Raw genomic sequence first — 485,812 nt, 5'->3', positions numbered from 1 at the left:
CCCTTTACAGAAACCATGTTGACTTTTGCCCAACAATTTATGTTCTTCTGTGTGACAATAATCGTTTCAACTAATTTGCCTGGTACCAACGTTAGACTTTCCAGTCTGTAATTGCCGGGATCGCCTCTAGAGCCCTTTTTAAATATTGGCATTACATTAGCTATCTTCCAGTCATTGGGAACAGAAGCCAATTTAAAGGACAGGTTGCTAAACCATATTTGGTAGTTCCACAATTTCACATTTGAATTCTTTCAGAACTCTTGGGTGAATGCCATCTGGTCCTGGTGACTTGTTACTGTTAAGTTTATCAATTAATTCCAAAACGTCCTCTAGTGACACCTCAATCTGTGACAATCCTCAGATTTGTCACCTACAAAAGCCAGCTCAGGTTTGGGAATCTCCCTAACATCCTCAGCTATGAAGACTGAAGCAAAGAATTCATTTAGTTTCTCCACAATGACTTTATCATCTTTTAAGTGCTCCTTTTGTATCTCGATCATTCGGGGCCCCACTGGTTGTTTAGTGGGCTTCCTGCTTCTGATGTACTTAAAAAACATTTTGTTTTTACCTTTTGAGTTTTTGGCAAGCTGTTCTTCAAACTCCTTTTTGGCTTTTCTTATTATATTTTTACACTTAATTTGGCCGTGATTATGGTCCTTTCTATTTACCTTACTATTTTAAACAGTAAGTTACAGAAAACAGTAATATTGGCTTTTGAATATCATTTCTGATTAAGATAATGCCTACTATGTTTTGGTGGGTTTTTTTAAGAAGGGGCTGGTGAGAGAAGACAGGAAAATAGATTTCTAACATATAACCAACATTTCTGTCATAGCAGCTAATGACCATCTATAAGCTCTTCTTTGACTGACTGCACATGTCCATTCCACTGTAGGGTTTGTGTGCTTCAGTGCACAGCTGTCCGAGCAGTACTCGTCGTGGGCCTGAGCACCCTTTCATGTCTCACACGTGTCACACAAGCATAAAGGGCTGAACCTCCCTAGGGCCCCCCGTCAGTTCCTTCCTACGGCCAGTGACAGTTGTTGGTGTTCTCTGTCCTTTCTTCTGCAAGTCTTTCTTGATATATGGAACCCAGGTATAGTTAATAGTTTATTTGTTAGTAATATCTATCCATCTATAGGTAGAGAGGTAGGTGGTTTTTTATGTTTATGTGGGTTCCCAGCACTCAGTTTGGGGTACTGGCCCCGGTACTGGAGGTATGCCATGTTCTCTGGGCTTCAAGCCCTGCCACTCTTGCACCAAGGCTAGGGGCCCTCACCCCAGCTGCCTGAAGTGGTTGAGGGAGGCTCATGTGAGCAACAAGTGCAGCATTTATAAGGGCTTTAAACCCTGTATGAAAAAAGACAGGGCAGACAGATTAAAATATCTGATTGTGGAACTGGCACTACAGCCACCGTCTGAGCCCTCTATATTGATCTGAGCACTGAGCACTTCAGTGTCAGTCAGTAGCGCACCTCTGGTGCTACAGATGCCAAGCAGCAGATCAGGTCCCCAGTACCAAAAAGGCAGCCTCGGAAATCAGGTTGTCAATGGAATTAAAGAGGATGAGCTCTGATAAAGATGTTCAAAGAGGAAGCACTCCCCAGAACATACTTCTAAACAGAGTTTGCAGTCTCAAGAGCCCAATGCGAGCCTGTTGAGACCAGCTTCCAAAGCACCTTCCCTGGCATCTCTTCGTGCCATGGTACCCCAGAGTATCTGCCTGGTGCTGTCTACTTCTGACACATCTGAGGCTGCAAGAAAGTTGTTGAGCCTCTTGGTGCTGCCATCACCACCAGTTCAAAAGTCCTACCTGGCACTGGTGCCCACAGTACCGCCTCTAATGCCATCACCTCCACACCAAGCAGCTCCACTGGAAGCACTTTCCAGGGTACCAGCAAGGCCAGAACCATGTAGGGAAAAGCCACACATGATCTCTCTGGCTCCCTTTCTTCAGAGTCTGAGCTTTCTTCTTTGGTACCAGCAGGTACATGTTGCCGTGGTCTCAAGAAGAAGCATCATCCTCATGAGACTCTGAAGTGTGTTCCTATGTATCACTGCCTAGCTGGTCCCATCAGGAAGTCATGTGACTGGTTTCCACCCCAGTACCAGCAGGGAGTTTACAGGAAGGATTCTTGGGCTATGCATTGTGGGAGTCTGGGAATGTACTAGTGGCCATTGTGGGACCTGTGTGGTTTCTCCTCAGACAGGAACATACCCACAGCCATCTCAGCTGGCTCCATCTTCTGGACATCATGAATATCATTGCCACAAGCATTGTTGCATCGGTACTGAGTCTGGAACTGAGCAAACCTGGGATACCTCACACGAGCAGCTGCAAGAAGGCCAGAAACTGGACCCACCCCCAGTACCATCAGCATCCTCTTTTTCATATTCCGACAAGGCAGTTGTGGTGAAGCCTATTTCTCCACCTCCAGATAATTTTAAGACTCATCAGGAGTTGTTGAGGTGGATGGCTGTGGCTCTTGATATCCACCTGGAGAAGGACTGGAAAAATCTTGGAAGCCAGTGGGCATGCTAACATCTGGAGCCCAACTAGAACATTTCTGCCAATAAATGAAACTATATTACAGCCTTCCAAGATCCTTTGGCAGACCGCAGCTTTCCTGTCTCTGGCTGGGAAAAGGGTAGAGAGAAGGTACTATGTCACCTCCCAGGGGTTCAAGCACCTGCATAACAATCCTCCTCTAGGTTCCCTTGTAGTTGCCGCGGCCAATGAAAGGGGAAAATGGGACACCAGGCCTCAACTCCAAAGAATAAAGAGGACAAGAAGTTGGACTTATTGGGGAGGAAGCTTTATTCCACAGATGAATAACGGCTTCACACTGTGGATCAGCAAGCTTTTCTGGGACGTTATCTTTTCACTCTGTGGGATATGATTTGATATTTAAAGACAAACTCCTAGATGAGGTGTGTGACAGAGTGCTGGAGGCTAACAAGTGAGCCAGCCCTCTGATCTCTTAGGCACCAGTTAGTTCTCCTGGAGAAGGCTGACTGGGGAATATGATCTCAAAAGAGGGAGATCTCTGTTCCTTTCTGCCCCTCTGGGAAAGGGCAAGAAACCACTGAAAATACTTGGCTGCATAAGACTGTATTAGTGGGAATATAAATAGATAATACGGAAGTGCTGCTCACTGGACAGTCTGAGATGGTTTGGGGCATCAGGGGGTATGGATGGAGCCAGTGCATCCTGTTACAAGGTGAGATGAAAATTCCTCATTTCTGCATCTGCATCTGCTGGTTCATCACGGCAGGTGGCATCTTCCAGAGATAATTTTGATGGCAGATCGAGAACAGTCTACCAGTTCCGAGTGCACCATGCTCTTTTGTTCCAATTTCTGCAAACTGCTTGTCCCATTTCAGCCATGCTTGGACCCACATCGCAACAGATTGGTGGGTTCTAAGCATGGTGGAAGTGGGATATTTGCTCCATTTTAATCCTGACCCACCTTCCCATACCCCTTCAGGGACCCCTCTCACAGGAAAGCACTTTTGCATAAGACCCAATAGCTTCTCCATGTAGAAGCTGTAGAGGATCTCTCCATTATTCAGGGGAAAGGGGTTTTACTCCCTATTGTTATGGTATCTTTCCCCAATTTGAACCTTAGAGTCCAAAAGTTGGGGTACCAGCATGAATTCCCCTAAGCTTAATTACCAGCTTAGATCTGATAGTTGCCACCAATCAGGATTTGGAATGCCTAATACACTCTGGTCCCCCCAAAACCTTGCTCGGGGGACCCCCCAAGACCCAGACCCCCTGGATCTTAACACAAGGAAAGAAAACTCTTTCCCTCACCAGTGCCTCTCATAGACTTTCCCTCCCGGGGTTACCCTGGAAGATCACTGTGATTCAAACTCCTTGAATCACAACACAGAGAAATCAAGTTTGTTTTCCCCCCACCTTCCCCTCCAGGTGTTCCCTCCCTGGGCTCCTGGAGAGATAGACAGATTCAAGCTCCGTGAATCTAAAACACAGAGGAAATTCACCTTTCTTCCCCCACTCCTCCTTCTCCCTACCAGTTCCCTGGTGAGTACAGACTCAGTTCCTTTGAGCCTCAACAAGGGAAAAAATCAGACAGGTCTTAAAAGCAAAACTTTTAATAAAAAAGAGAGAAAAAAATAAAAGTTGTCTCTGTAATTTAGATGGTAAAAGTTACAGGGTCTTTCAGCTTATAGACACTAGAAAGAAAAACCTCCTCCAGCAGAAATACAATTGAACATACTTCCAGCAAACGACATGTTTGCAAATACAGAAAACAATCAAAAGACTATAACCGCTTGTTTTACTTAATACTCACTATTCTGAATATATAAGAGACTGTAGCAGGGAGATTGGCAAGAAACCTGGTTGCACGTCTAGTCCCTTTCAGGACCCAGAGAGAACAAAGCAAAACCCAAAAAACACAAACAAAGGCTTCCCTCCACCGAGATTTGAAAGTATCTTGTTTCCTGATTGATCCTCTGGTCAGGTGTCCGGTTCACTGTTTGCTAACCCTTTACAGGTAAAAGAGACATTAACCCTTAACTATCTGTTTATGACACCTATACTTCCTGATCCTGAAGGAAAAGGAAGATCTCAGGTCTATTTTTGATTTTAACATAGTTAAACAGGTTCTTAAAAAATATTAATAATAATAATAATTCTGGGTGGTCACTTTAGCTTCCATTATTCGTTCCCTGGAGCTGGGGAACTGGTATGCTGCTCTCTACTTAAAGAACACCTAATTCAGCGGTGCCACAGAAAATATCTAAGGTACACCATTGGCACCCACCATTATCAATTCATAGTCCTCCCTTTTGGTCTCCTGGCTGCCCCTTGTGTCTTTACAAAGTATATGGCAGTGGAAGCAGCTTCCCTTTGAAGACTAGGAATTCATGTATTCCCTTGCCAGGATGACTGGCTGATAGGAGGTCAATCCAGGTCACTAGTCATGTCCAGTATCTACATAATCTGGTCCACCTTTGAAGTGCTTGGCCTGCTAATCAACACAGACAAGTGAGTCCTGTCCTCAGTTCAGAAAATAGAATATGTAGGAGCTGTCCTGGATTCAACAGCAGCCAGGGCCTTGCTACCACAGATGAGATTTCTTGCAATGGAAAGCCTCATTCTAGACCTGAAGACTGATCCTCTCACCACAGTGAGGAACTGTTTAAGGCTTCTCGGGCATATGGCAGTGTGCACTTGTGGTCCATTACACCAGACTGTGCCTCAGACTCCTTCTGGGCTGGATGACAGAGGTTTATTTTCCAAGAAGGCACCACAGACATTTTAGTGCACGTACTAAGTCACATCTCCTCTCTAGATTGGTGGTTGGACCCAACCAATGTATGTAGGGGAGTTCCTTTCGCCCCATCTCAGTGCTTGCTTACCTTGGTTTCAGATGCCTCAGAGCTGGAGAAGGAGGCACCTGAAAACACAAAGTCTCTGGTCTCCCCTTGATCTTAGTTTGCACATAAATATCAGGGAGCTGCAGGCTAGCCATTTAGCTTGCATGGCATTCCTTCCTCACGTCAAGGGAAGGGGTGTAGTGGCGCTGACTAACAATACAACTGCCATGTTTTACATAAACAAGCAAGGAGGAGCCCAGTCCTCACTACTCTGTTGGGAAGCAATCCTGATCTGAGACTTCTGCATCAGCAACTCTATTGGTCTGAAGGTAGCCAACCTCCCAGGGGCTCAGAACACACTGGCAGACCATTTAAACAGGCTGTATATCAATCAGCATGAATGATCCCTTTGCCCAGACATAACAAGGTCCATTCTTCAGTTCTGAGGAACTCCCTAAGTGGATCTGTTTTCAACAAAGGACAACAAGCAGGTCACAGCCCAGGTTCACTAATGAACACTTTTCTACTGGTCAAAGGGTCTGCTGTATGCTTCCCCACCCCTCAGGGCCAGCGCTTCCATTTAGGAGACCTAGGCGGTCACCTAAGGCGCTAGGATTTGGGGGGGGTGGCATTTTGCCACCCTCGGCGGCAATTCGGAGGAGGGGGGTCCTTCCGCACTCCGGGTCTTCGGCAGCAATTCTGCGGCGGGTCCTTCACTCACTCCGGGACCCGCCGCCAAAGTGCCCCGAAGACCGGGAGCCGCAGAAGGACCCCCCCCCGCCGCAGAATTGCCGCCAACGACAGGGAGCGCTGAAGGACCCTCGCCTAGGGAGCCAAAAACCCTGGCGCCGCTCCTGCCACCCCTCCCTCATCCCTCTTCTGCCCAGAGTTGTGTGGAAGGTCAATCAGGATGTGGTGAAGCAGTGAAATTTCCTGCCAGCACAGAAGGGGTTGATAAGAGCTTTTGGGCCCAGCTAACCCCTCCCTGTTATATCTGTTGCCATGCCAGGCCTGGAAGGGAGAGAAAAGGAGGGAGCCTGGCTCAGTTTGGAGATGACTTGAGAAGAGGCAGGAGCTAGTTGCCTTCCCACCTGAGGGGAAGGTTGTCTGCCAGCTTAGGTAGCCACTAGGAACCAACTGTCCAAAGGAGATGGAGAAAGAGGCCTGAGAGCATCTGGCCTGAGAGAAACTCAGATGAGCAAAGCTCAGAGACCTTGTGGGGTTGCTTCCCTGCCAAGAGGAACCTGGTACCACAACAGGATAACACCCAGGGTCCACCAGGGGGCACTACTAGCAACAAGCCACCCCAGGAACTTGGACTGTAGGGGTCACACCCCAAACTGAAGAGACAGCAGTAGAAAGTAGCCCAGAGCAGTGGATATAGACTCATTGCTGGGAGGTCCCCTACTCTGGGATTGACATACACAAGGCTGTGGAGTGGGATGGTCAACGTCCCCCTGCCTTTAAGACTGAGGCGCCTCAACCATAGAAACAGAGGGCTGGAAGTCAAGTTCTCCAAGCCCCTGTTACACAGGATAAGGTCCACCTTATACTAATTGCCACAGCCTACCCCATTCAATACTCTTTTTCACAGCTCTTGGACCTCTCAATCAGTTCCCCTGTTACTCCGACTTCACACACACCTAGTTTCACAGAATAGCAGCTGCCTTCTCCACCCCAACCTCCAGGCTCTTCACCTGATGGCCTATGACTGAGCTAACAACAATGGAGGAGTCCTGCTCCAGAGATGTGCAAAAGGTACTGCTGAATAATAGAAAATCATCAAGGACAACTTAGTTGTCTCCGTAGAGGAGGTTTTCTGTTTGGTTGAGACTTAAAGGGGTCTCGCCCGTTCTTGCTTCTACGCAGCATGTGCTAGACTATCGTTTGTGTCTGAAACATCAAGAATTAGCAACTAGCTCAATTAGGGCACACCTGGAAGCTAAATCAGCCTTTCACCTTCCTGTGGATAACCATTCCCTTTTTTCCAGTGGTTGTAAGAATTTTTTTAAGTGTTTGGACAGCATGTTTCTAATTTTCTGTTTCTAAGTGTAAGGACAAAGAGATCAGATAGTAAGTTCTATGGTTTCTTTTCTTTGGTATTTGCATGAATATAAGTGCTGGAGTGCTTTGATTTGTCTTCTTTTTGAATAAGGCTGTTTATTCAATATTCTTTTAAGCAATTGACCCTGTGTTGTATCATCTTAATACAGAGAGCACATTTGTATGTATTTTTCTTTCTTTTTATATAAAGCTTTCTTTTAAGACCTGTTGAAGTTTTTCTTTACTTCAGGGAAATTGAGTCTGTACTCACCAGGGAATTGGTGGGAGGAAGAAATCGGGAAGATCTGTATGTTGGATTGCTAGCCTGATTTTGCATTCCCTCTGGGGGAATAGGAAAGTACTTTTTGTTTCCGGGATTGGGAACAGAGAGGGGGAGTCTCTCTGTGTAGTTTCACAGAGCTTGTGTCTGTGTATCTCTTCAGGAGCACCTGGAGGGGGGAAGGGAAAAAGGATTATTTCCCTTTGTTGTGAGACTCAAGGGATTTGGGTCTTGGGGTCCCCAGGGAAGGTTTTTCAGAGGGACCAGAGTGCCCCAAAACACTCTAATTTTTTGGGTGGTGGCAGCAAGTACCAGGTCCAAGATGGTAACTAAGCTTGGAGGTTTTCATACTAACCCCCATATTTTGGACGCTAAGGTCCAAATCTGGGACTAAGGTTATGATACCTCCTGCTTGTTCATTGCTGTTCCTTCAACACCTCTTCCCTTCTGCCCTGATTTACACCATGTGTCACTCCATTGAAGTAGCTGCACAGAGTGTAAATCAGAGTCGACGATCTTGTGCCTTGACCCAGCAACACATTATAAGCACATACTTAACTTTAAACATGGGAGCATCCTAAGCATCTAATTAATTTTGCTGGATCAGGGCCTTGGTGTAGACGTTTGCACTCATTATGCACACCAGCTGAATGCCAGATTCGTGCAAGTTACACTACTGTATTCTTCACACGTTTTCTAATTGAGAAGTGCCTCACAAAATCACTGATGCCTCTGCTGCCATTGGCTTTTAGCCAGCTCACTACACACACTTGCTCAGCAGCAGCACAACACTCAGCCAGCAGGGGACCTCGGGGAAGAGAGCGTGCCTCATGCTCCTCTACAGTGACCATGTCATCCAATTCAGGAACAGCAGTTTTTGATCCTGGCACATGTAATGGCATATGTGGCTTGGGATATTAACATTCATGAAGGCATGGTAGGGCAAGGCAACCAATGTTAAAGTCTCAAAGCTATGTGCCAAGGTAAGTAACAGATTCTATCCTAATGCAATTAAGGAATGATAATCAAACTATAGGAAAATAGGGAGCTGAGAGGGAAATGCAGCCCCATGCTGGCAAGTTAATGAATATTTAGAGTCAGAGAACAGATAGTTTGGAGGGGGATGAGAAAGCAAGTTGTGTGAATTAGGACTCTTGTTGTTGCTATTAATGATCTAAGAGATAATTATGGGTATTATGCAGGTAGACTGGCAATGGATTGGCCTAAATCTGTGCCACTTTCAAATTGCCATCTTCATCTTGGCAAGAATTAATTTTAACAACAACAAAACCGCCAGATGATTTCTTCACTGTCAGATATTTTTCATCTTCTACAGGGTTGTGGAAGATTCTTATTAAGAAGGGGAATTTGGGATTTTTGCCTTCTTTTTAAATTTGGATAAAATCTCTGAGAATTTTTGCTCTTTGGTTAAACTCCTAATTTGTGGGTTGTCTAACTGCAAGGAAATATAAGGAAAACCAATATGAAGATTTTAAATATCCACTTGACACACACACACATCCCAAAATCCTCCATTCCTGGAGTCCCAGTCTGTCTTTCTTATAATAATTTATTGCATGATCATAAGTGTATTTTAAATAGTTATAGTAAAAATAACTTATACAGTGCTAATGTACTAGGTTGTTTACAAGTAAAGAGTAAATTAGGTTCCCTGCCCCTTAATCAATGCTTTAAAAATTAATGCAACATGGAGGAAGTCTCCTTCCCAACTAGTGAGTCTCAGATGTAGGTCTGCATATTTTTATCGAGAGGTCATAGTGACAGTAAAATCTTGATTGCTACTCTTGCTCTGGAGTTATGGACTACAGCTCCCAGCATGCCACACTACCTGACAGATTGTCTGTGATTGGCCAGAGCATCTTCTATTTGGAGCTCTGCATGTGGGTGCAGCTGTGTTGGAGGAAGGCAGCCTTTTGCTGGCTATGAAGAAAGGTAAGTGAGGTCTGCTGTGCACTTCAGAGGGAATGGGATTTTTTTAATATTCAGTTTCCTTCTTCTGACTCAGTTACTGCTGTATTCCTCTCCTAAGCAGCTTCCTTAAAAATGCATGCTTTGCCCTGAAGTATATTTAGAGCAACTTACAACAGTCCTGTGTGGAGAGCCAGGACTTGCTGCTGGATTGAAGATGGACTCAAAAAGGATCATGCATTTTTTTTAAAAAGAAGAATAAAAGAGGGGATTGTCACAGTCTTAAGAGCTTACATTCCACATAGCTTAACACTAACTGTTTCATTCTTTCAAGAGAAGTTTGCCTAGCTAGTCCAGCAGAAAACTGGAGTTCCAAAGTGAAAGTGATTTGATTTTTTGTTTCACTTGATTTTCTCTTTGAACAAATTTGCTGACATTTTCTCCCCCATGTCATTGCAAAAGAAAAGACATAGGCTCTGTCTTGCTCTCCCAGATCTAAATTCCAACATCTCTCTCTTCCACTGAAAGATTGCTGGACTTTGCAGCCAAGCATGTGTGAGGTATTTGGTTTTCTTGTATTGCAGACTCTTCCAGGAACATGGAAAGCTTCTCAGTAGAAAGCTGACGTTTGGATATTAATAAATGTACAATGTCTGCACTGATTTCTGAATGTTTGATCTTGTGCAGATAAAATAAACTTAGGGGGACCCAGGGCTGACCCCATAACATGGAACTGAGAACTACCTAGTTCACTTCATTCCCAGTGTGGCCTGGAAAATACCTTTCACCAGTAACAGAAACCAAGCAGACCGACAAGTCTCCATGTCCATCCCCTGCCTGCCCCCACCCTCTCCACGAATATTTCTCCAAACAGTATCTCCTTGTTAATTGAATTAAGTTACCTCATAACGGATTAAAAACAACAGAACCTGGGGATTAGGGCTCAGCATCGAACTCTTCCATAGGCCATTAATGTATTAGATTCATATCTCTTCTTCTAAAGGACTTTTAGGCAGAACACATGTGCAATGTGAACTCTATTTTAAATACTCTAAGGATTAATTGAACAGCATAATGGAAGGAATGAGAGGGTGTGAGGGAATAGCTGCCTGATGTTTGGATCCTCAAATGTCAGTTCATTACCACAGTTAGAAACGAACTGATGCAGCAAATTCAAGATGTCCTCATTTAGAACTTGCTCACTTCTTGAAACAAAGAGAATTGCTTTGTGCAGCGAAGCTGTCTAACAAACACGTATTTATGCCATGTTTTCCAGTACATTAAGTGAGATGTGAAATGGCGATGGGGTCCTTTGCTGTGTAACACTGCCCAGTAAGTGTCGTCTACTACATTTGATTTATCTGTGTGTATTTATTTATTCTAAATAAATTCTAAAAAACCAAAAAAGCATGTACCACCACCACTTGCAATGTCTTAACACAAAATTGTACTGTTTGAATGGTTTATGTGTACTTTTTTTATTTGCCTGTCATTGCATAATGCAGGCAAAGTGAAATTGCCAGGGAAATGGACTTTAACTCTTGCATACAATACTTTGGCCAAAACCACTAATACCACGTTTTCAGTGACTGGAGTGTTCATGCAGATGTCAGATTAATAGCCTGGAGACCAAAGTGTGCCATTCACACAGTATTTATGACACAGATAACAGTAGTGCAAAATTTGCCCCTTACCATCTAGCCAGGGGGCATCAGGACTGCTCTGGAGAGACCATCTTTGGAGTGGGAATTGAGCAGAGGTTCTTGATAGTTAGTCTTGACCTCTTTTTTGGATCAGCTACTTTACAGTTTGAGCAGAGTTGCTCCTAACAGAATTTACTGTTACTAAATACATTGCATTTGGTTGTAGGGGTGAGTGGGAAAGGTTTACAGTGTTGAGGTCGCAAGAAGCAAATCACGAAACTTACACTGAATATTAAGTGTGTTACTCCCCTGTATAATGATTTGGGAGGATTTTCTACTCTCCTTGCAGGAACTCTTTCCTAAAAAAGAAATGGCTAAAACTGGACTCTCTGAGATTCTTTCCAAGGGCAAGTGTTGTTAGAGCCTCAGCAGTACATTTGTTCCTGCAATATCTGAAATGTGCTTTCTCCTTATTTTCACTCAGGTTAAACTAGTTGGAAACTGCTCCTGAATATTTAACAGTGTAAGCAGTTGTGAGGAAGCAATTGTTTGATAAAAGAGGGTAGGGGAAAAGATTAATTAATTTCAAAAGAGTTGTGGCTTTTTTACAAGGCAGTTGTTAAGTGGATTCTGCAGCAGGAGATGTGTGATTTATAGCATTAAATAATTATGCTGAAGGTATTTAGCTAAAATGAGCAGGCAAAAGAACACTGTGTCTTTAAAAAGTCAGCCATGAAACAGAAGGCAGTTGGTGCAGCTTGTATGTAGTTCCTAACGTCATGCTGGCACTGAGCCAGCCTGATCTTATTTCACTGTGTCAAATTGTACCTCCTTATTGAATTCCTTTGCCAGCCTACTTTGTGAAAGAAATCCTTGGGGGTTCTTTTGCTGTTCTTGATAAGCTTGTAAAAATGATTTGTTTTAGTTGCTTGTAGGTAGGTTTTTCTTTTTTACTTTTTTTCCTAGAAAAATGACAATGTGGTGTAATGTTGCCTAGTGAATGATTTCTGAGATGCTTATAAAATGGTGAATGTGTGTAACTCAGTTTCCAAAATCTTTCCTTTTATATTGCAATAAAAGAAAGCAACTCTCAACAGATCATCTCAGTAATTAAGAACTGCAAGTTTTTGTCTGTCTGTGTGTGCTGTAAATGAAAATACTACACACCTGCAGCTTTATTTCTTCTTTTCATCTTGGTTCACTGTATCAGGGGAGAATATTTTGCTAATAATATAATTGTTACACTTGTCATTTTGCAATAATCTCCTTAGATGGAGTGAGACGTGATTGGGGGGAATTGTGTTAAATGATCTGATCTACAGTACACAAAGGAACACCTTTTTGATTAGTTTGCAATAGTTGTATTTGGTGTTCTGCATCCTGTTAATTATATATTAAATATAGTAATGGTTTTTCAAACGGTGTTTTTAAATGTTAATTTATATCCTAGATTTTTGTAAACTTTACATAGATGTAATGGTTTCCCGTTCTTTTCCCCTTCAAAGGGCTCTGTGACATGTCATAGGCATCCATTAATGCCACAGCAAGAACATCTTGAATATTTAGGTAGTTACCCAGTGCTCTGTGAAACAGGAGTGAACTCCTCGGGGGGGAGGGAAGTCTTGGGTCACCTCTGCACTTCTCCCATGAAGATAATAGTGGTGCAAAAATATGTACTGCAAAAATATCCCTGCATACTGCGGGGGGGGGGGGGGGGGGAGAGGAGGGAAGGGAGAATAAATCGGATTTTCTTCAATTTCACTCTAACTATGAGTCCCTGCTTCTCTCCTCTGCACTCACTACAGCTACTGAAGACACTTCACTAGCTCTGGAAGGATAGCTGTGTGGGAAAAGCACAGAAGTAGGCCTCAGTAGACATGGATTTAATTCCTGTTTCTGCCACAAACCTCTTGGGTAACCTCGGGTAAATCACCCAGCTCATCTGTGCCGAAGTTTCCCCACCTGTAAAGTGAGGCACCGATACTTCCTTCCTCACAGGGATGTTGTGAGAATAAATTCTAGATGCTAGAGTAATGGGAAGGGGGCATAGAAAACCCTATAAATAAGTATTAGAAAGCACTTATTTTGGAAATGGGTCAAACTGAATGTTCAGTCCCTGTCTGTAGAGCAGAGAGAACCTCTGGAGTTTGCTCATCAGCTTTTCCTAGTTTATAAGATGTTATCAGCTTCTGAGGAAAGCAGGGTCCTAACTACACTTTTTCTCTCCAAAGGGAAGGTGGTTTTGTGCAGGAGAACACTCATTTCTGTTACATTATATTTCTCTTTTGTATTTACTGATTATTAAACACAGCTTTTTTCCCCCTCCTTGTTGATTAGTTGCTGAACTTAAAGAAACCTCTACCCTCTCCATGCTGTCTGTTGACATGGAAAACAAGGAGAGTGGCTCTCTGGATGTCAAAAAGTAAGTGAATTCCTGGAGTATGTTATATGTAGACAAAAAACTAAAACCAAAATTACTTTAAATTCCTCCATTAGTTTTAATGGTTGAGGGTGGAGGGAACTGGTGTATTTATTGGTTTGCAAGCCTTCCCCATTTGCAGTTGTCTTTACTGCATTCCAGCTGGGAAACAGCGGTCTCAGACATTACATTGGTTAAAGGGGGCATCCTGCTGTGTTTTTTTCAACCAAGACCATTATGGAATTCCTTTCTGCACTCTGCATGTGGAAAACAAACATAGAGCAAATACGCACTGTGTACCTGATTATGTTAAGTTCATAATGGTCTGTGGGGGAAAATGCTTTGTTCTTCTTTGAGTAACTGCCCCTGTGAGTTCTCCATGCCAGGAGCATGTGTGCCCATGCACTTTCGATTGGAAATTTTTCATCAGCAGTGCCCATGGATCTGCACCTGTGCCCTACCCATCCCGATGCTCTGGTCCAGAGGTATATAGGGAGGGTCTGACCTGTCACTGCTCCAGTTCTTTCTCAGCCCATTGCGGCTTCAGTCAGAATATTACAGTGTTTGCTTTCTAGCCTTAATCCTGCCTGCTTGTTTTCTTCTTTTATATTTTAGTATTTTCTTTATTTACTTTGCTGTTTTCTTATTTTAATTTCTAGCACAGAATTGTGCTTTCTGGGGCAGGGGATCATCCCACACTTTTGTTTGTGGTCAGGACCACCATCACCCTTGGCCTCTGCTGGTTTGTGGCCCTTATTCCTATGTAGGTAATACCCAAAACCTCAGTCTACAAACCCTGCCAGACCTTCCACAGGTCTTTTCCCCTCAGCGATGGGCATTCCAGCTGCCTTGGCACATCTTACATCACATCAAAGGGTAAGGTCTTCTTCAGCTTTAAGAGCAGATCCAAGAAGCTAAGGGAGGACAGATTGAAACTACTTCTTAAGGTGGGCTCCTTAACTTTGAGCTTTGTAACCCCTCCTCTCCCTCCAGTACATCAGCATCAGCCTCTCAGGGTGCTCTAGCTTCTTTGGTTCTGGCTCTGATAAACACAGAGGGTCAAGGGGCAGCTTCAGAGGCTTCAAAGCCTTCTAAAAATGAAAGCTACCATTCTTCTGACAGGGAATCTGAAAGAAAGGCAAAGTCACCCCAAAGTCCAGAGAGCAAGGAAACTCCTCATCCCAGTATGGGTACTGCCAAGCCTTCTACCTCTTCCAGTATCAACATGCCAGTACCACCGAAAAGACTTCCAGCAGACTTACTGAGGAGTCTATCGGCAAGCATCCTAGTGCAGCATTGTCATGGGTACCTGGATGGGAGCCCTCCAAACACAGATTCCTCTTGGTCCCTGCTCTGATACTGTCTGTCTTAGGTTCTAAAGACTGCCCGTCCAAGACTCCATCATCTTCCCATTCCAGCTTCCTGCTCCCCTAGGTATATCCCAAGGATGAGACCCCAGGAACCAGTTGCTAGTTGTCCCAGCAACCTTGGCAGGACCTCACCATAATGAGCTCATGAACCCTGGGGCCCTGTGATGGAGCATGTTTCCCATACTCATCCTGAAGGGGTTAATGTAGTCCTATTAGGCTGCAAGCTGGGGGGATAGTTGGACTGAAAGGAAAGCCTTAATTACAGTAAGATCACCTATGCAGGAACAGGTGGGGCTTCTATGAAGCCAGGGAGCTGATAACAGAAAGGGGCTGCAAGAAGTAGTCTGCAGTCACTGCCGTTGGGAAAGGAGGCATGTTTGGAGCTATAGAATTTAGTTAGCAGTTACTCCGGGCTGGTCCACACTACGGGGTTGAAATCGATCTTAGATATGCAACTTCAGCTACGTGAATAACGTAGCTGAAGTCGAATATCTAAGATCAGATTACTCACCCGTCCTCACCGCGCGGGATCGATGTTCGCGGCTCTCCCTGTCGATTCCGCAACTCCGTTGGGGTTGATGGAGTTCCGGAATCGATATAAGCGCGCTCGGGGATCGATATATCGCGTCTAGATGAGACGCGATATATCGATCCCCGAGCAATCGATTTTAACCCGCCGATACGGACGTCTGGACGTAGCCTCCCGAGGAGGAAGGAATTTGGGTGGCAAACCCAGAACTGGGGAGCCAGAAGGAGTAAGAAAGGCACAGGGAAAAGACAGCAAGATTCAGGATGGTGCAGACCTTGGCTGCTGATTAGCGGGTCCCTGAGCTGGAACCTGGAATAGAGGGCAGGCCTGGGTTCCCCTACCAGCCACTAGGGGAGTGACACCATTGGGGCAGTGAATGAGAAGAGTTCCTGAGACTGTAAGAAAAAACGTTGATACCCTGGAACGGGAGGACTATAGTGACCAGGCTGGTGGGCCAAGCCATGAAGACAGAGCACCCTGAGTAGCACCTAGGAGAGACAGTGGCAGCAAGGTGTTGAGCGAGCAGCAGAAGGGAGCTTTGGACCTGAAAAGAGCTAATCCCCAGGAGGAGGCACCTCAAGCAGTGAGCAGAGCACGCTGTGGCAGACCCCTTTATAGTGATCAGCTGTACAGACTGCTGTCACGCGGTGGGACTCACCAGAACAGCCGCCACTGGTACCTAGGGACCCTCTTCAGCCAGACCCTCTTGGGGCACAAGAGTTAAGGTCAGAGGAGGAGGTATCTCCTCAGTGAAGTCCTCCTCCTCAACAAATAGGGCTCTTATGCCCCCTCCATCATCTCATGTAGATGACTTTAAGATCTTCCAAGAGCTAATGAAGAGAATATCAGAGTCCCTGCAGATCCCCTTGGAGAAGAAATAGGAACCTCAGCACCCCCTGGTTTGCAAACCCTCCCTCAAAGAAAGATTGCCTTGCCTAGCAGTGATGCTCTACTGTTACCAGCCTGTACAATATGACAGACTCTAGTGATCAACCTGCCTACCTGCAAGAGGGCTAACAAAAACTACTAAATACCAGCCAAGCGTTCAGAGTATCTCATTCTTCCATCCCATCTCAAACTCTCTAGTGGTCAACATTGTTAACAAAAAAAAAAAAAGTACTGGTCCAGATGGATCCTTCACGATAAAGAGCTCAAACCCCTCACCTTCTCAGCCGCAAGAGCTATTCCTCAGCTAGCAGCAACTTCATTGGATCCAGAGGAATTGTTTGTTGTCCTCAACTTCCAAGATGAGTATTTCCATATGGCTTGTAATCCAGCTCACTGATGAGTCTTGTGGTTTGTTGTGGGCAACAACCATTGCCAGCACTGGGTTCTTCCCTTTGGCCTTTCAGCCAGCAAGAGAGTCTTCACAAAAGTCCTCTTGGTCATCACAATCCATCTTCGACAAGTGAGAATCATCATCCTCCCCTATCTGGATGACTCGCTCTTCAAGGGTTGCTCCTTCCTCTAGGTACAGTCAGTAACCAACAAGGGCCTACCCTTCTTCCACTCTTTGGGACTTCATCTCAATTCCAGAAAGTCTGTCTTGATACTTGTCCACACATAGACTGCATTGGAGCCACTCTAGACTGCAGCTGCCAGAGCATACCTTCTCCCTAGACAGGTTCCCCACAAAGTCACTCTCATTGCTACACTACATCAGAGCTCCCAAACCACAGCAAGCCCTTCAACTTTTGGGACCGAGGGCAGCTTGTGACACTCCATGCAAGACTGGACTTTTGGTGTCTTCAAACCTGGCTCAAATCTGTCTATACTCCCAATAAGCACAAGCTGTTTGTTCCTCATAGAGTCCTCAACTCTCTCAACTGATTGAGGGACCCCCCCCACAAGCTCTGTGTGGGAGTTCCATTCTTGCTCTGACCTCCCACAAAGATCATCACTATTTGCCTCCATGTTAAGTTAGGGTACCCACTTTCAGAACTGCACAGCTCAAGGCAAATGGACTCTTGTTCCAATCAGCATCCTCGAACTCAGAGCAGTTAGATTTGCTTGCTAGCACTGCCTACCCAAGACCAAAGATTCTCTGAGTCAAACTAATGACAGTCTACAGAGCGGCCAATTTACCATGTAAATTGCCAAGGAGGAGCAAGATCCAGAGCCTAGTGCATCGCCCACCACATAGACATCGGAGCCATTTATCTGACAGGCCAGAGTTCAGTCCTGAATTTTCACTCAAAATGTGTGTTCTGCACTATCCAGCCCTCTCCTGGACAGTTTAGATATCTTAGGTCTATTGCCTCTGTAAGGGAATCAATATCCAACAGTTTGTTACTTCAAATGGAGAGTTACCCACACAATTCAGTTTAAACACAACACTGGATTGGTTTTGATTAAAGAATAAAAAAAGTTTATTTAACTAGAAAGGAATTTTAAGTGACTACAAGTTCCAGGCATTAAAGTCAGAAATGGTTACAACAGAAATAAAGATAAAGCACTTTCTTGTGCTAAAACTTAATAAACCAGACTTGGTCAAGGTGAAATCTGTACCACATGTTCCCAGGAACATTGCTGACCAAATTCTCAGGCCAGGATCTGCTCCCAAAGGTTGTTCCTTTGTTGTCTTAGGTGAAAGAGAGAAAGTCGAATAGGAGGAGATACTTTGGGGTGTTTTTGCCCCTCACTTTACTGTTCAGTCCCCTTTTGAAATGGATTTTCCTGAGAGTTACCGCTAGATAAAGTTCACTCCCACTGTGAGGCTGGAGTCATGGAGTGTTGAGGTGAAAGAGGTTTCATACTGTTGTTTGCTGTTCATGCTGTTGTTTGCTTATTCTTTTTGTTCCTGCCCTCTTCCTTGCCAATAAATGGCCACTTGAGAGGTTTTTGCCCACCAGCTTTGATGACATTTGGCTGGAGGTGTCATTTTGTCCTTTGTCTTTGAGAAACTAGTTTACCCAGACTTATCTGCTAAACATGCTTCAGACCTCATTTCAGGTTGTGTTTATGACTTTACATAGAATGTTACTACAAACATTTTACCATGGTATTATTGACCAGTGAGTTCTTAGTTTTCAGATGGCACAAGGCATACTATGTACACAGATTATTACAGTACTGTGTAGGTGTGACTACAGTGGTGCCTTCAGTCACCCCCACAATATTTGGGTAATTGGGAGTATGTTCTAGTCAGAAAACTACCACTGAAACCTTACCGGCAAAAGTGGAAGCGTTTGCAATCCTGGTGCGCAGAGCAGCCACTCTGCCCTTCTGAGTCTCTCCACACGTACATACTTAATCACTGACTAAATTTAAAAACTATGGTCCTGTCTCTGAGCTCCAGTAAGGTCCACCTAGCTGCCATTACAAATTTCTGCCCACCGGTCCAGAGATGTCTAGTATTCACACGTCTTCCTGCTGCCAAGTTTATTAAGGGCTTCTCTAACCATTTTTATATCATACAAAAACAAACTACACCTTGGAACCTTAATCTCCTTCTCACTGCCTTGAGAAAACCCCCATTTAAATCCATGTGGAGCTGTTCCCTCCTTGTTCAGTTACCTCATTCCTCATAGTCATTGTGATGTTCCCCTAGTGTTATCTGGACCGGTGATCTGCTAGGTCACTGCAGTCCTTGACTCTGGGAGCCAGCCTTACCCTGCTCTGCTGTGAGAACCCCCACTCCTGGGCTGTTCATGCACAGCCTCTGGCATGTAAGCTGCTTGGATTGTGCAACCAAATGACACTAGCCAATATCTTCAGTCCCAGACACAACCCTAGGAACCTCTGTCTTGCAATGTCCAGTTACGCCTGCTGGATGCTGCAAGCTTATATGAGTTTGTCAATTTAACAAAGAAGTTAATATGTACCAGGCTTGTTATCCCAAGTAGAGTCTCTGACACACTTCAAACGAAACACACTGCTTCAGGTAGAATAAACAAACAGATTTATTAACTACAAAGATGGATTTTAAGTGATTATAAGTCAATGCACAAAAGTCAGATTTGTCATTTGGTCAAATGAAATAAAAGCAAAATGCATTCTAAGCTGATCTTAACACTTTCAGTGCCCTTGTAAACTTAGATGCTGACTGGTTGCCCTGCAGCCAGGCTCTCCCCTTTGATCCGCGTTTCAGTCGCTTGGTGGTGACGTCTGTAGATGGAGATGGAAGAGAGAGAAAGAGCATGGCAAACGTCTCTTCCTTTTATCATGTTCTTTCTTCCCTCTTGGCTTTGCCCCCCCCCTTCAGGGTCAGGTGAGCATTACCTCATCGTAGTCCCTGACTGACCAAGGGAAGGGGGATGATTCACTCAAGAGTCCACCAGATCCTTTGTTGCTGCCTAGGCCAGTGTCCCTTGTTTCTATGAGATTTGGCTGGGTTTGTCCCATGCATGCCCCTCTGTTCCTGGATAGTTTTGCCTAGGCTTGTTTTAAGACATGAGGCCATATTTTTAGCCTCATAACTATATACATGAAATTACAACCTATAACATTTCTATAACAACAAAGCCCAGTGCATCATGAGCCTTCCAAAGACAGCTGACCTGACAAATTTTTCATTGGATACCACACAGTCCTATTATAAGAATGAACATGGGGATGCAGGGTGTTCCCCCGAGATACAGAGTGTCACAGTCATCACCTTGGCCAGAAGGACAGGGGAACTGGAAGTACTTATGGGGAATATCCACTCTACATGGTATTCTACCAGGACAAGGTAACCTTATATCCCCATTCTTGTTTCTTACCTAAGCTTTCATTAGACTTCCATATAAACAAAGACATTCAGTTACCACCTTTCTACCCAAAACTTCATGCCTCATGGGAGGAAACCAGTCTTCACATTTTAGACATGAGAGGCGCTCTTGCCTTTTATCCCGATAGGAGTAACCTCTTCAGAGCTTCTCCCAGACTTTGTCGCCTTCTCAGAGAGAGTGATGGGATGTTCGATCTCCACCCGAACACTATATAAATGGGTTTCAGGATGCATTTTAGCATGTTACAAAGCTTTGGAAATGCATCCACACCTAGGGTCACTACCTATTCCACTAGGGCACAATCCACTTCTGTAGCCCTACTTAAGAATTTACCCGTCACAGACATTTGCAAGGGCACCACCTGGTCACCTGTGTGCACCTTTTCCCAGCACTGTGCTATTGTGTATGCTCCTAGGGTAGATGCAGCCACTGGTCATGCTGTTCTCCAATCTGTAGTGAATCCGCCGCCTCAGAAGCATAAATCCTATTGACAGTAGATGTTCCTAAATCCCTTTTGAAAATGAAATTCAGGCTCCTAAATCATTTTGGTGTTGCACTGCTGAGCACAGCAACGCCTACCTACCTTTAAAATTCTGGGCCTGAATCTTTGCAGTTCATTGCACTTTTCTTTTCTTATTTATGTTTGCTGTTTGCATGATCAGTCGTATAGAGCTTTCATGAATTTGTTTGTACAAATGCTGAGAGTAAGCATCTAAAGTTGCAGTTACACAGCACCTTCCATCCTTACAACCAGGGATTGAAGAAAAAGATAGCATGAGGGGAGCTCCTCCTCTGTTGAGGGGGTGAGAACTGCTCAGGCAGGGACTCAGAAGAGGGGTAGTTGGCAGGCCAGGTACCTGCCTGAGGCTTCCAGGCTTCCTGCCAGTGGGTGGCACAGCAGCCTGATGGGAGAAGTGTCCCAGCTGGGAGGCACCTATCCACCTGTTCCAAAGAGAGTTCTGTTCCCTTGCTGGCTTCTCTGCCCATCTAGAGATGATAATAGGTGGAGATGATATATACATTTGGTGCAATGTCTTGTCTGAAATAACATAGTTCCAACTTTCTTGTCTAAAAACCTCTAGGACCTGCTATTTTTATTCGTTTTGACATCAGTGCAGGTTCTTCACCCTGGTCAAATCTAAATAGTGGCACTGGGTGGGACAATAAGCTGCGTACATGCGTGTACACACGCAGACACATACTGTGGCTCGGTTGGCTGCAGGCCTGTTGCTTGGGGACATAAACTACTTTCAGACACATTCCTTCTCATTTCCCCCAAAGGAAATAGACTGCACGGTGATGGGCACGATATAAAACCAGGTAGATAGATAAATGGTTCCTAATCTCTCCCCACATGCTCCATCTCATTGCTACAAGATGATGATGCAACACCTTATTACCACGTAACATCAAGACCTTTGATGACAACTATCAAAACTGGTGAGCTTCCCCTCCTATTTAGATCTACTTTAAGCACTGGTTACAGCACAGCAATATGCAATTATGCAGTAACTATACATCGATCATATCATGTATGTCCATTCGGAAACCACCCTTAATTAGAAGCCTCACCTTTGCCATAGGTGTTGCAGGGGGAAAGTAATCAAAACAAGGACAGCTTATATTTAATTATTTTCCCTTTTGGCTCAAATGGTAGAGACTCAGCTACTAATTGAAGGTGGCTATTTAAAGCTGGTAGGTAATGTAATTAAATTGAACAGAAGCTGTGATTTCCAAGTGAATGTATACAGCATGTGTGTGCTTATGTACAAAATAAGCATTTGGCACTATGTTAAAGAGGTTATAAGTAGTTTTAGTAAAAGCTGTTTTTTCAAGATGCTGCTGTATCTTTCCAGACCTTTCTGCTTCTACCACATGATGGCAATAAAGGCACAATACACAGACCATGGTGAAAAGCAAACAGGCCACAACTTTATTCGTAATCAGTGCATCTGGTACTGGGCAATTCAGCCTGTCAGGTCATAAAACGCCAACCTCTTTAAGGTTTTAAGACACCCTGTGTGCCGGACATAAACCCGTATTTATGGCTTAAGCTATGATTCTCGCACCTTCCCTTTCCTTGTCTAAAGAATTGAGCTTTGCGCAATTGTAAGGCAATGAGGAAACTGTTCAATCCACAATCTGGGAGCCAAGAAAGGTTACAAATGCAGCCAGTCTCAACTGGATTCTGCCACACTCCTTCCAAGCTTTCAGTTCTGTAGTTTTTTAAACCACCTCTCACTTGAGGTCCAGCAAGATGCTGCCACTTGTAAGGCAGGAGCCGCATTTACTGGGACCAGTTAATCACCAGTGTAGCTCCACTGAAGTTAGTGTATTTATACCTGGCGTGAGTCTGGACTGTTGTGCATAAATATTTAAGAGAAATAGCATGGAGAACTAAAACCTAAAAATAAAATGTTTTAAAACACGCCTTGAAGCACAATAAGCTTGATATTAAAATGTATTTGTTAGTAAACAAAATGTTAATAGGCATTTTTGCACATTAAATCTTTTGTTTACTGTATAGAAAGAATATGGAAAATTAAGCACTTCTAAAATTCACCATACTTTTTTAATGCTCAATTTTTATTTTAAGTGGCACGATGATGCAGATTGTAAATGTGATGTGAGAGGCATATTCTGTACCTTGGGGAAAATGCAGAGATTTATGTAAAAATCTTAAACTAAAATGAATTCTGTATTTAAGAGAAATACTACAAGTATTCTGCAGTACTCATCTCAGTTAGCAAATCCTTTGTTTGCAGTGAATAGTATCTTACTCCACAAGTGGCCCCACTGAAATCAGTGGATCTGTTTGTGAAGGGCTCTCAGCCTGGCCCTTAACTTACTGTGGTTTTTGGGCTATTGCTGTGGAATGCTTTTGTATTATATTTAATGAGTGACAAAACATTTTAAAGGAGGTAAAATCCTAATGTGCAAGCAATGTTACCATGCAACTCCAAAGATCCAGAATTCTGTTGTCATATACAAATATAGGCTCCAGGAGTCAGAGGAGAAGCAACAGGCAGTCACACCGCTGGGAGACCCCCGAAGCACTCAGTGAAGTTTCAGCCACCATCTGCAATTCTGCCCCTGTTCTTTGTGGCTGGTCAAAAGCAGTTAGGAGACCGTGGACCCTGTGCTGACAGAGATGATTACCGCCTCTTTCTGTGAAATCAATCTTCCTGCCACTCTGAAATGCACAGTGGTCTAGCATTGCTCCCTGACTAAGCCTGCGCAAGATGGAAGCAGTGATAGTGGGAAGAGGAACCTTTGGAAGAATAGGCCAAAATCAATCTCCTGAGCACATCACCTGGTGCTCAGCATGCTGTTTTGACTGAGTCCAATACTGGCCACAATCTACAACTTGAATCCCGACTGTCAAGGCCCGAAATGGACTTGGCCTTTGCTCTTTTCGGGATCATATAGCTCCCTAAGACCACAAGCAATCACTATAGTCATCAGAAATGGTGGAGCCCTTCTGCTGCTATGGTGATGGGGGCCGTATAGATATCTAGACAGATACTTTTGCTGTGGTAAGCTAACGCTCTTCGGGGCAGGGACTAGACCTTCTCAGCAGCAGAAACTCCCTTCCATCACAGTGATCCTGAACCTCACGAGTTTTGAGGTCAGATGCAAGATTCACCACTTGGGCATTGCTCTCCCTATTAGCAATCCAAACATAGTTCGGTATAGACAGATGCAGGAAGAGGTGAGAGAAGGAAAAGTGAAGTAAGAGAATTAATTTTTTAAATTTCTAAATCCACTCCAATAGCTAGTACAGTCTTCTTGAGTACTTTTATGCCCACATAAGCTTTGATAGCCTTTGCATTCCATAGTGACTAGTGAATTATAAATACATAGATATGCATATATGTTCTGTGCACCTGGGATTAGACTCCAGGGCTAAACACTGCCCAAAGATGAAAGATATTGTAAATGTCCTTGTCTTTCATGTTCAAACTAAAGGAAGCTGGGCCAGATTTCTGACCTGGGACACATGCATGCAAATCCCAGTGGTTACAATGAGATCTTGGGCAGCGTATCTAAAGGCTGAATTTTAGCTTCTAATTATTTATATTCATATTCAAAATATGTATTATAAAGACCTTTGGCTGTGGCTCTGTTTCTCTCTTGGGAACCCCTTTAATCATTTGAGACCATGCAAGCGTTTTGCCTGATTTCAGAAATATATATATATAATATATAAAAATTAGTTCTTGTTATTTCCTCATTGATGCTACAACTGAGCCATTGACAGGGATGGCACAGTTAAAATGGAAAATATCTGTGGCTGAACTTCTTTTGTACATTGAAAGCTGTAACTGTAGAAGCATTTTATAAAAGCAGGTGTTTCCTGTGAGTGACTACTTGCTGTTCATCTCCTTAAATTACTGGATGAAAGCCAGAGTCAAGCTAGTTATGTGCAAGTTTTAATAACAACTTGCAGAGCCAAAAAGGTTATCTGAGATAAGAAGGTAGGTTAGGGATAAGCAATGCTGTCTGGAATCACTCTGAATTAATAACTAATGGGTAACATTCTGAATGATTTGTTGTTTCTGATGCTGCTGAAAGCAATTGGCTGAGGTCAGCCACAGAAAGGAATCAATTCTGACTGTGTTTAACAGATGTTTTCAAAGATTCTTAGCTGATTAGAAAATCCATAGATTTGTTAAATCTTAAAGGCAATGTTGAAAGACGTGGATAATGGGAGCACATAGAGTGCTTAACGGTGCAGATGCATCCCTGATTCATAAGAGAGTTTATGTATATAGTCCATTGGGGATATGCACATTGGAAAATACTGAAATCATCTGAACAGAGTCTGGTAGGAGAAAACAAATAGCAGACCAAGTCTTGGGAGACTGATATTCAATCCCAAACTTGGTACGTCTTGTGCTCCAAGGCCAGTAGGGGGCTGGGGAGAGCTGTGAAGGCAGCATGTTCAGCCCCTGCATGAGGAGGAGTCTCTATTGAACCCCTCTGGCCAATTTGAGGACTAGTGTTCTCAAGGGAGAGGAATCCCGCCTTTCTCTGGTGTCCTTGACACTGGGTCTTTGAAGTGGGGAAGAATGTGAGTGACTGTCATTTACTTAAGAGTGTTCTGGAGGATGCCTTCCTCTGGGGGAAAGAGTACATGGGTTGCACACACAGAAGCAGCATACAATATGCACACATATAGTGATTACCTGTCTAAATTTGCATTTTGTAGTTCAGTAGAGAATGGGAGACCTCCTGACCCTGCTGACTGGGCTGTCACTGATGTCGTAAATTACTTCAGAACAGCAGGATTTGAAGAACAAGCCAATGCTTTTCAAGAACAGGTAAATGGGATTGGATTGAGTGTCACTGCCCTTTGACTCCTCACATTTTCATTATACGGACTGGTTGTACAAAGGTTAGTGCATGGTAAGTCTCCTAGAAAGGGAACATTCTGGGTGGCAACCACTGGGATTATCATCTTTAAACAATATCCTCATTTTACAGGACATGCACTGTAGCTGGAGGAAGGCTGCTCTTGTGATCTAAGCATTAGACTGGGAGCTGAAGAATCTGAGCTCTATTCCTGTCTTGGCCACAGCCCTTTCTGTGTGATCTCAGGAAAGTCACTTAAACGCTCTGTGCCTAAGCTTCACCATATGTAAAATGGGAATAGTACTTCCGTACTTCCTAAGGGTGTGGGGAGGATAAGTTTGTTAATGTTTATACAATGCTGAATTCCTCAGAAGGAAGGTGCTATCAAAGAATTATGTCCACAAGTTCAGTTGCGTGCTGCTTTGTTGCCTGGGAGTCTTGCTCTCTTGGTTTGAGGAAAAGCTCTTTGATTAAAGTCATTACAAGTAATCAGGAAACAGAGAAATTGAATGTAGGGGGGAAAGCAGTGGCCTTCTTGCACAGCAACAGCACATTGCTCTGCTACATGAACATAAGAATGGCCATAATGGGTCAGACCAAAGGTCCATCTAACCTAGTATTCTGTCTTCCACAGTGGCCAATGTCAGGTGCCCCAGAGGGAACAGAACAGGAAATCCAGTGATCCATCCCCTGTCGCCCGTTCCTGGCAAACAGAGGCTAGGGACAACCATCCCTACCCATCCTGGTTAATAGCCAGTGATGGACCTATCCTCCATGAATTTATCTAGTTCTTTTTCTAACCCTGGTATAGTCTTGGCCTTCACAGCGTCCTCTGGCAAAGAGTTCAGCAGGTGGACTGTGCATTGTGTGAAGAAATACTTCCTTTTGTTTGTTTTAAACCTGCTGCCTATTAATTTAATTTGGTGACCTGTAGTTCTTATGTTATCAGAAGAAATAAATAATACTTCCATATTTACTTTCTCCACATCAGTCATGATTTTATAGACCTCTTTCATATCACCCATTCGTTATCTCTTTTCTAAGCTGAAAAGTCCCAATCTTTTTAATCTCTCCTCATAATAATAATAATAATAATTAATAATTTTCTTTGCCCTTTTCTGAATCTTTTCCAAGTCCTATATATCTTTTTTGAGGCAGGGTGACCATATCTGCACACAGTATTCAAGATGTGGGTGTACCATGGATTTATATAGAGGCAGTATGGTATTTTCTGTCTTATTATTTATCTCTTTCTTAAAATTTCCCAGCATTCTGTTTGCTTTTTTATCTGCCGCTGCACATTGAGTGGATGTTTTCAGAAAGCTATTCACAATGACTCCAAGATCTCTTTCTTGAGTGGTAACAGCTAATTTACACCCCATCGTTTTATATGTATAGTTGGGATTATGCTTTCCAATGTGCATTACTTTGCATTTATCAACACTGAATTTCATCTGCCATTTGGTTAACCAATCATCCAGTTTTGTGAGATCTTTTTGTAGCTCTTTGCAGTCTGCTTTGGACTGAACTATCTTGAGTAGTTTTGTATCTTCTACAAATTTTTCCACCTCACTCTTTATCCTTTTGTCTGGATCATTTATGAATATGTTGAGTAGTACTGGACTCAGTGCCAGCCCATGGAGGACACTACTATTTACCTCTCTCCATTCTGAAAACTGATCATTTATTCCTATCCTTTGTTTCCTACCTTTTAACCAGTTACTGATCCATGAGAGGATCTTCCCTCTTATCCCATGGTAGCTTACTTTGCTTTAGAGCCTTTGGTGAGGGACCTTGTCAAAGGATTTCTTGAAAATTTAAGAGTCCTGTGGCACCTTATAGACTAACAGACGTTCTGGAGCATGAGCTTTCGTGGGTGAATACCCACTTCGTCGGATGCCCACTTCATATTCAGGCACGAAAGCTCATGCTCCAAAATGTCTTGTTAGTCTGTAAGGTGCCACAGGACTCTTTGCTGCTTTTACAGATCCAGACTAACACGGCTACCCCTCTAATACTTGAAAATCTAAGTACACTATATCCACTGGATTCCCCCTTGTTCACGTGTTTGTTGACACCCTCAAAGAATTCTAGTAGATTGGTGCGGCATGATTTCTCTTTACAAAAACCATGTTGACTCTTCCCCAACAAATTATGTTCATCTGTGAGTCTGACAATTCTATTCTTTACTGTAGTTTCAACCAGTTTACCTGGTACTGAAGTCAGGCTTACCGGCCTATAACTGCCTTGAGAAAGATGTTGGAGCTTCATTTGTTGGGCTGCTGGAGAGGAGGCACAAGACACTTGTATGCTTTTTATCTCAGGGGAAACAAGGTGATGGCTGGAGCAGCCTACTCTTACAGCATTTCTGCCATCTGAATAGAAGCAGTGAAGCCAAGGTGATACTTCCCCCTTGGATGAAAGGTTCCACAGTAGCTGTCTTGATCTGACAGGGAAGGATCAGTGAAGAAGAATCAATTAAAAAGGTAGCCAGGGACTGATCACTCCGTAAGCTGTTAATGCAATATGGATCCTTTCTCTTACAGGTCACTGTTTCATGGTTCAGTGCCGACAAAAGTCACAACAATGACCTAAAGTCAAACAAATAACAATGTTGTCTTCTGTGAAAATCTTCTCTCCATAATGAAGATATGGGAACGTACCTTCTTGGAAACAGTTCATTTTTATTCTCTGCATCCTTCAAGAGATGTTTTTCTTAAAAGCTGCTTATTTCATTTTGTTGAGGATCTGATAAATTACAAAACATTGGCCAGATAGAAATTACAGCTATGAAAACTGCATAGTAATAATCTCTTCCTGACATTCTATTTCTGCCTATTTTCTTTGCTTGATTTTGCAAAAATTGTAAAAAATCAATGTTTTTTGCAGCTGATAAGAACAGTTTTGAAGGGAAGGATAGAAATCTGGAATCTTTTTTATATATGTAACATATATATATATATTGTGACAGACCCAGGCCAGTGGGGTGCAGGAGTCTGGTAGAGGGCAAATATACTGGTCACTGGGTGAGTAGTTTTCTGTTCCCTGAGTGACCAGAGCAGGGTCTGCACGAGAGTAGTCAGAAACTTGATAGAACCAATTAAGGCAGACAGGCTGATTAGAACACCTGCAGCCAATCAAGGCAGGCTAATCAGGGCACCTGGGTTTAAAAAGGAGCTCTCTCCAGTCAGATGGGGAGGAGCCAGAGGAGAGGAAGTACGTGTGAGGACCTGGGAGCAAGAGGCACAAGGAGCTGACACTGAGAGGGTGTGCTGCTGGAGGACTAAGGAGTACAAGCGTTATCAGACACCAGGAGGAAGGTCCTGTGGTGAGGATAAAGAAGATGTTTGGAGGAGGCCTTGGGGAAGTAGCCCAGGGAGGTGTAGCTGTCACACAGCTGTTACAAGAGGCACTATAGACAGCTGCAAATCCATAGGGCCCTGGGCTGGAACCCGGAGTAGAGGGCGGGCCCGGGTTCCCCTCAAACCTCCCAACTCCTGATCAGACACAGGAGGAGTTGATCCAGACTGTGGGGGAGATCACTGAGGTGAGCAAATCTGCCAATAAGCGCAGGACCCACCAAGGTAGAGGAGGAACTTTGTCACTATATATATATATATATGTATAATATATAAAACCATATTTTAAAAAAATCATACAATTCAGCAACCTCCTTTTTAATTTGGCTTAAAAGATATATTTATAGCATGCATGTTTTAGCAAAGATTTAACAGATTTCAGGACCTGTAGGCTGCCTCTTTGCCTGTTCATTCTGATGTACCTGAAATCTTTGCACTAAAAGACTTTGGTCATTTAATGGCAATGGTTCTTAATTTTGATACAAAACTCCTGTCTCTCACCTCATCCATCCGTCCTTTCAGGACCTCCATAAGACGGTTCAAACATTGCAGCTCTAAACTTTTCCTCTCACAGACAAGAAGCCTATCAAAATTCCGTTCTAGCCTTCTTTGTTTGGCATAGCACCGTCCAGTGCTACAATGAAATGCAGGCTTTCCACACAAAAAAAAGTGGCATTCAAAAAGGAATAAAATTAGCTTCTTGCTACTGAATTAATCTAACTGACCTTAAAGCCTGAGAAATGAAGTCCCAGCTGATGATGATTTATGAGTGCAGCCTGGTGGCTAAATTTAGTCTCATTCTTGTGGGAAAAAGTCTTATTTGGGGTAATTCTCTGGAAGGGCTCGAGGAGCCTCTTTCTACAGCTGCTGCTAACTGTTCAGCATATTTTACATTTAAAGATGAGGAATTGGACAGACAAGAGATTTGACTGAGTCTGTTACTTCTCTAACACCATCAAGAACATCACCTGTGACTCCTTTCCACCACCCCACGAAGGGTGGTTTTATGATTAAGAAAGAGACAGTCTAAGGAGTCAGGGGCTCTGGCTTTTCGTCCTCTGACAGACGTGCCTAGGTGAGTTCCGTCAAGAATCTTACCCTCTCTGTGCCTCCGTTGCCTTGTCAGTAATGCAGCAGGAATAATTGCCAACTTTACTGCACTCTTGTGAGGCTGACTCTCAAGAATATCTGCAGAGCTTCTGAGATCACCTGATGGAAGGCAGTATAGAAGTGCTAAGTGCTGTTTTTATTATGAGTAAGGTAGGACAGCTGTTGTGGTTTTCGGAGGAAAGTTGCTAGTTCAGGTTCCATTTATCTGTGTGTGTTTCTGTTAATTGTTGGATCTCTGCAGGTCCTCAGATCTTTATCATCAGGAACCCAGCTATGGCAACACAGAGGGATCCCTAGCTGTGCTGACATTGGTTGCTGCCACCGGCTATCCTCTGTGAAATTGCACCAGGAGTTAATGCTATCTCAGGACTTTCCACCCTACTTATGTACTCACCTGAGGGCAGGACTGGGCAGGCACGCATATAATGTGGCTCTCTTCCCCACATCCCTAGCCATGCACACTTGTAAGGGGAAAGTAACTGTGTGTTTGTAGTGGAAAGCATCCCACATAACCCCTTGCCTTACCTTTGCCATGGAAAATTGGTCTCCACTATACTGCTTCCATTAAGTAGAGGGAACACGTGGGCCATTCTTTTGTATTTTGGTTGGCTACAACATATGTATTAGGGAATTGTTGGAAAATGTGATTGCTTGCTTTGTTCTCGAATCCCACCTTTTGCATAATAGTAACTGAGTCCACGCTTTTTTGTAATGAGATGTATAATACATTTCTTGATACGCATCCATAAAATACACTGATAACTGGCTCCAAGCTGCTCTAAAACCTGAACATGTCTTACAGATGAGGAAAAAGATCTGAGGAAGAGCTCTGTGAAGCTCAAAAGCCTGTCTGTTCTACCAAGAGAAGTTGGTCCAATAAAAGATATTACCTCACCCCACTTGTCTCTCTCAGATGAATAAAAGACATTTTTTAAAAAACTGTATTGTGACTACTAGTGTAAGTGGTTAATTATAAGGTGATTATACTTCTGCTGGTATTATTAAATCTTAATATCTCTCTGATTTCAGTGGATGTAAGTCGATTTCAGTGGAAGAAATTACTACAAAAAAGTGAAAATAGCAAATTAGCAGGGAACAGGGTTGCTGTAACTGTGAGGGAGTTGAGGATAGAGGGGAATTAGAGAAGCAGGAAGATCCAAAATATGGAAACAGAAAATCTGAGTCATAAACATTCTGAACAATTGGCTCAAAGAGCAAGACACTAAAATAGACTGCAACACATTGCAAGGCTGAATTAGAAGAGCTTTGCTAGTATGCCTGCATTGCTTCAGCAGATGAAAACACAAGTCCTGACAATGCAGCTGGTGTGTGTGGGTGACTTGATGCATGTAGCCCTTTGCCACATGTTACGATTTTGTATATTTAACAGAGAAAGCAAAGCTTTCAGTGCCAGCTACCAGAAACAATAATAATATTCATGGCTGTCATGTAGCCAGAGGGTTATGTTTCAATAATGCTAAATTTGACTTTTCATAACCAATGTCACAACACCTTAAGCAATGAGCTTGCAGTATGCAAATGAACTGAAGTCCTCAGCATGGTTATTAGCTGACTTATCTCTGATGTCACAATCCCCACTCCAACAAAGGCCTCTTCATAGCTATCCTGAAAGCTGACTGTTGGTTGAAAAATAGCTAGTTTTCCATGTCTCTCTCTAATGAAGATACCTTAACAAAAACATGGAGGAGCACAGAGAGATATTTTGTAAATCACTTTAATATAAACATGTTTTCCTTTTAAAAAAATTGTGATATTACTCAACAATATTAAACTTGAGGGACAGCGAGAGTGCCGAGAGGAATCAGAGTTTCACTGGATTTCCAATGGTTGCTGAGGACAGAACTCAATTTTGCTGCTGAGGACGTCTTGACAAGATGGTGAATTATTATGACATTCTAGGAGTGCAAAGAAATGCCTCTGCAGATGACATTAAAAAGGCATACCGAAAACTGGCATTGAAGATGCACCCTGATAAAAACCCAGAGAACAGAGAGGCAGCAGAGAGGAAATTCATACAAGTCTCTAAGGCATATGAGATTTTATCTGATGCCAGAAAACGGGATGTCTATGACATGTCTAGTGAAGGAGGTATAAGTGAAAAAGACAGAAGAGGTAGAGGTAGAGGTAGAGAGAAAGGCAGGGGTGGGAGTCACTTTGATTCTGAATTCCCATTCAGTAACCCCCACACAGATGTGTTGAGAGGAATGGACTCCTTTACAGTGAAACTCTGGGATGATCTACTTGATGGAATTTCTGGCATTCGGCGACGACTCCATGGAAGAAGAAGCAGAAGTGGTGAAGGATATTCTGTCTCTATTGCTGGAGTGTCTCCTATTTCAGGGACTGGATTTACTTCATTTGGTTCCCAGCGAGTTGGAGGCTGCTCTTCAACCTCCATCATGTCACTGAACAACAGTGGGAAAGGCAACTTCAAATCAGTCATAACGACCAGCAAAATAGTTAATGGCATCAAAATCACTACAAAGAGAATTGTGATGAATGGAGAAGAAAGAGTAGACACCATTATTGACCATTAAAATTCTCAACAATTGGTAAGAGGCAGCTACTGTACTTGGATAATGAGATATTGAAAACACACATTTATCAGAAATATTAAATGATGACAAGCTTCATTTGAGGGATTAACCAGAGTAATGAGGCTGTGGGGAAAGTTTCAACCAAAATCTGCTTTTGATTTGCTGCAGCCTAATTGAAAATATTTATAAACAGTTCTTCCAAAGTTATTGTGTGTGGGTGCCATAGACTGGTCAGTTAATTCTTGGGCTATCATTAATGCATATATTTTGTCTATAAAATTGTTGTGAATTCTCTGTGAACTTTGCATTTATTAATAGTTATCCAAAGTGAAGAATGATCAGAGTTCAAGCCAATCAGTACTTACACTAGCATGAATCTTATGTTTTTCCTTTTGTTTGAAGTGTGAACCCAATGGCTAATGTGCTCTGAAGTTGACATTCTCAGGACAAACTTTGTTCACTTCAATTAGTAAGGAAAAATGTGTAGTACTGGAAGATGTAAATACAAAATAACATTGCATTTCTGGTGGGTCGTTTTCTTGCTTCACCTAAATGCTGGCAGCTTAGTACATTTTGATAACTAGCTATGTATATTTATATTACTGTATAGGCAAATAGCAATGAGTATAGGGTGTGAACTGGGTCTAAGTTATTTGCTAACAAATTCTGAATCAGTAAATGCTGTTTTTTTGTGGAAAAAATAACATAAAACAGTGTAGGCAAACTGTGTAAAGCTATAAACTTCTCTGGGACTTGCTGATGTCAGAAAGCACTCCAGCTACACCATGTGATGCCAGAAAGGTATTGCTCTTTACACTTCTTTGATGCATGTATAGAGCCTTGTAGGTGCAGCTTGCGTTCAGTGGATTGTGCCACACAGTACCATTGCAGTCAGTGCTTAATTTGTAATGAAAGAGGTGCCAGGGCTCAAGCAACTTATTTACATTCATAACTGATGCAGCAAGCCCAAAGGTGCTGGGGCTATGAATTGCCAAGCCCAAAGGTGCTGGGGCTATGAATTTCCAAGCCGAAAGGTGCTGGGGCTCAGCCCTGGCAAGCCTTGGCACAAATTAAGTACTTCCTACAGTATTGTGAGGGGAAGGATGGTCTTGTGATGAAAGCACAGGACTGGGACACAAGGGATGTGGATTCTGTTCCTGGCTCTGTGACCTTAGAGAAGTCACTTAGAGGCAAATTTTTAAAAGTGGCCTCAGATTTTGGGGTGGGATTTTCAAAAACACCACAGTGACATACACTCTAAATAGACAGGGCAGACAAAGCAAGGGGGAAAGGAAATATTATTATCTTCTTTTAAAAAGCAGGGAACTGCGGCACAGAGAGATCAAGTGACTTGCCAGAGATCATACAAAACAATCTATGGTGGAACTGAGACTTGAACTCAGATCTTCTGCACCACAGGTCACTGCATTAGCCACAAGACCACCCTTCCTGCTGTACCTAATAATTAAAAAAATTACCAGCTGTGAATTTGAAACAAATAACTTGGAAAAATTTCAAATGCGGATGCTTCTAGTTAGACACCTGAATAAATAGCATGATTTCTAGAGGTCCTGAAGTCAATAGATGCTGCAGGGGGTGAGCACTTTTGAAAATCAGCCCATCAGCAGATGTCATCATTTGTTTACAGATGTTTACAGTTTATGAAAAAACAGAGCATAGTATTTCTGTTTTTCATGAATGATCCTCTTTAGTGAGCTCTTGTCTATTGAGAATAGTTTTGTAATCTTTTAGATGTGTATGTTACCCTTAATTACTCGTTAATTCTTTTTCTAGGAAATTGACGGCAAATCATTGCTACTGATGACAAGAAATGATGTATTGACTGGACTTGCGTTAAAACTGGGGCCAGCTCTGAAAATCTATGAATATCATGTAAAACCTCTACAGACACAACATCTAAAGAACAATTCTTTATAGCGAATGGTCTAGTTGGGGTCCTGTTGTGCCTCCAATAACAATAAATAAGCAATTTGGTTTCACGTGATGGAACTTTGTCAAGAGAGAATATATGTCTTAAGAATTTAAACCAAATGGAAATGATATATATCCTATTGGATAGATTTGGCAATATACTGTACTGTGACTGAACTGAGAGGGATAGTGTGGATTTTCACATTGTACATAATGACTTTCTCTTCCAGCTCCCTAAACAGAATACACTGAGATGATAAAGTCAGATTCTGAACAAAAAGTGAAGAAAGGGAGTTCTTCATTTCTAAGCCAAACAAGAGGTTAATTTTCAAGAATTACTTAAAGTACTCTTAAAAGTTTACATATATTTGGGGAGAGGAACCAAAAGTAGATTCTGATTTATGTCAAATATGTACTGAAGTTACTGCTCCTTGTAACTTGTGCGACTGGATTGGGATTTGCCAACTCATCCCTTTTTGCAAAGGGTCCTATTTTTGACCTTATTAAGGTTTATTTGTGGTATATTGCAATGTTTAAAGCTGTATGTACAATTAACATAGCACCTTCTATAGCAGAAGGCCTTCCTAAGAGGTGAAGGTTGGACGTGTATTTTTGGTGGTCATATTTTCAGCTTGTTTTCACCCAGTTTTATTCGCAGTTAAGTAAGGTGTACTTGTTTTTAAACAGCGTGTGTTGCTTTATAAAACAAAAATAAAGTTCATTTTATTATTTTAATTTATAAACATTTCTTACAGATTTTGCAGAACATTGTATAAAGAGTAGAATTCTGCAGTTTTTAAAAAAAATATTGTATTTCATGGTGTTGCAATGAATAATGTTGATGATTTATTTGATTTATGGTTTAAATATTTGTTTCCAAAAATGTGAAAGAAGTTGTCTTGTTACCATAGATCTCTGTTAAAAGAGAGTCTCATTCAATCTGTTTGTACTAGTTCCCAGTTTATTTGGCTACTGTCTACCGCAATAAAGCATTGCTTATGTTTTGATTCCGTTTTCTTCAAAGCTATCTGTTCTCTCTATATTTTGTTCGTTGTGGTATAGGAGGGATCACATTTCTTTTTCTCCATCCAGCCAATAGTAGGGGTCAGGAGACTTCTTACTGTTCAGTGATGTAGAATTTATTTAATGTTTGTGCTTTCTTATCTGTCCATCCATACTTTTGGATCAGATGTGCAGCTGGCATAACTCCATTGACATCTAAGTAATCAGACACAGAGATATTCTTTCTTACCCTCTAAGGATAAAATACTTACATAGGTAACTTTTTCCTTCTGTTTTGATGTTCCCAGTGAGGATTTATGAAAAGTGGAGCTCAATACACAAGGGATGCTTAGGACCTTTTCTTTCCTAACTGGGATCGACTTTAAGAGGAAGGGAAAACTGTAGAAGTAGTGAACTGAGATTAAGGGGGGAAGATGACGCATATGTATCACAGTTTTTTAAAATCACTTGTCTATGTATTAATGGATTTGATTCTCTTTCCTCTCACTGACATGATTATTTATTGATTAACAGTGTAGAGAGGTCAATTTTAAAGTTCCCACAAAGGTCCTTTGTTCCACTTTACTTCTCTTAAACTCCATTTATGCAGTGCAGATACTTCATGCTGGCCCTCCGCAGAAGGTGAATTTCACCCTGAGCCCCTATGACCATTCTAGACACCTTCCAAAAGTATAAGACAGCTACCATCTCTGCTACAAAGAGTTCTCTGAGCATTTCATAAAGTCTAGGACACTCTCTGAACACACAATGTGAGATACAGCACAGACGAGGTGAAGTAGAGGAGGTAGAGCAAGAAGACACTAAAGGCAGTGTGGTGGGAAACTAGGAGGAGAGTGATGTAGTGGGAGGAGATTGTGAGTAAGACGTTGCATGGCTGGGAAGCAGGTGAGGAGGAGTGGAGGAGGAAGAAGGTACCTGTCAGCCAAGTTGGAGGAAGGCTGGGGCACAGGAGAGAAGGGATGGAATTCTGTAGAAGACCGCAGGAAGCAGATGTTCATAATCCAGCAACGATGGTGCCCCAGACCTAGACCACAGTAAGGCTGGGAAGGGGTGTGGAATGGTCACCGCTTTGACTCCAGGAGAGTTACTCCTCATTTACGCCAATAAAAATGAAAGGAGAATCAGGCCCTGCATATTTAGTTATATCTGGGCTGTTGGCTAAACTCATACGATGATATGCATAACTGCATGGCTTGCAACCTGACTGTATTACATTTATATTTGGATCTTGAGACTCTGAGAATGTGCTGTATGAATCAAGCTTTTAAACTAATAGATCACTTTCTATCCCTCATCCTTTATTCACTGCAGAGATTGGGCTATGGGAGCAGGGAAGTACTTACTCTCTCTGCAGCTAACATCACCAGTGTTGAGGCAAAGATGATGAAATATCAACTTTGCTGGGCAGGCCATTGTGTACAGATGGCTGATATTCGTCTTTCGAAGCAAGTCTTCTTTTCTCAACTTAGTCATGGTAAGAGGACCTGCAGGGGACAGAGGAGACGCTACAAGGACACCCTGAAAGTATATCTTAAGAAGGGAAGCATTGACCCCACAAATTGGGAAAAGCTGGCTGACCATAAACTAGAGTGGCATTGCATCATACATCAAGCCTCAGCCCGTTTTGAAGAGAATCACCTTTCTCAAAAGGCTGAGAAATGGCAGAGGAGGAAGGAAAGTGTACAGCATTCCAGGCAGAAGTTATGCTCTCTCCAAGCAACCTTCTTTCACATATGTGGAATAACTTGTAGAGCACAGATTGGACTTCTCAGCCATCTTAAGTCTCATCAGTGACATTTTCCCCTCAGCAGACATGATCCTTGTGTCAAGGGATAGCCAGCGATGATGATATAATTACATTAATCATTTTATATCTGTATAAATCCGTGATTAATGTAATTCTGTTCTACACATATAAAAAGAATCATGTAGGTTTGTTAATAAAATTAAGCACTCACTCCAAAGTGAGAAGTGAAAATGTCCACAGTGCAATGATGTTAGCCTGTCCATAATTGCTTTGCAGTTGTCCTTGCCATGTTTTAGTGAGACAATAACCCTTTGTCTTTATCAGGCCTTTATAATAAGGCATGCAAGATTTTCAAGGGCCAGCTGAAATGACTTGGATTCAAAACCGGATGCATTTAATTTCTGTTCCTCTTTTAATAAGTGCTGCTAACTGTTTCATACAAGCCGGGACCTAATGGAAAGCATGAAAGAAGATTTGGCGGGAGAATGTACAGTATAGAAGCAAGTTTGCTACTGTCCATGGTTTTTGCTGTGTTTGTCTCTTCCTGTTAGCATTGGGGTTTTTTGTGATATCACAGTTTTTACATAACAGTTCATTCTGTGTTTGTTTTGCTAAATTCTTATTGGTGCCTCTGAAAAAACCTATTTAACAACAGATTGGGAGTGTTTTGAAAGAGGAAGCCAAGGCCAGATGTTTTTCAGCTAACCACCCCTCCTTTTCCCCTCACTAAAAATATAACTGAGGTAATGTAGAGAAGATTCTGTCAAATGGACTATTCACCTCTATGTAGTTACAGACACATATAGACTGGCATAGACCATTTAATCTTGGGGGGAGGGGTGCATATACAGTACATATTCTGTGTGTATATGTAGATAAATACTATATACCACATAAATATTGGCTGAAATTTAGATTCACAGTAGAAAACTATTGCCCCACAATTTAAAAAGGCAACCAGCAGTGAGGTATTATGTGAAAAGCTGCCAGCTAATAACCCATTTGGGGTCACTCTATCTACCCATAGGACAAGGTGTTTTCTCTGTACATTACATATATTTTTATTCCCTTTTTAAAAGGCTCATTGTCCTAATGTGCTGCAGTTTGACCTACCATCTTGAAGAAGGTTCTCTCCTTTTACTCACAGGGTGACATTCAGAGGTGATGTGGAAGGGAATGTAAGTTACACGTCACATAGGGATTTCAAGGCTCAGGTCAAAATGTAAAACTGGGGCCTCGCAATGAATCATCAGTTTTAAATGAACAACTTCTCACATTCCATTGCATCCTCGACTATTTTCATTTCCCCACTCAGTCCCATCCCCTTTCTTTTTCTTTTTTGTTGTTGTTTTGTTATCAGCTTCTTTAACTTGGTCTTTTTCCCCCCTCTCCCTTCACATTCCACACCAACATCTCCCGCTTTCACTCTCAGTCCCTCCCCCTTGGCCCTGGCACTCTTGGGTGTTATGTAAAATATCAGTTATTGTATTAGTTGCAAACCATGATTCAGACCCGTTTCTCATTTTTAGGGAAATGTCATTTAAAATGGCTCAAAATAATTGTTGACATGTGCATATTCCTTATATTTATGTGTGTCAACCAGCTTTTACCTTTGGTTTCAAATCTAAATTGAAATGTTGAAGTATGAGGCTGAGCTGAGGCAGAGAAACTTTGTTCTAGTCAGTATTCCAGTCTGCGCATTGGTGTGCAGAAGAGCAGCTCTGGCTCCCATGGACTGATTTTAATTCAAAAGCACCATGTGAGTAGGGAGGAGACTCTGAGCCTGATGTATGCAACAGCATTGGTGGGGTTGTACGTTGCTGCCTCGGCAGAGACACAAGGACTGACCGGGCATAGAGAGTGAGCTACTGTGCCCTCTCGCTGTCCAGTGCCCAGCTCCGTGGATGACTCGAAATGTTCAGGTGCCAAGGTTCAGTCCAGCACCTTTCACCAACAATCTAGTCTAATGAAAGGCTGGTAAATTAAAAAAGTTTGCTAGCAAGTTGTTCTGATGAAACAATAGCTTCACCTTGGGGTCATTCAGTGTAGTTGTGAGAGCCCTCGGGCAGTGCGCAAGTTGAGTCATCCATCTGAATAATGGGGACAGATTGATTTGGTAAGTTGCTTTTCTTTCCTGTTGGCAATGGCTGCATTTTGTTGAGCATGCTAATTGAAAATGTCATTTTAAAATGTTTTGCTTAAACCCTTATAATTAGGAACATTGTGTGAGGGAAACCTTGTGCTATTCTTTAGGCTCCCAGCTGCATGTTCACACTTACCCCCAAATAATGCTACCTCCTAGAAAGAGTAAATCTTGTGGACATGGACATGACTGTAAACTCCAAGCACCTGGAAAACCCAAGGGTAACATCACTAAGGCCTTAAGCAGCTCGTGATCTCTGTGTGTGAGACTTTCATTGCTACTGGAGAATGGGGCTATGGCCTCTAGTGAGTTTGCCTGTGAGCACCAGTAGGAATGCTTAGTGGAATTGTAGCGCTGATATGCATAGTTATTGTATGAACAGACCATCTGTTAGATCATAGAATCATAGGGTTAAAGGGACTGCAAAGGTCATCTAAGCTCCAGCCAAGATGCAGGATTTGTTGTGTCTAAACAGTGCAAGACAGATGGCTATGTGCCCTCCTTTAAAAAAGCTCCAGTGAAGGAGCTTCCACACCGTCCCGAGGCATCTGTTCCATTGTCCTACTGTTCTTACAGTTAGGAAGTTTTTCCTGAGATTTAATCTAAATCTGCTATGCTATTGTTTGAAGCCATTGCCTCTTGTCCTGCCCACTGTGGCAAGAGAGAACAACTTTTCTCCATCTTTTTCATGGCAGCCTTTAAAGTATTTGAAAACCACTATTATATCCTGCCTTAATCTCCTCTTTTCCAAACTAAACACCCAGTTCCTTCAGTCTGTGCTCAGATGGCCTGCATTCCACCCTTTTGATCATCTTTGTCCCTCACCTTTGGATCCTTTCCAGTTTTTCTATATCCTTTCTATACATTTGTGGCCAAAATTGGACACAGTACTCCAGCTGAGGCCTAACCAGCGCAGAGTAGAGTGGTACTATCACTGCCCGTGATTTGCATACTATGCCTCTGTTAATGCAACCTAGAATTGCATTTGCTTTTTCTTTTTCCCCCCAACAGCATTGCATTGCTGACTCATGTTGAGGCTGTGATCCACCACAACTCCCAGATCCTTCTCAGCAGTGCTGCTGCCAAGCCAGTTATCCCCCATTCTGTGTTTGTGCATTTGGTTTTTCTTCCCTAAGTCTCGCACCTTACATTTGTTTTTATTGAATTTATTTTCTTGTCTACAGCCCAGGACTCAAGGTCCCTCTGAATTTTAGCTCTATTCTCCAAAGTGTTGGCACCCCCCCCCAGCTATGTGTCATCTGCAGATTTGATCGGTATGCTCTCTATTCCTCCCTCAAGGTCATTAATAACAATGTTAAACAACACCAGACCCAGAACAGATCCCCAGGTAACCCCACTTGAGACCTCCTTTCAATCTGACGTCTTTCCATTAATAGTTACTCTTTGTTTGGGGTTGTTTAACCAATTATATATCCACTTAATGGTAGTTCTGTTGAGCCCGCATTTCTCCAGCTTATTTATCAAAATGTCATGTAGGGACTGTATCAAAAGCCTTGCTGAAGTCCAGGTATATTATAAAATTTTACCTGCTAGTAAGGCAACAGCAAACGTGCTGACATGGGCATTCCTATATTAATCTCATTGCATCCCTCATTTTGAATGGCTTGCATCTAGTATTTGCATGTGGTTTTCTTCTATATTAACCCAATGTGCTATTCCGTAAGCTGAAGATGCCCAAATCTGTGCAATGGTTAAAGTGGATCAGAGTAGAAGGGAGAGCTGACCAATTTGGTGACTGTCATGATAGTCTCAGAATTGTCATCTGATGCAGGGTTGTGTCCTCTCATGGTGATGGATTTGCCACAGGAAGAAGAGAATGGAGATGAGAGAAATGTATCTGAATTAATATCTCCAAGCAGAGCCGTAGTCAGCAAAAACAAAGGGTGCAGAGGGGTATGTGCTCATAGTGCCTGAGCTGCTCAGGGACACATCCCTGCTATTTCTGGTCCCCATTTCCATAAATATGCTACCATTTAAACATGACCAAGGTTGAAAGTTGCTACTGATGTACAATCAATAGAAATCGGGCTCTGGGATTCCCTCACCTAGACATTCTGGAAATATCTGAAACAATTTCCTATAGTTTAGAAAAGTTAAAGACATTGCAGAAGCACCAAAGCAATTAAGGCCCAAACTCTCTAACATTTCCCATCAGACATGCACATTAAAACACAGAAAACCACACTAAGTGCCAGCATTTTGATGTGAAAAACTCCTCCCCCATAGGTAAGAATATTGGGCTCATCTGTTCCCACGCTCAGCTTTCTCAAGCCCTTTTTGAGTCCCTGAAATATAAATCAAATGCCAGTATTTACTTTGGTAACAGATCTTCTACATACCAAAAACTTTTCTCCCCTCACTGTGTCTCTTGGATTCTCTGTCGTCCTCTTTCTTTTCCTAATTCTCTTCCCTTTTTACCTTCCCCTGTTCTGCCTCTTTCTTCCATAGTCTTTCACTTTTCCCTCTGGACTGAGGGAACTAACTAGAAGAGTTGGCCGAACTTGTATCAGTGCCCATATTGGAGGGTGTTGAACGGCCAGATGTGACAAAGGTGCTTGCTGCTAAGCTGTTTTATTAGCTCGGGGGCTGGTCATCCAAGTAGAAGAGGAAGCCAAGAGCACTTTTTGCCATCTGTGCTTGGTGGGGCAAATGTGCAGTGGCGGCTCCAGGCACTAGCACTCCAAGTGCGTGCCTGGGGCGGCAAGCCGCGGGGTGCACCCTGCTGGTCCCTGCAAGGGCAACAGTCAGGCAGCCTTCGGCGGTGTGCCTCCGGGAGGTCCACCGGTCCTGCGGATTCAGCAGCAATTTGGCGGCAGGTACACCGAAGCCGTGGGACCGGCGGACCTCCCTGCAGGCAAGCCGCCAAATCCGCGGGACTGGGGACCTCCTGCAGGCAAGCTGCCGAAAGCTGCCTGACTGCCGTGCTTGGGGCAGCAAAAAAGCTAGAGCCGCCCCTGCAAATGTGAACTTCTCTCACTGACCTTGCCATCGTTTCCCATGCTTTTCTCACGTGATTATGTTGCTGCAGTGCTCGCCACAAGGGACGGCATGGTGAGTGACTCAGAAACAGAAGCAAGAGCAGCTGAATGCTTATAGTGCTGCCAGCTCTCATGATTTTTCACCTGTGACATAATTTTGGCTGGGGATGGGAACCATCTGGTGATGACAGATGCTCCAGAGGGCCAGAGGGGGTGAAGAGCCCCTGGGGCGGACACCCCCAACCCCCAGCTGGGAAAAGGGAGAGGGAACCCCACTCATCTCCTCCCATCCTGGGAAAGAGAAGGGAAGAACCCCCAGAGGGAAGAGAAGGGAGCTGAATTTGACGGTGGGGGTAGGAGATGAGGAGATGTGGCAGTGAGAGCTCCTGAAGCAGGGAGCATCGTATCCAATAAATTGGGGACAATGGGCAACAGTAATTGTCACACACACACTGGGGATGGACACGGATTTCAAAAATCAAAGGACAGACCAAAAAACCACAGAATATCTTCTTCTTTTTTAAATATCTGGTTATTTTGGGAGTCCAGCTCATGATTTTTGATCTCTGGAAGTTATGAATGATGATCTTAGTAAGTAATGTTTTACATTAAGAACATAGAGTGGTGCAGCAGAGGGAAGTTGGAAACCTTTCCCTCATTCTTTTTGTCTCTTAAAAATGTAAGATGGATTGCTGTGGATGAGAGTAAATGGGTTGCAAAAGGAGCTTGTACATTTCAGCAACTGTGGGCTTGGCAGAGTAAAGGTATGTGTGTGAATAGGGTGTACTCAGGCATTGCTGACATAAGGCAGAGTTAAGGATGCATGAACAACCTGAACTATACATTTCCTGGTTTTCAGACATTTGAGTTTTGCTCAATTTATGGGATGACATAACACTAAACAACCTTAACTCTGTTAACCTATTTTTTGCCGTTGAATTATACCAGTGCTCTGGCTGCCAATCAGCTTCCATGTGGAATCCTTGTTGACTTTGGGCTTGGCTACACTCAAAACTCCAAAGCGCTGGGATCCGAGCTCCCAGTGCTGAGGCACTGGCACTTTACAGCACTGTAACTTGCTGCGCTCAGGGGTGTGTTTTTTCACACCCCTGAGTGAGAAAGTTGCAGCGCAGTGAAGCACCAGTGTAGCCACGGCCATAAACTTATAAGGCCCTAAATGTTTTGGGAGCTGGTTACCTGGTGAGAGATCATCTCCCTCCCTGTGCTATCCTTCTGCATTTGAGATCAACAGAGGCACTTGAGTTGGAGCACTCTCAATATTAAAGAATGGAAGCTGCTGACAGCGTGTTCTTCATGAGAGGTCCTTGACTTAGGAACTTGTCCATGGTCCACCACAGCCTGGATTAGTTAACCTCCAGGCCAGCTGCAGGCTCATCTTTGCTTGCAATGTACTTGCACTGCCTCTGGTCTGGAGTTGATGGGGTTTGTGACCTCACAGTTCCTTCCCTGGCTTTTCCTCTAGACTAATACCAGATTATGATCTCCTCCATTCCAGCCTATGCTTTGGGAGTGGTTGGAGTTAACATGTCACCCCTTGCCCACCCCCTCCTGCCCACTCACCACCTGCCTACAGGGGAGAGGAAGAAGTGGCCTCATGGAGTCTACTCCCTTTTCTGTGCTGTGACCCATGATGGAGGCAGCCTGTAAAGGGGAGTAAAAGGGCCTTTCTTCTCCTCCCTTACACAGGTGCATAAGGCAAACCACAGTCTTGTCCAATATAAACTCAGCCTCCCAAAATTGTCTTAAAAATTTATCAGCCCTGTCTCAGAATCTACTTACTCACCCTTTATGATGATGATTGATAATAAAGGTAATAATAATGAGAATTTACTCACCTGTCCAAACAAACAAAAACACACAACAGCAAACCTCACCCCATGTGAGCAGGCAAGGAGAATTTTGCAAAGCTGTGGGAACCCTACACATAAAAGTCCTTCCTAACACCACTGCAATTTGTACCTTGCCTGTTTCGCATAAGTCAGTGCCCAGCTGAGGGAGAGAATGAATTTCCTTCCTTTCCAGGCGTGTTTTGATCTGCAAGGTATTCATTATGAGATGCACAGATACAGTTCACATTCTAATTATTACTGAGTTCTGTGTAATATTTGTACTCCTGTAGCTAGATACAACTAACAGTTTTTCCTCTTGTATACAGCTATTTCCTTCCATGAGAGAGCTGACTGGTTATTTGATGTGCCCCAAACAGCAGGTAGTTTTATCTTAACAAAGTTTTCCTATTGATATTTGAAGTCAACAGTTTTATTGGTTATTAGAAATCTCAGAGCAGTTTGCTTCATTTTAGTATTATGCTTCTAGCATTTAGAAAAAAATATGAGGGCACGAAATTGCTTTGATTTTACTTTTTTTTGGCTTCATGTGGAAGTGATATTCTTATGTCCAAAAATAAAAAGGAGGATGGAAGAGACTTGGGTTTTTTCTTTAAAGGTTGAAGCAGCTGCAATAGACTTGCCCGATTATATTAAAAAGGTAAGAAATTATATTTTATTTTAGAAAGGGGAAATTTTCTTTGTATCACACTTAGCTATGCACAAGAATTCCGCTATAGAATTCCGCACTGTGATATGATCAATTTATAGAGAGTAATTGTACTGGTTTTGAAAATGGAATTTCAGCTCTATGTTCTTAGCCCATTTAACAAAAGATGTCTGTGCACACACATCTTATATAAAATTGTAGTGAAACCTTCCTGGCCAGCTACCAGGATTGACCACATGTTGGATGGTATAGGAATGGAAATCAAAATGATAGGAACTTATGTGCATATCTGAGACTACCAGTTAAGTTTTAATTGTAGGTTATGCAGTCTAGTCTGCAAGCCTCCATAGGTAGGTCCCTACCAAATTCACAGCTGTGAAAAATACATCACAGACTGTTTGAAATCTGGTCTTTTGTGTGCTTTTATCCTATACTATATAGATTTCACGGGGGAGACCAACATTTCTCAAATTGGGTTCCTGACCAAAAAGGGAGCTGCGGGGGGGGGGGGGGAGCTTACAGTATTGCCACTCTTACTTCTGCACTGCCTTCAGAGCTGGGTGGCCAGAAAGCGATGGCTGTTAGCTGGGTGCCCAGCTCTGAAGGCTGCGCCCTGCCAGCAGCAGCACAGAATTAAGGGTGAGAATACCATACCATGCCATCCTTACTTCTGCATTGCTGCTTTCAGAGCTGGACGGCCAGAGAGTGGCAGTTGTTGACCGAGGGCCCAGCTCAGCAGGCCGCAGTGCAGAAGTCAGGGTGGCAATGCCATACCATGCCATCCTTACTTCTGCGCTGCTGCTGCCGGCAGCAGATCTGCCTTCAGAGCTAGGCTCCTGGCCAGCAGCTGCCTCTCTCCAGCTGCACAGCTCTGAAGGCAGCACTGCTGCCAACAGCGGCGCAGAAGTAAGGGGAGCAGTACTGCAACCCCCACTATAATAACCTTATGACTCCTCCATAACTTTTTTAAAATAACAGCACCATAAAATTTCAGATTTACATAGCTGAAATCATGAAATTTACATTTTTTTAAATCTATGACTATGAAATTGACCAAAATGGACTGTTAATTTGGTAGGGCCCTATCCATAGGCCACTAGTGAACTATGTGGGAGGATGAACCACAGATGCAAGGTCCAACCCCCAGCCAACTTGCAGGGGCGCTGGAACAATTGTACGATGGGGGTACTGACAGCCATTGAACCAAACTCTAACCACTGTATATGATGGAAACCACTTCAAGCCAGGGTTGGCATCAGGCCACATACTTATCCAAGAATCCTTTGGCACCTTATAGACTAACAGACGTTTTGGAGCATGAGCTTTCATGGGTGAATACCCACTTCCTCAGATGCATGTAATGGAAATATCCAGGGGCAGGTATACATATGCTAGCAAGCAAGCTAGAGATAACGACGTCAGTTCAATCAGGGAGGATGAGGCCCTGTTCTAGCAATTGAGGTGTGAAAACCAAGAGAGGAGAAACTGGTTCTGTAATTGGCAAGCCATTCACAGTCTTTGTTCAATCCTGAGCTGATGGTGTCAAATTTGCAGATGAACTGAAGCTCAGCAGTTTCTCTTTGAAGTCTGGTCCTGAAGTTTTTTTGCTGCAGGATGGCCACCTTAAGGTCTGCTATAGTGTGGCCAGGGAGGTTGAAGTGCTCTACTACAGGTTTTTGTATATTGCCATTCCTAATGTCTGATTTGTGTCCATTTATCCTTTTCCGTAGAGACTGTCCAGTTTGGCCGATGTACATAGCAGAGGGGCATTGCTGGCATATGATGGCGTATATTACATTGGTGGATGTGCAGGTGAATGAACCAGTGATGGTGTGGCTGATCTGGTTAGGTCCTGTGATGGTGTTGCTAGTGTAGATATGTGGGCAGAGTTGGCATCGAGGTTTGTTGCATGGATTGGTTCCTGAGCTAGAGTTATTATGGTGCGGTGTGAAGTTACTGGTGAGGATATGTTTCAGGTTGGCAGATTGTCTGTGGGCAAGGACTGGCCTGCCACCCAAGGCCTGTGAAAGTGTGGGATCATTGTAATATATAATGTATATATGTAATATATCAATGTAATATACGCCATCATATGCCAGCAATGCCCCTCTGCTATGTACATCGGCCAAACTGGACAGTCTCTACGGAAAAGGATAAATGGACACAAATCAGACATTAGGAATGGCAATATACAAAAACCTGTAGGAGAGCATTTCAACCTCCCTGGCCACACTATAGCAGACCTTAAGGTGGCCATCCTGCAGCAAAAAAACTTCAGGACCAGACTTCAAAGAGAAACTGCTGAGCTTCAGTTCATCTGCAAATTTGACACCATCAGCTCAGGATTGAACAAAGACTGTGAATGGCTTGCCAATTACAGAACCAGTTTCTCCTCTCTTGGTTTTCACACCTCAACTGCTAGAACAGGGCCTCATCCTCCCTGACTGAACTGACGTCGTTATCTCTAGCTTGCTTGCTAGCATATATATACCTGCCCCTGGATATTTCCATTACATGCATCTGATGAAGTGGGTATTCACCCACGAAAACTCATGCTCCAAAACATCTGTTAGTCTATAAGGTACCAAAGGATTCTTTGCTGCTTTTACAGATCCAGACTAACACGGCTACCCCTCTGATACTTGATACTTATCCAAGTCATTCACCCGCCACAGAAATACAGCTAACAGTCAACTCTGAGTGAAACCTGTGCAGTCAACCTCCGCAACCCTTTAGGACCAGGGAGGAAGAATTATTCTGCAAGAAAAAACTTAATGGGAGTCTATGTAGATAGAAAGTAATGATCCAGTTTGGAGTTTGGTCAGGACCTCAGATATAACACCTCTTCTCGCATGAGTTCTTGCTGGATGTTTGGCACTTTTCTACTCATCAGTCTATTGCCTGCCTAAGAGTCACACACAAAGGCCAGATTTGTAACAGTTTTCAGATGTTGCTCGGCTCAACGTTGCAAAGTCTAAGTGATTTAGACGGCTAAATCCCAGTTTGACTTTTAATGAAACTTATGCTCCCAAGTCACTTTTGAAAATGGGACTTAGCCATCTAAGTCACCTAGGAACAGATTTTTAAAGATATTTAGGGGCCTAACTTTGATTGAAATCCATGAAAGTTAGACATCTAAATGCCTTTAAAAATCCAGCTTTTCTTAGGCATTGCAGTTGCAAGCAGAGCACTGTTTAAATACCTTTTCAAAGCTGGGCTGAAATGCCTGCATGACTACAGAGCTCTAGAGAGACTGCATGGCGTGAGCAATGATGTGTGTTCCGAACCAATGGGAGGTCTGAATAGGGATTTTGTTGTCTTCTTTATGTCTTATGGCTTCTGTTAAGTTTGTCAAACCACAATGAGCAGGCTGTCCACACACAATGAACTACCTGCTTAACCTAGGAAGAGGTAGATAATGTAATGGTCAGGGGAATCCTTTTTTTAGCTTAAATGGAAGGGGTGGATCATTTTGGGGGGACTGATCTGAATTTAATATTAGTAATGTTATCTGGTATGTATTCATTTTAATGAAATCCATATGAGCTCTCCCCTAATTCAATATAATAGTCAAAATGCAGTTTTCTTTTAAACTTTGCTTTTTATTTTTCCATTCAAAGATACATAGATAATCTCCAAGACCATGCAGTCATTAAATAATAAGGTAGCAGAAATAGAAAAGAGATGAGACCCTCAAATGTAATGCAATAAACTTCACACAAGGAAGGAAGTAATGTCCAACACAGAACTACAGACCAATTACTTGGGTCAACTAGTTACCAGTTCAGGCAAATAAAAGCACACCTGGAACAAATCCATCCCATGATATAAATTGTCGTATTGTCTTTAAGATGTCACATTTTGATGAGCAATAGCTGCCTTCCAATTTTATGTGGTGTTTAAGATAAGTGGATGAATCCTTTTGTGGAAGAGAGAGGGACAGATGCTTCTATGTTGCAAGCAACCTCAGTTTCCTAAATGCCCATTCAGGTTGTGTTCCCTAATTTTAGTGTTACCCAAAGCATGTGATCAGATCCAGCAGGGCAAAATAAGTCTAAATGTATTGAGTGAGGAGTTTAATGCCCAAAGACTTTTGGGGTGAGGTTTTTAAAAGTGCCTAAGTGATTTGGGCACAAGTCACATTGGATTTAAGGTCCTATGTCATTTAGTAGTTTTTAAAATCCTGCCCTTGGAAGCTAAAGGCAGTAGTTTCAAGCTAATGGAATTTGAGCAGGTTTTATATTGTGGCTGTGTTAGCGACAGGTTGGGAACACATAGGTCTAAGATGTGCTGATTTTGCTATTTAATATCTGTGCTCAAAGGTATGCCCTGGAGTTGTAAATAAAGTGGAATTTGCCTACCCATTTTTCTCCCCAAAAAGCTATAGCTTACTTTTTGGGTTGACCTCTGCCTGTTCAAAAGTCATGATAGTATTGTTAAATTAAAGAATAAGACCTAAATAACCCCACAGAGCATTAACCCCTTAAGCATTTCAATGATTAACACAGAAGCAATTATATAGCTGTATAATCCCCATATCTGGTTGTTTGATGAGCATTAATGCAGCAGCCATCTAACTAGAACCCTTAAATAGAAATTAATCAACATCTGTACTATTAATATTGTAAGGAAGATATAATATATAAGTAGGTAGAATGTGGTTTTATTTCTTCATTGCTTCATGAAGAAATCAGGATCTAATTGAATTTACATTGTCAATATGTAAATTAGAGAATTATTACTTATGTATTGGGACAGATTCTCAGCTGTGTAAATCACTGTAGTCCATTGAAGTCATACCAGTTTACACCACCTAAAAATTTGGTCTCATGCCAGTAAATTAATTTTAGTGTTAATAGGAAGAATGAATTAATGCATGCACATTAATAAATAATGCATAAAACCTATTTAGGATTATAAATGTGCAAAACACATTACAGACATTAACTAATTAACTGGAACTTTCATAATAAGCCTAAAAATAATTGTCTTCTAATGAACTGATTTTAATGTTTCTGGCTGGGATTTCCAAAGGAACCGAAGGGAATTAGGTGCGCAAATCCTATTGAGACTCAGTGGGATTTGGATAGCTGAATTCCTTAGGCTCTTTTCAAAATCCCAATCTCTGTAATTTGTAGAGGGAAAAGTCAGGTCAATGAATGGAATGGATACATTCTGAAAAGAAAGCCACATGGTAAATGTGTCCTATATGGAGCCCATATGTTCAGTTGCTCCCTTGTCAAAACATCCAGCCAGTTGACTTGCTGCTCATCTTTTGCATCTTAGGCTTGCTCTCTTAAGCACTTCTTCCTTCCGAGGGTGCATGTATAAGAAGCGTAGGGAATGTCCACTGGGACCAGAACCTGAACATAAATGACATATACATCAGTAGCTGTCCTCCAACTGGAGTACCCATCAACCTCAGCGGCATCATTGAACTAAAATCAATATTCAGTAGAGCCTGAGGGCACTTAACATGTCAAAAGATCAAGCCACCAGGTACCATTCCTGCCCTTATTGAAGTCAATGGGATTTTTGATATGAAGTTAAATGGGAGCAGGAGCAGACCTATACTGGCTATTTAAAGATGGGGGCAGGATAAGAGTAGTGAGGGCAGGGGACCCAGATCCAGGGGAAGGAGAACAGAGCATAAGGGAAGACTAATTCATCTGTCTAAAGTGGCAATCGTAAAATCAAATACTCTCATTTTCCTCTCATTTATACCAGGTTTATACTAGTGTAAGTTCATCAGGCCAGCTCCTCAGACACACCTGGGCACCTCTCTTAGCAGCTGAGGGGGAGGAAGACAAATGCTGTACAGCTTCCACCCTTGTCCCCCTCCCATCCCAGAGTTGTGCCCAGGTCTAAATTATACCCAGCTGCAACAAAACAGCAAGAGGCTGTTCTAGCAGCTGGGGATTTCTGGAGCATAGCCGGGCTCTGACCACATCCCCTTTCCTTCACCACACCCTCAACACACTGGCCCTACATCACAAGAGGGAATCCATAGGAACCCGGTTAACTAGCTTTTGTAGCCAATTTGCACCACCAGAGCAGTGCAAAGGAAACACATCTCTAGTGGGCTGGGTTTTTCTAAATGACCCCATGCATTTAATATTTTAAAAGTTCCCTCACCTCCTTGTCATTGGTCAATCCCAATTTCTTCAGGTCTATGACATCATAATAAATGTTGTTCAAGGTGACTTCAATCTCCTGTATCTGAAATGATAAAAATCTGAAACTGTCAGTTTGTCACCATACTTTCCTGCATGACAGTCTGATAAAGTATTTAAACAAAGTTTACAAAAGGAAGTAGAGCAAAGAGGATAAAATGGGCCCATTTTAGAAACACTTGAACACTATTCTGTAGCATTCTTCCCTTTCGTTTCTGAGTCTGCTCCTGTGAAGTGCTGAATGCCCGTCATGTCCATTATCCTCATAGGAAGTGCTCTGCATTTTCTCTGCATTCTGATTTTTCCAAAACAGCTAGCTGCCTCTTCAAGCAGTTTCATGTTTTACTTAGGTTATCTAGACAAATAGGCTCAGCCTGAACATCTCAGTGGGTCCTATGACTGTATTTATGACCTAAATATTAAATGATGAAAAAGATACCTGTGGAACTCTCGCCAGGATGAGCATCTGAATATTGTTGACAGTCTTCTGGTGAGAGGGTGAGTATTCCCCGCAGTCAGGTGGCCCAGAAAATGCCTCAAGGACACACTCATGAACAGTGTCCCTTAAAAATATTGTTTGAAAGTAAAGCTCTAAAATTACTGGTGAAACATGTTATTAATTGCCGTTATGCTTGTTTTTTATCTGTAATATTTTATTTTCATTTCCTCTGTCTCTTTCTAACAACAATATAACACAGAGTTTGTACTAAGCCCTTCCCTTACTAATTTCCCCTCCCACTCCAATCCCCCAACCCTGTAATATTGCAAATCAGCATTTTATTTAAGCTATTAGCTTATTATGCTGAGGGCAGCTGTGTTCAAATATGAACTACTCAGTCCAGAACATCAGCTGGTGTAAATCAACAGAGCTCTGAATTGGAACTACACCAGTTTACACCAGCTGACAATCGACCACTCAGAGCCTTATCTTCAGAAGTACTGAACACTCATAACTTCAGCTGAAGTCAGTGGGAGCTGTGGGTGCTCAGCAACTGAAAATCAGGCCTAGAGAATTTAAATAAGATGGTTTTAATGGTAACAAAAAGCAAACTGCGGTTGCTTTTAGAGCACAGTCTGTGCAGTGCCTACTGCATGTGGAGGGTGGGTTTGTTTGTGTTTGAGGGAGTCTAGGATAATACATTTGCCAGCAGACATAATTCAATTCAGTACGTACCATACACAGTCAAAGTCGATATCTTGACACTCGCCATAGGACCACTTGCAGAATAGTTCTGCACTAAAAACCCTGTCGGTCCGTTCAGGAATTGTGGTGTATTTGTCCCTGTGGAAGCCTTGAAATCCAGACTGTGTTGTTTTCTTAAGTTTCAGCTCTTTAATTCCAGAGATAACAAGTGGACAACCTGTGACCCAAAAACATTAGAGGGGAAAGATCAGCTCCTATTCATGCAGGGAGATGGGAACTCTGTGCTGGGGTGACGTACTGCCATACAGCATTCACCCAGAGGTGTAATTTTTTGCATTTGTGTGATACTTAGGTATTCAACGTTATTGTCTGCACACAGACATACAGAGCTGAGAGCCAACTTCTATAAAGTTAGAGTTTGATCTTGAAAGGTGTTGTAGGTCCTTTCCCTAAGGAGTGGCACACTCCCAATCCAATGCCTATTAAAATCAATGGGAGTTAAAGGCATTCCACATCTCACCTTTTTGATCAGCCCCTTAGCCATGTCTGTGCCACAGACTTTATTTCACACAATGTACATCAGTATACAGACTTCAAACTTAGTATATCACTCATGTGCATGCATACTTGGCTGCTTGCACCAGCACTGCACATACTCACCAGGACTGCTTGTGTCAATGCAAAGTGCAGTGTGCCATGCGCCATTGTCTGGCGCAATGCCTACTGAGAAATTTTTGTCCGTGGATCACTGAGAACTAAGGGACAAGTTCCCAGCATGCAAGTGTCTTCACCCCATAATGCCAGCCATACCCCATAATTTTTGCTCCTTATTTTTAAAACCTCACAATCCCACATGTCACTTTTTGGTTTCCACCATCTCTGACAGAAGCATGGAGCGTACAGAGCTCTGCACTATTCTTATAAACATCACAAATACAGAACACATGATTCTCCTGTATTTGCAGAGGCACAGAAGTACCACACTTTAGCAGTCAGCCATACATGTGATCTGTGCTGAACTGTTCTCTGTGCTTTGAGCTGTAGTTGCTGTTAGAACGTGTTTGGTGTTTGCTGTCTAGTTACAGCTATGACCGTTTTCCTCAGCCTCTGAGTTATGTGGCTTTGAGTACTGTAATGCATTCTGCAATGTTTGTTGTGTACTATTAATGATAATTGTATTCTCCAAAAATAGAAAATTGAGTGGCAAAAACAGCATAGAAAAACCATGAGCAAAAAACTGCAGGCTCTGCAATAGAAACTTTAAACATATATTAACAGAATGGGACTTTGAAATTGGAAAGGCGGCTAACATTTCTGTCCATTTCAGTGTACAAATATAATCCTTTGTGCCTACAGATATGCCGCCTGTGGCTCTCAGAGGTCAGTGTACATGAAGCTGTGGTTTTCCTTGCTGGCACCCTGTGCGGAGTGGTAGGAATACAGATGTGGCTGTTATGCCACATGGAAAGTAGGATTGTGCATGGAGCTGCTAGAATGGAGTTCTCTCAGGACTGCAAGGGGTGCGGAGTCCAGGATTTTTGGATCTGTACATCAACAGGTCTGCAAAAGCATTTGTATTTGCTGCCTGAGAAGACCCCTTATATCCTGGTGCATCTCCTTCTCCTTTTCCTGGGCCTATCTCCTGTCCACTCTCTCTTGCTTCATGCCATCTGCCATGGTAGCCCTCTAGACCCTTTGTTCAGGGTCTGATGCAGCACTGGCTTGCAGGAACTTGCTGAACATATCCTTCCTAGTCCTCTTCTTTCTCCTCCTCCTCAGGATCTGGCATTCTGTGAGTAAGGAAGGCATAGCAAAGTAGCAACAGCAGCAACTGCTGATAAAAACAGACAAACCTACCATGGATTTACAGTCACAATGGAAAGGGAAAGATAAGTTTCAAAACTTCCTCCCTTATTCCAATAAAAATTTTTAATAAGACATTCTTACTGGCCCTTTGGCTTCGGAGCGCCTCTGCACAGCACCATTCTCCAGCCCCAGTGGTGGTGAATATGGCCTGCCAGAGGCAAGGAGGGGTGGGTGGAAAGGTATTTTGGTTTCATGAAACAACAGACTTTCTGTCCCTATTCCATGGGTCTGTGCATAGGGCAACGGCACTGATTATTGGCACTATTTTTCTCAAGTGGTCATGATTTTAGCTGATATCTCACTCCTGGGGGTAACAAAGGCACAGAGAGCACAGCTGCTACTGGTGTCCCAAAGCCACCCGAGCCCATATGCTGCTAGTCTATATACTGCAATGGTGCCAGCCAAACTCGTCATGGAGTGGTGTGGGAAAGGAGGGAAAAACAAGGCAGCCATCCCTAGAAGCTTAGGGGAGAAGTGTAGAGCACCTCCATGAAAGTTTCATAGAGCTCTCTCAGGAGGTACATAAAAAAATACCGCTTTGCCTGCCCCTCTGCCAATGAAAGCATATACAACTCTCACTTTTGTTTGTTCTGCCTTTTGCCTCTTCTACAAGTTAACCAATGAAAAGATGATACTTGTGTCTTATTAGCTTGGGGATGGGCTGGGTACCATCTTTAAACTTAAACATTGTAAAAAAAATGCATAAACATACTTACCCAAGATCCCTTCCCCTTCTTGATTCATCCGTGCTTAGCTGATGGGACTGACTAGAGTGCGGCAGAATCTCAAACAGGTCCTGGCTTGGGGCATGGCTGGAGCCCCCCTGCTGCATCTCCTCACTTCTTCTCCAGCTGCTCACTGTTCATGGCTGGGGTCTCTGTCTCAGGCTCCTCCAAGGTATCCATGGTGGTCTGCAGCGTGCAGGTAGGGTCTTGGCCAAGTATGACATACATCTCATTGTAAAAGTAGCAGCTCAGCACCAGATCAATTGTTGCGCTCCCTGTCCTTGTGGTATGCCAGGTGCTGTTACTTTGCTTTCATGCAGCACTGCTTCTCATCCCTGTCATACCTCCTAGCCTGCGCCCCTGCACAATCTGCTGGTAGAGGTCCATGTTTCTCTGGCTGGTCTGTAGCTGTGCTTGCACAACCTCTTCTCTCCACACCCAGGAGATCCAGATCTCCTGTCTACTCCAGGCAGGAGCATGTCTAATGTCTAGACCCAACATGGTTATCTGGGCAAGAAGGAAAAGGCATTTCAAAAATACGTGACGTGGGGGCAGCTTCCAGTCTTTGTGATTCACAGGCAGCAGAGTTCACAATTGTGGCCAAAGTGGTCTGTGTCGCAGGGAATAAGGCGTTGTGGGACAGCTGCTGGAGAATTGTTAGGGTCGAGCCAGGTCACATAGTGTCTACACTCCCACTGCATGACCATGGTTCATGCTGCTCAGGGAGATGGTTTTACTGCGTCGCTGTAATGGAGTGCTTATGTCAATGGGAGACACATTTTAGTACAGACACATGCACAAATAGGTTGATGCAAGGGGCCTTATGTTGACCTAATTTTGTAGTGTAAACAAAGCCTTAGACAGAGCTAGGACTTGTTTCAGCTATCATTGAAGAGAATGGAAGGACTCCTATTGATTTCAGTGGGAAGTGAATTGAGCCATAAGTGATGTGGCCTAAGAGAATGATGAAGTCAGTTTTTTCCTAAGTAATAGCAGGGAGTATTGTAGGAAATCTGCTATATATAGACTGGAACCCTTCTGAAAGTCCCTCTTTCACATCTGTCTCAGTGTGAGTTCTGCATGTGTTACATCTGGAGGCAAGCAGCCAATGTGAACACTTGCAATTTGGATAACTTACAGACATTGGTTTTTGTACCCGCAGCTTCAAGTTGACAGTAGGTACTTTCAGATTTGACTGCTACATCTAAAACTTATTACTGCAGATGTGAGGATCACAACTTTCATCTGAATACCAGCCAGAAGATTTCTTGACTTTATATTTGAGAAGCTCTTTTGGATGATCCCACTGGGAAATTTCATGTGTCTAATCCTTTGGATTACACTGACAACTGAACATTTAACTTTTGTTTCCCTATGCAATAGAAAAAATTTTCTGAGCTAGAGTTTTTTTTGTTTGGTCCCAGGTAACAACCAAATCTGTTCCCTGTGTGAGTAGTTACTGTATCACAAATCTTTCTATTAAGATACTTGAGAGTTATCACTAGTGACAGTTGAGAGGTATTTCATTTTTTTAAGCATTGGAAAAGCACATACCCCACATACATAGCAATATCATGTCTGTATGGCATGTGAAACCAGCCTTGTGACTACACCCAGATGTCCCCAAAACTGAGACTCTACAGGTCCAAAAGAGAGTCTACTCTTCTAGACCAGATAAGGATAAATTTCCTTCTGCTGACTCAGGAGATTGGCCAGGAGACATAGTCTATCAAGGTGCTTATGCTCTGAAAAGTGATTGTATAAAAATAGCATCATGAATAGGGATGGCTGAAACTTTTCCATCAAACTGGTTTTTTGACAGAAAATTTAGGTTTTGTCAAAACAAAATTTTTCATGAAAAGTATCTGCTTTCCACCCAAAATGTTGCTTTTGTTGAAAACATTTTGCTGAAAACAAAAATATTTTTTTTATTAGCATTTAACATTTTTATTGGGGAAAAAAATCTTCTGACCAGTTCTGATAATGAAATTTTATACTTATTCTGTGTCAGTGATTTTCACACTATCTTTAGTCAGTTGAAAAAGATAGCATTTTCTAGCTGCCAGCTTTGTGTAGAATCTGAAAGGCAAGGTGGGTTGTTTCTGACTGTGAGTTCTTTAATAACATGGATTCTGCAGCTGGGTCTTAGTCAGTAATTCTGCTGATAATGTGCAAGCCAGAATAGGCTCCGATTTACTCTCCCTTACTTGTGTTAGCTCTTGCCTTTATAAGACAATATTTAAAGAACAGCCTGTAATAGAATTTCTTAATTTTTAAAAAATGGCCACTTGATACAGGGGATATTTAAAATGGATTCCCTCATCTGAAATAATAATCATATTTTATTTTGCAGATACAGATCTCTCATTTTTATTCTTTGCATTCTTTTTGTTGTTGTCTTAAACTTGTCTAAGGAGTTGTGTCTCTCATTTCCAGGGATTCCCCTCTTTTTCATACCAGGACACTGGAGCAATTAAAGAAAAGACTGCCCTCAGTAATACTTCCCAGGTTTCATACAGAGCCTTGTGTGCTGGGACAGGACTTGAGGAGTTTAGTCAGTGCTGTGTAAGTAGTCATGCACTGGAGGCGCATTAGCAACGAAACTCCTAATTTATATATTTTACTGTCAAGTATCACTGCCTCAGTTTAAGGAACTCCCCTATAACCTGGGATATAGATATTTGATATATCTTTTGTTTTAAGCCAGAGGTCCCAAAACTGTGGGGCATGCCCCGTAGGGGGCACGGAGGAACACGGGGGGGACCTTGCGGGGCCCAAACCAGCTCCCACAAGGAGCGGGAAGGGAGCACCACCCAGTCCCTCCCCACCTCCACCTCTGCTCTGGTCCTGCCTCAACTGCATCCCTGGCTCCTGGCCCTGTCCCCAGCCTCAGTTCAGTTCCGCTCCCAGCCCTGTGCCAGCCCCCAGCCTCGGCCGCTGGGCGCAGCTCTGTTCCAGGCCAGGACTGAGCCAAGACCACGAGTGGAGCTGCACCTAGCTACGGGCCCAGATGCTGGATCCCACCACAGCCCAGCTGTGGCTCCGCTCCTGCCCTCGCCCCAGTCTCGGACCCCATATCCCTGTCCATGATCCTGCCCCCCGGCCCTGGCTCCAGAGGGTTCGGGGTAGTGGGCACTAATGAGGTAAGCAGGGTGGAACCCTCAAAAGTTTGGGGACCACTGTCTTAAGCTCATTACAGTGGGTGACTGAGCATCTATGCAATGTTTATTGAAAGCATAAAATAAGGTATTTTATCTATCAATCTGTTTATATAGGTTTTATGTTTTCTTTTCAGTTGCCAGATATTGAATCAATTAAATCAACCAAGACCTTTATTGACTCACAATAGCTCTATGCTTGTTAACATTCGATATGTTGATAATGAAATATGCTTACGATTATATTAATTCTCACAGAGCTCTTTTTACTAGCAGAGTGAAAGGGTGAAATGCAAGGGTTTCCAGAGGTAAATTTCGAAGTCTAGTTAATAGGTGTGTAGGAGGAACATTAAAGATAGCGACAATTATCATGCCAGAAATTAAAAAGGAAATAGTTGAAAACCATCTCTGGTGTTACTCCTCACCTATGCAGGAAATCCAGAGAAAACTATTAAAGGGTTGCATGAAAGCAAGACTGAAAATTGAAGGTAAGTCATTTTGGTGAGTTCTGGTACATGCTTTTTGTCTGCAATATCTCATAGGGTGCTTCCTCCAGCATGACCTTTTGTGGGCCCTGCAAATGCAGTGCACTCAGCACCCCCTCAGGTTCTCTCAGTCAATTATCCAGACTTGAGTTGGTTCAAAACATGTACCCTCTTCATGGGATCTAATTTATAAAGTCTTTCTATGGACGGGAACTTACTTCACTAGTGACCCTAAGTCACCCCGCTCTGGGTTCATATAAGAGTCCTGGTCAGCTCTTGTTCTTGTTCAAGAGTTCCTACCCAACCTCCACCCCTACCCCCCTTTGAGAACCTGGGGTTGTGCTTCAGATGGTGACTTTCTCAAAACAGGAATCCTCAGCTCTCCTCCTTGGAGCTGGGTTGTAAATGTAACCCTTCTGCCCGGCAACAGCAACGAGGGCCAGGTTCAATATCTGTTAACATTACAAAACACAACTGTCTCGAGCGCTCACCCAGAAATCTGGGAAAGCTAAACGCCATACCTGGGTTCTGCTAAGAGATAATACTTCCGCACTCGCAAGCACTAAGTCTGTCTATAGCAAAAGGAAACTTTTATTAAAAGGAACAGGGAACTTAGTTAACTTTAACACACTACTCCCCTTTCCCTATGCTGCACCCTGCTCATGGCTGGTTGTCCAAAATCAGTGACATCCCCAAATTCAGGGGTGCATTCAAAAGGATTCACCTCCCACTCCAGAAAGGGTGTGGGTGTCAAGCAACACCTCTGCTGCAGCCACTGCTCCCCAGTGCTGCTGCTGATGGCCACCACCGCAGTCCCTGCTTCTGCTTGCTGCTCACTGTCACCTCTTCCTCTAGCTGGGATGTAGTGTTCTGAGGTTACACTGCTAAGAGGTATCAGTGGGTAGTGGGGAACCTCACTTCTGCTGTGTCCTCTGTGTTATCTTTCATCACAACACCATACCCACACCAGGTCTAAGGCTCAGCCCCCAAAACTGCTCATCAGTGATTTCAACTTTAGTGATCACTGAACAGAAACGCAGTCTCTAATTTGAGTCTGATCAGCTCTGTCTTTAAACACCAGAGGGAAAGGATCAAATGGTATCTAGGACTCTTTAAACAAAGTCTGCACCACCACTGGTTATCCCATCACCCGCTCACGTTCACATGGATTTGGCATCACTACCTCCTGCTTGTGCATGAAGTGCAAGTAAGGGTGGCCCTCTCAGCTGAGGCATGTTGGGTTCAGTTCTGCTGCCCTTTAGTCGTACAACAAGGAAAAAATTTAATTATCCCCTCACTCAAGACGACAGTGCATTTTAACCCAGAACAGCTGGAATTGATCACTTTGGCAAAGCCAGTATGTCTGCTGATCACCTAGACCCAATAGGTGTGTCTATGCAAATACCATCTGCTTCTGAAGTACTTTCCCCCAGCTCATCAGTAGATGACAAGGGAGAGAGCTCAGTCAGGCCCTGGCTCACATTAGGTAGCCAGTCCCTCCGTCTCTCCTTAAACAGGAGTTCCCACTCTCATCCTTGGAGTTGGGTTGTACTTTAGCCAGGTTCTCCATCAGCTGGCCTCTTTTTCCCCAGTTAGTCCTCAGGCTCAGTCTGTTAAGCAGGTCAGCCTTCTCCATCTGCTATCAGCCCTACTGTGAGGGAGGAGGCAGAATTTATGCTGGTCCTCTTCTCTCAGTTCATCCCCAATTGGTTGTGCGAAATGATAACTTTGCCCCACCCACTCTGCAAGGCTCCTGTGCCCTTAAAAACAGTGTAATGGCATTTCTTCCCAAGCACCATTTATTCCTGGCACTGCTTCTGCTCTATCATTGTCTCCTAGGTCCTTGTATATATATTGGACCATTCAAAATCTTAAAAGGCAATGCCACGTAACAGGGATGGACTGACCCTGTAGGCGCCACGATACTTAAGGGACAGACTGCTCCCTCACACAAACATTTACAGTTTTTATGCATGTGGTGTACAAGGTCTGATGATGAGTCTTTAGGCATAGAAAAATATGCAATACTATCAGTGTATTTAAAAGCAGGAACTTTTTCCAGAAAATGATATAAACTCTTTAATTTCATTTTAGGTTTCTTTTTTCATTTCCTTGTAGAAGTTAAGAAAGGATGTGGAAACCCAAGTCAGAATTGCTCATGCTGCCAAAAATGTGGCATTGGTTAAATGTCCTCAGGATCATAAAACATGTCTTCTTATAGACAACTGAGGCCAAAATTCACTGGAAATTTGTGTCTGATGCTGCCCGTTCTGTTGGTTGAAATACTAGAAAAAACACTCAGAATGAGCCTTTCAGAGCTCTTTGCTGTTCACAAAGGAAATGAGTTGTGCCAAGATACAAGGAGACATGCTAGCTAACCCATAGAGGTGCCTTCCAATTCTAACAACCCTGTGAACCAGGAAGGGGACTTGATGGGTCTTAAGACTGATAATGAGCTACAGAGCCTTTCATCTCTAGATTATGAATTTGAATACAGCCTCAGTCAGTAGCAATTAAAAGTTGTTACTATCTGATGATTGTTCAGTACTAAGGATCCTGTTGTTACTATTTCTATCTCAGCAGTGCCTAGAAACTATCGTCCCATTGTGCTTGACACTGTAGTGATCTCAGTCTAGTTCCTGGCATTACATCCTCATGTTACATAAAACAAAATTTGGATCTAAGTGGCATTCTTGTTGGCAATCACAGCAATGAGGTGGAATTTGTAGATTCAAATTGGTAGCTAGATATCTAACATGCTAGTTTACATATGTAGGTGCAGCTTTAAATCCTACATTACTTGAGCACTCCAAAATTTGGTGATGCAAGGAATTCAGAATTTGTGCACACACATTTTAGTGTTTACACATGAAAAATTGCTTGCACAGAGATATGGGTGCAATTTTAGAGGTTAGGCTGAGGTCCTCTAACAGCCTGACCTAATTTGTAATGCAGAAACTGAATCTTTTTAGAAGCAAAGCCAAGCCATATTCGTGGGGTTTTGCAGTGTTACTGTAAATTAGTCAGTTGGACTAAAATACTATGTCTTTGGGAGTGACTATTAGAGTAACACTAATATTCAGAATATAGGCTGTACTATGATGTATTAGTTGAAGCAGATCATTTTCACAAGCCAGTTCAGTCCTGTGAGTTTATGTAATAGTAATGCTTTGTGAACAATTGTAATTATTATGTGTTTAGGAGAACTCTATAAATATAAGGCTGGATTCTGCTCACCCATGATTCAGTGAGCAAGGACAAAGGATCAAACCTATCTTAAAAACTTTCAGGGTGCCCCTTTCTTTGTTTTAGCACTGTGGATAATCTTTGATGTTCTAAGCCTTTAACTCCTGCAACTATCTCTAAACCTGTGTTTGTCTTTAATCAATAGAGACATTAAGGAAGGAGTAATGATGCTGAAGGAAAATTAGCAATTATTTTCTCACCATTCTGACACTGTTCGGCTTCACAAAAGCGAATTCCTTCAGGAACACAGATAAAGGAGTGGACATGGGGAATTCCATTCTACAGATTTAAAACACACTTGTAAGTAAAATTGTAATGCGTTGTAATATAACTTTTAAAAAATGAACTGAGAGAGAAACATCCAGAAAAATACATTAGTATTTTTTTAGGGCTGTCAAGTAATTGCAGTTAAATCACGTGATCAACTCAAAAAAAGAATCATGATTAAAAAAAATAATAGCAATTAATAGCACTTTTAAACAATAGAATACCAATTGAAATTTATTAAATATTTGGATGTTTTTCTACATTTTTATATATATAGTATTCTGTGTTGCAATTGAAATCAAAGTGTACATTATTTTTTATTACAAATATTTGCACTGTAAAAATGATAAACAAAAGAAATAGTATTTTTCAATTCACCTCATACAAGTATGGTAGTGCAATCTCTTTGTCATGAAAGTGCAACTTATGAAGTAGATTTTTTTTTGTTACATAACTGCACTCATATACAAAACAATGTAAAACTTCAGAGCCTGCAAGTCCACTCAGTCCTTCTACTTGTTCAGCCGCTTAGACAAACATGTTTGTTTACATTTGCAGGACATAATGCTGCCCACTTCTTGTTTACAATGTCACCTGAAAGTGAGAACAGGCATTTGCGTGGCACTTTTGTAGCTGGCATTCCAAGGTATTTACTTGTCAGATATGCTAAACATTCGTTTGCCCCTTCATGCTTTGGCCACCATTCCAGAGGACATGCTTCTATGCTAATGACGCTCATTTAAAAAAAATGCATTAATTAAATTTGTGACTGAACTCCTTGAGGGAGAATTGCATGTCCCCAGTCCTGTTTTTCCCCATTCTGCCATATATTTCATGTTATAGCAGTCTTGAATGATGACCCAGCACATGTTGTTCATTTTAAGAACACTTTCACTGCAGATCTGATGAAAACGCAAAGAAGGTACTAATGTGAGATTTTAAAGATAGCTACAGCAATTGACCCAAGGTTTAAGAATCTGAAGTGCCTTCCAAAATCTGAATGGGATGAGGTGTGGAGCATGGTTTCAGAAGTCTTAAAAGAGCAACACTCTGATGCAGAAACTACAGAACCCGAACCACCAAAAAAGAAAATCAACCTTCTGCTGGTGGCATCTGACTCAGATGATGATAATGAACATGTGTCAGTCCGCACTGCTTTGGATTGTTATCGAACAGAACCCATCATCAGCATGGACGCATGTCTCCAGGAATGGTGGTTGAAGCATGAAGAGACATATGAATCTTTAGTGCATCTGACACACAAATATCTTGTGACGCTAAGAACAACAGTGCCATGAGAACTCCTGTTCTCACTTTCAAGTGACACTGTAAACAAGAAGCGGGCAGCATTATCTCCTCCAAATGTAAACAAACATGTTTGTCTAAGCGGCTGAACAAGAAGTAGACTGAGTGGACTAGCAGGCTCTAAAATTTTACTTTGTTTTATTTTTAATGCTGTTTTTTGTACATAATTCTATGTTTGTAAGTTCAACTTTCATTATAAAGAGATTGCACTTCAGTACTTGTATTAGGTGAATTGAAAAATACTATTTTGGTTTTTTTCAGTGCAAATGCTTGTAATCAAAATAAATATAAAGTGAGCACTGTACGATCTGTATTCTATGTTGTAATTGAAGTTAATATATTTGAAAATGTAGAAAACATTCAAAAATATTTAAATAATGGTATTCTATTATTGTTTAACAGTGCAATTAATCATGATTAATTTTTTTAATCACTCCATTAATTGTGAATAATTTTTTTAATCACTTGACAGCCCTAGTACTTTTAAATACCTTTTCTAGACGCCGCCATGGTACCTCTTGAACATAGGCCTTGACATACACCACATGACAATATGATGAAATTAAGTGATTGCAGATATCCAGGGCAAATTGTTCTATAGTTTGGATCTAAGAAAACAAATAACACATTAGAGAGCACCAATTATCAGAACACAAGATGCACAGTTTGTCTGGATCACTGTAAATATTTTGAGTGAAAATGGATTTTGTGGATGATATGGATGCCATTCAGTTCTGGGTTTATAAAGACTGTCTTTCTACCCACCTAGTCAGCATGCACTGTAAACTACAATAGGAGCTAAAGATTTACATTCATCAGCGATCCCTTTTTCCTTAGATATAGTATCATCCACACAAAGGAAAGGAGAGGGCAGGTAGAATAACTGGATTGAGAGAAACCACCACTGGTACCTGATCCTTAGAAAATGTAATATCAGAACATTCCTGGTAGATGGTCTCATTGAACAATAAAAACTGCAGAACGCTAAAGGGTAAACATGAGATTTCATAATGAGACTGAGAATTTGGTCCATAGTGTGGTATAATTAGGCTATATGGAATAAGCAGATTAAAAGAACAGCTGAAGCCACTGAACTGGGGGTAATGATACTTATTTTCTTTGAAAAGCTTTTTGAGATCTGCTGATGGAAAGCACTATATAAGAGCTAGGTATTCTTATTCTTATTCTTATCATTTATTATGAAAGAGTGCACAGATGTCCTACTACAAAAGGTACCTGAAGACAGGTGTGAGAACAGTCCTGCCTTTGTCAGATAAAAGACTACACCAGAAAACTGAAGGGAGGCCCAAATTCCAAGTTTAAGATTCAGAATTGGATTCATACTTTTTCAAAGTTCGGAGGTATCAGATCCAAGAGGTCCAAATGGAAAAAAAAGATTCCATTGTTGTCAACCAAACCTAAAAATGTCTTCCACATATAAAATAAAGATTATCCACACTTGTGCACCAAATAGCAGCTGAGAAAGTCAATGTTGTGTATGAAGAATTAGTACTGGAAAAAGGAAATATCCAGTTCAAAACCTTGAAGGGAGCTTCAGTGCCAAACTGGAAAGCAGGAAGCAAGAAAAACATATGAAAGAGAGTAGGAATTTTACATTAGGCAAAAGTTGAAGAGGGTTTGGCTAGAGACGAGCTTCTTGACCTGGATGAGCTTTGGAAGCAGATAGGACAGAGCAATGCAAGAGGAGAGAGGATCTTTTGAAATAGGTTGACAATAGAAAAGGAAGAAAAATGATCACTTCCAAACAAATCTGGGGCAGCATCATAAATACCAGTCAGTAAAATATTAAATAGAATTGTTTAAAAATACCCCTTTGCATTTTGCCAAAGCTAAGACAATGTTCTTCATGGTGTCAGTAGGGATAACAGCAGAATTGTCTCCATGCAAGTACTCATTGACAGAATCCAGTCTAATATGTACACAAGCTTCCACTTCTTTAATGCAGTGTTTCTTGTCATCTCTTCTAATGCGAAGGAGTTTGATCACATTCTTTCCATACTCGGAATTCAGGACTTCCACATCTTCATTCTGCAGTGAAAACACAGGCATTTCTTACTCAGTGGAGATCACAATTATAAAGGAAGCCAGAGCCAGGCTCAGCTGGATTAAATACCTGTTCCTTTATCAATGGCGATCATTTTATTTTTGTGTTTACCCTGGAATACTACAATCTATAAGGTCACACCCAGAAGAAGGTGTGAGGTTCTGGCAAGAAGAAAGAAACCATTTTAAGGAGATACTATTATTAATAGTAGTAGTGGTATTTAATGTGTTTATTGTAAAAGCCTCAACTGTTATGGACTCTGTTGCGCTGGGCATTGTACAAATACCCCATGTAATCTGTCTGTTGTCTGAACAAGGAGAGAGATAATATGCCATTATGGCTATTAGACTTGATTCACCACTGTGTTACTTTTGGTTTATATGGAGTGTCACATGTTAGGCTGAAATCAATGGAGTTACACCAGCTTAAAACAGAAATTATACACTGCTGAATGAGGCCCATTATTATTATTGTTTGTTATTTGTATTGTGGTAGTACCAAGGAACCCTAATCATGAAACAGGACCCCACTGTGCTACACACTATGCAAACACATAAAAACAGACAGTCCCTGCCTCAAGGAGTGTACAATCTAAGTATAAGACAAGAGACAATAAATGGATACAACAAATAGGAGAGGAAAAGGAAATAATGAGACCAGATATTATGTCTCTCTCCACACATTGCTCAGATGTTTGAGTAACACCCCAGGCTGTAAATCTAAGTGACTACAAAGTATTTGATGAAGTGACTCTGGATTTATCTTCCTTTAGCTGAGATCATCCCTCACTCTGGAGCCTCAAGCCATGCCATTGGCTCAGATCTACACACTCATTTTCTGGCTTTCTCCTGGAAAAAATGAATGCAACCAGCCAAAAGGTGTCAAACTCCTTTTAAACCTCTCCCCAGAACCAGTAGGGTCTTGCATTATTTCAAAGCTACTAACTCCCTGGAACACACTTATTTCTCAGACTAAGGTTTTCTTTCTACATATTAACTTGGTTTATTTTTCTGGTTGGCATATTTTCCCTATTACCTTTAAAAATATATTTATGGTTTTCAGTTACTGCTGAGGTTTCTAGTAACAATCCAACTAATTATTTAAAATAACATATTATAATTATTATTAGTTATTATTTCAAAGCATCCACAGCCTACTGAGTACTTCACAGAAAAGGTGTAAATGACAAGTCTTTACTCCAAAGTCCTTGCTGTGTAAGTGGTAGATCTGTTACACAAATGAGACTATAACATACACCAGGAAAAGAGGTGGTCAGAAAAGACTCATGTTACCAATGTGTGAGGATATTGTTGCTCCAGTTAGGCACACAAATATGTACTGATCCAAAAACAGTGGAGTGGGTGGGTGGGATTTTGGGAGATCATAGGGTCCTAAGTAATGATTTGAATGGATCAAGGATGGAGGTTTGACAAATGGATTTCAAAAAGGTATGCCAAGCTATGGGGCAGGATGGAGGAAAGGGTGGAAGCACTTGTGAAAAAAAGAGGCAAAAGGGGTATCAGATTGGCAGAACAGAGGGTATGGCAAGAATGCAGAGGAAGATCAGGTGAGATATTTAGGCAGATTTGTGCCACACTGTGCCCCATGTGACACTCTGTGCTCCATATTCACCACTTTTATATGATTTTGATATATCCTGTACAAAGTATGCCTTGTGTGGTATCATGTGAAAACTCATAATCTGCTGGCCATTATTATCTTGGTAAAATGTGTGTGGCAACTTTTCATGTAAAGTTATGAAACTACTGTATAGCAATGATTTTATAGTAACATATTACAAAGTTAGAAAAGAAGGCTCAAACAAGTTTTTCAGAGACAAAGACACACTTGCAAGTCTGCAGAATGCTAAAGAGTCATTACTAAGGTCTTCTTGAATCATGGGATGATTGTCAAATAATTGCAGCTGAGTTGCGGACAAGATATGGAAAACTGCAGAAAAGTAATAAAGGACCTTTATTAATTGCGGTAATTTGGAAAAGCCAGAGAAGACTTACTTGTTTAAGAAAAGTTTTCTGGAACGATATAAACTCTCAAGAATTATGTTATGCCTGATAATTTTTTTGATAACCAGACATTTTGCTGCAACCATAATGTAGTCATTAATGTGCAGGGCTGATAGCCCGAGCACAGCATGCACAGGGCTGGCAGCCTGAGCCCCAGCTGCTGGCAGCTCTGATAAATTAGGTTCTACTGCACTAGTGGGGGAAAAAGTGTGTGTTGCAAATGCCAAAATGTACGCAAAATTGTGGACTGTGAAAAGTAAGCTAATTAAAATCAAAATTGTGGTGGAAGCCTAATATTGCAGGATCTGCAATTTCCACAATACTGGAAATTAAGTAGGGCCTTAGTCACTACCTGTTTAATTGGAGATTCCCCAGCAGTATTTACAATTCATCTGAAGGACAGCTGGCAGATCACATATGCAATGGAACTACTGACCCCATGAACCAGCAAAGACTTTTCCAGTACAAAGGGTAAGAGTATAAAAAAGAGAGACATTGACCACCTCATTACCTCTCCTCCCCCATCTCTACTCACGGCAGCGAGATCACTTGAAAGACGATATCAGCATCATTGGACTAGAGGGAGTGGTCCTAATTGGTAATCTTTCCAGTTAGTATGGACTGCTGAAAGTTTTTTGGGGGAGAGAAACCTTTTTGATTTCAAATCTTATTTAGCTTGGTAAAGTTTAGGAATTAGTTTGCAGTTTTATCCCTTATGTAACCACTTCTGACTTTTATGTCTTTATCACTTATAATCATTTCAAAAACATTTTTCTCTAGTTCATAAACATTTTATTCTTTTACCTAATCCAGTGTATATTTGGATTGAAGTGCTTTGGGACTCCACTTCAGCCAATAAGACTTGAGCATATAAACATTGCCCTTTGTTGGAATGTCGGACCAATATGAGTTCATGCTCAGGGGTCTACTGAGCAGTATAAGATGCACATTCCTGGAATGCAAAGCTGGGGTTGGGGAATTTGCAGGTGTTGCCCTGTATGTAGTTCATGAATGGCTGGGAGAGCATTCATGTAACTTTGCTAGGAATGACTTTAAATGCTAATGGCTGTGCGTGAGCAGAGCTTGGAGAGGCCACTTGTCCTTAGCAAGGCAGAGTAAAAGGCACCCTGGGCTGGAGGGTTAAAGGGACAAATAATACTCTGTATTACATTGCTTTCTTTGTACTATAGCATAAGATGTAAGTGCTATATTGTAGTGTATTCAGTAAGAAGTAGAAGATGAAGAAATGCTAAAGATACATATTCAGTGTCCTTGAGGTAGCATTGTATAGGACAATGATACCACTACAACAGACTACCTCAAACACGCAACTTCCTGGCTCAGTAAATTATCCTAAATTACTGCCAACTGTTTGCAGTACAATTCTGCCCCACCTTTAACAAAAGGGAAAACCTCTAATAATGAGCCAATTTTTGTTGGTTGCTTTAAAACCGTTTTGACTGTAAATGCTTTATCTGTACAACAACATGGACAAAAAAGGTTGCAAGCTCTAATATAAGGTTGCAATTTTTTCTGTACTACTGATTATGCTGGTCATACGATATACTTTCATGGTATATTCATCCTATTCCTTCAATATAGAATACAATATAATAATGAGAAAATGGGCTATTTCCATAGATTTTGCAACAGATGCATTACATTAAGTGTAATGCTGAGCACAGCAGGTACTAATTTTATATTTTATAATTATAATTTTATATTTCTATTTTAAAACTATCAAATTGTTTTATTATTGAGATTAATTACTAAGATTAATGTGAACTTGAAGATGAAGTTCAAACTTCCAGTTGTCATAGTACCATTTGCTTTCCTACATATTCTTTGTATGGTGAGTTATTGCAGAGGGAGTGGAGGGACATGGTGCGAACAGCGGCCAGAAGCAGCATCTGACTTTAATGGAGCTAATCCCTGTCCGTTACAGCTATCCCCCTATTCAATTTTGTTTCTTACAGCTGTCCCCATACTCCATTTTGTTTTTGTTCTCCTCCTGTGGCTGCCCTTCTCTGGCTGTTAAGTTGTTTACCAGGGCCACTGCCCTTCTCAAAGGGAGGGCCCCTTAAGTTGTTTACCAAGAGCCATTGCCCTTCTCAAAGGGATGGCCACTTGTGCTGCGTGCTAAATGGGACCACTGCTCTGTTCAAAGGGTTAGTCCTGTTATTACCTTGTTGAACCTGGGCTTGGTGTAGGGCAGGCAATGTCCAGAGCTGCAAGACCTATTGTGTTTTTAAGATCCTGGGCATGAGTCATAAGCCTCATGTGCTTTTGAGTCACCTGTTGCACAGGACTCTGCCCAGGCATGTCTCTGAGCTCACCTGCAGTTTTTCCCTGTGCCTCCTCCCCGTGACAAACGGAGCCTATCAGGATCACCGGCGGGAAACTGCCTAAGTTTGCCTTTAAAAACAGACATTTTTGAAACAAACATCAGAAAGGTTCCTGCATTGCTGCCTGGTCTGATCAGCCAGGGGTTTTGGGGGGGTCCTTTCTCCGCTCTCATTTTATTTTTGAGCGTACCCCTGGTTTTTAAACCCCCCCCACAAAGAACGAATTGCTACCTGAGAGTCTCCTCATTATCAAGACCCTACCGAGCCCTCCTTGCTTCTTCTGATGTTACTGCTGCTTCTGCCTTTGCTGCTGCCTTGGGGACTGGTAAGAATCCCTCGGTAAAACTTTCCATACTTTTATTTTATTACTTTAGCTGCTGGCTCTGTTTCCCTAGCACACAGACTCAAGCTAAACCTTGGTCTGTGTCTTAAAACCTCCCTTAAACTCCGCGGCGCTTTGCTGCTAAAAATAAGCTTGTGCCGCTGCTAAGCTCTGCTCCCTGCTTTCAGCTGTATCCACTGCTGCAGCCACCATCCCTTGGCTTCCTTGGGGGCTGCCTTGGGAGCTGTAACCTGGGCACATACCACTCTGCCCTCTGTGACTTCCCCATAGCATAAGGTGCACCGTAGGTTTTGCTTTTTAGTTTAATAAGTCATAGTTTGCTAAGATTGTAGAGCTGGTAAGTTTCACCTGCCTTGTTATAGTTTGCTGCTTTGTTGCTCTGTATAGTTGCTTGTTATAGTTTGCTTAGAATTGTGATATTTGTTGTTTTGCCTAGTCGTTGATTAACATAGATTTTAAAAAGCCATTGCCTAGTTGTATTCTGTACCTGTTTTATTACTTTGTATAAGCTGCTTGTAATTTATATAAGTTTAATTAAGTTAGAGGATAGATAAGGTTTTTACTGGTTGAATTCGTCTTCCCGCTTTCCCAATCTCTCCCTGAACTTTCCCTTGTCTGTTTTTCCCCCGCTGCAATCTCCCCCTCTGTGTACTTCTCCGTGTCTCCCTGTTGTAACCCCTTGCTGCTCCCCCCCCCCCCGTGTAACTTCCCAAACCCTTTGCTGCTTCTTTCCCTTTTTTTGGGGGGGGTGTCCCTCTAGCCCTTCTTTACACCTCTCTGCTGCCTCTCCCTGTATCCCCTGTGTTTGTGCCTCCGGTGCCCCTCCCCTACCGAAGATCACCATCACACTGCTGCGTTTGTCTTCACCCCGCTGCTGCAACCTGCTTCTTCCCTCAGCCGTCTCCCCCATTCTCCACGTGCCTTCCCATCGCTTACACGTTCAGCGCCCTCCCCTCTTGCTGCTCCCAGACTCCCCTTAAGTGCGCTCCAGCTGCTCTTGTCTCCCGTACCTCCAGCCCGCAGGCTCCTGAAGACTGCTGCTCTGGGCTTCACCCCACAGGGCTTCAGAGTCTCTCGCTGCTTGCAGCTGCACTCTCCTCTCGTTAGTTACCACTAATCACTCACTCCCCTCCCCCCTCCCGCTTCTTGACCCAGCTTTTAGGTACACTCTTGCTATCACAGCCTCACAAATTAAGTCAGTAATTTTCTACATTGCATAATTTTACTTATCACCCATATTGTATTATTGCACTGTGACTCACATTTTACTTGTGGTTATAACACCCCATTAGTTGCCTCCATTTTTCTAATATACTTTGTATACCATTTTTATATAGAATCTACCATTTTATTTTGCATTCCACACTGTATCTAGAGTTGTTCCTATATAAAGTTGAGTTGCTTATTGACTGTACTGTATCCCATTGTGCTGAACCCCACTTACTGTACCCCACTGTTAAAACTCCCTACACTGTTCAATAAGAACCCCCCCCTTATCATTGCCTATTGTAAACACCTTATACACCCCATCCCATCGCATTTCATTGTTAAATTCCCACCACTTCCTTTTTCCTTTAATAAAGAAATTAATTGGCACCCCACCTGTGTGGTAATTGCTCCCCAAGTTCCCATATACTTGCAGGCAGGGACAATCCCCAGATGTAGCTACCACGAGGTGCCCAAACTGTAAGTGAACCCTGTTACAGGAGGCTGAGGGTGTTTAACACCTCATGAGGGACATTCATCAGTTTGCTGGATTAGACCCAAAGGTAGTTGAAGCTGCTTAGCACTAGAGCTGCTCAGGCAATGTGTTTTTATTTCTGCAAGTAAATTCAACAAAAATGAAAACATTTTGGCTGTGTCAGCACTTTTCATGAAGTCTTTCAGGTTTCTGTCAGAAAACTGAAGTTCCCAGTGGTCAAAAACAAAGAGAAACAATCAGAATGTATATATAAATAAAAATCCAGCCTTCGGGGTTGGTTGTTTTTGTTCATTAACGGAAACCAGAAAAAATTGATGAAAACTGAAATTTTCCCACAAAAATTTCCATTTTGTCAAAAGTAAAATTTTTGTTGCAAAAAAAAATTAATTAAAAAAATTCAAGCAACTCTTTTCAGCACATTGAGCTCTCAGGGAAGCAACTGGCAATCGCTTTGAGTGTGTATGAAACATTCCTCATTCCATCAACATCTGTTGAACAATTTCAATTTCATCTGTTCAAATTGAGCAGCTCTGTCATGATTACTTTGACTTGCTCTCTGGTATCACAGACAGTTATAGCGACTCACTGCATTGTGGTGATAGCTGACAGGGGATGAAACTGAATCAAATAATAGAAATGCAGTTCAGAAAACAACTCCTTTAAAATCTGGTATTTGCTCATTCTGTGCAGCTGACAGAGAGACTCTTTAGAGAGTTGCTTTTCTTTGCTGTTACTTAGTTCCTCCATTATCCCTGTGGGCCGCTGAAATTTCCTGCAGAAGTGAAGATGGCAACCAGGATGATGGTAAGTAAAGAACATATGCAGAGATGTTTGGGAATGTGAAATTATTAAATAGCTGGATTACAGAACTGTACTGCACATCAATCAGTGTTTTCATCTTTTCTACTTTGTAGGTAACCTTCGAGCTGTATGTCAGAGTCAAATGTAGATTACTGAAACCTGATTGAATTTCTTTGTAAACAACCCATCACTGCATTATGACTAACTGCAAAATTGTCATTGGTTTACAAAGTATTAATTTCTTATGTCCACAGAGCTTATAGGATCTGAAAAGTTCCTTTGAAGGCAAACTCAGTTTTATAAAGTATCCTTTTTTTTTTTGTCCTTGTGATTCAGCAAAGATTTTTTTTTTTTATTTTACTCATGCACTGAACCATTTGTGAATCACTCAGACCATGCTTAGTTCTGCTTCATGTTTGCTTGCAGGCACTCCTACCCCTACCTCGTCTGGCCATTGTACCTCAGCAGTTCACATGCTCTCCAGCAGAAACCTGGGTCTCTGTACTGTCATGGACTGATACAGGAAGAATCATTTCTGTGAAGAACTTACAGTTGACATTCTGGACAGGGCCAACAAGCAGGTGCAATACCACAAAGAGAGGATTCAGAGCAAGTGGAAAGGCACAGGCAGGCTGCGGAGTGCAGACTCCTGCTGTGCCTTCATCAGAGCCTAAGTCTCCTCCATGTTACCATGCGCTGCATGCCAGTAACACTATGGACAATTTGGTGGTTGGATGGCTCATGCAACTAGTACTTAGCAGAAGCTGGACAGGACAAATCTATGCCCAGCATACCTCCAACCTCATGCTGGTTCCCTCGTCACTGCATGCCTCCCCCTCTACACACACACTCCTGCTGGTCTCCACAGCTGTGCAGTTGTGGCAAGCGCATGCTAAACACACAAGAAAGGGAAAGGAGAACGTGCTAGAGGACACACAGAATTAGGGGATTTTTTTTTTTTGATGGCACTGTTTGCACTGTTCAATGTTTGGTTTATACAGTTTACTTTGTCACTGGTTGTGGTCATAGCTTATTATTATTGTTTTGGTGCTCTAGGGAAGCTGGTTTGCCTGGCAATGCTGTGAGAATGTATTTGTAATACAAGTAAAGGCTTTTATTTTATTAAGAAATGTTATTACTGTCACAGTATCATCTTCTAGTGTGCGTTTTGAATAATACACATAAACACAGGATACAGCACTAGTGGCAAGCTGTATCCAAACACAAATTCTCATTATAGCTACATAGAGTACAGCACAGTCCCTCTCATTACACCCAACCTGAGCATGGGTGGCACAATTGAGTCTTATGTGTACAGCTGTTTTTTGCCATCCATATATTTGCTTATGTAAGGTTTCCTCCTTATTCTTCTGAGCATAATTGTTCTTAGCCCCTACATTTCTAAGCAACTTCAACTGTCCATAATCTACAGACTGTATTGTCACTTCCTTCCCTTCCCACATCTCTGACCATAAAGAAATGAGTTAGAGACTGTTAATTTATGCTGTGTCTTGGCATTTTTCCTGTGGGTTCAGGTTAGAACTGTAACTTTTTTCATATGTGTTTACTGTATTTGAACATCTGTGTGGGAGAGATTTCAAGAAACCAATCAAGTACTGGCAATCTGTCCATCTCTTCTATTTGCATTATCCTTGTGTTCTATAATGAGAAGATGCTGTTTACAGTCTCACACTGTAGCCAAGCAGCAAGCAGAAATGTTCCGTATATGCTAGAGAAAAAATATGGGGAATGCAAAAATAGGTGTCTATTTAAAGGCAAGTGTCAGTTCATTTGCAATTTCAGTAGAGATTGTCCTAACCCACACAGTTTGGATCTGGGTTTTCAGTACCTCAAATTTAGGGGTTATTTGAATCTGAAGTTTTGGGATCATTTGCAAAATTTGGATACAGATTTGGATTCCGATTTCAGAAATCCAGCAGTCTTTAGACCTTAGGTTTAGGTGCAGGCTGATATCTCAGTTGCAGGGTTATACACTATTTCAGTTGACACTATTAGTTACTGGCATAGGGGCTGTCACCACTACTAATGTTACTATGCCTTCGTATGGGTCCACTCAGTCTGAACCACAGATTCCCCCACGAGAATGTCTGCAAAGGAAGCTGATATTGCAAAAACCAATGTCCACCATCTCTAACTAGGTATAGATTTCCTTCCCTTTTCCTCCTCAGATATAAGAACCAAACTATTAGACAGCACTCAAAAGTGTACAAAGTGCTTCACTGAAGAAGTGGATGCTTGGTTTATGAATCACACATTTGGGGGGTGTAGAAACAGGTGTAGCTGCAATGCTGGTTCTTTTTTATTTTAAACAGCTTTGACTATTTTTGCTTTCATTGTGTATATTTGCCTGATAAATGGAAGGTATCTAGTGTAAACATAGACAAATATTAAGAAAGAATAGAACTCTGTGAAGAATTCTAGGATCAATGAGATAAACTGTATAGATCTTTTAAAGGGATAGGACCTCAGGCAACCAGAGTGAAGCTCAGATTGTACTTTGTTGATTCAGAAAGCCAGTACATGTTATATTCAGTCATCTAGACTTGAAATATCTACATTATTAAAAATACATATGTGTACATTTTTCTTTTTAAATCTGCCACTCTGTTGTCAAGCAGTTAAACACTGAACACAACACTATCTTCTGTTCTGGTGATTTTACAAAATATCCCAACTTTTGTTCTCCCTCTGCTGCCCACCTCATCCTCTGCCATGGAGTGAAGATTCTGCTGCTGGAGGAGAAACCCAGTAGCATCCTCTTTCAGCTGCCTCTGAGAGGAGCCTGTTGAGATGAGGCTGCTGCTTCAAGAAGGCTGATGCCTCAGACCCGTGGCCTGGAGATGGGGGAGAGCTGATTGCTTGGCCCCTTTTCTAGGAACCCCGGAGTCTACTTCTCCTCAGAGCCCAGGTGAACGTGGCTGTTCTGGCAGGGAGGCACTGTACCCCTCAGACAAAATGAGAACATGAAAACAAAGTAAAACTGGCAGTGTCAAAATCAGACACAAGAGGGCAGATCCTTTAGTTGGAATAAACTGTGCTATGGCAATTTACACTGGTTGAGGATCTGTCCCAACATGTCTGACACAAACTCACAAAAAGCAAGGAAATGTAAAGTTAAGCCACCTCACGGTACATACTTTCTTCTTGTCTTCTCATAAGCACACACCTTACTGTGACCACAACTACTGCACACCACTGATTACACACCACAACTTGAGCACTGCCCCCCCTATACCCTTTCTGCACACATGCCTTTACCAGATTATTTTCCCCTGCACTGGTGGTTGTGGATGTTTGGTGTAGTAGTTAATTGTGTTGGGAGAGGGAAGTTTGGCAAATGGGCAGTTAAATGGGAGTGACGGATGGTTGCCATCCTTTGCTGGGGAAGGGAGAGTTAAGCAAATTCAAAGCACAGAAAAACTAAAAGTGCATGAAATTTTACACCCATTGGTCACCTACTTTTAAAGAGAAGCAAGAATTTATTTCCCCTTTTAAGCCCATTTTAAAATGTAATCCTAACTCCTGATTTGCTATGAGGTGCCTCCAGAATAACAGAAACTATACTGCAGATTTAACAATGGAAGCATTCAGCGATGAGCTGGAGGGCTCACAGGGGCTCCTTGCTAAAATTCTGTCACCAAATGGAAGGGAGTTATGAGGAAATTTCCCCTGCTTTAGATGGGGTCAACCCTTCTCCACTGATGATTGTGCCAACTTTCAGGCATTTAAAAAAGCAAAAAATCCAGGGAAAGACAGTGTGGACCCCCCTTACAGGCTCCCTCCCCCATTTCAAACTATAGGAACTGAACACGCCACTTCACTATCAGTTCACTTAGTGCAATTCTCAGGACCAAAGCAGAAACATTTTCAGTGAACCGCATGTCACGTAAGCTGCTTTGCTAAGCAGTGATTCTGCTCTGGCTGTGGTTACGACAGAGGGTTATTCCTGAAGTGAGCAATGAATGGATTCTTGGCCCATGTATCCTCTCCAAGAATACACACCCGTGGCTTCCATTTAGCCAGGGAGAAGGAAGAACAACTTAGTAGGAGCCCTTTGTTTGAATATTAGCAGCACATGCCCGGAGACATCACCACGTTCCATAATTATCCCCAGAAACCACTCCACCCGCATATTAATTTCCATTAACTGTTGTGTGGCTCTGATTATACCTTTCCTCTTTAGGTTCTGAGAAAAATACTTCACTGGATTACTCAGCCCCTAATTTTATTAAAAGTCATGAAGCTATCAGTGCCCAGGAGCTGGTGGTACAGCATTGTCAGCAGTTTACCTAGTCTGTGTGCCAGGGAGAAAGAAGAACAACTTAGTGGGAGCCCCTTGTTTGAATATTAGCAACACATTCCTGGAGACATCACCACGCTCCATAATTATCCCCAGAAACAACTCCACCCACATATTAATTTCTATTAACTGTTGTGTGGCTCTGATTATACCTTTCCTTTTTAGGTTCTGAGAAAAATACTTCACTGGATTATTCAGCCCCTAATTTTATTAAAAGGCATGAAGCTATCAGTGTCCAGGAGCTGCTGGTACAGCATTGTCAGCAGTCTGCCTACTCTGTGTGATTTCTCACCGCAGGAGATCAAGAACAGCCCAAGCCTAACTGTGTACAGCACATGATGCAAGACTTGCTTTTTCACAACATCCTTCCTACAATGACAAGGCTACAGAAAGTCCAGATTCCATAGATACAGATAGAAAATGACAGAGAGCAGGGAAAACGAAATTAAAAACACAAGGAAAAGTGTGGGGAAAAATCTAGCAGTAGAGAGTAGAGACCATTCAATATACTATGATCCCAAACTGGATCTTCATACCTTGATTAGGTACTTTATAAATATCAGTTTAGATTAGATAGTTTTATACTGAGTTATTGGACAAAGACACCTGTACCTTCATGGTCAGAATGGATTAAAAGACCAGTTCTTCCAGGCTGTGAGCAAAAAGTCCTCAAAACCTTTCTGGCATTTGCTTGAGGGCATGTATACTTGTACCCTATAGAACATACTACTTATCAGCTCAGGGATCCACCAAAGACATTTAAGACTTGGGATCTATATATGAGCTAAATTTGATCATTTCTATTTTAAGTAGGTTGAATTGTTGAGTATATATTTTTCCATAGGGTTTTTAATTCATTTACCTAAGTGTAAAGCATCTTCTATATTTATATTAGATATATGAGGTATGTTTTATAAGGTATATTTGATGTGTTAAATGTATTTAATGAAATTGTAAAATAATAAAAATGAGCATAAGGAAAAAAATTATCCAACTTGTTGTTGACAAAAGGTTAATGTACAGTGTAAGTGATGTCAATGATGCCTGTTGATTTTAGTCTTTCTTCATTGTTTTTACAATTCTGCTGATCTTAGATTTGCCCATGAGATATTTGGGGACAATGATGAGTTTCTTGAAAGATAAGTAAAAGTAAGGAATGTGCTCCCATCCAACTGACCAGTTTGCAGTGCTGGGACAAAGTTAAAATAGTGCAGGCTTCTAAGAGCAGAATATTGTCCTCACTGCTACCCAGGACCATCCAAAGCTGGGTGTGAAAGGAGGCAACTGTAATTCAGATTCCTACCCGCTGTTCATTGCAGAAGTGAACAGAGATGTGAGGGGGATGGTGGTGGTGTGTGTGTTTTAAGTCACGTAGGAGGCATTTTACAGTATTGAAACTTCACTGGAGTGTGATGCAACTCATTAGAAGGGACACCCCTCTCTTAAAACCCAGATTGGCCTCCATCCCAGGCTGAGACTGGGAAAACTTGCTTTCTGTAATTTGATGGCATCAGAAAAGTTGACTCATGACAGTGGAGTGATAGACAATGTTATTTATATATATTTTTAAAGTCCTTCAATGTTTAAAGATTCTTGTGTTCTTTTGAGTCTCGCATCTCTTGTTTTGGGTCATTGTCCTGCAATTGTGTCCCAGATTTGGGCTTTGGCGACTGAGAGGTGTGAATACTTTCTGAACTGCCTGTGATATACTCTAAAACTCAGAGGGCAGCAGCTTAAGAACATCCCCATTATAGAACAGTCCTATAGAATATAATAGAGATGAAACCAGCATGGTTCTATAGAGATGTAATAGGGTTCTGTACAACATATAGACTTAATGAATGATCTCCCTTCCATTGGTGCTGCAATATTATCTGTTCCCCAATCTCTGAAGGAGGCAGGTCATTCTCGATACTGACTTAGCAGCCCTGAATCTGGAAGGATTTTCTTCTCCCTGCTTTCCTCTCTGGCTTTTAAGGGTAGCACGGCAGAATCAGGATCAGGAAACCACTAACTTCTACTGTGATCACCGTGTGCGCAGGAGAGAGCAGTTACTACAATTGTTCCCTGCTGCCCAAGAGCCCTGCCTCCCTTTCTGCTCTGCAGTCATCTCTGCAAGTGTAACACTGACAGACCTCGGTTGACAGCAGGCAGGATTGAACTGGGGACCTCTGGAGCTTAGTGCATGAGCCTCTACCGCATGTGCTAAAAGTCAACTCTAGAGCAGACTCATTTATTTCTCTCTTTAAGTAGTCTTGGTGCCACTAGATGGGACAGAACACCACACCTAGGAGGTGTGTGGGTTACACAAGAAGACAAGGGATTGGGGAAATGAGAGTGAAGAGGAGAGTGGAATGAAGAGGAGAACTCAGGAGATGAGAACTGGAGGAGGAGAGAGCAAGTCAGGGAAACAAAAACAAGAGGAGAAGACAACTGATGGAGAGAGAGAAACAAGAGGATGGGAGTGAGGTTGCAGGAGGCAGGAGAGGTGAAGGGCCAATAGCAGTGGAGGTGGGGAATGAGAGTGAGAGAGCTACAGAGGGTAGATGGACAATGTGGGAAATAGAAAATCAAAGAGTGGGGAAGAGAACAAGATGGAAAGGGGAGGCCTCCCTGAAGAGGGGAAAATGTAACAGAGAATCCAAGGAAGGAGTGAAAGGAACTGAACCTGGGAAGAGAAAGTGCTCTTGGGGCTGGAGAGAGCAGACTCAGAAGGGGAGCAGAAGACCCAAAGAAAAGAAAAATGAAGGCGATGTACAGGGTGGTGGGGAATGGCAGAGGTTAGAGGTCATGGGGCAGGATAGCAAAGAACCAGAAGAAGTAGAAACAATTAGCACTAGCTGTTTATTGCACTTTCCTTCCCTATAACTCACTGCACTTAACAAAAATGGTTAAGAATCATTCACCCTATTTTAATGATGGAGAAGCTTAGGCAGAGAGGAGATTACAATGAAAGACATAAACTTAAAGTAACTTGTGCTGCTAAGTGGCAGATTCAGAGGTAGAACCCAGACCTCTCCAAATAAACTTCTTGGAGAAAGAGAGAAAAGGTTTCACATGGAGAAATAAATACAGAAATAAATACCTGAAAAGAATGTAAGATCAGAAAAAGCTAAATGGGGGGGGATGACATCAAGAAACAGGAACCAAATCAACTGAGGTATAGATAAAATTGTCTAGAACCCCAAATCCTCCTTTTTATATTTGCAAGCACCAGTGATAATTGAATTTGCTAAAAATAAGAGGGAAAAGTCCATGACTTAAATAGTGACGCAAACCAATTCATTAGCATGAACTTAGATTGACCCAAAAGTAAAATCTTGTAATAATAAGCTTAAACCCGACAGATAGGTTTTATAAACATTCCAGTGACAGCCGTTGGTTTTAAAGAAATAAAGCACTCCCCTGCAGTGTTTTGCAACTCAAATGTTACTTTCATTTTCAGATTCTCTGCTGTAACTTCATTTATTTTCACTGCCCCAGCTGAGAGAAATGCACAAATTAAATAAAGAGCACAAATAATGATAAGCAAGCTGGGTTCTTTACATTCTTTCATTTGGGCATTGTTAGTAAATGCCTTTGTTTACAACGGGTAGCTTTTTAGGTTACAGATAAAAATGAAAGTCAGGTTATAAACACTGCTGTTTAGAAGTTTTATCTTATTTCATCTTATCCTCCTAACACATTCTTTTCCACTCAATTTTAGATGCTAAATAGGTCAAGTTTAATTGCCAATGAACTATGTTGCTAAACTGATTTGATCGCTTTAGAGTAAATAGGTGAACACAAAAATATACCTTAACATTTAACATCACTGCTTCTCACTGCATTGAGAGAACATTTGTAAAACTTCTACAAACTTACTGGCAGGTGACAGACTGTAGGCTGCTGCATTGTTAGCTCTTGGATGGCTGAGAAGAGTAAAGCCACTACAGCAGCTGCTGCACTATAAGTGTCATCTTTATGTCAGAGGAGGAGCAATGATGGAGGAGTTGGCTTCACAAATGCAAATATTTCACAATCTATTCAGCCACACAACATTTTTTTCTGCCCTGGGCAGAAACTTTAATGAAAGAAAATATCTATGACAAAAAAGAAAGCTAAAGCCAAATATAGAGACAAGGGGGCTGATCTAATCTAATTAAAATAAATGAGAATTTACCCTCCATTTAAATGGGAGCAGCACTTCAAAGACAATGCAAACACTATTAAAAATTCCAAGAGTGAAATCCTCACTCTGTTGCGATCTGTGACACAAGCTAAGGTCTTGTCTACATTGGCAAGTTTTGTTGCCAAAAACTGCCTTTTGGTGACAAACCAATGATAGTGTACACACTGCAAGGTCCCTTTTTCCGAAAAAAAAAAAGAGGCCTAGATTTGGTGACAAAAAACTTTCATCCCTGTGAGAGACTTTTGTCTTTCCCCCTCCCTTTATGTCAACAACAGCCAGTGTAGACACCACAGGGTTTTTTTTCGATTTTATTGGCCTCCAGAAAGTATCCCACAATTCCCATGCTGCCGCTCTGGTCAGTGGTTTGAACTGCGCTGCCCTGCAGCCAACCTGCCCCTCCCCCTTGCAAGCCCGTGGAATTTTAAACCTCATTTCCTGTTTGCTGGCTTCCCAGAGGAGTTTCCCAGGTGAGCATGCCTGGCTATCGCCCCAAACGCACTCCTGCTTGGACCACCTCTGAGTTGTTGAATTTGATCAGTATATTTGATCAGTTTCCAAGACGTACTTGTTAATCCTCTGCCGCAGATTCCAAGGGATTGCAGACTTGTTAGTTCCCCCATTGTAGGAAACTGCACCATGCCATTTAACAATCACTGGAGCTGTGACCAAAGTGGCACATAGCTGAGCTGCATATGGACCAGGGTGAAAGCCGCAAGCATTCAGCAGCTGAACCCTGGTTTCCCTGGTCACCCTCAGCAGTGAGATGTCAGCCAGCAGGTTAGCCGCCTGTGAAAAAGTGTGAGATAATTTTAGGATGAGTCCCCTGCAAGCTGTGACCTTTTTGTCCGTATGTACAACTGTCTTCCCCGCATTCCCAAAACTCATCATGATTGGGGTGCTTGCAGAGCTGTGTGCCTGCCTAGAATCTCACCAGAGAGAATGTGATTTCTACTAGGAAAATACCCTTTTTATTAAAATATTTCAGTCATTTGCTGGAATGTAAGAATCCTTCTTCCGTTCAGCACAGACCTGGAAGAACACACCACACACACACACCCCGGACCGGTGCGGCAGATAAGAAAAAACCCTTGGCGCAGTGAAGACTTGTTCCCCGAGGTTATATAGCAGGATGAGAGACAGACCAGGGAATGGAAAGAGTGCTGGGAAGCCTAAAGGCAGGACAGAAAAAAGAATGCTGCTTTTGGTAGGCAAGCGACAGAGCGTATGATAAAAGTTATGGAGAATTAAACAGAGATGCTCAAGTCTCTGATACAGCTGTAAGACTGAGCAGATTCGAGTTTGAATGGCACTGCAGCAGATGCACAATTCTTTGCAAACCCCACCCCCCCCTTTGCCCACACATTCCTTTTCACTTCACAGCACTCCTGAGTTTCCCCATCACTCCACCCCCTCTCACAGCTTGCACGATGATAGCTGGAGCTACACACAGTTGTGAGGTTTTACCCTTTTTAACAATAAATAAATGCTAAGTTATTTAATAGTACAGCATTTTTATTCTGTGTTCTACAAAAGCATAGAGCAATCAGCTCACTCTCAGGAACAGGTTCCTAAAGCATTGTGTTGCACGCATCTTGGGCCCCAAAATTGTACATGAATGCAACAGGGAAGTAACTCCAAAGCAGGCACGTGTTACTGCCCCTCATTGTCAAAGTGGTTCCTCAAAGCCTCTCTGATGTTAATAACAGCCCTCTGGGCTCCTCTGACAGCCCTAGCATCCGGCTGTTCAAACTGCCTCAGTGCTCCACACCTGAGCAAACATTTCACTCTTAGATTCACACAGATTATGCAAAGTGCAGCACATGGTTTTGCCCATGGGAATATTATCCTTGGTAAGGTCTAGCCTGCATTTAAACACCTCCAGCAGGCTTTCAAATGGCCAAAGGCACACTCGACTGACATGCAGCACTACTCAGCCTGTTGTTAAAATGCTCCTTGCTGCTGTGCAGTTGTCCTGTGTAAGGTTTCATGAGCCAGGGCTGTAAAGGGTAAGCAGGGTCTCCCAGGATTACTATGGGCTCTGGTGAATCACAGGTGGTGTTTCACTGACATCAACGTGGGATGGTCAGGAAAGGTGCATGATGTGCACATCTTTAGTAAAACAGATTTGTTCAGAAAGCTGCAATCAGGGACTTTCTTTCCAGACTGCAAAATAATCACTGATAATGTTGAAATGCCAATAGTGATCCTGGGAGACCCAGTCTACCCCTTGCTCCCATGGCTCACGAAGCCATATGCTGCCCATCTGGTCAGCAGTAAGGAGCAGTTCAACAATAGGCTGAGCAGGTAAGAATGGTGGTGGAATGTGCCTTTGGGCATTTAAAGGGTTGCTGGCGCAGTTTGCTCACTAGGTTAGGCCTCAGTGAAAGCGTAGTTAAGGAACCCAGAAGTCACCGTGAGTAGTGGATCACATGCTGTATTGTTTGTGGTCCAAGCACTCGTAATGAAAACTTCCCCCATTTCCACTAGGTGATCCTATGTGATCTGAGTCTCCTGAGGATGAAAGAGCAGATGCTGTGAGCATTTGGGAGCAGACCTGGTCCTTATGCTGCTATGCTGTGTACTGCAATGATGCCAGCAGAGCTAATACTGGAGTGGTGTGGGAAAGTGTCCTACCATGGTGGAAGAAGACAAGACAGCCCTCCCCAGAAACCTTCTGCAAAGGATTGTAGAGTGCCTCCGTTAAAGTTTCCTAGAAATCTCCATGGAGAATTCCCAGGCCATCCCCATGCACATAAACAGTCTTTTCCGAGGGCACCCTCTGCGTAGCTGGAATGGCCACTGTGAAGCAGATACCCATTGCACTTCAATTTTTCTTCAGATTATAAATATACTATAAGAGCATGGAACCCCTACAGTCTGACTGGAATTGCATACTCACCAGAGGTGTCTTCCCTAGCATCACGCTCAGCCACCATGCTGTCCTGTGACCGGCTGGGCTCTGGGGTTAAAAACAGCTCCTGGCTCTCGGGGAGAATGGATCCACCACTCGCCTGTCTCTCATTCTCCTCTTCCTCATCCATAATGTCTTCCTTGTTGTTGCCTCAGGTGACTTGGGACTCAGACTCCTGGGAGATGTACATGCTGCCTTTGGGTGTAGTGGCGGGGTTGCTGCCAAGAGTCAAATGCAGCTCATTGTAGAAGCAGCATGTCTGTGATGCAGAACCAGAATGATTGTTCGCCTCCCTTGTCATCGGGTGCACCTGCCAAAGTACTTTGATTTTCACACAGCCCTGCTGGATGTCTCTGCTGTATCTCTTCTTCTCCACGCCCCATGTGATCTTTTCATAGATGTCTACATTTCGTTTGCTGGATTGGAGCTGTGCCTACACAGACTTTTCTCCCCACAGACCAGTAAAGTCCGCCTCCAGATTGGTGCATTTTTGGGGTGTTGTCACCATGATCAGCTGAGCTCGCAAGCTCTCCACACTGCTCAAACAGAAAATGGAAATTCAAAAGTTCCCAGGGCTTTAATAAGGGATGAACTGTCCTGTGTACCTGGCTGCTAAGCAGCAGAGTTGAAAACTATCTCCAGAGCTGTCACAGCAGAGCACTGAGAGACACCGCTTGGAGGTCAATTCAGTTGATTTACGCAAGGCTGCATCTACACCACCTCTCTGTCAGCTCATCAACATCAAATTAAGTGTTCTGTCTCTCACAGAGGTGGAGTAATTAAGTTAACATTAGAGGTGAGTTAAGTTGGTGGAAGGTACCTGACTCAGCCATGCTGGCTGCTAGGAATGACATCAGAGAGGCCCTATGCACGTGGGGTTTCCTTGGTTCTGGAGAGAGGCAGGTTACTCTGATGCTGAGCCATGTTGAAGTTCAGAGGGGTGCATGTCCTTTATCTGCCCCCATTACCATAGTATCTGAGCATTCCACAAACATTAATTGTATTTACCCTCACAACACCACAGGGAGGGAGGAAGGAATTATGAACCCTATTTTGCAGATGGGGAACGGAGGCACAGAGCAGCTAAATGACTTGCCAAGGACACACACACTAACATCTCCATCCAATGCTTCCCACTGGCACTTCCCTCCTTTTCGGGAACCATCCTCATCCACTTTTCTTCTTGCCCAGTTCTTCTGCAGGCCTTGTTCCCAGGAGCTGTGCAAGGATAAATTGGAATGAAGATCTGTGGAGGAGTCCTTGGGAAAAATTCAAGGGCAGAATTTTCTGCTCATTTGAAAGATCTCTCCACCTTCCTGAGCATCTCTGTGGGTCCCATCATGCAGCAGGCATGGACAGCAAGGAGAAATGTGGAGGAGCCCAGCTCCCCCTCCTCTGCTAAAAGCACAGTTAAAGTCCCCCATCCTGTGCTCCCCCTTGTCCCATTCTCTTCCCTATGTCATGCAAGATGATACAATGTCAAGGACACACACACTAACATCTCCATCCAATGCTTCCCACTGGCACTTCCCTCCTTTTCGGGAACCATCCTCATCCACTTTTCTTCTTGCCCAGTTCTTCTGCAGGCCTTGTTCCCAGGAGCTGTGCAAGGATAAATTGGAATGAAGATCTGTGGAGGAGTCCTTGGGAAAAATTCAAGGGCAGAATTTTCTGCTCATTTGAAAGATCTCTCCACCTTCCTGAGCATCTCTGTGGGTCCCATCATGCAGCAGGCATGGACAGCAAGGAGAAATGTGGAGGAGCCCAGCTCCCCCTCCTCTGCTAAAAGCACAGTTAAAGTCCCCCATCCTGTGCTCCCCCTTGTCCCATTCTCTTCCCTATGTCATGCAAGATGATACAATGTCATCACCGCATGATGGCAACACCCACAACTACTTACAGCCAATAGAACTGTTGAGCTCCCCCTTCTATTGGACTTTACTTTAACCACTCGCTACAGAGTCTCTGTGTGACCTCTTCTGTCAGTGCAGTACAGGAGGGGACTCTTTGGGGCACCCAGAAGGCCCTTGTTAAAATTCTGCCACCAAATTGTGTGAGGACTGGGACGATTTCCAGGCCCCTTAAGGAGTTCTCTCTTCCCTGGATACTATTAAAGCTTTTCCAGAGAGATTTGTGTCTCTTGCTCATAAAATACTTCTGAAGAGCTAGTACTATTTCCTTAGAATGAGCTTGACTCCGCTCTGGCGGTATTTATTAAAAAATGCTTAGGGCAGAGTACACCTCATCTGTCTCCCCTATACTCCTTTCAAATGAGACGTGTTTCATATGGTGCTGCACTATCAGTCCACTTAGTGGAGTTTTCAGGGGGAAAGTACAAACATCTCCAGAACGAGTTTGCCAAGTGCTGCTGCTTGCTAATTCAAAGCCCCCATGTGCTCCATAGCAAGCTTGACCTAAATTATCTGGTAAGGCCTCCAAGTTTCCCTGGGGGCTCCTGCAGATTCAGTGGCATCTTTAGATACATTAAAATGGAGGCTATTAATGAAATAAATAAGGGAATGAATACTAATATCAGTGCCTCATCCCTTTGGTTATTTAATTTGATATTAGATTTCATTTGTTTAGTGGACTTTAAATGTTTAAGTTTCAGTGTGCTGCAGGGGTGGGGGGCAGAGAAGGGACAGGGGTGAAGTAAATATCAATTTTTGGAAACGGTTACAAATAAACTGACAATAAAAAGGCAAAGGTTAATAAAAACAAATGAACAAACTAGGCAGGGGAAAACAGTTTTAAAAACAAAACAAAATTGGGGTGAAAACTCTAAATGTATAACCCATTAGTGAATATGCATAATTGTATGCTGAGAATTGAGGAGAGGAAGAGCTGGATATTTCTGGTGCATTGAAAGGTGTGTGAAGCAGTTTGGGTTTTCATGGTCAGCTAAATGTTTTGCCTAAAATAAATTATTAGTGAAATAGATAACAATATTAAAGCAATAAAGGTGTGAGATATACAAGTGTTGCTAAGAAACTCATTTATTTCATGGCCTCAGTCTCAAAATGATTCTTGGTTACATAAGGTTGATACCACTATCACATAGCAGGGGTCGCCATTCACTCCCTCCTTTGGTTCCTCTTACATTTGCCCTATTTTTGAAAACCAAATCCAAATAAAACATATCTACTAAAAATAACAGCCACAAACTAATATGGATACTTCATAAACTTCATAAATACAGATGTCTAGACTGGCGGTTTGGGCATTGGACATCTGTCAATAACTACCATCTGATTGTCTGTGGCTTTTTGCTCATGTGGCAACTTCTTGTTCTCCTAACAGGTCCTGGATTTCCTGAAGGGCAAGTGTGGCTTTATATGTGGGAGGCAAATGCCAGTAACTTTCTGTTAGTGGTAATTAGGTAAAGCTTGAGCTTTATTAATAATTACATGTGCATTACATGTGCACATTAGGAGCTTTACATGTTTCCATAAATGTTTTACACTGTTTACTACCTTTCGTTATTTCAGTATTAGTATTAATGTCAAAAAGTGTACCTGGGACTTTACAGACACATAAGAAAGGTCCTGCCACACTGAGTTTACATTTTAAATAGACAACACACAAACTACACAGAGAAGAGCAATGGGTTATACATTTAGAGTTTTCACCCCAATTTTGTTTTGTTTTTAAAACTGTTTTCCCCTGCCTAGTTTGTTCATTTGTTTTTATTAACCTTTGCCTTTTTATTGTCAGTTTATTTGTAACCGTTTCCAAAAATTGATATTTACTTCACCCCTGTCCCTTCTCTGCCCCCCACCCCTTGACCGTCATAATTAGCCTGATGCAAACACCCAACAGGGAAAATTTCAGTGTAAACAGTTACAATTTGAGAAAGTTATGAGCCACTGAAAATGAGATCTTATGGGAAATGTAGACAACCTTAACTCTAGGAGGTACTGTCATCTTCACCTATAATTCCCCCACAGAAAACTTTAACATAGTTAAAGAAACTCTGTTAAGTTGAAGATGCTATAGAAGCAATTAAGTCTGGGAGACTCCATAAGACACCAGGAACCAGTTAAGAATGGATTAGAGGGAATCAAAGGAAACAGGCTAATCAGATCACCTGAAGCCCATTTAGAACTGGCTGGGACTAGTTTAAAAGGAAGCTCCTTCAGAGAGGCTAGCTGGTGGGAGCAAGAAGGTGTGTTGTGGAAAGACTGGAAGAAAGAAGGTGTGCAATGAAAGAGCTGGGAAGACAAGGGCCTCTGTTTGGGGAAGTAGCCTAGGGAAGGTCAATAGCTCCGATAGTATAGGAAAACTACTTGTTGTCGGTGCCATTAGGGTTCCTGGGCTGGAACCTGGAGAAGAGGGCAGGCCTGGGTTCCCCCAGCCTTCCCCAAACCTCTGCAAAAATGCTCGCTGAGTAGGAAGACAGGGACTAAAGAGGGGTCTTACACCAAACCCATTGACTGGCTGATGATGATGGATCAGTAAGCTGTAAACCTTGCCTCTAGGAGGGGAAGAGCAGCTACACTGAGGGTCCCAGAAAACCTCCGAGGCAAGCCCAAGCCACCTAGAAGCATAGAACCTCCTGAGGAAAAGCTGGAGCTCCGCTATAGTGGGCAGAAGGTCCCTCTCAGTGGAGCCACCCCATACTGCTGTATCAAGCATGGCTGGGAGGAGAGGCAATGGCTGCTGAGTTTCCACTCAGAGCCAGCTGCGGTGAGGGGCTGGTCTCCTTGGTCTCCCCCCACTCTCCCCTTCACTGCAGTGCATCTCTGTCAGAAGTACCAGAATGTTGTTCCAGCTCTGGAAAAAAGTGCTAAACGCCATTGTGTTCTGGCACCACCTGAGTACTGCTGCAGAGGCAGGCTTGGAAACTATGATCAAGGAAGTATTTGCTGTTGTTTGTTTCTACTGTGTTCAGTGAAACAGGACTTGGTGAACCATCTTTGTAAATAAGTAGGATTGCACCAAAGAAATAATTGGCTTCTACAGCAATTTCTCCTCCTCACCAGAATAACCTAACAAGGCTCCAAATATTGGCTAACCATTTCACCCAAAGAGGCAACAATACAGTTACTTTAGAACCTTGTAAAATGTATGAGTTTTTTTTCTCAAGTGTGCACTACTTTGCATGAATTGACCCAGGGCACCATTTGCCATCGTGTTATCCATTTGCCTAGTGTGCTTAGATCTCCCTGAAGTTCCTCATAATCCTCACTTGTCCTGGCTAACCTAAATAAGTTTGTGTCACTTGAGAATTTTGCAAGTTCACTATTCATTTCCCTTTACAAATCATTACTAAATATATTAAACAGCACAGGAACTAATAAGGAAATTTGAGGCATCCCTCTATATTGTTTTTATGATGAAAATTGACCTATTAATCCCACTTTTTCTTTCTCCTAGCTATTTTTTTTATCCATGACAATATTTAACTTCTCACCCAATCTCTACTTGACTTTTTTTGCAGCCATATGTTTTGTTGTTTTATTTGTAGTAATCATCTGTACTACAACCAACCACCAAATACCCATGGAGTGCAGTTTGGGAACTGTTATTCTAGAAAAATAGCCGAAAGCCAACACCACCAACAAAAAGGTAAATACAAAGCTAATCGGTTTTTTAAATGTTTATTAACGTATAGACATTTTTGTCTTAATTGTTCATTTGAGGATAAGGATCAATGTTCTATGTGAATGATCAAGTCCTCGGCTCAGAATTCTCTCCTTATCTTCCTCTTGAAATTGGTATTTTGGACTGTTGAAGATCCAGGGCACTTTGCATTTATATTTCATTCCTAACCTATCTATTTCAAAGTAATTAAATAAAAAAGAATAAACAAAAAATATCAAATTCTTGGTTCATTGCTCTAATCCTTGTTAAAGCTGTACAGTAGAACCTCTGAGTTAAGGACACCCCTGGAATGTGGGTGTCTGTAACTCAGAAATGTTCATAACTCTGAACAAAACACAGCTATGGCTCCAGCAGTTAACACACTGGGCCTAGTTTCAGAGACAGCTAGGCAGGTTACTTGCAGACAGCTTCTTTCCGGGGCAAGCTTGTTCCCATCCAACTGGGGTGAGGGGGATGGCGGTGAAAATAGTGTGTCCCCATCCATGTGTGTGTGAAAACAGCACATTCTCCTGGTCTGGGGAGCGATAACCGCACTCACAGTTTACAGAAAAGCAGAGGAAACCCCAGTGCTGCTTCTGTTCCAGCTGGCAGTGGGGGCTCACAGCTTTGTCTGTGAATCTCAGTGTCTTCAACTCCTTCTAGCTATAAGTGGGTGCCTCGTACGTGGTGGTGGTGGGGGTAGCGGTAGGGACAGGCAGCCCAGATGTGCCTACCTTTAACATGCAATACAGGCACAGTACAGTATTTGCTTTTTTGTCTCCTTTGCTGCCTGATTGGTTACTTCTGGTAACCCATTCTTTTTCAGCCTGACTGTAACTCACTTCCAAGTACTTTAATCTGAATTGTGGTAAAAACACCAGAAGCCATCAGAACCTTATCTATGCTACAGCGCCAATTTATGTCACCACTGATGCAGCTTAACCACAGGTAGCATTTATGGGTTTTCCCCAAAATATTATTATGTGTAGACACTGTCTAAAGGTCAGTTTATTCCATAAATGATGCAGAACTGGACCAGTCGCTTATCAGTTAACCCAAAATGAAAGTCCCAATGTCTATCCTTATTACATGACCAGAAGCAGCTTCTCCCATAGCATCAGCTAAATCTGACAGTTACAACTCTGGGATAAGTGGTATTTAGCATTTGTGCTAATCCTAGTTACAAGACCACAGGACCCAACAAGCTTATTGGAGACATTGGCTGGTCTATACTAGCGGTAGGTCGATGCAAGGCAGTTTATGTCAACCTATGTAAGTGTTTACACTACAATTTTGCTCCTGCTGACGTAACTGCCCCATTATGCTGACTTCATAACTTTACCTCTACAAGAGGCATAGAATCAGTGTCGATATGATTAGGTTGATGCAATGTCAGTGTAGACACTGTATTGCTTACATCCATTGTTACCAGCTCTCAAAAGTCATACTACAAAGCCCTGCACTAACAGTAAAATAGATACAAGCACTCCTGGTGAGGATGCACACCACCAACACAAGGAGTAAAGTGTAGACATGGACAAGAGATGTAATTACTGAGGCAGCTGTATGCTGATGTACATTACATCGACTTAGTTTTATAGTGTAGACATGCTCACAATGTCTCTATTACGAAATGTTTGTTTAGCAGTAGTTTGTTTTAATTCATTAGTTAGGGTATTTACTAAAGTATTGTGCCCTTGTTAGTGAGCTGATCATATTCTTACCAGGTTCACAGTGTCATTTTCTTGTTTTTGTAATTATTTTAATGGCCTCCTCTCTGCTCCAGAAAGTTTTAGCATTTATATACATCGTTGTTGCTTGGTGTAATTTTTGGAAGAAAAGCCAGGGGACATTAGTAGCCCACCCTTCTGTTTTGCTGAGCAGGGTACGGATGTCTTTTCACAAGCATGCAATGAGCTTCTTACCTGTCATCTCGCAGTGTGTAATCAGAGCTCCTGATCCAACAAGAAAGGCATCACAAGTCAAGTAAATCTGTGCATTTTTGGCCTAACACCTTTACTGATGGCAATTCTTATTAAGCCATATGAAATGATTTCTGGATTCCTAGAAACACTCTCAATTCTTTTCCTTTTTGTAATTCTATATCAGATGATTTATCAGTGTAAATAAACACAATTGTTTCTTTCAGGATTTCCTTTTAAGATTATCATTTTGTTCATCCTTATAGCTTTGTATAATACGACAATGAAGAAAACAACTTTTCCTGTATTGATAAGTTTAAAGTATTATTGGAAACCATAGTTTGTGTAAACATGATTTATTTTTCTACGTATCATTGTGTGAAGGCTTTAGTTAGCCATTCCCCTTGCCACTTCTGGTTGTGAAGCCTGTAAAGATTTTCATGGGGCTCAACAGTTGTGGAATCTGTGTCAGGACCAAAATTAGCTGGCATTGCACCAGAATCTGCTTTTTAAAAAAAAGCAACCTCTGTTTAATTTTTCTCTCATTTACAGCTGCAGTAATTAGGAGTAACTCCACTGAAATCTTATGAGTTACACCACTGTAAAAACAGGTCATGACAGGAAAAACAGACCTGAGAATTCTGGCCTGCACCCTTTTTCCACTAGCCCCATATAGGGTTGCCATATTTCTAATTTCTGGTAACTGGACCCCCAAGGTCCTGCCCCTGCTCCCCCTATTCCCCTAACCAGGGCCGGTGCTTCCATTAAGGCAAACTAGGCAGTTGCCAAGGGCGTTAAGATTTGAGGGCACCAAAAAGTGATGCCCCCAATTTTTTTTTACAGTGGTTCCTCCCTGAGCGCACGGTTGCTGCTCCACTTCTCCTGCCTCCCTGGCTTGCAGCACCAATCAGCTGTTTGGCGCTGCAAGCCTGGGAGGATAATTAGAGCAGGGCTGTGTGCGAGGGAGGACGCGGAGCAGAGGTGAGCTGGGGTGGGGAGGTGCTGCATGGCTCCCGGGGTGGGGGAGCCTCAGGGCAGGGAGGGAGCTGCCCTGGGGGTGGGGGCACCTCAGGGTGAGGGGGGTAGGGAGCTGCCACATGGCTGGGGGAGGGCACAAGGTGGAAGTTTCGTAGAGGGCGTGAAACTTCCTTGCACCGGCCCTGCCCCTAATGCCCCACCCCCATCACTGACTGAATCATCTCAAGAAGCCTGCCTGCAGGTAGGAGGCAGTCCTGCCTGAGCAGCAATTCTTGAGCGGCCTGAGAGAGCAATTATATGGTCCCACCCTGTCTCAGAATTTGTTCTCAACTTATTCTGGAGTTTGAGATTAAAGAAGAGAACTTTCAGGGTGAAATTCTCTCCAGCAGGATGAAGCTTAAAAGTTCAGATACTATACAGATAGAATGTGGAAAGGTAAAATTCACCTTCTCCAAACCAGCACCAGGGACACTGAGATTGCTGCTGTGCAGTGACTTCCAAAGCTTCTTTGGACAGGAAAAGCAGTTGCAGCATCTGTATACTAGCTGCCTAGGGCATTAGATCTGCACAAACACAGATCTGCAGCCACCTCAGTTCTATTCTGGCCTCAGATTGGTTAGTATGGAGACTAGTTCCATGACATGTAGAGGGTGTGCAGACACCCCTGCCTGGCTGCTCAGCCAACCAGTGCCCAGCACAACTGCTATGAGGGATGTAAGTAGTATGAAGGACCAGCCCAAGACCCTCAAAACTAATAGTTAATTGCATCTATGTGCAAATATGATGAGACCTGCATGTGTAAGCCCTAAGATTTACCAGCCCAAATAAATCTAAGTAAAAAGATTTGTGGTCATCACAGCAGCCATGGTACAGTTGTAATGGTGAAATAGACTTCATCTGTAACCTTTAACATTTTCAAAAAGGCTTGCTGAACAAACACTCCAAGATGACATGCAAGTATATTTGTTTTCCTTTCGAACATCAAACCACCCATGATTTTAATAAAGCTGTGAAATATCTCTAGTTCTGGGAGCTCTCTTGTTTCATCGTCATAGTAATTAAGCATCTTGGCACAATTTTGTTCCTCGCAGATAAAAATAATGATTTAAAATATATGGTAATTCATCTAGAACAGTGGTTTTCAACCTGTGGTCCATGGACCCCTGGGGGGCTGTAGACTATATCTAAGATGTCCAAAGGGGTCTGTACCTCCATTTGAAATTTTGAGGGGTCCACCAATAAAAAAGAGTTGAAAACCACTGATCTATAATATGGATTTTTATAGATTGACACAAATAAATATCACTTAAGTAATTTGAGAATATGGGGGGGTCTCAGTATTGCAAAAAAGACTATGTCCACAGTGTTCTACAGTTCATTAAAAAAACCCAAACACTACATGGTGAGTTGTGCTGTAAGAAAATAACATGAAACAGTGAGCACATTCTAGAAAATATTGGAAGGAGAAGGGAAGCACATGCCTCTGGCTTCCATTTGAGGAACATGTCACAGCTGGGTAAACATAAACAAAATAAAAAGCTTTGAAAATCATAAGATAGTGTGGACTAGACCTGTGATTATGATGGAGGCATTGTCAAAAATGACATATTTTGCGTTTAGGAACTGCCTTTTATCTGATGATCACAATGTTCTTGGCAAGAAGAATAACTATTAATATCCCTACTTTATAGATGGGTACAGTGAAACATACAGAGATTAAGTAAATTGCCTACAGTCAAGCACAAAGAGAATCAAGTCTCACTGCTAGTTAGAAGACTCAAGAGTCTCAACTCCTAGTCTCCAACATTTACTAAAAGACAAGATTCTTTTAATAATAAACCTCCTTTCACAGCTATTACAATATTTGGCACATAGACCGAGTTCTCTGGCACAAATGCTATACTTTGTGTACAGACAGCTGTAGGTGTCCACATTCACTCACCTGGCTTCACAAGTATTAACAGGGTTATTAATTCAAAACCAAACAATTTATTAACAAGATGACAACTTTAATATAGCCACATTTTCAGTGCATTGAACCATTTATTTTCATTCATATTTATTTCTATGTGGTCTATTTTATATTAGTGTTTTAGAGTCTTTGACATGTAAAGATACAATGTTCCCACGCTGATTGGTTTACAATCTAGTATTTTTCCAATAAATACTTAGCTTATATGTAATGAGTTTAAACTTCAAGATGCTTTATAAAAGGTAAATAATTAATCCTAACCCCCTGCGGGGAGGTGAATAAGTAAGTAAAAATCATTTTATGATGTGGAAACTCAGGCAATGCAAAGTTATGCAACAAGCCAAGATCCCCATAGCAAGGAAGATAACTAATTTTTCTGGCTCTACAGCCTGTGCTCAGACGCTCTGATTACATCAGCCTCTCAAACCACTTAAAAAGGACAATTTACATATAGTAGCTATGTTAAACAGGAATAATTGAAGCATTTTAAATCATTATTATTATTATTATTAAACAAGTTTCAATAAGACAGGCAGTTCTAACTCATTTGAAGCAACAAAGGCAGTAAAGTAAATACAGCAGCTGTACATGGTTCCTTTGTTGTCTTCTGTAAATAGCTGTTTAAAAAAAAAAAAAAAAGACTTTTCCAGCCAGCACAGTACATTATATATAAGCTATCTAGGCCTTTCTCTGCTCCCCTCACACCCAGATTCATTCCTTCCCTACTTGAGTGGGCCTTTTAGACAGACAAAATTTCCCCTCTCTTAAACATATATACACACTACTTCTTTGCTCCCTATATTTGTAAACAGACTTTCCCTTCTAGGGATCCTGATTTCTACCCCAGCCCCACTTTATTTTAACCCGTTAGTTTTTCCCAACCACTGCAGCCTGCCACTGGATTTTAACACAATTCCACTGAGAGCCCACTCTCACACCCAATTCTGCAGGAGTCCCCATCGGTGTGAGGCCATTGAGGAACAAAGAACACAGGCCAGAACCCAACAGGTCCTCCCACAGGGACCTGTCAGTGCGCATGACTCTCTCCCCACCATGTGTGCCCCTCTGTCAAATATACCTTTACAAAAACATGGAGAAGCACAGAGGGACACGGTGTAGATAACTTTAACACAAACCTGTTTTCTTTTTTAAAAACTTGTGATATTTCTCAGCCATATACAACTTGAGAATAGAGAGTGCTGAGAGAAATAGGAGTTTCACTGGGTCGCCTATGCTCTCTGAGGACAGAGACTGGATATTGCTGCTGAGACCTCTGACAAGATGGTAAATTATTATGACATTCTAGGAGTGCAAAGAAATGCCTCTGCAGATGACATAAAAAAGGCATACTGAAAACTGGTATTGAAGGTGCACACAGATAAAACCCCAGAGAACAGAGGCATCAGAGAGGAAATTCATACAAGTCTCTAAGTCATATGAATCATAGAATATTAGGGTTGGAGGAGACCTCAGGAGGTCATCTAGTCCAACCACTGCTCAAAGCAGGACCAACACCAACTAAATCATCCCAGCCAGGGCTTTGTCAAGCCTGACCTTAAAAGCCTCTAAGGAAGGAGATTCCACCACCTCCCTAGGTAACCCATTCCAGTGCATCACCTCCCCCCTTGTAAAAAAGTGTTTCCTAATATGCAGCTTGAGACTATTGCTTCTTGTTCTTTCATCTGCCATCATGGAGAACAGCCTAGCTCCATCCTGTTTGGAACCCCCCTTCAGGTGGTTGAAGGCTGCTGTCAAATCCCCTTTCGCTCCTCTCTTCTGCAGACTAAATAACCTCAGTTCCCTCAGCCTAGCCTCATAAGTCATGTGCCCCAGACCCCTAATCATTTTTGTTGCCCTCTGCTGGACTCTCTCCAGTTTGTCCACATCCCTTCTGTAGTGTGGGGACCAAAACTGGACATAATACTTCAGTTGTGACCTCACCAGCGCCAAATAGAAAGGAATAATCACTTCCCTCAATCTGCTGGCAATGCTCATACTAATACAGCCCAATATGCCATTGGCCTTCTTAGCAATAAGGGCGCACTGCTGACTCATATCCAACTTCTCCTCCACTGTAATCCCCAGGTGCTTTTCTGCAGAACTGCTGCTTAGCCAGTCGGTCTCCAGCCTCTAGCAGTGCATGGGATTCTTTCTTCCTAAGTGCAGGACTCTGAACTTGTCCTTGTTGAACCTCATCAGATTTCTTTTGGCCCAATCCTCCAATTTGTCTAGCTCACTCTGGACATTATCACTATCCTCCACTGTATCAACCCCTCCTCCCAGCATAGTGTCTTCTGTGAACTTCCTGAGGGTGCAATTCATCCCATCATCCAGATCATTAATAAAGATGTTGAACAAAACCGGCCCCAGGACCGACCCCTGGGGCACTCCGCTTGATACTGGCTGCCAATTAGACATTGAACCGATGATCACTACCCGTTGAGCCCGACAATCTAGCCAGCTTTCTATCCACCTTATAGTCCATTCATCCACTCCATAATTCTTGAACTTGCTGGCTGTGGGAGACTGTATCAAAAGCTTTGATAAAGTCAAGATATATCACATCCACTGCTTTCCCCATATCCACAGAGTCAATTATGTCATCATAGAAGGGAATCAGGTTGGTCAGTCATGATTTGCCCTTGATGAATACATGTTGACTGTTCCTGATCACCTTCCTCTCCTCCAAGTGTTTCAAAATGGATTTGTTGAAGATCTGTTCCGTGATTTTGCTGGGGACTGCAGTGAAGCTAACCAGTCTGTAGTTTCTCAGGTTCTCTTTCTTCCCTATGGGCACTAAATATGGGCACTATATGTTTTCCAAACATCCAGACCTCCCCCAATCATCATGAATTTTCAAAGATAATGGCCAGTGGCTCGGCAATCACATCTGCCAACTCCCTCAGCACCTTTGGATGCATTACATCTGGACTCATGGACTTGTGCATGTCCAGCTTTTTTAAACATTCCTTAACTTGTTCTTTCACCACTGAGGGCTGCTCACCCCCTCCCCATACTGTGCTGCCCAGTGACCTAGTCTGTGAAGATCGATGCAAAAAAAGCATTGAGTACTTCAGCTTTTTCCACATCATTTGTCACTATATTGCCTCCCCCATTCAGTAAGGGTCCCACACTTTCCCTGACCACCTTCTTGTTGCTAACATACCTGTATAAACCCTTCTTGTTACCCTTCACAACTCTTGCTAGCTGCAGCTCCAATTGTGCCTTGGCCTTCTTGATTACACTCCTGGATGCTCTAGCACTATTTTTATACTCCTCCTAGCCATCTGTCCAAGTTTCCACTTCTTGTAAGCTTCCTTTTTGAGTTTAAGATCACTGAAGATTTCACTGTTAAGCCAAGCTGGTCACCTGCTATATTTGCTATTCTTTCTGCACATTGGGATGGTTTGCTCCTGCGCCCTCCATAAGGCTTATTTAAAATACAGCCAGCTCTCCTGGACTAGGTTTTATCTGATGCCCAAAAAAGCAATCTCTAGGACATGTTTAGAAAGGAAGGTAAATAGAAAAGAAGAGGTAGAGGGAAAGGTAAAGGCAGGGATGGGAGTCACCTTGATTCTGAATTCCCATTCAGTAGCCCCAACACAGATGTGTTGAGAGGAATGGACTCTTTTTCAGGGAAACTCTGGGATGATCTACTTGGTAGCATTTCTGGCATTTAAAGAGGACCCTATAGAAGAAGATGCAAAGGTTGTAAAGGATGCTTTTTGTATTTTTGAGACTTGTTAGGTATTGGATTTACTTCATTTGGTTCCTAGTGAGCTAGGGGCCACTCTTCATCCTCCATCACCTCATTGAACAACAGTGGGAAGGCAACTTCAGATCAGTCATAATGACCAACAAAATAGATAATGGCATCAAAATCACTACAACAAGAATTGTGATGAATGGAGAAGAGAGAGTAGAAGCCATTATTGACCACTAAAATTCTCAGCAACAATTGGTAAGAAGCAGCTGTTATACTTGGATAACACATGTTTACCAGAAATGTTAAGCTATGATGAGCTCCATTTGAAGGACTAACAGGAATATTGGGGCTGTGGGGGAGATTTCAATCAAAATCTGCTTTCGACTTACTGTGGCCTAATTGAAAGTATTTATAAATAAATAGTTCTTCCAAAGTCAATACATATGGGTGCCACTGACTTTTCGGTTAATTCTTGGACTATTATTAATGCTTATATTTTATCTTTAAAATTGTTGTGAATTCTTTGTGCACTTTGCATTTATTAAGATTAAGATCAGAGTTCAGGCTAATCAATACGTAAGCTAGCATGAATCTTATGCTTTCCTTTATGTTTGAATTGTGAAATGGCTAATGTGCTGCGAAGTTAACATTCCCAGGACAATTTGTAAAGAAAAATGTAGCATTAGGTGATGTAAATAAAAAACAAGAATGCATTTCTGGTGGGATGATTTTTTTGTTTCAAATAAATGCTGGCAGCTTAGTCCACTATAATCATGGACAAATAGCAATGAGTAAAGGCAATGGACTGAGTCTTAGTTTGCTAGCCAACTCTAAATCAGTAAATGCTGTTATTTTGTGGGAAAAGTACATAAAACTCCAAAATGGGAAGTGAAAATGTTCACAATGCAATCAAATTGGTTTGCTCATAACTTGTTTTGCAGTAGCCCTTGCCATGTTTTCATGAGCAAATAAATCCCTGTCTTTGTATGGCCTTTATAATAAGGCATGTAGACTTTCCAAAGGCCACCGGAAATGAATTGGATTCAGAAGAACCCAGCTTCATTTAATTTCTGTTTCTCTTTTGATCAGTACTGCTAATTAACTCATACAAGCAGAAACATAATGGAAAGCACACTAGCAGCATGGAAGAAAATTCAGAGGGAGAATGTACAATATAGAACCAAGTTTGCTACTGTCAATTATTTTTTTTGTGTATCTTTCTTCCTGTTTAGCAATAGTGTTTCTTGTGCAGTCACAGATTCTTCAATTTGTTAAACACTTGTTGGTGCCTTTGAAAAAATCTACCGAGCTACAGATTGGGAGTGTTTTGAAAGAGGAAGCCAAAGCCAGATGTTTTTCAGCTAACTGCCCCTCATAGTCCCCTCACCAAAAATGTAATTGATGTAATGCTGAGGAAGATACTGTACAAATAAATTCTATGTATCTCTCTCTAGTTACAAACACGCATTCATACAGACTGGCATAGACCATTTAATCTTCTGTGCATGTCTGTGCTCTTGAACACCCTACATATTCTCTATATGTATATGTAGATAGATGCTGTGTAGTGTACTCACAAATATTGGCTAGAATTTAGGTTCACAGTAGAAAACTATTGCCCCATGATTTAAAAAGGCAACCAGCAGTAGGATATAATGTCAAAAGCTGCCGGCTATGACCATAATTACTCACTGGGGGTCACTCTATCAATCTACAGGACAAGGTGTTTTCTATATACACTACATTCCCCAGCCATATATTATATTATTCACTTTAAAAATGGTTCACTGCCCTAATTGATGCATTTCTCTCCTTTCACTCATAGAGTGCCATTCAGAGGTGATGTGGAAGGGAATGTAATTTATGTGTCACACAAAGATTACAAGGTTTAGATCAAAATATAAAACTGAGGCCTCACTGTGAATCATCACAATTTTAATTGAACAATTCCTCACATTCCATTGCATCTTTGACCATTTTCATTTCCCCATTCAGTCCCATCGCCCTCATCCCTCTCCTCTCTCTCTGCGGTATCAGCTTGTTTAACTTGGTCTTTTTTTACTCTACTTTCACATTCCACCCCACCATCTTTTCACTCCCTTGGCCTTGTCACTCTCAGGTGTTATTTAAAGTATCAGTTATTGTATTAGTTGAAAACCACAGTACAGACCAAGTATCAGAGGGTAGCCGTGTTAGTCTGGATCTGTAAAAGCAGCAAAGAATCCTGTGGCACCTTATAGACTAACAGATGTTTTGGAGCATGAGCTTTCGTGGGTGAATACCCACTTCCTCAGATGCATGTAATGGAAATATCCAGGGGCAGGTACATATATGTGTGCTAGCAAGCAAGCTAGAGATAACGAGGTCAGTTCAATCAGGGAGGATGAGGCCCTGTTCTAGCAGTTGAGGTGTGAAAACCAAGAGAGGAGAAACTGGTTCTGTAATTGGCAAGCCATTCACAGTCTTTGTTCAATCCTGAGCTGATGGTGTCAAATTTGCAGATGAACTGAAGCTCAGCAGTTTCTCTTTGAAGTCTGGTCCTGAAGTTTTTTTGCTGCAGGATGGCCACCTTAAGGTCTGCTATAGTGTGGCCAGGGAGGTTGAAGTGCTCTCCTACAGGTTTTTGTATATTGCCATTCCTAATGTCTGATTTGTGTCCATTTATCCTTTTCCTTAGAGACTGTCCAGTTTGGCCGATGTACATAGCAGAGGGGCATTGCTGGCATATGATGGCATATATTACATTGGTGGATGTGCAGGTGAATGAACCAGTGATGGTGTGGCTGATCTGGTTAGGTCCTGTGATGGTGTCGCTGGTGTAGATATGTGGGCAGAGTTGGCATCGAGGTTTGTTGCATGGATTGGTTCCTGAGCTAGAGTTATTATGGTGTGGTGTGCAGTTACTGGTGAGAATATGTTTCAGGTTGGCAGGTTGTCTGTGGGCAAGGATTGGCCTGCCACCCAAGGCCTGTGAAAGTGTGGGATCATTGTCCAGGATGGGTTGTAGATCCTTGATGATGCGTTGGAGGGGTTTTAGCTGGGGGCTGTTGTGATGGCCAGTGGAGTCCTGTTGGTTTCTCTCTTGGGTTTGTCTTGCAGTAGGAGGCTTCTGGGTACACGTCTGGCTCTGTTGATCTGTTTCCTTATTTCCTCGTGCGGGTATTGTAGTTTTGAGAATGCTTGGTGGAGATTTTGTAGGTGTTGGTCTCTGTCTGAGGGGTTAGAGCAGATGCGGTTGTACCTCAGTGCTTGGCTGTAGACAATGGATCGTGTGATGTGCCCGGGATGGAAGCTGGAAGCATGAAGGTAGGCATAGCGGTCGGTGGGTTTTCGATATAGGGTGGTGTTAATGTGACCATCACTTATTTGCACCGTGGTGTCAAGAAAGTGGACCTCCCATGTAGATTGGTCCAGGCTGAGGTTGATGGTGGGGTGGAAGCTGTTGAAATCATGGTGGAATTTTTCCAGAGACTCCTTCCCATGGGTCCAGATGATGAAGATGTCATCAATGTAGCGTAGATAGAGAAGGGGTGTGAGTGGACGAGAACTGAGGAAGCGTTGTTCCAGGTCGGCCATGAAGATATTGGCATATTGTGGGGCCATGCAGGTGCCCATAGCAGTGCCACTGATCTGGAGATATATATTGTCATCAAATTTGAAATAGTTGTGTGTAAGTATAAAGGCACAGAGCTCAGCAGCCAGTTGTGCTGTGGCATCATCAGGGATAGTGTTCCTGACAGCTTGTATTCCATCTGTGTGTGGGATGTTTGTGTAGAGAGCCTCTCCATCCGTGGTGGCTAGGATGGTGTTTTCTGGGAGGTCACCAATGCATTGTAGTTTCCTCAGGAAATCAGTGGTGTCACGGAGATAGCTGGGAGTGCTATAGCACTATAGCAGACCTTAAGGTGGCCATCCTGCAGCAAAAAAACTTCAGGACCAGACTTCAAAGAGAAACTGCTGAGCTTCAGTTCATCTGCAAATTTGACACCATCAGCTCAGGATTGAACAAAGACTATGAATGGCTTGCCAATTACAGAACCAGTTTCTCCTCTCTTGGTTTTCACACCTCAACTGCTAGAACAGGGCCTCATCCTCCCTGATTGAACTGACCTCGTTATCTATAGCTTGCTTGCTAGCACACATATATATACCTGCCCCTGGATATTTCCATTACATGCATCTGAGGAAGTGGGTATTCACCCACGAAAGCTCATGCTCCAAAACGTCTGTTAGTCTATAAGGTGCCACAGGATTCTTTGCTGCTTTTACAGTACAGACCAGTTTCTCATTTTTAGGGACATATAGAAAATAGCCCAAAATAATTGTTGACAAGTGCATATTAGTATCAATTTATTAGTAGTATAGATTTATATATTAATATATATTTTAGTATCTCAACCAGTGACAAATTAATGCACAGGTCCCTGGCCAATTTGGGGGACCCTATAAAAAATCTCATGATGCTAGGGTAGGATGGTTTAGCTGCTGCACCCTCTGCTTTGCTGGCCCTGTTTGGGGCAAGGCTTCTTGGATGAGCCAGTAGGGGGATCAGTTGGTGAGTGTGGCTGGAGGGAGCAGCAGCTGCCTCTTCCTCTCCTACTTGTTGTTTTCTTCACTACTGCCCATGGCTTCTTGCCGCCGCTGGGGATGGGCTCTCCCTGCATCCTCCCAAGCGCCGGTAACTGGAGCTAAGTGGTGAAGGAAGATGGCGAACACTTCCTGCTGTGTCTCCTCCAGCCCCAAGCTGTGCAAGAATGCCCACTGTCAGCTGGAGTCCTACCACCTTGATCCCGAGCTGAGCTGCAAGGACACAGGCTACAACCAGGGATGCCATGTGGGAGGGCAGAGGCGGCTTCTGCCCCCCTCTAAATTTCGTACAGGAGGTGTGCTCCCAGGTAGAGCTCTTGACTGCACAACAATAATGTGGAATGTGATTTCTGCAAAGGAGACCTGCTGCACCAGTTTGTGCCCCTGGGGCAGGGAGTCAGTATTTTATTTACAAAGAGGTGCAGGGTGATTAAGATAGGAAAGGGCTAATAATTAAGTTAAGGATCTGGAAGTCCTTAGATAAGCCTGTAAAACAGGAATCCCTCTGCAGGGATGGAAGTGTTGACTCGAAACTCCAAAGCGCTGCCGCGGGAGGGCTCCCACGGCAGCTCTTTGAAGTGCGAGTATGGTCGAGGCACCAGAGCTGGGAGAGAGCTCTCCCAGCGCTGCACGTACTCCACCTCCCCAAGGGGATTAGCTTACAGCGCTGGGAGCCGCTGTCCCAGCGCTGGGGCACTGTTTACACTGGCGCTTTACAGCATTGTAACTTGCTGCACTCAGGAGGGTGTTTTTTCACACCCCTGAGTGAGAAAGTTGCAGCGCTGTAAAGCGCCAGTGTAGCCAAGGCGGAAGAAATACAGCCAAGCCCTATGAGCCAAGTTTATATTCTGAAAAGAGGGAGGGATGTTGTTTAAATGAAAAGAAGGGGCCAAAACCCAGGGAAGGGCTAGCACTGGTATAAAGACGTTCCCACTCTACCTGTGGTACTTATTTGGCCCCATCACCACAGTATCTGAGTGCCTCACAATGTCTTACCTATTTCTCCTCACAGCCGCTCTGTGAGGTAGAGCAGTGCTGGTATCTCCATTGTACAGATGGGGCACTGAGGCACACACAGAATAAAGACCAGATTTCCAAAGGTATCTAGGCACCTAGATTTTCAGAAGTGCCTAGAAGCTTAGGTGCTTTGTAAACCCCACTAGATCCCTAGCTGCATCTCTGGATGCCTTAAAACCTCTGAAACTCTGTCCCTAAGGCACTGTCACTGGCCTGAGATCATACAGGAAGTCCATGGGGAAAGTAGAACCCAGGTTTCTCAGGGTTAGCTCCCTAGCCACTGGACCAACCTGCTGCAAAAAAAAGAGAACACTGACAGATGAGAGCAAAGCCAAGAAGGCCAGTTCTCTGAGACTCTAGCAATCTGTTCCAGGCGAGTAGGAAGGATGCCATGTTTGACAGCATGTAAAGCAGCACAGAGCTCAGGATGGATGAAGAAAGAGTGAATGAGAGTCAAATGAGAGGAGATCATTTAACTCACAAGGGGTTGCAGGTTCTGCCCCAGGCTGTGTTGTAGAGCAATCTCTGCTGTGCAGTTTTAGATTTTAACTGAAAACCATTTTGTTTTGTCATTTTTTGTTCCAAGTTTGAGAAAAGGAAGGAATGAGAAAGTGTCATATGAGTATCAGATGTGATTACACATCAAATTCTAAGGGTTTCAGCTGTATCCAGGCCAATTCCAGAGCAAAGAACAGAAATTTCATCCATAAAGTCAATGATTATTGTCATGAGTTGTATTATTCACTGGGCACCATCTGTGTGCTCAGCACTGTTCAAAATGTGCCAGAAAATGTAGTTCCTGAGCCAATGTGTATAAGATGTGTAGCCCTGGATAAGTTGGCTCAGATATTTAAGTATGAAGCGTATAATTATTGAGCACACATGTTCACTGTGATGTTAATATCTATTAGTGGAGGTGTTGATGGCAACAGAAGTTTTACTTGATTAAGGATCAGAAGATTTGACTCTCCGCCTGTCTTTCAAGAGGAAGAGCTACCCAGAGCTCCTGTGCCTGTTCATTTTCCTTTCCTGCCTGAAGTGGCCCTGATATATCTCACTGGCAGCAGTCTCAATTTTTTTCTCAACTTTAAAAAGGGTAATTTTCTTGGGTTTTGGTTTTAAATATTCTCCTGTGAGAACTGTAACTCAATCACTGTAGTGTTGTTTTTAAGGGCCTTCTGGAAAGTAACCAGCCTTAAACAGAAGTGAAAGCAGTGATTCCAACTCTCATGATTTTATCATGTGTCTCATGATAATTATTGTTTTCATTAAAGCCCAGCTCCTGGAGTTAAGTGGATATGTGAAGATTTCAGCCTTCATTCTTAAAGGAAGATGAAATTTTGAGCCTTCATGCCTGTGGAGAAAGCTTCAAAATGTCATCCCAGTGCACCCTCAGGGCTCAAAAAGCAGAAGGCAAATAAAAAGAACACCAAATCTATTATTTTTACATAAACTCATGATTTTAAAATCCAATCACTGATTTTTGGTGAGCCTGATTCATGATTTTTGAACATTTGGGGTTGGCAATACTGTGACTTCAAAGTGTCAGTTTCACTCCTGTTTCAAGTCAGTTTCTAGTCTATTATTTGCAGTGGGGTTACGCCACTAGACCCCAAGGAAGTGCAGTATTAAATGCATGGGGCCTTGCCGTAGTAGATTCTTTCCAAAAGTTCAATGATCTATTCCAAGCTTGGTTAACTGCAAAAAAGTGATAGAAAGTTCTTTAGATCTTTCTGCAGTTGTTTTAATTGTTGTATTCAAGTTAGTAACAAAATAAGAATATATATTAAAATTTTAAATTTTAAACCTAACCAGTGTCCTTTAAGTAACTTGACACAAGATGTCAGAACATGTTAGTACTAGAGTTGAGTGGGTTTAATATTATTTAATTTTCTTTCTTTTTATAGGAATTAGATACAGTGCTCCTGTCAGCAAATGCAACTCCCATAAGGACACAGAATGTCATGGGTGGGGGGAACTCTGTGCTGTCTGCTGTCCTGCTCAAGAGGAGAAACATGGAAACCCCCAATGCCCCCACCCTGACACACATACCATCAGAGCCCCCTTTGCCTCTTCCTTGCCTCTCAATGTTCAATCATTTCTCTCTCCCTGGAATGAGCTATTCTCACTTCCCCATCTCCACCATGGAGAGAAAAGGGAACCAGTGTGGGAGACCAGTATTTTTCCTGTGGAGAAGAAGAGATGGATAGGGAACCTGGCTGGGTCACCTTTCATCAGCTACTACTGCTCCATCTACTGGCAGAACGGTTGGGAGCACCACAAAATCCAGAGCAGGCACCCTCACTTTCTGCTGCTTCTGCTTTAAATCTCCCTGCCCACAGAGTCCTCATTTCATCAGCTCCCCCTCTACTGCTAGCAGACAAAGGGGATGCCTGGTCTCACCCTTATAGTTTAATCCCTAGCTGTACGTCTTCATCAGGTCTGATTTGGCTGATGTAGTGGAATTATTGTGCCAGTGCCTGGATGAGGTTGGAGATTGGATGAAGCCTACCTGGCTGCAACTCAGTTCAGACAAGACAGAGATGTTAGTGAACTGGGGGAACTAATCAGAAGAGTTGGCTGAACTTGTATCAATGTCCATTTTGGAGGGTGTGGAACTGCCAGATGTGACAAAGGTGCTTGCTGCTAAGGTGTTTTATTAGCTCTGGAGCTGGGTATCCAAGTAGAAGAGGAAACCAAGAGCACTTTTTTCCATTTGTGCTTGGTGGGGCAAACATGAACTTCTCTCACTGACTTTGCCATCGTTTCCCATGTTTTTCTCACGTGATTATGTTGCTGCAGTGCGCGCTACAAGGGGCTGCATGGTGAGTGACTCGGAAACAGAAGCAAGAGCAGCTGAATGCTTATAGTGCTGCCAGCTCTCATGATTTTTCACCTGTGACATGATTTTGGCTGAGGCTGGAGCCAGTCCGGTGACGACAGATGCTCCAGCCCTCTTGTAAATTTGAGCCCTCTGAGTGCCTGCCTGCCTGCCCACTTGCTGCCTCCTAGTGCTGAGCAACCAAACAGAGCAGCAACAGGAAGAGCTCTTTCTGCCCCAGGATCCTCACAGGAAGGGAGAAGGGAACTAAAGAGCCAGTAGCTCAGCATGGCTTCACTCCATCCACCCCCTCTCCTCCTGTGAGCAATGGTAGTGGGATGAGGCCTCTACTCTTTCTCCCTCCTTTCTCCCTTCCTGCAGCACCCAGCCTGGGAAGGGACAGAGGGGGGCGAAGTGGGGTTACTACCTGGCCGATATTTGACAGGCTTCGCCATTTTTTTATGGATTTGCCTGTTGCCAGAAAAATAATTTAATCTCTCTAAAGATTTGCATTATCATCACAATACACTGGGATTTTAATTTTCTAATGTTAAAAGTTGTGTCCACCTAAAGATGCTGCAGTGTTCCCACTTGCAGAGTTTAAGCAATAACAGATCAAAACTGTTGAAAATATAGCAGCTGTAGTGCCCAGCAACACGCAAGCACATCACGTGTGTGTGAGAGAGGGTTTGATATCACAGTGTGAGGAGACACGAGGAATATTAAATAATGGAAGATCATGGCGATGGTGCAAGTGATTCTACTACACTCCCGGGAGGAGGGGGAGCTCACATCAGAAACTGCACCTTCAGTGACAACTGGCTAAACAAAACCATCTACAAAAACTGTCTGGCAAAATGTACTGATCAGACAAACGCCTGTTTGTTATCAAGGGTGTTATCAAGCTTGTCTATATATGTTACCTCTCTAGATACTATAAGTGGCTGTTGAAAGGAGTCATTGAAGAGTTGCCTTGAGTGTTAGGGTTGCAGTGGGCTTGTCATTTGTGTGTGGGGGTGCCAGTTTGTTTGCATTTCAAAGGTGAAATGCCTATGGAGCTGCTTCTCTCAGCCTGGGAAAAGGGAGAGGGAATCTCACTGTAGCCCCTCCAAGTCTGGGAGGGGAGTGAAGGATGCCCAGGGGAACAGAGTGGGGGAGCTGAATTTATGAAATTGGGGTTGATATTAATTGCTGAGCTGGGGATGAGAAGATGTGGTGTTGAGAACTCCTGCAACAGAGGGCACTGTCACCTTAATATATTTGGTAGAGTGGGCATCAGTAATTGGCACAGCCACACTGGGAATGGGCAGGGTGAATTAAAAAATCAAGACACACCAAAAACACACAATTTAATCTTTCTTAAAAATTTCTGGACTTCCTGAATTTTTTTTTTCAAATACTACAACATATACCAAAATACCAGTTATTCATCGTACACAAAGTAAATGACGAGAATTAGGATAAAGGAAGGGAAGGGGAAGCAACATACCTATCTTCAGGGTTCATATTAAACACAGACCTCTAAAATGTCAGCCCAAATTCCTTTGAATTTTTTAGGCATTCCCTTTCTGAGGAATGCCAGTTGAGCATTAGGTGTGTGGTCAGCTATATCACTGGGTCAGGCATCAATATTTGATGGTGATTGACTTCTCCATTTTTGCAGAATCAGTGTTTTAGCAACCAAAGCTGCACATTAAAATTATGTGCCTTGTTGCCAGAAAATCTTCAGGTATCAGGAATGAAATTTAAGGGGAAGGATTCCATAATTCATTATTTTTGATCTCTTAAGGGGTCCGACTTCTAAGTTTTGATCTCTTAGGTTGTGAATACTGTGCTTATTAAGTGGAGTTTTACATCAAGAGCAAATATTACACCATTGCTGTGGCTTCCATTAAGCTTTCAAATGGAATCCAGGTTGTTGACTTTAACCTCTAAGGTCTGAAATAGTTTGGGACTTGCCTACCTTGTAAGATATCACCAACTCCCCATGCCATCCTACTGCATTTGAGATCAATGGAGATCATCTGACACACCCTCAAGCTGATGACAGTGGATGTGTTCTTCATGAGATATCTTTGCTTTATGAACTTCCTTCCCTCAGTCACAGCAGTCTGGATTAGTTAACCTTCAGGGCCCTGTAGGCCCATCTTTGCATGTAGCATAATTGTGTTGCCCATGCAACAGACCTGGAAGGGGTGTGTAACATCAAAGCAACCTCAGTTTCCCAAGCATCCATTTAGGATGTGTTCCCCAATTTTCAGTGCCACCTATAGCATCCTACACAGTAGAGAAAACAAGTCTAAATGTATTGTGTGAGGAATTTAATGTGTAAAGGCTTTGAGGTTGAGATTTTCAAAAGCACTTTTAAGTGACTTACGCAGAAGTCCCATTGGATTTAAGCACCTGTGTCACTGAGGTGTTCTTGAAAATCCTGCCTGTAGTGAGCCGGTGTGGCTCCCCTCCTCAATGGAGAGGGTCAAGCCCAGCCGGAAGCCAGAGTGGATGGAGCTACGGAGCTCTGAGCCAGCCCCTCAAAGGGTCAGGCGGCAACCCAGAACTATAAAAGCCGGCCCTCAGAGCTCAGTCAGGCCCCAACAGCCGGAGAGAGCAGGTGTACCTCAGGGAGCTCGAGACTGAGAGACTCGAGCGACCCAGGGGAGCCACCCAGACTGGCTCCCCCACGCTCGTTACTGGGAGGAGCTGCCGGAGCTTCCCCGCCCCTGCTACCCGGAGGAGCTGCCGGTGCTACCCCGCCCCTACTACCCGGAGCAGCCGCCGGCGCTAACCTGCCCCTGCTACCCGGAGGAGCCGACGGGGCTTCCTCATGCCTGCTGCTACCCGGAGGAACCTGCTGCCGCTATCCTGGCCTTACTATCCCAAGGAATTCCCGGGCCTACCACCCAGCCCCGGTCGCAATGAGCCTATGCTCGTGGACCCTTCAGAGGCCGACGTTAGGACCCAGGTAGGTCCCGAGGGGGAGTATGGAAGCAGCCCGGGGGCAGCTGACCCCAGTCAGGCTGCAGAGTTGCCGGAGCCTATGTCAGAGTGTTGCGGCCAGGAACCCCACTGACCGACCAGCAGAATGAGAGCCGCTGTTAGGGCCCCGGGCTGGGATGCAGTGCAGTGGGAGGGCCTGCATCCCCCCTTCCACCTCACTCCTGGGTGTCAGACTCCCCCCTCTCCCTGGCCGGAAGAGGCGAAAGGTCTGAGCTTACTGACTCAGCGTTTTCTGCCCCACCCTGACCAAGGGCTGGGCCTTTAAAACTGTTGCTATTGCTCAGCCCTGACCCGGGGCCTAAGCCTACTGACTCAGCGTTCGCTGCCCCGCCCTGACCAAGGGCTGGGCCTTTAAAACTGTTGCTATTGCTCAGCCCTGACCATGCAGCAATTACAAGCTGATGGGAGTTGAGCACAGTTTAGCTTGTGGATGTGTCAGCCGCATGTTGTGAGCAAGTAGGTGTAAAAGGATTATCTTCCTATTTAATATCTCTGCACAAAGGTATGTGCTGGTGTAACTAAACATTTTAACTGAGTAGTAAATAAGACTGTCTATCTATTCCCACCCCCCACCCACCAAAAAAGCACTAGCTCGCTTCTTCGGTTGACTCCTGCCTGCTCAAAAATATGGCAATATTATGAAATTAAAGAAGATCTGAAGAACCCTACAAAGATAGCCCAATACCTTTTAAACATTTCAGTGATTAACACAGAAACAATTGTATAGCTGCATAATCCCTATAATTGGTGGTTTGATTAGCAATAATGCAACTGCTGTGTAATCAGAACACTTACTTGGAAATTCATCACAGTTTGTACTATTAATATTGTAAAGAAGATATAATATATAGGTAGATAAAATTTTGGTTTTATTTAATCATTTGCTTCATGAAGAAATCAGTGTCCAGTTGAATTTACATTGGAAATGCAAGTAATAATTTACATTGTGTCACATCCTCAACTATGTAAATCAGTGTAGTCCATTGAAGTTATGCCAGTTTACACCACCTAAGGATTTGATTTCATGCTTATGAATTAATGTTAATGTTTACAGGAAGAAAACATTCATGTATGAACATTAATTAACAATAATTATAATGTGTAGGACCTATTTAGGATTTGTTATGAGCAAAGCACCTTTCAGGTCAACATCCTCATTAACAATCAAATTCAAAAGAGAGAAGAGTAATTTAATTCTATTTCAGTAATGCTTCCTTAATGGCAATTAGAAAAATGTGCTTTGATCTACAGTGGATTCCATTCTACAATAATCTATATGAGCCCTTATTAAGAGCACCTTGAAGACGATGAGCGTGATCCTGCCCTCTGTATGTAGGCAAAACTCCCTTACATGCAAGATTGAACCTTATGGGACAGAGACTCCATTTTCCCCACCTTTCCCCTCATAATGTGAGTATTAATCCTTTATGTCTATGCTATTTAAATTACCTGGTTACAGTTCCTTTTCTAGTGGGTCGTGTTTTGTAGATGGACCCATGCATTTAATATTTTAAACATTCCCTCACCATCTTGTTGTTAGTCCCTGTTTCTTCAGGTCTATAATGTCATAATAAAAGTTGTTCAAGATGACTTCAGTCTCCTGTATTTGAAACCACAAAATAGGTGTGCCACTACTTTCCAGCATGACAGTCTGATAAAGTTTCCATCAGTTGTAAAGAAAAACAATGGAAAGGTCACAAAAGGATAGGGAATGCAGCAGAGGATAAAATAGACCCGATTTAGAAACACTTGAACATTATTATGTAGCATTCTTCCCTTTCGTTTCTGAGTCTACTCCTGTGGAGTGCTGAATGCCCTTCACTCCCATTATCTTTGTAGGAAGTGCTCTGCATTTTTCTCTGCATTCTGATTTTTCCAAAAGAGCTAGCTGCCTCTTCAAGCAGTTTCATATTTTACTTAGGTTATCTAGACAAATAGGCTCAGCCTGAACTTCTCAATGGATCCCACGACTGTATTTGCTTCATGAGCTAAATATTAAATGGTGAAAAAGATACCTGTGGAATTCTCGCCAGAGTGAGCATCTGACATTGACAGTCTTCTGGTGAGAGAGTGAGTATTCCCCAGTCTGGTGGCCCAGAAAATGCCTCAAGGACACTCTCGTGAACAGTGTCCCTTAAAAATATTGTTTGAAACTAAAGATCTAAAACTACCGACGAAACATTTTATTGTACACAGAGTTGGTACTAAGTCCTTTCCCCTGCCTTCCTGCCCAGACAACCTCCCAACCCTATAATATTGCAAATAAGCATTTTATTTAAGGTATTTAACAATTCTGATGCAACTTCATATTTTGCAGAGGTGCTCTGTATTCAAATACAAACTGCTCAGTCCAGATCGTCAGCTCGTGTAAATTGGCACAACTCCATTGGAACTATGCCTGTTTACACCAACTGACAATCTACCACTCAGAGCCTTATTTTCAGAAACACTTGAACACTCACAACTTCAGCTGAAGTCGATGGGAGCTGTGGCTGCTCAGTAGCTGTGAAAATTAGGCCCAGAGAATTTATATAAGGCAGCTTTAATCATCATAAAAAGCAAGCTGATGTCAATTGCCCAGCCGTAGAGCATTCACTGCAAGGTGCAGTTTTATGCATTTGTGTGATATTTAGGTATTTTTAAAAATTAAGCACACAGACATATGTGACTGAGAACCAAATTCTATATATTAGAAGTTAGAGTTTAACCCTGAAAAGGTGCTGAGCCCTCCTTTAAGGAGTGGCAAACTCCTAATCCAGCTCCCATTAAAGTCAATGGAAGTTGAGAGAACTTCACACCTTACCTTTTTAGATCAGCCTGTTAGAAAGAGCTAGGATTTGTACAAGCTCTCACTGAAATCGGTGGAAGGACTCCCATGGACTTCAATGAGAGTTGAATTGGCCATTAGCAATGTGGCATAAGAGGGTGATTAGGAGGGCTTTTTCTACCTATGAGTGGAAAGTAGTATTGTAGGAAATACACTATACATAGACTAGAACCCTGTCAAAAGTCCGTCTTTCACATCTATTCCAGTATGAGTTCTCGTGTTAGATTTGGATGGCAAGTAGCCAACGTGGACACTTGCAATTTGGATTACTTGCAGATATTGTTTTTTGTACCCACAGCTTCAAGTTGACAGTAGGTAGTTTCAATCTTTGACCTAGTGCTACAGCTAAAACTTACTACTGAAGATGCCTGTAGCGTTGTGAGGATCATAGTATTCTGAGGGGAGGGATAGCTCAGTGGTTTGTGCATTGGCCTGTTAAACCTAGAGTTGTAAATTCAATCCTTGAGGGGGCAATTTAGACAACTGGGGTAAAAATCTGTGTGGGGATTGGTCCTGCTTTGAGCAGGGGGTTGGACTAGATGATCTCCTGAGGTCCCTTCCAAGCCTGATATTCTATGAATACCAACCAGGAGATTTCTGGACTCTTTATTTGAGAAGCTCTCTTAGATGATCACACTGGGAAGTTTCATATGTCTAATCTTTTTGATTACAGTGATAACTGAAAATTAACTTTTGTTTCATTATGGAAATAAAATTATTCTCTGAGCAAGAGAAGCTAGTTTTTCGTTTGGTCCCAGGTAACAGCAACTTTCAGGTGCATGGATGGTTGATGTGTCACAAATCTTTCTATTAAGATACTTAAGAGTTATCACTAGTGACAACTGAGAAGTATTTCATTTTCTAAGCACTGGAGAAACACATACCCCTCATACATATCCATACGATGTATGTACAGCATGTGGAATCAGCCATGTAACTACACTCAGATGTCTCAAAAACTGAGATGCTACAGGTCCAAAAAGGAGTTTACTCTTCTAAATCAGACACGGATAAATTTCTTTCTGCTGGGAGGGATGGCTCAAGGGACTGGTAATAAGAATATAATCTTTCCAGGGTGCTTACATTCTGAAAAAGGATTGTGTAAAAATGGCATGAATAGGGATGGTTTAAGGTTTTTCATCAAAACTGTTTTTTGATAGAAAATTGGATTTTTGACAAAACAAAATTTTTCATGAAAAAAGTCTGCTTTCCACATAAAATATTGCTTTCGTTGAAATTTTTTTGCAGAAAACCAAACACTTTTTTTAGAAAATTTTGACCTTTTTTTTAGAAGAGAACCAATTTCCTGACTAGCTCTAATCATGAGGTTTCATATTTATTCTGTCAGTGATTTTCAAAGCTGTGTTTGAACAGTCCTAACTCCAGCTCTTTATAGACTCTGAAAGTCAACTTCTGTGCAAATCACTATCGCTTAGCTATTGTAGCTCTTGCCTTGTAAGACTAAATTTTTTTTTAAAAGACTATACTGGATTTTTTTATTTTTGAAATATTGGCCACTTTGTGTATATTAAAACAGATTGTTATCTCATCTGAAATAATCATATTTTTGTGACTGTTTTAGACTTGTCTATGGAGTTGTAACTGTAATTTCCTATAATTTACTCCATTTCTTACCAGGACTTCAAAGCAACTAAAGAAAAGACTGCCTTCAGATAATATTTCCAAGGAGAGCCTTGTGCATGCATGGGCAGGACTGAAGGAGTTTAGTCAGTGCTATGTAAATAGTCATGCATTGCAGGTATGAGCAATGAAACTCCTAGTTTCATACTCCTAGCATACAAAATGATGGGGTCTAAACTGGCTTTTGCAACTCAAGAAAGAGATCTTGGAGTCATTGTGGATACTTCACTGAAAACATTCACTCAGTGTGCAGTGGCAGTCAAAAAAGCAAAAAATGTTGGGAATCATTAAGAAAGAGATAAATAATAAGACAGAAAATATCATATTGTCTCTATATAAATCCATGGTATGCCCACATCTTGACTACTGTGTACAGATGTGGTCCCCCTATCTCAAAAAAGATATAATGGAATTGGAAAAGGTTCAGAAAAGGGCAACAAAAAATGATTAGGGGTATTGTCATAAACAGATAGCTAAGGGTTAACGTCTCTTTCACCTGGAAAGAAGTAATCTGAACCACCTGACCAGAGGTCCAATCAGGAAGCAGGATTTTTTCAACTCTGGGTGGAGGGTTTGTTGTATGGGTGTCCTTTGTTCTTGGGTCTTCTGCCTGTCTGACTCTTTCTCAGCTAGTCAGAGGAAGATCTGTGTGTGTTAGATGTACTAGCCTGACTTTGCTTTCCCTCTGGGTGAAGAGGGAAGTAATTCTGTTTTCCAGGACTGGGAACGGGAAGGGTGGAGTCCCTCTGCTTAGATTCACGGAGGTTGCTTCTGTGTAGCTCTCCAGGAGCACCTGGAGGGGGGAAGGGAAAAAGAATTATTTCCCTTTGTTGTGAGACTCAAGGGATTTGGGTCTTGAGGTCCCCAGGAAAGGTTTTTGGGGGGACCAGAGTGCCCAAAACACTCTAATTTTTTGGGTGGTGGCAGCAGTACCAGGTCCAAGCTGGTAACTAAGCTTGGAGGTTTTCATGCTAACCCCCATATTTTGGACGCTAAGGTCCAAATCTGGGACTAGGTTATGACAGGTATGGAAGGACTTCCGTATGAGGAGAGATTAATAAAACTTGGACTTTTCAGCTTGGAAAAGGGATGACTTAAGCGGGATCTGATAGACGTCTATAAAATCATGACTCATGTGGAGAAAGTAAATAAGGATGTGTTGTTTACTCCTTCTCATACCACAAGAACTAGGGATCACCAAATGAAATTAATTATCAGCAGGTTTAAAACAAACAAAAGGAAGTATTTCTTCACACAACCCACAGTCAACCTGTGGAACTTCTTGCCAGAGGATGTGGTGAAGGCAAAGACTAAAACAGGGTTCAAAAAAGAACGAGATGAAATTCATGGAGGATAGGTCCATCAATGGATATTAGCCAGAATAGACAAGGATGGTGTCCTTAGCCTCTGTTTTCCAGAAACTGGGAATGGGCGACAGGGGATGGATCACTTGATGATTACCTGTTCTGTTAATTCCCTCTGGGGCACCTGGCATTGGCCACTGCTGGAAGACAGGATACTAGGCTAGATTGGCCTCTGGTTTGACGCAGTATGGCCATTCTTTTAGTTTATGTTCCTGACTGTCAAGTATCACTGCCTCAATTTAAGCAGCTCCTTTGCTACCCAGGGCATTTCTTTATTTTATCTTATTTTATCTTTTATCTTATCTTATCGTATCATCTTATCTATTGTCTTAAACTTACTACAATACTGTCAGAGCAGCTATGAAATCTTTATTAAAAGATTAAATCCCCTATTTTATGCCATCAGTTGTTAAATGTTGAATCAATTAACTTAATCATGACTTTCCTTTGGCTCATGAAAGCTTTGTAAGTTTTAACATTTGATGTGTTGGCAATGAAATAAACTTCTGATTATATTAATTTTCACAGAGCTTTTTTTGACTAGCAGAATGAAAAGGTAAAATGTAGCATTGACTGAGAGGTAAATTTCAAAGCTGTGTAGGAGGAACATTTTGTTAGAATTATCTTGCAAGAAAAAAAGGAAGTGGTAGCTTTTGCTAGGAAGTTCAAAAAGGAATTTTCCCAGAAGGATGAGGAACCCAAAGTCAGTGCTGTTCATGCCGCCAAAAAATAGAATCAAAATAGTAGTGTTAGAAAGGACATCAATACGTCATCTAGTCCACATCTCTGTACCACATATATCTGGACCATCCATGACAGGTGTTTTTTGACCTATTCTTAAACACCTCCAATGACAGGTATTCCCTTCCATCTCCCTTGGAAGCCTATTCCAGTGCCTAACTATCCCTACAGTTACAATTTTTTTCCCTAATATCTAACCTACATCTACCTTATTGCAGATTAAGACCCTTACTACTTGTCCCACTTTCAGTGGACATTGGGAACAATAGATCACTGTCCTCTTTATATAGGTCAGGTTTTCTAAACCTTTCATCATTTTTGTTGCTCTTCTGTGAACTGTCTTCAATTTCTCCACAATTTTCTTAAAGTACAGTGCTCAGAATTGAACACAGTACTCCAGGTGAGGTCTCACCAGTGCCAAGTAGACTGGGACAATTACCTCCTGTGTCTTACATACAAAATGATATCTCCCCATGTGACATTAGCCTTTTCCACAATTGCATCATATTTTTTACTCATATTCAATTTGTGATCTGTTATAGCCCTCTTTTGCAGTATTGCTGCTTAGCAAGTTATTCCCCAGTTTCTAGTTGTGCATTTGACTTTTCCTTCTTGAGTGGTAGTACTTTGCACTAGTCTTTAATGAATTTCAAGTTATTGATTTCAGACCAATTTTCCAATTTGTCAAGGTCATTTTGAACCCTAATCCTGTCCTCCAAAGTTCCAGATATCCCTCCCAGCTTTGTGTCATCCACAAATTTTATAAATATACTTTCCTCTACATTATCTGAGTCATTAATGAAAATATTGAATAGTATTGGTCCCAAGACAGACTCAACTAGCTATCTCCTCCCAGTTTGACAGTGAACCATTGATAACTACTCTTTGAGTATGGTCTTTCAATCAGTTTTGCATCCTCCTTATAATCATTTCATCTAGACCACATTTCCCTAGTTTGTTTATGACAATGTCCCATGGAACTGTGCCAAAAGCCTTACTAAAATCAAGATATATCATATCTACAACTTCCCTTCTATCCACTAGGCCAGTAACCCTGTCAAAAATGGAAATTAGGTTGGTTTGGCATTATTCATCTTGACAATGCAATGTTGGCTATTACTTGTAACTCTATCTTCTAGATGCTTACAAATCAATTGTTAAGTAATTTGTTCCAGTATCTTTCCAGGCATTGCAGTTAGGCTGACTTGTCTGTAGTTCCCTAAGGTTCTCTTTATTCCCCTTATTAAAGACTATGTTTGCCCTTCTCCAGTCCACTGGGGCTTCATCTGTCCTCCATGAGTTCTCAACAGTAATTGCTAACAGTTTCAAGTGTGCTTCGATTAGTTTCTTAAGTACCCTATGATGAATATCATCAGGGCCTAAAGATTATAATATATCTAATTTCTAAACAGTCTTTAACCTCTTTTTTCCCCTATTTTGACTTGTATGCCTTCCTTCTTGTTGTTAATATTAATTGTGTTAAGTATATTGTTATAATTTACTTTTTTATTGGCGACTGGAACAAAAGAGTGAAGACTCAAGCCTCCTTGATGTTATCCATTATTAGTTCTTCTGTCCCTGTTAAGTAGAGGACTTACATTTTCCTTCTTCTTTCTCTTGCTCATAAGTTATTTATAGAACCTCTTTTTATTGCCCTTTTTATTTCTTGCTATGAGTAACTCACTTTGTGCCTGTTGTGCAAAATCGACCACACGGTTGATTTTAGATCAGACATCCTGAGGCACCTTTATTTCATACAAGCATATATGCAGAGAGAGACAGCATAGACCCCATGCAAGAGGCTGGCTGCTCTACATATTACAAATTTTACCAAGCTTATAAAGATTAAAACCGCAAAACGTCACACAGCGATACATCCTTATTTGGTAAATACATTGCTAACACTGCAAACATAATTGATAATTCTTCTTATATGGCATACATATTGCAACTTCAGCAGCATTCTGTCACAATCATCCTGTTATTATACTGACTGTTCTGTTTTTCCTACTTGCGGTTACTTTAGGCAAGCAACTTATTGCTATACTAAAACCACACGAAGCTGCAATGGCACCCAGGGCCCCCCCGTCCCAAGACCAGTTCCCTATTTCAGACAGTAAGTCTTCGTAAACAAGTTTTAGGGAAGTTAAAGTAGTTCAGCTAAGGGCTTGGGCCTGCAAAACCCTGATGACAGAAGCGCCCCAATATATGGAGGGGATTTTATTTTCCCAAACATGCCCTAGCCTTTCTGCTTTCCTTGCTATTCAATTCTTTTGTATTCATCCTTAGCAATTTGTCCATCTTTCCATTTTTTGTAGGATTCCTCTGTGGCAATAGTTAAATATCTTTGTGAATTTTAAACAACTCTTTCTATAGAAAATAAGGCCAAAATTCTCTAGAAATTTGTATCTGATTCTGCCTTTTCTACTGGTAGAAATACGAGAAACGTAATCCGAATGAGCCTTTTAGAGCTGTCCACAAATGAAACTGATCCTGTCAAGATACAAGGGGACATGCTAGATAACTCAAAGAGGTCCCTTCCTGTTCTAACAAGACTGCAAACTAGGCCATAGACTGGATGGGTCATAGGATTAGTAATGCACTATAAAGTCTTTAATCCTTAGATTATGAGTTTGAACCTGGAGTCAATCAGTAGCAATTAAAAGTTGTTACTATCTGTTGGCTGTTCAGTAGCTGAGGTGGTGGTTGTTGTTGTTTGCATTGCAGCATTGCCTAGAACTTCTAGTCCCATTGTGCTTAACACTGTAGTGATCTCAGTCCAATTCCCAATAGTTACATACCCCTGTCACATAAAGCACCAACACATTTGGATCTAACGGGCACTCTTGTTGGCAGTCACAGCAATGAATTGGAATTAGGGCTGTCGATTAATCACAGTTAACTCGCGTGATTAACTCAAAAAAATTAATTATGATTAAAAAAATTAATCGTGATCCCACTGTTAAAAAATAGAATACCAATTGAAATGTATTAAACATTTTGGATGTTTTTCTGCATTTTCAAATACATTGATTTCTATTACAGTAACTCCTCACTTAACACTGTAGTTATGTTCCTGAAAAATGCGACTTTAAGTGAAACGATGTTAAGCGAATCCAATTTTCCCATAAGAATTAATGTAAATGGAGGGGTTAGGTTCCAGGTTCCAAACTTTTTTCACCAGACAAAAGACTAGTGTGTGTGTGTGTGTGTGTGTGTGTGTGTGTGTGTGTGTGTGTGTGTCTGTGTGTGTGTGTGTGTGTGTGTGTCTGTGTGTACACACACAGTATAAGTATTAAACAAACAATTTAATATTTACACAGTGATAATGATTTTGAAGCTTGGTTGAGGTGGAGGAGTCAGAGGGTGGGATATTTCCCTTACTGCTAAATGATTAACTAGAGTTGTCTGAGCCCTCAAGGGTTAACTTTCTCACTCTACAAGGCAGCAGGAATGGAGGGAGATATGCGCATTTCCCATTTAAGTACACTGCCTTGTTAATTAGATCATCTTTCTGAGACCTCAGCTGCTGCAAGCTCCCTCCCTTCTGAGCCTGGTGTGTCCCCCTTGCTCTATGGAAGATGGGGTATGGTAAGTGGGGTCCAGGATCAGGGGGAAGGGGACACCCTGTCATTAGTCCCCCTCTTCCTTCCCCCCCTGCTCCCGCACAGCAAGCAGGAGTCTTGGGGAGCAGCTCCAAGGCAGAGGGCAGGAGCAGCACATGGCAGTAGTGGGAGGGACAGCTGCTGCACAGGGAACTTAGAGGAGCAGGGAGCTGATAGGGAGGCTGCTGGTCCACCCTGGTTCCAAGCATCCACCAGCTAGCTGCAACAGGCTGCTCCTCCTACAAACAGTAGACAAAGCAGGCAGCTGTCAAATGACATTAGAAGGGAGCATTACACAACTTTAAATGAGTATGTTCTGTAATTGATCAGCCATGTAACAATGAAACAACATTAACCGGTACGACTTTAAGTGAGGAGTTACTGTACAACACAGAATACAAAGTGTACAGTGCTCACTTTATATTACTATTTTTGTTACAAATACTTGAACTGTAAAAAATGAAAAAATAAATAGTATTTTTCAGTTCACCTCATACAAGTATTGTAGTACAATCTCATTATTGTGAAAGTGTAACTTACAAATGTAGATTTTTTTTGCTACATAGCTGCACTCAAATACAAAACAATGTAAAACTGTAGACTACAAGGTCACTTGGTCCTACTTCTTGTTCAGCCAATTGCTAAGACAGAAAAGTCTGTTTACATTTACAGGAGATACTGCTGCCTGATTCTTATTTATAATGTGAGACAGTGAGAACAGACGTTCACATGGCACTTCTGTAGCCGGAGTTGCAAGGTATTTATGTACCAGATATGCTAAACATTCGTAAACCCTTTCATGCTTCGGCCACCATTCCAGAGGACATTCTTCCATGAATATGATGCTCATTAAAAAGATAATGAATTAATTAAATTTGTGACTGAACTCCTTAGGGGAGAATTGTATATGCCCTGCTCTGTTTTACCCGCATTCTGCCATATGTTTCATGTGTTAGCAGGCTCGAATGATAATCCAGCACATGTTCATTTTAAGAACACTTTCACTGCAGATTTGACAAAATGGAAAAAAGGTACCTATGTGAGAGTTCTAAAAATAGCTACTGCATTCAAATCAAGGTTCAAGAATCTGAAGTGGCGTCCAAAATCTGAGAGGGACGAGGTGTGGAACATGCTTTCAGAAATCTTAAAAGAGCAACACTTCAATGTGGAAACTACAGAACCTAAACCACCAAAAAAGAAAATCAACCTTCTGCTGGTGGCATCTGACTCAGATGATGAAAATGAACATGCGTCAGTCTGCACTGCTTTGGATCATTATCAAGCAAAGTCCATCAGCAGCATGGACGCATGTCCTCTGGAATGGTGAGTGAAGTGTAAAGGGACATAATAATATAAAGTGAGCACTGTGCACTTTGTATTCTGTGTTGTAATTGAAATCAATATATTTTAAAGCGTAGAAAACATCCACAAATATTTAAATAAATAGTATTCTATTATTGTTTAAAAGCACAATTAATCACGATTAATTTTTTTAATCGCTTGACAGCCCTAATTGGAATATGTATTTTTAAATTGGTAGCTAGAGAATTAACACCCTAATTTACATATGTAAATGTAGCCTGAAATTCTGCATTTCTTGAGCACCCCAAAACTCTCATTGAAGTCAATGTGAGTTTTGATTATGCAAGGAATGCAGAATTTGCACACACACATTTGAGTGTTTACACATAAATTGTTTGCATGAAGATATGGGTGAAATTTTAGAGGTTAGGATGAGGTCCTTCTGGCCTGATATGTAATTTTGAAATTGCATCTTGTTAGAAATAAAGCCCAGGCATGCCCATGGGTTTTGCAGTATTGGTGTAAACTGGACAGTTGGACTTAAATGTCTTTGGAAGTGTAATTACTGTTACAGTAATACTAATAGTCATAGGCTATACTACACTGTATTAATCTGAGCAGATCATTTTCAGAAGACAGTTAAATTTTGTGTATCTATAGTAGTAGTGCTTTGTGTACAATTGTAATTGTTTTGTGTTTCGGAAAACTATACAAATATAAAAGCTGGATCCCACATTACTTGTTCACTCATAATCTAGTAGACAAGAATGCAGAATCAGACTTGTATGAAAAACGTTGAGTGCCCCTACTTTGTTTTAGAGCTCTGGTGAACCTGAGATTGTATTCTAAATGCTTTAACTCCTGTAACCATTCTAAACCTGTCTTTGTCTTTAATCAATAGAGACATTAAGGAAGTAGTAATGATGCTGCTGGAAAATGATTTATAATTTGCTCACCGTACTGACTCTGTTTGACTTCACAAAAGTGAATACTTTCAGAACAAAGATAAATTAATGGAGATGGGGAACTGCATTCTATAAATTAAAAGCACATTTGTAAATAAACTGCAGTGCATTGTAGTGTGACTTTTAAAAAATGAACGGAGAAAGAAACAAATTTATCCAGAATAAATATGCTGCATTATACTGGTCTTTTTATATACCTTTTCCAGATGCTGCCACAATACTTCTTGACATTTACCAAATGACAAAATGGTGATATGTTTTTGCAGATACCCAGGATACATTGTTCTCTAGTTTTGATCTAAGAAGATAAATAACATGATAATGTACACTGGCATACAGAATACAATATGCACAGTTTGTCCTGATTACTGTAAATGTTTTGGATGAAAATGGGTTTTGTGGATCATGAGGATGTCACTGAATTCTGGCTTTGTCATTCTATACACCTAATCAGCATGCACAGTAGGTGACAATAACTAAAGAGTCGCATTTATCAGGGACTCTTATCCTTGAGGTTGATCTATATGTAAAAGTTAGGTTGACAATACCACACCCTTCACCACTGTAGGCACAACTAACCCCCATTAGCAGCTTTGTCTAAAGAAAAGTGCTTCTATTGATTTAGACTTTGTTCTGAGAGTAGTGTTCCTACAGGGATGGAAGAAAACCCTTCCATTGGTCTAGATTGCATCTACACTATGGGTTTATGCCAGCATAGCAATGATGGTGTAGTTGCTATGTTGTAGTATAGTAGCACTCACACCAAGAAAAGGGCAGGGCAAGCAAGAATCAATTGACTGAAAAAATCCACTACTAGAACTTGACCGTTAGAAGATATAATGTCAAAACGCTCCTGGTGGCTGGTCTGATTGAAGAAGGCTAAAGATGAGGTTTCATTAATGAGACTGAGAATTTGGTCCACAGTGTGGCATAATTAGGCTATATGAAATTGGTAGAGCAAAAGGATAGCTGATGAAAGTAAAAAGGCTGTAACAATATTTCTTTATAAAGCTCTTTGAGATCTACTGATTAAAAGAACTATATAAGAGCTAAGTATTATTATTATTATTTATTATTTACTATATTCTGAAAGAGTGCACAGCTGTCCTACCACAAAGGTACTTTCAGACAGGTATGAGAAGAGTGTTAGCTTTGTCATACAAAAGACTCCACCAGAAAATTTAAGAAGGGCCCAAGTTCTAAAGTTCAGATCCAGAACTGAATTCATACTTTTACCAAAGTTCAGGGCTACAAAATCCAAGGGGTCCAGTCCAATCAAATGCAAAAAAGATTCACAATAGGAAAGGTCAGCCAAACCTAACAATTTCTTCAAATTATAAAATAGATTATCCACATTTGTGTACCAGATGAAAGAGCCAATGTTCTGTATGAAGAAACAGTACTTGAAAAGAGAATGACCCAGTAGCTTAGCATCTCACAAGAACACTCCGTGCTTTGCAGCACTGCAGCTGGTCGGGAAATGTGTTTTTATGGCTGTGAAACATTGTGTTGAGAGCTGACGGGGTGGAAACTAAATCAGACAAGAGAAATGCACTTCACAAAACAACTTCTCCTTTTAAAATCTGATGTTTGCTCATTCTGTAGAGCTGAGACCAGAAATGACTGCAGGATCTTTATGGAGTTGTGGTTTTTTGCTGTTATTTAGTTCCATCAGGTCCCTGTGGGCAGCTGAAATTTCCTGCAAAAGTGAAGATGGTGACCCAGTTGATTGGTAGGTACAGAACATGTATGGAGAAGTTTTGGAACGTAAAATCATTAAGTAGATGGATCAGAGAACTGTAATGCATATGAATTTGTGTCTCAGTCTCTTCTACTTTGGAGGTAGTCGTTGAACCATGGCTGGTGAGTGAAATGTAGGTTACTGAAATCTAATTGAATTTCATTGTAACCAACCTATCATTGCATTATGACTAACTGCAAAATGATCGTTGGTTGACAAAAAAAAACCCCTCATTTCCTGTGATCAAAGTGAGCATGCAAGCTGTGTCCTTATGGCAAACCTCCAGGAGGTAGGTGCATTTAAAGCAGCATTGGTAGCATCCAGGTTGAGTTGTTGCAAAAGTGACTTTTCGCTGCTAGGAACAGGGCCAGCTCCAGGCACCAGGGCAGCAAGGGAGTGGCTCATCCGGGTCTTCGGTGGTAATTTGGCAGCAGGTCCCTCAGACCCTCTTGGAGGGAAGGACTGGCAGCTGAATTGCCTCCGAAGAATGAAGCGGCATAGTACAGCTGCCGCCGAAGTGTCACCGATTGCGACCTTTTTGTTTGTTTGTTTGTTTCTCTTCACCGCTTGGGGCAGCAAAAAAGCTGGAGCTGGCTCCAGCTAGGAAACATGGTTGAACATAGGAAAGTTGGGAGTCTTTGTTATTATCTCAGTCTTAGGCCAGTCCTCATAAGGTGTCTGTATCATAACAAAACATTGGCGTGAATTGACCCTCTTCCTTGAATTGTGTGAAAAATAAAACTGAACCCCCTCGAGATGGACCCAGACTGAGCATATTGGCAAGCAGAGTGTGGAAAAGTGCTGTTCTGTGATTAAAGAGAGGATATCATCTTCTGGGACTGTAGGTCATGTGAGGCTGTCAGTCTCCAGAAATGCCTGCACTAGAACTGGCGGCAGTAACTGGCAGCAGTGTGCTTACAATATTAAATCACTAAACTGATTGATTAGATAATGCACCTTGACCATTAAAAGTGTTAACTATTATTATTATTCGTAAATCTAATCACAGATTTTAGCAATGGAACAGGTACTGTTAGAAACACTGATCACCAAAGATAAACATCAACCAACTTTAAAAAGAAAAGTCATTTCTTACAGATTATCCCAATGATCAACCTGGATACAAGTTACATACTTGGAAAATTGGGTCCTGATCCTGCTAACACTTGTTGAGCACATGCTTTACTTTAGTCACATGACTAGTGCCACTGAAGTCAATACTCCATAGTTCATAAGACTGTCTTTGTTCTGTGTCTGCACACTGCTTAGCACAATAGGATCTTGTCCTAGGTGCTACAATAATAAAAGTAATAATGAATGTTTGCTGGGTCAGATCCTTAGCACAGCCTGTCGACGGGGTAAAGACAACATCACTTTTCAATCCCTTCAGCATAGAATTTGTACATGTCTTAGGGCTAAAAGAAGAACATATTTCATCATAATATAATGGCAAAACACATGAACTTACTGATCACAAATGCTCAGGGAAATTCCTCTACTCTGCTTGTTATGAAAGATTTATGAGATATCATATCCCTTAGGCCTGTACATTTTTGCAATTCAGTTACATTGTTTATATTATACAATCATGGGCGCTGGCAATGCAATGAGTCTATGACTATTTAAGACATTTTAAATGTTCAGAGACAGGTAGCTAAGGCCCCAACCCTGCAAAATGATCTGTGCAGGTGGACTCCCGCATCGATGTGAACCATGTAGATCAGTTTATAAGATTGGTTCCCAAGATACATAGAATCAAGTTTTTAAGGGGTAAAAAGTGGGAAATTTCTTTCAAAGTATGCCTACTTGATCAAGAAGGCCACATGCTTCACTTTTTTGGTAATTCAGGCCTGTTGCTAAGAAAATATTCAAAGGTTACTTGATTCCGATTTTCTGTGGTCTGAAGTAGCAATGAGGAGCAGAAGTGAAACTGTTGCATAAAACTTCCTATTGCACAAAAGACAATTGCATGTTTTAAACCAGATTGCACTGAATTCTAATTACAGCATTCAGTTAGCAGCAGGCTGAACTGAGTACTTAATATTCTTTGGTTTCATTCTACAATATTCCATAGTTGCTTATTATTGGCATTCTTGCACCTTCCTCAGTAGCATTTCATACTAAACTAGATGGATCACTTGTCTGATTTACTATGGCAACTATTCTGTTCCCAAGACTCATCTGGAATAAACTCTGTATCAAGGGAATAAGTTGTCAAATGTCTCCAGGTATTTACATTACATTTAGGAGCTCATCTTGTAATCTTTACTCATGTAAAACTTGCCCTGTACTCAGTAAGAGTTTAATCTGTGCAAAGGATTGTAGAATCAGTAATCTGTTATGAGGGCAGAATGTGCCTCTTCTTCATGCATTTGAATGAACTCAGAAGTTTTACCACAAAAAAGAAGCCACCTCCACAAGAGGTGTATAGCCCTTACTGGTGATGCTTTTGTGGTGGTGTGCAAGTGAAGACACGTTCATCCTGTTTACACAGCTTTTAGCCTCCAGATGATATCCCACAGTGCCTAGGTGATCACTCTGGCCAGCTGCTCTGATGCCAGGTAAACAGATGTCCACTCCTCCCCCTGTAAAGCCCCGGGAACTTTGAAACTCCTGTTCCTGTTTTCTTGGCAAATGCTCACTTATCTGACCAGGTGACAATGACTGCTCCAGGGACCAAACGATCCTCTGCTCGGCGCAATGCTGAGCTACTGGAGCTGATAAGTGTTTGGGGAGAGGAGGCTGTGCAGGGACCCAGGATGCCCTGCGATCACACACATTCCCTTCCCACTAAACTGGAGAGAGCTGCACTGTGGAATAGCTGCCCTACAGCGCTGCTCTCATCAGCAATGGAAGTGCTGCTAATGTAAACACTCTCTAACGCCTGAGGAATTAAGTGAGTACACAAACCAGCCCTTTACTTTCACTGGGTCCCTATCACTGGTGAAATTTACAGTGCAAAAACTCTGCAAGTATAGACATAGCCCTAGACTCCTAGCAACATCTGTGAAACCTCTATTGCCTTCTGCACGTTTTCAGAGGTGTAACTGATTGAAACTTACTGAAGGATTCTGTTGCTGAACCACAAGGAGGAATAGAATCTAGCTCAATCTGTTTAGCTGTGTTAGGGCTCTGAAGGGCTAACAGATGCAAAAAGCAATAAAAAAGATTTTCTGTCAGCAGCTATGACACAGACAGCAGAACTGTTGAATAAGACAGTGTCATTTTTCAGTGTAGAATTGCACTGCAAAGTATTCTACATAGCAATGGACGTGCTTCAGGGTGTCTAGAATACTAAGGGCCAAAGTCAGGCCCACCACTGTAAGTGGATTTAACACCCTTAACTTCAATGGAATTATACCCACTTACTTTGGCGCTGAGTGTTGCCTAAGACTTTTGTTTCCTCTGAAACAAAGCTGCGTAGGGCTGCCATCCACAATGACAATTCCAGAACACTGACTCACGCTGCGGATATGTTTCTATTTTATATATATTTATATTTTTGGAACATACTTTTAAAATGTTTTCAGTTGAAATTTATTTTCATGGATACAGTTCTCTCTGCAGGAGGCCCTGTTGACTCAAAGCTCTCATGTGGCACAAAGGAGAAGGGGCTATGGCTTATCTATCTCAATAGAATGATTTATAATTACTAATAATCCTTCATTGTTTCAGGTTTCTTCTTTACAAGTTACCAAAGTATATAAGAAAAGAGAGTCCCGGGACTGGGCTGGAGTACATGTACATGGATTCTTTGATGCAAGCTTGGCAATTGAGTAAATTCCTGATCAATATGACACAAAGTGCCTTAGGGCAAACATTAAACCAACTTTATGAAGCTTATAAATCCAAGGCAAGGCATATTTCATATTTTTAATACATTTTCTTTATATTATAGTTTTAAAAATACTTCTAAAATGTAAATTAAATGAAACCAGTGAGTGAGCCAAAATAAGTGTTTATAACTATTATGTGACCTGACTGAAGAGGTTCAACTAAAACATCTTATTTTAATAAAAAGAGGAATACACTGACTGATCTGCACCAACACAGGTCTGCAAACGTTCATGGAGAAGAGCTGATTGTTTGCAGGTTTACTGGAAGGCCCTATGTATTTGAGTGAGTTCTCAGTTGTAAAACCTTTCACACAATTTAAAAATTGCTAAGGATTCCTTAGATTGTAAGCTTTTGGGGGCAGTGTGATGATGTTTAATTAAAATATAATCATGCACATCATTATTGCTACCCCTGTTATATAATTGCAACAAATCTTATACAAAGATGGCCAGAAAGGGTTATACAGCTTGCAGGCTGAATGACTCAAAACCAGCCTTTAAAGTCATGTTAGAAAGTATGCAAACGGCAATGAGGGCCATTCAATGTTAGATTGGCTAGAACTTTGAAATGCAAACGTATATTATTAGAAGTTAGACATGATACTAATTGTCTATGTGTATTCATAAACATTAGCCATGTAAACAGACAGTTCCTGTCTGTCACTATAATTCTTAATTCAGAGATTAAAAGGGAATATTAACATTTAGATGAATCTTGGGTGAAATAATATCATTGTCTATATGTGTCTTTGAAGTCTGATAGACTGACTAATGGATAAATTGCCCTATATTAATTTGTGTAACTAATTACTGGTGGTACTTAGGAAACAGAAGTTTACATCAAAAGCCTATTGTTTACCCAGGACTGTATGGTGAAGTGACTGCTAGAAAACTGTATAAAAGGTCCCAGTCCTTTTTATTTCAGATCTGGTTAAGCTTCATCAGGGGAAGCTTGAGTCACAAGATTGAGATCTCGGGTAAGCTGGTACACCCTGAATATGATATTGGACATTGGACAATAACCTATGGATTAAATTCTAAAAGAACTCTTTGCAGCTACAAAGCTCACCATCTTTGCTATAAATCTGAACCTCAAGAATTGAACTCATGTCTGTATGTATATTGATCTTTTAACTGTACTCTCTCTCTTTTCTTTTTTAATAAATTTTAGTTTCATTAATAAGAATTGACTGTAAAATGTATATTTGGGTAATATCTGGAATATTCATTAACCTGGGAGGTAATGTGTCTGATCCTTTGGGATTGGTAGAACCTTTCCTTCTATATGATTAAATAAGATTTTTATTAATCCTCATTATATCTGACTTGGGTAACTAGGTGGAGGCCTGAGGCTGGGTTACTTTAAGGGAACTGTTTTATGGATTTCTGAGTAACCAGTGAGGTATAGCAGAAGCTAATTTGGGCTGTCTTGGTAAATCTAGACAAATTAGAGGATTGAGCCAAAAGAAACCTGATGAGGTTCAACAAGGACAAGTGCAGAGTCCTGCACTTAGGACGGAAGAATCCCATGCACTGCTACAGACTAGGGATCGAATGGCTAGGCAGTAGTTCTGCAGAAAAGGACCTAGGGGTTAGAGTGGACGAGAAGCTGAATATGAGTCAACAGTGTGCCCTTATTGCCAAGAAGGCTAATGGCATTTTGGGCTGTATAAGTAGGGGCATTACCAGCAGATCAAGGGACGTGATCATTCCCCTCTATTCGACATTGGTGAGGCCTCATCTGGAGTACTGTGTCCAGTTTTGGACCCCACACTACAAGTATGTGGAAAAATTGAAGAGAGTCCAGCGGAGGGTAAAAAAATGATTAGGGGACTGGAGTACATGACTAATGAGGAGAGGCTGAGGGAACTGGAATTGTTTAGGCTGCAGAAGAGAAGAATGAGGGGGGATTTGATAGCTGCTTTCAACTACCTGGAAGGGGGTTCCAAAGAGAATGGATCTAGACTGTTCTCAGTGGTAACAGATGACAGATCAGGAGTAAAGGTCTCAAGTTGCAGTGGGGAGAGGTTTAGGTGGGATATTAGGAAAAACTTTTTCACTAGGCAGGTAGTGAAACACTGGAATGGGTTACCTAGGGAGGTGGTGGAATCTCCTTCCTTAGAGGTTTTTTAGGTCAGGCTTGAGAAAGCCCTAGCTGGGATGATTTAGTTGGAAATTGGTCCAGCTTTGAGCAGGGGGTTGGACTAGGTGACCTCCTGAGGTCCCTTCCAACCCTGATATTCTGTGAACTAAGTATTGGAATATCCACCAGCTTTGAGGATTGTTTGCCCCATTCTTTGCAGTTTACCCTAATTGAGTGACCTCAGCTGGCTCCCCTGGGGCCTCAGTCCCAGGCAGGAAAAGTCTTTTTGACATGTATTTGTACAGCATCTAGTGCAACGGGTTCCTTGTCCATGGTGGGCTCCTAGGTGCTACCGCAATACAAATAATGAAGTATTATGATAAATAATATATCGCCAATAGAAAAGATATTCAAAATTCAGATTTTTACGTTGTCTCTATGGGCCCTGTCTTGTCATCCTTACTCATGCTGAGCACTATTTGAATCTTCATGTACTTCCACTGAAATCAATATGACTACTCACAATGCAACATACTGTTTGTTGGGCCTGGTATTCCACTGCTCCGCACCTTGCATAGTCATTTAGACTTGTGCAAAGTGGTTGAAAATGGTATTAGAGCCAAACGTTTTACACCCACTATACACAGATATAAATGACTGTACAAGGAAGTGGAGAATCAAGCTCAGCCTGAATATAGTTGGCAGAATTGAGCTTTATATGTGTAACTATTCTTTGCTGTCCATACAATCTAGTATGTAAATTTTCCTCCTTATTGTTCTGAGCACAGTGGTTCTTAGCTCTACAGTTCTGAGTAACTTCACAACTGTCCATAATCTAGAGAATGTACCCCATCACTTCCCCCCATCTCTGGTCACAAAGAGGTGAAGTAGACGTTGAGTGTTAATCTTGACTATGTCTTTTCATTTTCCTTGTGGATTCAGGTTAGAACCGTAACATTATTTTAACATATTTAGTTTATTTGAATTTGTGTATGGGAGAGATTTAAAGAAGTTAATCAAATATTTGCATTATTCTTGTGCTCGGTAAGTGGAAGATGTTGTTTACAATTCCACACTGTAGCCAATAGCAGCTAATCTTTCATTTGTGCCAAGACTTGGGGAGAACTCTAAACTCTACTGAAAATGATTAGGCCAGTGGTTCTCAATCTATTTACCATTGTGGCCTGCATATGGAACTCTCTATGTGTAATATGGGCCACATCCGCATAGTATATGCTACCTGTATGGCCCTGAGGATGTCACATGGGCCGGAGCTATGTGCCGATTGTGCCGCAAGCGGACTGTGGGCCGTCATTTGAGAACCACTGGATTAGGCAAAGAGAGCTTTTAGGAAGGACAGGCTGGAATATGCATGCGACTAATATAATATAGTATTAGGAACTGGTCCTCCTAAAGAAGAACAGTTGACACATCTGCATTTCCTAAACAAGCATTTGAAAAACACTTTTTCAACATGTGGTTGTAAATCAACAACAGACTGCAAAAGAAAAAGCTGCACTGCAGGTTGTTGCCCAATAAAACCCTTACAAATCATGTTATTGCACATATCTCACCTAGCCATCTCTCTGGGAAGGCCTCTTCTACTGTTCAGGAGAACATGCATTTTTGGTTGCACTTCATATTACGTGAAAGAATCAAAATCTCAAAGCTGTATTCTGTTCTAATTTACTCCAGTGCTAACCCCTTTCAAATCAATGCAGTTGCAGCCATGTGAGAGGAGAATTTGTCCCAAAGTTTTCCATCTCTGAAGTTCTTTATTCTGTTACAAATAAAAGTAATTTCCTTTCTTTGAACTTAATGTTTCACTAATTGGATATTTCTCTGCAGAATGACAGCACTGCCTATGTGATATACAATGATGATGATCCTCACTCAAAGCATTACAGCTGGAAACAAGGACACACTAAAGGTACAGGGATAGTCCAATAGCACTGTTCTTTGCTTTTTTTTCTTTATGGATGAGAACTTCTGTCTTTATCTACCTCTGTATATTGAAAATGAAACCCCTGTTTGAGCCAAAGCAAAAGAGCAGTTTGTGTGGAAAGGTTTGTCGTGTAGGTAATATTAACACATGCCAATGCTGTATCTACATTTTTTGGATTTCCCTTCATGGCATCTGTGCTATAGAGCAGCTCCACATCTTCAGTGCCCTTACACCCTTCTCACTGGCACTGAAATTAACATTCCTCACTTTTTTGCAAGTAGAAAGTCATACTCTGCCCTGTGCCCAGTTGCAGCCAGTGTTGCCAGAAACACTGGCTGGGACAGCAACAGCTTTTCAACTATCCTATGTGACAGAATGAGAAATACAAGCCCCCAAATTCTGCTCTACAGATAGAAAATTACATAGCGGATAAGGAACTGAGCCTACGATGCAGGAAATGACTTAAGCATGTGCTTAAGTCCCAGTGACTTCAGTGGGACTTAAGCACATGCTTTAAGTTAAACAAATGCTTATGTGGTTTCTGAATTGGGGATTCAGTGAATTTCTAATTGTTCCAAGGGGGTGGGGGCCAGATTTGGCCAGAGTCCCTGTAGAATGAGCAGAGTCTTTGACCCTCTAAATCTTCGGATGGCAGATGTGATGAGGTCCCTGGAAACCTTGTCTCTTCTCTACCTCCATGGCAGTATGCCTGCTGTGAGAGCCGTTTCCCCCCACCTGCTAAGCCACGCTTGGGGTGGGGGGATTTGCTCAGTGGTGGTGGACACCATATTGAAAGGGTGAGTTTTCTCTTACGTGATGAATCCCTATCAGGGTGGCTGAGGATCAGGTGCTATGGTGTGGAGACAGAGTCAAAGCCATTATTCTTATGCTGTTAGATTTTTAAATATAATTTAAATGGGAAGTAAAAAGGAGGTGTTGGCCTTTGCGCTCATTAAAGATCTCATGGTACTTTTCCCAAAGTAGGGGGTCAGCTCCAGTCAGGTTCCACTGGAGAGTTTATTAATCACTTTCTTTCCTAGCAGGTCATGTAGCATTGTCATGAATCAGTGATTCTGTTCCATAGAGATGGCTGCACTTTGGTGGTAGACAAACTGATTCCTGTATTTATAGTTTGTAAAATGCTTTGGGATCCTTTGAAAAAAATATGCTGTAGAAAGACAATACAAAGGAAACTAAGATAGCTGGGTTGTATTTCTAGCTCTGCCATAAACTTTCTGGGACACCATGGTCAAGTCATTTACCCTCTCTATGCCTCAGAGTCACATTTATAAAATGAGTCTAACACTTACATCAAAAAGAGGTATGAGGATGAATGCATTAATATTTGTGAAAAATTTACAGATCTTTGAATGGGAGGCACCATAGGTGTGAAAAGTATCGTTGTTGTTGATTTATTATCTTTTAAGGTAATGTATAATATTAGCATAAAGAAAGTTAAAATAGGACAGTACCATCCAGTTTGAATTGTATTGCCCTCTGGTATTAGAATAGTTCAATGTTCTTATGTATTTCCTAGATGGGTTTCTTAATGTATCTGCAATAACTGTACTTTGACAGGATTTCTGTTCTTGGACAAATCACAAGGTTTCTGGGGGATTCACAGCATCCCTCTGTTCCCTCCATTTCCTGAGGAGGGTTATGGATATCCACCAACCGGAAAGCAAAATGCACAGATGGCCATCTGTATAACATTCAGATATAACCAGTTTGCAGAAATAGGTATGGCAAGCTCTTCCTTAATCAGTTTGTGTGTAAAGGACTTTGAAAATGTAAAGCTTTGTAAAAGTGCACAATTGTCATTATTAATAATAATTTAAACTTTTTTCATGATTTAAAATACTCTGATCACATCAAATGGGCATTGCTGGAGTTGGAGTAATAGCACTGACACATCAGAAGTATGTTTGCAATGTTGTTGTAGTCATGTTGGTTGCAAGGTATTAGAGAAATAAGGTGGGTGAGGTAATTTCTTTTATTGGACCAATTTCTGTTGATGAAAGAGACAAGCTTTTGACCTACATTGAACTCTTCTTCAGGTAAAATATGGCATGTAGTAATAGCAGGGGTGGGAAGACAGAAATTTATACAAGTATCTTTTGTCACATAAAATATCAATACTAAAAACAAATGGAAATAAATTTCTTGAACACCTGATTCAGAAATACTGGCATGTACCTCAGAATATAATTCTGCTCTGAAAAGTGACTGTAAAAAGCATTGTGGGATGCAATGTTCATTGTCCCTCAATGCTTTTCATATCATGTGTGCTCAGTTTATGAGTCAAGAGATGTCTCACTGAATTACTAGCCCTGCAAACTCAACCTGGATTCTGAAAGTCAAGTTCTGTTCTTTCCTGCTCTCACATCTTCAGTGATAAAGATTCTGCATGGCACTTTACATTCCTGGATCACAGTATAAGTTCCAATCAGTTACACTTGTGAAACCCTTTCCCCAGCAATAGGACTGCAGAAGGGTCCACAAAGGTGGTCAGAAACTCAGTGTCCCAATGCCCTGAATTTTAGGTGCCCTGCCAGTTATTGGAATCCACGGTCCTGAGTTAGGTGCCCCTATACAATGCCTGGGAGAGAGAGGCACCTAAGAATGGGATTCACATCTAAATTAGCAAATAGGAAACGCTGAGGATATGGGTGGGGCTTATGCCCTGTTCCTCAAAGAGAGCTAGGCAGCTAACAGGAGGCGTATCCTGCTACATAGGATTCATTCTCCTAGAGTTAGGTGCCTAAACCAGGTTAGTCCTTTCTTGCAAAAAACACTGGTGGTGCCCTTAAGCCCAGTGTCACTGAAGCAGGGACTGGAACCTCAGTCTCCCAAGTGAGTGCCCTAACCACTGAGCCATAAAGTCATTCTCACTTTTTCTCTGTCTCAATGTATATGTAAGTATTTTGTACAAACTTCAACAGGACGGTCTAAGAAACATCTAGCCCAGATACCCATAGCAATGGTGGGCAACCTGCAACTGCGGGCTGCACATGGCCTGTCAGGGTAATCCACTGTCAGGCCACTGACCATCCACAGGCATGGCCACCTGCGGCTCCTAGTGGCCACGGTTCGCCGTTCCTGGCCAATGGGAGCTGTGGGAAGCAGCGACCAGCATGATAGACACCTACATCTTTTTGTGGATCTACCCTCAGTGACCCTTCTGCAGCCCTATTACTGGGAAAGGGGTTTCACAGGTGTAACTGACTGGAACTTAGACCCTAATCCTGCAGACATGCCTGTGCTTACACATGTGACTTGCTTTCAATGGGACTGTGTGTGTGTGAAGTGTCTGCAGGACTGAGGCCTTCATTCACCTTTCTGTCAGTGATGCAGAAGAGGAAATAGAACCCAGCTTACACTATCAGCTGTGTTGAATTGGCAGGGCTCATAGGAATAAAAAGCAGTAGAAATAGTTTTTCTCTAAAGTCAGTAAATCTGACCTTGAATATATTGAAGAGAGAAGATGTGAGGAGTGAAACGGTACCACATTTATATAGTTACTTGTCAGATTAGAACCGTACCTTAGGAACTTAATTGCTTATTAAGTCCTAATCTTGTACTTGTTAATGTCTTTGGTTTTGTTCAGACAAACAGTTGTTATGCTACAATCCAAACATCTACAGCTGTTCCATCCCTGACATCTTTCACCCTGACCTCCCAAATGTGCAAAAGCTTTGTGTAGGTTCTGCATTGCCTCTAATCCCTTGGCGCCACCTCTCCAAACTCCAGTCAGCCCAAGGAGAAAACTTCCTCCACTTTGCTAAATCACGCTTTTTTGTTGATGGTAAGAAAAACTGTCCTTATCAAATACACGCTTTTGGGAAATGAACAAAGCATTTTCTTGAAGGGAAACAAAGAAGTACAACCTCAGACAGGAACATAACAGACGGTAGGGAACATTGTTGCATCATAATACTGACACTTTTGGAAACCACTAACAAATACACAAAATAGGAGATATACTAGCAACAAGATATTCAGAGCAAAGATAAAAGCTGCATGGCACTTTGTATTGTAAGATGTTCAGTATAGGGATCTTCTAAAAATGACTCTACTTTTACTACTCAAAGGAAAAAGTGGGCTTGTGTATTTCCTTTTTGCTGCTTCAGCATGTAAAAAGAAGGTATGAAAGATTTCTTTTTCAGTGTTTGGTTGGTTGCTTGCTTTTTCCTGCTTATTCCTTGCATTAGAGATTCAGGTTGTGTCTTCTCTGGAAGACTGTAAAGTGGCTGGAGGACTAATGACATCACAAAAACTAAGATTGAGAGCTGAGCAAATGAGAGGGAAGGAAATATTAGTCAGACTGTTTCAAACTGTACTTTTGTTCGGTTTTCTTAATGCCTATTTAGCTCTTATAACTAATTTAATGTCTTGGAGAAAGAAGATCTTTGTTAAAGATTATTTTCCCACATCTTCTAAAATTACACAGATATCTACGTAGCCTGGATGGCTCAACAGTTGCAGACAGATTTGTTAGCAGAATCCTGGCAGCATGATGGACAGGAGCTTCCGTCAAACTGCTCTCTCCAACACCATGTCTACAACATAAACCTCATTAAGACACCATGGAATTCCACTTTCAGTTCCTATTATGATCACTCTAAATGGTGTGTTTCCTGGAGATATGAAGATCAGTGGACGTGCATTGGAGACTTAAACCGTGCTCCTCAACAGGCTTGGAGAAGCGGTGGATTCATTTGTACCCAGAATCCGTACATTTACAAAGCTTTGAGACACATGATCTTCCATTACCATAACTGTAATAACTCCCGAAGATGGATATGAATGAACCACAGTTCTCAAACACTGTATGCACCTATTACATAGAGTATGGAGATTCCCCTCCAATTCTGCTCTGAAAAATGGCATTGTAAGGTTCTGTGTTTTTTGCCTCTTGAATCATTTCTACAATAAAAGTGCTCAGCTTTTTACAAGTAAAAAATTTGGATTTTTTTCTAGCTTCTAGCCCAGTAAGCGCAATCAGGACTCTGAGAGTCAAGTTTTAGTGTTTCCTTCTTTGACGTTTTCAACAATAGGTTCTGCTTGTCACACGTACACAACCCCATTGCCTTTGGTGTGTGCATGGATGTAACTGATTGGTGCTTAGTAAGCAATGCCACTGATGAGGCATCAAAAGGAACAGAATCCAGCTCACTCTTCATAAGCTATTATGGTTGTGCAGGATTAAAGGGTGTAATAAACACTGCTGTATATATTTGTCACCTGTGGCCTGCTCAGGTGAAGTTAATGAGAAGTCACTGAAGTCAATGAGAGTCTTTTCATTGACTTCAGTGGGACCTGGATCATGTCCTAGACTTAACAAACATGACTGAATGCAGACGAGGAGGCAAGCAGACCTGTGGAGTAAAAGGTGCTAGTTTTACACTTACTTTTTAGAGAAGAAAGACACTTTAAACCATAATTGCTCAATTTTTCAGAGGTGATTTTAGTGCATGAAGAAGTTACTCACTTTGTGCAGTAATGATGGTTCTTTGAGCTGTGTCCCCCTATGGGTGCTCTACTCCAGGTGTGTTTGTGTCCCTGCGCTGCTGATTGGAGAACTTTGGTAGCAGTATCCATTGTGCCCACACGTGCGCTGTCTCTCCTTGTGCTGTGCCACTAGGCTAGTCAGCTCATCCAGGCTAACCGTCCTCAATTCCTTCTCTACCACCGAGTCATAAATGAGAACTCCAAAGTAGAAGGGAGGAGAGTAGATTGTGGAGCTCTCACAGGGGGACACATCTTGAACAACCATTGTTACTGCACAAGGTGAGTAACCTCTTATTCAAGTAGTGTCCCTATGAGCATTCCATGATAGGTGACTACTAAGCAGTACCCCTCCTGGAGGGCTAGGCTTTGGAGTTAAGTCTGTTACAGAGGACAATACTGTGGAACTGAAAATGGCATCAGAAGCAGAGTCCCCAGTGATCACATAATATTCTGCGAAGGTGCAGACATGCCCATGTCGCCACCCTGCAGATCTCTGAGATAGGGACATCCTTTTAAGGAAGGCAACAGATGAGGAGATCGATCTTGTGGAATGTGTACTGATCAAGGCAGGAGGAGTCATGTTATGAATTTGGTAGCACTGTCTGATGCATTTCAAGATCCATTTAGAGAGTCTTTGGGCTGATATTGCTGAGCCCTTGGATATTTCAGCCATAGAAAGGAAAAGTCTAAGGGACTTCCTAAAGGCTTTTATCCTATTGAGGTAGAATGCCAGGGCTCCCCTAACACCTAAGGTGTGCAGTATAGCGTCCCTATTGTCTTGGAGAGGCTTGGGGTAGAACATAGGAAGGTAGATTGACTGACTCATGTGAAAAGGGGAGGTTACCTTAGGGAGGAACCATGGATGCAGCCTGAGTGTAACCTTGTCTGGAAAGAATGCTGTATAGGGGGATGCACCATCAAAGCTACCAGTGGCACTGACTTTCTAATCTGCCTGGGAGCACTCAACCCTCCAGCTCTGCCCTTGCCCCCACTCCACCCTTTTCTCTGAAGCCTCCACCTCTTCCTGCCCACACCCCAACACTGCTCCACCCTGCCTCTTCCTGCCCTGCTCCTCCCCCATTTCTTCCTGCCCTCGCTCCTCCCTCTACCCCATCTCCCCCTCTGCACACCACATAACAGCTGATTTACACGAGCTGGAGGCACTGAGAGGGAGGTGGAGGTGCTTATTGGAAGGGCCACAGCCAGGAAGGAGACACTGGGGGGGAAGGCGGGGAGCTGGCCATCGGTGAGTGCTCAGAACCCACCATTTGTTCTCTGCGGGAGCTCCAGCTCTGGAAGAAAAGAGAGGCAGTGCCTGTGAAAGCTGCTATCTCCCCTATTCTTCTAGCCAAAGTAATTGCTATCAGAAAGGCTGTTTACATTGATAGATACATTAGTGAACAGGTGGCCATGGGATCAAAGAGGGGTCTAATCAGCCCATTCAGTACCAGGGTTTAGGTCCCATGAGGGGGTAGAGGGTTGAGGTTGAGGGAAGAGGTTTATTATACCCTTAAGGAAGCTTGTAGTGGTTGGGTGCAATAGTATCGAGTATTCCTCTACGGCTGGTGAAAAGCTGTAATCCGTGCTAGGTGGACCCTAAGAGAACTCAGGGATAACCCCAATTTTTAAAGGGTCAGAGCATATTCCAGAATATGGGAAAGAGTTGCTGACACTGGAGAGATTGTTGGGACATGCACCCAAATCTGAAACGTGGACCATTTCTGCAGGTAAGTCAGTCATGTGGAGGACTTTCTATTGTGTAGTAGAACCTATTTCACTTCCTTTGTGCATGAGCTTTCTAGGTGGTGGAACCACTCAGGAGCCATGCTTTGAAGCAGGAATCCCAAGTTGGGATGTAGGGTATGTGCTTTTTCCTGCAAGAGGAGGTGCAGAATGGTCGGAAAGGAGATCAATGGGCACCCCGCAAGCTGTGTCAGGTAAGGGTACCAGGTCTGTCTCACCCAAATAGGAGCAATCAGGATTCCGTGAGCTCCGTCCCTTTTTATTTTTAGCAGGACCTTCAGCAGTAGAGGAAGTGGGGAAAAAAGACTTAAAGAAGGTCTTCGTCCCAGGGGAGAAGCAGATCATCACCCAGAGACCACTGTCCCATTCCTGCCCTGGAGCAGTGGCGGGGACACTTCTTGTTCTGGTAAGTGGCAAAAAGATCTGTGGATAGTGTTCCCCATCAGATGAACAAGTCACGGAGTACAGACGTGTACATATCCCATTCATGATCGTGCCAGAATTTATGGCTGAGTTTGTTCACTATCGAGTTCTGGTGGCCGGGAGGCAAGCTGCAGACAAGGTGACGTTGTGAGAGATGCACCAGTTCCATAGCTTCATTGGAGCTCAGGCATTCCTGATCGCTTGCAGTTCGAAGAGATTGATGTGAAGAAATATATCCACAGGTTACCATTTGCCTTGTGTTGTTAGGCCATTTAAATGTGTGACCCATCCTATGAGCAATGCATCATTGGAAAGGAGGATGATAGACATCTGCAAGAAGGGGATCCCTTCACATACATTGGCTGGATTCTTCCACTGTCCAAGGAGTTTTTGATCCTGCTGGATAGTGACAGGGATTTGTCCAGAGTCCAGTAGTTCTCAATCTGCAGCCCATGATCTGCTTGTGGCCCAATCAGCACACAGCTGTGGCCCATGTGACTTCCTCAGGACCATACAGGTAGTATTGGATGCAGGCCACAGTGGTAAATAGATTGAGAACCACTGGTCCAGACTGTCCCTGTTCCACCTGTAAACCAAGATAAACCATAGTTGGAGGGCTTGCATGTGGAGGCATCATAGCCGTGCTCACTGCCATATGCCCCAGCAGTTGGAGTCAGAGTCTGACTGGTACTTGAGGACTTCATTGAGCCATGTCTGAGCAAGATAAGAGATAGGAACCTGTGTTGAGGTAGGAAGGCTTTGGCCTGTAGAGCATCCAGGGGGGCCTCTATGAACTCCAGGCATTGCACTGGCATGAGTGTCGACTTCTGGATGTTGATCTGCAAGTCTAGTTCTGTAAACAAGTGTATCATGGTGTTGGTGGCTTGACAAGCCTCCTGGAGTGACCAGGCTCTGAGGAGACAATCATCCAGATAAAGGTAGATCATTATCCCTTGAGAGTGTAGATGAGTGGCTACCACTGAGAGAACTCAGGAAAATATACTTGGGGCTGACGAGAGTCCAAAGGGAAGGACTCTGTATTAATATCGGTCATGTCCCAGAATGAATCTGAGGAAACGCCTATGAGCCAGAAGTATTGAAATATGACAATATGCGTCCTGTAGGTCGAGGGCCGAAAACCAGTCTCCCTGTTCCAGTTATGGAATGATCGTCGATAAGATGACCATCCTGAATTTCTGAGCCTTGACAAACTTGTTGAGAGTTTTGAGGTCCAGAATGGGTCTCCAACCTCCCTTCCTTTTGGGTATTAGGAAGTAAGGATGGTAGAATCCCTTGCCTTGAGGTACTGTTCTATTGCTCCTAATTGCAGGAGTTGATCTATCTTCTGTCATAGTAGACTCTTGTGAGAAGGGTCCCTGAAAAGAGACATGGAAGGGTGTTGTGGAGGGAGGTGAAGTGCATGAAGTATCCAGATTAGACAATCTCTAGGACCCATCTGTCTGATGTTGTGTTCCCAGGCACTACAGAACACTGCCAAACAGTGATCAAATGGGTGCATGGTCATGGACGGTGGTGGGGAGTAGTCTTGTGATGCTTCAACCTGCCTGTCAAAAGTGATGCTTATAGACAGGGGGCTGGGTCAAAGATTGTGGACTGGACAGCTTATGTTTCATGAATCTTCCCTTTTTCCTTTGGGGATCATAATGGCACTGTGATTTTAATTGAGAAGAGTAAGGCCTGTGCTGGGATTGCAGTCTAAAATGTCTCTTTTTGCCTCAGTGTGTAGATATCCAGCGACCTGATGATGGCCCTCGAATCCTTGAAGGTGGGGAGATAGGCAAAGAGCTTCACACCTTCACAGGACAGGTCCTCCACTGAGGTCTGCACCTTCTTCAGGAATCCCAACAGGTGGACCCATGATGCCCATCTCCTTATCACAGCGGTGGAGATGGATCTAGCTGCTGTGTCAGTGGCATTAAGGACCAATTGCAGCAATCTTTTTACCACCTCAGTTGTCCCTCCTGAACAATGGCCTTGAAGGATTCTTGATGGCAGCTTATCAATAAAGTCACGCAATCTGTTGTAATTCATGTGGTCATATTTCACTGCAAGCACCTGGTAATTGGCAATACGAAACTGTAAGGTGGCCAAGGAATACGCCTTCCTGCCAAAGAGACTGAGGCACTTCCAGTCCCTGTCATAGGGCATTGCCCTAGAATGATTATGTCAACCACAAGAGTTTACAGCATCCACTGTGATGGAATTGGGTGGCTGATGGGAGAAAAAGAACTCAGATTCCTTTGTGGGGACATAATAATTCTTGTCCACATGCTTACAGGTCAGGGTACTGATGCCAGAGTTTGCTACACTGTTTTAGCGGGATCTAAGATGACTTCATTGATTGGGAGATCAATTTTCAAGGAGGACAAAGAGTGGAGGATGTCGATGAGCTGGTGGTGAGTATCTCTGACCTCCTCCCATAGTATGTGGAGGGTATCCACTATTCTTTTTGCCAGCTCCTGGAACAGATGGAAGATGTCTGCCATGGACAATGGTGAAGGAATGACCGTTTCATCTGGGGAAGAGAAGGATATAGCTTTAGGCGTTATCTCCTCCTTTGTGTGGTACTAGATACTGATGGTCACTGTGAAGTATGGGTGCCAGATTGAAATCTCAGTGCCGGTGGTGCTGAGGATAATGAGTGAGAAAACTATTGCATTTGGCTATCCCTGGGCTCACTGAGGGGACTTCCCACTCTCTTTTTCTACTAGAGAGGAGTCCCCATTCCATTTCTTTAACCCTATATCCTTTGAAGTCAAAGGTTGAGGGGAAGACTCATGCCTGCCAGAAGATTGGGTTTGGAGAGCTGCCTCCAAAAAGATGATTTTTAGCCAAAGCTGTCTGTCCTTGCAGGATCTCGGCCAAAGCTGCTGGCAGAGGGGAACAGTTCTGTTGGATTGGGCCCTTGCTAAGGCAGCAGATGCACTGGGAATACTTGTCCACAACCATGATCGCCTCATTGCAAGTGTGGCACTTTTTGAAACCCAAAGAGCCAGGCATACCCTTGTCCAGCCTCTCCCTGCCTCCCATGAGGATTGACAAATGAGCAAACACCTTTCTTATTTTTTTGTTAAGGCAACAGCCAAATAGTAGAATGATAAAAGAAACAAAAGAGGCTTCAAAGGAAACTAAAAGTTAGCAAATGTAAGAGAGTTAATGATCTGCAAACAGACAGCTAAAGCTCTGTCTCTAGCCAATGGTGGTTGAGAAGGAACTGAGGGTGGTTAGCCCGCGTGAGCTGACTAGCCACGTGGCACAGTACAAGGAGAGACCGCACCTGCGCGGGCCATGCAAACACTACTGCTGAAGTTCTCCAGTCAGCAATGCAGGGATGCAGACACACCTACAGTGGAGCACTCACAGAGACACTACTCAAAGAAGAAACTACTCCTCTGCAACAAATAAGTAAATGAATAAAATGTGTTTCAAAATGGGCAAATTAAACTGCATTGGGGAAAATGTTCTGTTTTCAGGTCTTCCTCTTCCACCAATATATATCTGCAGCAAGTAAAGAAAAGAAATTGGGAAATACAAACATTACATTTTACGATCTATCAGTAGCTTCCTGGAAGCCTGCTGAATTCAAACACAAGTGGTATCAAAAGGCAAGAGGGCAGCATGTATAATGCTAATTTCTGAGGCATCTGGGCCCACAAGAGAATCACATCATGAAGCACTGGCAGCAAAGCTTCGACACCCCCCCCCATGTCAATGGAGAACAGAGAGTTTATCCCACTGGTGTAGACCAACTTGAGCCCCACTGCCTAGACATCCTTTAGAGGCTTTTCTCTCCTTTCCATGGAGGATCTTGCTTCCCCATCCAAAGCTGGATTATACAGCACCATAAAGGGAGAATATTACATCAAGAATCTGAGACATCTGAGACACAGGTAAACCTGGAGGTAATAATTTAGTGCAAAATAATTTATTCAATTTGGGACATTTTCAATCAGATTGTTCATATACATATTTTCACTCTTTTGACCAGTTCTATAGCTGAATGATATTTAGCAAATAATGTATTTGACAATTATTTTTCTTCGACACTTGTCAACTAAATTATTTCACTAGTACTTTTTTTCATACTCAGCCAGCTGTACTTCAGAAGCGACATCTATTTGTCATAATGAAAACTGGGACATAGGAATTAATACTGGGAGGATATGGCATGACATACTCAAATAAACTGCGTTACATCTTATTAATTTATTTTGTCTACCTTGATGTTGGCTGGCTACTCCAAGCTATCTAGGCATTCATATAATGGGGCAAATGCATAACTTGTGTGCCCCCAGGAATGCGGTCAAATTCATCCCTAGAGGTCACCCCATTGAATTTACTGGTGTTACATCAAGGATAAATTTTGCTCATAGTTGTCTAAGGCAACTGACTTGTCGGCACAACATGTACGTTCTATGTCAGATGCTGTTTCATGGCATTTGACAGCAAGGAGTATCCCAGGACCCAAGCTACCACTTTAGTTGTTGTCTGACAATCCTGGTCGCTGGGCTAAAAGTCTTTGCAACCAGATATTCAAAGGGTAAAGTTTCTTATTCTTAATTAGCTAATTATTATGCATCACTCAAAAGTGTAAGGGTTGCTTCACAGAAGACAAATAAGACCTGGTCTTTATCCCCAGGAAGTTTATAGTCTGCATTTTAGATGCTACATGATGAGTAGTGGTGACAAACAATAGGGAAGAGGCAGGGTGAGGAAAGGTGAGGGATACAGCAATATGAAGACATTGCTGCCTGGTTTCTGTATCACATATCTTGAATGTATAGAAACAGGTGCAGTTGCAATGCTGATTCTCTCTGATTTTAAAAAGCTTTGTTTATTTTTTGCTTTCATTGTGTATATTTGCACAATAAATGAAAGGTATCTATTATCATCATACTATATATGAGCATGAAGAAAGAATAGATACCCCAGTCACTTCATTTCACTAAAGAGTTCTATGGTCAATAAGATAACCTGTATGGATTTTCTAAAAGGATGGGATCTTGGGCAACCTGAGTGAAGCTCAAACTGTACTTCATTGATTTTTAAAACTAATATATATAATAACCAGCCATCTAGATTTGAAATATCTACACTTTTAAAAATATGTATGTGCACATTTTTATTTTTAAATCTACCACTCCACTGTCAAGAAGTTAAACACTGAACACAACAATATCTGCTGCTCTGGTAATTAAAAAAAAATCTAATTTTGTTCTCCCTCTGCTGCCCACCTCACCCTCTTCCCTTGAGTCAAGGTTCTGCTGCTAGAAGAGAAACCCAGTAGGATCTTTTCTGTGCTGCTCCAAAAGAGCTGATGCCTCAAACCCATCACCAAGAGATGGGGGAGAACTGGTTGCCTAATCTTGTTTCTGGGAACACTGGAGCCCACTTCTCCTGTGGGCCCAGGTGTGTCTGCAGGAGCCATCCCCATGGCTGTTCTGGCACTATGACACCGTCCCACTCACATAAATTGGCAACATTAAAACAAACTAAGATATTGAGAGAGAACAGGAGAAGAGCCTTAACAATTCAACAGGGAGACAGTAATTTACTGACTAATTTATTCTAAGCAAAATAATTAGACTAGGATTTGTTTTTTTATGAGTAATTGGATACAGGCTGCAGAATTCCTTTGGTGGGACTTCCAGCAACATCCTCATATCATCTTTAACATCTGTTGCTCAGCTTCAGATCAATAACATCAGCCCTGCAGGTTGTGTAATAAAATAATGATGCACCCTGGAAGACAGTAAGCACAGGCGCTGGTGGGAAGGTGGAGGAATGCATGCCAATCCCCATCACCTATGCACAGGTAAGAAATAATTAGGAGTAGGCGGGTACAGGCCAGCACGGCAGTCCCTCCGTGTCTAGGGGGACCACACCTCCATGAAGTTTGGGTCTGCTAGAGCCTTCTCTGAAGAAGGAGAAAAGGGGGGAATTAGGGGTGCTCAAGGGGCCTGTTCTTCAAGCCGTAAATAATCTGGGCTCTAGCCTGTAACCAGTAGAGCCGTAATAGTCTCCTCTCCCAGCCATTAAACAGGGGATATGGGCCCGCCCAACTCTACTGTGTCCCAGCCCAGGGCCCTAACAGTGGCGGAGTGGTCTGCCACTGGGTTAGCAGGGATCCACCCGCAACACACTGACCTTGTTTTAGGCTCACTGTTCACCAGACTGTTGCCTGATTTCCCTGGGCTGCTTCCTACTGTCCCCCTTGGGTTTACCTGTGTCATGGGGTCATCCTCAGGATACACAGTCAAGGGTAGCAGTAGCAGCTTCCTCTGTGTGGGGGTTTTCAGGGCTCTCTGGAAGCTCAAGCTGGTCCCTGGGACAGCAGCAGTTCTCAGGGGCAGTCCGCTCCAGCAGCTGAGAAGAAGCATCTGTCTCCTTCAGCAGCTCCCTCCCAGCTGAGCTGCTGGGCCAGCCTTTTATACATCCTCTTCCTGTTCTGCCCCTCTGCTTCCGGCATTCAGGGCATGGTCCTCCTGGCTCTGCTCACCAGGTGGTTTGCAGGGTTCGCTCCGTATCCGCCTCTGAGGGAGGCCACACCTTCGTGCTACAGTGAGGTTAGAAGTCAAGTAAGGCTCATTAAAAATTGTTGAACAATTAAGAGGGCTAACTAAAGTAAACTTCTATAAACTATTAAATGCCCATTTTTGTTTGAGGGTCAGTTGCAGAGATTGTGTCCAGGTGCATTCTCTCATTGTGGATGTGGTCCTGGTTGCAGACTGAATATGCTCACTTCTTCCTGAACATCTGGGTTAAGTTCAGGTTCCTCTCTCAGCTCTTGAAATAGTCCACACACAGTCCTAGCAAACAAAAAATAACCCCAACATCCAATTTTCCTAACCTGGCCAGGGAAAAAAAATCTAATCAGATTGGAAATATGGACACGGCAAAGTGGTGCTTAGCTAATTCCTCCTTATCCGCAGGGTACAGTGATCTCTTACTGAAAGGATGTTCCTGAGTCTTTTCCCTACCCCTTATCATGGAAGAAAGGCGAGTCAGTCTTCTGGGATGCACTTTGTGAGTGGCAGGGTGAGCACAAAATGTGCTGCACCACTGGAGCATAGATTAGGAGTATGTCTACACTACCCACCGGATTGGAAGCAGCAATCGATCCAGCAGGGGTCGATTTATTGCGTCCAGTCTAAATCAACCCCCCAGCGTTTTCTCATCAACTCCTGTACTCCACCGCCGCGAGAGGCACAGGTGGAGTCGACAGGGTGCAGCAGCAGTCGACTCACCCCAGTGAAGACACTGCGTGAGTAGGTCTAAGTACATCAACTTCAGCGACATTATTCACATCGCTGAAGTTGCGTAACTTAGATCAATCCGGCCCCACTAGTGTAGACCAGGCCTAGATCTAGAGATCAACAGCTGCTCTAGGAAACTTAGCCCAAGTCCCAGCTTCATGGTAAGTTGGCCTTGCTTGATTCAGGTGGAGGAGGTAAATCAGGCTAGGCTGGACCAGAGAAGCTCTTTCTGTAAATCACTATAAAACAAGGTGAAATCTAGGCACGGGCTAACAGACCATAATTTAGGGAACTATCTGGGTTTTCCAGAGGGCAAGTTTGGTTTACATATGTGGGAAATAAATGCCAGTGTCTTTTTGTTGCCATCTAAATGTTTTCCAGTATTTACTACCATCTGCTATTTCCATATTATTATTATTATTTATATAGTGCCCAAAAGCGTGCCTTGCATTTTACAGACACATGAGAAGAAAGGTTCCTGTCACAATGAGTTTACAATCTAAATAGGCAACACACAGACCATACAGAGAAGAACAATGAGATACACACCTAGAATTTTTACCCGTCTTTTCCCTTTTTTAAATCTGTTTTTCCCTGGCCTAGTTTATCCATTTGTTTTTATTAGTCTTTGCCTTTTTGTTGTTTGACACATGCCCATTAGCCTTCACCTTCTCCGTTTATTTGTAGTCATTTCCGAAAATTGATACATACTTAAAAAAGGAAGGTCAGCCTGACACAAATACCCAGCAGGGAAATTTCAGCCTGAACTGTTTAAATTTGGCAAAGTTATAAGCAACTGAAAACAAGATCTTATAGTCAGCAATTGGGATGTGGGCAGTCTTACTTACTGGTTAGAGCTGGAGTCTGGGCTAGTGGTCAGAGCCAGGACCAGGAGTTGGATCCAAGGGTCACAGCTAGAGTCAGAAGTCATTAATCAGAGACAAAGTTTGGAGCTGAGCCAGGAATCAGAAATTGGGGCAAAGGGTCAGAGACAGAATGAGAAGCCAGAGAGCGGATCCAAGGCTCAGAGCCAGACTAGTCTGGGAACAAGGCAGACACAGGAAAAATCACAGCTGCGGGTGTAAGCACTGAGCAGCCAGCAACATGCTGATGCTGCTGGGTTTCAGAGCTTATCTGTTGGTTCCCTTCAGCCATCTGTGTTCATTAGTCTGCCTGCAGACTGAGCTAGTTAGTCCCAGGCTCAGCTGCAGGCCTTCATTTCTGACACTGTTTATGGGAACCTCAACTGTAGGAGGAGCTGCCATCTCTGCCTAAAATCCCCCTTCTCCCCCCAAAAAAAGTAATATAAAGTAACTCTGTTAACTAATTTGTTTTAAATTGCTGGAAATTCATTTTTAAAAATTACAACTTCTGATAAATCCCCCTTTAAATATGTCAGATTTATTTTAAAATTCCTTTAAAATATTTTATAGGGGATTTTCTGCTCTTCTGTTGATGTTTCATAGAATTATAGAATTTAAGAACAGAAGAGACCATTATGAGTATTTAATCTGACCTGCTACACAACACAAACTTTTCAGAATGAGCAGCAGAGAGTCCTCTGGCACCTTATAGACTAACAGATGTATTGGAGCATGAGCTTTCGTGGGTGAATACCCACTTCGTCGGATGCACCCACGAAAGCTCATGCTCCAATATGTCTGTCAGTCTATAAGGAGCCACAGGACTCTTTGCTGCTTTTACAGATCCAGACTAACACAGCTACCTCTCTGATACCTGTTCAGAATGAAGCTACAATCAAACAGTTATTTGTAGAAATTACTTGGTGGATAATTTGGGACAAAGAGGGAATTTCCAGTTGTTTGTGAGCCATTCACAAACAGATAAAGAGGCAAAATGTAATTTAAAATTATTTGCTATGAATTCTACGCCCAGTCCTAGTTATTACCCAGAAGCCACTCCAATACTACACATAAATTATTTAATAAGATTTAACAGAAAACAAAGAAACTTCATGAAAAGACAAAAGTTAATAAAATATTAAGAATATTTGGCTAGAAATTAATCATACTCTCAGTATCAGACAAATTCTTTTTCTACAGTACAAGCAGGTATGTTTTATTAATGTAGTACAAGCCATGCCTAATTACCACTAACAAAAAGGCACTAGCGTCTGCCTCCCACACAGCACAGCACAGTTGCTCTCCAAGCAATGCAGGTATTTCTGCAAGAAATTAATATGTGTTAGCCCTTGCCTAGATCTGCTGTTTACCAGCGCATGATTGTAAAGACAGGCTTTGGCCCAACAGGTAAAGAAACCCCAAGGATTTAGAGTGGTCTGGCTCCTCTCTTCTATGAGGATCTGCTCTGCTTCACACTGCTTTGTCTCCCCTTTTCTGATTTAGCCCAGCTGCTATCTTTAGGTGTGGTCCAGTCTAGGTTAACTCATATCCTACAGGTCTGGTGTGATCCAGTTTCTCTCCTCAGGAGCAGGTCTGGTTTGTTAGATGTCCCATGGTAAGACTGGGACTTTGTGGTTTTATTGGAAATTGGAAATCATAGAGCAGCTCAGTTCATCTTAGGATCATATTGATGGCATTTAGGCAAAAATATGAGCAGGATATTACTTTGATTTTACTTTTATTTTGCTTCATATGGAAAATGACTCTGTACTCAGATCCTTGGATACAGTGATATTGAAATGTTTAAAGATAAAAAGGAGTTTGGAAGTTAACAGGTTTTTTCCTTAAAAGATCTAACAAGCTGCAATAAACTTGCACAATGATATTAAAAAGGTAAAATATTATTTTATTTTAGAAAGGAAAAAATATTTCCTGCCCTCATACTTAGCTATGTAGAGTATAGAATTCTGCATCGTGATATGGCCAATTTACAGAAGCAAATGTACTTGCTTGAAAATGTATTTCATCTCTTTCATCTTTGTTAGCCCAGTTAACAAAATCTGTCTGTACACACACTCCTTTATATAAAGTTGGTTGTACTTGGAGTTTGAACAGTGGTTGATGGGGTTTGTAGTGAGACCTTCCTGGCCAGCTACTAGGACTGGCCAGATGCTGGGGGCTACGGAATGGAAACCAAAATGGTAGGAATCATTGTGTGCATGTGTGAGACCCCCAGTTAGGTTTTAATTATAGGTTCTGGGCTCCAGTCAGCAAGACTGCCCACATATCTACACCAGCGACACCATCACAGCACCTAACCAGATCAACCACACCATCACCGGTTCATTCACCTGCACATCCACCAATGTAATATATGCCATCATATGCCAGCAATGCCCCTCTGCTATGTACATCGGACAAACTGGACAGTCGCTACGGAAAAGGATAAACGGACATAAATCAGATATTAGGAATGGTAATATACAAAAACCTGTAGGAGAACACTTCAACCTCCCTGGCCACACTATAGCAGACCTTAAGGTGGCCATCCTGCAGCAAAAAAACTTCAGGACCAGACTTCAAAGAGAAACTGCTGAGCTTCAGTTCATCTGCAAATTTGACACCATCAGCTCAGGATTAAACAAAGACTGTGAATGACTTGCCAATTACAAAACCAGTTTCTCCTCCCTTGGTTTTCACACCTCAGCTGCTAGAACAGGGCCTCATCCTCCCTGATTGAACTACCTCATTATCTCTAGCTTGCCTGCATATATATACCTGCCCCTGGAAATTTCCACTACATGCATCTGACGAAGTGGGTATTCACCCACGAAAACTCATGCTCCAAAACGTCTGTTAGTCTATAAGGTGCCACAGGACTCTTTGCTGCTTTTACAGATCCAGACTAACACGGCTACCCCTCTGATACTTGACACCATGCCAGGCACTGCATTTAGCCGTATGGAGTGGAAATCCATCAACCTCATTAAGAAACTTGCACAAATACAGACAGATATCATCTTACTTTCCAAATGCAAATGGATGGGCATCATACCAAATGGACTAAAGGTAAAAAATCCACTGCTATCTACATACTACACAGACCACAGTGAGAGATTATGCCATACTCTATCAAAGAAACTGAGGAACCAGCTGATCAGCATCCTATACAGCAAACAGGAAAACATCAAAAAAGAGCTCTCCAACCTGGAGACTCTCATTAATAACCATACTTCCATACAAATGGACTTCACTAAAATAAGACAGGAGATCTACATTACTCACTTCACTTGTCTACAAAGGAAAAAGGACTATAAGCTGTCTAAACTCCTACCTGCCTCATGGGGCCACAGCCGTGGTACCCCCAACCCACCCAGCAATACCGTCAATCTATCCAACTACACACTCAGCCCAGAAGAAAAGTCTGTCCTATCTCGGGGACTCTCTTTCTGCCCTGTCACTCCCACCAACATGATACAGTTCTGCAGCGATCTGGAAGCCTACTTCCGCCATCTCCGACTCAAAGAATACTTTCAGGACAACACTGAACGGCGCTCTGATACACAGATACCCTCCCACTAACAGCACAAGAGGAAGAACTCCACATGGACTCCTCCTGAGAGTCGAAATGACAGTCTGGACCTCTACATTGAATGCTTCCACCGACGTGCACAGGCAGAAATTGTGGAAAAACAACATTGCTTGCCTCATAACCTAAGTCGTGCAGAACGCAATGCCATCCACAGCCTCAGAAACCACCCACACATTATCATCAAAGAGGCTGAAAAAGGAGGTGCTGTTGTCATCATGAACAGGTCTGACTACCAAAAGGAGGCTGCCAGACAACTCTCCAACACCAAATTCTACAGACCACTTCCCTCAGATCCCACTGAGGAATACACTAAGAAACTGCAACATCTACTCAGGACACTCCCTACACTAACACTGGAACAAATCAACATACCCTTAGAGCCCAGACCAGGGTTATTCTATCTACTATCCAAGATCCACAAACCCAGAAATCCTGGACGCCTCATCATCTCGGGCATTGGCACTCTCACTGAAGGACTGTCTGGATATGTGGACTCTCTACTCAGACCCTATGCCACCAGCACTCCCAGCTATCTCCGTGACACCACTGATTTCCTGAGGAAACTACAATGCGTTGGTGACCTTCCAGAAAACACCATCCTAGCCACCATGGATGGTAGAGGCTCTCTACACGAACATCCCACACACAGATGCAATACAAGCTGTCAGGAACAGTATCCCTGATGATGCTACAGCACAACTGGCTGCTGAGCTCTGTGCCTTTATCCTCACACACAACTATTTCAGATTTGATTACAATATATATCTCCAGATCAGTGGCACAGCTATGGGCACCCGCATGGCCCCACAAGATGCCAATATTTTTATGGCCGACCTGGAACAACGCTTCCTCAGCTCTCGTCCACTCAAGCCCCTTCTTTACCTACGCTACATTGATGACATCTTCATCATCTGGACCCATGGGAAGGAGTCTCTGGAAAAATTCCACCACGATTTCAACAGCTTCCACCCCACCATCAACCTCAGCCTGGACCAATCTACACGGGAGGTCCACTTCCTAGACACCACGGTGCAAATAAGTGATGGTCATATTACCACCACCCTATACCGCAAACCTACCGACCGCTATGCCTACCTTCATGCCTCCAGCTTCCATCCCGGGCACATCACACGATCCATTGTCTACAGCCAAGCACTGAGGTACAACCGCATCTGCTCTAACCCCTCAGACAGAGACCAACACCTACAAAATCTCCACCAAACATTCTCAAAACTACTATACCTGCATGAGGAAATAAGGAAACAGATCAACAGAGCCAGACGTGTACCCAGAAGCCTCCTACTGCAAGACAAACCCAAGAAAGAAACCAACAGGACTCCACTGGCCATCACATACAGTCCCCAGCTAAAACCTCTCCAACACATCATAGGGACCTACAACCCATCCTGGACAATGATCCCACACTTTCACAGGCCTTGGGTGGCAGGCCAGTCCTCGCCCACAGGCAACCTGCCAACCTGAAACATATTCTCACCAGTAACTGCACACCGCACCATAGTAACTCTAGCTCAGGAACCAATCCATGCAACAAACCTCGATGCCAACTCTGCCCACATATCTACACCAGCGACACCATCACAGGACCTAACCTGATCAGCCACACCATCACCGGTTCATTCACCTGCACATCTACTAATGTAATATATGCCATCATATGCCAGCAATGCCCCTCTGCTATGTACATCGGACAAACTGGACAGTCGCTACGGAAAAGGATAAACGGACACAAATCAGATATTAGGAATGGCAATATACAAAAACCTGTAGGAGAACACTTCACCTCCCTGGCCACACTATAGCAGACCTTAAGGTGGCCATCCTGCAGCAAAAAAAACTTCAGGACCAGACTTCAAAGAGAAACTGCTGAGCTTCAGTTCATCTGCAAATTTGACACCATCAGCTCAGGATTGAACAAAGACTGTGAATGGCTTGCCAACTACAGAACCAGTTTCTCCTCTCTTGGTTTTCACACCTCAACTGCTAGAACAGGGCCTCATCCTCCCTGATTGAACTACCTCATTATCTCTAGCTTGCCTGCATATATGTACCTGCCTCTGGAAATTTCCACTACATGCATCTGATGAAGTGGGTATTCACCCACGAAAGCTCATGCTCCAAAACGTCTGTTAGTCTATAAGGTGCCACAGGACTGTTTGCTGCTTTTAAAGACTCCATAGGTCACTAGTGAACTACATTGGTGGATAGCCCAAAGATGCAAGGTCCAAACCCCAGCCAAGGAAATTATTTTGGAGGGAATTTTGGTGGAAGACTTCACATTCCACACATTTTTGTAATTGGCAGAGAGGAGCACTGATAGGCAACCTATTTTTAATGGTAATGATTTACATTTATCTTACATTTCAGCTTTCATCTAAAAGATTCTGAAAGAGCTTTATAAAAGATGGGCCTGCTCCTATGCACTTTCCCAGTTAAAACTGTGTAGGAATTTATGTAGGTAGAATATAATGATTCATATTGGAATTTGGTCAGGAGATCAGGCATAACACCTCTTCTCACATGAGTTTTTGTTAGATGTTTGGCACTTTTCTACTCATCAGGGTGTTGCCTGCCTAACACAAAGGTCCAGATTTGTAAAAGTAGTTGGGTTTTATTCTGCTCAGTGTCACAAAGCCTAAGTGATTTAGACAGCTAAATCCCAGTTTGCTTTTCAGTAAGACTTGGGATTCCATGTGCCTCAGTCACTTTTAAAAATGGAACTTAGTCTTCTAAGTCACTGAGGCCCAGATTTTTCTCTGCTCCTCATGACAAGGCCTAAGAATGGATTTTTAAAGGTATTTAGTACAGCTGTCAAGCAATTTAAAAAATTATCATGATTAAATGCATTGTTAATAATAGAATACCATGTATTTAAATATTTTTGGATGTTTTCTACACTTTCAAATATATTGATTTCAATTACAACACAGAATACAAAGTGTACAGTGCTCACTTTATTTTATTTTTTTTAAATATTTGCACTGTGAAAAACAAAAACAAAAACAAAAAATAGTGTTTCTTCAATTCACCTAAGACAAGTACTGTAGTGTAATCCTTTTATCATGAAAGCTGAACTTACAAATGTAGAATTATGTACAAAAAACCCCTCCATTCAAAAATAAAACAATGTAAAACTTTAGAGCCTACAAGTTCAATCAGTCCTACTTCTTGTTCAGCCAGTTGCTCAGACAGACAAGTTTGTTTACATTCGCAGAAGATCATGCTGCCTGCTTCTTGTTTACAATGTCATCTGAAAGTGAGAACAGGCATTCTCATGGCACTGTTGTAGCCGGCATCAAAAGATATTTACATGCCAGATGCACTAAAGATTCATATAACCCCTCATGCTTCAACCACCATTCCAGAGGATGTGTCCATGCTGATGACGGGTTCTGCTAGATAACAATCCAAAGCAGTGTGGACCGATGCATGTTCATTTTCATCATCTGAGTCAGATACCACCAGCAGAAGGTTGATTTTCTCTTTTGATAGTTTGGGTTCCTTAGTTTCCACATCAGAGTGTTGCTCTTTTAAGACTTCTGAAAGAATGTGCCACATCTCATCCCTCTCAGATTTTGAAAGGCACTTCAGACTCTTAAATCTTGGATTGAGTGCTGTAGCTATCTTTAGAAATTTCACATTGGTATCTTCTTTGCATTTTGTCAAATTTGCAGTGAAAGTGTTCTTAAAATGAACAATATGTGCTGGGTCATCATCTGAGACTGCTATGACATGAAATATATGGCAGAATGCTGGTCAAAACACAGCAGGAAACATACAATTCTCCCCCAAGGACTTCAGTCACAAATTTAATTAACACATTTTTTAACAAGCATTATCAGCATGGAAGCATGTCCTCTGGAATGATGGACAAAGCACGAAGAGGCATATGAATCTTTAGTGCATCTGACACTTAAATATCTTGCAATACCATCTACAACAGTGCCATGCAATCACTTTCAAGTGACATTGTAATTAAGAAGTGGGCAGCATTATCTCCTATAGATGTAAACAAACTTGTTTTTCTTAGCGATTGGCTGAACAAGAGGTAGGACTGAGTGGACTTGTAGGCTCTAAAGTTTTACATTGTTTTGTTTTTGAGTGCAGTTATGTAACCAAAAAAACCTACATTTGTATGTTGCACTTTCATGATAGAGATTGCACTACAGTACTTGTATGAGGTAAACTGAAAAATAGTATTTCTTTTGTTTGTCATTTTTACATGCACATATTTGTAATAAAAAATAATATAAAGTGAGCACTGTACACTTTGTATTCTGCATTGTAATTGAAATCAATATATTTGAAAATGTATAAAAACATCCAAAAATATTTAATAAATTTCAATTTATTTCAAATTTAATAAATATATATTATTTAACAGTGAAATTAATCATGATTAATTTTTTTAATCGCAATTTTTTTAAGTTAATCACGTGAGTTAACTGCAATTAATCAACAGCCCTAGTATGTAGATGCTTAACTGCCATTCAAATCAGTGAGAGTTAGGCACCCAAATACCTTTAAAAATCTGGCTCTTAGGCCTTGCAGTTATGAGCAGAGCACTGCTTAAATACCTTTACAAATCTGAGCTAATCTGCACAGCTACAGAGTTCTAAGGACACTGCATGGCATGAGTAATGATGTGTGTTCAGAATCAAGCCTGAATAGGGATTTTGTTGTTTTTCTTCCTGCGTTATTTCTTCCATCAAGTTAGTGTAACAGCAATGAGCAGGCTGTCCACAGAAAATAAATTACCCTGTTTAACCTTGGAAGAGGTGGTAATGAAATGTTCAGGAGGATCCCTCAGCTTTCTTTCTCAAATAGGAGAGGTGGATCATCTTTTCTGAGAATGGTCTAAAATTAATGTTAGTAATATTATCTAGTATGTATTCATTTGAATGAGATCCATATGGCCTCATCTCTCATTGAATAAATGGTCAATAATCATCTTTTTTTTAACTTTGCATTTTATTTTCCCATTAAAAGTTACATAGATACACTAAAAGCCCATGCAGTCATTAAATTATGATGCAGAAGAATAGTAAAGATCTGAAACTCTCAAGTGTAATACAATAAACTTCACAGAAAGGAGAAAGGAATGTCCCAACACAGAGTTAAAAGTACTACCAACCAAACCAGTCAGGTCAACTAGTGAGCAGTTCAGGCAAATAACAGCACATCTGGAACAAATTCATCCCTTGATGTAATTAGTCCTATTGTCTTTAAGGAGGTGACATATGGTGATGAGCAATGACTGTCCTCCAATTTCATGTGGCATTTAAGGCACGCAGGTGAATTCTTTTGTGCAAGAGAGAGAGATGCTCCTATGCTGCAAGCAACCTCAGTTTCCCAAGCACCCAATTCAGGATGTGTTCCCCAATTTTTAATGCTACCCAAAGCACATGATCAGATCCAGTAGGGAAAAACAAGTCTAAATGTATTGAGTGAGAAGTGTAATGCACAACATCTTTTGGGGTGAGATTTTTCAAGCATGCCTAAGAGATTTAGGCAGAAGTCCCACAGAATTTAAGCTCCTGTCATTAAGTTGCTTCTAAGGCCTGGTCTACACTACGCGTTTATACCGAATTTAGAAGCATTAAACCGATTTTACGCTGCACCTGTCCACACAACAAAGCCCTTTATATCGCTATAAAGAGCTCTTAAAATCGATTTCTGTACTCCTCCTGAACGAGCACTGAAATCGGTATTGCCAGGTCGGATCAGGGTTAGTGTGGCCGCAATTCGAGGGTATTGGCCTCCGGGAGCTATCCCACAGTGCATCATTGTGACCGCTCTGGAAAGCCATCTGAACTCAGATGCACTGGCCAGGTAGACAGGAAAAGCCACACAAACTTTTAAATTTCATTTCCTGTTTGGCCAGCATGGAGAGCTCACCAGCACAGGTGACCACGCAGAGTTCATCAGCACAGGTAACAATGCAGTCTCCTGAGAATCGAAAAAGAGCTCCAGCATGGACTGCGCGGTAGGTACTGGATCTGATCGCTGTATGGAGAGAGGATTCCATGCTAACAGAACTCCATTCCAAAAGACAAAATGAAAAAACATTTGAAAAAATTTTCAAGGCCAGGATGCAGAGAGGCCACACCAGGGACTCAGTACAGTGCCGTGTGAAAGTTAAGGAGCTCAGACAAGCCTACCAGAAAACCAAAGAAGCAAATGGAAAGTACAAGGCAGGGCCAAAAACAAGGCACTTGTATGTTGAGCTGCATGCAATATGGGGGGGGGGGTCCTCCACCACTATGCCACCACTGTCCGTGGATTCCAAGGTGGGGGTGGTAATCGCAGCCATGGCTGAGGATTCTGCGGATGGGGAAGATGAGGAGGAAGAGGAGGACAAACTTGTAGAGAGTACACAGCACTCAGTTTTCCCCAACAGCCAGGAGCTTTTTCTCACCCTGATGGAATTACCCTCCCAGCCCTCCCCAGCAACTATCTCAGACAATGAAGCCATGGAAGGGACCTTTGGTGAGTGTACCTTGTAAATATAAGACGTGGTTTAAAAGCAAGCGTGTTTTAATGATTAATTTGCCCTGAGGACTTGGGATGCATTCATGGCCAGTACAGTTACTGTAAAAGTCTGTTAACATGTCTGGGGATGGAGCGAAAATTCTCCAGGGATATCTCCATGAAGCTCTCCTGGAGGTACTCCAAAAGCCTTTGCAGAAGGTTTCTGGGGAGCGCTGCTTTATTCTGTTCTCCATGGCAGGACACTTGATCACGCCATGCATGTAGCAAGTAATCTGGTATCATTGCATGACAAACCCTAGCTGCGTATGGTCCCAGTGATTGCTGGCATTCAAGCAACATCCATTCTTTATCTTGCTGTGTTTTCCTCAGAAGAGTGATATTGTTCATGATAACCTGGTTGAAATTCAGGAATTTAAGTAAGGGGACAGAGATGGCCATTCCTACTGGGCTGTTTGCCTGTGGCTTAAAAGAAATCCTTCCCTGCAGGTAGCCAAGCAGGGGGAAGGGGAGGGCACGATTTGGCACTGAGCTTTTCCGAGTTTGGCTAGCAGGGATCTTTCCTGCTACCAGCCACGTGGTTGGAGGGGGGAAAGGAGAGTGTTTAGCAGTGATCTTCCATGATACTAGCCACGGGGTGGTTTCTGCTGCTGCACGTTAACAGGAAAGAAGCAGCACTCAATAGGCTTTGCTTGCTATTTGGGAAAGGAGGGTGCTGGAAAGATGAAGGTTGCAGATGACAAAAGACAATGGCTTACCATGGCCGCATGCAAAACGAATTCTGCTGCCCGGACCTGTGTCTGTGATCTGTAACACCAAAGCCGCAGGCACTCAATATTAAGATGTAAAATGCGACCTTGTAGTGAAAACACATGTGCTATGTAAGGTGAATAGTGTTGTTCACCGTGAAAGAGTATGACCATTGTTCTCTAAAATGTATCTTTTTAAATACTTCTCTCCCTTTGTTCCCTCCCTCATGCAGCTGAAAATTTTTCAAGCCTCCCTACTGCATCCCAAAGGCTATCTCAGATAAGGCGGAGGAAAAAGAAGACGTGAGACGAAATGTTCTCGGAAATCATGGAAGTGACTCGCATTGAAAGAGCTCATCTGAATGAGTGGAAGGACGTGGTAGCAAAGTACAGGAAAGATGCCAGTGACCGTGAGGACAGGAGGGACCAACGTGAGGACAGGAGGGACCAACGTGAAGATAGGAGAGATGCTCAAGATGAGAGGTGGCAGCAGGAAGATCAGCGGTGGCGGGATGCAACTCTGGGGCTGCTGCGTGATCAAAATGACATGCTCTGGCATATGGTGGAGCTTCAGGAACGGCAGCAGGATCACAGAGTGCCGCTGCAGCACCTGTGTAACCACCCTCCCCCCTCACCATGTTCCTTAGCCTCCTCACCCGCCAGATGAGTAAGAACTCGTGGGGGTAGGCTCCGTGCACCTGCCCACTCCACCCCAGTGGACAGCCCAACCAAAAGGCTCTCATTATTATGAAATTTTTTAGTGGCCTTTTCCTTCCCTACTAGCCTCCTCCCAAACCCCACCTGGGCTACCTTGTCAGTTTTCTCCCTCTTTTTATAATTAAGTAATAAATAATACATGATTTTTAAACTAGAGTGACTTTATTTCCTTAGAAAGCAAGCTGTGATCAAACAGGGGGCGTGGCTTACAGGGAAAGATTCAATCAAGGGAGGAGGGTTCATCAAGGAGAAACAAACACAACAGTCACACCGTGCCCTGGCCAGTGATGAAACTGATTTTCAAAGCTTCTCTAATGCGCACCACTTCCTGGTGTGCTCTTCTAATCACCCTGGTGTCTGGCTGTGCGTAATCAGCGGCCAGGTGATTTGCCTCAGCCTCCCATCCCCACATAAAGGTCTCCCCCTTACTCTCACAGAGATTGTGGAGCACACAGCAAGCAGCAATAACAATGGGGACATTGGTTTGGCTAAGGTCTGAGCGAGTCAGTAATGTGCACCGGCGCGCCTTTAAAAGGCCAAATGCACATTCTACCACCATTCTGCACTTGCTCAGCCTGTAGTTGAACAGCTCCTGACTACTGTCCAGGCTGCCTGTGTATGGCTTCATGAGCCATGGCATCAAGGGGTAGGCTGGGTCCCCCAGGATAACTACAGGCATTTCAACATCCCCAACTGTTATTTTCTGGTCTGGGAAGTAATTCCCTTGCTGCAGCCGTTTAAACAGAGTAGTGTTCCTGAAGACGCAAGCGTCATGAACCCTTCCCGGCCATCCCACGTGGATGTTGGTGAAATGTCCCTTGTGATCCACCACTACTTGCAGCACCATGGAAAAGTACCTCTTGCGGTTTATGTACGGGGTGCTCTGGTGCTCCGGTGCCAAGATAGGAATATGGGTTCCATCTATCGCCCCACCACAATTAGGGAATCCCATTGCAGCAAAGACATCCACTATGACGTGCACATTTCCCAGAGTCACAACCTTTCATAGCAGCAGCTTAGTGATTGATTTGGCTACTTGCATCCCAGCAGCCCCCACAGTAGATTTGCCCACTCCAAATTGATTCCTGACTGACCGCTAGCTGTCTGGCGTTGCAAGTTTCCAGAGGGCTATTGCCACTTGCTTCTCAACTGTGAGGGCTGCTCTCATCTTTGTATTCTGGCGCTTCAGGGCAGGGGAAAGTAAGTCACAAAGTTCCATGAAAGTGCCCTTACACATGCGAAAGTTTCGCAGCCACTGGGAATCGTCCCACATCTGCAACACTATGCTGTCCCACCAGTCTATGCTTGTTTCCCAGGCCCAAAATCAGCGTTCAATGGCTAGAACCTGCCCCATTACCAGCAGGATCTCCAAAGTGCAGGGGCCCATAATTTGACAGAATTCTGTGTCCATGTACTCATCACTCTCGTTGCAGCTTTGCCATAGCTGCCACCTCCTCACCTGGCTTTGCAGGTCCCGGTTCAGCATTGACTGCACGAGAATGCGCGAGGTGTTTAAAACGTCCGTGATTGCTGTCTTGAGCTCAGCAGGGTCCGTGCTTGCCGTGGAATGGCATCTGCACAGTTCACTCAGGAAAAAGAGGCGCGAAACAGTTGGCTGCTGCTGCTTTCATGGAGGGAGGGGTGAGGCTGTACCCAGAAGCACCAGCAACAATGTTTTTTGCCCCATCAGGCACTGGGATCTCAACCCAGCATTCCAATGGTTGGGGGAGACTGCGGGAACTATGGGATAACTATGAGATAGCTACCCACAGTGCAACGCTCAGGAAATCGACACTAGCCTCGGTACCTGGACGCACACCGCCGAATTAATGTGCTTAGTGTGGCTGCATGCACTTGACTTTATACAATCTGTTTTAAAAAACCGGTTTCTGTAAAATCGGAATAATCCCGTAGTGTAGATATACCTTAAAATCCTGTCCTTGGAAACTAAAAGTAGCACTTACAAGATGACTGGGATTGAGCAAGATTTATGTTGTGCATGTGTTAGTTGCAGGTTGTGAACATGTAGGAATAAGTTTAGCTGATTTTACTATTTAAGATCTTTGCTCAAAACTATGTCCTGGAGTAACTAAACATTTTAAACAATATGCCTGTTTTTTCCACAAAAAAGCAATAGCTCATGTCTTGGGTTGACTCCTGATCCTGCCTGCTCAAAAGTAACAACAAATGAAATTAAAGAAGATTTCAAGAACCCCACAGAGATAGCCCAATACCTTTAAACATTTCAATGATTAACACAAAAGTAATTATACAGCTGCATAATCACCACAGCTATTTATTTTAGCAATAATGTGGCAGCTGTGTAATCGGAATACTTACATAGAAATTAGTCCACATCTGTACTATTAATATTGTAAAGAAGATATAATATATAGGTAGGTAGAATTTTGTTTTATTTCCTCATTTGCTTCTTGAAGAAAGCTGGGTCCTTTTTAATTTACATTGGAAATACAAGTAATAATTCTGCCTTATTAAATTTACAATATTGAACCAGACCCTCAGCTGTATAAATTAGTGTAATCCACTGAAGTCATATCAGTTTACACCACCTAAAGATTTGCTCTCATGATTATAAATTAATTTTGTTATTACAATGCATTAATGCACAAATATTAATAAATAATAATAATTTATAGAACCTATTTAGGATTTTAAATGAGCAGAGCACATTAGAGACATTAGCTGCTTAACTGAAACTTTCATCATATGCCTGAAAATAGTTCTTTTCTAATTAACTGATCTTAATATTTCTTGCTGGATTTTCAAAGGAGTCCAAGAGAATTATGTACACAAATCCTATGGAGATTCAATGGGATTTGGAAATCTGAATTCCTTAGGCTCCTATCAAAATCCCAATCTCTGTAATTTGTGGAGGCCAAAATCAGGCAATATACAAAAAGATCAATGAATGGAATGGATACATTCTGAAAAGAAAGTCACATGATAAATGCATCTTATATGTGTGAATGGAGACCAAATGTTTAGTTTGTCCCCTGTTGAAACATCCATCCAATTCACTGACATTGCTTCTCATCTCTTGTATTTTAGGCTTGCTCTTCTAAGCACTTCTTCCTACGGAGTACGCATGTACAAGATCCATACGGAGTCTCCACCGGGATCAGAACCTGAACATAAATGACATATACATAAATAACTCTTCTCCAGCTGGAGTATCCATTAGCTGCAGAGATATCATAGAACTGAAATCAATATTCATTAGAATCTGAGGGCACTCAACCCCATCATAAGATCAAGCCCACAGGGACTATTCCTGATGTTATTGAAGTCAATGGGAGATTTGCTATGGACTTAAATGGGAGCAGGAAAAGACCTATACTGGCTATTTAAAGGATGCCAGGATAAGAGTAGTGAGGGAAGGGGACTCAGACCTGAAGAAAACAGAGAACAAGGGAAGACTAGTCCATTCCTCTATCAAAAGTGGCAATCATAAAATCAAATTATCTTCTCACTTATACTCGGTTTGTCTCAGTGTAATTTCATCAGGTCAGCTCCTCAGCTGGACCTAGGCAGCACAAGAGCCACTGAGGGAAAGGTGTATACATGTCTTACACCACCTTCCATCCTTGCCCCCCACAAAATTCTTGAGTTGTGCCCAGTTCTAACTTGTTCCCAGCTGCAACAAAATATCATAGGGGTGTTCTGGCAGCTGGGGAGTTCTGGAAAAAATTCATAGATACCAAGACAAGAAGGGACCATTGTGATAATCTAGTCTGACCTCCTGCACAACACAGACCGTAGCACTTCTCCAAAATAATTCCTAGAGTAGATCTTTTCAAAAACATCCACTCTTGATTCAACAATTGTCAGCAATGGAGAATCCACCATGACCCTTGGTAAATTGTTCCTATGGTTAATTACCCTCACTGTTATAAATGTACACCTTATTTCCACTCTGAATTTGTCTAGTTCAACTTCTAGCCACTGGGTTGTGTTATACCTTTCTCTGCTAAACTGAAGAGCCCGCTATTAAATATTTGTTTGCTATGTAAATACTTGTAGACTGTAATCAAGTCACCACTTAACTTTGTCTTTGTTAAGCTAAATAGATTGAGCCCTTTGAGCTCATGGGTATATCTACACTACAGCTTATGTCGGCATAATTTATGTCGCTCGGGGGTGTGAATAAACCATGCCGACATAAGCACTTATCCCCCTGACATCGTTTCTGATGTTCATGGAGGTTTTATTATGCTGATGGGAGAGCTCTCTCCCTTTGACATAGAGCATCTTCACCAGACATGCTGCAGCGACACAGTTGCACTGCTGCAATGCTGTATGTGTAGACATGGCCTGTTTCTTTAAGGCATGTTTTCTAATTCTTTAATAATTCTCCTGGCTCTTTTAGGAACCCTCCCCAATTTATCATCATCTTTCTTTAATTGTGGGCGCTGGAACTGGACACAGCATTCCAGCAGTGGTCACACCACTGCCAAACACAGAGGTAATGTAAGAACATAAGAATGGCCATACTGGCTCAGACCAAAGGTCCATCTAGCCCATTATCCTGTCTTCCAATGATGGCCAATGCCAGGTGCTTCAGAGGGAATGAACAGAACAGGTAATCATCAGTGATCCATCCCCTGTTGCCCATTCCCAGCTTCTGGCAAACAGAGGTTAGGGACCACCACCTCTGCCCATCCTGGCTAATAGACATTGATTGACCTATCCTCCATGAATTTAGTTAATTCTTTTTTGAACCCTGTGTTAGTCTTGGCCTTCACAATATCCTCTGGCAAAGAGTTCCACAGGTTGACTATGCATTGTGAAGAAATGCTTCCTTTTGTTTGTTTTAAATCTGCTGCCTATTAAATATAACCTTTCTACTACTCAAGATTCCCCTGTTTAGGCATCTCAGGATTGCATTAGCTCTTTTGGCCACAGTGTCACAGTGAGAGCTCATGTTCAGCTGATTATCCACCACAACTGCCAAATCTTTTTCAGAGACATTGTTTCCCAGGAATCCCCCATCCTGTAAATATGTCCTACATTATTTGTTCCTAGATGTACACATTTATATTTAGTCATATTAAAATGCATATTGTTTGCTTGTGCCCAGTTTACCAAGCAATCCAGATTGTTCTGAATTAGTGTTCTGTCCTCTTCATTATTTCCAATTCCCCCAATTTTTGAATCATCTGGAAACTATCAGTGGTGATTTTATGTTTTCTTCCAAATCATTGATAAAAATGTTAAATAGTGTAAGGCCAAGAACTGATCCCTGTGGGACTCCACCAGAAACAGAGCTACTCAGTCAAGATTCCTTATTTATAACTGCATTTTGAGACCTATCAGTTAGTACTGCAGTGCTCTGGCCACACCCCCCTTTCCTTCACTAGTCAATACACTGGCCCTACAGAGGGAATGCGTAGGAAGCCAGTTAAACAAGTTTTTATGGCCCCTTTGCAAGACCAGAGCAGTACAAATGAGCCACACTGGGGTCAGGAATTGGCTTGCTGACCTCAATGGCTTTATTTTCAATTTACAGCAGTATAAGTGAGAAGAGATTGAACTTTATGGGACAGGGACAGAGAGATTTCCCTTTCCCTACCCATAGCCTCATATTGTGATGATTGATCCCTTAATTCTATTGTACAGATGTTATCTGGGTACTGTGCCTGTTGCAGTGGATTCAGTTTTTTAGATGATTCTGTACTTTTAATATTTTAAACATCTCCTCACCTCCTTTTCATTGGCCAATCCCAGTTTCTTCAAGTCTGTGACAAAATAGTGAATGTTGTTCAAGATGACTTCAGTCTCCTCTATCTGAAACCATAAAAATGGTGTCCACAACTTGTCACACTACTTTCAAACATGACAATCTAACAAATTTTTCATTTGTTGTAAAGAAAAACAATTGACCGATCACAAAAGGAAGGGGAGCGCAGAGGATAAAATAGTCCCATTTTAGAAACACTTGAACATTATTCTGTAGCATTTTTTCCTTTTCTTTCTGAGCCTACTCCTGTTAAGTGCTGAGGGCCCTTCACTCCCATTATCTTAACAAGAAGTGCTCTGCACCTCAGCAAGTTGGTATTTTGTGTGCATTCTCGGTTCTCAAAAATGGCTAGCTGTATTTTCACGCAGTTTCATGTTTTACTTAGTTTCTCTTGACCAATTAATATATAACTCACAAGGGTTCAGCCTGAGCTGCTCAGTGGACCACACTACTGTATTTATTTTATGAGCTAAATATTAAATGGTGAAAAAGATACCTGAGGAACTCTTGCCAGGATGAGCATCTGAATATCATTGACAGTCTTCTGGTAAGAGGGTGAGTATTCCCCACAGTCAGGTGGCCCAGAAAATGCCTCAAGGACACTCTCGTGAACAATATCCCTTAAAAATATTGTATAAAAGTAAAGATCTAAAATTACCGATGAAGCATTTTATTAATTGCTGTTATGCTTGTCTTTTTTTCTCTCTAATATTTTGTTTGGTTATTATTGTAGTTTTCTGCATCTTCCTAATACCAGATATAACACAAGGTTTATACTAAACCCACTCCCCTGCCACTTCCCCCAATTTCCCCCCAGTCTCCCTACCCCCAATCTTACAATTCTGCAAATAAGCATTTTATTTAAGGTATTTAACACATTTGATGCAACTTCATATTTTGCGGATGTGTTCTGTATTCAAATACAAACTACCCAGATCATCAGCTGGTGTAAATTGACACAACTCCACATTGGAACTATGCCAGTTTATGCCAGCTGACAATCTACCACTCAGAGCCTTATTTTTAGAAACACTTGAACACTCACAACTTCAGCTGAAATCAATGGGAGCTGTGAAAATCAGGCCCAGAGAATTTAAATGAGGCAGTTATAATTGTAACAAAAAGCAAACTGCGGTTGCTTTCTGGGCACGGTCTGTGTAGTGCCTACTGCATGTGGAAGGTTTTTGGTTTGTTTCTTTAGAGGGAGTCTAGGATAATACATTTGCCAGCAGACATAATTCAGTTCAGTACGTACCATACACAGTCAAAGTCAATATCTTGGCACTTGCCATAGTACCACTTGCAGAATAGTTCTGCACTTAAAATCCTATCGGTCGTCTCAGGCAGTGTGGTGTATTTGTCCCTGTGGAAGCCTTCAAAGCCAGACTGTGTTGTTTTCTTAAGTTTCAGATCTTTAATTCCAGAAGAAATAAGTGGACAACCTGTGATCCAAAAATATCAGAAAGAAAAGGTGAACTCCTGTTCATTCAGGAAGATGGGAAATCTTTGGCAGGGGAGAGGTCAGTTCCATAGCCATACAGCATTCACCCCAACCTGAAATTGTATGTATTTGTGTGATACTTAGGTATTGTTAAAAATTATTTTCTACACACACTTAGGTAGCTGAGATCCAACTTTTAAACATTAGAAGTTAGCATTTGATCCGAAAAGGTGCTAAGCCCTAACTCTAAGGAGAGGTACTCTCCTGATCCAAGCCCCATTAAAGTCAATAAGAAGATCATATCTATCTCAAAACCACCCAGATTTCTTGACTTTTTAATTTGAGAAGATTTTTTGAATGAGAGGAAACTTAAGGAGTTTGGTTTGTTTAGCCTAACAAAACAAAGGATGAAGGGAGATATGATTGCTCTTTATAAATACATCAGAGGGATAAACACCAAGGAGGGAGATGAGTTACTTAAGTTAAGGACCAATGTTGGTGCAATGGATATAAATTGGACAAGAACAAGTTTAGATTTGAAATTTGATCAAAGTTTCTAACCTTCAGTGCTTTCCAAGTGGTGTAGGGAAGGCAAAAAACCTAACTTATTTTAAGACTGCACTACACAAGTATAGGGAGTGGCAGGTATGATAGCATTGCTTGCAAGGGCATATGGCCCATCTGCAACTGCTATTAGCAAATATCTCCAATGACCAGATATGGGACACTAGAGGGGAGGGCTCTGAGTTACTACAGAGAATTCTTTCCCAGGCCTCCACATGTTCAGGATCTAACTGATGATTTCAGGACCTCAGGATTTCTCAGAGTTTATGGGCCTGTTACAGGAGTGGGTGGGTGAGGTTCTACGGGCCTGCAATCTGCAGGAGGTCAGATTAGATTATCATGATCATCCCTTCTGGCCTTAAAGTCTATGAGCCTGTGACCACCCTGGGATGTTTCAGATGTCTAATCCTTTTTATTATGTTTTGTTTCACTATAGGACTAAGATTTTTCTGCGCAAGGGAAGCTAGTTCTGTCATAAACAGATAGTTAAGGGTTAATGCCTCTTTTACCTGTAAAGGGTTAAGAAGCTCACCTAGCCTAGCTGACACCTGACCAGAGGGACCAATGGGGGAACAAGATGTTTCAAAAGGAAGGAGGGAAGTTTTCCTTTGTTTAGAGTTTCAGTTTCAGCTGGAGTGAAAAAGATCAAGGAACCCGCCTCTTATCAGAGTAGTAAGTTTTAGAAAGAGATAAATAGGTTTATGTTTATTTTCTTTGTAACTTGTCTTGGTACCATTAAGGGAATTATCAAAATTGGATATTTGGATATTTTTTATGTAACTAAATTTACGCTCAGGGGAACCTCCTCTGTTGTCTGTGAGAGTAGCTGGTACGCTAATCTCTCCCAGAGGGTTTTCTTTTACCTTTCTTTTCTTTAATTAAAAGCCTTTTTCTTAATACCTAATTGATTTTTCCTTGTTTTTAGATCCAAGGGGATTGGATCTGGACTCACCAGGAATTGGTGGGGGAAAGGATGGGGGATGGTTAAATTCTCCTTGTGTTAAGATCCAAGGGGTTGGATCGGTGTTCACCAGGAACTTGGTGAAAAAGTCTCTCAAGGCTACCCTGGGAGGGGAAGGTTTTGGAAGGAAAGGGGGTGGTCTAGCCGGAGGATCTGGATGGTGGCAGTGATACCAGATCTAAGCCAGTAATTAAGCTTAGAAGTGTCCATGTAGGTCCCCATATCTGTACCCTAAAGTTCAGAGTGAGGAAGGAACCTTGACAAGTTCTTTGTTTGATCTCAAGTAACAATTAAACCTCTTTCAGGTTTGAATGGTTGATCTGTCATAAGGCTTTCTGTTTAGCCCTGGTCTACACTGGGGGGTGGAGTCAATTTAAGTTACATAACATCAGCTACATAATGTAGCTGAAGTCAACGTACTTAGATTGACTTACCGTGGTGTCTTCACCGTGGTGTGTCAACTGCTGCCACTCCCACATCGACTCTGCCTGCACCTCTCGTGGTGCTGGAGTACAGATGCTCCCTAACTTATGCAAGCATTCCGTTCTGGAAAGTCTTGTGTAAATTGAATTTTGTGTAAGTCGAGGATGTGTACTCAACATTTACATGCAGAAAAAAAAAGCTTAGGGAACTTACGAAACTTTTTCTGTAAGTGTGGATTTGCGTAAGTTGGGTTTAGGTAACCAAGGGAGTATCTGTACAGGAGTCAACAGGAGCGTGTTCGGGGGTTGATTTATTGCGTCTAGACTAGATACGATAAATCAATTCCCGCTAGATCGATTGCTGCCCGCCAATCCGGAGGGTAGTGTAGACATACCCTATGACATTTAAGAATTATCACTAGTGACAGTTGAGAGGTATTTCATTTTTTTTAAGTCCTGGAGAAGCACATGCCCCACATACATAGCAATATGACATATGTAAAGCATGCTACACCAACCTTGAGACTACACCAAGATGTCTCCAAAACTGAGACGCTACAGGTCCAAAAGGGAGTCTGTTCTTCTACACCAGATAAGGATAAATTTCTTTCTGCTGGTAGGGACTGGATGGCTCAGGGCAATGGCAATGGGGTATAGTCTTTGAAGGGTGCTTACACTCTGAAAAATGATTGTGTAAAAATGGCATTGTGAATAGGGGATGGTTGGAAGTTTTCCATCAAAACTGTTTTTGACAGATAATTGAGTTTTCAACCAAACAAAATTTTTCATGAAAACTGTTTGGACTCCACATAAAATACTGAGATTTTGTTGCACCATTTTTTCAGAAAAACAAAAATATGTTTTTGTATCAGGGAGTTTTGAGGGGGTTGTTATTATTTGGGGGTGCTGTTTGTTTTCTAAAATTTGACATTTTTGTATAAAAATATTATCTCATCTATTCTAATCATGCAGTCTATTTTTATTCTATCTCAGTGATTTTCACATTATCTATCATCTTAAACTCATTACAATAATGTCTGAGTTCCTGTGCGATGTTTATCAATACTCTATTTTATGCTATTACTATTACTCTCTCCAGTGGGCTTGGTGCCAACTAGATGGGACAGAACACCACGCTCAAGAGGGTTACATACTTCCCCTAGCTGAGGAAGTGTGTCCCGAGCTTCGGAGACTTCCCAGTTGAAATCTTGAACGAGCCCCCACTTCTAATACCAACAGACCCTGGTTGTCAGCAGGTGGGATCAAACCTGGGGCCTCTGGAGCTTAGTGCATGAGCCTCTGCTGCATGAGCTAAAAGCCAACTGCTTGTTAGCTAAGGCTATAGAGCAAACCCATTAATCTCTCTCACTTGCTCTCTTTCTATCAGTAGTTTAGGTGCCACTATATTGGACAGAACACCACACCCAGGAGATGTGTGGGTTACACAATCACTGCCCAGGTGGCTGTGGCCACAAGAAAAGCCTGTGGTAGCTGCACGGCCAATTTCTTTCCAGGTCTAACAAAACTGTGAAACAGGAAGGAGATTGGATGTTCCATAGGATTGGTAATGGGCTACAGAGCCTTTTATCTCTTGGTTACAAGTTTGAATCCTGCTTCAGCCATCAGCAATTAAAGGTTGCTACTATTTGGTGGTGGTTGTTCTGTAGTTAATGAGCCTGTTGTTAGTATTTGTATCAGAGTAGTGCCTAGAAACTGTAGTCCCATTGTGCTTTACACTACAGTGATCTCAGTCCAATTCCCAGCATTACATCCCCATGTTACCTAAAATACCAACACATCAGGCTCTAACTGGCACTCTTATTGGCAGTCACAGCAATAAACTGGAATTTATACATTCAGATTAGTAGTCAGACACATAATATCCTAATTGACATATGCAAATACAGCCTTAAATCATGCATTTCTTGAGCATTCCAAAACTCTGACTGAAGTCAATGGACGTTTTGGTTATGCAAGAAATGGAGCATTTGTATGCACACATTTGAATGTTTACACATGAAAAATTGCTTGCACAGAGGTATGGTTGCAATTTTAGAGGTTAGGCTGAGTTCCTTCAGACAGTTGGGCCTGATTTGTAATGCTGAAATTGCATCTTCTTAAAAATAAAGCCAGGGCCTATCCATGGGACTTTGCAGTGTTAATGCAAACTAGGCAGTTGGACTTAAATTTTCTGTCTTTGGATTAATATTGACTGTTAGAGTAATACTAATAGTCAAATTGTAGGTATTAGTAGTGTATTAGTTAAAGCAGCTTTTTTTCAGAAGACAATTAAGTCTTGTCAGTTTATGAAGTGTTAGTGCTTTGTGAACAATTGTAATTATTACGTGTTTAGGAGAACTCTATAAATAGAAGTCTGGATCCCACATTACTTGCTCACCCATGATTCTGTGAACAAAGACACAGAATCAGATCCATAGTAAAAACTTTTTATATGACGCTTTCAATGTTTTAGCGCTACAAGGAACCTTTGACTGTGTCCTAAACCCTTTAACTCCTGCTACTATCCCTAAACCTGTCTGTTTTGAATCAATAGAGACATTAAGGAAGAAGTAATAATGCTGCTGGAAAATCATAAATTATTTACTTACCATCCTGACACCGTTCAACTTCACAAAAGCGAATTCCTTCAGGAACAAAGATAAAGGAATGGACATGGGGAACTCCATTCTACAGATTAAAAACACAGATGTAAGTAAAACTGCACTGCACTGTAGTATAACTTTTAAAAAAATGAACTGAGAGAAACAATTATCCAGAACATATGTGCTGCATTATACTAGCATTTTTATATACCTGTTCTAGACGCCGCCATGGTGCCTCTTGAATATAGGCCTTGACGTACATCACATGGCAATATGATGAAATGAAGTAATTGCAGATATCCAGGGCAAATTGTTCTATAGTTTCAATCTAAGAAAACAAATAACATCTTAGAGGGCACCAATTACATAATGTATATTGACATACAGGTCCAGATCACTGTAAATGTTGTGGATAAAAATGGATTTTGTGGCCGATATGGATGCCATTCAATTCTGGGTATATAAAGACCTGAGCACAATGCAATAGGAGCTAAAAAGTCATATTTTGTCAGAGATTCCTTATGCCTTACATAAAGTAGGACTCATACCAAGGAAAGGACAGAGCAAGCTAGAATCACTGAATTGAAAAAAGTCACTACTAGAACCTGACCCTTAAAAGATATAATGTCAAAACACTGTGGGTGGGTACTCTGATTCAGTAATAAGAACTGAACAAGGATAAAAGCTAAAGATGGGATTTCATTAATTAGACTGAGAACTTGGTACATAATGTGACATAATTAGGCTATATAGAATCAGGACATTAAAAGACTAGCTGATGAAACTAAACTGAGGGTAGTGATACTTACCTTCTTTGTAAAGCTCTTTGTGATCTACTATCTACTATCACTATATAAGAGCTAGGTATTTTTATTATTATTATTATTATTATTATTATTATTATTATTATTATTATTATTATTTATTATTTTATTAAAGAGTGCACCAGCAGTCCTATTACAAAGGTACTCGAAGACAGGTGTGAAAACAGTGCTGGCTTTATCAGACAAAAGTCTGTCTGAAAACTAATGAGGGGTCCAAATTTCAATATTCATATCCAGAATTGGATTCATACGTTTCCAAATTTCAGGGGTATCAGACACTGGGGATCTGGCTTGATCAAATGCAAAAAACATTCATGATAAGAGAGGTCAGCCAAGCCTAAAAATGTCTTCAATATATAAAATATAGATTATTCACATTTGTGCACCAAATACCAGATGAGAAAGTCTATGTTCTGTATAAAAAATTAGTACTGGAAAAAGAAAAAACCCAGTTCAAAACCTTGACAGGAACCTCAGTGCCAAACTGAAAAGCAGACAGAGGAAGAAAAACAGATGAAAGAGTAGGCATTTTCATCTCACCCAAACTCTCTTCACCTTTTGCCTAGAGAAGAGCTTATGGAACTGGATAAGCTTTGGAAGGGGACAGGACAGGACAATGAAAGAAAAGGGAGGATGGTTTGATGTATGATGACAACAGAAAAGTAAGTACAATGACTACTTCCAAATAAATTCCAGGACAACATCACAAACACCAATCTATACAATACTAAATAGAAGAGTTTAAAAGAATACCCCGTTGCATTTTGCCAAAGCAATGACGGCATTCTTCATGGTGTCAGTAGGGATAACAGCAGAATTGTCTCCCTGCGAGTACTCATTGACAGAATCCAGTCTAAGATGTACACAAGCCTCCACTTCTTTAATGCAGTGTTTCTTGCCATCTCTTCTAATGCGAAGAAGCTTAATCATGTTCTTTCCATATTCAACATTTAAGATTTCCAGATCTTCATTCTGCAATAAGAACACATACATTTTCTACTCAGTGGAGATCCCAGTTACAATGGAAGCCAGAGTCTGGCTTAGCTGGATCAAACACTTGTTTCTTTATCAATAAATGGTGATATTTTTATTTTTGTGGTTACTGATGATCATTAAAATAAGTAATGATGAAGGTGTAAAATCTTGGCAGGAAGAAAGGAAACATTTTAAGAAGATACTATTATTAGTGTGTTTAACATTTATATTGCAGTAGTGCCTAAAGATCTCAGCTATTGTGGGCTCTGTTGCGTTGGGGCATTGTACAAACACCCCAGGTAATCTATCTGTAGTATGGAACAAATGTTCTATTTGACAAGAGGAGATATAACATACCACTACAGATATTAGGCCTGATGTACCACTGTGTTACTCCTCATATATATATTGGCTGTGACTTCTCTGAAATCAGTGATAGGCTGAAATCAATGGAATTACACCACTATAAAAGAGGAATTACAACATTGCTGAATGAGGCCCGTTATTAATTATTTATTTTATTTTGTTTTATCACTACTACTACTACTGTGGTAGGGCCCAGGGACCCCAGTCATAGAACAGGACCCCAGTGTTCAGGACAATGTGCAAATACATTAGAAAAAAGACGGCCCCTGCCTCAAAGAGCTTACAATCTAAGCATAAGAGAAGAGAATTAATTAATTCAACAAATGGGGGAGAACAAGGAAACAATCAGACTGTCATGGAGTGTACGAACCCCACCCTGGCCTGGAAGGGGTTAAAGGACAGTGCTGGGCCCAGGTAGCCCTGCCCCTCTAGCCCTGCATGCTCCAACTGGAGGCAGGGTTGAAAAGGGAGCAACCCAGCTCAGAAGGGGGAGGCTGTCGAGGAAGACAGACCTACCTGGAAGGCTCCTAACAAATATGCCAGAGAAGTCCCCTTGAGGGAACAGGGCTATATTTCAGCCCAGTTGGGCCTGACAGTTTGGTTTCTTTTTCTTTTTACCTTATCTGGGGCCAGAAGCCTAGAGAGGAAAGCAGTGGTAAGAAGTGACCCAACTGAAGTGCTGTGCTGTAACTGCTTTGTGTAGATCCTGCTAGAACGAACTAAAAGGCATCTATTTCACATTAATATATTTCTGTTGGACACATGACTACACAGAATTTGCTGAATGGCTCTGGATTTGTTTACCTGTAGATGAAATCACAGTCTTTCCCTGACCCTGGAGAGCCAAGCCACATCACTGGCCCAGATCTGCACTAACATTTTCTGGCTTGCCCCTGAAAATTCATGAATTCAACCAGCCAAAAGGTGTCAAAATCCTTTTAAACCTCTCCCCATATTTGTAAAACAACAAAATATAAGCAGAAGCAGTAGCATTCTTGCATTATTCCAAAGCTACTAACTCCCTGGAACCCACTTATTTCTTTTGCATGGATTTCCTTCCTTTCAGTTATATATTTGGAGAGTGAAATGTAATTACTGAAATCTGATTGCATTTCATTGTAACTAACCTTATCATTGTGTTGTGACTAACTGCAAAATGATCTTTAGTTTACAAAACACTAATTTCCTATGATCAGAGTGAGCATGCTAGCTGTGTTCTTATGGCAAGCCTCCAGGAGTCAAGTGCCTTTATAGCAATACTGACAGCACCCAGGTTACAGTGAGTTGTTGTGAAAGTAATGGACACTGAAGCGAACCCTCTCCGGATGTATCCAAGGTGAGGCGTATTCACAGGCAATATGGAGAGTTTCAGAGTGTGGGAAAGTGCTGTGATTTTGTTTTGTGATTTAAGAGAGGATGTCATCTTCTGGGACTCTTATCACTTGCAGCTGTCAGTCCAGAACTGGCAGCAATAACACTGGCAACAAGTGATTTCAGTATTAAATGACTAAAATGATGAATTAGATAATGCACTTTGACCCTGAAAAGTGCTAAGTATTATTATTATTCATATATCTAAACACAGACTTTAGCAATGGAACAAGCACCTTTAAAACTACTGATTGCCAAAGATAAACAACCAATTTTAAAAAGAAGAGAAAAGAGTAATTTGTTATAGATTATTCCAGTGCTCTGTTTGTACAGACATTATATACTCAGACAAACTGGGCCCTGATCCTGCTAACACTTAAGTACATGTTTAACTTCAGGCACATGGTTAGTGCTATTGAAGTCAATATAAATATCAAGTTAAATATTACAATATTATTCTTAGTTTTCCCAATCCTTCCACCATTTTTCCCCTCTAAAGCCCTCAAGCCACAAAATATACTGAAATTAAGGGGGGAAATTCCTCCTCCCTTTACAGTGTAGAGATTCACAAAAGTCCCAGATGAATCCAGCTACTCCTCCAGTCTAGTGAACTCCCTGTGTGAGGAATTTGACACCCACTCCATGTGAAACCAGGGCAGTGTTATTTTTTTTAGAAGGACTAGTATGTGGGGAGCAGTTGCACTAAACCATATTTCAGCCTGCCTCTCACCCCTGCTCATTTGCATCCTATTTTAGCCTGCAGTTACACCCCTTCCCTCCCCCCAAATTATACAGACTGCACATATTTGTAGTTCTTATTTCCATTACCCATTATAGTCTGATATTTAAATAGTACCCTCACTGAGTGGTACAGAGTACTTCATAAGCAGAGAGGAGACTGCTTTTGTTTCTACTTTTTTTATTACTTGGCTTCCTCTTCATTAAATTTCTCTTTGATGTCCATCTTCTTATAAAAAAATTTCTTGGCATTATTGTTCCTATTTTTTTGTGACCACTTTCTCATAGATTTACCTAGAATTGCCAGGTTTATTTTGGCTTGCGATTTAATGCCCATGTCCTTGTGGGAGTGTGAATTGCTGTCTACTAGGTGTAGTCTTTTGAGAGTCCTAACTAATCCCCCCTCTTTTTTCTCTTATATGTCTGTTACTTGTAGGTGAAGAGAAGCTTTGAGGGGAAACCCCATACGTATCTTATATGAGCTTTCCTTAACACTGCTGTCATTTTAGCCAGCTCCCTTCTTATTTTTTATTTAGAGTGGTGGTCCTGGAAGATCAGTACTTTATGACCTAATAGCATCACTACAGGGAGTCCTTTGGCTCATCTTAAAGTTTACTCTTTGTGCACAAAACAGTGAAGTAAAAAATTCATGTCTTTTTTGTCAGTTTAAGCATGCAGAGTTCTGCAAACTCTATCTCAATCTCTGTCTTCTTGAAATAAGAAAATACATAGAACCTGCTTTAGAAATTGCACTGGATCCTCCTTCTCCACTCCTTCAGGGAGACCCTTGTTCCTTAAGTTATTTCTCCATGTCTTTGACCTTCTCCACTAGGTCTTGCTCTCTTTTTTTTTCTAGCGTTAAATTCTATTCTACAGCAAAGCCTCTGCTTTCACTCTCGCTCCCATGCCTGTTTTCAGACCAGTCACTGTTTTTCCCATTTCACTGAGATCAGCCTTCATTTCATCCAGTTTGGCATCTAGGGAGTATTTTATGGATATAAACTTGGAAATTAGCTCATCAAAATCTTCTTTAGTGACAGGGATTCCTCCCTTCTGCTCCCTTCTTCCCCAAAGGGGCCTGAATCCAGCAAGCCACCAACCTGGATTTCTCCAGCTCAGTTTTGCTGCCTTGTGAGTTCCTCTACTGCAAATGCATCTTCAGATTGGTCTCTTTATGTGAAGTACCCATCTAAGAGTTGAGAGAGGTTTTGAGGGGATTTATGGGGGGCTTGGAAGTGGTGATATCTGCTGATTGTGCCAGCTTCAACACAGAGCTAAAGACTAAATGCGACAGTTTGCTAAAGTATAAATCTGTTCTGAAAAGTAACACTGTAATAATGGCAACCTTGGATTCCATTTTTATTATCTCTTAATGATTTCATTATCAAATATGCTCAATTTGTTGGTAAAAACATGTATCTCTTGGTGATTACACTTGGAAATTCAATCTGGGATCTAAGTCTCAAGCTGGGACTTTTTCATGCATCTCCAGGCATAACAAAGGCTCTTCTGAATACTAAGGGCCAAAGTCAGACCTAATGTAAGTGGATTTAATTTTGTTAATGTCAATAGAGTTACAAGCACTTATACTAGGGCTGAGTGTTGCCTAAGATTTATGTTTCCTCTATAACAAATTTGCGTAGGGCTGCCATCCACAATGGAAATAACAGAACACTAACTCACGCTGTGGATATGTTTCTGTTTTATATATTTTTATTTCTTTTAGTACATACTTTAAAATATTTTCAGTTGAAGTTTATTTTCATGGATACAGTTCTCTCTGCGGGAGACCCTGCTGACTCAGAGCTCTCATGTGGCACATAGCAGAAGCGGATGTTGGCTTATACATCCCAATAGGGTGATTTATAATTTCTAGTAATCCTTCATTGTTGTAGGTTTATTCTTTACAAGTTACCAAAGTATATAAGAAAAGAGAGTCCTGGGACTGGGCTGGAGTACGTGTACATGGATTCTTTGACGCAAGCTTGGCAATTGAGTAAATTCCAGATCAATATAACACAAAGTGCCCTGGGGCAAACATTAAACCAATTTTATGAAGCTTATAAATCCAAGGCAAGGGCATATTTCATGATAATTCGTTAACACATTTACTTAAACTTTCTAAAATATAAATGAAATGAAACCAGTCCCAGAGCCCAAATACATTTTTATAAGCATAGTATGACTTAATTGAGATTTTTTTTAATAAAAGGAGGAACGCATGGATTGATTTGCACCAACACAGGTCTACAGAAGTTTATGGAGCAGAGCAGATTATCTGCAGGCTTGGCTAGAACAAGAAGCCTCCATGAAGCCAAACCTTTCACACAGTTAAAATATTGCTAAGAATTAGATTGTAAGCTCTTTGGGGCAAGGACTGTCTTTTTCTGTGTTTGTACAGCACCTAGAACAGTGAGGTCCTTGCCCAGGAGTGGGGCTGTTAGGCACTACAATAATACAAATAATATAGTACCAATAGAAAAGATATTTAAAATTATTATACTATCTCTAGGGGTCCTATTCTGTCATCCTAACTCATGCTGAGCAGTATTTAATCTGTGAGTACTCTCATTGGAATCTCGGTGACTACTTCTACAATAACATACTACTTGATGGCCTGATATTACATTGCCTCACATCTGGCATAAACATTTACACTTGCACAAAGTGGTTGTAAAATCATATCAGATCAAAGTGGTTGCAATTTATACACATTTTACACCCTTATAAAAGACTATACAAGAAGAAAGGAAGTGAATAATCAAGTCCAACCTAAGTATGGGTGTCAAAATTAAGTCATGTGTATAATTAGTATTTCTACTTATATAATCTAGTACATAAAGTTTCCTCCTTATTGTTCTGAGCACAACTGTTCTTTGCCCTTCAGTTCTAAGCAACTTCACAACGGTCCATAATCTACAGCAGTGGTTCTCAAACTTTTGTATTGGTGACCCCTTTCACACAGCAAGCCTCTTAGTGCAATCCCCCTAATAAATTAAAAATACTTTTTAATATATTTGACACCATTATAAATGCTGGAGGCAAAGCGGAGTTTGGGATGGAGGCTGACAGCTCACGACCCCCCATGTAATAACCTTGCGACCCCCTGAGGGGTCCCAACCCCCAGTTTGAGAAACCCTAATCTACAGAAATAGGGACTGGGAATGGCTGAGCCATTACAAACATAGAATCCGTCTCCCTTTGCAAGTATTCTCACACTTCTTATCAAACTGTCTGTACTGGGCTATCTTGATTATCACTTCAAAAGTTTTCTTTTTCTCCTTTCTTAATTGGCTTCTTAGAGTTGGTAGGGCAACTCCCACCTTTTCATGCTCTCTGTATGTGTATGTATAGATCTCCTCAATATATGTTCTATTTCATGCATCTGAAGAAGTGGGCTGTAGCCCACGAAATCTATGCTCAAATAAATTTGTTAGTATCTAAGGTGCCACAAGTACTCCTGTTCTTTTTGCGGATACAAACTAACACGGCTGCTACTCTGAAACCTTGCGAACAGGGACTGCTAACAGGGAGTTTTGCAAGGGAGTTCTCCAGGTGAAGGAGGAGCAAATACAGCAACTGTGGGGTAAGTGACTGTCTGTAGTGTGTGTGTGTTTGTGTCTGGGGGTTACTTGCTGTGTGCTGAGCTTGTGTTTGTCAGTCTGTTTGTTTGTTTGTTTGGTTGTTTGAAGGACCATGTGCTGTGGCTGGCAGTTGGAGGCCGTGAGCTTCAAAGGAAGGTTTGAAAGCTCGAAGCCTCTGGTAATTGGCTGAGCCTTAATCAGTGGGCAGGGCATTAACTCAGGCCAGGGCTTTATATAGCTGGACACAAGCGACCAGGGAGCTTGTGACCAGGGGCTGCTAACAGGGAGTTTTGCAAGAGAGTTTGGCAGGGGATTGGGAAGGGAGGGGGGGTCCCTTGTTGGTCCTACCTGTTCCCCTGTAGTCCCCTTAAAACCTGTAATCCAAACCATATTCCAAAACCCCTTTCTTTAAACCACCCTTTCATTAACTAGGAGACAATGCAGGCAGAAGCCCAGCAGCATAGTGGGGGCTATCCAGTTTATTGCACTGAGTGTGGCATGTATGATTACCTGTCTTGTGGGTGGGTGGCTTATGTGTGCAGTCGATGCAAGGAGTTCCTGGCCCTCAGAGACCACGTACGGACTTTGGAGGCCAGGGTGGCGGAACTGTAGGAGCTAAGAGATGCAGAGAGGTATGTTGATGAGGCTTTCCGGGACACTGTAGATTGTCCCACCTCCACTCAGACAGCCTCTGTGCTGTTGAGGAGGAAGAAAGGCCCAGGGAAGCAGAGCAGTCAATGGGAGCAGAGGGAAACCTTCCCATAGTTGAGACCCTCCTTCCAGATGGAGCTGGGGTTGCCTCTCACACTGAGGTTACCTCTCCGGGGGAGGGAACTCCAGTTGCTAGGAAAAGGCAGGTGTTAGTAATGGGAGATTCGATCATTAGAAACATAGATAGCTGGGTTTGTGATGACCAGGAGAATCGTATGGTGACTTGCCTGCCTGGTACGAAGGTTGCGGATCTCTCGAGGCATCTAGACAGACTTATGTGTAGTGCTGGGGAGGAGCCGGTGGTCATGGTACATGTAGGTACCAATGACATAGGGAAGGGTAGGAGAGATGTCCTGGAAGCCAAATTTAGGCTGCTAGGGAAGAGAATGAAATCCAGGACCTCTGTAGTGGCGTTCTCAGAAATGCTCCCAGTTCCACGCGCAGGGCCAGGTAGGCAGGCAGAGCTTCAGAGTCTCAATGCGTGGATGAGACGATGGTGTAGAGAGGAGGGTTTTACATTCATTAGGAACTGAGGAAACTTTTGGGATTGGGGAGCCTCTGCAGGAGAGATGGGCTCCACCTAAACCGAAGTGGAACCAAACTGCTGGCACTAAACATTAAGAAGAAAACCTGCTAAACAACCAGTGGGGCCCCTTGACGATCGAAATACAAAAGGAGCGCTTAAAGACGATAAAGTCATTGCAGAGAAACTAAATGGATTCTTTGCCTCAGTCTTCACGGGTGAAGATGTTAGGGAGATTCCCAAACCTGTGCCGGCTTTTGTAGGTGACAAAACTGTAGAGCAGTTTTTAAACTAGGTGATGGGGGAAAGCCAACTGCTGCAAAGGAGCATGTGGATCGGACACAGACTTCTCTTAGGGGAGAATCTCATGATAGGGAATCTCCAGGTTATAGTCAGGAACAGAGGACAGAAGAGGATAATGTAAGGGTCGGATCAGATGATAAACAGGCACATAAAAAAGAATCTGGCACATCAGAAAAGGGCAGACAAATAAACAGGGACAAGTTTTTAAAGTGCTTGTACACAAATGCTAGAAGTCTAAATAATAAGATGGGTGAACTAGAGTACCTTGTGATAAAGGAGGATATTGACATAATAGGCATCACAGAAACCTGGTGGACTGAGAGCAATCAATGGGACACAATCATTCCGGGGTACAAAATATATCGGAAGGACAGAACAGGTCGTGCAGGGGGAGGAGTGGCACTATATGTGAAAGAAAATGTAGATTCAAATGAAGTAAAAATCTTAAGCGAATCCACATGCTCCATAGAATCGCTATGGATAGAAATTTCATGCTCTAATAAAAATATAACATTAGGGATCTATTATCGACCACCTGACCAGGACAGTAATAGTGATGATGAAATGCTAAGGGAAGTTAGAGATGCTATCAAAATTAAGAACCCAATAATAGTGGGGGATTTCAATTATCCCCATATTGACTGGGAACATTTCACTTCAGGACTGCAGATATAAAACTTCTCAATACTTTAAATGACTGCTTCATGGAGCAGCTGGTATGGGAACCCACAAGGGGAGAGGCAACTCTAGATTTAATCCTGAGTGGAGCGCAGGAGCTGGTCCAAGAGGTAACTATAGCAGGACCACTTGGAAATAGTGACCATAATACAACAGCATTCAACATCCTTGTGGGGGGAAGAACACCTCAACAGCCCAACACTATGGCATTTAATTTCAAAAGAGGGAACTATACAAAAATGAGGGGGTTAGTTAAACAAAAGTTAAAAGGTACAGTGACTAAAGTGAAATCCCTGCAAGTTGCATGGGCCCTTTTTAAAGACACCATAATAGAGGCCCAACTTCAATATATACCTCAAATTAAGAAACACAGTAAAAGAACTAAAAAAGAGCCACTGTGGCTTAATAACCATGTAAAAGAAGCAGTGAAAGATAAAAAGACTTCCTTTAAAAAGTGGAAGTCAAAATCCTAGTGAGGCAAATAGAAAGGAGCACAAACACTGCCAGCTTAAGTGCAAGAGTGTAACAAGAAAAGCCAAAGAGGAGTTTGAAGAACAGCTAGCCAAAAACTCCAAAGGTAATAACAAAATGTTTTTAAGTACATCAGAAGCAGGAAACCTACTAAACAACCAGTGGGGCCCCTTGACGATCGAAACACAAAAGGAGCGCTTAAAGATGATAAAGTCATTGCAGAGAAACTAAATGGATTCTTTGCCTCAATCTTCACGGCTGAAGATGTTAGGGAGATTCCCAAACCTGAGCCGGCTTTTGTAGGTGACAAATCTGAGGAATTGTCACAGATTGAAGTGTCACTAGAGGAGGTTTTGGAATTAATTGATAAACTTAACAGTAACAAGTTACCTGGACCAGATGGCATTCACCCAAGAGTTCTGAAAAAACTCAAATGCGAAGTTGCAGAACTATTAACTAAGGTTTGTAACCTATCCTTTAAATTGGCTTTGGTACCCAATGACTGGAAGTTAGCTAATGTAATGCCAATATTTAAAAAGGGCTTTAGAGGTGATCCCAGCAATTACAGACCAGTAAGTCTAACGTCGGTACAGGGCAAATTAGTCGAAACAATAGTTAAGAATAAAATTGTCAGACACATAGAAAAACATAAACTGTTGAGCAATAGTCAACATGGTTTCTGTAAAGGGAAATCGTGTCTTACTAATCTATTAGAGTTCTTTGAAGGGGTCAAAAAACATGTGGACAAGGGAGATTCAGTGGACATAGTGTACTTAGATTTCCAGAAAGCCTTTGACAAAGTCCCTCACCAAAGGCTCTTACATAAATTAAGCTGTCATGGGATAAAAGGGAAGGTCCTTTCATGGATTGAGAACTGGTTAAAAGACAGGGAACAAAGCGTAGGAATTAATGGTAAATTCTCAGACTGAAGAGGGGTAACTAGTGGTGTTCCCCAAGGGTCAGTCCTAGGACCAATCTTATTCAATGTATTCATAAATGATCTGGAGAAAGGGGTAAACAGTGAGGTGGCAAAGTTTGCAGATGATACTAAACTACTCAAGATAGTTAAGACCAAAGAAGATTGTGAAGAACTTCAAAAAGATCTCACAAAACTAAGTGATTGGGCAACAAAATGGCAAATGAAATTTAATGTGGATAAATGTAAAGTAATGCACATTGGAAAAAATAACCCCAAGTATACATACAATATGATGGGGGCTAATTTAGCTACAACGAGTCAGGAAAAAGATCTTGGCATCATCGTGGATAGTTCTCTGAAGATGTCCATGCAGTGCGCAGAGGCAGTCAAAAAAGCAAACAGGATGTTAGGAATCATTAAAAAGGGGATAGAGAATAAGACTGAGAATATATTATTGCCATTATATAAATCCATGGTATGCCCACATCTCAAATACTGTGTACAGATGTGGTCTCCTCACCTCAAAAAAGATATACTGGCACTAGAAAAGGTTCAGAAAAGGGCAACTAAAATGATTAGGGGTTTGGAGAGGGTCCCATATGAGGAAAGATTAAAGAGGCTAGGCCTCTTCAGCTTGGAAAAGAGGAGACTAAGGGGGGATATGATAGAGGTATATAAAATCATGAGTGATGTGGAGAAAGTGGATAAGGAAAAGTTATTTACTTATTCCCATAATACAAGAACTAGGGGTCACCAAATGAAATTAATAGGTAGCAGGTTTAAAATGACTAAAAGGAAGTTCTTCTTCACACAGCGCACAGTCAACTTGGAGATTGTGAAGGCTGGAGCTATAACAATGTTTAAAAGGGAACTGGATACATTCATGGCGGCTAAGTCCATAAATGGCTATTAGCCAGGAAGGGTAAAGAATGGTGTCCCTAGCCTCTGTTCATCAGAGGATGGAGATGGATGGCAGGAGAGAGATCACTTGATCATTGCCTGTTAGCTTCACTCCCTCTGGGGCAACTGGCATTGGCCACTGTCGGTAGATAGATACTGGGCTAGATGGACCTTTGGTCTGACCTGGTATGGCTGTTCTTATGTTCTTAACCTGATCTACACAGTGTAAAGTCACTATCCCCCCCATCCGATCACAAATAAGTGAGTTAGAGACTGAATGTTAATCTTGGCTATATTTTTAATCTTTCCCTATGTTCAGGTTAGAGGAGGTGGATAAGGCATTTTTGTGAACAAACAGAAATATTCAAAATATAAAAAGGGGGGAGGGGTTCATTACTCAGACATCTGTTGAAAAAGTAATATGGCAAAACACATCATTTCCAATAAATTCTTGGAATATATTGAGGACAACTTTTTGTTGCAGAAAATGGAGGAAGTAACCAGGGAGATAGCCATTTTAGACTTGATTCTGATCAATATGGAGGATTGGTTACGAATCTGAACAATTTGGGTGAAAGGCCATTTGGGTTAAAGTGATCATGGAGCGAGAAACTGAAAGAGGGCACCTCAGACTGGTCATGAGCTAATCCCCAGGTGGGCCACAGTGTGTTGCCACAATAGTGAATGCATCCCTTGATAGGCCTGCTCAAGTGAAGTTAATGAGAAGTCACTGAAGTCAATGGGAGTCTTTCCATTGACTTTAGTGGGCACTGGATTAGATCCTAGAGCTTAAAAATGTGACTGAACACAGATTGGGAGGCAAGCAGATCTTTGAAGAAAGGAGGTGCCTTTTTTACACAATTATACTTTTTAGAGATAATCCTACTTTAAACCTTAATTGCTCTGAAGTGATTCTAGTGCATTTTACTCTTCTGCGACAAATAAGTTAATTAATAAAATACATTTCCAAAACACAAATGAGCAAATGAAATGTTCTGTTTATGGTCTTTCTCTTTCATCAATATGTATCTGCAGCAAACAGAAATATTCTATATATGCTAGAGGAAAAAACGGGGAAATGCTAATATATATATACATACAATATAGATACAAGTGTCATTTCATTTGAATTTCAGTAGAAATGGGCCCAGTCCATTTACTTTGGATCTGGATTTTCAACACTCCAGATCTAGGTGTGTTTGGTTTAGAAGTTTGGGTTTGGCTTACTATAAAGACAAGGGCCATTTGCAAAATTTTAGCCTAGATTTGTATTCATATTTCAGAAGTACAGCTGTTTTTAGATCTTGAGTTTTGGTGCAAGACTATATCCCTGTTGCAGGATTACACATTTTTTCTGAGTTGTCATTATCAATTACTGGCATATGGTCAGTCACCACTGCTAATATTTCTGTGCCTTGCTATATGTGCACTCAGTCTATATGACTGATTCTCTCTCCCATCCACTCCCACCCCCCAAAAAATAATGTCTGCAGAGGAGGCTGATATTGCAAAGCAAATGCCCTCCCATCACAAGCAGTAGGCAAAGATTTCCTTCCCCTTTCCTCCTCAAAGCCAGAATTGGACTGCAAAGTATACAGAATGCCAAGAGAGGCAACTCAGAGCATTTGGGGGGGTTTCTTGAAGAACTGATTTCTTGGGCCTGTCTAATGAGGAAAGATGGATGAATGAATTGACCTGTGGTTCACTAAACTTTCATATGAATCTGGAGATCTTAACAGAAGCACAATGGTGCAAGGGGGAGTCACTGCTGGATAAGTGAGGGGCCAGTAATAAGTGGGAGCAGTGGAAGATCCCACCTGCCCTCTATCTGTTGTTTCCACTTAGTGTGTTTATCATGATATGTGTAGAGACATGATCTAAAACACCCCATAATGCATAGCATGGTAGCTTGCTGAATTTGAGCCATAAAAGGCAGCAAATGGCAAGAAGGCAGCACATGTAAAACTGAGGTATCTGGCCCCAGCAGACAATCACAACATGAAGTGCTGACTGCAATGCTCCCAACCCCCTGGATGGCGAAGGATGTTCACAAGAAATTCAAGACATGTGCTTAGTGGGTTCAAAGGAAAACTATCCATTAGAGCTGTGTATCTGGAGAATATTACCCGTAGCAAACCAGCTGGTATGCATTGACTTTGTGTCTTTAGAAGTGGACAGAGAGAATATTGGGAATATTTTTATGTGATATGTGCAGGCATATCCAACATGTGACCAGAAGCCACTACTGTTGCTTGAGTGTTGTGGGAGAAATATTTTTCAGTGTATGAACTTCCGGCTTGGATTCATTCCAACCTAGGATGGGATTTTGAGTTACCTTCTAAAGGTGGTGCTCAGGATGGCAGGAATTAAAAAGTCCAGGACAACCCCTAATCGCCACAAGGTGACCCTCAGCCAGAGCAGTTTAATCAAACTCTGTTAAATATGCTGGGACTTTACGTCCAGAGCAGAAAATAACTTTGAGCCAGCATGTTGTAGTTTTGGAGCATGCCTACACTCAGGGCCGGTGTAACTCATTAGGCAATCTAGGTGGTTGCCTAGGGCGCTAGCATTTGGGGGGCAGCATTTCGGGTCCTTCGGCGGTGACCGTGGCAGCCGGATCTTTGGCCACCCCGGTCTTCGTCAGCATTTAGGAGGAGGGGGCAGGGATAGGGGGCACGGGAAGGTCTGCCTGCAGCAAGTAAGGGGGTGCTTGGCACTCAGGGGAATCGCTCCCCATCCCAGCTCACCTCTGCTTCACCTCCTCCCCTGAGCACACCACCTGGCTCCTCTTCTCTCCCTCCTAGGCTTGCGGCGCCAAATAGCTGATTGGTGTCACAAGCCTGGGGAGTAGGAGAAGTGGAGCAGGGACGGCGTGCTCCAGGAGGAGGTGGAGCAGAGGTGAGCTGAGGCAGGGAGCTGCTGCACAGCGCCCTGGGCTGGGGTGACATGCTGCGGGGGGGAGGCGCGGTGGGGGGGCAGAGAGCTGCCTCAGGGCGGAGGAGGGGCAGAGAGCTGCCTCAGGGCTCTGGGGGTGGCGCAATGTGGAAGTTTCACCTAGGGTGTGAAACATCCTTGCACCCGCCCTGCCCACACTGCCACAAAGAATACTGATATGGGAGTTACATCATATTTCCTGATGTTTGGGCAAGAACAAGATTACCCATGGACCTGTGCTTTGGCATATCAGAGGATAGAGAGAGCTCTGAGACGCACCAGCAGTATGTCTCCCAATTAAGAGACGTTATGGGATGCTTATCACTCAGCTATGGCTGCAGCCTGCAAGAACGCAGGCAGTAAGAAGCACCACTATGATGTTGGGGGGTTGCAGGAGCTCCAGCCAGAAGTTCTATTGCAAAATTTGGGAGTTGCTGGCAAACACAAATTACTTGACAAATGGAAGGCACTACTTTACCTGGGTGTGAAAAAACTGGGAGATCTTCCAGTCTACAAAATCAAACCTGAGCTGGGGCCAATACAAATAAATACAGTACATGGAACCTCTTACTACCAGTGGAAGAGTTAGTAGGCACTCCTCTACAAAATGGGCCATGGCACAGGACAGGGGTAGACAACCTATGGCATGTTTGCCAAAGGCAGCACGTGAGCTGATTTTCAGTGGCACCCTCACTGCCCAGGTCCTGGCCACTGGTCTGGGGGTTCTGCATTTATTTTAATTTTAAATGAAGCTTCTTAAACATTTTTAAAACCTTATTTACTTTACATACAACAATAGTTTAGTTCTATATTATAGACTTCTAGAAAGAGACCTTCTAAAAACATTAAAATGTATTACTGACACATGAAACCTTAAATTAGAGTGAATAAATCAAGACTCGGCACACCACTTCTGAAAGGTTGCCGACCCCTGGCATAGGACCTGGGTGGGTAAAAAGGTGCTGGACCAAAACCATCTTCCAGCACAGGTAGTGGGCCACCTGGGGCTAATCCACCACTACCCAAAGCATCTGAGAGTGAGTCTGAGGAGGAGAACACTGCCATGGTATATCCTAGAGTGGAGACCAGATTCTGGCCTCAGTTTGCTGAACTCAGTGAGAGCTCTACTTCTTCACTCCTAAACTGCATGGCAGAAACTTTAGACCTGTTGCTGGCAAATCTGTGCCACCAATGAGACCAACCTGGAGTAAGAAGTCTGCCCAATCAATGCTTCCAGACCTCCTTGAAGAAAGGCAGGAATCAGATAACCCAGCTAGTTGTTGGACAATGGGGACAAACAGGTGAAAGGTGCCCCTGCTGCTCTGGAGCCTCCAGTACTAGAATAGGAGATGCATGGGCCTATGCCTAAGAATAAGTCCCCCCTGCCCCAGCAATGCCCATTCTTAATAGGCATGACAGGGTTATCAGGCCAGTAAACAGGCTAACTTATGATGCTCCTGGGGTGGCTAGTGAAGAACAGATACACTTGGCTCACAGGCTTAACCATAGTAGACATCCTAAGACCCTACGGGGAGAACTAGTGGATCCGGTCTAATATGGAGTGCAGTTGGCCAGGACAGAGGTGTAGCGAGCGCCCTCCATACCCTCCAACAGGGGGCCCCGCAAGGAAGGGGGCCCCTAAAAGAGGCAAAAAAATGTAAGCTATAACTAAGTAAGTGACATTTATTGACGCTATTGCACAATCCATGTCGGTTTTACTGATAAAACCGTGAAGTCATTATGATACATCATAATGCTATTGGCTACATCAGTTGTCTGTCGGTCAGTTTCGAATTTTAGTTGGACCCATTCAAAGAATGTGTATTTGCGTTCATCATGGCAGTCGGCGGATAAACGTTATTAATTTAGTTGTTTAGTTTTTTATTGTTTCCAATGCAGAAGTGTGCTTTGTGATGTCTAAGAGAATGTATAAGAGCGGAGCTAGTAAATGAAAGGCAGCAAAAGATGCCAAGAAGGAACTTGAGAAAATTCCAAAGTTGTCAATGTATTTTGCGCTGCAATCCAATGTACAGGTACAGGCACATGAAACGGACAGCGCTAGCAGCGATGAATCGTATCCAGAAGTATCCAGAAGTGCTTCAAGTGAGGTCGAAGGTGAAGCCACTTGTTCTACCAAACAAACTGTGACAGATATTCCAGCTGCTGCCGGGAAAGAAGTATCTGAATCTGAACCACTGACTGATGATCCAGGAGATTGGCCGTCTATAATATCGGACAGGCAAGTGTGTGACATTGTTGCACGTGGCCCACCACAGCAGAATGAAAGTTACGAATTTCCATTTAACAAGGAAAGACGGAGGTTCACAAGTACTCATTTCTATCGAACAATGGCAAATGGCGAGAAAATAAGATGTTCATGGTTAATGTACTCAGTTCAGAAAGATGCCATTTTTTGTTTTTGTTGTAAATTATTTGGCACTGGCGACATACCGCTATGTCGTGGAACATCTGCTTGGAAAGCACTGTCAAAAAGACTTCAGCAGCATGAAACAGGCAAAGCTCATCAAGACTGTATGGTGAAATGGTTTGACCTTCGGTCAGGCATAGTAAACCATACATCTATTGACCAACTCGAATTGCAGGCTTTTCTGAAAGAAAGAGATTTCTGGAGAAATGTTGTCAAACGCATGATTGATGTTGTTATTTTCTTGTCCGAAAGAAACTTGGCATTTCAAGGAAGTAATGAAAAGCTCGGCGATCCTTCGAATGGCAACTTTTTGGGACTGTCTGAATTGCTTGCAAAGTATGATACTGTCCTCAGCGAACTTTTACAGAGGATTAAGAAGGCAGAGATACATGTTCAGTACCTCAGTCCACAGATCCAAAACGAGCTGATTCAACTTGTTGCCAGTAACATTCAAGATGCCAACATAGCGCAGCTTAAAAAAGCAAAATATTATTCAGTTATTTTGGACTGTACTCAGACATGTCACATGAAGAACAGATGTCTGTGGTGTTACGCTTTGTTGAATGCAACGGTGAAGATGGTGTCAATATTCGTGAAGCGTTGGTTTTCTTAATGTTCATGATACAACTGGCGAGGGCTTATTGGAAGCGTTTCTTGAAAAGGCAAACAACTTAGGAATAGACATTGCTGACATGAGAGGCCAAGCTTATGATAACGGCGCAAATATGAAAGGAAAGAATAAAGGAGTTCAAGCCCGCATGCTAGAAATAAATGACCGTGCCTTGTATGTACCATGTGGAGCTCACACTTGGAATCTTGTGATCTCAGACGTGGCAAAGTCATCGAAATATGCCGTTGACTTTTTCGGTCTGATTAACAGAATATACGTTATCTTTTCTTCTTCACCTTCACATTGGGATATAGTTCAAGAACATGTGCCAATATCTGTTAAAGGGTTATCGGACACTCGTTGGGAGTCGAGAATTGATGCTGTGAAGCCATTGCGTTATCACCTTGAAGAATTGTGCAATGCTTTGTCATCTTTGCGAGAATATGCGCTCGAAAAGAAAGATGGCAATACAGCAACAGAAGCTGGTGCGCTTTTAGACCATGTTACTATGTGGTCTTTTGTTCTGACTGTGTACACATGGTACGATATACTATTTCACGTCAATAAAACCAGCAAATTAATTCAGTCACCAGATGTGTCAATTGACGTACTGCAGGCAGAAGTCGGTGCTATAATGAAGTTTTTGGAAGACTATCAAAATACAGGATATAACTCTGTGGTCACAAATGCATGTGAAATAGCAGAGAATATGGGTATTGAACAGGTATTTCCAGAAACCAGGATGCGACGTAAGAAGAGAATGTTTGATTACGAATGTGCTGATGATTAGAGTCGTCTTTCTGCTGAAGAAAATTTCAAATCGCAGTTCTTTCTTGTTCTCACTGATCAGGCCATATCTTCTGTTTCATCACAATTTGACCAACTCGTGGAGTGGTATAAGTTGTTTGGATTTCTGTACAACGCTAACAGCCTGAAGCAGTGTCACAGAGAAAATGAACTGGAGAATCATAGCAAAAATTTTGAAAGAAAAATGGGAGACATTGATGCCAATGAACTCATAATGGAACTGAATCATTTTATTTATGTCATCGAGAAAGAGAGAGGACTTGTCACGGCAAACAATTTTTTAACATACATATACAAGAACAGCCTTCAGGAGATATATCCGAATCTTTGCATTTGCATCAGAATTCTTCTGACCTCACCAGTTACTGTCGCTGGTAATGAAAGGAGCTTCAGCAGAATGAAACTGATCAAGAATATCCTGCGCTCAACCATGACAGATGACAGGCTTTCTGCGCTTGCAGTTATCTCAGTCGAAAACAAGATTGCCAGATCTCTGGACTATTATGCATTGATTAACCAATTTGTGGAGAACAAGGCTCAAAAGAAGCGCTTTGTGTAAATACGGAATACATGTACACTGTAGGCCTATGTATACATAATATGAACCCTGTATATTGTATAAAATAAATATCGCATTCCAGTTTCTGCATTGTAAGGGGCTCCGGACATATGTTCAGAGGGGGCCATGTTCTTTGTTGCTACGGCCCTGGGCCAGGATGACAAATTCTCAGCTGTAAGGAGAATGTAAGCAAGGTCCGAATGCGATCTTCCCTGACATCTAGTGACAACCTGGGGGAAAACAACTTCAGGAGTGGACCATATTTGCCTAGGTGTTCGCAGATGGAGCTGCTTTACCAAACTGATCACTTTGGTTCACAGCTTGTACCTCCTGTGTCAGATGCTGTGTCATGGTGTTCAATAGTCATGAGTATCCCAGGACTCGAACTACCACTTTAACTGTTGTCTAATAATCTTGGTCTCCAGGTCAAAAGTTAGTCTGTGCAACCAGACATTCAAAGGGTACATTTTAATTCTTTTTCTTAATTTTCTTATTATACAACACTCAAAAGTGCAAGAGATGTTTCACAGAAGACAAATAAGACACAGCCTCTACCCCAGGGAGCTTAGACTCTACATTTTAGATGTGACACAATGAGTAACGGTGATAAACAGTAGGGAGGCAACCGGGTGAGGAAGGATAAGTGTTACAGCAATATGATCATATACATGCCTGGTTTATATATCACACATTTTGGGGGTATAGAAACAGGTGCAACTGCAATTCTGATTCTCTTTGATTTGAAGCAGCTTTTATTACTTTTTGCTTTCATTGTATTTTCATGACAAATGAAAGGTATCTACTGTCAACATACTATGGCAAGCATAAAGAAAGAATAGATATTCCAGTCTCTTCATTTCCCTAATGAGTACTATGATCAATAAGAAACTCTATGGATCTTTTAAAAGGATGGGCGCTCAGGCAACCTGAGTGAAATCTATATTGTACTTCATTGATTCAGAAAGCTAGTGCATGTTATAGTCCATTATCTAGATTTGAAATATCTACACTTTAAAATATATGTGTACATTTTTCTTTTTAAATCTGCCACTCTGTTGTAAAGAAGTTAAACACCCAATGCAACTATATCTGCTGTTCTGGTGATTAAAAAGAATATTCCAGTTTTGTTCTCCCTCTGCTGCCCACCTCATCCTCTCCCCTGGAGTGAAGGTTCTGCAGCTGGAGAAGAAATCCTGTAGGATCTTTTGTGTGATGCCCCTGAGGGGATCCAGTTGAAATGAGGCTGCTGCTCTAAGAAGGCTGATGCCTCAGACCCATGGCCCGGTGAGAGGGGTTGCCTAATTCTTTTTCTGGTGTGTCTGCAGGAGACATCCCCATGGTTGTTCTGGCAGGGGGGGCACTGTCCCACTAAGACAAAATGGGAACATTAAAACAAACTAAAGCTGCTTGCTAAGGGAGCAGAAGATGTAAAAATCAGACCCAAGAAGGCAGATGCTTAGTTGGGGTAAACTGTGCTATGACAATTTACACCTGCTGAGGATCAGCCCCAATATGCCTGACACAAACTCACAACAACAAGGAAATGTAAAGTCAACTTATAGTACATACCTTCTTCTCATCCTACTCTACTGCTAACTAGTGATTCCTTTCAGCTTGGCTGCGGTTACAGGAAGAGAGGGTTATTTTTGAAAAAACAAATGAATAAATTCTTTGGCCCTTCTATTCTCTTCATGCATACACACCTCTAGCTCCCAAAGTTCAGCCAAGGAGAGGAAGAACAACTTTGTGGGAGCCCCTTCTTTAAAAATTGGCAACACATCACTACGTTCAATAATTATCTCTAGAAACACCTACACCCATATATTAATTTTTATAAACTACTATGTGGACATGATTATACCTTTATTTTCAAGTATTCAGAAAAATGCTTTCCTGGGTTACTCAGCCCCCTAATTGCATTAAAAGGCATGAAGTCATCTGTGCCCATGGTGAAATATGCAGGGGCTGGAGGTACATCATTGTCAGGTGTCTGCCACAGTCTGTGAGATGCCCCAGCACTAGAAATCAATATGAGCCCAAGGCTAACTGCGTTCACAGCATGATGCAAGACCTGCTTTTTCACAACATCCTTCCTACAACAACAGGGCTAAAGAAAGACCAGACTCCATCGCTACAGACAGAAAATGACAATGAGAGAAGGGGGAAAAAAATTAAAAACACAAGGAAAAGCATGGCAAAATCTGACTGGTCTCTGCTCTCTACTCCAAAGTACTGTGATCCTAGACTGGAACATCATGCCTTGGATACCACAGTGATTAGGTACTTTAAAAATACCCGGATTATACATTAGATTCACTAGGTTTTATACTGAGATATTGAACAAAGAAATCTGTATCTTCAAGGTCAGAATGGATTAAGAGACCAGTCCTTCCGGATTCTCAGCAACTGGTCCTCAGAACTTCTTAGAACATACTACTAGTCAGCTCAGGGATCAACCAAAGATGTTTTAAAAGTGGTATCTACTGATGAGCTAAATTTTATATCCTTTCTATTTTAAATAGGTTACATTGTTCAGAATATATTTTTCCATAGGCTTTTTAATCCATTTACTTAAGAGTAAAGATCCTTCCATACTTAGATTTAAACACATGAGGTATATTGTATAAGGTATATTTGATGTGTTAATTATTTTAAAAAAGTGAAATAGTAAAAAATATCCAGCTTATTGACAAAAGTAATGTACATTGTAAGTGATGTCAGTGACTCCTGTTGATTTTAATATTATTTCATTGTTTTTTTATAATTTTGCTGATCTGAGATTTGCACATGAGATGTTTGGGGATAATTATGAGACTCTTGAAAGATGAGGAGAAGCAAGGAATGTGCTCCAATCCAACTGATCATTTTGCATTGCTGGAACAATGTTCAAACAGTGTAGCTTTATAAGAGCAGAATATTGTCTTCACTGCAATCCACTGCAAAATTTGTGTGTGATAGGTCCAACAATAATTCATATTCCTACCTGCTGTGAATTGGAGAAGTGAACAGAGAGGTGACAGAGGAGGGTATGTTGTATTTAGTTGTGCAGGAGAACTTCTACGGTACTGAAATTTCACTACAACTTGGTGTAAGTCATTAGAAGGGACATCCCTCTCTTAAAACCCAGATTGGCCTCCATCCCAAACTGATCCTGTGATAACTTGCTCTCTGTAATTTGATGACATCAGAAGAGTTGACTCGTGACACTGGGATGATAAACAACATTATTTATGTTTTTTAAAAGTCCTTTAATATTTAGAGATTCTTGTGTTCCTTTTATTTTTTCACATCTCTCACTTCGGGTCATTGTCCTACAATGTGTCCCAGAGATTTGGACTTTGGAGACTGAGAGGTGTTGAATACTCTGTGAACTGCCTATGATGTGCTCTAAAACTCAGAGGGCAGCAGCTTAAGAACATCCCCCTTATAGAACAATCCTATAGAATATAATAGAGATGAAGCCAGCATGATTCTATAGAAATGTAATAGGGTTCTATAAAACCACACCAAATTTAATGGAGAATGTAATCTTTTCCATTGGTGCTGCAATATTATCTGCTCCCCAACCTCTGAAAGTCTGGCTAGGCAGGTCATTCACATCCTTGATTCTGACTTAGCTGCTGTGAATCAGGAAGGATTTTCTTCTCACTGCTTTCCTCTCCGGCTTTTAAAGATAGCAGCTGGAGGAGGAGAGAGCAAGTCAGGGAAACAAAGAACCCAAGGCAGGAGAGGAGAAGACAACTGATGGAGAGAGAGAAACAAGAGAAAGGGAGTGAGGTTGCAGGAGGCATAAGAGGTGAAGAGCTAATAGCAGTGGAGGTGGGGAATGATGGTTAGAGAGAGATGGAGGATAGAAGGACAATGTGGGAATAGAAAACCCAAGACGTGGGGAAAGAGAACAAGATAGGAAGGGGAGGCCTCCCTTAAGGGTGGGGGAAAAGGAACAGAGAATCCAAGGAAGGAGTGAGGGGAACTGGACCCAGGGAGAGAAAGTATTCTAGGGGCTGGGGAGAGCAGACTCAGAGAGGTGGAACAGAGGACCTGGGGAAAAGGAAAATGGAGGCAATGTGCAGACAAACCCTGAGGTGGAGAGGAATGGAGAGTTTAGAGGCCATGGGGCAGGATAGCAAAGAACCAAGAGAAAGAGAAATAATTAGTGCTTCCTGTTTATCGCACTTTCTTTCCCTATAACTCACTGCACTTTACAAAGGTGGTTAAGCATCATTCACCCCATTTTAATGATGGGAAAACTCAGGCAGAGAGAGACTACAATGAAAGACATAAACTGAAGTGACTTGTCCTGGCTAGTAGCAGATTCAGGGACAGAAATCAGACATGTCCGCTTGAATGTCTTGGGGAAAGAGAGAGAGATTTCACACAAAGAAATATATACTGAATTAACACCTGAAAAGAATGTAAGATCGGAGAAAACTAATCTGAGGGGGGAGGAAACTATACTTAAGAAGTGAAGAAAAAGTGAAGTGAGGTAAAGACAAAACTGTCTAGCCTCCAAACCCTTTCTATATCTACAAGCACCAGTGAAAAGTAAAATTAAAAGATTATTGAATATACTAAAAATAAGAAGGAAATGTCCATGACTTAAACAGTGACACAAACCAAATCATTAGAGTGAACTTAGATTTGACCCAAAGTTAAATCTTGTAAAAAGAAGTTTTAAACCAACAGATCAGTTTTAAAAAAAAAATGTCAAAGACAACAGTTGGTTTTAAACTAATAAAATTTCCCCTGCAACATGTGCAACCCAAACATTAGAGCAGAGAATCTGAAAAATAAAGTAATTCATTCATTTTCGCTGCCCAGGCTGTGAGAAATGCACAAATTAAATAAAGAGCATAAATAACAAACAAGTTGGGTTCTTCACATTCTTTCATTTGGGTGTTGTTAGTAAATGCCTTTGTTTACACTCTTTTTAGTTTACAGTTAAAAATCAAAATTAGGTTACAAACACCTCTGTTTAGAAGTTTTACCATATTTCATTTTATCTCCCACTTGACACATTCTTTTCTACTCAGTTTTGGATGCTAAACAGGTCATGTTTAGTTGCCAGTGAACTCTGCTAAACTGATTTGACCGCTTCAAAATAAATAAGTGAACACAAAAATATACCTTAACATTTAACATCACTGCTTCTCACTGCATTGAGAGAAAATTGTTAAAACTTACTGGCAGGTGGCACACTGCTGGCTGCTGCATTGTTACCTCCGAGTCCTGGATCACTGAGATAAGTAATTTCTGCTGCTGCTGCTGCTCTATAAAAGATGTCATCTTAATGTCAGAGGAGGAGCAGTGATTGAGGGGTTGGTCTCACAAATGCAAATATTTCACAATTTATTCTGCAGCACGGCATTTTTTTTTCTGCCCTGGGCAGAAACTTTAATGAAGGAAAATATCTATGGCAAGAAAGAAAGCTACAGCGAATACAGAGACAAGGGGACTGATCCTAATCTTGATCCCACTGAAGTCAATGGGAATTCCATTTAAGTGGAAGCAGCACTTCAAAGACAAAACAATCATTAAAAACATTCCAAGGGTGAAATCATAACTCTGTCGTGGTCTATGGCACAAGCTAAGACATGAAAGATATTTGGCCCCAGTAAAAGCTAGTGTAATCCTGCAGTGGGGGACAGCTACTCAGAATCAACCCTGGGGTGTCTACGGATACGTCTAAATTGCAGTAACAGGGTCTCTACGTCAGTGGGAGTAGACGTACCCAAGCTAGTTTAAATCTAATCTAGCTAGCTCAGGTCCCAGAGTAGTGAAGCTGCAGCAACATGGGCTACTCCAGCATTTACCCAGCGTTTCACCTAGGTTTTGCAGCCCACACTAAAATGGCTTCACTGCTCCAGGACTCAAGCTCTCTCTACACAAGCTGCAATCACACCCTGTGATTGCAGTCCAGACATACCTTGTGTGGCTGACAGACCTCAACCCCTGGGAGAAATCTATAACTCAGCCATGCTGGCTGCTAGGAATGACATTAGAGAGGCCCTATGCATGTGCAGTTTCCTAGGCTCTGGAGAGGGGCAGGTTACTCTGATGCTTAGCCATGATGAAGTTCAGAGGCGTGCATGTCCCAGAGATCAGTACTGGATGAATATCTATCTTAGGTTCTTATCTGCCCCCATTACCATAGTACTTGAGCATCCCACAAACATTAATTGTATTTACCCTCACAACACCCCAGGGAGGAAAGAAGAAAGGAATTATGAATCCTATTTTGCAGATGGGGAATGGAGCCACAGAGCAGCTAAATGACTTGCCCATGTCACACAGGAAATCTGTGGCGGAGCAAGGACTTGACCCCTTGTTTCCCAAGTCCTAGGCTAGTACCCTCAGCACTAAATCATCCTCCTTCTCTCACTGTTTAGAACAGCTGGGAGAAAAGCAGCATGGATTGAGGCATAGTGTCTCCTGTTCCTCCCCAGTGCCTGGGGATGAGGACACAGTCCCCCAACACTTCCATCCAATGCTCCCCACTGGCACTTCCCCCCTTTTTGGGAACCATCCTCATCGACTTTTCTTCTTGCCCAGTTCTTCTGCAGGCCTTGTTCCCAGGAGCTGTGTAAGGATAAATGGGAATGAAGATCTGTAGAGGGCTCCTTGGGAAAAATTCAACAGCAAGGAGATCATCTGAAAGATCTCCCCACCTTCCTGAGCATCTCTGTGGGTCCCATCATGCAGCAGGCATGGACAGCAAGTAGAAATGTGGAGGAGCCCGGCTCCCCCTCCTCTGCTAAAAGCAAATTAAGAGTCCCCCATCCACCCCATCCTGGGCTCCCTCTTGTTCCATTCTCTTCCCTATGTCATGCAAGATGATATAACATCATCACCGCATGATGGCAACATCCACAACTACTTACAGTCAGTAGAACTGTTGAGCTCCCCCGTCTATTGGACTTTACTTTAACCACTCGCTACAGAGTCCCTGCTTGACCTCTTCTGTCAGTGCAGTACAGGAGGGGACTTTTGGGGGGCACCCAGAAGGCTCTTGTTAAAATTCTGCCACCAAACTGAGTTAAGATTGGGATGATTTCCAGGCCCTTTAAGGAGTTCTCTCTTCCCTGGATACTACTAAAGCTTTTCCAGAGAGATTTGTGTCTCTTGCTCATAAAATACTTCTGAAGAGCTAGTTCTATTTCCTTAGAATGAGCTTGACTCCACTCAATGGCTGGTATTTTTTTAAAATGTCCTGCCAAATAATACACCTCATTTGCCCCCCTTCCAATGGTACATGTATCGTATGGTGCTGTACTATCAATCCACTCCATGGAGTTTTCAGGATCAAAGTACAGAAAAAGTACTTAACTGAGACAAGATAGCCAGCAACAACACTTGGCAATGTTCAAGGTAACATTTGTATGGAGTATGCATAACTTCAAACTTAGGGTGACCAGACAGCAAGTGTGAAAAATCAGGACAGGGGAGTAATAGGTGCCTATATAAGAAAAAGACCCAAAAATCCGGACTCTCCCTATAAAATCGAGACATCTGGTCACCCTATTCATACGAGGAGCTGAAGAGAAGAAGCTGGAAATGTGGGCTGCTGGATAGGGAACAGCTGAGGATTTCGAAAACTGTGTGAAGCAATTTGGGTTTGAATGATTAGCTGGATATTTTGCCAAAAATGATTGTCAGTGAAATAAATTACAATGTTAATGCAATAAAGGTGTGACATGCAGGAATGCTGGTAAGGGACTGTTCTTTATTTCTTGGACACAGTCTCAAAATGGGTCATAATTACATAAGGTTGGTACCACTGTCGCATGGAAGGGTTCAGTATTCACTTCCTCCAGTGGTTCCTGTTATATATGCTCTGTTTTTGAAATAACAAATGCAAAAAATATTATAGTGTCTACTAAAAATAACAGCCACAAACTAATATAGATAATTCATAAAATACAAACAGGTAGAGATTTAGAGAACCTCCATCTGAGCATTGGACATGGGTCAGTAACTACCATCGTTGAACCTCAGTGGGTTTTTAATCACAAAGCCATTTCTTGTTCTCCAAACAGTTCCTTCTGCAATGGCCTCATCAGTTGCTTAGACAGATTCACCACCTGGAGTCTGTGTTTGATATACTTGATGGGACTCGTTCTCAGTGAACGTGGACAGGTGTTTCTGAGCACTGCCGATAGCATCCTAGATGCCCTCAAGAAACAGAAAGCCAGTGTTCTCCTTCGTTTTGTCTCAGGTGTCTTCTGTTCCTACTGTAGGATTGACCCCGTGGGTGGTTATGAGGCCTAACCTTGGTGTGGGTGGTTAGCAGTTACCTTAGCAAGCTCCCAGTCACTTCTTTTTGAAATCTGACATTCCGTCTGACTTGGAATGGAGGTAACTATGTACTTCTGTTCTAGTTCATTGGCATGCAGTTCTTTTACAAGTACTTCAGAGGCTACATCTACACTGCAGCCGGGATCGATGCTTTGAGATCGATCCCTCGGCTATCAACTTACTAGGTCTAGTGAAGACCCACCAAATCAACAGCAGATCGCTCTCCAGTCAACCCCTGTACTCTACCCCCTACGAGAAGAGTAAGGTAAGTCAACAGGAAAGTTTCTCCCATTGACCCCCCCCATGGTAACTCGACTTAAGGTACATCGACTCCAGCTACATTATTCACATAGCTGGAGTTGCATAGCATAGGTTGATTTACCACAGTAGTGTAGACATAGCCAGAATGAATTGTCTTTGGCTCAAATGCTGGTTAGATGCTGGCACTGAGGTTTTTGTCCTGAACATCAGTCTTTGAACTGGTGATTCCAGTTAAGCACTGTGAGTTGTCTTGAGTGAAGAATATGGCTGGATCCCTGGAAATCAGTGTTCCTGCTCCTGCTTTTCTTTCTTTCTTTTAAATAATCAAGCTCTTTTCTGCGTGTACTGAATTTTCTGCTGATTAATTTTAGTGTGCATAGCATGGATATGACATGGTGTGCTTAAACTGATCTGTGAAAGAGAACTGCCCAAATGATCCACTTCTAAATTGTGGGCCATTGTCTGTTGTTAACTTTTCTTGAATCCCATGGTGAGGAAACTGTAATTTATGTTTATTGGCATTGTGACATAATGCATTGTGCAATCATTCAATTTCAAAAAATCTGCATAGTAATTCACTAGTAAAAGGCCATCTCTTAAATTTAAATAGATGTGTGCCAAACTGAAACAAGAGGAATCAAGAATTCCATGTCATTTTAGTGGTTCTTTTGTATTTTGTTTCCTTCATCTATTTCAGATTTCACACCTGGATACCTCCCCTTCAGTGGCAGCATTCACATCTGGCCACAACAGGACATTTTGGGCTTTTGTCTTATATTTTTCAGTGTCCAGATAGGCACTGTGAATCATGCTTAGCATTTTTGACCTTGTGTTTTTGGATATCATTACCCAATGTCCTTTGTACAGAATCCCAAAATGTGCAGCAATTTCTGCTCTGTGGTTTAAATAAGGTTTTATGCTTGGAGCTGGATGGGCTTTTATGATTGACTATCCATCAAGGATTATTATTTTCTCAAGTTGCCTGTAAAGTTGGGTCATTTGGGGTTTCCCCTTTGTGTGTGACAATTTCTGTTTTTGGAAATATCCATTTTATCCCAGCAATGCATTTTAAAATGTGCATGTTGAACATTGTGCTAAGCTACCAATATACTTTGTATGTTTTTGGCATAAATGTCTAACTATTTCCAACAACATTGGATTTAATTTAAGTTTATTTGCCCTGGTTTTGCCCCCATTCTTGTTCATGTTTATGGCAGAATGTGTTTTATGTAAGACGGAAAGCAAATTAGTATATTCAACAGTCCTTCACCCCTTCTCTGCAAGCACATGGAGCCTTGGGTATGAGGCTTTTTATAGAAAATTGAGGGGAACATTTGTGGAAGACTCTTTGTAAAATATCAGGATCACATAACTGATCTTTTGCACTATTCTCATGATCACTAGCTGCTCCAGTGGAACTGCCCACATGCTTGAAATTAAACACCTGCTTAAATGTTTTCCTGGATCACAATCAGACTGCTCAACACTTTGCAGAAACAAACGACATTCTCAGACACCATGGTATTGGGCACATTATTTACACTACATTAGTCAAACCAGTGTGGAGTTCCCATGTAGCAAGGGCCTAGGATTTGGCACTAAAAAAAGAAATGTAAAGAGGTTTGGTTCTAACAGCATCTGAAGTAAATCCAGCGCAGAGTATGTATAATGAAACTAATTTAAAGATGCCACCATGTTAAATGCAAGAAAGATTCACATTTAGGTAAAAGTTGTGGACTAGGCTAAGCTCTTCAAAAAAAACCATACAAAATGTGTTGCATAAACTACTATGTATTTGGCTATATGGTCATGAGAAGAAAAACATTACTTGTAAGAGGAAGTAGGTGTGGCTAGAAACATCTGCTGAAAAGATTTTTAAAAAATGAAACCTGCTGATGCTGTTCTGTTCTTGTGTTTGAAGTAATAATTAGGCATCTGGCATCCAATTAGGATAATGACTGCTGCTTTGTGAACACAGATTTTCTAAGCTTGAAAGACCAGTTTTCACAGAACTCTTTAGCAAGGCTTTTATGTGACAAGTATTACATCATCAGAACAAACTGTTAATGGCAAATCAGAGATCCTGAGGGCAAACCTTGGCTTCCTCATACCTTCTCAGGATTGAGTTTTCCAAATTAAGCCCAAGTTTTTCAAAAGCGGTCTGTGAATTTGTGTGCCTACCTCATGTGCTCACAATGCCAGTCGAAATCAATGTGAGCTGCATGTGCTCAACACCTCTGAAAATCAAGTGCCAAGATGTCTTAAACTGGGCTTGAAAACTGAGACAGCCAAAATTAGAAGTTCCCTTTTTAAAAAATAAAATGAAATTAGGCCTACGCTTCACATGTGTCACATACAGACACTTCCTCTCCATACTCATAAATACTAATTTCACTACCCGAAGAAAAACAGTAAAATGAACAAAAAAAAAATCATATACTATTTTTTTCTTCTACAAATTTAGCCTAGCTGGAGGTTTCTTAGTATGATGAGGTCAGATTGACACATATGGATTAGTCTCTAGTATGATCAGTCTGCTGATTAGTAAAAGGTCAATAGAGGACTGTGTGATGGATGCGCTGAGAGTAAATCAGCTGCTGCTATGCTTGCTCTTAGCTGCAGAGTGATAGGTCATAAGGAAAGAAAAGATTCTGTAGCAGTTGGTGAAGAATAGGGTCACAGAGGCCGGGTGTCTGGCAGGGGCATTATTTGCTATAGAGTATGAGGGGCAGTTGTGTCCCTCCCCCAGACTTTTCATAGGTCTATGTGCTCCATTATGTCTTCTGCTTTCTTCCTCCCCCAGATGTTACAGGATATAATATAATGTTCTGTATACTGACACAACTTTGTTCCCTTCTCCTCCTGAATGTTTTTTGAAATGATGCCCCTAGAGTCTAGAGCATGGTGTTGTAAGCAATCGGTGAAGTGCATATTGGGACCCACCAGCTGTTAAGGCCCACAGAGCTTTGGCAGCTGAAACATCTACAGCACTTGCCTAGGAATACCACACCTGGAGCACTACCAGGAAATGGTGTAGCATAGCACACCAGAGACCCCACAAGGAGTCAATGATTACACTAGTGTAACTCTATGGACAGAAGAGTGGTGTTCCATCAGAGAAGAATATGTCCATTAAGCAGGTTCTGATCTCCTGCAATCTCATGGCTTTGTTCAGCAACGAAACTTAACATTTGAATTACTTGTTTCATTACTGGTAAAGTTTTGAGCTTTCCAAGTGCATAGTATCACTTCACATAATGCAGATCCCCAAGAGTCTATCAAACTAATAACTAGTACCTGAACCACACGAGTCCTTTACACAGCTCCCATCTATTTCCACTACATTTGTTACTTGACCAAGATTACTCTATCTTACCTGGACCAAGTTTCTCTATTTCTTCCTCTATAACAATTAACTCTTGTACTGGAAAGTATACGTGCTTATATTAGATTATGCTCAAAGTACTTGGATTTCTTTCAGCAAGAGAGAACTCCTTCATTACCATGTTCCAAGGTGGCTTGGCAGGGTGATCAGACAGCAATTGTGAAAAATCAGGATGGGGGTGGGGGGTAATAGGACCCTATATAAGAAAAAGACCCAAAAATCAGGACTGCCCCTATAAAATCGGGATATCTGGTCATCCTACTTGATATTGAATAGCATACTAATATGCCTACAGTATATAGAAACATATTACACACAAAAAATTACATCCAAAGATATTAAAGTTGCAAAGTTAAGAACTCAAAAGTTAGGAAATGCCAAAAATGAAGGGCTCATGCCACCTTAATCTGGCCCCTTTTGGTGTATGCATTATGAAACAATCTTTCATTCCATAATTACCTACAATTTTTTCCACAGAGCCCCTGTCATTCAATGTACAGGATGGACAGTGAACACTGAATGGGTAGCTTGTTTCTTTTTGTCTTCATCATTCAGAGTGCGGCCCTGTGCATTATTTACTGCACATCATCCAAACCCTACACTCACTAGGGAACTTAATTTCTTAATTGGCTTTTCGATGGTGCTCTCATTGTTGCATCTTAGTCCCTTACTAACATTAATGAATTTATCTTCACAACACTCTGTGACGTGAGATGGCATTATCCTCATTTGAAACCACAGAGACTGATATCAAAGGTCAACTAATTCTGGGTGCCAATTTGAGAAACCTGGGTCCTGATTTTTCAGAGTATTTAGTATTATCTAGTACTTTGTAGGTTCCGAGAAGAGCTCCCACTGACCTCAATTGCAGTTACAAGCGTACTCAGAATTTCTGTTAATCAAATCCCTGGTGTCTCAAGTTGGGCACCCAGAAATGGGGAGCACACTGTGGCCAACTGTGAGAATGCTGGTATATGAGTCTTGTCTAGCATCACATAGGAACCATTTTGCAGAAAAAGGGCTAGAATTCAGCTCTCCAGGTTGGCATTCAACAGTCTAAACCCTGAGAATATTCTTTTGCTTTCTCATTCATTGCATACCTTCCAACTACTGCAACAAAACAAGGCAGGGGTCCTACAGACAACAGCCTCCCTCACTACCCTACCCTAAACTTCCCCTGAGAGCATCTCCATCCTGGGCACTGAAAGAGGCAGAGTTCTACTGGAAAAAACAGTATGTTATCATGTAATTGAAGACTGTGTCATAAAACATACGCACAATGGGGCTGGATTACACAGACAACCTTAATTCTGGCATTTCCTAACTTCTGAGTGCTTGACTTTGAAATCTTAACCTTCCTTCAATGTATTTTTTGTATGTAATTTCCTATGGTTATAAACAGTTTAAAATATTGAAAAAAACCCACAAATGTCATCACTTTATTCTCCCTTCCTTGCTGCTGCCACAGTTCAGAAGTAGGGTAGGAATCTTTAGATCCACAGCACAGCCCTCCTACTAGTAGCGGAGAAGGCTGTTATCTTCTGTGCAGACCTGCCACTAAAGGGATGGAGACACAGACATGGTGAGTTTGTTTCACACCTATTTGCTAGACAGCAAAAGGATGTTGAAACTGTGGGATAATGGGTTCTGGAGGGGAGTGTGCTCTAGTAGTTACAGATCCTTCTCTACTTGTTGCTCTAGTTTCTCTCTATCCCTTTGTACTCCTACTCCCCCATCTCTACAGCTACTGCCCCATCCCCTTCCCTAGTTCCTACCTAGTACCCACTGTTCCTATCCTTCTCTGACTCCTGCCTCTCTTTCCCTCCTTGTTCCATGCCCCTGGTCTTTGGCCCCCATCTGTTCCTGCCCCCTGCTCCTAACCCCCTCTCAGGCTCCAATCCCACTCCCCCCTCCTCCAGTTGCTCCCCCTTCTGCACTTTAGTCAGGTTGCCAGGCTCCTTTTCTATGATGGCTGGGCACCACTAGCAGGAGTATTGAGAGCACAGGAGAGATAATTTCCCTGCTCTTGGTTCCTATGTCTGGTGCCACAGCAACTTCTGGTATCTCTGAGGAGCACTTTAAAAAGTAGAAGTTAAATCCTAGTGAGGAAAATAGAAAGAAGCATAAACTCTGGCAAATGAAGTGGTGTAAAAATAAAATTTGAAGAACAGCTAGTCAAAGTCTCAAAAAGTAATACAAAAAAATTTTTAAGTACATCAGAAGCAGAAAGCCTGCTAAACAACCAGTGAGGCCACTGGACGATCGAGATACTAAAGGAGCACTCAAGGACGATAAGGCCATTATGGAGAAACTAAATGAATTCTTTGCATTGGCCTTCATGGCTGAGAATGTAAGGGAGATTTCCAAACCCAAGACATTCTTTTTAGAATGAGGTGTCTCAGATTGAGGTGTCATTAGAGGAGGTTTTGGAACAAATTGATAAATTAAACAGTAATAAGTCATCAGGACCAGATGGTATTCACCCAAGAGTTCTGAAGGAACTCAAATATGAAATTCCAGAACTACTAACTGTGGTATGTAACCTATCATTTAAATCAGCTTCTGTACCAGATGACTAGAGGATAGCTAATGTGACACCAATTTTTAAAAAGGGCTCCAGAGGTGATCCTGGCAATTACAGGGACTGTAATCAGTACTGGGCAAACTGGTTAAAACTATTGTCAAGAACAATATTGTCAGACACTTAGATGAACATAATTTGTTAGGGAAGAGTCAACATGGTTTTTGTAAAGGGAAATCATGCCTCACCAATCTGCTAGAATTCTTTCACTGGTTCAAGAAGCATGTGGACTAAGAGGATCCAGTGGATATAGTGTACTTAGATTTTGAGAAAGCCTTTGACAAGATCCCCCACCAAAGGCTCTTAAGCAAAGTAAGCTATCATGGGATAAGAGAGTAGGTCCCCTCATGGACTGGTAACTGTTTGAAAAATAGGAAACAAAGGGTAAGAATAAATTATCAGTTTTCAGAATGGAGAGAGGTAAATAGTGGTCTCCCCCAGGGGTCTGTAGTGGGACCAGTCCTACTCAACTTATTTATAAATGATCCGGAAAAAGGGGTAAACAGTGAGGTGGCAACATTTGCAGATGATACAAAACTACTCAAGATAGTTAAGTCCCAGGCAAACTGTGAAGAGTTTCAAAAGGATCCTCAAAACTGGGTGACTGGGCAACAAAATGGCAGATGAAATTCAGTGTTGATAAATGCAAAGTAATGCACATTGGAAAACAAAATCTTAACTATACATATAAAATGATGGGGTCTAAATTAGCTGTTACCACTCAAGAAAGTGATCTTGGAGTCATTGTGGATACTTCTCTGAAAACATCCATTCAATGTGCAGCAGCAGTCAAAAAAGTGACCAGAATGTTGGGAATTATTAAGAAAGGGATAGATAATAAGGCAGAAAATATCATATTGCCTCTATATAAATCCATGGTATGCCCATATCTTGAATACTGCATGCAGATGTGGTCGCCACATCTCAAAAAAGATATACTTGAATTCGAAAAGGTTCAGGAAAGGGCAACAAAAATTATTAGGGGCATGGAAGGACTTCCGTATGAGGAAAGATTAATAAAATAAGGATTTTTCAGCTTGGAAAACAACTAAGGGGGGATGTGATTGAGGCCTATAAAATCATGACAGGTGTGGAGAAAGTAAATAAGGAAGTGTTATTTATTCCTTCTCATAACACAAAAACTAGGGGTCACCAAATTAAATTAGTAGGTAGCTGGTTTAAAACAAACAAAAGGAAATATTTCTTCACACAATGCACAGTCAACCTATGGAAGTCTTTTCCAGAGGATGTAGTGAAGGGCAAGACTATAATAGGGTTCAAAAAAGAACTAGATAAATTCACGGAGGATAGGTCCATCAATAGCTATGAGCTAGGGTGGGCAGGAATGATGTCCCTAGCCTCTGTTTACCAGAAGCTGTGAATGAGCGACAGGGAACGGATCACTTGATGATTACCTGTTCATTCCCTCTCGGGCACCTAGCAGTGGCCACTGGATTAAGACAGGATATTGAGTTAGATGAACCTTTGGTCTGACCCAGTATGGCCGTTCTTATGTAATTGCAGGGAAAGCCCTGCTCAGGCCCTGTTGCCCCAGAAGTGAGCATGCTTGGTTGTTCTATAGGGATGGTGTATGCACCATCTGGTTAACACACAAGAATTGTGAGGGGATGAAGCATGCTCGGTACAGATGGAATCTTTGTAAATTTTAGTTACCAAACTTTAACTCAGCACATGTGAACTGCGATTTTTTTTAATCCTATAACTAGCCCAAATTTTCACAGAAATAGCAAAAATTATATTCCTAATATCAGGTCAACATCCTCCTCTCCACCTCCCAGGCCAAATTTCTAGCCCCTGTTCCAAAGCCAGTTTGCAATACACATTTTTTTCCCATTATGAAAACTATGCTTTTCTTTCAAATTTTATTTTACAATGGAAAAGGTATATAAGTGCAGCTGCTGACATATGTGCAGCTGCTGACACATAAGTATGCATGTACAGTTACTTTAAAATCTTCCCCATCAACTACTTCACTTCCAGCCTCCGCACAGGTCTGCCCGTCCCAGCTGTCTCTTGGCCAAGCACCCACTCCTACTCTTAAGCATTAAAAAACCTCCTCAAATTAATACACAAAAACTTGGCTGTAAGCTTGTTAAAGTTGCTACACACGTAACATTACAGCTGTGCACAGAAAGGTAATTCTGCTTTGCAGAGGATTACTATATTTTGAAATGTAATTTCTATCCAATTCAGAATGAAAACCAAATCTTTCAAAATTCTCCATGATGGGGAATAGAGCTCCAATTCCAAGATATTTTCTCTGTGGATTGCCCCAGCGCCACAGACCCTGGAAGGCCAGGGATTCCCAACTTCAAGACAGTCTCCTTGCCAGCCAGCCCACCCACCCGTCCTGGAGCTTTAGACTCTGGAAGCCCTGGTAGCTCTGACTCCAAGGCAGTCCTGCAAGTGGGCTGCCCCAAAAACAGACCAGAACCCTGCCAGGATTCCACTCAAATATCGCTGAAATCAAACCATCTCCATGAAACATTTTGTCTTCAACAAATTGGCAAATCTGACAAAAAAAATGTTTTGTTGGGATTTTTCCAAACAGCTCTGTATGATGTACTTAGCATAAATCCACAAATGGAAAGTAAAGCCAGTTCATAGTATGTAGTTCTTCCTCTCGCAGGCACACATTTTACCATTGCAACAACTACTATACACCATGGACCATGCAACGTAACCTTAACTCTGACCCCACTCAGGTTGTCAGCCTACCATCACCCCCTTCAATTGCCCTTCTGTCACACCCCTTTGCCAAACTACCCTCTCCTAACACAACCAACTATGACAACAAATGTCCACAGCCACCACTGTCAGGAAAAAACAGTCTGGAAAGAAGGATGCGTACAGATTTGAGGTTGCAGTGTGTGGTCTATGGAATACAGTAGTTGTAGTGATGATAAAGTGTGTGCCTATGAATGGAGGAGTAGGGGGTATGTGAAATTAAAAGATAACTTTTCATTTCTATGCTTTTCTATGTTTGTATCGGGTGTACTATAGCAACTCTAACTGCTGCTAAACACAGTTTTTTGTATATCAACTCATTATTAATTCCCAGGATTAGTCAAAGCCTAGTTCTTAATCTGGGTGAAATTCACAGAGCCCATACCAGACCCTTATGTACCATTTAAGCCCCACTTAGGCCACTCTGGCTTGATTTTCACCCTCAGGACGTAACTCCTTCCAGTTTCTGCCAGAGTGTGTCATGTATGTAAATGTTGGAACACTGGTTTGAGAATGTTCTGGAAAGTTCATGGCTGTTGGCTTCCACCCAGCTGTTCTTAGAATGTTAGGAAACTGAGCCCAAAGCTCCTGGAACAAGAGGAGACCAACTGGCCGGGAGGGTGACAGGAGCCCCCTATGCCACATAAGGGCATCGAGGAAGGAAACATCCTGAGCCAAATACACTGTTTTTGTCTCATGAGAAGACCAGACTGGCTGCTCCCTGGAGGGATGGGAGAATGACAGGCAGTTCTCCGGTGGGACAGGAGGACGGACGGGCAGGGAGACAGGGGAGCGGACAGGATCATCCTCTGTGGTATGGGAGAAGAAAGCCTGCTCCATGACGGCATGGAGGAGTGTTAGTACTGCCCATTTTCTGGATGGCAGAGCGAAGTGGCTGATCCCATGCACACAACAGACAGGTGAATGGATGGTCTGCTCCAAGCAGAACAGCAGAGTGAAAGTGCTGCTCCTGGCAGGATGAGAAGGAGAAGGAAAGAAAAGGAAAAAAATGGGTAAAATAAAATAAAATTGCAAATATCAGGTCTCAGAGCAGGAGAATGAAAAGGCAGGATGGAGAATTGTGAATTTATTTGTAACAAAATATAGGGAGAAATTGAGAAGAATATTGAGAGAGAACAGGAAAAAATCCTTAACAGAAATCAACAAGGAAACAATAATTTACTGAGTAATTTATTCTAAGAAAAAGAAAAAGAATCAGATTAGGATTTGTTTCTTATGAGTAATTGGATACAGGCTGCAGAATTGCTTTGGCAGGACCTCCTGCAATTCATTTTTCAACAGCTCTGTTGCTCAGCTTCAGATCAATAACATCAGCCCTGCAGGTTGTATAATAAAATAATGATGCATCCTGGAAGACTGTAGGCAGGACCGGCTCCAGGCCCCAGCGCGCCAAGCGCATGCTTGGGGCGGCATGCCGCGAGAGGCGCTCTGCCGGTTGCAGGGAGGGCGTCAGGCAGCTCTGGTGGACCTCCTGCAGGCGTGCCTGTGGAGGGTCCGGTGGTCCCACAGCTCCGGTGGAGCATCCGCAGGCATGCCTGCGGGAGGTCCACTGGAGCCGCGGGACCGGCGAGTGGCAGGGCGCACCCCGTGGCGTGCCACTGTGCTTGGGGTGGCAAAATGGCTAGAGCAGAGGAGCTGGTGGGAAGGTGGAGGAGTGCACGTCAGTCCCATCACCTACACACTGGGAAGAAATAATTAGGATTAGGTGAAGTTACATATCAAGTGAGGCAACTTGTTTAACAATCGACAGGACTAACTGAATTAAATGTCTATAAACTACTAAATGTCCATTTTGTTTGAAGTTCAGTTGCAGAGATTGTGTCCAGGTGCATTCTCCCATGGTGGATGTGATCCTGCTTGCAGACTGAATATGCTCACTTCTTCCTGAACATCTGTGTTAAGTTCAGGTTCCTTTCTCAGCTTTTGAAAGCGTCCATACACAGTTCTAGCAAACAAAAAATAACCCCAACATCCAATTTTCCTAACCTGGCCAGGGAAAAAAATCTAATTAGATTGGAAATACGGACACAGCAAAGTGGTGCTTAGCTAATTCTTCCTTATCCACAGCGTACAGTGATCTCTTACTGAAAGGGTGTTCCTGAGTCTTTTCCCTACCCCTTATCATGGAAGAAAGGAGGGTCAGTCTTCTGGGATGCACTTTGTGAGTGGCAGGGTGAGCACAAAATGTGCTGAACCACTGGAGCACAACCTAGAGTTAGGGATCAACAGCCCTTCTACGAAACATAGCCCAAGTCCCAGTTTCATGGTAAATTGGATCCTACTTGATTCATGTGGAGGAAGTGACTCAGACTAGGCTGAACCAGACAAGCTTCTTCTGTAAATGACTATAAAACAAGGTGAAATCTAGGCCAGGGCTAACAGAGCATAACTTGGGGAACTATCTGGGTTTTCTGGAGGGCAGGGGTGGCTTTATGTGAGGGACGTAAATGCCAGTGACTTTCTCTTAATAGTAATTAAGCATAGCTTGAGCTTTATTAATAAAAGATACATGTGCATACTGAAGAAGAGCTTCCTCCACACTTGGAGCATTACATTTTGCCAGCTAAATGTTTTACAATATTTACTGTCTTCTGTTATTTCAATATTAGTATTATTTATATATTGCCCAAAAAAATGTCTGGCACTTTACAGACACAAGAGAAGAAAGGTTCCTGCCCCAATGAGTTTACAATATAAATAAACACACAGACCACAAAGAGGGGGGCAATGGGATACATACCTGAAGTTTTACCCCCGTTTTCCCTTTTTAAAATTTTTTTCTTTGTATAGTTTGTCCATTTGTTTTTATAAGCTTTTGCTTTTTGTTGTTTGACACATGCCCATTTGCCTTTTGCTTCTCAGGTTTTTTTGTAACCATTTCCAAAAATGGATATATACTTTCCGAACAAAAAAAAAAGCCTGATACAAACACGCAGTAGAGTTTTATAAGGGTTTTTCTGCTTCCTGGTTGATGTTTCACAGTCATAGAATTTGAGACCAGAAGAGATCGTTGTGATTATTTAGTCTGACCTGCACATGCCACGGAATTTCACCAAGTGATTTCTGCATCCAGTCCATAACTTCCTGTTGAACTAGGGAATATCTTTGAGAAAGACACCCATTCTTTATTTAAAGACTTTAAATGATGGAGAATCCACCACATCACTAGGTAAGTTATTCCAATAGTTAATTATCCGCATTATAAAGTTTGCACTTACATCTAGTCTTAATTTGTCAATCTTCAGTTTCCAGCAATGGGATCTTGTTCTGCTTTTGCCAAAGTAAAGAGACTTCTACTGTCATAAACATTCTCTTCATTTAGGTACTTCTAGGACATGATCAAGTAGCCTTTAACCTTATCTTTAATAAGCTAAATAGACTTGAGTTTCTTCAATTTCTCACTGTAAGGAATGTTTTCCATATCTCAGATTATTCTTGTAGCTCTTTTCTGAACCATTTCTATTTTTTCAATATCCTCTTCCAAGTATGGACACCTGAACCAACACAGCATTCCAGTAATGGTGTGTACACTGGTAATAAAACTTCCCTACTTCGACTCAGTGTTCCCCTGCTTATCCATCCAAGGATTTCATTTGATCTTTTAGCCACCACATTGCACTGGGAATTTATGTTCAGTTGGTTATCAACCATGACTCCTACATCCTTTTCTAAGTCATAGATTCATATATTCCAAGTCAGAAGGGACCATTGTGATCATCTAATTTGACCCCTATGTATAATACAGGCCAAAGAACTTCCCCAAAATACAGCCCCCACCCCATCTTATAAGGGTGACCTATAATCTTTGTTTCTAGATGTATGGCCTGGGATTTAACTGTACGGAAATCACGTTGTTAAAGTCAGCTCAGCGTATTATTCAATTCAGATCACTCTGAAGAACTGTCCTTATCATTATTTACCACTCCACCAATTTTCCTGTCATCTGCAAACATTACCAGCAATAATTTGGTAAGTGTCTCTTCAGCAAGGGAGTAACTGATGGTCTATAAAGGGTAATAGTAAAACTGACTATAAAGTGTCATTGGCACTCTATAAATACCTGTGATAGATATTGGTTATGCTAGGTAGATAAGGGTACTGATTCTACTGTCCAGCCAATGTAAAGCCACTACTTCTGAGAGGAGAATCAGGCCCACTGTTTAACTATCCACCACAAGTATTTGCAGAGTACTACTGAGCATGAGATCGAAGCATTGAAATACAATAACATAAAATGTAGAGGGACTTAATATTTAAATAATATGATTTCTGCTCTTATCCCACAGAGGTTCAGTCACTTTTAATTTTTTTTTCTTATTTAAATATAGGTAAGCACATACATATTACGGAAGCACGTGTTGTGATTCCACTCCACCTGCAGGTAAAGATGACCTGCAAAGGAGGGAAAAGACATCCTTAATATTACACGTGTAACAAACTGTTCACAAACAATCTACAGTCAAATAATTATTTGTAGGAATTTGTTGGTGAATAATTTTGGACAGCGGGGAAATTGTCCATTGTTTGTGTATGATTTGCAAGCAGAAAGAAACAAAATATAATTAATAAATGATTTGCTATGAATTCTACACCTACCACTATTTAGTACCTAGAAGCTAGCCCAACAATACACAAAAATACTTTAATGGCAATTAACTGAAAACAAAGAAACATAATGAAAAGACAGAAGGCAATAAATTATGTAAACCATTTGAATAGAAATGAATCATACGTCCGGTGTCGGATAAAATCTTTTTTCTTCAGTACGTGCAGGTATGTCTTATTAATATAATACAAGCCATGCCTAATTACCACTAACAGAAAGGCCTTGGTGTTCACCTTCCACACAGAGAAGCACACCTGCCCTCCAGAAAATGCAGGTATTTCCTCAAGAAGTTAAGGTGTGTCTGCACGTGCTTAGATCTGCTCTAAACCGCTCAAGTCACAGAAAGATTGGCTTTGGACCAACTGGTCTGGCTCCTCCCCTTTGAAAATCTGATCTGCTTCGTCTCCCCTCCTCTGAGTTAGTCCAGCTGCTATCCTTTAGGTGCGGTCCAGTCTGAATTGGCTCATATACTTCAAGTGTCATGTGGTCCAGTTTCTCAGGATCATGTCTGGCATATTAGGTGCCCCACGGTGAGATTGATTCTGGCCCCTGGCTCTGGTCCAACCTCCCCCTCATGCACAGGGCGACTCTAGGTTTTTTGCCACTCCAAGCAAACAAAATTTTGGCAGCCCTCCAACCCAGTCCTGGGCTCTAACCCCCCACCACTACCAGGGCCCTCCCCCACTTGCACCCTCTGCCGCCCCAGCACTGGGCTCTCCCACCCACCCTACCTGCACCCCCTGCCACCCCAGCCCTGGGCTCCCCACCCCAGTGCTGACTCCGTCCGTTCCCCCCTTGCCTCCAGCTGGTCCAGTGCTGGCAGGGTCAGGGTAAGCAGCAGGGCTCCCGGGCCACACCTCAGCCCAGGGTCCCTCCAGCCAGGGCTCCCGCCACCAGGACCCGGGAGAGCAGAGCTCGGGGACCACCCCGGCAGGGGGCTGAGGAGCCAGGGCAGGGTAGCCCCAGAGGGAGCAGAGCCCCAGAGAGCGGGATCTGGGCACCACACGGCAGCGCCCCACCCTCTGTGGCCCCGCTGCTGCTTCTGACCGCCCTGCCACAGTCCCTGGATGGCTCAAGCCACTTCACTAAGCCCCAGTTGCTGCGCTGGGGGGCGGTCGCCCTGCGGCACCTGCAGGCAGCTCAGTGAATCCCACAGGGTGGCTCCCAGCCCAAGTGTCTCCCGTTCGGAGCCTGCCTGGCCCAGCCACAAGGCGTGGGCACTGCTCCACCGCAGTGCGAACCACAGCGGCCCCAGGGCGCCCCCCATGTGCTGCTGCTGCTGCTAGGGCCAGCTCTAGGCTTTTGCCATCCAAAGCAACAACAACGACAAAAAACAGATGGCTGGAATGCTGCCCCTGAAAATGTGATGCCCCAAGCACATCCTTGGTTTGCTGGGGCCTAGAGCTGGCCCTGCTCATGAAGCAAGGTCTGTACTTCTTCTTGGACATCAAGTTATATATGTTCTGTTCCACTCACTGAGAGGTTCACAGATAGGCACTCAGCAGATAGGTCCCTCGCACCCCGGGAGACAGAGGAAAGAGGAGAAAGAAGCAAGAACACCATTTTTATTTATTTTTTGTGGTATCCAAGACAAAGAAAAAGAGGAACAGTTGTATGGGAACTGAAGAGTACTACATGTTTCATCAAAGAGCAGAAGTCAGAGAAAACTGCCAGTCTAGAAGATATGAACCAGTGGATTGATCCAAAAAAATAAAAATATTATAAAATACTGAGTATATGTGAAAGCTGAGTTTTATTTTTAGTCTTGCAAATTAATAATATTTTACATAGTAATTCATGTTTTTAAATTATAAGCCATTCTTCAAATCTATTCAATTTTCATACAAACTCTGAATACCAAATACTAATAATATCTCAAGCAATAGAGGGATTGATCTGAACATAACTCATAGCTCCATTGACTTCAGTTCAGTTTAGAAATAAATTTAGGGTATGTTTACACTGTACCGTTAACCTACCTTTTAGACCAACCCTTCCACCTCCTACCTGTCCATGCAGGTTTGGAGGTGCTTTAAGTCTAGGTTAGTTTACCAGCATAGAGATGTGAATTAGAACCTCAGCTCCAGTTTAACTCAGGCTGGAGTTGGCCCATTTTGCAGTGCAGATGCAGGCAAAATCATCTGAGTGCTGATAGTCCTCCAATCCCCTTCCCACAATTCCTCCCCACCAAGGACAAACAAGTTTCTCACAGTTTACAGGAAAAGAATCTTAGGTGTCTAGCACAAAGAACCATGAGATGTGCCCACAGACACACACACGCCAGTGCAGAACCAGTGGGTATGTTTACACTGCAATGTAAGGCCAGGGCTAGTGGAACTCAAGTGAGCTGACTTTAGGTAAGAGAACCCAAGGCTTGAGCATCTACACTGATTGTTAACCCTAGATTAAGAATTTTTTAAGCCTGAAAATTCAAACCTGGGGCTCTGGCATCGAGACTGCAGCACGCAGACCTGAGTCAAATCAACTATATCGCAGACTCCCTAGCGCCCACTTGAAATGTGGCCACTCTAGCCCTTTGACCATGGTGCAGTGGGGGAAAACTTGACTGTGCACCCTGCACATTACAGGAAGTTTGAACAGCCCCAATGCATCCTGCTGAGCAGTCATTTTGGTCTGTATGATCCCAGCTCCTGGAGCCAGCAACAAGGAAGAGGCACTTATTGCAGAACTTCTCTTGCTTATGCTTTCACTCCTGTGTCAGGAAATGGTCAGAGCTGCCATGAGATGCTGATGGAGATTTCAGCACCATTTTCTAACTCACCAAAGGCATCTGACATAGATTATGATAGAACAGGAAGAGGAGGAAGCAGAAGAGGAGGAGTACACAGGCATGGCAGACTTAAACTAGCAGACGCTTCTCAATACACTTGGGCCTTTGATGTAAATCGGTGTTTCTGGAGAAGGGCCACAAGCACAGACTGCGGGGATCACACTGTCATGAAGACCTGGGATGACCAGCAGTGAGTCCAGAACTTTTACATGAAGAAAGCTACGTTTCTGGATCTTTGAAAGCAGCTTGTCCTGACCCTCCAGCATAAAGATAAATGCATGAGATCAACCCTGCAAATACAGAAGTGGATTGCAGTAGCCATCTAGAAGCTGGCTATGCCAAACTGTTACAGGTCCGTTGCAAACCATTTTGGTGCTGGAAAGTCAACTATGGGTAAAGTGATTGCAGAAGTTTCTGAGGCAATCAGGCATGTGATTTACCCCCAGGTGGCAGGCATAAAAGATATTTCTGAAGTAATTGCTGGCTTTGAGTGAATGAGATTTCTAGACTGTGCTGTGGCCATTGATGGGATTCATGTGCCCATAGTCTGCCCTTCTCAAGGAGCACATAAACCACAAAGGGTACTATTCCATTGTTATGCAGGCCCTCATGGACCACAAAGGGTGATTTGTGAATGTCAGCATGGGTTGCACTGGAAAGGTTTGTGATGCCAGGGTTTTCCACCAATCAGGAGTCTACATTCATGGACAGGCTGGGACACTATGGCACCAAATGACACTGTCATAAATAGAGTTACTGTCCTCACCATTATTCTGGGGGGACCTTGAAAACCTCCTTTTGCCTTGAGTTATTAAACTGTACCCTGATTTCAGAGGCCCTGGCAAAACATGGTTTAATTACACGTTTCGCAGGCGCAGAATGGTTGTTGAGGGGAGGGCAGTTCTTCACATATGAATTGATGGAAGGAAATGATTGAACTATGAATTGCTATAGATAACTATATTGAGGGAAAGTCTTTGCATACTAATTCCCAATTGTCCCTGATGATGTGCTTACCTTTATTATGTTGAATACGCATCATATGATGTGAAGCAGTGATAGAAATAAACTTTCCTGATGAAATAATTTTTTTTATTTATAAACAGGTATTAGAAAAGTACACTGACCCTTAGACAGGCAGGTCAGCTGCCATTACCACACCAAAACACCAGTAATAACGGAACCTTACAGGGGAAAAAAAATCAAAACAAAGTGAATGAAAGTGCAGACAGTGAATTCATGTACAAGACAGAAACACTTTACTCCTGGCATCCTGTTCTCCTTTCCTGTGCTAGTGGTGCTGTGGGAGGGAGATGCAGGCATCCACAGGGGAGGAGGTCAATATGGAAGGATGTATGGGGCAGAGTTGCCCTGCCCAGTCACTCATGGGGCCTGATTGCATGTGCCAGCCAGCCATGGAGTCTTCCAAGCTGCTTTTGGACTGCAGCACAGGGTAGCGTGCAGGGGACTCAGGCCATGGTGTGGGTGATACAGCAGGAGCCACTACTCTTGTCATTAGTGGGATGAGCCACTCAAGCAGCTCTTTCTGATGAGCTCTGTCCTCCTTACTTAGTCACCGTTCCTGTTCCAGGAACTGAGAAGAAAGTGCCTACTTGCACACTGAAACCCAGTCCTCAAGCTGTGCAGCCAGCCCAAGCATGTCCTGTTGCCTTGCAGCATGGCCACAAGTCCCTCTATCTTTGGTAGTGGGCCCACTGGTTAGCCTCGTCCAGAACTTCAACCATAAGTTCATCATGGAAACACTTCCTCTTGGAATGGTCCATGAAACTACATTGGCCCAGGCGTCTGCTGCAGATTGGGAAAGCTGTGGAGATGGCATGAACATAGAAAAAATCCTTGTGAAATTTCAAGGGCATAAAATGATACTTTTACAAACTGAACTTCAGTATATTGTGAGAAGGCTGCTTTATATGACAGAAGCTCTCTGGACACAGCTACATTAACCACAGCAAAAGAATTGCAGGCACAATGGTAAGTTAAAAATGCAAAGCTGCTTCTCTGATTTCAGAAAATTGCAAAACTACTTGCACTGGGAGACAGGGGAGGGAAGCTGCCATCAGTGCCTGTGCTACAAAAGCTTTTTCTATGATTTCAGGCTTTCCACATTTTGGAGGGCATAACAGTTCTTGTGGTGTTTGACGGGGAAAGGGAGATGTTATTCCAAGCTGTTGGGAAACCTGCAGTTTATGCAACAGAACTATTCAAACATATAGTGACTGAACAGCACATCTATGAGTGGTGTGGGCTGGTCATCTACTAAGATGGCCCTGGAAAATAAGCTCTTCCTTAAAATACATGTCTGGAACTTCAGGAAAAGTTTGCAGCTATAAGCACAGAGGATTGGCACAATTCATGAGGGAATCAACAGGCTGCTGTGTTAGCTTCCACATGGCTTAGCCTGTTAAGACTGTATGCAAACATGCAGAAATCCATGGCCTTCCTACCCCTGGCTCAATTCTGAACAAAATTTCAAAACTGCAGTCATATTTAGGTGTGACAGACCCAAACCAGTGGGGTACAAGAGTCTGGTCCTATTGGTATCCAGCGGGTATCCTCTTGGTATCCATTTCTAGAAGGACCTCCCCCCAGCCTAAGGGGAGGACCCACAGGTCTGGGACACCGAGTAATTATGTGGGACAACTAATGAAAAAACAGGATCGGGAGTGAGGTCATAGGGCTAAACAAAGGGAACCTGATGGGGACACCGAGCAGAGAACCCCAGACAACACCCACTGCTCCTCGAAAGCATCAAGGGAGCCAGTGAACGCCGCCCAGAGGAACTCTGCCAGGATGCATGAACAGACGGAGGAACGGAAATAGGCCCTACAGTCGCAGGAAATCCCGTCGGCCAACCTCCTCTCCCTGGTGTTGTAGATGGTCAGTTTGGCCAGGGCCAAGAGGAGGTTGATAAGGAGATCCCGCAACTTCGTGGGGCCACGGATGGGGAGCATGTAGAGAAAAAGGTGAGGGGAAAAGTGCAACCAAAAACGCAATAAGATATTCAAGAGGAGCCGGAACAGGGGCTGCAACCTGGTGCACGCCAAATAAATGTGCGCCAAGGTCTCCTTCTTGCCACAGAAAGGGCAGCTGTTAGGGACAGGGGTGAACCGCGCCAAGTACACGCCCGTGCTCACGGCCCCGTGAAGGAGCCGCCAACTGACATCCCCGGTGGGCCACAGGACCAGGGCAGAGTACAAGCTGGCCCACCGGGGCTTCTCACCCTCGAGAGGTGGCAGGAGGTCCCGCCATTTGGAATCAGGGTGGGACACGAGGGTGAGTTAGTGAAGGGTGTGGAGCACGAGCATGTACAGATGTTTCCGTGGCGGGGCCTGGAACAGAACCGGCTGCAGATCGTGCAGCCGGCCGGCAGTGAAAGGGTGAGGGGGCCGATTGGGTCCACGGGGCAGGGGCCCGATAAAAATGTCCACGGGGCCTGGGGTGGAGGGTGGGCGGGGCGTGCCATCTCACAGGACCCAGTCGAGGTAAGCCCGAGCAGCAGGCAGTAAAGCGGCCTTCACCTCCTGAAGTACGCGCTGGGGAGTACGAGGTCTGGAGAGCCCCATGCGCTGAGTGAGCGTCAGGGGATCCAGCCACTCTCCCCAGTCATAGTCCAGGAGGTCTCTGACCCTGGTGACTCCCGCCAAGAACAGCCTCTGGCGCACTGTGGGGGACTCCGCCACCTGCACACGAAGCTGGGGATTGTGTAGCAGCGGCTCCGCGAGGAGGTCAGCCCCCACGGTGGCCGCCACAGACCTGGTCGTTGAAAAGAGCTTCCAGGTCCAGAGGAGGTCTTGGTAGAAGACCGGCAGCCCGGAGAGGTCTCGCGGAAGACCTCTCGAATGGAGGTAAAAGAGCTGCTGGTCATATCGGAGCCCTCGGAAGCGGCGGAGGAAGGCGTGCGCCAATACGCTCCACGCCGGACTACCTGCACCAAACAGGAGCCTCTGCAGGGCCTTAGAGGCGGAAAACATGGATCTGACTGCGTAAGCACTTCAGGCCCTGCCCCCCCTCCTCCAGGGAAAGGTGGAGGATCCCTGCAGAGACCCAGTGCATTCCTGGCCAAAAGAACTCCAGAATCGCCGTCCAGAGGTTGGCCAGGAAATCTGGGGCCGGGACCAAGGTGTTGAGCCGGTACCAGAGCATGGACAGGACCAGTTGATTAAGCACCAGTGCCCTCCCCCGAAGGAAGAGGCACCAGAGTAGTCCTCTCCATTTCCGGAGCCGCTCCGTCACCCTGCCCTGCAAACCTTGCCAGTTCTCCGGCAGAGACAGATGCGTGGCAGAAAGGTAAACGCCAAGATAGAGCAGCGGACCCGCGCTCCACCGGATGGCCTGAAGCATGAGTGGGAGGGAGCTCGCCTGCCACACGTCCCCGACCACCAGGCCAGAGCTCTTGACCCAGTTGACCCGGGCGGAGGAGGCCGCCGAGTACACAGCCTGGCAAGCCTCCACCCGCGCCAAGTCGCCTGGGTCCTGGACCACGAGGAGCACATCGTCAGCGTATGCTGACAGGACAAGCCGCAGCTCCAGCTCCCAAAGCACCAACCCCGTCAACCTCTTGCAGAGGAGACAGAGGAAGAGCTCGATCACCAGAGCGTACAGCTGGCCTGAGAGGGGACACCCCTTCCGCACCCCCCATCCAAAGCTGACCGGCTCGGTCAGGGTCCAGTTGAGCCTGACCAGACACTCCGCAGAAGCGTACAGCACCTGGAGAAAACCCACAAACAGAGGTCCGAAGCCGAACGCTCGCAGAGTGCCCAGGAGATACCCATGATCCACCCTGTCGAACGCCTTCTCCTGATCCAGGGACAAGAGGGCGAACGACAGACCATCCCTACACCCCAATTCCAGAAGCTCCCAGACCAGATACAAGTTATCAAAGATGGTGCGGCCCGGGACGGTGTAGGTCTGGTCTGGATGGACCATGTCCACCAGCACGGACCCTAGCCACATCGAGATGGCCTTCGCAACAATTTTGTAGTCTGTGCTGAGGAGCGAGACGGGACGCCAATTCCGTAAGTTGTGGAGGTCCCCCCTCTTCGGCAATAAGGCGAGCACAGCTCGCCTGCACGAGAGAGGGAGGACCCCACTCTGCAAAGACTCGGCCCAGACGGTGACCAGGTCTGGGCCGAGGACGTCCCAGAACACGCGGTAGAACTCCACGGTCAGCCCGTCCAAGCCCGGAGATTTATTGGTGGGCATGCGATGGAGGGCTCCCAAGAACTCGTCCAGAGTGAGAGGCAGCTCTAGCCAGTCCCGGTCGTCCATGCTGACAGTCGGGAGTCCATCCCAGAGCACTCTACTAGCGTTACGATCGGTCGGAAAAGGCTCTCCTCTGCCCTCGCCAAGCCAGCCAGAACTCCCGGAAGGACGCCACAAAGCCCGCATCCACCAGCAAGCTATTATTAAAGTGCCAATAGGCCGGCCCCGGCCTCTCCGCGCAGAGAGAGGCCGTCACAGTGGAAAGGTGGTGATCCGAAAAGGGGGCCGGCCGAACGCTGGAGGAGTGGGCCTGTGAAAGGTAAATACGGTCCAGCTGGGAGTGGCGCGACCGATGGGCCTCCACCCGGACGAAGGTGAACGTCAAGACATCGTCCGGGTGGTGGTCGCGCCAGACGTCCACCAGGGAGTGGCATTCGAAGATCTCCCGGAGGACGTCCGCGGTGGCCGGGCACTGCTCGGTCCTGAGCGGTCCCATTCCTCGAGGGTGGTGTCAAAGTCCCCTCTCAGGACCAGGCACTCACGAGGATCCAGGGAGCCGAGGAAGGCGGACGCCTGCTGATAAAAACGCAACCTCTCCAGGCCCAGTGTCGGGGCATAAATGTTGACGAGATTAACCACAAGCCCCTCCATGCGGACTCGGAGGTGCAGCAGGAGACCCGGCACAGCCTTGGTGACCCCCAGCACCTCGGGCCATAGGTCGGGGGAGAACAGGGTCGCCACTCCAGACGCGCAGACCGAGAAGTGGCTAAAGTAGGCCCCGACTCCAGCCGCCAGCTAGCTTCAGCGGCCGGATCCATATGGGTCTCCTGCAGGAATACCACAGGGTATCCCCCCTCCCAGAGGAAGGAGAGCACCTGGCTCCTGCAGAGACCCATCCTACAGCCCCGGGTGTTTAAAGTGGCAAAGATGATCGGCGCCATGAGGAGGGCTGAGTGGGATCCTTGCCGGCAGACATGCCCACGGCCTCCGGCAGGCCACGCAGCAATCCGTGACCTACCCTGTAGGTGAGTAAAGAGTCACGGAAGATGTGGACCCGCCGGTAGGCCGTGGCGGCCTGCTTCCTGGTCCTCTCACCCTCCCCCATGAGGGCCCTCGCGGCCCGGAGGACCTGATGGAAATCCCCCCACCGCCGGAGCGCAAGCTGGACTTTGTTACGGGAGCCACGGACGTCCTCAAGGAACTCCCGCAGCTCCTCCATCAGCGCATTGGGGGGTGGAGTCACTGATCGATGACTGTCCCCCAGTGGGGCCCCTATCACAGCCCCATGACCCACTGAGGCGGGCAGGCAGGGGACAGAACCCCGACGTGGCGTCCGATGGGCCGACGCCATGCAACCCGCCCCGCTCCCCGATGCAACAAGGGGCGGCAGAAGGAGAACAGCAGCCCCTGGTGGGTCGGGACAAGGAAAAACCGCCAAAGCCACTCCCTGGAGGGTATTCCCAGGGGCGGCACTGGCATCACAGGAGGTGGGGGGGACAAGGACAGGGCTAACAGGAGTCGGGCGGGGATCAGGGAGAGAATCTGGGAAGGGGGTAGAGGCAGGATCCTGAGCCTCTATAGTTGAGCCGCTGGACAGTGGCTCCTCCTGGCCAGGCTCAGGGATCTGGGAAGTAGGAAGAGGATCCCTAAAGATGCCGGGCTCAGCCACTGTGGCATGTGCGGCAGCCTCGGCATCCAGAGACAGATGTTCGTCAATGGGGTCCCTGCCTAGGAAGGAGGGCGGGTCCTCCACACCCAAGAGGGACACCCCCTGGGACCTGGGTCTCGGCAGCGGGGCACTGGCCGTCGCCCCAATGGGCTCGGTGACCATCAACAGGGTGCCATCCGCAGCCGGGTTGATGGAAGAATCCAGGGGACCGTCCGGGGTGGGAGCAGAAGCAGCGGTTAGGGGAAGGGAACTCAGGGACAGGGGGACCGGGGTGAGGTCGCCCAGATCGAGGCCCGCTAGCAGAGGGTCGTCCTCCCCCTGCGTGACTGGGGTCAGACCTAGGGCCTCGATCTCCTCATAGATGGAAGGGAGATCACCATCCACCACCCTCCAGAGGTGTCGAGTGGGAAGGGGGCGAGAGAGGCTCCCTCGGGGGCGTCCACGGGAAGGGACCCCGGAGGAGGGGTGGTGTTACCTTCCGGTGCTGCCACGGCGTCCCCAGCTGGCACCACAAAACGGGAGTCATCGGGGGCAAGGCAGAAGGCTCGTCATTGGTGTCCCCCTTCCTGCTCTTCTGGGGGGCCTCCGAATCCGAATGATGTAATGAGGCTCGAGCCTTCCACTTGCCCCGCTTCTCCTGCACTAAAGACCAGCCCTCCATGGCATCATCCGGGGGCTGGCTAACAGGGGTCGGCTCGGGGAGCAAGGGCAATGGCTCAGGGACTTGGGGAGGCAGTGGTGGGACAGCAGAAATGGGGGCGGATTCCCTCTGGGACGAGCCTTCTCCCACGTCCAGCGGTATCTCCGCCACACCCTCCTCCACAGTGGTGGACCAAGAAGGAGGAGGAGGGGCAACTTCAGGTGCCAGGCAGCCAGGGGTACCGGTGATGACAGGGCCGGCGCCTTGCCGGGGCTCGGGGGTCCCGGACGCTCCTCCGTGCTGGGCCAAGGGGCAGTCCCTCCGGACGTGCTCCATCACCCGGCAGAGGTAGCACCGGGCCTCCCCCGTTGAATAATGCACCCGGTAGTGGGCTCCCTGATAGGGGACCAGAAAGGACCCCTCGAGCACCTCTCCGCCACGCGCCGCCGGCAGCAGTTGAAGCTGCACTTGCCGGCGGAACAAGAGAACATGACGGAGGGCGGGGTCCTTGCAGCCCAAGGGGAGAGGGCTGATGACGGATATGGGGCGTCCCAGGGCAGAAAGGGAGGGACAGAGGTCAGGATTAAGCGGACCCCCAGGTCTTCCAACAGCTCCAGGGGGATGAACACGCCCCCCACAGCCAGGCCTGTCTCTATCACCTCCTGGGCGGCGGCCTCTGATGCCAGGAAGAAGACCACCTTCCCGTACATTTTGGAGGCCGCCACGATGGCCATGGGCCCCACCACCCTCGCCAACGCCCGCAAGTAGGTCTCCACGTGGGGCGAGGCGGGCACCAGGAGGCAACGGATGCCGTGCTTCCTGGTCAAAGTGGGAAAGGGGCCCCGGCCGCTGTAGATGGTAGCGGAAGCGGTGGTCGGAGGAGCGGCGGCAGGCGGAGGGGCTACCGCCACCTAGGTGTATGCCCTGGGGGCCGGGGGAGGGACATCTGCAGAGCTGGTGAAGGGAATAGCAGGGAGGGATGCCGCAGCCGGTAGTGGTGCCGCGGCAGCGGGGGCAGTCTCCACCATGGAGGGCCTGGCCTTTCTAGCCTTATCCTTCTTCCCACCCCGACCCTTCCCACCGGCTGGGGGGGCTCCTCCTGTATCGGAAGGGGCGAGGGACATGGCAGCAGCGGAGGTCTCCCCAGTACTCGCCACCGCCAGTGACCCAGCAGGGGCAGTGGTAGGTGGATCGGCAACGGCGGTCGAGGTAGAGGCTTGGGCAGTGGACACGGGGGCAGGTGGAGGAGGGGCAGTGGGAGCATCGCAAGGGGTCTCCCCCACCACGTCCCCCGCCATAACGAGAGCGGGAAGGGGGACAAACAGCGAGGGGAGGGGAAGTCGAGGAGGCAACCACCCCTCCCCGCTAGGCTGCAGGCAGGGGAGGAGGGCGCCAGAAAGGGAAGGCTAAAGGGGTGTGGGGAGCAACCAAGGACCTAGGAGTGGGGGGGGGGTTTCAGGGCACCGACGCAGAGGGGGTTCCGGCTCCTCTAGTTGCACTGGGGGATCAGATGGGGACAACGGCAGAGGGGGGGTGCAGTGAACAAGCGGAAACCAAATGGGGAAGGGCACAAGCGCATGGGAGGGGGCGTGGGCGCATGAGGGGAGGAACCAATCAGGGCTGGGGGAGCACAGGGTGGAGGGGGAAAGGGCGAGCTGGAAATGTGGTAGAGGGACCACGGGGACAGCTGCAGGGCTGGGGCAGGACTATCAGGGCTGCAGAGAGAAATGAGTGGGGCAAATGTGGCAAAGGGGAGGGGGTCAGCCCAGGGGGCGGGGTGTGTGTGCGCTCACAGGCACGTGTGCCAAAAAGTCAATGCTAGGCTGCTGCTGCTGCTGCAGGCCCAAATGATGGAAATGGGCATGGTGAGCCAGGCGAGCAGCCCAGTCCCAGAGGCAGGTGTCCGAAGCAGAAGGAAAACAGCCAGTGGAGGTGGTGGAGGGGGCAACAATGGTGGTGGGGGTGAAAGGGGACACGGATGGACCGGGGGCAGGCTCCACGCCACACCCCCGGCGCCCCAGCAAACTCAGTCCAAACCCCCACCACAAGAGCACAGTTCAAAAAAGGACTCAGTCCAGGAATGCCCCCTCCACAGTGGTCTTCATGCAGTCTCCATCAGCGGGCGGTCCTCTTCTCCTTTTTCTCCTCCTCTGGGCACCAACAGCTCCCCAGCAACAGCCACAGTTGCCCCAGCAGCTCCAGGTGGTGGTGGTCTGGTGTCCAGGCAGGAGGGACCCCGCTCAGATGGTGGTGTCCCCAGCAACAAGAGCTGGGGTCCCTCACTCCTCTCCTCTCTGGGAAGCAGGCCAGCAGCCCCCCCCCCAAGGGGCTGTAGGTGGAGTAACAGCAGCAACCAAGGGGGGAGGGGAATCCACTAGCCAGCCAGCAAACAGACAGCAGAGAAAGGGGTGCGTGGTGGTGTCTAGCCCAGCTAAGGGAGCAACAGGAGCAGGAACAGCAGCAGCAGCGAGGGCCCAGAGCCCAGCAGGAGCAGCAGCAGCAGCAGCCCTCTCCCTCCTTCCTCTACAGCAGAGTGGGCGAAGGGAGAGCCACTACTGGCCCCAGGAGAAGCAGGCTTCTGCTCCCTGAGTGACCAGAGCAGGGGCTGCACTAGAGTAATCAAGAACTTGCTAGAACCAATTAAGGCAGACAGGCTGATTAGATCACCTGCAGCCAATCAAGGCAGGCTAATCAGGACACCTGGGTTTAAAAAGGAGCTCACTCCAGTCAGGCGAGGAGGAGCTAGAGGAGAGGAAGCATGTGTGAGGAGCTGGGAGCAAGAGACGCAAGGAGCTCAGAGTGAGAAGGTGTGCTGTTGAAGGACTAAGGAGTACAAGCGTTATCAGACACCAGGAGAAAGGTCCTGTGGTGAGGATAAAGAAGGTGTTTGGAGGAGGCCATGGGGAAGTAGCCCAGGGAGTTGTAGCTGTCATGCAGCTGTTACAAGAGGCACTATAGACAGCTGCAATCCACAGGGCCCTGGGCTGGAACCCGGAGTAGAGGGTGGGCCTGGGTTCCCCTCAAACCTCCCAGCTCCTGATCAGACACAGGAGGAGTTGATCCAGACTCAGGAGCGGCGCCAGGGTTTCTGACGCCCTAGGTGGACGGCCATTTTGCCGCCCCCCGCGGGTCCGGTTTACCTACCACAGTCAAGCCGGCGGACGGTCCGCTGCTGGAAAGGCTCCGGTGGAGCTGCCGCAGTGATGCCGGCGGGCGGTCTGCTGGTCTAAAGGCTCCAGTGGACCTGCCGCAGGCATGACTGCGATTGGTCCGTCGGAGCCTTTAGACCAGCGCACCGTCCGCCGAAATGACTGTGGCAGCTCTACCGGAGCCTTTCCAGCAGCGGACCGTCCACCGGCATGACTGCGGTAGGTCCACCGGACCCACGTGCCGCCCCCTCCCCCGGCAAAATAGCGCCCCCAAAAAATTCTGGCGCCCTAGGCCATTGCCTAGGTTGCCTAAATGGTAGCGCCGGCCCTGTCCAGACTGTGGGGAAGATCAGTGAGGTGAGCAAATCTGCCAATAAGCGCAGGACCCACCAAGGTAGAGGAGGAACTTTGTCACATAGGATAAAAGATTTTGTCATCTATGGACTGCATGGACTACATCTAACTGAAATGGACTAAGTTTATGAATGAAACACATTTCCCCAAACACACACAGAGTTCACTGTTTCTAGGTGGCTCAACAGAATGGCTACGGAGTGGCATACTTACAGGTATAACAATGTAAAGTTATCATTTTTCATGAACAGGAATGGCCCTAGCAAAAATCTGTGCCTTTCCAGTAAAAATACACTTTAAAGGTGCTCCTTACTGTTTGCCATTTTGAACTCCATTTGGTGATGAGGGAGCCACACTGCTGGCACACAATCTGCCATTAGTTTTGCATTGGTTCAGAGAGCAGAAATCCCTCCCATTACTGTATTAATGAACATTAAAATGGAGCCAGAAACTTACCGGCTCAAGAGGAGACTTCTGTCTGTCTGCTGCAAGCTCCACAGCGGGCTGTTTCTCAGGGAGTGCATCAGCTCCTCTGAGTGCTGACCCAGAAGATGCTGATGTTGCTCCAAAGCCTGCTCTGGAACTGGTTTCAGCAACAGAGTGACTTCACTGTCCCCACTCAGTGCCTGTTGCTGGCTCCCATCAGTCCCCATGCTGGATTCTGGGACGAGCAGGGCACCATCCCAGCTGACCAGGTCATCATTCACTGTGATTGGCTCCATGCTGGATGCAAGACCCAGTGCCCAGTCAAACTCCTCATAAAACAGGCATGATTTTGGGAAGTTGCCCAGATGCGGTTCTGCTTACTGGCTTTCCAGTACTCTCTCTTGAACCACTTAATCCACTCCCTGCACTGGTCACTGGGCTGGTAAATTGCAAAACTGTCAGTTTCTTCACTATTTGCTAGCACAAATTCCTAGTACTCTTACTAAAGTCCACAGTTTTGCTGGCCTTGCCCCAGAAATTTACCAAATACCAGAGGTTTGCCACTTTCTAATTGCTGGTAACTTGCCCCTTGAGGCCCCACACCCTTCCCTGCCTCTTTCCCACAGGCCTCACCCCCTGTTCTGCCTCTTTCCTCAAGGCCCCATCCTGCTACACTTCTTCCCCCCAAGGTCCAGAATCCATCACTCACTCCTCTCTCTCCCCCACCCCCGCATCACTTACTGGATAGTCTCCAGAGCAGGTTTTTCAGCAGCAGCAGCAGCAGCAGCACCTTCTGGGTCAGCACTCAGAGAAGGCAGCCCTGGCTGAGCAGGGGCTGGCACAGGTTAATGATCTGGCATTTTCTCCTGCCCCATGGTAACCGGACTTTTGGTTCCCAGCTGGGCGAGGAACCAGGATCCTGGGGCACAGCAACGTTCCTAGTGGGGAGCCTGGGCAGCAGCTCAAGCCAGGAGTCTGGGTGGCAGCCCAGTTTGGAGTAGAGACCGAGCAGCTGTCCGACTGGGAGCCTGGAGTTGGCTTTCTTGTAAATTTTAAGCCTCCAGTGGAGCCGTAAAATTGACAAGAATGATAGCCAACAGCCGATGTAAGGAATGCAGTGTCTACACACTAGTAAAGTCTGTGTCCCATTCCCTTCTAATGACTGGTCCACAGAAAGGAGAACAGCTTAGTATTGCTACCAGTTACTCGGCTAGCACAAATGGCAGAGGTCTGTTCTGTGGATCTAAGGATTCCAACCCTGCCGATCATCCATGTGGAGGTCAACATGCTTCCAACATGAGGCTTTTTCCCTCAGTTTGCTTTATTCAAAACTTTAGGAAATGCCACACTTAAGGTTGTCTGTGCAACTTTCATTCAACCCCATTGCACACGTACATTATGATACAGTCTTTAATAAAGTGTTCCCATGTACTTAAGTGTATTGATGTATTCTACATACTTGTATTTAAGTGCTTTAAATAATCTGTACTTACTACTTGTATTTAAGTATATTTAAAGATATTTAAAGTATAAGTAACTTTTTTTTATCTATAAGTACTTTTCAAAATAGCTTTTTGAAACAATCACATCCCTCCCAACTGTCTGGGATTCTGGTTGGCCCCCAGAACCCAGTGTCCCAGTTTTGGAGATTCAGGCATTGAGTTCCAGCTGCCAGCGCCTTTTCTGTTAGCTCTGCTGTTCCACCAGCAGGGAGGTAGCAGCCCTGTTCCCATCACTTCTGATTGATCATACAACCAGCAGCAGGGAGCCTTTCTCACTAGCCCAGCAGCAGTGGGAAGACTCATCGCCTAGCCTGGTCAAGCCCAGCAGAAGGGTGAATCAGTGTAGTAGGGGTGAGACCTCTTGGTAGGACCTAACCACATCAGCCACACCATCTAGGGCTCATTCACCTCCACATCTACCAATGTGATATATACCATCATGGGATAGTTCAGTGGTTTGAGCATTAGCCTGCTAAACCCAGGGTTGTGAGCTCAATTCTTGAGGGAGCCATTTAGCGAACTGAGGTAAAAATCTGTCTGGGGATTGGTCCTGCTTTGAGCAGGGGGTTGGACTAGATGACCTCCTGAGGTCCCTTCCAATCCTGATATTCTATGTGCCAGCAATGCCCCTCTGCCATGTACATTGGCCAAACCAGACAGTCTCTATGCAAAAGAATAAATGGACACAAATCTGACATCAGGAATCATAACTTCCAAAACCAGTGGGAGAACACTTCAGCCTTGCTGGTCACTGAATAACAGACCTCAAAGTCGCAATTCTTCAACAAAAAAACTTCAAAAACAGACTCCAACGTGAAGCTGCAGAACTGGAATTAATTTGCAAACTGGATACCATCAGATTAGGTCTGAATAAAGACTGGGAGTGGTTGGGTCGTTACAAAACCTAAACTTAATTTCCGCAATACTAATTTCTCCCTACTATTACTCACACCTTCTTGTCAACTTTCTGTAATGGGCCACTCTCTTACCACTTCAAAAGTTATTTTTCCTCCCTTGGTATCCTGCTGTTAATTGATTTATCTTGTTAGACCGACCTAACACTTGGTAAAGCAACCCTCATCCTTTCATGTATTTATACCTGCTCCTGTATTTTTTACTTCATACATCTGATGAAGTGGGTTCTAGCCCATGAAAGCTTATGCCCAAATAAATTTGTTAGTCTCTAAAGTGCCACAAGGACTCCTCATTTTTTTTTAATTTGTCTCCGTTTAACTTCATAGCCCAAATGAATGGCTACAGAGATAATCAGAGAGGGGAGTTTCTAGCAGAGAGCCTGAGGGGCCCAACTCCAATGGTGCTGCAGTACATACCTCCAGAAAAGAGACGGAGTTAAACACATCCAGTACACGCTCTTGATATGCAGTTCAGCACCAACCACCCATCTGAGCTGGCGAGGGCACAGCTAAGAGCTAGAATGAGATGGATAAAAGAGACCCCACCTGAACTGGCAGAGGACCAGAGGAGACTCGTGTTCCTGGCAGAGCCATATACTAACAAGTCCTTCCAGGATAAATTAGCAATTGACCAATTCATAGATGCTCATCTGGATTTGGCTTTCAGGTCAGTGAAAGGAGGCCAAGGACACTTCAAGAAGCTGTGGAATTTGCCACTGAAGTTGATTCTTTCCTTGCAGCAGCCCATCAGAAAAGGAAGCAGCTCCTAGGAAGATGGAAGCTGTCAGTACAGATGTGTCTAATATGCATGATGGAAAAGAGGATTCTAATTTGGTTTGTGACATTTTTAAACAACCGGAAAAAATGTTAAACTTGGTTTGTAGAACAGGGAAAATCAGCAATATTGCAAATATTAAGAGAAGCAGTTCAGTAAATGATGGTACTATGGAAAATTGTCCACAAAAATGATTGTTATAAATTTAAGGTTGGCCAGGACACAGCATCACAGGTGTTTAGTGAAAGTCCTTCACCCAGTATAGAAAATGGGGGACATCAAGCTGAAGGGGTAAAATTTGGAGGTATCTCTGTGCTTCTGGTGATATACTACAATACAGCCACAGAAAGGTATGTGAGCTCTTTCTGGAATGGTGCATTTGTGGGATTCCTGTTCCTGAGGGGCCACCCATGGAAGGGGATGTGGGGAAAGAGGTAGCAGCAGAGGAGGAAAAAGAGGAACAGTAGAAGGAGGTTGTGGCTCTCAAGGAGGGGTGCCATCGGTGTCCATGACAGGCCCAGAGGCAACAGTCCCTTGTTGACAGAGGAAGGAGGATATGGAAGCAGCTCCTCTGAGAGGTATTCTAGACCATCAGCAGGTACCTGTTAACAAAGTGTGTGCCAAAATGTACTTCTACTTAGTGCTACACAAATGCGAGGGGAGGGAGGAGTGGTACCTAACTAAAGAAGTTGCATAAAATTCCACAACTAAGGGTCTAAATAAAAGACAGAAACAACATAAATCTGAATTAAAACAATACAAGGTACATGTCACCTCAGAACGGGATGCAGAGATAAAGTTTCTTGACACCTTAAATGACTGCTTCTTGGAGCAGCTAGTCTCTGGAACCCGCAAGAGGAGAGGTAATTCTAGATTTAGTCCTAAGTGGAGCAGAGGATCTGATTCTAGAGGTGATATAGCTGGACCACTTGCTAATAGTGACCATAATATAATTAAATTTAACATCCCTGTGGTGGGGAAAATGCCACAGCAGCCCAATATGGTAGCATTTAATTTCAGAAAGGAGAACTATACAAAAATGAGGAAGTTAGTTAAACAGAAATTAAAAGGTAGGGCGCCAAAAGTGAAATCCCTGCAAGCCACATGGAAACTTTTTAAAGACACCATAATAGAGGCTCAACTTAAATATATACCCCAAATTGAAAAACATAGTAAGAGAACCAAAAAAGTGGCACTGTGGCTAAACAACGAAGTAAAAAGAAGCAGTAAGAGGCAAAAAGGCACTCTTTAAAAATGGAAGTTAAATCCCAGTGAGGAATTTGAGGAACAATTTTTTTAAGTACATCAGAAGCAGGAAGCCTGCTAAACAACCAGTGGGGCCACTGGACAATCATGATGCTAAAGGAGCACTCAAGGATGATAAGGCCGCTGTGGAGAAACTAAATGAATTATTTGCATCAGTCTTCACAGCTGGGGATGTGAGGGAGATTACCAAACCTGAGCCATTCTTTTTAGGTGACAAATCTGAGGAATTGTCCCAGATTGAGGTGTCATTAGAGGAGGTTTTGGAACAAATGGATAAACTAAACATTAATAAGTTACTTGGACCCAATGGTATTCACACAAGGGCTCTGAAGGAACTCAGATGTGAAATTCCAGAACTACTAACTGTGGTATGTAACCTATCATTTAAATCAACTTCTGTACCAGATGACTGGAGGATAGCTAATGTGATGCCAATTTTTCAAAAAGGCTCCAGAGATGATCCCGGCAATTACTGGCCAGTAAGTCTAACTTCAGTACTGAGCAAACTGGTTGAAATGATAGTAAAGAACAGAATTGTCAGATGCATAGATTAACATGATTTGTTGGGGAAGAGTGAACATGGTTTTTGGGGAAATCGTGGCTCACCAATCTACTAGAATTCTTTGAGGTGTTCAGCAAGCATGTGGACAAAGGGGATCCATTGGATATAGTGTACTTAGATTTTCAGAAAGCCTTTGACAAGGTTCCTCACCAAAGGCTCTTAAGTAAAGTAAGCTGTTATGGATTGGTAACTGGTTAAAAGATAGGAAACAAAGGGTAGGAGTAAATGGTCAGTTTTCAGAATGTAGAGAGGTAAATAGCAGGGTCCCTCTGGGGTCTGTAATGGGACCAGTACTATTCAACATATTCATGAATGATCTGGAAAAGGGGTAAACAGTGAGGTGGCAACATTTGTAGATAATACAAAACTACTCAAGATAGTTAAGCTCAAAGCAGACCACGAAGAGTTACAAAGGGATCTCACAAAATGGGTGACTGGGCAACAAAATGGCAGATGAAATTCAGTGTTGATAAATGCAAAGTAACGCACACCAGAAAACAGAATCCCAACTATACATATAAAATGATGAGGTCTAAATTAACTGTTACCACTCAAGAAAGAGTCATTGTTGATACTTCTCTGAAACCATCCACTCAATGTGCAGCAGCAGTCAACAAAGCTAACCATGTTTGGAATCATTAAAAAAGGCATAGATAATAAGACAGAAAATATCATATTGCCTCTATATAAATCCATGGTATGCCCACATCTTGAATACTGCGTGCAGATGTGATCGCCCCATCTCAAAAAAATATATATTGGAATTGGAAAAGGTTCAGAAAAGAGCAACAAAAATTATTAGGAGTATGCAGCAGCTTCCATATGAGGAGAAATTAATAAGATTGGGACTTTTCAGCTTGGAAAAGAGATGAGTAAGTGGGGATGTGATAGTCTATAAAATCATGACTGGTGCAGAGAAAATAAATAAGGGTTTAAAACAAACAAAAGGAAGTATTTCTTCACGCAATGCACAGTCAACCTGTGGAATTCCTTGCCAGAGGATGTAGTGAAGGCCAAGACAAAAACAGGGTTCAAAAAAGAACTAGATAGATTCATGGAGGATAGGTCCATCTATGCCTATTAGCCAGGATGCACACGGATGGTGTCCCTAGCCTCTGTTTGCCAGAAGCTGGGAATGGGTGACAGGGGATGGATCACTTGATGATTACCTGTTCTGTTCATTCCCTCTGGGGCACCTGGTATTGGCCACTGTCGGAAGACAGGATACTGGACTAGATGGACTGACCACATTCTTATGTTCTTATGTAATGCTAAAATAAGGCTAAGCATAATGGTAAAATAATGACAATAAGGGTAAAAACAGAACAGTATTGAAATGGTATCCAGTTAAAAAACTGCTTTACAGACATGTACAGTGGGGTGGGCTATCAAGGTGTAGTGCTGTAGGAAGTGGGGCTATCAGTGAAGGAGGCGTTAAAAGCAGAAACCCACCACCACTCAACACCTCCTACTTCCACATTTTCCCTGTGGAGTGGCTACAAAGCCCAAGCCTGGCAGGGACTATCTCAGCACATTCTTGGCCAGCTTGAAGAGACATACAGAGACTAGGGTATCCATATTTATCAGGATTATGCACTCATATGTCAGGATAATAGGGAAGCCTTAGCAGTGAGAGGGGCCTGATGATGGGGAATCTCTGTTTCGGTCTCTGTGGAGATGTGCTGGGGGAGGTGGGCATCTAATGGTCTAAGTTGCTGGTGTGGGAAGAGGCAATAGGAAAACATATGTTAGGTGGAATGTCTTCTTCAGCGGGAGGGGGAAGGAGAGAGAGGACCCCAGACAGGGAAGGGTGTAGGTCAGGAAATGGGTTTGGAGATGGGGAAGGTAAAGGGATGGAAGAGGACAGGAGGGTGAGAACGGAGGAGAGCGAGGGGAAGGGCTAAAAATACATGGGGTGAGTAAGATTGCACAACACGGAACGAGACATTCAGTGGGGGCTGAAAGGAAAGAGATGGGGTTTTGAATAAACAGCACTGAGAGACAAGGCAGAGACAGACGAGGGGGCATGATGGAGGGACACCTGGGCTCAGCGTGGAAAACAGTGGGGGAAAGGGAGGAGGGGAGTGTGATGAAATAGGAAGCAGAGAGGTGACAGAAGAGAGCAGAGAGAAAGTCAGAGAAAGAGCAGGAGCAGAAGAGCAAGAGGGAGTAGGAAAGAGAGAGAGAGTTGGGGGGAGAGAGAGAACAGGAGAGGAGGAGATAGGAGAGGTAGGAGGGGGGACCAAAATCGGTGTACCCAGGCTCCAGGTGATGACAGTAACAGTCTGGGTGGGGATTGGTCTCTGACACATTCAGGAGGTGAGTGCTGAGGCTCCACTGGCATGTATTGCCTCCAAGAGAGAACAGATGCATCCTCGTTCTGGGTGGCATTAGCTATACATCAGCTATTCAATTCACTGGCAGAACTAGTCTGTCTAGCGTCTCATTCTGAGCTAAAATGACCTTGTAACACCATTGTGGATGACATTGCTCATGTGTGCCTCTTTGATCTGTAAATCCCTGTGCCATAGCACCCGTTTGAGACCTTTTGGATGCCCCTTTCTGAGTCCTGTTATTTTTCGCACCAGAGCCTTAATCTGGATGATAAGGAAACAGAAACAGTCTTGCATTACCAGAACTGGGAACATTTGGTGGCTCCCTGGGCTCATCTGGAGATTGGGATGAGATAGGCCTAGATTTTGATGTTGTGTTGCTTGAGGCAGCTATATCCAGGGCACCCTGCCTGTGATGTTTCACTTACTGGATCACTGGGGGATTGCAGACAATGAGGGAGCTAGTCGAGGACAGGATCACAGGGGAAATAGCAGGGGAACAGGATGTTGCAAGGGGCATACCAGAAAGTGATGGTGTTCCAGTGGATGCATGCAATGTAATGTCGGGTCTTGCATTTGGGGTCTGTGGTGATGTCGCAGATGTGCCAGGTCAGGCTGGGAGATGAAGGTGAGGTAGTGGAGGTTTCAGATAAGGCGGTGAGGCAATGTGCAAGATGTTGTTGGTGAGGTGCTCCAATTCAGTGCTGATAGAGGGGCTTGTTCTTTAGGGACTGGGGTGCATCACCTGATGATGTGCTACATGGGAAACAGAAACCTGCAGACTGTGAAAAGCTTTCTTTAAGTGGTGTGGACCACTACTGGACACCCTGCAATGCACTACCTGAAGACCCACACTGGAGTGACAAGTGGCAATATGTAAGAGTGATGCTTTTCTTGACCTGCTTTCCTGGGACAAGGAGAGACAAGTGGGATAGGGTATGGGAGAGAGGTGAAGGGGATTAATGGGAAATGGAATTATGGTGCTTCTTTGTTGCTGTGGTCCCTCTCTGGACAGCAGGACAGGTGACAGTGGAGTCTGTGACTATAAAATGGCTACTACAATAAATGATCTATAAAGTGCGTGTGTCCAGTCCATGCGTTGCAGTGTCCTCATCTGTTCTATTACTCACACTGACAACATTGCTGGTGAAGCACCCCTGTCGCATCAAGCTCCTCATACCCATCATGGTCAGGGCAGTGACGGTAGCCCCTGCAAACCTGTTTTCCTGGTAACTGGGCCATTTGTTTCCTCCCCTTTTGGCCCCACTTTCCTCATGCAACAGCCTGCATGCCTACTTTTGCCTGCTGCTTCTTCTTAATGTCTTTAGTTCCTCGCCCATGGTTTGGTTCCCATGACATCCCAGGGCATGGACTTGAGTGCTAAGCTTCCCCCAAAACCTGTCCCTAGCAGCTGAGACTGTGTACATTGACTGTGGTAGTCATAAATGCATTTATGGCCTCACAGTGTTGGTTGTTTGCTCAATCTTTTTTGAAAGTTGTAATTCTCTTTTACCTATAGTTCTCCACGCTTATTGTTCAATACATTCTGTTTGCTATTTCAAAACCTTATCTTCTCCCTTAACCTTCATATTTTTTCATTTATTTTCCTTTACTCCCTCTGTAAATACTTCATAATGGGATATTTTATCCCCTGCTGTACACACCCTCTTTTCAACCTGACCCTAACTCACTCCCAGTTACTTTAACTGACATGGAGGAAAAAAACCAGCAGAAGCCACCAGACTTCTGTGTATGCTACAGCTCCAATTGGTCCTACCACCAGTGAAGCTCAATCACTGGTTGCACAAATGTGATTTTTTTCCAGAACAATTCCCTACCATACACACAATCAGAATGTTGTTTTTTTCCATTACTGACCCCCAACTGGACCAGCCATTTGTCAGTTAACCCAAAATCAAACTCCCCATGTCAGTTCTTATTAAAGTATGGAAGCAGCTTGTCCCAGAGCATCAGCTGAGCCTGCTAGTACTGAGACATAACAGTTGTAAACAACTCTGGGATAAGTATTTAGAAACTGTAGCTAGAAATAGCACAATACTGCGGGGCCCATCAAGCCAATGAGAGACATTATATCTTTTATAAATACAGATGACATGTAAGTATATTTGTTTTCCTTTTGATATACAGTAGAATACCAAGCTACCCGTGATTTTAATAAAGCTGTGAAATATCTCCAGGTCTGGGAGTGCTCGTTTCACCATCACAATAATTAAGAATCTTGGCACAATGTAGTTCCTTTCAGATAAAAATAATTATTTAAAATATGTGCTGATTCTCACATATTAGCAAAAATAAACAGTATTTTAAATAACTGAGAATATGGGGGACAGGTCAATCATGCAAAAAAGGTTGTTGTGCTCACAATGTCCTACAAGTAATTTTAAAAAAAATCATGTTGAGCAAATAGCTAAATGCAAAACAATGAGTATATACTAGAAAATACAGAATAGGGAGCATGCTCATACCACTGACTTCCATTTTAGAACATATGACAGCTGTGTGAATGTTGTCAAAACAGAAGCTTTGAAAAATCAAGACAATGTGGAATATACGTGCGACTGTGAGGGTTGGCGTGACTGTCTGATTATAAATTACATATTACTTTACATTCAGGAACTGCCTTTCATCTGATGATCTCAATGTTCTTTGCAAGATGAGTAGTTACTAATACCCCTATTTACACATGAGTATAGTGAAGCACGCAAAGGTTAAGTGAACAGCCTACAGTCACGCACAAAGTTAAGCATCACTGTAACTGGGGAACTCAAGAGTTCTGACTCCCAGTCTCCAAAACGTACCCCTGGCCAATACTGTTTTAATAATAACTCTCACCTCACAGCCATTACTATATTTGGCACTTGGGCAGAATTCTCAGGCATACTGCTGTCCACACTCACTCACCTGAATCTACAGGCTCCACAACTACTGTCACAAGTATCATCAGAATTATTAATTCAAAACCAAACCGTGTATTGACAAGATGGCAATGTTGAAAGTTAGTGCATGGAAGCATATATTTTTATTCATATTTATTTCTGTCTTTTTTATATTGGTGTTTTAGATACTTTGACATGTAAAGCAACAAGGCCTTCGCCCTAAAGAGCTTACAATGTGCTATTTTCCCATTAAATACTTAGCTTATAGTTAGGAGTTTTTAAACTTGAAGGTGCCTTATAAAAGCTAAATAATTAATCCTTACCCCCTGCTGGGAGGCAAGTAAGTAAGTAAAAATTATCTCAATTTTAAGATGTGGAAACTCAAACAATGCCAAGTTGTGCAACAAGCCAAGATCACATTGCCAGGTCTACTCTAAAATGTGTTGTCCTGGCTCCCCAGGTTGTGCTCTGCCTATCTCTGATGGCATCTGCCTCTCAAACCACTTCAAAGGGAAACTGACACACGGTATTTAAAAGCATTAGCTGCTCTTTATGAAACCAGCAAGACAGGCACTTCCACGCCAAAACACGCTTGGGGCCAGCCAGGGACACCGCGCACGGACCCGCCCAAACAAGACCCTCCTCCCACAGCTGCCCGACAGGCACAGCGAAGAGAAACTGACGCGAGCGTGCGCGCGACCGGTGCCGTCCCCAGCGCGGAGGGCCGCGCACGGTCAGCGTTCCCTCCCGTAGCCCACCTCGTTTGACGCAGGCGCACACAGTTTTGCCCTGGTTCTATTTTTATCGCGGTCTCGCGGAAGAAACTCTCGTTCTCGCCCCACTCGCATCGCGCAGGCGCACAAACCAGTTGCTGGTTGGTCGCAGAAGAAACACGTGTGTCCTGCCTTCTCCATCCAACCCGCCGACTTTCGCTTCAGGTCCCTACCTACGCCGGGACCGTGCCTCCAGTTTGCGCAGGCGCAATTAGAGGGCCTGGTGGCGGCCCCGGAAGGAAAATGTCTGGCCCGGGCAGCATGGCTAGCGGAGCGGCGGGCTCGGCCGAGGGGCCCGGGGACGCGACGCGGGCCCCAGAGCAGGCCCTGTTCCCGCCGGCATTCAGCGTGTCCGAGATCAAAAACAAGCAGCGGCGCCATTTCATGTTCCTGCGCTGGAAGCAGCAGCAGAGGAAGGTGGGAGGCCGGGGGCGCTCAGGTGCCCTGCCCGGGCCTGCTTGCGGGGAGCCCCGTGCTGACCAGTCCCCACCGGCCACCCCTTGGTCGGGCTGCCTGCGGGGCTCAGAGCTCTGCCTGCCCGGGGGCGTGTTGCGATTACCTGTATTGCAGCGCGTGGGCCAGGACCTGCTGGGCTAGGGGCTGTGCAGACAGTCGGGAAGACAGAGCCTGCCCCGCAGAGCGCATACGCTACGTATAAGACAAGAAGACCCCATGCAGCCGGAGACCCAGGGCAGCACAGGAAACAGTGTTTCAAAGGGAGAAGGATGGGGGGGGGGAGAGGCTTCTCATTTTGGCTCTGTCACTGAGTGCAGCGTTAAAATACTTCCCAGCAAATGGTTTTGAAGCTAAAGTCATTCCTCTCTGTAAAGGGGCCGCGGGTGGATCCAGTATAGAGAGGCGGTTCCTGTGCTAAGTACAGCAGTGTGACAGGTTTATGCAGAGCTGCCTTTAACCTACTGTTCCCAGCTAACCAATCAGATGTCTGTCTTATTCAGGAGAAATTGGCAAATAAGAAAAAACGGAGAAAGGAGAGAGAAGCCCTTGGAGATGAGGTAAAAGAAAGTTATTCATAGTGTCCTGTGTGTTACTGTTTGTGTCTGTAAAGCATTATACATGGTATAATATTCATATCCCTTTTAACATAAAAAAATAAGTTTAGTATTATAACTTTTTCAGTTTGATACCTGGAATTATTCCTCTAAACATGCTCTAACAAACTGGAGATAGTGGATGCTTTATAATTTTGTAGTCAGATCATTCATGATTACAGTGCTGTTCACATCTGTCTTTTGAGATGTAGTGAGTATTGGTTAGAATCTAAGAGAGCCATTGTTTAATAATCTGTTGAACTGTGGTATAACTTTCTCAAGTGGCAATAATTTCTCAGGTGGTTCAGTCAAATAGACTGTAAAATTGGGAAAAATCAGGGCCGTCCTGAAAATAGGTTCTAGCCATTTGACAGAATCCACCATACAACACTGTGTCTCAACAGGAGTGCTGGGTAAACTGACTATAAATCCTCGTTTATACTCAGTGAATAAATTGTATTTTGCTTGTTGCTGAAACCCAGCGACGTTTGTGTGTGGGGCGGGGGGATCTCCACAGTTGCAATGTTTACAAGGAGCTGGAGACATTACTTGTACATTCCTGCACTAATGCACTCTCTATCTAATGCTGCTTTGAGTGAAACAGCCTAATGCTGTGTGATCTTAATCAATTTTACAGCAGATGCTGTGGGTAAAATATTTTGCAGCAGGAACATGGTGCTTTTCTTTCACAGCTACTGGCTGAAGCCTGGAGAGAATGGTGGGGAAGAAAAAAACAGGCTGACACAGAAAGAAGAAATGGGGAACAATCACTTCCTAGAAATTTGGAAACTAAGTGGGTAGAATATTGTAGCCATGTGTTCTGCTCCATATATTGCCTCTCTAGTATTAAAGTAATGATCTCCTTTCAGAATTAAGGTGATGGTATCACTAATGTACAAACAAAGTAAGGCCTCGTCCACACTTAAAATTGAGGTTGATTTAGCTACCTCGCTTGGGGTACAAAAAAATCACATCTGTAAGCAATGTAATTATGCTGACTTAACCCCCGGTGTTGATGCAGTTAGGTCAACAGAACACCTCTGTTGACTTAGCTACTGTCACTCAAAGAGGTGGTGTACCTACACTAGTGGATAAACCTTTTCCATTGGTGTAGGCTGTCTGTACTATGGGTTTATGCCAACATAGCTATGGCAACATACCTATGCCAGTGTAATCTCTGTAGTGTAGACAGAGAGCACAACTTGTTCTAGGTTCTCAGACTTTTTCTTTCTGAGGCCTCATCAACATGCTATAAAAACTCCATGCCCCACCTGTGCCACAACAATTGTTTTTCTGCATATAAAAGCCAGGGCCGGTGTTGTTTAGCCCCAGGTGGTGGGGCTCTGGGCTTCTGCAGATCCACTGAAACCTGCTTGCGGCCCTCCCAGGTGGTCTCAGACCCCTGTTGAGAACTGCTGTCTTAGGGTATCTTCCAGCTTTTAAAGAATTATTACTAAAAACTGACATAAAATACATTACAGAATAATTGAGTCACTCATTTGAATGTGGAATTGAGCTCATTGTTTGACTCAAAGCTTGTCTACTTAGCATGGCAAAATGTGCCAGAAGGGTGTGATTTGTAAGAAACTAGGTTCCTTTAAAGCATGCCAACAGGGTTCACGCAAGGTAGTTAGAGCACAACATATTAAAGCACTTAACAAATCACATCCCTTTAGTCCAGTGGTTCCCAAAATGGGGTTCACGAAATGTTACAGGGAGTTCCCAGGAAAAAAATCCCTAATGGCGGACAGGGATTCTGGGCAGCACACGGCCAGCAGCCTGGAGCCCCTGGACTTCCAGGAGCTAAACAGATCAAAGCAAGCATATCTATCACATTGAGGAGATTTAAACTTCAAGACTCCTTATAAGAAATGGAAAGGGAGATGAATATTTTTTGCTGTTCTTAAAATTAAATAGGCATGTAGTATTGTTTTTAAAATTATGATGAAAAACAAGTTTAAGCTTTGTTGTAACGTGCGTTGTTTGTCCGGACTGCTCAAGCCCCGAATGCTTGTGTAGGAGGAACTCTTTGGATTGGGCTTCTTAAATACCTTCATGCTGTTTCACATCCGATACTCCTTGAGGAAACATAGGAGCCTTGTCCTATAACAGGTTTATTCAAAGTGATACAAGCTACAAAAGTGAGATCTTGGAAGAGTGTTGCCGTTTTCATAACGTAATACATAAGAACATAAGAATGGCCATGCTGGGTCAGACTAAAGGTCCATCCAGCCCAGTATCCTGTCTATTGACAATGGCCAATGCCAGGTGCCCCAGAGGGAGTGAAACTAACAGGTAATGATCAGTGATCTCTCCCCTGCCATCCATCTCCACCCTCTGACAAACAGAGGCTAGGGACACCATTCCTTACCCATCCTGGCTAATAGCCATTAATGGACTTAGCCTCCCTTAATTTATCCAGTTCTCTTAAACCTTGTTATAGTCCTAGCCTTCACAACTTCCTTAGGCAAGGAGTTCCACAGGTTGACTGTGTGCTGTGTAAAGAACTTCCTTTTATTTGTTTTAAACCTGCTGCCCATTAATTTCATTTGGTAGCCCCTAGTTCTTATGGGAACAAGTAAATAACTTTTCCTTATTCACTTTCTCCACACCACTCATGATTTTATATGCCTCAATCATATCCTCCCCTTAGTCTCCTCTTTTCCAAGCTGAAAACTCCTAGCCTCTTTAATCTCCTATCATATGGGACCTGTTCCAACCTCCTAATCATTTTAGTTGCTCTTTTCTGAATCTTTTCTAATGCCAGTATATCTTTTTTGAGATGAGAGGACCACATCTGTACACAGTACAGACACGTTTGTTGACCCATTCAAAGAACTCTAATAGATTAGTAAAACATGATTTCCCTTTACAGAAACCATGTTGACTTTTGGCCAACAATTTATGTTCTTCTATGTGTCTGACAATTTTATTCTTTTCTATTGTTTTAACTAATTTGCCAGGTACTGATGTTAGACTTACTGGTCTGTAATTGCCAGGATCACCTCTAGAGCCCTTTTTAAATATTGGCATTACATTAGCTATCTTCCAGTCATTGGGTACAGAAGCTGATTTGAAGGAGAAGTTACAAACCCTAGTTAATAGTTCCGCAACGTCACATTTGAGTTCTTTCAGAACTCTTGGGTGAGTGCCATCTGGTCCCGGTGACTTGTTAATGTTAAGTTTCTCAATTAATTCCAAAACCTCCTTTAGTGACACTTCAATCTGTGACAATTCCTCAGATTTGTCACCTACAAAAGCTGGCTCAGGTTTGGGAATCTCCCTAACATCCTCAGCCAGGAAGACTGAAGCAAAGAATTAATTTAGTTTCTCCACAATGACTTTATCGTCTTTAGTGCTCCTTTTCTATTTCGATCATCCAGGGGCCCCACTGATTGTTTAGCAGGCTTCCTGCTTCTGATGTACTTAAAAACATTTTGTTATTACCTTTTGAGTTTTTAGCTAGCTGTTCTTCAAACTCCTCTTTGGCTTTTCTTATTGCATTATTACACTTAATTTGGCAGTGTTTATGCTCTTTTCTATTTACCTCACTAGGATTTGACTTCCACTTTTTAAAAGATGCCTTTTATCTCTCACTGCTTCTTTTACATGGTTGTTAAGCCACAGTAGCTCTTTTTTAGTTTTTACTGTGTTTTTTAATTTGGGGTATACATTTAAGTTGAGCCTCTATTATGGTGTCTTTGAAAAGTATCCATGCAGCGTGCAAAGATTTCACTCATCGCTGTTTTTTTAATTTCTGTTTAACTAACTTTTTAATACCTGTTTAACTATCCTCCTCATTTTTGCATAGTTCCCCTTTTTTAACTTAAATGCCACAGGATTGGGCTGTTGAGGTGTTCTTCCCACCACAGGAATGTTAAATGTTGTTATATTATGGTCACTATTTCCAAGCGGTCCTGTTATAGTTACCTCTTGGACCAGATCCTGCACTCCATTCAGGACTAAATCAAGAGTTGCCTCTCCCCTAGTGGATTCCTGTACCAGCTGCTCCAATAAGTAGTCATTTAAAGTATTGAGAAATTTTGTCTCTGCGTTTTGATTCTAATAAAAATACTGTAATGATAAATAATAATATATAGTGTGTAAAAGCATGTCATAAAAACAAATTTTATATTTCCAAGGTCACTGCTTTTATAATTTAAAGGTAAAGGAGAAAATCCCTGGAAACATTCATTTTTAGGAGGGGGTTCGCTAGACTTGACATTTTAGTGAAAGGGGTTCACAGGTTGTTAAAGTTTGGGAACCACTGCTGTAGTGTGCTTTGCCAGCACCGTGTAGACAAGCCCTCAGTACCACAAAGTACAAATAATGCCTTACATTTTATTTTTTGAAGGGGATTATTGCTGTAATTTATTGTGTTCTTAATAAACTGCTCTATATTAAAGGCACCACCAAAGCCTGTACCGAAGACAATTGAAAATCAGAGAGTTTATGATGAAACAACTGTAGATCCTAATGATGAAGAGGTAAATGTATAATCCCTACATGTGTTAAACCTTGATTTCCTCCAAAATGTGCTTTAACTAAAAAAGGACTGATTATAAACTATGAATATTTATTTTCCATTCTTGTGTTAGGGCATTTATGAATTGATAATGCTGCAGATGATGATATCCCTTTATCATTTAATTTAAGATAATTTCCCATTGCTGAATAACTTCTTAGCAAGCTTGTCTGTCATCTTATCTCCCATTGTATTATACATTGTTAAAAACACCGTTAAAGAATGGGACAGATTGACTAAACAATACAGTATAGGCCAGAACTTGGACCCATATAGAATTTTGCTACTGACTTTAATGACACCAGAATTTAAGCCAAAGTGGGCAATTATTTTTAGAAATAAAAAACTGTGTGTGTTTTTCCTAGAAGTTTTTTGATTCACCATATTTTTTGTTCCCAGGTTGCTTTTGACGAATCTACTGATGAGTTTGCACCGTACTTCAATAGACAGACTGTTCCCAAGATTCTTATCACAACATCAGATAGACCTCGTGGGGTAAAATACATTTATAAAATTTAAGTGTAATCTTTAAATTTTTGTGAATCACTTTATGTGGGGTCTGAAAGACTTAGGCAGCTGATTATGGAATAGAGGTTTTCATTTCATGCTTGATGGTGAAACTGGAGTCCAGAAGTGACTTAAACAACGATTCCTTTGCTCGTAATGGGCAGGGAAACATCTTAATTCTCGAGTAAGTGGTTCCTCTGTGTCAGGAGAGATGTACGTTGGCAGTGCAGCATCAGGAAATGTTTACTGTCACTGTCTTAAGCTTTATATCTTAATTTGATGAATAGGAGACTTCAGTCTGTAGATTTTTAACTGTAATGCCTTTCACAGGCCCTCTACATTTGCACAATCTTAAAAGAGCATCTCCACATTGAAAACTGCATCTCTATCTGAATTTTTTTCTTTTGTTGGTTTACTTCGCTTATAGTCTGTTCCTTCCCTTTGATCTCAATCCGGCAATGAGCTCTTTGTGAGTAGAGCCTTGTGCTAACACAGTTTTTTACTGCAGGATTGATGGTGTTGGTGATTTTTGCACAGAGCACAGAACAAAAAAGACTTTTTAAAATTAGGAAAATGTGATTTGTAAAACCTCAACTTGTCAGGGGACTTGGGCACGTGTCATACCTGAAACTACTTGTAACTCTCTTTTTTGTTTAAGTGATTTATTTGCAAGCTGACTGCGTCCTTTTAATCTTCTGTTATTGTATTAAAAGCATGAGTGCTATTACTTAATATTAGAATTTTTCCACTTGACTGTGTTTGAGGAATAATGGACTCTCTTAAAAAAAAAAAAAAAATCTGCATTTTTTGAGTGTTAACACAGAGAGTGCTCTCCAAAATGGAGGAAGCTACTGTCCTTGCCCTCAGAAGTTTATTTTCTAAGTAGAAGATGGACAATACAGTTCAGACCTATAATGCAGCAGAATATCAGACATGTTTTTCTCTAGTGACTGTGTGGTGTTTTCCAATGTACAACACTTTGCTTTGTGTTAACATTGGTAAAGTTCATGGAAGAAATGTTTAAGAAAAACACTGTACAGTAAAAGCTTTGTTATCCGGCATGTTGAGGGTATGGGGGGTGCAGGTAAGTCAAAAATTACAGTTAACTAAGAGTTATACTTACCAATGGAATGCCAATTTTCAAAGAATTAGAATGCAATAAAACAAACTATAAAATAGTACTCACCAATCCCATAGTAGTACTGCACTGCAGGTTGGTTTCTTGAAGCACTTAGGTGTATACAGGTAAAGTTTTCTATTCAGTAGGTTATCTTATGACACCACATATCACTGTGGGCTGCGCGCATCACGTACACCCTGATCACGAAAAATACACTGAACACTAAAACTGTATTGAATCATTAAAGATTAAATTATGTTCAGAAGACACTTCAGGATCTTGCAGTGTGTCAGGGTCGTCATTATCAACATCAATTATTGTAGATGTAGAAGGTATAGGAGATTGGGCTGAATCTATGATGACCTTATGACACACCCTGGAAGCTGCTTTTTTTGACTGAATCCCTATCCGCTTGTTTACTTGTCCTCTGCCTCTTTTCCATAAAAGTGGAGTGCAGAATGTGTAATTGCAGAACCTCCTGGGCAGTGTACTAGTCCTGGTTACTAGACTGAAGATTTGAATTGGGAAGTATCAGAAATGCTTGTTAATAGAGTTTTCTGGTTGATAAAGTGCCAGATAACACAACTTTTACTGTATTTGATGAACGGGTAGCTTGGTACACTTAAAGGAAAAGGCAGTTGTATGAAATGTAACCCTTTTTATGATCTTTACAATATACCCAACAATTGAGAGATTGCCATCAAGGTTTTCTGTTGTGTAGAGAACAGTGAGATTCTGTGAACAGCTATCTACTATCATACCTAACTCACATGTTTACTATCGAAGAGGACTGGCTCTGAAAAGAATTATCCCACAGTGCATCTCACGAGACTTCACAGATCTGATCGTTATTAATGAAGATCGCAAAATACCAAGTATCCTTCATATACAAGAGGGAGTTTCTTCATAGAGTTATCTCTATTATATGATAAAGATATTAGTACACTAATTCTGGACAAAGTTAAGAAGAAAGTAATTGGGCTATGTTAAGTCTCCAAGATCTCTCCCAGATCCTTTATGCTTTTGTCTTACACCTTCAACTTCAGGTTGATGTAATGCAATTTTTCACTTTCTTTAGAAGTTAAGAACCAGTATTTCTACAGGCCAAATTTGAAACCAAAGGCCATTTTTGGCTGTCTCAAACTGTAACTTAAAACCCTATAAATACAAAGTTACAAGAACAGTAACATGATATCTGCATGCCTCAGGTTAATTCTGAGGCCCACAATGCAGGTGCCATAATATGGTTCTATGCTGGTATTAGATGTGGCCACATCCTTGTATCTATTGTTTTTATGTTTGATCATAATGGCATCAATTTAGCTCTTTAAATGGAGGGATATTCTTGGTGATTAGGTAAAGAAATGCCAAATGTATCCAATATACTGGCATTCTATGTATGGCTTGGATTTCTTATCAACAAGTGAACCGCTCCATTTGTCTGAGACAACTTGGTGCATGAATACACATTCTTATTGCACTAAATTTAAGCAGTTTAATCAGCTGTTGGATTTGGTAATAAATGTAAACTTGCATTAAGTTAGGTTTATAGTGATGTATAGCAAAACAGAAAATGAACAAACGGAACATAACGTGTTCTGGTTAACTATTTGACAAAGTTTTAATGATACTTAGTATCCTAATACATTTTCTATAGTGTCTTTGTGAAGTATGAACATTTAGTAATATGAGACCTTGTTATAGCACTCGCAAGCTCCATTATTGCTAAGAGGGTAGGTATAGCTGTCTTATATATGAAATATAGGTTGTGTAAATTAGAAGAGTTTTAATATAATGTTGACTGTTTCTGTGGAACTCAACAAAGGATTCTGTATAAATCACTTTTGTTGTATTGTTTAAATTGCGTTCTGAACTTAATATCTATACCAGCTATTCTTAACTCTCTGAAACAGATGGACTTGTTTTAAGTCATTTGCCTGATGGTCCAACTGCTCATTTTAGAATGAGCAGTGTTCGTCTGCGTAAAGAAATAAAGGTGAGGTTTATTATTCCCCTCAATAACTGCAGAAAACTAATAAATGCATGATCCAGATTGCTTAGTGGTGTAATTTTTTTCTTTCACATTTTCTTAACTTTTGTCTACAGAGGAAACTCTTCAGACTTGCATGATGTTCAGTTGGTTTCATAAAGATGGTGATGTTGTACCGTTTTTGAGGCAAGGAGGACCAGGACCACTATTCTCTAGTTTGACTTCTTACATAGCAGAGGCAATAGACTTTTACCCAACAATTCCTGCAGTGGATTGATTGCTTTGTTTTTATCTCTGATACATTTTTGCACTCATTGCAATAGCATTATATAAAATCAGTGGTGTACCAAATCCAAAAGTCTCATTTCTCCACTTTATATGATATAATCTTTTACTCTGTTTTTTTATACAGTGCCATCACTAATGTATAGGAATCCTGATGGTGTACTGGAAATACTGAATTCTTGTTTAGCCCCAACTAGTCTAAAAGCACTGTGCTCTTTTTTTAATGCACTTTAACAATGAACTGAAATGACCTTTAGTCAATCTGGCTTCATTAAAAGTTGGCCTGGATGGATGGATGAAAGGGTAGCTTTGGAAGCAATTGGACTTGAATGTCCACAGAGATTTTCAATATTTTTGTGATGGCTGAACTTTTTTGGGTAGTGGAATACCCTTCCAATATATTAGTGAGGGGGAAATATAGAATTATTAGCTATCATTCTCTTAACATTTATTCAAGAAATTTGTTGGGGTTTTTTTTGAACAATGAATTAGTAGAATTTTGAGGTCCTTAAATGTTGCCAACTGATGCTGCACTATATATATGTTCTTTATGGCATTTAACATGGGGAATTAATACATCTTTTGGCCTTACCCTTCTTCCCCTCTCTCTTATGTTAGTTCAATTTCTGCCTTTGAATATGTATCTTTGAAAATGTTTTTTATATTATCTTATCCTCCCTAACTTGTTGCTTTCATTCCAGCGAAAAGGAAAGGAGCCCACAAAACATCAACCTGAAGTAATCCTGAATAACTTTACAACACGACTGGGCCATTCCATTGGTCGCATGCTTGCCTGTCTCTTCCCACATGATCCTCAATTCATTGGAAGACAAGTAGCTACATTTCACAATCAGCGAGACTATATCTTTTTTAGATTTCACAGGTAATCTTTTCTCAAATTTTGCTAGTGGCTAACAAAAATTGCATTCCTGGAGCATCCCACCCTAATGTGTTCCCCTTTGGCTTTGAAGGTACATCTTCAGGAGTGAAAAGAAAGTGGGAATTCAAGAGCTTGGGCCACGATTTACCTTAAAGCTGAGGTCTCTTCAAAAAGGAACCTTTGATTCCAAATTTGGAGAGTATGAATGGATTCACAAGGTATGTCTTTCAGTAATTATATCAGGATGAGCACTTAAAATTCTGGCATTCTGAAACATAACCACAAACAGCAGCCTAAAAGAAAAGTAGTAAATGACATTTAAAGTATGGACATGTTCTTAACTGAACTGTCCTGAACTGAAACTTCATTTAGAGTTTTTAAAGAAATATAGCAGAACCTTTCTAACTTGCATATTGGAAAATAAGTGATTTAAAAAAAAAAAAGCAAGGATAATGAGTACTGATATACCTCAGTTATTTGTAAAGTGTAGTTGAACTTTAGCATAATTAGTAGTATACAGGTGTTCTGTGATAGAACTTGTAAAAAGTCTTACTGAGAGCTTATTACTGTGGACTTGCTACTGGCTTGCTGGTAAAGTTGATTAGAGCTATTTCTGTTTTCAAATGAGTAGAATAATAATGTGCAAATATGTGAGGCTTGATTGTGTGCATAAATATCTCAAGTCCAACTTTTTAAAAAATTTTAAATAAAATGGGAGTGATAGAATGAGTAGGTAGTATTAAACCACTTCACTAGTCATTTTTTGCCATGGAGCTGTAGCACTTAGCTTCCAAGTTTAGAAATATTAGGCCGCATGCAAAGGTACAAGAGGGAAAAGCTCTGGTATGCTTTGATCTATCTGACTATGTGGTAGATGTAGTCATTTTTTTAAACCGAAATGAAAACCATAATCACTTTTATAGTGAGTCAGCACATTTCCATTTATGAGCCATCTATGTGATCCTGATAATGCCACACCTAAAAATGGAACACTCTCTGATCTTCATCTCCCCCACTGCTAATCCTGGCAGGCTGAATCCAAGAACTAGTTAAACTATATTGCAGCTGCAGTGCCACTTGGAAGATACAGACCACTTTCCTCCCCCTGCTATAGTTTTGTTTTAAAATACGTATTTGCCCATTTCTTTAGAGTCTGCTACTGTGACATTTAACAGCAAATTTTACAGTGAATATCTTTTCTTTAAATTTCAGCACCGTGAAATGGACACAAGTAGAAGAAAATTCCACTTATAATGATCATCTAGTTCTACCTGATTAATAGGAGCGCAGAACTTTGAATTCTTCTGTAACTAAATTGAGTCTGGATTTGGTCCTGTCATCTCAAATTCGTTGTTGTTAAACATCATCACTGAGCAATGTTATCTGCACAGGCAAGCAGACTACAGACACCTTCAAACTTTCTACAACAGATATTTTGAAACACGATTGGTGTTGTCTTCAATGTTCCCACTAGGCCTCAATGCTGACCCACAAACCAGTGCTCTAAGGGTACGTCTATGCAGCAGCTGGGAAGCATGCTCCCGGTGCTGGTAGACAAACATGTACTAACTCTGCATGAGGTGGCATGCTAAAAGCAGTGTGCCTGTGGGAGCGGCCTGGGCTAGCCACCTGATCTTGCGAGAACTTACTCAGATGGCTAGCCTGAGCTGGGGCTCATGCCACCCCCACATACACTTCTGTTTTTAGCACTCTAGTATGAGCAGAGCTAAGGTATGTTTGTCAACCTGCACTGGGAAGCATGCTGTAGAATGCTGAGTAGACATATCCTTTGATTCAAAACTGGCAAAGTTTCCTAGAACGTGAGTAGCAGCTGCCAGTAGGATGGACGGTAGAGACTGTATCATGACTACTGCAGTGCCTTAGTAACAAAGCTGTTTGGGAGTAACATGATTGGTTGTGCTCGAAGGTAAGTAGGCACATTCTGTTAGTTAAAATAGGTCAGACACAAACAATGTTGCCCTGTTTCTGTAAATTGTGCTTTATCGTTGCCATAACAGCTCTACTTCTACTGTTCCAAGATCTGTGTTTCATAACCAGATTAGCTGTACTTGAAGAAAGGCCTTATTGTGAGAGGTGGAGTATGAAGGAAAAGATATCTCCCCAGAGACACGTATAGTCTCTAAGACAGTTCAGTGTTAAAACAGGATTCCAAAAATGGAGCAAGTGTGTATATATAGGTTGTATCTTAACATGATTAAATGCACACGCTGTCTGAACGGCAGCTGCTTCCATTTGAGAAATTTGCCTCTTGGTGCAACTACAGCCCTAATCTGGATGCTAAACAGCTATTTAATAGCTGGTTAGTGGTTTAACAAATTGGTAATCAAAGTCCACTTTGCAGACAAACGCTTTAAATCAGCTAAATGGGTGAGAGGAATTGGGCTGTACAGTTTCCAAGAAGGATTTGTGTAACTAATCAATAGGTCTTATTTTGCTTTTAAGAAGTAATATGACAATTATGAAGATACTTTATTTATCTTAGGTAGAAAAGAGCAATGGTTCTTCTCTACTGAAAGTAATGAGCAAAACAAATCTTCACTGGCTTCAGCATCTGAGCACCCACTTTGTATGAGCATGGATGATGTACTTAAGAAATTTAGTGGTTTTGGCTTCAGTTGGAATTGTTACAGGCAAGTGATGTGGAATACCCACAATATTTGAAGTCTCAGATCTGAGTATGCTTTAGTAAATATATAACTAAAATAACTTTGGAAAAGTATCAAAGTCACAGTATCAAAACAGCTCTACAGTAATTCCAAAACAGATTTAAGTCAAAACATTTTTATTTTTTGCTTGGTATGTAAAACTGATTCCCTCATGAAGTAGAAGTTATTGCAACTAGCGCACAGTTCATTTGGAGAGGTAGATGGTAAGAGGTTTGACAACAGTAGCGATTTACACAGTTAACTTGGCACATTGTTAAGGCTAAGCTTTTGTACAGACTTCAAACCAAGGCACTCCTTGAGTCACATTCTCTCCACACAGAGCAGCTGTGAAAAGGTTGTAGATCTGAAAGACCAAAAAAAAAGTGGTTAGAAAAAAGTAATGAAAATCTGTCTGTATGCTTGATGAAAGTACTCCCACATATATCTCTTGTTATAGATTACACCATAGACAAGCAGGTATAAATTAGTTTACCTTCACAGGTAGCTCATGGGCCAAAGGGTGGTTTTCATTGCCATCACTCTTAGAAGTTTATATACTGTAAATTCTCCCAGGTAGGATGTTATACAGCAGGGACTAAAGGCAGAATCCAACTTGTACAAGTAAATAGGGGGCTCATTCTCCTGGGAGTGGAATCTATTAAACTGAGTGGTCTGAACTAGTTGCGCAGAAAAAAAAAATTATTCTACAGCAACAATAGTTGCAAACTCTCTCCTCTAAATACCACCTCTGCTTGGAGATACCCAGGCTATGTAGTGAGTGAGAGGGGGTAGCTACTGCCTTATAGACCAAGGACAATCACTTGCCTCACCACCTCCAAGTGTTCCTAACTTCTCTGGCTCATCCTCAAAACAAAGTAGGGCTGACCCCATAAAGTTTGCTGTTTGGAGAGGTTACAGGAAAACACTCTTTTACAGGTAGAATGCCTAAACTGTTGTCCTAAGGACTTCTACTTGTGGTGTCTGCAGAAAGATATTTCAGTCCCACCCCAAGTTGTGATGGTAGGGGCTGGGACTTGTAATAATTTAAATTTTTTATTTCCAAGGAAGGGGTAAGGTTTTTTTGAGTGGAGCAGGAAAAGGAGTTGATTACCACTGCATCTTAATTCTTGGGTGTGGGTCTCAGGAAAAGCTTAGTATAGAGGAGAATCTTACACTGCCAAATCTATGCTCTTCCTCAGTGGTTCTCAAACTGTTGTACTGGTGACCCCTTTTCACACAGCAATCCTCTGAGTGCAGACACCCCCCCCCCTTATAAATTAAAAACACTTTAATATATTTAACACCATTATAAATGCTGGAGGTGAAGCAGGGTTTGGGGTGGAGGCTGACAGCTTGTGACCTGCAGTTTGAGAACCCCTGCTCCATAGACAAAAGACTTTAGGACTGGCAAACAGGATATTGTTCACTAGCACTAAATTATTTTCTTTGGTGAGGAAGTGAGAGCAGTATATTTTAGTGGAAAAGTTGACTGAAAAGTCAGAACTTTTTTTTAAATATACTCCATAATGAATGTTGTATACATCTAAAATGAATGACCTGATGGCAGCGTACTTTATCAGAACAGGAACAACTTGTATCATTTTTTATAGTTTAAAAACTTACCACTGAAAAAGACGCAAGATAGTTCACCAAATTACAAAAATGAACAGACTTTCTGGGGTCTGAATGGATTTGTACTTGAAGACACTCCTGTCAGTAGGGGATCATGTTGTGCATTCTGCAGACAGAACTGCTTCAAGTCTGCTGCGGCTTGAGAAACCTAGTAATAAAGTAAATTTTAAATTAGCATTCACAGCAAATACTTTAGCTTGTATGTAACCTTTTCTGTAATGTATGGAGGATGCTATGTTCAGTACAGTTAGATTTTATTACACACAAAACACTTGCATTTTAGTTTTTGTTCAGAAAAACTATAGCATTCAGTAATACTCTATTTTAAGGGAGTTGGTCTTGTCTTCAGATACTGGGTGCACAGTTCAGCACATCGTTGAAAATCAGCTCTTGGCTACTATACATACAGGTTCCTCAGGCTGAAGTAGCATTGAACATGCTATGGGTAATTTTTACAAGACATGCAATCATACACCAGTGTCTGCCACCTAATGCAAGCCCCAAGACAGTTTCACTTTATACTTTTTCTAAGGGCTTGTCTTCACTGCAGGGTTAGCTCAAGGTGTAACAAGTGTTGACCCTAACCCAGCTCCTGTGCACAGACAAGTCTCTAGTTTCAGAAAAGTGGTGCTTTTAACTCCAAGTGGCTGATTTGGCAATGTATAGGCTGACACTTGGTTGTTGCTAAGACTAGTAAAGCAGTGGGGACTCAACTACTCCATGCTGCTAATCCAATCCTATTGTGCTGCTCTAATGTTGTTTTGCAGTGTGATAACTCCTCTCACATGAATAAGCATGAACTCGATAATTTAAGCTAACACTGAAGACAAGCCTTAAGAACAACAAGAGATATGTTAATAAACCATTTTGTATAAATACATTGCTAAAGGAATCTATATATGCCCTCAAGAATGTGAAAAATCCACCCACTGTATTAAAATTTTCAGTTCCAAACTAAGCAAAGTGATGATCCTAGAAGTGGTATGATCTGTGTTATAGTTGAGTGGGGTGACAATGTGGAGGTCACTGTGCAAACTCTTCAGACACAGTCCCTCCCCAAAAGAGTTTAAGCATTTGAATTAATTGGGAGTAGTGGCTGAAAACAAAGTCAAATTTACTCTGGCCAAACCTTCCGGTATCTGGGCATTTACATTTTATTTTATCTAGACCTTGAGTGACCAGCTGTCCTGATTTTATAGGGACAGTCCCAATATTTAGGGCTTTGTCTTATAAGGCACCTATTACCCCATCCCGATATTTTGCATGTGCTGTCTTGTCACCCTATCTGGACCAAAACAAGGAGGGAAAAGCTGCCTGCCACTCAGGTGAAGAATTTTAAATAAGTGGTTTTCAACCAGTGGTATCACAGAGGTATATCAACTATTTGCCTAGTTTTACAACAGGGTACAGAAAAAGCACTAGTGAAATCAGTACAAACTAAAATTTCATACAATGACTTTATACTGCTCTCTATGCTATACACAAAAGTACAATATTTACATTCCAATTGATTTATAGTTCTATGGTAAAAATGAGAAAGTAAGCAAAATTTTCAGTACTTGTATGCTGTGATGCTTTTGTATCTGATTTTGTAAGCAACTAGATTTTAAGTGAGGTGAAACAGGTTTGTAAAACAAATCAGACTGGTAGTCTGGAAAGGTTGAGATTCACAGTTTTAAATCATCCTTGATGCTGTGTCATGCTTAACTAATAGGTTTGCAAGACCACCACCAAATGAATTTTAAAGAAACAACCCTCTCCAATTAGCCTGAAGGTTGGTTTACACATTATGCTTTCCCCATGAAATAAGAATAGCCCTCATTTTTGAGAAAAAACAAGACCAATTGTGGCTGCATGCCCTGACACTCTACCTCAGATAAACTAACTTTATTCTCCCATTCCTCTCCATCAAGAAAACATTCTTGGGATGAACCAACACATGAACAGCATTTCTTTTTAAACCTTTTTACAAAAGGTTGTAGGTGCATGAAAACATAGAAGTAAAATCAAAGCAGGCAATTTCTCCCCAATTACTCATTTTGAAAGGAGCGCTGCAAACCGTAGCTTGCCAATTTGACACAAGGCCTGTCCTAGCCTGAAAGGCCACAGATGCTGCGCATCTAGCATATCCGAGGGCTCCCGGAACGTCTCCATTTTATATCTGAATAATGAAAATGGGTGAGAGGCCTGCAACAGCCTAGGCCGGGGTAGGGCCGTGAGCCGAACCCAGATCAGTTGAAACGGGCCCGGACTTTTATTACTTTCTCTGCCGTTTGGCTCTTAACCAAAGCTAATTGACTATCCTAGGCTGAGCGATTCCTTTCCGGAGAGACTCCGCACAGCAGGACGCCTCACGTTACGGGTCTCCAGGGGAAGCTGCCCAGCTGGTGCGATCCCGCCCGCTCAGGCAGCTCCGCCCCGCAGGACAGCGCTCCCCGGGATTAGGAAGTGAGCGGCTGGGGCGTGCTCAGCCTGCGGCCGCTGTGAACACAGCGAGTTGCCCGGCGCAGCAGCCCTGCGCGTGGGGCGAGTCTGTCCCCACGGACAAGAACCGCCCGTAGCGCCGACCCGTCCCTGCGCGGGGGGTCCCGGGTGGGCTCGGGGCAGGGCACGCGCAGACAGCTGGGCAAAGGGGCCGGGGGACACGGGAGCCCTCGAGTAACGGGCGCCGCTAGCCGTCCCAGGGGAGGGGGCCGGTAGGCGGGGCAAGCGGGCGGCAGCTCTGCCCCTCGGGCGCGGCACTAGCGGGTGTCTGGCGCCCCGCGGCCTCTCCCACCTTCACGCGGCTCACGCTGGCCTCCAGGCGCAGCTGCTGCACCACCTTCTTCATCGCCGCCACGCTGGAGGAGCCCGACATGGCGCGCGGGAAGCGGCTGGGCTCGGGCTGCGGAGCCAGGCGCTGCTCGGAACTTCAGCACGAAGTTTCCGGCGCTTCCCAAACTGCCCCCGGCGCCTGCGCAGCCGCCGTCCCGGGTGCAGGGCGGCGCGCCCGGGCCGGCCCTAGGGGGCGCTGTGACCGCGCTCAGCGCCTGGCCGGAGCGGGGCTGTGGGGTCTGGAGCGGCGGAGCCTGTGGGGAATGACACCACTCTCACGATACAGCCCAATAGCGGCGTAGACCCCTAGGTCCTTATATCGTGGCCATACCCCTGTCCTTTCCCACCCCGGCGCCAGGTGTCCCGGGGCCGCCGGATGTGCTCCGGCCCCTGGAACAAATGGTGGGAAGGCGTCAGAGAAGGTAATCGTGGCTCCTTAGTGCTCCGGGGTTTGTGTGCTCCAGGGTCTCTGCTCGCCGGGCGGTGTTTGAAAAGGGAACGTTACCCAGGAAGCCCCTCCCTCGGCCGGGGCATGGCAACGCACTCAGCGCAGGGTAAATGCAGTAACTCAAATGAAGAAGAAACATACAAGATACAAATGAAACTTGTGGCTCTGTTGCACCTGTTAGCCAACGATCCCAAAGTGCTTCGTAGAGCTACTAATGAAGTGAGCCTCCCACTCTGCTCCCCTTTGGAGTAACAGCCCATTTTACAAATGGGGAAGGAGAAGCTGCAACTTGCCTCACACAAGCCTGTGGCAAACTCGGCCAAAAACCACAATCTCCTTCCCTCACTATCAGGGCCGGCTTTAGGAAGTGCGGGGCCCAATTCGAACAGTTTAGACGGCCCCGACAGGGGTGACTAAACAAAAACCAAACCAAAACAAAAACCACCTGTAAAATAACACGTGGGGCTTGTATTCACGGGGCGGTGCTCTGAGTCTTCAGCAGCACTTCAGCGGTGGGTCATTCACTCGCTCCAGGTCTTTGGTGGCATTGAAGGACCCACCGCCGAAGTGCCACTGAAGACCCAGAGCAAGTGAAGGACCCGCCACCGAAGTGCCGCTGGAGACCCAAAGCACCGCCAGGTGAATAAAAATTAAAAAGGCGCCTCTAGCCAGGGAAGTGCGGTGCGGCGCCCTCTTAGGAGCGGGGCCCAATTCGGGGGAATTGGTGGAATTGACCTAAAGCCGGCCCTGTTCACTATATTTGAACCATCAAAACATGGTTCCTAAGAGTTCCCCTCTGGCACTAGTGACTTACTCCTGCTTGGTTGGAGTTCATGTACTGCTTAAACTGGCTTGTCCTTTCACCCAACACAGGTTAGTTTAATAAAAGATATTACCTCACCCACTCAGACTACCTCTAGGATGGTGAACAGTTAGTTCTACAAGAATACATTAGTATACAGTTTTGTATTAGGGTTTTCATGGATTTTGAGTATTTGATTTATAATTCAATATTTCTGAGAAAAATAAGGTGAACAGTAAAACAAAGTTTCAATCCCTAGCATATAATGCTCCCAATATATATTGTGAGTTTGGGACTTTGCATTTCTTTAGTGGTTTCCAAGTAATTTCTGGAGAAATTCTCCTAAAAGGGAGACAAAATGGATAAAGTATCAGAGGGGTAGCCATGTTAGTCTGGATCTGTAAAAGCAGCAAAGAGTCCTGTGGCTCTTTATAGACTAACAGACGTATTGGAGCATGAACTTTCGTGGGTGAACACAAAGGAATATGGGGTGGGGTGGTACAGTAAGTGTTGGGTTTTTGTTTTTATAGTGATAGAAAATTATATCCATGTAAAACACAAGATTGGAGAATTCGTGGTTTTTAGGCCAAGGGCTGGAGGAGACAATTAAATCTGTTGTTTTAAAGGAAACATTAGATATGGTAATCTCAGTTATCAATGAAAAATTTAAACAGTGTTTTTTGTCTAAATGGAATAAGAGGAAGAAGAATACTTTGCACTTTTCAGGTCTTTTTACTGAGGATCTTAAAGCACTTTATGAACAATCATTAATCAAGACTTAGCAGCCATGGAAGGCAGGTGAGAATTATTATTTTCATTTTAGTGATAGGGATACTGAGCACAGAGCTGTTAAGTGACTCTCCTAATGTCTCACAAGAGGAGTCTGATCAAAGTGACCTTGTGTTCCTTACTCAGGTAAAACTACTGAAGTCAGAATCAGAACTCAGCGAAGGGCAGAACTGGAAATAAAAGCCAGATACTCAATTCTGTCCTTTTAATGATAATCTGTCTGTCTCTGTTTATTAATCATAAGTAGGGCTTCTGAATTTAGGTTTTAACCCATAAACACAAATAAAACACTCTTGATGCAAAACAAATTAAATTGGTGTTTATCCAGTAAACACCAGAAAAAGTTACTTGTGTCTGAGGGCTTGTCTACATGGAGCAGTAATGCAGACTATGGGAGGTGTGATTTGTAATGAACACTAACATATTGCAGCATTAATTCGTCTCTGTAGACCCTGCTGATTCTCACTAGGGAACATTACAAAGAGATTACTCATTACAGCATATATGACTGTAATGAGTAATATATATATATATATATATATATACACACACACAAAGAGAAAGCCATGAAAAACCCTGATTTTTGGACATCTACATAAAATTCAAAAAATGATAAAAATAATCCTCCCAAAATTAAATGAATAAACTAAAAAAAACAGAAGCACTGATCATCAGGCTGTTTATACTAGCATATTTGGTACTTGTCAGCAACCTGCCAAGTAGTGAATCACAGGAGAGGACCTAATGCAAGTGTTGTGTAAAAGGATGTGTACGTGCCTTTTTGATGTTGAACCTTGTACTCAGGCCAAGAAACAACTTTTATTCTGGGTTGACCAGGCATTTGCTTTTATCAGTCTAGATAAGATGTGTCCTGTTACCAATAAGTTTTGTCAGCTTCCAACACTGATCCAGAAAGCCTTTATGGGAAACAATGCATTGATGGTTCAATACCCTGCTAAAATGAGAGTTAAATAGCACGAAAAATCTGGGTATTGGAATCAGTGGAAAAATTATTACAGTTGGAAATGAGCATATCCACAGGTAGGATTAATGATACAGGAACTTGCCCATTCCCACATCCTCTCTTGCTTTATGGATGAAGCCAAATGTTCTTGGAATACTTTTCTGTTTTGACTCATGCATGTTGAAATGTCACAGGTGTGAATGACTGCATGGTTTCAGACGCTGCCATTCTTGCCCACCTACACAAAATAAATCCAGACACTGAAAGAAATACATCTTGTGTTTGTTAGATGCACTGTAGAACTATATAGAAAACTATATACGTTAATTAAATACTTTTTGATGAAAGAAGAATGGAAAATGTTACTCAGAATACTAATGCAAACCTCAGTTGCCCAACTGCAATTATGCAATTCACTGGGTTACTTAGGTGATATTTAGTTGTATAGAAGGTGTGTTCACATCAAAGAGAGTATTAAGCCTACTAGTCAATACTTAGCTCTTTGCAGTTTGTCTTCAAGTTTTGCTGGAAGCAAAGCCTTCAGCCTGAAACCAGGATCTTCTTACAAGCTCTCTGCTGCTTTTTTCTCTAACTTTTATATGAAGTGGAAACAGATTCAAACTGAATGGAGTACCATTTTTGACTTACAGGATTTATCATAACCCTTTCTGTAAAGTAATGCTGAGATACAAAAGAAATTTAAAAAGCCATCCGGAATTCAGTGACACCCAATACAGGCATCAGTGAATATGTCATTCAGTCAGACTAGACCACCAACATCAGAGGTGAGAACTTTTGCTCTGAATATTTTAGAAAATCTGTATAACTGTTCTAAATTGTGAAAATTGCTGCCATGCAACATTTTCTGGCAGATGTGTGAAGAAAATATCTGCTTGTACATGAAAAACCATTCAAAGTCTAATTTATATTTAATACCCAAAAGTTTATAGGAATGTTCACTAAAGCTTATTTGTGCTGGTTGTTTATATAGGCCACAAATACACTAGGAAACTTTTCCAAAAATTTCCCATTATTGCTAACACTGGTTTAGCTGCATCAAAGATAGCAGTATTGGGAGTTCAGTTATCAACAGGGCTGCCATTGTCATCACAGTTTTAAACAAAGTTTTAAGCCTAAGCCGCCTCAGTTCAGATCCAATCATGGTTTCAATAGCTACTGGCCTGTGCAGTTGAGTACTTGGACTATTGCTATAATTGTTAGAAACCTGGAAATGTTTTGAAATTTTCCCCTAGTGTTGTCAGGACCTCAGTGTGCATTTGTCATTAATAAGACGAATGTATGTTAATGGTGGCCCCTATACTCCTTTCTGTTGGATGACTCAGAGTGAAGACAAGGAGTAAAACTAGAGCATAAAGGGCCTGATTTTCCATTGCCTTACACTTTGTGTAGCCATTTACACCCATGAAAAGTAGCTGTAAAATGCCAGCATTCTGATCTGGAAAAGTGTATATGAATACGCAAGATGCAAGGCAGTAGAGATAGTGATTAATTTGTGCCAGGGCTGAGCCTGGCACCTCTAGGCTTGGTAGTTCATAGCCCTGACACTTCTGGGCTTGCTGAATCAGTTACTAATGTAAATAAATTCCTTGATTCCCAGCACCTAATTGCTTGAGCCGCAGCACGTCTTTCGTTACAAATTAAGCACTGAGCCCTTTCCCTCAACACAAGCACATAGAAGCGTCTTCACACACAGTTTTACACTGAGGCCCTGATCCAAGCCTATTCAAGTTAATAGAAGCCTTTGCATTGACTTCAGTGGCCTTTGCATCAGGCTCTTAGCGCTCTGCAGATCTTGGGAGGTCACTTATCTCTCTGAGAACTTCAAATATTTTCAGTCAGTTCCAATCATTGCTAGCGGAGTAACATCCAACAGCAGCACGGCTCCTCCTCTCTCCTGACTTCTAAAGATAAAATAGTTCCAACATTATTTCTGTGAAAAATTTCCACACTGAACATGCTATCAATTGAAATGTGTGCGGCGGTCCAAATCCAGCCCTTATGCTTATTTATGTGGCCCACATTAAATATTCAAATTGTGCTGAACCCAATTTTCTTTCTTCTTTTTTTAAAGTAATTTTCTAGAATTTATGATTGCAGAGAGAGCCTGCTGAACGTGAACCAAGTGTAAATTGATATAATGTCTGCATGAGTCTGCAAACAATGACTGAGAGATGTAAACTCCTCTGCTGGTCTTGAGTCTGCATTAGTATTTTTATTAATATAGAAAACATTTATAATTTTATAAAATGAAAACGAGTGAAGTTTATAAGGTGCAGAAAGGAGATATTGGACCGAAGTTTATAGTTCTACTGAAGCATTCTAATTTGCAAAAGTGAATCTCTACAATCAGGAAAAAATGTGTTACAAAATATCATTGATAATTATTCCATGGCTGACATTTGTCAGCACTTTAGCTATTTTTCTTATTTGTGAGCCAAATCCTATCACTGGAAAATTTCTGAGTTAATACTGCAGGATTTGGTCCATTATTATTATTATATTATTGTGAATCTCCTTTCTGCTGCCAGTCCAAAGCCTGTGCAACTGACTACCTGATAATGATTTTCAACCATGTTTATACAGTACTTTGAAAATCTATCTGACTCTGGAAGTCTAAATGTTGTTATTTAAATAACTGGTTCACTGATACCAAGTAAAAGCCTTGTGTGCATTAAAAACATGTATATGTTTAATCTAATTGGATCAAATTGTTTGAAATATGACAAGTCCATAAAAGCATTTTGAGGCATATTCATTTATCATCTTTACTATGATAGTGCCTAGGGACCAGTCAAGCTGCCTCATTGTTCTAGACACTGTACACATATAGAATTAGAGACAATACCTTCCCTAAAGAGTTTAGAGTCAAAATTAACAAGACAGTGACAGGCTAGAACAACAGAATATAACATACACCAGAATGAACAATGCAGTGGTTTATGAATATTATGCCATGTGGGGTTTTTTTTTGTTATATAAATCCTTTTGGTGGAGTTATATTATACTTCACCCTGTGCCAATATTTATATTACTTAAATGCTTACTGTATATCTATAACGGAGATAATTTTCTCTCACTGCATTTAGTTGGTAGAGCTTCATGTGTTTTATGTCCCAGAAGCAGTGTGGAACTACACATTAAATACAGTTTCTGCAGATCTTACTAGCAAATTCATTTCAGCTGGATTTATAAGGTGAGTAATTGCTAAATAACGGGGGAAAATGCTGCTTTAGGCCCCAATCCTGCATACACACATGCACATGCTCAGGGGCGGCTCCAGGCACCAGCACGCCAAGCGCATGCCTGGGGCAGCAAGCCACGGGAGGCGCTCTGCCAGTCACCGCGAGGGTGGCAGACAGGCTGCCTTCGGCGGCGTGCCTGCGGAGGGTCCGCTGATCCCGCAGCTTCGGTGGACCTCCCGCAGGCTGCCACCGAAGGCAGCCTGCCTGCCATACTTGGGGCGGCAAAATACCTAGAGCCGCCCTGCACATGCTTAACTTTGTGCCTGTGAGTAATTCCTTTATACAGTGCTTCAGCTAATCCATGCAGCTGGATAGCTCTATAGGGAACCATTGCAGCACAGCATCAGCTAGAACAGCCCTTGAGGTTCGTGTTCTGTGGTCGCTTCCAGAATCCAGGAGACACAAAGGTGGCACACAGCCATCTTTGCTTTTCTTGGGCTACACCAAACTTAGCTCCACCATAGCCAAGATTCTGGACCACTAAAATTCATTTCCAAAAGGGGAATTAGCAAGAGAGAGAAGAGAGTGCCTTCCTTTTAAAAAGACATAATGTTGGACGGATGGTTAGACAGCAACATGAATTCCACAAGAGTAGTTCATACAATTGGAATGTTTGCCTGTCCATATTTATTGTCCTTTGTGTAACTTAGACTCCAGTCCTGCAATGAGCTCTGCTTGGAACCCATTGAAACTGATGTGGCTCCATGCGTGCATAGGAGTCTACCTGGGCAGAGCTCATTGCAGAATCAGGGTCCAAATTTCTAAAATATTTTTACCAGACCTTGCAATAGAAAGCAAAGGATTAACCTTCAACATTTTTTATTTTCTGAATGTTTTCTCTTTTGTAACGTACAAGATATTAGGGATAAAATCCTGGCCCTTTTGCAGTCATGGGAGTTTTGCCATTGATTTCACCACTAGAAGTCTAATGAGTTTAAGAAACAGAACTGAATGTTACAGTTAATTTAAGTTGAAAAAAGACACTGTCTGGCATGCTTTAAAAGAATGTTACCCCTGATTTCCTATTGAAGGCAGGTAATATTATTGTGAATGACCAGCTGAAACCCAATGCACTCCCACGTAAAGCAGGATTGAGCCCTAGTCTGTGTTCACAGGTAAGGAAGGGGACTATAGTCTTTACTCACAAGAACAGCCATTAGGAACCCTGTGGGTGCAGAGAAGTTACAGAAGATCAAAATGATCTAAAGGTAATAGGTACCACGCAGTCTAATACAATGAAATGTTCACTTGCATTGTAAGGATAGCTAGTTGTCCTTGTCACATGAGCCCCAGTAAGAACTCCTTACAAAGCATGGAGGGATGCAAAAGTAAATATGCTCTCACATTCTTTGTGGTGCTTTGAGAAGAAAACTAATCACTGATGGAGATCTTGCAATGTAGAAATCAAGTTTAAAATAGCAAAGTATGGGTATTGCAGACAAATTGGGGGTATGAAATTATGTACCTGCTTAGCTTATGGTAAACATATCAAATGTTTATTATTGTATTGTTTCGATGTTGCAGGGAACATTTTATCTGTATTTGCATTATATGCTCTAGCTTTATTTTCAGGAGTTGCTGTATTGGCTGCAAAAATTTGCTGTTAGATAAATCTTGACACTCAAAGATTTAGACAAAGAATGAATATTTTCTTTTTGAGGTAAAATGTTGAGGTAAAAATTAGATTTTCTTTCTACATGAATGAAAGACAAAAATAGTAAATTTGTCTATTTTCAGATAAACTCTCGTGCTCTAATTAAATAACAACATTGTTTTTTAAATTGAAATTTTCTAGCCTACCTGTCTAGCCTTAGAATATACAAGGAAATAAAAAGAAAAGTCAGCTCTGGCTCATGAGATGAGATCTGAAATATTTCATAATATCCTCATGTCACAATACCATCCCAAAAGGTCCCATGCTGTGGGAAACTATCCCTGAAGGATGGACAGCAAGTGAAGACAAAGCATATCAGGAGGCAGCCTACCAAAGAGAGGCCAAATTCCCAAGTAGAACCTTGCATTCTCATGTAGTTGGCTCTGTCCCATTTCTGTTCTATGCTACCTTGGTATCCATGGGCTTTTCTATACTTAAAATGTTACAGCAGCACAGCTGTGCCACTGTGGCATTTCTGTGTAGTCCCTACCTATGCCGATGGGAGGGATTCTCGTGTCAGTCTAGGTAAGCTACCTCCCCAGGACCAGGAGGCAGTAGCTAAGTCAACAGAAGAATTCTTCAATCAATCTACAACTGTCCATAGGGGGACTTACGTCAGCTTAACAGTGCTGCTCAGGGGTGTTGATTTTTCACACCTGTGACCGAGGTAGTTAAACAACCTAATTTTCTAGTGTAGACCAGGCCTAAGTACCTTCCAGTAGCACATTAAGCACCATAGAATCATAGAAACGTAGGACTGGAAGAAACCTTGATAGGTCATCTAGTCTAGTTCCCTGCACCAAGGCAGGGCTAAGTATTATCTAGATCGTGGCTGGCAGGTATTTGTCTAACCAGTTCTTAAAAACCTCCAGTGATGGAGATTCCACAACTACCCTAGGTAATTTGTTCCAGTTCTTAACTACCCTTACAGTTCGGAAGTTTTTCCTAATGTCTAACCTAAATCTCCTTTGCTGCAGTTTAAGCCCATTGCTTCTTGTCCTGTCCTCAGTGAAGAACATTTTATCACCTTCTTCTTTATGACAATCTTTTACATACTTGAAGACTGTTACCATGTCCTCTCTAAATCTTCTTTTCTCCAGATTAAACAACCCCAAGGTTTCCAATCTTTCTCTGTAGGCCATGTTTTCTATACCATTAATCATTTTTGTTGCTCTCCTCTGGTCTTTCTCCAATTTGTCCACTAACATGATAAACATCTGTCGCATATTTTTGTTCTCTCATCTTTCTCTGGGGAAGACTTTTGTGCTGTAGAGTATTTTGTTTAATAACGCACACGCACGTGCACACACATACCTGTATGTTTCTATTAGAGAAGGCAAGATGCACTTTGCATTTAGAGAGCATCTGTGATACTCCTTAGTTCCTAGGGGAACTGATTCCGCAGTTTTAGGCCTGCCACGAAGAAAGCTCTGTCTTTTTCACAGATGCCCTCATTGTAGTTCCCAGTAATTTTGTCTTCTAGTGTCAGACAAACAAAAGTGTTCCCCACACCTTTTTCAAATTGCAGGTCCTGCCCCTTTGCTTTTTGTATGGAGATATGTGAACACTTCTCAGGTGGTGGTGTGATCGCATTTGATTCACAGTATCATCATATTGTGATGCACCATCATGACTTTGAAACACTAAGCCTGGCTGATCTGGAAATGCAACATTTCAGGCAGGGCCAGCTCCAGGCACCAGCCGACCATGCATGTGCTTGGGGCGGCACCTCGGGGCAGGGCGTCGCTTGGCTTTTTGGGTTTGTTTGGGGTTTTTTTGGTTCGTCGGGGGCAGCACTGGAGGGGGTTTTTTTTGTTTCAGCTGTGCGGCGCTCGGGGGGCAAGGCTTTGGGCAGCGCGGCAGTCGAGGGGGCGGGGGTATGGCATGGCGCTTGGGGGGGCAGGGCTTCGGGCAGCGTGGCGCTGGGGGGAGCAGGGGTGCGGCGTGGTGCTCAGTGGGGGGGCTTGGTGCGGCTCTCAAGGGTGGGGCGGGGCTTCAGGCAGCATGGCGCTTGGAGGGGGTCGGGGGCTTCAGGCGGCGCTGGGGGTTGGGGGCTTACATGGTACTCGGGGGCAGGACTTTGGCTGGAGTGGCGCTGGGGGGGTGGGGGCTTGCGCGGCACTCGGGGGCGTGGATTCGGGCGGAGCGGTGCTGGGGTGGCAGGGGCTTGCGTGGTGCTCAGGGGCGGGGCTTTGGGTGGCATGGTGCTGGGGGGGCAGGGGTTTCGGTAATGTGGCGCTTGCGGCGGGGGTATGGCTGGGCAGCGCTCTTCTTTTTTGCTTGGGGCGGCAAAAAAGTTAGATCCGGCCCTGATTTCAGGCACACTCTCACATTGCAAACTAAATAGCCATCATCATTTCTTACAAATGTAATAATGAATAATGGTGTTCTAGGGTGCCTCGTCATGTCACACTGAGAGCACTGAGGGAGCAGCTTGGAGACTTCCTGGGTGAAGATGCTGTTGCAGATAAGTTTATATTTCTGAAACATATAGGGAAAAAGCTAGCAGTGGTAAGTTATTTCTGCATTTTCCCTAGATTTCTTCTTTTGCATTTTTTTGAAACTGGATATTAGGTAACATTTTATACTTTTTCTCCCATTAAACTTTTCTGAAGCAAAACAGAGAAGTTTTTACCCTGCTCTACTGCGATTGTCAGATATTTAATAAAGTATTTTTTCTTTAATAGTTAGAAAATTAAAATATCCTAGCATAGATAACTGGATATTTTTAGCACGAAGCTGTAAATATTGTTTTAATCTTGTGAATTTTAAAGTAGTCCTATGCAGTTGGTATAATCTTCCTGTTTGTTTGGGGTCATGGTAACCTCTTGTATTTTTATCTCTGTGATCAAATATTTGCTGAGTTTTTCTGTTCTGCTGTTTCACAACCGTAACAATGTAAGCTATTCCAAGAGCTGCACCTTTCTTACAAAGTAAAGGGCATTTGAATTAGGAAAACATGTTAATTTTTTTTTTAATAATTTGACTGTAGACAGTGAAATCGATGTTATTGCCTTTGAGTAACTGAGAGCAGAATTTTGTCATATTTACTTTAATTGAATGTATTTCATTGGTTAAAGATGGGGTTAAATAGAAGTTCAGATTTCTTATTCTCCATAAGACACACTGATTTCAAATATACTCTTAAATATGCATTGATCACCTGAGATTTTGTTTATTATAAGGACTAAGTGAAAAAAATCTGAAAAGAATGTAGCCAAAGATATCAAGACAACTAATAAAAAATTCCTTAAGCACAGTAGAAGTCAGCAGGAGAGACAGTGGATTCTTTTTCTACAATAAAATATTTGCTTTGTTTTAAGAATTGAATTGAGAGGACCATGTTACTTAACCCTGTTCAGACTGGGCCTAATCCAACTTCTAACTGAAGTCAAACGGGAGTATTGCCACTGACTTCAGCTGGGAATTGGCTCAGGTCCTTAAAGCCCTAAGTGAAAATGTAAGGGGGTGAAGATATTTATAAGATTACACACACACTCCTGTTGGGTTGATTATAGCACACATTTGGAGTCTGACAAAAGTACAAATGAATAGATGTCATGTCAGAAAACAGAGAGTTGTTGTCTATGTTCTTCCCACCCAAAGTGCTAGTGTAATAAATGTAATTTGTCATATGTAATTTACAAAGAAAATAACATACAAATGGAATGGTATGCTGCATTCCTTTTACAGAAGTATTTTATTGATTTTACTTGCTTTTTTATGTTCCAAGGTGAAGGCAAAGCAAGAAACAGAACTGAAACTCAAGTTATTTGCTCCTCCACATGTATGTATCATATAATTTTCAAGTTATCATTTTATGTGTGCACTTCATGTCACTTATTTCTTCCTTGTTTAATTAACATATGGTATATTTTAGGCACTTCATCCCGAATTATATTTACTCCCTGGAGTGGACCACTTAGAAATTGCTTATTCATCATCAACAACTCCAGATACACAGCACTTTAATGCAGAATCCCATAGGTCTCCCCATGGACCAAGTACTTTAAATCTTCCAAAGAAAGAGCCTGAAAAAAGTCCAACATTTCTAGAAAGTCCACAGAAAAATACTCTCATGCAGAATCAAGAAGATTCTAGTTCTTTAGGATGGAATGAGACAGAAAAAGAAATGATTTCAGTTATGCACATAAAACCTGAACAAAGCCTGAACAACAGGACTCAGGAAAAACAGATTCCACATAGAAGGAAAGGTAAGATTTAACTAGTATGAGGAAGGGAGAATGAGATACTTTGGTACAGACCTAAACAGGAACTGAAAAAGAAAATGGCCAATTACACTATAAAAACCCAAACAAATCCAAACCTGTTGAAATAATGTTAGAATAAGACTGACTTAAATTATCAAATTCAGATCTGAAGATGAAGCCATTTCCTTCACCTAACTATACTAACTAACGGTCAAATAATTTACTTCTTTGTACTTCGCATTTGGTGATTTTTGTTGTTGTTCAGATTGACTTGTAAAAGAAGAGAAATGGATTTCTGCTCTTTTTTGCCTGATTAGAATGCATAAAGTAGGCCTGAAAGCGTGATTTTTATTGTATTTAATTTTTTTTTTCAGATTAATTTTTACATTACAATACAGGTTTTTTCTCCTCTGGGAGAGACTGTGGATAGCCAGAGAACTGGTATGGTTATGACATCAGGGAGGTCATGCCATTAAAACTTGATTAATTGAGATTTAAAACTTTGTTGTTTGTTTTGGTGCTAACGCACACTTAAACCAAAATACTCTACAAAAGGAGGGAAGAAAAGATCTCTTTCAAATATTTAACACACAGCCCTTTGAGTTAAGGGATGAGAAACCTCACAATATACATGAGAGACCTCCAATATGTTCTCCATCAAAGCTAGAGAAGATAAAACTTGATGTTTCTTTTGCTGTTTCAGGCCTTTATATTTTATAAGGAAGCTGAAAAAAAAAGAAATATCATGCTATCTGAAGTGGTTCGCAACCGTGAGTGCCAGTCTCAGGTCAGACTGTCAGAAAACAGGGCAGACATCCCAAACTGGTGGTATATCTATAATTAGGTTTCACCAAGCCAGTAACATATATGCCTGCCTGGATCACTATATTAGGCCTGGTCTACGTTGGGGGGGGATCGATCTAAGATATGCAACTTTAGCTATGAGAATAGCATAGCTGAAGTCGACGTATTTTAGATCGAATTCAAATTACTTACCTCGTGTCCTCGCAGCACTGGATCGATGGCCGCAGCTGCCCCGTCGACTTTGCTTCCACCTCTCACATTGCTGGAGTTCAGCAGTCAAGAGGAGAGTGATCGGGGATCGATTTATCGCATCTACACTACACGTGATAAATCAATCCCCGATAGATCGATCGCTACCCACCGATCTGGCGGATAGTGTAGACGTACCCTTAGTGTTACCATGGAGTCACAAACAGTCCCCCTACCTTGCCACCCAGACATACTAGACTTTATGATATTGGTCACTATACCAAATATCACATCACATTAGGGGTTACTCCCAACCCCAAAGGGCTAGTCACTTACCCAGGTCAAGCTGGTACTTCAGATCTCACCAAAGACAATGCTGAAGCCAATTTCTGTAGTAAACTAATTAAGGCCATGTCTGCACTTACAAGCTCAAAGCAGCACAGGTGTACTGCTACAGCCGTGCTGCTGTAAGATCGTTGTGTAGCCACATTGTGTCAATGAGAGAGCGCTCTCCCGTCAACTTAATAAAACCAACTCAACAAGCGACAGTTGCTATTTCAGCGGGCGAGCATCTCCCGCCAACACAATGCTGGGTGTGAACTCTGGGAGGTTTTTTGGGTGTGGGAGGGGGTTCTGACCTGGAGTAGGGGGTTGGGGTGCAGGATCTGGGAGGGAGTTAATGGGCGGGAGGGGATTCCAGCTGGGGGCAGGGGGTTCAGGGTGCAGACTCCAGCCAGGTGGCGCTTACCTCAGGCGGCTCCTTGTCGATGGCGTAGCAAGGCTTAAGGCATAGTCCCTGGCTCCTGGCAGCTGCCATGTCTGGCCAGTTCCAAGCCAGTGGGAGCTGCAGAGGTGGCCTTCGGGGCAGGGGTGGCATGCAGAGCTTCCCTGATCGCACCTGTGCCTAGGGTCTGCAGCGACATGCCGGTCACTTCCAGGAGCTGCGTGGAGCCAGGGCAGGCAGAAAGCCTGCCATAGCCCCACTGCGCTGCCAACTGTACTTTTAACGGCCTGGTCAGCAGTGCTGATCGGAGTCGCCAGGGTCGCTTTTCAGCTGGGTATTATGGTCAAAAACCAGATTCTTGACAACCCTAGATACAGGATCTATCCCTGAATCCATTCTTATAGCATCTTTTCAGGAAAGGCCACCTGGCAGCCATATTCATTTGCAGCATGGGCTCTGCCTTTGTTGATTAAACGCAAACAGAGTCTGTGAATATCCATTGTCAAACAAAATGACCCATGCTCTGAAGTTAGCTGTCTTCTATATTTCCAAGCCTCCAAATTTGTGTGATGGATAAATGTAATGTAAACACATTGTGACAGCCAGAAACAATCCTTCATTAGTTTTCATCAAGTAAATTCCCATCTTAATACTAACATACACATTTGATCTAGGGTTAATTAAGTACAGGGATATACATAATGTAATGTGATAACATTCAACAGGTTGCAAATAAGTGAAGACAATAACATTAACATTTTTTTATATCCACACACAAGTTAACTGTCCTATTCCTCCTAGCCTACGTAACATTTATTTGATATTCACACACAAGTGAATTGGCCTGTGACTTTGATTTAAGCTGGTCTATCAGCGTCACAAGCACAATCCCATTTTCTTCCCTGAGAAGGCTCAAATTAGGGAAATGACAATTTGTTGGAAGCAGGAGAAGGATATTTTCACTGGGATGTGCAGGGGTTGAATTGGCAGCCTGAGAAATCCAGCAGGTGTGTAATTTGTGCCACCTATTTTCCATCCCTGGGTTTTCATTGAGAGCCTCTCTTGCATAGGCAGCATGGTTGGTAAAACAGATTGCACAAGGTCTGAAACTGATGTAATATGCAAACTTGGCAAGGTGCGCAACCAATAAGTCTTATGATGTTTTATAGCCTTGGTCCCTGACCTGTTTATCACCAAGATCTGAATGGTCTGAGATTCTGTACTGTGACCATGAACTCCACTAAGAGCACTGAGTTTAGGAAGCGGGGAGACTTCTTTCGAGGGGCCTGTTTAACCCTGAAATTCTCTCTTTCTGTCATTGGTGTCATCTAGGGGAAGCTCAAAATCTGTTTGTTTCCTTTTTTAATTTTGTGTATGTGATCTGGTTATACTTATTCCTTACTGCTTTGCTTTGAGACATATTTGGGATGTGTTGCTCTTTTGTGAATATCACTTTTAGTTTGTTTTCATTTCTGAAGGCTTTCAAAAGTCTTCAGCTATTGGACTCTGAAGAAAATAAAACGTATGATTATTAACATTTTAAAGAGCAATTTTAAAATTGTGTATTTCTTTTCCCATGTAAATCTGATCAATTGTAATGCAGACCAAATTGGATCCAATGGATCTCTCCAAGTACCAAGTAGTTTAAATTCCACAAAGTGGGAGTCTGGAAAAAATCCTACATCTTTGGAAAGTGCTCAGAAAAATCATCTAAGCCAGGATCAGAACGAATCTAATACACTTAGGTGGAGTCAGAAAGACAGAGGGACTATTTCAGGTCATCATGTAAAACAGAGCATTGAACAAGCCAAGAACAATGAGACTCAGGAAAATCCCATTCCCCCTGGAAGAAAAGGTATGATTAATTCAATCATCTTCTCTTTAAGGCTGCTTTTTAGAAAGGGGGCATATAAAGCTAAATAAGAATTTAAAAAATCTCTAATTTCACTATAAAAACTGTTCAAACGATGGTATAAGAATGATTTGGAATCACAGAAGTAAAGGAATCCAGTTCTTTCCTTCACCTCACCCTGTTGTGCCAAAGGCACAGTAAAATGCTCTAACTGCATCCAGTGTTTTGTGACCCTTGCAATATATAGGACCAGTTATGTAGATTAATTGAATTTCACCATAAACTCTAAATTTTATTGTGGAGAAATAGTTTAAACGTGTGAAGCCAGTGTTCTGTTATAAAAAACACTTTGACTTCCGCTTTCCTATTTTCCACAAAATCTACCTGAAATTTTGCAACCATTGTTTTATGCTGGGGTAGAATTTTTCTGGACAGTTTGAAGCAAAATGAAAAAGGCCTTTGGGAAATAAGGTTGAAAAAAGAAGTGAGTTTATTTCTTGAACGTTTTCTTGAATTTGTTTAGCTCATCATAATTCCAAAATGATTTGATTTCGAAACTCTGAATTTGCTTTAATCTATTAGTGTTTGAGATGAAGAGATTGGGAGGCAAGCTTCCATGTTTTTCAGAATTTCTAGGTTAATTTCAAGGCTGGGTTTTTTTGACTGAACCAAAATGTTCCCTTAAGTAATTAATGGATGTTTACAGTCTTAATTTAAGTTTAAGAAAGTTTTCTTTCCCATCTGGAATTTATCATTTAACCAGATATACTAGAACATTCAGATGGTAAATGTAAACTTTTATTAAAATCCATAACTAGAATCCTGATTTCATTGAAGTCAACAGCAAATCTCCTATTCTCTTCAGTGAGGCCAGGATTTTATCCATAATTTTTACACCATATGCCTCCTACTGTAATGGTCTATCCTTATTAATCTATGGCATGAAATATGGGTTTATGTCAATACATAAGGTCCAACTGTCCCATTTTTCCTTCACATATATGTATTTCCTGTTCCCCATTTGACTGATATGATTTCTTCAACATTTTCAAACACAAGTTCCTAAAATTAGGCCTTTAAATCCATTGCGCCTGCAACACCCAAGGAATTCAGTGTAGATGTTCAGCATCCCTGCAAATCAAAATAATTTATTCAGATGCCTTATAGATTTAGAAGCCTAATTTTAGACACCTGACTTTCAAAATTTTGACTTACAAATATATTTTTGTGGGTACACTAATATCTTAGTTTCCACAGTGCACAAATGTTTCCTCATGTACCTTGTCAAATACATAGTGAGATTTTAGTTATTTTCTGGCAATGTCATTTACAGAAAAGGTCTAAAGATCTAAAAGCTATGGGTGTTAATGGGTTCTGGATCAGGCACAAATTACACAGTCAAAACTCCCATTGACCTCAGTAGAAGTTTTGCCTAAGAACTGAAAGATGGGACCCAAAATTTTTAACCTCTGATATCAAGGCACAATTAATCTATAGACAGCTACTTTATTGAGCTATTTTACACTTTAAAATGAAAGCCTTTTAAGATTGTCCTAGAAAAAACTATCAGAGATCTGCAGCTAAGATTTATCCTGGCTGAGCCTTCCTTCATCCCTGTCTACTGATACAGGGAAATACTTAAACATGCTCAGTGGATTTTTGCATGAAAAGACTTTATTTCCATATGATAATTAGGAACACTACATTGTTAAAATCCTTTATCAAAATCTGAACTAGACTATAACAGGGAAAGTAATTTCATTCACTTCAGTTTTCACTGTTAACCATATCTACTGCAATTTACATTTAGCCATGCTCTTAACACTCAGAAAAGGAAAATATTTCTACTGTACTCCAAAGTAGAATTTTAATTTGCTTTTACAGTATTAAAGAGTTTGACTCCTAAAACTGAGAACTGAACTTTTTCCCTGAATAGACTATAATGGAAATAGTACAAAGGTGTGGGTGGGATTAAAGCAAAAATAAAGATAACAATTATATGCCAGAATTGAAAATGGTTTTTTGAACGAGATCTGTCAGCTACACATTTTCATCTAACACTGGATGATTGCTGAGTACTGGAAGCCAATATTTATAATAGTCTCCTAAGAATGGTCTACTACCTTACTCTACTACCCGATTAAAAGGAAATAATTGATTAAATGGGTATAGTTGGATTGTAAGTGACAACTGATGTAACGTTAGTAGCTTGCTGTCATGGTCTAATTCCCCACTCTGAACCTTAGCGTCCAAAAGATGGGATACCAGCATGAATTCCTCTAAGATCAATTACCAGCTTAGAACCTGTAGCGCTGCCACCAACCAGGAATTCCAGTGCCTGGTACACTCTGGTCCCTCCCAAACCTTGCCCGGGGACCCCCAAGACCCAGACCCTCTGGATCTTAACACAAGGAAAGTAAACCCTTTCCTTCACCGTTGCCTCTCCCAGCCTTCCCCTCCCTGGGTTACCCTGGAAGATCACTGTGATTCAAACTCCTTGAATCTTGAAACAGAGAGGAAAATGCACCTTCCCCCCTCCTTCTCTCTTCCCCTCCCAGATTCTCCCTGAGAGAGACAGTAATCCTAACACAGAGAGAGAGAGAATTTAGCCTCTCTCTCCCCCTTCCCTCCTTTCTCCCCACCAATTCCCTGGTGAATCCAGACCCAGTCCCCTGGGGTCTCACCAGAATAAAAAAACAATCAGGTTCTTAAACAAGAAAAGCTTTTAATTAAAGAAAGAAAAAGCAGTAAAAATTATCTTTGTAAATTTTAAAAAAAATGGAATAGGTACAGGGTCTTTCAGCTATAGACACTGGGAATACCCTCCCAGTCTAAGTATACAAGTACAAATTAAAATCTTTTCAGCAAAATACCAGTTTGAACTCCTTTCAGTCAAATACACATTTGAACTTCTTCCAACCAAATACACATTTGCAAATAAAGAAAACAACCATAAGCCTAACTCGCTTTATCTACCTAGTACTCACTAGTCTGAACTTATGAGAGCCTGTATTGGAGAGCTTGGAGAGAAACCTGGTTGCATGTCTGATCCCTCTGAGCCCCCAGAGTGAACAACAACCAAAACTAACAACACAGCACAAAAACTTCCCTCCCTCAAGATTTGAAAGTATCCTGTCCTCTGATTGCTCCTCTGGTCAGGTGACAGCCAGGCTTACTGAACTTGTTAACCCTTTACAGTCAAAGAGATATAAAGTACCTCTGTGCTATTAACTTTTCTTCTCTGTTTATGACACTTGCCTATCACCATCTTCTTGTCTTTCATTTCTGAAGAAGATATAATAAAGAAAGTACTAATTAATTCTTTGTTCAGCATCCATTCTGATGGAATTACAGTTTTAAATCACATCATTAATACAGTATTCAAAATCTTAATAAAAGAGTTTTACAATCAAATATAAAAACCTTACATTGTCCTATCTTAGCATTAGCTAATAAAACTTCTACTGCGAAACTACTAGATGCAATAATATTCCAAGTTTTCAAGTGCACTGGCACTACTAAATGTTAATTTAGGCAAACCCCTGGATGTGCAGCAATTTGGATTAGCACCCAATGGTTTGGATACTTATCAAAGTTTTAGCCAAACTTCTGTTTTATAATGGAAAAAAATGATGGTTCAGAGAATCCCATCCCTCTTTTAATGTTGCACATTTTCACGTGTTTTCAAAAACTCTAAAATTCTTTAATTATACAAAGATATAAGATTGTATTTTGTTTGAAAGAAATGCATCCTCTGAATCAATATTTTCATTTTGAACATTGGATCTTAATGTAATTGCCACTCATTTTAATAACATTGAGAATATATAGATTTGATTTAGACAAAATCAGAATCTGTCTTTGAAGTCAGACACTGGAAATATAAATTACTGGATTATCTTTTTTCAAATGAAAAATCGAGAAATGTTCAAAATCATATTTGTATGCAGTGTAGTTGACAGTTTCATTGTATTTTCCCTAAAGCAAAACAGTGAGCTTTCCAGTTTTTCTTAATGATGCTAAGAAGGCCTATTTTTAACTTGGTTCTTTTGGTGGGCCATTAGTAAAGTCCAAAGGGACCTTTGAATATGGTATATGTTGCTTAATATTCTGTACTTTGCTGTAGAAGAAATCCCTATAGTGATGGGTGCAAATGTGGAAAATAGAGGCAATCTAAAAGCTATCAGGATGGGAAGAAACACTACAGGAGATTCCGGAATTCCAGAATCACTGGAAGATGGAGACAAGGAATATTTGCACAATAAGAAAAGGTAATTATAGTGACGAGTTGTACTGACAACATATTTCATTAATGGAAACTTCTTTAAGTATTTCTATTAAATGAAACTAAGGAGAAAAATATATACTTTAATTAAATTTAAGACAAATTTGTTTTTTAAGTTAATTTTTACTTGGTGCTTTGATTTTATCTTCAGCCCTCAGCAGTCTGGAATTAGAGAATCTGTGACTGATGTTGGTATCAAACAGGATGATAAGGTATGTTTTCAAAGATAAAATATTAGTGATAGTATAAAGAAATAGATCCATACCTCCCAGCAGGGAAATTCCTAATTTTCAGTACAGCTGGCTCAGGTTACAGAGATGCACTATTCAAATGTAGGTTTCAGTATAATTGAAAAAAGTTGATTCTGCTCTAGAACAAATTTGCAAATGAATAATATCAACAACTGCTTAAGCAATCAATGAACCCCTCAAAAGCAGGCTTTACAGTGACTAGCAGCTTGTCTCGCTTAATAGAGACTACATTTACTAGTTATTGTAATATTTTTTAAATCTTAACTGAGTTTGGTCCTGCTCATTACTCATCATAAATATAGATTTATTGACATTGGCTGCTTTTTAGTAGTTAGTATCCATTTCCTAGTGGCAATATCTTCAAGTCCTCATTCAAGTACAAATGCCATTGAAGTATAATATAAAAAACCACGTATGTTGAGACTTCTGAAAACAACAGGTATAGTATATCTATAAAGCCAAAATTAGAGCATCTTTGAAACTGTGCAGAAGACACATCTGAGGTACTGAGTACCACTTAAACTCGGAAATTAGAGTTCATGTGGGCCCTCTGCAGTGGTGTGACTTTTGATTGCTAGTTGAATAATTTTTGTAGACTCTTAGGAAAGGAATTGGACAACACAAAGGCTGCTCTTATGACTTCTGCTATACTTAGCGTAGAGCTGGCTGGAAAAAATTGAAAATTTCAATATTTGACACACATTTTTACAATTTTTCCCACTTTTTTTTTTTATTTTCACACAGCTCTACTTTACAGTAGTTTAAGGTTCTTGTTTTTTAAAGAAAATGATTGTTAGATGTCAGAAGGAACCTCACACCAGCTGGATCGTCTGTGAAGAGTGACTTTTAGTACAAGTTATTTTTATACTATCATAAATTATAGAGACAGAGTGTGTGAATACACATATTTACATTCTTTTTAAATTTTATTAATGATAAAAGATAACCACACATAAATATATTTATCACTCGATGAGAAGAAAGCTACATAATAAAAAAGATTGCCACAATTCGGGGAGGGATAGCTCAGTGGTTTGAGCACTGGCTTGCTAAACCCAGGGTTTTGAGTTCAATACTTGAGGGGGCCATTTAGGGAACTGGGGTAAAATTCTGTCTGGGGATTGGTCCTGCTTTGATCAGGGGGTTGGACTAGATGACCTCCTGAGGTCCCTTCCAACCCTAATATTCTATGAAATCTTTGAATTCAGTACATTTCTCAGGGATAGTGAAAGATTCATTACAGTATCAAAGGATCTCTCTCAGAAATGTGTAAGAGAAATGGAAATCTCATAAAAGTTACCTGAAATGTTAATGTTCAGCTTACTCAGAAATGTGATTTTATAAAATTGACATTGTGGAGCTTCATGTTGTATCTCAATGATTTCTATATAAAATGTTCTCAGTTTACAAGTAAAAAGATTTCTGTTTTTCTATCAACCCTAAAATTCAACCTGGATCTGAGAAAGAAGCTAGGTTATTTTCTTCTCATGCATCATCACCAGAAATTAAAGTTCTTTAAGCTAAATTCTACCATCAGATTTACCTCTGCAACCCTACTGCTTTCTTTTGGTTTGCAGAGGTCTGACTGACTGGAGCTTAGTAAACATTTATTTTGATAACACACAAAAAGAAAGCTTAGTCAAATTCAGACCTCCTATTCACCCATGCATTCTTATTGAGCAGTACAGATTAAGGGAGTGGCTGAGTTTGGCCCTTCATGCATATTAACTTGATTAGAAACATTTCTCCAAATACAGTACAAGTATTCAAGGGTCAATATTATGCATTTATATACTTTTCATTTGCCTCTAGACAGATAAGAATAATGTAAATCGTCTTGAGTATTCAAGTCAATACATTTCTCCTCCTCCTCCACCATCTCTTTCTATAAACAGATCTCAAGTTCCCATATTTCAGACAGAGAGTAAGTACACGCTTCCAATAAATTACAAGGAATTGAACCTTTATTCAAGATGTGAATGTTTATTTAAAAAGGTGAATTTATAAGTGGAAAGTATTAGTTAGCCCTGGAGCACCCCTGGAGTTGGCACTATGTACTAGATCACACCCGACAGCTGAGATAGGCGGGGGAATGCCTAGTCCACGAATCTCCCTGGAGCTCAGGTGTGAGCTGGGAGCTGAACTGCTCAGCACCATCAGAATGTAGATGGCTTTGCACATACCCCAAGACACTTAGGGGATTCTAACAGTGTAGAATCAGTGTAGGCATCTACAGGATTGGGTGGCAGCTGGGCAGTGATTCTGCAAATGCTCCTGGCATCTAAATGTTGGACTTGGGTGCCTAAAAAGGAAGTTTGGTGCCTCTAAGTCCCCTTTCTGAATTTAGCCCCCAGTCACTAACTAACCATTTTGTTGCAGTATATTTAGCAAAATGCTTTCAGCAGGAAATAGCTCTCTTGAGTTTTTGGGTATCTGGCAAGTTTTCTACACATGTAACATGTTTCTCGTGCCTTCCCTTTTAAATATAGTTTTAGTGATGTATATGCATTTAATATGGACATTAGTTCTAATTCATTTGTGCATTTATAAATGACTGGGTGCGTCCTGCATTTTTATAACCCTTTTCTGAAGCATCAAGTAGTGGCCAGTGTTAGAGATAGTATAGTGGAGTGTGAGAATCCCTATTCTATGTACCTGCAAGCAGGAGCAATGCCAGGGTTTTTGGCACCCTAGGCAGGAGTCCTTCCGCACCCCCGGTCATTGGCAGCAATTCTGCGGTCGAGGGGGTCCTTCCGCGCTCCGGGTCTTCGGGGCACTTCGGCGGCGGGTCCCAGAGCGAGTGAAGGACCCGCCGCAGAATTGCCGCTGAAGACCCGGAGCGCGGAAGGACCCCCCACCACCGAATTGTCACCCTCCCAAATCCTGGTGCCCTAGGCGACTGCCTAGGTCGCCTAAATGGAAGCGCCGGCCCTGCCTGCAAGGGACAGAAACTGAAAAAGTTGGGCATGCTTTATGGTACATGCACTTCACTGAGACATAACTATGGCTGGCCTTTCCCACTTTTAGCATCCAGAACTTTACTAAGTGTAGGTTGTAATTTCTTTAGAAAGCAAGATGGTTGAACAACTGAAACAAATGAAGGCAGAAAGAAGGCATATGGAAAGAACTAGAGAGGAACTGGTTAAAAAAGCCAAAGGTTTGCTTGAACAAAATAAGCTGAGGAGATATCATGGTATGTTTTTCAATTGTATCATAACCATGTGAAAGTAAATGTGAAACTTTTTATCTGCCTGTGTCTATGTAGTGTTATAGTATATGACTAATTACAGAGATAGCAGCTGGATAAACAATGCTTCTCAAAAACAACAAGGAGTCTGGTGGCCCTTAAAGACTAACAGATTTATTTGGGCATAAGCTTTCATGGGTAAAAAACGTCACTTCTTCAGATGCATGGAGTGAAAGATGCCTGCACTGCAACTTTCACTCCATGCATCTGAAGAAGTGAGGTTTTTTACCCACGAAAGCTTATGCCCAAATAAATCTGTTAGTCTTTAAGATGCCACTGGACCTTGTTGTTTTGGTGGATACAGACTAACACGGCTACCCCATGATACTTAATACCTCTCAAAAGACTCATTTGTATGACTAAGTATGGTAGAGCGGCTGAGGACTAAAATGTCTGCTCCCACTGATTCTCAGTGATACTCCCATAAATATCTATATTATGTTATAGCACTGTTATGTTACTTGTAGAAGTACAGTATTCAGAATGCATCCATAAACCACATCATGGTGCCAAGCTCACAATGCGTTAAACATTCCAAAGTGCTGTTTTTAGAAAAGGTACATGAGGGCATGACAGAAAACTTGTCTGCTATGACACATACAATTATTAGCGGCACCCAGATACACCTCTATTTTATTCCATGAAATAACTGGTGACAAAACTTATTTTTCTATAATAACAGATAAAGCCTATAGAAACAAAATGTGTACCGAACACAAACTTCTCTGAAAACCACATCTGCTCCTTGGGCAGGGCCCATGCCTTCTTTTGTGCTTGTAGACATAAAACATCTTAATTCTTTTCCCTTTCAATTGTTTAAATGATAAATTAATTCTCAAGACAAAAATATGCTAAATACCTTAGGGGAAAACAAGCAATATAGTAATGCTCCAGTTCAGAGGTGTCAAGCAGAATGAAAAGAGCTCTGGACAAACCTATGGATTCTATGAGAACCACACAGGGAACCTTAATGAGTCACATGCATCTCTACAGTCATATGTTGAGTGTCACTGCCCAGAATGGTTAAATAGCGCAGATACCTGACTGATCTATGGAGCAACGACAATATACAGTAATTATTGATACACTGCAACCTACATTATACAAAAGTCTCAGTGGATAACTGAAAACTTCAACTCCTGTCGGGCTGGTTTCCCCCAGTCATAGAGCCAACGGTTGGTTTGTCATACTAGGGACTTCATGTGTCCAGTAGAGTCCTGCCATTCCAGTTATCAACAGCCCCAAGAGTTTTCACCAAGTGCCTTGTGGTAGGCATTTTTAAGATTACAGAGTATTCATGTTTACCTTACCTCAAAGACTGGCTCATTTAAGGAACCTCTCCTCAGCAGGTCTCAGACAACATCCATTACATCCTGGCACACTTTGCCACGTCAGGGTAAGCAAGAAGTCACCTGTAGTATCCTTCCAAAAGACAGAATTTGTAGGAGCACAACAGCATACCTACTGTCCATCAACTGTGAAGTTGTGGCAGAGCCTATGAGTCAGTTACAGAGCAATCCTCAGACAACAGTACGGGAATGTCTAAGAATGCTAGATTACATGCATTGTGCATGTTTGTCACTCCTCATGCCTTGATGTATTCAAGGCTGGTTGAAGTCCAGCTACCCATCAAGCAAACGCCACCTAGATATGGTAGTGCAGATACCTCAGGAGGTCCTATTATCACAAGATTGGTGGAAGGATCCTATCCAAGTATGCAGAAGTGCTCGATTTTCTTCTCCTCTGTCCACAGTAATGCTAGTAATGGATGCTTCCAATCTCAGATGGGGAGTACACTTGAATCAACATCAGACTCAGGGACTATGGTCAAGAGACAAGTCTCATCTTCCCATAAATATCTTAGAACTCAGAGACATTTGTTTTCCGTATATGACATTTCAGCCTCTAATTCATGGTAAAACAATACAGGCATGACAAACATCCTGGCAATGTTTTACATAAACAGACAAGGAAGAACCAGTTTATTTCCACTATGCCAGGAAGCTGTTAGCATATGGAACTGGTGCATCCGACATCAGATTACCCTGACAGCCATTCACCTGTCATGTGAGCAGACACTCTTCTTTTAACGATGAATGGTCCATAAAGGATTCAGTCAATCACAGATCTTTCACAAATGGGATCACCCAGCCATAAACTTGTTTGCTATGGAGTCAAACAAGAAATGCCAAACCTTTTATTTCAGAAGGGAATCTGAGTCCAGGATCTCTATTGGACACTTTTCCTCAGCTCATCTCCTGGGCTGATTTACATCTTTCCACTGATTCCTCTAATTCTGAGGACAGTGTGGAAGCTCAGACAATGTAGCTATTGATAACAACCTCTGGGTGCAGGTAATTATAGTTCTCAGACCCATAAAGATTCTTCAGTATAACCTCCAATAACATTAGCCCTGGATCTGGATCTGGATCTTCAGTTTAACCTCCAATAACATTAGCCCTGGATCTGGACATTATCTCCCAAACAATGGGAAGACACTCCATCCAGATCCACTTTCTCTGTGCCTTACAGCCTAGATGCTGGCTGCCTGACTAATACAGAGAAATCATGTTCCAAAGAACATCTTGTTTCACAGTAGGAAGGACTTGACAAAGCTCACTTATGCCAAATGGAAAAGATTCACTCTTTGGGCAAAACAGTATCAACTTTCCCACTCATTCTCATGATTTAAAATTATCTATTCTGATTGAAGAGATCTGAATTCACTATTAAAACAGTACGCCTAGCAGCTATCTCCACTTACCAGTCTCCAATTCACACCTAAAATATATTCTCACATCCTACAGTGTCTATGCCTGTCATGGTATAAACCCCCACTCTGAACCTTAGCGTCCAAAAGATGGGGTACCAGCATGAATTCCTCTAAGCTCAATTACCAGCTTAGAACCTGTAGCGCTGCCACCAACCAGGAATTCCAGTGCCTGGTACACTCCAGTCCCCCCAAAAACCTTGCCTGGGGACCCCCAAGACCCAGACCCTCTGGATCTAAACACAAGGAAAGTAAACCCTTTCCCTCACCGTTGCCTCTCCCAGGTTTCCCCTCCCTGGGTTACTCTGGAAGATTACTATGATTCAAACTCCTTGAATCTTAAAACAGAGAGGAAAATCCACCTTCCCTCCTCCTTCTCTCTCCCCCTCCCAGACTCTCCCTGAGAGAGAAAGTAATCCTAACACAGAGAGAAAATTAACCTTTCTCTCCCGCTTCCCTCCTTTCTCCCCAGCAATTCCCTGGTGAATCCAGACCCAGTCCCCTGGGGTCTTACCAGAATAAAAAAACAATCAGGTTCTTAAACAAGAAAAGCTTTTAATTAAAGAAAGAAAAAACAGTAAAAATTATCTTTGTAAATTTAAGATGGAATATGTTACAGGGTCTTTCAGCTATAGACACTGGGAATACCCTCCCAGCCTAAGTATACAAGTACAAATTAAAATCCTTTCAGCAAAATACAAATTTGAACTCCTTCCAGCCAAATACACATTTGCAAATAAAGAAAACAAACATAAGCCTAACTCACCTCATCTACCTAGTACTTACTATTCTGAGCACATAAGAGACTGTATCAGAGAGATTGGAGAGAAACCTGGTTGCACGTCTGGTAACTCTCAGAACCCAGAGAGAACAGCAACCAAAACTAACAGCACACACAAAAACTTCCCTCCCTCAAGATTTGAAAGTATCCTGTCCCCTGATTGGTCCTCTGGTCAGGTGACAGCCAGGCTTACGGAACTTGTTAACCCTTTACAGTCAAAAGAGACATGAAGTACTCCTGTTCTATTAACCCTTAACTATCTGTTTATGACAATGCCTCACAGAATTAATACATATATTCCCTCCTATATAGGAGCTACCTCGCTTGTAAGATTGCGCTGTGGCTTTAGCTGGGTTGATGGGGGCTTCCATTTGAGCCATTAGTATCATGTTCTTTATACTACCTTTCTGTGAAAACAGCTTTCTTAGTGGCAATTACCCCGACATGTAGAGTAGGAGACCTACAAGCAGTGATGGCAGGGCCATCATACACTAGTTTTGATAAGGATAAGGTCTCCCTTAAACCCCAGCCAAAATTTGTTCCTAACGTAGTTTGAGATTTTCACTTAAACTGGACTACTGTATTCACATAGCTGTTTTCTCCCTGAAACCCCTTTCTAATTACAATAAGAAGAGGCTTTACTCTCTGGACATATCAAAACTTTTCTTTGTAGTTAAAGAGAACTCAGCTCGTCAGCCTCACATCTAGAGTATTCGTAGTATTTGCTGAAAGAATGAGCGGTTAGGCCATTTCTTTCCAGCGATTAGCTAAATGGATCTCAGAATGTTTTACATTATGCTATCGGTTAGCGAAGTTAGGACCTCATGCTCAAATTAAGGCTCACTCCTCAAGGACTGATGTAGCTTCTACAGAAGCTGAACTATGTAAAGCAGCCACTTAGAGTTCCATTCATACATTCACATAGCATGTTTTCTGATGGAAACAGCTAGGGAAGATGCCCATTCTGTCAGATCTATATTACCATCTATATTTAAATAGACTCCTGTCACCCACCGCCTAAGATACAGTTACTTCTTGGGTGTCCTCAAGAGTGCACTAGATATAGACAATCCCTCAAAAAAAGTAACTGTGGTTCTATGAGAGATGCTGTCTATATGTGTTCTATGACCCCCCTTCCCTTCCCCAGTACTATGGAAGCCTTTAACACCTGGATTCTACATAGGCAACAGATCTGAGAGGTAGTTCTTCCCTGTCCACCCTTTTGTGCCCCATGAAGGTGTGTGTCCGGGCACTTAGGGGGCATGCACAGGCCAACAAACACTGTTGGGCAAAAGAGTCCAATCCCGAACACATTAAGCACATGCAACTCGTGGACTGCTAGATTCACAAAGGAGTGTAAGTGTGGAAATGGTCAGCATCAAACCCCTGCCCCCAACTTTTAGGTCCCTAGAAAATCACTGGGATTCACAAAGCCTGAGTGAGTCACTTATGCTCCCTATACAATGAATGGGGCTAGATAGGCACCTTAGAATGGGATTCACAAAAGCCAACATGCTAGGTGGCTCCCTGCCTAGGCTAACCAGTGAGAGCTGCCAAGATGAGGGGTATGCCCAAAGCCCCACTGCTCTCAGGGAGTTTCACATCTAAGTCCAGACTTCAGGGAAGCACTTCCATCTGCTTTGGATTCCTGAGTTCAAACCCCCTCTTGGCATTAGATTACCTGACTAATGAGAGACACCCACCTCAAGTCCCCCTTCACCTGCAATGAAAGAAGGGATTTGAATGGGGAGTCTACTACTTGTTGGAGGAGGTGGCCTAAACACTGGGCTAGAAACTATACTGATGTGGGATTTTTCTCAGCCTCTCCTGTTGAAACATTCCACTGTGAAAAGTAATGAAAGCATCATTGGACCAGCGAGACAGAAAGTATGAGACTGATGCTTGCGGCCGATGCGTTTATTAAGGAGATGGGAAACCCAAAATCCAGTTCCCCTGCTCCAATAAAATGGAGATAGCTCTCGCGCTCCCCCTCCCCAACACACACACACACACATCCTATACCCCACCTAGGGCACTCACCTGAGAAGTAGTAGACGTGTTCAAATCCCTTCTTTTCCTCAGGTAGAAGGGGTACTTGGGACATCTCCCACAACCCCAGGAAATACCCTATTGGGCAGAAAGCTATGTGGAAGGGAGTTCCTCCTTCCCCAGCCAGTTTATGTGAGCTGGCTTGTGGGGGCCCAATCTGATGGATGACCTCTGAGCCCACTTACTGGATTGGCCCCAGGGGTGAGTTACACAGAGGACCCCCTAGTTTCCCCTCATTCATGCATCACACTGGAGCTTAGGCATGTGGATGCCTAGCATGAGGATGTAACACATAGGCTGCTAGGGACCTTTTACTGCAAAAATGTAGGTGCCAAATGCATTTAGGTGACTTCAGGGTTTGACATCAGTTGAGCAGGGGGGTTGTGCACCCCAGTGGGGCCTGATTCTAGAACGTAGGCACTTAACCGGACACTTAGGTACCTAAGTCCTTTTGTGCCTCTAGCCCCAGGAGTGGACTACATGTAGACAACACATCTCAAAGACCCTCAGTTACTGTAAGGTAAGTAATGTTTGCAGAAAGTTTTCTATTAATCTTAGGCATTCTGCCAGGGGCAGCTTTAGCATGAGTTCATGGGGGTTATTTGCCCCCCAGAAATCATAAAATCGGGTGCCAAACCTGAGTGGAGCTGCAACCCTGTGTACCAGGTGACAATGCCAAGCACTGGGAGCCAGGCCCAGCCCTGCAGGACAGGAGCTGCTGCTGCAGGGATAGTGTGTGAGGGGGGCGGGGGGGTTGGTCTCCAGACAATTCCATCCTCCCCTTTGCACCTGGCTGGAATTAGGGTTGCAGTACTGGGGCAGAGAGTGTTGCTCCTACTGGTCAGTTCCCCACCCCCCATCCTGACGACAGCACATTGCACCCACTGAGTCGGGAGCTTACATCCACCCCTGAATTCTGCTCATGAACTCTGGACCTGTGGAGTTCCGCAGCTCTACATAACACATGCTCCTAGTTCAGCTTCTCTTTAGCGCTGGACCTGCAAAACTAATAAATTTTGCAAACCTGGCTCTCTTCTGTGCAGCTTAGTTGTGCAGCACTGCAAAGCTCCACAGGACTAAAACTCTGGTCCTACAGCGTTCCTGCTGGAGTTTCAGTCAAACCTCCGAGAACAGATCTAGCCTTTAATTTTAGCTGGTTGAGGTCCAGCTACTCCTGGTGTGACTGTATAGTTAATGTAATATTTAGTTTAGCTAAATATTCATTGATTTTAAAAAACAAGGCTACACGTTTCATACATGTATAAACCACTGAAGTTGAATCACACTACACGAGTACCATGTGCTGTTCATTATTATTATTCCTAATGTACTGTATATTAACCTGATCAAGACCAAACAGAGATGTTGTCCTGTATAGCTCGTGATGCGTGGAAAAAGAAATACTTTGAAACTAAGAAAGCTACAGCTTCACTGGAGGACATTTTAAATAAACTGCGACAAGATGTAGAGCTTTACTACCAAAAGTTACTGTTGCAGCTGGAAGCCAGAGATATCAGGAAACGACCAAACAATTTAACACACATTGCAAACGCCAAGGTAATATCATTTGTTCATATATGTCAATTCCTTTCTCTCTTTCCATGAAATTTGGCTTCTGTAGTTGGCTTGAGTATAAATTGTAAGAACAAATTTACCACCATAATTCAGAGATTCCAGACTTTACTAATTGTTTCTGAATGACATCTGTAAAGCAATCATATGTCCTTCAGTGGTGAGCATAGCCCATCTAGTTGAATCAGAGTGCACCATTGACCAGGTTTGTTTGAGGGATTTGATATCTAAAAAAGCTTAATTAATTTAGAAAACCATTTACCAAGAATAGGAGCATTAGTCCATTTTTATTTGCATATTATAAGACATTCTGTTTGCATAGGCCGAGTATGGACCATCCCTGGTGATCTTATAAATTACTCTTTGTTTGCCCAGAGTGTTTCATGGAAATAGCATACCCCAATATTCCATGAATGCATGAGTGTGCATGTAAGAACACAAAACTTACGTCTTTTACCTATGGTAGCAACTTGTTTAGTTTTGTATAAACTTGTATTTTTTTAATATAACAGAGATTTTTCATGAATGAATTGTATGTATCACACTTTGTATGCTGGTGTAAAGATGTTCCAAATGCTTGTGTGCAACAGCACAGCCATAGCTCTGTGTGTACACTGGGCACAAATATCCCTTAAATTCATGCAGAAAGATGACATACTTCCTACTGTGTTGAAGAAGTAGGGAAATAGGAATCTCGGTCTAAATACCTTTGGTGCACTTGCACTTTGAAAATAGTGTGTTGTGCAGAGACCTACATTAGCAGAAGGAATAGGTGAGAGTTAAGGGAAGAGTAACTAAACTGGTCAGATAGACTGAAGAAAAACTTCCTGACAGTGAACTCTCCTAAACTGTGGAATAATTTGCCAAGGGAAGTAGTGGAAGCCCCTCTGATAGTTAATCTGAAACTAGACTAGGCAGAATAACAGAAAATCTACTGTAGTGAGGTATTTGTGGATGTTTTTATGTTCGCATCTGAAAGCTATAAGAGATAAATACTTGTAAAGCACAATACGTGTCGTTATTACTAAGCATGGCGCTCTGGGTAGCACTGCCAGTATTACGGAAGCATGTGCTCTATCAGTTACTTCTATTACAGTAATGCCTCTCTTGAAGTCGTCCTGGTTAACGTTGTTTCATTGTTACGTTGCTGATCAATTAGGGAACATGCACATTTAAAGGTGTGCGAAGCTCCACTCTTACGTTGTTTGGCTGCCTGCTTTCTCCACAGCTGACAGCCTCCCTACGCCTTTCCCTCCCCACCGGCAGAACCCGCAGATCAGCACCTTCCCCCTGGCTTGCAGCATTTCGGGGGCTGGGGGGAGGAGCGAGGACTCAGCGCACAGGCTCCCCTCCCTCCGCTGCCTCCCCAAGTGCCATGTAATGTAGATATAGCCGCTGGGCTATGGAGAGGTTTTCAAAGGCCTAGTGCATCCCCTTCAGCTTCATTGACTTCTAGGAAGCTGTCCTGGTTTACAGCAGCTAAGGATCTGGACCGTACTTTTGAAAACACTAATCTCACTGTCATTATAACTAAGCCATTTAATTTTTCAAAAATGATACTGCCATTATAGAGATGGTGTTCTGTTTAATCCACACTATTCTTGAATATAGCAGATTGCCATCAATGTCCTGACTGAGACAAAGGAAAGGCATTATATGGGTGAGATTGAGACATTCATATTTTTTTAACTCATACGCAGGGTCTAGTCGTGAAAACCAGTAGCAAAATAATGTGCTACTGTCCATCTCCCAGAGTAACAGGGCTTGGGGAAATTGTGGGTGTCTCCTGCTCATCTGAAGGCCAGCAGGGCCTGCCTCCTGGTGCCCTCCTTTTGAGAGAAGACTGCTACAGTACAGGACATTCGGGGGAGGAGTCAAAAACTGAAGGCTTGGAAAAAGAGTTTAGAGGATTGCTGTCCTAGTGCAGGGGAGGGAGAGAGATTATGGTCAAGAACTGCAGTGGTAGAAAAATATATAGTATAGCTGAGCTGCATAAAAGCTATTTGTTTATTCCCCACAGAATACCACAATCATCCAGATTACAATAGTGCAGCACGAAATTGATCAACTAAAGAGAAAGCTGGATAATACAAAAATGAAACTCATAACAGAAATTAAGGTAATGTGCCTTTATTCTAACCAATCTGTAAATTAGAGATTTTCTTCGCTAGAAAAGCTGGAGCCATAAAGTATTTGAAATTTTAAAAAGTTAAGCAGTATTTGAAGAGATTATGTTAAAGCTTTCTTTGGGTTAGCTGTAGCTTTCACTTAAGCAAAATGACCAACCTGTCTACTCCACATCATGTAGTAATAAGCAGCATTTCTAGCGTTTACATTTTCCATGAACTGCATAAACTAAAGCCCTGTCTACACTGCAGTTTTGTCAGCAAAACTCTCCTGGTGCGCCAACAAAATAAAACCACTTCAACAAGAGGCATAGAGCTTTTTGCGGCAAAGTTAAAACAACAAAGCATCAGTTCATTACGTTGCCATAACTGGCCTCTCCCAGCATCCCACAACCTCCAGCATGACCACCCTGCTCACTCAAGCTGCCCAGACATGCAGCCACTCCCCTTTCAAAGCTCAGGAAGTTCTGACAGCTGAGCATGCTGCTTCAGCAGCAAAGAGCAAATCATTACCATGGAATCCTGCTCTCGCCAGCGCTAGGGTTACCAGTTTTCTTATCCCCGAAAACCAAGCACCCCTGCCCCGCCCCTTCCCCTGTCTGTCCCCCCACCCTAACACTCCCGCCCCCGGTCCCGTTGGTCACTACCCATCATCTGGGACTCACTTGCCACCTCCAGAGCTGGGAGGATCTGATGTGGAGCCTGCCTGCCCAGTTGGGGCACAGCAGGGGGGCTGTGGTCCCTGGACAGAGAGGCTAGGGAGGGGCACAGCAAGTTGGGGGGGGGTCAGTTCCAGGGAAGTGTCTGTCAGTCTCTGGAGCGAGGGGCCAGAGTGGGAAAATCAGGCCACAGCAAGGTGAGGGGGACTGGGGTGCAGAAATCAAGGCACAGCAAGGGGAGGGGGTCCCCAGAGCAAGGGGCCAGGGAGGGGAAATCTGGGCACAATAAATTATAAATAAATTAATGGTGATATCCTATCTCCTAGAACAGGAAGGGCCCTTGAAAGGTCATTGAGTCCAGCCCCTTACCTTCACTAGCAGGACCAAGTACTGATTTTGCCCCAAATCCCTAAGTTGCCCCCTCAAGGATTGAACTCACAACCCTGGGTTTAATGGGGGTGGGGTGGGGAAGTCAGGGCACAGTGGAGCAGGGATGTTGGCCCCTGGCATAAGGGGCTGAGGTGGGGAAATTGGGGTGATGTGTGGGGGGAATTGGGGCACAGTAGGGTAGCAGGGTCCATCCCTGGAGTGAGGATCAGGGACAGTGGGGCACAGTGGGGCTGCAGAATCCATCCCTGGAGCAAGGGGGCAGAGGGGGGCATTCTGGGCTGGGGGGGCAGGGGGCAGTCCCTGGAACAGGGGGCCAGGTGGGAAATGGGGGCACAGTAGGGGTGGGGAGGTGTCAGTCCCTAGAGCAAGAGGCTGGGGTGAGGTAATCAGGGCACAGTAGGACAGAGTCGTCCCGGAGTGAGGGACCAGGGTGGGGAAATTGGGACACACCAGGACAGCGGATGAAGGGCGGAGGGTTAGTTCCTGGTGGGAAGGGTGGGGAAAGCAGGACATAGTGGGGCAAGGGGACAGATAGGTTACATATCTCCCCTCCCTCGCCGAAGGCACCTACTTTGAAGCCCAGTCTGGTAGCCACTCTGTTCTCTGTCAGGCGGGGTGGGGCGGGGGCGGAATAGAAGAGCAGCAGCTGCTAAGCCAGGCTGCCCCCCAGGCTCTAGCAGCAGCTGCTGCTCTTCCCACTGTAAGCAGAGTCAGGATAAGCTCTACCCTGACATCTGGTGGAAAGAATTTCAGAGAATGTATTTGCATAGGCACGCCTACCCTATCCCAGACTGCCGAGCTGTGGGGCTGCTTGGTGACAAATGACTCACCCTCAGTTGAGTGGTACTTGCTAGACAAGGGACATGGGTTCCAAAACCCAGTGAATTGAGAGAGGCTGGGCACAGGTATCTGTGCCTGGTGGTGCAGTCTCCTTGTGGAGTCAGAAGCACCATTTCCACCCCCTCCTCTCTCCACTGTGGAATGTCAGAGTTGATTTTTTTATTCCCTCAAGAATCTAAATGCAGGTTACTGAGCTGAACTCACTTTCGGCTAATGGTGCACTAGCACTGGGGCTCCCCTACTAAGAGCTGAGATCACTGAGAGTTGAAATCACTAAAGAGCTGAAATTACTGAGCTGAGAGCACTGAGTACTGTGCTAACTAGTAGGGGAGCCTGAAGCTATACTGTGGAACAGAGCAGCTGGTGGAGTGGAGCAGTTGTGGGGATGGCTGGAGCGGATCACGGGACAGCTGGTGGCAGTGGAGCGGCTGGCAGAGCGGAGTAGCTGTGGGACGGGTGGAGCAGCCCACAGAGCGAACGGAGCTGAGCAGTTTGCAGGGAGAACTAGAGCAGCTCATGGAGCAGAGCAGCTGGTGGAGCGGAGCAGTTTCTGAGGATGGCTGGAGGAGCAGAGTGGAGCAGCTGGTAAAGCGGAGCAGTTCGTGGAGAAGGCGGAAGCAGAACCCACGAAGAGGCAGGGCACTTGGCCACGGACCATGTAAGGTGCCCCTTTCTACCCAGGCTGGGGGGAGGGACCTCTACAGATAAACTCTCGAACTCTGGGGTGGCATTGACCAGAGACTTTTGGGTTGTTGGACTTCGGGGTGATTGGACTTAAAACCCTAAGGGGAAAAAGGACAGTGCCAAACGTACTTGGAGGTGGGTTTTTGTTTATGGTTTGTGTTATAACCCTGTTTGTGGTGTTTCTCCAATGGGATGCTGCATTGATTCCTTCCTTTATTAAAAAGATTTTGCTACACTCAGACTCTGTGCTTGTGAGAGGGGAAGTATTGCCTCCTAGAGGCGCCCAGGGGGTGTGGTATGTGAGTGTCCCAGGTCACTGGGTGGGGGCTCGAGCCGGTTATGCATTGTGTTACTGAAACGGAACCCCTGGATACTGAACCCGGCTCTTGTTGCTGCCAACTCAGAGGGGCAGAAGGGTTACATTTTTGGGGGCTCGTCCGGGATGCCTGGCTCAGTACCCCTCGCAAGCACCAGTTGAGTGTTCCACTGTATTGGGAAATAATTGTGTTTATATTTTGAGGAAACTACTGTTTGTATAATGGCTAATATGTCGGGTTTGTTGGGCCCCAGTCCTGCAGCCTCTAGCTCAGGGGCGGCAGACTCAGCCTATGATTGGGCAAAAGCACTGGGGCATATATTGGAAAAGATTGTGTTGGCCTATGCTACGTCAAATTCTTGTCATAAGTTAAGGTTATTTGATGGGGAAGAGGAGTTTGAACTCTGGTCGGAGCATACTACTGAAATGCTGCGGGAGTGGGCCGTACCCGATGTAGAAAAGCGACGATGTCTAATAGAGAGCCTTAGTGGCCCAGCATTAGATGTAATTCGCACCCTGAAGCTCATTGACCCTGAGGTCAGTGTGAAGGACTGCCTAGAGGCCCTTGATAATACCTTTGGGAGCGTAGAGGGCCCTGAGGACAGTTACTGTAAATTCATTAATTCCCGACAGCAAAGGGTTGAGAAAATTTCAGCCTATATACAGAAGCTGGAGAGACTACTTCAGAGAGCTGTTATGAGGGGAGCAGTGACTGCTGAGCAGATGGATCAGACCAGACTGGCTCAAGTTGTAAGAGGGACTCAGTATCGGAACCCAATCCTACTTCATCTCCGACTAAGAGAACGGCAGGAACATCCCCCAAGTTACTCCCAGCTGATAAAGGAGGTCAGGGAAGAAGAAGAAAGGCAGGCAACCAGCGAGTGTTGGGAAACCCAAACATTGGAACCAGCCAGCACGACGCCACCGCCAATGGCCAGTGTACTGATGGTGAGCACCACAGAGGAACTTGCCCAACAAATGCAGGTCCTGACAGAATGGATAGCTGAGCTGCAAAGCAACATTGACCGAGCTAAGATTTCCAGGAACAAGGAGCCTCAGACTGTGACGATAGAGAAGTCAGTATCTAGAGTCACCGTCCCACCTCGCCGAATGGGGAAAGGACAATTCTTTTGCTACCGGTGTGGTCAGGATGGGCACAGTGCTGCTAACTGCCATAAGGAAGAGAACCCCCCCTTAGTGTATGAAAAGCTGAGGATTAGTTGGAAGAGATCCAGTAGCTGCCAGAAGGTCCGGGGACAGAGACCACCTAGGCCTAGAGGATTTGAAGATTCCCCCAGAAGAGACCATCCAGCTGGGATCCCTGCAGGACTGATAGGGCCTCGAGCAGAGGTCATGGTGAGGATTGAAGGGGCGGAGTGTAAAGCCGTGCTTGACACTGGATCTCAAGTGACTATTATATTTCAGTCATTCTACCAACAGATGCTTAGGCACCTGCCCATACAGCCACTGACTGGCATTGGTCTGTGTGGCCTCAGCATGGATGAATACCCCTATCAAGGGTATGTCATAGTGCACCTGGAATTCCCAGAGGAGGTTGCTGGGGTAAAGCAAGAGGTAGACACCACTGCTTTAATATGCCCTGACCCCAAAGGAGCCTCTGATGTGTCTGTGCTAATAGGGACCAACTCCAGCCTCTTTAGGATACTGGCCGATTACTGCAGACAGCAAGCAGGAGACCAATATCTGAACACCTTGGTGATACACGCACACTGTGCCGCGGCTTACAGAAAAATTGAGGGCACAAGAAAAGTGATGCCTGATTTGCCAGTAGGAGCATTGAGGTATGCGGGCCCGGTCCCTTTAGTGGTGCCTGCCATGTCAGAAAAGGAGGTGATTGTCAGGAGTACCTGCCTAAAAGGCAGTAAGGGAACATTAGCTGTGGTAGAGCAGCCAACCAAGGGAGGGCTCCCAGAAGGAGTGCTGGTTCTCAGTGGAGTCATAACCCTACCTGCTGAAGCCCAGGAGGAGGTGACGATACTGGTTGCTAATGAAACACGCCGTGATGTGTTTGTAAAACCAGGGCAGAAGATTGCAGACATCTTTGAGCCTGAAAGCGTTGTGAGACCCCAGTGTGAAGCTGAAGTTCCAATGATAGATCCTGCGAAGTTTGACTTCGGGGACTCACCGCTGTCGGAGGAGTGGAAGGATTGCCTGAGGAAGAAGCTTTGCGAGAGATCCAAGGTGTTCTCACTACATGAGTGGGACGTGGGATCTGCAAAGGGAGTGGAACACCATATCAGGCTACAAGATCCCCGACCCTTCAGGGAGAGGTCTAGGAGGATTGCCCTCTCTGAGATGGAAGACTTGTGCCATCATCTTCAAGAGCTGATCACAAATGGTATCATCACAGAGTCACGAAGCCCCTATGCCTCACCCATTGTGGTCGTTCGTAAGAAGAGTGGAAAAATCCGGATGTGTATTGACTACCGCACCCTAAACAGGCGCACTACAGTTGATCAATACACCATGCCTCGAGTACAAGATGCCTTGGACTGTTTGCTGGGTAGTCAGTGGTTCTCTGTGTTGGATCTTTGGAGTGGATACTACCAGATCCCTCTGGGAGAAGAGGATAAGGAGAAGACAGCCTTCATCTGCCCGTTAGGGTTCTACCAGTTCGAACGCATGCCACAAGGGATTTCTGGGGCCCCTGCCACATTTCAACGACTTATGGAAAAAGTCGTGGGAGACATGAATTTACTGCAGGTGTTAGTTTACTTGGATGACCTGATTGTGTTTGGAAGAACCCTGGAGGAACATGAAGAAAGACTTCTTAAAGTGCTCGATAGGTTGGAGGCATACGGTTTGAAGCTTTCAATCGATAAATGCCAGTTCTGCCAAACCTCAGTGAAGTATGTAGGTCACATCATGTCCCAAGAGGGTGTGAGTACTGACTCCGATAAAATAGAAGCACTCACTACCTGGCCACGTCCCATTAACTACAGAGAACTCAAGACGTTTCTTGGATTTAGTGGCTACTACCGCAGATTTGTGAAGAACTATGCTACGATTGTAAAACCTCTGAATGATCTTACCAGGGGATACCAGTCCAACAAGAACAAATCTAAGACCCAGAATAAGCGGAGGCCTCCAAAGCCTCCTTTGCAGAGACACTATGGCCCCTTCGAACCATTTGGGCTGCGGTGGGATGAAAGATGTGAGAGGGCTTTTCGGGAAATCATTACTTGCCTAACTCATGCTCCCATCCTAGTCTTTGCTGACCCAAGCAAACCGTTTATCCTGCATACTGATGCCAGTTTGGAGGGTCTGGGAGCAGTACTGTATCAGGAAGTGGAAGGCAAACGCAAACCGGTAGCCTTTGCCAGCCAAGGACTGTCTGACAGTGAAACTCGCTACCCCATCCACAAGCTGGAGTTCTTGGCCTTGAAATGGGCCATCACTGAGAAATTTCGAGACTACTTGTACGGTGCTCAGTTCCAGGTGTGGACAGACAACAACCCACTGATCTATGTGTTAACAAGTGCTAAATTGGATGCTACAGGCCAGAGATGAGTGGCCGCCTTGGCTAGCTATGAGTTCAGCATTCAATATCGATGAGGGAGGAGCAATGTAGATGCAGATGCCTTGTCCAGACGTCCGCAGGCACCTGACATTGCTGTGATACCCACGGATGGCGTGAGAGCTATCTGCAGTGTGAGTCGCCGAGAGCCGGAGGCCCCTGAGAGCCTTCATGGATGTGTTGCTGAAGCTTTGGGCCTGCCCCCTGAATGCGTGCCTTCTGCTTCAGTGAACTATATTGCTTTGGACCAATCTCCCTTGCCCATGCTCAATGCAGCTGACTGGCAGGAAGCCCAGCTGCAAGATGTTGACATTTGTGATACACTACTTGCCAAAAGAGAGGGGCGAGGCCCAGCTGCGGTTGTCCCACCTACCCCAGAGGGTAAACTACTATTGAGAGAATGGACCAAACTGAAACTGATTAAGGGAGTGCTACACCGCGTGACCACAGACCCTCTACAAAAGCAACGGAATCAACTAGTGCTGCCAAAAGAGTACAGAGCCCTGGCCATGAGGGCCCTGCATGATGACTTTGGACATTTAGGGATGGAGAGGACCCTGGAACTTATCCGCAGTAGGTTCTATTGGCCTCGGATGGCCGAAGATGTTCGCAGAAAATATGACACCTGCACTCCATGTGTTCAAAGGAAAACTCTGCCCACAAGGGCCGCATATCTGAAGAACATCACCAGCAACAAACCTCTGGAGCTGGTTTGCATTGATTTCTTGTCCTTAGAAGTAGACAAGAGGAATATTGGGAACATTCTAGTAGTGACCGACCATTATACGCGATATGCGCAGGCATACCCCACACGTGATCAGAAGGCCACTACCGTCGCTCGAGTACTGTGGGAAAAATATTTCTCAGTTTATGGATTCCCAGCCCGGATACACTCGGATCAGGGACGAGACTTTGAGAGTCACCTTCTGAAGGAGGTGCTGAGGATAGCAGGAATTAAAAAGTCAAGGACAACGCCTTATCACCCACAGGGTGATCCTCAGCCAGAGAGGTTCAACCGAACCCTGTTAGATATGTTAGGGACTTTGCGGCCAGAGCAGAAGGCAACCTGGAGCCAACATGTCGCATTTCTAGTGCACGCCTACAACGCCACCAAGAACGACGCTACGGGAGTCACCCCATATCTCTTAATGTTTGGGCGAGAATCAAGATTACCCATAGACCTGTGCTTTGGTGTATCCAAGGATGGAGATAGCTATGAAACTCACCAGCAATATCTATCCCGACTACGAGAAAAGCTGCGGGATGCTTATCACTTAGCTACATCTGCAGCTCAGAAGAATGCAGGCCGCAACAAACATCGATATGATGCTAGGGTACGTCTGCAAGAGCTCCAGCCAGGGGACAGAGTCCTGCTGCGAAATTTGGGTATTGCTGGCAAACACAAGATAGCTGACAGGTGGAAGGCAATACCTTACCTAGTGATGGAAAAGCTAGGAGACCTGCCGGTTTATAAGATCAAACCTGAAGAGGGTACAGGGCAGACAAAGACCATGCACAGAAACCTTTTGCTCCCTGTGGGGGAATTGGTAGGCAGCCCTTATGAGATTGGCCACAACCGGGCAACTGGGCAGAACGAAGGTGCTGTGACAAAGCCGCCTTCCAATGTGGACAGCTGGCTCCCTGCAGCTAACCTACCCCTACTCAGCACATCTGAGAGTGAGTCTGAGGAGGAAGACACAACCATGGTGTATCCTGGGATGAGGACAAGATTACAGTCTCGATCCGCTGAATCAGAAGAGAGCACATCCTCTTCCGCCCTAAACCCTATGGCAGAAGTATTTAGGCCCCTTCCTGACATCCCTGAGCCACTGGTGGGACCCCCGTGTAATGACTTACACAGGCTATTGGACAGTGGTGACATACAGATGGAGGATGTCCAGAGCACCTGCGACCCTCCACTGTTAGAACTAGAAATGCAGGGGCCTATGCCAGTATCCGAGGAGAACTCACAGGAAACCTTCCCATCTGTCACTCAAGAGGATGTCCCCCCTACCATAGCAACAGAGATTCTCAATAGGCGAGACAGGGTAATAAGACCAGTGAAACGGTTAACTTACGGTGCACCTGGGGTGATTAGTGAGGAGCCTATACATTTAGCACACAGATTTGTGAAAGCTGAAGTGGGCTATCTAATGCCTTTTGGAGGGGACCAATAAGTTGGTATAGTAGGGAATGTGATTTGTCGGGACGACAAATTCTTGGCTGGGGGGAGGATGTAAGCAGAGTCAGGATAAGCTCTACCCTGACATCTGGTGGAAAGAATTTCAGAGAATGTATTTGCATAGGCACGCCTACCCTATCCCAGACTGCCGAGCTGTGGGGCTGCTTGGTGACAAATGACTCACCCTCAGTTGAGTGGTACTTGCTAGACAAGGGACATGGGTTCCAAAACCCAGTGAATTGAGAGAGGCTGGGCACAGGTATCTGTGCCTGGTGGTGCAGTCTCCTTGTGGAGTCAGAAGCACCATTTCCACCCCCTCCTCTCTCCACTGTGGAATGTCAGAGTTGATTTTTTTATTCCTTCAAGAGTCTAAATACAGGTTACTGAGCTGAACTCACTTTCGGCTAATGGTGCACTAGCACTGGGGCTCCCCTACTAAGAGCTGAGATCACTGAGAGTTGAAATCACTAAAGAGCTGAAATTACTGAGCTGAGAGCACTGAGTACTGTGCTAACTAGTAGGGGAGCCTGAAGCTATACTGTGGAACAGAGCAGCTGGTGGAGTGGAGCAGTTGTGGGGATGGCTGGAGCGGATCACGGGACAGCTGGTGGCAGTGGAGCGGCTGGCAGAGCGGAGTAGCTGTGGGACGGGTGGAGCAGCCCACAGAGCGAACGGAGCTGAGCAGTTTGCAGGGAGAGCTAGAGCAGCTCATGGAGCAGAGCAGCTGGTGGAGCAGAGCAGTTTCTGAGGATGGCTGGAGGAGCAGAGTGGAGGAGATGGTAAAGCGGAGCAGTTCGTGGAGAAGGCGGAAGCAGAACCCACGGAGAGGCATGGCACTTGGCCCCGGACCACGTAAAGTGCCCCTTTCTACCCAGGCTGGGGGAAGGGACCTCTACAGATAAACTCTCGAACTCTGGGGTGGCATTGACCAGAGACTTTTGGGTTGTTGGACTTCGGGGTGATTGGACTTAAAACCCTAAGGGGAAAAAGGACAGTGCCAAACGTACTTGGAGGTGGGTTTTTGTTTATGGTTTGTGTTATAACCCTGTTTGTGGTGTTTCTCCAATGGGATGCTGCATTGATTCCTTCCTTTATTAAAAAGATTTTGCTACACTCAGACTCCGTGCTTGTGAGAGGGGAAGTATTGCCTCCTAGAGGCGCCCAGGGGGTGTGGTATGTGAGTGTCCCAGGTCACTGGGTGGGGGCTCGAGCCGGTTATGCATTGTGTTACTGAAACGGAACCCCTGGATACTGAACCCGGCCCTTGTTGCTGCCAACTCAGAGGGGCAGAAGGGTTACACCACTATCCCCGTGGTAGAGGCCAGTTACTGTGGTAACTGGACTTTTAGTGTCCAGATGCTGCCAGCCCCGTTTCCCTTTTTGAGTGGATGTTCCGGTTGAAAACCAGACCCTTGACAAGCCTGTCTGGCACTAGGACCACAGCGGCAGGCAGGCTGCTACTGCAAGGGAATGCTCTGCTTTGCAGCACCAAGGCAGGGGCTGATTGTTGGGGGGGTGATCCCCACCTCCAGCTGCTGCCTGAACATAGAGACAGTATGCCAACACTCACTCTCCCTCAGCACAAACTGTCTCTCTCAGATATACACCCACCCACTACACACTTTGTCTCTGTCGCTCCCCCCAGTCTAGTATCATGCCCATGGAACGATGGGAATGAGAAAAATGGATCATATGACGTATTTGCCCCATGAGGCATTGAAAACTCTTCTCACAGGACCCTGCAGTTATTTGGATAGTGGGATCACCACCACACCGCACTGCTGTGTGTGTTGATGCAAAAAATGCTAGTGCATGGATATGCAACAATGGTTTAATTAAAGCGATGGTGTATGTTGACATAACTTTTGTCAACAAAACTCTGTAGTGCAGACATAGCCTAAGGAATCCTCATAATCATGTCTTCGTTGCAATTTCCATTTTACAGCTGCAGTACAATATACATTTTTCCACATAAGCTTGGAGCCAGATTATAATTTTAGTTATAGAGAAGTGAATTCAGAGTATGACACTGAAATCAATGTGGATTATACTGTTGCAACTAAAATAAGATTTTTTTTTCCCTTTGCCTCATCATCTGCAGTGTGGGAGACAAGTCTGTCCATTGCTAGCAAAAGTCAAAACACTAGAAAATGTATTTCTAGAAGAGAAATAGTGTCAGTTATACAAGACAATCTTGAGAGTCATAGTCAATTTTTAGTCATTCCTTATTCAGACAAACTCCTACTGATGTCAGTAGGAATTTGCTGAGTAAGGATTTCAGGATTTGACTTTTAAAGATGACACAACAAAGGAAACATGCAGAAAAGCAGGGCAAGAACCGATTAGAATCAAAGGGTCCTGAAGATGAAAGGCACAGTCTATATCCATCTAACCCACGTAAAAGTTAAATCTTTACTATACTGTATCTTCAGCTTCAAAATCTTCTTTAAATAATCTCCAGTTCTTTTGCAGATGAGAAAGCAGGCAGCCTCTGATTTACGAGCATTGAGAGCAGAGCTGGCACAGAAGAAAATTCAGTCATCTTTGATACTCCAGTCTGAAACACCAGTATTTTAGAAGGATCACATCACTTGGGATTGTGTAATATATTTGTATAGACGCTCAGCATGTCAGTATTTGTTTTTATATTCCTATGCTTTTATTGTAAGAGACTTTTCAAGATGTAAGATAGGATAATTGTATATGTTAAAATAGAGGTTATAATTTATTTTAAATGCCTTAAAATAACTCCAGCTAATAATTGTAACTCAGTTGTAATTCATTTATAAAACATGCAGTTTAATGTATTAGTGTGTTTATTTTTGACTATAAACTAATCAACTGTAAAGAAATGGCATTAAACGTTTTTCAAATAGTGAATTAGCATAACATGGCACTTTTATATAAAGATCAATATGGAAGTGTAATTTGAAGTAGTATACCTAGAACTGTGGATAAAAATGTATTTTTGTTTTTTTGAGGTACATATAGCTCTATCAGTTTAACCCACAAAATAGTCAGGTTTCAGATATCTACCTCATTGTGCTTTGAAATTCAAGCATTGTAAACATACCTATCTCTAAATTATCATATCAGTTGTGTAGTTTCTTTTAAGTGTAGCTGCATTGACAATCAAGTGCCCTTGGTCCTAGCCCTGAGATTATAAGTATGATCATGGTCAGACTTACATGAAAGAAAATGTAGAGCATACAGTATTTATTAACCAAGTTCAGAGTGGAGGCAACAGACATGTTCCTGTGCAGATATCAGATCTCTAGAAGGGAAATAGTACCCCCTCATGTTAACTTTTTCCATTCTCTCCTGCTTGCTCCCTTAGTTCCAAAGGGTATTATATCTGCAAGAGGTTAATGTGAAGCTGCCACATAACTGACAGGATGTACTAATTATTGCAAGTGACAGAAACAGACAGGATGTCCGTAATAGCATGTGAAAGTTCTTGCAACACTTTGAAAAAAGGAGGAACTCTAAATCTTGGAGCTATGTCTCCAATGTAATCCTTCTTTAAATCCTTCCGAAGCCTTCCCAACAAATGAACCAATCAGCTGCCCTCTGTTCCACTTCAAGATTGGAACCTAAATCCTATGAATATGAACTGTATTGTCTAGAACCAATTAGATTTCAAACTCTGGAAGGAAGGGACTGTCTCTTTTCTGTTTATACAACATGGACAACACTAACAATACTTAATAAATAAGAGCAGAGGACTGGGCTTCTGCATTCTATTCTCTGCAGTGATACAGAAAACTTGAAATTATAAAATAGCTCAATTAAAATTCTAGTTGGTGAAACAGATTCAAGTGTTTACTTTTTCAAGTTTTAACAAAAGTTAAATGAAATACACAGCAGCAGATGAAAAGAGATACTACAGGTAAAAGGTGATATACACCTCTACGCCAATATAACGTGACCCAATATAACACGAATTCGGTTATAACACAGTAAAACAGCGCTCTGGGGAGGTGGAGCTGTGCACCCTGGTGGATCAAAGCAAGTTCAATAAAACGCAGTTTCACCTATAACACGGTAACATTTTTTGGCTCCCGAGGACAGCGTTATATCAGGGTAGAGGTGTAGTCCCTTTTGTTTTACAAGTGTAAGGAATCCAGATGAAGTCTGTGACCCCCTGATGTTTGGAGGTTTAGAGTTATGGCATCCCTTTTCCCCCAGAAGAACTTAATGGGAATCTGGTTCAAAATGTTGGGAGGGGAGTTACGAATTGACCAGTCAACCACACACCTCATTTGGAACAAGAAGTATGCAATCAGGCAGCAGCAGAGACAAGAAGAAAAAAAGGCAAATACAGTATAGTGCTGTGTTCAATGTAAACTATTAAAAAAATGAAAATAAAGGGGAAGTTTAAAAAAGATTTGATAAGGTTTCATTTGAATTAAGATGGTTAAAAGCAGCATTTTTCTTCTGCATAATAAAGTTGCAAAGCTATATTAAGTCAATGTTAAATGTAACATTTTGAAAGACCCACCATAACGTTTTGTTCAGTTATGAACATTTCAGAGTTAAACCACCTCCATTCCCGAGGTGTTCATAACTCTGAGGTTCTATTGTAACATCAGTTGCAAGTTACAGCACAGTCAGGGTCTAACTTGACAATGTTAGGTATTTAAACCAAAATCCTGATTAAGGAGGGGGGAATGTCAGACTTCTATTAATTATTTCATTGTGTCCACAGACTATAAGAAAATATCAACATTTTAAAAAACCACTTAATTTGATATACTAAGTGCATACATGAGTAGTTCCACTGACTTCAATGGGAATACTCACAGCGTATAAAATTAAACAGATGTGTAAGTGTCTGCAGGATATGGGCCTATCTTTGTAATAAATACACAATAGGACTAGAAAACAGTTTTCTTTCTTCTTTCATTGCAGTATGTTCAAAGACAAACCATAGACTCAGGAGGTTTGGATTACACCTTTTAAAATGTTATATACAGAAAATCTCTCCAAAACAGTTTAGTAGATTATTTATTTCAAGGATTATTTAATATTACTAAAAAACAAATACTGTATTTTGCTTCTAGGAAGATGAAAGTGCCATTAATTGTTCTTTTGCCTCAGCCATAATATTTCCTTTTTATTTTAACAAAACTTCACTGAAATATGCACACACATACATCAATCTCTATAAATGTTTGCAAATATTTTAATATTTCATTCAAAAATTCCCCTATGAATTATCATCAGAAAATATTAGGACTAATCTTAGATTTTCTCATTCTGAATATTTTCCCATTTTATAAGCAACTAGAAATGAACATAGGGTCCTTTTATTCAGCTTGAGTTTTGTGTAAAGAAATGTGAAAAACACCGCTCTAGATCAAGGAATCTATCCTCTTAGTGGTCAGGAATCACAGAATTTAAAGATGAAAAGTATCTATTAGATCATCCAATCCATCTCTCTTCTGATACAGGATTCTTCTCTCCACAAGATCTACATGAAATTGATCTAAAGACAGAGCGATTTTTTCATGGTACCATGTTGTAGCCAAATTCGAATCTCACTTTGATCCATACAATCCCTTTAACTTGAATGGAAAGATGATTTATCCACACAGGCAGGATCAAACCACAATATAGCACAAATGAAGCACTAGCACTAATAAATACTGTGCCCCAAAACAGATTTGAATGTGTATGGGCACCCTTACTACAAACAGTGTTAATAAGCTAGCCAATGTGTGTGCATATGTTTCTCATAGCTAGCAGTACCAGCTACTGACATGAAGGATGAGAAGAATAAATCTCTAAATACTTAGAGAATAACATCCATCTCTCTGATTATGAATTAAACACCATGTAGACTTTAGCATAAAAAATTACAGTAGTATGGTGACTACAATCATCTAGATAAAAAATGTAGACACTTTAAAATGTTAATTATGAAATCAATGTGTTTAAGAAATGTTTATCATATACACTTTAGAATGCTGCTTTGAGGAAAATGGGTGCAAGCTTTCTTTGAAGCCAAAGGTTTTCTGGCTTTTGAAGTTGTAAAAAACCTCACAACGGTATATAAACATAAAAAGAAACCTCACAACGTTATGTAAACATAAAAAGAATATTTAATTCTTCAGTTTCACTGGCAACAAAGCTAAATGCTACAAATAATTAAAATCTTCACAATTAATCGGTGTATATTTTTAGATATAAAATTTACAGAATAAAGAATAGTAACTGGTTATGATAAAGCATGTGTGTTGAGCAGAACACTTCATTCTCATATGCTCTCTTTTAAATGATTCAACATACATACGTTGTTAATATAGATTATGAGTGTCAAGTTCAAGGTCTGATGCCAGTTATGAAAGCTTTGAAAATGAGAATAATCAGAACCTGTTAAAACAGTGTTAATGCAATGTTAAATACTTTCTAAGGTATAAAAATACTGCCTTAAGCAGACTGACAAGATGAAGTTTTGCTTGTAACCAGTGCATACTTGCAAGAAGGCATAATACAGAATATTAGCCATAACTACCAATTAATTTTCTATATTCTAAATCCTGAGGTAGTGTTCACTATCTTATATAGTTGCTATGGTCTCAAGGCTCGCCACATTGCTTCAGTCTGCTGCTCTGCTACAGAACTTCTGGAGTAGTCAAGACAATTTCCATTCCACATGCCAATACCCCTTAAACCACGTTTCTTTGCATACATTGCCTTCAGGGAAATGCTCTGTGGATTATCGTACCATACTTGATGAAAATGACCAAGAGAGTCCTATAAAAAGTTGGGAAGTACATTTGTGTTAACGTATATAAACACCGTATACAAAGAGGTTAAATGCAATGAATCAAAAACTATAATTATAAATGAAGTAAAAACTCAGACGAATAAAATGTGTACAATCCTTTTCCAGACTTGCATTTAAGACCTCTACAAACAAGACAATCTAAAATTCCCTTTCCAAAAGTGCAAAGAAGCTTCTGAAAAGGGTGTGTGTGTGTTCAGTTTAAAACAAAACCAAACCAACAACCCGCAACTCCAGCTCTCTTTCTTCTACAATGCATAGACCAATACACATCTCTGCTTTCTTACTAGTATGTTTCTCTGCTCTCCAGACAAGCAATCACAAATGAGTTACAAAGATGTTTGTATTAATTTAGTTTAAATGAGATGACTAGATCTGTGGGTATTTTAATGATAAATTTAATTTTAAAAGTTGATAATATCGAAGGCTTGGGCTAGGATTTCAGTCGTGTAGTCTAATCTAGTAAATGAAATGCAGTCACAGAGTATGTGGTTTTGTTCCTAGCAATAAACAGATTTAGAGAAAAAGTTGTGGAATTTTGCCAAATAAAAATTATATTGCTTTCAGCCGGTGATGACTTTTAAGAGCTTTTAGTCATCAGTGCATTAAAGTTATACAAAATGTAATACCAGGTAACTGACAATCCATCACCAACAGAACCATAAGAAATATTTACAGCTTTATCAGTGGGCTGCATCCAGATGGAGTTTGGACATAGTGAAGAGGGGAAGCCAAAGGGAGCCAGCTGCAGCTCCCTGATCTTGTGCCACTCAGCACCAGCAGAAATTAAGAGCAGCTGGGAGCCTGTTTTAACTTACATCACTGGCATAAGGTTCCTTAGGGACCTTATGACAAGGGAGGATAGGCATAGTGAAACTCTGTCCTACCAAATCCCCTTCCTGGCATTACATGCATCCTCTCTCTCAATGAAGAGGTGGTAGGCTAGAGCAGGAGCCAGCTCTCCTGCTTCTGCCAGCCTTGTGCAGGGGAACTCTCCATTGACATAGGTTAAATTGGAATCCATCCACTCTGTAACACATGAGCATCACAAAGTGGACAGATCACACCTGAGAATCTAGCTGAACAGAACTAAGGTTCATGTACATTTAGTCCACAGCTCTGAATGTTTGTCCAGGAAACTGCTTACCTTATATTCATAATATGGAGCCTTCTGCTCCTCATCCCACAGGCTCCCAGAAATAGAACTATTCACCTGCTTCATTATTGTTCCATAGGTGACCTGATGCCCTGCAGCATCACTGCATGGAGCCCCTCGGAAAGAAATATTTGGGAGGGAACAAACATGATCCTGAAAAAAAAACAAGAGTTCTGGTTCATGTTACTTGGATTTATTCAACCCTTCAGAAGGGATAAGCCGGGAGGAAAGTCATAAAGAGGCACCTCCCAAAAATAACTAAGTATCCACATCAGATATGGATTCCTATCCGTTTCAATAAAATGTAGAGAAAGAAGTTCAAATAATTCAACTTTAATTGAAATGAGCAACTTCCAGCTCATATCAGTCTACTGTGGGAAATAACCAACACTAATATTCACTTTTTATTAGAAAAATAATATAAAAACAAAACAAACTCAATAATACTTTGTACTTGTAGCCCCCTTGCCAATCTGGGGGCTTCAGAGAAGCAGGTCTCACAAAGAAGAGCAGAGGCACAGACTAGAACTTCAACTGAGACTGCTTGATCCCCAGTGTCTGTAGGGGCTGACCCAGGAACCTGACTCACATGTCAGGACAATCAATTGCAGGTCCCAGAGAGCCTTCATATGACTGGGTCACATGACTGAGCGTGGCAGGAACCACATGAGGAGGGGAAAGCTGATCTCAGAAAGTCATGCTGGAAGAGAAGCAGCCTCAAGAGAGAGTCTCTCTGCAGTAGAAGGGGAAATGGCTATTTTGACTCCCTATCAGAGGACCCAAGACTGACCTGGAGCGCCCAGCTCCACAACAGAGACCAAGCCCAAGATTTTGCTGCACCAGTGAGGACTGAAAGCCAACTGAACCCAACAGTCAGGGCTCAAGGACACCAGGGACTCCATTCAGCTGAAAGGAAGGACTATCAGCTTCCCAGGAAAGGATACCAGCCATCCACATCAAACTCCAGTCCCTCCACACCCAAGATAAGGCCTCTAGGGCGCACTGGTGGTGGGGGGGAGAAGACCTCTCTCATATCAATTTAGTTTATGGGCTTTTATTTGCAGGATTTGGGGGGTAAGGAGCTTATTTATTTAACATCCTTGATTCCTTTGCCTGTTCTCTTCCCCTTCCTTTTAATTTACCCCTCTCCTTTTCAGGAATAAAATGCTATTTATGTAATTCCTTGATTTATTGTACCCATAAATTATTATATCCTAGCGGTCATAGGGTTGATTACTGATTTGTGCACCTGGACACAGATGGAGGCACCAAGCACTAAGAACTCAGGGACCACTGGTCCTAAAAGGGGTCACCAAATCCCAGCAGACGGATAAGAGGCTCCACTACCTTCAGAAGGGATCAGGCTGCCTCAAAAGAGGGAGCTACATACTTATACAGCTCTTTTCATCCAAAGATTTCAAAGCACTTTCAGGTACCCAAGTATCATCTTAATTTTACAGAGGAGGAAAGGGAGGCACAGAGGTAAAATGACTTGCCTGGGATCACACAGTAAGTCACTGGCAGAACCAGCTAGAACACTGATATCTTAAGTCCCAGCCCTGTGCTCTTAGAGACCACAGAGTCTTTGCACTTCCTTACTGTAAAAAAAGTACCTACCAAAAATTATATAGCATATCATAGAAAAAAAAATCAACAACACAGTTATGATAGAACTGCCTTCATCTTACCTTAGACAAATTCAGACATCTATAATCATAGCCGTACCAGGGAACACCCATCACAAGCTTCTTAGGCTCAATGCTCAGACTAATGTAGTCATCGTATCCTAATTTAAAAGAAAATATGAATTTACATGCATGCTTCTTTTTTCTGCTGTATATATTTACTAACATGCTGATGTCATATAAGGTAATATAGTCAATGCAAATCCATGTGGGTTTATGGAAAACAGACCCTGCCAAACTAACTTGATATATATATAAGTTTTCGTGGGCTACAGCCCACTTCATTGGATGCATAGACTGGAACGTACAGCAAGAAGATATTGATACATACAAAGAACATGAAAAGGTGGAAGTAGCCATACCAACTATAAGAGGCCAATCAATGGAGATGATTTCCCCATGTTAAGTATCCTCACACCTTCTATGGTCATCTCGATTATCACTTCAAAAGGTTTTTTTCCCCTCCTGCTGATGATAGCTCATGTCAATTCCACCTTTTCATGTTCTCTGTATGTATAAATATTTCTTGCTGTATGTTTCAGTCTATGCATCCAATGAAGTGGGCTGTAGCCCACAAAATCTTATGCTGAAATAAATTTGTTAGTCTCTAAGGTGCCACAAGTACTCCTGTTCTTTTTATAAACAGCATGACCCATTAACCTGCTGTGGAACCCTGCATATTTAAGTGATTTTCAGTTAAGAAAGATGTTAAATGGGTGAAGGTGGAGCTTTAGGTAGGTGCCATTTGGGCCTATGCCTTAATCCAACTCTTGCCCCAGGGTGTACCTGAATCCCATTGAGGGTGACGTATATATAATTCAGATGTCAAATAGCACATAACTGTTCTATACCCATCCATGGTGCCACAAAAATCTATTCCCCCAATGTGAAAATAGTTCTCTTAATAGATTTTAGTAATATCAAAGGTTTCAAGAAAACAAATAATACAATCAAAAGGCATTTAATATATTTTAGGAAAAAAATGTGTCCCCTTCCAATAATGCATTTTAAAAGAGAAATGTGCCAGTTGCTAACGTTATTGACTGATTCTTACCATCTAAGGTCTGATTATAGGGAGCATTGGCTCTTGCAATACATTCTGTCCAGATCTGACTCTGCTCATCATAAGACATCACAAACAAGAAATCACAGGCATCTGCAATCCCACTGTAGTTGTAGCATCTTTTGTCTATGTATGCTGGAGACCAAGCCACATCAAAGGTGACCTGATGGAGAAAACCACAACTTTATATCTAGTGTGGAATTTATATATTCTGTTGCTTTGCTGTTTGTAAAGCAGAGCTATGTAAACTTTAGTGGGATGTTTTCAAACTGTTGCGCTGTTCAATACCCATGGTTCGTAAGAGGAACTGTTCAGCTAAAACCTTGTAAAATAATCAAATATTTCTGAGTTTTCAGAGCAAATCTTCCTTTACAATTATAAAATCAATATGCATAAAAAGGGGCACAGTCAAGACTAGTGGGCCCAAAATCTGATTCACTTTTTAAAAATATGTCAGCAAAGTCTTCTATACGTGTGTAATTTAACACACACACACACACACACACACACACACACACACACACACACACAAATAGAATGAAGACCTCTGATCGATGATCTATTTAAGAACATGACAGACAACAGGCAAAGGATAAAGATAAATCTTTAGCAAAGGAAATCTTTAACATCTTTGATTCCTTTGCCTGTTAAATCCTTCTAAAGATTTATCAAGTTTTTCTAACATCATGCTGAACTTACCAGTATTTTCAAATTTGCATCTGAAGTGAGGTTTTCTACCCACAAAAGCATATGCCCAAATAAATCTGTTAGTCTTTAAGATGCCACCAGACTCCTTGTTCTTTTTGTGGATACAGACTAACACAGCCACCACTCTGATACTTGACAGTATTTTCAGAATTTCATTAAGTCATACCAACAACAACATAAAAGTGATTTACCATTGGCAGCCAAAATACCAAAAAGGTCTATAATGAAAATATCGTCAATCCCAGCAAAATTGCTCCTATTTTAATATTTGAGTTACATAAAGGATTCGTTTTCAATTATCCTTAGGAGAAAAAGAATACAGCCATTTTTGTTCAGTTTGTACAACACCTAGCTCAATGAGGAGGCATGCACAGAACTTTACAGACAAGTCTTCTTTACATTATGGAATAAATTGCCAGGACATCACAGATTTAAAAATCTATCAATCATTTTATAAAATAAATCTTGTTTTCACCTGTGAACCTGGAATTTCTCTATGAAAAGCATCAGTAGTTTCTTTAACCAGAGCTGTTAATGCATAGTATTCAGGTGACATCATGATAACTTCTTGCTCTATGTCTATATTAATTCCATCCATGTACTGCTTTTTGGCCAGGTCCACCTGTCGTGCAATCCAGGCTGTTCTGTTAGCAGAGTCAATAATTTCCTTCACAGGTACATCTCCTAAACAAGAAATCTTAATAAATTACCACTTACTTGAATAACAGTAGATAATGGGGCTGGGGAGTGGAAAATCCTATTCTGCCATATATTTCATCCACATGCTATATGTGGACCGTATAGCGGAGGCCAATTCACTTGCGGGGTAGTTTGGTCTTTTTTGGTACAGTTTCCTTGGGAGATCAAACTATGGTGTGAGATTATTCCTGAATTTTTCTTTGCAGTTCCATCCCACTACTTCTGGTTATTCCTTCTTTAGACACTGTGAACAATTGCTCTCCCTTCCTCGAAGCTGACACCTTTCTGATACTTCTAGACACAGTGACTCGCTCTTCTTGTTTCTTTTAACTTTTCTTTTCAGGTGATCCCTCTTTCTTCCCACATCTTTGTTGCCTTTTTCTGTCTTTTTTTTTTAAATGAGAAGTCCAAAACTCTGTGTACAACATCTAAGTGTGCCACAAATGAAGGATTTCATATACACCTCTACCCCGATATAACGTGACCCAATATAACACAAATTTGGATATAATGTGGTAAAACAGCGCTCCATGGGGGGCGGGGCTGCGTGCTCCAGTGGATCAAAGTAAGTTCGATATAACGCGGTTTCACCTACAACATGGTAAGATTTTTTGGCTCCCAAGGACAGTGTTATACTCTGGCAGAGGTGTATAAAATAAACCTTAATTATGAAGCATTTTTAGCCTCATAGGTATTACACTTTTTTCTTCTTAACATTTAATACTTTACACACACCTTCCTCCTAGTATATATTTGAAGCTATTCTCATCCAAGAACCTCTAAGATTGAGTTACAGCTCTTTAATTCAACATTTGATTTTTAAGTATGATACAAAATACACGGCCATGTCCTGCATAAGTTCGTCCTCTTCCCACTTCTTCCTCTCCATTCCCATGTGACTTCTACTCATCTCTTTCCCAGGGTACGTCTACACTACAGGATTATTCTGATTTTACATAAACTGGTTTTGTAAAACAGATTTTATAAAGTTGAGTGCATGCGGCCACACAAAGCACAATTCGGTGGTGTGCGTCCATGTACCGAGGCTAGCGTCGATTTCTGGAGCGTTGCACTGTGGGTAGCTATCCCGTAGCTATCCCATAGTTCCCGCAGTCTCCCCCACCCATTGGAATTCTGGGTTGGGATCCCAATGCATGGTGGTGCAAAAACAGTGTCGCGGGTGATTCTGGGTAAATGTCATCACTCATTCCTTCCTCCGTGAAAGCAATGGCAGACAATCATTTCGCGCCCTTTTTCCCTGGATTGCCCTGGCAGACGTCATAGCATGGCAACCATGGAGCCCGTTTTGCCTTTTGTCACAGTCACCATATGTGTACTGGATGCCATTGACAGAGGCGGTACTGCACAGCAGCATTCATTTGCCTTTGCAAGATAGCAGAGACTGTTATCAGTTGTTCTGTACCGTCTGCCATGCCATTGTAAATTGGCAATGAGATGACGGTTATCAGTTGTTCTATACCGTCTGCTGCTGTCATGGGTGCTCCTGGCTGACCTTCGCTGAGGTTGGCCGGGGGCGCAAAGACAAAAATGGGAATGACTCCCCGGGTCATTCCCTCCATTATGTTGTATATAAAAATAGAATCAGTCCTGCCTAGAATATGGGGCAAGTCTACTAAAGAACCAGTGTACCAGAGAGCACAGCCGCTCCGTGTCAGATCCCGCAGAAATGATGAGCTGCATGCCATTCTAGGGGGTGCTCCTGCAACAACCCCACCCGTTGCTTCCCTCCTCCCCCCAACCCTCCTGGGCTACCATTGCAGAGTCCCCTCATTTGTGTGATGAAGTAATAAAGAATGCAGGAATAAGAAACACTGACTTTTTAGCGAGTTAAAATGAAGGGGAGGCAGCCTCCAGCTGCTCTGATAGTCCAGGCAGGACATTAAACGGTGGGGGGAGAGGAGCCCAGCATCCCACTGCTATGATAGTCCAGGCAGTACAGAATCTTTTCTTTAGACATGAAAGGGGGAGGGGGCCGATGGAGCTCAGCCCCCAGTTGCTATGATGAGGACAGTTACCAGCCGTTCTGTCCCATCTGACAGGAATAACCGGGAGTCACTCCTATTTTTACCCAGGCGCCCCCAGCCAACCTCACCTGAGGCCAGCCAGGAGCACTCACGGGATGATGACAAGGATGGCTACCAGTCCTTCTGCACTGTACCGTCTGCCACCAGGGAAGGGAGGGGAGGGGATGCTGCTGTTCAGCGCCGCAGCACCGTGTCTACCAGTAGCATGCAGTAGACATACGGTGACATTGAAAAATGGCAAGAAATTATTTTTTTTCCCTTTTCTCTCACCGGGGGGGGGAAGATTGACAAGATATACCCTGAAGCACCCCAGACAACGTGTTTGACCCTACAGGCATTGGGAGCTCAGCCAAGAATGCAAATACTTTTCGGAGACTGCGGGGACTGTGGGATAGCTGGAGTCCTCAGTCCCCCCTCCCTCCATGAGCATCCATTTGATTCTTTGGCTTTCCGTTACGCTTGTCACACAGCACTGTGCTGTGGACTCTGTATCACAGCCTGGAGATTTTTTTCAAATGCTTTGTCATTTTGTCTTCTGTAATGGAGCTCTATCAGCTCTACAGCTCCATTGTCTCCCCATACAGCAATCAGATCCAGTATCTCCCGTATGGTCCATGCTGGAGCTCTTTTTGGATTTGGGACTGCATGGCCACCCGTGCTGATCAAAGCTCCATGCTGGGCAAACAGGAAATGAAATTCAAAAGTTTGCGGGGCTTTTCCTGTCTACCTGGCCAGTGCATCCGAGTTCAGATTGTTTTCCAGAGCGGCCACAGTGGTGCACTGTGGGATACCGCTAGAAGCCAATACCGTCGATTTGCAGCCACACTAACCCTAATCCAACATGGCAATACCGATTTCAGCGCTACTCCTCTCGGGGAGAAGTACAGAAACCGGTTTTAAGAGCCCTTTATATCGATATAAAGGGCCTCGTTGTGTGGACGGGTGCAGGGTTAAATCGGTTTAACGCTACTAAAATCGGTTTAAACTCACATAGTGTAGACCAGGCCCCAGTAGATCCTTTATTTTGCTGACACTGAAATAGTTTTGTTACTACTGAGGCAGAAGAAATTGGAGTTTTGCTTGTTTTATACCTTTAAAAAAAATTGTGGGTGGTAGCGTATTATGACTCTATGCAAGAGAAGGTATATTATTCCCTTATAAATTTAATATATAAATGCCCACATTTCCCTAACTGTAACCAACCTTTTAGTACTACCCTGGCTCCTTTAGAATGAGCATAACACAATAGCTCAGGGTCATACTTTCCAAAAGCTGCCACAGTTGTAATCTGTGACCAATCATAGAACTTCCAAGTTTTTCTTCCAACATCAAACACAAAGACCTGCAAAAGCAGAACAAAAACTCACTCAGTCACTGGAATCACATCAACTGTCAAACTCTTATGACAGTTGAATTTAAATTAAAGCTGTGTCATTCCTTTGCCTTGCATCCCAAATACATTCTAGATAGAGTAAAATGTTAAATTATTCATGCTTCTTGAAAACCAGCTTGTCCTTTACAGATCTAGGGCCTGCCAAATTCAACAGCTAGCTGGTCTCAACATGCAAACAAACTGGTGGAAGCTTTGACAGGATCCAATGTCATTTCCCAGTAATTCATGCTGACCCAGTTTATAATTTTTTTGTCAAACAGAAGCTACCAGACCAAATAAACCTACCCTAACTGATTAGATTAACTGAAACAATTTGCTAATGAACTAATTTAAAGCTTCAGGAAGGTCATAATGAATTACAAGTCATTTTATTCTATTAAAAACAAGACTGTTGTGATTTAATGTGTTGGATTTCATAAGAAGTTGAATAAATCATCCCTGTAATTTAACAGTAGACCACATTTGAGGGTCTAACCCTAACCAAATTTCAAAGTTTCATATCTAAAGATGTAATGAGCAGAAAGATACATTAGAGCCCCCAAAAGAGAAACAACTAATTAGCGATGAACAGGTGCATAATAAACACACCAAAACAGCTCACTCCCCAACTCTAGCTTCTGCTCTAAGAGGAGTCACAATTTATGTACTTCAGCCTCAACCTTTCCCCACGCTGGCACTGCCAGGCTGGTACAGACTCCCCAGCCCTAAGCGTCCCCTTAAAAGGACAGTCAAATCCCCGGGAATAGCCTCTCGCAGCCCCTCTGCAGCCATGGACACCAGGCAGTGCTGAGGGCACGCAGGCGGGGCTGGGGGTGAGGGGACCCCAAGCGAATCCCAGACTCTCCCCCAGCTAATGGGGCAGTGAGGGCCGCACGACGCCGCCCGCCAGGCCGATGCATCGGGGCTGCCAAGGGGGCAGCCCGTAGAGCGGCTGCAGTAGGGCCCAAGAGCGGCAGGCGCCAGGGGTCCGAGGCCAGAAGGGCCACAGCGGCGGGCTGAGGCGGCTGAAGCCCTATGGAGGAGGCGGTGCGGGAATCCCCGCAAACAGGGCCCGTTCCCAATCCCAGAGCCCCTTGCGGCTCTCGGCGTCGGGATACCTCGAACGCCCGGGTGCCGGCGATCGGGCGACAGAGCGCGGGGTCGCTGCAGGGGCACGCGCCGCTGCTCGAGCCCAGCCACAGGAGCGCGAGAAGAGGGCAGCAGCGGGCGAGGCACGCGCCGCCCCCCAACAGCCGCTTCATGCTGAGCGCTCTCGCTGCGTGACCCTCCCCTGACCCGGGCACGCGCAGCTTCTCAGCTGGGACCCGCACTTCCGCCTCCACTCCAGCTACGGGAAGGGGGCGGGCCAATCGGCGGCTCTCGCTGCTGGCCACGCCCCCCCGCAGCAGCGCCAGGGGTTCCAGACAGCTGGAAGCGCGCTGGGGAGGCGGGTTGTGGGGGAAGCCAGGGTCCCCGCGTGACACCAGCGGGGCGGGGCGCCCCCCCCCCAAGGGCTCAGCACAGCCCTGCCCGGCGCTGGGCGGGTAAATAACATTTGGGCAGAGAGACTCAGCGCCCGCTCGTCACTGACTGACTGAGCCCCGCCTTTTTGGGGACCACGTGCTGTTCGCCACACCCCCACCGGCCCGGTCAGTGGGACTGGAGCTGGGAGCTTGGCGGCACTTGTGCCTGTGGCGAAGAGTGTGGCCGTTATTTCCCCTCCCCCCTTTTTAACAGCTGGGGAAACTGAGGCAAAGGGCGCGAGTAGTTTGGCAAAAGGCTAGCGCTGGAGTAGGCGCGAGGGCCACCCCTGGATGGGCTCTCAGCTATCCCCAGCTCCCTACTGCCCCCACCTTGGTGCCTGGGAATACTGGAGCAGCTGAAGAAGTGGGGTTTTTACCCACAGACGCTGATGCCCAAATAAATCTGTTAGTTTTTAAGGTGTCGTTTTTGTGGAGCTGGAGGTATGCACGGGAGTCAGGCCCTATGGAGCGTTGACTGTAACATAGCCTCAGATGTTGGATGCCTCTCTTATTGGTCCCCAAGAGATCCAGGCCTGCTTTTTACAGGCACTGAAAATACGTGAGACGAATGTGAGCCCATAGGAACTGCATGAGCTTAGCACTGACGAAAATGAAGCCCTGGGGTGTGTAAAGTTTATTATCCTAAAACTGGGTTATGCAAAATAGGCCCCAGTCCTGCGATTGGAGCTGCATGAGTAGGCGCCTGCAGAGTGCCAGTTGCAGGATTGGGCCTTGGAGGCAACTTTTGAAAGTGTAGCCTTAATGACTGCTGAAGGTAGCTGGATAGAGCAATAATATAATGAAGTGTTTTATTTCTTTGTGACAAAATACTTTTGTGTAGTTGTTGCAGGCACAGAGGGTGCCCAAGGCAAGCAACAGTGCTTCGTTGCCCAGAGTGCGTAGCGCCAATAAACACACACCAGGGTGGAGAAGCAAGCAAAGTTTATTTGAGATCTCAAAGTGGTGCAAGGAGATGAACGCCTCAAATCATGCACACCTACACAAGTGGCTTTTCCCTTTTTATAAATTCGTTTTTCTTCTTTCTTCCCCCCTCTTCCTCCTTCCTCCCCCTGTAGCAGTTACGTAAGCGCAGGTGCATTAAGTAATCTTGGCCACGGCAGCTCGTTAGTAAGTTTTCCTTCTGCAAGTTATCTTGTCCTTCTGCTAAAGGTGCACAGGCCTTATCACTACTGCTTTAGACCGCTTTTAGCTGTGCTGCAACTGCTAACTTACTGTTACACATTTCATTTCACAGCTGCTAGCTTTCTAGATCAAGTAGAGTTCAACATGGAGGAGCTTTGGTTCACTGAGGCCTAGATGTATGGCTAATGACACCAATAACTCCCTCCTTTGAGAATACTCAACAAACTTTTGGCTGAGTTTTCTCATACTTTGAGGACAAAAAGCGATTAAGCTCTAGGGAGCTGGGTTCATTAATGAGGGAGTATAGCGGGATTTCCTGGGGAAAGGGAGGTACAAATTCTGTGTAGGAATGCTTTACAGCAAGCAAACAAAAGGAGAGTAATGATACACAACACCACACCAGTGAGCAGGAGGCAAACAATGCCTCCCTCTAGTCCCCCCAGGTTGGGTAACCAGTCCCAGAGGGAATCAGAAATAGTGGGTTCCCCTTTTTGGGCCTTCCACTGTTCAAAAGCCTGTTTGGCTGACAGGATGTGCTTGTTAATATCCTGTGCGTTTTCTGGGACATAAGTACAGCATTCATCCCCTATAAGGGCGAACACCCCGCCCTGGGAAGCCACACTACCACCCAGGAAGTGTCCACGTATGTTTCCATGATCACAGATCAGATGGTATTTCTGATGCATCTGTAAGGACAGTGGGCCAAGTCTGGTACTCAAGATCACTCCGAATGGCCATCAGCTGGTCATTCAGGAAATCCCGAATTCCTAAACATACTAGATCCCACTGCAATGCCTTCCCAGCCTCAGTGATATTCAATACCATCTTTCCTTGGTGTAGTACTATAATACACCTGTAATTTAACTATTCTCAGGTACTTTCAAAAGGCATAGACGTTAATAGCATAGGAGGGAGGGTTACATTATTAGTCACTCTCCAGGACATAGGGCGCAGCCTGTAGAATAAACCCCAGGCTCCAATCAATACCACATTCCCAAGCATGGGTTCCACAAATGTCCTCCCGCCAGTGTATAATTCTTTGTTTCTTCACCAGGGTCAGTTCTTAATGTCCTTTCTAGTCATGAATTCCTGGACTTTGGCAATTTCTGAGTGTTACTTCTTCCTTCCCAAAACAGTCGTGGTTCAGCATCCTACAGGAGAGAGGTTACCAGCACATCACCCTGTAATGGTTTTGCTTCTTCTAGAAAAATCCAAAGGCACAATAGATGTGTCAGTTGAAAAGGGAGAGGTTACTAACACTTCACCTTGTACTTTTTCCCTAATGTCCAGAAGGCACAGTGGAGCTAGAAGGAGAAATAGGCTAAGCATCAATAGGAGAATTCTCCCGAGGTGGAGGGGTCTTTTTGCAGTGAGAATCATAGGTCCAAGCAGTCAGCCTTTGGCACGTCACAGCAGTGTTGGTAGTCAGCAGGACTTAATAAGCGCCTTTCCAGCGTGGAGCCAGAGCAGTCTTTCGTTGGTGGACCTTTACATTGATCCCATCTCCTGGTTCCAAGGAGTGGCAGGGCTGCTAGGGTCTTTGGATAGCGCTTCCTTACCTGTGAGAAAAGAAACCTAACACATTTCATTAGAGCTTGGCAGTGTTTTGCAAACCTTATAGCTGCGTGGGCAGATTCAAGCCCTCCTTTTCCTGGTTGTTAGCCAAGTCTTAACTGTGAGCAGTGTCCTTGAATGGAGTCAGTGTCTTATCTATAGCCTGAGCTTGCTAGCTAATTTTTTTTTCTGTTAACACATTCTGTTCTTTGTCCTTTTTCCCTTCTTGGCTTCTTTTAACCTGCAAAGGAACCTTCCACTTTTCACTTATACACCTTTTTCCCAACAATGAACACATAAACATTGTCATTATACAGCACATTAGTCTTATTATTCAATATATGCCACACACACCCTTTTACTAAAATAACCTTATTACAGAACTTTGGAGCAACAAGCTAGAACAAGCACACCCACTTTGAGGAGTTCATTCAATTCAACCTCTAGTCCAATAGCTTTCCACCATCCCCAGCCCCCTGGCTAGAAATCTGAGGTAGCCAGAAAGATCCCATGTACAGTATGGGGAGTGGGTTAACTTTTCATGTCTTTGCTTCCAAAGACTGTTGGTATGCAAATTTTAACAACAATTTTTGCAATTAACAATTTGGCCAATGAAGTTTCTTTTTCTTACTTAAGGAAATGCATTAGACTTTAGTATATCACATTCTCCTGATTTATCCAAACACTTTGTATTCCAAGTTGAACAAGACAAGTATCTGCATTTTAATTTAACCTTTTTGTTTGATTTTAAACTAGACTATTCTATAAAAATATTAAACACAACAATTCCGGCCACAAGACAAACACCACAAGATAGAACATAGAACACAAAACATAATTCCTATTGTGCCAGTAAATGCATGGTACTTTGAATGCTGTTCAGCTGGAATCAGTTTTCTCTGGTTATCTGAAAGACAAAAAAAACAGAGGTCTACCCCTTAGTCTAAGCCAGGCTTTCCCACTTCTATACACTGACTGCTACAGGGGACAGGACAGAAGGATCTCAATTTGACCTCAGAGCTTCCTCGCACACATGGCTTCCACTCCGAGGAATTACAAACGAAGGGTTCAGTTCCGCCCACACTCCTAACGCCCAAATGAACGGAGCAGAAAAATAACAGTAACCGGTTAAACAGAACAGAACCAGAACCAGATAGTGTTTCCTTATCCTGTTAGGGCTCACTTTTAATCATGCAGTTTTCAACATATAACACCAACAGTACCAAGCAAAGCAAACATAAAATAACAAGGCTAAAACAAAGAGATGGTGTAAATTCTTCAGGGCTTCCCCCTTCTTAATTGCTCACCAAACTGTGACAAATTTCTGTTACCAATCTATCCCTCTTGTCAGGTGATCAGGCTGACACTACAGGATCGTTGGGGAAAGATAAAGAAAACACACCATATAACTGAATTTTTAAAGCTCCATTAATAAAATAATAAAATAACAATGGAGAGTGTTGGGAACGCTCCCGCATCACTCAGGAAAACATTAATGCCCCAAGCCCGAAGCCTCTTTCATACTCACACACGTACGTCCAGACTGGCCACTTCTGTGTATAATGTTTAGAGAAAGGGGAGAGGTGGATGGGAGATTATCCTGTATACAGCTTGTCCAGAATTTCCAACATGCTTCCACTCTTGGGAGAGCTGTTCTTTTACACCCTGGAATCTCCTGCGGCGTCTCTTTCAGAGATTCCAGTCTAGGTCGGCTGCCTGTGGCTTCTTTGGTGTCACCAAGCCACACCGGCTCCGGGGTCACAAAGGCACACTGTTGGATCTTACTGGACAGTTAAGCTTTGCAAATGTAATCTCAGTTCTGTAACTTATATTGCCTTTGGTTCGCCTCTGTTAATTTTCCTTTTTCCACAGCCAGCTGGGGCCAAAAGCAGTTTTTCTTTGTACTTAGCATAGTCTGCGTTGATTCTTGACCTTGAACACAGAGCAACTTTCTTTTTATCCCTGGGCCAAGCTGAATTTCAAATTAACCCATTCCTTTCCTCAATAGACAAATTTGCTCACGCTGTGTCAGGGCTTTTTGGTGATTAAACGCTCCTCTTAGATGTATGATCTTATCTAGATTGAAGTACCTTCTAGTGGGCATTGTTAAGATGGATTTTCACACGTATAAATATTCCAATTCTCTAAATACCTGCAGGTTGTTGAACCATAATGGACATACATGTAATATGCGGGGGTACCCTTAGGGGGTGAGGTGGAATGTTTAGACTGTCCCCCACCCCTTTTCCACTTACACACACAGGGAGGGTGCCCTGTCCGCGCTAGCGGCTCATAAACTAAGGATTTTTCCCTACAGGGTACTCACACAGGAGAGGCTAACGAGGGTGGCCACGACTCTCCTACACCTCCCTTCAGCAAAGAGTGTCGGCTAGTCTCAAGGAGACAGCGCCGCTTACTCTGATTGCATCCAGTGAGATGATCAGACTGTCAAGAGCCCACAAGGAAAGGAAAGGGGAAGGGAAGATGGGTACACACACTCTTAGACCCGGGTAGCTTCCTCACCGGACGATGCCAGGCTGAGTCAGCCCACCATGGGTCGGACCTCCTAAAGATCCACTAGTTACCGGGCTTGCTTTAGAGTAGTCCTGGTCACGAGCTTTTGCTTCACAGGGTACTCTGGGCGTCTTCCAGTAACAGTCACTCACACTGGCCCCCAGTACCATTCTGCATCTGATCTTGCTTTTTAGCTACAACAGGGAGAGAGTGCACTAGGACATAGAGTCTCCCCTTTCTAGACAGGTCCTTCCTTTGTCCCTGCACTATCCCTAACCTGCTTTTGAATCCTTGCACTCCGCCAGACAGGGGGAAGAACAGGAGCTACGGTGGGGGATTTTTTTACAAGAGCTCTCCATACAAACAGCTTCAGAAGCTACCCGTTCACTGACAAAACAGGAGTAATTGGAGGATCGTGTTATAATTAAGTGATCCTTCCGGTCGTCACCTTTTCTGGTCCTCTAGTTGATATTGAGGCCAGTCTACTATACAGAACTTTTTCAGTTTATGCTTAGTCATTGGATCCGAACCAAACACCTTCCAATTCACTAGAATGCATTCTAGGGGTGTGCACCATGCTCTCCCCATTTTACTCTGTCTCTGCCCCATGCCGCAGGAAGACACTGGGCGTCCCCAGGTCCTAACAGACAAAGTCCAGACAACTGGACTGTTCCTACCTTTTCCAAGGGATCGGTTCCTCACCGTCGCCCACAACTGCTTCTCCACTACTCAAGCACGTTGCACCGTTGTGCCCTCTGGGGTCGGTCGAACTGTGTCTCCGCAGAGGCCCCTGGTGAAGTCACTGGTGTGCACTGGGCGTCGGTCGTTGCCACGATCCATTGACCTCCAGGAGGGATCCGGGCAAGGCTAATTTTAGCCTCGAGCCCACCCAGGGACGCCAAAATTGTTGCAGGCACAGAGGGTGCCCACGGCAAGCAACAGTGGTTCGTTGCCCAGAGTGCATAGCGCCAATAAACATACACCAGGGTGGAGAAGCAAGCAAAGTTTATTTGAGATCTCAAAGTGATGCAAGGAAACGAACGCCTCAAATCATGCACACCTACACAAGCGGCTTTTCCCTTTTTATAAGTTTTTTTTTCTCTTTCTTCTTTCTTCCCTCCCCCCTCCTCCTCCTTCCTCCCCCTGTCGCAGTTACGTAAGCGCAGGTGCATTAAGTAATCTTGGCCGCGGCAGCTCGTTAGTAAGTTTTCCTTCTGCAAGTTATCTTGTCCTTCTGCTAAAGGTGCACAGGCCTTATCACTACTGCTTTAGACCGCTTTTAACTGTGCTGCATCTGATAACTTACTGTTACACATTTCATTTCACAGCTGCTAGCTTTCTAGATCAAGTAGAGTTCAACATGGAGGAGCTTTGGTTCACTGAGGCCTAGATTTATGCCTAGTGACACCAACACAGTCAAAACATAAACCTGAACAACTGTTTTTAAAGTACAAATATTTATTAAGGGTATCCAGAATTGTTTTCAAAATCTGAAAATATTACATTGAGAAATCATTTTATAAAATAATTCAGTGTTAATAACTTTACTGTCTGAAACAAAGTAGCGTGTCCATGATTGCAGAGAATGAGTATGCATACATCAAAAAAACAACAACCCACCATTAGGGATATCTAACCCTGTGAATTGTCGTGTCATGCTGCACACTGTAATTGTTCACAGGAACACATTGTATGAGCATCCACTGTGTTCTCCAAATCCTCAGACTTCTGGTTTAACCTAATCTGTTCTTCATCAAAGCTGGCTGTGGAGTCTGAAAATAAGAAAATGGGGGGAGGGGAAGTGATGTGAAAGTTATTTGTGTACTTTCCGGGGACTTAAATGTGTTAATTCAAATGGATTATCCAGGATTATACAGTTTCAAAACCTGCATTTTTATTACTTGAAGTGTAAAGCAAACATCTCAAAACCCTAGGTCAAAGCAATACAAAACAAAAACAAAAGTTGTAGGAACCAGTCTTTATGCAGGTCCAACACCCACTGAACTCAATGAGAGTTTTGAATGCAGAAGGACGCCATAGTCAAGATTGTCATTTTAATTGGCATCATTATTTGGAATCTTATTTTTTTAAAAGACAGGACGCTTTTTAAAATCATTTAGGCTAGCTTCTCCTACCCTTCCCCATGTTGAAGTAACATGACTGTGCTGGTAGACTTTACTGCTTTTTTTTCTCCCTAAATTTAGGATTTGGGGCTTTTTTTCACATTAGAAATAACACATCTTCTCTTCTTTGTGCTAAAGGTTCTTGGTAAGCTCTTTGAAGAACATGAATAACAGTGTCACAGGAGGCTGTAGCCTGGACTGATGCATTTCCTCCTGTAGCTAATGGAGATGCTAAGTCTTCATGGAGTCTAACAATCGGACATGCATGATACACCCCTGAAAAGATATGGAGTTTTGAGACTTACCAGCTGGCACACAATGGAAGCCAACAAAGACAGGAACAGTTCTAGTTGCTGAACATCCTTTCACACAGCGCAAAACTGGCTCGACTGAATAGCACTTTGAGGCCACATTTTCAAAACCAACTGGCTTCTCAATTTTGATGAGTGTGCGCTGCAGTTTACAAGCTACAAGAAGTCAAATAATTGGATTTTAAAACATAAGCTCTAGAAAGCATATACATTTCCCCAACTACACCTGAGTATTACATAGATGAATCAGTGAAATCAAAGAGAACTAAACACACTAGATCAGTGATAAATAATATTTTAAATTTGCTCTCATTGAAGTTGATGGGAGTTTTACCATTGATTTCAGAAGGAGGAGGATCAGGCACTAAATTATGCCCTGAGGAATGCCAGTGGGATAACAACTGCATGTCTGTAACAAGAGGCTGTAACAGACCCAGACAGCTCAGAAAAGGTGTTATGCTTTGCAGGGTAGGGTCGCTCCTTTGAGCAAGTGTGATGCACATGCCTGACCTGCTCCTGGCAACATGGACTGACTGACTACATACTGCTCAACTTGGGGAACAGTTACATTCCTTTTCTTCCATGTCACACCCCCTTTGGCATAGAGGGCATTTTGACTTCTTGCTGGGGTGTAGCTGCTAATATACATCATAGCAAGATGTCATGTGCCCCCAATTTCTATCCCTTAAAATGTCCCTATCTAGCTCCTTATCAGTCTAGTGTAATTAGGAGAGAGAAACTTTATGTTTTTGATAGACAATAAAAACATGAAAGTAACAGAATACAAATCATCAATGAAGATATGCCCAATAAAATGATTATCTGCCTTTAAAGAATATCTGTTTTTTATAGGTGTTTACTGGTTCTAACCTGATTTACATTGCAAAAGTCATTTTTGTGTTTATAATATGATTTAACACACACACACACCCCTCATGTAGATGCATGATAAAAACTAACCTGTTATAACAATGCAACAACACAAGACCTTGCAATGAACTACCAATCTCAGGAAAATGTACTTTCTTTTATATGTAAGCACCAATCACATTGATAGTGAAAAGTGTGCACTAGCGGCAGATTGGCAGGTACTTTATTGTCCAGCTCTACCTTAGAACTTGGATCCAGTATAGCACATATATCTAAATATTGTAATTATTCTTGAAGCTATTCACTTGTCACTCATGGTAATAGCACTAATATATTTTAAAATCTTCATACCTCCAGCACAGGGCTCTTCTGAGAGAATCCAAGAATGAGCAAAGCTCACTGCATCTTTAGCTACATATCCACTAGGCATTTGATATTCCTGTTTACGCTCGCCATCATATTTTCCACAAATACCACATGTTTTTCCAGCCATCCAGAAACCAACTTGAATCTGTATGAAAACAAAGGAAAGGTCAATTTAAATGTTTACTTTATAAAAGTGAAAACACTAACAAAGAAAAAAGTACTGTACCTTAAATGTATGTCCATCATAATAAAGTTTATCTATGCCATACTCTGGGGCTTTTACTGACAAGCCTTCCTTCTCACTGCTGATCAGAATGTATGCCTCTGCAATATAACAGCAAAATGATCTTTCTTTGAAGGCAAAAGTCACCCTTTTAGAGCCTGATCCAACTCCCATTTAAGGAAGAGTCTACCATTAACTTCAATGGCATTTGGACCAGGCTCTTAATTTGGCAAGTCTCTAAAACCTCAGTCCTGAAATTGGATTTGCTAATGAGGACCTCAGCTCCTGTACAAAACCCCAATGAAGTAAAGGTGCCAAATTACTAGGGCTTTGTTAGGCTTTTATCCTGCAAGCAGGTCCAGTGAGGGTCTTTGTCAAGAGATCTGATTGCAGGATCAGGGCATAACACAGTAATTATTACATATTAAATCAATTTGAGAATAGCTGTTATAAAATATACACTGAATACAGTCAAACTGTACAATTCCTATAGTGGTGACAGTTGTTTATGGAGAGGAATGGCATGCCCTAACATTGTTATGGCTGCATGCCACAGAAAGAAGCCAATTTTTTAATATAATTTGTAGGAAATAGTTTTTAAAACAGCAATACCATCCATTTTAACTATTTAAGTGAGCCATTATTTGCTTCAAACAAACAACGCCCTCAAATCAGAAAACATAAATATTGGAAACTATAATAAAAAATATGGGATCAGATTGTGCCAATTGCCTAGAGTCCAGGCCATGCAGAACAGAAATGAGACAGAGCTAAAAGTGACCGCTGCTCTGGCAGAATCCCAGAGACACTTGGCAACACCTCCCAGCCCGCACGTTGGCCACTACTTTAGCCAAGATGCTGCAATACTGTAGCTGCTGTAACTCCATTGCTCCATTTCTACAAATAGAGCTGGACTAATTTTTTGTACAAAAAGCTTTTGGGGCAAAAAAATGCAGATTGGGCTTCACCAAAACATTTAACAAATTCATGTCAGTTTTGCCATACAGTTTTGGTCAAAAAAAAAATAAAATGAAAAAAAAAATTCTGAAAAAAATAAAAAAGTTTGGTTTCAACATTTTCAAAATGAAATGTTTTATTTAAAATTACCTTTAGAGTCAAAAATCTTCAATTTTTATTTTTAAAAAAATCAACAACGTTTACAAATGCTTGAAAACTTTTCGTTTTGGGTCGAATGAAAAGTTTCATTTTACCCAAACTGTATATTATAAACTTGGGGTGCAAGATTATGCAGATCCAATGTCCCTGTTCTTTGCCCATCTTTTTTGCTGACCTCCGAAACAGCCTTGGTGGAGCCACTGCAAAGAATCACAATGTGGCGTGCAGAGGGTGCACAGGCTACCCTGTACACATTGCTCTGTCATGGTCTATCTGTCCCCGGCCTACCGCCATTGGAATTCTTAAATTGTGCCAAGGGACTTGGTCTGGTTCTCCAGATCAGGGTGAATTTTATCCTGAGAGAGATCTGCAGAACCATGCTCTTAAATATTATTCCCCAGCCATGAGTTTGATAATATTGTTAGGTTTAAATTAAAATATTGCTGCTGCATCTATGGGGTTGACCCACCTGGTATGGTTCTCCCTCTTTCTTCTTCAAATATATAGCAGAAAATATTAAATGCAATATAAAATATGCTGTGTCACCTACCAGAATTAGATGTGTATGGAAGAATCTCTGCTGGGGTTTGAACACCATTGATCATCAGCTGGATGAGTCCATTTGAAGGATACATGTCAATCTCACTTTAAAAACAGAACAAAATGAATTTAAAGTAGGGGTGGGCAAACTATGGCCCGCAAACTACAATCCATCCCATCAGATGTTTTAATCTAGCCCTCAAGCTCCCACTGGGGGCAGGGTTGGGGGCTTGCCCCGCTCCACGTGTGCCATGGCTCTGCGTGGCTCCTGGAAGTAGCAGTGTGTCTTCCCTCCGGCTCCCATGCACAGGGGCAGCCAGGGGCACCACACGCTGCCTCTGCAGCTCCCATTGGCTAGGAATTGCAATGCGCAGATCTGCCTGGCTGCGCCTCCACATGGAAGCCGGAGTAGAGACATGCCGCTGCTTCCAGGAGCTGTTTGAGATAAGCGCTGCCCAGAGCCTGAACACCTGACCTCCTCCCATACCCCAACCCCCTCCCGCCCACTGAACCCCTCGGTCTCAGCCTGGAGCACCCTCCTGTATCCCAAACCCCTCATCCCCAGCCCAACCCCAGAGCCCACACCCCCAGCCGGAGCCCTCACCACCCCCCCAAACCCCAAACCCCTGTCCCAGCCCGGAGCCCTCTCTCGCACTCTGAACTCATTTCTGGCCCCACCCCAGAGCCTGTATCCCCAGCTGCAGCCCTCAGCCCCTCCCATACCCCAGCCCCCAATTTAGTGAGCATTCATGGCCCACCATACAATTTCCATACCCAGATGTAGCCCTCGGGCCAAAAAGTTTGCCCACCCCTGCTTTAAAGGAATGTTTCCCTTTTGTGCTACTTAACTCACAATTCCTAACCACTGTAGCTCTGACCCTGCAGGGTCCTGAGTTCCCTTATCACCCTGAAGTGAAGCACTCCAACACGCTATTGGAGATAAGCAGATACTTCTATAATAAATAAAGTGAGTTGATGGTGCTCCACATTCCACAAGAAAATTGGGTTCTCTGTGGCAAAATTATGATCTGCCCGATTATCTGAAAATACTGCGTATTGTAGCATTTTTCCCCAGGAAAAATATGTTTTAAAATTTTATTTAGACATTACATTTACCATAAACAGTTTAATTGCCCCAAAATATTTTAGCAATCATGATACACTGTTCATAATGTTTAAATAAGAATTTTTAACAAAGGAGCGTCACAAAACAAAACTGTTTCCTTATTAAATTACCACTTTAAAATTAAAAAATGATCCGTAAGAATGGGGATTTTCAGTCACTTTTTTCAAATGTTCACAAATGAGTTCACCACTCCTGAAAGGTGATAGCCTCTTTGAATTCCAGTGAGCGGTAAGCGGAGCCCACCAAACTAAAGGCTTACCCCCATCAGGTGGGAAAGGGACCCTAAGATCCAGGATACAAATGATTATTTGGGACAAAAAATGATAAAACCAGGAATGGGAGTGCAGGTCAAAGGTGTAAAACAAGGGCACTGTATGGGGACAGCGAGCAGAGAACCCCGGACAGCACCCACTGCTCTGAATGAGTACAAGGAGTCGGTGGATGTTTCCCAGAAGAACTCCTCCAGGCTGCATGAAATGACCAGGGAGTGGAAAAAGTCTCCACTGTCGCAGAGAATGCCCCCAGTACAAAAGGTGCTAGATCAGGAGTTCGCAAAGTGGGGGTCATGACCCCTCAGGGGGTCACAAGGTTATTACCTGGGGGGGTCGCGATCTGTCAACCTCCATTCCCAAACCCTGCGTCACCTCCAGCATTTATAATAATGTTCAATATAAAAAAAGTGTTATTCATTTATAAAGTGGGTCACACTCAGAGGCTTGCTGTGTGAAAGGGGTCACTAGTTCAAAAGTCTGAGAACTACTGTGCTAGACAAACAGACCTGGAGCCTGCAACCTTTAATTTTGCCACAAAACAGGTACAGCACACTGCAAGCTTCCCTATACTGCCCCCAGCTTATGCCTTATACTAGAGGAGACCACCTACATATCAAGGAAATAAAGGACAACTCTCCCATATTGTTTTTTGTGGTACGTAATTATACACACATTATAATATCAAACTTTTGTATTACAGTGTACAATTCTGCACAGTTGCTGCTGCAGTATAAGACAGTGTGTGTCCTAAATTGACTTGATAATGGCTGTGGAACATTAGCACCAAATAAGGAGTGGCCTAACAGATCATCTCTAAAATGAGAGAGTAGTTCAGTTTCTACATACGTTCAATCCTTGTCCTCCCTGCTGAGATTGTCAAGCAGGATGCTAACTAGTATAATTGCAGTCTTTGTATTTGCTCCCTAAGAACTGGACTGAGACAACCAACTAATTTCTCACAGTTTAATGAACAGCTGTCGGGTGGTAAAGATTTTTGGTTCGTACAAACCTCAATTGCATTTAAAAAAAGTGACCTCCGGGTGTAAAGCTCTGGGTTTCTTTCCATTGACTTCAATAGCCATTGGATGAGTCCTCTGCCATTATCAATCTCCATTAACCCTCTAGCTCTCAAATTTCCTTGTGATCATCTTAGCATCTAATTGCCACATTCTGTGGAATTACTTACTGACTGGCAAGTTTGATATTGATTGCTTTAAGGTCAGCAGACTCTTCAGCTTTCTTCATCATCACCAAGAATTTCAGTTCCGGGCTACAATCTTGGGCCAAGACATGGTAGCAATTTGCAGGCATCGAGTAGTTGAATTCAACTTCATTGAAGGTTGTGATCGTATTTTGGGAGACTGAACAATGACCTGAAAAAAAAGCCCACCATTAGTGAGCTTTTTTCATTTAGGTGTTCAAATGTACTAATTGTTTTTTTTTAATTGTTAGGCCAATTTCTGCTCTTGCCTGCCCAGCATAAATTCAAAGTAACCCCACTATATTGAATAATTTCATATTGGCTCCAGTGTGAGAGCAGCATTTAGCCCATTACTGCACACAAGTGAGCAGAAATATGACCATTATGAATACTGTGTAATAAATTCTGCTCTTACTTGCTCTGGTGCAATCCTATAAATTTGGTCTACTGACTTCAGTAACGTTCATGTGATGTAAATGAGAGCAGAATTTATCCCACCATGTTAATAATAATTACCACATCATTGGCTTCAGAGGAGTAGCACCAGAAAATGGAGTTCCATGACAGAGTATTTCACAGCTTATATGGGCTTATTGATTATACTGAGTTTTATCAGGATTAGAGCTGGTTAAGAAACAGAAAACAAATGCTTCAGAATATGAGCATTCTCCCCAACCCACTTTTCACTGAAATGTCATTCTCAGAAATTTTCCTACCAGCTCTAATCAGCTTTGACTTCAGTAAAGTTGCTTCATGGGAATTTGTCCCATGGATTTACACTGGTGTAATTGAGAGTAGAATTGGCTCCTATATGTTTTCTTATTAAAAGTTTCTGTAACAATCATAGAGACCAATTCTGCAGTCCTCCACATTGAGCCAAATTCAGCTGTGATACAAATCTTTTGACTTCAGATGAACAGTGTCCATTTGCACCAGTGCATAATCTGTCTCTTTCATTGAAGATTTTACCTGAGAAAGGACCGCACAACTGGGTCCTTAATATTTCATTATTGAAAAAGTAAACACTTAAAAACACAAATAAAGGAGGTGAGATTATGGCCAAGATTTGCAAAAGTGATTTTGGGTGCCCTTTAAGGAGTCTAAAGCAGGTTGCCCAAACACTGAAGTACTCAAAATGGTTGATCACTTGTAAATCTTGGTCACACTTTCCAATCTAATTTTATCCAGGATTCTTAAGAGATAATGAATCTGACACAAAATAATGTGCAAATTTGGGAGAATGTGTGTTTTTAACTGCTGTCAATGGGCAGACTCAAACCCTAATTTCTGACCTGGATTTGAATATGTTTAGACATTAGTGCAATATATGGCACATTGAGCCAAATTCTGCTCTCACTTACACCTGTGCAACCTAGCTCACCTTGATTATAGATGTAAAGCTTTTTTGGGTGCAGTTCAATTTATTTTTTAATCAATGTAAAATAATTCCAAGTAATGAAAAAAAATGAGGCTATTAGTGCATGCCTTTGAAGATGATGAATTACTGACCTTTAAGGCTGTCAATGACTGAGGATGGTATTTTAGTGAAGAAATTCCAAGCAGGATACTGCAGCACTGGAGTTGATATATGTGGATCAAAAGGGAGTGGCAGTGGAAGGCTAATGTCTCTGCCATATATTGTGAGCTGAAAAGGAAATAGAAAATAGATTAGAATATAGAATATGTCAAATTTCCGTAAAACCAATATTTTTATGGTAGTATTCAGAGGGGGCTGTGTTATGCATTATCCTTTCACTGATCGAAATCTACGTGGGTCAGAAGTGAAAAGGAAAGAAAGTCCCTATTTGTCTACGCTACACAATGACTACACAGGTGCCACATATGAAGTCTCTGGAATAACAAAGGTGATACAGATTAGCTCTGAGGTTCATTAATGGGACTCTTTGAGGAAACATATACCATAGATCCCCATTGCTCAAATGGCTTGGGACCTGTTTACATGAGAGACAAACTCCCCAGATCTGTACTACCAGAGTCAAAATCAGTGAAGCCTCAACTGGAGCGATATCATTTTGAAAGGGCTACTGGTAGGACATTATCTGTCAGGGGTCCTCAACAGTAATTTTTTCTCTGTGTTTTTGGCCCAACAGAGCCTGGATTTGTCAACCTTCCAAGCATGCTGTCCTCTTCCCGGAGACTTGGGGAGGAGGTACTCTGAAGGCTGAACTGTTTTTTATTAGTTAATTAGTTGTTTGTTTATTTGTTCATGTATTTGTTATGCTGGCTCTATTGTATTTGCTGATTTGTTTTTCATCCATTAGAGTAGGGAAAAGTCAACTGCAAGATATTTTTATTACGAAACACAATTATGTAAAAGCACCAAGAGCATGGAATGGGAGATTATTCCTGTTTTTATAAACTGAAAAAAAATTTGTGGCTCAAGCCAAAACTCTCAACCTTCAATTTCGTGAGCACTAAAATTCTCTGGCAAACCTTTTTTAAAAAAAAAAGTAAAATATTTACATCAGGTAGCTTGAGAGCAACGTCACAGGTTCTTGGAGAAGTTAGAGCCATAACCAGAGTAGCCTGTTGAGAGGGATTGTTCTGTGCCCTTTGGGAAAATCCAAGCATGTATGCAACTGCTGGAACAAATGTGTAAAACCTGGAAGACGGAATAAGTGATTTAATTGATTTTCTGTGGAGAGTTTCATTTAAATTCCATTCATACTGAAACACTCATAATGAAGTAAATGCTGTATTTGGCATCTGTTAGAGAGCAAGCCTGTCATCGAGCAGTGTGTGTTAGTATGTGGTACTGTGCAGGGCAGGAGAGGCAGCAGTATCAAGACACTGAAAATTGCTACTGAATTCAGGAAGCCGCATGGCAGCATGCAGTAACCAGGATGGGATAGCCAAGCAGTGTTAAAGACATTCAATGTTGAAAATTGGGCATCCGCAGTCCATTAAATACCTAAAAACCAGACAGCTTGTTATTAAAGCCCCAATATGTGTTAACAGGATCCATTAGCATGAGCCCTTATGCTCACTTGGATTCTCACTGTGAAGAGATGATCATCATCAGTCCCTATTATAGGTTTGAGAACTGACTAAGCAATAAAAAAAATTGCCTCAAAACAAGTGTTGCCTCCAAAAGAATAAGAATGAACTCTGTTACACTCAGTCCCCTGTTTATCCTCCACAATAAGTGTATGTACTGTACATGAAAAAATGCATTCAGAACAGAATTGTCCAGGTATTCCACTGGATAGTTTCTATCTAGGATAGCAAGAGCAGATATTAGCCTTTCCAAGTAATCCAACCTAGTTTAAACTATGTTCTCCTCGAGCATCTGGTAGTAATCTGTTAACCAGGCAGCTACTATCCCAGTGTCTCCAACTAATATGTACATGTATGTATTCAGGTATCAAGAGAAGTTGCCATCTGTGTGTCTCCATATTAGACAACACTGATAAAAAAACAAACAAACAAACAAACAAAAAACCCAGCAGCGTGGCTGTGAACCCATAAGAGAAACCTATTCTGAATCTAGCATCGTACAGTTTTCTTATAATCACTGCCACATTAATGTATTCTAATTAGTATGTAATGAACTTTGTGTTTCAAATGGACCTATTGTGCTGCTCTAAGAGAGACTCATGATAAGGATTACACTCAAACAAAAGTGAATTGGAGACTAAGGCTACGTCTTCACTACCCACCGTATCGGCGGGTAGCAATCGATTGCTCAGGGATCGATATATCGTGTCTCATCTAGACGCAATATATCGATCCCCGAACGCGCTTATATTGATTCCGGAACTCCACCAACCCGAACGGAGTTGCGGAGTCCACATAAGGAGCCGCGGACATCGATCCCACGCCGTGAGGATGGTGAGTAATTCGATCTTAGATACTTCGACTTCAGCTACGTTATTCACGTAGCTGAAGTTGCGTATCTGAGATGGATTTTCCCCCGTAGTTTAGACCAGCCCTAAATAAAAAAGAGAGACCAATGTGTGGTCTGATCCTATGAAGATTTCCACATTCAGGAGTTTTGCCTGTGTAGGAACTGCAGGATTGTGCCTCGAATTGTTGAACGCTCATTGCTGAATATGCATTCTCCCAGTTTGATTATGCTGTAAAATAAGTAAAGAATTTAGATTTCAAAAAATGATGAGTCAAATCTCACCATCTTGCAGCTATTTTGATTCTTGAAGGAACTTTAGACCACTCTAACTTGATCTGTGTGGCTGGGTAATCAGCAAATTGGCCAGTTACAACTTTTCCAGCAATCCTGTATTCCTGGCAATCCTGGCCCCATTTTAGATAACTCTATGAGAGAGGAATAATTAATTTTATTTTAAATTTAAATATAAATATAAAATATAAATATAAAACATTTATTGTTGGTCAGATTATGTTTGAACCTTACCACTGCTTTGTAAGAATTTACTATTGAAGCATCAGCGCAGAGTTTCCATATACTTGATTCTGAGATGTTTGACACAAACACTTGTATCCTGGGTGTGGTGGAGTGTAAGTCTGTGTACAACACAAGCTGGAAGCCTGTCAGCTTTCTGTCATTTCGAATAGCACGAAGAATAACAGCCAGTATTGGAGGTTTGCTGTCTCCCAAGAATTTAGGCTAAAATCACAGAAGAAAAAGTCAGTTGAAACATTTTTAAAAGTAAAGTAAAGTACTACACTGAATGTCAGATAAATTAATATTTGTTAAAGGAATGTCTTTATTAAAAAAAAATGCTATGTACAGTACTCAGCAGAACCCTATCCAGAAATACAGTGAAATCCTTTAAGCATGTGACCCAGCTCCATTGAAGTCATTGGGAGTTTTGTCATTGATTTCCAGGGGAGCAGGATCAAACCTTAAACAAATAAAACAATAATGGAAAAAATCTTTTACAAGAGCAATTTCAGTGTACTCAAAGGAAACATGGAATAGAAATGTGACCTGACAAAGAACAGATCTTTTAGATTAACAAGCTTTGGGACTGAGCCTGCATTCTTTATTCATTCAAAACTCATAATGACATCAAAGAGCACAGGATCAGATTCTTTCATTGTACCAAACTGAAATTTTGTTAATAAATAACTGCCTTCTTAAACAAATACATTTTAACTTTTAAAACCATATTCATTTATATCAGATCTGTTCAGCATATTTACACTGCACAGAGAAAACATATTCATTAAGGTCCAGATTCTCTCTGTCATTCTTACATAGTATAGTACCTGACTATGCACACAGAGTAAAAATTCCAAAAGTCCCTAAGTCCCATTAACTTTCTGTGGAACATAGGTTCCTAAATATCTACGTCACTTCTGAAGATAGGACTTTGGCTCCTAAATCACTTAGGTGCTTTTGAAAATATTACCCATGGCCTTCTTGACATGAATGGAACAACCTGCAGAGAAAGGCGCTATTAAACATGCATCAGGACATCAGAATCAGGACCTAAGCAGTACAGGATGCAATCCGCTGTCAACACCAACCAGAAATTGCTGTAGGTCTGAGTCAGATACTTCTATATATGTTGAGTAGCACTTCACAAGTGGTCCCATTTATTTTAATGGGACTACTCACTTAGTAATGCACTATTCATCATTTGTAAGCATATCTGTTATGTTCAGTTATCCCACCCTTATTGGACATAGTAGTAAGAGCTATTCAGTGACAACTCAAGGCACAGTACTTCTATACTGGCAAGAAAGAGTTATATATAGACTCTTATAATAATTTATATATTATTTAATATAATAACGCACTAATTATATCTTTCCTTTGCTAATATCAGAATTTTACAATAGATGGAAATCCGTGGCAGTGTTGACAAAGTTTTCACCTGCTTTTGTTTCTTGTTGAATACACTCACCTGAGCACTTCCTCTGTAGCTGCCTTCATCACTACTCTCAAAAGAACTAGAACTGGAGGAAGAAGAGCTACTGCTGCTACTTGGGACTTTCTTTCTTGGATACTGCAACAATTGAAGAATCATCCTTAATCAAGTAACTTACCAAGACAGTTCACAGAAAGTGGTTCCACAAGTTATTTTTAACACTTTTCTTCTCAGTGGACCAAATCCTGCTCCCCCTCCCTGAAGTCAGTGAAACCAGCGTTTGGCCCTGCATGCACAGAGCAGAAAATTTACCTGTTCTCTGTGTGCCGACGTGAACCGATACTGATAAATTTCTGGATTAGCCTGTGAAAATAAACAAGAAGTGGAAGTAACTCCCATAAAAGCTGCTTTGGGTTACTGCTCAAAAAGGTGCAGCACAAAATATGGCAAAATATTAGATAAGAATTTCAGGCATAAAATATATGCAACACTCAAATCTGAGGCCTGGTCTACACTACGCGTTTAAACCGAATTTAGCAGCATTAAACCGATTTAACCCTGCACCCGTCCACACAACGAGGCCCTTTATATCGATATAAAGGGCTCTTTGAACCAATTTCTATACTCCTCCCGACGAGAGGAGTAGCGCTGAAATCGGTATTGCCATGTTGGATTAGGGTTAGTGTGGCCACAAATCAACGGTATTGGCCTCTGGGCAGTATCCCACAGTGCACCATTGTGACCACTCTGGAAAGCAATCTGCACTCGGATGCACTGGCCAGGTAGACAGGAAAAGCCCCGCGAACTTTTGAATTTCATTTCCTGTTTGCCCAGCGTGGAGCTTTGATCAGCACGGGTGGCCATGCAGTCCCAAATCCAAAAAGAGCTCCAGCATGGACCATACGGGAGATACTGGATCTGATCTCTTTATGGGGAGATAAATCTGTTCTATCAGAGCTCTGTTACAGAAGACAAAATGACAAAGCATTTGAAAAAATCTCCAGGCTATGATACAGAGTCCACAGCACAGTGCTGTGTGACAAGCGTAACGGAAAGCCAAAGAATCAAATGGATGCTCATGGAGGGAGGGAGGGGGACTGAGGACTCCAGCTATCCCACATTTCCCGCAGTCTCCAAAAAGCATTTGCATTCTTGGCTGAGCTCCCAATGCCTGTAGGGTCAAAAACATTGTCAGGGGTGATTCAGGGTATATCTCTTCAATTTACTCCCCTCCGCCCTGTGAAAGAAAAGGGAAAAAAATCGTTTCTTGCCATTTTTCAATGTCACCATATGTCTACTGCATGCTGCTGGTAGACACGGTGCTGCAGCGCTGAACAACAGCATCCCCTCCCCTTCCTTTCCTGATGGCAGACGGTACAAAATGGTGGAAAACAGTCATCATCCCATGATTGCTCCTGGCTGGCCTTGGTGAGGTCGGCTGGGGGCGCCTGGGTGAAAATGGGAATGACTCCCTGTCATTCCTGGCAGACGGTACAAAATGCTTGGTAACCGTCCTCACCATAGCAGCTGGAGCCTGAGCTCCATCAGGCCCCACCCCCTTTCGTATCTACAGAAAAGATTCTGTACTCCCTGGACTATCATAGCAGCGGGAGGCTGTGCTCCTCTCCCCCCCACCGTTTAATGTCCTCCCTGGACTATCATAGCAGCTGGAGGCTGCCTCCCCTCATTTTATCTTGCTAAAAAGTCAGTGTTTCTTATTCCTGCATTCTTTATTACTTCATCACACAAATGTGGGGACATTGCAACAGTAGCGCAGGAGGGTTGGGGGAGGAGGGAAGCAACGGGTGGGATTGTTGCAAGGTTACCCTCTAGAATGGCATGCAGCTCATCATTTCTGTGGGATCTCTGGGGCTCTGACCCGGTGCGGCTGTGCTCTCTGGCTCTCTAGTAGACTTGCCCCATATTCTAGGCAGGACTGACTCTATTTTTAGACAAAACATAAAGAAGGGAATGACCCATAGAGTCATTCCCATTTTTGTCCATGCACCCCCGGACGACCTCAGCGAGGCCAGCCAGGAGCACCCATGACAGCAGCAGACGGTACAAAATCATTGATAACCGTCATCGACAATTTCCAATTGCATACGGTACAAAATGATTGATAACCGTCATCGCCAATTTCCAATTGCAAACAGTACAAAATGATTGATAACCGTCATCTCATCGCCAATTTACAATGGCAGACGGTGCAATAGGGATGGTAACCATCTCTGCTACCTTGCAAAGGCAAATGAATGCTGCTGTGTAGCACTGCAGTACCGCCTCTGTCAGAAGCATCCAGTACACATACGGTGACAATGACAAAAGGCAAAACAGGCTCTATGGTTGCCATGCTATGGCTTCTGCCAGGGCAATCCAGGGGGAAAAGGGCGCGAAATGATTGTCTGCCGTTGCTTTCACGGAGGAAGGATTGAGTGACGACATTTACCCAGAATCACCCGCGACACTGTTTTTGCACCATCATGCATTGGGATCTTAACCCAAAATTCCAATGGGTGGGGGAGACTGCAGGAACTATGGGATAGCTACGGGATAGCTATCCACAGGGCAATGCTCCAGAAATCGACGCTAGCCTCGGTACATGGATGCACACCACCGAATTAATGTGCTTAGTGTGGCCACATGCACTCGACTTTATACAATCTGTTTTACAAAATCGGTTTATGTAAAATTGGAATAATCCCATAGTGTAGACATACCCTGAGTGACTCAGAGAATCTCAGAAGTTAGAGATGGAAAAGATCTAACTTAGATCGTCTAATCTATAACCATGAAGGCAGAGAGCAATCATAGAATCATAGAATCAGGGTTGGAAGAGACCTCAGGAGGTCATCTAGTCCAACCTCCTCTTCAAAGCAGGACCAACTAAATCATCCCAGCCAGGGCTTGGTCAAGCCTGACCTTAAAAACCTCTAAGGAAGGAGATTCCACCACCTCTCTAGGTAACCCATTCCAGTGCTTCACCACCTGCCTAGTGAAAAAGTTTTTCCTAATATCCAACCTAAACCTCCCCCACTGCAACTTGAGACCATTACTCCTTGTTCTGTCATCTGCTACCACTCAGAACAGTCTAGATCCATCCTCTTTGGAGCCCCCTTTCAGGTAGTTGAAAGCAGCTATCAAATCCCCCCTCATTCTTCTTTTCTGCAGACTAAATAATCCCAATTCCCACAGCCTCTCCTCATAAATCATGTGCTGCAGACCCCTAATCATTTTTGTTGCCCTCTGCTGGACTCTTTCCAATTTTTCCATGTCCTTCTTGTAGTGTGGGGCCCAAAACTGGACACAGTACTCCAGATGAGGCCTCACCAATGCCAAATAGAGGGGAATGATCACATCCCTCAATCTGCTGGCAGTGCTCCTACTTACACAGCCCAAAATGCCGTTAGCCTTCTTGGCAACAAGAACACACTGTTGACTCATATCCAGCTTCTTGTCTACTGTAATCCCTAGGTCCTTTTCTGCAGAACTGCTGCATAGCCACTTGGTCCCTAGTCTGTAGCAGTGCATGAGATCTTCCATCCTAAGTGCAGGACTCTGCACTTGTCCTTGTTGAACCTCATCAGATTTCTGTTGGTCTAGTCCTCTAATTTGTACAATATATTTTTATTACTTTGCCCAGTGCTCCATATGCTTCTAATTTCCAGCCATTGGATAAACAGGGAAGTAAGAGTAAATTGTACTAGTGCCACTGGACACTCTGGGTCTAATTCTGTCCCGATTATGTGAGTGTAATGCTCATTCAAGTCAATGAAGTTACTCCTGTGACCGGGCAGAACTGGTCCCTGTATCATTAATTCATAATGAATAATTTCTTGATTTATGATAATAAAGTGCATAAAGTAGCATAATTATTATCAGAAATATAATTCATACAGACCTGAAAGAGTCTGAATGAGTTACCTGCTGTTTGGAAAACTCGCTGTCACTGCTGCTGCTACAGCTCCTCACTGGTGTGTCACTTTTCCCTTGCTGTTCTTTGTTTGCAGCATGATCCTCTTCACTGCTACTGCAGCTTCTGCTGTTACTACTGTCACTGCTACTGCTGCTGTCACTGCTGCTGCTGCCACCACGACTACTACTGCTGCTGCTTCCTTCCCGTTGTCTAGGTTGCCATGTTTTGTCTTTCGTGTCCGTATTCCTGTATTTGTCACCAACAGAAGAGGAGGAGGAGGAAGATGATGACGAGGACGATGATGAGGGTGAGCTGGATTGATACTTAGCAGCTGGATCTGTGCTAATTTCTGCAATTTTGGCTTTATCTTTCTTGGTGGCCTGCTTCTTAAGATGCTGATGTGCACTTCTGTTTGCAGCCTGCAAGTCCAATCAAATGTTACTTTGAAGAATTATATCAGTTAGCGAGAATCATTTTCCTATCATAGTCAATGCAATGTTATTAAAGCCACTTGCATGTTCTTCACTTTCCAGGAATAATAGCTTCATTGCCTTGGGAATTATATATTATGTGTCACGAGGAAAACATTCAGGCCTCTTATTCCCCTATGTTGGAAACAATCTGTCTAAGACAGTGTTTCTCAAACTTCGGACACCTCTTGTGTAGGGGAAGCCCTTGGCGGGCCGAGCCAGGCCGGTTTGTTTACCTGTCCCATCCGCAGGTTCGGCCAATTGCAGCTCCCATTGGCCGTGGTTCACTGCTCCAGGCCAATAGGAGCTGCTGGAAGCGATGGCCAGTACGTCCCTCGGCCCGCACCGCTTCGAGCAGCTCCCATTGGCCTGGAGCAGCGAACCGCGACCACTAGGAGCCACGATCGGCCAAACCTGCGGACGGGGCAGGTAAATAAACCAGCCTGCCCACCAGGGGCTTTCTCTACACAAGCGGCATCCCAAGTTTGGGAAATACTGATCTAAGGGACAGGAGATTTTGTGATTCTTCCTCCAAATCCTTTGGCAGGGTTAGCCCTGCCTCTTGACAAACAGGGCACTTTGCCCCATAAACCTAGTTTTTCAGATGCAGGATATCTGCATGACACAGGGGAAGCTTTCTAGAGGCCCAAGATCTCCACACAGCTCCCTTGGCTCCCATCCTCCTTTGTAGAACAGCTCCCTTTGGGGTCTAGTCACTTTCACATTCTGTATCTCATCATACACTAGCACAATGCTGCAATGTTTGCATTCTAAACACTGAGAGGGAAGGTTTCATATAGAATCATAGAACTGGAAGGGACCTTGAGAGGTCATTCAGTCCAGTCCCCTGCACTCATGGCAGGATTATCTAAACCATCCCTGACAGGTGTTTGTCTAACCTGCTCTTAAAAATCTCCAAAGATGGAGATTGCATAACCTCCCTAGGCAATTTATTCCAGTGCTTACCCACTCTGACAGTGAGGAAGTTTTTCCTAATGTCCAACCTAAACCTCCCTTGCTGCAATTTAGGCCCATTACTTCTTGTCCTAGCCTCAGAGGCTAAGAAAAACAATTTTTCTTCCTCCTCCTTGTAACAACCTTTTAGGTACTTGAAAAATGTTATCATGTCCCCCCTCAGTCTTCTCTTTTCCAGACTAAACAAACCCATTTTTTTTCAATCTTCCCTCATAGATCATGTTTTCTAGACCTTTAATAAATTTTGCGGCTCTTCTCTGGATTCTCTCCAATTTGTCCAAATCCTTTCTGAAATGTGGCACCCAGAATGGGACACAATATTCCAGTTGAGGCCTAATCAGCATGGAGTAGAGCAGAAGAATTACTTCTTGTGTCTTGCTTACAACACTCCTGCTAATACATCCCAGAATGTTGTTCACTTTTTTTGCAACAGCGCTACACTCTTGACTCATATTTAGCTTGTGATCCACTATGACCCCAGATCCACTTCCGCAGTACTCTTTCCTAGGCAGTCATTTCCCGTTTTATAGGTGTGTAACTGATTGTTCTTTCCTAAGTGGAGTACTTTGCATTTGTCCTTATTGAATTTCATCCTATTTACTTCAGACCATTTCTCCAGTTTGTCCAGATCATATTGAATTTTAATCCTATCCTCCAGAGCACTTGCAACCCCGTCCAGCTCGGTATTGTCCGCAAACTTTATAAGTGTACTCTCTATGCCATTATTTAAATCAGGGGTCAGCAACCTTTCAGAAGTGGTGTGCAGAGTCTTCATTTATTCACTTTAATTTAAGGTTTTGCTTGCTAGTAATACATTTTAATGTTTTTTAGAAGGTTTATCTCTATAAGTCTATATATTATAGAACTAAACTATTGGTGTATGTAAAGTAAACAAGGTTTTCAAAATGCTTAAGAATCTTCATTTAAAATTAAATTAAAATGCTGATCTTACACCGCTGGCCTGCTCAGCCTGCTGCCAGCCTGAGGTTCCATTCAGCTAGGCCAGCGGCAGGCTGAGCAGGGCCTGTGGCCGGGACCCCAGCTGGCAAGGGGCTGGCAGCCAGAACCCCAGACCGGCAGTGGGCTGAGCATCTCAGCCCACTGCCACTCAGCCTGCTGCTGGTCTGGGGTTCCGTCCACTGGCTCCTGCCAGCCAGGGTCCCGGCTGCTGACCCTGTTCAGCCCACTGCCAATCTGGGGTCCCGGCCCGGCCCACATACAGTGGGTACCTACCTTCTCCCTGGTTCTGGCCCATTCTCTTCCTCTCTCTCTGCACTGAGCTGAGGGTGGGAGTGCACTGAGCACAGGGCTGGGGGTTGGGGTGTAGGGTCTGGCCAGGAGCTACAATGAGGGAGGGGGCTCAGGGTTGGGGCAGGAGGTCTGGGTGTGGAGCGCTTACCTAGGCAGCTCCCATTTGGTGTGAGGGGTGCAAGTGGGAATGTGGGGGGGGTGCAGGAGCTTCTGTTTGGTGTTCAGGGTGGGGGTGGGGATGTGGGGGGTTCAAGAGTCAGGGCATAGGGTGTGGGGGGGATGGGTATGTGTGGGGGTGCAGGAGTCAGGACAAGGGGATGGAGGTATGTGAGAAGGGTGCAGGAGTCAGGGCAGAGGGCTGGGAGCATGTCAGGGGGTGCAGGAGTCAGAGCATGGAGTGTGGGGGAGCTGGATATGTGTGTGGGGTGCCAGAGTCAGGACTGGGGTCGTGGGGGGTGCAGGGGTCAAGGCAGGGGCTAGGTGTGTGTGAGGGGGTGCAGAGGTCAGGGCAGGGGTGTGGGGAGTGCAGGGATCAGGGCAGACAGGTGAGGGGATGGGGAGGTTCAGCAGTCAGGGCAGGGGGATGGGGGTGTGTGCTGGAGTCATGGGGATGCTCCCAGCCCTCTGCCCTGAGCAGCTCATGGCAAGGGGCTGGAGGAGATATGCCCTGATTCCACCCTCCTTCCCCAAGGCCCCATCTCCACCCCCGCCTCTTCTCTGGAGCAGTGAGCACGCTGCAGCTGTGGTTCCAGATCTGCTTCTCCCCTTCCCTCTCCCCCGCCCCGCTCCAGGGCCATCAGCTGTTTGGCCGCAGGGAGGAAGAGGAGGAGGGGCAGAAACCCAGCATGCTGGATGAAAAGGTGGGGGAGGAGGGAGTTTGGCTGCCGGTGGAGGCTACCTTGCAGCAGTAGCTGGCAGGACCAAACTTCTGCCCCTGCCCCCGCAGGAGAGAGTGATGGGTGGGGGGCAGAGAAAAGCAGGCTGGGCCAGGCAGGATTTTTAATGGCACGCTGCTGCCTGCTGGGGTCCCAGCCATCGGCCCCACCCAGCCTGCTGCCAGCCTGGGTTCAGCAGCAGGCTGAGTGGCGCCGGCTGCTGGGACCCCAGCAGGCAACAGCATGTCATTAAAAATCAGCTCGTGTGCCGTCTTTGGTTGCCGACTCATGATTTAAATAATTGATGAAGATATTGAACAGAACCAGACCCAGAACTGATCCCTGTGGGACTCCACTCAATATGCACTTCCAGCCTGACTGTGAATCACTGATAATTATTCGCTGGGAACGGTTTTCCAACCAGTTTTGCACCCACTTTATAGTAGTTCAATCTAGGTTGCATTTCCATAGTTTGTTTATGAGAAGATCATGTTAGACAGTATTAAAAACTTTACTAAAGTCAAGATATACCACATCTACCACTTACCCCCTATCCACAAGGCTTGTTACCCTGTCAAAGAATGCTAGCAGGTTGGTTTGACATGTTTTGTTTTTGACAAATCCATGCTGACTGTTACTTATCACCTTATTATCTTCTAGATTTTTGCAAATTGATTGCTTAATTATTTACTCCATTATCTTTTCGGGTGCAGAAGTTAAGATGACTGGTCTGTAATTCCCCAGGTTGTCCTTATTTCTCTTTTTAGAGATGGGCACTATATTTGCCCTTTTCCAGTCTTCTGGAATCTCTCCCGTCTTCCATGACTTCTCAAAGATAATTGCTAATGGCTCAGATATATCCTCAGTCAGCTCCTTGAGTATTCTAGGATGCATTTCATCAGGCCCTGGTGACTTAAAGACATCTAATTTGTCCAAGTAATTTTTAACTTGATTTTTCCCTATTTTAACCTCTTCTGATCCTACCTCATTTTCACAGGCATTCACTATGTTAGACATCAAATCGCGACCAACCTTGGTGAAAACTGAAACAAACAACAAACAACTTCTTTATTTGAAAAGTAATAATAAGATACTGAATAGGTCTGATCTGATTAGGCTTTTAACTCTTATTTCCTTCCTTTTTAGTTTAACAAGCCTAAACTACCTGACGCTGTCCCTGCAGCATATACTTTTCTTACTCTTTAGAAAATATTTACAGTTCTAACTAAATCAAACTGTTTTTTGTTCTGCAGCTTTCCCTCTAATTTTGTAGGACCATTTATTTTGTTTTGGTATTTTTTGTTGTTGTTCAATTATCTTTCATTTCAAACAAGTCAATTACCTTAAATATACTTTCAATTCCTAGGATCTTTGTCAGTTTTCTTTGAACCACGTCATCTGAAGTTGAATCATTATCTTCCTCTGACACTGGAGTTACCAGCTGGATTATTCTGAAAGCTGCTCTGGATCCTGCCTGAATCTCCAGCTGTATTTTGTCAATAGCAGCATCTGTATGGACTAAATACCAGACACATGCATTAAGGGATATATTGCTTTAGTTGTACTGATGTGGATAAACAGAAATGTTTGTGACTAATACAATACCTGGTTTCAAAACTAATTTGATTTCATGCTCTCCAACCAATCTGTATAGAAATGTATCTTTTAAGAAAGCAGCATCTCGTAATCGCAGTTTAAGGCAGGTTTGGCAACCCAAACTATGTAATTTGCTACAAAAGACTCGTGCATAAGATCTTCCTCCAGCTCTGTGGTGAAATTCCTCTTCTGGGCCATAAGAATATTTCTCAGACATCCTGCCAGAAGCTGTTCTTTGCTGCATTAAACAGAAACATGGCATATTTAAGGGGAATTGAAGGGGGAGCAAAAGTGACTCAAAAACTGGTACAGGACTCCCAAGCAGCAGCTGGCTCCCTTTTAAAGGGGATTCCCAGCATGAAGGGCACTTAGCAAAGCAGAGCCTGGGACTCTGTTACCATTTGCACTGATTCCCACAGGGCTTGGGAAGCAAAATGCACATGCTGCTCCCTGCCCTCTCCATCCTGCCTGAGGCCTACATCTTCCACGTGGATCTGATGTCCCAGTGAAGCCTCTCTATGGGGTACTGGGAAGAGGAAGAGAGCCCCATGGATATGGATGATACCTCTTACTGTGAAGAAACAGCCAGATCTGCACACTTAGGATCTACTCTGCACAGAAATGAGAGGAATGAGCAGACCAAGAGTAAGAATGCCATTACTTGGCCCATTACATTCTACTGCAGCAATGTTTATGAAGACTGATTTCAAATGGTCTGAACACCTAAGTCCCGTTGATTTCAACAGGAGTTGTGGGAGCTCAACACTTCTGAAAATCAGATCCATTATTTATCTATCTATCTGTTCATCTATCTATTCATTATCTATCCATCCATTTATCTACATATCAATTATTTATCCGTCCATCTATCATCTATCCACCCATCCATTATCTATCCATCTATCTATAATATACAAATACAGGAGTGTTAATTACCATCGTGACACCATTTATTGAAGATCTTTCTGGTGATTTAAAACGTTGCTCGGAGACATCCGATACAGCTTCTTCTGGTAGAACTGAAGATCTCTTTGATGAAGTTATCTCTTCTACATTTCTTGAAATAGCATAAACTTTAGTCCTGTGGGGATAGGCACAATACACTACTTGTAAATGACTCTGTTGATAATATACTTTATTCTGATTTTTCACAGGCCTGCTATTTTTAATCCAGAAGAGATAGAGGTGATGCTAGCTGGCAGAAGAAAGCAATCTGAAGAAATAACACGGGTTTTGACTGCTCTGCTTGTTGGTGGAGTCTACTCATCCCTTTCAAAAGACGTTCACAAGCTTGGGGTTGTTGGGGGCTCTCTGTTACTGTTGGATTCCCATGTAACCATAGTGGCTCAGAGTACTTTGTTTTATCTGTGGATAATAAGGGTAATCTATTACCTCTCCTTGCCACAGATACTGCCTTTGTCATGTCCAGATTGGACAACTGCAATACACTCTAAATGGAGCTGCCATTGACACTGCTCTTCATCTACTTAGTGGAATGCAAACTACAATTGTTCTGTACTGCACTGGCTCCCCATCTGCTTCTGGTTGAAATCAGGTGTTGGTTATATCCTGAAAATCCCTACATGATATGGATCTGGCTCTTTTAGAGGTTGTCTCTCTCCCTAAGTCTCACCAAAACTGCTGAGATGAACTGATGTGTTTTGAGGACGTTCTGTAGCTGTGATGACTTGAGAATTGGAGGTGGAGCACTTTCAGTCTAGGTCCCACCTATGGAACTCCTTCTTTCAAGTGGCCCTCCAGAACTTAAATTTACTGCCCTGCTGAGTACAGTTCAAGACACATCATGTTATGAACAATGGCTCTGCAATGGGCTATTTATGCTTAATTAGAGTTGATGCAGTATGTTGTTTAATGTGGACAGTTCCATTTAATCGGTTTCATATTTCTAGATGCTAACAGCATGAGAGCATAACAATTATTAACTAAATAAAATGTTAGAGTAGTTCAACTCTGTATGAGACAAACAAAGGATTACAAAGGCAAGGGCATTTAGAAGTGCAATAATGGCAATTACTCTACTAGTTAACTTGTATTTAACCACCAGAAGTGCACTGAGCCTGATTCTGTAGTCCTTACTTAGGCAAAACCCTCAATGGCTTCATTGCCTGAGTCAGGACTTCAGGATGAGGGCCATTCAATGACAGAGGACTGAAATCGCCGGTAAAGTGAAATACAAAAACATACATCCTGAACATGGTGAACAAAAGAAAATATTTAACATTCTATAACTATCCTACTACAGCAAAGTCTTAGCAAAAAGCCGTGTCTTTAACATTTTATAATAGGTAATTCACCATCAATTGTACAGAAGAGTTAAAACTAGGGTGACCCGATGGCAAGTGTGAAAATATCAGGACAGGGGGTGGGCAGTAATAGGAGCCTATATAAAGAAGAGCCCCAAATATCGGGACTCTCCCTATAAAATTGGGACATTTAGTCACCGTCGTTAAAAGTAAACAAAGTAAATATAACTGCTGTACCTTGCAGTCACTAACTTAGTTTCCTGGTGGCACGGAGTTGTTTCAAACTTCAAACTTTTATCTTTCATGTTTATTTTGGCATAAAATTTCATTGGGATGTTGGCATGGAACTTGGCATGAAATTCAAGACCACTCTGAAAGTACTGTGTATTGATCCCCATTATTGCCACTGTATGCATGTATATGCTGAAAGAGAGGGAAAATACAAACATGCATAACCATACACAATGATAAATATATACTTAGAAAGCAGACTTTGAAATGTAGAATTCGCTGTATACAAATTTCTTTTTTGGAAATCAGAGTTTGCTGCTATAAGAGGAAAAATGTCAATCAATTTATTGACAGATAAAGAGATATACCACATATGTGGAGGGGAGATCCATGCGACGAATTGTGGAGTCATGTGATAAATTAATTTAAAATGGACTGTTAGACCGCCTCACCTGCCCTCCCCACTTCTAATCCATCACCCCAGTTCTTATTCTAATATTAGAAAATCCTGAGCTCTTTCAAACAGCTGCTATTTTTTAAAATCAACTAGCTCCAAAAATATTCCTTCTTCCCCCCCTCAAAAAAAATTTCACTGGCCTGAGGCCCAGGATGACCATAGTTAGTGCTGCACCCATAGCAGCTTTTTTTCTTTGCAAAATATCATGACTTTACATCTCATATCACTCATCCCTGAAGGGGCAGAAATAGAAACTTTATGAGAAGTGGTAGACTCCCAGTTTGGATCTAGCACACACTGATATCACTGCAAGATCTGGGATAACATTACATTTTTTAGGTATAGAAAAGATATTTTATGTCTTGTTTAGAGATATTTATATGGTTTGCTCTGAGGCCTGTACAAATGGATTAATGATGGCTAAGACACTCAGCAGTGTAGACACAAAAAACATAATTCCAGGATATTTTTTTAAATGCTCTGTAATGTATGTGGCAAGTACAGAACATGATGATGTAGTGTGGAATAAAAGGTTTAAAAGGTTTGACCTATATAACTTACACCTGGCTTCACCCTCGTGAATAATTCAGCTACCTCAAATCCCTGCCAATAAAATTATACCATACCATGATATTTATATACATATTTATCCTAGTTTTTCTAACCTTGGGTTGATATCAGCATGAAGTTGCACATTGGCATCAAAGAACTGCAAAGGTTTAAAATTGCCAGATAAAGAGGGAGACATATTTACACCAACTGGAAGAGATAGAAAAGAATTATAGCAATGGCAAAACAATAAATTAAGGGTTCCAAATTGACAGTTTTGTTAAAATAATAATAATTAGCACTTAGGTAGCACCATTTCATCTTCAAAACACTTTACAGAATTAAGAAGGTCCCAGTTTTACCCTTGTAGTGCCTACTAAAATGAATCAGGAGTTACACACCTGTATCCAATGGCAGCATTTATATCCAGCTAATTAATTCTCGCACCACGTATGACATAATGATATATTACTACGTCCATATTAGAAATCGGGAACCTGAGACAAAGAAGGTAGGTGATGTGCCAAGACTACAGAGAGATTTAATGTTAGACCAGGGATTAAAACTCTGAAATTCCTATGTGTTGAGGTGAAACCATTAAATGATGCTTTTCAAACCTCACCATTGGCTGCAGCATGTATCAGACCGGTACTATATAAACTGAATTCTAGTGGCAGGCCAACACAGGTAGGGACAATGTGCCGAACTTCTCCTGCCAATATTGCCTGTGTCCATTGTCCTGCAATGCCTCTTTGGATTTGATTGATCACGTTCTTCACTAACATGTGCCTATCTGATGATTCAGTCAGAGCCTACAAAGGGACAAAGATCCAGAAGGTTAAGTGGAGGAAGCAGAGGGGCAGGGAGGAAAGTGTGAAGCCCCTCCGATAAAACAGAAAAATAGGAGCAGTCAATACCTTCACTGTCTGTTGGATGAGCTCCTTGTTGACGTCAACAAAGGCGAGCTCATGGCTAAATATTTTTACATAGGCTGATATGAGTGGGTTTTCAGGAGGCAGTTCCTTCCATCCCAGAAGCTAGAGAAAAAAAATGTCGCTTAATATATAGGACTGTATTAATAAATACTGGGTCACATCCTGAGGATGTTACTAGGCTTATTCAGGCAAAACTACCATTGACCTCACTGTGAATTTGCCCATGTAGCACCTGGCTAAAGACAACATGGTAAACAGTGGGGTACATCCAAGAAAACGCTAATAAAGAAAAAAATCCTATACAGCAATCATTTTTGTCAAGAAAATTGATATATTGTATTTTAACATGCATTTTAATTTTTGTATTAATTATTACCATCATCATCATCATCTGTACTGGCTCCAATTAGGGAGCAAGGCACCCTTGTGCTAGGCACTGACACATATACAGTGAAAAGATGGTGCCTGTCCCAAAGAGCTTGCAGTGTATGGCTAGATATGTCATTTGGGGCTGACTCCTGCACTCCACACTCACTGACGCTTCCTTGGGAGTTTAGGCCGGGTAAGAAATGCAGTAGCGGGCATTCCAGTAATATATTTCAAACAGATGTGAAGAAAGAATACACATACCGTTTTCCCAAGCACCTTCAATTTTTTGTACGTGTCATATTCAGCAAATGGGACGTTCTGTTTCCTGACAAGCTCTGTTAGGCTTTGTGTTTGGAGAGCCACCTATGCAAAACAAATAAAATCAGGCAGACCAGAATATCACATGGTTAAAACAGAGAGGGGGAAGGAGGATCAAAGTTAGTCTTTACTAGGTGAAAGCCATGAGGAAACTATTAATGGTGCAGAGAGAAAATATGAAGCGCCAGATTTAACCACTGTCATGAGCAGTCGGGCTCCATTAAAGTCAATAAAATTGCATCTGAGTATCTAGTAATCGATCTGGCTCAAAGAGTAGCGGGAAATCCCTAGTATAACCTTTAGACATATATTTGATAGGCAGTTATGGTTCAGGTTTACAGACAGATATTCAATGAGCCTTCTGAGAGTTCCTTTACTTCTGTTACATTTTATTCCGTACTTAATGCTTTCATAGCCTTTCTTATCAGAGTCTATAGGCCAAGAGGGCCACGGACAATTGCAATCAGACTCCCTCCCCAAGCTTTCCCTCCGCACCAGCCCCTATTCAGGGCTGTGGTGAAATGCTGCAGTCCATCCAGAAGGCTTCCATGAGAAATATTTGTATAGGTCTGATTGTTGTTCTAAATGTAATATTTACCTCAACAAAATCAGTTGCCGTATTTGCATAGTAACCTCTCAGTTTCATAGTTATCGCAGATGGCAACATACTGCTTGGACCGTTCATGAGATAGACTCTCCCAATTGCACCAGCTCTATATTCCGCTATAGTAGAAATCAAAATACAGCAGAGGTTTGGTTTTCACTGTAGTGTTCAATGGTACCTTGTGCACATAAGGTATAGTCACCATCTGTGTGTAATCATGTAAATAAGTCTGTCAGCATTGCTATTTCTATGGGTTGCCCAATCTTCATATGCCAGGGGTTCTCAGACCTTTGTACTGGTGACCCCTTTCATACAGCAAGCCTCTGAGTGTGCCCCCCCTTATACATTAAAAACACTTGTTTATATATTTAACACCATTATAAATGCTGGAGGCCAAGCAGGGTTTGGGGTGGAGGCTGACAGCTTGCAACCCCCTCATGTAATAACTTCACGACCCCCTGAGGGGTCCCAACCCCCAGTTTGAGAACCACTGTCATAAGTAAAGTCTCTCTGAGGGGAGAATTTGGGATCATGGCCATTCTGGGAGGTGACATGGCAGGTCTGAAGAATATCGGGTCTCTACACAAATATCTCAGTCCATAGCTGAAGTCTAGAGATCCATAGCATTCTCCATAGAGCCTGAAACATCTGCATTTTAGTTTTTCCTACTCCAAGAATGGACAAATCCCACTGCCAATGGCAGGATTTTAGTTGAAATTCATGGCATTTCATGGTTTTTCTATGGGAATTTTCTAAAAATATAGTATTAGCCAAAGCAGTTCCACAGCATATCTGGTACTCACGGTAATAACCACCAATGTGAATAACCTTGCTGTAAGGATAGCCCAGCCTGTCAAGTCTTGGGCTCAGTAGCTTAAGGGCAATGTTGCAAGCAGCAGATCTAAGTAAAATGGATAATAATGCTCCATAGTAACTGAATTCACTTTGCAAATACTTAGAAAATTGTAATGGAAATCACTACTTACAATTGAAAGTTTTACTTCTCTTTTTACTTACACATTATAGAGCTGTGGGATCCTGCTTATTGCCAAAACCTTCATATGGGAATATGTGAAACTGGCGACCTGCAAACTGCTCTCCTTTAGCAGAGCATTGGCCATAGTTGTTACGAGAGGAAGAGCAGGCTTAGTTTCAAAGATGACAACACAAGCCATCATTCGGACAGTAGGAGCAAGTGAATGGTCCACAAAAATCTGGAGAAGAATTTCCCGTACCTGGAGGGAAAAAAACCCACATTTCCAGAACCTGATAACTTCTTAAGGTGTATTCTCCCTTTAAAAGAATGCAGTTTGCACTGGTGAGCCACCCACACATATTGAGAGGAGAATAAAACTGAAAGTATGACCATCTTTGCAACGTAGGCGCTGATGCACAAAGATAAGTATTGTTGGAACACAATGAACAGAAGCAGGGGGGGATTGCCATTAATAATATGCCCAGTCTTGCAGTTTAGGATGACCTAATTCCCATTGACATCAGGGGGAGTATAGTGTGTGCAATTAGGGAAGGATCAAAGTAATTTGTATGCACCATTGGTTACACTACTTGCTATCAGTGGGACTCCCATACATAGATTGTTGTCACTTAGATACCACAGTGATGAGCATGGTATAAAGGCACAGACAGACAAATAGACAGTGAATTAACACACACTCTCTCTCCCCTGTATTATTTAAGTTCATAAAAGATCACAACATACGGTATAGGAAACGGTATTCTTTTTCATCTGCAGTTTATAATTCTGATAAAGGATCCTAAAAAACAAGGAAGTGCCTATCCTCATTACATTTTTATTGTTTTACTTTTTAGAATGAGCTCCCACAGTCCTTTTCTACTTAAAATTCACACTGATGTCAGTGTGAGCTTTGAGTGGACAGCAACCACATGATCAGGAATGCCTGTAATACTGATTATACACTTATTTGATTTTTTATTTATCCTCACATTGATCAACTTTCAGCTTATGCATTAATCTATTATTTATGTCCAGCCATATATATGTGAAGAGCTAAGAGCAGATCCTCAGCTGTATAAATTGCTATAGATAGGCCCACTGGTGTCATTGGGCCCATGCAACTTTACACCAGCTGGGAATCTGCCCCTAGTGCATTTCCTAGCAGTGCTAGAGACAAAACAATCAACAAACCTGGTCATGAGCCATGTTAAAATAATTTAACAATATTTTACTCCTTCTGAATTAAAATAAGACCATTTCTTGTCTTAATTTTAAAGTCTCATATAGCTACAAAATGGCGTATCGGTCGCAAATTATTTTGGGCTCAAACTTCCTTCCACTGCAGTCAATGGCCAAACTCTTCTTGATTTCAATAAGACCAAGGTCAGAGGGAGTAGTCTTTAATTGTGTACATAAACAGCATTACAGATCTAGGAGGTACAATACTAAACAATGCAAACCAGATCTTCAGTTGGGGTAAATCAGTGTAGTTCCTCTGAAGTCAATGGAGCTATGCTGAGCATCTGGCCTTGAATATCTGATATTATATACTGACTTCACAAACAGTGTGTCACTGAATTGACCTGCATTATATCCTGTATTCTTTATGTCTGATGAGTTTGTTAAACAATAGTTTCACTTACTTTTGCAGGGTCTTTCCTGGCTATTTTTCTCAAGGCCAAAACAGCATCAATATAAATTCTAACTGGAAAAGCCATTGCAGCAGGTGAAAATATTGGCAAGAACTTCAGGATGCGCTTGATACTGGCTGGTTCTCCTGCATTGCCAATGGCTTTCAGAGCCAAGGCCATGTCATCTTCATGGTTCTTGCTGATTGCCTCAGCTGCAAGGTCGTGGAGGGGCTGCAAAAAAAGCAAGAATGTGCAGCTTTGTTAATTCAGATAACAATCCTGCATGTACAGACTGTCATCCTTGCCCACAGGGAATAAAAAGCCTTTTGCTCCAAGACTTTCCTCTCTTTTTTGAGCTGAACCTTGCATATTTCACTCCCAGGCTCTTATTACCATAGTGCCAAATACAGAAAACAGCAAGTAGCACTCACTGACTAGTGTAACTTTCCTTGTGTTATAGCTGGGCCAGGTTCATCCCTGTTCACCCACCCATGGAGTTGCAGATTGCACCTCCCCACACCAGCCTGGCCCCTGAGCTCTGGGGGAATTCACAGAAAGGGTGACTCGCTCAGTGATTCTATTGCACCTTCCAGAGCCCCATAAAACAGGCATCAAATTCAGTATTGACAACAGCCCTGGCAATCTCCATTAAAGTCCATTAGGCACAGCTAAATGTGTTCTCCTCTATTCTCATAACTTCATCTGAATGTTTTCTGCTTCCCAGATTCATTGGGTAGGATTGACCCATATGACAAGGACAGATTACTTTTGTACAGGCTTTCCTGTGTTTAGCCCTTTTGTGCTGATTTTTGAGGTTTAAACACATTCTGATGTCAAGGGACCATCTCTGGTACTTTTGAAAATAGGAATAGACCTCCATAGTCTGAAGACAATGATCAGAGAAGATCTGGGGACAATGTACAATCATGAAGTTGGTCATTTTAGGAGCATGACTTGGGTTATGTCTGGAGCTTCATTTATAGTGGCATTGAGGAGTAATGGTAACAATGTAAAGTAGCCTGTACTCCTTGTGGCTGAGGGGTGAAAATGTTATCTAGGAACGTATACCATAGTACTCTTATTATAATCCTACAAGTTGCCACTCATTGTAAATTCAATTTCAACTTGTTTAGAGGATCCATTTTCCTTATGGACTATCACTGCTTGCATTCAAAATTCTGAACGGTTAAGGTTTTTCAAAGAGCTTCCACTCACCTTCTAATTTTGTTTGTGATTTTGCAGTTGATCACAACTGAAAATGATGGAATTTAAACCTCTATTGTCCTGATTTACACACAACTAGGTGAGAACTACACTAGGGGGAGTTTCTGAAATTTCTTCAGGCATTAGAAAATCTGAAATAACACCCACTCACCTGAAGAATTTTATTAGGACAAAATGATGACGCAGAACAATATCTGTTTATCATGGAACCATATGCCAAGTAAGCAAGCTTGCGAAGCATAGGAGCTCTCTGAATTCGGAAGCTGGTCACTAGATCCTGCAGAAATAAGAAGCAGCACATCTTAATATTGGTATCCATAAAAATCATATTTAGTTGAATGTTCACCTTACCCATTAGAACAAACCAGAAACTATCTTGGATTTTCCTAGATATTTTCAGTAAAAAGAAATCAGACTTGTAACAATTTCAGACATATGACCAGGATATGAAGTTGCTGTGATATTACTGATGGTAACTAAATTTTCTCACATATTAATGATCAGAGTGGGTCTAAACTGTCCACATTTCTATTTTTGGCAGGAAAAAAATGATAAAAATTTTCATAGATTTTTGGGGAGGATTTGACCAGCTATCATCAAATATCCAAGTTGTTTAAACATTTTCAATGATTGAAAAATTTCATCAAAATATCAACATTTTTCTAATTACCCATAACTTTACAGTAAACTGCTTTAAAGAGGAAATATGTTATATTCACCACATAACATTGTGTAAATTCACTAATAAAAGTGGATTGTGGCCTATTAGTAGAAGGAGGACCCACCACATGGACACTACACCACATGCCAATATCCTGGACACCACAATCAGCTTCAACAATGGAACCCTATAGACAACTATATACAAGAAACCCACGGATCACCACACCTACTTCACAGATCCAGTAACCATCCCAAACACACCAAGACATCTGTTATCTACAGCCAGGGATTCAGATACCACAGAATATGCTCTAAGGGGAAAGTCCAGTATGTACACCTTAACACACTTAAAATTGTCTTCACCAAACAAGGACACTCCCCCAGAGAAGTAGATCACATCATGGAACTGGCCACCCAAATACACTGAGGGAATCTGCTTCAATACAGAAAAAACACCTGCTTTGATGGTGCACACCTAGTTGTTTCCTGCCACCCTGTACTGGGGCTCATACAGGGTATCATTCAACAGTTACAATCCAGACTTGATGGGGACCACATTTGGAAGGAAATCTTTCCCAAGCCCCCCTCTTCTGGCCTTCAAACAACTGTCTGTCAAAAACTTCCCAGCCTCTCCAAGTTCATCATCAGAAGCAAGCTCCACATATCACAGAAGGAAGGGACCTCAGGAGGTCATCTAGTCCAACCCCCTGCTCAAAGCAGGACCAATTCCCAGACAGATCTTTACCCCAGTTCCCTAAACAGCCCCCTCAAGGATTGAGCTCACAACTCTGGGTTTAGCAGGCTGATGCTCAAACCACTGAGCTATCCCTTCTCCACCCCCCGCCCAAAAAGAAATTTTCCAGATACACATACCTATCCCCAGCCTCTCTCCTACCAACTAAAGTGGCACCAGACCTGCCATAATAGATGCAAAGCCTGCAGATGTAACTGCACTGCTAAAATGATTTTAAAAAACCCACAACACAGCTTTCAAAATCAATGGGTCTTACACATGCCTGTCACAACATGTGGTGTTTCTCATCGAATGCACTAAATGCCCCAGTACAACTATGTGGGTGAAACTAGACAATCACTACATTCTCAAATGAACTCAAACAGAAAAATGTTTAAAGATAAAAACACCATATCAGGCATGGGTGAACATTTTTCACGAAATGATCACTCCATATCTGACCCCTCAGTTCTCATCCTCAAAGGAAACCTGCACAACACCTTCAAAAGACAAACCTGGGAGCTTAAATTCATAATGTTACTAGACACTGCTTATCATAAAGACACTGGATTTATGGCTTATTGCAACAATCTGTAACCTTCCACCCTCCCGTTTTTCTATCCTATGGCTACAGTGATATTAACTGGACACTTTACTTCGAATGTAAGTACTTCTGGTAAACAATCTGTTCCATCCTGTGTGTAGCATGACAATAAGGGCAGATCTACACTGCAATATTACTTTGGTAAAACTACATCTCTTAGGGTATGTCTACACTACCCGCCGGATCGACCTATTGGGGATCGATTTATCGTGTCTAGTGTAGACGTGATAAAATCAATCCCCGATCACTCTGCCATCGACTCTGGAACACCACCAAGGCTAGAGGCTTGAGTGGAGTCAATAGGGGAGCGGCAGCGGTCAACTTGTCGCCGTCCTCATGGCCAGGTAAATCAACCTAAGATACGTCGACTTCAGCTACACTATTCGCGTAGCTGAAGTCAGTGTATCTGAGGTCAACTCCCCTTCCCAGTGTAGACCTAGCCTCAGAGATGTGAAAAATCTCCACTCCTGAGTGATATAGTTATATCAGCCTAAGTGCCACCACAGACAGTTCCATGTCGGAGGAGGGGCTTTTCCTGCCGACATAGCTACCACCTCTCATGGGGGATTAACTACGTCAACAGGAGAGCTCTCTCCCATCAGCATAGAGTGTCTTCATTAAAGCACTACAGCTTCACTGATGCAGCATTTTAAGTGTAGACTTGCCCTGAGTACCTGTCCTACACCTGAAGAGCAGCTCTGTGTAGTTCGAAAGCTTGTCTCTTTCACCAACAGGAGATAGTCCAGTAAAATATATTAACTCCCCTACACACACACCTTGTCTCTCTAGTAGAAGAATTACAAGACAATGGAATGAGGAATGATCCTATGTATTGTACTCACTGCTACAGCTTGTAAAGTGTGGTCATCAGCTTTGGATAAATGGAAGGCAAGAGCGATAGTCAGAGCTGATTCCAAATAGCTGAGGTCCTCATTATGAATTTTTTGCTTAAGGAACATGAACGTCTCAGTAGTTCCTGCTGCACAGATTACGCTCAATAACCAGCGCCTGTAAACAAGAGGAGGCACCTATTATTTTCATTGTCAGAATTTCTCTATTCAAAAATGTTGATTGAGAGTGATACAGTCAGTTACCTATATTGAGGTTTATCAGCACATTGTTTCCAAAGAGACTCAAGGTTTTCAGGCATTGCTACACGACAAAGCTGGATAAGTTCTAAGAATTTGGCTGGAGCTTCTCTATTGTACCCTTGTTGATTTTGCTGAATTAATTGTTGCAGTATTTCTACTATCTGATACAAAAACAGAAGGCAGAAGGGATTACAAGATATCTTAGGTGTCTGAAATAATTTGCTGATCTTCCGCTAGCTTTATAAATAATGAAAGAGCCTAAAATATTAAGCATCTTATACCTGTGATTCAGGATTTTTCTTCTTTATTAGATGAATTGGCATCTGGAGTAGTTCTTCTGCAAAATCATAACGAAGACTTCCATAATTTTGCAGCTGAATTTCTGATGTGCTTGCTTGACTGTTTCTAATATCATTCAAAGTAAGTTCTTGCCTGCAAGGAAAAGAGTGAAATGTAGCATAACATTTTACTTTGGGTGCTCCATTTGTCTAAGCTAAACCAATGGATATTATAGCTGAATGAAAGACTCCCAACAATAATTTCACATTGTCTGCAAATGGATCAGAAAATTCTCAGATTTATTCATTATTCAAAATCATTGAAATTTCTTGAGGTTATCATTTTATATTTGCAGATTGCTCACAGACTGTTCAGTAAGAATATTAACAAGTCACTCCATGTTGGCTATTTCTATAAGCCATCAGGGTGTTGGAAGGCTTAATTGAAGTTTGTAAACACATGGAGATCTGTGGCTAAAAATATCAAGTGTACAATATGAACGTGTATGAAACTTGCAACAACATGAACATTTTTACAGTGAAAAGTTTAGATTTAGATCTCACAGCTTCTCTATCATTTTAACAAACCAAACAGAGGAGACATTAGTATTAACAGCATCTTATTGATATTTACATTTCTCAGATATTTCAGTTTACTTACCCATGGCATGTACTCTGCAAAAGTGAAATGCCACATACAGCAATTTGGGCTGCATTAATTACATAGAAGAAACTTAGATACAGGCAGAGACGCGTAGGGCCAGATCATTCCTCTGGATGCCAAAAACTAACAAAAGAACCATCCAGTTGCAGCATTTTTGTTTTATCCCCAAAGTCCTGGTGAATGTATTTTAAATGTATTCTCCCAGTTCTGATCATTATACTTATTTACAAAGTGTAACAGCTGAGGCCTACCTTGCTTCCATGACAGCAACACCAGCAGGTTCACTGAAAGGGGAGATCTGATAGACCTGCTGGGATGCAGCTTGTGTGATTAGGGCACCAGCATCTGTGTATTTCATTTTGTAGGTGAATGCAGCTGTTCCTTTCACGATCTTTTCTTTCTAAAAGGGCAAAGAACTCACATAGTAAATGAGAACAGACCATTGTTTAACTCCAGATTTATTATGAATGGGCCAAATTCACCATTGAAATGAGTATACTTCATCTCTGTTTAAATCAGTTAGTGATATGGGTATACGTCTGCAGTTAATTTGGCATTCTATGGTTATATGTTCCATACCAGTGGGCAGGTAGCACAAGGGCGGATGTAAGCCATTCCAATGTTCTTCACCACTTTATCCTGGCAGTTGTTGAGGTCTTTGGTTTTGAATACTGTGACTCGGTTACTCTTCTTGTCTTCCTGGAAAATGTATTTTGTATGGCAGACACCTTCAATCCCGGCCTATAGAGATTGACAGAGCTTAATTGCATTTCTAATTTGAAACAGACTTTAATTCCAGGACAAGGAGCAGGTGAACTAGTAACCTTCCTGGAAACTGTATCTGAACCAAAATAATTTTATAATAAAAAATGAATGTTTGTTCTTATGGCAAAGTAGAATTAGAAAGGAAAAACAAACCTCTTGCAAGTCATATGCATTCTGTGACTTTTTGACAGTTATCTGCAACAGGTTCAGAATCCCTCTCACTAGGTTAACACATGTGACAGGAGTATCTTTGGGGGCATAAATGTTCCCAAACTGCCCTCTGTTGTACTCAAACTTAAAGAGTTGGGTGAGGCATGATGCAATTGTCTGGATAAGTTTGGAAGATTGAGTGAATGGATCTCTGGGCCAGATTCCATTGTATTCGTCCAGCTGTGGAGATAGGATCTGAGAACAAAATACAGAAAATGCACCTGTCAAAATTTTTGTTAGTTAAAAATATTTCCCCAAGAGAAGAATCTGAGCTCCATCACAAAGCCACTTGTCCAAACATTGCATAAAATTATCATCTTCTTTCCTTACCTGTACTTGGGTCTGGGATGAGGCTGTAAAGACACAATTTCCACAAAGGATTTCTGCCTACCCAAAGTTCTGACAGAGAATAAAACAAATCATGCAACCTTCATTAGCCCCACAAACCTGGTAGTGCCACCTGAACATTCAAGTGGAGAGTGAAAACTCTGATTACACAGACTATCTGCGGGGGCGGGAAATACCTTCCCTATCCCCAAAGGTTCAGTCAGCTTTCACACAAAGTGTTCTGGGAAGCACACCCGAAACACTGCTTATGTGTGCCTCCATATACAAATGTTTAGAATTATGGATGCTGGCCACCGCTGCACAAAAACATCATGGATTAGGAGAATGAGAGGAGCATTGTTTTTAATAGGGGAGGAGGAAGGATCTCTCGTTCCTACCAGCTCAGATATTATGCCTTTCCCTCTGGGGGTATGAACCAATTATAGTGCTAGCAACCTATAAAAGGTGTTTAATTTTACAAGTACTTACTTGTAATCTAGAGACATGGAGGAAAGGGGGCTGTAAAAACAGGACATTCCCTATATATAATTCTAATTTTATTCTAAGCCTTGATTAGTGACTGCTGATAAGTGTGGACTGCCCCTTTGTCATTTTAACCTACTTCAGTATTCTGCAATTCAGAATCCCTGCACGTTGCCCTCAGTGATGTAAAGACAGGGCTACAGAAACAATAGACATTTAAGGTCAATTTTTGGTTTCTTTTACACCAGTGAAACTCATAGAGTTCAGCTGGGTGTCTCCAGTATAACTGTGATCAGAATTTAGCAAAGTGAATACATATTTCTAAAAGATAATATATTGTTTCCATTCAGATCTTTCATTGTGTTATCATTATCCTATCGTGCAGTGAGGTATATAATAAATTATGTTGGTGTGGCACAAATCCATTTGTTACAGTAAATATAACAAAGAAAAATAGGTTCTGCACCAAATTCTGGCAGTGTGTGTGTGTGTGTGTGTATATTTCCCCACATTTGTCTCTTATTTCCATTTGCTTAAATGCTTAGACTCCTTTTTTCTTGCCATGTTTTAAACTATTGAATGCATTTTTTCTAATGAATAGGAACACTCCTACAGCTGGGATATTATTGTTGTAATTCTCCAGTTCTGAATAAAAAATAAGCTAAACAATATTGAAAAAACAGATTGTGGAAACAGGAAATAACATTAGGTTTGACATTTTATCCACAGCATTCAGCTTTTCTCAAGCTATGGAAAAAATATGACAAACTGGTGTAACTTCATTCTTGAAACTTTATTAACTTTTTAAAACACCATGTTTGTCTGATAAAGTATTTACAAGGACAGTTGTTATAACAAATGCCTCTGGTATTTTTCAAGCATTCAGGGTAATTATGTGAGTACAGCCTTCAAGCAAATTATGTAACTTTGTTTTGAAAAGCATCTATAGATCTGGTGCCTGCTCCTGCTTCCATTAAAATCAATGGGGATTTTGCTATTGACTTCTATGGTAGTAGGATCTACCCCATATCTGTAATTTTCCATAAGTAATCTGAGTTCTTCAAAACTTTTTGGGCACTTAATGCTGTGGAGTGCTGACTGCTCTGAACTCCTCAGCTTCCAGCAAAACCATCAGGAGATAGGCATTCAGAAACTTACAGGATCAGCTCTGAGGCCAATTTTTAGGTCTGGCTAGGTACAAAACCCTGGACGGTGGCAAAGACGACATTATACCATCTTCACTACCACATCCTGGGGCCACCCAGAGACCAGTCAGCTCCTAACACAACTAAGAGCAGCTTTAAAGTGCTGCTCTAATTTGAAATAGTCTGCAATAGCCAGTGATGAGCTGCCAAAATATTAACAACAGGTTCCCTCCTCCTCACCCCACGAGGGGGTCATGGCCGGCCCCTCTGGGACTCCTGCCCCATCCAACCCCCACGTTCCTTGATGCCCCCCGGGACCCCTGCCCCATCCAACCACTCCTTCTCCCTGTCCCCTGACCGCCCCTGGAATCCCTGCCCCTGACTGCCCCCCGCCACCCCATCCAACCCCTGCTCCTTCCTGACTGCCCCCCCAGGACCCTTGCCCCCATTCAATCCCCCTGTTCCCTGCCCTCTGATCGCCCCACCCCTATCCACCCCTCCAACTCTCCTGCCCTCTTCCAATACCCCTTCCCTGCTCCCTGCCCCCTTACCGCACTGCCTGGAGCTGCTCAGCTGGGACCAGGGCCAGCGCCGGAGGGCCCGAGCCGAGCCGGGCTGGAGCCACTTGGCTGAGACCGGGGCCAAGGTGAAGCCGCTCTGCCGGGGTCGGTGCCATGGGGCCCGAGCTGAGCCAGGCCGGAGCCGTAACCGTGGGGCCAGGACCAGCACCGGCACCATGGGGGCCTGGACCAGCACCAGCGCTGTGGGGGCTGAGTTGGAGCCGCGGGGCTGGGACCAGCACCAGCGCCGCGGGGGCAAGCCGGAGCCATGGGGCCGAAGCTAGGGGTGCTCGGCTGGGGCCGGGACAGGACGGGGCCTGGGGGCGCTCGGCAGGGGGAGTGCCAGGCTGGAGGGAGCCACTTGGCTGGAACCAGGCGCTGGGCTGGAGGGAGCTGTTGAGCCAGCCGCACCTCCCCTCCCCACAACCGGATCTAAAAGGTCTTCTAAATTTAACAGCCGGTTCTTGCGAACTGGTGCAAACCGGCTCCAGCTCACCACTGGCAATAGCTCTGCACTGTGATAGCGAAAGACAGCAGCAGCACTACAACATTGAGTCATGCCCTCTTTCCCCAGCCACCTCCTTAGCTGAGCACCTGCACTTGGAACTGGCGGGGGTGGGGGGGGCGGGGGAGTATACAGATGAACACACTGACTCTCCACTACCTGGGGATTCCCCCATGCTGGGGGAAATCCTTAACTGACTCGCTACACCAGCTTTACAGGTCCTTTGTATATGGTCATATCAGAGCCAAGAACAGGGTCCTAGGATTCTAATTGTTCTCTGGCTGCCAGTCCATTACATAGGCCTGGATGTATTACTAGTACTTCCATTACTATTTAATGCATCTTCCTTTGCTTGCTTGCTTGCTTTCCTTCATATACATTATCGTTTACCTTCAGCATGTGAGAGTTGTGTGACAATCCGCTGATCTCTATTTTGCTTGTCAGCCTCAGCCCAGCTCTTGTCAATCCTTCGTCTTGCAGACCATGCAGAATGAGGCCTTCATAGCTGTACAAGTAGCTCTTGCTGTTACTAAAACCAGGTTCTAACAAAAAAAAAGTAGTTGAAATATCTACTTGTGCTAACATTTTTGTGACATTATAGTTCATCATCATCACAACAAAAAGTCACATGTCCGATTCTACCACCAGAAAAACAGGAGAGTCAGTGGGAGATGTACCAGTATATATGATGGCAGAGTTAGGTTCATTAATTAAAAATGAGCAGTAGACTTACCAATGTCATGTTTCTGACTCTCTGTGGGGGAAAAAATCAAAAGGATATGTGAGGCACTGGGAACAACTATTTTGACTTCACATTTAATATACTGACTTATCCATAAAACTCCAAGAAAGCTTGTGACTAGGGCTTTAAAAAGTGCCTAAGGGAGTTCAGCTCCATCTCTCATGAATGTCAATGAGATTTGGGTGCCTAATCTCTTTGGGCTCCCTCTGCACATCCCAGCCAAGTATTATTGGAAGAACGGAACTTACCCACAAAAGTGAACACCAGTGCCAGTATGATTCTCCTCATGATGAAGGTGAAAGAAGCTCTCAGGGGAACATGCAGCTTTTATAGAAGAAGAATTATTAACCGGTAGGCACTGCTGGGGTGAATTTTGTTGAGTTATCAACTTTTTATCAAGTTACTCAAACATTTTTTTTCTGATGCTGTTGACTTTTTATTCTGAACTGAAGGTATCGTTGGCATATTCCCACTCTCATCATTCCTAGTCATTTATACCTTTTGAAAATAACTTTCAAAACAGGGTTGTTGTTTTTTTAAAGGATCATTTTAAAACAAAATATTTAATTCATAAGGAAAATTGTTGATGATTCTTATTTTCTGGGTTTCTAATGCTGTAATGTTTGTGAAAACTTTGTCCTGGTTATTCTGACCTGACATAAGGCACAAAAGCTTATCTAACTGATAATGGCTCAGAAGAATTGTGCAAAAACACCAGAGCAGCAGAGTGTCACAAGGTTGTCATTACCTTAGTAACCATACAAAAAAGGTTCATTTTTATGTACTATTTGTGCATATACTGAAGTAACATAGCAATATTAAATTTGCCTAATCGTTACAATGGCTATGACTGGAAAAAAAGGTAATTAACTTTTTTTTGTCGCTATTTTCTATGAGAAAGAGGTGTTAATAACTTAGGGTATCGCTATACTGTATTGTAAACCTGGAATGCAGGTTTCAGCCCAGACCCCACATTGGCCTAACACAAAATCTTTCTGGCTTGGGTTAGTAAGCACTCAGGACGCAGGTCCAAACCAGCCAAGAGAAATACGGGGCCCTGGAAGTCACGTTCACTGGAGACCTCAACCCCCTCCCATTTCACTTGATTTACACAGAAGTTACAGACTTGGCGGAGGGGGGCAGCACCTGAGCTTGGGACCCAAGTACAACTACCCTCTCTTTCCCTTCCTCTCATCAGCCCTGAACCACAGACCCCCTCACACCCCCAGGGACGGGTCCAAGTCCTAGTCCCACTGTGACTCAGGTCCAAGCCTTAACATGTTGCAGTGTGGATGCAGCCCTGAGTCAGGAGGGCTGTGTAGTGCAGTATGGATGCATTGCTACAATTGTGAGACCCCAGGGCCAACAACTATAACTATAAATCCAAGCTTACAATGCAGTGTGGACACTCAGGCACAGGCTAGGCAACATCAAGTCCACAAGTGCAGAGCCCACAGACCAGGGTTTATAATGCAGTGTAGACAAACCCAGAGGTCAGAATGTTTCTCGCCACTCATGTGAGCAGGTTGAACTGGGTTGCAGAGTAAGAGAAGTATGTGGGGGAACAGTTTTATCCCAGCAGGAATATTGCTGGATCATACAGAATCTGATCTGACGGATGACTTATTAATATTTGAATGTCTGATGCTAAACACCCTGCCAGAATTATTATGTCAGTGGGATTACTTGTGTGAGTATGGGGAGCAGGCATTGAGCCATAAGCAAGAGGGCTGTAATTTTCAAATTTCAAGTGTCTCTCCCTTTTGTTTTTAGGAAAAGTGCCTAGATTTAATTTATTATTCTTAGCAAATCCAAAATACAGTTTATTGAAATATGGCGTTATAATTCACTGAATTTTACATAAATTGAGCTGTCAAGCTTAGCCAAGTCAGGTGATTTAGTTTTGCTAAATTACATTTGTTTGGTCCCTGATGTAATTTCTAATATAATTGAATGGTGGGGATTATTTTTAGCTCCTCAAATTTTCTCTTTTTTATAAGGTCTGAGAAAATGTAGATGTTGCTCCTTAATCAGCGGTTTCTTCTAATTCGTAATGATAGCATTAAGCCCAAATCTGTTTTCCCTCTTCCTAGTAAATACTTGATTAGAAAAAGTAATATTTCACTCTATACAAAGAGTGAGAGAGAAACCAGCCTTATCTTTCAGAACTTGGGATGCGTCTATACTACCCAGATTGGCGGGAAGTGTTCAATGTATTGGGGATCGATTTATCACGTCTCGTCTGGACACGATAAATCGATCAGCAAATCGACGCCTGTACTCCACCTCGGCAGGAGAAGTAAGCAGAGTCGACAGGGGGGCCACGGCAGTTGACTCACTGCCGTGATGATGACCAGGTAAGTTCAACTAAGATACTTCGACTTCAGCTAGGCGAATAGCGTAGCTGAAGTTGCGTACCTTAGGTTGAACCCCTGCCCCGCTAGTGTAGCCCAGGCCTAAGAGTGTTTGTAGCTGAACTGAATAGATTTGAAAGGTTAATTCATCCTAGATTCATAGACTTTAAGGCCAGCAGGGACCATCATGATCATCTAATATGACCTTGTGCACATTGCAGGCCACAGACCGCCCCCCCCTCCCCCCCCCACACTCCTGTAATAGAACCATAACCTTGGGCTGAGATAATGAAGTACTCAAATCATGATTTAAAGACTTCAAGTTACAGAAAATCCACCATTTATACTACTTCAAACCTGCAAGTGACCTGTGCTCCATGCTGCACATGGTGAAAAGCCCGCAGGGTCTCTGCCAATCTGACTGGGGGGAAAAATTCCTTCCCGATCCTAAATATGGCAATCCTTCCATCCCCTGCACAAAATAACTGGCTTTGTATGAGACATTACATAAAGAATTCTTTCCAGGCAGGCTGCAGCAGCAGCTTCTCTCTTCATGTTCCCTATGTCGGGGGGTTCTTGGCTAATGTACCATGCTGATGGATCCCATGGGCCCCTATGCCAGCCTTCACTTCATTTTCCTCATCAGCCTGTTTGGAGCTGATGTTCAGCTCTATTCTGTGTCAGGCAATAGGTGCCGAGGCTCCTCCCACTGTAACATAGTGTAGGCCTCTGTCTTTAAAATTAGTCGTGTAATCAGTGATGAGCTGGCAAAATATTAACAACAGGTTCCCTCCTTCTCACCCCACGAGGGGGTGGTGGCCATTCCCCCTCGGGACTCTTTCCCCATCCAACCCTCCCACATTCCTTGATCCCTCCCCGGGACCCCAGTCCCATCCACCCCCCCTTCCCTGTCCCCTGACTGCCCCCTGCTGCCCCATCCAAACCCTCCTCTCATTCCTGATGGCCTCCCGGGACTCCTGCCCCATCCAACCACTCCTTCTCCCTGTCCCCTGATCACCCCTGGAATCTCTTCCCCTGACTGTCCCCCGCCACCCCATCCAACCCCTGCTCCTTCCTGACTGCTCCCCCAGGACCCTTGCCCCCATTCAATCCCCCAGTTCCCTGCCCTCTGATCACTCCACCCCATCCAACCCCCCAACTCCCCTGCCATCTTCCAACACCCCCTCCCTGCTCCCTTACCACACTGCCTGGAGCCGCTCAGCTGGTACTGGGGCCAGCGCTGGGGGGCCCGAGCCGAGCCAGGTTGGAGCCACTCGGCCAAGGCCAGGGCAGACCCGCTGTGCCGGGGCCGGTGCCATGGGGCCCGAGCCGAGCCAGGCCAGAGCCGCACCCGCGGGACCGGGACCGGGACCAGCATGGGTGCCACGGGGGCCAGGCCGGGACCAGCACCGGTGCCACGTGGGCCGGGCCGGAGCCACAGGGCGAAGCTGGGGGTGCTTGGCTGGGGCCAGGACAGGACAGGGGCTGGGGGCGCTTGGCCGGGGTGCCAGGCTGGAGGGAGCCGCTCAGCTGGGACCAGGAGCTGGGCTGGAGGGAGCCGCTGAGCCAGCCGCACCTCCCCTCCCCCCGCGCCCCAGCTTACCTGCATGCCTGCTGCTTCTTTCAGGCTTTCCCCGAACATCTGATTCCCAGGAAGCAGGGGAGGGGAGCTTTCAGGAGAGGAGGGGAAAGTGAGCTGGGGCCAGGGCAGCATGCTGAAGCTTTTGTTAAATAAAGCCCTTATAGAACCGGTTGTCTTGGAACAACCAGTTCTAAAAGGTCTTCTAAATTTAACAACCGGTTCCTGCAACCTGCTCCAGCTCACCACTGTGTGTAATCACCGAAGGGCCTCCCAGTGAAAGCGGTCTCTCACATGAGGCAGGCGGACTCAGGATCTGCATACTCAGAGTCTGTAGGAGTCATTTTGTTATGTATCTAATAAAGACAGTTGTGGGTTACACTGTACACCCCTGGTCTCACTTCCCAAAGTACAGAGGCTGTAGTATACTTACAAGAAAGACACTCTCAGCTCCCTGTCCATGCTAGAAAGCATGACATGGTGACAGATGTGACCACATTTCACATTAAGCAGTTGTTTTTGTCAGGAGCACAGTGGATCAAATTACTACACACAGACAAGAAACTGCAATCAGCAGACCAGCAGAAACCAAACAGAAGATACAGAGTACTGAGACACATTGGCCACGTCTACCTTCAATTGGGTGAAGATGTACCTGTTGTCATCAGACTTTATACATCCCTCCTGATGTATTGAGATGCAACTCCTCTACGTAGCAAGGTACAATCCCACTACGTAGCAAGGTGCCATCTCTCACCTTGTACATGTTAGTTCAACCAAAACAACTCTATCCATCATATTACCCTTTTGGCCCTGTCATTGGGATGGTTCAGCCTGTTCCTTGTTATCTGTGTGGCATGTACAAGTATGCGAATGGGCCGATATCTGGTACCCGGTACCTTTTAGGTATGTTTCTTTGTGCCACATCAGCCCTTTCCTTGCCAGCTTCCGCGAGCAGGGCCTGCCTCTGGCTCACAGCTTTACTTTGCTTTATGTTAGCAAAGTCTTGACCATTACTTTAGTTCAGGCCTTAGGCCTCATACTGGGCCTCTGATAAGAGTTTATGTTTCAGGGCCTCATCTTACTACACCTGTGCTAGCGCTTCTTACTAGTGTGCTAAAAATAGCAGTGTACCTAGGGTAGCATGGGCAGTGCAGTTACTTGGGCTAGCTGCCTGGGTACAAACCCAAGGAGTCTGGGAGGGGTATACATACTCAGACAGCTAGTCAGACTTGCTGCCCATGTACTGCTGTTTTTAGTGAGCTAACTCAAACAGTGCTAGCGCAGTGACGTCAACACAAGCTGGGAATCCCACTGCCCAGGTCAAAGGTAGATGTAAATAAGTCTTTAACAATGGCCGTACCGGGCCAGACCAAAGGTCCATCTAGCCCAGTATCCTGTCTTCTAGCAGTGGCTGGTGCTAGACCCTGCAAAAGGAGTGAACTAAATAGAGTAAGTCACTGAGTGATCCAGTCCCTGTCATCCAGTCCCAGCTTCTGACCATCACAGGCTCAGGGACACCCAGATCATGGTGTTGTGTTCCTGACCATCTTGGCTAATAGCTGTTGATGGACCTATCCTTCATTAACTTATTGAATTATTTTTTGAATCCACTTATACTTTTAGCTTTCACAACATTCCATGGTAACAAGTTCCACAGGTTGACTGTGTGTTATGTGAAGAAGTACTTCCTTTTGTTTGTTTTAAACTTGCTGCCCATTAATTTCATTTGGTGACCCCCTAGTTCTTGGGTTATGTAAGGGGATAAATAACACTTCCTTAGTCAGCTTTCTCCACAACATTCATGATTTTAGAGTACCTCTATCAGATACTCCCTTAGTCATTTCTTTTCTGAACTGAACAATCCCAGTCTTTTTAATCTCTCCTCACATGGAAGTTGTTCCAGGGCCCTAAATGTTGTTGCCCCTCTCTGTATTTTTCCCACTTCTAATACATAGTTTTTGAGATGCGGCAACCAGAGCTGCACACAGTATTCAAGGTGTGGGTGTGCTATGGATTTATAAGTGGTGGTATGATGTTTTCTGTCTTATTATCAATCTCTTTCCTAATGGTTCCTAACCTTTTTTGACTGCCACTGTACATTGAGGGAATATTTTCAGAGAACTAGCCAGAATGACTCCAAGATCTCTTTCTCGAGTGGTAACAGATCATTTAGACTCCATCATTTTATATGTACAGTTGGGATTATGTTTTCCAGTGTGCATTATTTTGCATTTATCAACATGGAATTTCATCTGCCATTTTGTTGCCCAGTTGCCCAGTTTTGTGAGATCCCTTTAACTCTTCACAGTCTGGTTTGGACTGAACTATCTGGAATAATTTTGTATCATCTGTAAACATTGGTCTGGAAAAAGGGTAAAGAGTGGCATTTATGAATATGTTGAACACACTGGTTCAGTTCAGATCCCACAGGGACCCTGTTATTTACTTTTCTCCATTCTGAAAACTGACCATTTATTCCTACTCTATACATACAAAAACCTTAACTGTTCAGAATTTTGAATGCAAGAGGTGATAGTTCCTAGTATTGGAAAGTTGATAGACAGTTGTTTCAAGGCCAGAAGAGGGGGTCTGGGAAAGATTTCTTTCCAGATGTGGTCCCCATCGAGTCTGGATTGTAATTGTTGAATGATACCCTGTATGGGCCCCATAATGATACCCTGTACGGTGTGGCAGGAAACAACTAGGTGTGCACTGACAAAGCAGGTGTTTTTTCTGTATTGAAGCAGATTCTCTCAGTGTATTTGGGTGGCCTGTTCCTACCCTTTCTTTTAACCAGTCACTGATTTAGGAGAGGACCTTCCTTCTTATCCCATGACAGCTTACTTTGCTGAGCGATCTTGGCTCACACTTGTCCACATATTTGTTAACCCCCTCAGTCCTAGATGAAGTATCTTTGACTTCTCTGATGAAACAATTGCTATTGGGCTCTAGTTGGGGGAAGGCAGGGGGTGCCCCATGGCTGGGCTGTGGGGTCATAGGCGGTTCAGGTGTTTGGGCTGGGTAGGTGCCCTGCAGCTGGGCTCTGGGAGTGGAGGTGGCAGAGAAACAGGAACTGGGTTGTTGTAATGGTTTCTTTAATGCTCTACTCCTGGGGGTGTGGGAGGAGGATTTTTTGTGCCTGTATTTTGAAATAAATTATCATAATATTTGAAACTGGTATTATTTTGACAAATAAAATATTCAGAATTTTAAAATAATGTGCTCAGAATTTTTTATTTTTTGGTGCAGAATCGTCCAGGAGTAACACATCATCAAGCACTGCAGTGAAACATACTACAGATGGTGCCATCACTGAAGAAAAGGTTGTCTATGAAGTTGAGATCACTTAGGTGCTCTGTGCCACACTCAGCACAGATTTGTTAAACAAACTGAAGGCGGATGCACAGAAGTCCTGTAATGCACGCTTTACACAGTATTGTACATGAGGGCTGGCCAGGCAGCAAAAGAATTCCACATTACAGCCATATTGGGTTGTGATGCTATACCAATATAATAAAAACCAGCAGGATCTTATTAAGAGGGATAAGGCAAAGATGCCACATTTATCATAAATATAATAATAAAGCAACAGATAAAAATAAACAACTTTGTTTAACCACTTATTCCTATTACTACTTATTCCTTATACATACACGCACACACATTATATATACATATTCATTCACACAATCATTCATTCAGGTTCTGTATAGGTGTTATAGTTACCAGCCTAGAAGTTGCTCATGCCAAGTTACTGGCCAGGTATCTTGGTCATGAAGATGGAGCCGAGTCTGTGTCAGATGAACCTGATGCTCCTGGAGATTGGCAGCAGAACCAGAGACTCAAAGTCCTCAGTTTTTAGAGTCCATTTTTATAGGAATTAATTCCTATGTTAGTCTATGGGAACCATTGCATCCTGCTGTAGCTGACTCAATCAGCAGATGGCACATTCCTGGTGGCTCCACACTCCTTCCAGGTTTTTGAGGTGGATCCCAGTTTACCCTCCAGGGGTTGTCTGGTGGTCCACTTGACACATTCTTGGGCCGATGGATCCTTTCTAGGCTGGCAACTCCCTAACCATTCACGGACATCAAACATTTATCAACATACATTCCATATCTTAACCATATTTTACATTTACTGTCTCCACCACTTTCGGGGTGTGTGTTAATTCCTATGAGACTCCCGGCCCTTTAATCACAGAGGGTGGGGGTCTGTTTGTTTACATTGCATCAATTACAGCTTAAGGCTAGCATAGTGTTTACTTCAAGAACAAAGCCAATTAACTTATTTGTAAGTTTTACATAGTAATAGAGTTATCTTTCACAGGACAGACACGATCAGTGTTTTCTGCAGACAGAAGCTTACAAGTTTTAACATAAGAACTAAGAGATTTTTGTACTTGGTGAAACTAGGGGAGTCACTGTCACTTGAGGGAATCACTGTTAGTACCCTCTTTAATATCCCTACAGTGAAAGACACTACAGTGTTTCATTACAACAAGGTTAATTAATTAACAACATGGCAGGACATGTTTAACTGCTTACATGATTCACATCAAAGCATTCAGAGAACAAAAGCAATAGCTAAGTCAGGTCTAACCCAACACACAGAATGACGGAGAGCTTGTCAGAAATATAGGCCAAGCAACCGAAAAGACTCATTATGGTTTCATGAGATTACGGATGATCCATGGCACAAGATAGCTGCAGATATTTTTGACTTTGGCAAACACTCCTATCTACTACTTTTCCAAATTTCTAGATGTTCTGCATCTGCAAGACAAGTCAGCACTCTGTCAATGCTAAACTGAGAGCTGTATTTGCAAGACATGGAATCCCTAAAGAGTTAGTGAGTAACCATGTTCCATTTGCAAGCAGAGAAATGGATAACTCAGAGATCTTGGGGAATGAAACTCACTCACTCCAATCCTGGATAGCCACACTCAGTTGTGAACTTTGGGGCCAGTGCAGCATAGCAGAAAAAACCCATGCCCACTTGTCCCCATGGCACACCTACCCCTAGCCCCATCCCCAAACAAAGAAAGTGGGAGGATCAGTCCAAGGAAAGTTGCCCTGCTTTGTCACTGTCATAAACAGATAGCTAAGGGTTAATGTCTCTTTCACCTGAAGCACCTGACCAGAGGACCAATCAGGAAACTGGATTTTTTCAACTTTGGGTGGAGGGAATTGAGTGTCTGAGTCTTTGTTTTCTGGCTGCCTGCTTTCTCTGAGCTTTGGAGAAGTAGTTTCTATTTTCTAGTCTTCTGTTTCCAAGTGTAAGGACAAAGAGATCAGATAGTAAGTTATATGGTTTCTTTTCTTTGGTATTTGCATGAATATAAGTGCTGGAGTGCTTTGATTTGTATTCTTTTGGAATAAGGCTGTTTATTCAATATTCTTTTAAGCAATTGACCCTGTGTTGTATCATCTTAATACAGAGAGAACATTTGTACTTATTTTTCTTTCTTTTTATATAAAGCTTTCTTTTAAGACCGGTTGGAGTTTTTCTTTACTTCAGGGAAATTGAGTCTGTACTCACCAGGGAATTGGTGGGAGGAAGAAATCAAGGGGAGATTTGTGTGTTGGATCGCTAGCCTGATTTTGCATTCCCTCTGGGGGAATAGGAAAGTACTTTTTGTTTCCAGGATTGGGAACAGAGAGGGAGATTCACTCTGTTTGGGTTCACAGAGCTTGTGTCTGTGAATCTCTCCAGGAGCACCTGGAGGGGGGAAGGGAAAAAGGATTATTTCCCTTTGTTGTGAGACTCAAGGGATTTGGGTCTTGGGGTCCCCAGGGAAGGTTTTTCAGGGGGACCAGAGTGCCCCAAAACACTCTAATTTTTTGGGTGGTGGCAGCAAGTACCAGGTCCAAGCTGGTGGCTAAGCTTGGAGGTTTTCATGCTAACCCCCATATTTTGGACGCTAAGGTCCAAAACTGGGACTAAGGTTATTACATGAGTGGCAGCTGGTGGGAGATAGACAGAATCCAGAAGCCAGTAGAAATATTATATTTTTCTTTTCTCTGCTAAGGGCTTTTTAGCAGAGAGAAGCAGTTGGTTTTAAAAGGGAACCAGAGAGAATTTTTTTTTCTGCTCTCTCTCGCAGTTTGTGGCTTGCATGTTAAGGGTCTTTTGTCATGCAATAGCCCTCCCATTAGGAGGCAAGTACCAGCACTTATAGGCATGCAAATAAAGTGGTTTTTCTGGTTTCCCTTCATTGAACATTAGCTAGAGAGAGAAAAGGAAAATTAGCTAAAGGCACTGTTGCTAGGCAGACTTCAGGAGGCAACTACAAACTGACCATGCTGCACTAAAGTGGCTTCATACTGCCAAGGGGAACAACAAGAAACTTCTTCGTTGGAGTTTAGCTCTCCAAGATTTTGATTTTGAAATTCAACACATCACAGGAGCTTCTAATAAAGTTGCTGATGCACTCTCCCGTGAGAGTTTCCCAGAATTCAGTAGTTAAAAAGTGTTCTTAAAATGTAGAAGTCTGTTAGTTATATACTTAGGAGTATATGTAAAGGTGTATGTGTTGTATTAATCTGTTTATTTTCAAGTTCTAGAAGGAAATCGCCGCCAGTGAGCTTCCCCACTGTCTGCAATTTGGGGGGCGTGTCATAAACAGATAGCTAAGGGTTAATGTCTCTTTCACCTGAAGCACCTGACCAGAGGACCAATCAGGAAACCGGATTTTTTCAACTTTGGGTGGAGGGAATTGAGTGTCCGAGTCTTTGTTTTCTGGCTGCCTGCTTTCTCTGAGCTTTGGAGAAGTAGTTTCTATTTTCTAGTCTTCTGTTTCCAAGTGTAAGGACAAAGAGATCAGATAGTAAGTTATATGGTTTCTTTTCTTTGGTATTTGCATGAATATAAGTGCTGGAGTGCTTTGATTTGTATTCTTTTGGAATAAGGCTGTTTATTCAATATTCTTTTAAGCAATTGACCCTGTGTTGTATCATCTTAATACAGAGAGAACATTTGTACTTATTTTTCTTTCTTTTTATATAAAGCTTTCTTTTAAGACCGGTTGGAGTTTTTCTTTACTTCAGGGAAATTGAGTCTGTACTCACCAGGGAATTGGTGGGAGGAAGAAATCAAGGGGAGATTTGTGTATTGGATCGCTAGCCTGATTTTGCATTCCCTCTGGGGGAATAGGAAAGTACTTTTTGTTTCCAGGATTGGGAACAGAGAGGGAGATTCACTCTGTTTGGGTTCACAGAGCTTGTGTCTGTGTATCTCTCCAGGAGCACCTGGAGGGGGGAAGGGAAAAAAGATTATTTCCCTTTGTTGTGAGACTCAAGGGATTTGGGTCTTGGGGTCCCCAGGGAAGGTTTTTCAGGGGGACCAGAGTGCCCCAAAACACTCTAATTTTTTGGGTGGTGGCAGCAAGTACCAGGTCCAAGCTGGTGGCTAAGCTTGGAGGTTTTCATGCTAACCCCCATATTTTGGACGCTAAGGTCCAAAACTGGGACTAAGGTTATTACAGTCACCTAGAGTCCTTACATACCTTGGCCAGTCCCAGGCTTGGACCTCCTTTCCAGGATCCTCATCTTCTCCCTCTGTTGTGTTCCCACTCTCTGCCACCAACTTCTCCTGCCCTGGCTGGTGAAGCCTCCGCCACTAGCTCTGCTGCCTTCACTGCAGCACTGAGTTTCAGGCGTTGCCCCAGCCAGCAGAGCCTGAGAGGGAGAGGGAGAGGGAGAGACATCCCACCATCCAAGCCAGTCCTAGTGCCTGCTGCTTCCTGGACACACCGCTAAGGACCTCCCCTATAGCACCTACCCACCATTTTCTCCAGCTAAGAATTCCCCCCACCAGGCCCATACCCAGCTAGGAATCACCCTAGCAACACCCCCACACTGCTTACCCTTAGCAACCCACCACTAGTCTGCACTTGGACTGGAGGCATGTAAACTGTAGAGCAGCGGTTCACAAACTGTGGGGCAGGACCTCAAAGTGGTTGGCAACCCCATTTTAATGGGGGTTGCCAGGGCTGGTTTAGAGTTGCTGTGGCCCAGAGTCAAAGCCAAAGCCCAAGTCCCACTGCCAGGGGCCAAAGCCCAGGGGCTTCAACCCTGGGCAGCAGGGTAGGTTACAGGCTCCCTGCCTGGGGCTGAATCCCTTGGGCTTTGGCTTTGCCCCCACACACACACCTGGGGTGGCGGGGTTCAGGTTTCAGTCACGGCTCAGCCCTGGTACAAATTAAACACTGAGTCTTGTCTGAAATGGGATTACATCTCCACAAAATAGGTACATTTTAGAGAGCATCGGCAGGGTCTCTACAGATCAGCTGGAGCACAACACGTTACAACAGTTGACAGTCACCGCAGCCTGTGGCAGTGGATCCAGCCCCCCAAACACCCTGAAAATTGCCACCACTTCTCTTCCTGTCAGACCTTGATTACTAGTCTGTGCATATGCTGGAGCAGCTTAATGCCCTGCTAATAAATACAACTCATGAACACAGCAAATCAGTAGCAGGCTGTTATAGATTTGCTTTGTTGGAGAATCATATTTAGTCTCTCTCTCTCTCTCACACACACACACACACACACACATGCATGCATGCACACACATTTGTGTGCTTTGGTGAGTGACCTAGCACCCTCTAGTCATGGGCTGGTGTTGCCCACAATCTACTGGAATGGCTGAGAGAACCATTCAGACAATAAAATCAGTGTTTCACAAAACAGCTGCATCAGGCAGAGATCCCTCCTTAGCTCTTTTGGAGCTGAGAAACACACCTGAGATCATCCCTGGCCTTCCACTTGCAGTATTCCTTTTTCAGGCCTATGCCACGTAGCCTGGCACTTTAGGATGTTCAGTGGCTAAGCTGCTTGGCAGCATTTATAACTACTTAGGGTTAATATTAAATTGTGCTTTTAGGGGTGTTTTTGAGTGTTATTCATTAGAAATGAGCCCAGACCGGATTCCTGATTCTGAACAGCCCCAAATTTTGAATAAAGTTGGATCTAAAGCTGGATCTGAATTTTCATGCCGGTTTCTTGCTACCAAGCGCTGATCAAAGATCCCATTTCTGATCATGTCACATTTTGGAGAAGTTTGGATACAGTTCAGCATCTTGCAATCACCTTGCAATGTGGTTCAAATAAAAGAGGCTGGCAGAGTGTTTTCTGTGAGGGCTCTAGAACTGTGGAATTTGCTCCTCAGTCCAAAATTGTCCAAATTTGGTGATTTTCCTAGTGCTCTGCAAGAGACCTCTGAGAGGGTTTTTGGATGGGCTGAGGACGTACTGAAGTCACACGATGACGATGGGGCAGAAAGGAGTCTCTGTAAGTGGCTGGCTGAGTTCCTGTTGAAAGCAATGTATTAATGCTCCTGGGAATTTATTGTATGTTTAATGAGGCATTAGGGTTGCCTAGAGGCTTCTTATTTATTTAAAATCTAAATAAATAAATAAAAACATTACAAGAAAATTATCCTGTTTGACAAGTCTTCATCCAGGACGCATGAGCCCAGAAAGGACATTTGCTTGTTGGCTTAGAGCCCTACAAAACAGGATAATGTGCTTTTGTGCATTGCAGAACAGTTGTGAAGCAAACTGCTCCCCTCTCAACTCAGAAGCTGCTTCTGCCACTGGGGTTGAGAAAGTTGTTGACTGGCTCTTGGCTCAGGTGAATTTGCTTGGGGCAGATCTCCTGCTCTGTAGGGGTGTCTGTCCATTTTGTTTTAGGATCTTTTTGTCTCAATAACTTACTCATTACATTCTTTTTTCTTCTTCCTTGAGTTTGAACAGGGAGGCCTGAAGAGGAAGAGTCTTCCAAAGAGTGGCACGATGTCTCGGAAGCGTGGTATACTGGAAATTGGTTTAAATGACCAGCGATCACTTTAAGCATGAGAGATTTCCTAATTCTGCTTACAGACTAGGGGGCTTTGAGTGACACCCTGTGGTCTGGGTTGTCTGAGTCAGTCAGCAGCCAGCCTGTCTGGAAAAAGCCAATTTAAAGCAAGAATTGTGCCTCACTGCCTCAGGGAGCAGCCTGTTTTCTCTCTCTCTGTTTTTGGGTTCTTGAGTGTAACTGTTCTGAATTCTAAGAAATAAATTAGTGTTACATTGCAATGTTCCAGCAAAAGTATGTTTATCTCGCATCTCTGTGGGTATGTTATGAACATAAATGGAGGATGAGCAGGGCTTGGCATCCAGCCCATGCTGAGACTTCTCATGATGGTGAGAGGGTGTGTGAGGGAATGAGCTTTGCTGCCTAAAGGGAGGGAGAAAGGGGCATGCAGCTGCAACCAAAGACTGACTATCATTGGCCAGAATGAGAGTTGGGCATGACTCATGCCAGCACATCCCCTGGAGTTCTGGTGGGTTCATATCTCATATTTATTTCAAGCTCTGTGGTCTGGTGAGTTCTCTTACAATAGTGCACTATGGGGTATCCATGAAATCTGTATTTTCCATCACAGCTCCAGGGTGCAGTGTGTTTGTATTTTTGGCATTAAGCTAGCCTCAGTGCTGGAAGATTCATGCCAGACCATATCCTCTATATGCAACTGTCCTAATATTGCTTTGTTAGAAAGCAAAGGACATAGTAGAAATGAGCTGACTTCCAAATGATCTACATTCTACACAACAGCACAATAGTTCCAAGTATTAAAAAAGCAGCTGTGTACATCACACTATTTGTAACACAGGGTAACCATGAAGTAATTGAAAATTTAATTAACATTAACACTTAATCTTCCCAAAGCACTAAGTCTGGAGCCATGTTTTCAAACAATAAATCCTCACACACAGTCACAGATGTTGAAAGTATCAGCCTTGGCAAGAAGGAGCTAGCTCACAATTATGATAATTCTAACCTGCACAAACCTCCCACAGTGTTTTATGTATATATGAATATTAATAAAATAATAAGAGTTATTAAGAAAAATAATACACCATGATGTAGTGGGACAGGGATGACAGGACTTGAAGCCAGCAGATCTGGAGTTCAGTACCAGAGCTGATACTAGCTCACATCATGACCATAGGTAAGTCATTAAACTACTTGATGCCTCCATTTCCCTGTCCATATGTTGAGCATAATAATACCAATCATACCTAGCTCACAGGGGTGCTGTGAGTTTAATCAATTACGGTTTAAAATTCTTAGATAAAAGATGCTATATAAGTGAGAATTACAAGTAATTATAATATTTAGCATTTATACAAAACTTTTTCATCTCAAAGTTTATTGCAAACGTTAACTAAGCCTCACAATGCCAGTTAGACTGTCTTCTGTAAAAAGTAAAAAGGTATCAGTAGTGAAATGGCTTGGTGGCAATATTCCTCAACAGGATGCTTAATAGTCAATGGGGATAAACACAAAAGGTAAAGGCCATTCCCCACTCAAGTCAGCGGTGAAACTCCCATTGACATCAGACTTTCATACAAAAAGGACAAGAGTTTTTGGGCCTGATTTTCATCTCACTAACACCAGTTTTACATGGAGGTAACTCCACAGCCTGCAGTTAAAAAACTCTTGGTTCACACTAGTGTAAGAGCAGAAATTAGGCTCTTTATACATTGCAGTAAGAAGTTTGGGGTACTAAGTAGCTACATTCTCAAACATGCCCCTTCGTGCCTTCTCCCATGCTGCCCTACACATTTGGGAGGTGCAGCCCATAAATGTCCACAAAACGACCTCATTATCCTCCTTTAAATCTCTCCTCGAAACTCTCCTTTGCCACTAGACCTACAAAAAACTTGTCAATGTTTAGGCCACATATGTTAAGACCACACCTCTCACGGTGACTTCTTGTCCTCCCCTGTCTGTTTATATCCTCTGCTGTCTTTTATCTTGTACTTAACTGTAAGCTGCTTGGGGTGGGAAATCGTCTTTTTTGTTCTGTTTGTACAGCACCTAGCACAATGAATGCTAGTCCCTGACTAGGGCTCCTAGGTGCTGGGTAATAATAAATAATAACAACAATTCTTTACTACATTGTACAGTCCCATTAAGATGGGAAGTAGGTGTGTGCGACATGAAGCAAAACAGACCTCTTCCTTTCTACATACTGTGAAATAAGAGACTCGTCACCAATTCTTTTTAGATGCACAGATTTATTAGGAAATCACATATGTCTGAATAGTTAATATTGTTTCTACAGCAATAAAGTCTAACATTTCCTTGAAAGATCAGTTTTCTCTAAGAAGATTAAGTAGGACTTTAAACACTTAAATTAACATATCTGTGATTGCCTGGGAGGAATTTTCTGGCATCACAGTATAAAAATAATGCTCCAGGTTTCTAATCTGCTGAACTGTAGCCTCATGCAATGCACTGTAGTTCCTCACATGAACATGCTGTGTGGGCCTCAACTGTGTCCTGTATATCCACTGACTTCTGGTCAAATTTCCTCTGTCCCTCAACTAAGCTGGCAGCTGAATCTGGAAGTGAAGAAAAATGACAGATAAGAACGAAGAAAAAAGAACAGTCAATTTGCAATGTGTGGGATTTGTTATACAAACTTCATTAGTACACTGACTGGACTTAGATTCTCCTAATTATCATGCACATTTTATTTGACTAACTGGATTAAAAAGCAGCCATCACAACAAACTAATCATTAATTTAAAAGACAGCAATTATAATTCTCATTTATACTAGTTCATTGTAGATACCAATATTCATGATATCTCAGTTGCTCTCTTAGAATCTGGCTCTACCCCTCCCCTCCATACCATTGACAAAACTCCAATGGTTTCAATGGAAGCAGGATTGGGCCCATAGACAGTGATGAATAAACAATAGATAATATGGGACCTTCATTTAGCTACAGATTTAAAAAGTCATTACCAGGAAAAAGTCATACAATGCTGACAGGCAACATATTTATTTTTACATCCACTAAAGTTGGTGTCACACACCAAATGTTATTGATTAAGACTCCAATTCAGTGAGGTCCTTAAGCACATGCCAAAGCTTACACATGTGAGCAGTCTTATTGAAATCACAGAGATTACTCACCTGCTTAAAGTTAATCAGGGCCTAAAGTAGTAAATATTCGGATAGCCTCTATAATAGGATTTTTTGTTGACTTACCAGCTGGCAGACAATGGAAGCCAACAGAAACTGAGGTGGTCTCAGTTGCTGAACATCCTTTCACACAGCGCAGCACAGGCTCAACAGGATAGCATTTTGAGTCTTCGCCCTCAAGTCGAAATGTTTTCTCAAGTTTCACAAGTGAGCGCTGCAACTTACAGGCTGCAAATAAAACAATCATTGATATTTCAAAACCTTGTGTAAATGGCTTTAAATTTTCCCAAAATTTCTCCATCTGCTAGTGATATTATGTGTATATCAAATGAATTGGCTCCATCCAAAATTCTATATGGATCACATGTAAAGCAATATCTCTGACTAATAATTTTCCTTTGTTTTAATTAGATATATATGGGGATATAGGGTGCTTATTTCAGACGGAGTCCAGAGTTATCTCTAGATGAATATGGAGATATTTAACCTAATGTATTTCCTAATGAATATTATGTGGGTAAGTTGGTTCACTGAGTAAGTGCGAGACTGAGTTTAATAGAGAATAGACCTCAATCTTCAGGAGAAGATTGAGCTGTGCACAAATAAAAGTAATCAGCAGAGAATGGCATGAATAGTAATAATAATCTATGAATATCATGGCCATTCTGATTAAATATATTTGTAGATATTTTGTAGAGCTGGGTGTTATTGCTACGAAGAAACAATTCCCATTGGTCAGTAACAGATAGGTCTGATCTTCAGTGATCACTACAGCCAGTTACAGGTGGATGAGAAGAACCTCAACTTACTGCTGAGTATAATTTTACGCTCTCTATGCGCACATTGAATGTAGGCACTATATACGCTGAACCGCATTGTAATCTAAAAACTGATGTAACTGAATAAATTACAGGGGTCCCAATTCACCAAACCATTTAAGCATGTGCTTTACCTTAAGCACATGAGTAGTGCCAGTGAAACCCATGGGAGTACTCACATGTTTAAAGCTAAGAATATACTTAAGTGCTTTGTTGGATTGGATCAAATATAGTTGCATTGATCCAACAATTTAAATTATCACTCAAAGTAATAATGAGAGTTGGTCAAAAAAATCTGATGGAAAAGTTTTCTGTCAAACAATGCTATTTCATTGAAATACAGTGGGTTTTTTTGCGGGCATGTGTTGATTTTGATGCAATTCTCAATGGAAATTTTTTGAAACTATTTGAAATTGAAATGGAGTATTTTGTTTCAACTCTCTTCTTTCATTTCCTCTTGACTTTCTTGTTTGGTTTCATTATGGCTTTATGGTTTCATTTTAACGTTAAATTTTTTAAAGTTTTTTAAAGATTAATTTTAATATTATGTATGTTATATTTAATATTCATATACCAGAGTTAATATTTTATAACATTTCAACTTTATCAAAATGAATCATTTCAATAAAGTATTTTGATGTTTCTGAATCAAATTATATTGCAATTTCTATTCTGAGAAATATTTCAAGATTTCAACTTTTCATACTTATTTGAGATTTTTTTTTCAAAATGTCAATTTCCCACAGGATGGAAATTCAGTTTTCTAACTAGCTGTAGTAATTGTACATTATGTATAGTAAAGTTTCCATACCGCCAGCACAAGGCTTTTCTGACAGAATCCAAGAATGAGCAAAGCTCACTGCATCTTTAGCTACATATCCACTAGGCATCTGAAATTCCTGTTTATTTTCAGCATCATATTTTCCACAAATGCCACATGTTTTCCCCGCCATCCAGAAAGCAACTTGAACCTTTGTGAAAACAAAGTAAAAGTTAATTCAAGTTTATATTTAAGGACAATGTCAATGAAACAGAATTTTGTTACAGAATGGTCTCCCAAGGTAACATAATTGCAGAGGAAAATAAAAGTTAAGGCAAAACCAAGATATTTGTTTTTAAAGAACAAAATTTGATTCTGTGCTTTCCGTAACAGTCACTCTGAGTGAGAGTTATTTGAGAGCTTAGCTCCATTAGGTCTTTTTGAAAATCCCTATGTCCTTGTCTAATCTATTAAATGATTGATGCTGAAGATGTAAACATTTTGTTTAATACTCAATTAGCACTTGCTATACATATCATTTATTGATCTTCTACATTCCTAGCAGACCATTCTTCTATTAGATTTTTTTGAAAAATCAGAATTTTGACCAGTTGAGGAGTTATATAATGAGAAATACAGGGGACAGGGATTCAGAATTCCTGAGTTCTCTTTGCAACTATATCACTGACTCAATGTGTGTCCTAGGCAAGTCACTTCACCACCCCATGTTTTAGTTTATCTAACACACAGGCATGTTCTGAGGCTTAATTCCTCAATGTCTGTGAAACATTTTGAGATCCTCAGAGGAGAGGCGCTGTGGAAGAGCCAAATATTATGATGACTGGTTGGAGGCTGTTATTCTGTGAACTCTTACACCCTGATCTTAAAGTTGGCTTTACTAATGCAGACCCTTGCACTCATGCAAAGTTTCATCTACTTCAATGAATAGGAATCAGTATGGATACTGGAGTCTGAATGAGGCATTGGGGCTTTATCACTAAATGGGATAAAATAATCTTGTGATCTGATTAGCAGAGATTCCCTTGTGTAAATATGGAATTTTGTTGATTATCTGGGAAGTTTATGCAAATGAAAATACTAGCAGAGGAGAGAAAAATACCTTAAATGTATGCCCATCAAAATATAGTTTATCAATGCCATAGTCAGGAGCCACGAGTGATAGACCTTTCTTCTCACTGCTGATCATCAGAGAAGCATCTGTAATAAAAATACAAATGATCTTTTATAACCTTTATAATAATTCAGTAAAAATGTAATCAAAGCCTTGTTTTTCTTCTTTTGTTGTTGTTGAAGAACCAAAACACACTATATATTAACTAATTACTTTCCTTAAAATTTGCAAATATGGAATGTAGTTGTTGGCAGGAACTAGGGAAACATAATTTTAACTCTATAGCCTTAACAATCACTTTTGTATTAATTTTCCTTTGTAAATATTAACAGGTTCCTATTTATTTCAGGGAACAATAATGGAGTCCTCCAATACTTAGTATTACATTTTTGTAGATATTAAGGTCCTGTCTACACTCTAATAGATTCAGGAGACTTGACTGCAACTTGGTAGTCACCTGATCCATTTATAGCAGTTACCTGTAACCAAGTAAATGATAATAGGATAAAACCCTGGACTCCCAAAATGTTAATTCAGTTTTGGAGATGTTTGGCCCCATCTATGTCCTACAGCTTTTAACTGTGTTATTATAACCAAGTTGAGGGACAACTGTATTGTATCCAGCTCTCTTGATTGGAAACAAAGTTTCAATGTGTCTATTCATAGAACAAAATATGTATGCATTGAGAGAACAGAACAGGCTCTGCCTGGTGGCTGACTTTATCCCTACAGTTCTCCATAATTTTTGTTAGTGTTCTGTTTTTATAAATATTTCTATTTATTTTTAATATTGATATAAAATCCCAAAATGTCACATATAAGTCAAGTTGGCAAAAAAAGTCCCCCCATATAGATATAGCAATTATAAGAAAAGCTATAGTTGGAAAACTTTCATCATATAAGTGATCAAGACATTTGGGATAAAATAATATCCTTCCTCCAGTTCAGAAATTCTGTGAGCCAGAATCCTAAATGCCTACACATTTTAGAAAGGAAGCGGTGGGTCAATTAATCTCAACTGTCTCTGGCTTAACTTTTAAAAAGTTTCCAATTCTAGTGTGTCTTTATAAATGCTGATCTGCAAATATGTAAATAAATACTCAATTTGGGAAGAATAAATATTACTCTTTAGCCCTAAGTACAAAGGTAAAAATGTTTGTTTCAAGTAATATCACTGCCAAAATGATAAAAATACCTTTACTGGAGTATATTTCTCTCTCTCCTGATACAACCTATGAAAAAGGGCTAAATGGACACTTACCAAAGTCAGATGTATATGTGATATTCTCCTCTGGGGTTTCAACACCATTGACCATGAGGTTAAGTCGTCCATTTGCTGGATACATGTCAATTTCACTTTGAGAAGAGAAAAAAATGAATTTATATTCTACTCTGATCATATTCATGAGCACACCATGTCCAGACTACAACCTCTTTCACTAAATATCCCTGATTTTAGCATTATCTTGTTTCAACATCATAGTTAGCATAAATGCACATCACAGGCTCATCTCACCTTTTGTGCGGGGTAACATCATGTTCTGTTTTGCCATCCATCTTATTTAAGGAGCACATAAGGTTATAAAGGGAAACACTGACACAACTCTGGGTGCAATATCACCAATGTAACACTTAGGGCTTGTCTACACTACCCGCTGGATCGACGGGCAGCGATCAATCCAGCGGGGGTCAATTTATCCCGTCTAGTCTAGACACGATAAATCGACTGCTGAGCAATCTGCCGTCGACTCCGGTACTCCATCAGGGTGAAAGGTGCAGGTGATGGGAGAGCGTCAGCCATCAATTTACCGCAGTGAAGACACCATGGTAAGTAGATCTAAGTATGTTGACTTCAGCTATGTTATTCATGTAGCTGAAGTTGCATAACTTAGATTGATCCCCCACCCACTAGTGTAGAGCAGGCCTTAGACAGAAGTTTCTTGTGTGTTACATCTGGATAGTGTGATACCTTTGCATTTCCAGTGTCAGGCCAGAAAAGGAGTTGGATGTAAACAAGCTGGCCAAATCACAGTTCAGATAAAATGGATGTGGGGCGGATGGGTTGCATAGTATGTGGCAGAGGTAACATCTGCTCCCTCTGAGGAAAATGTAGTGGGGAGTACCCCTCTTTTTTTAGTGAAGTTTGCAATTTCATACATCAAGTTTGCAGCAGAAGCCAAGAGTATTTTATTCAAGGCTGCTTTTGTCACTTCAGGACTGGATTATTGTAATGACTTTTAGAATTACTTACTGACTGCCAAGCTTGATATTGATTGCTTTAAGGTCAGCAGATTCTTCCGCATTCTTCATCATTACCAGGAACTTCAGTTCTGGGCTACAATCCTGGGCCAAGATGTGATAGCAGTTTGTGGGCAGTGAGTAGTTAAACTGTACCTCATTGAAGGTTGTGATCTTGTCTTGGGAAACGGAGCAACGAGCTGGTAAAAGAAAACATGCCATAGAAACAAACAAATATTTTCCTTTTCATAAGAGATATTTATTCAAACATAATATTTTATTTTGGCTCTACATTTCAGTGAGACAACAGATGACATTTTTTCTCTAGGATTACATGGGATTTAGGCTACTCAGTGCCCATAATCTCTAAACAAGGCATGAAATATATATTCCTCACATTTTAGCAACAAATGCGGTTTCTGACAATTCGGGGGGAAGGATAGCTCAGTGGTTTGAGCATTGGCCTGCTAAACCTAGGGTTGAGAGTTCAATCCTTGAAAGGGCCATTTAGGGAACTGGGGTAAAAATCTGTCTGGGGATTGGTCCTGCTTTGAGTAGGGGGTTGGACTAGATGACCTTCTGAGGTCCCTTCCAACCCTAATATTCTATGAAAATGTATCCGTTTGGATTTTCCAGAACAAATAATTAAAGTGAATTCATGGATTCCTGTGTAAATTTATCTTGACTCTTGCAGACAGACTGGATGTGAAACAACAGCAGTATGTGCACCAATGTGAGGAGTTCTTTGGAAAGTTTAATATCTCTGATTTCCAATCTGGAAATAAATACTTTGGGGCTTCTGTGCACCATATATTATGTTCTCTACAGTTGGAAATGATTTAACATTATCATAATGGAAAAAAAAACCACTAGAGAGCTATTTATTTCTTAATAAGAGAAAAACAATTCCATGTATTATCTGACAATGCTAAAATAACGATAGAGCCTGTAGAGCTTGTGTCTCTGAAGAGAGTGAACTGCTGACCTTTAAGATGCTCCAGGACTGCAGATGGTGCTTCAGAAAAGAAATTCCAGATCGGGGCCTGCAGTGCTGAGGCTGGTGGAGATGGCCCTACAGGCAATGATAACGGAAGCCTGAGGGCTCTGTTATAAATGGTCAGCTGAAAAGGAATCAGAAAACAGATTTAAAATAGAGTTCAGCAAGCTATTCACAGCAAATAATTTATCTGTTGATTTCAGCCTCTTTTCCTGTTTGTGAATTATCTGAGGGAGGACTTAGATCAGGGGTTGGCAACCTTTCAGAAGTGCTGTGCCGAGTCTTCATTTATTGACTCTAATTTAAGGTTTCGCGTGCCAGTAATACATTTTAACGTTTTTAGAAAGTCTCTTTCTATAAGTCTATAATATAGAACTAAACAATTGTTGTATGTAAAGTAAATAAGGTTTTTAAAATATTTAGAAGCTTCATTTAAAATTAAATTAAAATGCAGAGCCCCCTAGACCAGTGGTCAGGACCCAGGCAGTGTGAGTGCCATTGAAAATCAGCTTGCGTGCCTCTTTTGGCACGTGTGCCATAGGTTGCCTACCCCTGACTTAGATTTTTACATAAATATTGTTTTTTTGAAATTATTTGACAAATAGTTTATGTGAACATAATTCAGCATATTCATTTCTCATGAACTCTTCACCATTTCTCATGATCTCTTCTGCCACTATTCACTCCTGCTATGTGATTGGTCACCTAAATCATATGGTATTGTTTCTGCTTTCTGAGTGGATAACTTCCAAACTCAAAAAGAGTTTCCAAGAGACAACCAGAGACAACAGTGAATCAATATCATTGTTTTAATCTGAAGTAATGTTTTCAAATACTTTTTTGGAATGTTGACCCAGGTCTAATAAAAAAAAAAAATCAAAGTATTCTGTCAGGTGAAATATGTGATGGCATGATTATGCTGTGTATTTACCTCAGGCAGTTTGGCGACAAAATCACAAGTCCTTGGAGACGTTAGAGCCACAATCAACTTGGCCTGTTGAGAAGGATTTTTGCGCTGTATTTCAGACCACCCAAGTATATAGGCAGCTCCCGGGATTAAAGTGTAAAACCTTGAAAAACAAAAACATGATTTAACGGTAAAGTTGACTCAGGTCCCTCAGGCACTCAGGTATTGGATATCTGAGGTATTTTCTATCTGACCATAACTTTGAGGAGATCTTAAGGACAAGTCCCTTTGTTGTGGCTGAGAGCAGATGATGTGGACAGCTGAAAAGTCCTCTGGTGTGGAGGAACTCTTATGTGGCACTGATCCAGCATATACAGCAACTGACACAAATTAGAGCAGTCCCCAGGGCAACACAGGTAACTTTGAGAAACAGTGAGCCATAATGGACAGGCTCCAAGCTCACTCCCTGCTTTACTGAACAAGAGCTTCGTGATGTAGAGAATCTGGCCCTAACTTTTCAGTAACTTCTGCTTGGTATAAGGGGATTACCTTCCACTTGTACAGTATGGGAGGTTTGTACAGTAGATGGTTATCTTATATTCTTAGGGGTCATTTGATGAGTTTCCAGACTCAAACAAATCAGAAATGAGAAAATAAAGAGACCAAGGATTGGCAGTCAATCACAGGAAGCTCATTGCTGAATATGGATTTTCCCAGCTTGACTGGTACACCGTAAAATAAATTGCTGGAATGAAAGCGCAAAACCTCACCAGCTGGCAAATGATTTGACTCTTGAAGGAACTTTAGGCCACTCCAGTTTCAGCTGTATGGCTGGGTTATCAGCAAACCAGCCAGTTACAAGCTCTGAAGAAATCCTGTAGTCCTGGCAATCCTGGCCCCATTTCAGATAACTCTATAATAGAGACAAAAACATTCCATTTTTTAAAACATAAAACATACTTGAGATCGCTGTATCGTGTTTAGAACAGTGTGGTGTTATTTTTGAGTCTTACCGCTGCCTTGTGAGCATTAATGACTGAAGCATCAGCGCAGATTTTCCATCTGCTTGATCCTGTGATGTTTGACACAAACACTTGTATCCTGGGTCTGGTGGAGTATAAATCTGTGTATAGCACGAGCTGGAAGCCTGCCAGCTTTCTATCATTTCGAATAGCACGAAGAAAAACAGCCAGTTCTGGTGCTTTACTGTCTCCCAAAAATTTAGGCTAAAAGCAAGGGAGGAAAAAAAATGCCTCAGAACAATATTACAAAGAAATTACTATATTAGGTTAGCTTTTATTTACGGTACAAATAATATCAATGGAAAGTAAGAAGTTGACAAATGCATGTAATTTTCCACATGACAGATATACAATATAATATAATGTACAATAAATAAAATGTAATGGGCGAAAACTTGCAATGCTTATTCAGCCACAACTCCAGTTGATATCAATGGGCATTTTCACAAAGTGAACATTCAGTAAAAGCTGTGGAATTTAGCCCAAAGAATTAGAACAAGTGCATTTTTGTGGAAATAAGGAAGAGTGTCTAATACCAGAATACATGAAATCTGCATAGTTTAGGTATGCTGTTTGTTGTAAATACTCAGCCCTAAGCTTTGGAGACAAAGCCCCCCTGCCTGTCTGTCTATATCACCTGTCATCTCTTGTCTTATACTGTATGCTCCTTGGGGTAGAGACCACCTTTTTGTTCTGTGTTTGTACAGTACCTAGCACAATATGGTCCTGCTCCGTGATTGGTCTTGCTCTCCAGATGAAATAGGAGCAAGCAGTCCTGCGCTTTACAGAGTGTTGGAAGCATGTGGCCTGCTCCTGCTGGTGGCACAGTTGCGTAACATGGGAGAGGGAGGGAAGGTTGCTTGCACAGACATCTTTCTCCTGTGCTTGCAAACAAGAGGCAGCACAGTCTGGCTCCATGTGATTTAATATGGCAGCTACTTTTCTTTACTCATTAACTGGACAATAATTGCAAGTCCATGACAATGCTGCCATGCTAACATACTGCATACTGCATTTCTTGAAGACTAAGAAACTGACCCTGGAACCTGCTCTGTTAGTGTCTTCACTGCTACTGGAACTAGAACTAGAGCTGGAGGAGGAGGAGGAGGAGGAGCTGCTGCTGCTGCTGCTGGTGGTGGCGCTGCTACTGCCTGGGACTTTCTTTTTGGGATACTGCAACAATAAAAAAAAAATCATCCTTAGTAGAGCAATTTAAGTTAGTTCATAGGAAGATGTTTAAAATGACAAAGCATGTTCTAATTACCAGCTTATTGACAATAACCTTCAATTGAGTAGCTGAATGATTTCAAAATATTATGTCGTATTCCTTTTTAATATCTTTGGGTCTAACCCAACAAATTGTTGCTCGCCCATAGATCTTCTTGCCCAAGTAGTTCTTACGTATCTGAGCAGATCCATTGGGTTACTTGCATGAGTAAGAATTACTTGTATGGGTAAGGCTTGTCAGGATCAAGCCATAAGTCAGGTTCACTTTTGCTCTCTATTTGAGACTATTTACACAGGAACAGTTATCTTCTGCTTTCTTCTGCATTCAAATAGCACTTCTGCTTTACAAGCTCTTCCTATGACTGAATATAAAATAATACTCAAATCACTGCAACACAGCAACGCTTTGGTTTGATATAAAAGGGTAGCACTGACTCAGTCCATTGCACTTTAGGAATTTAGGGCCTGATCCCATGAATGGATGAACCACTACTTTTCATCTTAGTCTCCTACTGGTTGCTTTACTTTCCATGAAACACTGATTGCAGTGGAAATTGTTGCTACTGACTCCTCTTTGGATCAGGCCCTTAACAAGCATGCTCCACTGATTTAAAGTAACACAAGCTGGTGTATTCTGCCGTGTTTGTCAATGAGACTACACTAGTTCATACCAGAAGAGAAGTTAGCCGAAGATGTCAAGTTATCAGAGCCTGTCAAATTATTTAAGTTCCTCATGGCAGGGATTTTGAGCTAAACTCATGAAGGGACTTAGGTGTGGTGCCAATGAGTGTTGCAACACCTAACTTTTATGCACCCTGTCAGCTGGTGGAATCCTTAGGCCCAAGTTAGGTATGCATGCTCCTCTACAAGGCATGGGGAGAATTAGGTGCCTCAGAAAGAGATCCACAAACACCAGCCAGCTGAGTGGTGAGTCACCTAAAGTAGCCAATAGGAAATGTCAAGGAGAGGGGCATGTTCAAAGCTGCACCTCTCAAAGATAGGTAGATGTCTAACTTCACCTTAGATTCAGAGCCATTAACCCTCACCTGGAGTTAGGCACCTAAGCCAGCTCTGCTCCTTACAAAAAACAAGAGAGAGAAAGCCTGCATTATAGCCAATAGCCCTGGAGCTGGGAGACCTGTTTTCAAATTCCTGCTCTGCCTGACTTGGGGCAGAGATTTGAACTTGTGTCTCCTACATCCCAGCTGAGTACCCTGACCCACAGGCTACAGGGTATTCCAGGGCTAGGCTCTCTCAATCTCTCCTGTCAGAGCTGTTCCACTTTGTCTAAATAATTAAATGAACACCTGGAAGCAGTGACTTTGGTGTGGATCTCCCACATACCCGAGAGTGCCCTCGCCACCTTCCACTCAGAATACGGAACATCTTGGCGGTCAGGACATGGGCTAAAATGAATGAAGTGTTTTTTAGCCCACCTGATGAAGTGGGCTGTAGCCCACAAAAGCTTATGCTCAAATAAATTTGTTAGTCTCTAAGGTGCCACAAGGACTCCTCGTTCTTGCTATTACAAAGACTGTACTACCACTTATTTTCCTTCACAAAGGCAGGTAATTCCCATGTGTGTTCTTTCAGGATTTAATTCTACCCATGTCAAGTCAGATGCAATGAGTGAAGAAAACTTACCTCCTGTGTATGTGCTGACTTGAAGCGATACTGATAGATCTCTGGAGTTCTCTTTGAAAATGATAAAAGTAGAAAGTTGAAGAGCCTTACACAGAAGAACCTGTTTTCTGTAATTGCATTGCAATGTGCAGCACTGGAAGTAAGTAAGGATTTCAGACTAAAAAACAACAGTATAAATCTTGAAATGTTTAAACAGAAAAATTAATGCTCCTAAATTAGCAGCCCCTAGAAATTCCACCAGAGAATTAAGACTAATACATGCAACAGCAAAACCCCATTGAGAGAGACCAATAAACCAACAAAAATTGGTCGTCTAGTTCTGGTGGCCTGTAACAATATCTCAGACAAAGCAGTGGAAACCCTGGAGATACTGTAAAGGGGTCACCTGAGACAGGTGGTTGCCTGGTGGAAGTGGGGTTCTTAGTGCAGTTTTCACAATATTGGACCAATGTATTCTGTAGTGTCAAGTCATAATTTCCTGATATACAATGCCAAGCCACCTGCTATCTGCAATGTACCTCACACTGACTTTATCATCTTCATCATCACCACCATGCATTCTAGGGACTCACATAAGTTACCTGTATTTTGGAATACTCGCTACTGCTGCTGCTACTGCTGCTGTTGCTGTTCAGCTCTCTGACGAGTTGATGCCTGCTTCCAGGTCGAGGTGCTTTACTGCTGCTGCTGCTGCTGCTGGTGCTGTCACTGCTGCCACTGTCGCTGCTGCTGCTGCCACTGTCGCTGCTGCTGCTGCTACGGCTGCTGCTGCTGCTGTCACTGCTGTCACCGCTGCTGCTGCTGCTGCTTTTGCTGCTGTCACGACTGCTGCTGCTGCTGCTGCTGCTACGGCTGCTCTCATCTCTGTTTCCAGGTTGTAATGTTTTGTCTTTCGGATATTGATTTTTGACCCTCTTACCAGAAGGGGAGGAAGAAGAGGAGGAGGAAGAAGAAGAGGAAGTGTCAGAGGATGAAGAAGATAAACTAGATGGATATTTAGCCTTGGGCTCTACCCAGAGCTCTGTCATCTGGGTCTTTCCTTTCTTGTGCCGCTGAGTTCTATTTGCAACCTGCAACAGCATTTCAAAGAATGATGCTGGTGATTAGACACATCAAAAGAAATAATTTTTACTATTTTATCCTATTAGATTTCAAACTATTTACTTGTTCTTTTCCTTTAAAGAAGCACAACTTCATTGCTATGATTATTAAATAAGATGTGGTGGAAAAATAACTGTGCCCACTTATTTAGGCTGGAATTCATCCCTGTGCAGAGGGCCAGCATCAGATCTATGCACCACCCAAGTTCCACTCAAGCCTTTCATGTTGACTTACACACATGCTTTTCATTTGAAATTGTACCCGTCTTACTAACTTTATTCTCCATTTTCCATGCAGATATTCCATAATGTATTTTAAAACCATTGCTTTTTGTTTGCTTAAATAGAGTTCCTGCCCCATACACGCTCAACATCTCAAAGTCAATTACCTTAAACACATTTTCAATTCCTAGAATCTTCTTCAGTTTCATTTGAACCACGTCATCTGCAGATGAACCATCTTCTTCCTCGGACTCTAGGGTTACCACCTGGATTATTTTGGAAGCTGCTCTAGATCCTGCCTGAATCTCCAGCTGTATTTTGTCTATAGCTGCATCTGTACGGGCTACACACCAGATACATCCATTAGGAGATATACTGCTTCAGCCGTACTGACATAGATAAACAGAAAATCTTGTATTCAATACTATACCTGGTTTCAAAACTATTTTAGCTTCATGCTCTCCAATTAATCGGTGAAAATATGTGTTTTTTAAAACAGAGGCATCTCGTGCTCTCCAGTAAAAACAGGTCTGACAACCAAAACGAGTCACTTTGACACAAATGGCTTGTGTATATGTTTTTCCTCCTGCACTGTGGTGAAGTTCCTGTTCAGGACCATAGGAATATTTCTTAGGTAGGATGTCAGAAGTGTCTCTTTGCTGCATTAAACATGAGCACATTAGTACACTGGTAGCATTTCACAGACAAGAAGTACAAATATCACCATGCATATAGTACAAAGAAAATAAATATTAATATGCAAACATAGAAGAGTTAGTTACCGTTACGGCACCTTCTCTCGAAGTTCTTTCAGATGATTTGAAATGCTCCTTCAGAATATTTGACCCAGCACCTTCTGGGAGTACCGGAATCTTCTTCTCTGTGCCTGGTTCTCCTATATTTCTTGATACAGCAAAAGCCTTATGCCTGCGGGATTATGCATGAAATATTATTTATAAGTAGCTCCAAAGGGCTGTTGGATGGATTTAATCACATCTCTATTCATGTCCCTATTTTAAGAATCATACAGTTTTGAACACTGAACTGTAAGAACCAAATAACTATTTATAAATGCATTTTTGCAGCCTAGTAACATGACTTGGAAATCATTTGGTCCTAGATGAACTGCAGGTTGGTATAAAGACAATGGGTAGCATTTTCAAAACCCATTCGACTTAGGTTCCTGAGTGCCTAAGAGCTTGCCTAGCCGAACAAGCAGGGGTGTACACTGCCTCTCACTAGCCTGCTGTGTGCTAAGTGTCTGTGTGGATCCTGCTGCTGGGCATTGAAAGTTCCTTAGTGCACTTTGATCTACCCCCTTTTGAAATGAGAGTAGATTAAAGTGCACTAAAGATCTTTCAGTGCACAGCAGCAGGGTCCACACAAACAGTGTGCAGCTGATTAGTGCAAGGTGGATTTACACCATAGCTTGCCATGAACTAAGTATTCATACAGCCAAGTCCTAAGTCACTTTTGAAAGTGAGCAATAAGTTTCCAAGTGACTTAGGTACTTTTTGAAAATTTTATCCCATATTACAAAAAAAAAAACCTAAAACCCAAATAAAAGAAATCATGAATTACATTGCACAAAAGTGCTGCAATGTAACTATGAGTCACATGTATCCTTGGTCATATGAAATGATTATACTGCTTATTGTGTTGGAAGGTTTCACAAAAAATATTTTAAATGACAGAAATTTAACAACTCGACCTTCCCATCGCTATCTCAGTCTCCTGTTGGCATGGGGTTGTTCCAAACTTCAAACTTTTTTCCTTCAGGTCTATCTTGGCATCAAATTTCAAAGGGGCTTGTACACGGAGTTTGGCGTGAATTTCAATAGAAGACTGAAAGTATTCTGTGTTGATTCCCATCATTGCCACTGTGTTAAAGTAGATACTGAAAGAGAGCAAAATTGCCACAGATAAGCAAATGGACACTGTATCTAGCCTCTGCTCTTTAAGAAGTAGAACTCCCTTTCCATAGAAGTCTCTGTAAATCTCAGAAACCTAAAAATGAGAACACTTTCCTTACCTTGGGCTGATGTCAGCACGAAGTTGCAAGTTGGATTCATACAACTGTGAAGGTCTAAAATCACCAGATAAAGGAGGGGACAGCTTTACGTCAACTACAAGAGACAGCGAAAAAAGCAAAAGATGGTACAAGTAAAAATAAATGAGTAAAAATAAAAGGTTCTCATAACAGATTATTAATGAAAATAAAAGCCATAGTGATAAGAGCAAAGTCTTGTCCTGAATTAAAAACTGGATAATCAATAAGAAACTCAGAGATGTAGTGAACAGCTACTCCTCAGAGTAGAGAGACATTTGCAGTCAGGAACATGAAGGAGACATACAAGAACTAAGGCTAGTTCATTTATTATATTTATTAAGGATTTGCAGGGGAAGTGGTGAGCAAGCTGGTGACTTGTACTGATGGCACTAAGTTGTTTCTAGGTGTCGAAATCATAAAAGATTCCAAGAAAATCCAGGAAGACTTATATGTGTTGGTGAATTTGATGGCAGGATGGCAGATGATATTCAGACTGGATAAATGGAAGATGATGAACACTGATAAATATAGGTCCTGATTCTGCTCTCAGTTATGCCACTGTAAATCAGAAACAACTCCACTCAAGTCAATGGAGTAACCAGTTAAGTGGGATAAGAATCAATCATCATCTAAAAAGCTTACATATGCCGATCAGCCCTTAACTTTCAAAACTCATCACAGAAAAGAAATAAAGGAGCCCAGTTGGATACCTCAGTGAAGAAATTGGGCCAGTGGGCAGAGAATGGGATATTTGAGGGTAGAAGTTATTGCAAAAGTTAATAATATGATATGGAACAATGGTATAAACTCTCCTTTGGAGGCAGTTATTCAGTTTTAGCCTGCTTATTTAAGAGAGACTAAAAATAGATGGGCAACAAAGATAGCAAATGATATCATGAAACCTACATACAGTGAGAGGCTGCAAAAATTAGAGAAGAATTAGAGGGGACAGTAAAGAGGTATTTAAATGTACTGTTACTGAAAGGTATGGTCCCTCCCTTTGACACTTTACCATAATACAGGACAAAAAGGACCACTCTGTTCAGTTAATGACAGGCAAGTTTATAACAAAGGAAAATGTCTCTTCACCCACTGTGTAGTCAGTTTGTGAGATTCACTGCTGCAGTGAAAGAGAGAGTCAAATAATACTGTCTAATTTACAACTCTTCTGCATAATTTTATGATCACTAAATATCCCACCACCCATTCAAACGTAACATGTCTAAAAATGGAACTCCTCCTATCCCCTTGCAAGCCCTCTACTCTGCCTCCCATCTCGATCATTACTGGCAATTCCACGCAGTGACTACTGAGCCATCTTCAGTTTCTCTCTCTCATAGTTGGTACTAAATCTGCTGAGTGTTTTTATGCATCACCTTCAGAATCCACCCATTCCTCTCCATTCCTATAGCAAAATCTCTTGTCTAGGTTTTGGTTATTTCTGACCTTGAGTACTGTCACCTCCTTCTCTTTGGTTTTTCAGATTCTTACCTCGCCCCCTCCCTTTTCTGTCCATCCAAAACACTGCAGCAAAAATCATCTGTCTTGCCTGCTGCTGCAACTACGTTCCAACCTTCTACAAATATTTTCACTAGCTCTCCTTCTTCCCTTTTTGTCCTGGCTTTCAAGGCTCTACATAAATTAGTCCCTCCTACCTTTCTGTTCTCATAACTTTTCACTCCACTGCCTCCTAATTTGTCTTCCATCCCATGGTTTGATCCAATATAGCTAATCTTATGTTCTCAAGCTCACCACGGGCTGTAGCATGTGCCAGAGCAGTAGTATATAAACTGTATTCCAATGGCAGACCAACAGTAGTAGGGACGATGTACCGAAATTCTCCTGAATATAATGGCTGAATCCATCGTTCTGCAATGCCATTTTGGATTTGATGGATCACTCTCTTCAGCCATGTGTGTCTGTCTGCTGGTCCAGTAACAAGCTACAATGTAACAGAGATACAGCAGGTTGGATGAGGAGATAAAGCTGCCAAACACTTCAGACAAAATTAGGGGAGTGCATACCTTCCTAGCCTGCTGAATGAGATCCTTGTTGATGTCAGCAAAGGCCAGCTCTTGGCCAAACAGTTTTAAGTAAGCTGATAACAGAGGGTTTTCTGAAGGCAACTCTCTCCATCCCAGCAGCTAGGAAACAAACAAAAAGGCACTTAATACAGTATATTTGCAACTAAACATTTAACAGGCAACAGAAATAGCTACTGACTAAGCTATATTTTTCTTTGCCATTTGTGTTTCTTTGCCAATATCATAATGTGACTTTTCAGAATTCCATGCAATTCAAACATATACAAGTGACTTTATATATAATGTCTTGTATTCTGACAAGATAACATTACATCCAGTGCCCAGGGTCAGCTCACAGCCCTCCACACCACTGAAACCCGATTTAAGATAAGACCACAGTATCAAATTAATCCTTCACTTGAGGACACAGGAGTCCTGAAAACAGACCAGTTGCAAAGGGAGGAAGAGAGGCAGGATTGGAGAGGCCAACCCCGGGCTGGACATTTACTACATGCTATGAAGCCCAGCTTCATTAGGCACCCTATGCAGTGAGGCACAGGGTGTTTGGGAAACAAGGCCAGAGTGGGAGGCTGCTCCAGACATCCCAGGAGAAGGCAGGTGATCTAAACTTGGAATTTCCAAGCCACAGGAAATTCCTACATTTAAAAACTAATGTTCCATATCTAAACAAAAACTAGAAATGTTGATATTATCCATGGAAAGCAAATGCCAACATTTTTTGGTCTCAAAAATTTGAAATGTTTCCATTCAATTTTTTAAAAACAAAATGGAGCAGCCAGTTGTCCCACACACTGCCTTGGCTCCTGGGGACTCCCCCCAGCTGCCTTTGCCTCTGAGGGACACCTGGGCCTGCTCCCAACGGGAGCGGACTGGGGGTTGCCTGGAGTTGGAAGTAGCTCAGGAAGTTCCCCAGAGTCTGGAGAGTCCCACACCATGGAGTGGGGAGCCTAGAAGTCTTGAGAGTCCTGCCTCAAGGTGAAGCACTCAGGGTTCCCAGCTATGCAGCGGGGAGCCTGAAAGTCCTGGTGTCCCAATCCCAAGGCAGTCAGCATGGAGGGGCTACCCCAGGACCATGGACCCGGGAAGCCTAGGCTCCCCAGCAGCTCACCAGGTGAACTGGCAAGGAACCAGGTAGGTCCATCAGAACCTTGTGTGCGTTTTGGCAGCCATTCATTGAAAATGAAACATTTCTGTGATATGCAATATTGTTGTAGCTGGGTCGGTCCCAGGATATTCGAGAGAAAAGGTGGTTGAGGAAATATCTTTTATTAGACCAATTTTTGTTGATGAGAGAGACAAGCTTTCGAGTCACACAGAGCTCTTCTGTTTGCCAGACCTGAAGAAGAGCTCTAAGTAGCTCAAAAGTTTGTCTCTTTCACCAACAGAAGCTGGTCCAATAAAAACTATTACCTCACCTAACACATTTCTGTGAAACATCTAGGTATCAGTGAATTGGCATTTTCCAATGAAAATCCATTTTGTTTGAAAATTCTTAACCATCTCCACAGGAGACTCCTTCCCCTGCTATCCCAATGTGAATCTCCACAGAGCCTAGCTGAGACACTCAGGCTGGGTGCAGGGGTGTTAATTTGCCTCTCTGTGCAAGGCTGAATTGGTGCCAAGAGTCTTAATAAATCCCTCTGCCCTCGATTAATTCCACCCACAGTACATCACATGAGACAAAGAATGAGAACAACACATACTGTTTTCCCAATCTCCTTTATCTTTCTGTATGTGGAATATTCTGCAAATGGGATGTTTTGTTTCCTTACAACATCCGTAAGACCTTCTGCATAGACACCAACCTAATAAAAAACAACACTGTGCATGAAAGGGTGCACTACAATACAGCTAAAACAGACTGTTAATGAAGAAAAACATTAGTCAAAAATAAACTTTAATACAATCTGTTATTGGCTTAAATATAATATTTACCTCTAGCAAACTAGTAGCTGCACCAGCATAGTTTACAAGCAAACTGGAAATTAAAGCTGATGGGAACATTGTTCTTGGACTGTTCACAAGGAAGATCTTTCCAAATGCACCGGCCTGATATCTACCTGTAGTAGAAATTAAAAACAAAATAATGCTTTGTTGTTGTTCTATTGACTTGTGGGGATGTCAATGTGTAGCTGATAATCCTTTCTTCGTAAAATATATTCTCATGAAGATTTTCAACATTTAGGTCCTGACATAGCAAACATTTACGAGCGAGTATCTTTATACACAAATATACCACTGAAATGGATGAGATACTCAAATGCATAAATGTTTGCAGGACTGTGGTGAAATGTTATACTAAAAAATGTAGTGAAACTATTTGATCAAACTTAAATATTCTAAGTACACTTTATTGCAGTAAGAGGCATTTTACAAGAAAGTTAGAGAGCTGGTAAAATAATTTGTAACGACAAATATACTCTAATAATTCTTCATAAAAAAGAAACAGTAAACTTTTCAGAATTCAGACACAGAAAATATCTTATACAATTAATTAAATACTCCTTTCATAACTCTTTAAAACCTTCCAGCCATTCCGAAAGAAAAGAACTCTTAAAGATAGAATCCAAGTTAGAGTTCAGAATGATTTACATTCATTCTCCAAATGACTGGAAAATGCTGTTTTAATGATGGATGCTCCCAGTAAATTAAATTTTTTTACTCACTGTAGTAACCACCAACAGGAAATAACACTTTACTGTAACGAAAGTTCAGTCTGTCAAGTCTGGGGCTCAGCAGTTTAATGGCAATGTTGCAAGCAGCAGATCTTTTAAAAAATGAATAAAAATATACAAAATTAAGCTAAATTTTACCAGAGTAATTTGAGTCAGTGTGTGTGCATGTGTGCGTGTATATATACATATATTTTACTTACAAAACTGTAATAGAAATTGTACTTCACAGATAATGTGCAGTTTTACTTCTCTCTCTACTTACACGTTATAGAAGCGTGGGAATCCAATTCTTGACAAAGCTTTCATGTAGGAATATACAAAACTGGCAACTTGCATATTGGTCTCTTTCAGTATCACGTTAGCTATAGTTGTTACCAGAGGAAGTGCAGGCCCAGTTTCAAATAAGACAACGCAAGAGATCATTCGGACTTCAGGGGAAAGCGAATGATCCACAAAGATCTGGAGAAGAATGTCCTGCACCTGAGAGGGAAAATATAATTTCATAAATGTCTGAGAACTTCTAAGGTGGTTATTCTCCCTGCATCAACAAATCATACTTCCATAATAAGGGGAGAACAGAACCTCAGGTGTAACCTTTTTTCCACTGCATGAGTTGATGCACAAACATTAATGAAAAGTGTTGGGACATAATGAATAGCTCTTGAGAAAATGCCATGACTAGTGAGACAAATTTATCTGTGGTGTAACTCCAATGGCTTTATGAACTTGAGCCCAGGTGTTTACTGTCATTTAGACCACTTTAGCAAGGGGTGTTCCAGTAGCAGACCAATGACAATATATGACTAATATAAGATGTCACATAATATGACAAGTGACTAAAGAAACACCATTACATCTACCTCCCAACAGTTACAGTGCCCAGCACAATCATACCTTGATATCACTTGGGGCTCTAATATTGTGATACTAATAACAATCAAGAATTGTTCTGAATTCACAAACACTGCACCACTGAACTCACTTTCTTCCTGGCATATATTCTGCATATCTCATTATTCAGGTAAACTATCATTGATTCTACTTACCTTTCTGGAGTCCTTCAAGCCTATATGCCTCAAGGCCATCACAGCTTCGACCTGAATATGGACTGGGAAATTAGAAGTACCAGATGAAAATATTGGCAAGAACTTCAGGATGCGCTTGATACTGGCTGGTTCTCCTGCATTGCCGATGGCTTTCAGAGCTAATACAATGTCATCTTCATTGCCCTTGCTGGCTGCCTCAGCTGCAAGGTCATGGAGGGGCTGCAAACAAAGCACAGTTCAATGCTTTCTTATTTTCATACAAAATTCACGCATACGTATATTGTTATCTTCACCCACTGAAACCCTATGACCATAATGCAACTGACACAATTATAAATATTCAGTGACTTCCTCCAGATTTAGTCTAAATTAGCTATATATTCACAGGTGATGAAGACTTCCAGGTTGATATCCGTTAGCTACTAAGTAAGCTTCTGGAATGATCATTTGTAAATTAAATCACTGTGTATATCCTGGATCATGTTTTCTAGAATAAAAATGATCAGGCCTCATTGCAATTTTATCTTTCTTATCTTTTTAAGCTGTTAAAAACAATCAGAAATGAAAAATACCTACCTGAAGAGCTTCATTAGGGCAAGATGAAGCCAGAGAACAGTGTCTCTTTACTATGGAACCATATCCCAAATAAGCAATCTGGCGAAGCATGGGAAATCTCTCAAGTCGGGAGCTGGTCACTAGATCCTGTAGAAAGAAAAGAGGCACCTCTTTAAATCAGGGCTATGTTCACCTTACCCTTCAGATAAGGACAATTATTCAGGATTTGTCTAGAAAAGTTATTTATTTCAATAAAATCAAATCAAGCCAGTAAAATATTTTACACATGCTTGAGCCAGATTCACAGCTAATGTAAATCAACATATCTCCATTAACTTAAATAGAGCTATGCTGATTTACATCAGCTGAAGATGTGGCCTAAATAAGGCAGGATGCAAAGTACAAAGGACATGGGCAGGAGCCAATCTACAAATGGAATTTCTCTGGAAGAGTCTGTAACTCTTTATTACTTTAAAGAATTGTGCTCACTTCATATTCTGTGTTTTCTTATGTTAAAAAATAGGAATATTAACTAGAAACAGCAGAAAGTCTATTACACAATAGATGGTTGTATTAACTGTATGTACAGAGTTTGGTGTTATCATTTTGATAATATTTCACCTACAATACTTTTACTTTATTCCAGTGTCTAGGAACGTTATGCAATTACTCTGGACTGGAAAATGTAATGCTTAAAAGAGTTATTCAAATTATCTGACAGATCCATTACCATTAATACTTTAGAATTAACAGAAAAAGATGAACTGAGGTTTGATGTCAGAAGAGAGAATATATGGTCGAAGAAAACGAAAATGGGATAACAATATAGGGTAGGTGTGGGAGTTAATTTCATAACAAATTGAAGATATAGGACCCAATTCCCCTCTCATACAGGCAGCTGTCAACTGAAGTAACAGAGTTATTCTGATACAAAATGAGTGTAAGAGAGAGAAGAATCTGGCCCCTGAAGTGCTATAAAATCACTAGTTATTATCAATTGTTATCATGATGATGTGCCCGGAAAGGATCCTGTATATTGTACTCACTGCTGCTACTGCAATAGAATGGCCATCCGCTTTTGTTAAATGGAGGGCTAAAGAAACAGTCAGAAGTGCCTCAATGTACTTAAGGTCATCATTGCGAATTCGCAGCTTAAGGAACTTCAGCGAATCAACGGTCCCTGCCATAGTAATTCCACTCAGCAGCCAAAGCCTGCAGCCAAGGTACAAAATCCATACATTTAGCTCTCTATGCTCCTTGTACAAGACATGTCAATTGTTAGTGACATAGTCAATCATTACCTGTGATAAGGTTTATCTGAAAATTGCTTAAAGACGGACTCCAAGGTATCAGGATTTGCTACCCGAAACAGTTGGATAAGCTCTAAGAATTTGTATGGAGCATCCCCATGGAGCTCTTGCTGGTTGTCCTGGATTACTTGTTGCAATGTTTCCACTATCTGAGGATAGAAGGCAGAGGGAATATACTAATTAGTTGCTTCTCCATTGAGTTTGTAATAATATATTGATCTTTTATTAGTCTGATAAATGGCAAAGCAGCTTAATAAGCTAAGCATTCTATACCCGTTGCGCAGGGTTTTTCGTCTTGATTAGCTGAATTGGCATCTGGGGCAGTACTGGTGGGAACTGATAAGGCAGGCCTCCACGGTTCTGCAGCTGAATTTCTGGAGGGCTCACGCGTTCATTTTTCACTTCAACCAAGGTAAGTTCTTGTCTGGAAGGAAATAAAGAGACATCAACATGTGTCATTTGGAGGAATAAGCTGTCTAGCTGCCTCCATCTGACTTCACTGCTTTGGCTGTACAGTGGGGAGATGGATAGTTCTTTATTTGTTTTTTCTGTCACAAAAGACTTTACAATTTCTTAAGGTTGTGGTCTTTTCAATGGAACAGAACACTGTCAGGGGATAATGGGTATCTGCAAGGAGATAACTGCTGAACTGGAGATGAATTGTTATTTTCCAAAGCAAGAGATACTGGTTTTATGATAATGTAACATTTATAGTGATTTTATTCTGTGTGTGCCTCATGTTCATTTTGACTCAGGGGATGTTGTTGCTATAAAGCGGCACTTTTTCAGTGGAATCATTGAATAGAAGCACTCCCATTGATTTAGGGAGCAGAATTATTTTTCCACTTTTTTCTCATTTCATTACAATACAAAGTTCAATGTACATGCAGCAAAAAGTTATTGTTAGTGCAAAATTCCCACAGCTTTTTTGGGTAGGTGGGAGTAGAGTATGAATACCTGCAACTTTATCAGCTGCCATTGAAGACAACTCCCATCTACTTCACATGGGAGCAAGATCAGACTGATGCCTTTACACTTCTTTTCACTTTCACCTCTGAGGCTTACCTTGCCTCCATGACAGCAACACCATTGGGTTCATTGAAAGGGGAGATCTGATAGACCTGCTGGGACACAGCTTCTGTGATCAGGGTACCAGAATCTGCATATTTCAATTTGTAGGTGAATGCAGCAGTTCCTTTTACAATATTTTCTTTCTAAAAGAGCAAAGAAACTCATGTAATGAATGAGACTAGACCATGGTTTTACTCATTTTTAGAGTGGATCTGTTTAGCTTATTCATACCAATGGGCAAGAAGGACAAGGGCGGATGTAAGTCATTCCAATATCCTGCACCACTTTATCCTGGCAGTCATTGAGGTCTCTGGTTTTGGTAAAAGAGAGTCGGTTATTCCTCCTGTCTTCCTGGACAACGTACCTTGTAAGGCAGACGCCTCCAATCCCAGCCTATAGAGAATGATAGAAAATAATTGTGCTTCGTAGTTATATCAGGTCTGCATGAGAGGAAGAACATTCCCCTGAAGTGAGATTTATAGTGAAAATGAAATTTAGTAAGACTATATGGAAACCATTTCTTAATTAAGTGTCAAAGCCTGCTCTCATTACACACACAAGTAGTACCACTGAGGTAAGCAGGAATACTCAGATGAGTAAAGACTACAGGATAGAGACTCAATTTAGGAAATAATCAACTAATTGATATAATCAATTCAATGAACAGTGATAGATTAGACAGAACAGGGTAAATGGGGAAGATATACAATAAATATCTCAATGTCTGATAATTACCTTTATTTTTCCCTTAGTCTTCAATTTTATAGATTGCACATATAGAGAATGTAATAGACAAGCTGACAGAAACGATCACCTTCATATATACATGTATATTTTCTTTTGTCCAAATGAAAATATTTTAATATTGTTGTGCTTGTTGAGTGAGATTTTAAAATAAATACAAATAAACTCTAAGCAAGAGTTTTAATTGACTGAAAAGCATGTAATAATAACAAGTAATGCTTGGGCACATGCAGCAAACTAGCTTGAAACTGGAGAAACAAACCTCTTGCAAGTCATATGCATTCTGTGACTTTTTGATAGTTATCTGCAACATGTTCAGAATTCCTCTCACTAGGTTAAGGCACGTGACGGGCGTATCTTCTGGGGCATAAATGTTTCCAACCCGCCCATTGCTGTATTCAAACTTAAAGACTTGGGTGAGACACAAAGAGATCAGCTGCGTGAGTTTGGAAGCTCGAATGAATGGATCTCTGGGCCAGATCCCATTGTATTCCTCCAGCTGTGGAGCTCGGATCTGAGAACAAAATTCGGAAAACACATTAGTCTCCATTCTGTGAGTGAAAATATTTTTAAAGTATGTACTATATACAGAAAATAACTAGGGAAAGAATTAACATCGCTTTACATGGTTTACTCTGAATATAGACTGCAGAGGCCGTCTTCTGTGCTATTTGTACAGCACCTAATACAATGGGATCCTTGCCTATGATAGTTGGGGGCTTTTAGGCACTATGGTAATACAAATAATAAATACAAATAATATAGAGAGATAAATACATAGAACTTGATTCTTCCCTCTCGCTCTTCTATTGGTGTAAGACCAATATACCTCCTTTGAATCTGGCCCACTGAATATATTATATATTAAAGAAAAAAGCTAAAACCATTTGAATTACTCTTAATAATATTTTTTAAAAAATCTATTTGCATCAACCACTTTGAGCATAAAGTTGAATGGAAAACCCAACACAGATTTTTTGTTTTACATAGTAAGTAACTGTGCAGTACAGGTTTCAGAGTAGCAGCCGTGTTAGTCTGTATCCGCAAAAAGAACAGGAGTACTTGTGGCACCTTAGAGACTAACAAATTTATTTGAGCATAAGCTTTTGTGGGCTACAGCCCACTTCTTCAGATGCATAGATATACAATATACAATATAGTAGATGCATCCGATGAAGTGGGCTGTAGCCCACGAAAGCTTATGCTCTAATAAATTTGTTAGTCTCAAAGGTGCCACAAGTACTCCTGTTCTTTTTGCGCAGTACAAAGTCAGAAGAAGAATTTCAGGACCTTATTTCATCAGCCCTTATCTAGGCAATGCTCCCATTGAATCAACAGGAGCTTCAGCTTTGGTTGAGTATTTAATAAGTAAGAGTGCTGAATAACATAAAAAGTAAGTTGGATAGAATTGTTATTATTACGCATAAATTAAGGACTTGTCTCTGCTCCTAATGACTTCCATGGGAATTTGGAATGAGTCAGGATTGCCAGAACAAAACCTTAACTGAAAGCAGAATTGGACCCCTGGTGTTGCAGGCCAAGGTTCTCAGAAATGACTAGTGATTTTTGGTGCCTCGATTTTCTGGCGATAAGTTTTGGTGCCTCCATTTTTGGATGCTGTCACCTGACCTCTGAAAATCAGATCCCATTAAGGCATCTCAAGTTGAACATTCCAAAATTGAGGCACTCCAAATCACTAGTCACTTTTGAAAAACTGGAGCCATAACTCACAAGTCATTTCCCAGTCCCTAAAATCTTCAACGCTCTTTTCTCCATTGCTTTTGTCCTGTGGCTGCCTATAACATTCAGTAGCCTAAGTGTCGCTTTAACCTCACTTGGTTTTTAATGCTGCTTTTGTTTGATCTCCTCTGGAAATAGTGCTGTCTACCTTGAGGAGGTGATTCCTCTGTGACAATACACTGATCTCTGCTTTACAGGACAGTCTCAGCCCAGCTCTTGCCAAACCAGGCTCTGGCAGTCCATTCAGGGTAAAGGCCTCATAGTTGTACAAGTAGGTCTTGCTGCTACTAAAATCAGGCTCTGTGAAAAATCATACAAATATTCACTTTTAGTAATAGTTCAAAAGACATTCTGCTTTGTGGTCATTATGACAAAGGCATTGAATGAAGCTTAAGAAATGAACAGTAGACTTACCAGGATCATACTTTTCACTCTCTGTGAAAAGAAATCAAATGGACACATGAATAAAGGCAAATATGAACTTTGAATTTAATTTTTTGACTCCACTACAAAAACCCAGTAAAAACTAACAGAGAAGGGCTATGTAAACTTACCAACAAGGGTGAACACTAGCGCTAGTATGATTCCCCTCATGATGAAGGTGAATGAAGACCTCCTCAGGCATCATGAGGCTTTTATAGAAAAACCATCTCTAGCACATGGCCACTGCTAAGCTGTATTTTGCTGATTTTTCAAATTGTTATCAGTTTATGCAAACAGTTTTCTTTTTGCAACCATATTGACTTTTGAATGGGAGGAATCCTGGACAGAGCATGCCAGGCTCATTGAAATCATATCATTTAAATCTTTGACAGACTGCTTAAGAGTATCTCTTGCTTTTCCTAAAGTTCTTTAAAACAAATTAAAAAAACATATAATATGTTGCTTTATTTGCTAGATTTGTTCATGGCTGCTTGCCTGTAATTGATTCTACCACAGATTAGGATGACTTTGCCCTGGTTATTCTGACCTGACATATGATACAAAATGTTATCTAACTGATAATGACACAGTAAGCAAGCAGTATTAAGTGTGACAACTGTCTCTCTCTTATTTCTTGATTTGCCAAAATGTTAAAATAATATAATGTTATGGATTTTAGTTAAAAGCCCAGTTCCTAGATTATTTTCTATGCTGCTGCATCACATGAATTTTTGAGGTTCTTATTGCTGTTAAAGCCAGATTCTAGATTTATGTGTAAAAGGGATAGAATTAGGTACCAGGCAATTTATAGATTACAGTGATGGGCATTTTCCCACATTAGTATAGTTCATTTGTAAATTATTATGGCTATGCAAATGTGGCAGTTGAAGTGCAACTTTAAAAATGCATTATTTGCTTTGTTAGTACTTAGATGCTCACTGTGTTAGAGATGGTCAAACACATATGAAGACTCAGTCCCTACCCAGTAGAATTTACAATCTAAATAGCTAAAACAGATGGTGCCTGGAAAGAAGGGAGTATTATCAAATCCCCATTTTACTGATGGGAAAATTAAACACTAAGCATGAAATCCTAGTTCCATTGGAGTCAATGGCAAAAATCCCATTGAGTTCAATGGAGCCAGCATTTCATTCAGAGAAAATAAGTGATTTGCCACGGTCATACCTGAAATCTGTGAGAGAGCTGAGAATTGTCCATTGCCTTAATCCCCAGACTTTACTTCAACAGCAGTATGAACACATATATAGTTGCACATTTTGGGGGCATGACATTGGCCTCCACTTTTTATTCTGAGGGTTACAGCTTTACTCACTATTCAGAATTATATAATATTTTACTAAGACTATCTTCTTTTTCTGTACTTTTCTTTTCTCAGTGCACTTGAGTGTCCATGATATCATCAACCACAAGAAACCCGCTCTGGAAGTCTGCAGCTGGAATACAAGATTGGTTTGTTCCTTTCTGGTCAGATTATAAACAAACTTGTCCTTGTCTTTAGCAATATTAAATTTGCTCTATCTCTCAAGGTGGTCTTTCAGTAAACCTATGGTGGCTACCTTAGCATTTAAAATGATTTTCAGCCATTAAGTCTAAAGTGCTTTTGTGAAGCAACATTAAGAGAAAATAGGTCCTGCCAACCAGCCAGTCATGGCATAATGGGACACACAGAGCTGGCCAATGGTTTTCTAGAACAGATTGTAGGGTTGGTGACTGGATCCACTTTGGCCATAAAAGGGCCTCTTGCCCCAGCAGGTTTATATCCTACCTTCACACAACATGCCATGGAGTCCCCTCCAGGTCTGCAACCAGGGACAAAGTCCCAGATGGCAGAAAATTTTAAATTAATATGCTGTCTGGTGATCAAATATGGAAGGGGTTGACTGGTGGGGTAGGCCAGCCAGGGTGGAAGATCCCAAGTAGTTAATATCAGACAGTACAGACCAATCATACTGAGCTGTTGTAATCAGTTTACACAGTATTTCAGTGTTCAGAACTCCAGGTAGCCGTGTTTTCATGCATCTACGTTGGAGCTCTGCAACTCACTGCTTTGTTAAACAATGAGTGGAAAATATATAGAGCTCATCTATGGCCAGCCCTTCCATTGCCCCACGGTGAGGTGAGGGAGTAAAAAGTCTCTCCCTTTGCTCAGTCTGTGTAAGGTGTGGCCAGAATCACAGCCCTTTATGACTGTCCTTTCGGGGGAGAACATGGCACTCCAGAAAGGGAGCAGAGAGCCAGCTACCTATTCTGGTGCTAGGAGAGGCTGCTGCTCCCCTTAGAAGAAGCATTACAAAACTTACACCATCCTATGGAGCTTGAATTTTGAGAAAGAATTCCGCCTGTGTTCCCCTTGGAGTGGTGTGCCTCCACACTGCCCTTTACTACAGGCTGTGGCTAAATGCTACCACCTAGCCTGTAATTTCTATGCACCTCCAGAGATTTTCTAATTCTTTTAACTTCATTATTTCTAAGCCAACTTTATTCAGTCATGTCACAGGCACCTGTCCTCAGCAAGGAATACTTCTCAGGCAATTTTTTAAAAAAGCAACATTTTTGAGCTGGTCCAGTGTAAAAACTTGTGCCTGTTTTTTAAAAAACTACTCAGACATCAGAAAATGAGCCAACTAGAATTTCACCAGAATTTTCTACAACATTCACTGTCAGGCTGAGAAATCTTGACCTACCAAGAAATATTTTCAGAAATGCAAACACCTGCAGCTAGAGACTTAGAAAGAAAGCAATATAACAGTGTCACCAATGAAACACCAGTATTTACACTCACATATGGACTAATAAGACCTTGGGGGTTGATTTTCAGAAGCGCTGGGCATTCCATATATATAGCTGGAGCATATGGGAGCCCAAATCAGACCAAAAATAGAAGCATTGCCAAGCTCAAGCATTCAAAAATCATGAGTCAGCCCCCCCAAATAATGAGATTTTAAAAGCAAGTTATTTTCCTTTGCCCTCGTGGGTTGGAGTATCTAGAGTTCACATTTTCCTGCTTTTCTCAGCAACACAAAGGGTAGACATTTACTTTATTTTAAATGGAAGTTGTGATTCTTAGGTAATAACCTGTCTCCAGCAGTTGGAGTTTCAAGACCAGTACTAACTATCTAAGACTCTATGATAAAATTGTAAGAGTTGGGAACATTGTAATAGATACACAGATAATCTATGCTATCCAAAGGCTGTACATCCATGTCTGCGTGCATTGCATATATACAGAAAAATTGTTTTTCTGCATTTAAGGAAAAAAACAAAAAAAAACCTTATTCTTGGCAAAGTTGCAGTGTGTGTCTGTAATGTGTCCTCTTAGCTCCGGTCACTATGACCAGGAATTTTTTGAAACATACAAAGATTTCACCAGCAACGTGTAAATATTGTACCGTCCAAGGTAAAGGTCAGTTTAAATGGGAATAATTAAAAACTACAAAGCTTTTTAGTAGAAGAAGGGGCAAGTACAATTACAGGTCAGCTAGAACCTAGATGGACCTTTGGTCTGACCCGGTACGGCCGTTCTTATGTTCTTATGTTAACCTTCCAGATCCCTAATAAATAAGTCAAATTGCCAATGCAACCATATATTTGAACAGAACGAGCTTTTCAGATTGCCCTATTCATCATTATAATTACTTGCATCCATACCACAACAACATACAGTTTTAAAATGAGCACAGTCTAGAAAATGTTGTGGAGCTGGAGATATTGGTCAGAGATAGAAGGAGAGAAAACGGGACAAAGAAATGGAAGATGGGTATAAATAAATAAAAGGCACACAAACAACTTCCAGGGAATTTGGGGGAGCGGGTCGTTGTTTGAGGAGTAATTTTTAAGGTGTGCAATGGTCTACAGACCTCAGCTTACAAGTATTGTGAATTTTGCTCTATAATTAAATATACAATTTGTAATGTTCCCTTTGCTGATCAGTCATATTAATCACGTGGTTTCATTTCTGTTTCCTGATTGAACTAGTCAAAGCACATGTCAGATTGAGTATTTGACACAAAGATTGGCCATTCATACTCTGTTGGTTAATATGAAATGAAAGGTGCCATCAGCCTTACAAAGTCCTACTCTCTTGGCAGAGTACTTTTCTTTGGACTGGCAAATAAAATCTCAGTCATTTTTCATTACTGTCAATCATCATGGTGAAGGATGGGTGAGTGGATTTTGAGCTGGGCTGGTAAATTTTTCAGCACAATAGTGGAGGACTGTTGTATAGGATGCAGTTCATTTGAATAGACAGGTGAAAAAAATCACTTTTTGTAGTTGCATTAGTAAAGCATTAGTAAAAAATAAACCTACGTTGACTCTCATTGAATTGAAATTTCCTTTATAATTGATTGAACTTTTCCAAGTTTGTCTGCTATTTGATCAGCTGTAGTTATTTGCAAGCCTTGTACAGCTCTGAGGCACTTGGAAATCCCTCACCCACTTGGAAGTCAGGTTAAAATTGGGATATGTACAGAACAAAAGGACTGTTTCACATTTAATGTAATAACAGGTGTCAGTTATTCCTCACTGAAGAAAGCCTCAGCTAATGTATTCAAATAATCCAGTTGCATGTTTCAGCCAGTACTTGACTGCCCACAAACCAACTATGATATGGCAAATGAGTATTGCTTCTCAGCAAAACTCACAGTGAAAGGAATGGCCCTGGAATAGGAGGATTACTTGGACATAGGCCTGATTCTACAAATTTATTCTTTCTCAAACACACCTTCCTCATGCAAACAGTGCAATTGACTTCAGAGGAATGCTTGTGCTACTCAGAGTTTATAGGCTCTGACATTATTGTTGGATTATGCTGCTGTGCCTGTCAAAATTCAGGGATATATTAGTTTAGTTTGGTAGACCATGTAGCTAGCATACACACAGCATACCACCATGAACAATATAGGGAACATAGGCCACATTTGGACTTGACGTGAGTAATTTTGGTTGGCCAAATGTTTAAGTTAGCATGATTAAGAGATGCTCGAAGCTGCTTTTTTGGTCGGTAAGCAAAAGGTTGTTAGGACAAGGGCACTCATTTGCCTCCCTCATTTACATTGCATTTCCAGTGTTATAACTAACTCGCTGTCAAGAAAAGGCGTGGAAATGAGTAAATGGTGATTTAGTGATTAATTCTCCTTAAACAATCAAAACACTTATGCCTGGGCCTAAGCAGAAGTTTGTCTACCAGCTCTTGATCACCTGGCACCTTCTTGCATTGAGACACATCTGTTTGGGGTTGGTAACAGATAGGGTTATGACGCACACACCACAGGCAGACTAGAATCTTTGATGTGACTCAAAGAGCCAGGTGTCCCATATGATCTACATGCTAGATCCCCTAACTGGACAAGAGTGTTGTCTGGGGCAGAGCAGAGGAGATGCCAGCTATGCAGAGAAAAGGGCAGGGGTGGGCTTTCTTGCAACAACACAACACCTGAAGTCGTATCCTGCTTCCTTGTCTATATTGGCCCCTCAGAGACAGCAGTAAAAGACTCTGAATGCTGGCTGAGCCAAGCCTGAAGTACAATGAAGAGAGCAAGAAGATCAACTGCCGTTCCCACCTCACCCCAGCCCTGCATGCGAAAGCACGCAAAAGTACATTTCATCACCCCAGAAGATATCAGTAAATATCAGCCTAGGTCTGAACTAAGATCAATCACATGAGCTAAACATTTGGAGAAGCAGTTGTGAAAATCATCTGTAGAGCAATTCAAAGGGGCTCAAATCACTCAAGCGCCCACTGGAGCATGTGTGCATGCTCATGAATGCATCTCTCTGTGTGTTCTTAACTGTTTCCCAAGCAGATGCTAAAAGCCAAAGCTGTTACCAAACCAGCAAGGAATCTTCAGGTTAAATCAGTATTGTTCTACAGTTGCTGTAAGTGCAGGATTTTAGAAGCTATTCTGAGCCTGTGCCAGGCTGCCAGACAGATACAGGCATTGTGTTAAAGTGGGGAGGAAGAGATATTAGAAAAGCAAAGTTTAATGTAATCTGTATGAACAGTGAGGTTAGCAGGAGAAAAGAGCAGCTAGAAAGAAGCTATCAGGAAGTTATTAGATGAGCTGCACTTCCTGAAAATCAAGGTAAGGAACAACCTTTGCCGCCAGCAGACATTGAGCTAACTGCTCAGGCAAAGGGAACAACATCTCCCATTGCCCTTCCTGCAAAATTCTAAAAGGATCGTTTTTAACTTGCTCATCAGAATTTGATCTAATGATTAACTAATGGTAGTAATTGGTGAGGCAGATAAAGTGAACCATTGACCTATTGGTTATATCTTAATTGTAACCTCAATTTGATCATCGTGTTATACTTTTATAAATGAACTTAGGAGAACTATAAATTAATGTAGCTAGTGACATATTTCACTTAAACCCATATTTGTTTTATAACTGCTAGCTTAATTCTTTAATACTTGTATAAAAGATACACTGAACTGGTTTATTTCCCAACACTTCAGTGCAGACAAAGTAACCAGTGTAAAAGAAAAAGATAAAATCATGAACAATCATTCCTGAGCCCATCCTATTTTTTAATTACTTAAAATAAGACCCAGTGAGGGTGGTTTTGTCACAGCTGTGATTTCCATGACAAAACCCATGAACCTGGAGATTTCAAAAAATAGTTAAGAGCCACAGGTTTTGTCAGTGCTTTTTTGAATAGCCAATTCAGTGCATGGGTCTGAATGCTCTGTTTCTTTGCTCAATAAAGAAATGCCATCTGACTTGAGAACAGCCAGACTCCTGAAAGAGGCTTCACTCTGGTTCCCTATCCCTGGAATACTGTGATCTTGGGAAGGGGAAGAAGATTAGGGCTGCTGAGAATAGAAGGTGACATGAAAGATCAAATATATTCTCCAAAAGTAATTGCAAATGAAGAACCATTCACTGGGGACATTTCTAATTGGGTCCTGCTGTTCGTGGCCCAATGCTATTCAATATCTTTAAAAATGAGCTGAAAGAAATCGTAAGATCATATCTGGCACAGTTTGCAGACAACATAAGAATTGATGGAGTGGTAAGTAAATAAATTATAAAGGCAAGTGTGACTTGATAACAATCTGTAAGTACCTATCTGGGGAACAGCTTCGGTTTAGTAGACAAACATATACAAGATCTACCGGTTGGAAATTGAAACTAGACAAATTCAGACTTGAAATAAGATGTAAACTTTCAACAGTGAGGGTAATTAACCACTGGAACATTTATCAAGGATTGCTGGTGGATTCTCCATCACTGGAAATCTTTTTAGAGATTGGATTTTTTTTAAAAGATATGCTCTAGTTCAAATAGGAATTATTTTGGGGGGTGTTCTATCACTTGTGTTATACAGGGGGTCAAACGAGATGACCACAATGGTCCCGTCTGGGTTTGGTATCTGTGAATGATTGCTAGTAAAGTTTGCAGACAACACAGAATTGGCGGAGTAGTAAATAATGATAAGGAAAGATCAGTTCTACAGAGGGATCTGGACAGCATGGCAAGTTGGGCTCACTCGAACAACATGCATTTCAATACAGCCAAATGCAAGGTCACACATTTTAGGAACCAATAATGTAGAGTCACACTTACAAGATGCGGGACTATCTTGGAAAGCAGTAACTGAGCAAACGACTCAGGGGTCATGGCGGATAATCCACAGAGCATAAGCTTGCAGTGCAGTGCAATGCTAGGAAAGCAAATGCAATCCTTGGATGCATTAGTAGGGGAATAATACTGCACAGAAGTAGGGAGGTGTTATTACCACTGTCCACAACATTAGTTAGACCGTCACTGGAATACTGTCTCCAGTTTTGGTGTCTGTGCATTAAAAAAGGATGTTGACAAGCTGGAAAAGGTTCAGAAAATAGTGACTAGGATGAGTCAAAGCCTGGAAAACCTGGCTTATAGTGAGAGACTTAAGAAACTCCATTTATTCAGCTTGCCAAACAGAAGGTTAAAAAGATGACTTGGTCACAATCTGTAAGTACCTACAAAGGGAAAAAAATGATAGTAGAAGGCTCTATAATCTAGCAGAAACAGGCATAACGAGAGCCAATGGCTGGAATCTGGAGCCAGTTACATTCAGACTAGAAATAATGCACAAAGTTTTATGTGAAGGTAATTAACCACTATTCATGAATTCTGCATCACCTGGAGTCTTTAAATCATGGCTGGATGTCTTCCTATCAATTATGCTCTGGCCTACCCACAAGTTTTGGATTCAATGCAGAACCCACCTGGTGAAAAGCTCTCCCCTGTGTCATGCAGGAGGTCAGACTAGAGGATCCTAATGCACCCTTCTGGCCTTGAATTCTGTTCATCTGTGCTGGGGACTGGAAGATGGGGAGAAGAAGAAAAAAAAATCACATACCACAAATGTTGGTAATTTTCTCCTACACATAACATAATAAAATCCCTGCTGTGTTGTAAATTCCAAATAGTAAGTACAAGCAGCAATGACTGATCAGAATTCAGACAGGCATTTTTAAGGCTGTCAGCATGTCTGCCTAAGCACTGAAATTTTAAGTAATTTACAAAATAAGCAGAATGCTCATTTTCCTTTCAATAACAAACCTTTTAAATTGATATTTCCAGAAAGTTTATTAGATTAGTTAGCCAGGCCCGGTTAAAGTGTACATGGAATACTTATGATAAGAGCTTGACTGAAGGGTCCACGTTTCTTCCAGTATAATCCATGGGGAAATTCACAGCTATTTTTAATGCACCTTAACTAAGGCAGAGTGAGACTCCATAAAAGCTGTTGTAAGCTCTTCCCAGTTTGGGAAGGCATGGATTGCTTCATAGAGAGGCATACACCAACAGCTAATGTTCTTTTTAGTATGGTCAAGAATGAGTTTAAAATTGGGGCTAGAGGAGACAAAAACTTAAGGAAAAGGAGGATTTGTAACATAAGGTAGGGAGTTCCATGTACAAAATAGCACTGTCAGGCCTTGTCCATTCAAATCAGAGTAAAGTGTTTTGGTTTGTTTTTTTCCCCTCAAATGAACTCTCTGCAATCTCCATTAAATCATGTCATAAAAGTTTCCAGAGCCTGAGCCGTAGTGAAGCAGCACTTAGTACAGCTCATGAGTGAGACAATTTAAGTACACCCATCCTGGAGCTGGCTCTATGCTGGTCAATTTCCCATGCACAAACTTGAACAGCCTAAGGGCTGCTCTAAATTATGGTAGCTGCTATTGGCCCCAGGGGGCTGCTATGGAATCCACAGATTGCCATGCTGTGGGGGACATAAGGTAGCCACTTTGAAGACTCTAGTACATGGAGAATCCCTTTAGAGGCAGGGCACCTTCTCAGAAAAATTCATGAAGTTGTATCAGTTTATATTTTATATCCTGCAAAGCCCAGGTGGAGGGAGTGAAAGACATAATGGAGCATACAGACCCATAGAAAGTTGGGGAAGCAACGTCCCTTCTGGCCCCATAGCAAGTGACACCTCTGCTTACAAAAGTGCACAGGCAAGTGATCCCATTGTAGCTGATCATGCTAGCTTTAGGGCAGCTTTGCACTGGTCCTCCAACCAAAACTGTACTAATGCAACTCAGGACTTGTCTCAAAACCTGAGACCCTGTGCCTGCCCATTTGCCAAGAGCATGTGTGAGAAGGTTTCCCTTTCCCGGCTGAATTTAACAAATACTTGGTTTATGTTGTGGACATTTTTAGCTAGCATAGTTGAGGGGATCCTGGTCATCAGCTAAAGCAGTCCCTGGCAGATGGTGATTTTTAATATCTCTGGTCTTATAAACAGATATATGATTTTCTCCCATTACTGCAAGTTTCAGGTTTGTAGGTAGAACAGTCTCTATGCAAAAGAATAAATAGACACAAATCTGACATCAGGAATCATAACATTCAAAAACTAGTAGAACACTTCAACCTCTCTGGCCTTTCAGTAACAGATTTAAAGGTGGCAATTTTGGAGTCAAAACCAGACTCCAACGAGAAACTGCTGAACTTGAATTGATATGCAAACTAGATACAATCAATTTAGGCTTAAATAGAGACTGGGAATGGCTGAGCCATTACACACATTGAATCTATTTCCCCATGTTAAGTATCCTCACAGCTTCTTGTCAAACTGTCTTAAATGGGCCATCTTGATTATCACTACGAAAGTTTTTTTCTCCTGCTGCTAATTGCTCATCTTAATTAATTAGCCTCTTAGAATTGGTTGGGCAACTCCCACCCTTTCATGTTCTTTGTATGTGTATATGTGTCTCCTCACTATATGTTCCATTCTATGCATCCGATGAAGTGGGCTGTAGCCCACAAAAGCTTACGCTCAAATAAATGTTAGTCTCTAAGGTGCCACAAGTACTCCTGTTCTAAAAGCACCTCTGTAACTCTCAGGCAGGGCCGACTCCAGGCACCAGCCAACCAAGCACCAGCTTGGGGCAGCACCTTGGGGTGGGTGGCGCTTGAGTTTTTGTTTGTTTGTTTTTTGGTTCAGCCAGGCAGTGCTTTTTGTTTGTTTGTTTCTGTTTTGGCTGGGCGGCGCTTGGGGGGGGGGCAGGGACTTGGGCAGCACGGCACTGTGGGGGGGCAGGGGACTTTGGCGGCACAGTGCTCAGGGGGGCGGGAACTTGGGCAGCGCGGCGTGGCATTCGGGGGGACCGGGGACTTTGGTGGCATGGCTCTCAGGGGGCTGGGATGCTTCGGCAGCATGGCGCGGCACTCGGGGGGGCAGGGGGCTTGGGTGGCACGGCACTTGGGGGGGTTGGCGGCGCTCGTTGGGGGGTGTTACGGCAGGGTGGTGCTCTTTTGCTTGGGGTGGCAAAAAAGTTAGAGCCGGGCCTGCTCCCAGGGAGACAGGCATCTTACTTGTGTAGATGCTTTTGAAAAAAATCATACTAGACACTCATCTGCATTGTCCGGTGTCCAAACACCTTTGAAAACCTAACCTTATGTCCTGCTGGCTGGTGTTGGTTCACTTCCCAGATCACAGTGATAATTCTGCTCTTTTACACAATTCTGGTGAATCATGAAGTACAGGAACAAATGAATCATGAAGTACAGGAACACGGGCAATGCTAAAAGTTTGGGGTGATCTCTTCTGACTGCTTTCCAGATTGATAGTGGCTAAGGCGAAACCTTTCTTCAAAGGTAAAAGTATCTAGTCCCTCACTTTGGGCCAAACCCAGTTGCTATTGAAATCACCAGAAATCCTCCATTACATTAAATGGGCTGGTTGGCCTCAACATAATCCAGGATTTAACAAAAGTCAAGCATACAATAATGAAATTCCTATTTCTATCATGGATATACCACATTGTACTCCACCATGTTTGTAAAGTAGATGGGCTTTTAGGCATTGAATCCTAGTGCAGCTTTTAATTTTTTGAGCATGGTACATTTTAGTTAGCCATTTTATGACCTTTCACTGCTAAACTCATAACAGACTAAGATCCAGAACCATGAATAACTAAATCCAGGCAAATAATCTTATACCTGGCCAGCCTCCCATACTTGGAGAAAGCAGCATTATTTTTATCAAGAAGATTGACAAGGTAGCCTAGCACCCATAGTGTTACTTGCTGCAGATTAAAGATTCTGTGGCAATCCTATTTCACCACACTATTTGTATTAAACTCAGAAGCGCTTACCTTAATATTGTACATGTGCAATATTACTTCATCCAGTAATAGTAGTATTCGCATACTGCATGCAGCTCTAAAGTACATACTATTACACTTAATGGGTGAACTCCACTCCTAACCTTCTCAGTTTTCAGGCCTCAGTCTATCCATCCCCTCACTCTGGGAGTGGAATCACATGCGTCTCCTACTCTCAGGCCATGATCCAGATAACAGGCCCCTGGTAGTAACTGAAATTTCCTCAGCTGGCCTAACCTAGGCTCAGACCTTCCAATTCTGTTGCCTCAGAGAACAATGACGGTGGTTAATACAACAACCAGACAGTACCTTAAAGCAAAGTTATCTAATTAGAACAACAAAACAGTCTGTTCTCGTAGCTACCTTTCCTCTAAGGCTTACCAATCCCTGGATCTGGGAAGGCCCAACTTCTTCCGAGTCTCTCCTCTGGGTCTCTCTCCGTGTCAGCCTGTCTTCCTAGACTGCTTTTGACAAGTTAACCCTTCTTGCCCCAAGAAGGGCTTTCAGTTTAGTGCTCTTCATCGCCAGGCTCCTAGCTTTGGCAAAACAAGGCTGGCAACTTGTTGGAAACCAGAGACAGGATCCTTGAAGCTGAGAGCTCACCTCCATTGTCTTTCAGGCATGAGCTGGGGTGTCATTATCTAGCTCTATTGTGTTGCTTTCCTGTTTGCTCTTCCCACAGCCCCCATGTTATCTCCATACAGGTTCACGGGAAATTCTAATAAACCACCATCCATATACAGCAACTTTACCTCACTGACCAGGTCACCTCCAATAGTCATACTCTTACTACAAATCGGTATTTGTACATTAACACATAGCAGATCTGTGACCATTCCACATACACTAGCCCAAATACTTCAAGACTGAATTATAGCTCTACTGTTACAGGATACTGTCCATGTTGGCAGAACTCAAAAATTGGCCTACTAGTTCACCACAGTGTGCCTCAGTTACATACAGGCTTGCAACACAACCAGCTTTCATGGAGGCATTAAAATTACATTTACAAGTTTGCGTGACTCTTCAGAGGTTTTCCCTACAACTAAAATGCATGTAGTTTGCAGAACTGTAAGCAAATTATTACATACAGCCCCCAGTTGCTACTATTCAATAAGCACAAGAAATTTGATGAATAAGAAACACTTATTTAATCCTTCAAAATTATTTTATTACCCCCAAAAAAATCTAATGAGGAGAAAGTGTCAAGTATGGGAGTCCAACTAAGTTCTTTAACAGGAAACTGACTAAGCTTCCCAGAGTCTCATCATATACAGAACACCATTTAATTAATTTAAAACAACAGCAGCACCTAGTGGCATGCTGGAATTACCAGTCTTATCATAGAGCTTGAATAATCAATAATATGAATATAAAATAAGAATTCTATACATGACTTTAAACTCCTGGCACATTCCTTCTTCCCTTTTGAGAGATTTTTACAGCTTTGAATACGTTATTTAATGGAATGCCTGAGAGCATAAATTGACCAGGCCAAGTTCTGCCCATTGGCTTATGAGGGTTGTTGATCTTAACCCAGAGGCATTTGGGAACTGTTATTCAATTTCAGTAGAGGAAATGGCTCAAACTCACATTGATTAATTGGGAGAAAATAGAAACTCAAGAACTATATTGTTAAAGATACTGTTATTTTGAAAAACCTATGGCATTAAAACAATCTGAATGACTAACCACTAACTAAGGATGGCTAAGAGGCCTTGAGCCTTCTCTAGGCAGACTAAAATTCACAATGCACGTGGCTGCCTGCATCCTTAAGAGCGCTTCATGCAGAAGATATTATACTTGTGCTCTGGAGTTTACACTGGCTTCCAATTCATTTCTGTTTGAACTGGAGGTGTTGGATTGACCAGGAAAGTTCCAGTGGTTTCCATCTTGGCTCCTTTAGTGACCTCTTCTTCCCCCCTCTTCCCATGTGATACCACAGCAGTTGAGATCAGCTGAGTCATCTGAACCAACTGTACCCAGGTTTGAAGGAGACGGAGCCAGTGGCACTGAGGGCTCTTAATGCTGGAGTTCATTTCCCTGCCCTTAGTCTGACAGAGGCACACTTTTCTCAGGCTCTCTCTGAAGGAGTTGGGCAGGCACATGTATATGAACATATACACATGACAGAGACCAAAGAGGGCTTACATTCATACTGGTTTGGGGGTGCAAGGATTTTGACATAAATAAATGATAATTTGGTGCTGGAATATATTAATTGCACTTGGAGCAAAGACGAGGCACGCTTTAAAAAAACCAAAACAAATAAAATTACACTAGGCCAAAATCACACGTCCAAAGAAGAGAGATGACAAATAAGAATTAAGGATTGCTATTCAGGACCCCAGGGCTTCCTTGGCACAAAAAAGGAAGCCTCTGCAATTTAACTCTGCAAAGCAGCAATGCCTTCACAAAACGTCTCTAGATCTGTTTCATTAGATGCTGATTTTAGGCATAGGCACCTATAACACAGGGCTAGAAGCAACACATTCTACTAGTAAACTATTTATGCATAGAAGGCTAAATGCCATTAACATCTTAACAATGCTATCCTGCTCTGAACTACTGTACTGGGAAGGAATGGAAACATTTTTACCCAACAGTGACCTTGACTGCCTCAGTAGTCCCTTCAAAATAAATCAGTTAACTCAGAAAACATTTTTTCTGTGATCATAATAGTTGTGATTCTGTAGCAGTATTAATGGCATATGCCTCGGTAAAGTACCTTAATATGAAAGAGCTGTAGAAGCTCCAAATGGAGAAGTGAGGTCATGAAATGAAAAGCAATCACAGAAGACACCAAATGCTTTGCTGCTGGTACCTCAAGTTGAAGGTCAAGTTGAATCCCTTTCAAGTTGAATCCCATCCCTTTTATCTCTTACACAGTTTCAGAATTCTGTCATATTCTCTTCTTCCACCCTCCCATCCCCACTGCAAATTTTTATTTTTATCTCTACCTACCCTTTCGCTAAGACATCTCCCTTATGTACGACCACTTCATGGAGTTATGATCAAAATGGATTTCCTTAGATCAAGGCCAAACTAACTCGAGTCCATTAGAAAGAAAAACACACCATCCAGATTTGTTGATGTAGGACCATGACTGTTTACATCTGGTTAATACAATAAGATCATGCTGGACTGCAAAAAGTGAATGCACATAACATAGGCGAATACATTTCTTAGAATATAATTGCACATTTATTGTCCAGTTATGTTTCAAAGAATTTGATTCTTGACTGAAACAATTACAGTCCTAACACATCTGTAAACAGAGTATCACTATAAAACCAGCTTAAATTGGCATGTAAAATACTATGATTATAGATGCATGTTTCATTTCATGGCATCTTAGCAGAATCATTTATACTGTCTATTTACAAACATATAAAGATCTTGCACTTTAATCACTGGAAAGCTATGAAAGAGGTACTTTCAAGTCACATGACTTAATAAATATATAACCTGCTTTGTTAAAAATCTACAATATACTGTACATTCAAGTTGAGACAAAAAATTCAGTGCTAGCTATACTTGATATAAATGTACATTTACAATAATTAAACAATTCCTAAAAGTGCTACCTTTGTCTGTGATGAAAAGAAACACTAAGGTTCCAGTGTTTCATTTACAGCCAAAAAAAAAAACAACCCTCATACATTCCTTTATTCACAGAATCTGAGTGCCTGTTACTAGAATATCCAAAGCTTTTTCTTTTTCTTTAAAAAAAAAATTTTTTTCTCAAAAGTTGCAGACAAAGAAGGGGCAAGAAATTGTTTAAAAAATAAAAAAGTCACACCCACACACTGCAACTCATTTAATCTCTTAGCTCACTGAAAGGATGATCAAACTCATAACACCCTGTTTCACCTTAGAAAGAAAAGTTTATGGACACATTTCTTTAACAAAAGACAGCAGACAACCCTAGAAAGTCTAAGGCAGTTTATCTATATAACAGAGAACATGAACTTTAGAAATCTTCTGTGACCGAGATCTTGATGCATTATTCAGTTTCTGCTTTGTTGAGTCCCTTCCATTGCTTTGGCTTGCTGTCTTCAGTGGTTTTATTCAATACAACACTCGAATTGCTGGAAAGAGAAAGTTACAGTGTAACTAATATTCCCCTTTACAAATATAAGTAGAATAATTGTTTTGATAGTGGTTGAAAGTTGTATATTAATTATGCTAAATAATATATTCCACTGTAACTCTTGTCAATGCCTAGTTCAGAACTTCCCCAAGCTATGGTCCCTTTCTCTAATCACTACTACTCCAGCTGAGCAGGTCACACACACTATAAAAGTAAACACGGGTGATATCATTTCAGATACCTGGTATGTGGGATATGCTGAATTGTCTGGCAAAGGTCCTCTGAAGGACGTACACTAGGCAAGCAGTGAGGTTTCTTTTGCCGAGACCTGAAGTTCGTTAACTGATTGTCTGGGTCAGAACCTGCAAGACATACAAGTATGTTTTTAAACAACAACGTAGTTATGCAAGTGTCTAGAGAGAGAGGGGAATTCTTCCATGACTCTTATCTTCTCCCAATTAAAAAAAAAAAAAAAAAAATATGCACATCCATTATTGTTAAGGCTACGATTTTGCCATGGATAATTTTAGTAAAAAAGTCAGACACGTCACAGGCAATAAACAAAAATCAAAGCAGCTGTGACCTGTCCCTGACTTCTACTAAAAACATCCCTGGCAAAATGGGGAGGGAGGAGGGTCCAGCATCCTGTTGCACTCCCCTCATCTCTCACAGCAGCTGCGAGCTACAGGGACCCCATTGCCCAGTGGCTGGGAGGGGGTCCCCCTGCTGCCCTGCAAGGCTAGAGCTGGGGAGTGAGGGTACCCCCAGTGCCCTACGGGGCTAGGAGATGTGATGGGGGGGTTCCTTGCCAGTAGCAGCAGATAGGGAGCTGCTACTGAGCAGCTCTGGGGTCCCTCTACTGCCAGCGGCTGGGAGCTTCGGGCCCGCCCGCATGGCCACTGAACAGCTCCAGGGGAGCTGTGGGGGGGCTGCAGCTCACAGCAGCTGAGGAGCTGCAGGGGGTACCCCTGCCAGTGGTGGTGCCTGGGGACCTGCTGGGCCCCTCTCCCACCCACTGAGCAGCTCCGGGGTCCCTCTGCTGCCGGAGGAGGCTGGGGACTCACAGGGTCCCTGCGACCACCATGATATAATCTTAGCCTTAATTATTACTCGATGTATTGGACTAAAAATTATATTGAAATCGGCATAAGCGCGCGCGCGCGCACACACACACACACACACACACAGTGTTATGTTTTTGTAAATATTTAACTTGAAAACAAAAAAACCAGGAACACAAACAGCCACACTGAAGTCAATGGGACTATTCATGTGCTTAAAGATACTCATGTGAGTGTTTTCTGGATCAGGTTTTTACTTCTTGTTTAGCAAACCTTATTTCAGCTGATTCAAGGATTACTTGTGAGTCCAGGATACCTGGCAACACCCATGCAAAAGTCACTTATGTCAACATGAAAGCTCTTAAACTAGTCCAAAGTCCAAAAGAAATTAAACAGAATAGATAGCATTGCTTAGCACTTTCTATTCTAGTCCCTCATTTAAGTGAATGAGAAGATCTGCATTAACTACAATGGGAGGTGGATCAGGCCCTGGAATTCCTTTTCATTTTTAGATTTGAAAAGACTTCAAAAAGGTGGGCAAGGAGAATTACACAGTATTACACGCACTTCTTGTAGGGTTATAGTACTTTGGAGTGCAACATAACAAAGCCTTAAAACTAAAGTAAAAATATATAGTTTTTAAAAATCATTCTAATGAAAACCATTATGTAAAGGTATCCAAATAGCACTATATCAAGATGGTGATCCTTTAAGTAGCAAAGGAATTCTTTAATTTTTATATTCTTACATACCCTCAAATCTAAGCTACGCGCAGGGCTGTTTAATGCTACATTCTCTCTTAAAACGCACTTAACATCCAGACACACACAAATCCATAAGTATGAAAACAAATCACGAATGCTATAGCACACAAGTCTGACAACTATAAAACATTCTTTTTTAATGACAGCACCCAAATAATCTTATTTCTGTCCCTAAACATAAATGTTTTATACCAACGAAAATAATTCCACATAGAGAGAGGTCTATAGGAAGACCAGGGGTGCTGCACATTGGAGGGAGCAGCAGTGCCTCCCATTTGATTCACTAATTAAACATGCTATTTAATGCTAAGAGTTATGTTATATAATGGACATTCAACAGGTCCCCTCTCAAAGGGATGTTTATCATGTAGCCATGACTGGATTATCAGGATTCCCTTCTTAGGTAAACTACCAGGAGAGCCTAGCAGCCCTGACTTGCATATAGATTTTTAATGTTTTTCATATATCACATCATGAATTCTCTTTATACTTTAGGAAGTCTCCATTTCCTTGTGTATGTATCTTCCAGCTGAGAGAGAGAAAATAAAACATAAGGATAGTTTTATGAAATGTATAAAAGTTAGTGAGTTAAATACTTGCTTCCTGAGTAGGCACTTGGAGTTTTCACATGTTCAGAGTTCTTGTGATCAGAAGTCATGCTCAAAAACTGTTGCTTCAGCCAAGCCCCTCTATCTTCTTCAAATGCCTTTCTCTGAAAAAAGAAATGTCAATTTACTTTCTGTACAGAAAGTGGTAGGTTTATAATGATTGATTTGCTTTGCATGTACAATCAAAGTGAAGTTCATTCTTACATTGAAAAAGTGGGCAGTTTAACAGAGACCTACAACTGTGAGATCCCTGAAAGGATCAAATGGCAAGGGTGTCTGCAAACTGAACCCCATGGTTTGGCTCACAAGGATGTGCTAAGAAGGTCCTTGCAAGTGCCTCTCACTTTACCTTAGGGCAGGGGTTCTCAAACTGAGGGTTGTGAAGTTATTATGTGGGGGGGTCGCGAGCTGTCAGCCTCCACCCTAAACCTCGCTTTCCCTCCAGCATTTATAATGGTGTTAAATATATTAAAAAGTGTTTTTAATTAATAAGGGGGGGGGTCACACACAGAGGCTCGCTATGTGAAAGGGGTCACCAGTACAAAAGTTTTAGAGTCGCTGCCTTAGGGCTTTTGGCCGGGAAACTACCAGTCAGATGCTAAACCCACCTTCTATGCAGCTGCCAGAAACTACTACAGCCCAGTGGTATAAAGGTAAAATAAATAAATTGGTAAACTAACCTAAACTCAACTCCACATTCCCCCAATGAGAAGTAGGTAAATGCTATTTACCCTCCACTACAATACTATGGTACTGATCATCTCGCAACTCCAAGTGACTTCTGGGAAGAGAAAAAAGAGCTGGAAAGTAATCCTGACTACTCCCACCCAAATCTGAGAGAAAAGAATGAGGGTTTCCCTTTCATGTTACTCTGTAAGCAAGGGAGGAGAGAAGTGATGTCAATATCAGGCAGTCCTCAAAAATCCAGATGGCAGCAAGATGGGGAGGAGACAGTTCCTGTACCTCTTAAGAGACCAGACAAACAGGAGGTACCAAGGAAGAGAGAGGACAGGATGTAAGAGCAAGGGAGCAAATTTCCCCATTGTTCAAAATTCTTCTTCCTATGTCCAAAGGAGACACAACAAACCCCAACTCTAGGCTCAGGGGCTGCTGCAAATTTTTCATAAATCACAGTACAGAAACAGTATTAAAGCATAAGAGGAGAAGCAGTAGCAAACTTACGCATGCAGTGATGCTGCAATCTGGACTATAGGTTTAGACACATTTTGGTTAAACTTAGCAATAAGCCTGTAATACAGTTTAAGAGCAAAAGCTATATACACTCACACTCTTATTAAAAATATTTTTTAAAGTAAAGTGAAAATGTGGAGAATTTTATAAAGTCTTACTGGAACTGAAAAATATTGATACAATGTGAATCAGTGCTATGTATGTACCTATAGATAAAGTCTAAGGCCAGTATGTATGTATGTAAGTACGTAAAGAAAGAGTAGAGTGCCTAAAGTTAGGTTCCTAAGTCTCTATTTAGATACCTTAATAAGTGACCTTATTTTCAAAAGCACATGTGCAGATATTTGAAAATCTTGGCCTAAGCTTATAAAAAGAAAATGAAAATTAGTTATCCTAGGTCAAACTACTGTATTTGCCAATGTCTGTATACAAAATGTAGTATTCTGTTATGGGCGAACAGAGTGATCCATCATATTGTCATTAGTCCTGCATCATATGGTTTACAATATATGGCGGAGGAGAGAGGAGAGAGAGATCTTCCAATAGAAAGACAATAGCAAAGGGATAACAATACACACAAATGCATATTTTCAACATTGGCTAAGTTTTTCCGCTTACTGAGGTTACAAGACTGGCTAATCTTCAGTATTAAAGATCAAAGGCCTATAAAGATACCCTCCCTTTTGAATACCTCAAGTCCTAATCTAATAGCAGCTTCTGTAAAACTTCTTCGCTCTCTCTCAAAGTTCTTTTTTTGTTCTCTAAATAGTTTCCATTCTTCCTGGAGGCGCTCTCTTTCTTCCAACAAATAACAGTCCTGTAGTAACACAGAGGTATCATCATCATCACATGGAGACATAAGCTGCTGCTGTAGATATAAGGAACACAAGTCAGAAAAGTTATTTAGAAATCACCATTCAGACTTAAAATATGTTTCTACAAGTTTAGATTTAGATGTGAGCAAAAGTTTATTACATGAAAGACAAACAGGCTTGGTTATAAATGGGCCAATGGCACAGGAAATTACCAAGTGTGGAAGAAAAAACAGCAGAAGGCAAACAAAGAAGTTTAGCACCCTATTCAGAAAGCTTTGGAAAGTAGATGAGATAAGCTTTCTGAATAGGCTGCTAAACTTTGTTGCCTTCTGCAGATTCTCCTTCTATATGTTCTAACTTCACAACAAAATACTGTTTGCCAAGGTAAGAGTCACATCCCCTCTCCTTCTGCTCCAGTCTCCACCGTTATTAAAACCAGGAACACCCAAATAAAAGGAGACATAACTAGAGTGATGCTTCAATTCCTACCCGAAGAAGGGAGGAAGAGAAGAAAGTACAGTTAAAAAAAAAGAAAACAAACATCAAAAGATTCCAACCTGTAATAGTTGTTGCTGAGTTTTGATCATTTCTTTGCACTGCTGAATTTCTAATTCTAGCTTTTCAGTTTCCAGTTCATGGTCCTCTCTTGAAATTACATCGCTGCCATTCAAAGCCCCTGAATGCGCACGTGACACTAAAAACAGGAAAAAAGAAAAAAGTTGTTTTTTTATAAATAAAGTAAAAGAGGCAGCCACTGGTAATGTCTTTCAATAAAGACACTAATTTAAGATAAAAATGGTTTACAAAATAAATTAAAAAGCATTTTAATATGTATCTGTCCAATCTTGGAATTGAAAGACCCTGGATATGTTTGAATAATCACAGAAAATACTGAATAAGTTTAGCAGAAATATACAGTACTGGATCTCTACACAATCAGCCAGATATAAATTACAATTCAGTGGATCATTTTATTACAGAGAACGACAATACCACTGAAAGATCCTTAACTATTTCACAATTTCTGGGCTTAGCAATTGTCTCTCTGGACCCCTACTTGTAAAACAAGTAGTGTGCTTCGAAGACAAATAGTTTAGACAAAGTCAGATAGGAAGAGTGAGGGAAGAACCCGTTTAAAATAAAACAAACTCTCCATGGTTTAGATAATACTTTTAGTATAAACCTTGTTACCGAGCTATTTGAAGATACTGTAAAGAAAAGCAAGTTTAACAGGTTTTGAACAAAATAAAAACAAATATTAAGAAATCAACACTCAGACAAGACAACAAGAACAACAAAATAAATTCAGGGAACTATTTCCTTATTACATATCTTAACTTTTGGATTATCCTACCCACTCCTGGTATGAAGAGGTCACCATTCGGTAGCATATAGACCAGGGGTAAGCAACCTATGGGCTTGGCTACACTCACACTTTACAGCACTGCAACTGGGGTGTGAAAAAACACCCCCCTGAGCGCTGCAAGATACAGTGCTGTAAAGCGTCAGTGTAATCAGGGCAGCAGTGCTGGGAGCGCGGCTCCCAGCGCTGCACGCTACACCCGTAAGGGATGTGGTTTACATGCAGTGCTGGGAGAGCTCTCTCCCAGCGCTGCCGCTCTGACTACACTCACACTTCAAAGTGCTGCCGCGGCCAAATGTAGCCATACCCTATGGCACGTGAGCTAATTTTCCAAATGTAGCCATACCCTATGGCACGTGAGCTAATTTTCAAATGTAGCCATACCCTATGGCACGTGAGCTAATTTTCAGTGGCACTCACACTGCCCGGGTCCTGGCCACCCATCTGGGGGTTCTTCATTTTAATTTAATTTTAAATGAAGTTTCTTAAACATTTTAAAAACCTTATTTACTTTACATACAACAACAGTTCAATTATACATTATAGACTTATAGAAAGAGACCTTCTAAAAATGTTAAAATGCATTACTGGCACACAAAATCTTAAATTAGAGTGAACAAATGAAGACTTGGCACATCATTTCTGAAAGGCTGCCTACCCTTGATATAGACAGACATGCTCCATGATCTGCCATTCTCTCTCTGGGACAGAGAGAGTCCTTTTAGGCTAGGTATTAAGAGAAGTCTTAGACTCTGGTGGCAGCCTTTGCCTAGACCACAAGCAGGCTCCCCACTGCCTACTAATAAAGTCTCTCCAAGATAGCTTCTGAAGTTTGCAGTCTACATTTCCATGGAAACAGCACGTAACCACCAGAACATTCTATGGCACTTGCCATTTCAACTTCAGAGAGTATATTGTAGCTCACAACACATGTGCTTCATTAATCAGAATTCAGATATTTTAACCACAATAAAATGATTAGTATGACACATTAGTGGCCTACACAGATCTCAATACGAGATCAAAATCTGGACTTGTGCAAAGCTTTATTAGCTCTTGAATTTAGTATTGTAATAGCAATATTTGGCCAAGAAAGGTCAGGTCCTTTGCATATGAGGGTACAATTTCTTTCTATGCAGGAGGGGAAAAGTAATTCCTGTTCCCCATTCCCAAAAAATGTTATTAGAGGTAGGTGAGTGAAAAGGTCAAAAGGTCTGCATGGACTCCTCCTGATGACAGATTGGACTTCTAGATAGAGTGCTTCCACAGATGTGTACAGGTTGAAATTGTGAACAAACAGCATCACTTGCTCCATAACCTCAGCCATACAGAACACAACGCCATCCACAGCCTCAGAAACAACTCTGACATTATAATCAAAGAGGCTGACAAAGGAGGTGCTGTTGTCATCATGAACAGGAGACTGCAAGGCAACTCTCCAACACCACATTCTACAGGCCACTATCCTCCAATCCCACTGAGGAGTACCAAAAGAAACTACATCATCTGCTCAAGAAACTCTCTGCTACAGCACAGGAACAAATCTACACACACACACACCTCTAGAGCCCTGACCAGTGGTATTCTATCTGCTACCCAAGACCCATAAACCTGGAAATCCTGGACGCCCCATCATCTCAGGCATTGGCACTCTTTCAGCAGAATTATCTGGCTATTTGGACTCTCTCCTCAGAACCTATGCTACCAGCACTCCTAGCTATCTTCGAGACACCACTGACTTCCTGAGGAAACCACAATGCATTGGTGATCTTCCTGAAAACACCGTCCTGGCCACCATGGATGTAGCAGCTCTTTACAACGATATTCCACATGAGGATGGACTAAAAGCTGTTAGGAACAGTATCTCTGATGAGGCTATGGCACATCTGGTGGCTGAGCTTTGTGACTGTCCTCACCCACAACCTTTTCAGATTTGGGGACAACTTATACATTCAAGTCAGCGGCACTGCTATGGGTACCTGCATGGCCCCACAGTATGCCATTTTTATGGCTGACTTAGAACAATACTTCCTCAGCTTTCATCCCCTAGTGCCCCTCCTCTACTTGCGCTACATTGATGACATCATCATCATATAGACCCAAGGGAAGGAGGCCCTTGAAGAATGCCACCTGGATTTCAGCAATTTCCACCCCACTATCAACCTCAGCCTGGACAAGCCCACACAAGAGATCCACTGCCTGGACACTACAGTGCAAATAAGTGATGGTCACATAAACATCACCCTATACTGGAAACCTACTGACCGCTATACTTACCTACATGCCTCCAGCTTCTATCCAGGACATATCACACAATCCATTGTCTACAGCCAAGCCCTAAGATACAATCGCATTTGCTCCAATCCCTCAGACAGACAGAGGCAAACACCTACAAGATCTTTATCAAGCATTCTTAAAACTACAATACTCACCTGCTGAAGTGAAAAAACAGATTGATAGAGCCAGAAGAGTATCCAGAAAGGACAGGCCTAACAAGGAAAAACAACAGAACACCACTGGCCATCACATACAGCCCCCAGCTAAAACCTCTCCAGCACATGATCAAAGATCTACAGCCTATCTTGGAAAATGATCCCTCAATCTCACAGACCTTGGGAGGCAGGCCAGTCCTCACTTACAGACAGCCCCACAACTTGAATCAAATACTCACCAGAAACTATACATCACACCACAGAAACACTAACCCAGGAACCAATTCCTGTAACAAACCCCGTTGCCTACTCTGTCCCCTATCTACTCTAGCAACACCATCAGAGGACCCAACCACAGCAGCCACACCATTAGGGGCTCATTCACCTGCACATCTACTAATGTGATATATACCATCATGTGCCAGTAATGCCCTCTGCCATGTACATTGGCCAAACTGGACAGTCCCTATGTAAAAGAATAAATGGACACAAATCAGACATCAGGAATGGTAATATACAAAAACCATTAGGAGAACACTTCAATCTCCCTGGACAGTCAATATCAGATTTAAAAGCAGGGTGGATAAAAATCTATGATTTTTTTTTTAAAGTAAAAAAAAAAATCAGAATTTTTAAATTTAAATCAGATGTTTTTGATAAAATTCTTTTTGAGGAAAAAACCCATCTAAACATAGTGTATCTTAATTAAAACTATAGATCAAAAATATCTCATCATGGAATAGGGATTATAAATTCTAATTCTATAGTACAAGACAATATATTCATGCAATGTTTAAGAAAAGTTTTGTAAATGAGTTACAATTGTTCATGGATTAGGGACCCAATCTTATGGTTTCCAGGGGCTTCTGTATAGATTATTTAGGTTAATCTTTCTATCTACCCAATGGGACTCAGTGCTCAGTCTAGAAGATACCATCAGAGATGCTTAGTTCTCAAACTATGGATTTGTGTCTCCAGAGATAACATGCTTGTTAACAGAACAAATATTTTTAAATAAAATAAATACAATATAAAAGGTGAGAAATAACACACCTCAACCCTATTGTCCCTCTGCAAATTTGTGTACACAGGGTCAATCCCCTACCTCTCTACAAGTGCAAAGTTTCAGAAAGTTCAATGAACAGAAGATTGTTGGAGACGGAATAGATCTGGACAAGGAGAAAAGTCTGGAGATAAATTTAAGCAGGGAGGGAAAGGCAGTAGAAACAAAAGTGAAACTGTTTGAACAGCATATTCCAGAAGTCTTGAGGTCTTTCTGAGTGTAGCCTTCATTGATTTGAGATCTACCATACCATTCTCTCACTGGAAGGGAAAACCTGTAATGGCAGCAGGCCATAAAAGAGACCCAGTTTGGGAATATTTTAATAAAGTTCCTCTACCTGTGACGAATATGTATTAAGGTTGTAACAACCAACAAGAATGCACTTTTATGTAGGAATCCATGATTAAACAGAGTCTTCCTGACCAGTAAATCCACCCTGTTTAAAAGTAGCCATCCTTCAACAAAAAAACTTCAAAAACAGACTTCAAAGAGAAACTGCAGAGCTACAATTCATTTGAAAACTTAACACCATTAATTTGGGTTTCAATAGGGACTGGGAGTGGCCGTCTCACAATAAAAGCAATTTTCCCTCTCTTGGTATTGTCACCTCCTCAATGTGGGTGCGGACCACATCCACCTTGACTTAATTGGCCTTGTCAGCGCTGGTTCTCCACTTGTAAGGTAACTCCCTTCTCTTCATGTGCCAGTATATTTATGCCTGTATCTGTAATTTTCACTCCATGCATCTGAAGAAGCTTATGCCCAAATAAATCTGTTAAATCTTTACGGTGCCACCAGACTCCTCATTGTTTTTGTGGATTCAGACTAACATGGCTACCCCTCGGATACCTAAATACAAATGTTAAGCATTTTTATCATATCATGCTTAGATCAGAGTCTCAAAGCAAGTGACTCAACCTGAAAGATATAAGGTTTTAGATCTTTTCAAGGCAGGATTCACATTTTAATTGAAAAACATTTGCCTTTTTCCTCCATGGCACAAAATGAATTCCATTCAAGAAAATCTGATTTCCAAACATCACACCAAAAAAATAAAAAAAATAAAATCCAGTTTCTACATTTATACAGAATCAGGTAAACTGAAGAAACCTTTTAACTGAAAGTTATCCAGTTCTTCAGAATCCACTATATTTTTGGAGTTATTAATTTCATTATAAAAACCTAGAGGGGAGTTACTGTAATATAGCCTATTTTTCATTGGAAAAGTAAGGGCTCAATGTATTCTATGAGCTTTATGAAGGAAACACAGATCAAATGAGAAACATTAATACAATATTATGGTTATAACCTTTTAAACATTTATCCCATGAAGGGGGAAGATTGGAGAAAGATGTCTTATTTCCTACAACAACCGCCTCCCTTGCACATACATAATATTTTTTAATTATGACATGTTATGTTACTTTAATTTCAATGTGCAGACATAGCCATTGGTATATCTGGATGACTGCATTATGAGCCAAATCTTGATCCCACTAAAGTCAGTGGCAGAACTAATGACTTTAATGGGAAGAATCTGGACATTGGTGCACATATACAAAACCAAAAACTGACGACAGAAACACCGCAAACATGCGAAATGATCTTTTTACTCCATATAGCTGCCTCTCAACCAGTTTCTTCTCTACTCTCAAACCTACCAAATCAATATTCTTCAGAGCAAGCATTCTCAAACATTATCATAGTGTGGACAAATTTTAATACAGGCATTTTTTCATTGACTATCTGCCTCCCATTCACAGTTTCGTGGGTGACCTCCCTGCTTGTTCATGATTGCATAACATCCACCTGATAGCTAATGGAAAAGTAAAAATATTTACGTATTTTAGCTATTTCTAATGCTATTTAGCAGCTAGATATTAATAGAAACTAGCACTATGCCACCAGCCAGTTCTGTCTAGAAAGCCATGTGAAGTCCAAAAACTTTGAAAATGATTTAGATACTTTTTGTGCTTAATTATTTCAAGTTCTTTTATTTTCACTACACTGGTAACTCAAATAGCCAGGATGACAGACAAAAGAAGTCAAATTTAACACAGGCCACCTTTCTGCTGAAGCCAACAATGCGAGATCTCTTCCTTCAACAAATGATAACCTCAGTCAGGGATAACAGGGTCGCTACATGAGAGTTTCTCAGCCCTCCTGTAATTAAATCTTTCATATTTCTATTTCTGTTGCATGGCACTTGAGGCAACCTATCGTCTTGTGATTTTTTTAATGTTCTTCTAAAAACTTTCTAGCTTAGGTATTGTTATGTCAGATGGGTCAGAGTATAACAAACAACACTATGGAAATGGAGTTGCCACAAACATCATGATGATGCAGAATACAGGCTTATGATGACACTCACCTTGGTTATCCAGTTTTTCAACATGATTTTTCAGCATTCTCCACTGCTTTCTAATGCTATTGGTAAGCTGTTCTCGCACAGTTTCACAAGAAAGTTCCCACATATTCTCTTTATTTAATTCTACAGCATCTTCCTCCATGTCTGATAGTACCTGTAAAAGCAAAAACAAGAGAGTCTGCTGAAGCAATCCTCTATATTTTTCTATGGGCCTTATTAACTGTATGAGGGAACAGGAAATTCTGAGTTTCCATTTAAGTGCATTTGCCCAGTTTGGACCTGGCAGGGAGTTTGACTCCCTAAATGCATGGATTTCAGGGGTTCTGCAGGGCAGACCTTCCACGTTACTTCCTAGCTGCCCTTGTCCCCAAATATGCAGAATGAACATCAGCCAGCAAGATACTGATGACACAAACACACATACCCCTTCCTGAAGTAGAGATTTAAGGTTCCGAGGAGTCAAGCTGCTAAATCTTCTCCCTGGCAGCTGCCCTTGAAACACCAATTCCGAGAGTGAGGAGCTCACTATGCAGCATGTGACATGTTTTAAGAACATGGGGGTTGGGCTTGTATGATCTTATATGTGGGGATTACTCATCTAGACAGAGGAAAAGAATTATCCTGTGGAGAGCAAGTAACTGGTTCTGCCTCTTTATCCATAGTGCACCAGTGGGGGCAAAGGCAAGATGAGTGAGAAGAGGGGGTGAAGTACAGTGAACAATGCTGTGGAGCCAGAATTCCCTTGTTCCACTTCTCTTTAGCATCTCTAGGCCTGATGCACTCAATATAAATCCTCTCTACTCAGCAGCAGATAGAAAAGACTGGATCCTAAATTAATTCAGACAGATAAAACTGATGTGTTTAAGAGTGGAAAAAATGGTTCCTCTACATACGGTGCAACATTTACTCCTAAATGAAATTTAGTGCTTCTGGGGGGGTTGGAAACCACAATATCAGCAAAGGAGGGAACAGAGAGAAATTTAACATTCTACCTAATTCCATCAAGACAATTTTTCTTGAGGTTCCTATGTGTATAGTGCCTAGCACAACGACGGCCCAATTCTGACTGGGCCTCTGGCTGCTACTGTAGTAATAAATATTAATATCAGTAGTACCCTAGTCCAAAGCTCTGCATTCCAGGCCAAAAACCTCACAGGGCTCACTATAATGCTGCTAACTAACAAGAACCCAAGCCACCAGTGTGAACATTGGGGCAGCAAAAGATGTTCAGGATTTTTTGTTTTAAAACAAAGTTCATTTAGGCAAGTTTGATTTGAATCAGTAATAACTGCTTTAAAAACAAAACAAAGAACCTCAAATAGTTATAGGTTTCAGAGCGGTAGCGTGTTAGTCTGTATCAGCAAAAAGAATGAGGAGTACTCGTGGCACCCTGGAGACTAACAAATTTATTTGGGCATAAGCTTTCGTGGGCTAAAACCCACTTCATCGGATGCACAAATAATGTGTTAGTCTCTAAGGTGCCACAAGTACTCCACGTTCAAATAGTTACATTTTCCTTTTTTACATATATAATTTAAGTAACTTTTTGATCATTGGATTACTGTACATAAGTATCAATAACTAGCACTGCTTTAGCTGGAAGTCTACCAGGAGATGATTATAATTCCATTTTTAGAGGTTTACCAAAATTTCACCCTGGAATGAGTAGATCTGTAGAAATTTGATTCAGTCACCTACGAACATCTTATTGCAAAGCATGAAGTCCTGTTATTCCTCCAGTTTGTCTTGGTACACAAGCACATGTATGCCTCAGTCCTGAAGCTGGATCTGCAGGGTGGCCCATAGAGTTTGGGCCGAAACCCACTGTCTTCACTGCGTCCCAGCCAGCATGGGAGTCCACCCGTGCATAGCCATTTACAGGACTGTAGCCACAGTATGTAACATGCATCCTGTGCATAAATGGGGCCTTAGCAGCGGAACAGTTCCACAATACTGAGTTGCAGTACTACATTACAGTGGAGTTGCATCTTACGTGGGAGTTAGGTTCTAAAGTCAGCACATAAGTCGAAAATTGCGTATAATCAAACTTACCCTTGAAAGTCCCTTAAATCGCCCATAAAGTACAGTACACTGTACATGGTTTTGTGTATACAGTAATATGTACAAGTGTATAATGTATACAGTAATGTACAGTATATAATAAAGAGTACATATGTAAAATATAATTTTACAAAAGAACTGTATTTTTAATTAGAGGGGGTAATTACAGGGGGTCGTCAGGGCTTGATGTCGATCCAGGAAACAGGGGTGACAGAGCTTGAGTGATGGAGAGCAAGTCGTAGACGAAGCGGTTGGCTCTGGTTCAACTCGAGAAGTTGATTGCGTAGGCTCATTTGCTGCTGGCTATTTTTCCTTGAAAAACATGATGATCGGCAACTGTTGCTGTTGTCTGCTCAAACATTTCTTGATAACTGTCTCAAATCATCCGTAATACTTACCGTGTGATTTTGAGGCTTCGTTCCATAGAGGGATCGTAATCAGAAATTAAATCATTCAAGTGTTTCACTGTTTGGAATACTTCAGCAAATTTATGAAGATTCCAACTTGCTGGCTCTTCCTGTTTGTCATCATCTTCATCTTCTGTAGACGATTTTATCAGTTCCTCTAACTCTTCATTAGTCAATGTTTCTCTATGGCTCTCAATTCATTCTTCAATTTCTTCCTCAAGGATGTCAACAAAGCCATCTCCACCCACTTGCCTGAACAATGTGTTTCACTTATTTGTCAACTGTTGGGAAACCCTTAAAATCATTCACATAATCTTTCCATAGGTTTCGCCAACATGCATTTACTGTTTCAGGCTTGATTGAATCCACTGCCTGTTTAATATAAGTGATGCAATCGGCAATGTTGAAGGACTTCCAACACTCCATTACATTAAGATTGGGATCAGCATCCATAGTGCTACATATCCATGAGAACGTAAGCCTCATGTACGTAGCCTTGAAACAGCGAATCATGCCTTGATCAAGAGGTTGGAGGATGGAGGTGATATTGGGGGGGAGAAAGACGACTTCAACGTCATTATGTGCAAACCGGAGTGACTCAGGGTGGCCAGGAGCATTGTCTACGATCAGCAACACTTTAAAGTCAAGTTTTTTCTCTTCAAGGTACCGCTTGACCTCCAGAATGAAACACGTGCGGAACCAATCCAGAAATAATGCTTCCATCACCCAAGCCTTTTTATTTGATTGCCAGAACACAGGCAGGAGATTTTTGTTCTTGCCTTTTAGGGCATGGGGATTTGCAGCCCTGTAGAGCAAGCCCGGCTTTATTAAATGCCCAACCGTATTGCCACAAAACAACACAGTCACACAGTCTTTAGCTCCTTTGAAGCCAGAGGCTTGTCTTTCTGATTTCAAAATGTAAGTGTGGTTGGGCATTTTTTTCCAGAGAAGCCCAGTGTCATCAGCATTAAAAGCTTGTTCCAGAAGATAGCCCTTTTCTTCTACGATTTTCTTTAATTGTTCGGGGTAGGTTTTTGCTGCCTCTTCATTGGCAGATGCAGCTTCACCAGTAGTCTGCACGTTTCTGAGGTTGAAGCGGGTCCTAAAACTATTAAGCCAATCTTGGCTGCCTTTGAATTCCTTCTCAACAGAAGGCTGTCCCTCTTTGGCGGGAGGTTTGAACAGCACATAGAGGCTAAGAGCCTTTTCTCGCAATGTGTTGCCATCGATAGGCACACGTTTACGATTCATGTCTTTCAGCCATAAGTTTAATGCCTTTTCAGTCTTCACTAGAGTCTTATCACGCACCTGGTTCGTCACGTTAGCAGTTATTGGAGTACTTGATGCCACGGCTTGACAAATTTCTTTCTCTCGAATCTTGATGGCACGGATGCTAGATTCGTTGTGGCCATATTTACGCACCATGTTGGAGACTGACATATCGTCTCTCAATAAGTCCAACACAGCCAGTTTTTCCTCCAATGTTGGAACAGATCGCTGTTTCTTCGGTTGAGCACCAGATGAAGTAGTTGGCTTGCGTTTAGGGGCCATGTTGTACGAAAAATCTGTATCTTTAAATACTACGATCACACTCAGAGTGGCGAGATGCTCACACTATGAGAGGCATGCGGGAACTGAGACCGACTGAGGGAACAGCAGATTCACGTCTCCCATCTCATGCTCACTCCGGGGCATAAGCTTACTGCGTGGAATCACCCGCACTATTTACAGGTATTGTGTTGTTTTTCTTTTTTTTGCCAAGCGTGTATAGTTGAAATCATGTAAGTTAAATGTGCATATGATACAACTCGCCTGTATAAAGAGGAATTTCAACCTACAGTAAGATTCTTTCCTAAAGGAGGAGTCAGACACTTAACATACTAATTAGAGCACTAAACACACCATGGTCCTGTTTTGCCTGCTGCAGGATATACGAGTAATTCTCAGTGAAGTTAAGGGGAATTACTCATACCCTGTGGCAAGAATGCCGAGCCCAATGCAATAACTCAATTACAGTAAAATGCCTAAAACGAATGAATTCCCCAAAACACCACTTAATCAAGTAGCTCTGTTAGACATCTCATCCACAATGGTTTTGATTCTAAAGCACATTTAAAAGATTCCTTTATGATTATATATGTTTTCATACCCACTCTTGCCACAACATCTACAAACAGTAAAGCACTGTGTGATGGCCCCAGTGTGAACAATGGAAGGGAATTACTAGCAGAACTGAAAACCATTCTATTTAGCGATAAATGTTTTCCTGACAGCAGCTGCAGATTTTTAGCAGAAACACTGATTCATCTAGCCTGTCAGACTTGAAGCCTTCTCTATTTATAACCACTATGTTTTTCTAGATACAGTACATACTGGAAGTATAGTTTTCCAACATAAGCACCTTAAGAGGTTGTCCAATCACATTAAAGGCATTAAAATCAGCACCTAAGTCCATTTTCCATACCCAAATATTGATATGAGCAAAATGCAGGATTTGGACAGCCTACTTAGGTCCATTTGAACAGTGAGCTCCTCATGAGACACAGTAACTAGTGCAGGTGGCAAGTTTTAAGAAGCAAGAGTAATATTTTTGTATGACCCAATGACCATGCATAGTATTAGTTCAATATATAGTAGGGTTTAAAAAAAAAAAAAGTAAAACAAAAACAAAAAACAGACACTTACAGGCCCAATGCCATCTTCAGCTCTTTCCTTAGGTTTCTGTTTCTGTGGTGGGAGAAGTGAAATCATCTCTTTCTTCATTTGCTGAAGAACTTTCTTGAGCTCAGCATTTTCCACTAGAAGCTGTTTTTGGCGTTGTTCATAGCCACCTAACAGAACTTTGTACATTTCTTCTTCATTCCTGAAAGCAGAAGCCTTACGATAAATAAATAATTACAAAATACACTTTTGATTAAAATATATATTTATATAGGTATCAACTTACCTGGCTTCTGTTTTACCAGTTCTCCAAGCACCTCTCTTCCCATCAACTCTACCTACGTAATTTAGAACATCCATAGCTACAAATGAGAAGGGAAATTAAAGACATTTCAGAGTGAAGTAAAAATCCTCAAAGTATATCTAAATATTCAGATAACCCTACATTTGCCTTTACATTAAGAAGCCTTACAGGACTGAATATAAAAATCAATCTTTGGACTCACACGAGACCAAAATTTCCTGAAAACAAAACAAGAAAGGGTATCATGGAAAGAAGAGAAGAAATTTTAATGGTAAAGTTATATGTAACATCTAAAATTAATAAATGAAAAAGACTGCAGAGTTTCTAACATGATGGTGTCTCTTTTAGACAAGATAAACCAGGCAGTGTTGGACACTTCACTCCCCTCATTCCCACATGCTCATTATGAGTAGTTCTGCAACATTAAAAGAGCAGTACTAATACCTCATGCCCAAAGCACTGCATAAATTATGCTGTGCACGGAGCTTTTGTAGTCACATGCTGAAGACATCTGTCTTGGAAGAAGCACTCACTACGTGACAGAGCAGCATAATGATTGTTAAGTATCAGAGGGGTAGCCGTGTTAGTCTGGATCTGTAACAGCAGCAAAGAGTCCTGTGGCACCTTATAGACTAACAGACGTTTTGGAGTATGAGCTTTTGTGGGTGAATACATCTGGGTGTATGCATCTGACATGGGTGATGCATCTGACGAAGTGGGTATTCACCCACGAAAGCTCATGCTCCAAAACGTCTGTTAGTCTATAAGGTGCCACAGGACTCTTTGCTGCTTATAATGATTGTTATTTGTTTTATGTCTTATTAAGAAGTGGCAGAGCACCCTAAGATTTTTTTAATAAAAGTTGCAATCAGGCGACACAGAGCTGCTTCCCACTTCCCTTCCATAGGCTGTGCCTACACTAGATTTATTTCCTGTCTAGAATCTCCCCCCTTTGCTAACATTAGTGCAGTTCTAGGCCTCCAGGTGGTTGCTGAAATTTTAAGCAGTTTTGATTAAACCTGCTCATAGTTGGTGGACACAAATATAGTACTTAAAGTGCTCTTTACAGCCCAGTCTACATTAGCACTCAGAGTTGTTCCTACCACCATCAGAGCTGAAGTGGTATTAGCAAAGATAAAAATTATAAGGGTGAAAATGTTTTAATTTAGGAACTGATCATGATTCTCATCAGGCAGCCAAATGGCCTTCTTTGGTTTATGCCTATCAAAACAAGGGGAGATACTCAAAAACTGTAACAGGGCACTCTTACACTAGCAAAAATAGAAGATCAGTTCTCTTTAAGTCTACGAATAGTTAATTTAATTAAATGCTACATTTTTAATGCAAACCCTTCTTTGTGACCTACTATTCTGGATACCAAAGTGCATTCTAAGTAAGGTGCTTGGCACATTGTTAATGCTAGAAGCTGAAGTAAATATCTTGAACATGCAGCTTTGCTGTATCACTAGAATGTGGAAGACTTTACTTACCTATTTTTTTATCCTTTTTGTTCATGACTAGTTGATGTAAGCGCTCTTTTAGTTTGTTGTATTCTCTTTCTTTCCTCTTCATATCATGATTGTACTGAGTAGCACGACTTGCAATAATATTTTGTAATTTTTGTACCTAAAAAACCCAAAACCCCATACATTTTCAACTAAAGTTCATGCACATACATTTCTTTAAACATAGAAACAAAAATAAAGGAGCTTGGTATAAACACTTGTACAAAATATAAATTTTAAGGCCTAGTAACTTACAGTGTCTGTCCAATATTTTAAGCTGAACATTAAGATGCTAATTACATATGGACACCACTGGGATAGGCACTACAGAAAAGCTAATTGTGTAAATGTCCAGGTCCATGACTAGTGCTCCTGGGCATTGTAATCCAAATAACAATAAATGTATTTACATATGTGTGCACACACAACTCCCGCTCAGGTTTTCCCTAAGCACCATCCAGTTAATTTAGGCAAAATATTGTTTAAAGTAAACTTCCAAGTGGATTCTAGCCTTTCCCTCTTCCAGGTTCAAGGAGATATTCCAGGTTTTGGCTGCATTTTTTTTGTTTGTTTGCTCTCCTATACATATCTGAAGTGTTACTTTGGTTTTGTTATACATTACTAGAAACGCTTTGGCAAATATCTGGGTCTCGGAGCCTAGCAGCCAGGCTTTACCTGACTTCTCTCAGAATGAAGCATTAAAAAAGGCATCACAAGACTGCACGTGTACTTATGCAATGAGACCACCACCATTTTTATCATTTGATCCCATCAACCCTATTTGCACATGAATTGCATCCCATTAGCACCGTGGTTCTCAATATTTTGTATTGGTGACCCCTTTCACACAGCAAGCCTCTGAGTACCACCTCCCCTTATAAATTAAAAACACTTTTTTTTATATTTAACACTGTTATAAATGCTAGAGATGAAGCAAGGTTTGGGGGGTGAAGGCGGACAACTTGTGGCCCCTATCAAAATAATCCCATGACCCCCTGAGGAGTCCCAACCCCCAGTTTGAGAACCCCTGCATTAGCAGCTAGTATGCCAAACTTCACAATGACCACACATGAAATTTGATAACTTTCTCTATGCAAAGTTATCAAATTTCATTATGTATTCTTTTAAAATAAAATGCTACTAAAAACCTGAGGTTTTCTGTAAGATTAGTCAAAACTGTTTGAATGATTTGTGTAGATGTACAGGCTGACTCACCTCATCTTTTTCATTTTTAAGTAGCTGGTGCAGATTTCTGTTCTTACATTGCTGTTGTCTGTCTCTTTCTTGAAGTCCCACTATTTCCCTTCTAGAAGCTTCCAGTTGCTCCTAAAAAAAGGACCCATTATGCAATCTGAATTAAAATTTACAAAAGAAAAAAATTAATTTGAGACAAGTTTGTTCTTGCTGAAATATCAGAAGTCCAATACACAGGCAAGGCCCCTTCATGGCAAATTAACCTTCATTTCTACAGCAAGAAGCCTGGATAATATGGTTACCCCAGTGCAGCAGATTGTTCTATAGCAACTCCACTTCATGGGGATTTTTACTGAGTTAAATACGGAAAAGAATATAAGCAATACAGCATTACTACTTTTAGTTTGATACTGAATGCAATTACTCTTTCACTGCCATTAAATTATTAAGTATTCAATATGCTGCAATACAGGCCTTCTCCATAGAAGTCAGAGGAGAAGCTAGATGTTTTGGCTGTTGGAGCTTTTGTTGGCTTGGATAAGTACATTAGCTGGATGTTTCTGCTACAGTGATCATTACCACTTTTGGAAGGGGCAGGAAGGTACACACAAAAGTTACATATTGTGGTCCAAATTAGGGTTGCTTCAACACAAAAGCACTGTGGAAGTAAGATGCAGTTTCTCTCCTTGAACACAGCTGCACATGGGGTAAGTAGTTTGGCTAACTTTGCTGGGGGATTAATATAATACATAAGGTACTTTTTTTAAAAGCAGGAGTGCAGTTGTACAATAGCGTTTTAATGTTACATGCTAGCATTGTTTCCATACAGATTATATACTCCTCAGGATAGAACTGTTGTCTTCCTGTGGATTCATGCACAGTGTCTAGAAACATGGCATCCTGATTCAAACTGTGACCTCTGGGTGCTATTGTAATACAAATAATTGCAAAAGTGGTAGGGGTAGTCAATCTCCTTGCAAAGTAGAACTAAAGGGGCTGAGTAAAGAACTGAAAGCAACAACTGCCTTGCTAAGATGTTCCCATGGAAAAGAAGCTTATTTTAGAGCGCAGACAACTCAGAATCTGCTAATAAAGCAACTATACCTACTTTCAAATAAGGTTTTTCCATTCAGTTCATGCCATCTAAGACACTAGCAATAACTGACTGTCATTTAGCCTAACATTTTGGGAGAGGCTGGATTGTAACAGGTTATGGAGCCTCATCTACCAATTCAGTCTAAATTCAAACCAGTAAGCAAAGGTGCTGCTGACTGCTTCTGAACAGACATTGCGACAGGACAGTTGTCCTCAGGTCTCTCAGGGAAGCCAAAAACTGAACGGATATGGAGAATGAGCCATACGCTAGCCTTTGGAGATGGTCCTTTGGAATCAGGATGAGGCATGTTAGAACAGCAACATGAGTAAACTTGCTATACTTCTTGTGGCTACATGAAGTGATTTATTTTCTAGGGTTGAAAAATCTAGCAACACTCGTAATATCCCATTTAAAGATAAACCAGCCAAATCTTCCAAGATCTTCATTTCCATAATGAATTACCACCCTCTAATCCAGTGGTTCCAAAACTGGAGTTCGTGAACCCCTGGGGGTTCACAAAATGTTACAGGGGGTTCTTGGGAAAAAATTCCCTAATGGCGGACAGAGCTGTCCCTAGGGACCCCGGGCAGTACGAGGCCTGCAGCCAGAGCCCCTGGACTTCCAAGAGCTCAGCAGATCAAAGCAAGCATTGAGGAGATTTAAACTTCAAGACTTCTCATAAGAAATGGAAAGAGAGGTGGATATTTTTTGCTGTTTTTAAAATTAAATAGGCAGCTAGTATTGTTTTTAAAATTATTTTGAAGAACAAGTTTAAGCTTTGTTGTAACGTGCGTTGTTTGCCTGGACTGCTCAAGACCTGAATGCATGTGTAGGAGGAACTCTTTGAGCTGACTTCTTAAATACCTTCATGCTGTTTCACATCTGACATTCCTTGATGAAACATAGAAGCCCTGTCTTATAAACAGGTTTATTCAAAGTGCTACAAGCTATGAAAGTGAGATCTTGGAAGAGTGTTGCTGTTTTCATAATGTAATAAAAATACTGTAATGATAAATAATAATTAATAATAAATAGTGTGTAATAAGCATGTCATAAAAACACATTTTATATTTCCAAGATCATTGCTTTTATAATTTATACTCAGGTAAAGGAGAAACTCCCTGGAAATATACATTTTTAGGAGGGGGTTCATGAGACTTGACATTTTAGTGAAAGAGGTTCACAGGTTGTTAAAGTTTGGGAACCTCTGCTCTAATATAATCAATCGGAAACAGCTGGTCACGAAACTGTTCACAAAGTATTCATGTCTTTATTAGAGAGCTATTTCTACCACTCATTTTTCATTACATTTAATGAGTTTTCCATCAGTTAGAAAATACACCTCAGAAAAAAAAAACTTGTAGGACAATTAAGCCTTAATAAATCAGCAAAATAACCTTACTGAGAACTTATAAGATTTGTTAGCTGACAGTGCCACACTGCATTATGATATGAGTTAAGAGAGAATTGATTTTCTACCTTTACTTTAGCATAGCAGTTCTGCAGGTGGTCCATATCACTACCCAATTTCAGATGCTGGATTTCCACCTCTTCCTGAGCTCGGAGGTTCTTGCGTTGGAGTACAAGCAGTTCATTCATACAATTTAAGACCGATACTACATTTAATTCTTTATCTTTGCACTCCGAATAAAGAGAAGGGAAACCTAATGTTGTCAACTCCTAGTAAGGGACAGAGAGAGAGAAATAATTGGACCAATTTCTTTCTATCCCTGACAAAATTCTCAGACAGCATACTAGAAGACATTCATTTTTGTAAGGAAACAAACCACTGACTTTCAATTAGTAACCAAAAGAAAGCCTACTTCATGGGAATAAACTCTCTCACCTCAGAGAACACTCACACATTTCCACAACTGATTGACAGTTATATTAAATGACCCCACTTGAGAAAGTGGCTTACCTGGTTAAGATAGAAGATACTCTGTTCAACATTCTCTTCTGTGCAGAAGGCACTGAAAAAGCTGTGCATACTTTTGTACGAAGGCAGTGGCGAGCGTAGCACTTGTTGCATGTTTAAACTTGAGGGGGACATCTTCTTTTCTGAGGTATTCTGATAAGAGATTTTGCTAGCTACAATTCAAAATATTATGAAACAAGTTTAGGACTAATTATTAAAATCAATTCATGAGACTAAAACAGGATTACTCATCATTATTTAGGAACTTTAGAAATGACATTTAGAACTATTAAGAGTCTGGGGGGAAATACTGTAAACAAAATGCTAGGAATTTGAGTTTCTACCAAAAGGTAAAGCATCAACAAGATTTTAAATAAGGCATTTACATGAAAAAATTCCTCTCCCCTCTCAAAAGAAGATTCTCACAAAAATCATTCTAATTACTAGTTTATTTGCTTACTTGGATTACTATTTTTCATACATGCCCAAGATACGTACTGAGGATTCTTACATTCAGTTTCATTGTACATTTTAACTACTCCCTCACTACCCCACATACATAAAAAAAAAATGTCTTGCCTTTAATACATTGTTAATCAAAACACAGGACAAAAGAGAAACAGAAAACAAAAAGAACATTACAGCAATGTGAGACATTAACTGACTGTAAAAAGCATGAATGTTTAGAATTCTCACATATGGTAGAGTAATTTTTAGTGATAACTATTCTGTAAAACTACCTTAACCAGTAGAAATTGTAGTATAAACATGATTATATTATTTGACATTTCCACTTAAGGAGTTAGACATTTTATGAATGGAACTCCAATCTAACTGCTTAACAGCCTGTAAAATATTGTACCACTAGTGATTCTCTAACCTCCTAAATTAAAATTGTTCCCAGTTTTGTCTTCTAATTACAATAGTTACCTGATGACAATGCTGGCACTGTAATAGTCTTCCAATCTCCCATAGCGACAGACAGCCAAGGTACCTGAGCAACTGGTCCAGCAGTGAAGTATTTAGTACAATTGCTGGTAAAATCCCCTACACAGGCATCTCCTAAAATAGCAAGAACATTTTAGATTAACAATATAATCTTCTAGCTGTGTTAGATACAAGTAAGCATACAAGAGATGCCCCTGGGCTCAAGCCATATAAACTTTCTATATACAAACAAATCTATAACCCAGTGATTACAGCACAATAAATAGAACCAATATTTAAATACAGATAGCCAGATAAGACAAGTTTTGGTGCACGGTAATTTGTAACTTAAGGTTATCTAAATAAGCATCCCATAAAGAGGATAAGGAATCACAATGCAGAGAAACTAATCCAATTGTTTTTTATAGTGGTGTGCATCATTAGAGAAACAGTAAGACTGTTTCTCTTAAGTAGTAAGGAATTTTATAACCAAGCAACATAATTTTATTTATAGAAGAGTCACTACTTGGTTAAGAACAGTTTCGTCACAGACTCATCTCTGTGGGCTTATTTCCTAACAGAAAAATAAATGTCTTCCAAGCTCTGAAATTAGTATACATGATATAGGAGCAAAAGAGGAATATCAACCTGATGAGAAAAAATTATATAGGTTTGAAGTTTAAAGAAAAGTCCTACCACATGGCAATCAGTTCAAGTCTTTGCCTAATTTTGTATTTTTAAAATTTGAAATAACAGTTGGAAGAAAAAAATAGGGTGGGACAGATCCCAAATATGATGAAAGGAACAAATCTATTGGCTTGGCCACTGAACACAGCATTGGCCTTCTGGAAACCAAAAAAACTTGTACTCATAAGATAAAGCTGGCTGGGTCTTCCAAAAGAAAGAAAGCAGCATTAGACCCACAGATGCCGTGCTGCCCTGGATCTAGAAAGCAACACAGTGGCATAAGACCCCCAGAAGCATGGTCTTTACCTCTCACAGCTGTGCTGAGAGCCAGACAGATCCATGGATATCTGCAGCTTGAGGGGAACTAGCATGACCAGACAGCAAGTGTGAAAAATCGGGAAGGGGATGGGGGGTAATAGGAACCTATATACAAAAAAGCCCCAAATATCGGGACTCTCCCTATGAAAACTGGACATCTGGTCACCCTAAGGGTGACAGACCCACTTTCCACTACACAGGGAGGCACACCTACCTCTCTGACTAACAATTTGGATGATACCCTCACATGAGTTTCATGTATTATTCTGAGGATTTTTACAGCACAGGTATATTTTGGTCAGATATTGTTGCAATAAACAACAATAAAGTAGAGCAGTTAAGACTTTAGACTTCAGTTGTCTACAGCAATTAAAATCTACCCTTCCAAAATGGTTGCTTGATGTATACTTAACAGAGAGATTTACTCTAGCTGGTCTGTGACTCTTAAGCCCAACTTTAGAATATGGTTGGAGACAGAATTTATTTATAAGTCTTTCTATGGCACGCAAATGTGTCACCACTAGATACTATGGCAGTGAGTTTATCCTGAAGACATCCCTGTGAATTATTTTCAAGATGGGGAACTGAAGTACAGAGGTTTTTTTCTTTGGTTTGTATTTTATTCAGGAGCTCAAAATGGCAGCTTGGGAGAGATAGAGGTATATGCTGTAGCCCTCCTTCCCCCAAAACTTAAGACTTGGTTAAGGTTCAGGACTGGCCCTCACGAACTCTGGCTTCTCTTTCTGATATGTCACAGACTTCCTGTGTTACCCTGGACAAGTTATTCAGGCTCTCTCTGTTTCCTGATTTATAAAATGGGGATAATAAATAAAATGATAAATACTACCACTGCACAGGGGTTTTGTGAGACTCAGTTAAATCATTAGTATTTGTAAAGTGCTTTGAGATCCTTGCATGGCAAGCGTTCAAAAAATCAAAGTATTACAGACTGAAGTTTTATTCTAAAAAAGAAAGAAAAGAGGCATAGCATAGTGTCATGGTTGAGATTTAAAGTCAAAATTATTCAGGAAATTCAAAGAACAGGGTACGAGTACCTCATTCACAGCTCCCTACACCTTTTTAACTTTGCCCTAGCTCTAGGACATTGTGGTGCAACCATATAAAGACAGGCCCAAGGTTGGGGAAAAAGGACATATTACTGGGAGAATGCTTCACAGGTGTAAGTTCACCAGGGTAAAAAGGTATACAATTACTACTCAGTAGCTGCAGCAAATTAACACATTTCAACTGATACAAATGTATCCATCAGAAAACTTAGGTGTAAAGGAGTAATGGTAGAGACAATGTTATAAAGAAAGAGAGAAAATGAGGTACTGCAGTAGTGCCAACCCCAGATGTACAAAAGTCAAGAGCCGGGACCCAAAAAGTCAAGAGATTTAAAAGAACTGGTTCTTTTTTATCTTCTGTTTATTAAGTTATTAGAGTTCATGTTTCCCGCCTCTCTCTGAAACCACGAGGACTAGAAACTTTCAATGAAAGCTGAGATTCTCATGTAACCTCTATGATTTCAGGAGCAGAGTCTTTAAGAAGAGGGTCTTCCCTTCCCTCTCTCCCATCAAAATCAACTATATCTTTACCAAATAAACCCAGAATCATGCACAATACAAAGATCATACCAAAAAAGTCTTACATGTTCATTTAGCTTCTGTTGGATCCATCAATTCAGATCAGGATTACCCATCGCAGTTCTGTTAATATAACAGAAAACCCAAATCAAACTACAGACATTTTCACATTACTGCCATTCCAACCACTTTAGTCCTCTGTCTTAGTAAGTTAGGGTGATTTCCCGGAACCGCGGCCAATGGGAGCTTGCAGGAGCGGTGTCTACAGACAGAGGTAGCGCATATAACTGCCTGGCCACACCTACACTTAGCATCTGAGCGAGGGGGATGTCACCACTTCCGGGAGCCCCCCAGGTAAGCACCACCCAGCACCCACCTCACCCCATCCCCCATCCCACACCCAAGCTCTGCTGCTGCTGGGGGGGCCCAGGTAGCCAGGTAGGGAGCCTGCCAGACCCGCCAGCACCCTCCCAGCACCAGTGGGGGTCCCAAGCCACGCATCACTGCCTGCGCCCCCACGCCTCCTGCCCAGCACCCATAGGGGCCCCAGATAGCCCCCTCCAAGATTTATTCACTGGTAATTTTAGCAAAAGTTATGGGCCACAAATTTTTGTTTACTGCCTGTGACCTGTCCGTGACTTCTACTAAAAAAACCCATGACTAAAATGTAGCCTTACTTATAATCAAAGGGCAACCTTACAATATTTGCAACATGACCTAAAGAAAAGCTCTGTGTCATTCAAAATCTTGTCTCTTTCACCAACAGAAATTGGTACAATAAAATATATTATCTCACCCACCTTACCTTCTCTCTCTAATACTTTCAATAGACTATGATCCAAGTCACAGCACAACCAATTTCATTTACCAAATCAGTTTTCCCTCTTTGCTCAAAAGGTAGACATGTCTATCATAAGCCCTGACAAAAGCAGGGCCTAAAAAATCCCTACTCCTTTCATTTTAAAGGCAGTCTTTTAACACCAGCATAAATCTATTTTACTACAGTAGCTCTAAAAGTTACTGTTATTTGCATATCTGCAACGGACAAAGATCAAATACCTTCAAATCTATGCAATCCTTACCTCAGTAAAAATCAAGTAGTTATACCAGATCCTCTCATTCATGAGAAGGGAATACACATACACACAGAAATCCTCAAAATCCTGAACAGTCCAAAAGTCAGCCAGCATAGCAATGTTCGATGATTGGCCAATTGCGCTTTATTGATGTCATATCGGGGCATCAATCCCCAATGGTTCACAGCTAGGATTTCATCAATAAACAACAACAAACCCCCCCTCCCCTTTTTTTTAACCTTTCCTTCTATTTTAAGTGATATGTAAGAATACAGAGACTTCAGCTGCAAAAGCAGCTTGGGAGAGGGAAGAACGTTTTAACATGGCTCCTCCCTGCAAAGTGCCAATGTTCCCTTTCAGCAGCCGTCTGTAACTATAACTGACTTTCTACGAGAAAAATTACATTGCAGTGGAAGGATGTATCCCATACCATCCCACACAATTTTATGTTTTCTTAAAAATAAAATATGAAGTTACGGAGTCATAATTAATACTATTACATGATGTCACAGTGTGCATTAATAGGCTAACAGTGCTTTTGGGGGGTGGCCAAATGCACTCAGCTTCTGCCACACAGTGCATTCAAGTCATTCTCTTACTATTGTTTACAGTGACGTTGATAGGAAGACCCAGGAAATCTAACCCAGTGGGATTAGGAGCAAGCCACTTTCAAGAGTTTCTATTCCTGGATTTCAGAATGGATGGGGGTGCCAGGAGGAAGACATGCAAATAGAAAAGGATTGGTACACTGAAGTCCTGAAAATCCAGGTGTTTTCTCCCCATGCCTGAAACAGAAGTCAGATCCTTATGTCTTGGAAAACTCATCAGAAGTGTATAATAAACCAGACTAAAAAACAGCAACTTGAAGACCCACTAAAGGGAAATCTAACCTCAAGGTCTAAAATTGCTAAACCACCAGCAAAAGGCATCCTAAATTGTTATGCAGCATCAGGAGACCTCGCTAAGTCTCCAAAATGTAACCATCTCTGAAAATGGCCAGTGTTTTGCAACTAGAATTATCTTCATTGTACAGTTTCATCTTTTTACTGGATTTAGGGCTGAATGCAAAAGAGTAGAGTGTCTCAGTCCACCTATGATCAGAAGGAGATGCTACGAGCACGCTATTCATGTGCTCACATCCTTTCATTGACTCTCAATGCCAGTTCAAGACCTTGCTCTTGATCTTCAAAGCCATCAACAGATTGAGACCCAGAAACCATATGCTCCTTCCCCCATGTTGTTAATATTGTGTTGAGAATATGGTCACCATTAATATTTATAGTGAAAACTGAAGCAATACACACATTAAACACCTCAGCCTTCTTGATGTTGTATCATTAGTTCTCCTTCCCCCCTAAATAGTGGACCTATAATTCCCTTTGTCTTTCTCTTGTTCCTAATGTAAGTTATAGAACTCAATGTCAGCAATGTGTTCTTTGTGCATACTCTGAGCATGCCTGTGCTAAACTTACCCCCGCCCTGCGGGTCTCTTCCTCAGATCCTCGTTCACATGGGAGGGGGGAGAGAGATCTCAGACAACCTCAGAAAGGCAAGGCATGCCCCCAGAACCTGGCTTACACGAGGAGGCAAGGAACGAGGTCACATCCCCATAAATGGGCAAGGGACTCCCCCAGATCTCATATCACTAAGGGAACAGGGGCTCAGCTCCCCATAAAAGGCAAGCCCTCTCAGAACCTGGCTTCCAGGAGGAACGGATTGTCACACCCCTGTAGGTGGGCTGGGAGTCCCTAGATCATGGCACACACACGGTGGAGGATGTATGGCTGAAAGGTGTCCCACCCCTATTCTCCTCCAGTGCCTCTGTCATGCATCCCCATGTCCTCCATTATAATATCCCACTGCTCCCCTCCCCTCTCACTGGTCCCCATCCTCCCTCTGATCCCCCAACCCCTTCCCCTCATTCCCTCCTATTCTTCCACCCCAATCACCTTCCCTATCCACTGAGCATTTGCTTGTATAGTTTATTTTCCCTTCAAAATAAAAAAACAAAGTTTCAGCACCTTCTGAATATTCTGCTGCACTCAGATTACGTTTCTCCAAAATAAAAATACTCCTTTAATAGTGGCACAGTGACACAGAGGCCCACTGGTGGCTAACTACTCTGTGTCGGCAACTCTTGTCAGACCTGACACACTCACTACACCTAGTACACCATTGCCATGATATATACGCAAGAAGTAGCATGTAATATCACTGGAAAACTTAAAACTGACTGATCCTAATCATTAATATTTTTGCGTGATGTATGAATGAGGTGTGTACAAAGCATTATGGATGTGTGCTAGATTTATGTTCTTAAAATGTGTTTGGCAAGCAAAGCATGAACCCAGCCTGCCCCAGACAATGGAATGTGTGTTTGTGTGTCTGACCAGCCTGGCCATCAGGGAGAGACAATAAAGGCATATTTACATAAAAAGCAAACAAAGCCATCACCTTAGTGAGTGGGGGAAAGAGCTCTGGCAGGGGTCTGAACCTCAAATGATAAGCAATTGAATCAACTGATTGTATACAATATTACTGTTATAAAAGTGTATTGAGTGATGTATTTTATGAAACCCTGTGACACACTGGTAATTACTATCACCATATGAGGCATTATGAATACTCACTAATAATATGCTTTAAAGTCGAAACATAGGGAGAAACAGAATTTCGCCCAGACAAGAGAGAAGGGATATCTACCTGGCTCCAATGTAAGGTAAGTATTATAGAATGAAAACAATAGAACAAGGGTCGGCAACCTTTCAGAAGTGGATAGATAGGTAAGGGATAGATAATAAGATAGTAAATATAATAATGCCACTATATAAATCCCTGGTATGCCCACACCTGGAATATTGCATGCAATTTTGGTCACCCAATCTCAAAAAAGATCTGTTAGAACTGGAAAAGGTAGAGAAGGGCAACAAAAATGATTAAGGGTATGGAACAGCTTTATGAGGAGAGATTACAAGGACTGGGACTTTTCAGCTTGGAAAAGAGACAACTAAGGGGTGATATGAGAGATCTATAACATCTATAAAATCATGAATGGTGTAGAGAAAGTGAATAAGGAAGTGTTACATAACACAAGAACCGGGGTCACCCAATGAAATTGATAGGCAAAAGGTTTTAAACAAATAAAAGGAAGTACTTCTTCACACAAAACTCAATCAACCTGTGGAACTCGTTGCCAGGGCATGTTGTGAAGGCCAAAAGTGTAAGTGGATTCAAAAAAAGAATCTAATTAGTTCATGGAGCATCAATGGTCATTAGCCAAGATGGTTTAGGGACGCAATCCCACACTCTGTGTCCCTCTAGCCTCTGAATGCCAGACGCTGGGAGTGGACAACGGATGGATCACTCGATAAATTGCCCTGTTCTGTTCATTCCCTCCGAAGCATCTGGCATTGGCCACCGTCAGAAGACTGGACACTAGGCTAGCTGGACTATTAGTCTGACCCAGTATGGCCATTTTTATGTTCTTATATACAATAATGATTTAAAATGGAAATCAGATATATAGTCATAAATTAGTTTTATGAGTTCAATGTGTGGCAGAATTTAAAATTATATATAGTAGCTAGATTACAGGGCTTACCATATACAACATATAATGCTAGTTGTTTGAAGCACACAGATTTTCAATGTCAAGTTTGAACTTATGTAGACTGCCACTCCTACTCAACTGAGTTTTCAGAACTAGTTAAGGCAAACTAGTGTCAGAACATAATAGCTTTTCATAGTACTGCAATGTAATCAGATTACACCATCTGGTCACTCAACACCAGATGGGCAGTTTCACAAAAGTAAAATAAAATATAAGTTGTTCAGAAGATTCCTCTCCAAAACTAGCTCTCTTCTCTCTCAGAAAGTTTTAATTTTTCCTGATGTCAGAACTACTCTACAAAAAGAAAATACTCAACTTCAACCAGTCAACGAATATCGTAAGTATAAACAGCCACTCCCTCAATATTTTAGTCACTACATTTTGCAGAATGCAGGTATGTTGCAACTTGTAAGTTGCCTCACAGAAAATACACAGAAAGCTGTCCATAAGACAGAAAAAAAACAAAAAATGGGAACATTTATTTAAAATACAACACTATTACTTCTGCTAAGATTAAATTCCAAAAGGAGCTGTAAAGCTGCTTAAAGCTTTTACATTTGCGTAGTAATCCCCTCCACAGATGGCTGTTATCCAGATGAAACAAAAACATATCAGCCTATGGAAATTTAGGGCACACAGAAGACATTCAATTACAACTTTATCTATCAAAATGCCGTAAAAAACTTGGTTTTATTTTTTGAAAATTCAGGTCCCCCCCTTTAAAACTTGACAGCTGCTCATTATTTTACTACAGATTTTAATAATCTAGTTTGCAATTAGTGCTAACTATTTAAAAAGTATTTAAGTCTATTTTCATTATAATTATAATAAAAAGTTACTACTGGATAGTCAAAAATGGACCCCAGAAATTCATAAACCCTAGTTTACTAGTTGATAACTATTTAACCTAATTTAGTGATGTCAGTTATATTAAATCACAGAAATATGCATGGGTCATATTTTGCCAACACTTTTCTACATTCAGAGTTTTTAATTAAGCAGTTTTGTGTATCCATCTAAGCTATTCAGACTCGTCAAAGTTAATTTATAAAAAGCAACAACTAATTTTTCAGCCTGCAGTACCATAGTATTCACTCAATGCATCTGTAGAATATGGTCTTGCGAGCCAGCCCCATTTTGGAGTTTGGGTACCCATACAATAATGCTACTATATAAATCCATGTTATGCCAACACCTTGAATACTGCATGCAGTTCCGGTTGCCCCATCTCAAAAAAAAGATCTATTAGAATTGGAGAAAGTACAGAGAAGGGCATAAAAAATTATTAGGGGTATAGAACAGCTTCCATATGAGGAGAAATTAACAAGGCTGGGACTGCTCAACTCAAAAAGAGAGACAAAGGGGGGATATGATAGAGGTCTATAAAACCATGAATGATGTGGAGAAAGTGAATAGAGAAGTGTTATTTACCTCCTCACCCAATGAAATTAACAGGCAGCAGCTTTAAAATAAACATAAGGAAGTACTTCACACAACACACCATCAACCTGTGGAACTCATTGCCAGGAGAAGAAGTTGTGAAGGCCAAAATTATAAGTGGATTCAAAAAAAAGGAATTTGATAAATTCATGGCATATAAGTCCATTAGTGGCTATTAGCCAAGAAGATCAGGAACCCATACTCTGGGTATCACTAAACCTCTGACTGCCAGAAACTGGAACTAGATGACAGTGGATGGATCACTCAATAGATTGCAATGTTCTGTTTCTTTCCTCTGAAGCACTGGCCACAGCCGGAAGACAGGATACTGGACTACATGGACCATTGGTCTAATCCAGTAGGTTCATTCTTATGTTCTTATTTTGCATTTCTCAATTTCATTTACATTTCAAGAAGACTAGCAATTTAACAAGTAAAATGTTCATTTGAAGTTGACCAGCTATACACCTACAATCACACAGAAATACATAAATTTACATACAAGGGGAAGGGCTAGCTCAGTGGTTTGAGCATTAGCCTGCTAAACTCAGGGTTGTGAGTTCAATCCTTGAGGGGGCCATCTGGGGCAAAATCAGTACTTGGTCCTGCTAGTGAAGGCAGGGGGCTGGACTCAATGACCTTTCAAGGTCCCTTCCAGCTCTGTGAGATAACAATGTATGGAGATATACCTATTATTATTATCTGGTAAAAAAGTTAATTCATATGCCTGAATGTTGGACAATTGCTCCATCACGTTCCCAGCTCCTTACACCATGAAGTTAGAACAACATGAAATGTTGAGCTGCAAAAAGTTAGCGCCCCCCCCCACACACACCCACTTTCACTAAGTATATTCAGCACTCTTTTAACATCCCTCTACTATGAGAGCATTACCATCTCCCTATCAGGTCTCTCTTTCTGGCACTATTGGGGAGCACTTGGTGGCCATTTTAGCATTTTTAATAGCTTACAATGGGCTTTATGGTATTGAATCTGATATGATATATTTAGTCAATCTTCTCTTCTGACTTTTACCTCATCCTCAATGCTGCACTAGACAATGACAAAATTCTTTGTGGAGATCTTGGGTATCTAATTCTTTTTATTTCTCTGCATTCAAAACACCTACTACATGTGACTAGCACAAAACATTCTTCTTCCACTATACCTCACTTTAACAATCACCAAGATTTTAGCATTGGTACTTTTCCATTTAGTCCCAGAACACTCCCTGAGCCTTCTTTCTGAATTCAACTTTTAAAAAAAATTTTTCATTTGCATTTCCTTTTAATTTTGTTTGCAAGATACAGATAAGCTATTTTCCTACCTATCTAGGTCTTTCTATTCTCCAGCCCAAGTTCTACTCACTTCAAATACCAGGAGTCTGTCTCTTGCTCCCCCATTTCCCCATCTCTCCAGTGTGGAAAAAAATCCTGCTTCCATGCTATTCCTTCCCATTTGATGATGGCTTCAAATGATATCAAGTCCCCTCTCAAAACCACTTTTCCTCCTGGTTTACTACTAAGAATCTGTCATCTAATAAAGTCAAATCGTACATCATGGACCTCCCCTTCTATTCATAACCAAACCATTCCCCTGAAACTTGAGCAAGGTGTCCATCATACCTACAGGAAGGACATACTGGATGCTGCAAAGTTACTTACATTTATTTGCATGCTAGCCTGGTAACTGAAGAGCTCTGTATGACTAAAGATATACAAAAACAGATAATATTAAAATGCTCTTGCATTGTAATTTGATCTTAAAGAATTTACTCTGTATCTTGCTATAAATAAAAAGAAAATCCTGATCAACAATTATTTTTAAAAAGCAAAACAAGGGTCAAGATAATGCAATATAAACACCATGGCCTCTTACCTCCTACAACTCCTGATTTCCAACATTAAACCAATTTAGCAGCAAAACCCAGAATTATTTTGCAAATTCACAAGTCTCTTAAAACAGATGTAAGACCTTCACCAGCCTAGAAGCATCTGCTACTTTCAGCTTCACACAGATCAACAACATGTTGGGCCTGATAGCAGGGGTCCAGCTAGCAACCTGAAAACTGTACACAGACTAGATAATCCAGTACTGCATCTTCCCTACCAATTACCCTGCATCTGACAGGGTACGCAGGATTAACAAGATCATCACTGACAGTTGGTATGGTTAGAGCCTAAAGCATCAACAAAATGTTGCCCCTGAGAAATTGGACACCATGGAATAGATCTTTACCACTCCACCCTGCTTCCAAATATGACTGACAGCGAGGGATACAGAGGTTGGGAACACAGTACTTAGTTATAAAGCTTGGAACAGCAAGGAAAACCCACAATACAAATAAAATTCACATACACTCACACAGCACTTAGCAGCCTCCCTCCTATCCACCCCCAGATTAAAAAAAAGAGACAAGAACAGATGCTAAACTGGAACTTTCAGCGCTTCTGCTAGGTGGTTATGCAGTTCAGTCACCCACATTAGCCTAATTCCCTAAAGCAATTACAATACTGTGTTTGGAGACAGATTGCAGGGCCCTCCCCCAACACAAACCATGTGTACCGCAATGCCTGCAAACTCTCCCCATATGTGTGCCCACTACACGTGCATTCCCCACTGCCAGGAATAAATGCGTTCCCCACCGCCTGCAACCCCCCCCCACATGCACATATCCCCACTATATGCAAACTCCCCTCCTCATGTGCATGCATATCCCTCCAAGCTGCCACCACATACTAAGTCCCCCTACCACCTGTAAATTCCCCCTTGCAAACTGTGTGCGTGAACGCACGTCCCCACCTCGACCTACAATCTTCTCCCATGTACGTAGAGGCATCCGCCAGCCACCAGCATCTGCAAGCTCCCCTGTGTACACAAGCATGTCCCCCCAGCTTCCCACCACCTGCGAACTCTTCCCGGGTGTGTACACACACGTACCTCCCAGCGCGCACGCACACACACACACACCTTACACATACACACACACACACACACTGCAAACTCCTGCCATGGTGTGGGCATGGGCACCTCCCCCTACCTCCAAACTCCCGTCCGCTCCAGTATGTGCATGCATGGGTGCCTCCCCCACACAAACTCCTCATCCCCCCACTGCCTGCCAACTCCCTCACTTGTATGTGCATGAGCATCTCCCCACCATCTGGAAACTCCCCCACTTGTGTGTGCACAAGCATCCCCTCAGCAATTTGCACATAAAAGCCCCCCCGCCGGGAGTGTCCTGGAGTCTCCAGAAATTAATTTTTAATTAAAGATTATGTCATGTGATGAAATCTCCAGGAATACATCCAATCAAAACAGGCAACCAGTTGGTGTGTGCAAAAGCGCCCCCACCTGCAAACTACCCCCACCCCCGGGGCATAAGTGGTGGAATTAGGAGTGCTGTCACAGGCACCCCCTGGCTTGACGGGGTTTCCATCACATACAGTATTTACAGTTTGGCTCACTAGCTCTCAGCACTCCCCACTATACAAATTGTTCCAACACCCCGCATGTGTGTGCAGGAGCATCCCCCGCCCCCACGAATGCCCCCTATCTGCCAATTCCCCTTGTGTGTGCGTGAGCGTCCTCCCAGTCTCGGAGTGAATGGCCCTCTGGTCTGCAAACTCCCCCCCACTGCGTGTGAGCGTCCCTCCCATCGGCAAACTCCCCTCCCCACTCCGCGTGCGCGCCCCTCCCGTCTGCAAACTCCCCTCCCCACTCCGCGTGCGCGCCCCTCCCGTCTGCAAACTCCCCTCCCCACTCCGCGTGCGCGCCCCTCCCGTCTGCAAACTCCCCTCCCCACTCCGCGTGCGCGCCCCTCCCGTCTGCAAACTCCCCTCCCCACTCCGTGTGCGCGCCCCTCTCGTCTGCAAACCCCCCCCACTCCGTGTGCGCGCCCCTCCCGTCTGCAAACCCCCCCACTCCGTGTGCGCGTCCCTCCCGTCTGCAAACTCCCCTCCCCCCTCCGTGTGCGCGTCCCTCCCGTCTGCAAACTCCCCCCTCCCCCTCCGTGTGCGCGTCCCTCCCATCTGCAAACTCCCCCCTCCCCCTCCGTGTGCGCGTCCCTCCCGTCTGCAAACTCCCCCCTCCCCCTCCGTGTGCGCGTCCCTCCCGTCTGCAAACTCCCCCCTCCCCCTCCGTGTGCGCGTCCCTCCCGTCTGCAAACTCCCCCCTCCCCCTCCGTGTGCGCGTCCCTCCCGTCTGCAAACTCCCCTCCCCACTCCGTGCCCCCTCCCCCTCCGTGTGCGCGTCCCTCCCGTCGGCAAACTCCCCTCCCCACTCCGTGCCCCCTCCCCCCCCGTCGGCAAACTCCCCTCCCCCCTCCGTGTGCGCGTCCCTCCCGTCGGCAAACTCCCCCCTCCCCCTCCGTGTGCGCGTCCCTCCCGTCTGCAAACTCCCCCCTCCCTCTCCGTGTGCGCGCCCCTCCCGTCTGCGAACTCCCCCCTCCCCCTCCGTGTGCGCGTCCCTCCCGTCTGCAAACTCCCCTCCCCACTCCGTGCCCCCTCCCCCTCCGTGTGCGCGTCCCTCCCGTCTGCAAACTCCCCCCTCCCCCTCCGTGTGCGCGTCCCTCCCGTCTGCAAACTCCCCCCTCCCCCTCCGTGTGCGCGTCCCTCCCGTCTGCAAACTCCCCTCCCCACTCCGTGCCCCCTCCCCCTCCCCCTCCCCCTCCCCCTCCGTGTGCGCGCCCGCGCTCGTCCCTGTCTGCAAACTCTCCCCCGCCCCGGTGTGCGCGCGAGTGTCCCCCACGTCTGCAAACACCCCCCCGCCGGCAGCCGCTGGCCGCCCCCAGAGCCGGCTGGAGACGCAGGGAGCCGAACGGCCCCAGCGTCCCAACCGGAGCAGCTGTGGCGGGGTGCGGGCTCACTCACCCGCATGGCACCACCTGCTGCTGCCGGGGGCCGACTCCGGAGCGAGCCCAGCCGCCACCGCTCCGCGCTGCCTCCCGGGCCCCGCAGGGTTAATCGCCCCACCCCCTCCCCGACACAGCGCTGCTCCCATTGGCCGGGCTGTTGCTAGGAGACTTTCAACAAGGGCCTGCGCAGGCCTGACGGGCCGAGCCCTGAGCCGCGACACCCACCTGCCCCTCCGCCCGCGGAGCCCCTCCCGGGAGCCGAGCCGAGCCGAGCCGCGGGAGGGGGCGAGGACACGCGTGCGAAGGGGCTGCACGCCGGGCAGCGGCCCCTCAGCCTGCCTGGCTCGTGGGGCCCGCGCCGCGTGCCTGCCTGAGCGCGCGCTGTGCCGGGAGGGGCCCCGCGCTCCAGCGGCCCCAGGGTGAACAGTAGCGGAGCCGCGGCGCGTGTGCGCAGCCCGCGTGTGCTCGGGCCGCCCCTCGGGTTAGCGCTCATCCAGCCCGTGCGGGGGTACAGCAGCTGGGGAACTCTCCCCCCCCCCGCCTTGCTGTGCCAGCATAGCCAACAAGTGTAGGGGTGGGGGCGGGTGAGTGTGGGAGCGAAGGCGGCTGGGAACGGGCCGTGTCCGCGCTGGGGGGGGCTGGGGGCTACGGACAGGTGCCGCTCGCCCTGTTGATAGCTGAAGGGGGTGGTGAGAAGCGCCGCTTTTCCGGCCCCAAGGGAGGTTTGTGTTATATGCATGAAAGACTAGTCCTGCTTGGGGGAGGGGAAGGGGAGAGGCGTGCTAGGGTTCATATGTGCAGACTTGCATGAAAAGTAAAGTCCTTGTTGACTGTATATGTCAGTTCTCGTTTAGGCAAAGGACAAGAAATAACGTCCAACGCTCTCACAGCTGTGTAGAGTCACCGCTCAGACAAAGATGAAGAATACAGACAAATCCTAATGAAACACAGAATCAGTGAGCACAGAGACGTGGGTGACAAAGTATAGTAGCGTTCTGGAGAAGAAACACAGGGCTGGGGGGAACCTTGGCAAAATAATTTAGTCCAGTCGCCTGTCTTCTGACAGTGGCCAATGCCAAGTGCTTCAGAGGGAATGAACAGTACAGGTAATCATTAACTGATCCATCCTTTGTCACTCACTCCCAGCTTCTGCAAACAGAGGCTAGGGACACAATAATACTATATGATGAATAATACAAATCATGACAATAGTCGTTGACTTTATGGACTCTATGGGTGCAATTTCTGTTCTTTGTTCTGGAAACAAACCCTAAGAATTTGAGGCATAAACACATTTGATACTCATTCCTTCCTTTTCTCGAACTCAGAAAAAAAAATGACAAAACAAAACGGTTTTCAGTTAAACTATAAAATTTCACAGCAGCCAGTGCTATACAGGCCAGCCTGCCACCCATTGGGGGTTTAGTGATCTATCACTGGACTTTCATTCTTTCTCTCTTCATCCTTCCTGACCTCTGTGCTGCTTTACATGTTGTCAACCATGATATCCTTCCCAATCACTTGGGACTGTTTGCTGGGGTCTTAGAGAACTGGCCTTCTTGGTTTTGCCCCTATCTATTAGAGTCCTCTTATGGGGGTTTTTTGTTTTTTCACAGCAGAGGGAGAGGCTGTTTCAGTGGATAGGGAGCAAGTTTTCAGAGACCTGGGTTCTGCTTCGCCCTGGACCTCCTGTAGGATGTCAGACCAGTGCCGTAGGGACAGAGTTTTAAAGGTTTTTAGGCACCCAAAGATGCAGCTAGGCATCTAATGGGTTTTACAAAGCACCTAATCTTCTAGGCACTTTTCAAAATCCCACTAGCTGCCTAGATACCTTTGAAAATCTGGCTCATGGTCAGCGTGTGCCTCAGTGCCCCCATCTGTACACTGGAGATAACGGCACTGCTCTACTTCTGAGGGGCTGTGAGGAGAAATAGTTAGACATTGTGAGGTGCTCAGATACTAGGTGATGGGGCCATGTAAGTACCACAGGTAGCATGGGTTTTTCCTCTGCTAGCCCTTCCTTGGGTTTTGGCCCCTTTTCACCTATTTCCCTCACATCTCCCTCTTTTCTGAATGAAACCTGGGCTCTGAGGACTTAGCTGTATTTCTTCCCAGTCCCCTGGGTTCTGTCTTTACTTCCAGATCTTTAATTTAATTACCAGCACTTTCTTATCGTAATCACTCTGCCTCTGTAAACAAAATGCTGACTCCCTGCCCCCAGAGCACAAGCTGAGACCAGCCCCTCTCTGATGAGCTCTCATTGCACACTCATCAGACTGCATGGCAGTTAAGAGCTCTGCCTGGAGCTAGGACATGCTCCTGTATGAAACTCAGCAGGGGAGGGGGGGCTAAATGGTGCCCCGGCTGCTTAACTATCCTTACAGTTTTTCCTAACATCTAACCTAAATCTCCCTTGCTGCAGATCAATCTGATTAGATCTTGTCCTACCTTTAGTGGACATAGAGAACAATTGATCACTGTCCTCTTTATAATGTCCCTTAACGTATTTGGAAACTTATTAGTTGGTAGGATTGGGAAGGAGGTAGATGGTGTAGGATATTGCTCTTCTCATGTGATCCCTCCCCCATGGAAAAGATAACAGCTTGGCTCTTTATATTAAATAGCTGCCTCAAACTGCTGAATGAGCTTTAGGGTAGGGAAGGCTGTGCCTCCCCAAACAGCCTGACCCTGCCCCCTATCCGACCGCCATCCACTTTCTGCCCCCTGACTGCTCCCCTCATAATCCTTGACCCATCCTGCTCCTTGGCCCCTCACTGCCTCCCAATACCCACTCCCCAACCAATCCCCCTGACTGCCCTGACCCCTATACACCCCCCCTCCTCCCACCGAGTACTAACAGACCCCCGGAATGCTCACGATCCAACCCCCCCTTCCCTGTCCCCTGACTGCCCCCCCAGACCCTCTGCCCCCTCCCTGTCCCCGGGACTCCCTACTCCTTATCCAACCCCCCCGCCCCCTGCCATGCCGCTTACCCCTGCCTCTCCCTCCCCCGGAGCCTCACCGCGCTCGTCCAGGAGTGGCCCTGGACAGCGCTGCAGCGGCCTGGCTCCAGCGGGGCCTAAGCTCCCACCAGTCAGCTCAGAGCTTGCAGCCCTGCCCCCTTACCACACAGCTCTGAGCAGGGAGGCACTCAGGCCCTGCCCCCTTACCACGGGGCTCCAAGCTGGGAGGAGCTCAGGCCCTGCCCCCTTACCACGGGGCTCCGAGCTGGGAGGAGCTCAGGCTCTGCCTGAGCCATGCCGCTTTAGCTCTGTTCAGGGCCGCTCCTGGACATGGCGCGCTGAAGCACCGGGGGTTGGGGGAAGGCGGATGCGGGGCTGGGGCCAGAGAATTCTCATGGGGTCCCCTGCGGGGCCTGGGCCAAATTGCCCCACTTGCCCCCACCTCTGGGCAGCCCTGCTCATGTTTACATATGACACGCCTATTCAGGGCCATCCCTAGCCATTTGGGTGCCCTACACAACCCCCTGCGGGGGAGGGGAGAACTCTGTGAGGCCTCAGGTCTCCCCCACACGGTCTGGGTGGCAGCAGCTGTGGGGGGGCACTTTGGGGGCCCAGAGTGGCCTGGGGGATTAGTGGGGGGTCAGGAGCAGCCCATCCACTTCCCTCACCCCGGTCCCAGCCATGTTGCTCGGGGGAAGGGATCCACACCCCCACACCCACTTACCGGCAGCGATGGGAAGCGGAGCAGCCCGGCCTCAGCCCGCTCTACTCCACCAGCTCCCAGCCACGGCGCTCCACTTCCCACCGCCGGTGAGAGCCAGGGGCGGTCCTTTCCCGAACCCAAGCGACATGGCTGGGGCCAGGGCAAGGCAAGCGGAGCGGGCTGGGGCTGCATCTCTCTGCTTCACACCACCAGTGAGTGTGGGGGGCAATTCTTTCTCTGTACTCACCGGTGGCAGGAAGCAGTTGTCTGGGGTCCCACATCACCTTGGGGCGGCCCTGCCCCTTGCAGTGAGGGCCAGGTGAGGGATAGGGCTGGTGCTGCTGCGTATGCAGCACGCAACTGCCTAGGGCACCATGAAATTTGGGGCAATTTGTTGCCTCAAATTTCATGGTGCCCTGTGCAGCTGTGTATGTTGCATATGCCTAAGGACGGCCCTGCGCCTGTTAATACACCACAAAAGAATATTAGCCTTTTTCACAGCTTTAACGTGTTTTTTACTCATATTCAGATTGTGATCCACTAAACCTGCCAATTCTCATCAGCAGTACTACCGCCTACCCAGTTATTCCGCATTGTGTAGTAGTGCATTTTATTTTTCCTAAGTAAAGTATTTTGCACTTTATTGAATTTCATCATGTATTTCAGACCAATTCTTCAATTTGTCAAGATCATTTTTAATTCTAATCCTGTCCTCAAAAGTCCTAGCACCCTCCTATAACACAGTGATAGCTATCCTCATGTCTCTTAAGAGCTGTTTTAGCAGTGGGATATAAAAACATAGGCATTCCCAAATTAGATCATTGGTCCAGCTAGTCTAGTATGCTGCTTCTAACTGGGACCCATACCTAATATGTCAGAAGAAGCTGTAACGTACCTAAAATTTATCTTGCTAGTTGTGCAGTGCTGTATATAGCAGAGAAAGGCATTCCTTCCAGGTTTCATTTATTATCTTGTATCCTGATGCACGTTTTGGTTACCTTTGTTGTCATTGCTTGCAAATCTAAAAGTGCTACTGATAATTATAAAACCCAGCCCACCATATTTGACTTAAGGACCTCTTAATTAATCTATCAAAGGTATTTGTAAAATAATTATTTTGATATCTAAACATTGAATTCTGCAGGTCATGTGTATTAAGAAATACCTTAGTTTATTATACTAAATTTGCTGACCTTTATCTGAAGTCTCCTTGTCCTCATATTTTTGAGCAAAGTAAACAAGAGGAACTAATCAGTTTTTACTATGCCCTTTATAATTTTAAATACTTAATTTACCTTCTCTTTCGCTCTTTCCAGGTTGAATAAGCCTCATTTTTATACTTCATTTTACATAAATCCTGTTATAGCCTCTAATTATCTTTGATGCATTTGTCATGATTCTGCTCTGGTTTTCTGAAGATGTGGTGACCAAAACTAGATACTAGTTTAGTTGAGAAGCATACCATTTTCTTTCTCTTTTTAATACACCTTTTTTTTTTTTGGCAGACATCTTCATTTCTAGTTACTCTTTGTCTTTGGCAATTTAAATCTTCTATCCTTAAACTATATCTTCTGTGTTCAGTGGCTTTTGGGGAAAGTATTTCTGTCAAAGGATCCAACACAAATAATCACTGACTCAAAAAAATCAAAATCAAATAAATAAACAACAGGATAGGTTGACGGGCAGGAGTCTAACCAATTAGTCAAAAGTTAATGTACAAGAGGTGGGTACAGGAGGAGTCAATTTTGAGAGGAAAAAATAGGCTTACTATACAGTGTACAGGATTGATCATACCACTAGGAAAACTTTGGTATCAAAGATGTGAAAGCAACAGAATAAAATAAAATTGAAACGATTAACACTGAGTAGCTTATACTTCTTTGTTCACAATGTCCTTTTACAAGTCTGTAGGGGTTATTCTCTGTTTGTCAAACACTGGTTCTTTTTCTGTGTTTCTAATGCAGAAGGCGGCAACATGCTTCTTTTATACACCAGCTGTTTATACACCAGCATTTTCAGCAGCAATCTGCACAACATTCTGCACAGTCGGAAGGAAGGACTCCCTGAAGAAAGTGAGTCTTCTTTGCTGTACTACATGTTATCATATCTGTGATCCACTATATGTACAGTGTTTGGATTCCCTTTTTAGCTCAATAAAACATACCCAAATATATGTTGGAGGATGGCAAAACCATGGATAAGGTCAAGATCAGTCTTACAAAATTGTCAAGAAAATTGAAGTCCCCGGACATAAAGTTTACCCATTACATTCAAGATGAAAAGCTCAAGATATTTTTCCTGTTTGTCGAAAAACAGTTATTTGCTCCACGCAAGTGGACAAGTAGAATTTTGCAGGGTTAGTAAATGGGAGTTAATTCTTGCCAGGGAGAAAGCATAACCCTGATTTTGTGTAGATATTGCAGAAATACTTATAATTTAGTTATGAATACCTTTCACCCTAGTGATAGATGTTCTTTAAAAAAAACATACGTACACTTTTTAAAAGCTGTTTGGAACCTGTCCATCATTCCTTAATGAACCAGATGCACTGTAAAAACTTATACTGCAGAGTCTTTATTTGCTGCAGATGTGGTTGATTCAAGCTTCCTCCAAAGCAGGATTGTACAGAGTACCTATATCAATGACAGTGGCAAGTTGGATGACTGACTTTGTGCACTGGAGAGGATTATGCTCCTGTATCTTTAAGAGATACCACACATGCTGGTGCTGAATTCTGGTAGTCTATTTGATCTTAGCAGCTGTTCCTAAAGGATGTTATTCAGAAGAGAGCTCCCCAAGCGCTTTGCTGTGGATCATGTGGTTTTTTTTTCTTTTAAATAGACTGAGGAAGGGAGCAGAAGTCTTTTGGGGAAGCTCTTGGGCAGGAAATATATAGAGATAAAATATAATTATCTCATGGAAAAATATGTATACATACACTGTATTAATTTATAAAGGATCAAATCAGTTTGACAGTCTTCACGAAACCCCATTGAGAACAATTAAAATATACTTCTGAGCCTCTTGTCATTAAGAAATGAGATGATATATTTAGGAATTTGTAGGGGGAAGGGATTGTCTCCTTGGAAACTTCTGTTGTCATTGGATACATTGGAGGAACACATCAGATACTTCTTGTCCTTTAGCAAGTAAACATATACATTTCCCATAATGCATACTAACTCTGAATTTAATCTGTGTATGATGAACAAAATCATCAACAGTTTAATTCTCTGTACTTGCTTGTATCTAACTGCAAGAATTATTTGGAGACTTTTATTTATAATTCAGTAGTACATCAAAAAGTTCTTGGGTTAATTCATTGTGATTTCTCCATTACCTTGTGACTTTCTTGGTAGAGTTAAATCAGAATTAAAATAAATCAAAGTTATTAGAAAGGTTGATACAAATGATGATTAAAGTCATTCAAAGCTTTGTTGTTGTTTTGGGGGGGTTTCCCCTCTATTTTCATTGACATCATGGAGTAAGAAAGAGGGTTAAGAAATCTAACAATAAATATTAAAAAGTGAGGAACACTGTTGATCTTTTAGGAAATGAGGAGGAGGCAGTACATCTTGAAAAAAAACTTACGTTAAAATAGTATTAAACTGTTATATAGATAAGGGGGGTCAAGACTCTTCTTGTTCTTACACATTTACATTCAAGAAATGCTCACTTTCAAGATGAATAAATTTTGTTTAGTTTTATCCTTCTCCCTTATAAATCATGTTGACTGGCAGAACAAGCTCATTAAAATGTTTGATCATGTCATGCAAAAGACCACAGTGGTTCTCAAAATTATTTGATCATGCCCCCCGTTCTTTGTATCTGTAGTAATTTAGCCCCTATTCCCTCTCCCTCCCCCCCCCCCAGCACATGGCCAGCAGCCACCGCTCACCGGCCACCCAACTCTGAAGGCAGAACAGAGAGTGGTGGCTGCTGGCCAAGCACCCAGCTCTGAAGGCAGCACCACCGCCAGCAACAGTGGAGAAGTAAGAGTGGCATGATATGGTATTGCCACCCTTACTTCTCTGTTGCTGCCTTCAGAACTGGGCAGCTGGGGAGAAGTGTCTGTTCTCTGGCCACCCAGCTCTGAATGTGTGCAGTGAGCTTTTTTCCCTAAAGCTTCTCCTCCCCCTCCACCCCCAATACATTCTGCCTACTGTCCAGTTTGAGAACCTCTGCACTAGGCTACTGGATTTTTTTTTTAAGTCCAACAACCTTTTTAGAGCTTCTGAACATAAGCATGTTCAACAAGGCCACATCCATATGATTTATGTATTGAATTATGCAATTAAAAATACCACCTGCTAGTTGTGCTCTCCACTGATAAGTGACCAATGTTTAATTACTGTTTCCTAGTTCAGTCAGCACACTAAAGCCCCCAGCTGTAAAATGAGCTCCCCACAGACAGGGTGCCTGTGCTGAACTGATTGCAGGACTGGGGCCTAAATATCTTGAAGGAATATCAAAATGTTACCTGACTGCAATGCCTTCAGCCATTAAGGGCCCACTTCTGCAGTTTTTAAATAAATCCCACTAAAGTCCGAGCTTAATCAAAAATCAATAGCACTACTCACAAGTGGTAGAATTGAAGGATTAGGCTCATTAGGAGCAGCACAGACGTAATGAGGCTAGTAACTATTAAAGGGTTTCAAAGATCTACAGTATATGCAGGAAAACACTAAATCCTTGTGGGCATAACAAGTTGGGACATGAAAGATTAAATTAGTATTTCTCACTTCCCATTTAGAATATAAAATGTGGGCAGAAAACATGGTAATTCGTTGCATGTCTGTAACATTTTTCATCCAGGGATCAGAAAGAGTTTTACAAATATTACTCTCACAGCCACCCTGTAAAATACTGTATTAACACAATTTTACAAATAGGGAAATTGAGGGACCAAATGTTTTAAGAATTTTTCAAAGGTTCCACAGGCAGTCCTGCCCAAGCCAGGAACTGAACTCAGATCTCTTGACTCCCATTCCTGATCATTAGGCCTTAATACTTCTGAAGCATCCAATTCCAGGAGGAATGTGCCTCTAACTCCACAGCATGGGTTCCCACCATTCTCCACATAACCTGCACTAGGATGGCAGTAGTAACTATTTACAGTTAAAATGCCACCTTCGGGGGTATGCATGTATGTATAGATATTCTTCATACAGATGGAACCTACTATAGAATCACTTCCTGAATGTAAAAACAACTATGCAAGCATCAGGATGGAAGACACTCAATGGTTACTACCAGGTTACCAACCATACTAAGAAAACAACTGGGAAAAACACTACATAGTCTCATGAAGATTTTAAAATAGGAGTTCACCAAAGTACAGTCCTTTTTACATGACACCCACAGAATAATACTAAGGAAAATAAAACAATATGACAACTTTACTTCAGCCCAGGGTCAGCTTAACCTAAGCCATCCTGTGACTAGCTCACTGAGCAAATAAACAGCAACTATCCACTGTGAACACAGCTGGTGCATCTGTTTTTAAAGTGTTCTCAGCTGCAAATAGAAATGTTGCCTACCTCAAGAGAGATGCCTCATGTCAGACCACTTAAGGATAGCCTGAAATGGAGTGAGTATATAGCTAAGAATACCTAATCAACTAAGAATCCCTTTTACACCTAAGGGTGCCCTCAACTAAAGCATTTGAGAGATAAAATTATATCTGTGATTCCATTTTAGGCCTCAGTCGTGCAAATACTAATGCACATCTCTAATATTATACACACAAGTTGAATGAAGTTCAAGTTTACATTGTTGTGTTAGTTAAGAAAGGCACTAGAAACACACTGCAGCCCCAAAAGAGACTTTTTGGGAAAATGCCAGATTCAAATGACTATTTTAATAGTCTCATGAGTCATTTACCATATTAAAATATATTTAAAAAATGAGACAAGACAATATATAAATAAGTGGGTTTTTGCCAGGACCTGCAGGATAAATTCCTTCTCCAAAAGAGAACCTACATGCCTTCTTTATTCTTCACGTGCATTGCAGAAACTACAAAGATCTCTTTAAAATGCTTTAAGATTCAGACAGTTTTAGGAATTCACTATAACTAATTTTCCTTTGCTGGTCAGAATACGTCCAGTATTTGGAACTGATATTGAAACCTGCATGAAGAATCACCTCATTTCCTCACACATATTTAGAATATCACCAACATTTCTAGTGTTCAATCTTTAGTTAGAAAGACAAGTATGAATAAGCAATCGATTTTTGCAGATCCCTTGAGTAGTAGTTTAAGAAAGGTTTCACAGTATTTGATAACGAGCTAAACTGTTGCCAAAAATAAAAAATTGTCGGGAGACAAATATGTAGATCTTTAAAAACATGTCTTAGCAAAACAATTTTTATGGTGAATACTTATCAGAGCCGTAGTTCTGCAAACAGGTTGCTCAAAGATTATAGTTATGCACACGTGCTCGCAGAATCAAGACTATACTTTGTGATTATGGTAACATCTGGATCATATGCTTCTCCCAGCTACACTTGCAAGCTATCTATGTGCTATTAGGAATTTTAGTTTGGAATAAGTATTTACAATAGACCTGTTTTCAGTGAAGGACAGGCTTGCTTGCCTTTAGTCCCAGACAGAAGTTATTCCTTTGTCTCTGCATACTCACACAGTATGTACAGCACCTAGAACAGTGCTAGAACTTAGTCCATGACTGGGGCACTATGGTAATACGAATAATAAAAAATAACAATGAGAATTTGTGATAAATTAATTGAAAAACAATATGTAGTCTATAGCTAATTTATGGAATTCACTGCCACAAGAGTGCATGGAAACAAATACCCTAGCAGGACTTTTTTTTTTTTTAAAAAGGGATGGGCAACTTTATCACCATGTTTTCTGACATTGTGGAATTGATTGGATGCGGTTTTCAAAAGTTATTGCACTGCAGTCAGGCAAACAAAAATTCCATTGGGTCAAGCATTAGGCCTCACTTTTTCAGGTTGGTGTACTCTTAATACTTATTCCGGGCTAGCTACGTCAGTCAGGGATGTGAAAAAAACACCACTAGTGACACAGCTATGCCAACTAAATCCCAGTGCGTTGCAGCTATGTCGACAGAAGAGAGCTTATGTCAGCATAAGTGAATATAATTCAGGGAGGGGGCATTCTTACACTGGCAGAAAAGATCCTCAAGTCTGTGTACGCAGTATCTGTACCAGGGAGCGCTGTCGGTATAGCTATACCAGCATAGGCTCGGCAGTGTAAACATAGCATCAGTCAATTTCCCATTGTTGGAGGAAGGACAGAGCTGTTAATTATTATCCCTTATCTATTTTTATAGCACAAGACATAATTAGGGATTAAAATCTCTATACCTAAGAAATATTTAAATAGTTTAAGATACTGGCTGTGTGCCATATTAAGCCTAAATGGAAAAAATATTGTTCACCTCTCACAAATGATCTGACTGACCTTTATATAATTTTTGGAGAGAAAACTATGAATGTTTAGTTAAAAATTATGCCAGTCTGGATACTGAGGCCCTGATCCTACAATCTGATCTTCATGATGCAATGGTCCTGCTGCATGGAACTGCTTGCAGAACTGGGGCCTAAATTTGTAATTAAACAATACCAAGAAAAATAAAATAATTTGTAACTCTCATAAGTTTAAGTGGAAAATCCTGTTTTTTGATCATAATAAAAAATGCAATCACTGAACCTGATCTTGGGAAGTACACAGTACCCAAATACCCGTTGAAGTCAATGGGAGTTATGGGAATTCATGACCTATTACATAAACAGATAGAAATATTCTGTAACATTACTACTGTAAGCCTCCTCTGCTTACCTCTATTCAGTAATGAGCTGGAAGACCCAGTATCAGGCTACATCATGCCATCTGAAAAATCTCATGAAGAAACTTTAGAATTTCTGGAAGAAAAAAAATAATAAAAGCCCACTTGTATGAAAGGAATTGGAGGATGAGCCTAAGAGTCTTTTCTTCTTCCCACTCCAGTAGTAAGTTTGAGGCTCCATGATGGTGAGGAGGGGGCAGGGACAAGCCCAGACCATGCTCTGTAGCATTCTCCTTGAAACTTGTGACACTATTTCAAGTGAAACATAATACTAACACCCACTTCTCTGCAACTGCAAGTTCCTCATGAGGGTGCAGCTAGGACAGCTGTTGCTGGTCATTGCTCCTGAGAGAGCAGTCAGAACTGCCATGCCAATGCATTAGTGGAGTTCAACAGTCCTGCAATTAGCGTACAGGCACTGGTCGGCTCTATGAATGCTGCACTTTGTCCATTGTAGTTTCCTATAGATTTGGGGCCATCTGTGGGTTCAGAAAGCCACACACTCTGCCTAGTTGATTGTAAGGAGAGTGCCAGTCCATGCTCCATAATGGAATGAGTCCATTGAAATGGCATGAACTGGCCCTATTTTTCAAACTTACTATTATTTTTTAATTTAATAAAAAACAGTACATGGTAAAAGGATTAGAAACCAAAATAATATGAAAACACCAATGGTAAAAATTGCTTCAGTGAATTATCTGCTGTACAGTTCCTTTCTCTGTTACATGGCTACTGCAAACAGGCTCTCAGCTCTACTTAAATCCATAATCAGGATAGCCTGCATCTCTCTACAACAGGAACAGAATGGAGATTAATAGTTAACTGCAGGTACAGGTGGTTCACAGCTTGGAAGACCATTTTGCCCAGAAGCTAATTCTAATTCAGCTCTTCAAATGAAATGCTTCTTCCTTTGCTAGGTGCTGCATTCAGATATCTTCTATAGATAGCTTCCATTTGTTGCATTATCAGTCTCTCTCTGCAACTGTAGCATCATTTCTACTTTGCTGGGGGAAGAAATAAGCCATTCTCTTCTATTCAGAGATGCCAGCAAATAATACCAACATGTTACAGTCAGTGAATGTTTGCCCTTCTCCAGCAATGATTTAGAAATTCACCTTTGGGGAGGGAGTATCTTTCACTCTACCATCCAGTTTTCTTTATACACATGCCATCTACTTCTAAACATGTTGCATTCTATTCCGTGTGCCATTAGTGCAATCTTTTAGTCTTACTTCATTTTTATTTTATTCACCCCTCACAGGTTTTCTTGAACCAGCTGTTTTTACTAGCCTGCTTTCAGGAATGCAAGGTATTACCTCACATTTCCGTATCGGAATATTAATCATAACATAAAAGTATATATTTCAATTGTGTTCCCAGCAGATCTCACAGGGACACAAAGCAATTTACCAAAAAAATAAAAATCCCCAGTTGCCCTCATTCCCAAATTGGAAAGTAAATTGAGCTTTGACCACCTACAGTATTAGCTTTCTCATTTGTACAGAGGCCTCATTAGAGGTGATGAAGCTTGAAAGGCAGGTGAGATGGGATTGCCACATGCTGGAGGGGTGGAGTCACAAATAGAAGATGGGGGGAATATTGTGGATAAGTGGAAGTGGGAGGAGTTTGGTCCAAGGTAAGGAAGGAGCTGAACTGGAATACAGTTTATGGTCCTTCACACAGGTCCAGCAGGACCTGAGAATACTATAGAAAGCACCTCACATTTTTGTGGACAAGCCCTACCCAGCATTGGCTTTGGTTGGATGAAGAGGAAGACACATGTGGAAGTAGAGAAAGAACTGACAGGAATTTGTAGGGAATCTTAATGCGTGACAGTCTTTGTTAGCAAGAGTTAGGCTAACTGTAACCTTAATAACGCAAGATTTGTAAAAGCAAAAATTGTGTAAGGCAAGTAAAAAAAACTGTAAAAAGTTGTTTCAACCTTATGTAAATAATGTGTAAATAATACAAAATGTAAACTAAAATCTCAAGTAAAAAAAATAAAATATCAAAATAACCTATGTATAAATAAAATGCAGCTGTTGCTTATTATTGTCTATAACAAAAATATAAATGCTGCTGTAATTGTTTACCTGTTAAAAAACCTGTCTTAAAAAAAAAGAAGACCCTATGTCCTAGTGCACTCTCTCCCTGCTGTCAGGAGCGGCACGAGGGTTTTTGGTGCCCTAGGTGCAGGGCCGGCTCGCCAGTCCCGCGGCTCTGGTGGACCTCCTGCAGGCGTTCCTGCAGACGGTCCACTGGTTCCGCGGCTTCGGTGGACCTGCAGCAGGCATGCCTGCGGATGCTCCACCGGAGCCGCGGGACCAGCAGACCCTCCCCAGGCACACCTGCGGGAGGTCCACCGGAGCGGTCTGCTGCCCTCCCAAATCCTGGTGCCCTAGGTGACCGCCTAGGTCGCCTAAGTGGAAGCGCTGGCCCTGCCTGCTGTAGCTGCTAAACAAAATAAAGTATCTAACTTTGCTGTACCCAAACAAATAAGTAAAAACTAAGTTTTTCTCCAACAATTTGGGGGCTCATCCGGGATGGCAACGCCTACTGAAACACAGGCAGCTGCTACGGATCGTTCCCCTTTTCTCCAACTCACAACAAGTGTTTTTTAGCCAAAAGCCCGGGTCATCCTCACAGGGCCTTGGAAGGGAAAGCCTCCCCCCAGGTGCTCTGTTACCTGGTGAGAGGACTTTCTTGTGATGGAAAACATCAAATACTCAAGTAAAGCAAAACATAAACAATTCCAGATTTAGGTCTTATTTTATAGTGAAGATCTCTATTCTTCTCTAGTCACACTTCTGCCTTTGAGGAGATCCTTGCAAACAAACCAGAAAAAGATGACAGCTGGCAGCCTATTTCAGTAGAACAACAGTGGCATCCAGTGGTCAGTTACTGTCATTCAAAACATTAATTCCCAAGCAATTTACAGTAAAATTACATTTGATTCTGGTTTCTTCTCATAGGAAAGATGTCAGTCACCCACACTATTTCTGACCTTTCCTTGATCAATTCTTCTTCAGAAAAAAAATAGATTTCCCCTTGAAAATTCCATGTGTTGTGAGCCAATTTATTTCCTAAACAAGGCATCTAGCATTGCTGGGGATCATGCAGCTGCTTCGGTGCTTTTTATTAATTACAGCAAAAACTGTTGCCCAAAACCTCAGCCCAACTTTTCTAGTGTCTAATATGGGTTGCCTCAGTTTTTGGGTGTCCTTCTTGAGACTGGCTGAAAGTCACCTTCCTGTCTGTAAAATGCATATAAATAGAAGAGCACTTTACAGTGTGAGTCAGAATGGGAGACTCAGGAAGCCAATCCATGCAAAATCCTACCAGAACTATTCTCCCTGCAGCCTGCTGAAACAGGATTCATCTCTCTAATCTATTCAAGGTCACTTTTATGCTTGCATCTCTTGCAGTTTCATCACCTGCAGCCCCACGCTGCAATGCAACTGAATGGCCCAAGATTTTGGAGGTTATTGTCCAACTCCTAGAAATCTCTCAAATGCCTGGATCTTGTATCACAAGCCTGAAGTTAGGCAGGTATGATGTGAGGCCTACTTCACACGTTAGCCTTACCTAAGGAAGAGGAAGAGAGATGCTGCCAGTGCAGTTCATGTGCAAGCTTGGTGGAGGGAAGGGAACAAGTGATCACTGTGGGGACTGGTCCACCAGGCAAACGTCCAGTTGTTTAGCAGCTTAGGCCAGGCTTTTGTGAGATTAAACTAATTAATGCTTGGAAATGCCTTTGAGATCCTGAGATAAAAGCATAAAACACATGCTATGCTATGGAATGATTCATTTTCCTTTAATTTTAGATATATACCTTATACAGTGGTATGTTAATCCCGCAACTAAAAGGTTAATTATCTTTGAGTCTATTTCAGATTAATTAATTAGATTACAGTGAATGCAGAGTCATCCCTGGCATAAATCGGTATGATCTAAGACAGAGGTTCTCAAACTTTTGTACTGGTGCCCCCTTTCACACAACAAGCCTCTGAGTACGACCTCCCTTATAAATTAAAAACACTTTTTAAAATATTTAACACTATTATAAATGCTGGAGGTGAAGCAGGGTTTGGGGTGGAGGCTGACAGCTCGCTAATCCCCACGTAATAACTTCATGACCCCCTGAGAGGTCCTCACCCCCAGTTTGAGAATCCCTGGTCTAAGATCCCTGTTGTGTTCCTGTTAGCTAGAAGTGTGTGAAAATAGTCAAAATGTTATACAATGTTGCAATTAGCATTGTAATTTGCAGCTATGATTGATCAGTCTGCAGGTAACTGTGCTGAAGAACTGTTTGCTGGCTTGTAAACTGATGAAACTACTGTTTTGATTGCTATTACTCCTTGGAAACCTTTAACATGCAATTGAAATGGGTTGCTCTGTGATTCCTCAATATGCAGCATATAGTGAACCCACAGTTCATACCTAATCAAAATGTAATTTAAAAAAAAAAAAGCAGATTTGATCTTTAACGTTAAGCTGTGTTTGACCTCCAAAATGTCAGTCCTGCCCTTAAAGTCTGCAACTAGAGTTTGTATTCACAAACAGATTAATGATTTTAGCTCCCTATGTACATCGATAAACTATTGTGGCAGCTGCTGGTCCTCAATAAGAGAAGAATGACACTGATTGCTTGCTGCACCGTCACCATTGCTGAACTGGAGAACAGAAACCAATTTAAAAGAAATCAGATCAGGTGTACTTTCTCTAGCAACCCATACAAATTGATCATTTGTTTCTATCCTCTACTATATTTATTAGATTTCAAATTTGGTTTGATAGAGAAAAAGGCAGCTGTAACAGTCTCAGTTCTATAGGAGCTATGAGAAATTTCAGGAAAAATAGACAAGCAAATGATACTACATAGATTTAGCAGGAAGGGACATGAACTAACTTTCTCTCAAACACTCCCTATGAACTTAATGTTTTAAAGACTTATCTGGTAAATCGGGCATGGAATAAAAATAGTTTTGAGTTGCATTTCTTCACATTAATTACACATCTGCCAGTCAACCAAGAGGATTAGTGAATGAGAAATGTTTTTAAATCTTGAACTCAAATCTATGTGAGTTAGATCTTTGGGCCTCTACTTTTAAATATTTGGATAAGTCAAATTTTTGTAGATAACCTGAACAGGCATACTAGAGGGTGGAAAGATTTCTTCAGGTTCTGTGAAGATTATTAGAGCTCTTCTACCCTCTAAGATGCTGTTTCCCCAGTCATTTTGTGTGTATACCAGAAGGTAGGGTGACCAGACAGCAAGTGTGAAAAATCACCACTTCCCACAGTTCCCATTGGCTGGGAACGGCGAACCGCTGCCACAGGGAGCTGAGGGGCTCCATGCCTGCAGATGCTCCAGGTAAACAAAACAACAATGTATTAGATATTCAGTTCAATGATTCCATAGAGTTTAAAATCATCAAATTTTGGTGTAGACCCCCGTTTATAAGCCAACCCCACTCTTTGATGCATCACTTTTTTACCAGTAATATCCAGCTTATAAACGAGTATATACATAATATATGTGTTATTTATATTTCACATTCATAACAAAGTATTTATAGCATATCATTATGCTTAATATTGTTTTCTCTAAGTGCCAAATCCTTCTCTTGTTGAAGTCAGTGGCAGTTTTAGCACTGACTTCAATTTGGCCCTGAATCTGTAAACTCATGAAATGGTTTCAAACCATTCAGAGTGCAGGTAGGTGTTGTGCGTGTCCCATAACTCTGCTAATGAATTTCATTCTTGACCTACAGTCGGTCCCTTTATATTCCAGTTCTGAACCTCTCTTGAGCAGAGCAGGACTGGCTCTAGGCACCAGCAAAGCAAGCACGTCCTTGAGGCAGCACAATTCAGGGGCAGCACTTTTTTATATTTTTTTTGTTCTTGGGAGTTGTTCTTTTGGACCTTGGGATGGCAAATTTTTTGCTTGGGGTGCAATAAACCTAGAGCCGGCCCTGAGCAGAGACTGAAAGTGTGTTGTGGTTTTATGCTGCTTGTGAAAAGGGACCTGGAATGAGTGGGGCTTTATTCGTTACATCAAGAGTTACTGATGTAAATAAGAATTTGAACTCCATTTTCCAAATGAAAATTTGTAGCGCCTCAGCTTTCTGTTTTCTAATCCTGAAACACTTGTGTGCAAAAACCATACGAAACGTCTAGTAGGAATCAGCAAGATATACAGAAATTGCTTACACATCAGTGATCTAACACTTGGCATCTAAGCATGGCAAAGTAGGCATTAGAGGAAAGCAGCACAATGCTGTACCTGTATAACCTACCTGAAAGAGACAGTATAATCAGAGTAGAGACTCACAAGTGCAGCCTGGAGGAACACTGTAAGTTATTGAATTTGGCTGCATATCTAATAACTTTAGCAAGAGGAGCAGTAACCATCTTTTTTCCTGTGACCCCATCTACATGTACTAAGGCGGTTTCAGCTTGTTCTCTGTAAATGCTAAGGCAAAAAAAAAAAAGATTTTTTTAAACAAATGTAGCAGGAATCATTTGTCTGTTGAATGTACCTAGAAACAATTCCAAATAACACTATAAGGCTGCATAAGGAGATGAGTCAGGCTGAGGGGGAGATGTTTAAAATGACAGGACTTATAAAAGACTTGTTTAAGGAAGTAAACTAGACGACTCATTTAGCTGCAAATCAAACTGCTGAAAGGCAACTAAAAATGAGCATAGTGTAACGCACACAGGGGGTGGCGTGGTCTGTGAATTAAGGCAAACAGTTATCTACACATTGCAATTTTACAGCATCAGTTCACATTAAAACATTTCCAGACGCTGTTTAAGGACCAGCACTTGTATATATGAGGAATTCTGCCAATATGAGTGGAGCCACTTATTACTCATATGCATGTGTTTTCAGGATCAGGCCCTAAGATGTTACAGCAATCAGAAAACAGTGTCACATGTACAATATTGTTGCCCAATACCTGAGATTAAGTGCAAAAATCTAAATCATTTTGTTTACAGTGCACTTTCGCAGCTATTGGGGAAGGGGCAAGTAATGTCATGCACAGCTTTTCTAGATATTCCAAATTTAATAAACTGTTAGGAAATGCATATGAGCACTATTATCCAGAAATCACAGGTCAATATAGAAGATGGGTTTGCAAAGAGATGGTGGAGAAGCGGATAGCTTCCAATTAGTACCTATTCTTCTTGCTTATCTGCATCCTTGCATCTCATCCCATGAACACAACCAAGTGCTTTATTTTTTAATGCATTAATTAATTCTCACAGTCTGGTTTATCTGCAGAACATAATTTGCCTCACCAGCACAATTCTGATGATTTGATTAGTAAGATGTTACTATGGTGCTGTAGTCAAGCATCTGCAAACCTGGAAATCTAGGACTCAGTCAGACAAAGTCTAAATACAGCATAATTAAGTGGCACTGATGAAGAATATAATTAACTTGCTAGCTATATATTGGACATGACTCACCAGACAAACCTAGAATGGCATTAAATTTGGGAAAAGCTGTCTGCAAATCCCTAAGAGAAAATGCCTGCAGTAATAGATTCCTTTATGAATGTCAGTTTAAATAAAGAAAATGATCAGTTGTGTCCATGTGCCTTTTTAGATATCAAAACCACCAAACCAGTGCTTCTCTGTCTTTAGCATTACAGGAGCTACATAAAAAGGAACCATCCTCCACAGCAATGCCAGGTGATGAGTTCACTATAAATGATTAGATTAGATAGAGAGTACAAAGACCGAGGAGAAGCCATGGTTACGAAATAATATCACAGGGAACATAACAGTACTGGACATCTATTTTTACCTAAAGCAGCTGATTTTTTTTTTAATATACTTGGTTTTAAAACCCATCACCTAGCTTTCACTGATCTCCTGTCCATTTCCATGGCAGCAGGAAATGCAGCCTTTGGCAAAGTTGTCAGAACACTTGTAACATTGAGTGCATAGGACTGAGTCTTGCCAATGGAATTTTAACAAAAGGAACCCAGAGATTTTTAGAAGCCAGTGTCACCTGCAATGTTTTTAATTCTGAACAAACGGTGAAGGAAAATATCCTAATAATGAGAATGCCTTTAAAAAAACCTATTTCATAAGGCAACTTTTCAGAAGGTTTTATTAGCCAGCAAATCCCAGAATGTGCAGTTATAAAGAGAAACCATGTAGTCCATCAGTGAAAATTCTTTTTACACCTTCAGCAAGAACTCACCTCCGTCCTTGGTCTGACACAGGCAAGGTTTGTCAATGTTCACTTTAAGCTGGAAGAGTTACATGTTTTACCAGGCTTTCCTCAAAAGGGTGGTAAAACATTATTAAAGGTGAATAGGCCATTAGCTAGTGGGTTGAGCAGGGAGATATATTTGTCATTGATTCTATTTTTTAATGTTTTTTGTAAGAAAAATATACAATCATATGTTTCAGAAGGTTTTTTAAATTAAAATATAAAAATCAATACCTACCCATCTTATAAATATGTACATTATATAGTCATATTATGGAACCAATAGCCAAGATTTTCAAAAGTGAATGATTTTTGGTACCTCAATTTTTAGGTATCAAACTTTGGACACTTTAAAAGGAGCAGTTTTGTAGAGAGTGGGTTCTTAGAGCTAGGTTCTACTCCTGTCTCTACCATACTCCATGTGTTTCCAGGGTAGCATTCAAGCCAAAAGTTTCAAAATGATTGGTGATTTGGAGTGCCTCAGTTTTTGGGATATCTTAAAGGGGCTGTATTTCAGAGGGCAGAGGCTTTTTAATTTCTGAAAATCAGACCCCTTTAAGATGTCAGGTTGTCCACTCAAAAATGGAAAGGCCCAAAAATCACTAGTTTCTTTTTAATCTCTTGTTCATTACTTTTAAATGATCAGTTATATAATGTGCATGCCTTCAGAGACAGCAGCAGAATCAACAGTCACTTGGAAACAGAGCTAGAGAAACAAGCCCACGTTTTCAAAAGTGGCCTGTAATTTTGGGTCCCTTCATTTCCTGGATGCCTAATTTGAAATATCTCAGGCCTGACTTTCAAAGATGATGAGCACCCAGAATTCCAGTTAAAGTTGAGAGCCGTGGTTCCCAGCACCTCTGAACATCAGGCCATTGGTATCCTAAGTTGGGCACCCAAATATGGAGGTACTCACAATTAGTGAACTCTTTTGAAAACGTGGGCTTTAATAATTAAAAATAAAACCATGACCAAACCCTAAAAAAAACCCTAAGACACAAACTCCTAACCCACAAAAATTTAAAAGACAAACTATTTTAAGAAATGAAGCAATTATAATGTTAACTTCAACACAAAAAGCCAAACATGTCATAGCAGGGGATTACTACAGCAAACAATACTCTAATAAAGTGACGCTGCCCACAAAGTGACTCATTTGTATATACAGCACACACATGCATGGGGGAATATTCTGCTGGGTATTTTTGCTAGAAATACAGAGTTTATGTAACACATTTTGGTTCTTTTAGTGCTAATGGAAGGTGCCACACTAAAGGCTGAATTCCTCTTTGTCACTACAGACCAGATGCAGTCCTGGAGGTAGCTCCTCTAGAGATGAGATGGCTGTTTGGTTTCCAGAGCTATTCAATCACTGGCCTCTCTGCTGAGACTGCAAACCTGGAAACCAATTGTGATAGCGTTTTGGTGTATCTGGGACACTTCTAATCATGTTATTCATCTTGCCACTTTATAATCTTACTCAGAAATAGAAGATTTAATACTAGCTGATAATTAACCAGTAGTCCCGTTGATCCTAATAAGTAGTAAGCACTGTGCCTGGCAGTGGTAGCAGAAAATCATAGGCAGTGAGTTATATGGGCCCGTGATGCCTGTGCTCCACCAATATTCAGGAACGTAGGCCCAGCTCCACCAATGTTTGGGCTTATATTTTCAGAGCCGTCCTGTCCATAGGACGGACCGAGGCAACCACCCTATGCCCTGTGCTTCGGGGGGCCCTGTGCTTCAGGAGGATGCGGTGTCCAGGGCAGCCCGGGGTTAGCGGCCGGCAGTAGTGAGCAATTTGTCCCCAGCCCACCCTGCCCTGCCTCTTCCAGCCCCTACTCCCCCCCCACATCACCCCTTTCCCAAGCCCCTGCCTCTTCTCACCCCTGCTCCGCCCCCACCCTGCCTCTTCCTGCCCAGATTCCAGCACTACCCCTAAATTCCTGACCCCTCCCTCGAGTGACACCGGGTCGCTTGCTGTTGCCAGTGCCAGGCCTCCCACTAACCCTCCTGGCAGCCCTGGACCCCATGTCCCCCTGAAGCATGGGGCCCCCCAAAGCGCAGGGCCCAGGGCAGCTGCCCCGGTCCATCCTATGGATGGGTGGCTCTGCTTGGACCCATTCTGGGCACCACCAAAAATCATACAAATCTGGTGCCTGTGAGCAGAATTAGACCTTTAGTTACAATTTGGATAGCATATCAAAGATATAAATGACTAAATATTATTATAGCAATCTCTATTAGCAAGTCATGTAGTGAGGGTTTCAAAACAGTTTGAAATTATTGGCCCGGTCTGGCTACCATTAACTTCTGTGGTTCAGGGTCTCACCCACAATCCCGTTTTACATGCTTGTAACGTTTCATGTGTTGGGCTATATTTTACATGCTTTATCTTTGCTTGAGAATGAAGATTTTGTTGGTTTTGAAAGATTAAGCAAAATCCTTTCAGCTTTGGCTGAGTTGAGAAGCCCTGAATTAAAATGCACTTTCCTCACAATATAGAATATTCTGACTATTCCTTCTTCTTGTAAGAATAATGCAAAAAACCCACAACCTTTTGCAACCTCCCACTCAGCAGTAAGGAGTCTTAGGAAGGGGAAACATGCTCCCCTCTGGTCTGGCAGTGCACGGAGTGGTCAGACAGAGCCCCCATCTAGCTCTTCCCCCTTCTTCTTTTCTATAATATTTGCTCCCTCAGTGACCCTAGGGTGCACATTCTGCCACTCACCCAAGTACGGGGACTGTAACTGTGATGGACTCATGCATGGGCCATGTGATAGGAGCTCTGTGTATTCTTCTTTCCCTGGGCACCTGAGTTGGAGCTAGTCACAAGCTGGCCCTTTATAAATAAAGGGCCTAATTCTGCTCTTTTTGAAGTCAATAAATTGAATGCAAATGACACCAAAAACTTGATTTTTCATAAAACAGTGTCTTTGACTTAAGACTTCTGCTTTGACTCACACCACGTTGCAGAGTGGGTAGGACTTCTGCTTGTGACATGACAAAGGGCTGCTGAGGATATTATTAACATGATATGACAAACAGAGATTCCAGCTTCAGGTAGGAAGAGTTTGCAGCAGAAAGTGGGCCAGGGAGCATTCATGCAATCCAGCTGTGTGGGGGGGCTCCAGATGCAGTTGTGCTGAGTGATCACAGCGCCTGGAGGGGTTTGCCACTGGTCACTAGCAAGGCAGTGTGAGCGAGTTCAGGGGGCACAGTCCCAGGTGCCTTCCAGGGGATCCCATCATAGTGAGCAATGAGTGGATGGATGTGGGAGGGAGAAATTGAGAGGATTAGTTTAAAAAGAGATGTAGAAAACGGAGAAGGAGAGCGATTTCATAGGAAGAGATGGGAGAAGGAAGGATAGAAAAATATAGGAGAAGAGAAAGAAAACATACCCTAGGGTGAGCATAGAAGAGGTAGAGTGAAAAAGAAAGAAGGAACAAGAGACACCGAAAACAGTGCAGGGAAAGATACACCATAATCTTGGATACTGAGTGAAGCCAGGAAGGGAAAGAAAGTCTGACAAAAGCAAGAGACAGGTAGTAAACTGCATTTTAAAAGTACATTCAGCAGGAAGTTGCTTGATGGAGTGTTACAATTAAATATAGCCCCAATCAACAGCACACAGCAGTTCTACTTTTGTAGGGACTGGCTTTGTAGACCCAGCATACCAGTCTAAGTATTTTCTGCCCTGGCCTAGCAGGCTTAGTCCTCAAACTATTAGCTCTTGGGGAAAATGTTCAGGCTGTGATGATAGAAGAAAACCTAAGCTGCAGTAACAAATTGTGAATCAAGACACAAATCCAAAGAGGCCTTCATTGCTTTAAAAGAAGAGAAAGATAGGAAGGTACAACTTTCAAGCTCTTGTCTCTGAATTTCCAGACTTAAATAATAAGTCAGATCATCCTTGTCATACAGAAGAGTAGGTATCAGTCCCTTTGGATGATATAATTCAGTCATCTAAGAGCACTTTTCTGTATTAAACAAATGAATCTGCAAGATTAAATAAAGTTCATAAATGCACAAGGCCTCAGGAAATCATCTCTCTCTAAGGCAAAACTTAGAATGTTTTCTGTTCACAGACAGGGATCACAATTTATCAGGGCTCCATAGCCAATACCAGCAGTTTTTCTAAGCAAGATAACATTGTAACCTGTCAGTGGCTTAGAAAAGATACTGAAGGGGTGCTAATAAGCCAGACTAACACTGCACAGTGTAAACACCTGAGAGGCCAAGAAAATTTCAAAAAGGTTTCTGTTTTTTTTCCTATAAACTAAGAAGGGGACCACACTTGACTTTTCTGAGCTGAAGTGCAGAAGAGTTGCTCATCAACAGAACTTAGAAGTGGTTTGTGCCCACTCGCACACACAGGGAGGAGAGACGGCCCATGAGGCAGCTTGGCCTTGAAGAAGATATACAGCCAGTTTATGGCTGCTGCACATCAGAGATTAAGTTTGAATTAGCTTCTTTATAAATGTTTGTACAATGTCAAATGAGCTCTCACTCCACAGCTACTGTCCAGAGATGTTAGCTACTGAGAAAACCGCCCCCTCCTGTGGAAGCAGCTGGGGGTGGGGGCCTAGGAAGGGATGAAAACTCCCTGAGGTTCCCTTTGCAGAGTTTCCCGTAGAACCCTAGGCTGTAGAGGCAATGTTTGTTCTTGCACCCCCACCATTCCTAGGGTTGCCAATTTTGATTGGATGTATTCCTGGAGGTTTCTCAGATTACATAATCTTTAATTCCTGGAGACTCCAGGATAATCCTAAAGGGCTGGCAAATTGGCAATCTTAACCATCCCTGATGGAACGCTCTGCAGCTTCAGCCTCCAAATCACAGAGTTCTGCTGGAAGCTAAGAACCATTTGTGCAGTGGTCCTGTGGCTCAACACATTTCCCCCACACTCACACTGTCACAGCACTGACCGGGCTCCCCCCTGGCAGATGTTCCCAAACCTCTCTCCAGAGGGGGTGGTTCTCCTGCACAGAGGAAACACCATACAATTCCATCAAGGCAGTCACAGCTGTGCTAACATTGGGGCAGACTTCACTACCTGTTGCGGGGGGGGGGAGGGTGTTGATGTGTGCCTCAGCCTTGATCTCACTCCTCCTCTGGGGTTCAAGGGGTGGACACTGCACAGAAATCTGAGCCCTTCACCTGCCCTGATCCTGGGAAGACCATTCCTCCCAGCCTGCATCTCCCCATTTACTATTTATTCACTGGAGACCTGTACTCTGAGCACTATCATTTCACCATCTAGCAAGGCAGTGCTCTACTTGTTATAGTGATCCTTTCCCCAGGTGCCAGCACAGCCACCATTAAAATCCCACATCAGTAACATTGCATCTCTGATTACTGTAAATGATGAGACGGGGGCGGGGGGTTAGGGGATTGTCTCCAAGCTTTGCCACTGATTTATGCTAAAGGAAGCAGCACAGCAGGAGGATGCTGATTGACAGCCTTGTTTTATAAACTGGGCACTCAGTCATACATTAAAGAGGCACCTGGAAGCCCCCCAAGAGGAGAGGAATTATTCTTTACAACCAACAATGCCACCAGGTCCCACTTTTGGCAACAAGAATCAATGAAAGTCTCTGACTACAAGTGTGAAGGGACTCAGACAAACTCTCAGCACTCAGGCAATTTAGAGTTACCCTCCCATTCTGACTATGAGTTCCAGCTTCCGTGATTGATGTTCTGAGGTGACCTGTTAACAGGCTAAACAAAATGCAGCACCTACCAGACAATGACAGGTAAACTAGCACCCATAACTCAAAATTTACAGTAGTGGTCATTACAAAGTCAATATCTACGCACAAGTATCCCTTAGGATCTGAAGCAATCCAGAATTTCCTATTCTAAATGTAGGAAAAGATGGGGTATTTCACAGCCCAGTGTGGTAACTGCTGGCTTTTTAATGGTGACTACTGCATTGTTTCTTTGGTTTTATGACCTACTGGCAAGTAGGTGCCAAGGGTACTGAGACCTTAAAACTTTGCAGATGGGTGTGTAAATGAGATAGAATAATGCCACTGTCATAAACAGATAAGTAAGAGTTAATAGAACAAAACTGCTTCATATCTCTTTTGCCTGGAAAGGGTTAGCAAGAACAGTAAGCCTGGCTGTCACCTGACCCGAGGACCAATCAGAGGACAGGATACTTTCAAATCTTGAGGGAGGGAAGTTTTTGTGCTGTGCTGTTAGTGTTTGGTTGTTGTTCACTCTGGGGGCTCAGAGGGATCAGACCTGCAACCAGGTTTCTCTCCAATACAGGCTCTTATAAATTCAGGCTAGTGAGTACTAGGTAGATAAAGCGACTTAGGCTTATGGTTGTTTTCTTATTTTGCAAACGTGCATTTGGCTGAAAGGAGTTCAAATTGGTATTTTGCTGAAAAGATTTTAATTTGTACTTGTATCCTTAGGCTGGGAGGGTATTCCCAGTGTCTATAGCTGAAAGACCCTGTACCTATTCCATTTTAAATTTACAAAGATAATTTTTACTGTTTTTTCTTTCTTTAATTAAAAGCTTTTCTTGTTTAAGAACCTAATTGTTTTTTTTTATTCTGGTGAGACCCCAGGGGACTGGATCTGGATTCACCAGGGAATTGGTGGGGAGAAAGGAGGGAAGGGGGAGAGAGAGGCTGATTTCTCTCTGTGCCAGGATTACTGTCTCTCTCAGGGAGAACCTGGGAGGGGAAGAGAGAAGGAGGGGGGGAGGTACATTTTCCTCTCTGTTTTGTGATTCACGGAGTTTGAATCACACAGTGATCTTCCAGGGTAACCCAGGGAGGGGAAGCCTGGGAGAGGAAACGGTGAGGGAAAGAGTTTACTTTCCTTGTGTTAAGATCCAGAGGGTTTGGGTCTTGAGGGTCCCTGGGCAAGGTTTTGGGGGGACCAGAGTGTACCAGGCACTGGAATTCCTGGTTGGTGGCAGCACTACAGGTTCTAAGCTGATAATTAAGCTTAGAGGAATTCATGCTGGTACCCCATCTTTTGGATGCTAAGGTTCAGAGTGGGGATTATACCATGACAGCCACTATAAAACACACACATAGTTTTAAGTAGATGTTTACTCCCCTTAACTTTTACAGGATGTTTAAACTAAAGACACACAAGCAGTTGCTCAGGCTCAGAAGTTATTTTATTTAATTAAATTTCTCTGCTATTTTACAAAAACAAGTACCAAAGACTAAGATACCTAAATACCATTAAAAATCTGCCTTTGACACTGCATTTTTCTAACATCCACTGGCAGCCAGAGCTTGTCAGAAAGTACCCAGAACCCATTTCAAACTCTTCCACCACCACTACTATATTGTAAGTAAAAACACCTGAACTCACACCATGTTGCAGAGTGGGTAGGACTTCTGCTTGTGACATGACAAAGGGCTGCTGAGGATATTATTAACATGATATGACAAACAGAGGTTCCAGCTTCAGGTAGGAAGAATTGCAGCAGAAAGTGGGCCAAATTTTGCTTGTAGTTCCACTCATGTGACTACATCAAGGTATAACTGAGGGCAGGACAGGGTATGCTGCCTTTATTAAGGGTTGCAAAAATAAATATTTACACTGTTTCCTCTCCACACATGCCCTCTTACCCTCTCTTGTTTCACCTGCTGTCAGTTAACTTCTCATTTATAATAGCTTTAACTTACCACTGCACTGTAGTTCTATGTTAAGGCAGGAGGAGAAATGAGCCGCTGGAGATTATAGGCTCTCATAACATGGGCCAAGTCTTGTATTCACATCACATATGGAACTCCCTCTGAAATGAATCGGTTGCACTTGTTTACAGAAGCATGGCAGAGTAGAACTGAAATCCTGTTTCCACGTAAATGTCACTAGGAAAAGAAGAAAAGAACATGCAAGACAAACAGGCAGAACCATTTTTAAACTGAATGTTTTTCAAGTTCTCTTTGGGACCATCAGTGGTTCATTAACTATCATCATGAATGCAAAAGTGGCACAAACCTGCAACTGGCTGCCCAAACAAGCTTAATAACTTTTAAGTTAGTAGAATAAATGCTGTGACCTGCAATTTATCATCTGTTGTGTTGTTTGCAGGACTAATCTGCTTTGCCAGATCACAAGGTTTTAGACTGGTTTGTGAAAGCCTATCAACAACCACACCTCCCCCATTAAAGGCTTCTGTTGCCCCTTCCTTTGGCAGCTCCCAAAGAGGAGAGGTGCAGTGAAAAGGGGCCCATAAATAAGGACAAAGATCTGCCCATCTAGTGAAAACTCTAAAGTGATTGATTGACTTTGTAATGACCACCACTGTAAATTTTGAGTTATGGGTGCTAGTTTACCTGTCATTGTCTGGTAGGTGCTGCATTTTGTTTAGCCTGTTAACAGGTCACCTCAGAACATCAATCACAGAAGCTGGAACACAGTCAGAAAGATGCCATCCCAAATGTTGCAAAGTGCATGAAGGAGCAGCAGGGGGCATCATACACCCTCAGTGCTGGGCCTGTACTGGGTATCTAAACAATGATGGCTCTTGGCCTTAGAAAAGGCAGTGGCTCAGTCTGAAAGATGCTCACTGAAGTGGGACTGTGGGAACCATAATCTACTCAGTGTACTGTAAAGAGAACATTCTGTGTTAGCATTATTGGCAAAGGAAGGCAAGTCCCACTGGCTTCCCTGAGTGAGCACATAGTTCTCTGCTCCCTCACAGTTCTCACCTCCTCAAGTGCTCTAAATTTTATTTTCTAACAGGCAAGAAATTAACCATTGCTATTAATTTCTATGATCCTCTGACTTGCCTTCAATGCCATTGAGAATTAAAAGTTTTGTACCACTTGAGGTTGACATTAACCTCTGCAAAAAACCCCAACCCCTAACAATTGCAATTTTATTCTGTACTTGTTTATTCAAACTAGAGAGGCAGAGGGTCTCTGCAACCCTCCTGGAGCCTATAGGTTTCCACAGCCACCTTCAAGCCCGCAATGCTGTAAGTGCTTGCTTTCTAGCTGAGGGATACTGGAGTGGGTGGGCTACCTTCAGATCTCACTAGGGTGACCAGATGTCCCAATTTTATAGAGGCAGTTCTGATATTCGTGGCTTTGTGTTATGGAAGTGCTATTACTCCTCACCCTCTGTCTCAATTTTTCACACTTGCTGTCTGGTCACCTAAATCTCACCCTCAACCATCTCTAATTGACTGTAGAGGTCCCTGCTGAGGCTCAAATAAGCACACTGCTTTCACCTTCAGTCCTATTCCTGAAACATGCATTTGCCCAACTAAGTCTGGCAACTGCACATGTAACTATCTCATTTGCACCTAAAAATGCTGCTTTTTCAGGCACAAGAATATGTCCCACAACATGTGTGCCAGCAAGCCATTTTGAATATTAGACCTGTAATTTGTAAATTAATTTGGAATCCTTTGGGATAAAAGAATTATATTAAGGGCAGATATAACTGTTATTATGAAACAATCATCATATTTAAACTATTAGCATCAGCTTCTAGTCAGAATAAGTTTCTCCAGAGTTGCAATATTTTAGTGTGCAATTTCCCTCACATTTTTAGATATACAGTACTGGCAAAAATTGCAAATTTAGGATGGCATAACCCCAAGGACAAGTGCTTTCCAAGAGACCAAAAGCAGTGAACAGAAACAATATCTGTGTCTCTTTTCAATGTGATCAATCTTTTACTTCAGTTTAATGAGCAAGTTATTCCTTAGAATAAAAGCAATAAAGTAGAAGTTAAATATTCAAGGACATCTCCTCAGCACTTATAAATTGTCATAGCTCCATTGACTTCAATTAGGCCATGACCACACCAGCGCTTTTGCTGAGGTGTGACAAAACGCACACTTGACCGACAAAAGCGCTGGTGTGGACAGCACTATGTCAGCAGGAGATGCTCTTCCACAGACACAGCTACTGCCACTCGTTAGGGGTGGTTTAATTATGCCAGCGGGAGAGCTCCCTCCTGCCAGCATAGAGTGGCTACATGGGAGACTTTACAGAGGCACAGCTGCAGCGGTACAGCTGTGTGGCTGTAAGATCTGCAGTGTAGACATAGAAGCTATGACAATTTACACCAGCTGAGGAGCTGCCCTCAGTATAGACCTTTAGGACCCAATCGACAGTTATCTCATCTCCTGAGCTCAATGTAGATCAAAAATAGCCCTGATGGACGCAAGCCCAGCATAACTGAAGGCAATGGAGTTGCATCAGTTCTGCCAG

General features: G+C 42.4%; 11 protein-coding genes across 25 annotated transcripts; 4 read left to right on the top strand and 7 right to left on the bottom strand.

Moving 5' to 3' along the window:
• Positions 1-9,547: 9,547 nt before the first annotated feature.
• On the top strand, positions 9,548-35,595 carry SAMD13 (sterile alpha motif domain containing 13). 2 transcript variants are annotated; one of them, XM_050963513.1, is made up of 5 exons: positions 9,548-9,625; positions 10,878-10,933; positions 13,582-13,666; positions 25,487-25,598; positions 34,451-35,595. In XM_050963513.1, the coding sequence occupies exons 3-5, from the start codon at positions 13,614-13,616 to the stop codon at positions 34,592-34,594; spliced, it is 309 nt and encodes a 102-aa protein (XP_050819470.1). In that variant the 5' UTR covers positions 9,548-9,625; positions 10,878-10,933; positions 13,582-13,613; the 3' UTR covers positions 34,595-35,595. The 2 variants fall into 2 exon arrangements, with proteins under 2 accessions (XP_050819470.1, XP_050819469.1); XM_050963512.1 differs by lacking the exons at positions 9,548-9,625; positions 10,878-10,933; positions 34,451-35,595 and adding exons at positions 12,094-12,179; positions 30,340-31,003.
• A 13,003-nt stretch (positions 35,596-48,598) lies between these two features.
• Positions 48,599-80,934, bottom strand: LOC127055946 (uricase-like). 2 transcript variants are annotated; one of them, XM_050963511.1, is made up of 9 exons: positions 80,852-80,912; positions 75,387-75,632; positions 65,217-65,435; positions 63,878-63,994; positions 62,015-62,093; positions 52,365-52,551; positions 51,630-51,753; positions 51,153-51,236; positions 48,599-50,380 (listed from the first exon to the last, which is right to left on the bottom strand). In XM_050963511.1, exons 2-9 carry the CDS (start codon positions 75,399-75,401, stop codon positions 50,300-50,302), a joined length of 906 nt encoding a protein of 301 aa, XP_050819468.1. In that variant the 5' UTR covers positions 75,402-75,632; positions 80,852-80,912; the 3' UTR covers positions 48,599-50,299. The 2 variants fall into 2 exon arrangements, with proteins under 2 accessions (XP_050819468.1, XP_050819467.1); XM_050963510.1 differs by lacking the exon at positions 75,387-75,632 and having other exon boundaries at positions 80,852-80,934.
• A 42,732-nt stretch (positions 80,935-123,666) lies between these two features.
• On the top strand, positions 123,667-136,665 carry DNASE2B (deoxyribonuclease 2 beta). Of its 2 annotated transcripts, XM_050960912.1 has the most exons (6): positions 123,667-123,829; positions 127,514-127,691; positions 131,606-131,687; positions 133,281-133,442; positions 135,310-135,507; positions 136,153-136,665. In XM_050960912.1, the coding sequence occupies exons 1-6, from the start codon at positions 123,684-123,686 to the stop codon at positions 136,506-136,508; spliced, it is 1,122 nt and encodes a 373-aa protein (XP_050816869.1). In that variant the 5' UTR covers positions 123,667-123,683; the 3' UTR covers positions 136,509-136,665. The 2 variants fall into 2 exon arrangements, with proteins under 2 accessions (XP_050816869.1, XP_050816868.1); XM_050960911.1 differs by lacking the exons at positions 123,667-123,829; positions 127,514-127,691 and adding an exon at positions 128,671-128,787.
• A 24,595-nt stretch (positions 136,666-161,260) lies between these two features.
• On the bottom strand, positions 161,261-237,846 carry LOC127055333 (uricase-like). 2 transcript variants are annotated; one of them, XM_050962221.1, is made up of 8 exons: positions 237,691-237,846; positions 172,411-172,629; positions 171,045-171,161; positions 170,840-170,918; positions 166,098-166,284; positions 165,339-165,462; positions 164,806-164,889; positions 161,261-162,230 (listed from the first exon to the last, which is right to left on the bottom strand). In XM_050962221.1, the coding sequence occupies exons 1-8, from the start codon at positions 237,844-237,846 to the stop codon at positions 162,150-162,152; spliced, it is 1,047 nt and encodes a 348-aa protein (XP_050818178.1). In that variant the 3' UTR covers positions 161,261-162,149. The 2 variants fall into 2 exon arrangements, with proteins under 2 accessions (XP_050818178.1, XP_050818177.1); XM_050962220.1 differs by lacking the exon at positions 237,691-237,846 and adding an exon at positions 195,719-195,775.
• A 102-nt stretch (positions 237,847-237,948) lies between these two features.
• On the top strand, positions 237,949-253,322 carry RPF1 (ribosome production factor 1 homolog). The gene is made up of 9 exons (XM_050962218.1): positions 237,949-238,122; positions 238,662-238,718; positions 243,161-243,241; positions 243,679-243,774; positions 245,628-245,781; positions 246,820-246,902; positions 247,883-248,064; positions 248,153-248,279; positions 249,274-253,322. The coding sequence occupies exons 1-9, from the start codon at positions 237,949-237,951 to the stop codon at positions 249,313-249,315; spliced, it is 996 nt and encodes a 331-aa protein (XP_050818175.1). The 3' UTR covers positions 249,316-253,322.
• Positions 250,848-255,314, bottom strand: GNG5 (G protein subunit gamma 5). The gene is made up of 3 exons (XM_050962232.1): positions 255,136-255,314; positions 252,351-252,507; positions 250,848-251,091 (listed from the first exon to the last, which is right to left on the bottom strand). The coding sequence occupies exons 1-2, from the start codon at positions 255,214-255,216 to the stop codon at positions 252,382-252,384; spliced, it is 207 nt and encodes a 68-aa protein (XP_050818189.1). The 5' UTR covers positions 255,217-255,314; the 3' UTR covers positions 250,848-251,091; positions 252,351-252,381.
• Positions 255,315-255,574: 260 nt separating this feature from the next.
• SPATA1 (spermatogenesis associated 1) lies at positions 255,575-299,443 on the top strand. Of its 5 annotated transcripts, XM_050962172.1 has the most exons (14): positions 255,575-255,595; positions 258,827-258,961; positions 261,284-261,390; positions 265,487-265,604; positions 266,827-266,880; positions 266,974-267,307; positions 270,625-270,876; positions 275,000-275,144; positions 275,310-275,370; positions 277,222-277,333; positions 278,477-278,602; positions 285,608-285,813; positions 287,849-287,947; positions 299,036-299,443. In XM_050962172.1, exons 2-14 carry the CDS (start codon positions 258,926-258,928, stop codon positions 299,138-299,140), a joined length of 1,755 nt encoding a protein of 584 aa, XP_050818129.1. In that variant the 5' UTR covers positions 255,575-255,595; positions 258,827-258,925; the 3' UTR covers positions 299,141-299,443. The 5 variants fall into 5 exon arrangements, with proteins under 5 accessions (XP_050818129.1, XP_050818130.1, XP_050818128.1 ...); XM_050962173.1 differs by lacking the exon at positions 255,575-255,595 and having other exon boundaries at positions 258,702-258,961; positions 285,635-285,813; XM_050962171.1 differs by lacking the exon at positions 255,575-255,595 and having other exon boundaries at positions 258,702-258,961.
• Positions 299,444-301,552: 2,109 nt separating this feature from the next.
• On the bottom strand, positions 301,553-313,430 carry CTBS (chitobiase). Its single transcript, XM_050962211.1, has 8 exons — positions 313,200-313,430; positions 311,913-312,051; positions 308,441-308,649; positions 307,249-307,420; positions 306,198-306,295; positions 304,501-304,662; positions 302,636-303,322; positions 301,553-302,604 (listed from the first exon to the last, which is right to left on the bottom strand). The coding sequence occupies exons 1-7, from the start codon at positions 313,341-313,343 to the stop codon at positions 303,137-303,139; spliced, it is 1,110 nt and encodes a 369-aa protein (XP_050818168.1). The 5' UTR covers positions 313,344-313,430; the 3' UTR covers positions 301,553-302,604; positions 302,636-303,136.
• Positions 313,431-320,394: 6,964 nt separating this feature from the next.
• On the bottom strand, positions 320,395-360,502 carry LOC127055289 (vitellogenin-2-like). The gene is made up of 35 exons (XM_050962094.1): positions 360,435-360,502; positions 360,182-360,198; positions 359,839-359,990; positions 356,372-356,623; positions 356,033-356,194; positions 355,705-355,853; positions 354,793-354,943; positions 354,515-354,672; positions 354,263-354,428; positions 351,572-351,697; positions 350,209-350,427; positions 348,607-348,824; positions 348,393-348,490; positions 347,584-347,708; positions 346,929-347,030; positions 346,281-346,400; positions 345,986-346,175; positions 345,480-345,573; positions 344,364-344,549; positions 342,799-342,943; positions 341,872-342,100; positions 341,609-341,784; positions 336,704-337,114; positions 333,092-333,142; positions 332,816-332,917; positions 331,357-331,569; positions 331,114-331,256; positions 329,448-329,586; positions 328,473-328,608; positions 326,949-327,135; positions 324,375-324,469; positions 322,712-322,809; positions 322,471-322,630; positions 321,244-321,405; positions 320,395-320,587 (listed from the first exon to the last, which is right to left on the bottom strand). Exons 1-35 carry the CDS (start codon positions 360,476-360,478, stop codon positions 320,469-320,471), a joined length of 5,295 nt encoding a protein of 1,764 aa, XP_050818051.1. The 5' UTR covers positions 360,479-360,502; the 3' UTR covers positions 320,395-320,468.
• A 15,887-nt stretch (positions 360,503-376,389) lies between these two features.
• Positions 376,390-403,009, bottom strand: LOC127055288 (vitellogenin-2-like). Its single transcript, XM_050962093.1, has 35 exons — positions 402,966-403,009; positions 402,830-402,846; positions 402,564-402,715; positions 400,938-401,189; positions 400,163-400,324; positions 399,926-400,074; positions 399,134-399,284; positions 398,852-399,009; positions 398,597-398,762; positions 397,572-397,697; positions 396,996-397,214; positions 396,212-396,429; positions 395,941-396,041; positions 395,210-395,334; positions 394,978-395,079; positions 393,254-393,373; positions 392,982-393,171; positions 391,212-391,305; positions 390,891-391,076; positions 389,962-390,106; positions 389,610-389,838; positions 389,347-389,522; positions 388,439-388,927; positions 387,858-387,908; positions 386,025-386,159; positions 384,978-385,190; positions 384,735-384,877; positions 383,989-384,127; positions 383,046-383,181; positions 382,074-382,260; positions 381,084-381,178; positions 379,811-379,908; positions 378,742-378,901; positions 377,179-377,340; positions 376,390-376,523 (listed from the first exon to the last, which is right to left on the bottom strand). Exons 1-35 carry the CDS (start codon positions 403,007-403,009, stop codon positions 376,405-376,407), a joined length of 5,409 nt encoding a protein of 1,802 aa, XP_050818050.1. The 3' UTR covers positions 376,390-376,404.
• A 14,546-nt stretch (positions 403,010-417,555) lies between these two features.
• SSX2IP (SSX family member 2 interacting protein) lies at positions 417,556-467,525 on the bottom strand. 7 transcript variants are annotated; one of them, XM_050962177.1, is made up of 15 exons: positions 467,368-467,525; positions 444,958-445,015; positions 442,305-442,436; positions 441,378-441,547; positions 440,936-441,136; positions 438,382-438,492; positions 437,152-437,287; positions 435,644-435,719; positions 435,382-435,559; positions 430,232-430,382; positions 423,560-423,696; positions 422,879-423,055; positions 420,989-421,100; positions 418,805-418,925; positions 417,556-418,561 (listed from the first exon to the last, which is right to left on the bottom strand). In XM_050962177.1, exons 3-15 carry the CDS (start codon positions 442,345-442,347, stop codon positions 418,477-418,479), a joined length of 1,698 nt encoding a protein of 565 aa, XP_050818134.1. In that variant the 5' UTR covers positions 442,348-442,436; positions 444,958-445,015; positions 467,368-467,525; the 3' UTR covers positions 417,556-418,476. The 7 variants fall into 7 exon arrangements, with proteins under 7 accessions (XP_050818134.1, XP_050818136.1, XP_050818133.1 ...); XM_050962179.1 differs by lacking the exon at positions 467,368-467,525 and adding an exon at positions 456,096-456,114; XM_050962176.1 differs by lacking the exon at positions 467,368-467,525 and adding an exon at positions 455,887-455,970.
• Between the last annotated feature and the right edge of the window lie 18,287 nt (positions 467,526-485,812).

The sequence above is a fragment of the Gopherus flavomarginatus genome, chromosome 7, assembly GCF_025201925.1.
Source record: "Gopherus flavomarginatus isolate rGopFla2 chromosome 7, rGopFla2.mat.asm, whole genome shotgun sequence".
NCBI lineage: Eukaryota > Metazoa > Chordata > Testudines > Testudinidae > Gopherus > Gopherus flavomarginatus.
The sequence above is the reverse complement of the archived record's forward strand: the minus strand, read 5'-3'. Positions and strand labels throughout refer to the sequence as shown.

Excerpts from the sequence above, each read along its gene's own strand:
- LOC127055946 (XM_050963510.1), bottom strand. The coding sequence starts at position 80,881 with ATGCAGCAGCCTACAGTCTGTCACCTGCCA. Across the intron at positions 65,436-80,851 it reads CTACAGTCTGTCACCTGCCA|AATGAAGATGTGGAAGTCCT; the intron begins GTAAGTTTGTAG and ends TTTTCACTGCAG. Across the intron at positions 50,381-51,152 it reads GATTGACCAATGACAAGGAG|GTTCTGGTCCCAGTGGACAT; the intron begins GTGAGGGAACTT and ends ATTTATGTTCAG.
- SAMD13 (XM_050963512.1), top strand. The coding sequence starts at position 13,614 with ATGCTGTCTGTTGACATGGAAAACAAGGAGAGTGGCTCTCTGGATGTC. Across the intron at positions 13,667-25,486 it reads GGCTCTCTGGATGTCAAAAA|TTCAGTAGAGAATGGGAGAC; the intron begins GTAAGTGAATTC and ends TGCATTTTGTAG. Across the intron at positions 25,599-30,339 it reads CCAATGCTTTTCAAGAACAG|GTCCTCAGATCTTTATCATC; the intron begins GTAAATGGGATT and ends GGATCTCTGCAG.
- DNASE2B (XM_050960912.1), top strand. The coding sequence starts at position 123,684 with ATGTTTGCTCATTCTGTAGAGCTGAGACCAGAAATGACTGCAGGATCT. Across the intron at positions 131,688-133,280 it reads GAAACAAGGACACACTAAAG|GATTTCTGTTCTTGGACAAA; the intron begins GTACAGGGATAG and ends GTACTTTGACAG. Across the intron at positions 135,508-136,152 it reads ATCACGCTTTTTTGTTGATG|ATATCTACGTAGCCTGGATG; the intron begins GTAAGAAAAACT and ends AAAATTACACAG.
- GNG5 (XM_050962232.1), bottom strand. The coding sequence starts at position 255,216 with ATGTCGGGCTCCTCCAGCGTGGCGGCGATGAAGAAGGTGGTGCAGCAG. Across the intron at positions 252,508-255,135 it reads CCAGCGTGAGCCGCGTGAAG|GTTTCTCAAGCCGCAGCAGA; the intron begins GTGGGAGAGGCC and ends CTTTATTACTAG.
- LOC127055289 (XM_050962094.1), bottom strand. The coding sequence starts at position 360,478 with ATGAGGAGAATCATACTGGCACTGGTGTTCACTTTTGTGGGTAA. Across the intron at positions 347,709-348,392 it reads TCACATTGGTGGTTATTACC|CGGAATATAGAGCTGGTGCA; the intron begins GTGAGTACCAGA and ends TTTCTACTATAG. Across the intron at positions 342,944-344,363 it reads ACTAAGTTAGTGACTGCAAG|GACTAAAGTTTATGCTATTT; the intron begins GTACAGCAGTTA and ends CTATCCCCACAG.
- RPF1 (XM_050962218.1), top strand. The coding sequence starts at position 237,949 with ATGTCTGGCCCGGGCAGCATGGCTAGCGGAGCGGCGGGCTCGGCCGAG. Across the intron at positions 238,123-238,661 it reads GGAAGCAGCAGCAGAGGAAG|GAGAAATTGGCAAATAAGAA; the intron begins GTGGGAGGCCGG and ends TGTCTTATTCAG. Across the intron at positions 238,719-243,160 it reads GAGAAGCCCTTGGAGATGAG|GCACCACCAAAGCCTGTACC; the intron begins GTAAAAGAAAGT and ends TCTATATTAAAG.
- LOC127055333 (XM_050962221.1), bottom strand. The coding sequence starts at position 237,846 with ATGGAGAAGGCAGGACACACGTGTTTCTTCTGCGACCAACCAGCAACT. Across the intron at positions 172,630-237,690 it reads GTGCGCCTGCGTCAAACGAG|AATGAAGATCTGGAAATCTT; the intron begins GTGGGCTACGGG and ends TTCTTATTGCAG. Across the intron at positions 170,919-171,044 it reads CATGGCGGCGTCTAGAACAG|AATGGAGTTCCCCATGTCCA; the intron begins GTATATAAAAAT and ends TTTAATCTGTAG.
- CTBS (XM_050962211.1), bottom strand. The coding sequence starts at position 313,343 with ATGAAGCGGCTGTTGGGGGGCGGCGCGTGCCTCGCCCGCTGCTGCCCT. Across the intron at positions 304,663-306,197 it reads GATGTCTGAATTTGTCTAAG|GATCATGTTTGTTCCCTCCC; the intron begins GTAAGATGAAGG and ends TTTTTTTTTCAG. Across the intron at positions 303,323-304,500 it reads CTCCATATTATGAATATAAG|GACTCTCTTGGTCATTTTCA; the intron begins GTAAGCAGTTTC and ends AACTTTTTATAG.
- SPATA1 (XM_050962172.1), top strand. The coding sequence starts at position 258,926 with ATGTCATTCAGTCAGACTAGACCACCAACATCAGAG. Across the intron at positions 275,145-275,309 it reads TATTTGCACAATAAGAAAAG|CCCTCAGCAGTCTGGAATTA; the intron begins GTAATTATAGTG and ends TTTTATCTTCAG. Across the intron at positions 275,371-277,221 it reads GTATCAAACAGGATGATAAG|ACAGATAAGAATAATGTAAA; the intron begins GTATGTTTTCAA and ends ATTTGCCTCTAG.
- LOC127055288 (XM_050962093.1), bottom strand. The coding sequence starts at position 403,009 with ATGAGGGGAATCATACTAGCGCTAGTGTTCACCCTTGTTGGTAA. Across the intron at positions 396,430-396,995 it reads GCTTGAAGGACTCCAGAAAG|GTGCAGGACATTCTTCTCCA; the intron begins GTAAGTAGAATC and ends TTTCCCTCTCAG. Across the intron at positions 378,902-379,810 it reads TTGATGGGCATACATTTAAG|GTTCAAGTTGCTTTCTGGAT; the intron begins GTATTTTTCTCT and ends GTTTTCACAAAG.
- SSX2IP (XM_050962177.1), bottom strand. The coding sequence starts at position 442,347 with ATGGGAGATTGGAAGACTATTACAGTGCCAGCATTGTCATCAG. Across the intron at positions 441,137-441,377 it reads GTATCTTCTATCTTAACCAG|GAGTTGACAACATTAGGTTT; the intron begins GTAAGCCACTTT and ends GTCCCTTACTAG. Across the intron at positions 435,560-435,643 it reads ACTGGTAAAACAGAAGCCAG|GAATGAAGAAGAAATGTACA; the intron begins GTAAGTTGATAC and ends TTCTGCTTTCAG.